Source organism: Psittacula echo (assembly GCF_963264785.1).
Source record: "Psittacula echo genome assembly, chromosome: 2".
Classification (NCBI taxonomy): Eukaryota; Metazoa; Chordata; class Aves; order Psittaciformes; family Psittacidae; genus Psittacula; species Psittacula echo.
In genome coordinates, this window is record NC_137737.1 from 36,901,384 (window position 1) to 37,399,577 (window position 498,194).

At 38.7% G+C, this 498,194-nt stretch overlaps 3 protein-coding genes across 3 annotated transcripts; 2 read left to right on the forward strand and 1 right to left on the reverse strand.

Moving 5' to 3' along the window:
• Positions 1–50,984: 50,984 nt before the first annotated feature.
• On the reverse strand, positions 50,985–281,131 carry ZNF804B (zinc finger protein 804B; the record flags this gene model as incomplete). The annotated part of the gene is made up of 4 exons (XM_080611434.1): positions 50,985–54,666; positions 57,310–57,440; positions 80,304–80,447; positions 280,799–281,131. The coding sequence occupies 4 exons, from the start codon at positions 281,129–281,131 to the stop codon at positions 50,985–50,987; spliced, it is 4,290 nt and encodes a 1,429-aa protein (XP_080467560.1).
• Positions 281,132–441,579: 160,448 nt separating this feature from the next.
• STEAP4 (STEAP4 metalloreductase) lies at positions 441,580–460,770 on the forward strand (the record flags this gene model as incomplete). The annotated part of the gene is made up of 5 exons (XM_080610489.1): positions 441,580–441,678; positions 456,341–456,796; positions 458,164–458,691; positions 459,330–459,494; positions 460,501–460,770. The coding sequence occupies exons 2-5, from the start codon at positions 456,341–456,343 to the stop codon at positions 460,768–460,770; spliced, it is 1,419 nt and encodes a 472-aa protein (XP_080466615.1). The 5' UTR covers positions 441,580–441,678.
• An 18,934-nt stretch (positions 460,771–479,704) lies between these two features.
• On the forward strand, positions 479,705–488,506 carry SRI (sorcin). Its single transcript, XM_080610517.1, has 8 exons — positions 479,705–479,785; positions 481,374–481,457; positions 484,777–484,846; positions 485,595–485,638; positions 486,635–486,782; positions 486,941–487,054; positions 487,500–487,558; positions 488,203–488,506. Exons 1-8 carry the CDS (start codon positions 479,735–479,737, stop codon positions 488,227–488,229), a joined length of 597 nt encoding a protein of 198 aa, XP_080466643.1. The 5' UTR covers positions 479,705–479,734; the 3' UTR covers positions 488,230–488,506.
• The last annotated feature ends 9,688 nt before the right edge of the window (positions 488,507–498,194 follow it).

The window sequence follows — 498,194 nt, forward strand, 5'->3', positions numbered from 1 at the left end:
AAACAACAAGGAAAAAGCAATGTACACAACCAGAAACACACCCTTCTCTTTCTATAGCTATGTCATCTCTGTACCTCTACATCTATATCTACACCTCTGTCTCTCCCTGTCTCCTGGGTTAGTGCAAATAAGTCCTCACCTCACAGCAGTGCTGGTAAGTGAAACGGAGGGCGTGTGCTGAGGACACCAGTGTGAAACAGCAGAGCTGCAGCCAAAGCAGAGGGAGGCAAGCTGGAGGGAACTGCAGCAGCGATGCTGTTGCAAAAGCTTTCCTAAGTGAAGGCAGGAAACAGGAGAAGCTGTGCAGGGACAGGTTGATGCCAATTCCCACGGTGTCCTGAGTTGGTACCAAAAAGGAAGGGCTGGCTGTAGAAGGAAAGGATCAAGAAATAGTGACCTCCCTCCCTAGATGGGAGAAGAGCAGGGCCATGGGGGAAAGGAGGCGATGGATTGAAATCTCTTCTCTGTATTACAAAAACACATTGCATGCCCGTTAAAGGGAAGTACTGACGAGTTTTGCTCTGCTGGGCAAAGGACTGGTGTCCTTGGGCACACAGGCTGGCGTGTCCATTCATGGGGCCCAATGCCAGTCCTATACCCATGGTCCTTTACAGAAAAATTTCTCCTTTCTAGTTTCACAGGTTTATGTCAATAAACCAAATAGAATCATAGAATAGTTAGGGTTGGAAAGGACCTTAAGATCATCTAGTTCCAACACCCCTGCCATGGGCAGGGACACCTCACACTAAACCATGTCATCCAAGGCCTCATCTGACCTGGCCTTGAACACCGCCAAGGATGGAGCATTCACAACCTCCCTGGGCAACCCATTCCAGTGCCTCACCACCCTCTCAGTAAAGAATTTCTTCCTCAGATCCAATCTAAACTTCCCCTGTTTAAGTTTTAACCCGCTACCCCTTGTCCTGTCACTACAGTCCCTGATGAAGAGTCCCTCCCCAGCATCCTTACAGGCCCCCTTCAGATACTGGAAGGCTGCTATGAGGTCTCCACGCAGCCTTCTCTTCTCCAGGCTGAACAGCCCCAACTTTCTCAGCCTGTCTTCATACGGGAGGTGCTCCAGCCCCCTGATCATCCTCGTGGCCCTCCTCTGGACTTTTTCCAACAGTTCCATGTCCTTTTTATGTTGGGGACACCAGAACTGCACACAATACTCCAAGTGAGGTCTCCCGAGAGCAGAGTAGAGGGGCAGGATCACCTCCTTCGACCTGCTGCTGGTCACCCTCCTCTTGATGCAGCTCAGGATACGGTTGGCTTTCTGGGCTGCGAGCGCACACTGAAGCTGGCTCATGTTCATTTTCTCATCAACCAACACCCCCAAGTCCTTCTCCGCAGGGCTGCTCTGAATCGCTTCTCTGCCCAACCTGTAGTTGTGAATAACTGGAAATAATAACTGGAAACTAACTGAAATAACTGAAAACTAACTGAAAACCCAAACTGCAACTCTGCTCACATCATCCAAACCAAATTACTTAATAAAAGTACTATTTCTTAGTTATGCAAGAGGTCTCCTTTATATAACTATGATTTCACCAATAGACGCTTTCTGAAATCTGAAGACTTTAAATCTTGTCTACAGTTTTTTTTGGTTTTGGGTCAATTGTATGAGATGATGGTAAACAATCCACTGAACACGAAACCCTGAATTACAGCACAGTCATCTCTGGGGTCTGGTAGAATCGTTCATCCTCACTTTATTCATTATAACATCTTTACTGTGGAAATGTAAAACTGGCATGCGATTCAATGCAATCATCAGGCACAGTCAACATGGGTTCACAAAGGGAAAGTCCTGTTTAGCTAATTTGAGATCCTGCTATAATAAGGTGACCTGCCTAGTGAGTGAAGGGATGGTGGTGGATAGAGTCCTTCCAGGTTTCAGTGAGGCTTTTGGTACTGTCCCTCACGGCATCCTTCTGCACACATTGTCCAGCTGCAAGATGAACAGATAGGTGGTGCAGTGAGTGAAGAACTGGCTGAATGGCAGGGCTCAGAGGGTTGCAGTGAATGGGGCTACATCTGGCTGGCAACTGGTCAGCAGTGATGTTCCTCAAGGATCAATTCTAGGTCAAGTTCTATTCAATCTTCTTATCAATGATCTGGGTGCAGGAGTTGAATGCGTCATTGGCACGTTTGCTGATGATGCTGAGAGGTGCTGTTGACCCTCTCTAGGGACAAGAGGTCTTGCAGAGGGATCAAGATAGACTGGAGCATTGGGCAACCACCAATGGCATGAAAATGAACAAGAGCAGATGCCGAATTCCGCACCAGAGATGGAGGAATGGCAGCCACAAGTGTGTGGCACAAGTGTCCAGCTGGGAGAGGGATGGCTGGAGAGCAGCCCTGCAGAAAGGGACCTGGAGGTGCTGGTTGGCAGCAGGTCAATGTGAGTCAGCAATGTGCCCTGGCAGCCAAGAGGACAAACCGCTTGCTGGGGCGCATCACACACTGCATGACCTGCCAGTTGGAAGAGGCGATTGTCGTGCTGTAATCAGTGCTGGAGAGAAGGAATGCCATCCAGAGGGACCTTGACACGCTTGTGAGGTGTGCCAGTGCCAACCTCATGAAGTTTAACCACGCTGAGTGCAAGGTCCTACATCTGGGTCGCAGCAATCCCAGGAACAGCTACATGTTGGGCAGAGAAGAGATTCAGAGCAGCCTTGCAGAGGACTTGGGGGTGTTGGTTGAAGAGAATCTTAACATGAGCCGACAGTATTCGCTCGCAGCTCAGAAACTAACTGTATCCTGGGCTACATCAAAAGGAGCATGACCAGCAGGTCAAAGGAGATGATTTTGCCCCTCTGCTCTGCTCTCATCAGACTTCACTTGGAGTGACTACGGGATCCCATTTATATCACAATGGTGTCTCTCCCCATCTTCAGGCATCTCACCAAGCATTTTAATGGGGACAGGTTATTTCATCAATACTTTTTTGATTGAACATCTCGACAAGTCTGGTAACAGCTTTTTTTTTTTTCCATTTTTTTATAAATTCCAGACTGGGAGAATCTGTGAAGTTCCTAGGAGGCTGTCTTTGTTCATGTCATACTGATTGAATTAAACTAAGAACGAAGACAAAATGTCGTCACTTCGTAAGTGTATGGAGCCTTTCATGACAGCCTTATATTTATTTCTTAATTTCATGTAATTCTCCCTTTGTACTTATTTTTCTTTTTTTCCTATGTTTTTAATTTTCTTGATATGACCAAATGACTATAATATTAAAACCTGTCTTCATAACCTGACATTTCCTGACGTTTCTCTCTGACAAGGAGTTTTGCCTGTTACCACACACTTGCAGGAATGGCTTCTTAGTTTTGGATAAACAGCTGGCTTTGTCTGATCACCTTTTCTTGAACTAAAGCTAATGAAATTTATTCAAGCCTAAGTGTTTGTGTGAAAGTCCATTCTTCACACCTGCAGATATATTTTTTTCCTCTCCTGCATGCTTGGATCATTGCTTTCCTCAGACTGTAGAAAGAAAAGGACAACAAGGACTTACAATATCCCAGGACAGGAACAGATTCATATAGCAGGGTTCAAAATTGAGTGCCATAAAATTTAGATTAGAAGCTGGTACAGAGGTATGGAAATTCCCTTTACTTAGCACTGGGAATAAATTTATATGAAAGAAATATTCTAATAATGTTTTAGTACGATTAATTTCTAGGGCAATTTTATTATGTCAGAGGATAATCTATTTTGGTTTCTCCTCAGACAGTTACAGCGGATGAATATAGTAGTAAAACACCCATCCTTGCCTAGACAGAGTTAAATCTCATCCTTCCTGAACTGATACAGCCCATTTCTTAAAGACTTCCTTGCTCAAGGTGTATCAGTAGTTTGTAAAGTTTCTGCTGTTTTTTAGCCTTTAAACTGTATCACCAAAAAAAAAAATGTAAGCAATGTCTGAGCAACTGTCAATTTCTTAAAATACTCTAGCTACTGACTCGATTAAGTGAAGAATTGCTCTTCTGCTTTTCACATTATTACACTCTTCATTTGACTAGTAGTGGGTGGATATTTCAAACAGAATCTTTTTGATTATGAGAGTGTAGGTGATATATTATTTTCTCATTTTCAAATAATCTCCCCATTTAAGAATGTGTGAGTGGTAAATGAGGAGTTTCTCCTTCGGGTGTCCGCTGTGTACGTACTGCAAGTTTCCTAGGCAATGCTCATTGGTATTTGTAAATGATCTGTTCTCCATCTGAGAACTTTAAGTACTGGATGCAGCTGCTCATGCTTTGCCCCATTTGTAAATAGTTTTAAATATGCATGATCATCTCTGGCAGATTGCTTTACTTGCAGGATTTATGATTTTTTTTGACTTCTCTTATAATTTACCATAGCATCTCCTGCACCTTCCTTTCCAAATAAACAGAGAAGCAGCACATTCTGAGAACCAGGATTCTAGAATGAGCAGTCAGAAAATGTAAGATCACGGAATGTCAGTAATTCTCATGTTTAGACTGCTAATCACTTACCCCCCAGGAGTACTTTTTCCTCCCCTCCTTATTCAATATGCCATATGTCAGCAATTAACAGTGAGTCAAATTACAGCTCAACACAGTTTTGCTCATGCAGTTAGTGGAGTAGGCAAGAGCTAAACTTAATCCAACAACTATTCATAAGTGCAACACAAAGGGCAAATGGAAATTGGCTACAAAATTATGGATGGTGAAATGTCAATGTTCTAAATTATTTTAGTTCCAGGCTTCTGGGAGGCAAGGAGGAACTTAGTAAATAATAAAGTTTTCTAAAATTCTTTGCTTTTTGATAAAAACCTTTATATTTGAGATCCAAAAGCGCTGACTGGAACTGGGACCCCACGGCACTGATGATAACATTTGTATGAAGTCATACAGATGACCAGGAATACATGACCCGTTTTGACCTGCATAGTTCAAGGTGTGGTACACTGAGTGTGGTGTGTAGAAGAGAGGCAGGGGATAACTGGGGTTATATAGGCTTCTTTCTAAGGTAAAGGATAGGTGCAGATTGCTGAAGCCACATGAGAGCAGCTCAGACTGCAGGAGAACTCTGCAGGACTCCATCCAAGGAGCAAATCCCACCTGACTCCAGTTCAGGATTTCCTGGTGGTTTCTCAGAGTTCTGTGCAGATTTTTCAGAAGTGTGTGTCTGTGTGCGCTAAATCATTTCTTTTGGACTGTTCAAAAGCTGAGAGATGAAGTGTCACATGCAAACAACACTAGAAGGATTTAGAGAAGTATTAATAACAATGAGCTGTAGTGATAGCCATAGGAGTTCCCAGCAGAAGCTTAGTATTTGATCTGATTACTGTTTCACACAAAATTCTGAATTAAAAGAATATTAGACATTATTATCATTGTCCCTATCCTAATTGCAAAGCCTGATTTTTACCTTGTAGGTGCTTATTACCAAAACTATCAAAGCAAAATGTGACTCATGACCCTTGCAGACCAGATTTTTATTTTTTATGTCTCTCAAAACTTCTTTTCAGATTGACGCTTTCCACTGCTGTTTGAGATATTGTATAATTGACATTCATAAGAAAAACTCTGACAAGCCAAGAAGTACTGTAAGTGCATTTAGAACTTTTCTGTACCTGGTTCGTCTACAGTCTTTTACAGAAGATTATATTTTAGCTTCTCCATTAATTTTCTAATATGAACTCATTTTCAGGTAATCAGCTTGGTTTTTTAGACGGCAGTCTAAGAGCCATATGGATAACACCATATCCATCAGGTGTTATCTCAATTTTTTTCAAATTCTCTATAAGCCGCTTACAGTCTTAAGTGAGAGATTTCGAATATTTCATCCATTGTATTCTGAATGGTATCTTGTACTTTTATCTCCCAAATTTCCAGTAAGTGCCTCTCCTATGCCTGAATCCATTAAAAAAAAAAAAAAAAAAGTAATGAAGAAACCAAATTAGCAAAAGAATAACATGTGCGGGATTAAGAAGTTTTCCACAGGTAGTTTTTCAAATGTGATGAGATGTAACAGTCTGGGTACAGTAGCATTTGTAAGACTATTCTCTGACACAACTGGATCTCCTGCAGACATATGCCGCTTTATTATGATCTGGGTTTGCATGCCAGTTGTGATCAGAGCCAGTGTGTCAGCTTGCTGGATTTGTTTGAACATTTGCTAACATAAGATTCATATCAATTCCAAAGATTCATATGGATGAGATTCAGACTGTAGAAAAGTCTGTATGACTGAAGAATTTCATATCACCTTAACTTATTTTGTTATTTTTCATGTCAAGAAAGACCTTCTGAAGGACCAAAGTCTGGATATCTTAAACTTCAGACAGAATTATTGTGTGGCCTTAGATAAATTATTTCCTGACCTCTGTCTCTCAGAATACTGCCTCCCTGTCTTACAGCTGGTCATCTTCGTGGAGCTTTTTTCAGTCAGGGGAATAAAAGTTTGTATCAATGAGGGTGTAACTTCATTAATTCACTTTTTTTTTCTAATATTGGAAATTTTACACTTTTGAAAATGCTTTTATTGCATAAAGAAATAAAATGGAAACAAAGCTGAGCATGGTAATACCTGCTGGAAGTTTTGGGGCTTTATTCTTTTCACCAGCAAATCTTAGGAGCTGCAGTTTGACTGTAAGACATTCTGTGCCCAGGTCTTGTCAGGCCTTCACAAGATTGATTGTTGGCAGAACTTGTCCGCCATACTTCTGTATGCCATACCCTGCATACAGTATGTTCTCTGATTGTGTCTAGAAGTTTCTGCTAATGCAAAGATCGCTATCTGTTGGATGCTATACCAACCGAAAAAACAAGATTTTTTTTTTTTAAAGCCATTCTCTTCTGGTTTAAGGAACTGGATGGAGGTAAAAGAGAGCTAGGAGCTAATATAGAAAGGATGACAAGCAGCACTCTGTTTTCAGACATCTAACTGTTTCCAGGTCTATTTCTTGGAAGCATCATTTGAAAGGACACTTGCAGGGAATGATTTAACCTAACAGCAAAGTCATTTTGTGGATGTTTGAGGGAACCTCAAAATGTTCACCTGAAAACTATGCAAGCGTAGCATGGAACTGGTTGACTGGCATTGGGAGTTGATGTTGCAGTGTCTGGGGGATGAAAAAAGTAGGAATAAGATAAAATTAAGTAAAGGTGAGTTATTTTTAGTGCAGAAGAAGTAGCAGGGAAGTCATTGGAGGATGGCTGCAAGATGGAGACCATAACTAAAATAGTGAATTAAAATTAGCTCTGATGGTAAGACAGACAGGAAGGAAGGAGGGAAGGAGGGAAGGAGGGAAGGGAGGGCGGGAAGGAGGGAAGGAAGGAAAGAAGGAAGAAAGGAAGGAAGGAAAGAAGGGAAGGAGGGAGGGAAGGAAGGAAGCTAGGAAGGAAGAAAAGGAAAAGGAAGGAAGGAAAGGGAGGGAGGGAGGGGACATTAATAACTTCTTAGTCAAAGCCAATCTTAGATTCTTAAAAAAACCAACAAAACAGAACCAAAACAAGCACAACTCCCCCCCCACATTTTAGCAAATAATCTGGATTGGAGATATTTTGTAGCTGTAATATTCATTCCCAAGGCAACATGTAAGGGACAGAGAGGCACAGACAAGGTTAGAATCAATGAGGGCAAAAAAGGAGGGGAAGGAAAACTGTTAGATCTGATGGAGATCACAGAATTCAGTCTCAGCTCAGAGGGGAAAATGTAGCCAGTAGAGAAACATAGTGAAAATAGAAATAGTGAAAGAGAAATGAATGAGTAGCAGACAGAAATGATTTGAGAAAGCAAAATGAACCATCCAGAAATATGTGAATAGAACAGAATTTGTAAAGAAACTAATCATGTGAGGTTCCCTGTTAGATCATAAACATCTGGAAAGGAGAATAGTTTATGTGGCTTGTATTTCAGAAGCAAAATCAAACAAGACTGTGTTGACTTTATCCTTCCTTCTTCCCTTCAGTTCTCCCTCCTCTTCCTTCTACCAGTTCTCCTTACTGTTTTCCACTTTTTCTTGAAATTCCCTTTTCTGGCCAACCTTATAATGTGATTAAACGAAAATACAGTAACTACATCAGATAATTTCAGACTGGAAGAAGTAGAAGCTTAGTGGTGAGTTACCAGCTTCAGAAGAAAAATGAGTAAGTCAGTCCTACAGAAGAAGTTTCAACTGAAAGTTATATAAATCCATACATCAAACAGATTTAAGGTAAAAGCTGTATTAATATGAAAACTGCCAACAGTAGTTTGAGTCCTTCTTTCTGCCAATAAGGAACAAATATAAAACCACTCTAAAATGCAGAATGAGCTCTTTGTTGGTGAGAGAATAGCAATTACATCTCATCAAGGCACCTTAACAGAAAATCTTTCCTGCATTTCTCTCTCCCTTTGAGACTGGAAACTAGGATATATCTTTCCACATTGGTATTTTTAATGCAGATAGTTTGTCACCTTGGGCACTTTGAACACCACCTGTTTAAGCTTAAAAAAAAAAAAAAAAAGAAAAGATTTTGAGAATTATTAGTATTCTGTTGTGCTTTTTTTCAGAACAAGGAAATTGAAAAGTTTAACTTACAAGGTATTTGATCATTACATATTCATAGACATCTTTCAAGCTTTACAACTGCCATAATCAAGAAATGATAATTCAAGGCACATTAAAGGAACTGATTTTCAATTTGTGATGTTTCACTCTTTTTTTGTCCCCCTGCATCCCCAATCTTGATGATCGCAAATAACAGTAATCAGAAAATCACTCTTAAATTTGCTATCAACATGTTAACCACAAGCATATAAAACAGAAGATAAAAAGAAATGTATTTTCTGTGCATGATAAATAGCTGTTTTGCTAAACTGCCTCTGCTCCACGTGAACTTCATGAATCTCATGAAATTCAAAGGGAAATAGCAAGTGCTGCGCATGGAGACAAATTAGCTCACACACCTGTACAGGCTGCAGCCAGCCAGCTGAAAAGCAGCTTTCCAGATGGGGCCCTGGGGCTTCTGGTGGACATTAATTGAACATGAACAATGAATGTGGCTTTGCAGCAAAGAAAGCCAACTGCCAATGGACTACAGTAAGGAGAGCATCACTAGCAGTAAGGGAATGCGATCCTTCCTGTCTGCTCACACAGCTGGAGTAGTGGCTCCAGTTCTGCGGTTCTCAGCACCAGAAAGAAATGAACACACTGAAACAAGTTCAGCAGAGGGCCACAAAGATGATCAAGGGATAGGAGCATACAACGTACAAGGAGAGGGTAAGAGAGACAGGATTGTTCAGCATGAGGAAGAGAAGGCTTGGGAAGGGTCTTAACCATCTGTAAAAATACTTGATGGAGGACGGTGGAGATGACAAAGACAGGCTTTTCTCAGTGGTGCCCTGTGACAGGAGAAAAGGTTATGGGCACAAACTGAAACAGAATTGTCAAACATAAGACAAAACTTTGTGTACTGTGAGGGTGGTCAAGCACTGGCACATGTTGCCCAGAGAAGCGGAAGTCTCCACACTTGGAGATATTCAAAACCTGTCTGGACACAGTCCAGGTCTAATTGAACATAGCAATCATCTCTAGTTGAACTTACTTGAGCAGCGGGCTGCAGTAGCCAGTCTCAAGAGATGCCTTTCAACCATTCTGTGATTCTATGAATCTTGTTATCTTTATTTTAAGATAATACACAAAGCTTTCTTTCAATTTCAGGATGCTGTATCATGTGTGTGGACAAGAGGTCCTTCCATTGTGTAAAAATAAATAACCAGCTTGAGCTGCAGACCTGTAAATGAACCTTGATTGATGAGATGCTTTGTTGTCTTTCTGACGGAAGATTTTAAAGACTGGATTTCATTCAGATTAAAAGGGAAAACATCCAGCAGTGAGGAAACCTACAATTTTGCATAAGGAATAAATTTTTATAAGTTCATTTCAGGGGTGGGATCATTGAAAAGTGGAGCAAAGAAAAGCCTTACAAAGCTGGCATTAATGGCTGTTGTACCTGACATTCTGGTATAAACTCTGATCTCTGCACAAAAAATGACACCTATGTATATGGTTAGCTTATTCCAAGGGAATATCTAAGATTGTGATGTTTTTCTGTGTGCTTTTCAGAGTCAGTTGCTTTTTAATTTTTTTCTCATGGAGAGTTTACAGATTTCTTTTAAACTAAAATCTGTTCCCTCAACCCCACTGTTAAAAGAACACTTGATACCTAATATTTGACTAAGGCACTTAAAATGAGTATATGAGGAGGCTTAGTAAATAAAATACTGTTTAGTTGAGGAAATGTCTCCATTTGTTACATTAAAGTTCTTCAGGTACCTATGTATGCTCACAAGTATACCTATATATCAGTGTTGTCATGACTGATTAATATATTATATATTATATCTTGGAAATGCTAAGATCAATAAAACAAGCACTTTTAAAGCATGTATAATATATAATATATATATATAATATAATATAATATAATATAATATATAATATATATAATATATACTATAATATATATAATATATAATATATAATGTATCAGATCAGGACACTCTAATAATAATGAGGTGACCTTTACATGTTTTAAAAATATATTTATGGCAATCAGCAGTTAAAGGCCTTCTTGATGTCGAGTTAGCATTTAGAACATTGTTTTCAAAAACAAAAATGACCTTAAGTTTGGTGAATTTGTTTTCTGGATTTTGAAACCACTTATCTTACTAGCCTGTGAAATTCTGTGGCAATTATGTGGCAATAAGCTTCCAATTTTAACAGATGCATATGCAAAATGCGGTTATTTTTGTAAGTGATGATTTTGCAAGGGCTGATTTCTATTTCTTCCATGTACTCTGAGAAACAATATATGTCCTTCTCCTTAGAATTCCTAATTTTATTAAACAATATTATATCCTCTACACTGGCTTTTTTTAAGCCATAAAGTACTCTTCTTTACAGTCTCATATAATCTGGAATGTATTACGCATATCCAACAGTATTTGTTGCCTTTCTCTGTCCTTTTCTTACTCCGCTATTAAGTTTTTTGGAGAGGTTTGCCAAGAGCTTCATGCAACATTTAAGATGTAGGCACATTGTGGATTTATGCAGTAACGCAATGATGCTTTCTGTTTCATTCTCTATGCATTTCTTAATCATTCTTACTCTTTTATTTATCAGACACTGAGCATGTAGTTAATGGAGGTAGATTTCAGAAAACAATAATTTTAGGATTTCTTTCCTGCCTAGCTAATTCAAATGCAAGCTTTGTGCAAACAGGGTAATTTTATACTGGTAATACTAGTTAATAAATCTGCTGATAAACTCAAACAATACTTTATAGACTATTTGATGACCAATTCATGCAATCAGGTTTCAGACTAGACCTGTGTTATAATTTCTCTTAATTTACACTTATTTTCTCCTGTCAAAAATAATCTACGGAAAGATCTTTCCAGTTTGTCCATGGGAGTCTCATTTCTTCACACTTTCCTGGAGGATTCAGAACGCAACAGATGATCACTTCCTTTTTTGTCAAAGGAAAGTGGAACCCAGATTCCCCATTCCCAACAGGAAGTACATGAAAGTACAAGACTGCTCCTAATCCATCCTCTTAAATCAGTCTCATTTTGCATGAAATTACTAAAAGTTTTTCAGGTCCAAAATCAGTGCCTGATGAAGCATCAGAGTGACCATGAGCCCAAGACAGTGAGGCAAGAGATTGCAGTTGTGTAAATGAGATACACAAATTAACATTTGCATTTCTATGGTAAACAAACATTTTGCAAAAAGCAACAATGATAAAAAAGGATTGACTGGAGAAAAAGGTTTTGTCTGTCAGGGTAAAAAGTTCCTTATTCTCCTTTCTTTGACTTGCTACCTTGGTCTCTTGAACTGAGTATCTCCTCTCTATCTGCTATGTGGAACTCTTATTTTCCCATCCCTGTGTTCCTTCAAATAGTACTCATCTTTTTGTCCCTAATTGGCTCATTCTCATTAGTCTCACGCTTTGTTAAAAAAAAAAAAAAAATCACATTTTCAAAAAAATATTATAATATTGTAGAAATGAAGTGCCATTAGAACCATCCATTGTACACAGTCTCATCAACCTTCCAGGTTTTACTCTTTCATTTCATTTTCATGAAGACCATGCTCATGATAACACATAGTGCAAATCTGGAAGATAGAGTGCTGTATCTAAGCTGTGTTCTCTACCCTACCTTATTCTGCTAGTTTTGGTGTTACTCACAGTCATGCTGGCACAGAGCGGACTGCGCCCTTGTTGCCATCATCATTTCCAGGGTACCATTCAGTTCCTTTCTGGAATGATATCAAATGGTCATGAAAGAATTTGGCTGGGAAGTGATAGGATGCTTTTACATGTTACTATGCTCAGGTTTTACATGAAGTACCTAGGGGGAGTAGAAAGAGCTAAATCTGCTTTTTAAGATTAAACTTCACATATTTTTGAGACAGGAAACATGAAATGGGTCTTCTGAAAATAGGGGACTGAATTCAGTGAGTTTGCATGCAGAGCATAGACACCTTTGAGTCCATCATCTCACTCTGACCAAGTGAGATGATGAGAGAACCAAGCACCAAGGAGCAGACCAGATGGATGATTGTAGCACACAGAGGAAAATGTATCTTTTCATTACTGAAATACCTTCTGTCAGAACCAAGGTCAAAATCTTATGAAACTTTTCTTGTGAAAGATGGATTTTGCTTCTCTTTCCTTACGAGTATTTATGCTCCAGTCATTTAGACGATTTTACATACTAGGGACAGCTGCAGTACCTGATGACATTAATCCAGCTGTACTGCTTTATTACCTGTGGTATGGTTAATGGATTGCCTGCTGAGATGTTGGATTGAGATGTACTGACATGTGTTACTTCTGTGGTTGTAGTCACCCAGTGATCAGTAACAAAAGGATTTTCCAGTTACAAGCATTTTGAGTATTTCAATTCACATCACTAATTTAAAGGGGTGTAGTAGACAGTAAAATGAGCTAGCCTAGTTTGTTATTGAGATGGCAAACTAATTTCTATTAATAAGGGTTTATTGCAATACGAGATTAAAATGCGTAAAATGTATTGATTCATTTGATGCATCACATGAAGGTATCCAGACATCAGTAGGAAACATTTCTCACTTTCCATCCTATATTATCAAGTAGCTTGTCAAAAAGCTTTCTTAATAAAAACTGCTGTAAAGTTTCAATGTCCCTATAGGAAACAAGTCACAAAGTGTTTGAATGTCTGTAAGAATTGAAGTGCAGATGAAAACATAGACCATCTAGACTGGTATTTTTTCTCTAATAATGACCAACACCAGATGCTTCAAAGCAGATGAATGAACATGCTGGACAATTAAAGAAATGTTTTTGCTGAGTAGGCTTCTCTCTAACCTTACAAAACTTTTATTGGCTTTGTCTCACAGTGGGGAATTTATATATCTGTTCAGTGATTTTCTTTTCTTTTATTATTATTTTTTTGGGTCAGTGTAACTGCATTTTCTTTCCATCAGTGGAAACGTTTTAGTCTTTGAGAGATCATGGTAACCCTGAAGTGTGAATACTATGCGTGACAAGAAGTCAGACAGGTCAATTGTTTGCATAGTTCAGTATGTTCTGTGGGAAGAAAAAAAGGAAATATTCTGCCTAGCAGCATTTCCAATTTGATTGGCCCCATCCCTGTTAACTTTACATTGTAGGGAATATACTTTTTAAAAACTCCTGAGAAAACCAGCTTCGAAATTAGTATTTTGGAACAAACATGCTTATTTTTTCAGGAAAGTGAATGTCACTGTATATTTTTAGTGTTTTCCAGTCCGGCAAAATTAAGCAGTGTAGTGTTTTGTGAGCCTCTAGTACAATGACTCAAGACCATTGTTTCAGTGGGTTAGGATAAAATAAAGTATCTTCCCTTGAAGTCTTGCCTGGCAGTTTCTGCTGGTGTTAACTGCATTGAAGAAACTGTTATGTGGGAAATTTCTTGGAACTATGTTATGGTGACCTAGAGTTATAGGTATCACCCAAATCACTTTAGCTCTGTTTGGAGTCTGACAGCAGGATCATCCTGGCTTCAAGCCATTTAAATGATGCAAACTGTTCTCTCCTGTAGAAAAAATACTAAGATGAGGGTCTGGCAGATGCATGTTTTTTAATTCATGATCATCCTAATATGTGATGTGCTGCCTTGCCTAGTTTTACATGGGCACATGGCTTGAAATGCCCATTGCACAAAGAGGACCAGTCAAGAAAGGAATTTGTCAAGAAAGGAATTTGTACAGCTCTTTTGTACATTCTGCTTTGATAATTATCGGCAGAATGGCTTGAAGGACACTCATAGCTTCGAATATACAACCTCACCTGTTTTTCCAATCTCTTAATGAAAATGGTAAATTTCACAGGATTTTACAGGGAAGAATATGAGCAGCTTTTCCTGTCCTGAGTAATTCCAAAACTAATATATTTTCTGTCCTACTGCCTGCTAATGCAATTAAATAATTAAATAAGTTCTGCCTTTGTTCTTACTTTGATTTCACATTTCATCCTTCATATGATCTTTGGTTACTCTTTCAGTAGATTTTATTTGTCAAAGTACAATGATGTTATGAAAAGAGAAGATAGTAAAAAACTTGTGCAACATATGCCTGGCACTACTCAGTTGAGCAGAGAAAAGGCCTGAGATCCTGGGAAAAGATTGCGATGCAGCTGATGTCTCTGTTGTAAAGGGCAGTATCAGTGACACCCAGAGAAGACTGTGTCAGGAACACTATTTTGGGATTGGTTTACGTCAGGTTTTAAAGTCTGTAGGGTTTCTGGGCATGATGAGATGAGTATTTTGGCAAATGAAGGACTCAGTAGGTGTGAATCAACATAAAATTCACTCCAGCTGACAATGTAGTATAACTACTCCAACACTATATGGAGGAACTAATGTCCCTTGAAGTAAGGATTGTGTTTTCATGCATAAACCCCACAACTCAGATAAGCCAAAACTTTCAAAAGTATGATTCCTTGAGACTAAGTCCTCAGATAACCTGCCCTCTCAGAACAGTATCAGAGAAAGAGGCAAAAGAACAGAGATCCAGTTTATGGCAAAATCAAAGCAGAAGACCTGCTGGATCAAAGTCAGCTTTCTGTTACATTTACTCTTGTATTGCCCATATATTTCTGCTGAATTTCAGGGGTTTTAAACATACCCCAGGAGTCACTCTTGCAGTAGTTCAGAAAAATTCCTTTTCTTGAGCAAGGGAATGTTTGGAAATCCTATACTGTCAGAAAGCAGAGGCAGAACTTCCACAGGGGCTTGAAGTGCACCCTCTGTACAGTTTAAGCATAATTTTGTAACTTGATTTTTTTCTGAAAGGTGTGACCATTTGCTTATTTTCCCTCGTTTATCATTCTACCTCTGCCTGGGTTGACAAAGTCTATTAATTCCTTCAAAGCCATACCAATTCATGATTTTATGACATGCTCTAATTTCATAAGACCTCTTTTTTTCTACTGTTTCCTAATGCATTCCTGATAGAATCTGTCAAATGAAAAGCTTCTTGGATATAATTTTACAAGAAGTAGTTTTCTGGTTTATCAAATTGAAACAAAAGTACAATCCTCTGTGAAATGACAATATCAACTAGAAGCTTACACAAAAAAAGTAACCCAAGAACCAAACTTAAAGAAAATAATCCCCAAAGCACTATCAGTGGAGCCTAAGTTGAATGATTTTATCACAGTCGCTTTGCTTATATTTTTATCAGATCTACCCAGATTCTTAGGAGCAATACACTGACAATCTTTGCAGTGTTTGGATGGAGGGAATTTCAGCTGAGGGATCCAGACAGACCCTGAGTGGACCAGCTTGGACATACTAATTTCCCCATAGCTGTCAGAGCAAAACCTCCTCCCAGAAAGGCATTCAGAGCCCACTGTCTCAGCAGCACTGTTACATTTCTCCCTTCCTGTTCTCATCATCCCTTAACTAAAGCTTAGGGACATAACAACATTCAGGTGTGATAACAGGATAAGTGTGATTCAGGATAAGTCATAACCACTACTCAGTGAGCACTTGTGAAATTTGTTCCCTGCCAGTAAACCATGTTTGCCCAGCATCGTATGCATGTAAATCAGGTATGATGCTCTGGCCATTCAAGTACAACGCCAGTATTTTCTCCACATAATCATCCTGGAAGAAGGTCAGAGACCCTTGCAGTGGTTTCCATCCTTTCTTGCTGGCTTTATATTTATAATAGCTCCTCTGTTATTGTTCATGTGGTTCAGGTTCAATGTGGCCGATCTCTGAAAGGGAACTGCTATAGGAGGGATTCCTGAGGCAAATGTAGCAAAATTTTCTACTGCTTTCATAAAACCTGCAGGAACATAATGACTGTGACACTGAAAGCCCCTTTGAAGTGGAGAACGAGGCAAGGAAGAGGTTGCCCAGAGAGGTTGTACTGTCTCTGTCTATGAGGTTTTGAAGACTAGTCTCAATAAAGCCCAGAGTAGCCTGGCCTATGCTCATACCTGTCCCTGCTTTGAGCAAAAGGTTGGATAGAGATCTCCTGCTAGCCCTTTCCAGCCTGAATTATCCCATAATCCTGTGAAACTGCCCCAACCACAGGTAGCTCAAAGATTTCTTAAAGTGCCAGCGTTATAACCACAGGTGTCCCTCTGCAGTGCTCCACTGGCCTGTGAATGTGATGGGGAGTCCAGCTGTGCAGTTTGTAGTTGTGAGGAGCAGTCTGAGATGACAACCTTGTCATCAGGGCAGGAGGAACCATAGCAGCTCTATGTGGTACCTGGGAAGCAAAGGCTGTCAGGTGCACATTTGGTCACGTGCCTTTGGTTTGTTCTAGTCTGTTTGCTTCGCACAACATTTCTCTTTACTTATTTGCAAACCTTTCACCTGCATTGCCTGCATTAGTTGACAGACCATAATAAAGGGAATGTTTTATTGTCCTCTAGAGAGCACCTGAGGACTGAAACGGAGGGCAGAAGACTAATAAACTTAATTCATGTTTACTGTAACAATAACTTTTTTCAGATGATTTTTAATGATATTTCTCTGAGCCATCATGCCTGGTCTTTAAAAATATTTTTATTGTGAGTGGACTCTGAAGGGTTTCATACCATCCCATGTCAGCTTCCTCTCAGTGCTCTGTGACAGTACCAAGCTTACCCTGGAAAACATTGGTGGTGTCTTTGAAGATAATGTCTCACCATGGATGCTGTATATTCTGACTTCATCCCAGGAGGAAGACTGGCTTCTTGCTTATTTCAGTTATACTATTAGGAGTGCAGAGAAAGAGGCTATCCCATTGCTTTGGATAGATGGAAAAAAAAAATACAAAACCCAAAACAAAACACAAGAAGGTTTTGTTTGTTTGTTTTCCCTGAATAATTAATGTTTCTGACAAAAGGTGACAGGACAATCTGCGGTTTGGTAGTGGCTAGCAAAGTAAGTTGGCTCTAAGCCTGGAAGCGTAAATGTAGGAGATTATTGCTTCATGTGGAAAATATATATGCCTTTGGAAAGATTTAAGTGTCTTAGGGCAGCCAAAAGCAGAGATTTTAATAATCAGTGTTCTTGGATACCAGGCAGTCTTGCCAAGGTAGACACAGATGGCCTCATTCATAGCCTTTCTTCCCTGCTATCTCTAGCCATGGGCCAGACAGGAGCTGTGGCAGTGTCCAGCCTGGCTGGAGTACTGGAACTGGCAGAATAACCTTCCACTTTGCATAGACTGGTAAATGCACAGCAAGCCATTGTGAGCCTGACAACATTTGCTAAATGTGCATGAATTTCATCTTCTTGATGAAAAGCAAATCTACTAAAGATGTCTGGTGGTAATAATGGACCCAGGTGGACCCCTATGGGCAGGAATTTGTGTGATTACATACGATTAGCATGATCAACAGCTCCATTTACCATGGTAGCAATCATGGCATCAAAACTGATTATGCAGCATAATAACTTCATATTATGAAGGGGAAGTGGGAGGAAGCCCACTGGCGAGGCTGGGCATCACTCCACAGATGCTGCCGGACCAGCACCTGCCTCTTCACATACAGCAGACCTGTGCCTACAGAAAGAGCAGTCAGGCTGGAACTGGCATTCCTGAACTGAGGAACTTTGTCAGACTGTGGCTTGCTTTCCCCACTGACATCATTAGGAGAGAGATGTGAAGTGCTTACAATGGAGCCTTGTCAAAGCATTATTAAATGATTTCATGTTTTCAAGGAAAATAATTCCCTAGGGATGTGCTCCTTCTCGTCATCTCTTAATCATTCACAAGCAGTGAGGGTATATCTACATGGCAAAATGCAGTACTGTGTGGAAGCTGTTACTGAAACCAGCGTAGTCCCGTTAGGGCGGCAGTCCACCAGGTTAATTGTTGGAGCTCACTTATGTACACAAAAATTGAGAGCTTCATGCACACTGCGTATAAAGAGTGTCTGTGTGACTCTGAGAACAGTCTCTAAGATATTAACTGAAGGAAGGGAGAGAGTGAGGCTGAACAAACAGCTTACTTAGTCACAGTGCACCGCAGATTGGCCAAGGACACATCTTTCCTCAATGAAGTGAAAGGATTTTCAATGGTTTCCCAAGACAAGAGTGGAAAACAGTCCTGTGGACTGTTTTTCACTGAAACCCTATGGTTTTTTGTATCACCTCCTGTCAGGTTGGAGGAAGCAGGAACTGGAGAAAATGCTGGGTTTGTCCTTTTCTTCATCGCTTTCAGCTTCTCATCCTGCAGCTGTGATGATCTCGTTTCTCTGACCTTTTGCCCAAGGAGTTTTAATCAACAGACAGCTGCTGTGGCTTAAGCAGGTATGACTGTGCCTTTAATGATGCATGGTAAGTTTGTATTAGCATGGGAGAGAAGAGAGAGGAGAGACAAGGACTACTGTATCTAATTCCTTATCCCAGTGGATTTTAAAGACAATGAGGTTCAGCAAATTAAGCTGAATTATCACTGTAAAGTTTGCAATAAAGCTATGGAAAATCCTCACATTTGAGAATGGTTCCAATAATAAAACTGCAGCAATTTATAGTGTTCATAACAGCAGAGTGTACTACGGAGTCCTTTACAGGGATATCTGTGTGAGAAGATGCTGACAGTAAACACGCCAGCACCTTCAAGAGAGATGCTCCTGTTAATAACAGGTGCTGTTGCCAGCAAATTTCATATCTTTTTTCCCCATCAAACACAAAACAGCAAACATGTAAACTATAGCTAGACAGAAAGAATGACTTCTATTAGCAGAGTACTCAGGTTAGCTAACTCCCACACCAGAAATTGTTCTGGAACACTTACATTTCTGACAATGTTTGTGACTCTTAATGGATTTGGTTGCTGGAATTGATGTAAAGGTAACACAAGTTTTCTTACCATCATTACCAGTAAATGATAAAAATAAAGGTCAGCAAAATATGAAGGCTGGGACTGTTTATACTAAAATCAGCAAAAGCCTTCACCCATTTCACTCTGCAAGCCCTCCCACAAACATTTGCATCTGTCAAAATATTACGTTTCTTGCAGAAAATATTACTTACAAAATAAGCAAGCACAAATAAAACTGGAGGCACATAATTAAAGTTGTGGTCTGTTTCTTTACCAATGTAATTTTAGTTTCTCGTTCCTAATTACCAAGTAGCCACCTTCAATCTCTTTAACTTTGCTCTTCTTACTCAAAAATGGAAATAATTCTGCTGCTGCATGCAGCTGGTGTACACGTCAGATGTGTGTTAACTTTCTTCAGATAGAGATATATCAAAATAGCTGAGAGCTCTATATTTTTTCACATAATGGAATTTATTGTGAGGAGTTAAAAAAAAAAAAAAAAGATATAGAGAGAATCCATGCTGGATTCCCAACAGGGTGTTGTAACTTTCATACAAGTGTATATAATTCACTGGAAATCTGTACTTTTCTGTGCTGGAAAGCAGCCAGAACTTGTATGCTTTGTTGAATAATGTGCTCTGATTCTATATATATAATCTATGATGAACTGATTTCTGTTAAAAAAAATGAGGTTTTGCCATTGGTGTGTCAAAAATATAAACCCCATGCTCATGTGGGGGAAGAGAATGGAGGACGACTCAGGGACAAAATGTGAGACTTCGCGGAACAAAAAAGGAGACAGGAAGGAAGCTTGTGGCAGGGAAGAAGGAGATGAATAGTGACTAGTGACATGAGGAGGGGGCAAAGGGAAGAGGTGGGCAAGGGGTGGCTTAGCACAGGCCAGGGCAGAGCCTGGAGCCACGACCCAGAGGAAGGGGCAGGGCAGCAGGAGCGAGACTTAGGGGGATGTGCTATGGGCTGTGCCCACCTGTACAGGATGCGAATGTGGCATTAGAGACCTAAACATAACCCATTTGCTGTCCTGACATTTTTTTTCCTTCTGAGGGCTAGCTGTTCTCACCCCTAAGCTGATTCAGCTGAGCAGAAACAGTACATGGTTGTCAATGGCATACCAACACTAGTATTATTTCCCTGGTTATTACACAGTGAAACTTCTCCTTAATTAAAAGTCTTAATAAGGGAAAATATTTAATCCATTGCAGCAATGCTTTTTGAAGGGATAAAAAGATGCTTTTCCTATGCAAGGTATGTATTTTAATGTATTTCTGTCTGACTGACATTAGAATAGTGAATTTACATGCAGACACAAACTTTCATGACTATTCTCTTCTGCTTTAATAGGGGACTGGAAATCTTTGGTCTGTGGGGAAACTAGTTAGTGGAAGAAGGGCTCTGGTAAGAATGCTTTGACAACAAGCTGACATGAATAATTTCTGCTGCAATCTTCCCACAGGGTGGAAAGGACTTTTTTCTATCCAGAACACATATTCTTTAACAAAAGTCCCTAATGGGAATATGGGAAATAAGGAGGCTGGAAAGCAGATTCTGTCACCTTTCTCTGCATGCAGTTTCAGTCCTATTCATGTTTTTGTGGTTATTCCATTTGTGTTTGCAGTCCTGCGAAGAGAATATATACCTCCCCAGTGACAACTAATGGAGATTCTCCATTTAGCTCAGTTGGGAAGATTCAGTGCTTCTGGAGCTAATGATTATAGGTTAGTTCTACTGTGTGTAGCTTAGTAGGTTATTTTCTCTTTGTCTATGGAGAGCCTGGATTATTACAGAAGCATGAATTGCTGAATAATGCAACTAATAATTGATTTTTCTGTTCATTTGAGAGGAAAAAATAGACTCAAGGATACTATAAAGCTTTCTGATTTTCATTCTTCTGAAACAATCCCTCCCACCAAGCCTTTAAACTGATGTCAAATTTTTAACTCACTATGGAGATTGAAGAAAAGAGCATTCAAAAATAGTTAAAAGGAAGAAAAAGATTCAAAAGGCAAGGTGGCTGGTGAAAAAGAAAACCTTAAGGTGCCTGCTAATGGTGGTCAAACATGGTAGCAAAGGTATAAAAGTGTATATATATTCAGTGGCTCAGTGATAAAACCTCAGTGTGCACAAGTAGAAGATTGTGTTTCACTGGCCTCTCAGAAAAGCTGAATCCACATTAGCTGCCTGCAGCAGCATGGAGAAGAACTCTGCTCAACATGTGTAGGGCAGATCACAGCATTATGCTGGAAGCTGGGAACCCTGAATCAAAATTTTCCTAGCTCAAAGCAAGTGTTTAAGAAAAACATTCATGAGTTTTTAATACTTTCAAAAGCAACTGGTTAAATTAAAAAAAAAGTGGAAAGTTAGAGGTATAATGGGTCCTACCTTGGACAGTGAGGGTTTGGGTATCTGCTGGAATCTCTCTAAGGCCAGAGTTCTGAGTGATTTAAACTTATGATGCAGACAGTTATTGACTATCACTGACAGACTAAGCTGTTTAAGTGCCATGGAAAGGTATTCTGACAAATTTTAATTTAGGAATGGGGTGGAGTATGGGTTAGTGAAGTCTTTGCTTTGAGGAAGAAAAGTATCATAGGCAGTGCATGCCTATTTTGTGTTTAGGTGAGAAAAATTGAAGCAAAATAAGAAAAAAGTTGGAACAAACCACATTTCACATAATTTTGATACATTATTTTTGTAAATGTAACGTAAATTGATGCTATATTGTAAAATGTTTCAATTTTAAGGAAATGTAATTTTTCAATTAAAAACCTAATCTATCAAAAATGTAGAATGTTTTTTAATAAGGATTAAATGAAGAGAAAAGCTTTTATGCCTCTTTCTTCAGGAGAGGAAAAGAGAACATAATGAAAGGTGATCAAAGTGCTCTGTTTATCATATCTAACCAAGAAATAGTGTTTATGCTAGAGAACTGTAGGAATAATTAGTGTTCATAGTAGCAATAAGTACTGGCCAATGCAATTCAAAAGTTTTTTAGTCAGTAAATCATTTTGCACAACTTTGCCTGAGAGGAATTGAATCAAGGAATAGTTCAGAACTTGCAGCTCATTACTAACTTGTTTGACAAGGTGGAACTAGATTTGCTGTTTGGTGCCTATTCTCACATGACAAAACCTTGTTTCTGAGTTTTTAACTCCATTTATGTAAAGTGTTTTGGTTGCTTACTGCCCGTTTATCTCAATAAAGCAATGAAGGTTGCTGATGAGGGTGGGTTACAGTCTCTGCTGACAGAGAGTAATTTTTCATATTGAACAGCCATTTGGGGAAAAAAAGGGAAAGAGAAAAAACAACTTTAATGGCTTGCAATGTAACTAGAATCCCCTGTTCCTTTGCTAGTTTATAGTTGGTAAATAGCTTCCAGAAAGTCATTCCCTTTGGTCTAATTCCATTGCTTCTGTAGCTAATAAAAATGTTTGCAGAAACAGCAGGGTTGTAATACCTGTTCTCTTAGTTCTTCGCTTGATGCAGTCCCTTATAGTAATTATAGCAGAACTGATTGTTTTTCAATAGTTAAAGAATTTTTATTGTAGTTTTGATAGCATAATCGTATTTTCTGAGGTTTGCAACTTGACGGTGAACCTTTCGCTATGTTGGAATCTTGACCCATGATTTTTAAATGGTGAATGAATAGATTGCTTTTCACTTTATATTGCTGATTAGAACTCTGTGATTATGTGCTGTTAGTACAGCCTTATTTACAGTTTTATTTTTGTCTGTAAAGCTTTGGGCAGAGAATACACACTACTCCAAGGGCTGATTTCTTGTTTGGTCTGCAGAGGTGAAGAAGACTTAAGTCTTCTTAAGTCTGTCCTGTGGCGCCCTCCCACCCAGAGACACTACTTTAACAGTTCGCGTTTGGGCAGAACTTGATTTCCTCCAAGCCCTGACAATTACTGTTTGCAGAGACAGCAGATGAAAAATCTTCTTGAGCTAATGATATCTAAGTTAAATATTTCCCCTTGGTAGTAAAAATTGCTTCCGTTCACTTGAATACACTCCTGACAGTGAGTTCCAGATCTATCCCTAGATATAGCTTTTCTGATGTAAAACTGTATTATCACATGTACACATTTTTTAACCCCCAGTTCTTTCCCACCTCAAGAACTTTATAACAGTGGTCATGATTTTTCCTAAACAGACTTTTTTGTTTAGTCTGATTATTTTCCCACAATTGTTTTCTTAGTGTCTTTCAGCTGAAAGACATTTAATTCTTATCAGAAGACTTCAAGTCTGTGATTCTTCTTTCCTTCATAGCACAAGTAATTGCTCATTTTCACAGAGGTTCAGCTGATTGATATTTGCTGCTGTTGGATTCTCCCTGGCCTTGTTTCTTTCCTATTATTGTGCAATTAAAATGTTATTTGTAGTTTCCCAGCTTAAATTTTTAGCCATTCTTTTATACCACTTTTACAGAAGTCCTCTTAAATTGATGATGTTTTCTAGATATTTTTCCATATCTAGTCATTTCTCCCTTTGTTATCACATCAAAGGCAAAGAGTCCTTTTTAAATAACTTTCCTGACATATGCTAGGCTGGTATTTGAAGAGATTATAAAGGTTCTTAAAATGCAGTTTGGTCTATAGGACTGTGCTTGACAATACGTATGTTCTTTGGAATTTATTAGCATTTTCATTTTATGTTTGACTGCCTTCATCACTGGATACTCCAACTGACCATATTGCACTGCATTCTCATCAGTCAAAGAAAGCAAGAAAAACTAGGTTGCTGTCTGCCTACTGCAACAGGACAGGAGTTAAGGATGAGATGAGACCTACCCTAGACTTAATGTAAGTAATGGTCTGTTGGAATAGACATTGATCCACCCTTAAGAGTGCTCTACCTCTGACATTGGCACTAGGAAATTTATTCCAGGTATGTCATGAGATTCTGTCCACTATGTAGTGCATTGCTTGTATTTCACCAATATCCAACTTGAAAAAGGAAAAGGAAAAGGCAAAAAGAAAAGGAAACGGACTTTTCACTTTTCAAACTGCTGTGAGTATAAAATTTTACATCACTGGATTTATAAACAGCAAAACCCACCATTATTCCTGTAGCTCTACTCCAAAGCGCGTCCTTTACGTGAAACTACAAAGTTAAAAGCATGAAAGCACTGAAAGCAAAGGAAAATGCTTTTGAATACTTAGCATTTTTCTACATAATCTTCAATATTACTCAACATTTCAGAACCTCCCTTTGTGACATTTCATCTAATCATGAGCATCATTGACCAGAAAATTACTAATTTTAGATTCAGTGACAGCATCATCAGCACCTGACATTGGCCTTCTTGAATATGTAGGAAAAATTTGGAGGGGCTTTGTGTAAATATATTCTGTTCTCTTCCAGCATACATTAGCTGCTTCAGAAGAGTTATTATTTGTATTCTTAGTGACAGTACCTAGTGGCCTTATCTGAGTCAGGCTCTGCTGCAGTAGGTGACTTTGGTTTCACTCTGTACCTGCTGCTCTCAGTGAGATGTCTGCACTAGCTTTCCAGTGATGCAAAATTTCATTGCACACCTACATGTAGCACTGAAGCACCTTAAACCACACTCTTTCAGACAATCTCTGTACAAATAACCAGTGAGAAACCTGAAAAGCCATGGGCCACAGAAGTTGCTTCATAAAATGTGGGTGATATATGTTCCGTATAGGGATTTTGTATGGAAAACTTGAATAAAATGTTTGTCTTATTCTTTGCAGAGTTTCAGGTCTGCTGATTTCCTTGTCTGCTGGGAGGAGAGTGGAAACTGCCTGATGTTGACTTTATTTGTAATTTTCAAATAGCTGGTCGTTCAAAAGGCAGGATATTCAGATCCTCACACCGAAATGTCTACCTTCTTCCAATGATAATATCTGTAAACTGAAGTGAGGCAGCATATTTATACAACTTCAGAAAAAGATCTGGTATCTTCTGTTACCCAGTTGTCTTTGGAAGAAGAATTACTTGGCTAACATTAGCCTTATCTTAGAAGAACCTATTTTCCAGATATTTTATCTAATGAATTTCAAAGGCTACCTCCTAAATTATCTGATGATTTCCTTGATCATATCACAGATTGGTGGAATCTGTTTCATAAACTGATGCATGGATAACTAAACTGATGCTCACTTAAAATGTATAAATCCATTCCCTAATTTTCTCACTGGAGGAAGAAGAAATATCTCCAGTCATCCTGTAAATTAAATTATGAACTTGGCCTGTGGAGGAGAAGAGAAAGGTGAGACAATCACAACTCTATTTTAAATTAGAATAGTTGCTTTTTTTAGCTTTAGTCTTCTGAAGTTTTTGTATTCCCCTAAAAAATTAAATTTTCTGCAACCAATTAATGGTTTTCTCACTAGTTCTAAGTACAAAATAAATGTATTATATAGCTTAATAATAATGAAATCAGTTTATAAATTCCTATGTATCTAACTCTATATAAACAAAACAAAATATTGTGGGAAGAGATTATAAGCAATATTGGTTTTTAATTTACAAGCATACTGAAATATTTGTTAACAACTTGTAATTCTGGTTTTGGGTTCCACCATTACATGTAATACATCCTATTAATTTAATTTATATTTCTCATAGGTAACTTTGAGCTGTGCCATCTCACTGCATGAAAGAGGAAATAAGATTGAAAATAAGATTTTCTTTTCTCTTCTGGTTTCTGACCAGGGTATTATGCTGGGCCCTATTATACCTTTTGCAGCAAAAAGGGATTTTTTTTTTAATGGGATGACTGAGATTTAAAAAAAGCAAAACATTTCCGTGAAATGATTTATTTTGGCAAACCTAATGGGAACAACTTGCGAGCTAGGCAGCTTTTCAGTTCTGACTAGGCTTGTGCAGCATATGTGGGGCTGCCTCTGCAGTTACATACCTATGAGGACAACCTTGGAATCACTTTGTTTCTGAGGTCTGAGGCAACCAGTCCGCACAATAGTCCTAGGTTGGAAAGCCCAGACCATCTGATTTCCCCAAATGTTCAGCTCCCACAGCCTGAGAAATGGTGCCCAAAGTATCAGTCCCAGATGTTTCAGTTTGAGGTCAGGTTTTCAGGATAAAGATTCTGAATCTGTGGCATCTTATCCATCTGACTTGTCTCAAGCACAGACCAAGGAGCTTGTCCCTGAGCATGAGGAACCAAATGGGTGTCCAAGCCCTAGATTCTTTACTTCTGGAGCATTCAGCATGCCCATACAACCAGTGTGTCATTTCTCCTTACAAAAAAAGTGGACTCAAATCAGTAAGTTCTGTTACAGCCATTCCTTACTAATCACTCAAGAAGAACAAGGACTAAGATAACCATGATGTTTTGCTTACCTGGACTGCAGAGAGTTTCAGCAAAGCTGTGTTTCAGGTGAAGACGGTTAAATGCAGGCACCTACAGGTGAGTTAGGCAGCAGCACTCACATTATGGTCTATGGAATGCTAGGGCAGGATTCAGTTATCAGTATATAGGTGCCTTGTGCTGGCTGAGGTGTTCTTGGTATCCAAGACACCTGCAGAGCCCTGTCAGACACAATGCAGTACCTACAGCAGTGCTGTGTCCTTGGAGCAATAGCTGGAGATCAGGAGGATTTCTCCTGCGCATCTGAAATGGCACCAGGCACCTGAATTGTATCTCTGGTGAGGACTGATTGCACAGCCTGGGGAGCAGCTCACCTCAAGGTGGACAACAGTGGTTTAGCTTCATTGCAGAGACCTGGTCATCCAGTGGCAGTGTTAATATCACACCAGGCACTTATGTTTCAGCACCTCAGCTGAAACCCCAGCAACTCATCAGCTGAATCATGCTGTGCCTGAGCTATAGTAGATTAGACACTTAACTCCCAGACCGACACCTGCTTTGAGAATCTAAATTTAGGTGGTTTAGCCTCATTAGAAGCAAAGCATTTGAAACCTGTTCCACATATGCTCACTGTATTTCAGTATTTCATAATGGAAATATTGTGGACTTTCAATTCTGTGAGCTTCCTTCAGTTTTGTTCTTCTTCCCTTGAGTCATGACTGAAATATTTCAGCTGGAAAGCTTAATGACTGTGTCCAAGTGAGCCATGTGATTCCTGAATTCATGTTACCTGTGTCTCTTCCTTGCCTTCCCATCTGCTCCTGACCTTCCTGGAGCTTCTCCCAGTGAGGGATACACCAGACAGTCTTCAGGAGGCTCTGCTGAAAACAGAGGGATGAAGTCCTAACCTTCCTTTCTTTGTCGTGCAAGTCTTTTGCCTACATTGGGATATCCATAGGTGTACCAAATCATGCCTTTAAAAAGTATATGTACATGAATACCTGTCTGGATCTTTATTGCTCTCCTCCATGGTCTCACATTCATGGAGACCTGATGTTGAGCAGCAGTGGCAACTTCCTGCTGTAATTATGAAAGAACATAATGACAAGGAAATAAGAAACGAGAAAAGTATCCCAAGGGTCACATAGTCGTAATGTGCTCTATGAATTGGCTTTAAAGTGATTTGTAATGGGGAGGAGGGATAATTAAACTTGTGTTTCTTTATTTCTCTGCAACAAAATCCCAGGGGCTAACTCAGGTTAAAACATGTCTCAGCGCAGTAACATGCAATGGAAGATTTTTCTCCATGCTGAATTAGACTCCAAAAGAGAACGAGGCAAAGAAGTTCTCTAAAGTGGATGACTACCGTATTAGATCCACAATGCACGTTTAACCTTATATGACGACCCAAACAATTCTATGATTTTGTGAAGATCCATGGACTCAAAGTTTTGGAGGCAGCTGTGTAAGAAAGAAGACAGAATAGTACATCACAGGGCAAGTAATAAATATGTGTTTTCCTGGTTGTGTTAAAGTAATGTAATTGCTTCCAAGTTAAACCACGTTTCTAGTGTTGTATCTGTCTTTTTGTAATGTCTAGGACATTGAGAAATGCCATTTAACTTTAATAAATTCATAATTCTATTGGGCTCTGCAGCAAATCTTAACTGACTCTTCAAGGTTCCTCTTCATAGAATCATAGAATGGTTCGGGTTGGAAAGGACCTTAAGATCATCTAGTTCCAACCCTCCCACCACAGGCAGGCAAGCCTCCTACAAGACTATGTGACCCAAGGCTCTGTCCAACCTGGCCTTGTACACCGCCAGGGATGGAGCATTTATCACTTCTCTGGGCATCCCATTCCAGTGCCTCACTCCACAATACTCCAAATGGGATCTCATTTCCCTATATATGATTATTTGGCTTGCTGTCTTCTAATGTCAATCCATGCTGAATTTTAAAACAATAAAAATCATTCAAGTCAGCAACTGTTTTGTAAGGGAAACGTTTCTATAATTGCGGTTAACTCAAAATATATATTGCTTGTCCTTACAAATTGTCATGCTGTTGTGGTTTAGCCCCAGTTAGTAACTAGGCCTCATACGGCTGATCACTCACTCCCCCTTGGCGAGATGGGGTAAAGAATGAGAATGGTAAAGGGTGAAAATTCATGGGCTGAGGCAAAGACAGTTTAGCAGGTAAAGTAAAAGCCACACACACAAGCAAAGCAAAATAAGGAATTCACTCACTACTTTGCATCAGCAGGCAGGTGTTCAGCCATCTCCAGGAAAGCAGGGCTCTGTCATGCACAATGGTTACTTGGAAGGACAAACACCATCACTCCAAACATCCCACCTTCCTTCTTCTTCCCCCAGCTTTTATTGCTAAGCATGACATCACACGGTATTGAACATCACTTGAGTCAGTTGGGGTCAGCTGTCCCAGCTGCGTCCCCTCCCAAGTTCTTGTGCACCCCCACCATACTGGTGGGGTAAGGTGAGGAATGGAAAAGGCCTTGACTCTGTGTAAGCACTGCTCAGCAGTAATGAAAAGATCTTTGCATTATTAACACTGTTTTCAGTGCAAACCCAGAACGTAGCCTCATACTAGTTATTATGAAGAAAATTAACTCTACCCCAGCCAAAACCAGCCCACATACTTATGTAGGACCATGATTCAGCATCATACTATGGGAGCCAGCTACATGAATTTAAACAGCACTCCATCAATCTGTAGAAGTGACATAAGCCAATATAGCTCTGTGTACAGTAGATAAAACTAACCATCTCTGGGGATTTCTATTCTAGGGAAATCATTAAGTACACTGAATAACCCTGTACTTCCACAAGGCCTTTAGAGAAAACTTGCTGTACATTTGGAGGACAGGCCCTGTGAAGGCTATTGCCATTAAATTTAGCTTGTCACTGTATTGATAAAGATGAGATTATTTTTGCCCTTGATGTTAGTCCAATTTCTTATATTATAAAATCCTTTAGTACAGCACATAGAGTCTGTTGCAGAAAGTGATTTTTTTCCTGCATCGTTCCCATCCAGTTTATAAAAGGTAATGGTCTGTGTTTTTGTTATGCTTGAAAATAAATTGGATACAATCAGAAATAAGTGCATGTTTAAAAGTCTGCGTTAGCTGACAGGGAGAATGGGAAGCTGACTACTGCTAACCTGAGGATAATCGGTTCACTTAGTCTATGGTTTCCTTTGTGGATATTGTGTCTCATGGAATCATTGCAGATAATATCAAACACTAATTACCATTTGAGGAGATTTGGAGTAGATTTTCATCTCATGTATATTGATATAGTTCTACTGACTACAATATATTCATTTACATCAGTTGACTACCTGGCAGTTTCTCTTTGAATTTGCTGTTACAGCCAACAATGCATTTTGGAGTGGTAAAAGGTGAGGGTGGAACTGAGATTAAAGCAGTAGGTAAAGAGGAAAAAATACTTTAAATGTATGATGGCAACCTGTCCCTCCACCTCAATAAAAGATTTGGCAGCTGCAGGAACCTGATTAGGAGTGCTATGAGGAAAATACAGATGTCCATTCCTGGTCTGCAGGTGTTACAGTAAGTATTCTATTGTCAGATAGATAGTGCTTTGAATCAAAGTAATTATTTCTTGTAGGAAAAAACAAAGTGTTATACAAGTTGGTTTAGTAGCAATTACCCATCCGTAACAAGCTGGGCACTTGGAGAATTCCATTATATCACTGAGTTTCTGACACTGTGGCCATTAGATTTTCCTTTTTTGATTCCACTTGATGTCAGGTGTCTTACGTGCTATCTATCTAGTTAATTCCAGCTTCAAATGCCATGTGCTTTAAGTGCTTCAGCTTTTGAGACCACTAGGCAAGACACCTGGCCTTTGAGCACATTGTTTTAGTAGAGAAGTGAGAGAATCTGCTCCACTACCCTGGTGGCAGTGAGGATTCGAAATGACAATGCCCAATCTGTCATAGCCCAGAGGACAGAGCTTCAGCGCAGTAGGAGAGAGGAAGTTTTCATAGAAACCAAAATGATCTAAAACTGAATGAATGAGGGTTATCATACATGAAATATGTTCTACCTGGCAACTTCAGAAACAACAGCTTGGAAATGTAAAAGGCAACAGCATGTGGCAAATATGCCACTTATGTTCATTTCCAGGTAGAAGACTATATACGCAATTTATTTAGTCTCAAGCTTGCAGGCAGCCAACATCTAGCCATTTAGGTGCAGAAAGACCCACTGGACATTTACTGTCTGTTCTCCCACCCACTCTTGCTGTTCAGAGTGAAATGAATTGGAGGTGCGAGCAGTCACTGTCCCTAGGAGATCATGTACCTCTCATATTTGTCATAGCCACAAAAGCCCACACACTGAACTGCAAATAAGACACTTACTTTCTTCCAAAAACACAATATGAAGGGGATCTCAAGGAGCCCCCATACATGGTTTGGAGCCCAGAGGAGATTGACAAAAGGGATTGTGCCAGGGGACTGCATGGAACATGCCTGAGTTCCTAGCCTCCATGGGGATTGCCAAGACACACAAATGGTCTCAGAAGCAAATGACTTCAGCATTACAGCATGTGTGCTACTTTGATTCACCCGTATTACTTGGCTACCTGCTTTTCAAGTGTGTGTCAAGGGTCAATGCCCCTTCTGATGTTCAGACCCTGAAAACATGGCATTGGTCAGTGGCAGGTGGGGAACTATACACACTGCAGGAACTTATGTTATTTCCTTTTTGTATTCTGGAATTCCTCTCTCATTTTTTTTCTAAGCCAAATTCTGGTCCCATTCTGTTTGCCACTGAATTTTGCATGTTGGATAAGTTTACACAAAAATTACACAGATGTTAATTAATATGTAATACAGATTTTGGTTTTGCGTGTTAGGGGGTATGAAATACTTGTTTTTCTGTTGCTTTCTATGATTCAGTTCTAAAATACAATTGCACCAGGAGGCAGCTGATCACATATTTAACAAATGTAAAATGATAATAATACATTGACAAATAAATTTATGGGCAAAACAGGTTCAGTGAATCATCCAGTCAGAAATGAGTGAAAACTAAAAAAAACCCAATAAATAAAAACCAAAACAAACAAACACACAAACAACAAACAAAAAAAACACACACAAAAAACCCCACCAAAACAAAAACCAAAAACGAAAACAAAGTAAAATATCCCAACCCATTAGCTAAGGAAAGGAACTCTAATTTGATCATCCAAGATTGGACAGACAAGCTGACCTAGAGGTGAAGAGAAGGGTAATCATTTGAGTAATTATGACATCGCCTACCCACATCCCTCAAAAATTCTGTTAAATCAACCTCCTTTGCCATCTCAAACAGGCTGCTGTCTGGTCTCTTCAAGTTCAAATGACTGTATCTAAACTCCGTACTAGAAATAATATCATGGGCTGGCCCAGATGAGTTAGATGACCTAGCTAACCTGAGGCACAAGGGTTAAACCAAGCACCTTCGCTTCTGCAGACTTATTTTAATATGATTGTTGAAAAACAACCTTATACCCTGTTAGATGTAGGACATCTAGTGTAAAATCAGTGAGCAATGAGATCTCTTCTGAATCCAAGGTGCTGTCTCTGCCCTGTGGTATGCTGCAGCACAGAGATGCCCTGCTTGCATCAGGATCTCTGCAAGGTGCATCAGTGGCTTGGCCAGGACAACTCCTTTAGGTTGCAAACAGAGCTTATATTCTCATTGCTTGTTTATTCTTATATGTGGATCTGTGAATGATTTATGCATTTTTTATATGAGAAAATTGTTTGTTTTCAGAAGAAGACTGTGACTAGATGTATTAGTACTGTCCAGAAAGCTGCAGAACAGGATGGTTCATCCCAGGAAGACCTCTAACCCTGGCTTCCTAGGGGAAAATTTCAATGACTGACCTGAGGGATTTGAAGAGAAACCTCAAAAAACGGGGAATTTCAATCTGAAAATAAGGAAATTTTTGCTGCAATGTACATAATGGCAACGCAGCTTTTTGAACTAGTGGCTCTGGACTGCTGAGTAGCAGTGAGCTTATTGTGCTGTACTGAAACACATCCTACCTCAAAACATACCTAAATCTGGAGCAGTGTTCAAATGGCAGTGGTTTGCTTACCTGCTGCTTTCTGACCTGCTTACATTTCTTTTTTTACTGTCTAAAGATACATGACTTTGCTGTCAGAAAGGGCTAGAAAATAAAATTGGTGACTCCACCTGCTGCTCTCAGCTCCCTGATGTATCTTCCCTAGGATTTTCTCATTAACTTTTCGAAGTCTCTGCATTTGGTGGAATCACTGTAGGCAGTTCATAAATGATAGATGAAGTAAATAGCTCCATCCCATGACTGCATGGAGAATGAGAGAAAGAATCAGAGTGTGTCTGACAATCACTTGTATGTTAAGTGTTGAGTAATAGCAAGTAGAACCTTTTTGATAAAAGCAAGAAAATCCACAGACTTTTACTTATTTCCTAAATCATTAGCTTTTCTGACAGCAAGACAATTCCACCATTTTGAAGCCCAGCTTTGAGCATACATGCAGCCAACCTTTAGCCATTTAATGCAGAAAGCTCACTGGATATTTTCTCTTTGTACATCCAGCTGCTCTTGCACCTGAATGAAATTAACTGGGGGTGTGAGTATCCCCTGTGCCTAGAAGACCACATGCCTCTTATCCTTGTTACAGCCATAAAAAATAATGAAGGACCCAGTGAAAAGTAATGCAATGGTAGTGAAAGTCAAGAGGCAGTCTACCCGTCATGGAATCATTTCTCTCTGTTTATTTTTATTAGGTGCACAGCCAGGACAGCTGACCAAAACTATCCAAAGGGATATTCCATCCCAGAGAATATCATGTTCAGTATATAAACTAGGGGGAGTTGGCTGGGAGGGGCTGATTGCTGCTCAGGAAGGGGCTGCGTATTGGTCAGCGGGTGTTGAGCAACTGTACTGTGCATCACTTGTTGGGGTTTTTCGTTTGTTTTCATAGAATCACAGAATAGTTAGGGTTGGAAAGGACCTTGAGATCATCAAGTTCCAACCCCCCTGCCATGGGCAGGGACACCCCACACTAAACCATGTCACCCAAGGCCTCATCCAACCTGGCCTTGAACACCGCCAAGGATGGAGCATTCACAACCTCCCTGGGCAACCCATTCCAGTGCCTCACCACCCTCTCAGTAAAGAATTTCTTCCTTATATCCAATCTAAACTTCACCTGTTTAAGTTTGAACCCATTACCCCTTGTCCTGTCACTACAGTCCCTGATGAAGAGTCCCTCCCCAGCATCCTTGTAGGCCCCATTCAGATACTGGAAGGCTGCTATGAGGTTTTATTCCTCTCTATTTCCTTTTTTAATATTAGTAGTGGTAATATTATTAGTAATAGTATTATTAGTATTATATTTTACTTTATTTCAATTATTATGTTCTTATCTCAACTCATGGTTTTTTTACCCTTTTTCCAGTTCTTCTCTCCATCCTAGTGGGGCTGGGTGGGAGTAAGTGAGCGGCTGCATGGCACTTAGTTGCTGGCTGGGGTTAAACAATGACACGGGGTAGCCGTATGATAGAAAAAAAGCCCTGTATCTTTCCTGACATGAAATATGTAATATGATATATTGCTTCAGATATGTTTGATCTGTTATAAGACAAGTTGGAAAAAAATAATAAATGCTATGGGGGAAAAAAATCTATGCCAAGAAAGCTTACTTTTTTTTAGCTTATGTAGCAGTAGCACATATTTTTTGATATGATAGTAATGAATCAAACCCTAGTCCCAGGCCTGTTCTGTGATTTTTCACAAGGGTCTTTTTGTTACACTCTCAACAGCCTCAGCCTATGTTTGAGGCTCTGAACAGCCCCTACAGAAGTGTCCACAATCTTGATATTGCTCCGCTTTTGATCCCTTTATACTTCTCCGGAACCACACGTGCCTTGATACTTCGTTCCACCAAAACCTCCAAATATGCCCCCACTGTCATTCAAGATAAGTCTTGTATATTTTCCTATTCTACAAGAATCATAATGTTACGAATAACCTTCACCAAGGTAATCCACATTGTTCTTTGAGAGACACCTTCTGGGAATCCATAAGCAGACTCCTATGGGTCTTCTAAGTTTCTCTCCAATTATGTGTAGAAGGATCACAGAGTGGTCTGGAAGGTATAAACAGGGGACTATAGAATTGTCAGTAAAGGATTTCTGGGCCAAGCCTACTTTTCTGGGAAGACTGTAAACACTGAGGCATAAACTAAGAAATCAACAGGTTTAAGTTCATATTCAACAAGCTGGTACAGTTTCGTGATTGCATAGAATCGTTATCTAGGAGTGTCTACTGCAAATGTCCAGTTCTTTAGAGAAGTTTTAAAGTCAATTCTTAAAATACTTGTCCAAACTGGAAAAATAACTGATTTGAAAATCAGGAGATAGCGTTTCCATTTTCCTTCAGTATCACCAACGGGGTTGTAGGAGCTGTGTTGCCACTGTTCACTGAAGTAGAAAAGCCACAGGTCTGGTCTGTGAAGCATGGCAATATCCTAGAAAATCTTGCAGCTTTGGCCAGACTTCTGTGGGTTTGGTCAGTGTCATCTTGTTCTTCAACAAGCTATTTTCGAAGTAAACTGGAAAACTGTATGAACACCAACATACAGAAAACTGTCAAACTGACCATTCAAATTCAGAGAAAGTAGATGCTGGTAACATCTTAAATATACATTTTCTCACTGCTTTTCTCACTACTCTTTTCCTTATGACTTTCAAGGCTGCACTACATATGCATAAAGCTTAAATATGTTGTGATTACTGCATGCTTTTCTGAAACATTTGCAGTGAGCCTAGATAAAAATGCCACCTTGAATCAGATCATGTGGTGCCATCCTACAGGTACAGCACACTCCAGTGTGACACAAAACAGCTCAGTGCACTTCTGCACCAGCTAAATATAGAAACAGAAATAACCCAGTATTTCATACAGTGCTGCCAAACTGCAGCATAAAGCTATTTTTATTAATCTCTTCTTTTTTTCAAAGTTTGTTTTTTTTTCCAATATGTCTCCTCATCTTTTTGTTTTAAGGGACATACCCCACCCGGTGAATTATTTACATGAAGATGGTAGAATGGACAGAAGAATAAATTGAATGCAGAAGAATGATCAATCAAGTCAAGAGTCCAGGTACAAGAAAAGCAGAAACCCCAAACTGAGGCAGTGTGGCTGGGTTGACTGTTGATGCAAGAAATTAAATGGGACTCCTGAGTATACAAACACAAATGCTTGAGATAGATTCCTATGATTTTTCTACCACCATGACAGGGATCTTCTTGGTTATAATACATCACTGCTTTTGCAATACCTGGTCACCTACTCAGTTGGTACAAGCCCTGAAGACCTCTCTGGAGAAGATAAATAAGTTAATTCTTGAGAAGCCTTTTGTCTGATTTCATATTATATTGGTGGAAAAGTAAAGTGAATGAAAAGATATAGCAAAATGTAATTGAGGAATAGAATCAGAAATAACAAGGAAGAGGAATTTCAGAGTTCAGAATAGAAGAGAGGGACACTGAGACCAGGAAAAATCAATATAATCAGGTTTTACAGCTGAAATAATGGAATGGAAGAGACAGTATCTCTTTGAGTGAGGAGCCTTTTCTACAAGAGAAACTCTTCACTGCTGTGGGGTCCCAGTGCTGATTCTGTCCTGCTGAGTACTTTCCTACGTTCTTCCTTGCTTTGGGTCGTTAATTTTCATATTTCAGGAATTCATGCATTCAGGTGTATTGTTCATCATGTCTTGGTCACCTGAACAAGAAGGTTTCTGCTGAAGCTGGATATAGCTGCTGGAAATGAGAAAACCCCCAAAGTATAGCCATGCCTTTAAGAGATATGAATGAAGATTTTCAGATGATCATGGACAGTCAGTCATCAATAGATTTTTAGTCAAGAAATGAGTAAATAGTGTGATGTATTTGAGAAAATAATCAAAGCAGATGAGTGGGATCTTTTGGGCAGCTCTTGAAGCAACCTGTTGGCCTTTTCTTCAACAGAGTTACCTGCTTAAAAAAAGAAAAAGTGGATTGTTAATTTTAGCTTGTATTGTATTTTTGTTAATTTTAGCTTGTATTGTGTTTTTATGTGCTAGGTTTAAAAAAAGTATTTAAAGAGTCTTGGGTGAAACTTCAGTTCACATGTGCCAACAGAAACTATGAAAGAGTCAGAAGTACCATCAAGACGTTATCTTTGTGAAGTGTTCACATTTCTTTCTTCCTCTGCTGCTTAGGAGTCATCAGTAGTTCACAGCACATAGCAAAATCTTTCTTTGCTGACTACTTGTGAAAGCTAGGGAGTGTTCTTAAACAATAAAATAATGAGACACCTTTACAAAATAAGACCTTTGAATTATTCCATTTGCCTGTAAGATATAAAAATTCATAAAGCATTTCAGTAAAACAACAGAAAATAATTTTAGTGTTTTTTCTTTCCTTCTGCTGTGCTGCTTTAATTCTGCGTACAGAGACTGAAAAGTTTCATATGTTTAATGTTTGGAACATCAATAATCAGTATGCCAGTGAAACACAGAAGCTCGTCAGCAGACTTTGTGTAAGACAATAAAATCCATAATTTCCCTTAATTTCATTACAGTTGTGCCTATCATACCAGAAATGTGTCACATAAGGATACTTCTTCATTCCTAAGAACAGCAGAATCTAAGGAAAATCCTTTGCTCTAAGTAGAGGTTCAGAGCTCACTTGAAGTGTCTGGACATAAGCAACCCCTTCAAATGGTTACCAAGAAGTAGGAGGAAAATCAGTAAGACTCTTCCAAAAAGATGTTGAGCTCATTTTCCACCTTTTAAATACATGTTCTTAATTCTAGTGTTTCTTATACGTATTATTTAAATGAACGGCAAAGTTTTCTTATAATGCATTATTAGTACTAAGTCAGCGAGTTTTTCCTGCCAATCTGTACTGGTTTTTTTGGCACAAATATCCTCAAGCACATAGTATAAAACAAATTGATTGTTTAGACAATTCTAATCCCTGACATAGTACAGATGAACTTGATCAATCTGTGTTTTAATTGAAATTGAAAATTAAATAGAAAAGCAATGGAAAATATTCTGTTCATCTGGCAACTTATATAAACCAGTGCTATTTTAGTGATCACACGTTAGCTGATCTATTGTAAATGTCATAGAAGAGTGTATATTTCTACTTACCCACAGATATATATGATGTGTGCATCACTCTGATCTGGGATGTGAACCAGCACAGAAATTCACTAAGATATGTGGAGCTTAAGAGAAGGAAAGGAGCTCATCAGAGCCTACATGTGATCAGTTACCATCATGTAAATTTGTATCAATTGTATGCATACATTAGATGCCAGCAAATGTACATGTACACATGCCCAACTTGGAATCCTGGTATAGTACAGAGTACAAAAACACAAACCTCTAAATGATTCACAGAATCAGATTCAATTGCAGCATCCTATTTCTGGCAGAAGTAACTTAATCTTAAAAAAGCCTCAAGGCCTTGGTATGAGAGGATCTGGTATTTTATATTTTAAGCATAGACCTAAAATACTGACTACTTTTGCATTATGACAACGTACACCAGGAAACGAGAGATGGCACCAGATAATGTCTGTGTTGAGCAGTTGTCCAGGTGGAAAGCATGATCTCTTGTGGGACTCAGCAAGGAAGGAAGAGATGTCAATTAGTTAAGATGAATCAAGGTAATAAGAACAGAACTGTACTAGAGCTGCAAAATTTGGGCCTGGTCTTAGATTTCAAGCATTGATAGATTCTAAGCAAGTCTGTTCTGCACACTACAGTGGCAGGAAAAGCAGACCCAGCTGCCTCCATGCAAGCATAGTGTAGGAATTTGGACCTTTCCAAGAGCTACCAAGCACTTACGTACTGGAGTAGGTAAGTTCTCCCCATCATGAATGGACAAAGGCATCCATAATGTGGCTAAAATGTCAGTTTCTCCCCAGTGTGTAACAAGGTTAGATTTAGTCAGATGACTGGAGGTGCGCTTTTGTAATCAAGTAACTCAAAGTATGAGATCAGGGTCAGGACAGAAATCTGTCTCAGCTTCAGCACAGATATCTCTGTGAACAGATGTAGATAGATATAGATGATATAGATTTAGATCTACTGTGAACAGTGAAATTTTTGAGCACTTATATTCTCCAGAGTCACAAGTGTAATTTCATGGAAATTGCATGTACACCTATTGCTTGAACCTTATTTTAGAAATCACAATACTTGTATTTGCATTAGCAGTCTGGAAATTATCCTGCTTAACTATTTCAAAGCATAGGACTTGAGGTTATTTTCTTCAATATATCACTACTCTGAGATCTTTGGAAGACCAAGGCAGGTAATATAATGCCTAGGTTTATTGTGTGGAACAGAGCAGCTACAAGCTAGGACATGTGGCACAGGACTGTCAAATTATTGTTTGGGAAAGAGCAATTTTGCATACAGTTAACGACCTCTATTTTCTCAGTCACATCTCCAGCAGTTTATGTCCTTATTTGGAGACATATAACCAGCTAAAGTGGTGTAATATATGCTCCGAGAACTTTGCAATAAATTGCTGAGTCCTAATGGGAGCTACCTGAGAAATTTTAATCTTAATCACTAACTGTAATGGCTTGGTGTCTTATGCTTTGAGGTTAATGTAACTGCCATATCCAACCACTGGTTCTGTTCTTCCAGACATAATGAGTCCCTTGCACAATATATGAAGATCTTCTCCACCTTGGCATCATGCCATCTATTACTGTTGTACTCAGTTTATAAAGCAGTTCTGTAGGTTGCTTAAATGTTCTTTTATATACACCCGTGTCACAGTTTAAAAGTAAGAACTCTAGTTATTTAGCTCACAACGTTACATTTTCAGGTCAGAAAATGGGATTGAATGGGTCCATGCAGTGGAAAGTTTTTATGGAGAGAACAGCATCTCCCATGAAGTACAGAATTTATGGCAACCAGCCCTGATTGCATGCATCCTCCACCATGGGAATTTATGTGGATGTGAGAGCTGTCCTTCTCTTAGATTGTGTCTTCATGCTCGTTTAAGCACAGCAGCTCACATTAACTAAAGCGGGTTAGAATGAGCCATCTTTCTTTTGCACGGCAATTTGCTTTTGTAGACTGCTTGGTTATATCCATGCTGTGTTTTTCTCAGCTGGGCCAGGCTCAGCCTTTAAAGCTTTTTCCCATACAAACGGAGCAGTGGAGCTGTCCCACTTAGTACATTCCTCTTGCTGGCCGCAGCCTGGGAGCTTTCCCCAGTTTCCACTGCCACAGGGCAAGCTCTCTCCCAGGACTTCTGCTCCCCTAGGGCCTGCCCATGCCTTCACATTTTCTAAAGCCAACCATTCCCCAGGGGAGGTTATGATACATCATTGTAGGTTTTTATTTCCCATTATTCTCTGGGGTCTGAAGTACATCAGGAAGAGTACAAAGTTGACCAACTTGATTTGAAAAATATCCTATGCAGTGTTGTTTGGACCATAGATTTCTTGTGCATTGATGATTCATGGAAGAAGACCATGATGCATCATCATGTCAGGTCTATTTATGACTATCATACTCTGGCATGTCCTTTGCTCAGGGTTTGTAGCAGATGTTTTAATGGTTTGTCAGAGAGTAAAGACCATGACCTGAATAATATTATTTTCTGTAGTAATTGCATCTTACTAGAAGAAGAATCTTTGAAGATCCTCTTTTTTGGCCTATAATTTTCTTTCTGTGGTTATCATTTTATCTACTCTTGTTACTATGGACTTTTTTGGACTCGCAGAAAGGATAGTCCCGCACATTTCTTTGACAAAACGTTTTTAAATGTTCCATTGCTGCATCTTTCATTCATTTCTAGCAACTGAAGTTGATAAAAACCAGACACTACCAAATATTTAAGTGACATACACAATACTAGTGACTGACCCCTTAATACCAGCTAATAGCAAACTATCACTGAAAGTCAACCAATTTGATGATGAGAAAACTATCTCTGCACAGGGAGAAAGAACAAAATGCAAAAATTAAAACCAAGAAATTAATCTGGTACTGTGTACAAACACATGTAAGGACTTAATTGAATTATCATTTGAGCAGAGCAAGTAATGTGAAGCAACTAACCTATTTAAGTTTGACATTTTTCATTTCATAATTTGGTCATGAGCTGTTTAAATGTATACTTGAAATAGTATATTATTCACAAAATATTTTGGTGAAAAATTCTAGCCAACTCTTGTAAAGCACTGGAACTAAACCTACCCGTATTTGAAATGTCAGCCCTCTTTTGACTTCAGTCAAGGAAGGCATTTAATAGGCAACTCTTTATAAATAGCTGAAAGTAAAGGTCTGTTGTGATTTCTATCTTCCTTTCCGATTCTGCTCCTTAAGCAGGAGTAGCACGATGAATTTGCTTAGCTATAGTGATTGCAGTTTTGAGTTTCAAAAATTTCCAGATGCCCAAAACATAGCAATATGTATCTTACACTGCTGATCTATTTTGAACTCTAAAATGTAGCTCAAGCTGCCATATAGGCACCTCCTAAGCTCAGCTGGAAGAGGTAAGCACCTAGCAAGGGTGATTCTGGATGATCTTGAGGAAAGTGGGATGAGCCCACCATAAGAGCTCTTCAGTATATAGGGAATACAGGAAGGAGTAGACATCTACGTTTTATGCAGTGCCATTTAGATGAGAGGAATTTTGTGTGCTGTATATAATAATGGGTTGATCTTGTGTCATTTCCATAACCCAGAGAGCTTTCGTTAGCAAGTCTACTAGCAAAATGTGCCACGTGAGTACTGGGGTACTCACATACAGGAGGCAAAAGTGTGCCTTGGCTTCTGGTCTGGAAAACTCTAAGCACTGAGTTATGAAGATAGAATGAAGCAGACACGAATACTGTGCAGAGTGGCACAGGTATCCGTGTATCACTGAGCTTCTGGAGCCCATCAGTCTTGCTGAGCAAGCTTATGAGAAGTCAGTGGCACATAATCAGAACATAAAGTCAAACCAGCATTTGACTCACTGTTAAGCTTCTCCACAAGTACTGAAGGCTTAGACATCAAAACTGTTCAGCGTGAGTGTTACATGGTGAATTTATTCCTGGATTTGTGAAAGCCAAAGAAATTCTAGGGAAAAGTTGAAATGTTTTTCTAACAGGAGATGACAGACAGGACTGTGATATGATTTTCATGCAATGCTTTATGTTTTCCAGGCTGCCAAGGAAGCTTTCTCAGTCTGAACCAGTCTGATCATGCTGATCATGTCTCTATCCACTAGAAGTATCTACAGCCAATTTTTCTGAAAAATCTTTAAAATGACCTTAAGTTACAAGTTAACCTATGTATTCTAACTAAAGGTCACAAAACCTTTCAAATGTATTGCCTATAATGGGAATTCAGTGGCTGAATCTCTCTGCTGTGCTGTGAAAATATACCCTTATCAATAGTCCAACTATTTCTCTGCTTCCAACTGCAGATGAGTGACCTTAGGATCAGAACATTTTTAACCCAAGTATTTATTGAATTAGCAACAAGGGAAAATATTATATGGTTCTCAGTGTTCATTTTACAAGGTTTGCCATCATCATGATGATCCAGTCGTGCAAAGGAAAAGGATTTCTATTGCACAGGCAATAGGAATTTTACAGCATGATTAAAGTGTTTATGTACTTTACAGTTCTAGAAGGAGTTTAAGGTTATCATTAATATATATTTGTAGTACCAAGACATGCTGAGAATTTTTAGTTCATTTTTTATTAAGGAGACACTTTCAAATTTAAATTCGTAGTAGCTTGGCTTGGTTTGGGTGTGCCCCCCTTCCCTCCTCCCAGATACATGTGCTGATTCTGAGCCATAACAAGTGTACAGTGCATTGAAATGCCTTATCAGCAGGCATATCTGTGTGCCTAGGGATTTCAACAGTGATTTTTCTAATAATTATATGAAGAACATATCTAGGATGTTAGATAGGCGATTGTTTACTGATGCTCTGCAGTGTATTCTCCATATCATCTTCCATGGATATCTGGTCCGCCAATGGAGAGGAACTGCTACTTGTCCTGTGAAACTGCTGCCTCAGCTACCCCAAATGCTCTTCTACAGGGAATTTGATAATTCATTCCTCATAACAGTGCTCCTGCAAAGACATTCTTCTGCCTTAGGTTAACTTCATCAGGAAGAACGAGGTAAAGATCTCTTTTGAAAGACACCACAATTTCTTGGGGCACTGGTGAATCAAGTAGATCATCAAATATAATTAACATTATTTTCCTAAATTATTATTTGCACTTTTTCATTTCCTGGTTATTTCCTAGAAAAAATATTGCTGTTAACTCTCTAGAAAAAATGCTAATTCTAAACATTAGCATTTTTTCTACTTAGCAGATTTTAAGTTCATCATTTGGATTGCATATCACCAAGCATACAAGTTTCCTGAGATTCAAAAGGAACTGTGACTCATTTCCCCGTTTGTAAATCCAAATGAACGAACAGCATCACACTGAAGTGTGTTTCATCCTGTTTGCTTACACTTGCTCAAAACTACTCCATAACCCTCAGTTTCAAATGTCTCCAATGTGGGAATGAGCAGATCACATCAAGCAGTGTAAGAACTTACTGAAATGTTTGTGTTTACTCGGTAGCTAAATGCATCTCTGTACCCTTTTTGAAACACTTGTACAGTTATTCAGTATTTTTCATCACTATTTGACCCTGTTTGCCTCAACAATTGACTGGGAGCAGAAGTGGAAAAAAAATATTATTTTTGCAAAAGTTATACCCTATCATGAGCAAAAATCCCACCAGGAATTTCTGTCTTAATTTTATTGTCATCAGTAATTACAGCTGCTCATCTGAGGTTTTATTTAAGTTTGCAGACCTCTCTAGCTTTACCAATCATGAGTCTAGCCTTTCTCTGGTGTTCTCTGCACCCTCTGGAATTAACATACCCTTTTTTCCAGGTGTCACAAATCTGACATTGCTCTTCAGACTTTGCACATTCCCTCTTTTTCACTTTTGTCATTTATGAGCAGCCCTTTGTGCTCATTTTCTTCCTTCTGCTGTCCCACTTCAGCATCCTCACCAGCCTTCTTCATCTGAGAATCTCTCTTGTGAAAAGCTAGTGGCGGCTGGCAATACTGAGATGAAAGACAAAATTATTTTCAACTCATAAGCTCTGGTCATAATCCATAATAAGATTCTTTATTATATGTCACCCTGACCCATATAATTTCCAATAAAAATCATATAAGAACTGCTTATCTAAAACATTATTTAAGAAAAATAAAACCAGGGAATTTAGCCTTTGAAAAAATAGTCACAGAACTAAGAGAGGGAGACTTCTGGGGGGAAAGCTTATTGCTAAGGATTAAACCTGTAATATGTCAGCAGTAGATACTAGTACTGTAATTAGAGATTATGTTAATAACAGCATTAAGTTATTTAAGTCACAGAGACCTTTCAAGAAATTACTAGTAAACTAAAAAGTAGACCAAGGATCATCTTATTTAATTGTCAGTGTTTTATTCATAGACAGTTTCTCAAGCGTCTTGGGGAGAGAGAAATATAGTCCTGAAAAACATTCCTGTGTACTTAAGGTATCGGTTGCATGCTGCAGATAAGACAGAAAAAATCCAGACCTGTGTGAGCAGGAAGTTTGTCCCAGTTGACAACTAGCAGCTTAAACAACATGTAGAGTTAACCCTTCTCTTAATATGCTATGTTCTTCAAATTTGGATATCCATCCCAGGATCTGGCTGCCTTTATATGGAACCTAAATTAACAGGATCAGCATTTAAGCAGGAGAGAGTAGCTGCCATCTCCTCCACCTTCAAACCTGTAGGTGCTCCAGCCTCTGGAGAAAGCAGACTTACACAAAAACAGAGTGTACTCTCAAGAAGACTAGAATCTTTCCAGAGAAATCTGGGCATAAGCAGGAGCATGCATTTCTAGCGTTTTGTCCTGCTCTGATGAAGGTAGGACTTTCCACTTCATAACAATGTGGACAGCTAACAGCGAAGCATTTCCTCAGCAATTTACACCTTGTAAGTATGAGGGACTGGGGGAAAAAAGACTGTTTCAGGAACTGCAGTACTTCACCTGGAAGATATGCAACAATTGATTAAAAATATTTCCTACCTGCACATCTTTCCTCAAAACATGATTTACATGCAGAATTCTATGTCAAGGGTATAAGTTTCTGTTAGATGCAATTGTGCATCCTTAAGAAGACACACCCTCCCCAACACACACACACACATAACTAGTTCTTTAAAGTTCAGTAGGGTTTCTCACTGGGATCAGCAGAAAACAGTTAGCCCGTAAATTAATTGCAAGAAAGAAGAAAGCAAATTATAATTCAACAATTCAGTACAGAACATATTGCTTTATATAGAAATAGTTAGATTATAGCTGTCTGAGACTAATTGGTTCATTCCATTCACAATGATTTATTTATTAATATTGCTGATTTGCACACATACATAGCACAGAAAAGTTTTATATATAAAATTGATAAACTCATTTAATATATTGATTTGCAAATGACAAATTTATTTGGTCTAAAAAGTTTATTGCTTCATAAGAATGAAATATTGATTTTTGTGTGTAATATAAATTTTAGATGTGCACTTAAGTAGAGGCAGCAGAACTGCTTACACTCCCTGGTGGAATTCCATCAAGCTTTTCAACTTTATCTTTATTTTGAGGGGTTTATAGCTAGGTCATAAAAAATGAGTTTGGGCTGAGTCTTCTTTTTAAGACAGTCATGTATCTACTGTTTGACATCTCAGCCAAGAGCACTTTTAAGCACATTAACAGAACAGATTGGTCACAGTTAGGCAGTAGGTGTTTAGAATAAATAGCCATTACTGTAACTGTAGATTTATTTTGGTCTATAATTTCTGCAATTGGCTATTTCCTTCTTCTTTGTTTTTTATTAAAAAAAAATGTGTTTATTGAAGTATATAAAATGTATTTTAAAAGTGCTGCCTGCTTTATAGACATGCAAAGTGTTGACTTGAGGCTTGATGGTTCTGAAGACAGTGAGAGCATTTCCATGACTTGAAATGTTAATGAGTTAATTCCCTTTAGCGCTGGGGCAAAGAAACATTCAAGCATATCACAGTAATGTATCCCAAAACTCTCTCCATCTGGTGATAAGAGACATTTCAAGGCTGGCAAAACATCTGTTTTTCATTCTCATCGAAGTAACAGTCCTGAATGTAGGCTTGGCCTGAACAGATAAATTGAGGTATAGCAAAAAAGTTAAAAAAAACCCAACAAAATAATCAATCAGCTTAGGCTCAACTGTTGAACATATCCAGGACTCAAGATTTAAGAAAGGGTAATTAGAAGCTGGCTTTACCAGGAATAGGGAGGTGTGGTCAATTTCATATCTTCACATATGACATCCTACTTGAAACAGCATCACATCATTTTTTCAACTGCAAACAGGTGAGATCTGATCACAATTGGAAGCCCACTGTAGTTAACAGTTAATACTATTGCTACTAATTCTCAGGGGATTTCCTTCAGACACACAACACTTTCTATTTAAGTCTGTCCAATTCTGAATTTAGTTTTCATTATAAAACAACTCGATGAAGAAACACAATTGAATGAAATTGGATACACAGTGTCATTTATGTCTCTGTTGATTTGCTGTGATTTCAAGATTTTATAAAATGCCTGAGTCATGAGATATCACTGAGGGGTAGATTAATTTGGTTCCAGGGATTGGCGGAGGTATTTCCAGTTATGCAGATAGACCCAACAGAGTATGACCTCAGTCACACCACACCTCAAAATACAGAGTTTTACCTATTACATGCACCCATGCAGACACTTGTTTTTTACATTTCTTCAGTCTTTGTGCTTATCTGGACACATGAAACTTCTGAAACTGTCTACTGATGCTTATGACTAGCTTTGTAGTTACTATTAGTATAGCAGCTGAGACTGCCTGGAACCTCCAAAGCTGAGTACCTGCCCAAAGTCTAGTGCCAGAAAGCTTACGATATAAATGAAATATAGCAAAGGATACAATAAACAAACTGGCAAAATACAAAGTGAAAGGGAAAACACAGGATGAAGAGAAACATAATGACTAAGGTAAGCGCTAAAGAATAGTTAAAAAGTGAATAAATAATACATTTGTGAATCCTACTGTGAGCTTCTTTACCAAAGGACATTCTGCACAAACATCAGGAATTGTAGCTCAGAGACATTATTTGGGGAACATGACAAGTGAGTTATAAATATAATTATAATTCTGAACTGACTAGTGCATAAAAATATCCAGGGGGATGCTGATACATTCAAAGTACTTGCAAAAACCACATAGATAGTATATTTTTTTTAAGGAATATTTATTTTCAGTTCCATTTTAACAACCCACTTTTTAACACATACTAAAATCTTTAGGAAACATTCTAAGAAATTTCAGGATTATAGCCACAGGGATGGATTAAATGCATCTCAGTTCTGCAGATTAAAATACAGAATATCTCTGCATCATTCTGCATTTTATTATGTTAATACCTTTTGGTATGCTGTATGTTAAAAATACATGACTGACACTTTTTATACCAGTAAGCCTTTTTATTGAAAAAAAAAAAAAAAAAAATTATTGCAATAAACTACATTCCCAGGAATTCCTTGAATAACCTAAAAAAAAGCCGTGTTGCATGTACAATAGTGCAATTCACTTAGCTACTGTATAATATAAAACACTTTATACAGAGAATACAAAACAAAATTACTAGTTTACATATTATACTAGCCAGAGTATTATCCAGTTTAAAATATAAACTTAACACTTTTTAAATCAATCTGGTCAAATGGTATTTTTATGCAAATATGCACAACAAATATACATGTTAAATGTATATAAAGAAAATAAAAAATTATTATTGTATAACTCAGGAAACTTTTATTATGGGAATTTTACAGTGTGGGTGACCTGTTTTTTTGATTACATATCAAGAATATACAGTCAAGCTGAAATAGGTTATTAACTTGGTGTGTACGTATCACTGCCACCAGGATACTGTAACTCTTTGAAAAATTATTCTAAATAAAATCAAAATTGTAACACGGCTCCACACATCAGGCTCAATTATGCTTTGAGTAAAAATAATAATGCATATTTGAAGTACTGATGAAAAACAAATATGGCAGCAATTAGAGCAAATACATCATCTCAGCTGTGCTGATAACTTCACTACATTTCTCTATGAAAATCTTTCTTGTGTACTCAGGATGATATTGGACATCCTTTTTGTTGGCTGTCAATGACTACTGTCTTGCTATTGTGCTGTTTCTGTTCCTTCTTAATCCATATTTTTCTTACATTAATACTTCATAGAATCTTAATTTCCATTGTTCCAAGAATTAAATTTAATCTTTATTGTCTATTCAGTTGCCTTACCAGATCATCCTTGTTGGTATATACATGACGAATGGACAACCTACGATTTGGTTCCTTCCTCGAATCCTATTGTGTTGTGCATACATTAAGGGAAACATATATAAATATATTCCATAAAACATCTACATAGTAGGATATTGTTAAGTTTCAGTTGGTCAGGTTTCTTGCTATAGGGATTGCCTATAAGAAGCAGGGGTAGAAAATGTGTGTTTATACATTAAAGATGAGATCAGACTGTCATTTCTTCTGTTCCATTTTTTTATCTCGGTGTTATTTATGTAGGATTCAAATGAACTCATATATACAAGAAGAACAGGTTTTTTTGTTTTTTCTTTTTTTTTTCTTGAATAGGAATGGAACTGTGCCCATAAATTTAAAAGTTTGTAGAGCTAGGAACATATTTTTTTGGCTGGTATTGTCCCTGAACTGGTGTTGATGGTTGTGCAGCTTAGTCAGCCTCTTCAGGTTGACCTGCTCCTTTAAAATGTCCAATTCAGAGTGTTTCCACAGAATTATAACTAATGTTTCCAAGTGGCTCACTGAGTGAGTGAACTCTATCTGAGCAAGCAAGTAATAATTTTCAAAGGTCAATATGACTTTCCAAGTCATATTCAGTGAAATATATTTGATTCTCAGAAAATAAAGTTTCAGAAGTATAGAAACATGTAAATGCAGATTTAATTTGGGGAAGATCTTCAGCCAAAACTGAAAGGAAGAATTTTAAAGCTATGTAAATATTTAACATCTTTCCTAAAGAAAATCCCTCTCTTACAAAAATTATTGTCCTGAAGCAATAATTTCAATTAAAGAAGTTCCCTACAGTTTAAATGAGAAAATTATTTGTATAATTATATGAGAAATTAATAATTATATGAGAAAAATAAAGGCAAGTTATTCCAAAATGGCATGAATGCATTTTATTAGCGAATTAATAAATTGGCTGGGAATCCAACCAAAAGGTATTTGATGGTGCTGGTTTCACCAGCTTAATACAAAAATGTTTTGCTTCTGGTCAGTGTCCAAATTCTTTTCCTGACAGCTTTCATTTAATGGCTAAAATGTTAAGTATCCAAAGAGACATTAACTTTCCAAACACAAAACAAACAGTCACAACTTGTAAAGCCACTTGAGAAGTTTGGCACAATACCAGTTTCTGCTGAAGCAGCTGCTTTTAGAAATTAAAGCAATTCAATTTTATTGCAATGGATCAATCTTATTTGATTAAAACTAAGTTAGAAAACTAGTCCTAAGTTGCATCTTTAATAGTCAACTTGGTTGCAGTTAGATTTTGTTTCTTTGTGTAGCCAAATATAATGGAATAAAATCCTCCAAAAGTTTTTTAATGTGTTTTATTTCAATTCTGAAAGATACATTCTTAATTGTGCACTACATTATTGCAAATGGAATGATTTCAAATGTTTCTAATCCAAACAAACAGGTACTGTCTGTCAGACACTTCACTGTCCAATTATATTGAGAAGCATGCCTGCAGTCTAACCACAATTATAAACTTAATTTCATGCTAAATATCCCATGTTGAGTTAGAAACATTATAAAAATAGTCAAAATGTGCCATTCAAAGAGATGCTGAAGCCCTGACCTATTTCCAAATACACAGTTATTACTAGCACTTTCAAACACGCATTGCCCTGAAGGTTGGATACATGCATTCAAACATTGCAGAATCAGAACTTCAGTTTGTATGTTAAGAGTTTGGGAAGCCATGCTATTATCTTGACATATTTGTTTAGATTCAATATATGTTGAAATGGTGAGAACTGTGACATGGTTTTCTATGAGACTTGACCTTGAGAGCCAGTTTCTGCTCAGAATTTTCTTCTGCATTTTTATGAATATCAACATGATTTTATAGGACCAGCCAATTGTTTACATTTGTGAAAGGGATGAGACATATTTACACATTTTTTTGGCAAGACTTTCCTACACGTCAGAGCTCTGTTTGGTAGGAAAGAAGTGTTGCAGGCTTGGCCAAGGACCTCTGAAGTTCAAAGCCAGCCCTAGCTGCTTGGTAACTCTGGGCTGCTGCAGCCTATCCCTGACATACCCTATGCTACAGCCACAGCCATGCAATGCTAAAGAACTTGGCTTCATCCCCTTCTTTCCCTTGCTTTCTTGGATGCTTTGCTCAGTGAGAAAAGTAGCTGCCTGCTTGTGCCAGCAGAGTGCCTACACTAAGGGAACTTTTCTGTTATGTACTGGTGGCCAGACCACAGTCCCTTTACACCGTTCAAGCAACATATCCCAGGGATAAAATCACTAAAGTACCTTTGAGATACTGTTGTGACCCTCTTCTTCCAGTGTTAACAAGGCACCCCTCATTCAGAGGCTCCCCAATTTTTTGGGCCCACGAGACAGAACCAGGGACTTGTGGTCCCAGATACCTTCTTTTTTGCTCAGTCTGAAATACCTTAACTAGACCAAGTACTATGCACTTGTGTATACACACTCAGAAAAGCAAACATTTGAGGTGTGTCAAAATTATTCTACCTTAAATTGGGCTACTTTAAATCACTAATCTGTGTTGATATTCTTGGTCCTGTTGTGTCTGGGTGCTGCAGTCCCATTCCTACTGAAAGTCACAGACTTCACACCTCTCTCCAAGCCTTCTGTAGAATGACGCTAGCTGGATCCTGTCCTCCTGTCATAAAAGGCTTTAAACCAGCTTTTTATCAGTGATACAAGAACAAAATCAACATTCATATGCTGTCAGCCAGAATGTGGACTTTAAAATATTTGTCATTGTGCTCTCAGAAAACAATACATTTTCCCTCAAATGTGATCGAACACTGAAGAATTCATTTTATTTTGGGTTTGGAGCCATGTTGTGATCATAACTGTAATCAGTTGGGCTAGTTCAAATAGCTAGAAATGCTGAAAACTTCTTTTATTGTAGGTAACTGTTGGGTCTGGCTAGAGCACAAATAGTGATGGGGCTCTTGCCCTTGGCATAATGGCTGGACTAAGGGATTTGGATGTATAACAGGTGTGGTTGCATTCAGATGTGGTGTAAATAAGGCTGGGATATATGCAGTGTGTGACAGTGTTGGGAAGGTCAGTGGGGAAGGGTGGAGGGGGGTGGTGGAGACCAAGTGCAATGGGTGTCCTGTCAGCAAAGCAGGGTGGGTGGGAATGAGGGCTGGTGCTAATGGGGAAAGTGATATGGGAGTGAAATGTGCCTGAGAGAGTGGATGAAGGTGTGCCAGAGAGAGATGGCCACTGTGGGGATGCATAGATGCTGAGACAGCAAAGCGTTGCAGCAGTGTGTGGTGGATGGTGGTGACAGTGGCATGCTGCTGAACAGGGAGGGCAGGAACTGCTGGTGTTGCAGAAAAGGCAGCTGGTCCTGGGGCAGGCAAAACTTTCAGGTGTTTTGCTAGAAGCTGTTTCTGCATATGCTGCTGGGCTTGCAGCTGCAGTAACCTGTATTTGTCAACTTCCTCTGGTGAAAATGTGATAGGCTGCTGCATTAAGGGAGGGGAGGTGGATTTACTGTACACCTCAAGGTCATTTACTGTGTCATCATACTTCTGCATAGCATTGTCACAATGAAAGTCTGAACCACATTCTGCCTGGTTCGAGTCCATGTTTACATCATGTAGTTCTTTGGTCTCTGTTGAATTAGCCACAACAGAGTATCTATTAGAGGAAAAAGCACCAGGGAAATCATTTGGTACTGGGTCACAGCTTTGTATAAAGGGTTGCACTTCACTAATGAAGAGATTGGATTGTTCCTTTATTGCTGTGTTCCTTTTTATGCTTGAGCTCTTATAGCCTGTTCCTATTTGAATGATGTCTTTAAAAAGACAATGATCATAATCAGTGCCTCTTGAAAAAGCAACATTAGTTATCTCTGACCCTTCAAAATTGTTTTTCTTCACACTGGTTTCCAATGAACTGATTTCATTATGTCCCATGACATTTTCACCTATGCTTAGCAGTTTCTCTGGCAAAGGTAACATTGCAATATCATCTACTGATGATGAAAACTGAAGAGCAAAGTGACTTCGTGAGTGATCCTTTAATTCTACCCCACAAGTGTTTGAAAATCTTTCCGAGTCATGCATTTGTTCCTGGGTTTTCTTGGACTGCACTCTTTCTAAAAGCAACTTGCCTGTCAGTGACTTTCTTTTTCCACATATGTCTTTTGCCACGATTTCAGAAGAGCAGGTGGCAAAGTTTTTTGATTGACTATTCTCATTCAGAGATTCGTAATGTGCAGTTTCAGCTTTTCCCAGTTCGGTGTTAGAAGCTTCTTCTGTATCCTCTTTTGTTTTGTTGTCACAGTTGTCAGTCTGTTTAGGGAAGGATCTTGAACTGCTGCCTCTTAATATCCTGCTACTAGATGATCTTTCACGGCTTTTGGAATCTCTGGTGGAACAACTTTTGGAGCTATGGTAGCTTCTGCTTCTACTATGCACTTTGCCAAAATGCTGGTGTCTACATCTGCTGTGTTTAGATCTGTCTCTGTGTTGTAAAACTTTATGTCTTGAACATTTTTGATGCTTAATTGTACCCCTCTGTGTACAGTTTCTAGTTCTGTGACTTCTGCTACAACAAACATAATCCTTGTCTGTACCATCAGAAATGAAAATACACTTGTGCTTTCTGTGTTTACATTTGTGCCTTTCAGCTGTCTTGCTTTTTCTTTTACAACAAAAAAGCAAGTTATTTCTGCTGTGATTGTTTGATGCGGTACTCCTGTAGCTCATGCAGCTACTCGTACTGCTAACTGAACTGTCAGTATAGCTGGAATGTTTGTCGGAGGACTTTGGAGGAGATAGGAATCTCCAGCATCTTGTATAACCTTCACATCCTTCAATTTCTGAATACCTGCTGTTTGAATTGGATTTATAACTAAGGAAACTTCCACCAGAGTCTTTTCCACTGTCACTTATGTCACTGCTACAGCTGGCCACATCTTGAATGGATCTGCAGTCATTTTTGCTTTCACATTTTGCTTCAGAATAAATTAAATGACGTTTTGCAGCTTTAGACTTTTTAATCCTAGACATAAAAGCAGAAAAAGAAATGCTTTCATTTCTAATGTTCTGGTTTTTTCTTTCACAGCAATGAAAATGATGCTTTAAAGGTCTCCTCAGTGGTGTTGTATGAAGACTTTTTTCTGTCACATACTCCTTTTGTGAGACATCAAGGTAAGCAGGCACTTTGGGTATATTTTCATTCAAATAATCTGCAATGCATTTTTGACCATTTTCATCCATTTCTTTCCCTATGTCTGACTCAGCTTTTTGCTTGGCCTTTCTTGAATTTAGGGAACCTTTCATCTTCTTTGGTTTCAACAACTGATTATCTTGTTCATTTGACATTTGCGTGTGTTTTATTAAACCTGAGGCTTCATTTTCATCTGCAGTCTTATTTATAGAGTGCTCTTTACAGCTTGCTTTGTTTGTTTCATGCTGTTTACCATCTCTGTGATTTAAAGAGAGTCTGAAATCAAAATACAATGGATTACAGCCATATGAAATGCAGGGCTCAGTTTTTGTAAACAAAAGTAATTCTGTGGGCCACTGCAGAGCAGTGGTGCCATCTTTGCTCACTACATGGAGGAAAGGCAATGCCTGGGGCTTAACCTCTTTAGCCGTGGTCTCCTTTGGAAGTGTTTCCATATTCCCATTTGTGGTTTCTGACCTTTCCAAAGATCTTTCTCTTTTTACCACTCCAGGACCGTCATTAATGTTGCTTGTGCATGCCAGCTCAGGTGCTGGCTGTTGTGGGAGCTCAGGTAACTGGTCAGGCAGGTGGGCATTGCTGTGCTTGTAGGTGTTTGGCTCTGTACAAAAATTGCTAGCTTGGCATGAAGGTGAAATGAAAGTTTCTAACAATTGCTCAGACTCACTCAATTTGCTTTCTTGCTCTGTCTCTCTAAGAGAACCAGAAAACTCCAAATTTGAAAGCTGTATTTTACTTTTGGAAAATGAAGAGTGAGCAGTGACCTTTTCTTCTAATTCTCTATCACTAGTTTCATCATTTTCCTTTAACATTTTAAGTTTTGCAGCTACATGACTTGATGTACTGTTATCTAAATCCATTTGGTCTTGTGTAATAGGTGACCCTATATCCAAACTTGCTTTCACATCCTCCTCTGAAAATGTGCCAGAAAGGCAGCTCTCAAGAGCTTGCTTTGTTTTGTGGTTGAGGGATTCACTACAATCATTTCCTTCTTCAGAGTTCTCACTGAAGACTGATGCTGAGGACTCGAGCTTCAAAGGGACTTTTTTAGAGAATGAGAAGGACACTCCTGCCCTTTGAGAAGTGTTGGTGCTGTCTGGGAACATTTGAGGGACTTGATTCCCAAGTGCATGCCGTCTTTCAGTAGGGTACTGGTGCCTGCTTATGACAAGCTGCTGTTTCTCTATTATGCTGCTGGAGAAACCATGTCCTTCACTCATGGCCGTTCTTTGAGAACTGGCTGTGAACTTGCTGCCCTTGCACAGGAAAATGCTATCTGGTGATTGTTGCTTTTCCATGACTAATCGGGGGGCTTTAAGCAATGATCCACTCCCAGTGATGCTGTAAGGGAATAAATAAATAATAAATAAAGCTGTATTAATTAACCAAGTTAAGACAGAACTCGCATTTGCCATTGCCTGTCTGGTAAAAAAGTGTGTTGCTTGCACTGTTTCAGGGGAAAACTAAGTTTCTAAAGTTTCTAAAGGGTAAATGTGCAGTCTAGGCCCAAGCTTGGGCTTTTATATGGGCAACACAGTTTTTCATACTGGAAATTATATGATTTGAAGTCAGCACATGCATAATCTTTTTCAGAGTTATGCCCACGTACACGCAGACTAAACAATATTGTCTTCACGGTGAATTTATATCAAGGAGAATCTTGTGTAAGTCTTGGTTTTCTGAGAGGCCACTGCAAAGGAAATCGGGCTTTGTTCAAAATGAGACTTTTCTACCTGCATCTGCAGAGTCAAACTGTTAAGCATTCTTCTTGCTTGGGAGGTGGGGTATGTATGATTTTTTTAAAGAGTAGATTTTTATTTTATCTTTATGTTATTCCAAAATAAATGTTTTTGTGAAATATTCAGAGAGAGAGTATGCTAAAACTGTTAACAAACATTGGTGGAAAAAGGACACAAGGTGGACTTCCATCAATATTAATGAGAACTTCACTGCTCTCATTATCAATCACTATTTAACTTACTTTGGCATATTTTCTCTTTCTGTATTCTACTTCCATCAATTACAGTTTTCCTCTTCCCCAGACTCTCAGATTTTAAATCTGTGGGTTTGTTTTCTTGTACTTTTTAAAAAAAAAAATCGACCTGAGAAGGCCTTAACAAACATAGTGAACCATTGATTTCTTTCAGTAGATAATTAACTGAGATTGGAATGGCTGCTGCCTTCTTAAATTAGAGATAAGACATATACAGCTACCATACAAATGTTATTCCAAGGAATATTTTAAACATTCATTTCATTAGACCAATTATCTACATTTGCTACAGCTCAGTACTACCGTACACTTACATGAAAAAATTTTGGAACCAGCTTCAGTAAAGAATTTGATTAAAAATTAGAAAATAGTTTAATTAAATGTAAGTGAATTATGACAGTCAGAGTCTGCATAACAGCTATCTATAAATAGGCTAGAATATTTTAAAATGCTGTAAAAATGAGTTCATCTTCAGCAGTAGGAACAACAGAAAGACTCCCTAGAGTAGGGTCAACTTGGAGTATGAGAATATATATACATTTCTGAGAGTGTATTTGGATTTGCCACATGTTTTGCATCAGGAGATAAAAATTCAACCCTATTTCTACATAAGAAGAAATTATCTCTTTGAGAAGGCTCTTTGAAAAAAGGTAATTTTCAAAGTTTCCTTGGAACAGGAAAACAAAGCTGCATTTTCAGTTTTTCTGTGCATGAGATTAACAATAATTTTGTTGTCCAATTGTATTAAGCTTTTGTAAGACACTCTGTTGGAACTTGAGACACAGTACTCAGGGAAAATAGCAGTTGTGTATGTATGTGTAGACTTCTGCTTAGAAAGGCTGAATTTCTTTCTTGCCTGAGCATCTGGGAATGGCTACCCCTCCGCCAAGATCATGGTTTTCAGCCACCTCTGAACCTATTAGTCATTACAAAGGGGAATAGCAAGCACTGTCTTTTCAGGCTCTTTGTAAAGAATTATGAACTCTCTTGGTTCTTTCTAAAAGCAAACCCATTTTTATCTCCCCATCTCACTCTGGATTTCCTATAGTCACTGACCTTATTGATCTATCTGAGACTACATCTTCAAGTGTGTGGGCATAAAGGCATCTTCCCACAGGCAGCTACATTTCTTTCAGTGAATTTATATGAAAATGGAGTTATAACCATAAAAGTGACACATTAGCACTAAACTGTTATATTTCAGCAGATAACTCAAATGCAATTACATAGGCTAAAATGAATGTATAATAAACTCTGAATGTTATTATTTCCAGGATACAGTAAGCTTGATATGAATTTCAAAGGATGCCAGTTTAATTATCTACTTAACTCATTACGGTTGTAGATTAACATAAATAATTGGTCTAGTGGCAGTCTATTCCAGTGAAACATTCAGTGTCATTAAACAAAGGCGATTTTTCAAATGTAAAGGTTTCTTAGTGCAAACTTAGTACTGTATCTCAATGTTTATCAATAGAGCAAACAATATTGGATAAACTTAGCTAATTACTTCGTTTTCATTCATATGATGATACTTCCATTACTCTACAGAGATAATGTGAGAATAATATCAGTATACTAAGAATAGCGAAAATGATTCACAAACTAAATACAGATGCTCAAAAAAGGTGTTTTTCCTCTCCTGCTCCCTTGCTATCAAATGAGAAAACAGCTATACTAATCTATTCAGGTCAGTCTGAGCAAGGTAAAATGGTGATATTATAAAAACATCTTCAAACCACTCAGTTCAGAAGAGAGGATAACTAGCTACAGGAGAGAAAAATACAAACCTTCAAACAGCAAGTAATTAATTTAGGGCTTTCAATTTTATGGTTTACAGAACAGGAACATTTGGAGTTGAGGACAGCTGAAAACAGGTTACAGTATACACAACCTCTGTACATTACGCAGTGTGGAAGTAAAAATATGGGGATTTCTTCTGGGACTGGGGAAAGAGGGCATTAAAACATAATGTAAATAAAAATACTTGCCATTCTGACTGCTTCCGTAACTCTGCAAGCTGGTGGAGCCGCTTGAGTGCTTTTTCCTGTTTCTTCTCATCTTTCCATGACTTTGAAGCCACATTTCGAGCAAATTCCCTTTGTTTTAAATCTTTCAACCTCTGTGTGAAAAGAATAAAAAGAGGGGATTAAATATGTGCACAGCAGATGCATTTCCTCTTACTCAATATATTTGCTTTTGGTGAAGTTACTACGTAAATGGAGAGTAAAACATACTTAAAATGCTATCATCCTAAGAAGAGATTGAAAATGTTATTTTTGCCTAACAAAATAACATGATTGGGCCATTGCTATTTAGCTGATACATATGATGAACTATAGCTTTTCAGTTTCTTATGAATACACAAATCTTTGTTGTGTACAAATACGCATACGAAATTAGACTCCATTTAATGTAGTCAAAATTTTCATATTTAACACAATCAGTTGGAATTAAATCTATAGGCATTATACTGGGATAAAGCTGAGCTCACATGTGCAATATACTTTATAGGTCTCTATGCTTGCACATGTATGCATGGATGTTTGTGTGCTTCTATGTATGTCTTGTAGCTTTTTAAGACTTTTTTTTTTTTTTTTTTCCAAAGGAGAAAACTACTCTCTGAAACATTTGATCAGGAAACTTTTGCATGGTTATTTTCACAATATCTTTTTACCTCATTGAATGTCTAGAAATCAGGTAATTCCTGTTGGAGGGAGCAAAATTCTTTGCCTTTATTACATTTATTACCTGGGTTTGCACTGCTGATTATATAAGGAAAAGTGAAGGAGAAGATGGCACAAATCAAAACGTGTCAAAAACATCCTCTGCAAAAAAAAGTGGGGTTACCTTGCCTTTATGTTCACTGCAATCTCTGGGACTTAGCAGGTCATGTCCAACCTCACAACTTCCCTGTTCAGGTCAATGATTCCATGCTCCAAGGCAGAAATGCCTTCCTTCCTTCACCATCCCTCCAGTGCTGTGGTGTCTGGGGAAGGCAGGTTTACAAGCTAGAAGGAAGCTCTGGTGCATTCAGACAGATGCCCAAACTGGAAAGTTTGAGGACCAGGACTAACAACTACACTTCTTCATCCACTTGCCACTTGGTCCGGAGGTGGCCCTGTGCTCCTCCATGAAATTTAGAACTATAGTATCAACACCAAGAAATGCTAAATTTTCCGTGGAGTGTAGAGAGCTGGTTTTGCAAGCTAGACTTGAAGTAAAGGGGTAGAGCAGCTGATGTCATCTACCTGGACTTGTGAAAAGCATTCCACACTGTCCCACACGACATCCTTGTCTCTAAACTGGAGAGACATCAGTTTGATGGCTGGACCACTTGGTGGATAAAGAACTGGCTGGATGGCAGAACACAAAGAGTTGTGGTCAGTGGCTCAATGTCCAGCTGGAGACCAGTAACGAGTGGTGTCCCTCAGGGATCGGTGTTGGGACCGGTCTTGTTCAACATCTTTGTCTGTGACATGGACAGTGGGATTGAGTGCGCCCTCAGCAAGTTTGCTGATGACACCAAGCTGTGTGATTTGGTTGATACGCTGGAGGGAAGGGATGCCATCCAGAGGGACCTTGACACGCTTGTGAGGTGGGCTGATGCCAACCTTATGAAGTTTAACCATGCCAAGTGCAAGGTCCTACACCTGGGTTGGAGCAATCCCAGGCACAGCTACAGGTTGGGCAGAGAAGAGATTCAGAGCAGCCCTGCAGAGAAGGACTTGGGGCTGTTGGTCGATGAGAAAATGAACATGAGCCGACTTCAGTGTGCGCTCGCAGCCCAGAAAGCCAACTGTATCCTGGGGTACATCAAAAGGAGCGTGACCAGCAGGTCGAAGGAGGTGATCTTGCCCCTCTACTCTGCTCTCGAGAGACCTCACTTGGAGTATTGTGTGCAGTTCTGGTGTCCTCAACATAAAAAGGACATGGAACTGTTGGAACAAGTCCAGAGGAGGGACACAAGGATGATCAGGGGACTGGAGCACCTCCCGTATGAAGATAGGCTCTTGGTACCTCTTGAAAGTTTAACCTTATTCATCAGAAATATTTACAGTCAAATCTGTATGTTTCTCCAGAAAGTTTCTATCAGCTCCAACATCTAGTACTTCACTGCACTGGGCTCTGAAACAGGACAGCCTCAAAATTCTGTTTAAAGCTCTTAGGCTTTGGTTCCTTGGAAAGAAGTGGTTGATCCACTACAATTTTCATCTTGTCCCTTTTTCCTGCCCCTTACATGCCCTCCCTCTCTGTTTACTTGCCCCATTCCAGGTCAGTCATGTAGTGCTTCATTCCCTCAAACTCATTCCCTGCAATTTACAGTAAAATGGATGAATATGTAAGAAAATGTCACTTTTTGGTCTAAGCAAGGAGCTTTTAAAATAATACATTCAAGCCAAAGCTGAAAATGAAATCAAATAATCTTCCCAGAATGAACCCTCACTTTCTGTCACTTAAATAATATTTACAAGAGTGTAGAGGTATTCAAGCACTAAGGATCCTATCCTCCATAGAAAAACATAGGTAGTCTTGAGTCTTATTAACACCTTCAATGTGAAGAAAGGGCAAAGAAACACATTTGAGAAATGTCCTTTAGTGCTGCTTGCTGTTTCAGCTGTCACTGTGAGCTGCTCAGTATCACACATAAAGCACTCATGAGGAAAAACAGAAACAGTTTCTACCTGTCAAGGAAACAAAGAACAATGTGAAAGCTAGTACTATGGAGTGTAGGTACTGCAAAATAATGCTATTTCATTTCTTTGACAGTTAGGATAATCAACAAAGCAAATGGACCGACACTAAGAATAGAAGTTCTAGCAGTATTTTTTGCTCTCTAATGGTGTACAGCATGTGTCAAGGTAGTAGAGAAAAGAATAAAGAAAAAAGTAGGAAAGCATAGTGGAGGACTCATCAACTGGAGATGAGGTCCAAGAAATCAAAAGCATCTGCAGTCTGAGCAGAGAAAGGGCTCTCCCTGCACATCACCTCATCAGAACAGAAAAAGCCTTACTGCCAGAGCTCCAGTTAGGAATTGTAATGAAATTTGTCAGCTATGTTGGATAGACCATGGGACTGCGTGCTGAACCTGCAAAGCCATGGTTTTCTTCACTAATAACTTGTGCCAGACTCCTGACAGGCACACAAATATTTTCTGCAGGTGGTGCACAACAGCACGCAACTGAGCAGGTACCTGAATGACAACACTAAGCTCAGCAGGTGTGCCTGAAAATTAATATCGCTTAACATGGCAATTGGATTTTTCATGTAATTAGGTACTTAACTGGGCTTCTAAATACAGGCACGTGTAATAAATTATGATTTATTTAATACAAATCTTGTGTTCTGTCCTTCACCTGCTACAAATATAATTGCCATGGAGTTATATTCTATTTCTTTGACTCGTGTTCCATTCTTTATCTGGGTTTTGTGCACATGTGCATGTGGACATTGTCATAACTAAAAGTAACCCATCTCTTTTTTAGAAACACCCACATAGAATATTAAAAGACTATTTTAAAAAAAGAAAATAATATTCACTGTATGGAAAGTCTCACTTATACAACCAGGTCTGACTCATGCTCGCTTCTCTATATAAGACCCACTCAAAAACTGCTGAATCTATTCTATTCCTCCTGAACTCTGGTATGAATCACTAGGAGATTCAAATGAGTTAATAGAGCTGCATCTTCACTATCTACTTTTGCTAGATATGAAATATCAGTGGTCAAATACCTGTACTTTAGCAATTTGTGCCCATTCTTATTTTTTTTTTTTAATTTATTATTTTATTGTGGCCAATATTTTCTTTTCACTGACCTACAATGACCTCTAGCATACTCACTGCTGTCTGCATTTCCAGCACTGAGATTACTTTTTCTCCAGACTTATGATCCTGATTTCTATTTCTCGCTGTGTAGGTGAACTTTCTTTGAATTGCTATCCATCTGATCAAATTTAGATGCTTATAGTAGTTGCTTAGGTTTTCTTTACAACCACTGGAAAGAAATAAGCACTTTTAGGGACCTAATCACCTCTTCTTATAGCAGCTGTATAAAACGAGAGAGGTAAAATGAGATGTAAATGTACCTCCTTCTTTTCATTGGGTACAGAGGGTATTAAAAGTCTATCTTAATTATTAAGGGGTGGTTTTCTAAGAAGGTAACATAGCTGGCAGCTGAAGTAGCTCTACAGCATTGCACACAGCACGGGCAACAAAGAGGAGCTGGAAGTTGTCATGTTGCTAGAAAGCTATGACCTAGTTGTCATTACTGAAACTTGATGGGATAAATCCCAAGACTGGAGTATAGCTATCAATGGCTACAGGCTGTTCAAAAGGGACAGATGAGGAAGGAGAGGTGAAGTTACCCTCTGTATCAAGAGACGGATAGAGTGCAAAGAGCTGTCTCTGAAGAATAGCCGCAAAAAGGTTGAAAGCATATGGGTAAGAATTAGAGACCAAGGCAACAAAAGGAACCTTGTGGCCACCTGATCAAGGAGAGCCTGCTGAAGAAGCCTTCCTACTCCAGCTACAGGAGGCGGCATGCTTGCAGGCTCTTGTCCTGCTAGGAACTTCAACCGCCCTGATGTCTGCTGGGAAAGTAGCACAGTGAGCTGTAGGCAATCCAGGAGACTCCTGGAGTGCACTGAGGATAACTTCTCCTGCCAGGTAACAGACAGTCCTACCAGAGGGGTTACAATACTGGACCTGTTGGTCACCATGCAAGTGAATTAATTGGTGATTTCAAGAGTGGAGGCAGCCTGGGCAGCATGCAGTAGTGGAATTAACAGTCCTAAGGTATATGGGTCAGGTGAAGAGTACAGTTAGGACCCTGAATTTTAGTAAAGCAAAATTGCAGCTGTTCAAGGAGTTGGTCAACAGGACCCTCTGAGAAACTGCCCTCAGGGACAAGGGAGCAGAACTGAGCTGGCAGACCTTTAAGGATGCTTACCACAGAGCGTAAGAGCTCTCCATCCGCAGGTGTAAAATATGGAAAGGTGACTGATGTGGCTGAGTCTAGAGCTGCTGGTGGAACTAAAGGGCAAGAAGGAAATGCACAAGCAGTGAAAGCCAGGACAGGTATCCCTGGAAGACTATAAGAATGTTGCCCAGTTGTGTAGGAATGGGGTCAGGATGACCAAGGCATGCCTGGAGCTTAACCTTGCAAAGGATGCAAAGAATAGTAACAATAATAATAATAGCAAAGAATTATTTCACCTCTTGGGTGGATGGACTGGAAGACAGAAACTGAAGGAGCAAAGTCTCTCCCACTGTAAAAGATCAGGTTCATGACCACCTGAGGGACCTGAACATACATAAGTCTATGGGACCTGATGAGGTGCATCAGAGAGTCCTGAAGGAACTTGCTAACGTAATTGACAAGACATTCTATATGATTTTTGAAAAGTTATGGCAGTCAGGTGAATCCCTGGAAAAAGGGAAATTTTGCATCCACTTTCAAAAAGGACAGAAAGGAGGACCTTGGGAATTACTGACCTGTAAGCTGCACCTCTGTGCCTGGGAAGGTCATTGGACAGATCCTCCTAGGCTAACGCACATGGAGGTCAGGGAGCTGATTTGACAAAGCCAGCATGGCTTCACTAAGGACAGGTCCTACCTGACCAAATTAGTGGCCTTCTACGATGGAGTGACTGTGCCAGTGGAGAAGGGAAAAGCTACTGTCTCACTATCTGGACTTCTGTAAGGCCTTTGACATGGTCCCCCACAACATCCTTTTCTCTATAGATCTAACAAAAGGTTCTTAACATAACTACATCATATGCTGGGGCAAAGAACTGTTGCTGCAAGAACACTGAAAAGCAAATATTCTTCTTATTCGCAGTAGTGTAACTGCATCAATGTAAATAGACAGAAGCTTGGGGGAATAAAGCTAATTTTCAATGCATTATGTTAGAAAACGGCAGGCTAGTATGAATTAAATTATTTTTTTCCACTTAAATTTAGATTTTTTTACTCCAGAATATTATTCACAATGCGTCCTCCAATATATCCATCATTCTGTAATGCATTGCAGCCCCAGGTAAAAATGTAGTAGACACTTCTGCTTTCTTGGGTATATGTCTCTTGTCATATTTAGAGAGCCTTCTCTGAGTTTAAGTCTATGAAATAATGTGAGTGTTTGAGTGCCCGAGTGGCTTTACAGATTGATTTTCACTTTGCTGAAAAGCTCCTTAATCAAGTTCTAAACAAATTCACCAAGGAAGGGTTAAATGAGGAAAGAAAGGAATATGAATTTCAGTAATCATTCTTTTGCCTGTAACCCTAACATTGGAACCAATTACATTATTTGCAAAACTAATTCATACTGCAAACCATCAAATGAGAATGATAGTTACTAGAAAACATAATTAGACTTCATGTTTAAAGCTTATGGCATTAGCTGTCTAAGTGAAAGGGAGGAAACAACAGGGAAGGAGGTTTTTTTTACTATAGTAAATAAAATCCTAAAAGTAATTTGGAAAGGCTGTTACATAAAGGATTTAAGCATGAGATAAGAAGCTAAAAAACTAGCTGATACATTTTCATTTGGTTCACATATAAATAGCTACAGATCACTTTGAAGTGTGTGATAGTAATAATTTTTTGCAGTGGCTTATATTATAGTCAATCTTAACAGATTCAATATTCTAAGTGGGACTGAATGGGAAGAAAGAAAGAAAATATGCTGGTATGACTGGGTTAGGGAATGAGATGATAGCAGGAGAGGGAAGAAATCAGTTTTCCGACATGCCCTAGAGAATCCATCTATCAGTGGATGAGGCGTTGATTAGAGATTCAACCAGAAGAATAAATTACAGGTAGCTCTTTGGAGGGTTTGTTTTCATATGTTTTCATTGAAACTCCTCTAAAGCTGTATAGAGAGATAGTCTGATCTAGTGCAATGGGTCTTCATGCCAGAAAGCCTCGTGACCTACTAGTGCTTACCTGCGTCTTTTCTGTGGGAGCTTCTTACTGTTCAACCAGTTCTGCAAGTATTCGTGCTAATTAAACTGATTTCATCAATTGCTGGATGAAAGTACATCCATTTGTGCTCATTATAATCCCCCAAGTTAAAACAGATGGGTTTCATGGGGGCCATTTCCATAGGAGAGAAGACAGAACAGACACTTTGTGTCTTGCTTGAAGGCTATTCGTGGATCCAGTGTATGCTCCACCTGACCACCCATGTTTATATCAATTCCAATGAGCTTATTGTCATATGCTCCAACAAGCTTGCTGCACATTGTATAATTTCAGTAGACATGTCTAGTGCCGATTCGGAATACAGAGTAACTTGCCTAGGAAAAGCAACACATTTGAATGATAAGAAATTTGGGTCAGGGACTGTATTTTCACTGCATATCCATATATCACCTTGCTCATCGGGCTGTTGGGCTCTCTTTCTTCGCCAGAGGAAAAAACCCAAACTCTCATACATTTTATTTCTTTTTCCTCTTAATTTAAGAAGCTTAAAGGGAAGAAACTTGTATTACAGACTCTGTGCAAGACTGGCTCCTTTCCAAATTTTTAGTACTTCTCGTGATCTTATTTAAAAAATATTTAAGCCTTTTCTACCTCTTTTTGAAGCTCGTGGCACCACTTTGTTTTTCTTCGTTTTAACTGTAGTGGGTGGAATACAAAATCGCCCACATTCTAAGCAAAAAGAAAAAGAGAGTCTGAATTATCCAAGAATTCAACAGGTGAGTTCAAAGTCTGGCGTCAAACTTTCTTCAATGTGGTCATTAGACTTTCAGAGTAAGGAAAATAATAGGATATAATAATAATAGAGAGTGCTTCCCATAGACAGTCTTCTTATGAAGAAGGTATCTCTACCATTATTTTACAAAAAAAAGAAATGAAGGCAGAAAATGGGGTGACTTCTGAAAAGAACGGGGAGGAAGCTGAATTAGCACTAACAGATATATGTTTAATAACTACATCTAACTCTTTTTAAGCCAATTAAAACAAGAGGAAGGATACGAGACATCTGAATTAAGCCTAAGTTTGATACATAATGTAGTGCAATCAGTTCATACTTGATAACTATGGTAGTTCTGAGGGAGCAATAAGGCATAAATGATAAACCTATTACAAACTATTGTGCTATGTCTATAGCTTTACATAAGGGAAAACTGAGCCAGCAGATCATTACACAGTGACTTTGAAGTGCTGTGCCAGAGAACAAGTTCAAAACTAAAGAAAGTAATTTTGATACATACTTGAGATAAATGTGGTGTTGATCAGAGGTACCACTCACTGCACTTCAGATGAAAACGTATTGTCAGGGCAAATAGTGAAAAATAGTATACACATGAAGGTTATTAAAGGCAGCTATAAACAGAAGATTTGTTAAAAACCTCAAGCAAGTAAAATGTTGATTTTTTTTTTCCTAATACGGTATAACAGCTATCCATGAAAATAATCTTGAGCTGGTTTGGGTTTATTTTTGTTTGTTTGTTTTTTTTGTTTTGTTTGTTTTATTTGTTTGTTGGGTTTTCTTGGGTTTTGGGGTTGTGGTTTTGTTTGGTTTTTTTTTCTTGATTTTGTTTTTATTCAGTCAAAACCAAAATATTATTTCTCTTAAAGTTGCTTAAATTAGACTGATCTCTTCTGGAGTAGGACAGTTAAAGGTAACCACGAATCTAGCAACAATACTATAATAAAATGCCTGCTTAAAGTAAAGGAGGTTTATGACGTTTCCTTGCAGTTTTTGTCAATGAGAAAAGGCCAGAAAAGACTTTTGTAATCACCTGATCATAATTTTTTAATAACACAAGACAGAGGACATTCTGATTTGCTATGTTTTATCAGATAAATTAATAAAATCAAGTTAACTTTAACAAGATCTATTTTAGATAAACCACATGAAACAAAATTAATTACATTATCATCCTTTAATACTTTCTGGAGTCTGGTATCAGTCATGCCAGTATTTTCCCTGGCACTAATGTTAGGATGACAGATTTTCTTGTTTATTCTTTTAAACCTCAGCATGGCATTATCTAGTCTGTAGCTTGATGTACCTTCCTCTGGTGATGAGACCTATTAAAAATCAGCATTAATAATCAGGATAGGTTATGGCTATCTCTTTCCTAAGAGTTAAATATTGGTCACCTGAACCTGCTTATACAAAAGTAATTTAGATGATGTAGTTTAATAACCTCAGCTATTGGTAGAGTGGTACTTCTCCATCATCATAAACATAGATGTGACTAAATCAACTGGCTTTGCCCCAAGTACAGAACAGAAATCTGTGTTGAACAGTCCTGTTTACATCACTGCTAGCAAGTAATTCATTTCTATTTGGAGCAGAAGATTCTTTATGTCCTCAATATACTTTCAGAAACCTTCTTGGCCTCACCTCTGATGACTACAGATTTTCCTTTCGCCCTTTTTACTTCCATCACTTTTTTTCTTATTTCTTCACTTCTGATTTATGATCTTTGCAGTCTGTTTTTCCTTTCTCTATTATAAATGTAAGCCACAGAGAATTGACTTTCCTTCTAAATGAGATTAGCTGCTTATAACCTATTTGGTCTTTTTCAGCGGTGGGATTTGGATTCTTAAACCATCTGCCAAGTGCTCTTTAAAATTTCCTAGGTCCCTCTCCTTTCCATTTGAATTCTTCCTCCCAGACCACTTGGCAATCTCATTCACCTTTATGAAACTAGATTCCTTACAGAAGTGCATGTTACAGTTTGTTATTTATACAAATATAGGCAAATATTTGGCTCTTTAGATTTCCTGTATGCCTGTGTTGATCATCATACTGCTAATAACATACAGATTAAAGATCAGCTTTTTAGACACCCATAATGTGGATGAAGTATTTTTATGCTGTTCTTGACAAGAGGCATGTCCACGGAGGCAGCAAATTCAAATGGATGATCTGTTAATTTTAATTTCTTCGTGCATGGGACTGGAGTAGCAGTTTATGTTTCAGTCTGTGGTTTATTTACAGTAGGAGATGAGCAGATGTCACATTTTTTTCCAGGGTAATTCACTTCTGCAATAGCCTGGTTTAGCCTTTGATTATCAGAGACAATCTTCTGAGAACACATCTCAGTAAATTTTACTGATTTAAAAAAGGTTATTTTGATTATGTTTTTTCTTTTATTAAATTCCTTTCCAAATTTGTCTCACATTATTATTGCGTGATCTCCTTTGACCTTAGTGTCCTTTCTTCTCTCTACGTGACTTATCCATTTCTTTTTCCAGTTCAGCAGCATTTCCTTCTGAAATAACAAAAGCAATAAAGTGCTTCCTAAGCAAATTCAGTATGCCATGAAAAATGATGACCAAGCTGTGCACGGTGAATGATGTCCTATTTTTCCAGTTTATAAGGACAAAGATATTTTGGCCTACCTAGAACCCTTTTTATTGCCACGTGCTTAAAGTGTTATTTATTTGCAATTTGTTATTTGTATTTGGTCCCCTTAAATGCATCGTATGGCAACCTGCAGTGCCTGAGACTTTTACTAAGAAAGGGAGCTACAGCAAGCACATGGTCAAGATGTGCAGTTCAGCCCACTGGTGTATAACGTAACAATGAGCTGCAACTTCACACCCTCCAATTATGATTCCATAATTTAAAATTCTGAATGCCTGTCAAGAAACTGCTCCCTGGAAAGAGGGTCAAAATGAGCATGATGCACTTTTGTTAGAGCAATCCCAACCTGCTTCTCTTATCCCCTTGTATTTTGTGGAGCTGTGGGAGGTAACATTTAATATTCCCCTCTCTCCTCTTACCCATACTCCAGACTATGTTTGTATTCACTCTTACATCAAATGATGCCATAAACACACATCTAATTTTTTCATGTATACATGGACATTTTAATATAATAAAGCTGATCAAACACTCTCAGCTTCAGAATTATTTTATGTCACTTCTCAAATTCTTTACTGCCACTTGACAAAAACAACCGTTTAAGCAAGCTTTAGTCTCATACTCCATTCTAGGAAACTTATTCCTGTAAAATTTGAAGCTGATCACTTATTTATATTGTGGCTTCTTAAAAGAAAAAGAGAAAGATTGTGAGTTGCTGTACTCAAATGGAACAATGATCCTCTTATAATATGCACTAACATAAATAAAATATGGTGATAGTGACTTTATATTCTTTGGACTAGGGGACTTAAAACAATACTGTAAATTATTCTGGGGACAAGAATAAGTAGGGCAACTGGGTCATAAATTATCATTTAGTTTTTCCAGGTTTTTCCAGGTATTATTTACTTTTAGAAAGGTTTCATTTTTATAAAACCTTGTGTTCATTCCCTAGAAATAACAGAAAATTGCTATAACAATTATAGTACACTTCTCACGTACTCCGTGTTCAAATTTATTAGGCTATGACTTGTTGTTTTGAATGTTTACAGGTCCAATTTATTATTATATTCAAATTGCAGAACAGAATCTTAATTTTCTTATTTAAGCAAGGAAAAGGACATTATGATATGCTAAATTTCAAAATGGAAAGGAAATCAGAATTTGACGTGGGCTTTTGAGAGCCATAATTATGTCAATGAATTGAATCTTTGGTGCAACCTAGACTCAAATGATATAAAAATCATGCAGACCGCAGAAAAGTTGTTCATTAGGAGCTGTTAAGAAGACTGAATTTGCTTCGAAGTAAAGCATAAAATGCGATTAATCTGAATATTCTGTGTTCCTTTTAAAAGGTGAAAATTACATGGTAATTTTTAGGTAATATCTTTGTATACAAATATTGGTAAATATATGATTTAATAAATTGTATTGTTTTACCCCTAAATATGCTATTATGCTACCCAGTAATTTCTCAACTCATTATGATTTGATATTCACACAATCAGATGATTATCTAAGACTGGAGATTCAAAGCAGGTTCAGAACACAAGCAATAATCACAACTGCTAAAAATGATTTAGTATCTTGCCAAATCCAGTAGATTCTAAGTGGAATGTGACTGAGCTTACACGTATAAACACCAGTATTTAAGTGTCTGTTTTGAAGGAAGCAGTGCTAAGAATCCATCAAGGTGCTAAGGGCTAAAAACAAGCACAGAAATACTAACTACAAGCATGAAGCATCCTACTTCCAAGGGGTTCTTGTCAATTTCTCTACGCTTACACACTTGTTTAAAGAACCAGAATTTGTGGTTTGCAGGAAATTTTGATGTTTGGAATTGTTTTACTTTTTAGTCTTACTGGGAGAAATAAAATTTTGAAAACTTGGTAAAAAAATAACATTTCAAGTGCTTCAAAGAGACTTGATGTCAACGCATCTAATTTGCAATGAAACATAATGCCTTAAAGTTAAAATTTGCACTGTTTCTTTACCTCAAGAATATGTGTGCATATGTTACAATTAATATTTTAAAAGTATTTTTAAATACCTTACAAGAAAGTTTTAAAAGGTTTTATTTTTAAGTAACAGTGTTAAAGTATTTAAATCTTTATGAACCATTTCAATCTGATTGAAACTAGATGACATAAACCTTTTGAATAAAAAATGGTTTTGATCTCACATTCCCGCAAAATCTTTCTACTCTAAAAATTCAGCGTTTCTTGACTAACAAGTGTTTACTTTTCTTTTTTTGTTTTGTTTCGGTTTGGTTTGGTTTTTGTTTGCTTGTTTGTTCAGGAAATATTTGCTTTTTGCTGTCCCATCACCTGTGATAATATATTTGTTTGGTATTCACATGAATGCCATCTACATTTCTGTAGATATTTGCTTGCAATTTCATCTGAGAAGGTGTTTAAAGAGCCCTCATATTTATGATGACTCCTGGTGGAACCTAATTATTATGAAATTGCGAAAGCTGTAAAATGATAATTAGTCTCGGTTACCTCCTTTATTTTTCCCTTAGAGGCATGTTAAAAGGTGTTAATTAATGCTTTTAACTAAGTAAGGATAATAAATTACTAATCTCTCCATTTTTATTGCTGTCTTGGTGATGCACCGGTATGTTTCTGGTTTGCTTTTAAATATTTGTTTCTGCTATGAATACCCCTTCAAGACATACACAGCATACTGTACTGTTCTTCAAACACAAACATAGTTGATTAGCATGACTTTAAAGCTCCACAGGAACCAATTGCTCTTGCATATTAATTACTGCATGAAAGGTGCAGACAGTAAAATATTAACAGAACTATAATAAATGCAAATTCTAGACAGATGTTCCTAGGGCCAGATATACTTCGTAGATGCCAATGGGATTAGAAGAATTATTATTTTTGCAGAGAAGGGAAAGATATGACCAAGAGAGCACTATTCAAAAGTTACGAGGAAGCTGACAGAAATGGAATTTTTCTGTGAACATTTCAGGTTATAACATGTTGCTAGAAAAGCTAAAAGCTAATTCCCCAGTGTTTCTGAAAAGCTAACTGTGACACAGATGTTTACAGATGTGTTGTAATGTGCTCAACAGGTTCCTTAACCTGGCTGAGTAGTACCTTATTCTATGAGTCATTTTAAAAATATGAATGAAAGTCCTTGTGAACAGACAGTAATAAAAGACAATTCTAGCATCTGGCAATGCTTTGTCCCTATAACCTCACTATTTGAAGTAAGACTTATAGAGCCTGGCCTGAAGATGACACCAGTTATTCCGAATCTACTGATTCAAGGGAAAAAAAAATTAAAAAATAAAAAGTGAAAATTATGTGGCCTATAAGCAACATTTTCTAATGTTTGCCAGACTTTTGAAGATAGCATGTGAAATATAATATACATCTGTGTTCAGTCTTGCCCAGTTCTTACTGGCTCATGATTAATACATATTTTTGCATGAACAGTATAATTTTACATAGAAATAGGTAGAAAACATGCTGCATATTCTGTTACTTCTGTTTTTATTTTACTGACATTTAAAAAGTGGAAAAGACATCTGAATACAGACATTAAAAAAAAAGGACATCAACACCCAATAAAATTTATCTTGTTCATTAAACCATACAATCACAGCTCCAGCCTGGCTGCCCCAAAGGTTAACTGGAAATGGAAATGATAATTTAAACATAAATATTTAGGTTCTTCAAATCTACGCTATTTTCTTAGAAAGTATCCTATGTACTGTATGTATTAGCATTTCAGAGTAAGAACCAAAGAGGAAGATCTTGATTTTAATCACTTTTCATACTATATATAAAAAAAAAATAAGTTACTGGCTCAAAAATCAATTTTATTTGAATGGAATGCTTCAGAAAATATTTTGCTTCAAAATTTATTGGATTGTAATTGTCACATTAAATCAGACAGAATGTTTTCATTTTCTTGGTTTTGACTTTTTTATTTTTAATTTATCCACATTTTAAATGGAAGCAAAGTTTGCAACAATGGAATTATCTGAACCACAGATACCGAGTTTCAGCCAGACTTTCCATAACTTTTGTCTAAATATAATTAATATTATATTTCTTCATGCTCTGGGTGGGAAATTTTATAAAATTTAGCCCTAAGCTGATATTTTGGGGCAGAATTTCCCATTTGTTTGTGGTTTGGCATCATCTCTTTTTTTTTACAAATCTAATCCTTCAGATTTTTCTCTTATTTGAGTAAGCCATCCATCAAACTGCATCAAACATTCCTCCTGCTTGAAAAATTAGTTGTAAAACTTTAGTAATTAAAAAGTGTACACTCTGAAAAGAATAGAAAGGACAATAACACAGGCATTAATGAAGAGCACTTAATCTAACTGACATTCTGGTTATTGCTACGTCTTAAATGCCAGAATCTGATAATACACTTCCGTAATTCCTTACATAATGAAATGCTTAAGAAATATCTTACAGTCATTGGACCATCATTAACAACTATGAAATTAGGTGTCCCATGGGTTTTCTTTCCAATGTAGAGGGGGTTAAATTGCTAATTTATATGTTAATTAGCATTCATTCTAAAGAAGACCAAATGTAATTCTATAGCATCTAGCATTTAACAATTTAGTCTATCAAGACATTAAATTTAAAAGAAGCCCTGCATTATTTGCAAGAAGTTTTTTTGAGGGCTAATGATGAAAAGAATCTTATTATTCTAAGCAATATGCAATTTAAAAAGGATGAATACTGCCAATTTATTTACTTTATCACTAAGTAATAGGAAAGCAGCAAAGGCATTGGCAGGACAGCACATTCAGGAGCTCTTAATAAGGCCCACTGATCTGCACAGATTTGTAAATTTAAAATAAAGAATTGCTTCCTGTGATGTTTCTTTGGAATCTGTTGTCTCAAGTCACACCCAATCACGTGAGTTTGCTCAGTGGTATCTGATAATGTTGCTTCTGCTGCTCCAGAGCTACTCTGGTACATGCACTTGCTGTAGTGTGCAGCTTAAACATCTCTGTGTAGCATAGCTATAAATAAAAGCCTCCCCTTATAACATTTAAGAAAATATTGCATGATATTATAAACTAAGCATTTACCTTAAGATCATTTGAACCTGGAAAACTAAATGTTCTTAGTACAGTGATGCCACGGAAGCACTGTATTGTTTCCATCCTGCTTTTGCTCATATGCTGTACACTACTTTGCTTAAATGCTGATGTCATCCTGTATTGTTTCAGTTTAGTTTCACTTGGACTAGTTTCTGTGATGTGACACAACCTGATCATCTATTTCACTGAAATGCTACTTCAGCCTTTCAACGATGCTGGATGGCAGGCACTTTGAAGCACAGCTCTGTGATGCAAACATGCTTTTAGAAAACCAGCATTTCTCCATTTCTAAATAACACAAAGAAGCATTCGGGCCAAGAAAATTTTGGTCTTATCGCTCAGTGATAAACGATGGAATTGTACATGAGCAACAGAACTATACATTTAATTCTTTGCTTTTTTTCAGACCTCAGACATATTTTGTGTTGTGTAAGTCCTCTGCATTATTTTCAATGCAATATTTTGTGTGCCAATGTAATACCTGATTTATTCATGTTAAAAGAATTAAAGTTGTGAAATGTGATTTTCATTTAGAATCTGGTTGATTCACTCAGTTCCTCAGCCTTAAGAGGAATGGCTTAGACATTGGTGGCTTCAAGTGGCTGACAATGACAGTCTCCTCCTGTGCTTAGTCCTGGTATTTCCCCTTAAGGGATTATTTCTTCAGGTCCTTGCACTCGTAGCTCATTTTTCTCCCTTTCTTGTACACACCTTTCATTGTCTTCTAATGTCAAAGTGATAATTCCATGCCTTTCTGTTCCTGTAGCTTCTGCCTTTCTGTCCATTACACTTATTCAGATAATTACTTCCCTAAGTCACTTCTGTTTCTCCCTCATTTCACATCACCAGTTCTTTTGTAGCCAACAGCTTAATCCCCTGCACAAGATGGATTCATTCCTCAAGTGTGGTCCATCTTCAGTACTGAGTGAGAGAGTTTTTATCAGGGAAAACAATATGCAACCTGAGATTAAAGATTTTATTAAAGACATGATAGATAAAAGTATCAGATTAGCTTGTCCAAACAGCATTGATTCTGGTGCTTTATCACTTCTTTACTCTTGACTTTGCAAATACTATATATCTTTACTGTAATTTACTAAAGCTTGAGATCCACAAAGAAAATTCCAGCCCAACCTCTGAGAGCAACAAAAACTTGGGCCTTATAAAGTGTTTAGAAACCTTAATGATAAGCACCACAGCCAGTTCTATATCTAACATTCTAGTACAAACCATCAGGTAATCTAGTTTGTAATCAAAACTAAACTAGGAACAAAAGGTATGAGCAAAAGGAGTGAATTCACAAGAATAAATTTTAAAAGAAGGAGAAGGATGTTCAAAATTAATTATGGGAAAGTTAGTGTGAGAGAATGAAAACTATTCAGCAATAAATTATCAAAAACCTGCCTTTTGGGAAGCTACAGTCAGAGTGGAAGTAATTTTGAGGAGTATGAACAAGAGCAGACATTGCAAAATCAATGTATGGTGAAAAGCTTTGAAACCGTGGAGCTATAACAGAAATTAGGGAAAGTAAAAAATGGCATAAGCATAAGCCACAATAAGAAAATCACTGGTTTCAGAACGAGCAAGAGAACAGTGTGTCTTTAAGACAAAAAGATACTGAAATAACAGGATAGGCTATAGACATGAATTCTTTTCTTTTAGCTTTGGATTTTACATGAAAGAAAATAAGACTTATGCCAGAAATATAGAGTATACTGTTTCCAAGAGAAGAGAAAGATGTTTTTAAAAGGAAAGAGCAGGGAAAATTAAATTGGTATGTGTATTGTAGAATAATAAATAAAATAACAGTTTAGAATTCCTCAGCATAAACACCCCAAAAATTCAAGAGAAAATAAATATTGTGATGAAATGGAAGTGTCTAACAAGGGATATACAAGCACAGATGATCATTCTAAATCATTGTCCGATGGTGATAGTTAAAACATAACCAGGTAATAGATTTGCCTAAAGCTAAAAATAAATGGGCATGTCACTGAAATTAAAGAATATTTTGTGGAAAAATCTGAGAACCTGCGGACCATATTGAATAATACTTTTGGTGTTTTCATTTATTTGTCAGAAGCATCTAATCTGATTAGAGATACTTATGGTAAATGTTCTGAAGATGGAAAAAAATAGTAAGTAATAACCCCCATCTCTAAACCCCCTCTCTTCTAAAACATCTCAGCATCCTTCATTCTATGCATTTGAATATTTTGTTTTATTTTTGTGGGTCTGCTTATAGGTATGTATCTTAGAAAATTCACAGTTGTTTTCAGAACTGGGCCAAATTTTACACCTCCAAATTGCATACACAGCACTTTGCGTATGTGATAGCTGCTTTTGGGCATAGCAATCTATCGGTATCTAAAAATAGGAGGACAATAACTACTATTCATAGAAAATTCCTTTATCACTTCATGCCCACTTATTGGGGGGATCTGATATATCCCTGATATATTCCAGCTTTTTTGAGGGATCTGATATATCACTGTTTCTCTTGCTTGAGTCTTTTTCTTTTAATAAAAATCTGTCTCTGGCTTTCTTATTAGTGATGTGACAAATGTGAACATTTTATTAAAAGTATTTTTTTTTTTTGATGTTAAAGGAGCAGAATGCTGATGGCTGCAGACAGCACCTCTTAACTAAAGATGAACTGAAAGCAAGAAATGCTGAGGTCTTCTGCCATTCAGGTTATTTTCTGAGGAGGCCACAGGGAGTACAGACCTCATGTGCAAAACCTGGCCCTAAAAAAGCAAGCTCTTCCTAGCAGCCAGCGTCCCAAAGCATTAAAACAAAAGCAGCGGCTGCAGGGAAGGATGTTAGCCTTGTCCATGTGGGAGTATAAGCAGGACAGTGAGTCCTTATATATATCAAAGGAAAAAAGCAGGGACTACACATGCACACATAGTAGCGGACCTTCCTGCTGGGGTAGCCCTTTCTGGTTTTGAGTAGTTTGATTAGTGCCCTTACAGCTAAATATATGATACTTCGTGCAGAAGAAGGTTTCTTGGTATTGCTGTGTTTGCCCAGAACCCGAGGTGAAATTTCTCAGATATTGCCAGATCACTTTCCTTTTTTCCAAATGAAAATTGTTTGGGTAATAGGAGAGGTACACCTTAGAGCCTAAAAATGGGACTCACTTTTCCTCCAATAAACATGCAGCTGCTGTAAAAACCACCCCGAATATGAACAAACAAGATCTCAGCATTACGCTCATTCCTGGAGCTTTCCCTGTGTTCACTTATCTGTGCATTTTCTAGGTGGTAGAGGCTACACTAGCTAAAATGTAAGCACATTTGCTAGCTTTGATGTTTAACAGGAGCTAAATCTCTGCCTGAATTACACTTTAAATGGGCAAGTACCATAAAGGCTTAATGGCAAGTGCCCACAGCTGTAGACACTAAATCAGATTTCCATGAAAAACAACAATACCCAAGTACTAGTATGCATGGATTTTAATACTAAGATATAAGTATATATCCTTAGTACATGCATGTGAACTAGTGTTGACTGAAACTTCTGTTCACCTACTAAAATTTAGATTTTTTTTTTCATAGGAGAGAATGTGATATATTTAACTGTACAATTAAATTTTGACAACAAAACTAAAAGACCTGTTTTGTCATCAGAAACCCCAAGATGGCAATACAGTCTTGTTTTTCTTCACTGCTCATTTCTATTATTGCTATTATTATCATCACATTTATTATATTGCAGTACATGGAACAGATTTGTGATTTTCTCCTTTGCTGACATCTAAAAGCCTTGCTGATTGCTAAGGATTATTTATACAAAAATTGAGCTCCAACTACTTTGACATTAACTGAATAGATGAATGCTATGCATGACCTGGAGGTATTAAAAGATTCCATTTAATAACATTAACCAAATAAACATCTCTGCTGAAGTTCGGTTTCCTTTTATAGATGAATGTAACTTAATAACCCCATTAAAAGAATCTATATTTCTGTTTAATTTTCAGCTTAGCATGTAACATACATCCACAAATACTGAATTTTCAGGCAGCCACCCTTATTGTCTATATACCAATCGCTTTTCAACAAATTCACACCAGGACCTTTGTCATTTTCAGTGTTCATACAATTTTGACAGATCCAACAAAATCAGTTGTGATGCACTTAACTTCTGTTGCAGAGAACATGGCGAGCAAGCGATAGTAAGCATTGCTCACCTTGATGCTTGATGTGAGATACTGCAGATTTATCAAATGTGCTACTGCCTGTGAACTGCTGTCCAGGACTTTATAAAGTCACAGATCCCACAGGAAAGGAAAAACATAAAGCAAAAAAGCTGTTGATTTCAAGTGGGTTAGCTGGTATGTACTGGGCCAATGAGACATTTACGCACAGGGCTATATAGCGATGAAAGATTAGGTTCCAGAAAAGTCACCCGCATTGGTGCCCCAACCTTGCCAAGTATCAGGATTAACAACAGGGAACTCAGGTACAGCAGGGTGGGAGTGCAGCCTTCCACTCAAACAGATTTTCTGAGTTCACTTTATCCAGCCTTGCACTAAAACAAATTAGTTTCCAATAGGTAATACCAGTGAAAAACTATATACAGTAGTGTGTCAGGAAAGATGTTGGCAACATTAATTAAGATTAATGGTGTCAAGACAGCCAAAGAAATAAAAGCTGCTTGATACTCAGACAATATTACTAAAAAAATATGTAAATAATATTAGACACCTCCAGAATCATTACAGTGTTAGAAGATTACGAAGACATAGGCAGCGGAGGTCTCTGGTGTTCTCTTTTCTTTGTATGTATGTATATGTATATATGTACACATACCTACATAATATTTTTGTATATATAAGTACGAATGTATGTAGCAGGCAGAGAGAGAAAGTCTCTCTGCATTTTTCTAACACAGCAGAAAGGCCATTTATGCAAACAAGGACAGATTGTCAGCATAACATTTTGCAGTCCTCTGAGGACAGGAAAGGCAATGGCTGGTGTGCCAACTGCTAGGTCCAGGACTGTACTATCTGCTTAAACAATTGGTTGAAATCATACATAAGAAAATGGATCACAAAAATAATTTTATAAAACCATAATATTGTGAGATTAAAGTCAAAATTCTTTGAATAAAATCTGTTTCCTCTGAAAAAGAAACAAAAGACTTATGACAAAGTACTCCATGCAATATCCTTTTTTCTGCCTTTGTATCTTCTCTAAACTGCCTTGCCACTTTAGTGCAAATTCTAAAGCAGTAGCATCTAAATAGGAATACACATGGGAGGACTACACTGTATTGTTACTGAAATGTAAAGTCTCTCATTTTAATTTACTCCCCATTACAAGAATCATATTTAGAACATTCAGTGCATAAACTAAAGGTACCCTCAAATTTCTGCTGGGAAACAGAAAACGTACCTTAGAAGAAAGAGAAGAAAAAAGCTTTTCGGGTGGCTACGATCCCTCCCAGAACAAATATTTTGAAACTAAGCTAACTAAACTCACATGAAACCATAAATTAACTTGTTTGGTTTTTTTTTGAAGATTACTCTGATAAAAGTAAGAAGAATAAAGACTCTTCTGACTATAAAAGTCAGAGAAAAGGGCACATCCACATTATTCATAGAGGCAAAGTAACGCTGATTCCAGACTTGGCTGAGGTGTCAGGAAGGGAGAAGGGAGAAGAGACTGAATTACCTTGTCACATCAGGAGGGTAGCTAGCTAATCCTGTGCTAACTGAGCTTCTGAACTACATCTGAAAGGGCAGGATGGGGTGAGCTTGTACTGCCAATTGCTATTCTATGTGCATTGTGCATTTCCATGTAGAATTTTAGTTCCCAGTACTATGCCTGGCAGCTTTTAAAGTACTAAATTTACCTAAAAATTAAAAAAAAAAATTATTGCTTAAACACTCCCTTTTAAGACATAAAGCTGACAAAACCTTCCCCACCCAACAACTCAGTCATAGAAGGTGTATCAAGCAGGCTGTTTTATTTTGCACAAACTGCTCTTGCATTGGAACTGTGTGAAGAGGGAAGGGCACAAATGGATCCATTTGAGTTCAGATGTATTTCTGATGAGTTAAAAAACAACTGAAGGGTGAAACAAAACCATTGTGCAGCAAATGAGGATTTATAGGGATTAGAGTCACATATTTAGGGTCCGGAAAAGCATTTGTTTTGCATTATTAGAACCATTTTTATGGATTAGTTAATGAAATGATGATGTGAAGAATTGCTTTTGATCTAACACATAAATACATTAGATGAATCTAGCTGTGGTTTGGGAGTGATGCGCCAAAAGAGTCCCGTTAATACACATTGAAAGAGCTGAATCTGGGATGCTTGAATTCAGCAGGACGGTTCAGCATATTGGGTGAGCATATGCTCAGCAGTTGTTAATGCAGTGCTGTGATAGATGCATGCAGAGAATTCCAGGCTGATTTACATCCTCTGTAGTACTGCAAAAGACAACACGACTGCTTGCAGTGAGAGAGTAAGGAGTTTTACTTTTCTCACTGTTGGTTTTACTCAGTATTAATTATGTTTAATCCTCTTTCAGAAATACTTGCAACTTCTAAGTGATTCACATATTTGTAAGGTAGCTTCTGACCTGCGTGCACCCAGAAGTCTGATCACCCAGCAGACACTAATACCCTGGCAACTGAAATGCACACAATATGTGGGAACTTGAGCTGTGCAATGAAAGCACTACTAGAGACACAGAAGAATACACCTATGGAATCTAGTTACATATTCTAACTTCCTACATTTTAGCTTATCATATATGGCCTGTCACATCAGAGGTGAAAGGTTCATTCCTGAACTTCACAAACTATTCTCTTTGAATTCTGAATTGTTTATGTGAATTAATTACATTTCTTTCCAGAATGCCAACTGAAATATGTTTTTTTTGCTAAAATTAGAGTAAAAATAGGATGCAGGATAGGCTAATAGGCATATATGGGTAGAATATATCTACCACATATAGACCTCATAAAATTCATACAAAAACAATGATAATTAGCATGTACTGTCTTTTCTCAGGAATCCAATACTTTTTTGTTCCATAGCAGCTATTATTTTATGTTGTGTTCTGCATGCAAGGAAAAACTTATTCCACCCCAAGAAACATGCTGAGAAATAGATTTCAACTTTAGAAACATATGATTTTTTTAAAAAAATAAACTGTTCTTCTGCCCTTGAAACAGCACAAACTGCTTGAAACAGCATGGTCACAGCATCCAAAACAGGGACCTGGATTTTGAGGAAGTGATCCTTCCCCTTCCCTTTAGTTAACCAGTAATTCCACATTTAAATATATCAAATTCAGTGTGAATATTGGTATTGAACACCTGTCTAAAAATACAGATGGAGATCAGAAGGGCTTAAAAGAAATTGTGGTGAAGATTAAAGCAATGAATATTTTACATTTTATTTTAATGAAAAATAGCATGTTAAAGTTGAAAACATCAAATGATTAATTGTCTTCTCCTTGAGTGAATTTAGAAACCTCCCACAATCAATGAGAAAGCAAGGTGGACTGCTGAACATGCATGGACATTTGTCAGGTTTACCTGCTTGTGAGCGTGGTCGTAAGAATTGATGTGGTTGTCAAATTCCTGGTGTTTGTGGTACTGCTTGTCACATAGTTCACAGTAGAAGTTAGCCTTCACATCCTCCAGAGCCTTGGCTGCAGCTTTCTCCTTCTCAGCATAGTCCTGCAAAGGCAGAAGCAGAGGGAGACACTTTGCTGGAGATCGTGAGCTTGTGCTTCAGCAGCTACTTTGTCATCCACATTAAAACTACTAGACTGACTAGAACTGCTAGATCATCCTGTACATGATAAGGAGATTTTGGTCTTAAATTGGATTTAATAGAATCCAATTTCTTGAATAATTATTCTTACTACTCGTGTAGGCACTGCAGAAAGATGAGTGAAAGGGGTGCAAAGGAATACTGTCAGGACACTGCTCCTGGGCAGGAAAGCTGAGCAGTGAAGAATACATTAAGTCACAGGGGTTAGTCTGTTAACAGTTACAGCATTCCCAGTTTGCGCCAATGCCTTTCTGCTCTTTCAGGTACTATTGCTCAGAAGAAAGAAACTGGTTTTAGTCTGATACTAAGGCAGATTTTCTTCTGTGTTCTGCTTTCTACCTTCTACGAAATGTGCAGCAGGGCCAGGCACCAGCTGGCTATGGCTGGCTGAGACTTCCCTGCTGCAGACCCACCGCAGAAAAAGCCTTTTCTGTGCCACCCTGGCCCATCCCCATATCTGCATGAGGGGACATGTCATTCAGCCCACCCAAACTGAACACAACTTTCACCTAACCAGCACAGATCACAAACACTGACAAGAACACTAGCTCATGTCCAGGCTAAGGCAAACAGCTGAAAACAGGGAAAATGTAATTAGCTCCTACATAGTCCTCCTTCATGTCTCCCTGGTGACTCATGTGGGTGCTCTGGAGACTCAAGTACTTCATTTTCAATATATGATTTTAAGTAAAAAGAGAAAATTTAAAACAGAGGAGCCAGAAGTTACTGAGCTCCAAATAATGCACATAAATAAGGGGCCTCATATTCAAAATTGCCAGCAGCCTTTGTCAACCTTATTTCTTTTACAAATCCTTCGTTATACTGTCATCATTACAACACTTCCTTAAACTTTTTACATTAGGGTTTAAAGAGAAAACTTCTGACATAGAAAACATGAACAAAAAGTTGGTAAAAGCTATTAATTTATATTCATATTGACAAGTTAATATTACTTGAGTTTATGTAATATATTGCCAGGAACTGGAGTAATTCATCATTTGTTCTATCATTTTATTCACCTGAAGAAATGGGTACTTTATGCTACCAAGCTTTCCATGCTATGTAGTCAGTGTTGTCTGCTGGCTACAAGCTTTCAGCACCCTTTGCATGACAAAAAGTACACTCAGAGTACAGCAAACCCAAAACATACTGAACATCCACGACACTGTGCTCTTAGCATATCATGCTGTGTAGCATTGCTTCAGGAAACACTCCAGGGTTGAGGCAAGCCTTTGGGCACAGCAGATCCACACGAATGCACATTTTGAGCCTCTCAGGGATGAAAGGACTTTCTTGATGAGTGTCACATGTTTCAAGCCTGAGACTTCACCAAGAAGCAAAGGTGCTGGTTGCCAATGTGACACAATGAGGTTTAGAGAGCCCTGTGTTGCCAGTCTTTCTTCTCTGGCTTGGACTTCATGCCCTCAGGTCAGTGTGAGGTTTTTCTCACACAGTAGTTTAGAGGCTGCCATTGCTAGTGAGATTAACTTCACCTAAACTAGACTGTCTAGAAGTTAGGTGTATAGTCTAGGACAGTATTCTAAGCTTCCTCTGTAAGAAATAGAAAAGTGATAGCCAGTGCCAAATGGTTATTAATCCCATCTATTTCAAAAACCTATTTTAGTATGAGATGAAACTCTCTAGAGGTGCTGTCTCCATCAACCACTGCAAGGCTCTAAATTACTAACATGGCCTACTTCTTTAATTCTTAGATTGCTGAACACAGAGATAATAAATTCTATAATGTATTTCTTTATATTCAATTCTAAATCTCCCCATGAAACTTGCATGAACTGATCTGCTTGAAGACAGGAGGTCAAAAAGGAATTTTGTGCCTGGAATTTTGATTTTACGTCTTACAGATGATGCCTATGACATGTCAGTCCCTCCCACAGGGCAAACATCCAAATAAATCTCTTTCCTGCATGCACATGGCTCAGTAGGTTAGGATACTGTGGTGTACTCAGATTAGACAATTGTGAAAACAGGTGGCCTGAACTGGCATTTCTCCACTTGAGAAGCTGCTCAATAATGGTTGTTAGTACTTGATTATATTGGGGGAAATATTCTTGCAATCAAATAGTTAAATAGCTTTCATTAGTTATTTAAATCTAAAAAGCCTATTAAAAAGTGATACCTTTCATCTTATGTTTCAGACCCATTGTTTTGTTAGCATTAATTATTCACCAGGCCTTTGGTATAATTAAAATGCATAAATTAGAATGTGGATGTAATAGTATTAATTATGCAGAGATGTCTTCCCTGGAAGTCAAGCATTGGGGGACAACACGTTTTATATCTGAACTGGTAAAAATATAAGTTTTCCACTTCTCTATAAGCCTGCCCAAGCATAATTGGTTTTTTGGTTATGCCTTTTTCTTTTTTTCCCCAGGTCTGAACTGTCCATTAAGTATTTACAGCCTGCTCTATCTTTGCTTATGCTGAAGGAGAAGCCTAATTTTTTGGCGTGAAGACACCATATTACTCTTGTGAAGCACAACTGAAACTGCTGCTTGTGAGCATTCTAAACTGCCAACTTTATCTTTCTCAGCAGAAATGAATACAGTTCTCCTATCATAAAGATGTTTTAAATAGCAACAAGGCAGCTCCCAGGTGCATCCTAAGATAATCACAACTACCTTCATTGCCTTATTGCTTAATTATGCTTGTCTACCATGGCAAAAGATATAATTTCCTGCTTGCTTATCTATCAGATGCAGGGAATTGAATGCTACATCACATACTTTGGAAAGGTCATGGATTTTTCTTTCCCTACAAAGGCATAAGAACTACCAGTACAGTAAATTGTGCATAGTTAAATTAATTTTCACACCCAGACTGCTAATATAATTTCTCTAGGACTATAGAGACCGGTGGTCAATTCTGGTATAATAAATGTGATCACATGAAACAAAACCTGCAGAATTACATCTGTAGAAAACATACGTGATTGTGAATGCCTGACTATGCCAATGCAAACAAATGAAAGCAGGAAAGATGTGCCAATGTATTTTGACCTGGGGACCACCAATGGTAATGAATATGTGTATCACAGTCTCATAAACTTTATTCTGGATCATACACTACTTACTAATGACATATAGCATGCATATTTGTAAGACAGCATAAATTAGCAGTTCTGTATTTGAGCCAAGGACAATAGTAAGTGCAAGCTGATGTCAGGGATGATGCAGTCATCATAGGTGTGAACTCCTAGAAACCATGGGTTAACTACCCTCTATGTTGCAGGATGCTGACTGTATAAGCCTGCAAAATGGTTCCATATTATAGATTGTAATTAAATTCATATCACTTTGACCCACAGAGGCACATAACTGTAATAATTGTTTATATATTGGATTAATTTAAAAAGAATACTTCTATTGCATGTAAGGCTGAAAGTGCTTTCACTTAGCAGCTACTTTTGCAGTATGCTTCTTATTGTGAAAATGCAGTTAATGGTATCTGACATTTAATTTTCTAATATAGGGAAAATCAATGAAAAATCCCATGTAACTGAGTTTTCTAGAATGTTGCCACTGACACCAAGTCAATTAGAAATCATTTATTAAATCCAGAGTCTGTAAGAGATATTAAATAGACTGCATGGCCATTAAAGTATGCTGATGTAGGCAAAACAATACCATATTGCCTGCCTCAGTAACTGACAGCAAATATATCTGCTATGTTCAAATATACTAAGGTGAAAAGTAGGTCACTCAGTACAGTAAAACTTTCAGAGGCAGTTTTCTATAAACCCATGGATTTCTACAAATATAGTGGAGTAAATGCATTGTGCTTATAAATAAAACACAAGAAAAATATAACATCATTAGCCCACTTTTGGTCACCTATTTCTAAATTGGAATACAAAATTAGAGACAGAACAGCTATCTCACATTAATGCAGCACTCTAAGTGACACACTACTGTCTCTTTGGGGACATAAGCAATCAGAGTTGTTAGAGTTTGATAACTTAAATATAATTCTGTGAACCAGATTAGATTTGAGTGCAAGTATTAAATACTGATGCAACTACTGAGATGGCTCTTGGAGATTCTCAAACTAGAGGTCAAAGGAGAACAAGGACAAATACAAGCACATGAATAAGCTGCAGAATTATATTCTACCTCTAAGAATTTGAAGTACATTTTCGTTAGTGACTTAGATGACAAAATGAACTGTGATTATGTATGAAATCTATGAGTGATACTAATCAACAGCATAGGGCATACAAACGCTTTAGGGACAAGGAACAGGATTCAAAATTACCATTAATAATCTTGAGATATGGTCTGAAATCAGCAAGATAAAACTTAAGATGTGTGTCAAGTGCTGCACTTTGGAGGAGGAAATCACATTCACCAGTACTAATTTGTGAATAGCTGAGTAAACACAAATGCAAGGGAAAAGGTCCAGAGGCTTAGAGTGGAAAAGAAATTAAATTAAAGTCAACAATGAAAGTCGAGGCAAATCACATTCTGACATGTTAATAGTAGTGTTATATGTAAGATACTGAGGGTAATGTTTCCACTTGATTCAGTATTGGTGAAATGTCAGCTGTAAAATACTATGGGTACATCCTACAAGCAAATAACTTGGCTCATGGAACCCGACTCTCCATCATCCCCACTACATGTAGCTCATTCTCAGGCTTTCATTTCAGAGTAAACTTGCCAGTTCGCTTTGAGATAAAAATGAGTGCAGTTCTAGAATAACATTCAGTTCAGGGGCCATACTCTACAGACAGCAAGGATGAGACTTCACCAGGCTCTCAATGTCCTGTATAGTATTCCAACCACCACCAAACCACTCCCCCAGACATCTCCATCCTATAGCCTTACCCAAGGCAAGCAAAAATGGCGTGCCATAAAAACGCATGCAGCACCATGTCACAAAAGAACTACCCATGCAATGCTTTAACATAGCACTCACGCTTTTTCAGGCAAAGTGAAAGAAAACCAAATATAACAATTATAACTAAGGGTACCATGCAGATCTGAGGAGGCTTAAGCCAAGTATGGACATAACCTGTGCCCTGGGATGCAGGATGGCTGACAGGTCTTTCTACATCACTGGGTTTGAGAAGCTAGGCCTGCTTGTTGGGGCAGATCAAAGTGTGGATGTAGCTTTTGAGGCAGTTTTGGTTCCCACAGTTTGAGAACGATATAGATGTACTTGGGAGAACCTTGACCAGGGCAGTAGGGTTAAGAGGTTTAAAAGTGTGATATATGCGTAAATTAGGCAAACTAGATTTCAATCTGTAATTCATATTTTCCTTGGATCACTCACATGAGCACTTGTAAATAACATTTTTTTGAAGGAAATCTGCAGAACTGACTGGGCTGGTATAGAACATCTCTGGGTGCTCAGAACCTGTGCATGGATGGATGGATAGAGACACCATGGATGGTTTGAGCGCTCACTTTTCCTCACTACTTTTCCTCATTCACAAATTCTTGGGTTAACTGCACATATTTTTTATGTACTTATATCTTTTCTTCTGCAGCTACAATGAAAGATTTTAAAAGATTTATAAAACTCAGTGGGCAGGTGACAGAATGAAGGAAGTGACATGGTTTAGCGGTGGTCTTGGCAGTCCTGGGGTAATGGTTGGACTTGATGATCTTAAAGGCTTTTTCCAACCTAGATAATTCTATGATTCTATGGTTCTAAATAATCAAAGTACTTGTGTGCAGTGTGAAACTTGAATGTCACACAAATGTCCTGATACTAGGATATGCTACTGAACATCAGGATGGTTGAATTAATGAACTTTTCCCTGAATGTGCTCTTTTTTTTTTTTTTTTTTCCTTGGAGAAGACATGATCTTACATAAAGAATTAGGGAATTTAGCTGTGGAGACAGAATAAAGAACAAGTGGAGACAGAATAAAGAACAAGTAATTTGATTCAGCTGCAATAGCAAGCAAGATAGAATGTTTTCAGTTACCTCACACTTGTTCTGCCATTCTCCACTTTGAAAACTTTATGCAGTTTCTGCCAGTGTGGGATCTACAGTGTGGAATTACACAGTTATCTATTGCAAAGGATTTTTTCCTTCTTCAAAAGCACCAAATGCTGTCATTCTCAGCTGATTGATAGAGGACAGCTCCTAACTTCTGCAAATAAATAGGTCTTCATATTTTTCACACTTAGGCAATTACTGCAGCATTTTCAATTATGAGCATTTCCATTTGCTACTAGAATGCTGAGACCTGAGAAGTGCAATGCTTTTAGTGGGTCCTACATGCCTTTCAGAATAGAAACCTGCTGGAGCTAAAGGGACAGATAGAGAGCTTTAAGGAGTCATAAACCTATTCCTAATTTATTTACTATCAAAATCATCAGTGCTGACTAGAATCAGCCTTACAGAACATATGAATTCAAAGAAAAGCACTAGCTGGTATATTCAGATATTCAGCAAATCTGTTATATTCTAAGACACTTTGCTGCTTCTGGTAACTTTAAAAGGAACTTGTACTCTGAGATTTTCTAAACACTTTTTCAACTTTATAAGGGAAGCATGTAACCACTAAAAATCTTTGATGTGGATATAGAGGGGATTTTTCAAACATTTCAGTGTGATTTAACATTTCTTCCCTCATTTTCAGAAATTGGCAGAACTTAAGCAGCTGCATCTACTATATTTTCTGAAAATGTGATCAAGAGTTGACTTGCAAAAATAACTAGGTACCTAACTTGCATGTGTTCAGTTTAATTTTAAAAGAAATATATAATAAAATGAATTTGGGAGTTTAGATAATTTTTCATTGCAAATGGATATATTTAAACAGCTTAAAGGAAGTAATTAGCAAAATATAATTTTTTAAGTGAAAAAAATACCTGCCTGTAACGACATATAGTGCCAAGAGTTCTAGGGTAAATAATCAGCTCAAAGAGGATATTTGAACTAGAATGGAAATAACATAAATAAGGAAGAAACCTAATCAGCAATTTCAGAAAATGAAAGGATAGAGTGGAGATTGATGATGTGAGGTGTATCTCAGGCATCTGTATTTGGACCAGTACTGTTTAATATCTTAATCAATGATGTAGTGGGATCAAGCGCACCGTCAGCAAGCTTGTAGACAGCACCACACTGAGCAGTGCAGCTGACACACCTGAGGGACAGGATGCCATCCAGAAGGAACTGGACAAGCTCAAGAAGTGGGCCCATGTGAACCTCATGAGATTCAACAAGGCAAAGTGAAAGGTCCTGCACCTGGGTGAGGGCAATTGATTAGAACAAAAGATGATGAAGAATCTGGTCCTATGTATTGACCAATTATTAAGATGCAGATGTAAAAAAAAAGAAAAAAATTTTAAAAAATGTGTGCATATATATATGTAAAACATTTGAACACAGCAAATGCAGATTTTCGAAAAGAGAAAGGGAAATACACTCAAACATTAAGACCAAATGGTACATAAAACCTTCACCATATTTAGGCTGGCATCTAGAAAGTTTCTCATCAACAGTGGCACAGACTTATGAAGAACCTTCACAGTGAAGTAGTGGATGTTATTGATGGAGCTTAGATACATTAGATGGAGGGTGATACATTTATGAAGGGGAATGTATGATGTGGTTTGGTTGACTATAGTAACAGAAAACTAAACTTGATTTGAAGATTTAGGAAAATCTGCTGTTATACTAAATCTGCTTAATGATATGTGATGTTGCCTGATTTTTATCTCTAAGCTTCATCACTAATCTGTGTTCTATATTAGTGTTAAGAGTAGCATTTTACTTATTTTGAAAGTATTTCCTAGGTATGAAGTAATTAAATAACAATTTCTAAATACTAACACTGCTATTAAAAACAAAAACAAAAAAAGAAAATTGTTGTCATTCTGTAACTAGAGCAACAGCCCCCAAAGAATGAGAGGATATGACTCAAGGACAATCTGAGAACACAAAAGGCATCAGAACTGTCAAGGTTGTGACAAAATTGTAAAGGTTGAAACAATTTTTGGTATAACAGAGGAAACGAACATGGTTTTAATACTGTTAGGGTTATATTCTAGGCATTTAAATTAAAATTCTAACAGCCTCATGGGTAGGAATTTTAGATGATCTCAGAATGTTTCTAGCTACTCTGCATTGACTGGAGTGACTGCTGTAAATGTAGATACCCTGCTAAGGGTTCAGTGAAATAGTATTTTGATATGACCATCTTAAAATGTAGATATAATAGAAATGTGTTTTTCTAAGTTGGACAGAAGAACTGTTCCTGTTATGCAGAAGAAGAAAAAAAATACATAGCTCACTTTTTCCTTGTAATCCTGCTTCCCTGCGCAAATCCCTCAGTGAATTTCATTGTGACATTATTGTCTGCCTTCTATTTAAAGTCAAATCCTTCAATTTGTTCACTATTTCATACTACTTTCTCTCTCCTCCTCTCAAGTGATCTTTTACCTCTTTTCTGATGAGAGAGGTATTTATTATCAATTAATCTGAAGAGTTAGTCCTCCATTTATCTCTTATTATTCTCATTTTTACAATTGTAATTTTTGGAGAACAATACATATTCCAGCACTGCATTTAATAGATTGTGTGATGTATTTCTTTGTCTGACACCTCTTTTCTGATGAAACTTACTTGACATAATTTAAGATCTTTGTGCATTTTTACCTAAAACCTTCTTCTATAGAACACAACATGATTTAACTTAATATGCAGTGTATTTCTTATCTCAGTTGGCTAAAAGCACTTTACAAAAATGATATTGATCATGCAGCAACTGTGTAGGAAAATACAGCATTTGTTATGAGCACAGGAATAGTTATCATCTGTGGTTGTTAGAACCTTTTTTTATTAAGTGCCTTTTTCATAAAATACAGACTAATCGTATCAGATAGCTTTTTATAGTCTTTAATACCAATAACATTAAACATTTACATCCTTTCTCTTTTAATATTGTTTGACTTTCTTCGCATAAACCAATAATAAAGCCAGCTAATAATATTAATAATAAGTTTAATAATATTAAAGCTAGTTCATGTAAACTAATTCAATATCATAAATGATGTAAAATAATGTCTAATATTGGTGGGTTTCTATTGCTCATAGCAAAAAGAGAGTAATTGTTAATTTTATGATAAAATATTAATAAACTTTTAGTAAATCCTGACTGGTGGGTTTATTTTCTTATCTTAAACATATTTGCAACCTACTACAGAAAAATGTCTTACATGGTAAGCATTAATCATAAATTTTAATTATATCTATACTGTCCACCTTTTCTTAAAAATTCTTGATAAAATGCTTCTTCATCATTGCATTGTGCAGCATTTAATGGCATGTTTGTAAGCAGAAACCAAGGTATTTCTGCACATCAGTTTTTCATGCATATCTTTTTGCATTTTTTTTTTTTTTTCACTAGAAGCCAAAACCATTGATTTATGAAAGCTTTGGCTTTCCTAAGCACTTAAGGTTGCCCAAGTGAAAAGAAGGAATCCCAATTTGCTCTCTAAGTCCAAATGGAAAAAGGAAGGTTACTTACACACATATATATTCCTCTTCCTCTGTCTCTCCCCAGATTCATTCATGTGAGTTGAAACATTATATACACTTTGTTATTAACTCTGCAGTTTTATACATGTTGCAAGTCCACTGATCTGAACTAAACCAGAAAAATCTCTTTAATTCATCTGCCAAATGGAAGCATAATATTTGCATTCTGATTGGAAAAAAAAAAAAAAAAAAGCATGGGGGAGAGAGAGAGGGAGGACAATAGGAAAGGAGAGAGGGTTAAAGGAAGGGTGGAAGGGAGAAAGGATAGAAGGTTTGAAGGGTGGAAGGAAGGAATACTTTTTTCTAGCTCTTCTTTATTTAAATGCTTATGGCTTGAAACCCACCCTGCAGCAAAGCTGGCTATTAAAAGTAATTTAATTTCTAAATACAACTGGGCACTCAACTTGCAGATTAATGGCACCATTATGGCAATTTCCTAAGTAAAACTCATGCTCAAGAGTTACGCATGAATAATTGCCTGGTAGTAACCCTTGTAATCAAAGGGAAACAACTGCTCTCCAAAATTACTTCTCTGTGATAAACGGAAGTCAGGAATATGTACAGAATCAAAAGACAGTAGTAACTGACATATCTAAAGACTTAACATGAATACTTGATTGATAACTGCAGAAAACAATTATTGACTGAAGAAATTTCAGTCTCTGTCCAGCACCTTCAGATGTAAAATTGAATTAATGTTGACTAATCTAAAGACTCTATGCAATGTCTACATTCTTGCATCACATCTTCATTTCCAACCTTCCTTTAGGAGAGATAAAGTGCTAGTTTTATTCTCAGCATGAGGAGGTCTCCTCAGCAGAAAGGAATGAATGCATTAGTGAAATGAGCGCAGACACTCAAGAAGTGATGGCTCAGCAGCAATGCTGAGCACTGCTGTAGGTGAATGCGATTTCAGTGCCAAGTGGTTTTCTTCAGTTTCCATGCTCAGAGTACATCAACTCCAGGGGCATGCTGCAAAATCCTTTCAGCCTTTGGTATCTTGCTCTACTTACAGCTGATCCTGCTCGAATATGTGGCTTTGTTCACCCCTCTCCTATGTCTTTTTTTCTGGTCTCCCCTTTCCTTCAACTTGCAATCCATGGCAGACACAGAACCCCGATCCTACTTACCTGGCATGTTTACCAGGCTGTATAATCAGCAGTGATGCTAATTAATCAGCTGTGAGTCTGCAATGTGTTTGATTATTTATTCATAGAAAAGAAAGACATTCTAGTCGCAATATAACATTGGTGCAAATTCCTGGCCCTCATGAAGGAGTGGAGAAACCTTGATGACACTTTTCAAGATCCCTCCCAAGAAACTGGGCATAAACAAACCAGAGATGCAGCCATCTCCAGTCTGGGGTTTAGCAGAGTCCAGCATGGCTGGAGTCAGTGGAAATTTTGCTACTGATTCTAATGGGAGCAAAAGGTCTAGCAATAACAAGCATAATAAGTGGGAAAAACAAAACAAACAGAAGATAAAATTTAGATGCAGGGAACTTCCTGAGGTTATTAACATTATTAAAAGGGAGGGTGAGCACATTCTTGCAGAGGCAGATTTGAAAAAAAAAAACAAAACCCAAGTGGTGGAAAAGGTAAAGAATACTTGTTTATAATCAAAGACTATTTTCTGCTGTGATATTTTGAGTAACAGATTAATATGATCTGTTGAAGCAAAAATCTATTGTGCTCTTGAATTCACCATACATGATTGCTGTTATTATGAATAGCATTGTAGAATGCAACATGTAATGTAGAATAAATATGTTGGTGTCTGGAGCACAAAAGATCTTAAATAGATATTTTTTGGAACAAATAAGAGACGATCCATCCTCATGTCCCCTCCAATGAGTAAGCTGTATAGCATATAGCTAATTGTGTCACAAGTACTTGGTTGCGAATACATTACCCAGATGTAATGAGCACTTCTAGTGCTGCCGTGGAGACCTGAGGCTTCCTGAGAAAACAGCTCAAGTGGCTGAGTACAGCTTGATGTTGTTCATGAGGCCTCCTGGGGTGTCAATTAATCCCGTGAATTTACTGAACACAGCGTAACATTAGAGGTTCTTGATTTCAGAAAAATGAGCTAGGCTGGCATCTCTCAAGTTGAAAGAGTATTTCTGGCTTCACAATCACCTCTTATAAAAAGAAATGGGGAGTTCTTAACTCATAGAGTACCATCATTAAAACTCCTGCCTTACTTTGCCATGTTTCTTAAGGGTGAGTCTGCCGAAATCTGACTTAATTTTATCCATTATGAGGTCTCTGAATTCTTCTTCATTTTTGAACTGTGATTCTGCATTGAATGTTTAATGATTTTAATGCTACATAAGTGAACAGAAGAACTTCTTAACTTTGATTTTAGATAACCTGCTAGCACAACCACTTGCGTTATAAAATGGTGCACAGTCTTATTGGGTAACTTAATGAATATGAATACAACTGTGTGAGCTCTCTAACTCTTGATCTAATTAAAATAGACAATTCAATGAATTAATGATGAGACATTTCCTCACAGTATTTAAAACCTACATAGTAAACTGCCTGTTTTTGAATAAAATACAACATGCAGAAAAACTGCTTGTAGTTTTCACTGGCTTGCCACTGGCTTCACTAGAATAATATTTGATTATATAAGTGTACATATAAAAGCAGAAGCAAACAAACAGTCATTTTCATCTGGATGACAGTTTTTGGTCATATGGTTTAGTTTTAGGTAGCCCTGAAAAGAGCAGGGAGTTGGACTTGATGATCCTTATTGGTCTCTTGTAACTTGACATATTATATGATTCTACGATTCTATGATTCTAGCAGCAGCGTAGTCCTCTAGTACACCAGACTTCATTGAATGGCTACAGCATGAGATCCCAGAGGCCAGTATATTAAGAAGCTTAGCGGAGTTATTTTATGTGGTGTTCCTCTGTTAATTACTCTCCTTCTGCACAAATTTTCCACTGCACCTGTCTCTAAACCTCATTTTTTTGTATACATCCCATTGACACTTCACTGCTTACATTTTGGTTTAAAGCAACGTACTCTGTCACATTTCCATCACCAGTGATCTTGGTCTACTGCACTTAACTTTCATCCCTGAGCAGCTTTCTGTTACACTGTCAATATATTGTCAGGAAAACCTAATAGAAAATTGGCCCTTAAAAGATTTGATGTGCCAATGTGAAACTGGATTATTCTGAGCTGGCTCACACTAATATCAATAGCTATCTGACAGGATGTGCATTCTCAGTAGTGCAAGTATTCACAACCATGCCCCAGACATGGGGGGAATAACACAAGTGCATCATAGAAATGTTCAGGGAATAATATCTTTGTCAGATCTCATTGTCTGTGTTTAGAGATCTCCTCCCTTTTTAAAACAAGTACTGTATTATGACATGAAATTGCTAAAGCAGAAGTTTTGACTTGATTCATTAGATTCTGAAAGCAAGTCTATAGTGATTTAACAACAATCAGGCCTTCATTTGCATCATGACAGTTGTGACCAGGTGGGAGTCAAACTTCATATTGGCAGTTCCTGCTTATTCTGCAAATCTTCTTTTTTCCCCATTTGAGAGGAACAAATCTTAAATGTTGGACACTTAACCATATTCAGTGACCTCTGCATAGTAAATTCCAGTTATGAATTCAGTACAAGATAATTTTGTATATTCAAAATGACCTACTCTGTTCTAATAGAAGAACTGTGACAAGTTTTTGCCCTTTTATAGAAGGGAAAAAAAAAACCAAAAAGAAAATGCAGCAACTGTGTCTATATGTGATTTAGATGGTCATCTTCGTCTTCATCTCCTAGACTACTTGTCATATAGTTGCATAGGCTTATATTTAACATTCAAAGCATCATTCTGAAGCCTGACTGAATTGAGCACTGAATTCAATGCTAGGACGTTGGTCTCACCATACTCAGCTTCACAGCACTGAACTTGTATGTGCTTTTTTGAATCCTGGAACCTGCACAGCTGAATTAGTTGTCAGAGCTGCCTATTGTGAACAGAGCATAAATCCAGCGTATTGAATGAGACACTGTTAGGAAACACCAAGAGAAAAAAAAATTAAGTTTTATGTATCCTTCCTTGAGGGATTTGGACACCTTGCCAAAGTTAAACAGCTAAGCAACTCCTCACAAAGTTGTTGTCTCCTTTTTCATGTATTGCCTACACAAGGTGAATTTTTTGATCAAGTTGGGAACATGGCACTGTGTTTATTCACATCTTTTTTTGAAATGCTATGTGGACAGATGAGCTCAGTACAATGCTATATACTTCCAGCACTATGGAAAATTGCAAGCAAGCAGTGAGATGACATGCCTGCAGGTTTGGGGTTGTGACAGAAATAGTACCTCGTGTTCTAGCCTTAGCTCAGTGAACTGCATGGCTACATCTTCAATAATTTTAGTGACGGAAGAAATCTAGAAAACATGGAAAAATATGACAAAGAAGATTAAAATGGTTAGAAAATAGAGGAAAAAATGAGAAGGCACTGGAGGAAATGAGGAAAGGGAAAATATAACCATGTACATGACGGAATGAAAAAATTCATACTCCTTACTTAAGTGAAAAAGTAACCCCAGCATATTGTAGTAAAACTATGAAACTATACTATAATTTCATCTAGTATACACATTACATACATTATTATACTATTGCAACATTAGTACAATAGTATAATAAAAAGATGATGCTATATATATCATTCATGCTGATATTAATACAAAATGGCAAATACAATGTCACAATTATCGTATCAGTATAATTATATTTAAAATTAATATATGATGTCATTATATATATTGAAACATAATTGTGATAAAATATATAAATATATATTGTTTTAAATGGCTGCTGCTATTTCAAGGTACACAATACTCCAATACATATTCAAGTTTCTGCATTAAAAATTTTATGATGAATTTGTACATTACTATCCTTGGTATAGCATTATGTCACTGAGAATAAGCCACCCGCATTATGAACTAAAACCAGAGCTCAGATACATAAGTGTTACTTTAAAAGAAACCAAAGTGTGCATCATTAAATCTAAATAATGTTGCAACACTATACTATGCCATAAGGAGAAATAGTGTTACTATTTTCTTGGCTACCAACTTGGCTCTGCTAATGAGCTGCATTTTCACAAATCACGTAAACGTATGGTTCACTTCCTGCATAGTATTAATATCTTGGAATTTACAACAAAGTGCAGATTTTATGGGAACAAGTATTTTAGATTAGTTTGAATGTACAAAATTCGAGTTCTCGAGATTTTTTGCTTTTACAGTTATTGCTGAAAAACATCTTTCTGCACTTCTTTCAATTTTTACTTAAGATGCCATAAAAGAGGAGACTACTTACAATAATGAGAGTTTATGACAAGTTACAAGTTTTAATAATACCCACATTTGTCTCTGGTTTCTCTGGTTAAGATTTTAACTCAGTCTAATGATGAATATCACAATTTGTGGTGCTACTCTAGATAAAACACGCAGAGGTCAATGAACTGAAGTAATTACTTCAGCAGTTACTTTTTGAAAATTTCTATTCATTAAATTCATACTTAAATCCTAGCAATCCTTATCACAACTGTTCAAGATGTACTGTTCTAAAACAAGCACTTGCTTGGTTATGCATGCATAATAAACGCTCTTACTGAATTTGCTTCTCCTTACCACTTCTTCATTTGAAAATGTACTGCATGCTTGCACGCAGAATAGGACAATGAAATTAATGTCATGATTATATTTCACGTAAAGAAAAAATACAATATAATAATGGAAAACTAAAGTGACAGAACAAACAAGATATTCATACAACAGGCATAAACCCAGCCCATTTCATATATTACTTTATTCAGAAGCTCCTGCCCACAAATTTATCATATTTTAAACAAAAAGTCTTTTTTTCTTTTAACAATAATTACTCACCAAGATATTTTCTAAAGCTACTTCATTTCTCCTCAGATCCTGCATTTGATAATTACTTGTATTGCCCTAAAATGCAATGATATGACACTAGCATCCACTTTTGAATGAAATTCAACCGTGCATAGAAAACCTGCTTATAATTCTCTGCTCTCCCTTGGGCAAAAATTAGGAACCTGACTAGCACTCTGCACTGGGATGAATTCCATTTTCAGTCAGTGTCAATGTGCAAGTTATGAAGGCGTTCAAAGTTACTGGAGGAAGGGCAAGGGCTGTATATTATCTGATTGTGACAGAGTCTTAAGTGGAATTTAAGCTTATTTTTCCCTTTGTTTGCAAGCTTTAGAAAAACAAGCAGATGGGAGTTCTGAGTTAGTATTCTCATACAAAACAGTGAATCTGTGTGTTTGCATTCATCTTGTTTTCATTCAAATAATACTTGTATCTTCTAGTCTCCAGAGTTGTCAAGGGCTTTTTGGGTTGGTTGGACTCTAGGACCCCAAAAGATGATGGTACACTCTTATCAGATTGTCGTGGTTTAAGCCCAGGCCGTAAATCAGAACCACGCAGTCCACTTCCCCCCCCACCTTTCTTCCCTCCGCTCCTGGAGGGACGGGGAGGAGAATCAAAAGAATGCAACTCCCATGGGTTGAGATAAGAACAGTTTAATAACTAAGGTATAACACAAATCACTACTGCTACCACTAATAGTAATAATGATAAAGGAAATAACAAGGAAGAGAATACAACCGCTCACCAACCGGTACCTCACCCCCACCCTGCCTTGATCCAGCCCTTCCGGGAACTCTCCATTCTACATCCTGGGCATGACGTGCTATGGTATGGAATACCTCTTTGGCTAGTTTGGGTCAGGTGTCCTGTCCCTGCTTCCTCCCAGCTTCTCCTCCTCCCTGGCAGAGCATGAGACTCACAAAGTCCTTGGTCAGGGTAAACATTCTGACCCACAACTGAAAACATCAGCTTTATCAGTATTATTCCCAGGTCGAAAGTCAAAACACAGCACTGCACCAGTAGAAAAAATGACTGCTACTGCTAAACCAGGACAGTATCCACCCCTTATTCCATACCATTCATGTCATGCTCAGATCCCACATTTTCAATATACCATCACTTGTAACAGTCTTTCAGAGCAGGAGAGGCCCATTGCAAAGTCCACCCCTCGATCATGAGTCCATCTCTATGTTGCTTCTCTGCCCTGATGGCCTGAAGTGTCATGGGCCCATCAGGCTCAAAATAATTCACCCTCCCCTGCAGCAGTCTCTGCAACTTGTCGTCGGGGACTCCACACAGCTGCCTTCCATCTCCGACGCTTCCAAAGCACTGGAGGGGCCCAGTGGATTAGATACTCGCCCATACTGTCCCACACACCATGACACTCATGGCTGTCCAGCCTTGGGGAAAATCTCTCGGTCCCCCTATTTTGTCGTCTAACCCCAGACAAGACCCAAACCCGACTCTGCTTAACTCTTGAGATCAGACGTAATGGTTGTGGACAAAACACACTCTGTACGCGTGCCAACATGGTGACCCCCATCACAATCAGCAAACAGGTCTCAACAATATTAAAAGGCCACTCAAAAATTTCAAAACTCTCAAACGATGCTGTAAACGGTCTGGGAGGGGCACTGGGAGGGTAAAAGAATGTCTCCTTCATAGGTTGACCACCCAGGAAGGAGAAAAAAGATGTATAGTTGCTAAGCATTTGTATTATATACCTCCCAAAGTATAAAGGTGGTGACCACACTGGGAATACAAGCCAGATCAGTTTCATGATCAATCCTTCTATTGTATTACAAGTCATTGCTACAAAATACAACGAGACAACAACCTTAGCCCAAGCCCCACACTTGAAAAACACCAACACAGCAAATACCGGCTCTAAGTAACCTACGGCATATTGAGACTGTGAGATCAAAAACAACAACTTTGAGAGCCAATAAATCAGCATTGTGACGAGTGACTATTAATCTAAAACACTGAATGCTTATCACAAATACGATTAGACACACTCCGGTCAGATCTGTCGTTATCTCAACCCTTCGGGCCCCACGTTGGGCGCCAAAAAGAACTGTCGTGGTTTAAGCCCAGGCCGTAAATCAGAACCACGCAGTCCACTTCCCCCCCCACCTTTCTTCCCTCCGCTCCTGGAGGGACGGGGAGGAGAATCAAAAGAATGCAACTCCCATGGGTTGAGATAAGAACAGTTTAATAACTAAGGTATAACACAAATCACTACTGCTACCACTAATAGTAATAATGATAAAGGAAATAACAAGGAAGAGAATACAACCGCTCACCAACCGGTACCTCACCCCCACCCTGCCTTGATCCAGCCCTTCCGGGAACTCTCCATTCTACATCCTGGGCATGACGTGCTATGGTATGGAATACCTCTTTGGCTAGTTTGGGTCAGGTGTCCTGTCCCTGCTTCCTCCCAGCTTCTCCTCCTCCCTGGCAGAGCATGAGACTCACAAAGTCCTTGGTCAGGGTAAACATTCTGACCCACAACTGAAAACATCAGCTTTATCAGTATTATTCCCAGGTCGAAAGTCAAAACACAGCACTGCACCAGTAGAAAAAATGACTGCTACTGCTAAACCAGGACACAGATTCTGGAACCTTGTGTTTAAGTACAGTGCAATCATTGCTGTGACACAGGAGTGTCTGTAGTCAAATCATTTCAAGCCAGGACATCTCATACAAGAGACTTGTGAATCTTAAGGCAAAAGAAATTAACTGCAGCACAGAGATGGGAAACTTAAAATAGCTAAGTTTGAGGTGATGTGGTGGGGGTTTTATTTGGGTTTTTTTTGTTTGTTTGTTTGCTTGTTTATACTAGGAATAAAAACCAGGCCTCAAGCACGGGTTCTGTGTGTGGCTGCCTCTGCTCTAGTATTTTGGATAGAATCATAGAATCATAGAACGATTTGGGTTGGCAAGGACCTTAAGACCATCCAGTTCCAACCTCCCTCCCATGGGCAGGGATGCCTCATGCTAGACCGCGTCACCCAAGGCTCTGTTCAACCTGGCCTTGAACACTGACAGGGACAGAACATTTACCACTTCTTTGGGTAACCTGTTCTAGTGCTGCACCACCCTCACAGTAACAAACTCCTTCCTTATATCTAACCTGAACTTCCCTTGTTTAAGTTTAAACCCGTTACCCCTATTGTCTTATTGCTACAGTCCCTGACGAAGAGTCCCTCTCTGGTATCCTTCTATGCCCCCTTCAGACATTGAAAGGCTTCCATGAGATCACACGCAGCCTTCTCTTCTGTGAATAGACAGTCCATTAGCAACCTATAGCTTTACAATAGCAGTGAAAAGAAAGTGAGCACCCAAAGTGAATATGCTCCCTCTTGCATTCAAGGAAAGTGCCATGTATAACTTATGCATTAAGGTCACTCTTTTTCAGAACTGCTTTTCTTTTCCATCAAGGAGACACCAAATACAGATTAGGTTCTATAAACTGAACATTTTGATAACACTGCAATCAGGTCAATTGAAGCAGAACTGGTACAGAAACATTATCAAGCATCATTTCAATAGCATGTGGCTGTCTTCCAGGGGTGCAAATATCATTACAACACAGCAAAGCAGTCTATGAACTGGATTAGCTGAACAGCTGTTATCAGCACTCAGGAAAATAGTATCAGTGACTGTGTCTTCACCTGCTTGAGTGGTTTAAATGTCCTGCCTTTCCATACTGATAAGACTTTGCACCATTTGCAGGCTGAAGAAAGCATGACTTTGCTCAATCTAATTATAGAACCATAACAATACTTGATAGAGAAGAAAAGATATATAGTCTAGGTCATCTTGTCCATCTCCCTGTAACTGCATGACAGTTGCATGCTCATGTATTTGAAGTGTATTAGAATAATATCCTCCTTTTTGCTCTTCTGTGCTTTTTTATTGGATTTATCGGGTGGATTTTCAATCTCAGAGCAGCTGAGTTCCAAACAGTAATGCTATTGGAGTCTTTACATGGGGCAAATATTAGTAATTTGGTTTGGCAGAGAAGAATAGGAAGAGAGATGGTATATTTAGAACTGTTCAGAAAATTTTCCTATGGGGTTTAATCTTCCCAGCACAGGATGTGCATACGGAGGAGTACTCTTTGGCTTGGTATGGGCAGGCACTTGTCTGCAGTCCAAAACTGGCAATCTGGCTTGGAGGAAGTCAAGAAATTTATACTGCCAGGTGGATTTTGAAATGATTCACAACAAAGAATGGTTTAGAGACAGAATCCTCATTAATCAAATAATGCTTCCTGTCCTCTTATTTTGCTTTACTGTATACACAGTTAGTATACATTAAATATGCTGTATCACAGAATGGTTTGGGTTGGAAGGTACCTTAGAGACTGTCTAGTTCCAACCTCTTTGCCATGGACAGAGGCACCCTCCACTAGACCATGTTGCTCAAAGAACCCTCTAGCCTAGACTTGAACTCTTCCAGGGATGGGGCAGCCACAACTTCTCTGGCCAACCTGTTCCACTATCTCACCACCCTCAGAGTGAAGAACTTTTTCCTTATAGTTAATCTAAATCTCCCCTCTGTTAGTTTAAAGCCATGGCCCCTTGTTCTATCACTACATGTCCCTTTAAAAAGTCCCTCTCCAGACTTCTTGTGGGCTTTTTTTAGGCACTGGAAGTTGCTCTGAGGTCTTCCCAGAGCCTTCACTTCTCCAGGCTGAACAAGCCCAGCTCTTTCAGCCTGTCTTCAAAGGTGCTCCAGCCTCTGATCATCGTCTGGACTCAATCCAATAGGTTCACGTCTTTCTTATATACACTATATACAGCATTAACCTACAGTAAAAGAGAATTTGTTGGGTTTTTAAAAAGTTTCCTATTCATCTGTGCAATGCTTTCTCACTGCTGTAGCAGTCATTTGATTGCTAGTATAGCACTAGTTTTACCCTTGGTATAGGAATTGACTTCCACTAGCTATTGTTTTGCATAGGGTAAATTCTGATGTAGAATCATAGAATATTTAGGGATGTAAATGATGATGTACCATACCTATCATGGGTAGGTGATGTGGCATAAAACTGATATAGCTCTAACAAGAAGTATGTACCTATAAAAAAAATACACCAATAAAATTACATTATTAGCTTTGAATTGTATCCTCAAATTTATCTTGGGCCACAGAGACACATACTACAGTACATTATTAGACTGTAGTCCCCTAGTGTGTGTGCACAGCAGTAAGCTCACACAGTTGCATTAGCGTGCTCAGTTTAGGCACAAAAAAGATCCAACTACAGATTCAATACCAGAGCAAGAAAAGCCAGAAAACAGATGTTGACCTACGGTACTCATAGAACATTTCTGCGCTCAGCTTTCCATTATCCTGGAGGGTATTCTCATTTCTAGCTCCAAGAAAAGTTTTCCTAAGAGCAGTGAGGCAGAAGGCACAGTAAGGATGTTTGCCCACACGCCAAAGCATTGCATACACCCAAGTTAACAGAAGATGTCTTTAACAAGATAGTCAAGCTGAGCGCAAGCGTGTAGTTATCAGTGCAGGAATTTAGAAAGGTATTCATTTCATGGCTAAAACACCTAAGGATGGATGTCTAAGTGTGCACTATCTAGGCTCTCCTATTACAGTCAGTCAAGTGTTGGGAGTTTTGTTCTGCTGCCCACATACATCCAGTGCTACCTGCTATGTGCTTAGTACTACTCTGTAAGAGCATCAATCTGCTTTAGGTCCTATCTCCTATTCATGCAGTAACTTTTGCCTTGCATGCTGACAAGGACAACTGTATCTAGTGTCCTGTCAGCTGAGCAACTGGACTGGTAGAGAAGGTTCAGCTGAACTGTTTTGACTCTGAAGCTTTGATAACTTCAAAATTCTCTTTTGGGTTAGGCTGGGGGAGCTTGTACCCCTAGCATGTTAGTAAAAACTTGTTCTTGCACTGTCCTGTTAATGTTGACTGAACAGAGAAAAAGAATTTAATTTTTTAATCCTAATTTTCAGGTAATTTATTACTTTGAATTTTCCAACATCAGTAGAGACCAAGCATCTCTTCATAGGGGGGATGGGGTGTCCCTTGACAGCCCTTCTCCTTGGGGATCATGGAACTGTCAACCGAACAATGACTGGGGGACAACACTTTATTTTGCAGCTGATCCACCACATGTAATTGTCTTTTATACTAGATTAAAAGGAGAGTGGCCAGTGTGACCCCATCAGTGCTCAAACAATATGAAAACCTGCTTCTGCAAGTTATTTTTCACCATAAAGTAAAATAATCCAAATCTCCTCTTGTTAATACAGGGGGAGTAGGGGTTTGAAATATGCTATCAGAATAAAGTAAATGGTATTAGAAAGAGACTCTTCAGAATTTGTCTGTAAGGATAAATTTGTTTGTGTAGCTACAACCTAACCACGGAGTATTTTGGTTAAAAGAAGAGAATGGACTTTTAACAAATTATAGTTTCTGCTGACATTTCATAAAGGTCTGTTGGACTGTCTGGGGGATGCCAGAGTTCAATGTGTGTTATATAATTGCACAGCATACCTACAATTTTCCCTATGAATACTTGCAAGCACTGCAGAAATGAAAATAGTGATTGCACTTTAGGTAGGTAATTTTCAGTTACTATGTATGATAGCCTAGATAAAATCAATTTTATATTCATTAATCCTTAAGAATCTACATGTGCCACTGAAGTCTTAGCCACCTTGACTGTGAGACTGCTGCAAATGACGTTATCAACTTTTCCTTTGTAATAAGAAATAAAGTGTTGTGGGTTTTTTGGGTTGTTTTGGTTTTTGTTTTGTTTTTAAATTTTGTTCTCACTCAGTCTTAAATATTTTGCTCAACTAAATTCCAAAAGGATTTCTCTTTTTTCATACAGACTGATTGACAACACAAAAAGAAGACTCTATTTTTGAAAATACAAATGTTAAGAAAATAGAGTTCCCTCCAACACTAGACATGCTATCTCTAGTGCTCTCTAACTTTATATAGCTGTGATCCGAATAAAAGTATCTTCTACTTCCTAGAACCTCTGACCAAAAGCAAGCATTCTGTTCCATGGAGTCAAAAACTGCTAGAGAAGCTAAACACATCTTCATCCTGTGGCTTCAACAGGGGCATATATTAAGAATTTAGGCTTGCAAGCTGCAAGGTAGCACTGGCTTCAGGATTTGAAAAAATTGATTCCCGAAAAGGCATTAAACACTGACAAACTTGTTGTCTGAGCCTTTCTGTGGTCTATGGCAACTACTACTCTAGTTAGCTTTTATAATTATTCATTAGCTGTGCTAATTTGCTAGGCCTAAGACTCATTTATATTAGCTATAGAAATACTACATATAAGCATTCACAGAACATTTGAGAGATTATGTAAAACACCACAAATGAATACCAAAAAGCAGGAACAAAATTTCAATGCATAAAGCTCTACTGGGGACAAAAAAAGGGTAAATGCAACATCCTGAGGAAAAAAAGGTACAGATAGCAAACATAATGTAATTTGTGGATAAAATAGCTAGAGAATTACTGAATCTGGAGAGAATACAACTAATCTAATTTTAAAAAGGGAGTGAATGAAATATGCCAGAAGGACCAAACAAATGGACTGTTACTGACTCAGTCATTTCATTAAACTTCTGAATGTTTTCATGCTTTTTAATGTAATCCTTTGTCATCTTGGCACTTTCAAGCAGGATTTTTTCTACCTTTCTCATGAGCTTTCATTTTTCCTTCAGGATGATGCCAAGTCAGGAATATTCTGCCACTGCAATGTGACTGGGGCAGTTCTTCATAGGATACTCCAGAGTGCTTCCTTACTCTTATGCCCTAATTTTTATACTTAAATACTCTTTAGTCAAACTGGGTTAACTTTGTGTAAATGCAAGCACATTTTCAGCAGTAGACTACAAAAATGGAATGCAGCTTGAGTTTGCTCTGTGAAGAACTTGTTCCACTTTCTGGTTCACAAATGCAGTAAAGTAAACTTAATTGTAAAAACGTATGTGAAAGATACAAGAATTCACCAAAGCTGCTGACAGCACAGTCCAGTTCTCCCCTACATCAACGGATTGAGCATTGCACTGACAGGACTTTTGTAGCTGTAGGACTGCATTTTCTATTTCATAATTACATGAAGATCAACTTGATCCAAAGACTGCAATTAAAAAGGCTTTAATTTCAGAAAAAGAAAGGAAAAAAAAAAAAAAAAAAGACTGCCGATAACTCTTCTGTTGCATGGAATTTGGTTTCAGTTACTGTTGAATGTTTCCGGCACTATGTCGTTATCTGCTCCACTGCCCATCATGCTGAGAAAGAAGACAGATGAGATAGGAACTAATGAAGAGACAGGATCAATAAACTGAATGCTTCTGTGTTATATTTTTCAAAATAAGACTACCTGGGCTGAACACCAGACCATCTCTGTTGATCTTCACTTAAAATACATGATAATACGTAGAGATTGCTATCATTTGTTGCTCTACAACCTTAGAAAATACTGAAAATGCTTGAATGGGGGCACATATAGAGGCACTGAAGTACTTGTTTGCTGACATATAAATTAGATTGTTTGGTTTTGAGGCAATAGTTTCCAAAACTTCCATCATTTCATAACTGTATCTTTTTTTTACTGAGTTGCAATATTTGCTTTCCAAAAAAATACAATACCAAATCCTATTTTATCATATCTCTTCTATAATGCTCACCAAACTCAGACGGCACACGTCTGAACTTAGACAAATGACCAAGTATGAGAGTGTTAAGGAGAAAATAATTTCCAAAGCCAAAACGTGACCTGAACACCAGTGCTGCATGCAGCTGCTGTTGCTGTACCAGAGGATAAAGCTCTGAATTCATCTCTGAGAAAAACTAAGGGTGAGTGCATAAACACACCCAGAGGGCTTCTAACACATCTGTGTCCCTACATTTTGTGTGCTGCAGAATGTGAGCCTGATTTTAGTGTTCTTCTCGAGTATCTAAGAAAATGTCAATCCTTGCTGTAATGCTCCACTGCTATTAGACATATGTCCAATGCAATTATAGTTTGTCACAAGTTTTTTGAGAATTAAGTAACCTCAGGTCTGAGCCAATACTCAGAAAAATGCTCTCTGATAAACATCACAGTCTGCTTCAGAGGCACCCCTGGTCTGCTAGATGCAGTTTGAACATATCGATATAATCAAAATGGCATAGCCTAAGTTCCTACATGCTAAAACACTGGACAACACCACTGTGTAATGCTACTGCTGTGTAAGTACTAAGTCAAACCAGCAGAAGTTAAAATACTGCTGTCCAGTGAAGTAAAAGACATAAGGCACAGAGCTGCAGAAAGAAATGGCTGAAGCTGCAGACCTAGTGGTAATATGGCCACACTGGCTCTTTCAATCTTTTTGTTTTCGCTGGTTCAGTGCTTCCCCATTCAGATGCCTCTGCTGTATAGAAAATGAAATAGATCTAATAAGTCTTACACTTGCTATTACTTCAAAGCCAAATCTTGTCCAACTATGTACCAGCAGGAAAAAAGTGCTGCCATAGAAACAATTCTTTTTCTACTGCTTTAGCAATCCCCCACCCTGCAATTTTCTGTAATACATATTGCAAAGAATATGCAGAAGTGTGTAGTTTTGCCACAATGTGTATTTATTTATAACTAGATGAATGTAAAGCACTGCCTGTGAAGACAATGGTATAAAATCACTAAGTGATACTAAATAGCAAGTAAAAACATTGATCTATATGACTATATTATCACAGTATCACAGTATGCTAGAGATTGGAAGGGACCTCAAAAGATCATCTAGTCCAATCCCCCTGCCAGAGCAGGAACACCTAGATGAGGTTACACAGGAATGTGTCCAGGCGGGTTTTGAATGTCTCCAGAGAAGGAGACTCCTCAACCCCCCCGGGCAGCCTGTTCCAGTGTTCCGTCACCCTCACTGAGAAGAAGATTCTTCTCAAGTTTAAGTGGAACCTCTTGTGTTCCAGTTTGTACCCATTACCCCTTGTCCTATCATTGTTTGCCACTGAGAAGAGCCTGGCTCCATCCTCGTGACACTCCCCCTTTATATATTTATATACACTAATAAGGTCCCCCCGCAGTCTCCTCCAAACTATAGAGACCCAGCTCCCTCAGCCTTTCCTCATAAGGGAGATGCTCCACTCCCTTAATCATCTTAGTTGCCCTGCGCTGGACTCTCTCCAGCAGGTCCCTGTCCTTCTTGAACTGAGGGGCCCAGAACTGGACACAATATTCCAGATGCGGTCTCACCAGGGCAGAGTAGAGGGGAAGGAGGACCTCTCTCGACCTACTGACCACCCCCCTTCTAATACACCCCAGGATGCCGTTGGCCTTCTTGGCCAGAAAGGCACAGTGTTGGCTCATGGTCATCCTGCCATCCACTAGGACCCCCAGGTCCCTCTCCCCTACACTGCTGTCTAACAGGTTGTTCCCCAACCTATACTGGAACCTTGATTATCCCAGCATTTGTTTTTGTGTAGTTTAATATTTTTAATGAAGTAAAATGTGAGATTTCAATCTAGCTTATTCTTCTCTTCTTTATTCTGTATTCCATAACTCCCTTTTGTGCCTGCAGATTTAGCATCAAACCTATAAATTCAAGGTAAAAAGAACACACAAATTGTGAATAATTACTTGGTTTTCCATGCCATCACACATGTCCTTTTCTTGTCTCCTCAACAGCCATAGAAGAAAACCATCTCACAGTGTATCCCCAAGCCCCACAGCACTTTGACAGCCAAATGATGGCAGGGTGCCCTGTGCAGCTTTCCTGGACTTCACGGTCTCTGCAGAGTGCTAAGAGAGAATCTGGACATGCTGCTAAGTACAGTATCTTCATCTTGAAATACACCCAGTCTTAAATATGACTTAGCATGTAGCATCCGCTGTTCAGTAATGTTGGCTCTACTGACAGCTGTAAACCGCAGAGATAAGAATCCTCAAGAGGGAGATGACATGCATAAAGACCTGCCCATCCTCATCCTGAAACCTGATTATTGCTTTAACTGTTTGGATGGGCTGGAGTATGTCCATTGCCACATCTGTGTTGGTAGGCAGAAACTCCTTAGGATGACTAGTTCAACTGCTTGCAATTTTGCGATTATTTCCACCAAAATTACAAATTACACCAGGTCTTCAAAAAGTACATTTTATTCTGTTCTGTGACCAACAGCAAGCCCATAGACCTCATCTGCTTCTTTCCAGAAACTCAGATAGAGCAAAACTAGGTGAAGTTACATACTCTGTTCACACTCGAGCCAAGTATGTCTTCATTGCCTTTCTTAAATTATTTATTCTTTCTTCCTTCCTTCCTCAGATGTGACAAATAACTGCACAATCCAACACAATATGAATTTAATTTGTTTTTCAGTTTAAAGTGAGGACAAATACTACCTAAACCAAATTCCAGACCTTTCACTGTTTGAACTACTGTTGATAATGCCAGTGAGAGGTAAGTCATGTATTAATCTTAAGTAACTTGACATTTCAGTTTTATTAATCAAACTATTATCAATTAAATACATTTTACCATACCTTACAGATTTCAACAGCACACAGTAAACTGTGGAAGTTCAGACTGAAAGAATGGCAATCTGTGAAATGGACATTGCTTTTTCAGCCACCAGTGCTTTATTTACAGGTTTGTTCACAGTTTGTTCAGTGAAGAATTTTAACAAAAATATACAAAAAATTCACTCTGTTTTAATCTTCTTAAGACATCCAATCTTATACCTCTGACTATTTCTCTTTTGTCCCCATTAATAAAGGCTAAAGAATTTAAAGGAAAATCAAAGAGAGAAAGACAATGGAATTTTTTTTCCCTGATTTTATTAAAGTCCTATCTTAGTTGTATTAAAGCCATTGATAATTCCTTATATTTTATTTGAATAATTCCTTATATTCTATTTGATATTAGATATTCTATGTTAACCTGCTGCTTTACTTGGAGAGTTAAGATCAGAAGCTCACCCCTGAGGAGCAATGTCTCACATTGTAGTTTCCTGAATAGTCTCTACTGTATTCCCTTTATTTGTATGTGCATAGCTGTGTTTATCAAAATTACCCAAGCACATAGGGGAGGCATGCTTTAAATATTCAGCCCCAGCCTTTTAATGCCTCAAATCCCCTTATCTAACAGCTTTGAATTACCTTGTGTCACTTGTATTGCAGGATGTTCTTGAGGATATTGCTGATTAAATGGCACAAAATCTAGCAGTGATGGAGCAACTTCAAATTCAAGGTCATTGAATGGATTCTCAGACTGTTGGGCTTTCTAAAAAAAAAAATACCCCGAAGGCCAGAACAGATATTCAGTAAGTTTTGAAGCAGCTTCAATGTTTTCACTCTTGTTTTGTAATGAAGCCATTGGAGTGGGCCCAGTTAATTATCCTTTAATTATGTAAGTATTTCCCCAGAACAAGTTTCAGAGTGTGATAACTGGTGGTTGTACGAGTCATGAACAAGATGAATTGCTTCAGAGGTTTTAGGTTTTTATTAATCCTTTCCTGTGGCATATTAGCAATCACAAACAAACAAACAAACAAAAAAGCTGAAGATTTTGGGTTTTCTGTAATTGAAAAACAAGAAATAATTGTAATTAATGTGTCAAGAATCACATTTGGTTGAATGTTGGCTAACAGTCCCTGTCCAGTTGAATGAATTTCATGGAGTATCTGTTATTGTCAAGCTGATTATGCTCGTGTTATTTATTGTCTCTCAGGAGATCTCATTCTTCTTCTTTTTACACCCACAATCTGACCTCATCCATGTGCATCTATTATTTGACTGGATTTTAAAATACCTTCAAATTTCTTTTCAGGATCTCCCATATGTTGCAGGACAGTTACCTATGAACATCCAATACTGATGCTACATAATGTCACTGTTCTTCCCTCCCCCCCCTTATTTTTTTGTTTTTAATTTTTCTGTCTATATCCATCTGCTGTCCTTTGCATTTTAATTTAAATTATGACAAATCCAGGGCAGATCTACCTTCTGGCTGTTTGCATGTTACTTGCCACAGAAGGCCCCAGCTCCAATCCTGGTAGTCCCAGATGGTACTGTAATACAAACAATAAAGTTAATCTCATAATTCCCCAGGGCATCAGCCCTGAGCCCCACATGCAGGATGCACACTTCTTCCTGTGCACTGATCAGGCTTTTCTGTCAAAAGAAATGCTCTGAGGTGACAAGGACTCTACAACACTTGTATGCCCTTTCCTGAATCTACACTTTGCATAATGAGTGACAAAGGGTGGCTATCTGCAAATGTACATATACGTACACAAGCAGACACACACACAAATATACATGCACATATTTTCTGAAGCTCAGGTGTTAGAGAAATTTACTACTCCAGCCCAGATATTCAGCTTCTGCAGCACTACATACATTTCTCTATTAGTATAATATGAATCCCTACAAAAGTACACACTATAATGCGCATATCTAAATGCTGAATCCTGAAAATAGCCCTCAGTGGTACATCTCTAAATCCATGGTGAAAATCCACTCAATATATTACTTTACTACCAGTGAACTGTGATTAATCTTACATGGACAGATTTACCCACTCTGATTTGACCATCTAAAAATTAGATTTGGTCTTAAGACTACTTACATCAGACTTCCTTTATAGCTAATGGAGAAATAATTCTCACATGAACAATGGCCCCTTTAAAATAGGGGGTCCTAAAATAGATGCGATAAAATGTTTTTAATGATGAGGCCCAATACAAAAGAAATTGACACCACATTTTAGATGACTAAAGTTAAATGAGATTATTTTTTGCCTTGTTTTTCTTAGACTAAAAATGCCTAAGATTCTGTGCCACTATTTCAGTACTATCCTTGGATGTCATGCTGTGAGGGTGGCCTGTGGGGAGATTGTGACTTTTTGCTTACCACTCCATAGCCAGGCTTCATGGATGGTTATCAAATCTGTCTTCTCAGTCAGTTTATTTTATTTTTTAATCCTGGAAGAGTCTTTTAATTATGTGTTATCCCTAGAGCTCAGTAAACCTTCATATGCCTAACACTCTTACAGCCACTTCCACAATCTAGCAAGCACTTAATTTTGATCCTCTGTAAGGAATTATATCACCTTCTTTCTCTGTGCAAACAGCTGTAAACGATTTTTTCCCAAAGTTTTCTACTGATCCTTCTGGATGGTTATATTGTAAAACATAGGTGACCTCAACATTTCTGCCCACATTTTTATGTCCATAAATATTGAATATCAGGACTGCAAAAATGCTCATAAAGGATAACAATTTAATACTTTGCTCAGTGATAACAAATTTAAACACATCATTTGAAAACTTAATGGTCTTTGTAGGTAGAGACTGAGACAAAGCACACCAAACGTCCCCATTTATTCTGGTATATTGCCAGTGTCTTCACAGATGATTTCACATGTTGCAGTATTAAATAAGGAGGAATAAACCATTCAAGAGATCATGGCTATCAAGTTGGGTGCACCCTCCTGCATTAGCAAATTTAACTTTTCTGTGAATTAATTTATTGTAAAATTAATTGGAAAGAATGAGTCATTTTTTTTGGAAGTCAGTTCTATGAGCACTGTTTCTCTGATTAAATGGTAAACAAAATATTGATAAATATTATGAAACTGCAGTTATATAGCAAAGATATTCCTTAAAACAGTCTGCATGTTAAGAAGAAGATTATTAATAACTGGAGAGATATATAGCTTATTATTTGCTTTTCCTGAAGTTGTTTATAACTGGCTGTTTGATCATCCTTTATCATGCTGGAGCAAATGGAAGATGATTGCAGTGGCAAACTCATTTGTAACCTCTAAAGTTCCAGGACTCTTTATTTCCACTAATAATGAGCCGGAATGAGCTTGTCGTCAGGGTATTCTGCATCAATTATATGTAAATGCCCATTTTCCATTGAAAATTGCATATATAAGAACAAGGTTCATGAAAGCTTAGAAATGAATGAACAGGTTGGCCAAAATCATAGCTCAACTATATTAGAAGAGCAATAAATTCTGTAGCAGAATTTAGCTTGTCTGAAACCAAATGAAACCCACTGTAACAATTTTTTAATAACTTACTGTACCCAGTGATTTTAGGACAATTTACAAAGAGACTGATTCCAAGACACTGTTTTAAATAAATATTTAAACCATGTCAATAACTGCAGAAATTTTTTTCTCTGTAGGAATTCTTAACAGAGAAAAATTCTACATTGATTCTCTTATCTATAATCATGCGTAGTTTATCTATTGCCATAGCCCAAAGATTCTATTTTGCTTTTTGTTTTAGCTTTTCGGTTTAGTATTTTATTAAGGTATTGAAATTTCTCATGAAAAGTGTTTACCTCAGTGTCAACGCTCTAACTTCCTATTTTCTTATATAATCTATTTTGCATGCAACTGCCGAATCAAATTAGATGAACAAGTATTTTAGTTGCAAGAACTAAATGACACATTGAAAAACAAGTCAAATAGTAAATAAAAATAGACATTCTTTGCCAGTTTGTGGTGCCAGGCTTTAACGACATCAGAAACCCATTGCTCATACTGTACAAAGCTGCCGTATCAGAAAAAATGCAGCCTTATAAGGGAAAAGTATTTGAGAGGGTTTGTTTGTTTTTGGTTTTTTTCAGTAAAGGCAGGAATAATGAAAGATCACAAACTTCCAAAAGAATGACATTGATTTTAGTTCTCATTGTACCATTGTTTCCATAAAGCATGATTGCTAATCAGATCAACAGTGAATTGAATACAAATGTTCCCTTCCCTGTGCATTAAAACCTTCTACTATTAGCATAATTATAATTATTAATTATTTATATTGCAGTAGTGCCCTAGAGTCCTAATCAAAATCTGGTATAAACACAGATGAACAGAGTGTTCTTGCCTAGGAAAACTTAGGTGAGTTTCGTGAAGAAAGTATAATGACTACAGAAACTTGTTCATGATCAGGAGAATTTAGGAAGTACAATGACTTTTTAGTTCTTTCTCTAGTCACAGGTTTGTGCCCAAATGCAGTCAGCTAAAGTTCCATCCAGCCCACCAGTCTTCCGTATTTGTTTTGCAAAGACTACCTTTAGCATGTCTAGGATTAAAATTATAACAGCATTACCAATGTAAAGCTGAAAAATCTTTAAAATTTTGGATTTTGTGGCAGATGAAAAAGCTCTTATGTTCATGCAGGCAAAGAACATTTTCAAGGATAACCTAGTGAAGATGAGTTTGTTTCATGCAAAGAGTAAATTTCAGTGAAATTTGCTGTAGCAGGCATATGATATAATAGGATAATTATTACCATCTTCACTGGATTATTCTAAAAGAAAAATAATAGATTTTATTGACTTTTCCAATGTCAATTATATAATGCCATTTTTAAAAATGTCATGAAAAAAAGACAAGAAATTAAGAAGATCCCTTGGAAAAGAGAGCTGCCCATTCATTTTATACAATCCTTCCCTCATTTTACACAGTCCTTCCAGTAACTAAGGGAGAGAAAAACATATTGTTGCAACTTCATAGCCACAGACTAAGATTACATTTGGCAGCCAGTCTGAACTCCATTTTTGTGATAGAGCATATAAGCATTTCACGAATCACAGTTCCCTACTGCTCACAAAACTGTGCAGCTGTAAGTATATACCTGCATAAAGAAGAAAGAATCAAATAGCAGCTAAAACCATGGTATAAAGAATTTCTGAAATAGAAAAATAATCAGAAGAATAAAAAAATACATTCTTTACTTAGACCACTTTGGCTCTGTTTCAGACTTTTCAGTACAGACATTTGGGACATGCTCATTATTTTGCTTGTTTAACATCAGAGAGGAATATTACTTTTATTAAAAACACACACCATGGTACTGAGTGACTCTGTGTTTATCTCTCATCTGATATTGCATAATGCTCTGTGACTGAAGTGCATTATTTTCTGAGTTGAAGTGAAAAGAATGATGTCTCACCTAACTAAGAAATTGAACTTTTAGACCATAAGCCAAGATTTTAACTGATTATCATTTAGTATGAGGTTAAATTTCAAGCCTAACACACATTGAGAAGGCTTATTTTTTATTTTTAATAAAATTTTCAGTGGATTTAATACTAAGTTCATAACTGCTTTTGCAACTATTGTGACAAAAAAACCCACATGGTATAGTGCATATCAAAAAAGAAGTAAAAAGTCTCCCTCCTTCAGAACTGTGAAAGAAGTAAGCAGAAGATATTAATGACAGATCAAAGCATACAGGGCAAGAAAAGAAATACATAAATGGATTCAATAATTTCCTGTTATACTGCTCACTTCGCATGAAACCGTAATTGATGATGCTATTAGAAATAATATGTTTAAGTTATATTGACTGTAAAAGTTAAACATCTACAAAAAAAAAAAAAATTATGGAAACTGTAGCAAACAGTAAACTCTTCTTCTCTGGGGCTTTTTTGCTTAATAATTTGCCTTAATGTAGGGAAAACCCTTTTTGCAATGAGGACAACCAAGCAGTGGCACAAGTTGCCCAGATAGGTTGCATGGTTTATAGCATCTATGTTTTCAATACCAGACTGGACAAAGCCCTGAACAACCTGATCTGAGCTCACAGTTGACCCTGCTTGAGCAGGAGGTTGGACTACAAATCTCCTGATGTATCTTCCATCCTGAATTATTCTGTGGCCCCATGATTTTGTGATGTCAGCCTTCACACACAAAATTAGAAAAAATATTAATTTTATCAAATATAAACCTCCTCAAAACTCATCCAAATATTTGGATCCTATATATCATGTGCAGACTTGATTAACAGCCACTTCAGGGTGTCTTGGGCTTTGTTTCTTTGCCTAACAGCTGTGGCAATAAGCATATGTATTATCTAGACTTCACTATTATCTGACATTTTTATACATTCAATGAGACATTATTCTAGATATAAAAGACAATTAAACATCAAAGAAAATGATTTACAAGACAGGAACAAATGAAGTTAGATAGATATATGGATAAGTAAAAGAAAGCTTATATCACTTAGAAGCATAGGTTGTATATAATATGGATCTTTGTCATCTTTATGGCCTATATAAAGTTAAGTTTGGATGTCTTCGCTATGCATTTGCATATACTGACATTTTAGTTTGTTAACTGCTGGTTGTTTGGGGTTTTTTTAATGTATTTTAAACTACGTTGCTAGACTCTTTCTTCTAGATTTAAAATATGGATTTTAGCTCTTCCATTTAAATTATTCTAAAAGCTAAGCAAAAAGTTATTGTAGTAGGTATTGTTTCAAGTATTTGCTTGCTAACAGAAGGCTGTAAAAGGCCAATGTGCACTTGGTACAATTGTGAAATTCTTATACAGTTCATCTGTCTCAATTATTAACTCTACGAGATTGCTACAGCAGAGTGCTGAAAAAGACCATATTGACTGCTGAGCTCTGCTGTCAAAGGAGTACAATGCACAGTATTATAATGAATGCAGATTATAGTGATTGTGGTTGAACAAGAAACTTTTGAGAGATTCTATTTATTTCAAATACTCTAACAAGAGCAGTTTGAATGATCCAAAACACAGATATTTTCCCCCAAATTGCTTTTCGTGTTCCTGCTTCTAACAGATTTTATTTTATACAGTTCTGACAAGTGGGGTGGTGATGACTTATATACAGAATGGTAACTATGCTTTTGTGTGATAAAGCCACAAACAATTTATTCAATGTATCTCCATTAACAATGAGATTCAGTATTCTGTCTGTAACTCCTTCTTCATCATCACACTTTTCAACAAGATAATTTTGACAACGGTTTTACAAATATGTAAAACTAAATATATTTATGTGATGTAATATAATATATGTGCAAATGTTATTGTAAAACTAATTATAACAGGTCCAACTTCTTAGAAAGCAGAGGAAAAGGAACAGTTCTAAATCCATTTGTTGGTTTTTTTATTTTGAATGCTTCTAGTTTATTCAAATATAATCTGAAATATGACAGTGTGTCTCAACTGCATTATACTTAGGGTTCAGAACTAATAAATAGCTCTACATGACTTTCCATACCTACATAATAAAGAAAAAAATCATTTTTTTGGGATTCAATGAGGAAGCTATCAAGAAAGAATAGATTGCTTTTTCCCTTTATACGTTTTCCATGTCCACACGTGTAAAAGTTGTATTTAGCTAAGAAAAGTCTGGTTGACATGATATGGTTTCCTAAACATCTTGATGAAAAATTAATTAACCAAGCCAGTATATTCAATTTATTGCTTTCTCTAATCAGAACTGTAACAAAGGAAGCAAGATGGGGTCCTACCACTAAGTAGGCAGTTTACACAGTCCTTTGCACTGGCAAGCACAAAGAAGGGCTGATGATCTGTATTTATACGATAAGCAGGACAAGGTATCATTTGCTTCTGGAAAGAGACCAAAGTAGAAGAGACGAACATCTGTGGAAGCAGAGGTTTAGATATTGGCATGTCTTGATACCGCTTTCCCACAGTGGTTTTTGCATTAGTTTGTTTAGAAGTGAAGTTGGGATTATGGTTTTGTGGAATATCCCACCAGCCTTGTTGAATACTGACATAGTACCAGTACTCCTTCAACTTCCTGAGTTCTCTCTCATCACCTAATTTTTTTTTCTGATCTCGGAAGCTAAGCACCAAAGATTTTTACCCATAAGTGAGCTAGGCCTGGTGTTTAAAAAAGACACATACATTTTGTTGATAACATTTTAATGGTTAGATTAATGATTGCTAATGGAGCAGAAACAGCACTTTCTCATTTCACATTAGCTTCATGCTCACAACTTTTTTAATGCAACTATATGTGGATTCTATTTGGCTTCTCTGCATCATTATATATTGTGTGTGTGTATAAATTGCAAAGGTATTCAAAATGCGATTGTTTATACTTAGGATATATAACTTTGAAAAAGAAAATATTTAATCATAGTGAAATATGATAATAGGTTTTTTATCTTCCTTTAAAAACTCTGTATTTTACATCCCAAAGTTTATTGGTTAATTTTATCTACCCTATCTTCCATTTCCTTCCCACTGCTTTTCATGATAATTACTGTCCTATGTATTGCCACTGAGCTGCAATGGACTTTCAGAAAAAGATGTCCTTTTCAGTAAGGCAATGCAGATATCTGTCTATTCCATAAATCCTTTCTCATATCCACTTCTACTTAAAATTTTCTGTGCATCTTTTTTGCTGTTAGTCAGAATTTTCTCTTTATTTTCTTTGGGTTTTGGAAATTAACTTTTCTGAAGCACTAAATATACATCTAGCTCATTCAAACTCTCTTTATTTTCTTCTACTGAGCATAATCATATCATTATCGCCAAAGTCTAGGCCATCACTAAGTTCCAGTGAAGAAACTAGTTCATTTTTACTTACTTACTTACTTACTTACATTATGCAACAAATTTCAAAATTGTAACATCAAAATGCATTCATATGTCCTATCTAGTAAGGCTAGAAAGGCAATATTTCTTGCTTTCCTTCCCTAAAAAGAAAATAAAGCAATCTACTGGGTCTGATAAAATATGGGCCAAGGACCAACTCTGAGCACAGAATACTGTGTATATTGTACCTATGTTCAGTTGAATATTATTTGTTGAATACATTATTTAGAAAATGTTGTCAGTTTTCAATGAGTAATTTATTCAATTTTGTTACTGTCTTAGTCCAGCTTTAATTATAATCCATAGTGCAGTGCTGAACCAAAGTTGAAAAAAATAAGCTCAACTCATGCTAGGGTAGCTAGAGACTTCGGGCATTACACATCATCAGTCTAAGCTCAAGTTAAAATCCTGATATTTTCAACTTGCATGTGTTCTCTCTTCTACTAAGATTTTTTGGTTTAGTGTCTCTTTTTGTCCCTTCCCTCTGATTTATGCCAATTTTTGCCTCCATTTCTCTACCCAGTGTCTTCTAAATGCCCATCTGGTCTTTCTTAAATCTCTTGCATTTTGCCACTCATCTACCTCTGTCGACAAGCCCACATTTTTTGATATAGATTAAGAGCAGTCCAGCAGAACTCTTGAGAGTGAATGGATCCTTCACAAAACACTTCTAAATTTATATTTTTTTTTCTCTACTGATTCAGACCAGTGGAGTAAATCTACACTAAAACATTTCTGGGAGCCATTTTATTTTCTTGTAGGTTTCTGGTAAATATTTACGGTTCTATGAACACTGTATTTTAATATGTCCCACATGAAACCATTATCTGCTCTTGCATATCCTTTCACTCAGGTTAAAAAAATTGCCATAATAAATTTGCTGATTTTGTTTGGCAATATCCAAAAATTCAAATTCATGGAGAAGAGAAAGAAATATGAATCAATACATATCTATTCACCAATCTTTAAGCAAGCTATAGACAATTATGCTGAACTAAGTAAGAACAGAAAACAGGAGAGGCTGCTTACATCCAAGTCAAGTGGTAATCTATATAAATGCTGACATACTGGAATTGGAAAACAGCTTGACAATAGGCACAATATTAGAAATAGTTAAAAGTTTAAGAGAATAGGAACACCTGTGAACCAGCATAATCTCTCCATTCTTCAGATTGCTGTTATATAGACTTCTGTGCAATATAATACTGCTGATATGAGCCATTTTGCTGTAGCTACTGAAAAAGAGAAAGCACACAAGAGCCTGGAGACTATGTATAGTGTTTTGAAAATATTAATACTTGAAAGGTTTTTCAAAAAGTAAACAGATTGCTACTATCAAAAATCTCTGCATATCTTGTGCTGAGGCTCAATGATCTGCATGGGGCAGAATGTGTAAAGTGAACTTTGTTCTGTAAAGACTTCAAACTGGATTGTTCTTATGCAGAGATAGTATAGGAGGACTCAGATAGGTTCATTTGCAGCTGGGATTCCTGAGCACTATAGGGATGCATATATAAATAATAGTAATTATATAAAAGCTAAACAGCCCCAAGGGTGTTTTCTGGTGGTTCCAGGAGAAAATCACAAAGGCAATTGTTCCTGAGCCTCTATCTCTCATTAGAACACTTAACTCTAGCTGCATCTGGAACTTCAGCAAAATAACATTCTTTTGCTGAATTCACCAAGCTTTAACATCTGCATTTTAATATGGTGGAACTGGAAGGAATATAGCTCATAGTCAGGTATCTGTTACATGCTTAAGGTCTGATAATAGTGTAGCATATGAAAATGTTTCTCAAGAAAAATTTTCACTGAGTGAAATAAAACATATTGGGTTCCCCACTCTTTGATTAAACAGTCAATTCAAGAACAGTGAGCATAAGCAAACATATGTGTATACATATATCAACAGGCACAGCATTTTTCTTCTACACTACTTAATGTTGTAATAGATTTCAACACAAGGTATTTAGGTAGCTGTTTACCAACTCTGACTACCCCAAATACAACAGATATTTTAGTTCATAGAAGAAAGTTTTTTAAAAAATCCTCTACATTTCTATTTACAGTCCTGAAAACCTTGCCTGTTGATAGAATACATTATTGTCATATCTCTGCTTCTTCATCAAAAGTTTGTAGACAATAAATATAAGTACTAACGTTCTTTGAAAACAGCATCCGATTTTAGGAAATCCCTATAGAAAAGGAAGAAATGAAATTGATACACTGAAGTTATTTCAAAAATAAAAATGTATGAATTTAGGGAGCTATTTTCCACGTATCTTCTGCATTTCCTAGCTAGGCAAGGTCAACTCATTCTTATAAACATATAAGTCGTGGTCCAGGATACTTTTCAAAAACACATCATAAAATCTTGCCTATAATAATTATGACATCTCTTCTGCAGCAGAGTATTATGTAATTAAATACTGAGCATGACTCGGTGTCACAGATGGATTTTAATCACAGATACAATCATCAATACTCTATTAATATATTCTCTATAATAATTTATTGTATAGTATATTGTTTCTAACAACCTAAAAAGACAAATATTCTTTCCCATCCAAGCATTATTCTATATGCAGCCACCATAATTTTTAAATTACATAATTGAAAATGTAACCATGAGCTGCCTAACACATTCCACAGCTATTTAACAAGGTTTTTTCCATTAAATAATCTTTAAATGACTAGCAATTTATCAGACTCCTCAATAAGTTGTGGAAAAATACAATACCTTAACATTATTTTTTCCAAAGGTAAGTAAAAAGCATAAAGGCCTAAATAGCACACCTATATAGCTGTAGTTGAGAGCACAAGATAGTAACAAATGCACTTTAACAGCTGCACTACAAGACCTCAGGTAAGTTTTTGAATAATATAAAAGTACCTGTATCATCTGTTAGGAAAATTGCAGTGCAGGCATGTAGCTTTTAAAAAGACAGTCAAAATTGTATCTGAAAAGCAGGACAGAGAATTGTAACAGACCTTTTCTAGCTCTCTCACCAACTGGCCATTGAATTTTATAGGTAGATTAAGTCATGGAAGATTAAGACAGAAGCTTTGCTCAGAGTACCTACCAGGCAAACAAAAGCAAAATACAGCACTCCATTTACAATGATGCACTATATAAAACCAGAAAAGCTGATTGACAAAGCAATCATCTTAAAAATGTCCCTGTAGACTATAAATATAACACTATTATACTTTATACCAGAGCTCCGTCATATGACGACAACCATTAACTCAATCAGAATAACGACAGGAGGGCCATCAGAATGATGAAGCCGTTCTAATGAAATGCAGACAAAGACTAAAAAGAATTGAAAGTGACAAATAAAATCCATTAAAGGACAGCCTTTAGCTACTGTAATCAAAGGATTATTACTTATGGTGTCAATTAACAGCTGTGTGTCTATATTTTCATGCAACACAAAAGACTATGTCAAACGTAAAAAAAAATCATTATTAATAAGACGCCTTCATTTTTAATTTACTTGGCTTGTGCATGTACATTGCAAGGCCTCCAAATAAATGGTGTGTACAATTTTAGGAGCTGTAACACACAACCACAGTGTTTCGCGCTATCATTGCCCTTAAAACTGAGTCTTTCTGGAGAAAGAAAGTAATTACAAGTTGAATCAATTGCAAGTGTGTTAATCAATGCCTTTAACTTGTATCTAACATTAAAAACCCACACATGCAGAAGCATTCTATGTGTTTCTCACGCATTGCCACTATTTTACCTATACTTTGCCACAATATTTCACATAATGGGAGAATCCAGCAATGTCAGACCTTGGGAATCCCAAAGGCAAACTAATTTCCAGTTCATTAACCTTGAAAATAATTGATGGTGGAAAATACAACTTAAAAAGGAGAAAGAAAATGAAACTTCCTACACAGAACAGGCAAACTTGTGCCTTTGTTTGGAAAGGGAAAAAGTGTTTCCCATGGGCAACAAGGCAGCACAGAATATTTTGCATGAACTTAGAAAATTTAATTACAAAGTATTTTACTTTAATATTAGATAATGAATGCAATTAATAATACTAATAATGCTACTAAATGAGAGTGGAAAAAGTCACAGTAAAATTGCTTTCCTTCTTTTTTAAGTGTTTATAGTATCTGACCATTATCTATATTGCTTCCCTTGTCTTTAACAAATTGTCTCTGCTTTGTGCTGCTTCCAAGCAGCTCTAAGTGTTTTCAACATGTGAAAAATTATGTTATAACTTCACGTGTATATACCCATGTCCTTTTCTCAGACAAATTACCCCTACGTGTCAAGTTTCAGTTTTTAGTCATTCATCCAGATTTGTTCAGCACCAAACCTGTACCTAGATGAATGGCTGAGCTGCTTAAACTTCTATTAATGCTGCATTTCTGAAACAAGGAAAATAGTTTGTACAGTTCTGTAGAGACTAAGAGAGAAAATAAAGACACAACAACATGTTGAGTGCATCCGTTTCAATCTACCCAGATGAAACAACAATAATCCTGAACAAAACATCACCCATAACCACATCTGCACCATCTAAATAAACGTCAGATTACTTTGTTCTCCCAGTACTTATCATTTTCTTCCCCTTGCCATTCCAGGTTATATTAAGACAAATCTAAAAGATGCCTCAGCAATTCTGGTTGAAACACTAATGACATGTTTCTGACATTTGGTTCCACTTTCCAGTTCCTGAAATTTCAGACATTGCTAAAGAATGCATACATTTGTGAGATACTCAAAAGTGTGAAAAAGATGGATGGGCCACCAAGGTATAAATATAGAATTAAATTAACAAAAGATTTTAGTATTCCATTAGTGAAAGTGTGTGTTGCCAGTTTCTGTGACAAACCAAATATTCAAATTTCATTTGCTAAGTATTTCACTGATTACAATAAACCCAGTTCACTAACAAGCATTGCTGTTTTGCTGCTTAATACTATCAGGACTGGAACTTTAGACCCAACAGGGTCATAAGCAAATGAGAAGTCTTCAGATGGTGCCTAGAAACCAATTCAAGTCCTTTCTGTTGAATGCAAAAACACATCAGGCACTTCCATATATGGGTGTCCTTAGGTAGATTCTAGCTTAGAAAAAATAATTATGCCATAAAGAGCTATACAAAGTCTTTTTCAGGATCTTTTCAGACAGCCGATACGTGTAGCATGAAAATACTAAAATCTGAAAGGTTTCTCTGTTCCAACGTGGGATGTGTGAATAATGTTTTAAAGACACTAATACCTCTTATCTTCAAGAAACTCATCTATTATACTCAAGAAACAAGCTCATAAATCAATAAATATATGTTTTTATCAAAATCTATAACCGAAACATAAAGTAATCAACCAAATCATGATGTCAGGTAATATATCTTGTAGATGTCTATGCCATTGTAAAACTTCCAATGTTATTATGTGATGAATATCATAGCCAAGAGGATTGCTAAGATTAGCAATCAAAAAGTTTGGGTAACAAGTCTCAGACAGTGTTTAATTTGTGAGGAGCAATATATACAATAGAATACAGAAATAGAAAACAACTTTTCCTGCTGCTTCTTAATCTTTGTTCTGTACTGGACAACAATGTTGTCATGCCACTGCGATCCCAAGAAATGACAAAAATTTTAAAATCAAAGTCTAATCCTTAAGGCTATGAAGCGAGATGCCTAGAAACCTTTACAAACAAAATTCCAGTGTTACAGCCCAGCAGCTCATTAGCTGCTAAATGCAGACATCATGAAAATAAAGCCCAAGAATAAGTCTATTAAATCTTGTCAAACTGACAAACTTCTATATTTAATGCAAGAGGTAACGAAAGATCGTTAGCAGATCAAATTATTAAGATTTCTGGGTTTAAAACTATCTTTCTGAAATTTCTAAAATGTAGAGAAAGATTCTGACTATCAAACACTATAACAAATCAAGAAGATACCTAACGTATACAAGACTAAAATTATTACAACTTTCTAAATTTGAGACAAAGGAGACAAAAATTAAGCCAGTTATTCATCAGCATTTGTAAGAAGTTAGCTAAATGGCTAGTTGGGTGATTTATAATGATCTCTGCAAAGTTGTCTGGATACTTTGTTTTGTAAACAAACTACTGTTTATCTCTTTCAACAATTGCCATGAATGTTTTTTTTTATTAACCACCTATTTAAAGGTTAAATGTAAGGTACATAAATAGCTATCCAAGGAAAACTATCTCATAAGAACACCTGTTAAGAAATTAGCAAGGATTTTTCAAGCATGATATTTTTTAAATAAATGAGAAAAATTCATTCTTCTTGAACAAATATTATTAAAAAAACCCTAGGGTGGTCATTATATCATCCTTGCAAATTAAATAATGCAAAAATTTGCATTGGCAGCAAAATAGTAACTAGAAATATTTTCCTTTTGATTTACTAATTTGGATTTTCCCCTGGAAATGACAAAGACTGCAAGTTTCTCAAGGGCTGACAGACTACGTTCAGAAGTATGCATAATCACATCAGTCGCAAGATTGATAGTTGCTACTGTCTGTGAGAGACATCTGAAAGAGCAAATATTTTCATTTGGTGCAAATTGGCTTGCTAAAGGAAAGATAGCAATGTCGTTTACACTATCCAAGGATTTTTTGTCAAACAGCACTATCTAAGTAATACTGTATTTTCCTTGTGAGAAACTATGTTTCTGGGACCCAGTATAGGCAAGGACTAAATCCTATAAATATGCTGCAGTATGTGAGTAAGTCACAACATTAAATTTTAGGCAAATCAATAGTTTAAATGCTTCACCTGTCCTATATATTTGTAATTTAAAGAACTATTGAAAGGAACTGTTTATTGGATTGAAACAGGTGACAGAATACTGCTTCTTTATATAGTATTTAAATGTGGGATGGGGGGTTGTCAGTTGAGAATTCTAGGAAAAAATCTTCTTGATACTAAAAATAATAGATTTATTTTTGATAATACACAATAAAATTATTTCTATAAAATCAAAAAAAGCTTTTTTAATCCTTACTATCTCCCAACAAGCAAAAAAAAATAAAACCAAAAAAACTAGCATTTCTATGAATTACTATTTCTTCCTCTTTACCTAAGGAGTAAGGGGAATGAAGGAATGATATATCTTCAGGAAAGATTCCTGAGGGAGTTCTGTCATTTATTCTCACTTTAATCACATCATCTGTATCTGATACTTCTAGTAAGCAATGTTATATTTCTTCCTGTTCTCCTCTATATTATCTCCCAAATTCACCATTCCTAGAGTTGTTCAAAGTGTTTTGCTTGCTCTGTTGCTTGGATAGGAGTTATTTTCTGTGGCTCACTGATTCCACCATATAGTGCCATGACCTTTGTAAAGATTTTTTTCCCCTTTGAGTCTATTCTCACAGCTGCTTTACTGAGTCTTTTCAGATTGCCTAGAGGAGCTTGTTCATCAGCATTTAAGTCTCTGGAGACAATCCCAGTCAGCATGGTTCTGGTAAGAAACATGTCCCTTGACAGAGAGATACAGTGTTTCACAGACAAATATTACAGAGAATTTTTCCATACATTCCATAAAGCAAGTAGACAGGACAGTATCAAAGATGTGTCTACCAGTAGCTTCTGGAGATACTTTTGTAGAATGAAAAACCTTTGTAGATTCTTCTTCTCATATCTAATATGTCAACTTTCTCTAGCATCTCACACTTTCTTTCAAAACAATGGTAAGGATAAGCTATAAATTGTCTATCACTGATAATATAATGTCTAATTGCACTGAAGTGTGGGATATAATGTAGAAATATATTATAGAAATGTAAAATATAATGTAAAAACCCTCCTGCCATGGGCAAGGATGCCTCACACTAGACCATGTAGCCCAAGGCTATGTCCAATCTGGCCTTGAACACTGCCAGAGATGAAGCATTTACCAGTTCTCTGGGCAACCTGTTCCAATGCCTCACCACTCTCACAGTAAAGAACTTCTTCCCTATATCTAACCTGAACTTTCCCCATTGAAGTTTAAACGCATTACCCCTACTGTCCTATTGCTACAGTTCCTGACGAAGAGTCCCTCTCTGGCATCCAATATTCATTCATGATTGTCCATTCCTTATAGATTGCAAAATTAAAATGAAAAGACTGAAATTTTCCTTCTTTGGCAATTCCAGCATGCTTCAAATACAAAGAAAAAACTTACTCTACTCAGTGAGGCAATCTACAGGAGAACAATCTGCATGTAAAGTGTCAAAGTAGATTCTTCTCAAACAACAAAGAATCAGATTGTACCTGGTCTATATGTATAAGCATGCAAGAAACATTTTGCATTATAAAGGAGGATTTCTGTGAACGGGGATTTCTATCTTACTCACTTTCAGTTACTTACCATTCAGAAAGGAGCTGGGGACACCACTGAAGCTTGCAAGTAGAAGTCAGGCTATTATGTGATATCAGCATACTAGACAAGTTGCTGGGTGCTGCAGAATCTGCAGACAGCAGTCGCTCACACAGATGAAGCTGTTGATGAATGACTGGATCACATGGATGTCAGAATGCAATCCTTCACTTGGAGTACCTTTCCTGCCATCTGCCATATAATCTGACACAACGCTGATTGTCGTACAAATCTCAGACTCTTCTGAAGTACTGTCATTTTTTTGCACAGAGGAAGTGAAAGCAAACCTATACTGGTCTTCCACAAGTTCTAGAAGTGTCCAATTTTGGTTCAGAAGAGACCTTTTTCCTGGTGTTTTCAGTCAATTCCAAGTGAAACATATTAGGCTAAACAATTTTAAAACATTCATCAGTGAAATAACACTAACACGTGAAGTCTTTAGGGAGAGGATGTGATGTCTCTGGTGTCTTTGACCTGTCTTGTTAGCTGTCTAGGGTGGAAAATATCTGTAAAATGGAATTCAACTGGCTGCACTGTCAGAATAATGATCAAGGCAATTTTCTTAGCAGTAGGCAGCTATGTAAACCTGAGAGGAATACCGGTGGAGTTTTATTGTTTACATTACAGAGAGACATTGGAGCTGGCTACATATATGTTTGATCTGCAAGATCATGCGCTGTTCAGGTGCAGCATTGCAAAAATTTGGCTATACTGATTCCAGATGCAGCTTCAGCCCAGAAGGAGTAAGAAAGTCTGATTTTCTGCAGCATGTAGTCTGCACTGAGGTTGTTCTATGTAGATTTAGTGAACTTTTCTACACAGGAAATGATAGGAAGTACATTTAGAGACACTGAAGCAATCAGATATGTATTGCACTGAGGTCAAGCAAAGCTTAGCAACTATGGCTCAGTGCTGACTTCTGAAAGCATGGACACACAAATGGGGCTGCATGAAATCCACCCAAGGGTACTGAAGGAGTTGATGGTACTGAGTAGTTCCGATGCAAATACTCATCAAGCAACTTTCCGTCATTTGTCAGCAGTCCTGGCTAACTGGGGAGGTCCCAGTTGACTGGATGTTAGCAAATGTGATGCCCATCTAAAAGGAGGGCTGGAAAAAGGATCCAGGGAACCACAGGCCTCAGTCAGACCTCAGTGCCCAAGAAGGTAATAGAGTAGGTCAGCTTGAGTGGCATCCAGCAGCATGTACAGAACAATCAGGTGATCACGCTCAGTCAGCGTGGATTTACGAAAGGCAGGTCCTGCTTGACTAACCTGATCTCCTTCTATGGCGAGGTGGCACACTTAATGGATAAGGGAAATGTTGTGGATGTTGTTACCTAGACTTTAGTAAACCCTTTGACATAATTTCCTACAGCATTCTCCTGGAGAATGTCTGCTCATGGCTTGGTTAGGCACACTCTTTGCTGGGTAAAAAACTGGCTGGATGTCCAAAGAGTGGTGGTGAATGGAATTAAATCCAGTTGGTGGGCGGTCACAAGTGGTGTTCCCCAGGACTCAGTATTGGGGCCAGTTCTTTAATATCTCTATCAATGATCTGGGTGACTGGATCAAGCACAGCCTCAGTAAGTTTTCAGATGACACCAAGCTGGGTGGGAGCGTTGATCTGCTGGAGGGTAGGAAGGCTCTACAGGGGTATCTGGACAGGCTGCATCAACGGGCTGAGGCCACTTGTATGAGATTCAACAAGGCTCAGACCAAGCTTCTGCACTTGGGTCACAACAATACCATGCAACGCTACAGGCTTGGGGAAGAGCGACTGGTAAGCTGCCCAGGGGAAAAGGGCCTGGAGGTGTTGGTCAACAGTTGGCTGGATATGAGCCAGCAGTGTGCCCAGGTGGTTAAGAAGACCACACGTGTTCCATTTTAGCCTGGAGAAAATGAGGCCCAGGAGAGACCTTATCACTGTCTACAACTGCTTGAAATGAGGTTGTAGCAAGATGGGTATCAGTCTTTTCTGCCAAGTAAGAAGTGATAGGACAAGAGGAAATGGCCTCAAGTTGTGCCAGGAGAGACTTAGACTGGATATTAGGAAAAATTTCTTTATTGAAAGGATTGTCAATCGTTGGCACTGACTGCCCAGGGAAATGGTTGAGTCCCCATCTCTGAAGGTATTTAAAAAATATGTAGATGAGGTGCTTCAGGACATGGCGTAGTTGTGAACTTGGCAGCGCTAGGTTAATGGTCAGACTTGATGATCTTAAAGGTCTTTTCCAAGATAAATGATTATATGTTTCTATGATTCTATGTTGGATTTGATTCCCATGGAGCCATTTCAATTTCTCTGCACTATGCTCTCTGTGCTCCAGTGGTCAGGCTGCCTGCATAACTCAGCTCATACAATCAGTATTACCTGGCTTTCCCACTGACCAGTGTATCTCATTTAGCTCCCTGTTAACCTGGACAAAAATTTAATGTAATGCAGTAAAGCTGTAGGAACAATGTTTGTCTGTTTGGGGTTTTTTTCAAAATGAAACTGAAGTATGCCCATAATTTTTGTTTTAAGCTTCACGTCAAACAGGAAAAACCTGCGAGTGAGGATGACCCCAATTATTCTCGGAGAAACTAAAGTGTTATCTGCATTTACTTCATTTTCTATTCTTTAATATTCCTATGGTGCTTATGAGTTCCCCTAAAGTACTAAGACACTGCAAGGTAATGTTGAAATGCAGCCCTCACATCCCAAACACAAGACAGAAACTATCCCACAGGTACAGACAAGAAGAACTATTTTATCTTGTCCTAAGAGTCAGAAATATTGTATGCCTAAAAGCCTTAATGCAATACATATTAAACATAAGTTTAATTTTATCATACAACTGCATAGAGAAATCTATTTCAGTTTGTTCAAGTTCCTTGCTGAACTGTAGCCCTAGTACTGCATCAGCCTCTTGAGGCTGAGATAACTGAGGTCCAAACATATAACTTGTTCATTATATACATGGTCCATAACAGTCTGTGATAGACAAAGCTTTGCAAAGGATCTTTTAGAGTTGTGATTTTTCTCTCTTATGATGTTGGTTTGGGAAATACAAGTCATTCTCAAGAAAATGAAATGCTTTGCACCACATTTCAGTTCTGTTATGCGTTATTAAAGGTCTTCATATCTTCATTTATACATTTAATTCAGCCATTCTTTATGCTCCTTTCCATGAAACACACTTACACTGCCACCATCATCATCTCAGATAAACTGTGGTAATGCTGAAAGGGTCAGCATGCAACAGGCAACAAGGAATATCTTCATATTCAGGAAGATGCATGATTTTTCTGACCTAGTATTACTCCACAAAAGTGTAGATACTCAAGCTAATATCTGTCTGGTCTCCCTTTACCTTTAAGAAAAAACATTTGCTTGAGTGCCAAGACTGATTTTTGGCGTGATTGGAACAAAGACTCCCTTTGAGTACTTTCTTACCATCAAATACAGTTACAGTAGACAGGATACTTACAGAAAACATTTAGATGGCTAAAGCCAAATTAAATAAATCCTTCCATAGTTGAGTTCATGAACATCTCAAGACATGTACCTTGCACTTTCACTTCACATTTGAATGTCTTCAATAAAATCATGCTGCCTAATACTTTCCGATGGTCCTTGAATTACTTTAGGTATACTGATAAGAAAGCATATTGGAAAGAGTAAGTAATTTTTAAGCTGGCAGAAAACATGTTCATATTATTCCAACTCCAATTTGCTGGCCTTTTACAGGTCTTTTTTCTACTTAGCTTGACAGTGCTTAAAGAACTGTGTGTCTGAACTTTCTGATAATGATTTTTTCTACTTTTAAAACAGTGAATATTTTCTGGCTGGAATAGCCAATATTCTGTGCAAATACTCCAACACTGACTTCTCCATGTCTTCTTGCATTTCTTTCAGTTATGCTGATAGAATTGTTGCAAGTCCCTGGAATGCACAAACCCTGAATATTCTTGTTATAATTTCATAGTAAGGAGATTAGTTTTCTCAGCTTCCACCAAGCTCAGTACCATAATTCATAAGAATGACAAGAAATAACAGAAGGTTCAGCAATGGCCTGTCAAACGCCAATCACATCAGCAATTTTGAACTGCACTTCCAGAGAAGCTGAGGAGTTAAATGCATCAAGAGCTTATTTTTGACTAACACAATGTTGCCCTATTGTTTTGTCAACAGGAAAAGATTCTGGCAGCTCTGTGGCATAAAAGGTTTTAGTTATGATGTCTTCTTGAAAGTTCATTTGCAGCAGCTTTGTCTGTCACTAATAGCTATCCAGTGTAAAACTGGTAGCTAGCATTTATTCTCTCAGGACAGAAAGGTGGCACACTTTTTTATACCAAAGTAAACTTCAAAGCAAACTGCATTATAAAATTCACATCTTTGCAGATGCTTGTGGGAATTATTAGATAAAACAGAGATGAATGGGTAGGAAACCAGCCATTATGGTTGTACCAGAAGCAATTACATAGCTAGAGAGACAGCATGAGGAAAGAGTCAGGGTTCCACACAGTCCCCTGGTCCTGGGGACTCCCAGGGGCCAGCGACACACTGGGCAATGAGCTGGGGTTTGGCCTCAGCTGGGGCTAGGGCAGGATGTGGTCCCAGAACTGGGCCCAGCTTGGAGGTTCAGTGCACGACTGTGGGGAGCTGGAGGCTGGTGCTGCTGCAGTGTCACTAGAGCAGGGAGTGACGGCCCTGGGGGGTGAAATGGGCCTGGGGCCATGGGCAGGGTGTGGGGAAACCCTGGGGGAGGCCAGAGACATCACCTTCTTGGTGCCCTCAGGGCCTGAACAGGAAGGACCTGTTGAATACCCAATCTTGTTGGACATTTCACAAAAGACTTTGGCACAAAAGGTCACAGTGTGAAATTCAGAAGCTTACCATTCATACCTAACAGGTACAAACATATATGCATATCATATGCAGTATACATCCAAATGGCACAGTTGGATCATCCTGAGGATTAGGAGGGCTGGAAATGGGATCAAAACCAACAGCTGCTGTGCTAAAAAGCAGCTGAGGATCAATGGAGAAAGACAAAGGCCTGAGTTTAGTAATAGTCACAAATTGTGTTTGAGTCACCACTTTGAGTATAATAACATCAAAAGAAAAAAATGGAACAGGCAAAAATTTTCAGCTGACCTATTCCCATATTGTATAACTGTACGTTAGTGAGCCCACGTAGACCTGAAGCCAGGGTCTGTCAGCCTCGAGGAGTTTCACTGGAATATAGCATTAAAGTTTGCCATTTCAGTTCCCACAAGGAAGAAAATTAAGTAGGTAGTACTGCATTGCAAAGTGATAGCTGAGAGTCATTATAACTTCTCTCTATATCGCCAGGGAAGGTAAGAATTATTTAACTAAAGGGCAATGCTAAAAGAGTACTAAATGGGTATAAACTTGTGGAGGAAAAAAAATTAGATATTGGTGCTAAGAAGCCTTATTTTAGGATACAAAAAATGATGGAACAATCAACTAATAGCAGCAGGAGAAAAAAAACCTCTTGTTTAAGTTTGAGTGGTTTATAGGCTGGGTTACACAGCATCAACAGAGGCTCTGGGAGAACGCGGTGTTTCAGTGAGAAGACAGTGTTTCAGGTGAATCCAGTTCCAAGCCATCCCATGACACAGGGCTGCTGTGCGTTACCTCTTTGGGAGGTGCCAGAGCAATGCTAAAATGAAAAGATGTTGTACAACTTTCAGATATATTGAAAAATGCTAGCAGAAAAAACACTTGCAGACATGACTTGAAAAATAAAAAATGAGTAACATTGTTGAAGAAATTACGCCTTTTGCAAAGAGGGTTCATTAGTATACTTAAATTACACTGGAACTGTGTGATACATTTGATGTCCCATCAAGAATTCATAGGACATAAACCAAAACAAAATAAAGAAATTATCTTGTCCACCTCTGGTTTTCAAAGAAAAGGCCAGCTATGCTTGGAATAATTTTTCTAATGTTTCAGAGTTGCTATATTGAGTTACAGAGGCACACATTTTGACTTTGTGGTCTCTGGTTCTGTGTAGTGTCTTCTGCACATAATTTTATTACTGAACTTCAAATGAAGAGCTGAGGTAATTTAAAACTTGCTCATTTATTGTACTAAGAAATGTAAACGATATTGGATTTTCTTTCGGAAGTTATTTTTTCTCAATAAAAATAGACTCATTTTAGGATCCTGAGATCAACTGAAAAATAATTATGAATATTTCCATTTACGGTAGATACTTATTTCCATAATTTTGTTTTACACTCATCTTAGGAACTTTATAATTCTAGTGCACAGTGAAAGATTTTCATCAGTATAAAGAGAAATGGCTTCTAATACTGAAGACCTTCAAAGGTGAAAGTACTTCTAAAAAGGCAGACTTAAAAACTCAAGTGCCTTTATCTTGATCTATTATCTTCACGTGAACTGTGCACAAAAGAATGGATGGCACAATCTGACCAGGGTCAGGGTTTGATCTGACCAGGGTCAGGCAGTTGTACTTCTTTTCTTTCTCTATGCAACTTCTCCAAGACTAAATGATCTTTTATTTTGTTAAAAATAGACCCATCTTTTGGATTTTAGATGTCTGACAATTTTGACTTCTCCCTTGTGCTACTGTGGTGCTACTGGTTCCTTTTACTGTTTAAATTTTAGGAACTATTCCAGTACATTCAACTTTTTTAAGACTGGATTGCTTACAAGAGTACAACATATTTCAGTTTCACATTTAACAAAGAATGCAACCCCAGATTTTAATCTTTCTCTCCCTGCCTCCTCCCTTCCATGATACTTCTGTCCACAGAACAGCTTCATTTAACTAATGCCCTACCATCTATACTTTCCCCAGTAATTTGCCCTATTAACCCTCACTTCTTTGGTGCTAACTGAAATAAACTACTGAAAAATAAAAAAATCTGTCATTCTTAATATTTAAGTTTTAATGCATAAATTAATTATGTCTTTTGACTACAGCCACCTCTGTAAGCTTCATTATATTTCTTATATTGGAGCAGAGAAAAATTGCTCTCACCAGAAAACATGAGAGAAATTCAAATATAATAATAGCAGGAATATGAGTTCTGAAGGCTTGGGAATATTCCTGACCATATCAAAATTATGTAGCAATTTATAAAAAAACATTCAATTGTATAGTCCCAAGTCAATATTTTCTGGAAATTTTGACGTTTTGCTTGTTATTTTCAATTTAGAATGGAAGCATTTATTTTTATATTACACTCATCTTTTAAACAGGTTCACTAGGTTATTTTAATCCAAGCAGTATTGTAATACTGATAAAATACGCAATTGCAGCATCCTTCTTCTTAAGTTGATGACTTTTAGAAATTAATTCAGGATGAAGTTCTTTTTTTCTTTCTCTCTAATAATAGTTCATAAGTTGGGCAAATATTATTTATTGTTATAATTTATTAAAACCCACAGGAAATTCACACTTAAGTAAATCTTCGTAACTGCAATAGCAGAATGAAAATATCTCTACATCAGTAATTACCTTTTAATTCTAAAAAAAGGAATACTGATAACTTGCTATAATGAAGAAAGAATAAAAACATATTTTCCCCAAGAATAACTGAGCCGTCACCACTTCACAGGACAACACTGACAATGAAGTGGCTTGATGGAGTAAGCTGCTGAGTTGAGCTGCATTCATTCCTCCTGACCTGTCTCCAGGATATCTTCTCAACAACTTTGATGATGGCTTTCTTGTGTACCACCTTCAAGTGATGACCAGTGTGCTTACAATGCCCCACAATCCCACTGCCTTGTAGGACTCTTGACTTAAATAAACTTCACTCTTGTGCTTGTAGCAAACTGCAGAGCAGGTTGAGAAAGAGCAGTACCTGACTTTTTGTGGCAATTTTAGGAGAGAGAAAAAGTAGCCAGAGATTTTCATGCAGGAGAACGATTTAACTTCTGCAATTCTTTCACAGACATATGGCACTTCATCTTATCAACCTTGAGTAACACAAGCTGCATTTATTAGTGGCTAAGACTTCTGTATGCATATCTTAAAAATGACCCTAATTTTCCTTCAAGACATTCAATTGTTCCTTGTTTTCCCTATTAGTATGCCCAGTGAACACCAGCATTCATCACTAGAAATGTCAGACATAACTGAGAATTTCTTCAAAGCCATTTTATTACATGCACAAAAAAAAAGAAAATGAGATTTTATGTAGCTTCAGTTTTCTTCAATCTGCCCTTGATTTATGGTACAGTTGTCCTTGATTCCTTCATTTGAGTTTTAAATTAATACCTGCTATGTGAAGAGTTCACAATATTATGTACATGTAGATACGGACAGATATTCCGTCACGCTATTTAAAGAGAATTAATAAACAATGAAAAAACACACTGTCTTTTCACACTGAAAATCTCGGTGCATAATCAAAACTGACTTCATGTATGTAGTGTGCATTTTGTTAATTAGCTTCCTTCTGGCACCTCTGAAGTAAAAATCAATTTTTCCTCCTTGTAATAAGTAACATTTAATATTTGCTGGTACTGTGATAAAATGCATTTTGAGGTATTTTTATGGAGTACCAAATTAAATGTTTCAATTAGAGCTTCAGTGAAATATTCAGCACAGATATGAATGAACCCCTGTAGGCCAACCGAAAAAAAAAAATCTCCAGGCCTATATTTTCATGCACTCTATAAAGACGTGTCAGACTTGCAATTAAAATAATTTGTTTTTCTAAATGAACTGAGAGAGATCACATCTCTTTTGCTCAATTGCTCCTGTTTCTGCTGCTTTTCCTCCTATATTCTTGTGCCTGTGTGATTCTGGAGCAAAAAGTAATGTGAGACTTTGAAGAGTGTAAGGCTGGGAGTTAGGATTTATAAGCTCCAACTTCGGAATATGAAGCTGAAAAGTTCATTTTTGTTGTTATTCCTGTTTTCCCAACAGGAAAAACCCTCCAACATCTGTCAGCTGAATACCTCTCTAGACTTTTTGCTATTAGCAAGGATCCTCTGGGTTCTGCCATAAGATACATACCCCAAGATTACTGTTTCTTGCCCTGTCTCTTTTTCTTTGGTTTTTAGCCTTGTCATCAGCTTCTTGAAGCTTTTTTATCTGCTTTTGTTTGGAGTGTTATGTCTGCCAAGGTAGAGCTCTGAACACTGCATGTCTTGTGAGAAAGTATTCCTTATTCTGACTTTGTTTAGCAGAGTAGGCAGGGAATATTCCAGGCTAAAATGGATGGTTCCTATGAAAGTCATAATCAATTTGATATTAACACAGCCACAAAAATTTGGTGGTGGTGGCTTTGATTGTTTGGTTTGGTTTTGTTTTTTATAGAAGATGTACAACATCATACTCCAAACTGAAACTTGGAACACTTTTGCTTGTCCCAGCCATGTCCTACATGACTCAGTCTCATAAGCCTTCAGAAACATAAAGTAGGATCCTTTTTTTAAAGCAACTTTTCCTTTGGAAAAATTATCCCCAAATGAGAAACTGCAGCAATGCAAGAAGGAAAAAAATACTGTCAGCATTTTTATCCAAAGTATTACATAATTGTACTTAGCTTTATTAGCACTTGGGCAAAATAGAGCCTCCAGATGTGATACTTCTGTCTCAGATGACTCAGTGACACAAGTTCAGATCTGCTAGCCAGCTATGAGTATCAAGCTCATCATTCTGTTGGTAGGATGTGTATTTGAAAGGCTGCAAATCTGACCATTTATCAATCATTTTTAGGGGTATTCTTTTATAAGATCAGCTTTGGGTGCCGGTTTTGGGTGTTTTATTGTAATTACAGCTTACATTTATTGTACCTTACACAAGCACTCAGACACATACACAACTCATAGAATTCACAGGACGCTAGCATATATTTACACTTAAATATGTGCTTCATTGAGTGAGTGAGTGGCTGCATGGTACTTAGCTGTTGACTGGGTTTAAACCACGACCATATCCTGAAGGATGAGAGTGGAAGAACCAAAGTCAAAAAAACAGGCTAGAGGCAGAGGTAGTGAATTTACTGTTCATTTCCTCTCCACTTAGAAGGGCACTTTCTAAAGCTACTAGGGAAAAACCGAAGGTATACACAACTTGAATAATCATGAGGTAAATAAAAAACTCATCAGCTTTTAGAAGACATTGAAGTGACATTGTAGAAAAAAAAAGTTTTATGAATGAAATGGTATTGAACTAAACTGGTAGCTTTCATAATGGTCTTTGAAAGATTCTGACCTAGACAGACTACAAAGCAAACCAGTCATGAGGACAAAACATGGCAATAAACACAAAACATATCCTAAATACAAACAACGCACCCAGAATAAACACTGACATAGTCGTTAGACAAATAACACTCTACCATGTAACATTTTCTGACACTGACTAATGTTTTCTTTTTGCATGGATAGCTCATAGGCACTCTCTAAGAAATTACTCCCTTTAGAGAGACTCAAGCAGCAAATAAACTTCAATTGAGTGCACTTAGCTCCCAAGAAGAACTGTACTAGAAATAAAAACAAACATTATTTAAATATCTAATCAGATAGATATCCAGTATATGTGTATTTCACTGTTAAATTGACTACGTCATACATATAATATATATCCTGTTTACCCTGTATGCAAATGGTAATGTGTTGTTTTAGTACAGTCATTTAATCTGCACAGTAGAAAATATACAGAAGAAACAATTTTCCACTTTGATGAAATGTTGAGTTCAATTCCATTCTTTTGTGGTCCAGGCAATTACACTAGTCTTGAGAATGTCTTAGTCATGCTCTCTCGCAAGTCTAGCATTTAATTAACAAAAATAATTACATTTATATTATATCAGTATTACTTTATGTTAGTAGAAGAGCGGATATATTTTCCAAGAAAGTACTATTTTCATCTCATACTTTCTAAATAAAATGCTGCTAGAAATATGGCTAAAATCACAGTTAATTATAAATGTAACTTAAAGGGTGTCACAAGGTTAGGAACATCAATAAACTATGTGTCACTGCAAACCTCACTTTGCAAATGCTTTCAGGATTTAATTCTGAAGATTTATATATCACTTGACTTATCTTTTCCATTTCAATGTCTGTGTATATCTCCTAAGAAATAACCATTATAAAACTTGAATATTGCTCCTAAAAACAATAGAGGATTTTGTTTTGCTAATAGCACAATTGGTTTCCCAGACAGGAAATTAGAAACAGCACTCTTAGGACTATTTTTGAACTACAGTGAAATGAAATAAAACTTTTCATTGCTATTGACAGAACCTAATAAAATGTTTCATAGTAAATTGCTTTTGTTGCATACGTACATAAAAATAATTATGCAAATAATTTAATAACTTATCTCTATGGATAATTACAACAATAATCATACTTATGCTTTTCTTTTTTTTTTAATTCACACAGGTATTTTCCAGAGATGACGTCTAATAAAACCCTGTGATTTTACCTACATGAAAATGAAAAAGCTGCTGAAATCCATGCTGTGAACTTTTTCATGCAAAGAGTAACCCAGTGCAGCTCCCAGGCGTCATGGAATGGCCTGGTCTATCACAGAATGGCTGATGCCAGGGGGCTCCACTGAAGACAGTCCAATTTAATGCTCTGCTCTGGCCAGGGTCAGCTGTAGCAGGATATTTAGGGCTGGGTGCTCAGGTTTTCAGTATGTACAAGGATGGAGAGTCAACAGCACTGCTGAGCATCCTGTGTCAGTACTCAGCTATCATCACAGTGAAAAAAGTGTTTCCTGATGTTCGAAAGGAACTTCCCGTGTTTCAATTTGTACCCATTGCCTCTCGTCCTGTCACTGGGCACCACTGAAAAGAACCTGGCTCTGTCTTCTTTATACCCTCCCTTCAGGCATTTATATATGTGGATCAGATCTCTACAGAGCCTTCTCCAGGCTGAACTGCCCCAGCTCCCTCAGCCTTTCCTCATGGGAGAGATGTTCCCGTCTCTTCATCATCTTCACAATCCTTCATTGGACTCTCTCCAGTATGTCCACGTCTCTTTTGTACTAAGGAATGCAGAACTGGACACAGTACTCCTAGTGTGTCTTCACCAATGCTAAGTGGAGAGGAAGGATCACATTCCTTTACCTGCTGGCAATACTTTGTCTAATGTAGTCCAAGATACCATTATCTGCTTTTGCTGCAAGGGGAGCTGCTGGCTCATGTTCAACTTAGTGTTCATCAGGAACCCCAGGTTATTGTCGAAAGCAAAGCTGCTTTCCAGCTGGGTAGCCCCCAGCCTATGTTGGCAACTGGGGTTTTTCTTCCCCAGGTGAAGGAATCTGCACTTTCCTTTTTCAACTTAATGAAGTTGATGACTTGTACATGTCCAGTGTGTTTTCTGTTCCCTAGTCTGGTCACCCCCCTCCTCCTTGAAGCCTTCCTTGCTCCAGACTTTTCCATTGTTCTCAGGGGCCTGGAAAATCTGACAGCCTTTTCCATGTCCTTTGCCACTAGGACCCCATTCCCATTCAGTATAAGGCCCATACTTTTCCATAGCCTTCCTTTTGCTTACAATATAGGTGAAGAAGCTTTTCTTGTTGTCTGTGACATCTCTTGCCAAGATTCAGCTTCAGGCGGCCTTAGCCTTTTCTAACCCCACTCCTGCATGCCTGAGCAGTGTCTCTGTCCTCCTCTGGCTGATCTGATACTACTACCACCTCTGTGTGATTTCTTCCTATGTTTCAGTTTAGTGAGAAGCTCCTTATTCAAACCTGCAGGCTCCCTGCAACTTTGCTGGGCTTCTTGCTTGATTATTCTTGAGCTTGAATGGTCTATACTTGTCTATTAGCACCAGACCAACTCACATGAAGAACACAATTCTCTATTGAACAGCTCAGGTCATCCAGAACAGAAATTATCTGCCCTTTTTTCCTGGGAAGACCATCTCATATCCCTTCCTTTAAATCCTCCAATTCAAACTATAACACCTAGGTCAGGGCAATCCCAGGCACACCTACAGGTTTGGCAGAGAAGAGATTCAGAGCAGCCCTGCAGAGAAGGACTTGGGGGCATTGGTTGATGAGAAACAGAACATGAGCCGTCTTCAGTGTGCACTCGCAGCCCAGAAACCAACTGTATCCTGGGCTGCATCAAGAGGAGCGTGACCAGCAGGTCAAAGGAGGTGATCCTGCCCCCCTACTCTGCTCTCGGGAGACCTCACTTGGAGTATTGTGTGCAGTTCTGGTGTCCTCAACATAAAAAGGACATGGAACTGTTGGAACAAGTCCAGAGGAGGGCCACGAGGATGATCAGGGGACTGGAGCACCTCCCCTATGAAGATAGGCTGAGAAAGTTGTGGCTGTTCAGCCTGGAGAAGAGAAGGCTGCATGGAGACCTCATAGCAGCCTTCCAGTATTTGAGGGGGGCCTACAAGGATGCTGGGGATGGACTCTTCATCAGGGACTGTAGTGACAGGACAAGGGGTAACGGGTTCAAACTTAAACAGGGGAAGTTTAGATTGGATATAAGGAAGAAATTCTTTACTGAGAGGGTGGTGAGGCACTGGAATGGGTTGTGAATGCTTCATCCCTGGCGGTGTTCAAGGCCAGGTTGGACAGAGCCTCGTGTGACATGGTCTAGTGTGAGGCATCCGTGCCCATGGCAGGAGGGTTGGAACTATATGACCTTAAGGTCCTTTCCAACCCAAATCATTCTATAATTCTATGATTCTATGAAACACAAATGGCTTCAATATGCTGCCATTCCAGACACTGTTCATGCATTTTCCTGTGTCTCATACACTCATTTTAAATGATAACAAAGAAAAGAAGGAACAAACAGAATATGTACCTAATGAAATATATCTCTCACAATGATGGAAGTTTTGCCTTCTGCATTCCCCCACCTGCTGTCTTTGTTTATTGTCATCCCTTGTTGTATTATGTGTAATTTAGATTGCATGCTCCTTCAGGTAAGGAGCTGTCAGTTTTCATTTGTCTCTACAATGCCATACACACCTATGACACTATAGAAATAATTAATACTAACAATTTATGACAGAGTACATTGTTACAAATCATCACATATTGTGTGCACTTATGTAAGACAAAAATGGATTTTCTAATACAAGTGGAATAACACACTGCTTCTTGAAAGTTGACTTCTTAATGTTCTCTGTATAAACATGGTTACCTGAAGAAATGCTCATGCTTTCAAAAGCTTATCTGTTTTTTCCAACTTTATTATTAAAAATATTAACATTTCCTACAAAAATTTGCCCTTTTCTTTATGCCCTCAGACTATCACAGTTAAACCAATTCTGCTAAAACGAAGATACTACTGTTATTTTTGTGGCACATAACACGGATTTTCCACACAAAACTTTACATAACAGGACAGGAGGAATGCATTAATTGTTTGATGTATGCAGACAGAAATTAAAAACCAGTAGTCCTAAGTCTCTATTCTGCTGTAGATTAATTCCCCGCAAAGCAAAGCTTCTCATGTACTTCAGCAAAAGAATAATATCACCTTTTCCTCTGAGGAGTTCAAAGAAGTTACTGGGTTTTTTTCTGTATAAAGAGAAGACAACGGCTGCTGTTGTATCTAGGAAACTTTTACATCTACACCTTACAGATTTGGAAGAATCTGAAGTCACCACTCTGAAAATGACTGTATTATGAAATATCTCTGTGTCTCCTTTCGCAGTCGATAATTATATCTACCCACTAGTCTAGAAAAATGAGCAGTGTTTAGAATTTCACTTTGATAGCTACAAGTATGTTAAAGAAATGTCTAGATTAAAGAAGACCTGGTTTGCCATTTCTTAAAGAGAAGTTTGTGGAGGAAGGTTTCCCCAGAACAACAAACACTGAGATGTCACAAAAATTTCCTTTCACAAACACTGTGCAGACACATAAACAGGAAGACCTCTGAATTAAAAGAGCTCCAAAATTAAGCTTCTTAGATGGAGACTGCATTTTTCCAGAGAATCCGATCAAAAATTCAAAATACATCTTCAGTTTATTTTCGTCGACCTACATATTTTATGTGCTTTCAGATAAAAAAAAGCAAAGGTGTTTTCAGAACCATTGCACAAAGCTTTGCTAACATGTACCTATATGTCTTACAACTGTTGTGCATCCCTGAAGAGTTAAAAATATATAAACGGATCGCATAGTTATAATGCTGTAGAGGAAACTCTGACAAATCCAGACAAAGTATCAATTTTAAACATTTTTAGAAAATTCATTTTTTTGTGCATTTTTTGTGAACACTCAACAGGTTTGCTTTTATAAATGTTTCCATTATGTAAAATTCAGAGTTTGTTACTGATGGCACGTGGTGTGTCATCTTGTGTGCTTCCTTGGTTGGATCTCTTGGATATGGCATAACAATGCTTTCACATATTTCAATACTTTTCATAACCTCTTTGTAACACCAATAAAAATTAATAGCATTGACCTTTATGAAGTACTTTGACTTCTGCAAAGGCATGAAGATTTTTCTCCACAGGAGTCCCATGTATTGCTTGTACACCACTGAAAGAAGATTTATTTTAGCTCCTTCACATGAGCTGAATTTCACACCAAATTAATTTTATTAACTCATAACATTAATTTTATTTCTTGTTCAAATGAAATTTAATGTCTTTCCTTTCCGTGGCATAGACTGTAACAACTTCAGTCACACAAGCTGTACTCTATTGTGTTTTGGTTTGGGCATGAGCATATTTGCTTTTTAGCTACTCAGCAACTGCTTGCAAACCTCTAAACAACAACATACCTAATATATTATTGATCTTTGATTGGGAAAAACCTTATCAAAAAGTTGAAATGAATCGGTGTCATCTTCACCAGCACTTCTTTACAATTTTTCTTTTTTGTGCAGCTTCAGTTGCTTAATTTATTTCTGTATTCTTTTTTTTTGGTGAAGTTGGCCACTATACATGCCATAGAATCACAGAACCATAGAAAAGTTAGGGTTGGAAAGGATCTTAACATCACCTAGTTCCAACCCCCCTAGCTTGAAATGTGGAGGAGAAACAGCAAGAGACCTATGTGCAATTTGCTGTCTTCAAGGAGAACCTTAGGAAAAACAGCTGTCTCGTTATGCAGAGCAAATCACTCTCTTCCTCTTTGTCAAGACCCGCTCTCAAAAAGGAGTGGAAAAGCTCCTTTTTGGAAGCAGGTCTTGACACCCTTCCCTCTCTTTCCCTCTCCTCTCTGCTCCATTCTGCTCACGCTCCTGCTCCCTCTCCTCTACCTTGCGACCTTTCAGGAGCCACAATTTCTTGTATTGCAGGAATCTTTTAAATTTACCTTTTCTTAAGAGCCCAAGTCTGACAAGTCTTAATTGTCACAATTTTATATGCTATTTTAAAATTGAAAGTTTTATTAAAAGTATTTTTAAAAATGGTTTGGTCTTTCTTATTAAATGTAGCAACTAGTGGCATCTTTCAAATAGGGATTTTATTATTTACTGGGGACACAAACTGGTGTTTTATGGAAGTTTCGCAAAAGAAACGCAGTTCAGAAGTGAGAGGTAATATACAGGTGGCTTTAAGATTAGAGCACAAATTGCATGAATACTGAAGACACATAAACACGCAAGCACTGCAGAAATGTCTTCTTACCAATCGGGATTTGTTTATGACTAGCCTCTGAAAGAATGGAGAAGAAAAGAAAGCAGTGTCCTGGAAACAAAAAAATACAAAGTAGCATCTAAAATACAAATAACAGATTTGGCCCACATGTAAGAAAAACTAAAGTAAGCAATATCTTTTTGCTGAAGAAGATAGAAACTGAGAAACATCAATGACATTTGCATGTCTTTCCTAACCGCAATTTCAGCTGCCATTTGGACAGAGCCACGTCTGGGCAAAACCAAGGTAGGTGTTCAGTCATACATACAAACACTCATAAACAAGTTAGGAGGAGACCTGGACACTTTACTCAAACTGCAGTAAAGTGAGGTATCTGCACAAGGTCTACCTATGTATATCACATTAAATATGCTAGGACCATTCCCTGGCACTGAAACTGACTAGCTTGAAACAGCCCATACCCATCCTATTAATTATCTTGTTCACCAAGACAGAGATAACCTAGTCTCCTCCTTCCAATAAATCTCCAAACATGCTCAGGAAAAAAACACAAGCTGGCCTGGGCCCAAATGTGTGCCAGGAATCATTCTAAAATTTAGTAGCAGAGATGATTTTAATCCAGTGCCTGTGGGTGTCTCCTGACACTATTTTCTGTACTGATATAAACACAGCCAAAATGTCTGGTTTATATTTCTCAGGTCTTCTGTGTAAATAGTTATCAGTTCTTTTAGATGAAGTGACTGGAAATTGGACTTCAAAAAAAAATTTTTATACATATTGCAAGAATACTACAATAAAGAAATAGACTGCTGAGTAGAGAATGTTAGCCCAATAATAATAGCTCTGGGTTTTCTGTCCTCCACAGAATACTTAGAAATAAGTAGACCTAGTAGTCTGCATGACAGAAACTAGCAAGCACTGCTTCAAAATAATCTGATGTTAGTATACAGACTGATGAGAAGGGAATGATATATTCCTTTTATGACGGAGGATTAACTAGTAAACTACTGTACATGTTTCTCAGTTGCCCAAACTGGAATTCAATATTGAAGTAATGACTTGATGCTGCTTCACACGCTGTGCCATACTTTAGAAAATGGCTAATGGTAAAAAAAAAAAATGACAAGGAGAAGCTGGCTTTGCTTTCACATGCAAAATGAACAAAAGTGCTAGACAGCAAAAGTTTCTTATTTACAAACAAAGAAGGACATAATTTACTTCTTGTAACCATAGCTATCACCTTCGTCTAAATAGAATAAATTTGCATGCAGTGGTAGTTAGATTTTATTTATTTATTTTTAAATCAGGTTTCAGATCTTTAGCAAGAGCTAAGTTTAGCCTTTTTCAAAATCTGCACACGAAATGGACTGCTTCATAGCTGTCTGTCTGAAAGGCAAAAAAAAAAAAAGCAAGGAAAGCTTAATCCAAATTTTTCTGAAGGCAAGAAGCAGAAGATTCAGATCCAGCAACATGCAGGGTTTCTTCATTGACATTTGTGCGGCTAGACCAAAATCAGCGTTAATTATATATTTCTCATTAATATAAGGCCTGAACTTAACACCTGTGCACCCTGAACTTACTAGAGTCAAAGATTCACAAGGGAACTGAACTTCAAAAGTCAACACTGTGATGTACTGTAATTAACGGCCTTAAATTAAACATGTTTCTCCCACTTTACCTCCTAAGCAGGACATCCATGGAGCTGGGAAATATTCTGCTTCATTGATGCGTATCAAAATTAGGAGGTGCATTTAGCCCTCAGAGATTAAGTGGCTCTAAAAATCTTTGCTTATTCCTATTCTATAGCTGTTTCTGAAATTTCAGCAATGCATTTGCACTCATCTTCATACAAACCATGCTGCTCCTTAGGACAAGCAAGACTGAGCCTTTGACCAACAGCAGGTTGTTTTATATGCTAAAATGCTTGGCTTGAATGACTTGTGCATTTTTTTTTCCAGGCAGATTTGTAGGGATGACAGAGTGAAAGGGCTGGCCCCTTTCTGGGAACTGCTTGGACAAAAATGCTGTATATATTCAGCTTTTCTACCTGCCACAGATCCTCTTGTCAGCAAGGAGAGATGCTGGTGTGGGGTACTGTTAGGGACAGAAGTACCTGAGAGGCTTCACTTTAGTATCTTAAAAGTATCACTGCCGTGTACACAAAATATGTTATAATCTTTTTTTTTGTGTGTGTGTCTGTACAGAGACATAGCAATCATAGCACTTAGTTTCACATTTGTTTACTCAAACTGTATTAAACTATAGCATTTGGTTGTGATATCCCAAGACTTGGCTTACTCCTTCACAGGAGGCAGAACGCCTCGAAATAGAAGGGACCAGCAGTGCAGATGTTCAAACAACCCTGTTCTGCACTGAGGTCCAGAACACTGCAGCACGGCAAACAAAATTGTATAAGCCAGCGATTTGAGGTTTTGTCCAACTGTTTATTAAGCAGTTGAACATGAGGTGTCAAAAGATTAAAGCTGTGGTATGCTCATGTACTTTTGCACCTTGCTGAAAAACAGGCTTCACTCCATTACCATGGAATGCAGAGTAAAAAAAAAAGAAAAAAGAACCAAAAAAAACCCCAACCCCCTGACCTTATGGAAATGAGCATACCACATCACCTGTGCCCACTTCATATTGCTCTTTCCAGAAGAAATATGTACTTATACATGGAGAAAGACTCTTTCAGTACAGAATCCCCACCTGGGTTATTACCCCTCAGAGTTGATGGCATGTGTCACTCTAGCCCCAGGAATCTACTGAACCTTTCATAAGGTCATAAGAGAGATTTTTGTGGAAGAATAAAATGTTAAGGTCCAGGTTGCCTTTACTACATATTGACTACTAATGGAGCATTCCAGGCACTGTACAGCGTATTACGGTGTTTGGCCTCACCTCTGGCAACGTCACATGCCTCAGAACAGCAATTCACACAGACCAGGTGTAACAAAACCTTGCACAAAGTACCGATGTGGCTGCTTGACTGCAGTTCATGGAGACACACATCACTACCTTTGCTGCATGCCACAGATGAGTGCACTGCCACATCTCGGTCTGCAGCAGCAGGATTCTCTGGTCAAGAAAATCCATACAAAAGGCATTTGTTGACTTTGAATTTCTTCTTTTAACATCTATACCAAGATCCATCTTCAATATTTTGTATTACACAAGCTTTCAGTTACCCAGGTATAAATCTAAAGCACACAGTCCTTCACTTTCAAAAGTATGATTCAGACCTGAATTTCTTTAGAAGGTGTTGTTAGTTCATTTTTTAAACACTATTAACTAAACCCCTAATAAATAAACCAAATTATATCAACACTAACTTCAAAAATGTATTTATTTATACATATATGGGTTTTTTTTCTCTGCATAATTAATTTTTTCTTTAAGGAAAGCATTTACTAAAACTGATTTGTAAAAAACGACTTGTTAGGGTTTAATACAGAGATCATTTCCTATCAAATCTTACATAAAGTCAGTAGGAATTAAACTGAATTTAAGAGTTATGAAAACAATTTCCCAGTTTATACAAATATTTATCACTTTTTTTGTTTGTCTCTATTGAGGAAAACATGTGACCTTAAAAAAGAGGAAAAAACAGCTCAGGAACAATTTGAGGATCTGAACCTATAGCTCAGATCCACAAAATACTTTGACACCTGTACCCTCCTGTACACTGTAAGTTGAACTTCTCTGTGAAAATATCTTTGTACGTACTTTGTGCCTTCCTGCATAAAAATGTTTTGTCATTGTGGAGGTATTCCCCACAGGTTTAAAGTCTGATGACATACTGTGAAACTGAAAGATGCAGGCAGTTCTTGCCCTGGTCACGGCCAGTACGGCTCTATTAGTTTCAGTTGAACTTCAATGACTTAATATTTCTTGGACTTTTCCCTTTAAACAGCACAGATCAGAAAAAAACATTTGGATTCTATTAAAAAGACAGCAATGAAATTAATAAATTCACACTAATACAGAGCTGTTGACTTCTAGGGAAAGAACTGCACCTTTTCAATCTTTTCGTTAGCTCTCCAGCTCGAGATTAAATGACATATGTTGATATTTCAGACGTGTGTAACAGTAGTGTTCTGAAACCAGTAACTTCTCAAGCAAACTGCAGAGCACCAAAAATTGGTTAAATAGTTAATGAATTAAGAAAAAAGACTGGTGCCACTGGGAAATATCCTAAGCCTAGGCAAACTTCAGGAGCACATGATGTGGTTTGTGCAGGTGGAAGCTCTCCCACTATGAACCTGATGTCTGTGAGGCTGTTTCCTGCATAACACCTCTGAGCTGCCGCCACCTCCCATGCAGAAGGACCTTTAACAACTCCCCAGCTCTGTGATTCCTTGTCTGCTTACCTTGTCCTTGCTGTCCTAACCTCACCCTGGCCAAGCTCTGGTGGGAATGGCAGACTAAGATTTGTGACCTGCCACTGTCATTAAAGCTTAGGACCTGACCCTTCCTCTTAGTTTACCAAAGGAAATTACTTCTTATTTATTTGCTGTACCTGCAAAGAAGGGTGACAGGGAAGAGAGTAATAAGTGGATATGCTCTTAAATTGTACGGGCACAGATTTATTCATGCAGCTGGCAAGTATGTAAATCCACCAGGACTCTAAATAAGTTTATGCTTCTCATCAAAGCTTCTGCACAGACCTGTGGATTAGTCATGCTCTAAATGAATAGCTCATTCAACACTATAAGCCCTACGTGGCGACTTTCTAGTTAAAAAATGTTTGTATGGTAACAGGGATAGAGGGGGAGTCAGATGCTGAGTTATTAAGTCCATGGCAAGGAAGCCCTTGGCATGAGCTCAAGATCAACAGGGCTGCATTAGTTAGCTAGGATTATCCATACCTGTATCTACACTGTATCAGCAAGCAGAGTCACATTCAAAAGGCTGGCTGCACTTTGAAATGGTGGGCCATCTTACACCTACCTAAATTCCTCACTTTTCTACCTTATTCCCCCTACATCATTATAAATGGTAAATCAACATGCCATGAACTAACTTTGGTGTTTAGGGCTTCAAGCATGGTTTCTCTCAACAAGTCTTCCATATTCCTGAGCGGAAACGTTTTCACTTGCACTTAAGGAAACTGAACAGTTTGTTGCTTATTCAAAAATGTGTTTACCTTCCTGTCTACTCAGACTGGACTTGGAAGACAAGTCTTGATAAAAACTCATATTACAATCCACCCTCTGATACCATAACATTTACTATTCTTCCTTCAGATCATAAAGTCTGGTCAGCCTCAGGTGGGGAGAAAGCTTTGGGAAAAAAACATTAGACAGCCTCTGCAGCAAAAGAGAAACTTGAAAGGAAAGTTTGATGACAGTAAAATACTGAGAAATACCTGGGAAGGGGGAAGGCTTGAGTACTGTAAAGTCAAGACTCTGTTCTGAGGAGTGAGAGAAATATATTTGAGAAAAAAATATCTGGAACGCAAGAAGAGTCAAGGATGAGATACCCAAAAAGACAGATGGGAAAAGGGATTACAGTTGAAAGGAAAGCAGTCAGGAATTAATTTGTATGGAAAGTGGGACCAGAGCAAGGTGTCTGGATAGCATGCAGAAAAAAATCAGATAAAAAAGCAGATTGGGTAGGGCACCATTTTGGGGCTGAAACTGGGCATAAAATCAGATTGGTTTGGCTGTGAGGGGTGCAATGCACAGACCTATAGATTAGAAGATTACTTGGCTGTACCCACACTGTTGCTAAAGAGAAGCCTAGAGATAAGGGAAGGACACAGTGTGCTCCTTCACCTCCATCCCCATAGCTGCTCGACAGACTGCCTTTGACTGCTTCTGGGGATGTGGGGTGGTGAGGTACAAGGATATTGAGTGTATGTGTGCACATGGGGTATCAGCCACACGGGGGCATTGACCATTGGGCCCGGGGCATTGCCCGCTGGGGCCAGGCAGCTGGGCTGCTGCCTGAGGTATCTGCATACTTGGAGAATCAGGTCTCAGAGCAGGTCTCAAGAGACAGCAGAAGCAAATTCACCATGGCGCCAGGGTCTGGAGGTTTGTATGTTAGCTTTAGCTAACCAGCAGTTTCCTCCACACTTTTTCGAAGCATTGATTAAAATACTAATGAGGGTAGCATGAACTGTGAGAAAACAGGCTGTGTGAAAAGCAAATGTGACTTGAGAAGAGCGCATCAAAGCAAAAAGCTGTACATGTAACCAATCACTCAGACAGCAATACTGTCTCCATGGAGTGTGAGCAGAATAGAAAATTCTATATGTAAAGTTAATTCTGGCTTCATGTCATATGACAAATATGCCTGTTGTCAGTAGTCATAAGTAGTGATAAGGAAAGCTTAGATGGTTCTAGCATATTTAATGTCTAATTTTTGCATTTACCCAAACTGTGAAGTTTTACGCCAGTTACTAATCACTTCTTAGCCAGCAGCACCAGACTCCTTATTCCCTGAAGTCTGTTCTCAGTTAATTGCACTCATGAGTATGGCAAATTTAGAATTATTATTCTTTAACAAATTATTGAAACTCCCTGGCTGTGAAGCTGGTATAACAGCCAGGCAATACAAGCTACATTATCACCTCACCTTACCTCACATACTGGTCTAACAGTTTAATGTGCTTCTTTTTAACTATCAGCTATTCCTGTGTAACCTTATCTAGGTGTTCCTGCTCCGGCAGGGGGATTGGACTAGATGATCTTTTGAGGTCCCTTCCAATCTCTAACATACTGTGATACTGTGATACTGACTGTGAAAAGGAAGGACCAATAAAATATACGTATGTATATATAAATTAAAAAGTGATCACTTCCAAAAGCAGGATGAAATCTGGTGCTACAGTCTCCTTAGCACTCTAGTCTACTGGATACATGATATGAATCCAAACAGACAGCACATTCCAGCAGAAGCTGTGCCCAAGCAGGGCAGCTAGCAGTAATAAGTGATTAACTCTGTTTCTTTTTGAAGGCAATGCATTACCTCTGCATTTTGGAACTGGCTGTTTCCATTAGGCGTTGTTGTCATGGATTGTTCTTAATAGCCAGCTTGAAAAAAAAACCCTATAGTTTTCTGTTTCAAAGTATGCCTTTGGGGCCAGATTCACAGTCGGCAGTGCTCTACTAATTTTTGTAGGCTTCAACTGCTTTGCTCTGGTGTTTACATACAATCTCATTCTGATTTAAATGATCTGAAGGAAACAGTGGCAGTCATCATAGCAGCAGAGTTTTCTTTAGTGCTTTCAGTATTTTTCTGTCAGAGGTTAGACAGCTTTGCTGCTTGGCTGAGTTGCAAAACCTGGGTTTGCTTAAGTTCCTTATTTTTTTGTGAAGAACAGTGACAAGGTCTTTCACATCTAAGCTAAAGAAAAACAAAAAAAGGTTTTAAGAGACCAATTTTACCCCTCAGATAGGGTCTCCATGTGACATCGCCTCTAAATATATATATATAGGGCCCAAATAATATCACTAGAGTAAATGAAAAGATTCAACTCCTGTCAGCAGATTTTGGCTCAGGACCTGCTCCCACTGTGCACTGTGATGAAACGTGTGCAGTTTGCTTTGCTGGACTTTATCTTAAGGAAAGATATTTTCCCTGAAGGGTGTTACAAACACCAGCTCTCACTGTCAATAGCAAACGTGAGTTTGCAGACTTGCTTTTTAACAGGTTTAATCATACTGTAAAGTCTAAGTTGAACAATTTCACTCTAACCTCTTTTCACAAAGTTGGGAAGACTGGAGACAGTGGACAACTCTGTATCAGAGAAGACTTCTATTTCAAAGGCTTCTGTTAAAAAATGAAACCCAAATATTGTAACCCCAAAAGTGTGACTGCAGCTACATACAAGGAAAAATGGTCTGAAAAATGACAGCAGCCAAGGTTACACACACACACCGTCGCAACATAGTGAACACTGCCACAAAAAGCTCAGCTATAGCCCCACATAATGCAAGTCTCTGAAGCAAACCCAAGGAAAGGCAAATCACTGCAACTCCAAATCAACAAGGCACCCAGTGCCACGTGAAAACTTGTGCTCTCCACAGGAGGAGATCAAGTGTTCTGCAGGTACATCCTCAATTTTAGAGACACATCTTGAGAAATGAGTAAATTTGTAGCTTAAGCAAAAAGTTTGCAAACTACCACAGGAAAGGTGAAAAAGCAAGCAAATGGAGGAAAGAACCTCACTATTGCCCTTTTCATAACAAATGATTCCACTAATGAGGAGTGATAAATAATTCTATTTGGCTCCACTAATTCACATTCATATGCATAGTGCATGTGATAACCATAGTGAGCCAGTATCCTCAGTCTTTAATGGACTGCCTACAAGCTTTGACCCATCTGACACTACTGTCTCTTTAATAGCTTTCAAGAATAAATCAGGGCATTTACAGAATAGCTGTTTTATAGGACATCTTTCAGAAATGCACGCTGCAACAACTCACAGAGCTGGCTGCTGAGCAATAACATACAGTCCCTAGACTTTCAATCAGCACACACAGGCATACTGTTACTTGCCAAAGAACAAGGCTTGCCAGAGTCCCAGGTCCTCCACAGACTGCCTGGGTGTTTGGAAATCCCAGATGGGCATGCTGTCAAACCAAGAGCAGGCAGTCAAGGCCTTTCTCTGACTGTATTTTGTCCCTGAGGGCCATGACACAGCTGCACTCTGGCAGCCAGGACACCAGCCACTTAACCAGACACATCCTCCTCTCAGCTAGTAGCTCCCAGCTACTTGGATGCAGCTGTATGGCTTTGGGACCATGCCTGGCTCAGGGATGGGTCTGAAGAAAGATGACTGTATGTCTGCTTTCACTGTATAGAGAAGCTTCAACTTTTCTGTTTCAGTTCACATTGGTTAAAATACAGATAAAAGGAGTTTCCTGCTTTCCCTGGGTGTTCTGAGCCAAACCACATAAAATCTTGGATGTATTCTGCTTATGAAGCATAGACTGCTGATAGCACAGCTGAGTCAAGGAGAATATTTTAGTGGTGTCCTGAGGTAAGTGTTCAAACTTCTGTGAAGTATGGAGCTGTGCAGTTTTGCTCATGTGAAAAGGCAGGGGGGATTGTTCTCCAGGGATGAGTCACCAGGACCAGCAGGAATCTTTTATTTAATTCAGAAGAGCTCAAACATCTCAAGAGTCTTAGCAAGGTAAGAAAATAACTGGTAAAACCCCCAAGTTTTGCTGTCTTAGTCTGACCATAGCATAATGAAGTCTGGGTGCAGAACACTACAAATCACAAGTTTGCTTCTTGCTGTAACTCTTTGGAGTATAACATAGCATCAGAGGTCCCAATTATACTCTCAGAGAGTAGTTTACTGAATAGTCAGAAAGGAAACCAGAGAACAAGGCTGAGGGTATTTAGTTTTTACAGCTCAAGAAAAATGACATCTATTTCATGTGGCTCCTGGGAAGAGAGTAACTGATCAGAAAGAGTGTTTGTCTAAGGCTAGTGTCCCCATGACTTTGTTTACTTTTTAGAACATAATCCAGTCCTAGAGAGCATCCTGCAAGAAGGAAAACTAGCATCCTCATCAGCTAACAAGGATTATTTACTCTGCTTGCTGCAGGTCAGACAATAGATTGGATTTAAGTAATTAGTTGACTCACATGGCCAAATTCAGAAGCGATGCAAACATGGGTTGAGGGAAGCCAGTGTTTTTAGATTTTATAATCTACAAGCCTACAAAAGGAATACAAGAAAAGAATACATCAAGGAAACAAATGAAAGAAACCCTACCAAGAAACTTTAAGATAACATATACAAAAATAACCCTCCCTTCAGACCATTTATTCAAACCTAAACTTATCTCATGAGTGGTGCACTAATTGTAACTACTTAAGAGTCCCTTATTTGCAGTGTTAATCTCTGAATTTGGGTCCATTTTGAATGGGATTCTTGTCCCACTTCAGACATCTAAATTTTTTGCCAAAGTCTAGACTAGTTGCCTAAAAACACAGTTCCCAATCAGTGCAGGGGAATGGGCACCTTTAGCAGATTTATCACAACTCTCTGCGACACCTGTTTTAGAACAGGTTGAATCACCTTCTGGAGGCCTAGAATCAGAAATACTGAATTGTTTGTTTTGATAATTTCAAATTGTCACACTTTGCCAAAAAATGTTGTCTCAGAAAGTTAAAAGCATTTTAATAGCACTGGACAAATACAGAATATTAAAATAATATGAATTATAGTAGAGATGAACAATACAGTCTGACAATGTGAAAACAGCTCCACATAAGTGATGTAGCGAATAGAATAAAACTATATTAAGTGAAAGAATCATGCCATAGTGAAATTAGGGTTTCTGTACTACACATTATGAAGAACAGAGAACATCAGTTTTGATACCAGTTTGAAAAATTTATCAAAAGCAAAAAAACTCAAACAAAATTGTATTTCTAAGTGCAAAATTTCCTTGTTTCTCTTTTAAAGATTTTGGCTATAGCTCATAGTAAGCCTCCTCATTGCATGAATTGCAGCTGTTATACTATCTTCCCACCCAGTCTTCGGTGAATGGTACTGTCTCAGTAAAACTCCATTTGGTGCATGTTTCAGTTCTAACTACTTCCACAAGCTGTTGAAATACTTTTGCATCTGCCATCCCTGTAAGCAGGAAATCACACTCTGCGTATGAAAGATCATTATTTTGAGACGTGAATAGTACAAGACCTCAAATGGTCCGAAAGTGTTTCCAACTTTAGAAAATGCTAAGCGCAGATCAACAAGTTCCTCCTTTACATCTGCCCTGTAACAGCAGTGAGAGGGCTCTCTGCAAGATTTTGACTTTGTTAATGACACTGCAATGCCAAGAAGAAATGCATTCTTTGCTTCTTTGGACTTTGTATAAACATATGTTACCTGACCTTTTGACCAATCCATCGAGTTTTTCTTCTGATTTTAATGCTTACTATTAATGACTTTTTTTTGTGTAATAAACATTATTAAACAAATAATAAGAAAATTCAGACCCCTGAGGCTGACTCTGCTCCAAATTAGATGTAAACCTGTATGTGATTGAATTTTATGCTTTCTACATACTATTAACGGTCTAAATATGGAATTTCCAGCCAAAGACTCCCTATATGAATTTATTGTTTAACTAACTTTGGACCTGATTAACCAAAGAATCTGATTTAACATTTTTACTTTCTGTCTTAATCCTTTCTCCTATTTTATTCCCTTTATCCCATGTCTTTGTTACACTACAGCTGTTTCTACCTATCACAGACAAAAGATGACAGGTCATAATTCAAATATAACTCAAATTCTTAAAAGTGAGGCTGAGATATAAAAGTGTTCTAGAAAATATATATATACACATATACATATATATCAAATAATACAGATAATTTATATATATATAAAATAAATTGGCTTTATGCATTATCCTAACACTGAAGGACTACAGCTGCCACTGCTCAATTCTGCAAGATAAATGAGAAGAAAATGTTAATTTTTTTAGCAATGTTGACAAGATTGTTAACAGTAAATGAGGGATTGGTGGTCCGGAAAATAGTACAGCTGTACTCTAGGACCTCTGGGATGCTATCTTGGCTGTTGGACATTGTTTAACTAGCATTTTGTATGTAACTCTGCAAAACAATAAAAATTCATTCTCCACTACAGCTAATGCCTCCTGATTTATTCTCTCATGGAGACCATATATGGCCTCTGACTTTAGAAGAGTGTTTGTATAATATTCCTATGAAAATTAAAAAATGGAGAAAAAATGATAAGACAAAGGTAAGAGTGCTGAGTTTGAGCTGATGTCAGACCAACAAGCTAGGAGACAGGGCCACGAGCATGACCCATTGTCCTTGCAGGCACGTGGGTGGACCCCACATGCTTCCTGCCTGCACAATTCCCCATGCACAGCCCTGAAGGTGTCCAGCATGGAGGGAAGTACATGGCAAGACAAATCCTGGAGCAGCCAGCCCAGAACAGAAAACTGCTTTCAAGCAGGTCTGATGAAAAACAGCTGTTTTCTGTTGGAAGCAGACGCTTGGTGTGAACAAGTTCATTAAACAGAAAGTACTCCACATAAAACAGAGGTGGGATGATCTGAAATAACTCCCTGAACATGTGTGTAAACCTGAGATATTGCCTTTGATGAGGACATCTTTCAAGCTACCAAGACATAAAGCTGTGTGCAATGATGGGGATGAACAAAATTTAAAAATTGTCCTAGAAAAAAAATATATCACTTTATAACTTCCAGCTGCATGTCCTGTTTTATCCATTTTTACCGTTTACCATTACATGCTAAATGGCTAAAACAACAATGGAGGTAGAGCCATCTAACTTAGCTACCTAAATGCCATGCCCTCATCCCGTGAATAAGTAATATATACTAAGTGCTCATCTGAGTCGGGATGAAGTCTGCATTCCCAAGTGTCACAATAATTCTGTCTTTGGCCTTACATCTTTTACACTAAATGTATTATTGTGAAATTAAATTCTACTGTATATCTTAGGAATGTCTTAGATGACCCTGAGCTTGTCCTTTTCTTTCAGCTACATCAGATGTTCTTATAGGAGACATTACCTTTTCCTACCAAGCTTTTCTTCTCTTATTATTCTTAGACCATTATAGCTACAAGAGCACTACCACTAGTTTCAATTATATCAGACAGCATGAAACAGCTTTCATGGGACTGAGAAAAGGCTTTAGTCAGAATAGGCTATAGTCCAGCCATTATGATGTCTTCTGGGACATGGAGGGGGTGGGTTGAAACTCATTAAGTAGAGGAGACCATTGAATCTGCCTTTCCTGCAGCCTGGGTGAGTACTTTAATCATGAGTTATTGGATAAAAGGTTAGGGAACGACCACCATTCGCTTCTCCAGATGCATTTTGTGAGAAATTAATAATAGCACCTTATACAGTAGAGCTTCAGTGTTGTGAGTCCCACTGGGGCTCAGGCTGTAAGTACAGGACAGTTTAAGACCACCTCTGGTCATTATAGTTCCTATTGGCTAGCTTAAGTAGCTCAGCACAGTTTGCAAATCTCATTATTAGACACTTATGTCTCCTGAAGCACTGTACAGAAACTAGGAACCAAACTCAGGCCAATGATCTAAAAATTTAGTCCCTGAATGACTAACTAGAAAGCCTGAGACTCAAGTCTCCAGAAATCTTGAATTATGCACAATTGTCTGATAAGCTGGCAACTTCAGTATCCTACTTCAGCAGTGTAGCTGATGTTCTGAAATAAAATATGTACCACGTCCTCTTTGGGATCTAATACTATTTTGCATTCTACACATTCCTGAGTGCTCCTAGCAGATGTGATTCAGACAATTGAAAACAAAGAGAGATTTTTCCGACAGTATTACAGCGAAAGATGACATTTTTTGTTCTCAACACTTTTTAAATATCACTTCTGAGGTAAACCAAAATCATCTTCTCTACCCAGATTTTCACTTCAGAGATTCTGGGAGAGTAGCTGAAAATACAATTTAATTCACCTGATCATCATAACCTAAAAAAGTTCAGATGGATTTATGGGCCATTTATACACACTCTATCCTTATGTATTGCATAAATTGTAACTGGGTAAATAAGCAGTCAACAAAAGTGCAAAAGTCGTAACACCAGCAATAGGCATGCTTTTTTTTCTATCCAGCCATACTTTTCACCACGCTCATAATCGCAGAAATAGACAGAGGTTGCATTCAAAGCCAGTCACTAACGTTAAAGATTCTGTGTGCTCCAGTAACAAGACCAAATACTTAGGATATTTCAAATATGGAGAAATGCTTTAAAATGTTCTGTTCCCAGTCTTGCTCAGAATTGCAAAGAAAACTCTGCAGATGCCAGGGTGTAACCATGGAATTCAGCCTTCTGTTTCTTAAAAGATATCAAAGACATTTCCAATGCTGCTCTTGCTGGATGTTTGAAATGCAATGGAATATATTGAAACATACGTTCTTTAAAAACCTCATGTTTTCATGCAGCACTAAAACATATCTGACATGCACTGAAATGTCAGTACCATTATATGAGATGACTTGATATCACAAGCCATGGTGCCATAATAGTAAACAACTTAGAAATGGCAACAGGAGCAGCATACATATATGAAACCACAGAATGTCCTTTAGCTGCTTGCAGCTAGTTATTTTCTCTGCTGTCATAAAGAAGTGCAGTCCAGATATTACCTCAATTTTTGAATTTACTGATTCTTTTATGTCTCCTACAGTTTTCTATATCAAGTTCCTTTACAATTTTAGGTTGCATGCAGCTATAATTCTTCTGCTGCGAGAAAAGACTTGCGTGCTCAGCATCACTCTGCCACAGACCTTTCTGATGATTTTGGACAAGTCACTCAGGAGGTCTCCATTTTCTACTTATATAAAGGTGAAGCTACTGCTAAGGCTTCTGATGTGCTCAGATAGTACAGTGAAAGGTCCTTCTAAATATCATAAATAGATTTTTATTTCCAGATACAATAAGGATTTCATTTAGTTACCAATTTCTTAGATGGATTATATGGCCCAAAGCCATCTATACTGGAAACTAAGAAAGCAAGTGTTTTATAACAACCCCATTGGAAACATTGCACTGCCACTTTACATCTGTTTCAGAACCTATTGGCCAATTATTCATTGCCACACTGAAACACCTCAACCAGCAATGGTAAATTAGTGTTACCTCTCTTTTCATAACATGATAGCCATATTGAGAGATTGAAAAAATATGTCTTGCATTTAGATCATTTATTCTATGTGTGTGCACTCTTTTGATAAAAACCATTTGAATATAACCAGCTAGGTGTGACTTCCAATAATGTTACTTTTCAACATTGAAAAAAATTTCTTTGTTTTCCTATCAGAACTGCAAGCATGCAATGATTTTAATGTTCTATTTTCTCTGTTAGAATGCTATGTCATTCACATCTGTGCTTAGCAGATTTCAGATGTCATAATCTACAGGAAAGACAAAGTAAAATATTTGTTATACACCGAATTCTGTGAAAATTAGAACCACCATTCTCAAGAAATTCCCAGACTTCAAAACCATATATTAAAAAAAATAATTAAATCACTAACTAAAATTTCTTGCAGAATTGGAATTATTCTATATGTATCTGTATATATGTTTATATATACATATATATGTATATATAACTGTAACTGTAAACATACATATGAATTTACATGTCATTTGGGGAAGGATTACTCTGTCCCTGCTTTCCTATCTAAAATTTTTACATTGAAATCTAATTTAGGCTTTCTGAACAATGGAAGGAAGCAGACGTTCCTGAAGGATGATCCATTTCGGCTGAAGTACCTTAAAAAAAGGACAGATGAAACCATGCTCTGCTTTACCCATTTTCTGCAGTGACTAGAGAGTGAGCTATATAGAACCCAAATGTGGTCATCTTTCTTTAGACAACAAAAATAGCTTAAGACCAATCGTACGCTTTGACTTTCTCTAATCACCCCTGAGGACCAATTTGTCAAAATTTTGGAGCCTTGGGTGCTCAAGAGTGAGATTCTGGGCAGTACCAGGGTGGCAGAGGCTGGGATAGGTGCTCAGTTTAGAAAAAGCTGGGCTTCCCCCAGGTGCCACAAAACATAGGAACATTTTTCCCTGACTGATCAGGATCCTCAGAGGGCAAAACATTCAGTCAGAAAGTTTCTGATCAATTCCAGTCTTCAACACCACCGATTCTTTTTTTTCATTAATGACTAGCATGCCACACATCCTAGACCGGGTAGATGTTTTGATGAGACTTATAGATCCTCTAAAAATCATAAACCAGCTGATGACTTGCTCCTGGCACACCACAATCCTGACATCTGCTCTGGCATCACAGTTAATCGAATTGCAGGATAAGCTGAAGGCCTGTCTGACCAATGCTCCCAAACAAAGCAATTCCCCGGCTTAAAAAGCCTGTGTTTAAAACACTTTGACTGTTCATTGGCTTTTCTAGCTGTGTTCAGACAGCAAACGAGAGATCTCACATCAGCAGTGGTGAAATTGTGAAGATACTAAAAAAGGAAAAACTAAATGCAAAGCTAAAGAGATAGCAAACACCTTAATAAGCAAAAAATGGTAAGAAACAAGTGTTACAGTTAGGCACTATGTGAGAAAAAGAAGTAATGCTGAACCAACACAGAAATTATCTAGATAATTTGTCCAAAAGAGCCATCAACACATTTGTTTTAAGGAAAAAAAAAAAAAAGAGTGTCTAAAGAAAGACTAAAAAGGACAGAACATTCCTCTGAATAAACAGTTCTTTGCACTCTGATAACAGCTGCATCTATTGTTAGTCACCACTGGCTTTAAGATTAATATTTTTTAGTCTCCTTGAATGCCCTCTGATTCCTTTTACTACTGTGCAAACGATATAGCTAGCATTTCAAGATGATGGGGGAGGAGGGAAAAAGTGAACTAAAACATTGATTTTTCAGTTTCCTTTTCCTCTAGGAAAACCTAATGAGCCAAATTAATCACAGGAATAATTAGTAGAAATTATTCCTATTGCATTGTCAAACCAAGTGACATTTCATTGTTTATCTGGAGGCTTAATGATGACTTCTGGTGATAATTACTGAACTTTCAAACTATTGTAAATATGCACCAGATTTCTCTGTTTATCCAAACTCAGAAAATATGTGAATATATAAACATATTTTAAATAGTTTTCAACTGTTGAGTTGTGCTGACTAGAAAAAGCAGTTTTCATTGGTGTAATATTCTTTTCGTTTCCATTACTCAAATCCTTCTTTTGAAAATTTGATGTAAGAATTAAAGCTGAGAGTTTACAAATGGGCCTTGATGATGTAGATCATGAATACTGAAAATAAACAAACACAAGAACAGCAATAGCTGAAGGAAAGATAAAATAGGAAGTACCTCTATTCTCCCGTCTTAACTTTCTCTGATTTAGTCACACACACCTGCAGGGCCAAATCACTGACAGGTAAATGAAACAGGTAAATGATATTTTCATGAGAACCTGTGGCAGAGGTGGTGCAGAAATCCTTGAGACCAGACTGATGAAGCCAACTCTAAAATTCCTGTGGCAAATTTAGTGCAGGTTCAGTGTGACTTCCTAACTGCTTTCAGGGAGGTACTGCACTCTGCCATATAGACGTATCAGGTTGCAGGCTATTAGGCAATTATAAGGTTAAACGGTGAGAACTTTTATTATCTAAATATTGGATAAATATGCTCCTAGAGGAACATTTATGTAGGTGAAATAGAGCCCATTAAAAATTATATTGAAGAAATATGTGTGGAACTGGATAGCAATCACTAAAACTGTGTAGTAATACCAGTCCACGCATATTTCTTCAATTTTTTTTTTTTAACTACATTTTTGTGACCTTTTACAGATTTCAAGGCCAGAAAGGTGTTATGTTCGTCATCCAGTGTGATCTGCTGCTTAACCTGTGCCACAGAAACCAGCCAAAGAAATTTCTTAAAGTGGTATTTGATGCTATCCTTTTCCTATGGGTACACTTTACTTTTGCAGGAAATACTTAATAACATCAACAGAGACACTATTACGCTTATCACCAGAATATGGTCAGTTCCAATTCACCTTTGATCTGTGTCTTGTATTATGCTCATTTTGATGCTTCTACTTGGTATGCTATTTCTCTCTGTGCTTTCTCAGTAGTTACGCTCCTTTTTTTTTTTTTTCATTTGTATCTCTTCAGCTTTTTCTAAGGTCTTAATTAGTAGCTCTACAGTCTGCACTTAGACTGGAAGGCTATTCTGATGGCAAATCAGGTTATTAAAGTAAGAAAAAAGTGCTTTTCAAAATCTTCCAAAGAATGTCAGTGGCTCATCATATCAGTTACAGAACACTTCAAGTCACAAAATGTACTATAACATTGTCCAGAAGTAATAGATTTCTATTCTTGGTATACATCAAGTTAAATAATAGAATCATAGAACAGTTTGGGTTTGAAGGGACCTTAAAGATCATCTAGTTCCAGTCCCCTACCAGGGCAGAGACACCTATTAGACCACGTTACTCAAAGCCCTGTCCAACATGGCCCTGAACACTTTCACTACCTGTATTTGTGCTTCTGATTGCCCCAATCCAGGTACAGGACCTTGCACTTAGCCTTGTTGAACTTCATGAGGTTGGCATGGGCTCACCTCACAAGCATGTCAAGGTCCCTCTGGATGGCATTCCTTCCCTCCACTGTATCAACCGAACCACACAGCTTGATGTCATTGGCAAATTTGCTGAGGGTGCACTCAATCGCACTGTCCGTGTTGTGGACAAAGATGTTGAACAGCACCAGTTCCAGTACGGTTCCCTGAAGAACACTGCTTGTCACTGTTCTCTTTAACATTGAGCCATTGACCACAACTCTTTGCGTGTGACCATCCAGCTAATGCCTTATCCACCAAGTGGTCCATCCATCGAATCCATTTCTCTCAAATTTAGAGACAAAGATGTTGCACAGGACAAATACTTTGCACAAGTCCAAGTAAATGACATTGGTTAAACTTATTGCAAGAACATCATATTCTTCACTAGTGCCAGAAAATGCGAACATTCTAGGATCAGTCCTTTATGGACTGTTCATCCAAATACAGGGATTCAAGTAAAGTTCTAATCTGTTGCTCTTGTGAAATCTGCACCAAATGGATGTATTTGCTGCCTACACAGAATATGGCAAGTGATATTATACAGCACACAAGTAGTCAATAAACTGAGGCAAAGCTTTTGAGTTTTTGAATAAAATATTTGGATTCTCTTAGTTTGAATTTAAGAATTTATGGCAGCACAAGGACATTTTGATGTGCCTAGCTTCACAGCCACAGCTAGATGCTTATCATTTGAGTGAAGGCATGCCAGTCCAGGGATCCTGAAATAGCTTTGTGTATGTTTCTATTTATGCATTATTCAGCTTCCAAAATCCATTTTAGCAGAAATTTAATGCTAATTTGGAAAGCCATTAAACTGAGGACACCTAGCACTAAGACCAGGGACTTTCACCTGACTTGGTCTGAAGAGACACAAGTCTCAGGGTAAAATCAATACCTCTTACACACTTGTCCTCTTAATTTTTGAAGTAATTCATCTTCTCTGCATCCATGGACTGCAGCCCTCCAGGTGACCTTGCTCATCGAGAGGATACATCAACTAGTAGCAAGCTTCTTAATGGAGCCAGAGATGTGATATCATTGTATCTCACTTCAGGCAAGCTCCTGGCTTTGGGTCTGCAGCTAGGAGCATAAGAGCTGGAAGCTATGGCTTTAGTAAAATCATTAGAACAAGTACAAGTACAAAGGAGCTCACTCACACAGACATCTGACAGCATCCCTGCTCTAAACAATAACATGAATTCCTATAAGCTGTAATTACAAAATACAATGCAAAGAGGTCAGGTCCTAGCCCTTGCATTTCATTGACCTCTCAAGCTATGCAAGTAAAATGAACTTATATGCTCAGGAGTTTAATGTTAAACATAACATTTCATCTCCCTTACTTCTTCTAATTTTCACTTGATGTGTCTTAAAATGGGAGATAAAGACAAGAACCACTTTAAAGCCAGTAATTGTTTCTTGATGTCAGGCCCACTGTCAAATTAACCTCAAACAGAAAACTTTGATGAGATTTGCCCAACTATTAAGGCTATTAGTTGAAACTTGAAATTGATTTATTTTTGCCTATTACATTAACCTTCTCCTGCACGTTTAGTGGTTTATTACATAGGGCAAAGTAAAGGCAACTTGATATTTAAACGTTAAAAATGAACATAAATAACATCTTGTTATAAGCCACATGTTACTGTAATAACAAGTTGACAAAGACTTCATAAAGATGTTCAGTGCTAGCAACCAAATGGAATATTTGTAATAGTATCGTAGTGGAAAATGAATTTGATGGCACTGCAGAGAGCAAATGTAATTAGTAATAAGCAGGCTTTATTTTGAAATTTTATGAGATATATGACCTGCAATGCAAAGATGTGAACTGAAAAGAAATATTCTTCAGACTGTGAAGCACGGCAGAATGAAATCCATTTCTTTTGCCCATTTATCTGAGGCTGTTATAATTAGATTGATGTATTAATATCAATGAGAGAAGCTCCTAGCTTGACTGTGGAAGAATTTCTGTAACTGGAGAAGGGAGCTGGTAACCTTGTCATTATTAACAGTGAATTATTTCATTAAAATAGAGTGCTAATTTAAATACATACTGCTTTTGCACAAGAACCTGAAGGCAGAACATTAGCAATAACTCTGGATATACTAAAGTCGTAGGTGTTTTTCCAGGAAAAAGTGCCTGCTCTCCACCAGCAGGAAGCGCATCTTGTATTTCAGCAAAGATGCATATAGCTGCAGTTCCTGTATTTCAAACTGAAAGATATCTCAGTACAAACATACAAATTCATGAATCCAATCCAAAATGTATTTATACTCGATTTCTTTTGTGTACAAAAGACATCCTTGAAATGTCAGCTCCTCCACCTTCTACTTCTGTTTCCACAAACAACCTCTCAAAAACCTCACTGATCCAATAACACAGGCCAGAAAAGAAAACACCAGCTTTTTTTTTTCTTTTTTTTTTTTTTTTTTTAAAGCACCTAGGGTAAAATTTTTTTTGTCCTTAAGTGTCTGTGAGGAAATCCTGCTTGTGCTCTAGTTTTGTTATCTAGAAGGACTGTGCTCTGATTTTGGAAGCCAAGCAAGCCAGACCCATGCAGGGAAGGCAGTTCCCCTTGTAATGCCAGGAAGCACCAGTTCAGGCTTTAAGCACTGTCTGTTTGTGGATGAGGGCATGAGTGGAAGAGGCAGTTATTAAAGCAGCTTAAGTGCTGGTCCTTGGGTGCACTGATGAAAAGGCAGACTTGCAGAAAGAATCCTGCACATGAGATCAGCCCATGAACCGCCAGCCGGACCATGACACTGCATGATTTTGGCAACACAGAACCTAAACTACAAACACAAAAGGCATCTTCTATTCCACCATCAGCCTTCTCATGTAGAAGCCAAGTATCAAGAGGGAAAGAACTGTCCTTCACAAGAAGAGAGTTTTTCTTGTTTTCTCAAGCATCACTCAGACAGTGTTTCTACGGTTTCTGAGTATGATGAAGATTATTGGTACTCACCATGCCATTTGCAATTACAAAATGTCACTACTCAGTATTTTTCCCATGTTCCCCGTTCCTTGCTGCAGTCTGCGATTAACACTTGATGTTTCAAGAGAATACTCAGCCTGCACTTACTGTTTTGCTTTCATATTTCTCTCCTTGTTTATCTTGCTGTATTTCTGAAATTGCTTTGCTATTTGGGGACTTAGGAAACTCTGGTTCTATGGTGGTATTTTTAAAACAGCTTAGCTGGGCTTCCTGGCACTCTGACAGAGTGAACTCAGACATATGTGCTTTCCAGTGACTCACTGCGGGTATTCCAGTGGTTACCTTAAAAATATCAATAAAGTTTAGGGTTTTGTCTTCCCTGCTGACCTGCAGCAGGCTCGTACTGGGAGCATGCATGTCAGCAAGGCAGTCATCAGGGATATCATGAAGCCCTCCTAAGGACCTAAACTAAAGCTGTAGTATTCTAAGTGTTCTTAGAACACACCTTACACCATCAGCACTGATAGGTTGTCTCCCATTTCTAAATCCATGTTAGAGTTCACATATATGAAACATGAATTAGGGTGAGGAAAGAATAAAAGTATCCTGTTGACAACTGCATGGCTTAGAACTGTGTCATAGTTCTGAAACCATGGAAAACCAGCATGAATGTTCAGTCACACTTGCAAGCAGTCTGCCTTTGACCTTGTTTAAATTTCCATAAACATTTGGAAAACCTGTAACACCATATTTTACTATTATCAATATTTATGTAAAGCAAATGCTAAGTTTTTGTGCTCAAATATTTATAGAAAGAGAATTTTATGTTTGTTTTCCATAAACATTAGTATCAAAAGTCCCAGTTGTTAGCATTAGCATTGCACCACCAAGAAAGAGAAACAACGCTGCGTAGCTTGTGCAACCAGCCACAGTTAAACGATACAGACAATGCTCCAAAAGAGATCCGTAGAGCATACGAATCATAGAATAACAGAACAAATCTGCAGAAACAGTCAACTGCATATAGACTTTCTGTCAATGGAGAAAAGGAGCAAAATTTATCAGATTCAATTTAAGTATGAATTATTCAGCCAGCTCTTTTTGCAGGCTTGCCTTTCAGCATTATTATTTTTCATGTTAGACTATATTAACTCATTTTATGCAAGTTAGGAAGCACATGATCTATTATTCTTATAAATTATTTTATCACAGTGGTGATGCTGAGGACTTCTGTTCTAGTACTTGTAATTAGTTAAGAAACATCTTCAGTAGAGGTAGTAAAGAAAGCCAACTAAGAATGAGAGGACAGGAACTCTTTTGTCTCCATTCTACTGAAAGTGAAATCAACCATTACCAGGTTCTTACATAGAATCATAGAATAGTTAGGGTTGGAAAGGACCTTAAGATCATCTAGTTCCAACCCCCCTGCCATGAGCAGGGACACCCCACACTAAACCACGTCACCCAAGGCCTCATCTAACCTGGCCTTGAACACCACCAAGGATGGAGCATTCACAATCTCCCTGGGCAACCCATTCCAGTGCCTCACCACCCTCTCAGTAAAGAATTTCTTCCTTATATCCAATCTAAACTTCCCCTGTTTAAGTTTGAACCCGTTACCCCTTGTCCTGTCACTACAGTCCCTGATGAAGAGTCCATCCCCAGCATCCTTGTAGGCCCCCTTCAGATACTGGAAAGCTGCTATGAGGTCTCCACGCAGCCTTCTCTTCTCCAGGCTGAACAGCCCCAGCTTTCTCAGCCTGTCTTCATATGGGAGGTGCTCCAGTCCCCTGATCATCCTCGTGGCCCTCCTCTGGACTTGTTCCAACAGTTCCATGTCCTTTTTATGTTGAGGACACCAGAACTGCACACAATACTCCAAGTGAGGTCTCACGAGAGCAGATCTAAAGACTCAATCTAGTCTCCTAATTGTTAATAAAGTGCAAATGTCAGATTCCATTTTCCCATACAGATACATCTTACAGTATCCATTTTATCTTTTTCACAGAAACTGGAGTTCATCAACAAATAAAACAGCTTTTCAAAATCACAAATGGCAGATAAAATTCCTCAAAATGTTACGGCATCCCTTGGAGGTCACACTTTTTTAAAAAACTGCCTCTGTTTCATTCCAGTACCCGTGAGGAATATTTGCCCTCACCTCTACCCCGAGCCAGTTGCTATACACCATGGTGGGGTTTCAGAGCCCATTCCCAAAGTCAGCTAGACATGGCTGTGGTCACATGGCTCTGCGAGCCCTACTCACTAGACTTACACAGCCAGAAACACCACTGTAACCAGTGGTGCAAGCCAGCTCGTGTGAAGTGCTAACTGATCTCCAGAGGCTTCAGAAGTGTGATGCAGAACAGCAAAACCAGTGCTGGACAGGAAACAAAAAGCTGGAAGTAGAGTGGCCAAATTTGTACCCTCATTTGGATTTGGCTTTCAAAGGCAACTTCTGGAGCAATATTCACATAACCTTTTCAGCAGCTTCGCTGTGATTCTGTTAAACATTTCCTTTTGCAAAACGGCCATCACAAGTTAAAACCATCATTGCATGATAGTCTCAGCACATTCACCTTTTCTCAGCAAAATGCTTATGCTTTTGGACAGTATTTCCCACAAGATGTTTCTTCCTCCACATTTTTACTATCCCCAAATCATGTTCAATTTTGACTCTTCAATAAAAGGGTTATTTTTAAATCTTAACTCTGCACTGATGGAAAAGCCTGCATACACATATTCAGTGCAGGATCTTAAAGCCTTACAATACAGCCTTGTAGACCTTTTACTGCTAAAACCATTTTTGTTAAGCTTCAGGAAGAGGCCGTGATCCCCCCTGGATCTATTTGATTTTTACATTATGGGACAGCACTTCTAACCACAGAGTTATTTGGGTAGCAGATCAGAATCCCAATTTGCAATCACCATGCTGCAGTCAAACTCCTTCTCACACTGGTGAATTATGTTGTGTTTGAATAGTACTTAATTTTAGCTTCTGTCATAGAAGTTTTTACTAGAGACAACATAGGTTCAAAATGTCCCTTATACTTAAGCAGAAAATTCCTGGGATTACTTGAACTAGGTTTTTTACATTTTTTTTTTTATTCTCCAGGCATAAGAGCCTTCCCAATGAGTCATCTGAAATTAGCCGTGCTGATATCACATGTTTGTAAAAGTCATCCTATTCATTCCAAACTTGGACAGTCCATACATCTTTGTAAATTCTGACTTTTTCAGAAAGGGTTTTTTTACATATGGCCCAGATCTCATCTGGGAGCTCATTTTATTTTAATGCGTTTCACATTTCTCAAATAAGCTTTCTAATTTCCACCTGTAATGAGTATATTACCCAAGTAACAGATAATTCTACTTAAAACTGTTATTATGGTGTCTGCTGACGTGCAGAAAGATTCCTAGTCATTGCTGAAAGCTGTCTGACAAGAACAGGAATAGGGGACCTTAAATAATGTGTAGATTCAACCAAATATAAAGCATTAAACATTCACTGAGCAAATTGGTCACTATTCAACAAATACTTTATTTATCTGCAATTAAATAAAGTGAGAATTAATACTTTTTCTGTTGTACTTGCAAACACCTTTGGAGTGCTGTAAGGAACCTAAAGAGACCAAGAGACCTATACCCTGTTTCAAGGCAGGATCAACACTTATATCAGTCCAGTCCAGCCTGGTAACATGTTACTAACGACTGCCAGAGACTGAGACCCCATAACTTCCCCATCTTCCAAAATGACTACATTCTTACCATTGTAAGGATTTTCCTAGTATTTAATTCCAGCCATAGTGCAATTTTAGTTCTTGTCTATCCACCATTAACGTGGACACCATATTATTCCTTGCCCTGATTATGAAAGTTTTTTCTGTAGTTTTCCTATGGGTTTTTAACATGTCCCCTTTCTTTCTTAAGCTAAAGCTTCATTCTTTTCATTTCTCTTCCTAAGTCATGTTTTCAAGTTCCCTGGGACAGAAAGAGTCTGTCCAGCAAGCTACATTTCTGCCTCTATAGCATGATACCTTTCTATAACATGATAAACTCTAGGATTGTGTGAAACAAACAGAAGTTGGGACGAGGGGGGTTGTCAGTATTTTTCTTAATTGGCACTTCCCTGCATGATGCCTGCATCTGTGCCCCTTAAAAGGTTGAACTCAGCACCTTCTGTGTGCTCTAGAAGATTTTGTCTATTGATTAAAAAATGAGAAGCTCAGCTTATGTCCTGGGTTTAGCAGTAGCAGTCACTTTTTCTCCTTCTTAGTAGCTGGTGCAGCGCTATGGTTTTGACTTTCAGCCTGGGGATAATACTGATAAAACCGACGTTTTCAATTGCTGGTCAGAATGTTTACTCTGACCAAGGACTTTGTGAGTCTCATGCTCTGCCAGAGAGGAGGGGAAGCCGGGAGGAAGCAGGGACAGGACACCTGACCCAAACTAGCCAAAGAGGTATTCCATACCACAGCACGTCAGGCCCAGGATGTAACTGAGAGTTACCTGGAAGGGCACTCTCTGCTTCAGTCACGTTCGTTTTCGGCAGGTGGTATCGTATTCTCTTCCCTTGTTATTTCTCTTATCATTATTATTATTGGTGGTAGCAGCAGTGGTTTATGTTATACCTTAGTTACTGGACTGTTCTTATCTCAACCTGTGGGAGTTATATTCTTTCAATTCTTCTCCCCATCCCTCCGGGGGCTGGGGGGGAGTAGAAACTGTGTGGCTGACTTGCCGACTGGCTTAAACCACGACAGCTTATCACGACACTTACACAAAACTGTAGCGCTAGCTGGGGCAGTGCTAACATGATGGCCACACCAGCCCCCCAGCTTGCAGGTTGGGAAGGTAAAATAGAGCTGCTGGGCATGGCCAGAGGCAGCACTGGCCAGTACATGGAGCTGTGCTCTCCCATAAGTGTGCTATAAAGGTCTAGTCAGACCTCACAGCATCCTCTTCTCTCTGCTCCCTGGACATGATCTTGCTCCTCCCACAGAAAACTGAGGAGGTGCTGTTGCTGTGGCTGGCTGTGACCATCAGGGCACAGAGGAAGCACTTTGCCCTTGCACTGTGACCCTCTGAACAGCTTCTAGCTGCCCTGCCAGCTCAGGGGAAACCTTGCCTTCATCTTCCAATCCCTTCCCTGTGTCTTTGCCTGTGGACACATGGTGCAATTTTTTCCTCTTTGTTTTTTTGTATGCAACCTTTTTAGGATTCCAGTGCTAAGCAGGGGTTGCTTTTAGTCACAAAATGCATTAGTGGTACTGTATGGATCATAGTGGAAATGACTTTGTAGCAAATGACAATCATGAGGGAGGCATAAGGAATTATTTTGGGGAAATAACTGTCATAAGGGAGTCACTTGTGCTATCACTCAAGTGTTTTTAGTACCCAAGAGCAGGCAATGTGAGGTAAAAGCTTTTTGTGCATTGGAAGAGGTACTATAAGGAACATAAACAGCTACTGAATATATTAAGGCAGGACATCTATCTTTCTCTGACTATTCACTAACTACTGTGTTGTAAATGCCAGTTAATGCAAACAGTTCGCATGAAGACTGATCTGCTCCATTACTAAAATCTTTGAGAGGAACCTATACAACATGTGAGGTTACCTACGACAGATGCCGTAAAGACGTGTTGCCTGCTCTGCCAAAAGATGCAGAAAGCCTTGTAATGGGGCAACTGTTATGGAGAAACACTGCCTATTGCCACAGTGCTGCTGCTGAAACACCCCAAATGAAAGTTCAGTGCTGCAAATACCATGTGCACTGGGTTTTCCCACCCCTGCTATATTCCCAGAGCTTTAGAAGTACCTAAACCTGCTCCCCAGTTGTCTTAAAGAAAGGTTGAAATGTGCTGTGGTGCTTATATGAAGTAACTGATTTTGCAGTGCACACAGAGCTACAGACCTCTCTCAAAGGCAGAGCCACCCATGTACTGAGGGTGGTGGCATGCTGGGGTCTGAGCTTGCAGCCGGGCTGTGAGATGCAAGGGACATTTCTGCCTTGCTGGCGTGGGACCAGCCTTCAAACAGCTCTCTGCTGTGGCACTCAAGCACGGTGGGGGGAGCTCAACCTTTTATCAAAGGGGACAGGCATTGTTTCAAAGAGAAATGGCTTCGAGAAGGACTCTTCTTTGCAGTCAGTAGACATCTAGTGCTACTGCATAAGTTGAAACACTACTGCCTTCCATGGGGTGCATTTTGAAGTAAAATGTAAAAACAGTTTCCTTCTGAAAAAAGGTACCTGTTTGGTATTCCCTAAGCAACTGTGAAGTCCCTTTCACAGGAGATATTGCTCAGAAAAGATTTATGAAATGTGGCAGGGCAACATCAAGGCCTTAGAACCGTTAATTTAAAATGCCTTTCCCCTTCATCCTCCTGTGTAAATTGCTGAGCAATCATGATTTCTTCTTACCTTCTGCTCTCAGTGATACAGCTCGTGTCATGACAGGATCACAGTTCCATGACATTAATTATACACAGCCAAGACACACTTTTTATTTTGTGCCCAAAATGGAAAACAGTGCAAAGGAGCACAGGAGATGCTGGCTGTGCTTAGGGAATTTCATTTCAGCTCTGTACTTTTGCTTTTATTTTTTTTCAAACCTCTATGGCTTGAGAGATCTTTCATTTTAAAAGCAGTAAAGAGGTCACTGCTACATTCAGAGCTGCTTACAGTGAAATGCCTTAAAATACAGAATAATATCAGAAGAAAATTTCTTGGGCCTGCTTACTTTTGTGTAACTGAAGGTAGATGACATGGCCAAAATAACAACCTGATCCTAACCTAACACCCTATGTGTAATAAAACCGAACCATATAACTCAGATGTAAGAAACCCAGAGTATCAGGTCAGCAAGCCTATCTCTTTCAAGGGCAGACTGTGGCATCTGGTACATCCTGCAGTGTGAACAACTTGAATCATTTTAACTACTTTTTTGTATTACCAGGCTTTACCCATACACCAACAACTGAAAAAATCATCATAATGTATTACTCTAAATTAAATATGCTGTATAGAAAGAGACCTTTACAGGACCAAATTTAGGTGCTCACTCAGAGCTGGATGGAAGTGGCATGGAGAGCAGCTGACCAGGCACTGCAAACACACAGCTGTATTTGTGCTTGATCTGTCCAGTAATGCCCTCTCCAGCACAAGGGCAGCAGCTCTTGTGTAATGTTCAGCATGGGAACTAGATTTCAAGATCTGGTGTGGCCACTGAGGCAGCTTTCCCTAAGATACAGCTTACAAGAAGATATTGGTACTCAACCAAACACCTTGAGGACATTTGGTGGGCGAAAGCAAAGCAGAGAAAAACAGCTTAAACATCTGGCACCACAAAGCAGCTACACCTCATCTGCAACCCCACAGTCTCACACACAGACCAACACCAGAGAGATCCTGCTACTCTCACAGACCCAACAGGGACTGGCAAAAAGAAAATGGTAACCTGGGTTTTCCCAAAGGATAGGTTACAGCTCCACGCAGACTGGCAGATCCTCAAGAACATACATGTCTCTGATCACAATTCTCCACGTCTCAGCGCTGGGGAGCTACACAGAGCTCTACATATCTCTGTATCGTCGTTCTCTCTGCAGGTGCTATGAAAGAAGAATTAAATTATTTACTTCTGCAGCCACTGCTATCTAGATAACATCACACTACTTTCCTCTTGAACAACTCTTTCAGTCTTGCAGCAAGTATCCCAGGCTACTGTATCTGACAAGAGTGCTGCTTACAAACAGAACTAGGTGATTTCTAGATGAGACTTAATAAAATAAAAAGAAATTATGGACTTCTCAGCTTACTACAGACCTGTTTGGACTGTTGTGAAAAAATACTGGCGACTTTTAATCACCTTTCCTATAAATATTTTCTAATTAATTTTACATTATTTATGAATCCTCTACAGCTTTTGCCTTCTTTTAACACTGAGCTTAATGAAACTCATTTGTGACTGATTTATGAATTCCAGTTTACCATGGCATTTTATGAATCTGACATTTCCACACGCATGGAATCCCAGGCTCTGCCAATACAGTGACTGGTGCTACAGATATTGGTGATGTCATATTCTATAAAAGAATATGAGGAAGGACTATAACAGCATAAAAAGGAATCATGCATAGCCAAGAACCGATCTACTGAAATATCTGTTGAAATTTCTTAAAACATGTAAGCTGGCCTTGTAAAAAAAAGACTATTCATAGAACTGGTCACAAATTTTGGGTTTTAGGGTTTATTTTTTTCCTGCCTCACTGTTAGGTGTCCCTTTGAAATTTTTTTGCTAAAAAAAACCCCAATGTTTTTCCTTAGAAAAACTGGGGACAGAGTCCTCAGTGCGAGCCCAAAAGCCCTACTTTTTTTTTCTGGGGGACTGGGACCAACTAAGCGGTGTGACCTTACCCTGTCCTCAACAGAGGCAGCAGATCCCAGGCGTAATTCAGACCTGGAGACAGGAACTGTCCTAGGGAAGGGTGATTATTTATGGTAGAGCAAAGATTCAACTGCAGAGCATTCAACCTGAGCTTTTGTACCTCCACCTGTGTACTTTATCTCTCAACAAGGCAATATTTAAGAGTCCTTCAACTTTTCAAGAACAGCCAGTAATTCTCCGCAATCACACAAGACTAGCCAAATTCAGTATCTAATGAAAACGACAAATGCTACAGTTGTGTTATGCCAATTTACCTGTGTTAAGCTGTTACTGTATCCTTTCTTCCTTGCTTATCTTTAGGGGTTATTTATTAGTGACTCATATTCTTTCTTGTTATAATGCACTCGATAAAATTGTCAATTTCTGGGAAAAAAAAAATAAAAGAGCATACATACCATTTACCATCTCACATACACCATTAGTCACCGAGATGTTTAATGAACTGAAGGATGTCAAACCAGGCATTAAATTTCCCAGTTGCTCCACTAGCACTTGTTTGTTCTGCTGTGTTTTTGTTTTCCAAGCTCAAAGCAGCCACCACCAGCTCCCTTGCCTCTCTGCTTCTGCTTGGACACTCCTAATGCAGCAAGTCAGGGACATTCATACTACAGAATGGCATTTAAACTGTTTTGAAGAAAAACAGCTAGCTGTTCTTCAGCTTTAAGTAGATGTATTCCTATGGAATATAAAACAGGAAAATTAAGTAATAAACTAAAGAGAAGACTCACTGACTACTGAAGAACAGCTGCCCTGTAATATTCCCCAGGCGACTGCTGCTCTGCTGGGGATGCTATATAGTCCACTGCATCCTGGAAAATTCAAAAAGCCCAAGTAGCGACTTTAGAGAGCTCAAACAAAAGAAGAATGCAGAGCAGAGCCAAAAAAACACAAGGATTTTGTGGTGTTTTGAGTACGTAGAATGAATTAATAAATTTGAATGAAAAAAAAAAAGTAGCCACAGTGATTTGTCATCTGCTCTCTTTGCATAACCGTAGGCATAATTCTATAATAATAGAGAAACTCTCCAGTTTTTCTATAATTCCTACATAAAGTCCAACACTTATAATTACATTTCTTTGTACTGGAAGAATATATTCCATGGAAAATCTAACACTTCTCTGAGGAAACTACACCAGCACTTATCTTTGTTCTTTAAAAGTGCTAAAATACTTACTTAAAGTTTGAATTGCACAAGCCAGAGCTTCCAGGCATTAGCTTATTTTCTGCCTTTTGCTAGATTAGAAAGCCCTCCATTATTCATTGAAAAGGTGAATCTACCTGCGTGCATAGGTTTGTGCAGCAGAAAAGGAGAATTTTATCTTCAAACCTAAATAATTGTGTTATTTTAAAAAATACAGGAAGTACAGAAAAGCAGAAAAGTACTATATTCAGAGCATTTCTCCAAGATTCCCTTCATAAATAATTGGCAACATATCACAACTGTTTTTCATTGACTCAGTATGGTTTACTATGAAACTCTTTTTTTGTATGTGCTACCTAAGAGAGAAAAAAATAATGTCATTTTTCTCATGACACTGCAGAACAAAGAAAGACACCCCTAACTGTGGGAGTAGATAGGGCTCATGAAAATGCTCTGCTCTCATTATCCTATCATGAAACACTAGCTTATTGTAATTAAGAAACATATTCTCATAAGTAAAGTACTGCAATACCGTTAACTCACAGATTTCTTTCATAAAAATATGTGAAATGTTTATTAATGCATAATACTGAGAATTTTTCTCTGGTGTTGAAGTGTGGTACCAAATACAAACTTCAAAAAAGAAGCATGAAAATCACAGTCATTAGTGGTTTAATCTTTTGCAGCCCAGTTTTGCAAAAAATAAACCTCATTAATGTGTTGAGGCAATAGGAAGCCCCGTTATGCACGCTGTCTCCAAAACAGATTAGTTACTGAACAAAATAAGAGAATAGACACACATGTATGATGCCTACTGCCTGCTAAAACTGTTCTGTACAAATTCACAGGTAATTTTTTGTGCACCTGCTGTATTTTCTGTACATTCAACTCTTGCAAAATCTAACTTAGTGCACTGGATTTTAACCTCCTCAGAGATTAAATGCAAGGTTGTGACTTCTAATTGTCTTTGCCATATCTAAGTAAGTAAAGCAAATGCCCAAATCTGCTGCTTTTTTCATGAAACATCACTTTTCCAAATCAGCCTTTGAGAAGTAATGGCAACTCCCACCATAGGGGACAGCAGAAGAAAGCTGTGCATGACCTGACTGCTCTCCATCCCCACATGGCCACAGAGTGGCTGAGGGCAGGTGGTACAGGGGTTCTTTGGTGGTCGGGGTTCCCAGGACCAGCACACCATTCAGAAAGCCCCATCAGGTTTCTTCTGTCAGTGACCACGAGTGAGGAAAGGGCATTTTTCCCTATGCTCTGCCCCCAAGAGCACCTGCATGGTTTAACAGGTTCAGTCTTCTCAGTATCGCAAAGGCAGAAGTTGGTCCCCATTTCTGAGACTCCTCACAGAGTCTAGGGAGTAACTTCAGCTGCAAGTGAGGGAAATCTTCGAGGAAAGCACGACTTCAAGGCAATGTTTTCACTTTGATCTCACACATCCTATCTCCAGACTCCAGATAAAACAATTGAATTTCCTTTTTATCCCACAGCAAGCGGGAGTTCAGGAGCTTTCCCAAGTACATGCACAGAGTGGGCTGCTCACTGGCTCTCGCAAGTAGCAACCAGCTCTGCATCCACGCCACCAGAGCCCATCTGGCCGAGGGTTAGCAGCAACGCAGCACACACTGGTGACAATTCAAAGCCATCCCTGGAACTTCCTTTCATCAAACAGCTGCCATACAAGAGAGTTGAACCATTTCTGTCTGCCATTGCACCTTCCTTCTGCAACATCAATCTGCATTCACATCTGTAATGCACTTAGGTTGTAATTAAACCCATATCGCTAAACTAGCAAATTCAACTATATGTTCTGATGGTTTTGGAGTTAGCAAGCTGAAAATCATCTCTACAACGTATTCAGTGTACAGGCTCAGTTGTCAGGGCTGACCACAGTCCTAAGAAGACAAGAACAAAGAACAAATAAACCCCTCTTTTAGGAATATCTGCTGCTTTTCCTTCTTGCAGCTGAAACTAGAGGCTCAGTTTCATGCCACATTTGACAGCATGGATGAAATGCTGCAGGGCGTGCCACAAAATACTGCCAACTTGTCCGCTCCATTGTGTGTGATAAGTACAAATAAGCCTCAGCAACTGTCAGTAAATAAAAGAAAATAGGGTGTCTATCTGCTTTCTCCACACAATGAGCTCATTAGCTGCTGGTTGTTGCACAGGCTGAGTTTGATCTCTTAATTTTAGCATGTAGATTTTAAATAGATATGATTACAGCAGATATGGGAGATACTCATGATTGATGTTCCTCTTCAGCCTTCAGATTTGGAGAGAGCAAGTTTTTATGCAGAGGATTTACCAGCTGAGAAGAGCAGTTTCATGCTCAAATATGGGTTTTGAGAGAGGTTAAAAATTTGGAAATGAAACTTGATGTGATAATGTGCCCATATGAGTTAAGCAAATTAATTCAATATGCTCACTTTTCTTTCTAGTAATCTTCATTACCTGTCCCTCCTCTGTATCTGAGACAAAGACATATACTCAGAGCTTCCAGATTACACAGAAAATGTCTTTGAGAGCAGAGAGGACAATATCCAGGTTTCTCATTTGTTGTCTTCTCCAATTACCTGCTTGATCAAAGTTGCAACATACAGAGCAGATGCCACACTGCTGCAGCAACAGACCACTCTCAGGTCACTTTGTAAGCCTGTGCCTTTGGAGGGCAGTAGCTCTCATTTTGGGGCAGTACCTGCTGACATGACCAGGAAGCACTGAACTATTTAGACAGTTCTATTACAGATATTTGTCTGAGGGAGTTTGCAGCAACCTAAACCCACACAGCCTGCATCATTCTCAAGCTGCTGGATCAGCAGTGCTCCCTCTAGGAAAAAGCACTGGGAGAAGGCTGTGAGTGAAGTTACTGCAGATAAACAGCCAGAAAGACCATTGCCTCCTACCAGAAAGATCAGCTCTGGAGCGGCACATGCATTCTTCTTTACACACCAGCTATGCCTTTGCAGAAAGCATGTTGTATCCCAGGAGACAGCAAAGAAGGACAAGCTGAGGAACATCTGCCTATACCTTCCACCTGTGAGACTTCCACACTTGACAGCTGCTGTTAATGTTCTCCCAATGTAGTTGCAAAGGCCTCTGAACCATAACCGGGAGGACAGCCAGGCTGTTGAAGGAAAGTTCCTCTATGCAAGCAATGCAAGCAAGGAACTACTTTATTTTAGACTGAAAAGGCGTTTTATTCCATCTGACTTTTTTGGTTTATTGTTCATACAAGTGTTAAAGATCTAACAAATTGTCAATATGTGCATTAATTGGCATTTATATTACAGTTAAATGTAGGTGGTAAGCACCTGCAGGCTGGTTTCTTTATGTACATTTGCCATTCCACTACGGCTTTGTAAAATGCTGCTTTCAAGCAGCTGGAGAAACAAAACATTGAAAAAGTGTCTTCTGAATACGGTGTAGTTGCTTTCCCAAACAAGATGATTTTGACAAGGACAACAAGAATACATTTTTAAAAAATCCTACACAATTTCCCCTAAGAGCAGTCAGAGAGAGAAGACCGTACTCAGGAAAAGCAAAATCTGTGAAGTGAATAAGGTGTACCTGCGCAGATTCCGTAGGCAACTACCCACACAGTAGACACCCATTACCCCAACTGGCATAAACTGGGAGCAGCAGCATTCCCCAAACAAGTATCATAAGGGGAACCAGGCAGTCTGTAGTCTGGAGGGATGCTTTAACCCCATGGGAAGTCATGGGCCTGCTGAAAGAACAATCACATGAAACTGAGAAGCCTGGAGTAGCAGAAAGTCAGAGATGTTCAAAATAATAGTTTGCCCTCACCTTGCTGCAAAGTAAGCCTGGGCAGCCCTGTGCTGCATCCACAGCTGAAGCACAGCAACAGCCACAAGTTCCTAACGCATCAATCCCCAGCTGTTCATCCCTTTTTCTGTGTCAAATACATGACAATACTACTTTCAGCCAGATTGAAGTTTACCTTCTCTAGCAGAATAGATATTTTATGCTCATCAATTTAAATGACTAGCTATCTGAAGAAGAAATGTCATCATCCACAATATCCAAAAGCAGCCAACTTATTCACCCAAGGCGAAACATGCTGCTATCCTCCATGTCTCTTTAACACCTTTGCAAAAGCTTCCAATAAATTAGCAGTGGTACAATGGCCAAACATATATATTTCAGCTAGGAATGTTTGAACTGCAAAATCTGGATGTAAATTCCTACATATGTGGTAGGAAATCCCTCAAAGTTTGCTGTTAAAGCCAAGTATGTAGATAGCACAGGTCATATAATTAGCTGGGTGCAAGTATTCCCAAGTGCCAGATCATTGCTGACGACTGCCAAGTGCTCCTGGTGCATTTAAACCCCTTTGTGAGTCACAGAACCAACTCTGTGATCCTCCCGTTCTTTCCAGCCTCCCCTAAAGCTCACTTCTGCTGCTGGTTCATATGAAGGAGAAGTTGGGAAAATAGGCAGGTTTGAGAAGATAGGTAAGACAAAAAAGTCATCAAAACCTGTCCATTCTGCAGTGAAGATCTGCAGGATCTTTATCCTCCCCTGTATTTCTGGCCTTACTCAGTGAGTTATTACCCGGAGACCCAGGTTTGAATCAAGGTTCACAGTCCTCCAAAGGTTTTTTTGAAATATATTTATCACATTTCTGGAGTGGCAAAAGTTGTACAGCAAAAAGTTGTATAATTCTGAGTTGTTTTTTGTGGACGTTTTTGTTAGAAATTAAAAGAAGTTAAAAGCTTCTTTCAACAAGACTGAGACAGTATTTTGATTTCTCCTTTTCATTTCTAAGAGCATACTCACCTACAATTTTGGAATTACTGTTATTAGAAGAGTGCCTGGCACTCCTCACAGGGCTCAGAGCCTCATTTATTGCTATTAGCCCAGCAAAGGTGTATTGAAAAGTATTGCACCTGTGGCATTCATCAAATGCAATTTGCCCATCTTAGAGCTTTATTCTTTCCCCAGTAACGCGCTGAGTAACTCTGATTTTTCCCACAATTTTCTCTGAATTGCTAATTATTACATTTGATTTCTATTAATATGAACAGCTAATATTATTTGAAACAGCCTGTCAAAAGGTCAGACCATCTAATTTTGTATGGCTCATATTTGTATGTGTTTCCCAAATATAGGTGTAAGTAATTGCAGTTAATTAGTGTTTAGTGCCAAGAATGAGCCACACTAAGCTTCCAGCTCTAAATATATATATGTAATCCATATATCTATATATAGGTTTCTCTGCAAGGACCCAATTCTGAAAAGCATTTAAGCACCTACCTGGGAGCTTGGTCCTTTCCTAGCTAAAGCCTAATTCTGAGTATTTTTCCAGGTGCATTTCTAGAGGCTAACGCAATGTGAATAATGTTGAAGTGGGATGCTGAGAAATTCATGGCAAAACCACTCTCTCTCACTGAAATGTAGTCTGAGATCAGTGGAAACTCTCCTGCAAGAAGGTTTCCCCTGTTCCCTCAGAACCCACTGCACCAACACTGCACTGAAACTCTGTTTTCCCACTCTTAGGAAACAACCATCAGTAACCTGACTAGGGAACAAAGAAGCTATTTCCATCACTAACTCTAGTAGCAAGAGAAGATTTAAATCCATTAACAATGAGAAAATGTCCAAAAGCTCTCGTGCTTTTGTGAGCAGGCAGGGATGCAGTGTCCTTGGGATCACCAGCTTCACAAGAATGGGTTCTGTAGATCAATGCAGTTTATCCTCATCATTCTGAACTGATGGAAAGTTATAGGTGTATTTCAACCAAGCATGTTTTTCATTAAAAGTATCAGAATAAAACCATAGAACTTTCATACTGGAATGTTTCCTTAATGTAATTAAGAGAGCTGATAATGATTCTGGTACAGGCTGGCACAATGACTGCTGCAAGGACCAGCCACATCTACTCCACAAGTGAAAGACAGTGACACAAGGGATAATACGGGCTGGCCAAGAGTCTCACCTGCAGATAAGAGTACAGAGGCTGTGCAGCTGCAAAACAGCTTTGTGTTTCTCAAGACAGTCATTTCTAAACTGAGCAATTTCACATGGCAGTTGACAGTTTAGGGATGAAGTGTTGCTTTTTTTTTTATTATTATTATTTTCTACCCAAAAGTAATTTTTCCCTGAAGAAAATTCCAGTGACTGGGGAGTTAGGGGTTAGCTTCGAGGTGGTGCTTTCCACAAGAAATAGCCTGATAATCAGGGAATCATTTCTATCCCTTTTTCTGTATGCCCTTAAAAGCTGTATTAAAATGGAAATAAAAAAATGCCTTAATCTTACCCTATGGAAACAATGACAGTGTTGTACTTGGAAGGAGAGGCAGATGTCAAGGAAAAGCATTACTTTTCTCATCAGTCATATTACACACCAGGAATTAGGGAATCTTCTTTTTGCCATTTTATTTCCATTTCTAAAATACTGAGACAAATTATTTCCTTTGATCTCTTTCAGCAAGTGATACATACAGTATTGTTTTTTTCAATTAAAATAAGTTCCCCATTATGGATTATGTGTAAAATGATACATCAAAATAAAAAGCTAACTCGAAGTGTAAAGTGTGGCAAGAAAATGCCCTATTAGAGAAAAAGGAATGTAATTGATCTGGTGACCCGTTTCTCAAATTAATTTTTTTTTTTTTTCAAGAAACACACTATCAGTGACTAAATTCAGGTTAATAAAAGCATTGTTTACTCATTCCTTGCTGACCAGGTTTGACTGATGTTCTGAGAGATGCAATTCACCATCTGAATTTTCTGCCCAGGATTATATTGCCAATAGGTCCCTCTAACAGGAGGCGCAGTTTCTGTTTGTTTTCCCCCAAGCTGTTTAAAATTATAAACATATGGTGCAAACATATAACAATATTATGTCAACCCAAACTGGAATGGGAGTTTGTAGCAGAATCGTCTCTAAAATGAACTAAACCATCCCTGCAACTTTGGTCTGTCTACTGGTCTGAAATTTGTAAAAAGCTTTTGGACTTGCCTTTTCTTTTTATAAATGAGATCCCATGAATGAAAAGGTAATATATGCCAATTTCCCCACACAGACATTGACACGCTGCCAAATGAAGCCCAAAGCAAAGTAAGCTGACTTTACAGAAATTCACCCACACAAAACAGAATTATGTTTGTTCTACTGTTCTTTAAACAGCCATACAATACTTCTGTTTAATTTGAGAAGACAGCAATAACTTTGTAACATAACCCATGTAATAAAGAAAACAGCTCCTGTTGGGAGTTCTTCGTGTTGTAGAGGTAGCTTACGGAACAAAGGGAGCTGACTTAGAAAAAAACCCCAACAGGTTAAATCTGGCTGATGTAGTGGTTCAGCCGACGGGAGCTTAGACTCTATTGAATTATCACAGTTGACTTCCCAAGACATTGACCAGGTTTGGGAAGAAAGCAGTGGCTAGCACTGGCAGAGCCACATTATTGATTGTTGCATTCTGCCCTGCAGTAAAACTATCTGTTCATTAACCCATGCTGTGTTCTCTCCTCAGGTACCCCTGTGCTTTGAGAGCTGTGCAAATATGACCAAAGGCAGAGTAAAAGTGCAAAACAAAGTATCTTTTAACTTGCAGTAATTAAAACACATTACAATTACAAAGGTGGTAATTCTAGTGGCAGTTAAGACATGTATCACAACCACAAGTCTGAACTTTAGGGTTGCTGAACAGGCTGAGTTCTTGTTTAAAGAGTGAAGACAGTGCCAAGACACCAGCCAGTATTTCTCTGCATACTTCTCAACAGTTTCTTAACTCCTTTTGGAGTGAAGCCAATTGGACTACTTTATACATTTACCAGGGAATAGAGATACAAAAATGGGCTGACAGACCAAAGGCTTTACACAGAATCATAAAATTGTTTGGGTTGGAGGGGACCTTAAGGATCATCTAGTTCTAATCCCCCTGCCACTTGCAGGGGCACCTTCCACTAGAGCAAGTTGCTCAAAGCCCCATCCAACCTGGCCTTGAACACTGACAGGGATGAACCTGTGCCAGTGTCTCACCACCCTCATAGAGAATAATTTCTTCCTAATAGTTAATCTAGATCTCACCTCTTTCTGTTTAAAGCCATTCCCCCTTGTCCTGTCATTGCATGCCCTTGTGAAAAGTCCCTCTCCAGATTTCTTGTAGGCCCCCTTTAGGTACTGGAAACTGCTCGGAGCCTACTCTTCTGCAGGCTGAACAATCCAAACTCCCTCAGCCTGTCCTCACAGAAGAGGTGCTCCAGCCCTCTGACCACCTTCAGGGCCCTCCTCTGGACTCACTCCAACAGGTCCATGTCCTTGTTATGTTGGGGGCCTCAGAACTGAGTGCAGAACTCCAAGTGGGGAGTATCCACTGGTGCCTTCTCACATTTTCAGTTTATGACAGAAACAAGTCTCCTTATTTGAAAAATAACCAACAATGACCTAAACCAGAATATTGTTGCTTTAAGGCTCATTTAACTTTTTCTAACAACATTGAAGAATGCATGCATATTTCCTAGAATTTTATTAAAATGCCCCAAACTTGAATAAATTGTCTCAGGAAGAAAACGTTTAACATATTTGGCTCAACCCACAATAATGTTTTTCTTCTGAGCAGTTTGGAAGAGCCTGATGAAGGATCATGCAGATGGCTGTTATGCCAGGAAGACATCTCCACGGCTGCATCTCTCATGCCTGAGTCTCCCCCGTTGGGGACTCGGCACCAGCTGCTGCCACCAGCAGCTCTGGAGAATAATGACTTCCACAAACGCCCTAGCTGTTTCCCCCAGGATGGCAAACATCAGGCTTTTCATTTTAGGTTGACAACAGACAGTTACACCCTTTAAAAAAATCTTACTGGAAAAATAAAGTACATATTGTTAACGCAAAAGCAGACTGGGAACAGACAAGTGCTGTCATGGCAAGGTTGGCCGGCATCGCCTTGCTCATGAGAGTGGCCACTGAGCAAAGCAGCTACTGAGTACTGCACAGCTGGGACCAAGACCAGCTCCAGGCCTCAGACCCAGATGGGGTTTCTGGCTGTTGGAGAAGACTGCCTGCAAGGTTTGCCTTTATGTGGACTCCTGTAGCCTTGCAAAGAAGCTGTGGAATGAGGGTGGAAGACAGTAGATTATGAGAAAGCGAGACCTCTGCTTTGAACAACTGCTGCCATATAACCCCACCGTGATACAGGTAACTTCCTCCAAGGTGTCTCCTGACTTCAGCTGCTCCTGAAACACTGCCCTAGACCCTGGGAGTGGGGAGAAAAAAGCACAGGAACTCTCTCTGTTCTCCCTCCTCTGGTTAATCTACAGAGAGGGGTGAAAAACACAGGAATTTTTCTGAGATTTGGCTCTTCTAATGGAAGTTTGGCAAAATGAAATGCAGAGATTCTTCTCCTGTCTGAAAGTGAATAGCAATGCCTCTAGAGTTTTATTGGTGGGTTTTTTCTTTATTTTTCTTCAGTTATACCTGAGCGCACAGTAACATTAGAGGAGATGCTGTTGGTCTAACAGCAGAAATTTTGCTGCTTAACCTCTGCCAGCCCCATCTCCGTACAGGGAGTCATGCTGAAGAGACTGATAACTAAAGCTGCCTGGCTCTTGGCCTCCCCATCCTACAGCACCATGGAGACCAGGTGCACAGAGGTTACTGAACAGTAGGAAAGATATTTTTATCATCTAACTTGAAGCATTTTGTCACTTTTGTCTTCACACAAAAATAGGAGTAGGTAGAAGTGAATCTGCCAAAACAAGGGTAGCTTGTTAAAGACTTGAGTGCCTTTCATGCACGGGGTTCCAAATTTGATACCCTGTGACAGATGTCAAACACTACAGATTAAGATTCTGAATCTAGGAATTACTTTCTGCACATCTGAAAACACTTAGCTGCACCATACTTGCAAGCTCTTTGCTATTTCATTAGATGTTCTGTAGCAACTTGCTATGTTAAAAATGCAGTGCAGAAGGGCTGCATTCTGTGGAAAGACTCAGATATGACAGTTTGATAACCTGGAAATTAGTCTCAGTCTGTGAGAGAAAATCTTCAAGATATGCCTTTTATTAATTCAACAAGAAGAAATTCCCTCTTTTTTGTACTATTTTCTTGAATGATAGTCTGCCCAGTTTTACTCAGTGTGCAGGATTTAACCTATAGGCCAAAGTTATTTTCCATTATTTCATTGTCATATTTTTCAAAGATTGTCTGGTATGTACCAAAGCTGACACCTGTCTGAGATTACTACAGCAAAAGTTTTTCCACTTTATTGCACAGATTTGAGACAATATTCTTCACACCCAGTTGCCTAAAGTCAGGATTCTGGTTTTACGCATCTTTGCTTTCCAGGAGTCCACAACCCCTACAGTGAACAGGTTTGCAATGCCTCAGAAAATTCAAGGCAGTTTTGTTCAGTTTTCTTAATAGTTACCTCTGAGTCTAACCTTAGGTATAAGCAGTGAACATGCTGGCTCCCAGAACATGCCTGAGATTCTCATATGTGTTCAGGTTTAGCCTAAGTCTACACCCGCTGTCTACTGAAAACATTAAATATATATTTATTTCCATAGTTATGGAGAAACTAATATTGATCACTGAGAATCCCATCTTCATTGGGTATAGATTGTAACACTGACATTACCCTGGATTTCCAATATTAAAATGGAGAATAATGCTTATTTCAGAAATGTTCATATTGGACACGCAAAACTCCATTTCAAACCAACAGCTTAAATGACTGAATCAGAAACATAGAGTGCAGCACATGTGGCAGCAGTGTGGTGCATGCAGACTCAAGGTGAGCACCTCAAATTGCAGAAGACTTGCCCTGGGAGCCTGAGGGGCCATGAGACATAGGAAGGGCAGGGGCTTGGGGACCATGGGACCCCCATTGGTTTGGAGCACAAAGCTACCCCTCTTCTGCTGCTGCTCTGTTGGCTGCCAGGCTGCACCAGCTTTTCTGGGGTGAAGCTTATCTATTCCAGCTACTGGTGTCTGTTTCAATGGTGCCCCATCGACCATTATTTCCATGATTTATAAGCGGCTGTCGGTGGGCTGTCAGGTGTGCTATGAAAAGCTCTGTTCCACGGATGGGAACTCATCAGAGAAAGCAATGGTTTCCTCCTGATGGTTCTGCTTGGAAAAGCTTTTATTTAGCCAGATTTCCAAGACCATCTACACCCAAAATTAGACACTTGTTTCCTGAGCCTGTTCATTACACCACACCATAGATCCCAGTGACTAGGGAATTTCATTAGTGCAGCTAAGAACAGGCTTTAAATACAAAAAAATGAAACCTGATCAATTTTATAATTTACAGTTATTCCATGACAAATTTGCACACTGTAGAATAAGACTCAACAACAACAAAGAAACAATGTGAAATAAAATGGTGAAGAAGTTTCTGCTCATTGCTGGGGGCTGGACTAGCTGGCCTTTAAAGGTCCCTTCTATCCCAAACCACTGTATGATTCTATGATTCTATAAGACACTAAGAGAAATGATACAGATTAGTCTGTTTCTTCCTTTTAGTTCATTCCTAGTTTTCCTATCAGAACATAATGATTATGAGAAACCAACACAGAGTGTAATTATATTACATCAAATGATTCAATACAGTAAGGTAAATATTTTATGGATTTTATATTATTTGGTTTGGTTTTGTATTTATTTCACCTGTAATGATAAAAAGTTTTCTTAATGTTTCTGACATAACCATTTTTAACAAATACTTTATAAAAAAAAAAAATCCCTGATGACATGAATGCAACCAGGGATCTCCCATGACAGCCACAAGTTGTGCTACAGAACCACACTGAAGTTTATCTTAATGGATGCTTTTTTGTATGAAAGAGAAAAAGTACTGAATTCTACATTCACAGTGAGTGGGAAAAAAAAAACAACAACAAACCAAAAGCACCTGATCAAAGTATAACTGAGTTAAACTGGAGGAAAAAACAGCTTTCAAAACACAGAAAGAAGACAATTATTTCATATTTTTTTTCTCCCTCGGCACTGTTACACTTTCTCCCCTAATCTATCCTGTGGGTTTTTTTGACTGGAAACATTTATAAGCCAGTATCTGGCATACCTGTAGGTAGAAAATACTTATTTTGGAAGCGGAAAAATCCAGCCTTCACCCAACTATACCTAGCAGCAAATGTTGATTTAATTCACAGTGAAGACAAAAGGAGCTGCCCCAATACAACCCTGGGCTTATTTCAGTCCTTTGGGCTCCACTCCTCACCATTTCCAGCAGCACATATAGTGCTGTAGGTCTGGCTTCTCCCAGGAACCAGCACCAACTTCTGCACACAGCCAGTAATTGCAGGTTTGCTGACAGAGAAATCTTCTTCCAACTCATGTGTTGGCCATTTTAACACGTATAAGGTCATCTAAAATACATAAAGTTACCTACTATAATTTTATGTGCATTTTTACACATCAAAATGTCATTTATTATTGCTCTCTTGACCTCTGGTGTATTGTAAATGCAAGTTTTGCACTTTAATTGACCTTTTACTGTTTTTCTTCTCTTTCCTTTCTGCGCTCCCTTGTCAGTTTAACAGGGACTTCTTGATGTACCTTCTTTTTTCCATTCAATATTTGTTTTCCTACACACTTCACAAGTGCCATGGCATCTACAGTTCATTGTATTTGATCAAGTTAGACCACATATACATAGTGAAGTCCCTGAACACACACGCACTGCAAGATGAATTAAGGAGGTCATGCAATCGCTTAAAATCACATTTTACGAAACCAGCAGAAAAGCTAGCAGGTAATAAAATGTAGTCAAGCCACAGATCCTGCAGAAAGTGATACGAGGCAGCAGGTTGACCACTGTTTATTGCCTGCCAGCTACATAAAATAGGATGCGACTTACTACTTGCTGGCTTTTCTGGCAGTTTGATAAGATGTAATTCACATTTTGGGTAGTAAGCTTGTGATCTCCTTCAACTCTAACATTCCCTTTGCTCCTGCAGATCCTGTCCCTGCCTGACTCACTCAAAACTCACAGGCTAATGCGAAACCATTGAGAGACAGTTCCTGTACTGGTGTGCAGAGGCTTGTTACTGATAGTGAGAATAACACCATTTCAGCAAATTACTAGCACCTTCCCTTACCCCAGGAAAAATCTTAAGAGCATTATCCCATCTTTGACTTCATAGAATCATAGAATCATAGAATAGTTAGGGTTGGAAAGGACCTTAAGATCATCTAGTTCCAACCCCCCTGCCATGGGCAGGGACACCCCACACTAAACCATGCCACCCAAGGCCTCATCCACCCTGGCCTTGAACACCGCCAAGGATGGAGCATTCACAACCTCCCTGGGCAACCCATTCCAGTGCCTCACCACCCTCTCAGTAAAGAATTTCTTCCTTATATCCAATCTAAACTTCCCCTGTTTAAGTTTGAACCCGTTACCCCTTGTCCTGTCACTACAGTCCCTGATGAATAGTCCCTCCCCAGCATCATCAGAAAGTAAGACCTTTTACAGTTTTTCTGAGTTAGGAGAACAGAGAACCAGCAATTGCCCAAGCTTAAAACTATTTCAAACCCAAACCCACATTTCTAGGCAGGCAGCGCTTCTCTGGGTGGGAGGTTTCTTCCCACAGTGACTATAGCACCTGCAATGTCTGCAGTATGTGAACAGTAAATGTGAACATTTTCTGAGATTTAGTTCAAGCTCTATCTATCCCAAAGTGAATCCAAGTAACTAACTGCACTTTGTGCAAGAAAGAAGGCTAGGTAGGTAGGTTACATAGAGATGTAAAAGCAAACTTAAGAGCAGTTTATTCCTGGTACATGCCTTATGCAGCAACTAGAAAGATTGGTGGTGTCTGACTGTATACATGCACTGGTCCTTGTGTTTGCAAGGTGGGACAAGCACAGAAAGCTAGACTTGCCTCTCCTCAGCCCCAACAGGGCAAAGGGTTGGATAACCAAAATGTGCAGGTCCTTGAAGTACCAGGGGACCTCAGAGGACCCCTGTCCCCAAAACACCACAGCTCTCCTATGGGCTGTGGCCAGGCAAGACATAGCACTCACTGGTGAATTAGCATTAAGACAGACTCATTGCAACCAAAAAATGCAGTGTTTTGAGTCCAAAAGACCTCTTTGAGCAAAAATACATACTCAGTGACAACAAACACCACACTTACACTTAATGGGAAGTTTACCCTGCATTCAGAGATCAAACTGTAAGACAGAAATTCATACACTGAGAAACGCTTGACAAAATGTAGCTGTTTCCCCAAATCGCAAATCAGAGCTCCCAAATGTAACAAAATGACCCAAGACGGAATCGACAGCTACCCATGACAAAGGCATCCCTGCTTACAAAATTCAACACAGAGAGGAAATTTAGCTCCTAGGAACAGGTGCTATTTATCATTTGCTTGCGGTTCCCCAGCTGATCAACTCCCAGCTGTACATCAGCTAAACATCAGGGGATTAACTCAGCTTTGAGACAGAATAATCAGTCTATTTGGTCTGTGAGCTGTCTCTCACATCTTCACATTTCCTTAGAAACACATGATACAATATCACTGCACCAATGGTACTTAAGCCAAATGTTACGAAAGAAACTTCTTGAATAACAAACACATAAGCAACACCTCCTCTACTTCTGTAATTAACTGGCTAAAACCTGTTTAATAGTATCCTAGTAGAGACTACAAGGATCACTAGCATCATCAATTATATACTATACGTTAATGTGCTGCTCACAACGCAAAGAAGTTTCTTAGACTGAAGTGTCATAGGCTGCAGTAGTTGACATTGCCAGGAGCTGCTTGTATGATAAGGAAATAGACTAGCTGATGAGAAAATATCTTAGCTGATTGTTTTCTGTGCTGTTCTGCCTTCACTGAGATACAAATATTTTGGCTGTTTTTCCAGAAAGTCAAATGCTTCAGCCAGAGTTATATTCTATACGCATTTCTTAATGTGGTAATGTAATGTATTCATAGCAATTTACAAGGACTGCAAACACAGTTCTCCTCTGTTTACAGGTGATACCAACTTGTACAAGATTAAAATATAACCTGCATATCAACAGTTAATTCAGGTTTAAAAAACTTTGGGCCAGCCCAAAAGTAGATTCACTCTGGTTGTAATGTAGACATGGATGCACACAGAGATCCCGATCAAGCACCACATAGCTCCATCTTTTCACAGATCACAGACTCTTCAGTTCTGCTCCTGACAGAGCACAGTAAATCCATGGCCATCTCAATCACAGTCCACATGAATGCTAGTGAAAAAATAAAGGAGAAAACAGAAAGCTATGCAAGTAAGGGCCAAAGGAGAACAATCCCGTTTGTGTTTCTTTCATGTGTACACACCAGCTGCAGCAGTGTGGAGGCATTAGGATTCTTCTGCAGAAAAATCGCTGCTAAAATGTCTCTTGCTTCCCATTCTGGAACTGTACTTGTAAATACAGATTGAGGAGTTACTTGTTTGTTTGCTTTTCTTACACGTGCTGCTACTGTGTCATGCGCTGACAGTCTTGCCCCAAAAGTTAATTAAATGTTCAATATATATTGCAGCTTCCTTCCATTAGTATTCATTTGCAGAAGCCTGGGACACCTCACCCATTAAGTTCAGATATATGTAATTTGTTCTTAATGTATGCTCATTATTCCCTATAAAAATATGAAAGAGATTTCTACACAAGCCTTTTATTCAGTATCATTTCATGCATAGCCAAATAGGTAGTATAAATAGCATCAGTTCTATTTTTGATTCTTTGCATTATGAGAGTTAGGGTTCCAGGCGCTTGCGTAGTTACAATGCGATCTGAAAATCCATGCCACCAGGAGGCAATTCAAAAGCATACATTTAATGGTAAGCTGTCAAGCATGTGCCAAGCATGGCTTTAAAAAGAATTCCTCAGGCAAGATCCAAATCTATTGAACTCTCATCTTTGAACTTCTTACTTCCAAACCAAGATTTCAGTAATATTACGTTAAGCAATGACAAATACTCTATTAAATATAGTAATTAATATTTTTGCTATAAAATTAAAGCCAGTTATTTAAAGATTACCATAATTTAGTAATTATAACAACCGAACAACAGAGGAGATATAATATACTTTGAAAATCAGACAGAAACATTATTCCAGGGAAGAAAAATATTTCTTCTCACCTATGTTACACTCAATCTGAATTCAATAATTCACTAGCAGTGAACATTGGCTAACAGTCCTTTGCTAAGAATAAATCAATGAATCTCCTTAATTAACCACTTTGCTCATTGTAAGTTAAGGCTTCTACATCCACATATTTTACAGGGCAACAGCCAAAAAATTAATGTTCCTGTCCTTAGCAGCAGCTTCATTCAGAAAAGCAGGTGAATGCTAAACTGAATATCATCCTTATTCACTGCACTACCACTAGGTGGTCAAGGCAGTCCTGCAATAATTTTTCAGAGCAGTGTTGGGCAGTTCTTGAGCCTTCTGCTTTTAACATCAACCACACAGTACAAGCCACAGACCCAGAATCAGTCTTCTTGTTATATGAATCCCAAGTTTTCATCCTTGCCAAGCAAGTTCAGGACAATCAATATACAGGGCTTAGTCTAATTTCCTCTACTTTGGGCAGCAGAGATACAAGAATGAAGAGTACATTAGTCAGTATATTTTTTTCCATTTTTTTTAATTATTATTACAGAAGGGAAAGAGACTGTTGATTTTTAATTTATGATAAGAACAATTTTATGGTCTGAATATACCTTCCAACCCTTCCATTTACACCTGTCTTCAGTGTTACTTCCAAAGGAAAATCACTTTGGTAGGTGCAGAAATAACAAAAGTTTCAAACTGTCAATTAAAAGGCTCAGAAGAAAACCTAGAAGTTAAGCACAAAGCTACAAATACTTTTTTGACTTCTTTTCACCTGTAAGTTCAGTGGTTTTCCAATAAGTTCAGTGGTTAGAGAGGCACCACGACAGTCTTGACTTTTAGACCCCCCTGTGTCTGAAGATATGCAATGCATCCATGACATGCAATGCAGAAATGCAATACAGAAATAGGGGAAATTATCACCATGAGGAGACTATGCCACCCTTAAGATGACAGAACAACCACCTTCTGACAGTTCAAAAATGCTAATTGTAAGGACGCTTTTTGAGAGACAGACAGCTGAAACATTTGAAAAAGTGAGAAGCCACCATTTTCTTCTAAAGAAATGAGCAGCAGTAAGGCTTCTCATAAAACGTATCTTAAAAGTATAAGATGTTTTGGGAGTGATAGTTATTGTTCACACTGCATTTCTTCAGAAATCCCTTTTGGAAACCAGAAATTCTTTCCTGCCAGCATGACTGAAATAGCCCTATCCAATATGACCTAGCTGAATTTTCTTACCAGAAGAAAACTCAACCAGCTTTTCTAATAATTATTTCCGAAGCTGTATGAATCCTTTATGTGAAATATTTTTACTCCTGATTGTATAAAATTGCTCTAGGTAGCAAAAATGAATTCAGAATAAGAGGACAGCTTTCTGTTTTAAATTTTAAGAAGACACCAGACACGCTAATGTCTTCTTAAAGAGTGATGTTCCTGAGTTTTCATCTAGGGTATGGGTGTAGAACAGCACCTACAAAGATGAATGAATGCAGAGCAGCTCTCCCAGAGATACTTTGGTCTAAAGTGTCTAAACTGGTACATATGTATTGACCATGCTACTGCGAGATCATGGCCCATTTCAAGCTACACCTGGCATAGCTCATAGGGTAAGATGTGGAAAGGTATTTGTGAGAGAAAAGTGAGCTAGCTGGAGAGGAGCACAATGCTGCATGGTATCCTCCAGCTGCACTGTGACAACCTCCTTTCCTTCACCAGAATTTCTTTCATCTGCTTGTTTGCTCTGTGATTTCATGTGTGAACAACCAGAATTTATGAGTTCACAGAGGTCAAAAGAAAAGCAAAAATTTTTCATACCAAGAAAATGACAGGAGAAGGAATCAAGTGAAAGGTCAAGTCAAAGGCTGTGAGAAGTTAAATACAGATGAGTCAATAGCCCACATGTGGTCACATCTCAACAACAAAATACTTCTGCATTGTATTATCCTCTCTAAATTTTTCAGTTTCCTGACTGAAACATTTTAGGTCCATTAACATGATTCCTATAATAGTGCAGACATGCCTTTTTATGCAGGGGTGCCCCTGGAGATACAGTAACTGGAGGAATATTCCTTTCTATGAGGAGAACTGTCAGAGGAAATTACTCTAATACATGTGCACAGAGCTCCTCCAGAAGAGGAAGGCTGCTCCCTTATGGGGAGATGAATGGAAACTCAAGGATAATGTAGGCTTTGGTTATTCCCTTTTATTTCTGGCTTTAAGCACTTTTAGATTATGTTAGGAGATCTTAACCACTAGAAGTAAATGAGAGTTTCCATTTACTTTTCTGGTAATTTAATGTTTAGCAAACTGGAAAATACACAGATTAATAGATCTGCCAGGCTCAGAAACATCTGGTTTAGCAAATTAATGAGTCTGCATTAAAAAAGAGGAAAATCTGTAATGCCATGACAAGATTTTCTTCCACAACAGGCTACATACACATTAGCTGACTGTCCTGTCCCTCCTCTCCTGTACGGATTTAGGAGCTAAGCAGTGCATGTAGGAGGCTTTCTACTGACATTAGTGATTTCTGTGGTCTTTGAATAGATGCTAACGACTGTACCCTGCTCTAGTAAACTGCCAGAGGCACTTTCCATTGATTTTAATGAGAGTTCAGTCCATCCACATCTAAAGAAAAATGTTAAAAAAATATACAGGAAGCAGAAAATCTCTGAGAGAAGGTGTAATACATAACTTCTGATTAAGTAATTGTCCTCAAGATGTCCCAAGGAGATCAAAACTACTTTTAGGAAATTCTGTTTCTTTTTAAGTTAAAACAGAAACAGTCCCGTGATGTCTTTTATGTTGCCAGTTTGAAATACAGATGCCTTTTATGTTGCCAATTTGCAATACACTCCTGGAAAAGGTAGGAACAAGACCCAGAAAGGCTGCAGCTAACTGTTTTTCTGCTGAAGATTCACTGGCTTCAGACTGGCAGAGGAGACGATTTGTGACCCGTTGTCCTATTCTAAAAGACTTAATAAGATGCTTTGGTGCATGATACAAATGTTATTTTGCATCATGGTAGTACTTCTCTCCGACCTCTTCTTTGGAGCTGTTGGCACCTTTAAATATTTATTATAAAATAACATGACATTTCATTAAGATAAACACAGCATTTATCTCGTCTAACAGACAGGAAAACAGTTACTCAAGTGCCTCACAGGACTATTAAAAGTACAAGGCCTGGAAAGTGATCCTCCTTGCCTGCTTGTTAGCTTGCAGACCGTGGAGAGGCAGCAGTTCACTGCTTGGTGAGCAGGAGTGGGTCTCATCTGCTTGCTTCATCCCACCACACAAGTTAAAGTCCCAAACTACCAGAAATATGGAAAAGACTACTCTGCTTATCACTGGTGACCAAAAATGACTTTAAGAAACAGAGAATGTCTTTAGTGACCTCATAAAACAAATTAAAAAAAAAAAGGGGGGGGGGGGAGGAGGGATGTGTACGTTAAGTCTGCACTGTGTAGAGATAGCCCAAGGCGGTGTCTGCACTTTATCAGCTTCCACTGACTCACTATGATTATTCTTTTTACCTGTTTGTTTTATAGTAGCTGACATATTTGTTTATAACAGCAGCATCATTACATCAAAATGATAATTTCTGTACATAGGAACCGAGCTTTAAATTATAGAAAGAAGGAAAAAGTACCCTGAGAAAAAGAAATTCAAGGGATACATTGAGGACAGCAGATCTCATTTGTCTAATGATTAACCATCTCTGCAGTGACCAGGAAAGCAAAGCAAGACCTCCATGCCTGCACAACCAAGTGACTACAGAGGTGAGGCGAAGGCATGCTGTCTACATATTATGATCCAAATTGCAATCGAGCCAGACTGAATTTTAGAGATCTAAAGACAGATGAAACAACATAATTTAAACCCCAAGAAAAATATACTTTACTGGGTCACATAAATATCAAAGCAGATTGATTGCTAGGGAACTAGAATATTAACAAGCCAAGCAAGCAAGTTCACTGTCTGCTCTAAACAGATATAACTGAAGGTCAGCACGCAAATGCCTTCCATTACTTATACAGCTGAATACTGCATAGAGCATTAGCTAAGTCATGGTCCTGTGGAAGAAATGAACAAAAAGTACCCTCTAGATTTCAACTTTGTTTGAAACCTTCATATTATGCCTGAGAAATAACAATAGACCATTATTAATTTGACACAATTGAGATCACACATGCTTCATATCATCACCCAAGTTAGATTATCTATAAATCTTTTCACTGGCTAATTAACCCATTAGGAGTCAATGGATGTGTGAATGACTGAGTAAGGACTCCAAGATTTGGGCCATGCAGAGAGAGGACAGGTAAATGAAAAACAGCAATCAAAACCTCCAACAAATGAACAGAACCGTAAGGGGGTTGGTTTGGTTTGGTTTTTCTTCAGTTGTTTGTTATTTGTGGTACTTGGCAATTTTCCCAAAATAGTGGGAAGAAGAAAATTGTAGCAACATTCCTAGAAAACTCAAAGAGAAATCAGAGTTGGCAGTAATCACATGTGAGACCCTGTTTCAGCCTTGGACTGAATCAATGAATGGATAACAATTCCACATGTTATTTTTTTTCTTGTCTCTTATTAAGAGAACTCTGTATATCCTAACAGTCTGAGACTTTCCAGTGACTAGAAGCTGTTAATAAAGGAAAAATAGCATAGATTTTATTTTTGTGTGTGTGTGCTTATCAAAACTTCTACCAGCATTTCCATTCTGCCAGGTGAGAAAATGTTGAAAGACAAATAATTAAATTAATCAATTAATTTATATATTATGTACAGAAAGTAATATTGTAATGGCATTCAGATTTCCCAGCAGGGCATCATCTTCACAGTTTACATTGCAAGTACACATTTTTTCCTTACAGTCATAATTCATCTCAAAACTTCTGCCTTTTCACTAATGGGGACAGGATCCTTATTCCCTTTCATGCTGTGACCACTTAGCCTTGGAAGGATTGGAAGTGCCCTGCAATCCTCACTGCCCAATTAATCCAGCTGTTACTCAGACTTCGTGTCCTTGTAGCACACATGGGAAAGCCCCTTACATGAGACTCAAAGCACTTTCACAGTGCTGCTGTAGCTCAAGCCAGATCACGGTAACTTTGAAGCCAAACCGAAAGCAAATTCAACAAACGCTTGAAAACAAAGGAAAAAAAAAAAAAAAAAAAAAAAAAAGGCTTTTAAAATTATTCAGGAAATAAAACTCGGATCAGTTTCTTTTCTTTCTGTCATGGAAACCCCGATCCTTTTTTACATTTCTTTGCTAATGAGTGACCTAAAAGGCTGGACGATCTGCTTATAGGATGATTTTACCATCATTCCTTCATTTTCCTTTCACTCCAGTGCAGCTGGTAGCACACAATGCCCTGCAGCGTTTTCTGGACTAAACTCCTCTTGCACAGTTACCTGTGATAGGCAGGGAATAGACCCAGCTAATTTCCTCACTTGCTAAGTTGGCAACTTTTAAGAATTCCTTGATTTTGGCAACTTGAGGAATAATACAAAGTAAAATATAATATGTTGAGAGTCTTGTGTTCTTTCCAGTAGCATAGAGAGCCTGAGAATTACAAAGTTTAAAAAGAGGTGATTATGAAAATGAAACCTCCACCTCAAATATGCAAATTCTGTTTTATTTATTGAAAGTGGGGAATAACAAGGGCAGAGGGAACAAGAGAACTTTAAGGCTAATAATGTTACTTCCAATGGAAAAGTTAGATGGAAGGAGAGAAGAAAATTTTTGCAGAATTTTACACTACAAATGTATATATATATACATATACACACTTATATTGTACATCAACAGAACATTTTTCAGGATAAGCTTCCAGGTCTAATTAGGAAGGCTCTCTTGCCTTTCATGCTGAGGGGGGCAGTCAATACTCTGCTGGTAGAAAGTTCCTGAAGTCAGAAGGGCAGCAATAACAGCACCAACATTAAGGTCCCACAAAGCAGTAGAGGCCAGCATTCATTGATTTTAGGAGCAATAAGAGTCATTGATTTTACTATTTGACACAACTAAAAGGAAAAGAAAAGTCCTCTTCAAGGAAGATCTGTAATGTGTATTCCCTGGATACATAAACAAAAGAGGCCCTTTGGAAGTATATCAATACCCTACAATAACCAGACAAAATGCAACATGTTTTGACCTGGTGCTGAAGTACCTGAGACATAACCAAGGTAGCCTCTTAGGATTCTTCTCACCATGATCACAAGTTCCATCTGTTTTCCTGCTCAGACAGTTTCAGTGCTTCTACCTGGTAATGGGCAAGGAAGGGCAGAAGACATGGCAATGCACCTAATGCAAAAGTGCAAAGAGTAGGCACCATCACATGGTCTTCTGGATTATCTGTATCTCATCAAACTTTTCTAATAAAAATAGTTCAAATAAGAACAACATCTGATCCTGTATTGCTGTAGAAGAAATCACTTGAAAATTTGTTCTGGGGGAATAATGTAGAAGCTGCCATTAAAAAAAAGTCCACGTGTATTACTAACCATCTCTGCTTGTCAGTTTGCAAACTCCTTTCCTTCCAGAGGTAACGTAATCCTACTGAAAACCAAACAAGCAAATACATTTTCATTGTTTTCTTGATCCCACTCAAACAATGTAGACTGTAGTTTGCCTCATAAAGCATTTCTTTGTGTATTATATACCACCTCTAGATTTAATAGGTAAGAAACTCAAAATATTAACAGAATTAACAGACTACTGTGTTCAATATTCTTGGCAGTTAGGGGGTCCTTGGCATTTTTCCCTCTTAAAAATGGAAGAAAGAAATTATTAAAAGAAATTATATGTCGTGTTCAACAGCTCTCAGGTCTGTTCTTTAATCAGGAATTGATCAACACCCTTTTGAACAAAGAGAGGAAATAACAATTTGCTTCTATTTGACCAATGAATATTATTTCGACAATTTTAAACCACAATCAAGTCAGAGGAAATATTTTGCTTTAAGCAAAACGCTGCATTTTCAATATTTGCCCTTTTTAGTGAACGTCAACATTACTCAGCAGTGACTTTTAACATATAAACTATTTTTCAAAAGTAAAATTCAAGCATTTAGTTTAGAAAATACTTTAGAAAATACCTTAATAAAATATTCAGCCTGTTTAAATCAAAACAATTTGCCAAAGCACACCTTTCCAAATCATTTTACCTGACCTAAATCTGAATACCTAAAAATGTCTATGTTCACTCTACACAGTTCTGTTCACTACATTGTCATTTTCATTTTCTTGAGGTCTGACTCTTGAAAGATTGCAAATCAAACGATAGGATGATTTTCTCTTTTTACAATCTACATTGCAGAAAGAAGGAACCACAGTTAGAGACCATCAATTATCATTGTTTCTGCAAAACAGATTGTGAAGAGATTTGCCTTTTCATTGGATAATGTGGTCATAAAAGAGCAAATTCCAAGACACTTTTAAGAGCTTTTCAACATTTTTTTCATTACCTTAGAAGCTGAAAATCATATTTGCAATAACACTGCAAAGGAACTTGGTGATACCTCAGCAATTTTACAACCAAACTGGCTTCTGTCATACAGGCAAAAGGCTTTATCCTAAGAATTTAGAAGCCTGTGGTATCTTTACATACATCTTACCAAGCCTTAATTTGCTTGACATAAAAATTAGTAAACACTATCCACAAAGTACCATGATGCAAAGCAGAAGTCTTTATAGTGAAGGCACATATTAATCAGGATTACTGAGTCCAGTTTCAATTGTTCTGTCTCTCAAGTAGTTGGAAAAGCTTAATAATGGTCAGGTATATGAAATCAACCAACTGAATACAGGAGACTAAGACACAAATTGGAAACTAAGATATTAAAGCTATATAAGATACTAAGTTCACATACAAAGCTGGAAAAACTTATCAAACTAGGCTGTGTGTTCTACTGTAACAGAGCAGCACTGGAAATAAACAGTCACACTGGTCAATAAGACAAAACTTCCAAGTAGCAGCATAGCATGAACAGCTTGAAAATTAACACTCTCCAGAAAACCATCTCCTAACAGCAAGAAAAATACCCTCAGCATCTTTCAAGCCTCAAGGTCATAGTTGGTAAGAAAAACACAGCGTTGGAGGTTCAAGGACATGAATATGTAAAGCAATCAAGTTATCACTCAAGTGCTCAAATCCAATTATGTTTAAGTTTAAGGTTACTGGGTGGAATTGTGCAGCAGTAACATATTTGACAGAAAAACTCATATTATATTATTTTTAGCTATAAAAAGAAAAAAACCAAACAAACAAACCAAAGCAGAATCAATACAGCAGCACTGGGTAGCAGTGTGAGGAAAGAGATAAATTCTAAGTGTAAGGCAGAATGCATTTTCATCAGACAACAAGGCTTAAATATAAAGGACCACAGGTCACACTGCACCTCAAATGAAAATGTCCATAATCAAATATGAAACATGACATAGAGTACTAGAAACCCTCCCATTCTTACCCTTCCCATACTAGGGTTTAGTGTCCTAGACTGAAAGAAGAGGAAATATGTGATAATGCCGTCAAATCACTGAAGAGTAGAGGGAAACATCTCCTAAACCCATCTAACACTTGGTCCAGTCAGACTGACACAGGCTCCATTAGTAAACAAGTCTGCAATAATAGACTGTGCATTAGCAGACAAGTCTCATGACTCTACCATGAAACTTAACACATCTGCTGAAAATATGTTTCAAGTCTGCTACCTTATCCCTCTTCAAATCAATATGTGCAGTGCAGACTCGAAACTGCACTCACCCAGACTCAGGCTTACTGGCTTACCAGAAGAAATAACACGATTAATCACAATATTGAAGGTGCAACAATCCTGGGTAAAAACTGTTCTCAATACCTGTCACACATACCCCCTAGCATTTCTTCCACAAGCCTACATGCCTTGTCTCTGGCACTGGAATTCAAGCTGGTATCTGTGTCTGCTAGTGCTGAGCATGGGGCCACAGGAGGAAGCAATTGCTGGTGGCTTGTAAGTGCATGAACTAATCCATCCCCTCCATGTGCCTTACAGCTCTGAAAAGCTCTATGCCCTCCAGGCCTGGCTCTTGACTTTAAATTCTGCAGTTCGCAGACCTACACCTGACTGAGGTTGATGACTGACTTCCCACAGCCCCCACCTCATAAATAGGAATAAAAGAAAATCCAAATACTGGCTGTGAGAGTGGATGAGGCGCAAAGGAAAAAAGGTAGTTGTCTGGCAGTTGGCTCACAGAGGGCTTTGGAAGTAACAGCTACTCGGTGTAAACTGCCAGTGAGAGACCACCAGTAAATATAACACATTTGCACTTTAAACGAGAAAATTCTGGAATCATAATGGTGTTAGTTCCTGTGTTAGAGGAATAAGCTGTAAGCCTTCGCCCACCAGGGAAGAGAGGGTGGGCACACTTCTGATGTGAATATATGCACAAATAAGCAGCTTTTCAGATAACCCTCAGCATTGTGCTTCCTTCTTTCTTCAGCTCAAAGATGCAATATACACCCAGTACAAATTGCAAACAAAATGTACCACTAGGAGTCACAGACTTCCAAACCACTTTGGCAAAGAAAACAGTTTTTAAATTATAGAGATAAGCAGTGATCTGTATTTGCATAAAAACATGAAAATGTCTAGTGTGTGATTCAAATACTACCAGCACTTCAGCATAATTACCCTGCCTGCTTAAAAATTGCCCATGGAGAAATGGATGAGGTCTTAAAAATATAGCACAATACAAAATGCTTCTTATGTACTGTACAGCTTTTAAAGTGCTCTTGAAACCCAAGAGGTGGCATGAGTTAAGGTACATTCTCAGTTTCTTATATATTACAGACTACACCTTCAACCCCAGATACTGGGATGTCATTAACCCTCAAACTTTATGAGGCTCGCAACCTGGTAGATTTCATACTGTATACCTGCATTAGCATTCTTATTTAGATAAGGAGAGCACTTTTGAAACTGATATGCTAGTCACTTCACGAGCTTTGGTTCATGTTATAGACTTACAGCACATGGACCTGAAGACACTCTCCAGGAGTGCCTGCATAGTATGCTAACCTGTAGTGGATGAACCCCAGTCTACTGGACCAGGTTATGGGGGGGGTTGCCCTAAAATTCCAGAAATACATGTTACATAGACACTGCAACTCGGTACCAACGGTTTTACTCTACTAATCCACTCTCACTGGTTTCACAACTTACTAATATAGACACAGTGTATAGCTATGCAGAGGTTACAGTAGACCATGAAACCCCAAAGGAAACTAATGATCTGTTGGAAGACAGGATTCATCTTCACAGACAGACCTGAAGGTAGCCTTAAGCGATATCTGCCCTTGCGTCATTTGACTTGGCTCTCAAACCTCCATGATGTAATGTTCCCGTTTTCTGTCCTTTTTTTTTAACTACAGCTGCATTCTACCAAGAGGGTAAATAGCCAGAAGAAGTGATTTTAGAAACCAGGAGTAGATACACTTGTGGAATTAGAGATGTAGAATGGGATGGAAATTATAAGATTATGTATTTCCAGCTTCTTTCCCAGTATATAGAAAAAGGATCACACATTGCAGTTCTCATTAATAGATAAAAAAAATTATTCTACCCCAAATTTCTCACTTTCATAGTTTTGATTATTGCCTTAATTTATTAACAGTTAAGCCTTTCTCACCAGAGTTTACCAAGCAGATGTTATCAAATTGATTGTATTAACCTAAGTAATAACCTCATTTATCTAAGTTTCCATGTCCTTATTTATCTTGTTAAAATGGATTTTGCTACTTTTATCTTACATCTTTGAAATCACAAATTAGATTAATAAATATTTTAATATTTAATATAATTAATATTTTTATTTGCCTTGATTATACTGAAATGATTATTTCCTCACAAAATAATGTCATTTATGGAAGTGCCTACTTGCTCGTGGACAGAAAATATGAAGCTCAATGAATGACAGTTCAGTCTATTTACAAGGTCTGAACTTTCCCAGACTTTCCAATAAATGAATTTGAGCTAAGGTGAATTAAACTTTCAAGAAACGTTTAAAATGCATTTTTTCCTACTTTAAAATTCCTGTATTTTATTTGCTACTAGACAGTCAGTGAGAAATTAAACATAAATCAATAATATGATCCTAAACACAAAGGGAAAACATAAATTGCTACTTGGGTACATGACAGTTGGATTTGTGAGCATTATGCAACTAAGGACATAGGCTGTTTAAGTGCCGTTCAAATATTTGGTCTGTCAATCAAGCTACATTGACAAGTGACAAATTCTTACAGTGGTAATCAACCAATATTCCAGGAAGCACTCGCTTACCTTAGCACTTCACCTGAAGTAGCTGAATTTGGTTCAGGCAACAAAAACCTCTTTTGAATGATGCCAGCACAGTTGGTGGAATATGAAGCATTTACTCTTAAAAAGCTTTCCTTATCTGGGGAGATTTCATCAACAAAGGATTAAAAATTAGAAGAGCTGTATGAACTGCTCTATCAAATGTTTGTTTAAAGATACTGCTATACAGAATGATACAGTAAATAATTCTTATTTAAGATAAACCAGCTAGAAGATGCATGCTTCAGGCAAAAGAATACGGGCTAGTAAGTTCCAGAAAAATGGGTAAAAAGAGAATCAAGATAATATGTGAAATTTTAGCCCCTTTTCAATCCTGAAATTCAGTTTAAACTAGCTTAAACTAGCTAATGCACAAAACAAGTTCTAAAATTTAATGTAATTTCATCCATCTTTTTCAGAGGGCTAAATCTCAAGGGTACTGCAGGCAAAAGAATCAGGATTCAACAATGACCAGTTTATTGATAAAACATAATTAAATTGTTAATCAATGAAAATATACTGGAAACTTTTATGGAGTACTGGAAATACCATTAAATAATTCTTTTTATGCATTTTTTTCATGCTGTTCATGGTAGGGTAAGGTTTTATCCAAACATGGGAAGTTTTTAATACATTTTAAAAATATCCCTCTCAAATCTGATCCAAGAGCCAATTGTCTCTCCAACTTTCAGTGATACCAGGAATATGGAGTTCATATTTGCGTATTACCACAATATAAGTAACTTTCACTCCTTTACAACATAGCTATTGTGCTTACAGGATTGTCTTAAATGCATAGATTATGTTTTTCTCTTAATCACTGATGGATTCAGTTCATAGACACACAGAAACTATTTGCCCTATTTTAAACTATATTTCACGGCTGCAGAACATGTGTTTAGTGTATCTGCTGAGCATCACATCATTCCTGTACACATCTCTGATATCTGCATTTGTGTAAAGGCACAGATGATTTAATTAAAGTTGACTTCTTCAATGTCTCTCTCCAACTCAGGCTTTTAGCTATCTATCTTGGAATACATGTGAATCAATCGTTTCAATAAAAATCAAATGCCGCAACACAAGCATATAAATTGGATCTTCAGGAGGGCAATGACATGCAAAACACTCCTTAGGGGGAAAAGTACAAAATTATATCACAGTATATCCAGTCATTTTAATGAATTTACAGTTGCGATGAAGGAAATAACAAGAGATGAAGGAGAATACAAGAAGTAAAACAATATTGCAGTGATGTATTATTGAAAAAAAACACCTATAATACATTGCATAAAAATGAACAATAAAGAGAGGCTTTTGACAAGAACCTTTGATGATGACCTTGTTATGTGTTTGTCTAGGGAAAAGTATCTGTTGATGAGGATCAAAACTTCTTATCCTTTAACTGACTGAGATGCTTTATGAGGGACAGTAGACAAGTTATATGAGAAAAAAAAACAAAGGTTGACCTAAGGTAAAAAATAGATGGTTTACCAGAGGAACAGCTGTCCTGGTATGAGGAGTAAGAGTGGGGACCATAATCAAAAGGATAGGTAAAATAAACATTACTGGAAGGTGTGAGGCACTGATTCATGCCTCAGTCATACAGGAAGCAGACCTGTATCCCTTGACAACCTCAGAAATACATCATACTGCAGCAAACAAAATACATGGTGTTTTTCCCTATATTCTTTAGTTGGCCAAAGCATAGTCCAAGCCATGGACCAGCCTCAGATAAGAGATACTGCAGATAAATAATCAAAATAGCACATCTGAGCATCTGCTCCTGTAATCAAAAGCATGGCAGTGTTTGGTGACGGAGCTGACTTCTGAGGCTTACTGAAGATTCCTGGGGACCGGACACCATAAAGGTGGTTCAGAAGTGCCAGAGATGATGAAGTGAAAGGCAGCTGGAAAGGCATGAGCATAAGGGTACACTGGAGCAGCAAAGAGGCTCACATACCACCAACAGCATGAAATCATGGGACAGAAGTATTTGGGGAGGAGACTAAATGCAAAGTCAGTACAGAAAAACATGGTAGGTTAGAGAAGGATTAGGAAGAAACATACAATATATGGTGACACAGGAAGAAAAGCAGAGGAATTAATGTGAATTCGTAGTGGGTCTGAGATAATGGGCAAGGCAGAAGAGCAGGCTAAAATGAGTTGATAGGCAAACCGGAAGACTGATAAAGAACTGCTGCAATTTGCACCAGTCTCCTGCAGTTTAGGAAAGACTGGTTAGTATTTATGTTAATAATTAGTTCTTTCTCACTAACCTGCCCTCCACCGCCAGTGCTATATTCAGCCATGCCAAGCAGTGTGCTGTACACACTGGACTGGACATACATAAAATCTCTGTTCTGTACTAGCACATTCTATAGCTATTTTTGTGGGGATATGGTGAATATCTGTATCTGTTTAATGCTAGATAAAGCACCAATCCTTCTATGATGTGAGTGCACTTTGCAGTTTGCCTGAGCTGCATTAATAATGACTCTTCAATTGTGGTTAGTCAGCCATCTGTCTAACAATTTCAAAAGCATTAACCACACTGCTTTTTTTCTGATGTGGAGTAATGTCAAATGCTTTGCTGAAGTCAAGAGATATGTCCCCTTTATTTCTCTTTTCTATGAAGCTTATTATCTCATCAAAGGCAGAAACCAAGTTAGCTTGACATGATTTATTTTTATGAATCCATACCGCTTTTCTGCATTAATCTCTTTTAAAAACTTGCAGACAGTCCACCTCATTGTTTGTTCTAGTACTTTAACTACTTCTTCTGGTCTGCGCCTTGCAAGATTCAATTTTCTATTCCTCTTTGCTAAAGATAAATAATTTTAATTGATGTTCTGTTCCACCTTATCTCTACATACGCAGTTAAACAGAGTGTGGATCATTTCCCCTACAATCCAGGTAAAACATGTATCAAGGCCAGGTTTGAGGGATCTCTGTCCACTCCTCAACTATATCATGATAACAGAAATGTCTGCGGATAGCTTGTCCACCACTACCTCAGACAGGTGTCTACTACATGATCTTTCCTGATTCGTGTACTGCACTGATAGGGAGGGTGTCTTGCTATCTGACCAATGATTTCTGACTGTTAAAGAATCTATGTTTCCCAGTGCTGCCATCCTGATAGTGTTTAACATTGTTGAGTGAAATCTGCTATAAAAAGAGAAATATGATCCAGAAAAGGATGGACAGTGAAGCTCCTTTCACCCTGGTCAAAGCCTGGAAGCTGTGGGGCAGCTGCAGCTGCACCTCAGCATTTCTTTCACAGAGAGCAGTACCACTCTATTCCAGTTTTCATGCACAAAGTAGATATTCTACCATTAGGAGCTCAGGCCTTCACCCCTTATATCCTGAGTAAAGACAGATGCAGTTTTACTATGAAGTTCAGGATTTAGCTTAAGTTGCCAGTAATTCTTGACTCTTGTCTTGGACTTCAGAGACAGAAGACAGACAGCTTTGGATATTGAGGAGATAGTAAAACCTGATCTGAATACAGGATAAAATTACTCAAGAAAATCCAAAGATAAGATACAACTACATGATCAAAATTTAATGAGAACCCACATTATCCATCATCTCTGTCATATTATTTGTCAACATGGACAACAGCATGGAAGGTATTTTCAGCAAGATTTATTTTTACTTGAGTGACAGCTTATTTGTCATATAAACTGATCTCTAGGGCTATGTGATGTCCAAGTATAGAAAAAAAGACAGTGACTCGTTTTAGTCAGCTGAAAGGGATGGCACTTTCAGTGATGCCAGTAGTTTAATACCAATACTTTTATGATTAAAGGGACACAAGGCAGAAGGAAAACACATCTAAGCTGAAATTTCAGCATTACAGACACATGAACATGGAATTTAGCTGTCTGAGAGACTGGCTTTAGCAAAGAATGACAGAATCTACATATTACATTCTCTTCTCACTGGTGGCAGAATCAAGGCTTCAAAAATTAAATAATTCTAAGCTAAAGCTAGACAAAATTCTGCCATCATTTTTGACTGGGTTTAATTTTAAGTGGGTTTAAGTTTAATTTTTGAGTGGGTTTAATTTCAACATATCATTCTGTAGTCATCAACCTGAGAATTCAAAGAAAAGCAACTAAAGAAAGCAAATGAGATTACATGAATGAAAATCATAATTTTCTTAATTTTTTTACCATTATGCTACTGTATTTATTTAATAAATAATTTGGCAGCAAATTATTTATTATGTTAGCTTTATAACATTTATTACCCAAACTTATTCATTCTATCAATCTCAGATGACAATATTAGACATGGCAAATTTGGGTGACATTTTCCACTTGGCATAATTTCAACCCCTCATAGGTCTTCTCTCACTGCTACCATCTAATGCTCTCGAAAAGGGGAGATTATATTTAGGATCATATCATCTTACGTTTTTTTATGTTTGTGTTATGTTTATTTTTGCATTACAAGCATGTAACACAGCATTCAAGAACACCAGCAATGAAAACTGTTTGTTTTCCTGCAGCACATTATTATTTCAGAGATTTTAAATGTTTCTTGTAGCACATGCAAACTGCCAAATTAGAGCATCTGACATCTTTATCCACAACGGGGGTCACTACCTTATCTGAATTTGTTGTGACCCAAAGAAGCCTGTGCAGCCACTGCAGTGTGACTCCAAACTCAAGCTAATAAACTGAGATAAAAACTCTCTTGTCAGCAGTTATTAGATTTATCTTGGCAATTGCACAACTTCGGGTCAGCTCAAAGAGAGCTTGCATTTGCCTGGAGTACATTTTATAAACATACATTTTATAAAGAGGCACAAAAATTAACAGCTACTTTCCTGGGAAAGACAAGTGTCTTTTCCCTCACTACTTCTTGATGAAAACTGTGCGATGTTCCATTTTTCTAAACCAGCCCAACTTGATAGATGTTGTCTATTCCTGTTGAATTTAGCTCACGGTTTATTTAAATGTACATTTCACTATTAATTTTGATGCCACAACCTGTTTTGTTTCCTAATCCACTAAGTATTTCACTTCAAAATTATTCAAGGAGCATCTGTGTTCCCTCATACACTGAGTCTCAAGTAGTTAGAAGAAAGGGAAAGCTACAGCTCTAAATCTAAAGCAAATTTTCAGGGTAATCTTGTTGATCTGAAATGGATTTTTTTAAAACTTGTATCTTGTTGATCTGAAGATTCATCAGAAATCTCAAACTGCTACAATTTTAGATGAATCTTCAGAAAAGAACTTCTTTGGTTCCTATATACAGTTCAAAACATAGGGATTTAAGGTACAGCTTTTTCAAGAAATTTATCTTCCAAGTCTTCTACACAGTTGGCAGAGGATGCCTCACACTCAAATAAAGCTTCAGTGTAGACTACATTAATATATTCTGTGTGGAGAATCGAAAGCTCAATAAGAAAACCAAGTTATTCAGTATGCAAAATTAACATTGATTTATAGATTTGGGGCTACAGTCCCAAAAATGTGCATTTCAGTTGAACAGAACATGTGGTTTTCTGAATAAAAAAGGCAGCTATTCATATAATTTACAGTCTGCAATTAGGAATGATGAACAATTACAGGTCTGGAACAGAAAAGGTGCTCTTAGAAAATGCAAATCTCCAATCATGCTTTCCACCCCCCTCCCCCCCCCAGTTTGAAACATTTGCAAATAGAGAACCGTAACATGATTACAGGTTTCAGATACAAAATTAAATTTCTAGGTGAAAAGAGGGGAAAAAAAAAAAAAAAAAAAAGCTGGAATTTCCTGCAGCATCTGTAAAAGGCAGTGGGCAAGTGCCTGGATAATATCTCCCACTGGCTGCCAAGGTATTGTTATGCAAGAACTTCAGTCACATTTTTATATGTGTGGCAACATGCACACTTCCTCACATTTGGACTTTAGAGGAAACAAATATCTTAGATATACATAAGTGCTCCCTCATCCAGCCACCTAAATCAGCAAGGTCCTAATGAAATATTTTTCCTTTTTTTATTTTTTTTAACAGATGTTTTACTGCTTATTTGTTCTCATGGTCTTCCAGCAGGAACACATTATGGTGAAAATAAAAAATACTAGTTTCCTGTGACATCTTATTTGCACCATGTAGCCTTCAGAAGCATGTTACCTGATGAAAACTTGATAGTTTAGTTTTCCCGTTCTATGTATGCATTTTGTACTTCCCCACGTGCATAACTGTGAGCAAAAGGAAACCTTGGCAATCCTGGGGTAATGGTTAGACTTGATGATGTTAAAAGTCTTTTCCAACCTAGTTGATACCATGAGTCTATGACTATGTAAGAAAATACAATTTTTATTTCCCCAGTATATAAAGAAGCATCAGACAACCCAAAACTGTCCAGCTGATGTTTTCACTTGCCTGAGAGTTTCATGCACTTTCACATAGGTGTAGCAACAGTATTGACTAGGTTTGGTCTACTCTTTCTCTTTTGATCTACCTCTTGGCCCATATTTTACAAATATGCAGGGTTGTGTAGGAGGAGAGCAATACAATGCTGTGAAGATACACAGCTGGCTCTGCAGACACCACCTGGGCTAGCAGAGGCAGAAGGGACCCTTAACAGTTGTGCCCAGCAAAGCCTCACCAGTCACATGGAGCAGCAAGTTCATTCCAGAGCTTGGCCTCATTCATTGACAGATGTTCTCCAAACCTTACAGGGCATGATGTTGTGCCATGGACCCATACCACGGGCTCTTTAATACCAGCTAAATCGTCTGAAGAAAAAACTGACAATCATTTATTCAGCATGGTTTCATATCAAATTTCTTGAGAATCTGAATGATGCTACACTGAAGGTAGGAAGCAGGTGCCTGTTTTTCCAGCTCTACTTCATATATTCACCGTGAAATTAAGTACATTAAGCTGATTTCTTGGCAGACAATTTACAGACAGCCTCCAGAGACAGGCCTGTATCTGGCCAAGGCAGACCTTCTCTGGTATTTCCTTCTCACCACAGGGAACACTTGGAAGGCTGGAGCTGATTCTTAGTATTAGTTCCCACCCCCATACAGCTCTTTTCTCCATTATCATGGAAAAACGTAAGGCCTCTCTATGGCTCCATAACCTCCTTTGTCTCTACCACACTAAACGCATGCTACTTGATCATCTGTCACTTGGTATGGAAAGGCCAACAATGACGGTGCAGCAGCCAGGCAACTAGCAATGTGCTGCATGGGGCTGATGGATCCACATACTTCCGCAGAGCAGGGCAGCAAGCACTGTCTTTCACAGGATTCCACCAAATGCCAACAGTGACCAGGCCATTGTCACACCAAGACTGTAGTTTCTCATTCTGCTCAGCATTGTCTCTTGCCTCCTGGTACTTCTCATTTGTCCTCATTTACCATTGTTTTCACATCAGTCACCCAGGCAGAGCTTGCTCTGCTGTGCCTCACCGTACTGAGTTGTGATCTATTAACAACATTTCAGTTAAGTATCATAGAATCACAGAATGGTTTGGGTTGGAAGAAACCTTAAATCTCATCCACTTCCACCCCCCCTGCCATAGGCAGGGACAGCTTCCAGTATACGAGGTTGCTCAAAGCCCTGTCCAGCCTGGCCCCAGTGATGGGGCAGCTACAGCTTCTCTGAGCAACCTGTTCCAGTGCCTCACCACCCTCACAGTAAAGAATTTCTTCCTAATAGTTAAATCTCCTCCCTTTCAGTTTAAAGCCATGACCCCTTGTCCTATCCCTATATGCCCTTGTAAAAAGATCCTCTCCAGATTTCCTGTAGGCCCCCTTTAAGTACTGGAAGGCTGCTTTAAGGTCTCCCTGAAGCCTTCTCTTCTCCAGGCTGAACAAGCCCAACTCTCTCAGACTGTCTTCACAGGAGAGGTGCTCCAGCCTCTGATCATCTTTGTGGCCCTCCTCCTCTATGCTGTAGAAGATTTGATCCATCACATCAAAAGTGGTTTAGAAGCTTACACCAACATACTACAGTGCTTTACAGGTTGCATTTTTCATGACAAATCTCAAAATATTTAGATGGTCTTGCAGGACACTGAACATATGCTCAGAGGTCCTGAGAACCATAGTTCCCAGCACCTCCAATACTGCGTAATAATGTTCAGCTCCTTTGCAGAATTAGACCTTTTGTAAGAGACTTGGTCTGGCCACTTAACATACAAGGAACTCCACAGGATTCAAAACTTTGCAATGAAAATACAGTGAGGATTCAATAGGGAAAGAGGTGAATTTGACATTTATGTCCAATGAAAAGATATGGCATTAGTGTATCTAAAGCACAAGGGAGAACCTTAATGAACTACAAACAGAGTTAATGACACGTTGCCTGACACACTATACACTGACCTGGCTTTCCACAGGCAAATTAAAAGCAGCAGATTAAATACAGGACTGCAATTTACTGGAATTTCAATATCTAAGTGCAAGGAGCATGATAAATGAGAAAATATATATGTATGATATGAAGAGAGAAGCCTTGAGGGCTTTGTGGTTGACTAACAAAAATTGGGATTCAGGAAAAAGACATCTGGAGATGACAAGCCTAATAGGACAAGGGAAATGATGGTAATACTGGAAAAAACCCTGCAACACACACATCAAACAGTATCCAAAAGATTCAGATTTAAGTCTGAAATATTATGTTACCCCAAAGAGAGCTATTAAGGCAGGGAAAGTGAAGCCGCAAGGCTGGGAATGAATATAGCCTTCTAAGAAAGTTGTTGATAAAAAGCCATCCAGAACACTTTACAGAGCAAGCAGGATTAAATTATTAAGAAAGACTGGACTTGTTAACCCCACAAAGGCTAACTGACAGCAACAGTGGGAGGTTGAAGGTGAGACATCTCTTGTATCTAAGAGAGTATAAATGCCACAGCGTAAATCCTGTGCTACCCAACACAAAACTTGAAATAATGAAAATGTGAAGAGGAACTTTTATTAGTGAGAAATATTTTTTCACTGACCCAACATTTTCATGGGAGAAAAGAAACTAATTTTCAGTTTGTCTAATGTTTTATTTTTCTTGAAAACTCTACTGCTATTACAGAAGAACATGAAATTTCCATAGAGTCTGTGTTAGATGTAAATTTTACAAGCTAACATGCCTCAAGCAGGCCACAGGGGTGAGCATTTCTCTCTACAGCATTACTCAGTCCTGATCTCATGGCATATTTCAGAGGACAAGGCTAGCCTTTAGTGAACTGGATCTTTAGAGGTGAAGCATTTTTAGAAGCTTTGCTACTGGGAGAGTGAAAAGAAAAACTGTTGGAAATACAAGACTGTACAATAAATCACTACCCAAAAGCAGCCCAGGGAAGGCAGACTGGAACAAATGTGAATAGTCCAAATAAAATAAACCAGTTTGGAAGATGTATTTTCACCTTTCACTACTTCTTCCTTTGTTTTCCTTGTTCACTCCCCAGTTCTGCATCTTTTATCTGTTTCTATTTCCCAGTTTTATTTATCTTGGTTTTTTTTTTTTAATTATCCTTATTTTCTTTCTTGTTTTACATGTTTTGTGTTCTTGTTACATATGTCTTTCTACTATCACTTCTCTATTCCTACTCAACTAACTCATTCTATAGGCCCTGTGCTCTGTTGTTTAATTTCTCCCCATGGATAAGTGGGGCTTTTTTTTATGAACAGGATATTATGAACTTGCTCTTTTTTCTGTTTTTTTTACTTGCTAGTATAGTTCAAAGCTTGTCACTAAGTATTTCCAATTTACAAATAGGCAAACAGAAGCAGAAGGACACTTGGTTTCACAAAGCTGCTGGTAGCAAGTAAAACTAATATCCTCTACATAAAATTTATATGGTTTTAAGTATTAATTCTACTATTTTACCCTCATTCTCTGTTTCAAATTCCTCCATCTCATCAGTTGCTCTCATTTTACTCTCCATATTTTCTTTCTCCTTGAAGACTTTTCCACTTTCAGCCACTAGAAATACTCCATTACACATGCACATACATACAAGTATATATATATAAAAGCATTTATATATGATATTGCTATATTCCCACAAGCAGCTTAACAACTGGAGAACTGCAGTAAAAAGAAGATATGCAGTAAGATATCAGTCCCATGGATTAATGATGGCTGAGACACTGGAAATCACCAGATGTAAATATCTGGAAACTTGAAAACTATGTTTGTTCATTATTTTGAACTTGAGCATTCAGCAATACCATGACACAACTAATAAATAACTGTTCTATGTTTACACTAATTTTTATGAATCCATTGGGTTCTGGGATATGTTTTTTTCCTAGTTGTCATTTAACTAATAATTTTAATCTTATGTGCCACTGCATTGGGTTTTTAATTGAAATTAAAATGTACTACATCTAATGCCTTCTCTTTAATTTCTCATTAGTAGTTACACTGAAAAAAAGCTGTGAGACTTGTTTCATTTGACCTAAGTTTAATGTTTTTTCTTCCTATTATTAGAAATTCTTTGCCTGAAATATTTGGTCTCCGCTTTCTATCACAATTTACAACTTCTTTTTTGTATACCTTCTGAATTCTAGATGATCTCACAAAGAAATCATGTCACTCAGTGCCTCATTGCACATGTCAGTAAGAGGCCATCCAGTATCAAATATCTTCAAAGGCTGGGATAAGGGAAGTCTGTTAAATATTAATGATTATTAGGGGGGCTATAGATATGCTGGAGAAGGCCTACTCATTAGGGACTGTAGTGACAGGACAAGGGGTAACGGGTTCAAAATTAAACAGGGGAAGTTTAGATTGGATATAAGGAAGAAGTTGTTACTGTGAGGGTGGTGAGGCACTGGAATGGGTTGCCCAGAGAAGTTGCGAATGCTCCATCCCTGGCGGTGTTCAAGGCCAGGTTGGACAGAGCCTTGGGTGACATGGTTTAGTGTGGGGTGTCCGTGCCCATGGCAGGGGGCTGGAACTAGATGATCTTAAGGTCCTTTCCAACCCTAACTATTCTACAATTCTATGATTCTATGATTATCCATTCAAATGGGAATAGCTTAAGACAACAGCATGATCACATTGTAACCGGGACTAGGTCTGTCTAACTTTGATCCAAGTGATTGAATTCTGCAAGATTTAAAATTCCTCTCGAAAGCAGCCAGGCATTTGAATGCGGAATTGGAAAAGCAGAGTCCCTGAGATCTAGAGAACTTTAACAGAAGGAAAAAGTGTGCAAGCAAGAATAAATGGTGCACTCATACACTCCTAGAGTACCTTTAAGACCAGCCAGAAGAAGAAAACAAAGCAGAAAAAAAGCCATGACAAGGGGCAATGGTTTTGAACTGAAAAAGGGTAGATTCAGATGGGACATTAAGAAGAAACTCTTCACAATGGGGGTGGTGAGACACTGGAACACATTGCCTGGAGAGGTGTTCAAGGCCAGACTGGACTGGGCTGGGCTTTGAGTAACTTGATCTAGTGGAAGATGTTCCTTTGTGATACAGACTGTACCAGATGATCTTTGAAGGTCCAAGCATGTCAATCGTTCCCTAGAATCTGCACTTCAGGACAGTTTTCAAGTCTGCACAAGAAAAACTATCTACAAACATACTTTTAAATACATATATGTGCTCTGCTAAATAACTATGAAATTAAACACCTATTAAAGATAAACAGAGGTCTACATGCTTTTTCTAAACTAGATCCCAAGTATGGTTAATTGCATGTATTTTCTTATACATACCCTTTTAATGGAGAGTTTTTATTTTTTTTGTATGTGCAAGTTTAAAGGGCTGGTCATATTATAAGTTACCATGTTCACCTGCACTTATTTTCCTTTTGCTACTTCATGAATAGCTTATGCCTTTCCATGTTGGAAAATTTAACCTTAAACTCTGAGAATTTCCTGCTATAACAGAAATAAATGGCATTTTAAAATATCTTGGTTAATCAAGTCAACCTATTTTAAGATGATCTATGACTTCAGATAATTCTTCTTTGAACAGACATAATTCAAGAAGGAAAAATTTTATTTGGCACTCATTTTCATTCATTAGTTGTAGCTCAAATCTTTAAATCATTAGGGTACATAATGCCTTGTTTTTCAATGTTCGGGCTATTAAGTCATTGCCTGTGGACTACAGCTGCACGCCTGTCAAATCACTGTGCTAAAATATCTAAGATTTCACAGTAAAAACCTGATATATCAGACAAAGCCCATCTATAAACAAATACGTTATTGCTGACTTTTTAAAGAGCATTTCTAATTGCATTTTCATTTTAAAATGCAAACGTTTATGGCTTCACAGGGAATCTCTTATGTAACTGAGCAATCTTGTCACATAGGAAATCCTATTGCAAACTGACGTGATAACTCAATTTTTGTTGTGACTGATTGACTTCAGCTGTCACTAGTATAATCAACAATTTCTTAACCTCTGAAAGGAGTTTTCCACTACTGCTTCAGATAGATCCTAGACCATAAAAAACGTATTATAATGGAAGCACTCTACTGTCAAATGCATTGTTTTGAAGCCTTGTGTTGCAAAATGGCCTGTATGTGCTCAGAATTTCAAGGACCAATAAAAAGCCAAGTCATAAACAGATACTATTGATAAAAACCCAGAGCTCTCTGAAAGCTATCTTCAATAATTCAGATTAAGAATTACTGTACTGTGACTCAATAGCAAAAGCTCTGGAAAAAAGTTTTCATGTTGACCCTTTTTTTTGTATCTATTCTATTGTTGCATAGACAATTAGAAATGAAAGGATTTTAACAGCACAAATTATCATAACGTTTAATATTTATTTTAGTTTTTCAGGGATAAGTAATTGAAAACCTATTGTTTCAAGGTCACATTGGACGGGGCTTTGAGCAACATAGTCTAGTAGAAGATGTTCCTGCCTATGGCAGGGGGTTTGGAAACAGATGCTCTTTAAAATCCCTTTCAAGTCAAACCATTCTATGATTCTATGATTTTGAATGCATTCCATATTCCCTGTTGTTGGAGACAATACCCTGAAATCTATAACACAAATTTCTTGACAGTGTAAGTTTTAATGAAGAATGTTTTATTACAATAAAGGCAGTGAATTTTCATATATTCATTTCCATTAAAGGAAAATGCAAATAGACATTAAAATATAAACAAACACGATTCTTTCTCCTGGGTATTTCCCTACACCAGTGAGTCATACTGGAGCATACCAAATGCTGCAGAGCACTCCACTGCTGAATACACAGCTAAATCCCACAGTCAGAAAATGTTTAAATATAGTCTTATTACTGTTCTGATGTATGGAAGCATTACAATAACAATCACTTTGTGACCACCTGTTTTGTCAAGTTTCTAGTGTTCTTGGTCCTCCATATTATTTTTAACATAAATGGGGCTTTGAGACATACCTTTTAAGCTTCTACAGACACTTCAGTGATATTCAGAGCCTTCAGAGCTGGGCAGGGGGAATTCCTTTACTTGAGGTTATAAGACAAAGTTCTCTGAGGAATCCTGTAGGAAGGCAGAAGAGCATTCCCCTTTCTACTGAAATCTGGACAGGTCTATGCTTATATAAGCACAAGCCAGCCCAGTAAAGCATTTGCTCCAGCCATTTGTCACCTGACATTTACTTAAGCAGAATACCTGGAAGGCACAAGACCTGCAACATCTCTGCACCAGCTCCTCTCCTAGGGCTCTCCAACATCCTTCTCTTTTGTGCTCTCACAAGCATTTGTGAATCTGTGCTGTGATCAAAGAGCGAACCTTTGTTAAATTGGACCTGGCCAAATAAGAAAAAAGAAAAAAAAAACCATCAGAGTCTTCACAAAGAAAGAGACATGAGCTGAAGGAAGGCTACGATGCTCTGACGAGTTTCCAGAACTAGTTAATTATAGAGCAGTCATAACAGATTCAACATTATCTCATTAATGCAGTATCGAATCTGCGTAAGGGTCTACTTACTAGAAAGAAAAAGGTAATCTTGAGTTATTTCCCCATCCAAACACACTAGGACTCTTTAGGTAGCCAGCAGAAGTCAGATAACAAGCTCACTTGCTATTTGAGGACTCTTTTAAGATGCTGAACTTGAGAGTCACTATTTCTATTAAAAAAACACCAACAAACAAAAACCCCAAACAAACAAACAAACAAACAAACCCAAACAAACCCTTACAGTAAGACTCAAAAATTTCATCCTGACACCCAAGCCACAGCTTCAGAGGATTGGACATTTAAAGAAATTTTATAATTTAATATCTGTTCCATATACACATATATGTACATTTGGCAGATTGTTATCCATCACTGCGGGCCCATTAGCTTTACTCCCCATTCCTGCATTCAAACGTAGTGCTCTGCTCTACAGAATGCTTTTCAGCAAACTGGATCATAAACCTACCGTAAGCCTACACTCTTGAGATTTGACTTTTGCTGGGCAAAAGACTGCTGAAATTCATAGAATCATAGAACAGTTCAGGTTGGAAGGGACCTTTAAAGGTCATCTAGTCCAGCCGTCCTGTCATGAGCTGGAACATCTTCAACTAGATCAGGTTGCTCATAGCGCTGTCCAACCTGGCCTTGAATGTCTCCAGACATTCAAAGGAACCTGTCTAACTTAACTGCCATCACCAACAACCATGACTGCAGGTGCTGGGTAGGAACTGGGCTTACAGCTCTTCTCCACCTGCTTCAAATGACTGTCTTCTCCAGCTACATTAGACTTCTCTGCAATGCCAGTTCTCTACAGCTTCCAACAAAAAAATCTGGACATAATTTTGAATAGATCCTAATCTATCTTCCCTATCTGTTTCTTTGTTGTATTCTCTGTAATTATTCAAAGCACTGTTCAGAATTTCTGATTTGCAAGCCAAATATGAAAACTCTTTTCCCCTTTCTAGTTTCATACTTGACAGCGTACTCATACCTGTAAGGTCACCTAAGGCTGAGCATGTTTTTTAAAAGGCTGCAGTGGTTGTCTTCATTAAATTAGTGGAAGAAATGAAAAAAACGCATTACTCAAAGTGCCAGAATTTCTTATTAAATCCTTTGCCCTGTTGACATAAAATGAGCATTATTGCAAGAGGTTAGCTTAAAAATCTAACAAGAATTATGTGAGTTCTATAATACCAATGTAACATATGTAGCATTTATACATTAGACATGACAGAGATCATACACAGAGAGTGGAGACTCAATTAAAATTGAGTTATAAAGCCATGAATGGAAGGTCAAATTTTACTGTCTCAGACCACACCAGCATCTTTCACTGTAATGGCATTGCAGAACTATGGACTGGCCCAGAATGGTTTAAGATGTGTCCAGAAAAAAAGCTTTTACATTTCTTTGGGAATAGAGGTTACTCTTTTCTTTCATTTTAAATGCAGAAAGAATTCTTAGGTAATCTAGCTTGACATTCTGATTAATAAAGGCCACTGAATGATCCTCTGGCTGCTATCTTCCATACCATAAGTCACAGAATCCAGTCTCGAAATTGTTTCTAAATATACCCAAGAGACAGAGTCTAAAATTAGTCTAATCATCCACTCAGTAAGACATTCTCCACCATGACTCAGACTGATAAATTTCAGTCTTTCCAAAACTATATGTACTCAAAAACCAATTAAAGAAGAATATAAATAAAGGATGATCAAAGGCTACACATCATTGCAACAGCTGGCATGCTGGCTGTTAGGGTTGCTGGAGACCTTCAGGTTAACTGCCATCTTTGCTTACTACAGAATGTTCAGCCTCTGATGTTTTCTCTTCTCCAGAGAGAAAAACAAGAGATCCCTGAACATCTTGCCTCCAACAAAGGCAGGGAGCAATTGTGTGACCAGATGATGATCAAAGCTGGTTGCTCTTGGAGGAAAGGAAGAAATGACCTGTAAAAAGGAAGAAGAAAAAAAATCAGGACCAAAGTCACTAAAGGGATTTGGGAATGCTACAAAAACATGAAGGGCATGTTGGAGAGATCAAAAAAAGTCTTCAAAGCCTGGCTAGCGCATCAAACTTTCTGGCTGTTTATATGTATGAGACACCCACAATTTTGAGGTTTGCTCACAAGGCACTAAACTTTAAAAAGATTAGTACCAGACAAGCAGTTCAAGCATAAATCTGGGTCCTTTTGCATTGGCAAGTGACCAGGCTGAAAAAGCAGGCTTAAGTGAGGTATCCTATGCAAAGGCATAAGAAAGGCAAAGCACAGATTTGGATGAAAGAAGCCCTGCTGCTTTTACCAAATGTGCAAACTGGAGCTGGATTTCCCCACACACATACACACAAAGCTGAGAGTGATTCAAATGCAAGCAAAGAATTCAATAGTCCAGCCTGGCATCAGCAATGTAAAGTAAACTGAACAGTCAGTCTGTTATTTCTTCTGAATGTTGCAGGTGCACAATGGCAACTGAAAGGAATTGTTCTGTACCATACTTTGACACTTGTAGGCAGCTTGATATAGGGAAGATTTCAGTATTTTCCATAACAGTAAATTCAGAACTGGAACTCATGTAAATATTATTGCCGATGCCACCTACTGTAAATAATAAAATCCACAAGTGGGTAGGACACTTCACAGCTGCTGATGATATTATCCATCGTTATCAACTGACTAGTAAGTGGACCCTGGAACATAGGCAGGCAACCTCTTTATGTTGTCAAAACAACTTTCTGTGCTTAGTCATGTTAAAAACACAGAAACACCAAATCACCAAAATGATTCATTAAACCAAATCAAAAGCAATATAAAATCATTTGTGACCCCAAAAGGAGCAGAATCCATATGAAGGCCTAGTTTTGAAAATCCAGTATATTCTCAAGAACCTAAACTTCAATGCAGGTAGGAGGACAAGTGACTCAAGTTAGCTAAAAAGCATTCAACTCATCAGAACATTTTTGAGAAAACAGCCTAGACTTACTCTTATTGCTAAGTAAAATAATGTTAAAATGTCAAACTGTAGTCTCTAACAATGAAACCTTTTATGATTTCAAGTAACAAGCTGAAACCACAAACCCTGCAGGCACCACCCTCAAAACTGGTATCACAATTCTGTCCAGTCCAACTAAGATGGGAATTGTTGGAGATCTTGCAGTTCTCACATTCAACAGATTCCATGAGGCCACCTGAGACTCTCTATGTTCTCTCCAAAGAATTCAGCAAACAGCCCACAACAATTACTTGAGGGAACAAACGCAGGCAAGAAAAAAAGCAACTATGGTCATGAAAATGTAAGAGAAAAGAAAGATCCATGTTTTGTGACAAACAAAAAGATTTATCTTTGTTGGCCTTTGTCAACATGTTGCAAGAGGCGGAGCTCCCTATTGCAGCTGATGATAGCTTCATTTAAATGAGCAACACTGGGCCAAAAAGAAACTTATTTTATAATTCAGAACCACAGAACTCAGTAGATTTCAACTTTCAATTGTAAGAAACAGAAAGACAAACTAATGGTAGAGTGTGAATTAGTACTTTATGTGCTGAAGTACTTCAACTGGCTGAATTCATTGCATCAACTAAATAAGTGTTTTAAGTACCACTAATGTAAATATCAAACTAGTTTCAACAAAAGGATAAAACTAATGGAAAACTCCCATGCCTTTGGAGAAAAGTAAAAATTGCTATCTTGCTTGTAAACACACTCAATGACTTCCAGAATGACACCGTATCTCCAGCAATGAGAATGCAATGAAACCCTTTATGACTGAACAAAACACATTTTTTGGAATATGGCCATGAGTCGTCTCCAAGTAACCTAAAGATTTCTATGTCTACCAAACCATAAATCCTGGTCTTTTGCTTAACCGTCCCACCCTAGTAAGATACTTGTTTCCACAGCTGACCTTTAAGAAGAAACATGCCTCTACTAGTCATGTATTAATAGGATACAGTCAGAAGTATCAAGGCTAGTGTCAGTTTATCACAAAAATTTAGGATGCAGAGCACAAGTAATGTAGGCAAAGCTGTCAGATGTCACCATGTATATGCCTTCAGGCAAGGGCAGAAATCTGCTCCATATTTGAACCTGAGCCCAGACTCAGCAACATTCCACAGGCACATCTTAGAGCAGGAAACATTTTGGAAAACAGGTCATTCCAAAATACACATAAAACACACAAAACACATATAAAATACTACAAGACCTATCTTATTCCTGAAATTTTTAATACAGCAAAGCTAGCCATATGTGATGGTGCAGAAGGATCACTGAAAATCCAGGTTCCATGCATATAATTTTAATATTGTCAAGGTATCTCAGTGTTTCTACTTGCTCATATTTACCCAACTATCTGTAAGTACATAGAAACACTGTCCATTTATCTAGCCTGTACTTCAACAGCTTGTCTATGGGGATGATAAAAGTCGAGTTGAAGCCACAATAAAAAAACATCCACTACTCTTCCCTCATCCATCAAACCAGTCACCTCATCACCGAAGGCTATCAAGTTGGTTAAGCATGATTTGCCCTTCATAAATCCATGCTCACTACTCCCAATCACTTTCCTGTCTTTCATATGCTTGAAAATGGCTTCCAGGATTATCTGCTCCATCAGCTTCCCAGAGGTCAAGTGCGGCTGACCGGCTTACAAGAGTCCCAGATCCTCCTTGTTGCCCGTCTTGAATAAATGACATTTACTTTCTTTAAGTCCCCAGAAGCCTCCCTCAGCCACCATAATGTAAGATTATCAGTCCTGTTTCTTACTAGCAGCCCTTGATCCTCAAGTACAGTCCTGTAAACCCCAAGTGTCACCAACAGTGGTTGTGCAGCCAGTTGTTAACTTTCAGGATCTCCTGAAGCCCTTGTCCCTCCCCAGCTGGATCAAGGAGAGACCACTTTGGCTCTTATGCCCTTGAAAACCACCCCTCAGCCATGTGGTCATGCTTTATACACTCCAGGTCTCTTCTAGCACCATCATTGGACGAGCAGGGAATATAATCCAAAGGCTGAACCAGCCTCTGCAGTCTCCACACAACATCCTGGATCTGAGCCCCAGGCAAGGAGCAAAATTTCACAGAGAGCAGATCAAGTCAGCCAACATGGGCCTCCACCATGCACAGCAGGGAATCACTCACTACTATCCCCTGCTACTTCTTCCTGATGCCATACAGGTCTCAGCCCCTCATCTGCAACCAGGACACTGAATCTGCTCTGTAGACATGGATCTACAGGTAGATAGGAACTGCCTTGTTGCCAGAAGACATAAGCTCCCGGACTTCACCATCAGGGGAGTCTTCATTTCCCAACATAAGCACAGGCTCTGCATAGCTCCCCTTCAGTACATCTGGGAGGGGTCAAGCTTTTGAACCTGCAGAGCCTCACAGAAGATCCAGTCAATCTCCTTTACAGTATCCTCACTGCCACACAGACTGCTGCCCTCCTGTAGCTCCATACTCGGCAACACAGCCTACCTCCACAGAACACACTTACTGCAGGCAAGGGCCCCATCTCCCCAGCCCAGCCCAAGGGACCATGCATCCTCACAGCCCCAGAAGTGCAGGGCTGTGTCTCCCTCCAGAGCTGTCTGGGACAAAGCCTCTGCTGTGCCAGGGTACTGTGGGTGCTGGAGGTCCTGCCATGCAGTGCATCACCACCACTGAGCATAGTCATAGTTACAAGCCCCCTCCTGCACACTGCTGCATCTGTTAGCTGGGTGCTAGGAAGGGTGGTCAAGTCAAGGCTTTTATATTGGCCACTCCCCAGCACTGGCTGCAAGCGTGCTCCATCCTCCCAAATCAGGAGGCAGCTGGAACAAAACCCCCAAAACACCCCAGTCATGGACAGCTGACAGAGCTCCTTAAGAGCTGACAGAGCTTTTGATAGAGGTCAAAGCCTCCTGTAGGTACCTTTAGATACAGAAGTCAGGTTAGAAAGTGTTTCACAGTCTCCCTAGAGGTCCTCCAACCGCCCTAGAAGCTCTGAAAGCACATATCATCCCTATTCATGGCCATAGGCTTAATTTTCTTTAAAATTTCCTCCAGAAACCTTAACATCCAAGGACAGTAAAGAAACTCACAGCAAGACTAAGCAAAATGTGTCTAACTTTCCACTGCAGCTGCAAAGTTTAATCCCAACATCTGTCTCTGCTTCATGCTTTGCAGTCTTTGGACTCAGTGAAACATGAATCAAACAAAATGCAGGCAAAACAAAATGAAGGAAGATTTTAGACTATTGTCAAAAAATCATTTAAAGCCAAAAGTGCAAACACTTCTGCTTATGCTTCAGTTTATGCACCACCTCAAAACCATGAGACTAACATACTTGAAATCAAATATGGGCCAAGTGTTTACAGTGTTAAGGATAGAGTCTAACACTGGGAGAAATGCTGTATCAAAATAAAACAAATTTCAATGTAACTACAGTTAAACAGAAAAATCCATTCTGCAGCTAACAACAGGTTAATTTGCAGTTAAAGTCTTTCCTAAAACTGTAAAAATAAATACAAAAATAATTTTTTTTTTTTTTTTTTTTTTTTACACCATATGTAAAAGACAGAAGGCTGTAGCTAATAAATAGTATTTCTCATGCTGAGTCTCCCAGGGGAAGATTTGGCCTCTTCAAAGGGGGTGAAATCCATGCAAGGCGAAAAGTGAAAAGAAAGCAATATTTTTCATTTTATGCTTCCCCATTTTCACTTAAGATTTAGCAAAAATAGAACAATCTACTGAATACAGGCGACTAAATACATGACCTCTGACTATGCAGCTGATGCTCCGGGCTTTGCTAAAATGCACAAGGAAATTATTCACCGAAGAATAAAATAAATTTCCAAAAGTATATATTTTCAAATATATATATTTTCTTCCCAAAATATGTGATTTTTCATTAAAATGTTTATATTACAAAATAATTGCAGGAAGATGCAATCAGATTTCAGAATCCTTCTACACATTTGAGAATGTTAGTTATGGAAAGGTATCCACAGGAGTGATACAGAACTGTATTTGAAAAGGCTTTTTTTATAACATTATCCTTCTGAAAGACTCACTTTTGGAGAGGAATCCACTGTTCTTCATCTTATTATTACATTAAGAGATGGTCAGATTTGAATGACTGAAAAAAACATCCAGCTCCTTCTGTGGATTTCCCAAAACTTTAGTACCATGGCATCCTTGCTTTAAGCACCTCTTTTTACAGCCTGAATATATTTTCAGTATAGATTTTTATTTTGGCTTCTTACAGGACAAACTTACACTGTCATATATAATAACACTTTTTGTCTGTTAGCAACAAATTTGAACTCAGAGATCCAGTTCAGCAAAATCTGACACTGGTAAATGTCCCAAAGCTATTAACTTCCTGCTGGTGTCATGAAAAAAAGACACAGAGGTAGAAAAGATCAAAACAGTGTAGCAATAATGTATTGAATAGTATACAATTAAAACCAGCATATGACAGCAGAGCCCTTATTGTTGTAAGAATGCAGTTATAAATGCACACTTGTATTAATTGCAATCATAAGATACTGTATATGAAGAAATTAGACCCCACGTAAATGAAGTTAAAAAAAATCACTGTATCAAGACCAGATATGCTACAACAGTTCAAGTATTTCAGGTTGTTTAAGCAGAACCACATGGTGTCAGACAACCTCATTCACACCTCTCCCACAGGGATGTTCTTTCAACTACTCTCTCCGTTGCGGCACGTGAAGTTTGAAGAACGCTTGTGTTGTGCTGCAGGGGTCTGGGAGGGGAGCAGGGACAGGGCTCTACAGGGCACTGCTCTTCCAGTGCCAGCCTGGCCAGCACTGTCGAAGTGCAGGAATGCCCCTTAAAGGACTGAGGTGCCTGGGCTCAAGTACTGCATTTCCTCCATCAGCTCCTTCTTGACAAAGTGATGAGGCTCAAAGACAGTAACACAGCTGTAAATTGAAATAAGATGGTGTCATCATACACTGGCATTATTTTGTGGTCCTCTGGTGGTACAAAACATCTAACACAGAGCAACAGGCTGCTGCAGTGTAGTGTTTCCTCTTACTGAGGTGTAGAGGAACTTCAGAATTAATATTTCATAAAGCCCCCATTGAAGTTAGATACCTCACATCTTCAAATCATTACAAGTATAACACAATATAATTCTGCTTGCAGTTTATACGTAAAGCAAGCATTCCCAACTCCACATTAATGCAGTTTTCTGTCAGGAAATTTTCTACCCTTCACGGGTGGCAACAGGATAATTAAATTATCTGAGGCTTGGGTATTATATACTCAGAAAAATCTAATATATAAACAAAACCAACACTCAAAAAAAATCAAATATTTAAAATGAAATATATAGTTCAGATACACAAACAGTCATAATTGAATCTATCCTTGATGTCACAAATAAAAAGTGTACAGAAAAACTGTCTTTAACATTTTGCTTAATTTAATCAGGAATTAAAATATCTTAAACCTATGTGATGAGTGCATAATTTTCCAATATTATCGTTGGTTTTCTGGGGCCAGTTAAGGCTGGCTTTTGTATAAATCTTAAATGCTAAATATCAAATTCCTGAAACATTTTATTACCTTGAGAATTCAGGAGAACTGATAATCCTTTAAATAGTATGTCTTCTTAAGAACCAGGAACAGGCTGGCTTATTCTGGAGAGACTGACATTTTGAGCTAGTTTAATTTGGAGAAATGCAAACACAAGGTGAAAGGGTTGTTCTGTCCCTTTAAAGCTTGGGCTTTCAGAGCCAAGAACTGAGGGCATAATTTTTCACATGGCAGTAAAACTTGAAAGCAAAGAGGGTGGACTGAGCCCTGACACTTGATAGCTTTTCTTTTTCACTCACACTCAAGAAAGAGCACGTAGCATTTCACAGCTTTTAAACTGATAAACCCTTCTCCTTAACTCTGAAAGGATGATTCTCCAGTGTTTGTATTATTACCTTCCCAAAGATAAAATAGGTCTTTCATACAGTTTACAATAACAAATTTGGACAGATTTTTAATTATAATATCATAATATTAGTTCTTCTTTGATCTTGGACTTTGTGAGAATGGTTTAATTGTGTCTATTGCTTTCAATATTTCTTTTCAATTAACTGAAAGATTCGGTAGGTAACTTATGAACTGACAGAGGACAAATATTGTGTACATTCAGTGGTCTGCAGATAGAGAAAATACACCTGAATATTTGCAACCAGTTAAACCACTGAGTACCAAGCAGGTGAGAAACATAGCCCAAAAACTCCAGAAACAGTAACAAAGAATGGGCAACTATATTACATTTATTTAGGAATTCAAGATACAGAATATCGGTGTTGGGAACAGTCTTGTTCAACATCTTTGTCGGTGACATGGACTTGAGTGCACCCTCAGCAAGTTTGCCGATGACACCAAGCTGTGTGGTTCGGTTGATATGCTGGAGGGAAGGAATGCCATCCAGAGGGACCTTGACACGCTTGTGAGGTGGGCTGATGCCAACCTTATGAAGTTTAACCATGCCATGTGCAAGGTTCTACACCTGGGTTGGAGCAATCCCAGGCACAGCTACAGGTTGGGCAGAGAAGAGATTCAGAGCAGCCCTGCAGAGAAGGACTTGGGGGTGTTGGTCAATGAGAAAATGAACACGAGCCGGCTTCAGTGTGCGCTCGCAGCCCAGAAAGCCAACCGTATCCTGGGCTGCATCAAAAGGAGTGTGACCAGCAGTCAGAAGGAGGTGATCCTGCCCCTCTACTCTTCTCTCGTGAGACCTCACTTGGAGTACTGTGTGCAGTTCTGGTGTCCTCAACATAAAAAGGACATGGAACTGTTGGAACAAGTCCAGAGGAGGGCCACGAGGATGATCAGGGGACTGGAGCACCTCCCGTATGAAGGTAGGCTGAGAAAGTTGGGGCTGTTCAGCCTGGAGAAGAGAAGGCTGCGTGGAGACCTCATAGCAGCCTTCCAGTATCTGAGGGGGGCCTACAAGGATGCTGCGGATGGACTATTCATCAGGGACTGTAGTGACAGGACAAGGGGTAATGGGTTCAAACTTAAACAGGAGAAGTTTAGACTGGATATAAGGAAGAAATTCTTTACTGAGAGGGTGGTGAGGCACTGGAATGGGTTGCCCAGGGAGGTTGTGAGTGCTCCATCCTTGGCTGTGTTCAAGGCCAGGTTGGATGAGGCCTTGGGTGGCATGGTTTAGTGTGAGGTGTCCCTGCCTGTGTCGGGGGATTGGAACTAGATGATCTTAAGGTCCTTTCCAACCCTAACTATTCTATGATTCTAAATAAGGATTGGATGTATGAACAGCAAGAGAAACTATGTCTTAAAGATGCTCATGAAAACTGATCTGAAAAAAAAGAATCAAGGTGCTGCCAGTGGACAATATTAAAAGCTTCGAAAGCAAACAAAGCTGAAGCATATCTGAACAGAGGAGCAAACAATAAATTAAAGAGGAGGAAGCATCCTGGGAAACCATATCTAGATTAGAGGATGTAATTACAGGATTTGCAGCTTGATAAAGCAATTAATTATAGCAGTGGATTAATTTTAAGTGATGAATGAACACCAAGTCTTGAAAAAGAGCCATCTACTTTCTTTTAGAAATCTTAATCTACTCCAGAGTTCTAAGTTAGAGTTTCACCTAGCCAACGCACAATCAAAACTAAAAGGCACTTGACATATGGGTTTAGTTACTTTCAATGGATATTATATAAGGGCATTCCCAAATGCATCAGACAATGACAACAACTACTATTGCATTTGTATTTTTCAGATTCAGTGAACAATTACAACAGCTTAAATTTAAAGTTGTCAACATCACTTTAACAGCCAAATGTCTAATATTCTTTACAGAGCAAACAGTGCAAATCTGAAAACAGTACTAGACAAAAGCTAAGAAAATATGAAGAAAAGGAAGCTGAAGTTATAGGCCAACTTTATTCTTGGTGTCTAATTATATATACAAAACATACTCAGTGAATCATGTACAGCACATGAACTCGATCATCAGCACATCCAAATGCTGATTTGTTCAACATCTGTTTCATTTAACACAACTGTGTTCAATCCTTTCTGTGAACGCTAACGCATGAGGAATGGCATCCAAGGACTGTTCACGCAATACTTCCTGAAGATCCAGTTTTCCCTCAAGAACACCATCCATGAGGACCAGACAACTGGCATTTATTGTTCTGAGTGGATCAAGACCAATGCATAGAGACGAACAATATTACAGAAGAGCAATTGTTATTTTATTGATAGAAACTGCAAATACAGATAGCTCAGAGGAACCTGACTTCAATGATACAAACCTTTCCATAGTGTGTTATAGAAATCTGAGAAACTCATTGTCTTCATCAGCTTCCTCAGGTTAAATAAGCATACTTCACAAGCTTTAAGAAACTAGACACTATTGAGATGCTTAGTATTTCTTTACTTCATATGGCAAGACTCTGCTTCATGTGGTCTAGTCAAACTCCCCTGTGCTGCTCCCCATCTGTTCCTGTCTCTTGAATTTTCATAAGCAGCTTCAATTGTTTGTAGCTCCAGAAACAAAAATTATGAAGAAAATAAAGAGGAAATGGAAGATGTCACATCATATCAAAATATGCAAAACTTTTTTATTAGTTTGATGAGGATCAAAAAAACCCTCTGTTGTTGATCACAAGTAGGCAAGTATATCTATGAAATATCAGACATAAACTAGAGAAAAGCTAATGTATATTTCCCATAAGGTGTTATGTGAAGTTTGGTAAATAAACAAATATATGAAGTCATATTTATCAACAAAATAAAATTGATAGTTTCAGGTAGACTGAGAATGTCTAGAGCTCATGCCGTGTGATTCTACAAGTTCTTCTATGATCTACATCTAATGTACCTGGTATCTAGCTGACAAAGAAACAAAGAATGAGAAAAAGAAGGAACACTTGTAGTCTAACAGAAATGGCATTGCTGAGAGACCAACTTTACTTGACCCTTATTTTTAAGTAAAAATTATCTTATTAAAAATAATATTAAACTTTCTCAGTTCACCTCAGAGTTTGCTTTTATTCTCTTACCCACATTCTGACAAGGGAGGAAAGCTAGTTCAGTGAAACCTACACACTGATCTGCAGTCAGACCTTAACTGCTTGAAAGTAAAAATAAGTTTAGGATTCAGAACCTCTTTTCCACTCGTTAAAGACACATAACAATCTTTGTCCATTTTTAATAGATAATACAAGTAATTCTGCTAATAGTGAAGTAGAAGACATAAGAAAATAACTTCTTCTACCAATTGTTCTAATTCTATTTCATGCCACTCTAATACGGTTTTATGCCCTTTAAAATTTTATAACCTCCTTTATAAGTGTCTTGAATTGCAAGAGAGAAACTGCTTCAAGACCAGAAATAGAAACCTAAGTATAAGAGAAATAAAATTGCCTGGTTTCCATCAGGTTTGGCAGGAAATTCATGGACATAAAATGTATACATATTTACACATTTACTTTGCATATACAATGACCATGATTGCAGTCAACCAACCATTAATTTATCAAATTGATCATTTGTGCAGAAGATCCTTAGAAAAATATCGTTAAGTTACAAAAGAAAATTCACATACATCTTTGTATGCACACTTGCATGCCTGACCTTTTAAATAATAGGCCCATTTTTTTATTGTGATTTACATATCATGTAGATAATCATTAGGTACTGGGGTAGAATCTTAATGACTAAAGCTCATGCAAGTCTAGTTTACATATATTCAGTGCTCACCTGGGCAGGATTTGGCCCACAATAGTACACATTTTTACTGTTTCTCAAAAGGATCAGGGACAAAGAAATTCAAGAAGCTACAGAAGTGAACCATATACATTCAAATAACCAGTAGATCCAGATGATAAAAATAAGCTTGGAATAATTCCCAAAACATACAGCTGACTTGCATGATTTAAATCTACCTGGGCAGGAAAATTAATATACTGACATCTGGCAGTGCTACTCAGAGCCAGGTGCAATACAAGCTCTCTTTAGCTCCTGTTCTCTAGTGAGGTGTGCAAACCTCAAAAAAATCAATATTTTAGGAAGCAGCAGCACAGAAATTGGGCAGAGCCCACAGAAGTTAGTCAGTGGTTTTGTAGAAATACAAATGCGAGTTCAGCAGCAGCAGAAGGTTAAAAACGGCTTAGGGAGGTATACTTGTCTTTACAAGAGGTCCATAATACATGGACCATATGTAAGCAGAACAATAAGCTAATCATAAGAACGTCTGTGCCACTGTGATGACACTGTCAAGGCAGAACCTTCTGCCTCTTCTAAGACCTAACCATGATGTCCATATAAATCCCTCACAAGAGCTGTGGAGAGACAAGGGGGTGATGAAAGAAAAATGAAGTGCTGTAAAATTTCAGCCCACAAATATAAAGCTGGAAGTGCTGACTGAATTTAGGATGGGCAGGCAGTTTACACATACAGAAGACAGGGGGAAAAGAGGGTATTTGTGGAAACTGCTCTTAAAGACCCCAGATGAAACTCCACAGCTCTTCCAGGAAAATTTTATTTCTCTTCCACCTTGGGAGAAATAACATAGGAAGTACAAATAAAGCCAGTAGAATACACCCAGGAATTCTTCCTTAGTAAGTCTGCACAAAGTGAGATATTGAAATACATGCAACACTATGCCAAGAGCTAACCAGAATACCACCACTGACTATCTATGTACAGGTTGCAGAGACACATATTTAGTTATAATGCAAACATACAACATTCAGCCTTAAAAAGCTGCTAAGGCACAGAGCAGACTTTTTGGTGAGACTGATGTACAATGTAAGCGTTACACTGGTTAAAGACACTATTATTTTAAGTTGAAACATTTTGTTCTAGTGGGAACTTCCACTCCACAACCTCTTTTCTCCCACCTTATTCCCAACTCCATTTTCTCTGGGTAAACAAAGTACATTTAAGATTTGCTAGTGCAGCTAACAAATTAGCAATTATTTACTAGATAATTTATGCCTAATTTGCCCTTAACATTATCGCTGGTACTGGCAATTTCATCAGAAAAAATGATCCTGCTCACAATTTCATCTTCTTCTATGGTACAAGTAAGTTGACTCGAACAGCTATTTTTATCTTGGAGTCTAAAGACATGAAGTGTACATTTCACAACCTGTGTTCAGCTATTGCACACAGCAAAGTAAAACTAGTCAGACCATTTATTCCAGTGCACTACTCCTTTAGTAGAAGGTAGTTTTTATTTTACTAATATAGCCAGAAAACAATATAAAGAATTACACATAGTTGAAAGAATAACACCAACCTTTTTTTCTTATTTCTAGTTAGCTGATGGAACAATAATATCAGTGAAAAAACTTATTATTAAAACCACAAGTGAAAAAAGTCTAGCTTTCTTGGAAAATCTTGTTATTTTAGAAAGTATTGTTTCTTATTTATGCTGTATTATTAGTAGGTGATTAATAAAACCCCCAAATAACATAATGCTGAATACTCACAGGCCAACTGCATACAAGTTCATTGGTGCCATTTGAAGTAACTGTATTTTGTACTATATATTAGATAAGAATAAAGTAGGCTTTACAGAATAGCTACCAATAAATCTTGTACAACAGCACAACAAGATATATATCACTAAACCTCAAACATCAACATGGATTATGACACAGAGCTTAAAAGCCCATACAGCTTCTGCAGAAATAATACCATATTATCTCTCTACACACTTCAAGAGATCCTCAAGAATCAAGGGACTGCAACATTGCCAGTCCCCAGTGTTAAAAAATATTACCAAGTCCCCTACTTAGCTCCTAAAAAATAGGCCTAAAAATCATGAGACTTACAGATAATAATCAACTCTATCTTCTCAAGAAAGAGATTACATTTCTTACTTCCATGCAAGGGTTATTTATTTTCAAGGGAAGTTTGGTTTCTCAGAAAATAACCTGATTTCATAGCTAGAGCTCTCGGACAAACATTGAATATTGATATATAATATTGCAAGAGCAGGTAAAAGAATGTGGTACAGATCCAGATTTTTTACCCATCACCCACCTACCACACATCCTCAGAGATGTAACCAGATGGGCTTTTTCAAGGGAAAACACAGCATCTTTTCCGAAACCAAGTATTTTCCCTATGTCATTTTATCATGACATATGACACAATTATGCACACCCCTACTGGAAGGACTCTTGCAGTAGCATAGCCATTAGGAAATATCTCTCTATGCCCTTAGCATGCAGCACCAGCAGGTACAATGGCTATTCGTTTAGAGTGGTCTATCCTCTGTAGAGCAAGAAGAGCAATGCCACATTTGTAGCACATGCCCCTTTCTTCAGGGCGTTAGTCTTGGGAGTTCAGTTTGGATGCTACTTGGGAGGAAAGATAGCCAGCAGAAATATTATTCCTCGGGCTATGACTTCTGCAGAGTCTGTGAGTTCGCATGCTTCATAGCCAGCGGAAATATAGGTTGGAGTTGTACATCTGTATCATCAGCTGTCATGCTGGGTATGGAGGAATGTGGGGATATAGGAAGGAGGAGGACAGGAACAGAGGGAAGGAGAGGATTATTAGTAGGTGATTGGGGAATGGAGGGGAATGGAAGTAGGGAATTGTGCCTCTTGGGAAAGAGATTTCAATAAAAGGCATCACTTCTCTTGTACTGTCTCATACTGGGGCTAGGGTTGCATAAAAATAAGCTTGGAATAATTTCCAAAACCCAGGAAACAATATTTTGACTTTCAGGCAGCCTGGACTGCCTCCCATATACTGTTACAGAGTCTATGCTTCTTACTGAAATGCATTTAAAGGATTGGGTGACATGGTTTAGTGTGAGGTGTCCCTGGCCATGGCAGTGGGGCTGGAACTAGGTGATCTTAAGGTCCTTTCCAAGCCTAACAATTCTATGATTCTATTTCAGCATATTGTAACTTAACCATAAAATCTTGCCTTTGGCAAAAACCCGATATTCAAGGACTCTGAAGATGCATATAACACACTTTTTAAACAGGGAAACTAATAAGCTTTTTAAAGATTTTTAAAAGCGGATTTAGTCACTTTCACACATATATGTGTGTAGGCCCCCAAACATAAGCACATTAAAATGACAACACTAAAGCCTTTTACCTAAAATTATGGCACACTAAATGAAACCATAGTTTCCTCAATTTTACTACACAAAATGGTTAGAATATCTATAACACCATTGCGCAATCACAGCTGCAAACAAATGTCTACCTTTTAAGACTAATCTCAGCATAAAACATGGAGAAAAAAAAAAAACCAAACACAACAAAAACCAAAAAACCAAACCCAAAACCACAAAGGATGGCATTTATATTGTCCTTATTCACAGCACTGGAAACTGTTCCTGTAGAAGTCTCAACGTACAGGGCTAGGGGTTGGGGCTTTATAAACTCCAGAGGACAGACACTGGGGGAGAAACAAGAAATTTCAGTATGACAGTATTAATGACAAGTGAATAGGCCTAGTGAAAACTTTCAGGCTTTATCACTGACCATGAGAACTTGGGACCAAGGTATGAGGTATTTCTTAATGTTTGGTTTTGCTGGCTTTTCCAGGAAATGTATGATCAGGAGCCTACACCCTTATCTAAAAACATTGAGACTCAAAATCAGGTAATTTCACTGACTGATGCCTCTGCCTATATATTCCACTTTTACATACCTGTATCTCTTTTGACTTTACCCATGATTTTTAGTTACAGATATGAGGTAAATCAGGTTAACTTGGACCTGTTTTACCTCCATCATAGTGTGAAATTTGTATTAAACATCAGTATTCTAAAATGTATTGTGACTCAAAAAGCAAAAGAAAATTCCTATCTGGAGCTTCATGGAAATGTAAATTTTTTAAAGTTTATCAGCCTGACAAAGCAGACTGTTTCTTTGATAAATGGAAAAACACACGCAAATTTTTATAACTGTTAACTCAAAAGCAAGATAATCTTCCAGGGAAAACATTAAAAAATTACCATAGGACATGCTTTTATGTTGCATGGGAATTGTCTTATATGAAACAACTGACCCATAAGAAAAAATTTAGACAAAATTATAAATTCTTTTATTATGTAATGTTCTGTTATTTATTTTCTTCTTACAAAATGATAAAAAAGTGTGACTTTGTTCCTTTTCATTTCGTTAATTCTCAAAGGATAGTCTTCCTGAGTTGGCCAGACAGCTACGTTTCTCTCCTTAGAATAAGTTATATTAACTGAAAAGGAATTGTGAAAAATATCAGAGTAATAGAAACCTATAAAGTAATGCAAAAAGAAAAAATTAGAGTGCTTGGCCAAGTCTCATGACACAAGTCCTGAGCCATCCAGAAGTTCTGAGCTCAAAACAGCTTGGGGGTGAAAAAAAATTATACTACAAACTGTTTAAGCTTCACATGTGTACCTTCTGAATAGAGATACTAGATAAAAAGCTCAAATAATATCTTACAGCTCTCTAAACGAACTTTCAGAGATCCCCAGACAAATCTTGCTCCAATTTACAGATCATAAGACTGTGCTCGAGTATGAACAGCAGCACTTTATGTTGGTTTTGAACAAATTCTATAAATAACATCTAAAGCGCAGAGGGTCAGTGAAGAACAAGGTTACTTATTGCTTAGGCTTACAAAACTGTGATAGGTAATGAGATAGGTTAGAGAAGCATGAAAGCAAGTCTGGTTTGTTGTTGGCTTTTTTCTTTTTAAGAGAGAAAGATTAAAAGGCTGAAAAGACTGGGGTGGAATCCATCAAACCAAAAGCAGGTTTCTTCCTTTCCACCAACTAAAAAGGCAGCTGAAAACAATGAGCTCAGCTAGTAGATACCTACATCAGTGATGCCTTGCAATGAATCCTATTTTTTGAATCATGTCTTCAAAATTTTTTTCTGTGCTATTAATCTATTTCAGAAATACTTGATAAAAGTTTATATTATATACAATTAATTCAATTATATTTGAGTTATTTGCGATTATAATTTTCATGGGCTTTCACGTAAATTTAACGCAAAATTAACAACACAGTCTTTCTATAGCACTGCCATAGAACAGTTGTTGTCATCTCAATTCTATTTTTTTATTTAGGCCACATTCTGCATTTTCTATCTGTAGCAAAGTATGGACAATGTAGTTAGATTCAGTTTTTCTGACATAATGACAGGTCCAGATTTACTAAAAAGGAACTGAAGCTCTATCAGCAAACCGTGCTTTAAAACTCTGAATTTTTCATTTACTCCTCCCACATGCTGATGTTGAACTGAAGTTTTGTGGGGAAGACCTGGGACGCTTTACATAGATATTGAATGGGACCTAAAGCATGTTTCACATACTTTGACCTCCTTCCTGGTAATCAGCACGAATTGTCTCAGACTCTAATGTGAGATAATAGCAGTTAAAGGAGGAAAATAGAAAGTGATTGTTGACGTAACACCTACCGGCATTTACAGTAGTAGTTACCAGACATTCATATCCAGCTAGCACTTTTTTTCTAATACCTAGTTTCCTCTTGTGATCCCTCATTTCCCTGTTTAAAAACTGATTAAGCTACAGATCTGCCTCTAAGTGCAGTATTTTTGGGGTTGCTTTTTCCTATTATCTGGATAGAACAATTCCTGCATGCTGGACACCCAACCAGCAGGCAGGAATCGGACTGCAAACCATATCCTGAGGGCTAGGTTGATTACATATGCCCTTTACTAACTTTATAAGCACTGAGAGTCAGGTAATATGCTGCTATTTTCCCAGGGTATATGCCCTGCATAAAGCATCTGCCATATCTTATTTATTGTTCCATTAAGCTCAAGCCCATTTACAGACTGTGCACTCAAGAGAGCTCTTTCCTCCTCTGTCGCACTAGCAGAGCCTCATCTGCCAAGGACCGCCAGCATGCTCCTTCCCCCGCTGTCAGCAGCATTCCACTCCCTGAAGAGCATTCTGGGCTTCATATCCAACGCTCAGGCTACCTCTGATCTGCCTTTCCATCAAAGCCAGCCTTAAGGTTCATGCCTTCAGACTGTTACCTTCGTACACAGCGCTGCTCTGACATAGCCTGAAGTGCTGTGGTTTCCTTTCTTTTCCTCTCCTGGCCCAACAAAGGAGATGGCAGCTCTGTGCCAGCCAGGAGCCCCCCAGCCCATTCTGTGCTGGATGCAGCACAGAATGCAGTCTCTTCCCCAGCTCCAAGGTGGGGCAGGGGAGGTGCTTGCTAACACATTAAGCACTGCAGCACAATATGACTTCTGCTCTCTCTGCAGTCCCCAGTGCCTCATCTCCCAGCACAAGGTCCTATGGCATTCATCTGGACACTTCCTTTCAGTTCACTAACAACTGACAATGTATTTCCACATTCCTAAGTTTAAATGCAGGAGGCAGCCTGAAATGAGCTCTTTAAAATACGCTTTTGAGAAAGATACCATCAAATATTCTATTAAAACCTAAATATATTGCCTCTATTATACACTTTTCCTTCGTTAATTTTATAATATGAACATGGTTTGTTTGTTCTGGTTTCTTTCTTCTTTAAAAACCTACATCTGTAAGTACCGATGCTAAGTACTCATGCAAATGACAGTGCCCTTAAAGACATTAGTCGTTGTTCTGCTAACTCATTAGGGACTGAATTAACCATACACTGAAAACAGCAAAGAAAATTGTTAGTAGTCATGTACCTTGCACTTAAAAAGCTGACAACGAACTCAACCGAAGAGTTGATACAAATTATGTTACATACCTCTGAAAGCCCCAGCTTTGTAAAGGCTTATCTTCTAAAGCAAACAGATTTAAAAAGATATATATAAAAAAATAAGTTTATTAAACATTTTTGGTATCACAATGGACTCTGAAACTTTTAAAATCAATAGGCCTCTCCAGCCTTGACAATGCTGTGAAAGGTTTTACAACATCAGTGATGCTCAGTTATCGTGGTAATATACTGAAGTTGCTTTTTAGAAAAACAATAAACCAACAGGAAAAAAAACCTCCAGTGACCAAAAAAAAACCTCTTTACATTTAAATTTAGATATGCTTAAATTCTGTAAATAGCTGAAAACAGGGAAACATCAGTGTACTGATAGTTCTATTTTTAAAAAAACCTAATATTGAAAAATAATAAAAATACACAGTATCAAATACATTCAACAGTTCTCACCAAGAAGCCGCAAAGGTTTTTCTATGTAAGAGAGGAAAGAAAAAAAAGAAGTGGTTTTTATGACAGAACATCCACTCCTCAGCCTTGCTATCCCTTAAAATAACTGCAGAAACATGAAAGCAGAAAAATGTTCAGCTGTACTTTCCATGTTATACTTCTGGTTTAGAGGTCTAATACAAAACCTGCCTGCTGGACAGCAGAGTGTAGACCTGATCTTAGCTGGAATAACTGATCAGAGCTTTGTTCATTGCTAGTTATCAGTAAATCCAACAGGACTTTGTCTTAAGACATGCTTCAGATTTCATAGACAGAAGAATAGGAAAACAAAAGGTCATCTCCAAGGGTTAGTAAATCCAAGGGTTTTAAACAAGTATAAAATTGTGAGTTAACAAAGTACTCCTAGACACAGCTTTTGCAAAAGCTTAAAAAGCAAACATGTAAACCCAGGGCCTGACTCACATTACCATGAGTTAGAAATCTGTTCATATCTAATTATAGTATCAATATTTGCTATGCTGCAATTAAGACTCAAAATTTCAACTTATTTCTTCAAATTGTGCTTCTACTTTGACCAATAAATTATTATAATTTGAAAACCAAACACATCTTTTTAATACTAGATAAGCAACATTCTGCCTTAATAGTGTCAAAGTTCAACAAAATGTCTGCCAATCGGGAAATCCTGATTTTCTCTAGATCTAGACCAAGAAGGCCAGGATATTAACCATTCTACAGAAAGTATCTGCAGTAAATATTAGCAGCATCAGAATAAAAAATATTTTATTACTGAAACAGAAATACATTCAGATCCAAAGCAAGCAACAAGGCACCCGCAGCAGAGAACCTAATGCAGGAAGGCAGAACACAAAACCTAAGCCAAAGAAATGAAACACAGAAAATGTACAGTAGAAAATCACATATCTTAAGTCTAGGAAGTTACACATAAATATAGTTTGAAGAAAATGTTAGGACCTTTAGATGAGCACACAAAATAAAAAAATAAGTAATGGAAAATTGGATTCTACAAACAGGAGAAGTGAATCAAAAAACACAGTAGTGTTACTGCATAAAATAATAACATAGTATGTCAAGTATACTCCACTCTTTTGATTACCTAATCATAGCGAGATTATTGCAAAGTTAGAAATAATGCTGCACAGACCAGGCAGAACAGTATTAGGACTCAAGGTTAAAACTCAGAAATTACAGATAGCTTCTCCTTTTACTCTTTAGGTTGCAGTAAGCTTGATGAACTCTATGCCAGAAGAAAAACTACAAAAAAAAAACCCAAACAACAACAAAAATAAAAGCAGCAAAGTCAAGATTATTTAGCAAAGGCAGAAAGTGAAATGAATATGCTGAATTTTGTTAACCTGTAGTTTTCTAAACTACATGTGTTATAATCTGTACATGAAGTGGTAAGTTCTCTCCACCTTTCTTCAGAGCTTTAATGAAAGTTACCATACTAAATCTAATCTTCCTAAGAACATTTGAAAAGTATACTGATTCACTACTGTATAAAGAATTCTTGCAATATTCTGATCAATAGGGTAGGATTTATAAAACCAGGAAGAAGCGTCGTTATGTATTTTTGAACAGGAGAACAGAACTGCTGTTACCTTTTCAACAGGCTGAAGAGGTTGGACAGAGTCGCTGGACAGGGACTTAACAGAAGGAAGAGAGAGGCACAATTTACTGTGATAACCACCTGTTGAAGGAGCAAGAGTGCTGAAAGGAAAAGTTGTTGAATAGACAAACTAGAGGATAGCTGCAAGTGTGTCTTGAGAGTGAGCAGGCTCCTGAGGCATGAGATGGAATGGCACAACCTTAGTTTAAACCTGGTAGTTTGGAAGTTTCCAGAAGTCAAACTACTACATTTTCATTTGTATTAAAACCATCTGTTGATTAAGCAACAGTTTGGATTGTTTGTATGTAGCATTAATACAAGGGGGAATTTACACAAAACATTTGTTATGCCTCTGCCAAGCCCCTTGCTTGATGATGCCATTGCCTTCCCTCCATATCTTCAGTCCTCTTACATTCAAGTTCTACATGTCTGTTTCTGGTTTTCTACGGGTTATCTGGAGATGAGAACTACCTGGGGGATTTATGTTCAATTGTCAGTATCTCCAAAGCAAGGGAAGTCAGAGGGGCATGAAAACACAGCAATACCAAAAAGATTCACGATATAAACTTATTTATTCATTTTCTCAAACCTAGTGGAAATAAACAGAAGTTGTCCCTTCTCATACTTCTCCATATAATCATATAATCATTTAGGTTGGAAAAGACCCTTAAGGTCATTGAGCCCAACCATTAAACTAGCATTACCATAACTCTGAACATTTCAGTTCTTCCTAAGATAGGACTACTGTAAATTATTACCTTTCAGTAAGTGGTAGTTCACATTGACATTTAAACATTACTAACTTACATGTGCTAGACCCCTATAAAAAGAAAGAAAAAGAAGAAGAGAGGAATATGACTGTTTTTCACAATGCTTGTAAGTGCAAAAGTGACATGCTTACAAAAATAAATCTGGCAACAAATTAACACATAAACGATAAATTTTATCAGGAAAAGGCACTGATATAAAATCATGAAAACATACTCCTGTAGTTCCCAAGACAGATTTCACTTAGGAAGTGCTTTTCCAGGTGGAGAAAACCCATTATCAATAGGCCATATCGCAAAAGTAGTCAGGCTACTCAGAGGACTGAACATATCAGGAAATCGTAGGAATTACGGATAAAAGTCCCATTAGTCCATCTTGAAGCACCCAAGTATTAGAGTAATAGTTGTGGGTGATTTAGAAAAGAAAGTGAGAGGAAGAGACATCTCCTGTCAAAATAGATTTTTCACCTGATGTTTCCTACTCTAATTTTGAATGTCTTAAAGGATGGAGCTTTTAAAACTTCTTTAAGAAAGCTCTTCCACAACTGTATAGATCTTAATGTCAGGTGATTGTCTTGTTATTGATCTAAACTGTCTCTTTACTAAATTATATCCCATTACATCTAGTCACATTCCCTTTGGCACATTTTACATGCAGTATCACAACAGTCTTACCCTAATCCATGCAAAGAGTTTAACCACATTTTGCTGCCTCTAAGGTACTTATATCATTCCTGTTTCCCTAAGTGGCTCTCATACTGCCATTAATCATAATTATCCAAAATACACGTTTGTAGTTGTCCCATTCAGTTCTGTCTATCCATCCTCTTAATGATATCTGTTGGTGGACAAAGAACCGTATATACATATACCGGTAGTTTTCACACCAGCATCTTACAGATCCCAACTCTGTGATCTGGTACCTTCTCTAAGCAGATGGTAATCAGTTTTTATGGGGTGAGAATAAGCCTCTTGCAGTCCCTAGATTTGTTGATTTGCTGATAACACAAAGGAGATAACTTATAAGTAAATGATAAGTGAGTCTCTACTGTATGCTTGCTTGATGTTCAGGTAAAATACCCTCATCTATATGTATAGATAAAGACATTTCTTTCGCTCTTTCTCCTTGCAACGCTTATGCGAAGTTGGATCTACCCTCAGCTCAGGGTTTTCTGCAGAAAACATCACTGTCATGCCCCAGAGTGGAAATGGGTGTTCAGGGGCAGTCACTAAGTTAAGCACAAAGTCTGAGATTTGTCTCACCAAAGTGTACCTGTTTAAAAGCTTAAGCATATAAGGAAGAAGTTCTTTACTGTGAGGGTGGTGAGGCACTGGAACAGGTTGCCCAAAAAAGTGGTAAATGCTCCATCCCTAACAGTGTTCAAGGCCAGGTTGGACAGAGTCTTGGGTGACATGGCCTAGTGTGAGATACCCTTGCCCATGGCAGGCGGGTTGGAACCAGATGATCTTAAGGTCTTCTCCAACCTGAACAATTCTATGATTCTATGAAGGGAGAGAGTCATATCAACAGACACAGTCATTCCGAATGACATCCCTCTCCACAGAATTCAGATGAAGGTTAATAGGAACAGAACCCTAAACAAGGAAGAAACACTCCTATGGGACTCTCTCTCGCAAAGGATACAACTAAAAAACTTTGCCCTTGCTCCCCTAACAAAGCAGGTATAACTTTCCACTTGCATAGCATTACTGTCATCCACTGAAAATTGGATTTTTGCACTTTCAGCCTAGTCAACCAGATAAAATATAAAAAAAAAATAAAAATTACACTTCAGAGGAACAAGCCCAAAGCAATATTTGAAGCATGAAATGGCAGAAATTCTCAGTACCTTGAAGGAATAAAGTTTTCTGGCAATTGGGAGCCAGGGGGCACTATTCCTGCAGTTTATTTCATTTAACTTGGCCAGCCACTTTGAAATCTTCCTCTACAATCTCTTCATCACACTCATACTACATTAGCTGCCATTCCCTCTCAATCAGCACCTCAAATGGGTCATCAAATGCTAGATTTTTCTTGGGATGACAAAGTTGGAAAATTTTCAGCCACCAACTTAATGAATTATAAGCACATTACATGGCATCTTCTGGGTCTTGAAACTGCTGTAGCAACCTGTTTTGTGCAAATACATATACTCATAGAATCACAGAATGGTTTGAATTGGAAGCAACCTTAAAGACCACCCAGTTCCATCCCCCCTGCCACAAGCAGGGAGACACAATAATAAGTTAAAAGAAAGTGGGGAAATTAAAAAAAAAAAAAAAAAAAAAGAGCAGAAAACGGTGATTCTTTTCTGACAAAACTGAAAAAAACACCATCAACTGAACAGTTTTTATATAATCATACACTTAAACACCAAAAAGTATGAGAGAGGAAATTTCACCTCCCAAAATCACACCAACAACACAGTGTAAATACTAATCTCTCTTCAGATTTTTCCACTTTCTGCCTCACCACAAGAAATATTCTGCTTTAATTTTTTTTGATTGGTAAAGGAAACAATTTTGGGCTTGTGTTGAGTATTAAAGGACTTCACACAATGATCTCAGTTTTCCTATGGATGCGTTTTTACCAAAATGCTAAGATATTTATGCACATCTCCCACTAAGCTTAGGATTAGTAGGTTTGGTAAATGCCAAAGGCAGTGTCTTCTGCAATTTGCCATGCTGGAGAATTAGCTACAGAAGAAGCATGTTTACTGTTTGTTCAGCTACTGAGTGTGGAAAAAATACAAATAAATAAAATATCAAGTCAAAATAAAAAATAAGAAGGTCTGTAAATGGAAAAATATGTAGTTAACTTCAAATAAGGTGGTCTTAACCAATCGGCTGCTACTGCACTTAGTGGCATACAAAGCTTTTCATAAAGATGATGAAGATATGGATTCCACATCTTTTTTCTCTTATGCCTTCGGAAAACAATCCATTCTCTACAAAGGGTTTCTGTGGCTCCCAGTGAACACTATGGCCCAAGTATGGCATGGGGTTCAGGAACATACTGGGTCTACAGAATGAATGCGAGTCATGAAACTCCCTCTGTCATGAATTAAATCCTCCCTTTTTTTCTTTTCTTGAAGAACAATTAAAACCAATTGATTTCTAAGATTTACCAGATATACAATATTTGAACACCCAAAATTTTAACACCCAAAAAATTTTAAATCCCCAAATCCCTACCTTGGAAATAGAACTGGAAATGAGGAAGTATGTGTGGGGAAACCAGAATGAGCTCCTGAGTTTTACGAAGCTGAGAATAATGATATTATAAGAAGATGATGAGGTTATTAAAAAAGAAAAAAGAAAAAACAAACAGGTAAAAGAATCAGTTTTTTGGTCTGCCTAATTTAGTTTGCCTTCCCCTTACAAGGACGAATAAGTGGGTCTGTCACTATAACACATCTAGAAGAAAGAAAGATGTGTTGTCTGACAAAAACAAGGCCATGAGAAGAGTATGGGAATCTGAAAAACACCCTCACAAGGGGCAGGAAGAACCCACTGACCATCTGTCCTAACAGCAAAGCTGACAACATAAAACTCACATGAAAGGGACTGCATGTCCTACATGAAGATCCCAGAGAAAAGGAATCTTGGGCAATTTTCATTGAAATCCTTGTCATTTTTCTCAAAGGAAGGAAAAGGCATAGCAAAATAATTAAGACCAAGCATTAGTTCTGTGGTAAAACTACAGAATTGGACAGGAAAACATTAGAATGACTACTAGTCATCAAATGCGTACCTGTTCTGTGGATGGGCCCCAGAGAAGTGTGAATCAAGCTGAGATGAATGCTAGCATGGTTGATGTGATGAGGTTTAAATTAAGAAATACAGGGTGAAATTAGAAGGAGATTTGTCTCATTTGCATTAGCTAGGTTATTCAGTGTCAGGAGGGAAAAACAGATGAAACTGTGGAAGCAGCTGAAGGTCTGTGCATGCCTGTAGTTTACAGGAAGAGGAAAATAAGTGGGTAAGAACATGACAGTAGAAGAATGATTATCAGTGAAAATTTGAAAGTACAATAAGGGGAATGAAATGTTAATGTTGATGAGAAGAGTAAATATGCAATCAACACATAACGAAATGAACATGTCAGTCTAGCCTGCATAAAAGAAGGCTACATCCACTAGTTCCTAAAGGAAGTAAATGAATGGCTGAAAGGCAAAGGCAACAACATAGAGGTGTTAACATTACTGATACAGACCTGAAGGCAGCTAGTAAAAGCATAATAGAAATATTGGGGCAATCCCAGCTGGAACAAAAAGCATTGTGGAGATATGCTGTTAATGAAAGACAAATTTCTCCCAAGATAGAGAGAAATACTATACTGTAAGACAGCACTGTAATTTATTGACATGACAGTACCTGAGCATAACATGAATACAGGATTATCCCGGATCTGAAAGAATACGTCCATTGGGTTTCAGTATCAGCAACGCTAATGACCACAGTGTCCAAGGATGAAGGCTAGCTGTGGAGAAAGTATGGAAAGGTTTTATCCCACCTGAATTGAAAACAAGTCTAAAGCAGTTTAATGCTTTCAAATACCTCAAGGGATTGCTGGCCTTGCTTACCACGTCAAAGAGAACTTCAGAATGCAGTGAGACAAAATAAGCCAGGAACAATGTCTAGCAGACAGTGAGAAAGGAGAAGGAAATGTGTCATCCAGAATTTGAACAACAATGTTTAATTATGCAAGGAATACTTAAATAGCCTAGAAGGTGTTATTTCATCAGCTTTGAAGAGAACCTTACTTTTCAGTTTGTGCTGAAATTTTAACTGAAAGCAAAAAAGGCCTCAGTATCTTAATAATAAACTTGAAGAGGAAAAACCTTTATTATTATGCTTTCTCTATATTTTAAAGACCTTGCAGTAAGTTCCAAGTTCAGGTTTCAAGTGTATGATGCAATGTAGGAAGCAAGGTAGCAAATTGCACAAGATGACTCCCTACTACCCGCTTCTTAGGAATAACAAACAACACATGACTGCTGAAGATCTCCTGAGTGAAGTTAGCTGGAGACTGGGTTTTATGTTTGTACTTTTTCTAAAAAAAAATAAATGTTGGTATCTACACATCATGACACCAGTGGATAAGAGAATATGTGGAAAAAAAACCCATCAATACCTAACCAATTGAAGGAAAAGATCCTTGCAGACACTTATTTCATTGTAAACAGACTGATCTGTTTATGCTTTAGATGTATTTGAATTCAGTATATGAACCCTGTGATAAATAAAACAGTCACAACAGAGTCAGTATCACAATATAAAATTATCTCATAATTTCTTTCTAGGGGAAAGAATTTCATTTCCCCTAGTTTTGGTAAAATATGTACCACAATTGCTACAATACAAAATCTGAGCAAGTCCCCTGATGGAAAGATAATGCAAGAAGTTGATAATATACCAAACCAGTACACAGTGTTCAGCACGAAGCTTGAATATTTATCAGAACTATTAAAATAGCTAAACATTATCAAATATATTTATAGATTTGGGGGGAATTTTTTGTCATTTTGTAGCAGTGATTTCCCAGCCTGTGAAAGATGATTTTCTTTCTGCATGCTTAAATTTTTTTTTAAGAACAGAAAGGTTTGCTGACAGAAAATGCTGAGCAAGTGAAATAAATTTTAGATAAATAACTTAAAATATAATAAAATAAAACAATACATATACTTAAAATATAACCCAATATAGATATGAGTAACATGATCTGCCACAGCCGCTGACTATTAATAAATAAATTGAACAGACAGACTTTTCACAGTGAACATAACTTATTCTATATATCAAATACCATCCTTAAATTAATTATATGGAACAATAACCCTTTGAGATTACACTGAAACCACTTAAGATTGATGGAATTGTCTTAGCACAACAGTTTATTTAGAACCTATTTCATTATTTTAAGATGTTTAGGGAAAAATGTCAGGTTTTAATGTAACTTGGACTTGCAGGGTTTTTATTTGACTTCAAAGATTTTTGCCTAGTAGGATGATTCTGATTCACTTGTAAGGATTTAAGATTTTTGCATACTTTGGCAGCATCAAAAATTACAGCCTTTGACATATTTCTGCTGCAATAAAGTACACTGAACAATTCCACATTTGCCAGAACCTTATTTTTTTATCTCATTTATCTGACCCTTTAACATTGGTCCTCTTAAATCAATTCTTCCCTGAGTGCTCTGGTAAAAGCATAGCATAAAATCATTTTATTAATCCAGGAAAATCACTTAGTGATCTGATGTTTAATTTACATAATATCAAGTACAGGCATTCTGACAGAGCTAAGTCAAAAGAATTAAGCTTCCATTTATTCACTTATATTACTAGAAAAAGTTATAATCAAAGTCCATATGTGCAACAGGCACAGAAGGACAAAAGGCGTGTGTTTTTACTCTTGCATTTTAAAGTGAAAAAAAAAAAGAAAGGATATCCCCCAAAATCCATTCATCTTGAATTTCCTCAAGAACTGTATGGTATTCTTACCTTTCATCCAATTCCTACTTTCTATACATACACTTCCATGAGTATTAGCAATGGTATCAAACTAGCGGCTAAATCAGGGCATTGTCTGTATAATATTCAGTACAGTCAGAACCCATGATGAGGACTGTCCTGGTTTAGCAGTAGCAGTCATTTTTACTCCTTCTTAGTAGCTGGTGCAGCGCTGTGGTTTTGACTTTCAGCCTGGGAACAGAGCTGATAACACTGATGTTTAGCCTGATCAAGGACTTTGTGAGTCTCATGCTCTGCCAGGGAGGAGGGGAAGCCGGGAGGAAGCAGGGACAGGACACCTGACCCAAACTAGCCAAGGAGGTATTCCATACCACAGCACGTCATGCCCGGGGATGTAACTGGGAGGCCCCAGAAAGGCTGGATCACGGCAGGGTGGGGGTGAGGCACCGGTCGGTGAGGTGTTGTATTCTCTTGCCTTGTTATTTCCTTTATCATTATTATTATTGGTGGTAGCAGTAGTGATTTGTGTTATACCTTAGTTATTAAACTGTTCTTATCTCAACCCGTGGGAGTTGCATTCTTTCGATTCTCCTCCCTGTCCCTCCAGGAGACGGGGGGAAGAAAAGGGGGAGGGGGGAGGGAAGTAGACTGCGTGGTTCTAATTTATGGCCTGGGCCTAAACCACGACAAGGACCCATAGGTACTGCCACAACAGAAGCCATACTGCCTACAAAATTAGAAACCGGATCACTGTGCATGCTTCCCCACACATGCAGATGCTGTGGAAATGCAGTCTAGAAACTACAAATAGAATTAACATGCCACTAGAGATGTGATGTTCACAAGTATAAGAAAGAGAAGTCCATATGAAAAGGGGGACCTGCCTCGAAGTGCTCTTCTGCACAACGCACACTGAAACACTGTCCTGAGAGGGACATTAACTTTATTACTTGCTTTGTAACTAAAAGCCACATTGAGAACTACACAGACAGGGCAGGTATATCTATAGCCATACAATGTAAAAGCAGTAAATCAAGTTACATTAGTTCCTCTATCACACTACCAGAATTGTCCCTCAGACTTCCTGAAACCCATACTATCTTTGTCATATGTGATACTCATATAGTAGGACTGGTGTCCTCAACATAAAAAGGACATGGAACTGTTGGAACAAGTCCAGAGGAGGGCCACGAGGATGATCAGGGGACTGGAGCACCTCCCATATGAAGACAGGCAGAGAAAGTTGGGGCTGTTCAGCCTGGAGAAGAGAAGGCTGCGTGGAGACCTCATAGCAGCCTTCCAGTATCTGAAGGAGGCCTGTAAGGATGATGGGGAGGGACTCTTCATTAGGGACTGTAGACAAAGGGTGACAGGTTCAAACTTAAACAGGGGAAGTTTAGACAGGATATAAGGAAGAAGCTCTTTACTGTGAAGGTGGTGAGGCACTGGAATGGGTTGCCCAGGGAAGCTGTGAATGCTCCACCCCTGGTGGTGTTCAAGGCTGGGCTGGACACAGCCTTCCATGACATGGTTTAGTGTGAGGTGTCCCTGCCCATGGCAGGGGGGTTGGAACTAGATGATCTTAAGGTCCTTTCCAACCCTAACTATTCTATGATTCTATTTCAATAAATACATATGTATATAAGCTTAGATCTTTTTCTATGTAAACAAACTATTTTTTTCTTCATTGCTGAATATTCTCGTCATATCTCATCACATTACAGTTGCATCAGATGAGTAAAACTGTAAACATGACACTGTTTTCACAGTTTGAATATTTCAACAAAAAATCAGTTCTGTGTATTCATGCAGATCTCAAGTACTTTCTACACAAACTATAGCTTTCACTTTATTTACATTTATTCACAATTTGTAAAGTAAAGTTTATTTCAGCTTCTTCAAGTTTCTGTTTAAGCTTTACATCTTAAAAGTTTAAATGGGTCTTTTATTCCTTTTTTCTTTATATTAAGGAAAAAAAATACAACTCTCACATAAAATGCTTAATTCTAAACACTTGAGTTCATTTCCTTTTCACCCTTAGTGTTCTTGCTAGAAACTTGGTTTCATTACTTTTGATATTAAAGATCCCTATCTAAAGTACCTATGTAATATTTTAAGAGATCTGTGTGAAAAGTGATGGAAAGCACTGAAGAACAATTCTGTCCTCTTATTACTTATAGACCATGGTCCCAACAACCAAAAAGGCAACAAAGTTGTTATGGGAGAGTGAAAATGTGGTTTCTGCCTCACAGCGAGCCCTATGGTGATGAGTCCCTGACATACTTCTATGCGCTGAGAACATTTTGGGTTTCTTGCCTTCCCACTCATTACCTGTCAAAGCAAAGTTACAAATTGAGCAGGATGTATGTAAGCAGCGAGATGTCTTACAGGCATTTTACGCTCTGCATGGGCAGATCAGGGCTTTCTCTTGTATGTACACCTTTCAGCTTTTACTTATTGAGCAGCATCATTAATGACTGGCCAACTTCCTCCAAATTCTGTTCTGCTCATTATTTTTAACTTCATATCTTCACCATTCAGGACGAGACTCCTGCAAGATACCAAATGAACACTAGATGGAATGCTCTTTAAGAAATTAAGTGTTTTTTTGAGGTATCTTCACATATAGTTTAGCACACACCAAGGTATACTACTTCTCAAGGATACAGGTTCCTTTTAAATACAAGTTTGATGTTTTGTATTTCTTAGGCACACCTATGTTGTATTGTTTTGTAATAGCAGAATGACATTTTATATGTTCTTTGACAATGCTACTGTACAACTGTTTTCATGTAGTCATTTGCACTGTATACTGCCACTGGAGAAATATTTCCAAAGTTTCAAAAGGAGGAGCCAAACTGAGAATTGAAAGTGTTCGTTTGATTGATAAATGTATTTGAAAAGTTGGAGAATTTTGAAAAGCATTCTCTTTGTAATTTTCTCAGAATTTTTTAATCGTGTTTTGTTTGCCTTTGAATGAGATATTAGTCCTTGGCATTATTTAATAACTATGGTAATGTGAAAAAAAAGAAAAAGAAAAAAACAACCAAGCAAAACAAAACCCCACAAGAACAACAGCAACAACACCACCCCACAAAAACTCACTGTGTGCACTGGAAGATATCTTATTTTAAAATTTTTATATTTGGTGTACCTTCCTCCCCATTTTAGGGATTTATATCCTGATATAATATACTTATTTCTCTTATATTGTTAATGAGGTTGTAAACAAAAAGAAAACCTATGACAATCACTTTTACAGTTACTAGTAAGCACTGGCATATTTACACTAAAGCACCTACTTTGCTAACACTTCAGAAATATTTCTGATGCTGGGATTTTGAGGGTTTTTTTTTCCCTCTCTCTATCCAGAGGTAGGAACACCATGAAAGTTAAAATTGTAAGATTTCACTGGTCCCAACTTGATCTGATTTAACACTGGTTCAATGCTGATTCCTTTGGCCAGTGGCTCCCTTCTGCAGTGAACTAACGCAGAAGATTTATCAGAACTCTCCGAGGTCTTGACCACAGTTTTTTCTTCACAGATTTTCAGATCTCAGCAGGACAGACAAAGTAGCATTTCAGTAGCTTTTTTTCTGAACAAGTCCAGATGGTAGTTGAGGTAGGTTTAGGTAATTACTTCCATAACCTGCTCTTCTGGTTTAACATGTGAAAAGCCTTCCCAAAGAGACAGTAAGACAAGCTCAGCTTTGCTGTCTTCAGTTGGCACATCGCTCTAACTCTGGCAGCATCCAATATGTGCTGAGGCTGACACAATAAAATGCACAGGACTTGGTAAAGATGGCTGTGAGGGAATGTCAACAGGCTATAGAAAGTACAAAACATGCCCTATGTTTAAATGAAAAGACTGTGTTCTTTGTAAAAGTTCAGAATATTTGAGAAAAAAAAAAAAAAAAAGAAAAAAAAAAAAAGAAGAAATAAACAAAGACCCCTCCACGACCAGCTTGTTCTTGAATATATAATCTAGCATTTAAAACTTTAAATTATAGAATCATAAACTGGTATGGGTTGGAAGGGACAGTGGATTATTCTACTTCTGACTATCAAAACATAGTGCTGGGATATCTCACCCACTCAGCCAAAACTCGGGGGGAGGAAAAGGTAACCCCAAAAAAAAACAAAGCCAAAAAGTGATATCCGTTTCATCAGACCATGGTGAGGAACAATATTAAGACACATTTGGGCACTGCGTTTCAACACTTCCTTAACTAAAACTCAACTGCTATCACTCAGTAGTTATTAAAGTTTTGAGATTACTGCAATATTTTATTTCTAGCCTCTTTTGAACTGAGCCACCTAAACACATCGTGCAGCGCTAGTCAACAGAGTGCTATCAAAACATCAACACTGTTTTAAAGTGGATTCAACTTCATAGGCTTTGAAATCAAGACATAAATAAGGAATATTATGCCACATAGAGTAATTTGTAAGTGAAGCTTACAGACGGTTAGTGCAAAGTTCACTAAATTCCTTCTCAAAGGGGTTCACACAACAGTTAACATAGGAAAAATATCAAAGTAGGAATTCCAAAAAAATAATATTTGGCATAATCTTACTTTCTTATTCTAAGGGTAATTACAACACGGGAAAACCTAAGAAGTGTAAAGTAACTTTGAAAAGTGGAGAAAAACTGAACTTAAATTATATACAAACTTTGTTATCAGAAAAAATAAATTTTCAATATACTTCTGAGCTGCAGAGCAATATAAAGATTTTCTGGAGACCTTTGTAAATCATATCAAAGAAAGAAGAAAGAACATATCCCTATTTATTTCTTAAGGTATCATTCATGGTCAATAGGTTTTGAAACAATACTTTGCTTGCTTTTTCAGAGATATTTCAGCTTTACAGCCCCTAATGATAAATTTATCTTCACCAACAATACAAAGAAGTAGTCAAAATTAAGTATCAGATGTTTTCAAAATTATTTTGAAGCCAAAAATGAGGCTTCAGGATTTTTCAAGACCTGAACTGGGTGATCACATTATACAAATCTTTGCCAGAGGGAAAAGGAGTGGTGCAAACTATTATATTGGTGCTGATGCTGCTCTGGTTTTGACCATTTAATCTTTCATAATAGTTTAGATGAAACTTGAAGACAAGACAGATTCAGAATAATGTTCAGACCCCAGAAAAATCTCCTCTGCCACGTAAGACCATCAGCAAAGAATGAGACAAATTCAGAGAGATACTTTGTTTAAATACTTTGGAAAAAAAAAAAAAAAAAAAAAAAGCCAACATAAAAATTCCTACATTTTTTTAACATCAGCCCAGAAACGTAGGTGCTAAAAACAACTCTAGAAGAAGAATAGGCACAACCAAGACTAGATGTGTGCAAGAAGCCCTCCTGACAAGATACATCTGGCAATGACCAAGTAGTCAGTTTAAATTTTCTGAAAAATGAACAGTTTCGACTTCAGTACGTACTTCCAGGGACTGGAAAGCCTTTGTGTGTGAGGAATTTTTCATAGTTATGGCTGAATAGGTGTCACACAAAGAAGTTAGGCTGGAAGGTACATAAGTTATTAATGATTCCTATGCAAACTACAAAACTAGCACAAGAGTAGGCTCCTTTTAATTAAAAAAAAAAAAAAAAGTGAAGCATATTGAGCGAACCCATTGAAAATTTAATGGGACATTAGGAAAAAAAAAAAAACCACCAAAATAACAACAACAAAAAAAAAAGATTTTATTTTTTCCTGCATTCTGCCATGTTTGAGTGTAACAGCTGATTTCAGGATTTCAAATTTTAAAATAGATGTGAACCCACATCTTGAAAAAGATCTGCATTTCCCTTTCAGGGGACTTCCTGAGCTATTGATCCTTAAAGCTTATCCATGAACAGATAAAATTTTCCTTTGCTGTCACAAGATCATTACAAAAATTCTTGCTTTTAACACCAAGCTCAGCAAGCAGTTCAAATTAGAAGAAGCCATGCACATGTATATGAGGTGAATGTCTTCTTCACAGCACTTCCCACAGAAGCTTTGCTCCCTCCCAAATCTCTCTTTTCTCTTGTTATTTCTACATTTCCATGTATTCCTAAGCATCTTGTTTTCCTCTCTTTCCTCCTTCTGCTGTGATTTTAGTGCCTCTTTTTCCTGATATTTCTTTTATACTTGAAAATGCTTTTTCTCCTGCAAATGATCTTTTTCAACCCAGTGTTTTCTGAGAGCTCACTATTTCTGTGAAGTAGTTTTTAACCCTCTGTATATTCGTCATATGTGTCAAAGCTGAATCATTCGTGTTTGACTTACACAGTAAGCTCTAATTCCATTTATTCTTCTGTGTGTCTGCATCTGCAGTCATTGTGATCTGAAAACCTGGGATAAAATCAGTAACCTCCAAAAACCAACAAAAGTCACAAGTCTCTAAACTGAGTTAAATCCACAGCTGTGCCTGTGGCATATTCGCAGCGTTGGTTCTCACACTGGATTCAGTTAGGCATTTGGAAGACATACCTCTTTGAAACTTAGTAACATGTCAAGCCCGCGGCTTATTACTCCACACTGAATTACAGAAATACATATCTATTGAGCAGTTCATTAAGATGAGTGTAAAGTAAAACAGTGTTACAAATTGTACAGAGAATCTATGCTAAGGACTCAAATTGGGAAAAAGATAATGCTTTCAGAAAAAAGTGTATTTTGCTGGCTGGTTGGACAATCCAAACATACACAGCACAGGCATGATTTAACTACCAGCTCTCTCTGTTGCTGTGACCCTTTCATTGTGCCAGCATTAGAACAAACATTCAAATTAAAGGTATTTTGAATGCTAATACTCTGATACATCATGGTAAATCTCAGCAATTAAAACGCTTTTCTTTAAGTACATCCTTGACAGGTGTGCTTGCTTCAGAAGCATTTGTATATTCCCATGATTTGCCAACAACTTGTAACAAAAATCCACCAAAACACCACTATTAAACAGATAAGCATGAACTACCATTTAACAGTGACTTCTTCTGAAAAAAAGGAGCTGTTTCACAGTAGAAAACCCTTTTCTCGTAAACTGCATTCTGAACTTTCACTTATCAAAGTCAGATTAGTTAGATTTCACTAGCACCAAGTCAGTGAAGACTGAGACAAAGACAACACTGAGCAACTCAGCCGTATCTCTGTCTGCTGTTATTAATTCACAAATCCAATTTAGCACATTGTCCTCATTTAGTCCTTCATTACTAATATAGAGGTAGAAGCTCTGCTCGCTGCCTTTGACAAGTGTCAACATACAAAAACACACACATATATTTCTGGATTCAAGCCTGACAGTGTATTATAAACTGAATGTTGCAAATCACAAGAGTTTTGCTACAGTGCTTGAGGAGTAGTGACTACATCACACATGGAAAGGAATATATGAACAGAGAAACTTAACAGAACACTAATTCTTACCACTGCAATGATTATTTGTACAGCTCCAAAGTGTCCCTGGTTCTTTGCAGACCACTTAAAGGTAATACTCTGAATAACCTGAAACTCTGAAAAAATCAGTGCAGTGCAGAAGCAGTATTATAAGCAATGAGAGTATTACATGATGCTGATACCAGAACTGAACATATTCTCAAAAGTGGCTCTGAATAGAGCATGCAGAAGAAGAGGGAACTTGGTGAATAAGAAGTGGAAGACTTTCAACAGAAGAGTACCATAACAGAAAGTGCTCATTTGAAAGAAAGAGAGAGAATGGAAACAGCCATTACACTGATCATTTAATGGAAAAAGTTGGTTTATGGACAACAATCAGACAATAGCAGACTGACTGCAACCTACACAATACAATATTCCAGTGGGAGACCATTCCAGAACAGGCATATTTACAACATGACATTCAAGTTCTGTAGTGAAGGCTCTGACATACTTGGGATGAAAACCAAACTTAAAGTAACCACCACAAAGCCATTATATCCTATATGGTTTCAAGTAAACTGAGTCACCAGACAGGAAAATGCAAATGCCGCCCTAGAAAAGCCTTTCTGTGCAGTAAAGTTACTGTCAAAGCAAGTGCAAATAAGTGAACTGGTAAATCTTTCAGAAAAAGGTGTTTTACACGAATTTTTGGACTTTTTTTATTTTCCCCTTAACAGAAAGCAGAGAGCTTACAGAAGTAAATACTTCTGTCACTGCATGGGTGCCACTGACCTGAGCAGAATGCAGAAGTCAGAACTTCTCATCCTTCTTCAGGGAATCACAACTGGACAGCTGCAGAGCCTGACATCTCCTGAAGCATTTCATACTGTCTGAGGTAAGAGTCTGATCTTCTGAAAAAACCCACACTAGTAAGAAATTACAGGAACCATTCATGAAGAAACTCCTTTCTCAAAAGAAATAGACAAACAAACAAACAGCAAATAACCCACCATGGCCTATTAGAGGTATCAAATGATGAGACGGAGAAACAGAAACTGTGAAAATTAGGAAAATACTCTCCTCAAATATCACAAAAATTTAGCAAAGGAAGCTCCATCTATACTTTCCTGTCCAAAGGTGGTGAAAGAGGAAAAAATGCATACGTATCATGAAAGGCTGGTTTGCACATCAAGATGAAAGAGAGAACAGCCTAACCACTCTATGACTTTTCTGTAGCTTGGAGAAAGACTGAGCTGGTTTCACATATTTTCTTCTCAAACTTTGGCAGCTCCTTGGTTTAGGATTTTATTAAGCTGTAGAGTATTTCCTCTAATCAGAGTGAGGAATACTGTTGACAGTGGACTTAGTTTTATGAGTAAACATTTAAGAAGCCATCTTGACATTCAAAAGACATAAATGTTAGTACAAATTGAACTGCAGCACTCCGCTTATTCATTTTGTCAGATACTGTGAGACAATTTGCCTGGGGAAATGAAGCAATAATGTCTGAAGGCCTGATTTTTCAGAGGTGTTAAGACATACAGCTCCAGATGTTATATCAGGAATCTACAGTGTTCACTGGTTCTGAAAATTGCACTGTGGACATATAAATCCTTACCTTGTGCTTGTCTAAAAGGTACACAGTAGAGGACAAAAAGTAAATATGGTGCTTTCAAAATAAACCTTGTCTTGCCTCCCCTTCAGGTGTAATATTACAAATGAATGTTATAGCTGAAATGAACACCTGAAGTAAATTTGTGCAAGCTTCCTCTTCATTTCCATCTTTTGATAGAATAGGCCTTCATTTATACTTCAGTGACTTCCAAGCAAAAAAAAAGTCTTCAAATAATATGTAACTTCAGCTATAAATTCATAAGCAGTTGCCCTGGAAATGTAAGACTTGCCTGTGGCCATGCACTTACTCCACCTTGAGTTATCCAAGCTCCCTAGTCTTGCAGAACCTCGTCTTGCTTCGACATATTGCAGTCATCTGCATATGTCCTGTATGCACCAAACAGCATGTAGGTGTAAATCTTTCCTTATATACAGTGCAAACACACACAGGAAAGGTTATTCTCACTAGTAAAAAGTACTTCTGAACATTTACCTTTGCTGTCCAAGTGCCAGTGGTAGGTAACACTCATCCAAAACACATCACAAAACCAAAGTTTGCTTCTAGGCACATGAAAAATTAAGTGATTTTCATTCTACCAATGGATAAGAAATTTCCTTGAGATGGAAAATAAGTTTTTTCTTTGGATCACTGTTAGCAACAACCCTTTGCAGACTTCTGAAACACAGTATGTCTCAATAAGTCTATTCAAGACTGTTTTAGTTAAGTCTGTCAGCACTTCCATTTAAATCTCTGTTTTCGAAAGTCTGAAGTCTGGTAAAAAGGTTTCCATTGTTGTTCTCTTTTGAGCAAGTATAACTCTAAATCAGACTTCTTGTATCAATCTACTTTTTCTGCCTGTTATCTGGATGGTACAATTCCAGTGTAGACTTGTCAAAAAATCAGGTCAGTAAATTAAAAGCCTGTCTCCTCTTTTAAGAAGGTAACCAGGCAGATATTTTTAAATGTTGACCACTGCAATGATTAATTTGAAATAATGTTGATTTCTCTGGTAAGGATTGGTTTTGCTATTTTTTATCTAGCTGTCAGTTCATGATATACAGAAGAAATAACGAAGTACTGTGTAACCTGAGTTCTGAAAAGAAACAGAACCACCTCAGCATTGCAGAAGGAAGGCTTCTCTACAGACAGGAAACTCCAGTAGCTCAGGGCAATCACAGTGACTCCACAGCAGTCCTTGGCATTGCTAGCCAGGGTTTGTGCTTGGGGTGAGTGACAGTGAGCCTTTTCTCATGTATGCCAGAGGCCACACTGGCACCCCAAACACAGTGACTCCAAGTCTCCCAGTGATTTTTTTTGCTATTTCTATTAAGTGGAGATTAATTCCCCATGGTTCTATACTGGCATCTAGCATCTGTCCTAGGAAAACATTAGGGTTAAATTATCTGATTCAGAAATAGTGATTTAACATACAACTTACATGTCAGCATGCCTCAAAGTTAAGCTACGGTTACAGACAGGGAATGCATGCTTACTCCCACTTCAATACACAGGGTGTCAATTTAGTTTAAAACACCGTATCAGAGCAGACAAGAAGTCACTTCATAGCCCAGCTTAGGAGTGGGGTTGGCAAGTCCTCCAGAATTGCTTCAGTGCGTTGTGCCTGAAGAGTGGTCAGCATATGGAGAGAGTGATTAATCGATAACAGTTTACAGCATTCAAATGCAAACTTTGCTGTAGAGCTAGTATTTGTCTGTACACATATTGCATGTCACTACAGATAAAACAAAGGCTGCTGAAAACATTAAAGTTAAAACAACATTAAAAAGTTGCCATTTCGGATTTCCAAATCCTACACTCTTTCTTTTTTTTTTTTTTTTTTTTATTTTTAAAGTAGCTTTCATTTAAAACCAGTAACAAGAACACTTGGAAGAGGAAGCATAAAAATAAGCTGTGATAATATAAGAATCATCAAAAATGAGATAAGATTCCAGTTGCAGTACTTTGGTTGACAGGCAATTACTGTCAGATACCATCAATACTTGGAACAAAAAAATGATAGCTTTAAGAAAAAAATTTTCCTGCTTCATTTCTTGCTTTTTATGTAATGACTGACTCTCCTCTTCCTTTCAGTTTCTCTTAACTACTACATCTTCAGTAGGGAACAGTAAATTATCTTTTTATTGTATTCGCTCTTGTGACTTCAGAGGTGAAATCCAACAAAACCTCAGGCTCAGTCCTAGAATGAAATGAAACATTTAAATGCCTTGGAGAATCTGTGCCTCAAAGGCAGGTCTCTCTTTAGTGTTGCTACTTCCTGAATTCTTCTGTTCTTGAATTAAACTATATACATCCAAACTGAAATGCAAAACCTGTTGTTCAATCCGGAGTGTGAGATTCAGACATGACCTTTCCAATTCCCTGTAAATTCAAAAGCAACTAGAAACAATTCTCGTATTTTTGCTTGTCTCCATATTGGAGGAAATCAGAAATAAAACTCTTTGATTTAAAAATCTCACATAAACAAAAAAATAGTATAGCTTGAAATCTGTAACTTCTTTTTCTTCTGTATTTGAAGATCTTAAAACTGATTTTTATACTGGTGAGAACTGTAAGAATTGTGTAAGCATATCTGTTTCCCAGTGTCTCATAATTGTAAGTCTTAAAAGAAACATTATTAATACATTTTGTCAACTGAATGTACAGGAAAGAGTGAGTGTATTTTTAAACATTTACAATCTGTGTGCTGCAATATATTTCAGTTCCTACAATAACAGTTCTTTGGTTTAATGTGTGCTGCGTGAATGTAAAAAAGATGGCATATAGCACTAGGATATCAACTGCCTACTTGGAGAACGATTAATTTAAGATAAATAGATGCTGGCTTCAGTTGCACTGATTGTATTTCCTATCCTAAGCTGCAGAATCAGTGTTTCCACTCAGATGCTGTAAAACATATGCAGGAATTATTCTTTTCCACTCGCAAACCACAGTGCATCACAGATTTAATCTTGCTCTTCTGTACTCTGGCTGAATTTAATTTTACTTTTGCCATCAGACTAATAGACAAAAAATGTTTCCTATTTATTTTAATGCATAAACTTTAAACTCATGTTATTCTGATTTCATCCCACTTCAGTTTCTTGGCTTGATAGCAAATAACAAAAAGCTTAACTATGCCAACAAGTACATAATAGGATCACTCGGAATACTTTTTTAAAAAACAAAGGAATTACAGCATACCCAGCTGAAAACATATGTGATTTCATAATGACCATAGGATCTACCAGGCATGAAAAATACATAAAGAAAGAAGAATCTTGCTTTTTTATTGCTCTCCTCCCTCCCAGTGCTACAAAACAATATTGTCCATTTATTCCATGGTAAAATGCATTTTTAAAAAAGACACCTTCTAGAAAAGCTAATGGCTTGGTCTTATGAGGTTGCACATCCTTGAAAACCCTATCCTACCAGGTTTAGAGCAAGCAGCATCTCCCACTCCACAACTAAGCATGCCAGCTGAAGCCTGTATCTGTATTCCTCTGTCTGCAGGAATTATACCACTCACCATAAACAATTAACTCACTCAGCAAGTCAGGGCGGACATGGAAGAGAGTAAAGGCAAAGCTAGAACTTCATTCACCACACAAATACATTTGAGAGCTAGCAAAAAACTGGGGAGTTTCTTAAAAAACACCATGCTTTTGGGTAAATATGGTTATAATAAATTTACCGACCAAAGAAATTAGTGAAAATTCTCAAATCTGCTTTATTATATTCCATGGGAAAAATCAATTTATAGCACCCAAACAGACTCTAAAGTACTCCAGCTTCAACAAGATGTATTTGCCAACCAAGCATCTTACAACAGTCCAGGTTGTAAGGTTTCTGTTTTACCTTGAACCAAGCTGCAGTAGCCTTGCCATCTGCAAGCTAAGAGATAGGAAAGCAAATAACGATGACTTAACAATACAGTTTATTTCTGAAAGATACTTATTTAAGAAGGAATTTGATGTGTGTCAACATGCTGGACATAAATGGCAGGGTTTAATTAGCAGGGTGCTGCAGTGATGAGGTGTGCGAGGAAGCCATAAACAGCTATGTGTCAGTAAGAACCAACTGTAGGCACACAATTTCCCTTACACGCCAAAACTGCAACCAGTGGGGGGAGTACAGAGCACCTCCACCTGGGCAGCAGCTGCTGGGGGCAGGAGACACACTACAGAAATGTGTCACAAGGGCACAGCTGGAGATGCACTCTTGGAAGGAGGCTCCCAATGACAAAGGAGTAGAGACACCGCTAAGGGACTGTGATGCAGTTCAAGAACAACCCACATAGGGGCAGAGATACCCTCAAAGAAGTGTGGCTGCAGATGACTCACAGCAGGGCAGACGACCAGGAGCAAGAAGGGAGAATCAGCTGCCAGAGACCTTTACGCGCATGACCACAAGCTTTCTCAGGCACTATCCATTGCTTGTCTAGTGTAGCAACTCAAAATGAACATAGGGGGTGGAGACTAGAAAGGGGTGGGTTGGATGTTTGGCTTATGGGGGCATGGGGGAGAGGAAGGACAGTTGTTCACTGAAGAGTTTGATTGCTAATGACCTTAAGCATGTCTTGAAGTAGCTTCTTATAAAGCGCTGGTTAGTAACCTTGTTCTCAAGCGTGTAACTAAAGAGAGATTTTGAAGAATTAGAGATGAGTCACAGAATTAAAACCAAATCAGACTGCCCTTAAATTGAAGCAATCTCTACAGCTTTTCATATCAGTCAATATGCAATAAATCAAATAAGCATACCTTGAGTTCAATGAAATGAAAAAAAGGAAAAAATTCCTATGTGCATTTTACTATTACATCGCTTTGTATTAGGCATATGGATTCTTATAACTAACCAACATTTTTATTACCCCTATGTAAGCATTTAAAGCAGATATAAATGATTCCAGTGAGCAGCCTGAAAATTTGCTTACCCCACCACAGAAAAGACAGCAAATGAAGATGTGAATATTAGGAAACACCTATAGAGGTGAGAGATCTTTTTACTCCTTATTCCCATTTATTGTCTTCCCAGCAGTACTCCAGCCAGGGGACCAGTCAGTGTTTCACAGTGATCTAGAGTTTTAAGCATGTGTCCACAAGAATCAACCTGTACTTACTATACCATTTTATGTAAACTACCCAGCATCTAGCACATGATTACAAACTTAGCTGAAACTGTTTCTTCTAATGGAAGAACATATTTAATACACACAGTAACTTCTAATTACTTGCAATGACTTGCAAAAAAGCTTATAGTGCTTTTATTTTTATTTTTATTTTTTTTTTAATAGTGGAAACTGCATCTTGACAACACCAAACGGTTATGTTGTATCTGTTGTAAACCCTTGACAGTAAATAGTATGAGGAGCAGTTCTTACCTCTACCAGGCAAAATTCTCTAGCAGAATCACCTGAAAAGATTCCTAGCATGTTTCCCTGTCTTAAAGGGTTGGATATTCTTACTCTATCTCATACCTTACAAAGAATCAATAAAAGGACTTTGTACAGTTCTCAAATTATATCTGCAGGCAGAAGCAGGTTTCTTTCCCAACTTCGGAGCAATTTAAAACCTTTAGAGTACCTCCTTATTGCTCTTCTCCTGCCTGGCACCTACTAACAGTTACAGATAGTGTACAGGAAGATTTACACATATTTATATCTCCAGTGTCATGATTTAACCCCAACCAGCAACTAAGCCCTACATATCTGCTTGCTCACTCTCACATGGGGGACAGAATACGAAGAGTAAAAGTGAGAAAACTCACTGGTTGACATAAAGATAATGATAAATGGTAAATGATAGCTAATAGGTTAATTGATAAATAGGTAATAATAGGCAACAGGTTAATATGTAAATCAAAAGCCATGCACACCAATAAAACAAGGAACTAATTTGTGACTGTGTTATTAGTCCACAGTACAACTTTTAAAGGATTGATAATTTCATCAGAACCAAATCAAACCAAAATCCACATACCAAAAATCTAACTTGTTGAAGTTGATTGTTAAAAGTGTAGACAAGCTGTGCGTCCTGTACACTGTATACATTGAAAACATGGGGCCAGACTCTTCCTGGTGGTGCAACAGGATGAGAGGCAACAGGCATAAAGTATAACACAGGAAGTTCTACCTGAACACGAGGAAAAACTTTACTGTGAGGGTGACAGCACTGGAGTAGGTTGCCCAGAAGTGTTGTGGAGTCTTCTTCCCCGAGATATTCAAGAACTATCTGGACACAATCCGGAGCAATGTGCTCTAGGTGACCCTGCCTGAGAAAGGCAGTTGGACTAGATGACCTCCAGCGGTCCATTCCAACCCCAACCATTCTGAGATTCACTACTTCCCATTGGCAAGCAGGAAATAAAGGGCTTCATCATGTGTAACAGTTACTTGGGAAGACACATGCTGTCACTCTGAACATCCCCTCCCTTCCTTCTTACCGCAGCTTTTATTACTGAGCAGGACATCTTATGGCTCAGAATATCCCTTTGATCAGTTGGTGCCGGCTGTCCTTGCTGTGTCCCCTCCCAACGTCTTGTGCACCTCCAGCCTACCCGCTAGTGGGGTGGAGTGAGGAGGAGAAAAGGCCCTGACTGTGTAAGCAGTGTTCAGCAATAGTGAAAACATGCCTGAACTATCAACACACTTTCCAGCACAGATCCAAACTTAGCCCCATACCAGCTACAATGAAGAATATTAACTCTATCCCAGCCAAAACCAGCACACACAGTCAGGACTGCTTTGTGTATATCGATGTAACTTGTTGATATAAACTCATTATGTGATACGTTAAGTCCTGGGGCAGCCCTGTGACTACTATCACATTTTCAGCGTTCCAGGTGTTCTTCACCACGGGGAGAAAATTAAGTATCTTAATGGCATTCCTGATTCTCATTACAAGCACAGCCACAGCCGCAGGATGGACAAAGTAACAGTATAATAGAAACAACACATGGGCTACCCTGCAGCAAGCCAAATGTAGACCCCAAAAATCACCTATTTTATGTAGTTATGCAATGCACTAGAATTCTTTAAGGATTACATTTTAAATACCTATTGTCTTATGTGAAGATGTAATGTCTCCAAAAATCCTCATTTATTAATTATTTTATTTCAGATTTCAGATCCTGAAATTAAAGCTACATGAAAATGGGAAAATGTCCACTACAACAGTACAGCAGCATCACCCCACATTCTTTCACATGCTATACAGGCATGAGTACAATAAATAAAAGACAGGCAACAATATCCTGATGTAAATTATATCAGTAAGGTGCAATGCACACTTTCCAAACTGAAGAGATATCATACTATTATTGAAAAACAGCAGTGACATCAACAGGGCTGCACGGGTGTAAAACTGGAAGAGCCAAGGTTAGATTCTGGACATGTATTTTCCATCTAGACATCTGTTAGTTTCTAAGAACCCAGTAGCCACCAAATACCCTATATGTAAGCGTATAGAGCATTTGGCCAAAGAACTCTCCTTATTCATAACATTTAACATTCTGTATATTCAGCAATTATTTTTTTAAGTGATGAGTGATCCCCTCTTTCAAGTCTTGCTGGAAAGGAAACAGGTACAAAACATCACAGCCACATTTTTTTCTCCTAGGAAGAAATCAGATTCCATCAATACAAGGCACATACACTGCTGGTTACACTAGAGAAAAGATGATGAGCTATGTTAGGAACTATATTAGAAGCAAAAGTTAAATTTATTATTTAGTGAACTAAAAGCTGTCCCAAAATCTTATGCAACTTCAAATATACAAAATTCAACATTCAGATGACTACCAACACTCATATTGAAGTCTTGCCTGCATGAGGTTTCCTTCAAGTTGCACATTTTAAAAATAATTACCCAAGAATATGTACCTTAATTTAACTTCCTTGAATAATATAGAAGAGGGGTCACACCAAAAAATAGATAAATAAAAAACCCCCACAGAATATAACCATAGAAATATGCCACGGTGAAGCTACGTTTCACCTAACCCCACAAAATGGGATCATAAAATGGCACAAAATTGTCCTCGAAAGTGTAAACTTAAAAGGAGGTTTAAGTAAACTAAGCAAGTTTTCAAACCTCTTCTGTGGCCCTCAGGGAAATATTAAACAATTTTCTGCAGTTTCATGACATACCTTGACATCTTATGTGCATATATACAGCAAATTTTAGAAACTCTTATCATACAAGCTTGAAAGTAAAATTTCATTGACATTAGAACCCTTGCACGCTATTTATAACTCACAGAATTTTTATCTATATGCAAAAAAGATATTTTAAAATTTGTTTAAAAAACATTTTTGTATACAGCTCATTTAAAGACAGGTGATAATTTGTCCAAAAAAAAAAAAAAAAGAAATTATGGATAATGTTAAGAGAAGAAATGAGGATTATATTAAAACTAATGATTTCTTGCATTGACTATGTGCTTCTAAGTAATGTTTTAACTTTTATTCATGCAGGTCATTCTATTAATTCCATTAATTCTTGTGAGACTGAATTTTATTTTCAAAAGGTGCAATAAGATACTGAGATAGTACGCCTAAGACCAGGGACAGACAGTATATGAAAATCACCTGTTATAGAGATATCCTTTTCTGAAGGAGAAAGTCAAATCCTGTGGCAGTACAAGTGGATGGAGCTGTTCCACTGGAGAGCTAAAGGAAGGAAGCAGGAAGATTCAAAGCACATATGGGGCACAAGACAATCTTGCTGTTTATGCCTATATTATGATTTCTATGGATAATACTTCATGAACTCTTGGAGCCTTCCTTCTGCGGAGGAAGGCAGCAGGACCCTATAACTGCCAGTATGCAGAAAGCAAAAAGACTGTATCAATACAGAAACCAAGCCTGCGTTGTTGCACATTTAACCAGATCTGTGATTAGTCATTTTCTAGTTTTTTGCCATCACAAGCAATGCAGAGGTCTCTAGACAACTCACCTCCCAGGCAAGCATCAAGCATGTGCCTGCGCTGAATTTCAAATTCAATCTGGTTTTATCCGTTACTGTTTTCATGAAAAGTGTTCTTGCCATTTAAGCTGACTTCAGCAGCCTGCTGCTATTGATAACCATTAATGTCTAGGACACACGGAAGAAACATTTACTTAAAGATTTCCAAGGCTCTCATTAGTAATGGATAGGGAAGGCAACATGTAACAAAATAAGATGTCTCTGGGTATCTGCTTTTCATCACAAAATGCTGAGTCACATTTTGCTGTCATTTACACATGCTACACAAATGATTCACTGAGATTGTCTGCACATAAATAAAGACTGAACTTCTGTTTTCAAAGTCCATTCTTCCTCACTACCCAAACCACACATATCCCAAATATGCAATTCTGAGATCTAACTAGTCTCCTGGCTCACAGTGGCCAGTAAGGAGTTTTCTTGACAAATCTGATTTCAGGTTTCGACTGCACAAAAAAAACCCAACACCCTGCAAGCTCTTTGCAGTACAAACTATTTACACCTCATTCTGCTGCAAGTCCACTGGAGGGTGTCCACAGAGGGGAAGGTTCAGTGCAGTCCTCAGAGGCAAACCACAGGATAAGGCCTTAATCTGTAGCCTGTGATCACACTGAAGCTCTCAACCTGTGAAGCCTTAGCAAAAGGCTTCTGAATAGCAGATCACATATCCTAATTCTTTTCTTAAAGGGGTGTCTACACAGATCAGAATACCTTAGCACCCTGTACAGAGTGTTAGTATAACCATGCTAAATCCACATAAACTGAACAAGAATTTCTGTGCTATTATCATTATATTTTAAGTGCATTAAAGATGTGGCTTGCTGCTTGAGTCCTCACTATGCATTCATGTCATCTCTGCCTATGTGTGCAGCAACATGTCATACATGTATCTTAACACAGTAAGTGCCATTTAGACACCTGCTGAACCTCGGAAAAAATGCCAGAGCTTTGGAGCCCATTGCTCATGTGAATTAGACATTTTGCCATCTTGGAAATTAGACAGTCTAAGAGCAGTGCCAAGAGTTCTGAACATGCTCAGGACTCCCTGTTAGTCCCTGGCTCTGTCAAAACCAGGCATAATTGCTCAGAAGTGCCTGGAAGAACTGTCTTGGTCAGAGCATGATAAACACATGATAAACAAGATCATTAGGCTCTTGCATTCAGAAATGTAGCTAGTGGAGAAAGGCTTTTACAAAGCTCAGTGATTAAAAAAAGGCCTGAAATTGTGAGTACTGTGTTCTGTGTCCTTCTAGCTACGATGAAACTCCAAACCTAATCTACAACCTCCCACAAGTGCTCTAATCATCACACAGATGTTTTTACTTTAAGATTTTTTCACTTTTTCTTTTTTTAGTCTTACAACCACCATGAAAATGAAAAAGCTTGATGATTGTTGAATTTCTTCAAGTCTAAATGTACCAAAGGTACCTACTTCACAGAGTGACTGCAGGCATCCATTACTTAATGGTAAAGCATTGTGAACAGGCAAGAGCACTATAAATGCCAAGTACTGTTACTACTAGTAGTAGCAATAATAATAATATTTGACACTTGTATAATGCCTTCCATCTGAGAATCACAAAGCACTTTACAAAAATCAATTATTAAGATGCTGTGAAGTAGGTAAGTGTTATCTACCTTTTATAGATGATGAAACAGGCTCATACCGGTTAATTGAATTGCTAAAGTTATCCAGGAGGCAGGCATAGAGAGACAATAGATAGCACACATAAGGCCTCCTCTGTCATCTCTAACCACCGGGAATTCTTCTTCCCAGCATGTCACCTATGTACTCTCACTTATCATTTTTGTGAGCTGTTTTCAACAAGTAGTTTTCATTACCTTTCCTATCATTACAAATGACAGAATTAAGGACATCACACTAGCAAATATACCCCTGTCCCTTCGTTTCCAGGATAGGCATCATTTAGCACTACATGAATAATCCATTTACATGTAGTAAAACTTATTAATATTTATTCTCCTTATTCTTTTTTACTGTTTTGGTGAAGAAATAAAGTATAGCCTATCACAACAATAAAAAAAAAAAAAAAAAGTAGATTGCACAAAATCAGAAATGGTAAATCTGTATTCTTAGTGGTCCTAGAAACCAATATCCAGATTTCATTATTCTTACTTATGCTTATTAACATTGGTTCTTGAAAGAAGTACTTCTGATTAGTGGAAGTTTCCTTAATGCACTTTACACATTTTTTCTCACACAAATTACTTTTACTTTTGCCAACTGATTAAGGCACAGCGGACTAAAGAAAAGAAAAAGAAAAAGAAAAAGAAAAAGAAAAAGAAAAAGAAAAAGAAAAAGAAAAAGAAGAAAAAGAAAAAGAAAAAAAGAAAAAGAAAAAAAGAAAAAAAAAAAAAACCAACAACAAAAACCCAGCAAAACATAAAAGTATGTACACTGACATGTTACCCCTCCATACCACCAAGCCAGCAAGCAGCTCAAAGATGCTGTTAAATGCACCTTTAAGAGTGAGTCCCACTTGTGACTCCAAATTCCCAAGTTCTAGCACAGACCAGTGCTGCAGAAGGTTTTATGGCCCCAGCCTGGGACTGAACATTGCCTTATAAACTCAAAGCAGCTGGTGTGAGGCTGACTGCTCACACTAATTATTTTGAATAATACAAAGAGATATCAATGGCCTTCCATTTTCAGCCTACCCTGAGCTTGATACAGATGATTACTACCTAACTTCTGCTAGAATTTTCTCCTTCGTTAACAAGATCAATGTATTATTTATTTTTTTTCTAAAGTCAGGTACCAGCTAGTCACTGAGGTGCACAGAGAGCTTCACAGATTGGAAAATGAAGAAATCTCATTAAAATTTTCAGAGCCAAGACGTGTCAAGTGAAGTATACAGGTATGCTGCCAATGGAGCCAGCAAAAATTACTGAACCTGTTCTCAGATATTAATGTCAGAAGTTATTAGTCTTGTTGATATTAACATCAAAAGAATTTATAGAAATGTAATATACGTTTTTAGTTTACACATTCATTTCCCCACACACATTCCTTCCCTCTCCAATAACAGTACCACATTTTATCAGGAGAATACTAGATCCCATCTTTTGCATCTGCAGTGAAAATGTACTTTCCTTTCCCTACTTATACATCTTGTAAAGATGGCAGCAACAGTCACATATTGCGGTTTAGAAACTGGATCATGTAAAGAGTATACATGCACATATGCATTAATCTCCCCTGACTTCAATGAATGTCTCTTTCTGCAGTCAGTTCATGAGAAAGCAAACTACCATCACAACTGGACTCTTACTTGCACCGCTTCCCCCCAAAATTAATGGAGGAACTTCACAACTGCTGCTGTTGCTGCATCACACAGCCCTGGTTACACAGAGTGCTTCTTGGAAGAAGGAACAACAGTCACCTTTGCCTCCTTGTACTTCCCTTTTCTTTCCTGCTGCTCTTTGCCCTTCTCCATTTAGCCAGCTCACCATATGTACCCTCTGCACTGAGCAGTAGTAAGAGCAAAGCACATCATAGCTTTCTAGGAACAGCTAGAAGACATAATGGAATCAAGGAAAGCATTCATACAGTATTCATTATTGCCTTCCATTTCTTCTGTCCTTTGCTTCTCCAGGCTTGCTGAATACATTTTTACCATATTAATGCATAAAACAGAAGGAAAGAGAGGCAGTCGGATGTCTACAAGATTTCAAGTTTTCTGTGAGCATACTACACATTCCTCCTCCTGTCCTCAGGCTGCAGTGAGGAAGGCTAAAATCAAATTTAGGTTCAAAGCTCTTTCTGCCATAGAACGTTCAGCAATTTTAATTCAAGCTGACTTAGCTCAGGAAATCACTGTGCATGGGAAAAAGACATTGTTTTTCCTTCAAAAGTGAACACAGCACCACTGTATTTCCAAAACAGCCAAAAGATGCCGGTCTAAATTTTGATCTAACACTGCCATGATTTTTATCTTTTCTTCTTTTGAGAGAACAAACAAGAAAACAACCAAAAAAACCTAGTTGCAAAAAATATCTTTACTAAGGGGAAAAAGAAACAGTCATTGTCACAAAATCTCCAAATAAATTAACCAGTCTCTGCAATGTGTTTTTTATTCAGTTTTGAAAATCAACAAAATATTAACAAAATGTACGACAATCTTTAAAAGCACTATAATGGATAGTATTGGGTAGCCTAAGTCTCACATGCAATCATAGAATCATAGAATCATAGAATCATAGAATAGTTAGGGTTGGAAAGGACCTTAAGATCATCTAGTTCCAACCCCCCTGCCATGGGCAGGGACACCCCACACTAAACCATGTCACCCAAGGCCTCATCCAACCTGGCCTTGAACACCGCCAAAGATGGAGCATTCACAACCTCCCTGGGCAACCCATTCCAGTGCCTCACCACCCTCTCAGTAAAGAATTTCTTCCTTATATCCAATCTAAACTTCCCCTGTTTAAGTTTTAACCCATTACCCCTTGTCCTATCACTACAGTCCCTGATGAATAGTCCCTCCCCACCATCCTTGTCCTTCACCCTAATAGATTTCTCTACATATTTATTTCTAATACATAATTATACCAGGTGTTCAAATCCACATTCTTAAACAGCCCTACAATCCACAGTATGGACTTACATCAACTACAATATCCAGTAGCTTCCATGCCCACACCATCACATGCACATAAATCTTTAAAACCAGCTTATAGTAATTCCTACACATTTTTAAACTTTAAAAGACACATTTCTCCTGCTTATTCAGATCATTGGATTAAAACGTCTAACCTTCCCGTAGGACAAACCTAATTATATATCAGATCACATTCCAAACACAAGCAGCACTTAGCTTACTTTAAAAACATTTCAACTTTAACATCTCAACCTTAAAGATCATTCAAAATAAACTCAGCTATGTGGCCACTTATGTTAACCTTGTTTGCTACCAAGACAAACCTGATAGAAACTGTCAGTAAACCCCAATTACCACTTTCTAACGCAGATGATACAATGATCTAAAAGTAACCTTTCTACTTCAGAAAATAATTAGAGGACTGCGAATGTATTTGTTCTTCGTGGAAAACCAAAAAAAAATGTTGATAGAAGTTTGGAATTATGTTCCTTAAAAAAGAACCTAATGTATTTTTTATTTGCCATATTTTAAAAACACTATGTCTGTGCTTATTTAATAACATGGGGTTTCATATGAGTAGAAAAAAAATCAAGACCTTTATGTGCCAATCATAAACCAAAATAACATCAACATAACTTCAGCATATGCAGGATCAAGCCCTGAACTGACATTATCCATCTCTCTGTGTGTATGTAACATAAAATTAATTTGATATGTTAATTTTGTACTCTGTGGTAGTATTTATTCTTAAATCCCCCTGGGAGCATAAGATGTTCAAAGAATGAGTAAGATGTGCCACTGCATATGGCAGAGTAATTGCATGGGAGACAGGATTTTCTACAAACATTTTTATGAGAGATTTTGCTGAAAGTCACAAAAGCCAAGCCCAGTAAAACTCCTTGAAACTACCATGAGAACACAGATTAATTCCTGTGCTAGTTACAAAGGAAAATAATGTACCTTTCCAGCCTCTTGCTGCGTACAAATGCCAACCCTCGGTGCAGGGATGAAGCATCAACCTGCTGCTGCATTCTTCTCCCCAGCCTGCCATAGCACCCAGAGCACCTGTGACGCTTTGCCAATATTAACAAATGGCTCAGACATAAATTATTGCACATGCCTGCCTAAAAACTATGCTTCCTAGGGACATACCTGCCACAAAAAGTTGTGCTCCTGCAACTGAAAAAGCTATTGATTCATTCCTTCCTTTACACAAAATCATTCTCAGCGCCATACCTGAAGAGGGAAACTCTTCATTTTTCCTGATAAAAGCGACATTTTCTCAGACTCTTAGTTTGTGATAGTGTGCTGACAAAGCAACAGTTTATAGCTTACACACACTAATAAAAACACTGGAATTACAGTAATGCAAGTGAGGCAGTTCACTTATCTACATACTAAAAAATAACCCTTCTTCCAGTACATTGCCTGTAGCCCATGCATACATACAGAGTAACTACGCAGAAATTAACTACAATCCTCTGTAACCTATCTGTGTTACAGAAACTGTATCTGTGTTTCAACTGCTTTAGCAGTGGGATTAAACCAGTGACAGCAGGCTAAATATCACAGCGAGAGAGATGAGTCCATTTCCAGCTGCAGTTGCAGACTACTTTGTTAACTATATACAGACAGAGCAAGAATAGCACTACACACAGTTGTCACAATTTGGCTTTCCAAAGGTTTTACTTCTTTGTGTCAATTATTTTAGATCTACTGTCACACTGGAGACCTTTGGCCACGAATTATTACCTTTTTTCTAGCATGTTATCAGGATGACAACAAAACCCAACTGAAAAAATGTGGGGTTTCCCATATTTAGCTTCCTCCTTTTTTCTCCCTTTCACCTTCCCAAGGCAGTTCTCCATACCACACCCAGCCTGCTGAACCATGAACTCCAAGCCCACCTCAGAAAGGCAGGATGAATAACCCAGCCCTTCACAGTTCCACCTTCCATGTTCTTCTGCAAGTTTCCTCCTGAACGTTTGGACAGAGAGAGCAGAGACTACAAGCGTGGCACTGCTAGCAGACATACCAAGAGAAGGGCCAACAGAGAGCTATATATATCCACCTCAGTCAGAAACTGAAGCAGCCTCACAAAACCTCTCTCATTCCCATAAATATAATTTTTTCCAGAATTGATTTTCTAGTAGTAATTTTCCAAACTCATCAGATCATCACTTAGTATAACAATGGAAATATTTACTAGCTCCAGATAATAAAACAAGATAGCTCCATCTCTCACTTGCCTAATGGTAGCATCAAAAACATGAAGGAATAAGACAACCCAAAGGTAATCCCTTTTGTCCAGCAAAGCTCCACCAAGCTCAAGTGTTTCCCAACACTCAGTGACCTGCAGTTGCTCAGATCCCCACAGCATGCCTGGTTTGCACTGACCTGCAGAACCAAAACAGCAGAGTGACTCTCTGCTCTTGTGAAGTTAAAATATCTTATGCGGAAATAAATGCCAGCCCTCCTATTTCATCCAAGGGCAGGGTCCCACTGAAGTCATTTAAGAGCAAGCTTCCTCCTCAAGCAGCCTAACAGTGAATGACTTGGCAAGTTTCTGGTACATTTTATGTTAGAGGAAATTACCAACATAGCCACACTGTACTCTAAGAGGAAAAGGAGCAAAAAGAAATCACTAATGGGGCAGATAAACATACAAACCCAGAAAATCCATCTTTTATTCTTAAAATATTGTGCATTTGATTCAAAAAGAAACCCAAAAAGTTATATTTGTCCTCCACAGGAAACTAATCACTTCATCATGTCAACAGATGGTGCTAACCGGCCTAGTCATTCATTCACTTACGCACAAAAATTGTAACAGCAGAGAACAGGATATTAGCTTAATATTCAGATATAAAGATAATACAAGGTTAGTGATTAATATTAAATAATATTGGGGTATTAAGTCTGATCACTAATTCACATTTCAAAAACATACTGCTCTGCATTTCTAATCCAGCAAAAGTCTGTGATTGACTGCTGTTGAGCTTTTTCTCTGCTGGAAAGATAAAAAGTATTTTATATGTGTCTTTTACTTAGAGCTGATTTATTCCAACCAGCAATATGGATCCTGAAAGCAAGTGGCATTGATGTTATTATGATAAGCATCTAAAATGTATAGTATAACACCATCCCACAGTGGCTAACCCCAGAATTGTCCTTCTTAATGAACATCTATCTGCTGTGAGGATAAGGAATGTGGAAACAAGTTCTGATTCAAGCTGTGTGCTGTCAGGCAAGCAAATCAAAGAGGTGCTCCATAACAAGAAAGGTGTTATACTTACTGTATGACTATATATGCTATAGCAGCATGGTTTATAATTAATCAGCACTGTTTGTGTTTCAGTCATACAGAAAAGACAGTCACTGTATGGAGTCCAGTAAAGATAGACAAGGTTCCATCTTTGGAACATAGTTGTATTTCCCTTCCAATTGAAATTCTGTGACTGAATGACAATGATGCCTCAACCTGGAGGTTGTAGCAACTAGTTTTCACTAACTTTGGCCAGGTTACGCACTAAATAAAATCTAAATAAAATCTGAGGACCAGATCAAAGCTGGAATAAATTAGCTTTGGAGAATACAATCAATTAAATACATTGATTTCCACAGGCTGAAGTCCTGCCCTGAACAGATAGTCACTGGGCACTTCTACTCCCTGTGAATTTTAAGGGTGCTTGAAGGAAATACAGAAAGCAGTCCAAGAAGCTCATTATAATTCACCAATATCATCTCACCAGCTCTTTATCGTTGAAGTTTGTTGCCCGAGTGGTGAAGCTGAGCTTTCTCTCATTCAGTGAGAATAAGCATTTCACATTTACTGAGACTTCTGTCAGGAGCCTGAGACATATTTTTAATGGTATTTGTGTGGAATTTCAGCCGCTCCATCTTATCCACCTACTAGACTGCTGTCAGGAGATCCAGCCGCTGCTGCGTCAGTACTCTCATCCAATCTCTGGATGTCCCAGCACACTCCAAGATACGGTCCTATCTTCTGCAGACCCTTAATTGACAGGAGCCCAGGTTATACTCATTTTAGTAACTAAACAGAGCCAGGACATGGGCTCAAGCACTAGAACACAAATGTCAACATCATGGGGTTTTTTTACAATGTTCCCCAGCACAATTTTGACTTACAGCACCCACCATTCTCTCAATGCCCAGTTAATAGTGTGGGGAACAACACTGAATGGGCGATATTCCTAATGGTTTGGAGCTTCATATAGAAGAGCGATTACAAAGCCTGATAAGAAAAGAAGGTAGCCTTTTACTTGCCTTTACCAAGCAGCACATGTCAGTGTTATTAAACTCTCCTGGAATGGAAACCACATGCTGGTAATGGTCCCGGCCCTATCCTCATTCCTAACCCTCTCCAAGAAAAGTTTGGGACAATGTTACTTGGTCGACACCATAAGGATACTAGAAACAATGTTCACAATTTAGCAGTTCAGGTGATTAAGCTCCAGTGGCTGGCACATTTCCTGGTGTTGCTTACTCATACATACATACATAGCCTTTGAGGATCTGAGCCTCAGCTCTTTCTGTAGCTAAATCATTTACTTCATAATTAACCTCCCTGTTCGCATTTACTATCCCAATTCCTTTCTTCTTTTCAGTTACCTCTGAAAACCAAGAACTATCCATGCCTGACAAACTGTAATGCCTCCATGTCTTTTTTCACTGTCCTTCAGAGCAGAGGCAAGGATTCGCATTTTTATTGTTACAGTCCCTGTGAAGTACAGTGTACAATTGCAGTACTAAATCACTGTACTTGAGGGCTCATTCTTAATATGCAGATCTTATCAAAATACATTAGTACCATCAAGTGGAAAATTGACACCTCTATGTTTCTTCAGCTACCACATATCCTTTTTAACTCTGTAAGATATTTGAACCCTGCAATTTATCCTATAGTATGCTGTAATCAAAAGCATCAATCTTTTTAAGGCTGCCTAATGCCTATAGTTGCCATTCTTATTAGTCAGGGGTTAGAAGTATAAACACAGCTAAGTACATAACAATGATAGAAAAAAACAGAGTTTCTTTTATAACATATAGCTATACCTTTTATTGTAAGGAGCGTAAGGTGCTACAATTACTTGATCAGTAATTATTCTTAAAAGGCTATCAGGAAGCCAATTAAGATTCCTATAACAGCTCCCAGGCAAGTGGAAGGTCAATATTGGAACTTTACCTGAGTGGACAGTGGAAGAAAGGCTGCCAGTGATTCATCACATTCATGTTGACCTCATCCGTTAACTCTGATTATTTTGTTATGTTTGGGGGCATGGGTTGGGATGGTCAGGAGTGTTGGTGAGTTTGGGATTTTTTTTGAATTATCTAAGGTTATATTATTGGTTGGTACAATGATAAATCACAGTAGTTGAAATAGTTTCTAAAAATATGCATTTCAAGTACTCTTTTTAATCATAATTTTATTCTTCAGATTGTGCTAGTCTAAGTATCAGGAAGACAATGTTACTGCAATTAGACATATTTTGACAAAAGCTTGGTATAAGCAACCATATTTGTGTAGAGGGAAAAGGCATTCAAAGTCCTTAATTTTACAGATGAACTCCAGATTTAATAAAAGCCTTGAAAACTGTTTTTCTACTGGAAAACTTCTAACTGTACATACTTATTAAGCCACATTTGCTACAGCTTAAAGAGTAAGTCTTCAGGAATAGACAGTGGAATCAAAATATTTTTGCTGTGGATTTTAAGCACATTTCTCTGCCTTGGGTTTTATTGACTGTGAAGATTATGCAGACCCTGTTAAGTCATTCTGTAAACTTGTTTAAATGCCTTCCAAGGAGAACAATTTCTTAACTCCTTCTCATAATAATCTCTACCAATGAAAGCTGTCATGTATGCAAATGTATGTAACATTTAAAAGACTGATTCCACAACCCGCAGGTATCTAATTTAATCACCTACAACGTCAGTGATTATTTAAGGTGAAGTAATATCATGAATAGTACTCAGGCTAGTAGGCAGCTGACAAAAAAAACAAAACAAAACAAACAAAAAACCCAAACAAAAACACAGAAGTAAATATTCAAATAAATAATTTTAAAAAAACTCCCACCACAAAACACCACAAATTTATTTGCTCTGTTTTCCTTTCCCCATTAGAAGTCATAACATGGCATATGGATATAATCCTCTATTTCAGCCATCACCTCTGCTTTACGTAATGAAAAGCCCAATGCTGTCAGTACTCTTTTTTTCAAACTTTGCAGAATGGAAACTTATTCCCCAATAACAAGAGAGCTCTAAACCTGTGCTGCACAGATTTATTAACCTAGCTGAAATGAATGGTGTATCTTTTTCCAATCTTTTTCCACCAGTGTTATCATTTTCAAATAAGCCATGTCCTCTAGGGAATAAATTTAGAGACCGTTTTTTGTTTATGTTGAGGGGAGGGTTAACTTCTGAGACAAATAACTACAATGTTGCATCTGTATTTTCTGAAGTTTAAGTTCTAAAATATGCTTATTATAATGCTAAGCAATAAAACATGTATATTGTACATATCCAGTATATATCCAATAAAAAACTACTGTTCCCCATGGTATACAATACACTGGTGATAAACAGGTCTTCAGCAGAAGAGATGAACAAAATATAAAACCAACAAGTTTACATATTCAACAGTTATTTCAATGTCATTTTTGGTTTATAGAATATGAGCACAATGTCTGCAAAGAGCACACATCTGTGATTTTTTTATTGATTATTAGTAACCACAAAAATTTATCATCTGGTCCCAGAAACAGAATTTTTTTAAAGTGCTCTTTATTTTGTGAGTAAATCACTGTCTCCAGCATTGCTCAACCTTCCTACAGTGCCTCTTTGCTACACTGAATAGCCAAACATGCATTTATCATTCCAATGAAAATTTGAAATCTTTGCATAAAATATCAACATAATCTTTCTTCATTTCACTCGCTATTTTCTCACATGCGTTTTGCTATCTTTTCTTTGAAGTGAAGTAAGTAGATACTGAAACACTGAAGAAGGGAAATGCTAGTCTGTTCATGTAACATAATAACCTTAGACTTCCCTGAACCAAGAGCACTCGTACAGCTTTATAAGGACTGCAGTTAAGCATTCAGACAGCTAGGAGAAGCTGCACATGTATTCAGTGACATTTACGGTATGTGTATTCATAATTCGGTGCACACAAACTACTTGCATTCACATCATATTGTGAGATTTTTACTTCTGCTCTATGGGGGCCTACATGACCATGGTTTTTTATTTTATTTTCCAAACAAGTTCTTCATAGCTATGGGACAATTTCTGATCTGGTGCTCGTCAGACCAGGCAGCCACTCCCTGGGTTGATATGACAGGTATGACTCTTGGCTGCTGCTTAGCACAGACCTGTAGCCATGTGGGTTGTGGCCATCCTGGATATTCTGTAATGCTTTCCAGCACAGTGGAGCAGTCAGAGCAGCATCTGGAAGTAAACACTGCCTTTCCCACATAGAGAAAACTTTATTACTATTCAGTTCACCGATTACCCACCTCAGCCAGCATTTGGACAATATTCACAAAGCAGCTGATGCGAGAATCACTGCAGATTCTTCCCCTGTCAAGCTGTAATGCATGACCAGAAGTTTCTTGGAATCACAGAAAAGGGCACAAGAACGGGCTCAAAATATCAAGACTTGAACCCAGCATTCCAGTGTCTAACATAGGCTGGCATGAATATACACCTTCTGCTCCTTCTTAGACATCCCTCACCCCCTGCGAAAAAAATCAGCAACCACACTGTCTTACTTCCACTGGAGATACAATGAATAGCACAAAGAAATGATTAATATAGAAAAATAATTTGTACCAATCACTTATGAAATACACAAAAAATTACTAAAAATTATAAAAATCTGTATATGAAAACTTTTCTTTGAAAATAAAAAGTACATACAACAGCTTAATAATTGTAACAGTCTGCACTTCTAGCAGATCCTCTCATCATAGTGTTCATACAGATTTCATTTGTAATTTCAACCCAAAAATTCCATCTACCAAATATTTTGCCATCAAAGGGTGTATTTTAGGAAGATCTGTCCTCACACTTTCCAATCAAGTTTCACAAGCCTTCCTAACATGTTACAATCTAAGCTGGAAATGCAGGCTGCAGATTTACAGCCTATTACAACTGAGAATTTTCTCAACAACATCAAATACATCTCTCCAGTTCAGTCTGAGCAGAATATAGATAGAATATTTCTGTTGACACAAATGCACCAAATCTGTTTTAGAATGTGTTCCAGGGAAAACATCAATTGAAAAATTGGTATCAACTACAGTTGATTAATGTATGAATTGTTTCAGAGCGGCATGCAATCTCCCAGCAATAGTTCTATTTCTTTACTTGAACGAGCTTGCCAATTATCATTATGCATAACTATGAAACTGGGACAAAATTTTGATAATAATGTTTACATCTTATCCAGTATGCATATAAATTTAGTCTAGTATAAAAAAAAAAAAAAAAAAAAAAAAAAAAAAGCTGTCATTAAAGTGTCTTACAACAATACATTCTGAGCAGCAAACAGCATTTTCAGGCATGTGAACATACCCCATGATAAATCCTGTCACTCGTGCATGGTAGTTGATTGTACAAGACAAGCAGTGATACATGCCCGTATAAAATACAGAAATGTAGGAGTAAACTCTGGTTTTCTAGCTCTACTATCACAGTAGCTGCCTCTGTTATCACCTATGCAGCTTATCATCATAAATCAAGCTATTTTAATACTGTTCATTCAGAATTTTGGAGGTTCAAAGGCTAACAGCAGAGCTGGTTGAATCTTGAAAAAAAGCAGGGTTTGCAACTGTTGATGTGACTACTAAAAAGCTCCTTTAAAGGATCTTCTTACAGATATTCAGAAATGTTTGCATGCACCGACTTCTGCATGCATATATGTTGGTAAAATGAATTTTCCCCAGTGAATTTCTCAGAGGGACAAACTGGATTTTAATGGTACTGAATGTTAGGTTGGGAATTCTGCTTCCTGCAGGCCCATGTATGCATCTACACTTTTTTATGACATTGGCTCAGCCCTGTGATAAACTTAATTTGACCTTTTAAATAAATTACCTCTGAACGGTGATTTTTTTTTTTTTACTGTTGTGGGTGCAAAAACTTCCACAGTAAGACCCTAAATTTTCAATGCTAAAAGAAGGATTACAGCTTCTGCTGCGTGTTGCAACGAATGTGATGCACTGTGTTCCAGAGAAAAGACCTTGAGGGCATCATGGAAGGTATGATCAATATAAGAAGCCAGGCTTACACAGGTGGATAGACACATAAAGCAGTAAAACTAAATCTCTTGCAGTGTACTACAGTGGCATTTTTAAATAACAGTATTTCAGCAGGCAGATAAAAGGATCTCAAATTTCTATTTTTTTTTTCCACAGAAAAGTGGGAATATTTTTCCACACTCTTCTTAATACACCCCACAGATTTCCTATACAAGTGAGAAAAATTACATTTTCAGGTAATGATGAATTAAGCCTTCTAAAATAATCAGTTGAGATGTAATAAAAAGATTTGGTTATTGGTGTTAAATGCCACCCCCCCCCCAAGGGAAAAAAAAAGGCACCAAGCCTTGCAGCCAAAGGCTATACAGTCTATCAGGGAAACCCAAGTAGGAAACAAAATGCCTACATTCTGGCCAGCCTTTAAAAGCTTTACTTTCCTTCTCCATTTAATGACCTTTTGCAGGGAAAAAGGAGATTCAGATTATAAGATTCATTTGACCAGTTTTTACACAAGAAATCTAATCTTAAATGAAAGTATTTGCATAAAGGCAGTTACACACTTTATTTAGTCATTAAGTGGTCAAAACCAAATGTTCGTTCAGCCAGAGGAAAGAGTCAGAGCATCCTCCGCAGCGCAGGCAGGAAAGTGCTTACTGGACAGCACATGTGGGCAGGAGTCCAGGAAGCAGGACAGGAACAGGCAGAGGAACGGGCCTTAATGCTAAAGCCTGGTTAACAGCTCAACCCACTATCCAAGGGACCACCTGTTTCACAAACACTAGATCTCTACATCAATTTTCAAACTTGTACACAGTGCAGAATAAAAGAACCCCTAAACTGCTATGCTCTGGGTGAGTAAAACACGTATCAGCTGAAAGCGAGGATGCAAATGGATGTAACAGCAATAACTCTGGAAATAATGGACAAACAAGCATTGCCACATGCAAAAGAAAAGAGAAATTGATCTAGTTTTAAGAGATCAATTGAGGGGGCACTAAAAATATTAGAATGTTGGAAAAGCACTGTCAAACATAAAGCACCTGTTTAACATTACTGCTAATTGTGGATGAAGGAAATGGCCCTAGCAGAAATTGGTTGAAGATGATTAAATTTAATTGCAATGCTATATACAAAGTGCTACCCACAGACTAAATTAGAAACAAAATATGCTCAAAAGAGATACATATCACAAATCCAAGTTTAATACAAGGGATGAGCACCAAGGCTACATGGGGCTAAAAACACATTCGTATCTTCTGAAAGTTCTTTCCATCTCTCACGTGTTGCAGAAATGCACAGAAAACACAAGAATTGGAGACAGAAAATCAGGAAATAAGTTCACTCTAAGGTTGGGTTTGAGATGCGGGAATGCTTATATTCTTCAGCACAGTGAAGGCATTAGGCTTGGTAGGAAACACAGCCCACTCTCAGACATGAAGTGCTGTGAATCAATGAGATTAGAAATAGTTAAGAAGGAGTGCCTTCCCTTAGTTTTTGAAAGGCAGGTACCTTGTGTAAGCCAGCTCCATGCCTTCAGCAGAGCACAGGATCCCCCTGGCAGGTGGCCACTTCTGCTGGAGGCAGCTGCCAGAGACTTCTGGCGCAGAAAAGTGAAAGTACTACTTTTTGTTTTGTCTCCAGTATTTCCCTCTTTTTCTTTCTATATTATTTAGTTAGCACAGTGGGTCTTCCCTCTGCCCTTTCCTTTCAGAGAAACTACCCAAACCAGATTATTTATTGGAGCCAGCGGTTCATTACTGGTCCCTTTATACTGTATTTCTTAATTGAAATTTTACTTCTTGTGCATTTTCTTTATTAAGAAGAGAGCAATTCTAGAGCATATACCCTCCCTCTCCACTCTCAGTGCTGTTGTGTACAGCCACAGTGCTGAGGGATGACTTACTTATGATCACAAACTCATGAGGTATTTGGCCTCCCAGCTAACCACCCAGATATACACTGGGTCCTACTTTTAACCTGCTGCCACCTAGACCACATTTTCCATGGTACACATCCACCAGGTCTAACCTTTAAATTACTTCTGACAACTGTGCTTGGCACATCTCACTGGTGGCAAACACAAAACTGGCATTTTCTGTAGGAGACATGGTTGTGCCAGCATCTCCCCATTAGGCTCAGGCAGATGGAGATACCTGCTCATGCCATGGCCCTCCTGTTCTCTGTTTATGGTCCCTCAGTCCTCAAACACACTTAAATTTTCTAAGAAGTTTCTAAGTGCCGAGTGTTGTTATCTGCTACAGAGAATACAAGGTGCTACTCAGTCCTCAGTGCTGGAACTGCATGCTTGTGGCTCAGTATCAACTAAACTCATTATTTTCAAGTACCTACAATGTACTCAATTAGAACTACTGGAGCCTCTGGACATGGGGTGAAAGCTGTGCTTTTCCAAAGGTAGCTCTGTGTAACAGAGAAGCATTTCCCACTCCACTAACCCCAAAGAACTTAGGCAAGCAGTAAGTACAATGAAGCAGCTGCTTGACAGCCTTATTAGAAAACAGCTTAGAAAAGTAAGTGAAAAATACTGTATTCAGCTGAAACTGCAGGGAACAATGGAAGAAAAATAATTAGCCGAGTCAGAAATTGGCTATGGCACTGGGTCTTCTGAGCCTTCTATTTCCTTCAAAATACAAAGGGATCTTTAAATACCAAGTAGTAAATGAGACTTTGTTTATATCTGATCTTAAAAAGCCACCAGCAGAAAGAGCACCCTAATAATATCCTTGGCTCAGAAATGATTCAGAAGCAAGGGGGCCATCTGCTGAATTCCCAGTACCATTTTCTGCTGCATCCTGGAGGATTTTCTCTGAAAGTTTGATAACCAAGTTCTCTTCAGTGCCAGCTTTGCTAGGCCTGTGAGGTGTGGTAGTAAACCTCTGAGTAGGTTTGGCTGCAGGTCACTATTACAGCATATCTATCATGACTGCAAAAACTAAAACCAGTATGCTGATCAATATACTCTATTTAGGACTCCAAAATCCTGTAGACAATATCATCAGTCTGAAGTATATGCAATATCTCTGTATCATAATGCATTTCATTAAATAGAAATTTTCAGAGGCAGAAAACTTGTCCATAATACATACACGAACATAACTTTCCAGATAAATTAAAAGAAAAACCACCAAAATAAACAAACAAACAAACAAAAAACACCCCAACACCTGAAAGCACAGAATCAGGTCTCTAAAATAAGCAGCTTGCTCCTTCGGCTTACTGTCCATTATCCTCAGTAACATCAGCACCATGCTCAAACTCAGCATTCCCTTCCCCTTGCAAGTCTATCACAATCCCATTGATACATGACTCACTGGCAACTGCTTCTGATTCCACTCTCTGAATTCATTACCACCAACTTCAGATCCCAGCTTCAGCACATCCCCAGCTAGTCCCTTTTCCAACATGCGAAAGTGGGCAAAGGAAAGGTAGAATTTTAAAAGGATTTTATGACAATGCTGTCAGTCGCACATTCAGAGGCACAAATGAAGTGTGTTACCTTTGTAGTCATCCATCTCTTGTTCTTCTTAGTACTGCTACAGCTAAAGGTCTCTCTGCACACCATGAAAAAGGGCCAGAATTGTGTCTGGCACAATAATAGCAAAGTATGCTAAATAAATACTACAGAAACATCCAGCCTGAAAAATCCTTGTTCATATAACCATGAAATTTGATAAAGGTATTTAAAAATATTCACCACTGTTCTCATTTATTAAAGCATAACCTTAGGTCTACTGACATTTCATGGTCTGTTAATACAGAACACTTTAAATACAGAAAGGTACACGTTATCTGCTAAAGACTATGTAGACTCACGCATAGAATAGCTCATAGTGTACAAATAAAAGATTGTTTAATGGTACAAACTATAAAATCAAATCTTCAAGGATGCTTCCAAGTTCAGCTTTTTAAAAATGACTGCAAGGCATAACCTGTATCTTTCAAAGTTATAATCAGGAGGTATTAAATCAATGCACAAGCACAGGACAGGGGATAAAAATAAATACCATTTGCTTAAGACTTCCTTCTTAAGTATAAGAAGTGGTCCCAGGTTTATCATAGGTTACTGAAAATACAAAGACTTGGAAGGCTTTCTTCTGTATTGTGTGACCTTTTCTTTCATCCTTAAAACAATTTTACTGCCTCAGTCAATGCTAAGCTTCCATACGTATGATTCCCACATCCATAACGCAAAAATGCATCCAGGTGGTGTTTGCTGATATTCACTGTTCCAAACTTTGTACACACTGATGAGCAACAAGGATATGGTCTGGAAAGTTGTAACTTCGGACGCACATGCAGATTACTCCAGAGAACCACTGATTTCCGTATTTAATAGCAAACCATTATCTATTTTGCCAACTAAACATCCCTTATTTTTTTCCTAAAATTTGGACCCACATGTGAAAACATAAAAACAGCATATATAAACCAGTAGGAAATGCTAATTATCAAACACATGAAAGAAAGAGAGTTCTAGAGCTACAATTACTCAGCATTAATAAAACATTAATTTATCATGTACCTTTATTCCTATAAGCTACCCACTACTCTCTCTTCACAGGACTTGGCCTATCACCTCAAAAGCCTGTCTAGCCTCAAAGAGTGGCCACTAAAAAAAAGCAAAAGGAAACAAAGAAAAAAAAGAATTTATGTGGAGAAGTGAAAGTTTTCCCTCAAGAATTCAGAATGAAAGCTAAGGATTGCTGAAATTCAGACCTTTCTCTGGAAATGGTCCCAAACAATCTAAAGCAGACCAACTCTTGGTCATGTGAATCTTGGAAAGAAGGTTTTATCCTAGTGAAAAGCAATACAAAGTGCTCCTGATACTTGTTTTAAACTCTGGAAAGCCCACATGAAAAAACATTTCCATTAAAAAATGAGTAAAAGAGACATGAGGTTATTTTCAACTTTGTAATTTTTTTCCCTTTTCTACTAAACCCTAGACAGGTGACTTTGACTTAGAGGTTTCAATTTAAAGGAAAAAAAAAAAAAAGGAAGAAAAAAAAGAAAAATAACACACCTTTAAGCAATAAAAACATCAATACAATTATTTATTGGTCTTTTTCTCCAATATTTTGCATTCAAACAAAAATTACTCCCAGCTGGTGACAGAGTTATGATGATTTGTTAATGGAGTTCAACAATTACATTTATCTCATTAATTACTTTGACTGAGAGGAGTGGTGTGCATGCTCATTAAGTAGGCAGAAAGAAAGGGAAAGAAGTTAGAAAGTGAAGGATTTGGAACATAATATTTGGAGGGTAGTATCTTCTGATACTTCTCGACTTGAACATCAGCTGGTAAAGTTCTACTATAATGCAAAGTACTTACAATCCAGCTACTTCTCACTTCAGAACTCTGAGGTCTTTCACTTTCTTTCTCTATAATTTTGTACAGAAATTTCAGCTGACACCTCCTGTATTTTGGGAGGTTCTACACATAAGGTGGATCAGCTCCACAGGCCAGAGAACACAAACACAGCTAAGCCAACGTCTGATTGATGATACCTAAGGCACCGATATATTGCACACTAAGGATTACCGAAGTGCAAGGGAAGGACCTGTAGATGCTGCATCAGAGTGGTGGCGTATGACACAGAAGTTATTTTGGAAATATAATGAAATATTTGGCACTTTTCGTCATCGTAAGTCAAGAAAGGGAAAGCAAAAACTTTATTATCACAAGCAGTTTCCAAAAGGGGGTTAGGGGGCAGGTGTGCTTCGAGGCACAGCCAGACGCTACCGGCGGCGGCGAAAGTCCCACCAACGGGATGGAGGCACAAGGCCAGAACGGGGGATGGCAGGCTGTACTCCTCAGTATTTCACACGTTGAGAACCGGCACACTGACAGGGGACATTCAGGCATGGCTACGGACGCGCTTGCGGCACTGCTACCCCACCGACGGGAGGAGGGAACGGGAGGCTCCCCCCGTACGCGCTGCAACCCGCCCGGGCCAGAAACCCTCACTCTCTCCTACGAAACGCCTTTAGCTGCTCAGAGAGACCCTCTACCGTAGTTCGGCGGGAGTCTGGTCTCCGCGGGACCTCCGCAAACTTCATGTGTGTTCTACCTACATGTTGGTCCCAACAGCTCACAACACACCGCAGCCAAACTCGCAAGTTCGGGTTATTTTGGAGCCGAAATCAGAAGGTCGATCGCTCCCCCTTCTCCGCAGCGTCAAAACCTTGGCCAAGGTACTAAACCGCGACACCTGGAGCCGACACTGCGCCTTCCCCCCCAGCAGCCTACAACTTCCCCGCAAAGCGTCAGGAATTCACCTTTCATCGGCATGAGCCCGAGCCGCGCTCCGCGGAGACCCCCAGCGAGCGGTACCCCTGCCCCGCCGCGCAGAGCCAGCGTCCGGCCCCTCGGCTCCACACAGGCAGTCGCCGGCTCACAAACTTTTCCGCGCCGCCGGTCGAGGCAGCGCTCGCACCCGCCGCCCCGCGCCCCCGCACCGACCCGGCGCCCGCGGGGGAACGCCGCCCCCCGCGGGCCGCTCCGCGCCTCTCCGCGCAGCTCGTGGGCACCCCCGGCCCCGCTCCTACCGTGCGGGGGGCAAGTGAGGGAGGGAGCGAGGAGGTGGCAGTTACCGGCGAGCGAGCGCCCTTCTTGCAGAGCGGTCCCCTGAAGACGCCTTTGATGCCGCGGTAGTGCCCGTTGCTGAGGTGCCGGGAGCTGATGACCAGGTAGCACGCCATGCGGGCCCCCCAGGCGGGCGAGCGGGGGGGAAGGCAGGCCGGCTCCTCCTCCTCGGCGGCGGCGGCGGTGCGACCCCCGCCAAAGCAGAAGCCTGCATGAAGGAGCGGGCGGAACCGCAGCAGCGATCTCCCCCTTCCCGTCTCATCCAGCGGCCGGGTTAGCGCTGCCAGCAGCGGGATGCACTGAAGGCGGCAGCAGCAGCAGCGGCGGCTGCCAGAGCACATCTGAGGGAGCGCGGAGGCCAGTCCGCATGCTGGTCCGCGGGGAGGAGACGGGCCCGAGAAGAAGAGCAGAGCGCAACTTGCACAGTCCGCCGCTACTATGGCCCCTTCCCTCCCTCCTCTTCCTCAGACCAGGCCACCGACTGCCGGCATCTGGAGGGGAGTTTCTCCACGGCGGCTCGGGTGGCGACAGCTCCCCATGGCGCTTCCCTCCGCCGGGTTGTGTGGTGGATGCAGCTGGCCGCCGCGCACAGCCCTCGCCGCCCCGGCCCTCCCGTGCCGCCGCTGCAGCCGGCGCCGCCGCGCCTCGCCTCACCTCCGCGGCGGGGGGGGGATAGAGGAGGATGGGGGGGCGGTGCGTGGTGCGAGGGGGGCGGAGGAGGGGTAGGGCTGGCTGGCTGGCGGGTGGGGGGGAACGGGACGCTGCTTTTCGCCGCTGCGGAGAGGGGAGCGGGCTGTTGGCCGGCAGATCCCGGCTGCGCGGGCCGGGGAAGGGAGGAAGGCGACGGTGCGCGCTGGCCGCCCTCCTTCTCTTCTCCCAACTTTCTCGCCTTCGATGGCGGGGATGTAATGTTCTGCTCAGCGTGCCTTTGGCTGCGCTTCCCCCTTTGTCCCGCATCCCCTCGCCTGTCCCACCGCTGTGGCGCAGGTTGTTCCCCGGCTGCAGCTATGGCCGTTTCCCGCCCTCACGGGCATGAAGCCAGACGGGGAACACCCTCCTGCTACCGTGCAGCGGACGAGAGCGGGCACCGTCCCTCCGCTGCCAGCCGCGGGCCGGGTTAACGGGAAGCAGTGCTGCTCCGGTTCCCGCTGCGGGCTGCAAGCGCAAAGTCGCCCAGGACCGAGGGGATGGCTGCCCGGACACCCCCGGCTTGTGGCTGAGCTCGTCTCCATCGTCCCCCCTGAAAGATCGTGATTTTAGGTGTGTGGTGTCATTTACGACCTTAATGATTCACACAGAATCGTAGGTGTGACAGTCTCCCACCACTAAATAGCTGAAACAGGTTGCTCTTTTCCCTCTTCTTTCTGCAAGAGACCTGCGCGACGCACCTCGGACTTACCGGGCACTACTCGGCTTCTTTTCGTCAGCACAAGTATCGTCTGTGCTCTGCTACTTACTAAGTCGATAAAAATAAATCAATAAAACACACGGCTTTAGTAGCCCCCTGCAGATCATGCATTTCTTCGAAGTAGATTACTTTAAAGTGTAGATAAGAATTATTTCAGATTATTCATTTAATCCTGTAAAAGCCTGTTTTCAGATACTTAGTGAATGAAACTGATAAGCCACATTCTTTCTAATTTTAGCCTCTCAAGAGCTAGCATTCTATGAACCTAACATAAATAAAATCTCACACAAGCCACCGAACTGTATAGATAAAAAGGTCATGACAAATCAAATGTCATTTTTATGGCTGTGTATGTAAAATAGTGTTGTACAGTCTTAGTATAGTGTTTAACATGCAATATAAAAATTCATTATAGTTCTGTATATGTACATATATAAAACTGAACAAGTGTATTATTAGGTATTTTATTAATAAATACATAACGGTATAAAGAAAAAAAAAAGGCATCTGAACTTGGAATAAGCAAAGATGGAAGTAACACACTAAAAACATCCTTATGTTTACCATAATACACTGTTTTGCAATGTAAAGAACTTTGAGGTGGGGGTCAAATTAAGCTGGTAAAACCCAGGTGCAAAATACACAAAAGGACTTGGCTCTCTGCATAATGTGTGGTTGAACTGTGGGACTCCTTACTAAAGGGTGTCATGGATCACAGATTAAACAGTCCCATGAATCAGTACAGACTAGGCTTTGGGGCCTGGGAGCAATAAGGTGCGTGCAACACAACCTGGGAGAACTTTCCCAAAGTAAAAATTTATGTTGGAAAATGGCTTTTGAGAAATTACACTCATTACACATGTTAATTCGATGACAAAAATGAGCTTTTATTATTATTTCCTCCTGCAAGTCACATTTGTGTAATTGACTTGAAATTTGTTCCTCTTGTTATATAATTTATCTGTTTTGTTAACTACTCATTCTTTCTGAAATAACTCCCATGCAACGTTGATAAAGATAAAAGTATTCATTTCACTTTGACTTTTGGTCTGCAGCTTGACTTTCTGACTCCGTGCTGAATATGCAGTTCTGGAAGTAAAGACAAGCACCTTCTTTTTTTCTGGCAATCCTTTCCAAAACTTTCCTTCTCTATAATGTACTTCTTGTTTCTCAGACAGAAAGAGAATTTACGCCCCATCTCAGCAACTCCCACAGAGATCTCAGTTCCTTTTCTGTTTGAAGAGACATGGTAAATTCTTTGCTTCACGGAGGTAATGATGTTTTATTAGAAGGTGAGGGAGAATGTACAGAAGACCCACACGACATACATGCAGTGGAGACGCATATTTGCCTGTCGGAGCTACACGAACAGACTGGGCAGTTTGTCTCACCTGCAGAGGAGGTTCAGCACAAGCTGAAGCTTTGCAAGAGCTCCACTGTAGACTAATAGACAGTACTTTCCTCCTTAAACTTTGAGAATCTTCCACAGTTCATTTACTAAGATTGTTTGGAAGGGAAATTATGTGCCTCAGAGTGGACTGTACAGTCTTCATTTTATCCTGCTGAGAAGGATGATGTGCTCAATTGACCCTGCTGTGAAAAGTTGAAGTCATTTTAGCCTCACTTCACTTTGCAGACTCATGGGAATAGTTACTATGACCACCAATCTAATTTATAAACAATCTGTAGGACGCAAGCCTGAGAAAATGAGATTAAGAGTTGTCAAATGGAACGATTAGACATTAATTATAGCACTCTCTGAACATTCCTCCAAATCTCTGGAGATGCTGCACCTTCTTCTCTTTCATCATGGGTCATGTGGAAATATGAGCCTTAACTGTGATTTCATCTGCGTCCAATCCTTCACTACCTTAGAACTCATAATTTTCACCTGAGCAAGGTGGATGTAAAATACTGTCTTTCAGAATATTATGCTTTCTTTGCAGAAGTTGTAGTGACTTTTCAAGATGCAAGGAAGTGGAGAAGCAGGTCAGCTGTTACTAAGAGATGATTATTAGAATAATGTTCTCCAGTTCATCTATGCTCTCAGTTTACACAAGTTTTTATAATTACTAAAGATTACTTACCATTTATTGCCCCCCTCAAAGCCTGTAGCATTTTCTAACTACTCTTTATAGGGATTGTCCTTATTGCACAATGTAGTGTCAAATTGAAATACCCAGGCTAGTTTTAAAGCTGCTGTTCCGATATAAATGTACTCTGACAATCAGGCAGCAGAGAACCATATTAATGCAGTCACATTACATTTAATGGTTGAGCTAATTCATATGCTTCTTTGCTGTATTAGTACAGTTTAGATATACCCTTAAAACATTTTCTACACTGTGAATTTTATTTAAATTTTAATTCAAGTATTGATCCTAATACGAGTTCCACTTGCGGAGTCCCTTATACTGATATTCTCTACTATATAGGTAAAATCTACAGTTAGCATGATTCATGGGCTGCTAACCTAACTGTTTCTCAGTGTAAATGTGGGCTAGATCCACTCAAAGTCCCCGGTCCTAAAATGTTTTCCACAATCCCCTTGCTATGCTCAGAAAGAACAAAGACATCCTTCCATATGCCTCCAGATATGAGAAAATTCAAACAGTGCAAAGAATCTTCTGCCACTACACCTCTACATGTTTTACTTCAGCAATCAAACAAGAGCAGAGGGTGTGTAGACACACAGCTTGAATACTGCTTCACAGTCTGATTATTCTCAAGTGAGTTAGTTTAACATGAGATGTTTTCCAATGCAGAATAACCCAAGTGAGTCCTACAGTAAGAACATACTCTAGTACTGATGTGATTTTTACAAGCTGATTTTTACAACCAGTCTTCCTCACAGTACTGAATGAGTGAGATCAACAAGAGTGAGATCCTGACAAGAAAATTCAGTTATAAAAACACAAACTGAGGTTCCTGACATATAACAGAAATGTCTTAGTAAAGCTTTACAGTATATGTTATCTTCAGACACAAAGGAGACTTTAAAGCTATACATGAAGTCTTGGAGATATATGGAGATCTTTGGATTATAACTGCTTAAACTTCATCCACCCTCAGTTCCTCCTCTAACCAATCCACCCAACCCCTAACTTCTTTCCATTCTTGTGGCCTATAACTACAGCTAATTCCTCAGGGTTAACATGGAGAGTGAATGAACTCCTGCCGCACTTAAACTGGTGACAAGTTTTGAGGTCAGCAGAATCAGAGTTTCTTTAGAAGCTTTCAACTGTTAAGTATGTTCACGCATGGTAACAAATTCTTACAGAAGCCTGGAACATACTATTAGATGTCCTATTATCCTACCTGAAGACATTAACAAATATCCTGGAAGAGTCTTAATTCTTTGTAAATTAGAACCATATATTAGGAATAGTCTACATTTCTGTAGATCGTATGAATGTTTTAGCCCGAATGTTTTTCTCAGTGCAGCATATATTTTGGGGAAAATTTTGTAAAGTTTTATTCTTACTTAGAGTCCCTGCTGGATGTAAAAAGACAAGTTGAGCTGGTCTGTGTAAAGCTTCCATGTTTTGCTTTCAGCGAAACAGCGACTTCAAACCTCAGTTCTCTTTTTCCTAAATCTTAAAAGACACCAATTGCATTTTTTCCTGAAATATTAGTAGTAGCTTCCTTCATTTTATGTTTTTATTTCATTAATTAATGTAGAATATTTTAGTTCTTCCCTGCTTTATTCCATTTGAAGTAAACATAATACTGCTTATCCTAACATTTTTAATCCCAGGTGGCCTCTTTTTATCTAAATAGTAGTTAAATTCCTCTAGTGAATCACTTATGTAAGCAGCCTTCTATTACCCAAAACTTGGATCTGTCAAGGTTTATACACTTGAAGCATTGATGACTAAGTTATTCTACTCTCTAATCCATGCAGAATCAATGACACCATTTTACTTTGGATGGAGTTTTTTGGAATGCCAAAGGGCTGAATAATCACTTTATAGTCTAAAGCATGCAATTAATTGTGTAGCCAGCAAATACAGCAGTCTTCATGATTATCAGACCGGAGTACATGTGTATACATCAGTGAAGAGTGATAAATCATGGCCTACTTTTCTCATAGGCTCATGCACCACCGATTTTAAGTCATATAGTTGAACAAGAATCTCATTCAAATAATTTATCCTTACTCTAACTTTTCTTTGATATGTCTTATGTGATATTCAGCAACCTCTCAGCCTTGCTTTATCTATCACTAAAAAAAGACAATGCAATGTTTCCTTCAGAGTTATTGTGAGAACTAGTCAATAGTGTAACCACAGTCATAAAGGAGAATGCTAGGTATTGCTAAGTGATATTGGGAAAGGCTGGTGATTTCATAATCAGTTAAAAATATAGAATCATAGAATAGTTAGGGTTGGAAAGGACAAGATCATCTAGTTCCAGCCCCCCTGCCATGGGCAGAGACACCATACACTAAACCATGTTAGCCAAGGCTGCATCCAACCCGGCCTTGAACACTGCCAGGGATGAAGCATTCATATATTAATTGGGCAGCCCATTCCAGTGCCTCACCACACTCACAGTAAAGAACTTCTTCCTTATATCTAACCTAAACTTCACCTGTTTAAGTTTGAACCCTTTACCCCTTGTCCTATCACTGCAGTCCCTAATGAAGAGATCTAATGAAGATCCCCTATGCAAGAAATCTATTTTCAGAAGGTTGCTGAACATGTCATTCATTTAAATTAATATGTCAGTAACACAAATAGGACTTCAATCTTATATTAAGAAAAGGTCAGCATTTTGAGAGTATGTGTCCAATGATGTAAAGATATCTTCCATTTTCTATTCAGAAAACATTCATTATTTTCTTCTTGTTATCTATACTCTTTAGAATGGACATAGAAAGAACAATGGCAAGTAGTGACTGATATGAAAATTACATAGCAGAGCTCGAATTCTGGTTTAGTAGCAAATCCTTCTTTTCAGGAAGGTGATATATGAAAGAGATGAAGGTGGAGCACTGTTTTCATACACTTGCCAATTTATTATGTTTGCATAAATATTTAATGCATCAATTTCTTTCTAAAGGAAGAATGTGGTTTGCATTTCAAGTCTTGTAGTTTTTTTACATTTTCTTACTGCAAAATCCCACCAAAACTTTAATTACTTGCTGTACATCCACAGGATAGGTGATTCAAGTTTTTCATTGCTCATTTATGTTCATCGAGCTGATCTCCTAGGGTTAATACTGTATGTGCTAGTGTCCTTAATATCTTAAGGGTGAGTAAAGTTATTGCATCTTATTATTAGGAACCAGAATTGAATATTGACTGGAGAAAGTCTATATTAAAATTACTTTAAAAAGAATGCAAAGAGAAGGAAAATATTGCTTAAGCTGTCCATAGATAGCCATGGTATCCATAGGTAGCCAGAGAGGCTGTCAGCATGTGTTTCAGGCAAAGATACATTAATTTCAATAACCAACATAATCACAGCTGTCAATCCATTTTCCTACTCACACTGTTTTCTTTCAAGCATTGCTCCAAGGACAACCATAATTAGGCAGCCTAGGGACAGGAGAAGGTTCCCATTGCAAAGGAATGGTGAAAGCAATTTCCATCGTGTGTGTTCCTCCGTTGGCAGAGTAAGGCTTATCCTTTCTCTTGATATTATCTTTAGTCGTAGTTTATCTTAACATTTGTGCAAGGAACATACTTACATGCTTGCACTTGGTGTGTGCTAATACACACTATACCTACAATGACTTTCATAGACAATTTCAGCTGGGCAAGTTAGTATTACCTTTTTTGTCTTGTACTACCATTGCCATAAGGTACCTATAGACAGCACATATATGAGAAGGAGTCACCTTCCTTTTTGCAAAGTGAAGGAGAATTCAGCTTGGGAAAAAAACAGGGTTGAGAGGGAATGCTTGAGATTTCACACAAGTTGGATAAAGATCATTGACCTGGGAACTCTATACATTCTGGTCATAAGAAGGAAGTGACAAGTAGCTGCAGATAGTTTCTGTATGACTAGGGCGATTTAGTATAGTTCACTAAGCCCCTCCAGATAAAAAAAATTACAAGGAGAAAGCAACTTTTTTGTGTTACTTGAGAAGAAATAAACAAATGTAAAGTCTGCTGAAGTACCAGCAATAAAATGCATTTTTATATACATATATAAATATATATACGTATAACATCTGCATTATTTTATGTATGTATAAATGTGTCTGCTGTCTGTATATTAATGGAATAATATAGAAATGCATATTTAAATGCTTAAAATGTCAACACCTCTACCAAGTTGTTTCCTATGCTTCAGCAAAGTGACAATTAATTATATTTTTTTTTTTTAGGAAACTCAATGGTACGGAGGTGATTTAGCAATCTTCAGCAAAACAGTGCAGAACTTGTGTCTGAGATGTTCACACCCATTAAATGACTAAGTACTGCCTAAGCTATCTATCTCAGATCTTCATTTTCTATGGAACTATTTATTATGCACTACCACAAGACCACCCTGTTAGTTCTGTATGTATCCTGTCACCAGCATTTCATCATCTGTCCACGTTAAGACTTTGGCAGACAACCTTTAGAAAGACCTTATAAAGAAAGATACAAGAGGCACAGGAGAAATTTCATACTGACAGCAGCATTTGTCAGCTGGTATCCTCTGGAATTCAGATGTTTACTGAACATGGGGTCCTTCATATTATTAGGCATCTATGAAGCGAAAGTTCTTTTTAAGTCTGTCACCTACATGCTGTATCTGAAACAGAGAAGAGTACAAAGAGTTTTTGGAAGGTATTATGGCCTAGTTTTGTTTCTTAATAGGTTGAAACATTTCAAGAATTCTGTAAATTCCATTCAAATCATTGCAAAATTTCCTTTTACCTTGAAGAAAATTGATAATAATGTAATCACCTACATTTCAGTGATAACTAATAATAGAGAAAGGAAATAAACAGTAAAATCAAAAGATGAAATTCACTCTCAAATAAAAAACTAGCACATGAATTACAAAACTCCTATCTATCTCCCCCATTTTATCTCCTACAATGTACTTAGGTGGTTCATGCATTTGCTGGCACCTGCACAGGTGCAGATTTCATCTGATTTCATCCAAAGTATGGGATACTAGCAACTCTCTTTTCTGTGCAGAAATAAGATAGAGGTTTGTTTCAAATATAAATTCAGTCTCTATTTTTGCAGTTGTTTTCTGTTCTAATTATAACAGTCTAATTTGTAAACAACACATGCTTAGGTTTTGACAGTGAATTTCTGATGAAACACAGAGTACAAATTTTAATTACATACAGTTCTAATACAGTGAGCACTGCAGCATTTCTGTCATCTTTGAAATGGTAACAAAACGTAAAAAAAAGTTTTTGAAATATGAGCATGAAGGTAATGAGATCAATAAATGTCAGCCAGAAAAAGTATTCACAACTCTAGAGACTCACTAACCTTTCTACAAATTCCAGAAATAATAGACTAGCTTGGATGAGGATTCTTTAACAGTGAGAAACAGATACAATTATAAGGCGGATGTGAGCCAAAGACTGCTGAATAATACCAAAAACTTTACCTTTTTAGGTAAATGGGAGAAAGCAATCAATATTTTTGCCTTTCCTCCCATTATGCTCACCAATGCACTTCTCTTTTCACCTTCGGATTTTAAGAGCAAAGCATAATATAAACACATATATAAACCTGGAGTTAAAATACAAAGTATGACATAAAGTGCAGTGAGAGATAATGGCTTTCCAGACTGATGGCCTGATCCTTCTCTTAGGCAGACAGAAATGTTAGAACATTCATTGACCCCATATAAATTCCAGACAATTAACACTCCCAAGATTTGATGATGTATGGTTTTATATATAATTTATGCACACCCAGAGCTTAAGCATTAATTAATTCAAGACAAGAAACTGTGTGCTGAGTTTTAATGCCCCATGATAGAATCTAACTTCTGTAAGAGAAAACATATTTCATATGCAGAGTGTTAGATTAAGTAATATTTGAAATGGTAATGTTAGTTGTTGTTTGGTTTGGGTTAGTATTTTTTTAATTAAAAGTGCAAGAGGTGTTGAACTTGAAGTGAAAATGGAAGGGAATAAAATATTTTGTTAAACTTATACAGATGGGCAATATTTTGTTTTTGAATGAGCCATACAATTCTTCTGAAAACATATTAGCATTTTATGGAGGTTATGCAAAATGCACTAAGGATTTATTAATACAACAAACTGATTTTAGGGAAATTGACTTTAAAGAAGAGGGGTAGAGATAACATGGAAATGAATTCCTATTTTATCATCAAAGTTGGGTTAGGCTCTTTTTGCCCCAGTATTGACTGAACCTTTTTGGATGTAGACAGTAAAAATGGGTGGATTGAGATCGAGATCCAGTCATTAGCATCTTTTTGGCATTTGTCACAGGCAAAGGTGTGCAGCTATTTAAATTATGATTTGGAAATGGTTACACAGCATGAAACCAGCAAGATATATTGGCAGTTTACACTTCACCATTCTAGTGCTAATCTAAACTAATACAAAAGCAATAAACTAATAAAAGCCTTATGCAAAAGGGCTTCATATAGAATATACAAGGTATTACAGTATCAATATTAATTTTTATGATCAGTAGTTTCTACTTTCTGTCATTCTGTATGTCTTGTTGAATTGCAAAGAATCGGAGAACTAAGCTGCTATCTTTGAAATTCTTTAAGTGTCTAATTCCACACAAATACATTTCCTCCTTTGATTTGCTTTGAACTACTCTTTTGAGCATGGTTGTTCATGTATGTACATTTACATATAACATTAATTAACACTTTACATGTATACATATATATAGCATTTTGCAGGACTGGAGTTCCTGGAGGGAAGTAGCTCTGCAGCTAGTATGCAATCCAACATTAAGTAACAGATTCCTGTGATGACACCCTTTTGTTTTCACACAGAGCTAAAGAAATGAGTATTATGGAAGCTGGCTGTTGAGGGCCACTCCAGGAGCAAAAACTGGATTTCAAGTCAGTTCAGTTGACTGGCATGTAGCATAAATGGGCTACGCCATCAGTAATGAAGAAGGAACTGCAGGAAGGAATGTGGACAGGAGCTTCTCTGCTTCAGCACCCCATGGCTGTGGCAGCAGCTGTGGATATATGGGTGCACATTAGATGACTAACAAGTCTGTGTAGCCTTGGAAGTTGCTGCTGTGTTAAGAAAGCGTGTATGTGTGTGGATGACATAGGAGAAGCCCAAAGCCACAAGCATTTGCTGGAAACGTGCTGAATCCAGGTAAGGAAGAAGCTTTCAGCCTTCAGAAATACAGACAGGGTACCTGTCAGTTAAAATGCTGTGGCTTGTGTTCCACCACCGCACAAAGCCAGAACTCAAACAGGAGTCTTGTGCATGGGGACCATGGTATGCAGCTAGGGGTAGGAAGCTACATTTAAGGATAAAAATCTTCTCAACCTGTGATTTTGAATGAAGTGATTTTCAGTCAAATCAATTTTTGCCTGTAAAGGCTTTCGTGTGGCACACCCTTCTTCATACAGGGTTGCTAGTAGTAGTCTAAAGTAAAGCTGACTTCAGAGAGCTATGGAAGCATCTTGCAGGTGAGAGGGTGGTAAAATGGCAGAAGAAACTCAATGCCAATGAACACAAAACAACACGTATGGAAAAAAATAACTCAAACTACATACCCGCGATGTTGGTTAATTACCTATTGCCACTGAGGGAAGAAATGTTAGAGTTCCTGGAGAGGGTTATAAAAAAATGCCAGCTCATTGCACAGCAACATTCAAAAATGCCAGTCAAATATTAGAAACTAGGAAAGCACTAAAGAACAAAACAGAAAACATTTCAACACACTCTGCTCTAAAAGCAAAGGTGAAATAGACTGGGACTAGAGAAGCAGAAGTGGTGCATGAGCTGAGCTGCAAATTACTCTTTCTAATATCTCAATATGCAAGAAGTATTACAAAATATGAGGAAACAAACTTAAAACAAACAGTTACTTTGCATTATCCATCCTATAAATTAATTGCTACAGGTTTGTTAGCAAAAAAATAGAAATAGACTCAGTTCCTTTCTTGCTGTAGAAAACAAAGGTTGAAATGCACATACCAAATAAAGGAGTCCCTAAACTACTTATTTGCTAATCAGGAGCTCATAGGAGAGCTAAAACAAGTTTAAATTTTCTTGGTTTATTGTACTTTTCTCTGTTGACCACTGTCAGAGAGAAGATATTGGACATAAAACATAGAAGTTTGTTTATTCTAAAAATACAAAACAAATATAATTTCTGGTCCAGATGATATGCTACTCCTTATTTAAATACTGGGTAGAATTGCCTCTCAAAGTAGCTTTGACAGACTGAAAAAATGGGCTGGCAGAAACCTCCATAGGTTCAACAGCAACAAAAGCAACCTCCTGCAGCCAGTACACAGTAACCCCATGCAACATGCGCAGACTGGAGACCAACAGGCTCTCCAGAAAAAGACTGGGGATCCTAGAGAAGAAAGCTAAACTGAGTCAGCAGTGTGTCCTTGGGGTGATGAAGGCTAACAGCATACTCGTCTTTTAGCAAAACAGTAGGCAACAGGTCAATGGATGTGATTAGTTTCTCCTACTTTGCACGTGTGAGACCATATCTGAGTACTGTGCCCGGTTTTCTGAGCACCCCAGCATAAGCAAAATTTAATATATTGGAGTAAATCCAAGGCAGTTACGACACTACAGCAGACTGGACCCAAAGAGAGGGTGAGGGAGCTGAATATGATGATTCTGATTATCTAGAGCTGTTCTGGAAAAGGGAGCACTGCTGCAATATGAGAGTAGAAAGTGAGAGGACCTTCATGTTTGGCATCTAGCTGACCTGCCTGCTAAATGTCTTACTTTCTGCATTCACAGCACCAATGGAAGCAAAGAAGAAAAGGTAATACACTTTGAAATTAGACTTTCAACTGATAGCCCAGTGTAGGTGTCTGAACTGTGCTCTGTGGCTACCAAGAGCACAGACAGTGACCAGCCACTAGCTAGGTTTTGGACAATACCAGTCGTGAAGGACCTTTTCTGGGGCTTGAAAAGCACTTCGCAGATAAATTTGTCCAAATTATAAAATGCAACTTTAAACCCAAAATACAGACGTACACACATGAGCATTCATTTCAACCATGACAGTGGAAAACTTCTGCTTTGATATTTTAGCTTCAAGGATAAAACCTTTACAATTGCAATGGAATTATGATAAATGAAAATGTCTTCCATGACAGGTATTTAAAATTCTCAAAGCCTAAATACTGCTATTCATTGATAGCATTAGCTCTCACTTCATAAAAGCACAGTACCTCCCTGACTCCTTAAGGGAAGACAAGTTCCTCCTGCTGTCAGCCTGTAAGAAACAAGTTTTCTGCATGGACAAAGATGATTGTCCCAACTGACAAGTGCAAAATGGAGGAAGAGAGAAACCACAAACTCCCTGAAGGACCTGGAGCCAAGTTCAAATCTGGATAGATCTATGCCATCACAATTTCTTTCAGAGGTACCTTTTGTCAGATACCAGTAAGGAAGATCTATTTCTCAAGTTTACCACAAGATGGAGGTGCTGTAACTCAGAATCATTCCTTAAATGATCAGGAAAATGGTGGGTGTTGTACAACAGACACTGTAAAATTTTATGTACATATTTAAGAATGTAATCAAAAATAATTGTATGCAACTGTGCCATATTATTGTATTAATTTATTTCAAGCAAACTGTGTAATGACATAGCCAACCGTCTCTGAAACAGCATTGTTTCAAAATGCAGCAGCTTCAAATTTACATTTGAATTACTAAATGCTGCAGATAGATACTATTCTGAATTGCATATCCATTGAAGGTGAAGATAGTTGACAATCTAAGTTCTCCAAAAGCTTAAGAATTGCAGAGTCAGATGGGTGGCACCTTCTCAGACATATATTCTTGAAATGATCTTTCCCTATACTGAGCCTTGTGGAGCTTGGTACCAATCAAAAGAGATGATAAAGGATGTTTTTGTCTGTAACAAATATAGGTCTGATTATTCTCACAGGCATTCACTTTGATCTCCATCAAACACCATTCAAGATGGTGTTTGCCATCAAAATGCTTTGAAACTGCTTATTAAGTCACAATTATAGTTTAGTTCACTTGCTTGTAATATATGTTGCTAAAGCAGAGGCAAATACTCATTTGGGATTTCTGCACAAGAAGGACCATGAAGATAAGCTGTTCCTCTCCTCCAAAAGCTGTATCTTGAGAGTGTGCATGGATAGGTTCTTGTCCTGTGCTTTCTTCTGTTATTAAAAATTCAAAGGGAAAAGGATAAACTTTCTTTCTGCTGTTTGATTTTTTTCCACTGTTCCATTTTTTTCCCTCATATCTTTTTTGCTACTGGTTATTTTATGGAGAATTTGAAACATAAGTGAAATTGGTTGGCCCAGGTTATATCACAGAAGAACAGAAATGGAAACAATCAGAAAACAGAGCACCATGAAAACTTAAATAATTTTGATAGATTTGTACCAGTTGGATGCTTTTGATGTTCAGTGGTGCTGTGTTTGCGCTGAACGAGTACAACAATACAGTGAAATGAATTTAATCCCTTTAGATGTGCTCCTAAGCCATGGACAAATACTCTTTTTTAAGTACCACTGTGCAAACACTGCCTTCATCTACACATCACCCCTTCCCTGCCTGGAGCAACCACAACCCATGGTCTACTGTCTTCACAGTTCATGCAACCACAGTTTACTTGGTTTTAGTCAGATTAATTTAAAGAGCCTAAGGTTCAAGATCTGGAAAATGTAGCTATCCTCTTAATGATTATAGTAAGAAAACCCACAAGAACAATAACAGTGTGAAGAGGAACTAACACTGAAAGACAGCATCTAAAGGCAAAACAGTTACTGCATGTCTTCACAAGTGAGGATGAATTGAATTTGGAGTTCTTAAAATAGTTCTCATTGTACATGAGAAAATAATGAATGCTGAAAGTCTTTAGAAAGCAAGTATACATGATAAATTGAAATAATATTTGATATATCATTGTAGAGCTGCTATAGGATAGCTGTATAGGAGCCACATTATCTTTCATTTTCATTTCCAAGTGGTAAATTGCCAGAGATGTGTAGCAGACAAAACTTGCACAGTTAGGGAGTAAAAAAGTAAAAATATATCAGAGATTTCAGTTGTAATACATCTAGTATTCACCATGATATATTGTTGCTGAGAGAACTTGTGACTTACCTCGTACAATAAATAATTTAATTTCTTCAATTCAAAAAAAGCCTCCAGAAAGAAGACTAAATCAGGAAAGATTTATATGCAATGAGTTTCTAAATGGAATTCTGTGTTCTGACATATTGAATAATTTTTCAATCTACAAATATTTCTAAAATAATTTAGTGAGCATGAATCTGCATTTATTCATTTAAAAAATATTTCCTAAGAATAACCAGACAAACTTAGCCAGAAAAGTTTACACCCTAGTGGTTCCTGTCTCTTTTAAAAATTACAAACCATAGTTAACAATAGAAATAGCATATATTAAAACCAGATCAACATTGTAGGCCACATAATTGTCTAATTACAAAAGGGCATTCTTCATCATAACTGATTTTTACACACTACATTTTCAACATTGCTGCTTGTTTTTCAGAAAGTAGTTGGCAGTGGGCTTTTTGTGTTGTTTAGAAGAAATTACAAAACCTATTGTGTGCAGTTCTGGTGTCCTCAACATAAAAAGGACATGGAACTGTTGGAACAAGTCCAGAGGAGGGCCACGAGGATGATCAGGGGGCTGGAGCACCTCCCGTATGGAGACAGGCTGAGAAAGCTGGGGCTGTTCAGCCTGGAGAAGAGAAGGCTGCGTGGAGACCTCATAGCAGCCTTCCAGTATCTGAAGGGGGCCTTATAAGGATGCTGAGGAGGGACTCTTCATTAGGAACTGTAGTGACAGGACAAGGGGCAAGGGGTTAAAACTTAAACAGGTGAAGTTTAGATTGGGTATAAGGAAGAAGCTCTTTACTGTGAGGGTGGTGAGGTGCTGGGATGGATTGCCCAGGGAAGTTGTGAATGCTCCATTCCTGCCAGGCTTCAAGGCCAGGTTGGACAGGGCCTTGGGTGACATGGTTTAGTGTGAGGTGTCCCTGCCCATGGCAGGGGGATTGGAACTAGATGATCTTAAGGTCCTTTCCAACCCTAACTATTCAATGATTCTATGATTCTAAAACTCTCTTTTGATGTACAGATTCTTGCTATGGTTCCTCATCTTAAACTGACGGCATATAAGTGGATATATAGTAGTGAAGCAGGACATGTTTTGCATCAGAAGAACTCTGTGGTAAAGACTAGGATGCCAGTTGTTCAGGTGCTGAATACAACTGCTGTGTGTCTTTGAAATTCTTCCTAGTTTATGCAGATGCCCCTCACCATCGAAGTGTTGAACAGTCTTTAGAAGTCCACTCCTGAGGTAGCTGCATAGCTCAGGAGGAACATGCTTTATGATAAAGTAACAGCTTCTTCAACTAATATTATGGTCTTCATAAAAAGACCCAGCAAATTTTTAGGCAAATACTGGTTGTTTTGGGGTTTTTTTGTACCTATGATTCTGCCAGTATCATGACCTGCAATAATTTAATACTTTTGTATTCTGCAGTTGGGTGTATTCTGCAGTTGCATTTGTAGACACAAAAATAGATGTGGTCAGCTACAGACATGGCAAGTAGTTTGTTTGTTCAGACACTTGAGAATTATAAACTATTTGATCATATGCATGAGCACAGGTATATAGTTGAGAAGAAGACTGCTATGGCTTTGATTATTCCCATGGAATAGATACTGTGTATTTTTTACATCAAGATTTTCATGCATTCTAAATTGAGGGTTATATTACTTAAATTCTACCGATGAAGTTAAAATGCTATGCAATTAAAGGAAGACAAGCCCTTCAGATTCATTTATATCCTACATAATGCAAATGCGAATGTTCTTCTATTCCACATAAATATGCAATTACTTCCTTGAAACTTGTTAAGCAGCCTACATCAGCAGTTTCTCGTGAGTTACACAAGTTGCTCTTCTCGGAAAAAAATGCACAGCCTCTCCTTCACTGTCAAAAAACCCCACACTAAGATTAATTGCAGCTCCTGGCAACCACAGGTGAGCATCAAACAACACAAATTACGTAATTACACTTTTGATGATTGAAGAAGTGAGCTAAATCCTAGCATTCTTTCTCATTTTTGTGCAGTTTTCAGCAGAAGTTCCAACAAACTTCATCCTAAAAGGGACTGAGGAAGAATGAAGCAGGACGAATCAACACTGGTCCACTTTCAGGAAAGTGAAAAATATTAGGTAGCAAATTGGAACAGCAGCCTATCCCTAAACTGAATTTTGATGTGATGCTTAAACTGTAATTGTGATCTGAACAAGATATTTCATTTCCTTGGGAACCTTGTATCTTTTTTAAATTAATTTTTTCCAAAGCAAAACAAAACATTTTGTTGGGGAATGGTCAAAATTAAATCATATGTATTATATTATACATTAATTATTTTTTAAAATATATATCCCGCTTTTTGCTGAAAATATTTGTGATATTCAACACAAATGTTTGCACTGTGTTGGCCAACTCAAGTTACTTCACCAGCTGTAATCCAAAATGTAATTATAGATCCTGTAGATTTATTGATTTCTGTTTTATTATTACTGGACGTTTGTACTAACTTGAGGCACAGTTTAAAATGCCATGTCACTTATGTTTTTGTCAGTTTTTAAAGACTGAGAGATTTATGTCTTCATCTATAGATAGTTTTAAAGTCTTTTCTTTACCAAAGATCTGAAAGGACAGAATTCAGCTGTCATCCCTTTATTCTGATGCATCACTTAAAAAGATATGTCATCACTCTTCACCTAAGTGGGATAAGAAAGATTTAGTACTTTTGTCTAAATTCTGTTTCAGTTAGAGTGAAGAAATACCACTTAGAATTAACATTTAAATGAATTCAACATGAGACCAACATTTGGCACAGGTTTCCAGAAAATTCTGCTCATTCCTATGAAATAAAATATCAGTGAGAAGTTAACTTGGGAGATAATTCAAGAAGGATTTTGGTTCAGTAAACTCTCTGAAAGTTTGTTACTTCAAATTCTGAAATCCAAAGACTGACATTGAAATTACTTATAGAAAACGCAAGATGAGACCCAAAGAGCTCACAGTTACAAAGGGAAAAATATGGAACACGTTTTAGAGACCTTTGTTTCCCAGAGCTACAGCTGATAGTAGCTAGAAAAGCAGTGCCCCCATGGAAACGTATTATATGTGAATAACTGCTTTGATAAGCTGCCTATATGCTCCAAGAGAAGGTGCCAAGGGCCTCCAGAGCTCACCTACTGCAAATGAACAAATCTCAAGACACTTTTTGAAGACCGATGGTTGCAAGCCTTAATATATTTAGTGCATTTATGCAACTCCTTTGACGAAAAAATACGCTAAATAGCATTCCAAGAACACAAGGCATGATGGTTTATAAGGGTTATATAATTTCAGTGTTAGTTAAAGAAATATTTTAGCATAATAGCAACTGTTTTGCTTTGGCACATATGCTAAGCCTTAATGCTATTATGTTTACTACCATGATGACCAAAACCCTTGCCAAGAACAGGATGCCACTGTGTTAGGCAGCTCAACAACTGTTTGATGGTGAAGATTTGATTTCTGCTTTAATCAAATTAAAGTATCATTATGCAGTGGATATGGATTTATTTACACTTTATAATGAGCTTTTAAAATTAAGTGGTTGTTCACAGTATGCAGGAGTATTTCGAGGATTTAAAAGGCAGTGTACTAATAAAGATGAGAGCTGTAGTGCGTGGTGGTTGGGTTTGGTTTTTTTTATTAAATGGAAGCAGTTCTATTGCAGAAATAGTTCTGCCTTATTGAATTATGAGACACCATTCTGGTTTAAATTAGGGAACAACGTCAGGAAGCCTCCTGCCTGAAGAAGTGGTATGCAATATTAGTAGTACCACAGGAGATTTTTTTTACCCTGTAATTGCGGAGGACTTTAGATTGCTTTTTTTCCGCAGTACACAATTTGAGTTTCTACACATATCCAACCAGTCTTTGCAAAGGATACATGTTTATAAACTGATCAAGCAGAAATCTCAAAGGTAACCAAGCAACTCCTTAGTCTGTTTTCTTCAATTCTGTCAGGTAAAAAGCATGAATATGAATATTAATGGCATTAAGATGGCTTTTGCATGAGCCATGCAAAACTAGAAAATCAAGAGCAGAAGCATTTGTGTGATTCTTCCTGCACAGAAGAGGAATGACATTAAAGACAGAAGCTCCAGAATAAAGAAATACTTTTAACAGGGGAATAGCCTGCACTGAAAAAGGACTGAATATCTTACTGAAAACTCCTCAATTTAATCAAAGCCCCTGATGAATTTCCTGAAGTGCTGTGTTGGGCAATTGTTGGCACCTTTTGTTAGCAACATGCAGATTACTAGATGGTGCTTTATAGTCAATGCAGTCAATTATAATCTTCCATTCATACTACAGTGTCACATACACACCCTGGTCAAGGCTCAGTCTGACCATGCCATGCTACACAAACAATGGTGGTAACTCTTGCTTACATGTGGCCCCTTTCAGCTCCAAGCACAAAACATACAGCTCAGTAAAAAAGCAAGCAAAGGAAGTGAAGCAACAAAATGAAACAAAAAAAGTGCTTGAGTAAAAATAATATGTCAAAGATCCAGGCTTCCTCATCTGCCTTGTACATGCAGATGTTACAGACCTCCAAGGCTGTTTGAGAGCTATTGTGTACTGCTGAGAGCAGTAGACACATGATGGAACCTGCATGTGTATGAAGGCAGAGCTGGTGGTGTGTGTACTTATATAAGTCACTATGAAGAGCAGACACCCTCAAATCAAGGAAACTTCATGGCAGGGGCCTAAAAGAACATCAGCTCTCAAAAATACAGTAAAATCATGAGAGCTGGAAAACTAAAAGTAAAGTGACAGAAGAGAGAACTACAGTCTCCTTTGGTTGCTTTACTCTTTAAGAGGGAAATCTGGAATAAAACTAGAGAAATAGTGTTTTAACTAGAGAGCAAGTAATGCACCTAACCTGTACTTTGAAAAGAAAAGAACCCTGAAAATTTGAGCTTAGTGGTCCGGGTAGTTCCATCTTTTCTAACCACAGTAAGAGACAGTATGGATTTGCAGATATCTTGGAGAAACAACTGTGCTTTGGAAACAATTTTTCTCCTTTCTCACTCCAAAACCATCTTTATTTCCCTACTCATTTTCATAAACAGAAATAAAGAAGAGCTTGTAGACAATACCTTCTTCCCTTCACATCTGGCAATTTGCAGAGACATGCATTAGGCATGATCTCGAGGGAATATATTTATATAATTTTTACAGAGCTATTGTTTTTTTTTCTGTTTTGAGCCTTCAAGAATGAGGATCAGGAGAAAGAATATGGTATGTAATTTAATACAAAAAAGAGAACTGTTTGCTAACAGCTTGTTAACAGTTTGCTAACTGCATTAGGCTTCTTTCTTCAGCTGAGACAGCAGCAAATCTAGGTTAGCTATTGTCTCCAGCCAAAATGCATGGACGGACACAGATGGGCCCTATAGGATATTGGTAGTGTGCATCTGTTCCAGAAAGCTGATCCAGATGCTCTGGGGTGAGTGGGATAAATTGAGGAACAGAGCCCTGCATGCAGCAAGGGTTGGGGGATGTGATTGATACATAATCTGAGCAGCCTGGATGTGAAACTTGAGGGTTGGCTTGCAGGGGTCTGGTCCCACCAGCTTGTAAGCAAAACAGTGAGCATCTCTAGGATAGGTGCACTCACAGATTTCCTGGCACATACATAGTGGTGAGTACTATTGATACCTGCCACAGGTATATTTTTAGTTTGTGAATAATATTTCATTTCTCATATTAATTCATGCAGTTTGTCTTGGGGGGTAATAAGGATGTCTATGTAAGAAAAAAAAATTAACTGTGTAAATCTCAGTTCTACCCTGAAAAACATATCTCCATGAAAGTTTGGGAGTAGAAATAGTATTTTGCTATTGAACTCTGGGTTCAAAAGTTTTGACTTACTAAGAATTTAGAGCAAAATTCATTGATAGGCATTTAACTTAGGCAAGAGATTCTTGCTTATATCTCTGAAGGATGTCTTCTGTGTTTAGTAAATATATATTTAGCAACAGCATCTGCCACATCAAGATACATTTTTACATGTTTACAGTACTTTTACCGTTGGAATTTGAATGCATTGCTGTCTGATTGCATAGTACTGTAACATATTAAAAAAAATCCAAAACCCAGACTAAGATTTTTAATCCTTAACCAATGTCATTTATGTCAGCAAAATGATTACTAGCCCTTTATTGATTCACCCCATGTCCCTTTTTTGTGAGCAGCAGTCTATGGGAAGGGATCATTCTGTAATAAATGTCAAAAAGCATGTTTTATTTAAATAGCTCAACACACTCTAACAAAATCTAGTTAGGGATAATTTAAACTCTTCAGTAGCCAAAGTAATCTATGGGTTCTTTTAAATTGCTTTTGTCTCCAAAATAAACTCAGTTGTCTGTGCAGCATAAAGCAGAATTTAAAGCAATATTTCATAAATCTGTCACTGAAGATTTAAGAAATCTTTAATTTACAAATGCTGTTACAAGCTCTGTATGTTTACTCTGCAGTGCTTTGAATATCCACGCATCTCTCGTGCCTCTAACCAAAGCCACTCACAACCTCACAGAAAAAAAACAACCAGGACCAGAAACTATCAGTGCAGCTTCTATAAATCTCCACTCACTGGTATCTTTATGTACACCTGAACTAAGCACCATGCAAAGGGCAACCTATGAACACAGGAAAGGGGAAAACAGACTCATCTTTCCCACACAAAACTGGGAGCTTAAAACTTTCCATGTTCCTTATACATTACTGAAGGTAAATCTGACCACTCCCACTACACATTATCACTAAGCCCAGCCTTTCTTGTTCACCCATTAAACTCTCATCTCACCCAGACTCTCATTACTGCAATGGTCTTTCCTCTGGCTTACCATTTGCCTTACTTATGCCTTCTAGGAACATTAGTATTAAGGCCATTATTTTCTTGCTACACTTTAGCTCTTGGTTTCCCTCCACTGCTTTCCCTCCATACTCAGACATAAGTTTAATCCTCCTTCTTTATGCCCTCATAGGTTATCACTTCCTTATTTATGTCTCATATGGATGAGAAACATTCAGATGTTGACTTCTAAGAAGAGCTTGTTACTCTGTTCAGTGAGGGAAACAAACAGAAGGCAAATAATTTCAGTTTAGGGTTTCTGCAAAGCAATTTAAAGAAAACAGAACACAACCAACACATTTAAATGGAAGGAAATAATTTTGAATTGAAGAAATCGTGATCCTAACTAGACGTTTTAATAAAGCAAAGGGCTAATCTGACAAGGCAATTTAAACAGTATATACAAAGCCAGCAGTGAAAGCAGGCTCTGCAGTCCAGCAGTTGTGAATCTTTTCTAGTGTTTAAGTATCTACCATATACAGAAAATCAGTTACACCTTCCCATATCCCATTTCTGGAACAAGCCTTAACCATTAGCCTATGAGATATTCTGGGTGTGATACCATTTTAAGTTTTCCAGTTGAATTTTTATGGAAGAGGTAAATACTGGTTTAGACAAAAGAAAAGAAAAAAGGAGAGAGATTGACTTCTTCAGCATTTATCTACTGGGTAAATTGAGGAAAGACTCAGCCTGCGCAAGGATGCAAGGATTGTATGTGCATAATTACTGGGTACAGAGAGTTCTGTTTACTGAATATCTCTTAAATCTGCTTCTGAATCCAACCTAAAAAGTTCAAACGAACCTTTTCAATATTTCTTTAGTCTTTCTCTCTTTTTCTTCTTTTGCCACAATATCTACTGAAGTTTCATGCTTACCTTTATAGATCAATAAACTCTGCATCCAAAGAAAGAACATTGTGCTCACCTGCATTTCCAAAAAAGACTTTTGTGGTTTTATTTATGTTACCACTCATGCCACCATAGCAATTCTATGTCATTTCCAGGGAACTACATCACTGAATACATCCCAGTCTTTTGTCTAAAGTTGGTCACAGTGCATAAGAAAATAACTTTATATTAAGTTGCTGGTATGCTAAGATCATTGCCGTTCAGCATGATCTCATTTCTTTGCAGTTTCTCCTGTGTGGCTGTGTTAATACAGAAATGGATGGAACTTCAGAGCAAGGAGTGTTATTTAACCTGTGCTTGCACATCACCTCACATAATATGACATGCTCAGGAAGAGGCAATAATGGAATAAACAACTACGCTGAGTTTGACAGATTATATTAAGACATTGTGCACTGCACTAAATTACTCGCAGCCACTGAATGCATGCAACATTTCTGTCGACTACATTATTAGAGTTCAAACATAATTGCTAATATCTGTTCACAAGACTAATCCAATTTTTATATAGTTTTCACTTTAAGTGAGGCTGAATAGTTTACTTGTTTATTTGATTCATTTAGAGCTTCACCATTTAGTTGGTTCATTAACAACTTCACAGATGCAGTTATTGGTGCATTCAAGCTTTGCATACTGCTAGTTGTACATTCATAGAATCAAGAGTCATGGAATTGTTTAGGTTGGAAAAGACCTTTAAGATCAGTGAGTCCAACCCTTAACCCAGCACTGCCAAGTCCATCACTAAACCATGTCCCTAAGTACTACATCTACACGATTTTTAAATACCCCCAGAAATGGTGATTCACTTCCCTGGGAAGCCTGTTTCAGTGCTTGATAAACCTTTTGGTGAAGAAATTTTTCCTAATGTTCAATCTAAACCTCCGCTTGTGCAACTTGAGACGATTCCCTCTCATTCTATCACTTGTTATTTGGGAGAAGGGACTTGACACCAACCTTGCTACAACCTCCACTCAGGCAGGCTGTAGAGAGGAATAAGGTCTTTCAGCACATGGGGATAGCCTGTTCCTGTGCCTTTAAGATTTCCTTCTTGAAGAATGTCCAGCCTTCCTGGACTCTTTTGCCATTCAGGATTGCCTCCCAAGGGATTCTGCCAACCAGTCTCCTAAAGAAGCTGAAGTCTGCCCCCTGGAAGTCTTATGTCCAGTTCTGCCGAGTCCCCTCCTTACTTCTCCAAGAATCAAAACCACTTATAATTTCATGATCACTCTTATAATTTTGATGTCCAGCACAGCCTACAACCATCCCGTCACGCACAGGTCCTTCTGTGTTCACAAAAAACAGGTCCAGCAAGGCACCTTCCCTAGTTGGCTCACTCACCAGCTGTGTCAGGAAGCTATCTTCCACACATTCCAGGAACCTCCTAAACTGATTCCTCTCCACTGTACTGTATTTTCAGCAGACATCTGGTAAGTTGAAGTCTCCTATAAGATTAAGGGTTAGCAATGGTGAGACTTCTCCCAGCTGCTTATAAAATATTTCACCTGCCTCTTCATCCTGGTTGGATGGTCTGTGCGTTACTTGCATAAACACAGATTAGTGATTAATAAGTGTGTGGAAGTAACTAAATAAGCAGAGTTGTACATGTGGAAGTGAAAGCTGGGTTTCTAAAAATATGGCCTACCAAAAGTCCCATAAAGCTTTCTTATTTAAGGCTCGATGGACATTAATTTCCAATGTCCACAATTTTTAAAGAAGTCAATGATTAATCATTGCAGATGCTAATCAGACAGTAAAATCTTCTCTCTAATACCAAACTTGGGTGATGTTGAAGAATTTCTGTCTTCAAGACGCACAAGTAGTGTGTATCACGTGGGAAAACTGATTCTGCTTGGGTTATCTTACCTTCAGCTTGCAGTCTTCATAATTAGACAGTAGCTAAAATAATTAAAATGTCAATTGGGTGGACTAAATCCCTGGTAAGCCAAACTCTATGAAAGACTGTCTTCTGACACTGCCAGTTATGTGACATGTAGATAATAGCAGCTGTAATTCAGTTATGGCTTTCTATAGATCCTTGTTCAATGCAAAACCTCCTGGAATAAAGGAGCTCAAAGAAGGCAGTTGTGATGATCTTTTTCTGAAGGGAAAAAGAAATCAGCTATCACCACAAAAACCAATAAAGTCGTTGTCTTCAAAAAAATGCTGAAGGATGATGTCATGTGACAGAATTACACAGGAAAATTCAGTCTGAAGGTAGAACTTAACATCATCTGAATATGATTTCAGCAATTCTATCTACATTTAACAAAAATATGAATTATGAGTGCTATATATTGCATTCTCACACTCAAAGATATATCAAAATTAATTTACAATTTTCTGAAACTACCTTGTTACTCTGTTATGGTGCAACCTTCAATTTGCTATGCATTTATTGTAATACAAATAGATATCTTCTAAGTAGGTAGTTTTCATAATATGAAAGTTATGTATCCAGCCTTTAAAGTGTTAAATTAAAATTTACATGGCAAATGGTGATTTGTTTATTTTTAATTTCAATTCAGACAGAGGTCTATATTTTTCAAAAAGTGAGAAATTCTAGGGCTTTTTCTTTTGGTATAGGAGCTAAAATGTAGCAAATTTAATTTTTCACATGTGAAAAACTCATTCCGCTAGTTTTAAGTAGAATAATGGTCCTGTCAGAGGAAGTGTTTTCAAGCATGGGCAATATACGGTATATTAAAAATACACCTCATCATTATTATAAGTATCAGAAAACAGATTGTTTTTTAAATGAACATAAGTTAAACATTTCATGCTTCATTGCATTAAGCATTTTAGTCAGTACCTTCCCAGATTAAATTCTATGAGATAATTACAGGGCACAAAAAAGACCTTTTCACAAATTCTTTTTTTTTTTTTTTTTTTAAGTAATTTATTCATGAAAACTGCTCCAGATGAAAAAACGAATGTCTCAAAGGCAATGCTGTTATAAGAGGCAGCATTGTGACTCAGCAGACTGTGAACCAAGGTGTAAGTCCTGGTAACATAGTCTCTTTTCCTCTCAAAAGGGGGAAAGGTTGTACTGTTGCAAATGACAAGACCAAGCAAAGAAATCTAAACACAAGAGGAGGTCAGCGTATTGCCTTCTCACCAATGGGTCATTTCAGTGAATTACTGATTAACCCAGTTCTAACCCTTTTTTACACTATTTTTTTCTAAAACAACAGGTATTTGGGTTTTTTTTTTAATTGTGAAGTATTAGAAAAAAACAGATGTCAATTGTATTAAAACATGAGCTATGCCCTAAGACACAGTGTTCACTTTCTTCATGGAGTTTGAATATGTAAGCAACAACAGCTAAAAGAAAGGTGATTGCCTTATAATTTATAAGATAGGGCAGTACAAGGGCAAAATTTGGTTCATGTCTATACAGGTATGAGTCAGTTCATATCTTAAGCCTTTTTGGCATTTAATTTCTCTAGAAGTCTTCATTAATCCCTTGCAAATTTACAAGATCCTACATATTGTATCAATGTGATGCTAAGAGTTAGTGGCTTTTAGGCGCTGGGTCCCAGGAGTCAGCTGAGGGCACAGGGGTATTTCTGAGGCCCATGGCCCTACATGTATTTAGAAATCCTGGAGTTCATGGTCACTTCTTTGACAATGAACTAGTGTCTGGTACGTACTAAGTGAGTAGATGAATGGGTTAAAGCACAAAAACTAAATAAAGTAAAAATACTCCAAATGAATAAAAATAAAAATACTCTGAATTAATGAATAAATTGCAAAATTCAAAGAACATTCAAACTATTATTCTTAAATCGCCTTTGAAGATGTCTAAAAGTTGGCTATTATTTGGTGAAATGGTTCAGGCTGAAGTAATGGTGCAGAACAATTATTAAAAAATTCAAATAATCATTTATGTGTCAAAAGGATGACTAGCAAAGGGGAAGGCAATTTCACAAGTAAAAGATTGCTGCATGCTGATGCTTTACAGACTTATGCAAAGCTATCTTTTCACAGAAAAATCTGTGAGGGCAGAAATGTACACGGACTATTTTAGGAACATTATACAGTGTTCATAATAAAGATGACCTTGGCACATTACAGTATGGGTTGAAAGAAAGCATGCACTAAAAATGCCATTCTTACCTGGAATAATCACAGCATCATACAGAAGAAGAAAAAGATATAGCCAGTGATATGATGGTTGCAACTATATATTCAAGCACTGCATACAAATTGTGATGAAAAGTTAAGTTTATGGCAATATAGGAAACGACAAAACAAGGTTACCAGACCAAAATCTAGTTGACTGCATCAGTGTACACTGGTATTAGAGCAATGCCCAGCATTTGCTCATACAATACAATTGAACAAAAATAGCAATGCTTGGTCAGATCAAAGGTTCATTTTATCTCATCCTCTCTGACAATGATAATGAATGCCCAGAGAATAAAAAGAGAGGAAGGAAATAAAAGTATTTCCCCCATAATCTTCCAGCCCCATGTATCTGTGGCTTAGGGATTTCTTAAGGCAGTAGTGTATCTTTGCACTTCACAGTTCCTGAGGTTTCAGTCTCACAGTGTTGTTTCTTCACCCCCGTTGGCTTGCCTACACACTTGGAAAACAGAAGAGTGAATAACAACCAAATAAGGAGCTGTTTCTCCCCTGAGTTTTCTGTGGGAACATGATCTTGCAAAATGTTTTACAACCTGGGATTTGCAAGCTTAGTGTTAGCATGAATTCCTGCACTGAAGGCTCCAGGTACAGCAGGATGTGGGTCAGGGCTGGTATTCACATCTGCAGAGCTCTGATCTGTGCTGTTCTGAATGTCCCTCAGGACATCACCGCTCAAGTGGAGGGGAACCAGTCTCTTAGAGTGTTTATGGGGATTCAGGTTTACTCCAGCAAGTTAACATAAAGAGGGTTTTTTAAAAAAATATATCATAGTTAACATTGCTACAGCAAGAATGTGCAGTGTTCCATTTAAATTCAAAGTGATGTGAGATCCAGGCCAAGGACAACCTATGAGAACTGATAATACATCACAGGACAAAACTGCAGGACGTTAATTAAGATCAGAAAAAAATATTACCCAAGTGATTTTATAATGATAGGTGTTAGCTGTACTTGCAAGGAGCAAGTTCTCTGCTTTTTTTAATAAGCCTAAAATACTGATTTCTCAGTCTTGTCTTAATTTTTCTCATTTTAATGTTGTACTGAGTGGTTTTTTTCATCTGAATTGCAAATAGTGTCTTTAATGTCTTAGATTCAGATTTTAAGTTTTCCCGTTCCCTCTACAGTTCAGTAAACAACAAAGAAGTTCTTTATGTTCTTTTGCTCAAAATTTGAAGTTTGCAAAACAACCAGGTTTTCTGGGGCATGTCAAAAAGAAAACTGAATTTATCCCATAATTTCTTCTATTTAGGACCAAAACAACATTAAAGTAGTAGATGATGCAGTATTTATCTTCACTCAGGTTCAGCAAAACATTCAAGCTAATCACTCAATAAAATCACATCCAACCAACCAAATAACAGCACACACCCTCCCCCCAAAAAAAAACAAAACCCAAACCAACACCACCAAAAGAACCTCCAGATGTGTATCTCAGCCAGCCACTTCCAGAAAGGTACGCCCAGTGCCTTCACCCCAACAACCTCTGAAAGCTCTGTCAAACGGATGCCCTTTCCAGCATGCAGGTCACCAAATTCAGCACACTTTAGAGCAAGAAGTGGAAAATCTTGTTCCAGAGTCTGAAGCCATCTCAGATGGCTCCCTGCCAGTCACCCTTAAAAAAATGACTAGAGAGATCCAGCTACCATGGCCCTGCTGGCTGCATCTGCTGCTGTCTGGTCTGGAAAAAGAGGTGATTCTTCATTGATTCCCACTGGTTTCTTGAAACCACAGGGAGGGTCATGCAGAGCTGTTCAGTGAAACTCATGTTTCTAAACATAAATTAAAAGTGCTTACAAATAGTCAGCTGAACTGTGAACTGCTGCAGACAATAAAATTATTTTTAACACTTTAAAAGATACCTCCCTTTTTGATGACTGTTTTCATTAACATCGTTCAACCTACCTGCTTGCATTACAGCAGGCAACTTCATTCTGCTTGTACAGAAGTGTGATTTGGCAACCTAAAATATCTTTTGTCTATTTATAAATATAAGGACTCTGATAGCTTAATTGCATGAATTTCATGTTTTGTTTCTCTGAAGGTTTGTGTTTAAGTATCAAGGTGTTCTCCAAGCTAAAATAACACTTGCAACTACAAATGTCTTCAAATTTAATTATGAATGCAAGCTTTAGCTCAGAAAAGCACTTTACCACTTGCCCAAGTCCCACTGATATCGAGATAAGCAATCTATTAAAGAAGAGCAAACTTTCATCTTTCAGTATCTAGAAGCAGCTTTCACACAGCTTGAGCAGTCTTTGTTTGCTCTAAGCTTTGACCTTTGCACATGGTGATGGAAAAGGAAAAATATAATTGTGCTTGTAGCAGGGAGATTGATATACAGAAATAAAAACAAAGCCAAGAGGAGACTGGAGAGCTGTGGAGAACTGAAGGGAGAATGATGGGGGGGTTGTTGCCAGCATCTGTGCACCACCCAGCCGTTTGCTCACTTTCCCTTCCTGCAGGGCAGGGAAAAAATGGAAGGAAAGTGGGAAGACTCTGATTATCTTGAGATAAAGACAAATTAATGGTGATGCAAAAGCAGCATGTGCAAGCAGTGCAAAGAAGGAATTTACTCATTATTTCCCAGTGACAGGCAGATACCCAGCCACTTTCTGCGAGCAAGAGCCTCAGCACTTGTAAGAGGATTGTGTGGTGTGCTGGTTTTGCCTGGGATAGAGTTTGTTTTCTTCATAGTAGCTGGAATGGGGCTACATTTTGGATTTGTGCTGAAAACAATGTTGATAATGCAGAGATGTTTTTGTTATTATTGAGCAGCGCTTAGATAGAGTCAAGACCTTTTCTGCTCCTCACACCACCCCAGCAGCGACTAGCCTGGGGGTTTACAGGGAGCTGGGAGGTGGCACAGCTGGGACAGCTGACCCCAACTGACCCAAGGGATGTTCCGTGCCATGTGACATCATGGTCAGCATATAAAGCTGAGGGAAGAAGGAAGGAGGGGACTTGCCTTCCGGGGTAAACATTATGCATAATGGAGCTCTGCTTTCATGGAGATGGCTGTCAATGGGACTTGGTGAATGTATTCCTTGGTTTGCTTTGCTTGCATGGGTGGCTTTTGCTTTACCTATTAAACTGTCTATCTCAGGCCATGAGTTTTCTCACTTTTACTTTTCTGGTTCTCTTCCACATGAGATGCTTCCCTGATGCAGGGGAGCAAGCAAGCAGCTGTGTAGGGCTTACATGCCAGCTGGGGTTAAACCATGACACATGGGAAGACCCTCTTCCTCCTCCTCAACTTGACCTTTTATTGCTGAGCATGACAACATCTCATGATCATTTCAGGTCTCTTTGATCAGTTGGGGTCAGCTGTACTCAGCTGTGTCCCTCCCAACATCTTGTGCACCCCCAGACTACTCAGTGGGAGAAAGAGTGGTAAAAGAAAAAAGGCCTTGATGCTGTGCGAGTTTTTAGTCACAAATCCAAAATAGCACCACAGAGGCTGCAATGGAGAAAATTAATTCCATCCCAGCCAGACACAGTACAGGGGTGAAAAGCAAAAAGAGAAAGACCTTATACAGAGAAAAATGTGATATGATGTAAAATAGGAATGCAAGGCAGAAGTATGATATGCTGCCATTGTAAAATAATGAGAATTCTCCTGAACTACTAAATAATATGTGTATGTAGTGGAAGCAAGACCAGTTGTGACCCACTACATCATAAATTACTACATTTTCAGAACTGAAGATAAGATTAACCATGTTAGCCTTCTTCATTGCTTTGCAAAATCTCTTTATCTCTTCTTGCCAGTGGGAAATAAAGGCTGAAGTACAGCACTTCTACCTCTACTTACAACATTCTTCTTGATGAGCAATAAAAACATTAAGTTTCTGAAGGCAGTATTAGAACAAAGGATTTCTATACATCTTTCCAACAGGAGTTCAGTAACAACCAATGCAACCAACACCACTTTGCTACATTTTCACACCATCTTAGACAAAAGTTAATTGTTTTCTGGGGAAAAAGGACAAGTGAAAAGCAGGTAGTTCTAGATGTTTCCATCACTACCAATTGTGAAAGTTGTGTGGCTACAGTGCCCATGGCCATGTGAAGGATTTCCAGAGGAATGCTGCAGTTCTCTGGTGCAAATTCTGCTAACCAAATATCCACCCAAATATGATTTTAGCCATCAGCAAAGCTATCTCTACAACTGCAGGAGTCCAGAGGACAAAAAGTTGGTTATTTGTAGGAAAGTGAGACCTTTCAATCAGTTCTTCTGTTTGTATCCTCTCAGAGATTTTAGTGTGTGTCTAACATATTGCATGTACCATTGTCTTGAGTTTACCTGGCAAGGTTTCAGTAGCAGAGGGGCTGCAGGAGTGGCTTCTGTAAGATACCAGGAGCTGCCTTTATGTCAGAAAGAGCACATTCCAGCTGGCTGTAACATGGACCTGCTGCTGGCCAAAGCTTAGAGCATCAGCAAAGCTGACAATGTCTCTGTGATTACATATTTAAGAAAGGGTAAGAAATGCTGCACAACAGCAGCTGGGAGAGAGGAGTGAGAACATATGAGAGGAGCAGCTTTTCAAATACCAAGGTCAGTGCAGAAGGAGGGAAGGAGGTGTTCCAGGCACTGGATTCCCTGCAGCCCATGGTGCAGACCATGGTGAGGCACAGTTCCCCTGCAGCCCATGGAGGTCCATGGTGAAGCAGATACCCACTTGCAACCTATGGAGGACCCCACACCAGAGCAGGGGAATGTACCCCAAAGAATGCTGTGACCCCACAGAGAGCCCATGATGGGGCCAGTTTACTGGCATGACCTGTGGCTTCATGGGGAACCCATGCTAGAATAGTTTGTTCCTGAAAGATGTACCCTTTGGAAAAGACCCAAGCCGGAGCAGTTCTTGAAGGACTGCAGCCCATGGGAAGGACCTACACTGAAGAAGTTTGTGGAGGGCTGTCTCCCATGGGAGAGACCACATGCTACAGCAGAGGAAGAGTGTGAAGAGGAAGAAGCATCAGAGACCGCAGCTCCCATTTCCCATCCCCCTGCACTGCCTGAGGAGAAATGTTGGGACAAACTTGAGCCTGGGAAGAAGGGAGTGGTGCAGGAAAGGTGGTTATAGATTTGTTCTTATTTCTCATTATCCTACTCAGTTTAACTGGCAGTAATTTAAATTAATCTTCCCGAAGTCGAGTCTGTTTTGCCTGTGATGGTAATTGCTGAGTGACTTTCCCCTCCTTATTTCTTGAGGTTTTTTTGTATTTTCCTGCCATCCTGTTGATGGAGGTGGATTGAGAGAGTGGCTTGGTGGGCATCTGACCCAGCCAAGTCAACCCACCAGAACCAGAGGGAAAACAAGAGAAGGGAAGTGAAATTAATTTTGGTTTATTCATCACATGAAAGTAAAAAAAAAAAGTACCTTTCTGAGCATGCAATGAACTATAACCCCAAAACTTGCTTAAACCTTTTAAAGGATTCATATTTCTAGAATGTTGTCTGTAAGATCCATAGCAGTCTTTTCATTATTATTTTGTATTTTAATTACATATGTGAACGGTTAAACACAGGACACATGCTAATGTCACCAGCAGAAAGCATTTGTTAAGCTGCACTCACTGAGTAAATCAACGGGCATGATTGTTGTCTATTAACATAGGTCAGCATCTTCTGTACTTCAGTAAGAAACAACATGAGTGATCAGATGAGCCATTTATCATACACAGTAGAATGAATTATTAAGCATAAGGAACATGTCATGTGCTAGGCAAATGCTGGTCAACTGCGTGCATCAGAAAGAAAATACCCAAAATAAAGAAACCTCAAAATATATTCTTAATTTTAATGCATTGGTAGCATCATTAATGTTTCGAGTTTCATCCTGGTTTGCTCCTTTGCATTTTAGTTTTCCACAGTCTTTAACACCATGGAAAACCTGATCATACATCAAAACCTCCCTTTCTCAAAATGACGGAGAAAAAGTCAGCTGGGAAGGAAACTCATTATGCAAGCAAAACACAGACATCAGCACATCCTGATCTCATTTATGCCTTTCCCTGTCAAGCTATAATTTGTCTCCTCCTATCTTCATTGTCAGCAGGGACTAATTTCTATGCTGGAGGGTTTGTTTTCCTTGTGGAGCTTGGTGCTTTCTTTTTCCAGCTTTTGACATAATTCTGTTTGGAAGCTGCAAGGGGGACTTCCAAATTAGTTTTAAAATTCTGTCTCACTGGGAATCCCTGAAAATGTGCCTCCTATGTGGCGTACAGAAGAGTTCAGAAACATCCCCTACAGGGAGCACAAAGCAGTATGGAAATATTTGGGCAGACTGGCAGCAACCCAACAGCATCTGTAGAGGTAGTCCTGCAAGCTCCCACACACTTCTCATGCTTCCCAGGTAGCTTTTATGGCCCTGTGGTAGATCAGCCTCTTAGCTAATGTGATCATCATGTTACATAAGTGAAGGTTTTAAATGGCAAGGGTAGTCCTACTGAAAAGAACATTTTCTGCTTAAGTTGGGTCTTGATCCAAAATTATTTGCTATCCTTTCTGCTTATCTTTCGCATGATGAAGCATTAGTAGGCATATGATTAACCTCTCTTGTTTGTTATGATAAAAACCTGCACACCCTGTAAAATGCTTTTCTGCACCGGATTTGTTGTTTACAGAACATAGGCCACAAATTGCTAGGCCAACTGCAAGTACAGTGTCTGGAAAAAAAGCATGTACTTCTACTCCTTCCCCAAAAGCAGTCTCTCAAAATATGACACTGAAAATTATAATATTACTTTGTCAAAGAGTGCTGAAGCAGGAAGAGACAATTTTTCAAATAGTGTACATGCAGAAATTTGATGTAGTATTTGTATGTGTATGCTCATATGTCTGAACACATGCATACATATATAATGACATGCTTCATTAGATTGTCTATTATGGTCTCTTTTTTCCTTTTTAATTCACATAAATTTATTTTTAGGGACTGAGCTCATTGCAGTAATTGTGTGGCATCTGAGTCAAGCAACAGTGAGAGATTACAATGGGCTTGAGACAAAAATGGTGTTAAAATGTTATCTTTGTTGTATCTTCATTTCAGTTAACAATTGACATTAACATACTACCACACTTCATTTGAACAATCGTTCAAATAACCATATTGCTAGAAGATGGGTATTTTTTTCCTTTTATAAACGTAAGTAATAGAAATTTACAACTTGGAAGTATGGTGCGAGTGTTTTGCTGACCTGGGGAATATGTGACCAACCAAAGTCTAAGAACAGAATCCATTGGCAAGGCTGTGAATGGCGATGGTTTTCAATAGACCATCTCTCGGCTAACTGAATATACTATCAGATAAAAGCAACAAGCACGATTATACTTTGTCACATCTAAGATTACACCTGCTTAATACTCTTCTTTCTGAAAGCAGGTGTTACAGCTAGAACATTTAAGAAAGTAGGCTGCTTAAATAATTAATTAATTAACCTTTCATGTATTTTGCACATAATTTCTCATTTATTTGAAAGATTTTATATTTACTTGAAGATGTAATTTCTTCAAGTTCTGTGAAAACTTTGTCAGTTTAATTTTAAAGACTTTGTATTAAACATGTTTACTTTAATCACACTTTCAGCTCTTTTGGGGGAAGTCAGCCGAGGCATGAAAATTATATTTAATTTTTGATAAGGATCAAAGGAAAAATAGCCAATGACATGACCAGGTTGTATCTTAAGGCAGTATTTATTGCTTGTTACCTATAACGCGTTGCAAACTTGCATCATAAGATATCATAATATCATAAGATGTTTGCAAAGACAAGTATTTATCTGACTTTTTTTTAATAAAGGCAGGAATATCTGTTTTTAATTATGTAAATGATAAGCAAATTCTATTGAAATTTATTATTTTATTAAAAATAAAATAATATAGAATTTATTGTGATTAAACGAAGTGTGATAAAGTTTGACTTCATAGATATGAGGCTGCATATACTATATACATATAGTTAAACACAAACACATGTACATGTATAGATATAGGTAGAACTGCAGAGTTTGAAATGGAAGAGACTTGTTTACTTGCTCAGTCCAGCCCTTTCAAAAAGCAGTTAAACCGTAGAATCTCCTTCAAATTTTTTGTAAGCTTTCTGGGTTGTACTAATAATACTGTATTAAAAATGGAAAAATCTATGAGGAAACACAGTGATCTTTATTATAAATTAGAGTAAATAATATAAGTAATATAATTTTTGTATGTGAAAATTTCTTTCAAAATGCCTTCAGAAGGGCTGGGACTCCGTTTTCCTTTGGAAATATAGTAGGATTTCTGGATGTATGTTGTTGATTTTTTTATCAAAGACAGTAAAAACTGGAAAAAAATATAATTCCAGGACACACTAAAGTTTCATACAATCATGTAAAGGCATGCGTTCAATGCCAGAAGAATAGTTCTAAGAGTATAATCAAAATGATCAAACAGCTCACAATTAACAATAGGGACAATTATCTAGAGCTACAGATTTATAGAAATTTTGTTGCTTTCCATTATTTTACTAGGAATTTATGAGGATTTTGTGATGATGAACAAAGTATCACTCCTACCAAAACACTTTAGGCAACAGTAAGAAGCTGCAAAATTTCATGGAGCAAAGTTTTAAACCTGAATTTCACATACTTTTATGAAAAAATGTTTTGCAGGTACATGTGTTCAGAACTCCTTTTAATCTTCTTTATCCTTTTCTCCCCATACTTCTTATCTGCTTTCTTCCAGCACTTTTAAATGATGGAGGCTTTTTTCCCTTCAGACTGAAGCTGTAACATGTCAGGAAGTTTCTCTGTAAGTCCTGCTGGGAGTCTTGATGAGTTAAATTAATATTTGAATGTAAGATTTATCCATGCTGGTTTTATTTACAATTAATTATTCATTTATAATACACAACAAACACAACCAGATATCTTTCTTCCATCGTAGTGTTCCTGAAATAAAGGAGATTGGAAATGAACAACAGAAAAGCCTTAAATCTCAAAGTTGGAGATACACATGCATGTCAGAGAGAATCAATTATTTATATTCCACTTAAGAAACATTTAACTATTAATTCAACCTGAAACTACAGGCTAGTGCTTAAAGCACTTAACTGCATTATATTAGGGGATAGTTTGGATCCTCTCAGAAGGAAAGAACAGAACTGCTCATTGCTTTTGCATCACCCAAAGTGCTCAAGGCTGTCCCGCAGGGAGACCATTAAGTCTGCCAGAGGAGAGCTAAAGCACAACCTGTTGTTGAGTAGTTCTTTCCTTCTACAGCTTTGGCTTTTTAGAGCAAAATTCATTCCAATGTGAATTTGGAATTCAATTGCTTGATTCAAACCAAAAAACAGTTCTGATTTTACATTTGTTTGAGACAAAGAAGTGTTAAATTTCATCTTTTCACAGGTTCTGCATACAGATCTGTCCAAGTGAGCCAAAAGTGGGAGGGCAGTGTTTGTGAGTTTTGATTTTAATTAGTAATCCTCATCATCATCAATCCATAATGTCTCCGTAGTGACCATCTATACTAAACAGCTACCAGACTGCATTTGCCAGGACAGCTATGCAAAGACGATTGCAGCTTCTTGTGGCTACTGGATGCAGAAGTCTGCAAAGAGAACATGACTTTAACTCCACCATGTGGCTTCATGCTGACACGTACATATTATCAGAACCACCGCACAAACTTCCCTCATTTAAGCCAAGGGATACATGGTAAGTAACTCACTGCAATACTTGTTTTACAGTTTGCATATGAACCAGAATTCTGGGGATGACAAATAGCAGAAATAAAAAGGTTTTTTTCTGAATTTAAGGGAATATACTCCCTTGGAGTATAGTGTGCAGTTCTGGTGTCCTCAACATAAGAAGGACATGGAACTGTTGGAACAAGTCCAGAGGAGGGCCACGAGGATGATCAGGGGGCTGGAGCACCTCCCGTATGGAGACAGGCTGAGAAAGTTGGGGCTGTTCAGCCTGGAGAAGAGAAGGCTGCGTGGAGACCTCATAGCAGCCTTCCAGTATCTGAAGGGGGCCTTATAAGGATGCTGGGGAGGGACTCTTCATTAGGAACTGCAGTGACAGGACAAGGGGCAAGGGGTTAAAACTTAAACAAGAGAAGTTTAGATTGGGTATAAGGAAGAAGTTCTTTACCGTTAGGGTAGTGAGGCACTGGAATGGGTTGACCCAGGGAAGCTGTGAAAGCTCCATCCCTGGCGGTGTTCAAGGCCAGGTTGGACGAAGCCTTGGGTGGCATGGTTTAGTGTGAGGTGTCCCTGCCCATGGCAGGGGGATTGGAACTAGATGATCCTAAGGTCCTTTCCAACCCTAACTATTCTATGATTCTATGATTCTATAAATAGGAGACTAAAATTTCTGCTTCTGTTCCAGTCTGCAGAAAAAAAATATGCTGTGATACAATTATTTTGCCATCTTTTGATCAGGTCTTCCCAATTTTTTGACCTTCTTCAGATTCAATTATAGCTTTTTCTCCCCAGGTTTCAGTTCGATACTTCAAAATAATGTTGCAATCACCCATGTAAAATTACTTGACAGTTCAAATATGACCAACAACAAACCAATTGGACAAATTCGGCCCTAATCAACAGCTTCTTCTGGCTCTATTGTGAGATGGAGATTAAAGTCTACAGATAACAGAGCAAGGTGTGATTAGGTGAAAGAACAGATAGGGCGAGAAGGGGGAGTACCATCACAAGGAGAAAGCAGGATGATCAGGAGCCCATCTCATATGCCTGTACACAAATGCTCACAGTACAGAAATCAAACATCTGTATGCAGAGGTACAGCAGTGACATAAATGCAAATTCAGAGATACAGTGTCAGACAGCAGAAAACTGGAGTGCTGTGATAGATGGAAAGTGACTTTTCAGGAAGACCAGTCAGGGAAGACAAGCAGTACAAGTATACTCTCTGTGAAAGAGTGACTCAGATGCTAAATTCTACTATGGGATGGGTGACACGAGTGTCCATAGTCAATGAGTAGAGATCATCTGATTCAGGAGGTTAACAAACAAACATCTTCGTGGGCATCTACTACAGATAATCAAATCAAGAACAAATGGACAAGGCCTTTTTTCTTTTTTTTCATAGAAGTATTCCAACTGCCAGCTTTAGTGCTCGTGGCAGCATCTGACCACACTGAAATTCTGTTGAGTGCAAGGAATCCTGGGTATTTCTAGTGTGCACTGGAGACAGTTTTTCTACACAGGTGTAAATAGGCTAATAAAAGGAGGCAGTTTGCAAACAAAGAACTGGTCAAAGACATAACAGTCAGTGGCAATGCTGGCTACAGTGACTATGCATGTGATGGTGGAGTAATCCTGGCAAGGAAGACCAATATTAAAATAAAAACTTTCAAGTTAAGGGAAGCAGACTTTTGCTTGTTCAGGGGACACAAAAGCAGGATTCTGTGTCAGTGATAATCCCAAAGTGCCAAAAGTCCCAGGAGAGTTTGCTGACGTTCAAAGACAACCTCCTTAAAGCATGAAAAAAAAACCAACCCACATTCCAATATTCGGGAAGTCAGGCAAACAAGACAGGAGATGAGTTTGCCTTAGCTGGAAACTCCTGACTGAGCTCAAACACAAAAGAAGCAAATGGAGCAAATTTTCTCTGCCACCTTCCTTTCTGATAAGGTCTGTTATTCTAAGTCAATTCTAGGTCATCTAACTACCATCAGGATTTCTTCAACACCCTTTCCAAGCTAGTCAGTAAGTTCCTAAGGTATGCCCTCCTGTTCTAGCAAAGCAGGTTCTTTCAGTTGTGGAGAACACTTCCTTAGAACTTGTAAGAAGTCCATGAGTGATCTGTAGACATTTCTCTCTCAAGTGAAATGTTAACTGTAACTGCAGTCATAGAATCATAGAATAGTTAGGGTTGGAAAGGACCTTAAGATCATCAAGTTCCAACCCCCCTGCCATGGGCAGGGACACCTCACACTAAACCAGGTCACCCAAGGCTTCATCCAACTTGGCCTTGAAGACCGCCAAGGGTGGAGCATTCACAACCTCCCTGGGCAACCCAAAAGACTGTGAAACTCTAAGCTAACTAGGACAACTAAACAAAGAACACCCTCAGTTTGCAATTTGCTTTTGTTAATCTTCATGGAAGTTACCCAATGCCGCCTTGGAGTTTCTATGAAAGTAAAAGACCTGGGTCCTATAAAGATACCTATAAACCATTAAGCTTCTATAATGAGTTTATTTTGAGGTAAAGCCCTAATCCTAACTTTAAAAACCAGCACAAAATTAGTTATCGCTATAGGCCTCAATAAACAGTTTTGGCAGTAGACATGATGCTTTCCCTCCTTTTGTATATATGGGAAGACTTAGAAATAACGATGAAAACCCAACTGACTTAAGTATAATAAAGTCAAGGGTGTTCTGCTTATTTGAGCTTTAGCATCATCAGTACTATATTTCCCTCTGGGAAGATTTAGCCATTCTAAAGCAAACCAATTTGGAACTTACTATGCATCAGTAAAAGTGATTTTTGTTTTCACTTTTTAACACTATCAAGAATACTTTGTTTCTTGATTATGTTGGAAGATGCATTTGCTCTACTCCTTCTGTGCCCCTCTGTTTGTGCCATACTTGTACTATGAACATATATCCAATTATAATAGAGCACATTCCTCAAACCAGACATTTTAAATGAAAATGATTAATGGAAAGATTACTTTTAGAAATATCCTTGACCTCTTAGAATAGCAAAAGTGAGGGTTATAACTAGCAAGTTCTTCTTTTCACTTTGCTCAAATATGTACTTTTTGAGAAAATAGCATATGCAGTTACAAAAGAGAGTACCAAAGTACTGGAGCTTTATTCTTTTTGCTTTCTGGCAGCATATATTTAATTTTCTTGTTTCACTTGTGGTTATAATTTTAACATGGGGAGCCAGATTAACTATTGCAAACAGTTATATCAAGACCAACCAAGGACACCAGTGGAGAAAAAGTGAAAGCAAATAACTAATTTAACCATGGACACTGACAAGGAGAGCAACATTTTGGTTTCTTATTTTAACTGTTCACAGCAAGCACATCATCATTGCTTCCAGCAAAGACCACATAGTATCAAAGATCCCAAACTGTAAGAATATTCGCCCCTGTTTTAATTTAGCCACTTACAATAAAATTATCTCGACCTTTGTGTCTTGGGATGTTTTCCAGACTGTTGCTCAGAGCTCTGTTTCGCCTGGTTAATTAGACCTTAGTCCAGGGCAGGAGGAAAGAGAGGAAGAGACCAGCATTGCCCTCCAGGACAACTAGCAGCACCAGCTGTCACACAAGCTGCTGGCTCTTGGCTTTCCAATTGCTCATGCAGAAGGAAAGTGCTTTGTTTTCCTCTGTTGCTCTTCTTAACAGGGCACTAAGTTTTTTTCCTTACCATGATGAACCTTCAACCTGTGCTGCCACCTGCTCCAGGCCTTCCATACTTACCCTGCCCACAGCACATCAGGTGCATTTTGCTATCACCCCATGTTGGGCTGAGGGCCTGGATTTTGGACAATTCTTCACGAAAAAGCAAGGCTTGCTCTAGAAAGCGCAGTGAATTCAGCTTAATGCCTCATTTTAAATCACTTTCAAACCAGCCTTTCCTTTGCTTCTAGACAAGGCCTGCAGGTAGGCAAGTAAGTGTTCTATTTGCAACAAAATACAAGTGATACCAATCAGGTCTAAGCAGGAAAAATAGGTTAGAGTAAAAAAACCAACAAACAGCCAGAGCAACCTCGTTAATCATTATAACTATCTGTAAATGGAATGGTAATGCAAGCTTATGTTTGCTGTTTGTGACAAAAAAAGAATAACTTAGCAGGGAATTGCTCTTCCATTATAACTTTGAAGAAACAGCTAAGTAGAAATATATTTCCCAGCAGAGCTGTATCAAACATTTATGCTTTTACAGCTTTGCTCATGTCAAACAATACAGAACAGCATTCCCAAATTCCACTTGATGGAGAAAAAACACGCTGTACAAACTGGCTGCAACACAGAAAATTAATGATAACATTGCAATTAATAAAACATTCAATACAAACAAAATGGAAAATGGCTGCAATTTAATATAACCATGCTAATATCTCTGCATATACTTAATTCTTTGCTATGGACTCTGTGAGAATTTTAATGATGTAGACCATGCTAATCAAATAGGTAATGCAGAAAAATTACACCTATTTCTTTATAAGCAGTAGCTTTCCCATTCTAAGAAGACTTTCTGTATGTAGTAGTCAGGTCTGCAGATTGAAAATCTATTGAAAATACTCTTTTTAGAGTTACTAATTCCCTTTTGAGTGAATGTTAGTATTTATCACAACAGAAGTATTTTACTGATACAGTTTAACTGGGAAGATAAAATATTTCAATGCAGTAGTGCATATGTAAGAGACTTCATAAATAAAAGCTCATATTTTTCTCCTTTGCCCTCAATACCATTGACAGTACTACTTGGAGATTTGGGAAGTTATCTACCTTGTGAAAAGCTGAAATTTCCCTCTGATGCATTCATGAAAAGAGTATTTCTTTCTAACAGGGTAATCTCGAGTTTCTCCAAAAGCTATGTGTTCCTTTTGGGTATCAAGTCACTACTGCTACTTCAATGCTCATCACATTGCAGAGGAGCTCAGCGATAGTTTCCTGATAATTTCTTGTGCTTAATGCTCATCCCAGACTGTATCATGAAACTGGGAATGATGCCAAGTAGGCACCAGAAGGAAAAAGTCAGGTCTGAGACAGGGTAAGCCAGCAGCAGAACCCAGAGCACCAGCTCAGGTAAACACACAGTGAGCAGCCAAGGCAAGGGACACCCACACCCATGTCACCTCCCCAGAAGTCTTGCTGGCTGGCAGGTTAGGTTTATCTCACTCTTAGCTCTTCAGGAGGCCAAACAAGTGACTGCAGCCCAGATTTCTGGCTGTAAACCTTAATCGCCCCAGGCAGCTGACAGCACTAGTTCAAGGGAAAACTCCAACCTCTCTCTACGACTGTGCATATTCTTTTGACGTGTGAAGCCTGGCTAGAGCACTCCTTCTTTATCCTGGCCCTGCACATGCTGCTTAGTGTTATCTCGTCTATTGCATTTTTCCACAAAGAAATAAGCTTGGAAGCCTGGATTCATATTTGCCTTCTGTGTGCTTGTAGCCAAGAAGAGAACATAACTAGAAAACTGCATATGGGAAAAATAACACTGCCTTGGCCAAATAAGATGGGCAAGACTAGTTCTTGCCTGCACAGAAATAAAAGTGGTCCAGAGACTCTTCTTGGGCTTTTTCTGTGTTGCTGAGATACAGCCAAGAGTCTGAGACAGAGTTTAAGATAGTGAACTGTGATTATGTTAGCTAATAAAGCTTTGTTCTTTTTTGTAACTATTGCACAGAAGGATGTGCCAATGATATAGCTCATGAAGCAGGAGTAGGACACTGCCGGTTCCCTAGAACTGCTGCACACAGAAGATCACTGTATATGAAGACCCCACTTGGCTACAATTGTACTTAAATCATCACAAAAAGGAAAGCATGTGATCAGAAGGCTTAGTCCTTAAACTCTGCTGCAGAAAATCGAGTTGTCAGTATGACTGCCAGCGATTAGCTTGGCTTTAGATCAATAGTCAACCTCAGTACTTATCTAATCACCAGCAATGTTTTGTGAAGCAAACCAAGCTCTGGCACAAAGATCCAATATCCAGGGATTAAGTCATGTTCCCACTAGATCAGTGGAATTTGCTACCACATTCAGTGGAAGCAGGAAGAAATTTGCTAGGTCCCATGGTTTCAATCTTTGCCATTTCTTTCCTCTGCAGCCAAAAGGTGCTTAAAAATATATTATCCTAACTGAGATTTTATTTTTCCCCTGCAATTTTTCAATAATTTAATATCAGCATTACTTGTATATTTTCCCTGACAAAATCCTATTTAGTTTCCATTACAAAATAAGATCATGGCCATTGAGAGCAGTATTTTGGTAGATTTATTTACCACAGACACATTCAACCTGCTTTAACCTTTCTCCAACCCTTTCCTGTACCATCTAGAAGCTCAGCAAAGCTGAAGTGCCTTCAGGCAAGACCTCCAGAGTATGTTATCACAACTAAGATAAATCGCTACCAATAAGATATTTGTTTACATTACACATTAGCTTGAAGGCTACATCCATAAAAATATTGGAATAATACTGACAGCTTTCTGAAGAATTTGCATCTGATTGATTTTTTTAAAAATTAGAAGTTTGTAAAACAAGGTTGCATCATGTAGAAAGCTAAGGATAAAAAGCTTTAATCCTCAGACTTTCTACTAAACCCCCCAAACATTTGCAGGCAACATGATCTATCATGTCTGCACAAGTGCAGGAATTACTTTAATGTGTCTAACAGAAGGGCAATTTAAGGGGAATTGGTTTTGAGTACTCCTCCTCCATTAGAGCCCAGCATGAAGTTTAACTTTTATCCAATGCCTGATTTGTTTTAATGATGAATGATTCATGATGCAGTATAATTTCACGTCAGGAAAGCAGGATCCCATTTTATTACCGTGACTAGATAACTTAGCCAAAAGACAATTTGAGTGTGTTTGCTGATTGGGTCTTTTTTCCTGGTATCCTAAATGAAAATCTGATATCAGTAATTTGAATCTAGAAAATATTTAATTTTAAATACTTGGAATTAATGCATAGTTTTTAAACTAGTTACAAGATGCCTATGCAGTGTTTTCTTTCTTTGAGATTATGGATATTTAAAGCTGCCTTTGCAACTTTGATCAGAAAACAGACTATTCTCTGCATTTTCACATACTAAATAAAATCTGTACATTACCCCTGGTTTCACAGCTTTGCTCAAGGTCTAATAATGCAGAGCAAGACATATCTTTATGGGAAAACTAGGTGTTTTGTCATTTGCTAGCTCTCATATCCTAGATCTTTGGCTTAGTGATGTCAACCACATGCTACATACTGGTTTGGAAGAAACTCTTTTCCATGGACTTATTTTCCCATGTATAGGACTAGTTACTTACATAGCAAAAGTGACTCAGCACAACAGGTCTCAGACAATTGCTTTCAAGTTATGGCATTCATATTCTCAGGATATATTCAGCAACAGCAATAAATTCTAGCAAAGTTTTAGTCTAGGTCTCATTATTTCTAGGACCTCATCTGAATGTTCATGCACAAACACCTTTTTGATGACCTAGAGGTCAAGAGATTAATTATGCAAGACAGTAATCTGTAAAATATATAATTTGATAATATTATAAATGTTAAAATAAAACCCTACTCAATAGTTGGAAAAAACACCTACACTTGCAAATCTTTCCAGTCCAAGAGGCTAGTTATGATAGAGTGCAATTTGTGTCTAAATGAAATTATGTAGGCTTCTTAAAAAGGGGAGGCATAAGTAACCTCAGAAGGTGATTTTTTCTACTTGCATTTTTAGTGGGAACTTAGACTTTAGGGAGCTAAAACTGGATCGGAGTCATCTCATTAAGAAGTAAAACGGGCTGGAATTATTTATTCACAACTTCAATTCACCTAAAAATTCACTCTCTCTATCTACAAAAATACCTGTTCATATAATTAGTAATTTTGTAATAGAATAGCCCTGATGAATTAATTATATGCTTTCCTCATTAGCATCTAGAATATTACAGAAACTGCTTTTCTTCCCGAAACAGGACAAGGTTTTTTTTTTAAAAATATAGTCAAAACCTGGAGATTGGGACAGGGAGAGGGAGGTGTGGACCAGATGCTGAACACAACAAAAAACAGTCACTACATTTACATGGGGATGAAGACATGGACAGGATGCCAAATTTCCTGATTGCCTGTTGTTCAGCCAGTAGAAGCCGCTGGAAGCCACAAGCTGCAAGGCAGCTTTTCCCAGGGACACCAAGTACAATCTGCTCATCAAAATGATCCCAAAGTCTTGCCCTCCCATTGCCCAAGCTGATCCTGCCTGCCCACCACCACATGCTTCATCTGCCCTTGTGGACATAACCTTGTGAAGATAACTCTGGCACCCTTCTGAGGAAAACCTTACCCATGCCTGCAAATGCACGGGCATTGCCAAGGCTGATGCATTTACAGGCTGTACTAAAGACTCCTCAAAGCGCTCCCAGAATCAACCAGCTCAGTAAAAAGCCACATGAAGAGATTAATTTGCAGGTAGGGTTCTTTCATTTGTCATTGCTGACTGTGGAGTAGTTAATATGTAACTGTTGCTGGAAAAGATAGAGAAAAACTCTTGGGCCATATTTTCTCTCAACACCTTGAGTAAACAGGTCAATCTCCAAGACTGTTTGAATTTATTGGTAAAGCAAAGTAGTATCATTACTTGCTTACTCACAACACAACCGACATTTTAATCTCGCATTCTGCAATACTTGCAGGATGCACATAGTTTATGTGCTCGTTCAAAATCATCACCAGATAGTTATTTTGCATATACTCAGGGGGGTTTACTGAAAATTGAAAATTTTTGTTCACCCACTAAGAGATGAAGAAAAATAACAGAGGGTCATTTCCTTTTGCAAAACATTGACAAATACTTTTAATCAATTTTTTTTTCTGGCAAATAAAACTTCTTCAACTTCATCTAACATAAATTCTAGTATAAAATTCACTAATGATATTTGCTCCTTCTTCTCCTTATGATGCTTCTATGCCTGCAGGAGTTAGCCTAAAGAGGAATAAACCCCAACTAACTCCTTAAAAACCAACTCCTGTTCTGAGCTGATTCCATTTCTATCCAGAAATGATATTTAGCAGAATTGCATGGCAAAGGCACAGAACTACACGGTCTTCACTATGGTTAGGTCTATTGTTATAGTCCGGAAGTTTTTTCAGGGGACAGTGCTAGGGACAGAGGCCATTGCTTCATGTTTGTCTTGGAGTCACCTGTTGTCTTGCTGAGACTGCTGTTGGCCAGATATCAGTTAGAATAATCTGTGTGAACTCTCGCAGGTAGAATTTGGGAAGTGAACCAGCAAGAAAAGAGATGCTTAGGGACTATTTCTAAAGGTTATTTTATTTTATTCTACTTTATTTTAATAAAAAAATAGCACTTAGGCTTATCTATCCTCTGGCCTTGAAAATAAGTGACATGAGATAGATAGACTTTGCTGACATATTTTTCTAAGTCTAATTCATTCACATTTTCCTACTGGATTGGATCCCCAGACTCTATTAATAATGCACTTGAACTGAGGTTCAAAGTTTAATAGCTGGATGACCTCTGATTTGCCTAGATCAGAACTATGGCGAAGAATGTGCCAGTAATTAGTCATGTAGGCAAATGAGTTTCTAGTTTGTCCTTTGGCCTTCTGGTTCATCAGTATCAGTGTAGCCTAGGAGAATTAGGCAGAACGATGGCCTGTTGACACCAAAGGAATTCTGAGAAGTCTGACAAGCTTGTGTTACATGCTCAACACGTAGATTTTCACATCTATCAGGGCTTTCAAAGTAAATGAAGTTTCTTTGTTAACAGTCAAACCCATCATTTAATTCCAGGATAGTATTTGTCATCCTAGTCTGAAATGTATTTGCCTGGAAACAAAGTCAGAGATATTCTACCTCATTTTTGATCTAAAGGCCACACAATTACTGGAGATGTTGCTTTCTTAGAGGAGAAACAAACCACACAATATTACCTTTAGATCAAGGCATCTCCTAAAGTGACACTACGATTGCATTTACTCAGCACCAGCTCCAAAGTTGTAGCGCCGGTGCATGGAAGTGGACACAAGTCAGCCATCTACTGGTTAAAAACCCTGTAGATTTTACATAGTCAGAACCTTCTTGACTAGTGTCCAGCTCCTGGAGCTGGTTAGCCACCACTGATGACTTCAGACGTGAGTGTGAGTTTTCTACCAGCGTGTGGTACAAGAAGGGAATAGGAGTGTCCAAGTTACTCAAGGTCAGAAGCCTACGGTGCTTCAGACACTTCTCAAAGACAGACTACTCTGTCCTCATAACCTACCCTGAAATACCTTCTATGCTTGCTGAGAAATTCACTGAGCAAGAAAACTCTCAGGGCACCTTCCGCTTTGCTCAGTGTTTGCTAACGCTCATTTGAATGCCAAGTGACTATTCAGTTCAATCATGTTTACAACTCTTATAATATTTTATTTATGAGCATTCATACAAACAGGCTTTTTGTTCACACAAATGCTTGCTGAAGGGCTATTTTTCATATGAATACCTGCACTCAGAATGAAACAAGGGTATTCACTCAGAGCAAGAATAATTGCTATTTATTGCTATTTGCTGATTCTTTTTCTCATGTTCTAAAAGTTGCCATCATGCGTTTTAAAAAACAATAGCTGGAAATTAGATGGTCAGTCACATGCCAAAAACAAAATGTCAGTAGATTCTGGCACTCCTGCTTAGGATGAGTAATATCTCATGAACAGCTCTGATGACTCCAGTGGGACAATTCAAGATAAAGCATTACTCCACCAGTTAAAGCCACAGAATCTAGCCCAAACCAGAAAAAGCTGCAGTCTGCATGCAAAAAAAAAGCAGCCACTCAAGCTCAAGGTAAATACCTAAGGATGCTATTTTTTTTTTTTTTTTTTTAAGAATGCCAGTCTCATTTTCTAAGCAGTCTCTATGCAGCAGCAAGGCTTGGTACATTCATAGAACATTCATCTGCCATAAATAATATCACAAGCTCTGTTATCCTTCCTTTTTTACCTGAGGGTCAATAATCCTTAAAGCAACGTCACCTGCTGCCATACTTAAAGTTTATATTAAACTAAAAATATTAAAGGATGCAAGTGAAGAAATGACAGAATTTGAGATGTAACCTGCTGAAAGATCTCATTTTATGGTGAAAGAAATCCAGGTTCTGATGCTGCAAAGGAGCAGGGCATCTGCAACATCTAACATGTATCAGCATTCATTCCCTAACCAACATTCTCACTGCAAAGACTTCAGATGCCTTCTTCCTCGGGAGAAACTAGAATGCATATAAGAAGATACTATTAAGGAAAAGTCAGTTTTGTACTTTGAGAATATTTTTCACTTTATAACTTGGAACCAAGTAAATCAGATTTTGAGTGTTTGCTGATATCTCCAATCTCGTTTTCCTCCCTCTGGAACTGGTGAAGCAAATTATAAATGCCTTTCCTCAGTATCTATTTCCTTGTCCTGCAGACTCATTTTCTAGTCCTCTTCACCTCCTGCTGGTCCTCCTTAGCTCTGTAGCCAGCAGAAAGTGACCATACACAAAGAGTCTACTATCCATATTACTACAGTTAGAGAATCTGTTTTGTCTTCTCTCCCAGTACAGATTTCCTCCCTTTCCTCTCTAGAGCCTTTATTCAACACTCAGTGGAGTGAGTCATTTCACAATACACTCCTTGTTCTTTCTCCCACCAGAGCATGCCTACAGCCTACAGCTCTCCACCTGCCTGTGCATGGGGGGATCCAGGCCTGTCTGGTGAAGGTACCTCACAACAGGATATGGAATGGCAAGGTGTGCATAAGATTATGAGATAATTTCAAGACTTTTAGTCATGAAAGTATGGAGAATTAGAAGCCTTTGGAGTTTTGCTGGTTCCTCTAAAAACAGTAAAATATTATCAGTTTTAAAAGCTGTGCTTTACCAAGTGCCCCACATAACCATAACCGAATGGATGGACATGCCTGTGTCTGATGCAGAAGATTAGGTTTAATTACTACCTTGTGCCATGAAAAACATTCCGGGGGGGGGGGGGGGGGCGCGGACAGATGACAACAGTATACACAGATATGGTGTTAAAATTCAGCCTTCTGAAAGCATAACTGTAGCCCCCTGCAGTTGCCAGATAACATTTCTGAAGTTGTTGAGATATTAAAAGGGTGGCAGTTTATTATGAAGCCATTTATATTTTGTCAGACTGTTAACAAGATTTGTGTTATCTGCACCATGCAACAGGAAGGCTGCTGCAGAATCCATAAAAACTTCTTACTATGCATGCCAAATTGTTGGTGCAATTGGCAAAGAGAGGAAAGGAATCAGAAGATATTAGTAACAGCCCACATGAATTGAGAGCCAAGTTACCCAACCCTTTTTATACTGTTGCTTGATTAAATTCATACTACTTCATCAGCCCATCAAACATTCAAATTATCACAGATTTCAATATTATACTACATTCTTGGAGTTGAACAGAATACAAGGTACATGCCCTGCTGATCTGAAAACATGAAATTGTATTATATTTTATGTGTTTAACACACATTCATTTACATATATTTAACCAAAGATTCCTTGCATGGCAATATAAATGTATTAAGAAGTAAATATATATAACATGTACATACATCTATCTGTCTATACATACACATGCCCTGGTATATATAGCGCCATCCCAAGAATAACTGTTTCAATCATTCTTCTCTTGTTCCTTTCTCTCCAATATAGATCCTGAAAGATGTCATTTGTCACAAACTTTCACTGTCTTCAGTCATCATTTGAAGTGGTAAACACATCACAGTGAGACCCTTCATAAGGTGATAATATACCAACAGGGAGCTAGTATATCAATAGAGAAATTTAAACTCTTAAGGCTAAATAGATCTGACAAGCCATTGCAAAAATTATTTAACTCTTTTTGAAACAGAGACTTCGTGAAGTTAAGATGCTGACACTGTACACTGCCACCAGAAAGGCACTTGCAGAAATGTTTCTTGTACATCTTGTGCTTTCAAAGTGCCATCATTTAAGGTTTAAAAAGCCATGCTAAATACGGTTTAGGATAACCAGCAATTTTCAAAATTTATCTCAAAAAACAGGAGTTAAAAACTTCCCACATTAATTTTCCCAATGTAATGGTACAAAACAGGCCAAGCAAGCAAGAACAGCAGACACAGAACAGAACATAGGTACAAGGAAATTTTCCAGAATGAAACATAACAATAATCTGCCAAATTATGCATGCAGATTTCATTTACAATTCCCAAGACAAAAATGAAAGTAGTTTGAATTGAAGGATGAAACTTATTAATTTAGAGATGAGTCTACATTTATGAATTTGAACAATATACCTGCCTTCTAGATATCCAGCATTGTCTCCTGGGCTAAGGAGACAATGCTGACCTACAGATAGTCATAGATATTCACCTCCAACCCACCAACTAGTATTGCATCTTCAAAAGGAGTGAAAGCAGTGCTATAGATAAAGCAATCCTGCCTGGGCTGACCAGATTTAATAGCTTGAAATTGGTTCCAGATAGATTCTGTCATTAACATAAATATGAATTGTGGACAACAGAGGGAGACAAAGTGGAAGTATGTCACAGCTGTATGCAGACACAGGCTAGAAGAACCTCAGACAGCAAGATGGTCTTTTCAGCACCCCTTGTCATAGGAAAGGCAACAATAACATGATATAACCTGAAGCAGAGCATCCTGGTCACACTGGATCCTCATCCTGTGCTCTTCAGGATGTCTGTCATTGACATCTACTGGTTTGTAGTTAGACAATTCTTGTTCCTAATTCTAAGTTTTTCACATAGGCTACAAGTTTAGTAAAATCAGCTGCTCTAGAGCCGACTACTTTATTGCCAACCTGGTCACTAGTGCCTTCAGACTCTCGTGTTCCTGAATGTCTCATTTTTACACATTCATTATGCACAGAATTTACCATGAAACATACTTTTTATTCCTTGTATCTGCCATACCTGATTTCTGCCAGCTTACATTCCCCTTCAGAATTTCCACCAACCATGCCTAATGAAGCATTCTAAAATTTTGGAAATTTGCAATGTGGTCACTGGAACAAAATCCCTCTGGACACTTGCTTATAGCTGGGCTGTTTGTTAATTCCCAATTTCATGTAAAAGACTTTCAGAACAAGCTACAATTAGTTTGTTTTAAAACTAAGTATTGATATTCACTGTGCTAAAGATAACGGAAATGTTATTTAAAAGGAAAAAAAAAGTTATTTCCTACAATTTAAAAACTATTATATATTCCAAAGTGCAGCAGCGACGCTGTAATATATACCTCTAGAAAGAAGGAGTTGCCTACTAAAAAAACCCAAAATGTCACCTCAAAATCTAACTAGAGATAGCAATTAAGTAGCTGTCTATGTCACCACCTGATATGGTATTGCCACTGTGACTTTTGAAGATTTAGTAGAAGCAATTCAGTTCTATAATTATTATTGACTTTCTGAATACTCTGACTTGATCAAAATCTTGATTTGAATTATTCATTGAACACCATGAATAACACAATGTCAAAGCTAAATGAAGATTCTGTTTTTAGACTGGCCAAGTCTTTTTTCCAACTGAGATAGAGCTATAAATTCCTATAGATGAACATACCATGAATGACTCAGAGGTCCTTGTCTCTTTTAAAGCTGTGAGTATGCCTCAGGTCTCATCTCAGCAAGTTGGATTGATGTAGTTGTATTGGAGTTCCCTAGAAATTTTTACACACTGTGAAATACTTGTGGGAGTTTCTTTTTTTTTTTTCCCCAGAAGAAGTCTAGAGAAACTTTCAAAGAAGAACATTCTTCCAATCCATCTTAGCATTCACACTCAAAAATTGAGTACCCAAATCATGAAGTTTTCTTTCTTCTTGCCTTCCTTTGTATAAGAAGCTTAGACATCAAAATACTTGAGAAAATTATATTCTAAATTTTAATTTAAAGCCACTAAAAGGTTTTAGTAGTTTCATTCTTCTGGTACAGTTCTAGAAGTACAACCGAGATCTTCACACCTGTTATTACTATAGGGTATATATTAGTATATTGGTAGATCTGGTTTTAGATGTGAAAATAAAAGGTGCCTAAACCAATTAATTGTGGATGTTGCTGGTTGGCTGTGCTAGTAGGAAGTCACACGTCATACATAATCCCAACCTAATACTAGCATGTGGCTGAAACTCTCAACTGTCAATGAGGACCAACTATTTTCAGTATCAAGAGAGGAAAAAATAATAGAAAAAGGACAAAAAAGAAAAAAAACCAACCCAAAACACAAAAACAAAAACCCCCAAGAAACTAGAAAAACTGCATTACTGAATAGTTTCTTGCACAGAAGATACAGACTTTGATGAACATTACCACAGTAACTTATAAATATAGATCACAGGCTCACCACTTTCTCTAGCATGTACTGAGCTCACAGTATACCCTAGCAAGGGTGGAAAGTGAAAGTAGTTCAAATAATTTCTATCTTCTCTCAATTAGCAGAACTAGAGATCATTCCTTACGCAGCATTAATGCATAGAAGTATTTCCCCCATCCAGTAGACTGCTCAAGATATGCTGATTAGCTTCACCTCAGCAATCTCCAAAAAACCTAGCTTTCAGGTGTAACATCTGTACATGGAAATGTTGGCTTTTATAGCTGGCATCTCCAGGCATCTGTTGCGTCAAATGCTAGGTAGAAACACAGCTGTCAAGAATATCTGAGTATTTGCACACTGAAAGGTAAACTGGAAAATAATAATGGAAGAGTCAAGAGATGCAACAGTGAAAAACTGTGGCAGTAGTGGGACCTGTGGGAAGGTTTTAAAGACTATCAACATCTGTGTTCTGTTATATAGTTCATAACCAACACCTTCTGCACAGTAGGTGTGTTGCTGCCCCCTTAAAGCAGGAGAAAGATTAGACCTGTGATTTTATATCAGAAATATCCTGGTTTCAAGTGTTTCAAAGTTAGGTCAGATGCTTTTATATGTATATCCACGAATACAAAGCTTACCAGGCTTCAAGTAAGTTTTGCGTTGGCCACCTTTAAGCCAGAAACCAAGTCAATGTGTTATCAGTGGGTTTATTAGCAATAATCCCAGGTAGCTAAACTGCTTTTGGAAGAGGCAGTTAGAATGCAGGCCTGTCTGCAAAAGTCCTGTAGAAATACCATAAACTGGGAGGTCTTTATTGTCTTCAGTGAAGGTTTTGGATTAAGTTAGTAAGATAGCTCACTGCGTATTTGGTGAGGTTTCGGGCTTAGCGATTGTTTGGGTATTTTGTTTCTTTGATTTTGTTGTGGTTTTTTGGTTTTGGGGTTTTTTTGTTGTTGTTGAGTCGTAGCTTTTTGTTTTTGTGAAGGATGTCATTGTCTAAGAAAACCTGATATATAACCTAGATTTGTAACTTTCTGACTATGCAATATATCAGAAATTTTTGAAATAAAGGAGGCTTCTCCTTGGTACTTTAAAAGTAATTTTAAAAACTATTGATTTCAAAAAGAAAGAAGCTGTACTTCAATTCTTCTCTTAGAAATGTGAATGTTAGTTACTAGTCTTGAATGAAGTCTCCCGATTAAATAGCACCAAGTAATTATCCTATGTATTTTTCTTTAAATGCTACTGGCAGCTTTCTTGTAGCTGATTGTGTACAGTAACATTTAAATTCCTCATTCCATATTCACATAACCAGATGACACCTTCCCATGAAGGCAAAATAATCCAGATTTAATTAGTGAAAATCCTTATTAGCTCAACTTTAATGGTGCGCTTTCCAAAGGAACTTTTCAAGATCACTATTAAAATCCACAGATTCTTCAAGACTGCTGACAATGGCCTCCAAAAAAAGTGTTCTTAAGGATTCTACAAGGATGCTGGGGATGGACTATTCATTAGGGACTGTAGTGACAAGACAAGGGGTAACGGGTTCAGACTTAAACAGGGGAAGTTTAGATTGGATATAAGGAAGAAATTCTTTACTGAGAGGGTGGTGAGGCACTGGAATGGGTTGCCCAGGGAGGTTGTGAATGCTCCATCCTTGGCGGTGTTCAAGGCCAGGTTGGATGAGGCCTTGGGTCACATGGTTTAGTGTGGGGTGTCCCTGCCCATGGCAGGGGGGTTGGAACTTGATGATCTTAAGGTCCTTTCCAACCCTAACTATTCTATGATTCAGATTATATACACTACTTATTACGAAAAAAAATTGGAGGAGGAATGCTATCGCAGATCCCTGCAGGCCCATCTAGTCACATTCTTTCAGCAGTCATTTATAACATGTTCTGTACCTTATCAGGTGCACTTTTGTAAATGATGCAGTATTTTGAACACAATACTCTGAGATTCTTGTATGTATTTTTTGCTGGTCATTCATTAAAGAGTAAGATGGATGAGAGCAGCTCCATAGGCTGTGCTCCTATCTACTCTCAGCATTCTCATTTTGACAGATAAATGAGGCTGCGAAGCAGAAGGGACACTCTTTACAAATGCATTAACAAGCAATGATTATGCCTTCTCCCAGCAAGTGAAGTGACAAGTACGTACTTATTACTTGCAGACAAGTGATAGGACTGACATTAGACATGTTTCCTTCTTCATGCTTTTCTTACACCACTAAAGATTGACTGGGCTGTTATATTATCTAAAAATCAGGTTCAATTGCTTCAGGTACCTAAAACGTATGTAATATTCATGTTTATCCACGTCAACAACCTGACATCTGTGATCATTCCTGATCACTGGAATACTGTCTTGAATGACATTCACTTCTAAATTCACATTAAAAAAATAATATGTTGTTGACTAAAAAGATATTAAGTAGAAAGTGCTGAGTTTGTCAATATTAAGTTTCCTCTATTGTGAAAACCCAGTAAGTGTTTTCAGCTTCACTGTAAATGTGTCATTTAAAAATGTAGGTGGGAAATGAAAGTGGGAATTCTTTGGATATGTATTGAAGTAGAAAACATTATTTCATCTGAGTTTTGGCACTATTACCCAGCTTATAACTTGAGTATTTTCCAGTACTATTTTAACTAATATTAAATAGAAATACTTAGATCAGTATCATGTCTGAAGTTCATGAAACAAGGAAGGGAGCTGGTAAAGGGCATATGAAAGTGAAATGATGCCTTATTTCACCTTAAATGAAACTGAAGAGTCGAAGTCTGTAGCTCAGACCCAAATCCTGCATTTGAAGAAGGAAAGCAGACTTTCGACAAATAAGTAGCTCAGGCAAGAGAGCTTGGGGGAAAATGGAGATGAACATGAGGGTAGACCTCCTCCATTGCCCTCTCAGGTTTGATCAGACAACTTTTGCCACCTGCAAAGAGATTCCACAGTTATTTGTTTCCCAATAGACATAACAAATAGCTAGGACTGATGAGATCTACTAGACATTTATAGGCTCACCACACACAGTGAGTCTTTTCTGGACAAGCAGCCATCAGTCAGATGGGGAATGGTTGGTCTCCCTTGCCCCCTGGAATGGGCTGACCCTTGTGACCAAGCTTAGCCACTTCCTGGCCTTTGTTTCCTCTCAGGATTTTATGTATTTTCATGACTACATTTTTCCTCTTGAATCTTCGAACTGCTGCCTATCCCATCTCAACAATCTTACCTCTGTTTGCAGTTTTACCTTTCTTATCTTGCATGGCTCCAGGCTACGTGCTTTCTCTCAGCTCTCTCACAACCTAGCAGTCTACTTAGTATAAGCAAAGGTTATGCAGCTGGGCTGAAAGGGAGATGGCCTTGGATCATAGGCAACTCAACCCCAGGAGGAGAGTGACAGGCCAGAGAACTAAAGGGATTTGTTCCTACATAATTAGGAATAGGAGCTTTTCAGTTTGAGGCAAACAGGACCCTGGGAAAGGCTAAGGGAAGAGGAAAAGCAATTTGCAGTGGATCTCAGCACAGGGTTTGGACTTTCAGGCATCTTCCCCTGGATCTCTTATGCTTGGTTTCTTCCCCATGCTAAACTGGATGAGCAGTGAAGTAGGAATGTGAAGAAATTATAAGACCTGTCTAGCCCTGAAACTGAGTTCTGCTACACAGAATATATATATATATATATATATATATATATATATATATAACGACTTAATGGTCCAGTCATCACATAGCTCCCACAGCATGTTTAATTCATCTAGACCAATACATCTCCTATGTCACCACATATTAGAGTTGTGAGGCCAAAAGAAATGTCACTTTTCAGAGTCTGCTTCTCTACCCACCCACAAATTACCACTGACTAGTGTTTGCAAGAGGTATATTGAGCAAATTATTTGGTCCTGATCCTTTAAGGAGCACTATTTGCCAGCTGCAAGTCTGATCTGCTTCTCCTTGCTTACAGCAGGGCCATCATGTCTCATGTTGTGAGTGATATTTTTACTCTTTGGCCCTGATATAGAGATGACCAGGTAAGGCAAAGCAAGAATAAGACACAATGTGTCCTGTGCATCCTCCTCATGTTGGGACATGAAGTCTTGGTACAGTTGCATTCACAAAACAGTACAGTTGCATTCACAAAACAGAAGGACCAAAAGCTTATGTTAATTTATCCTCATTGCCAGGAGCCTTTATACAGTGCTCAACAGATAAATGCATACTGATATAGTAACTCCTTATCTACCCAAAACACATACGGAACTGTGGGTGTGTGTGGTAAAGGGTCACAGCAGCAGTAACAGGTCACCCAGAAGTTCTCTGCCTTTTGGGAAATCTGAGTCAATGTAATTAGCTTTTGGACCATGGATTATACTGCTTCCACACTGCCACTTAAACACATTTGAGTTGTTGTATTATTTTATACTTCAATGCATAAGAAAATTATACGCTGTCTCTTAAATTACCATTTCTAACATCATTATTTTTAAAGAGAGCTTCTTGGTATTAGTGTCTTCCATAGAAGAAATTTGATAATAAATAAGATCTCTTCTATTTTTTCCCATATACTAATTGTTTTTAGTTTCAAAATAATCAAAACCCTCTCACTTATGCTCAGTAAGATTTTAAATTATAGTTGCATGTAAAGCACACAATCCCTACTTTATAAGTTTGACCTCAGTAACTTAAAATACTTTTATTATTTATGTAAGTAAGCTTTTCTTTAGGTTTAGAAAACTATTTAATTTTTAATTATGGAATATCAATATTTTAGTTTTCCATATGAATATGCTGGAATTTCACCCAGTTATAAAATTGTAACCTACAATTAACACATGTATTCATTTCCAAAATGAAATTTGGATGGGTTTTGGATTTTATACAAGATATAAAAGCTGATATTCTGGGCTAAGAAATCAGAATGCACTGCATTAATTATTTAGTTCAATGATTTGCATTTCACTAGTAAAAATAGATTCTCTCACTTTATTGTCTCTTGCCAGCTGTAGGTGTTCTACTCAAATCTAGTGCCCCACAAAACAAAATTAAATTAAAAACTCAATAAGTATGTTAATGAAACAGAACTTACCTTAATCACCTCATACTTTTATGTAGCTGTAGACAACACTACTATTCTTGCTTTCCATTTTCTCAGGGTTAAAAACAGATGTCAAATTTCTTTGTTCACTCAAGAACTAGCATTACCCGTTAGCATCCAGATGTGGTCCTAAGGGCACTGGTTATGTTTCAGCTAGAGAACCTGTTGATAGAAGCTTGTTTCTGTCTTTTGCAAAGACAACCAATTGGCTTTTTTGGGGAGAAATATGGTATCCAAGTCTGATCTCCATAGTTTTGCTTGAGCTTTGCAATAATACAAGATGCATTATTTTGTACTGAATATGAATCACTAGTACCTCTGGAGTTTAGCAGATTGTAACCAGTATATTTTGAATTTTACCTTATATATATAGATTAAATTGGATTAAAAAAATATAAAGACATTTTATCAAGCCTATCTGAGGTATGGTACTAGGTTGTGGTGCACTTAGAAAGTGCAGAAAATAAAGTGAGGCAAGTCTAATTCACCATGTGCCTACCAAGGAAAGAGACAGGGCAATGGGGTTTTTTTTAGGGTTTGGAGGTCAGGGAAATATAATAGTCATGTAAGGAAAGACATAGCCTGAGACCTAAAGACTTCCCAGTCAAATATTTGCATTAATCACTCTGCTGGCTTTCAATTTTTCTTGCTCTGAAAATACATCCAGGTATAAAAATGTAAATGCGGAGATTCCTGACAAACACAATACTACACAATGCCAATTAGAAAGGAAATTAAGTTGTACATGAAGCAGAAGAAAATTCCTTGTGACATTATACTGGAGGAAATGATAAGAGAGCTATAATTACATTACAGAAAGTGATGTAAGTTTTCTGTTTTAAATGCGATGAAAGTAAGACATTGAAACCTCACAAGCAGATGACAGATGACACAAAATAAAATTAGGTGTACTCTAACATAATATTAGGTTGCTGCTATTGTACTATGACTAGAGTATTGCGTACAAAAAAGCTGAAGTGACCAAAATGGAAATGGCAGTAAATTATGGTTTACATGATTCACTGATTCATTCTGTGTCCTTGGGCAAATTGTTTAAGGACTGGTTTTCAAAAGGTCAGATGTGCAACTAGGCATGTGAACGCTTACACCTGTTTTCACACATAATACATGATGGAGGGCGTTTGACCTCCATGTCAGTTTTGACATGGGAAAACAGCCAATTATTCACCCAAGTTCAGTGTGAGTTCACTTGAGTCAAAGCTGAGTATAAACCTGAGATCTGGCACCCTACTCAGACTGTATAAAAATCCAGTCAATGGACAGACTGTGATATTGAACACCTATTGTCAACTTTAATTTGAAATGTTTCCATTTTTCCATGGAGCATCCCTGCTTAGGTACTTCACGGTTCCTCCTTCTATTAAAAATAGCTGAAAATCTGATTAGTCTCTGACTAGTTTTTCATGTGATCCAAGTTAGTTTTCTATTTATATAGAGGACTTGGTGTTGTGGTTTAAGCCCAGGCCGTAAATCAGAGCCACGAAGTCCACTTCCCCCCCCACCTTTCTTCCCTCCGCTTCTGGAGGGACGGGGAGGAGAATCAAAAGAATGCAACTCCCACAGGTTGAGATAAGAACAGTTTAATAACTAAGGTATAACACAAATCACTACTGCTACCACTAATAGTAATAATGATAAAGGAAATAACAAGGAAGAGAATACAACCGCTCACCAACTGGTACCTCGCCCCCACCCCACAGTGATCCAGCCCTTCTGGGAACTCTCAGTTCTACATCCTGGGCATGACGTGCTATGGTATGGAATACCTCTTTGGCTAGTTTGGGTCAGGTGTCCTGTCCCTGCTTCCTCCCACCTTCTCCTCCTCCCTGGCAGAGCATGGCTGAAAGTCAAAAACACAGTGCTGCAACAGCTACTAAGAAGGAGGAAAAATGACTGCTGCTGCTGAACCCAGGACACTTGGTCACAAAATAGATGAAGTTGATGACATCATCTCTACAGAAGGAAAAAAATAACAAACAAAAGCAAAAAAACTTTTCTGATACAGAAAGACTTTTCCTGTCTTCTAAAGGTCTAAATAGAAAGCAATTTATGCACTATATGGATCGGCAGCTTCAGTTGTGGCAAGCTATATTCTTAAAAAGTCCTTTAGCTCTACTACAGGACTTTGAATCACAATAATAACAGAAATATCTTATTATACAGGGGACAAGTGAAGCTGTCTATATGCAAACCACTGTAAAATTGCTGCAGCTAAGAATACGGAAACAGTAGAAGAAAATTTTATTCTCATTGTTTTTAAGCTAATGGTGTCCACAGATCATGCCAGATGATCTAAGCCATACTATCTTTCTAGTAAAGTTATTACTGACTCAAATTGTAACTGAGGAAGGTTAGCGTAACTCACATGGTGTCCAATTACTTGAAATTTACCTTTCCGAGTAAGATTTTGGAGTTCACACTTAGAAACTCTTTACCCCTGCAGAATATATATGTATATTCTATTTTCCATACTGTTACTTTAATGCTTAAATGTGGTAGTCAATTTTCTTTAACAAGCGCTACCTTTGGGAGAAAGTTGTCATTAACTGTTAATTCTAAACCCACAAGCATCTTTCACTTGAGTGTTTACTGCAGATTTCAGTTTTAAATGCTTTCAAACTCATGCTATATATTGTTCTGCATACACTGGAATTCAGTCTCAGGTACCAATTCTGATATGGAGGTACGGGAACCAGATTTTGGCAACATATTTAGTTTGCTAATACTTTCTTCTGCTGAAGCTAATTACATTCATTTTTCTCTGATTAAAACACTGAGCTGAGAAACAGAGAATCCAGATTAAGGTCCAAAGTGTGACAGGTGTCTTTTGAAAAAAATTAATTGAAAGGTAGAAAGCAAAAGCTTCTGAAAGAGTCATTGTTAAACTGAACCCAGGGGGAATCATTAGGGATTCTTCCTCTTTGCTCAACCTGTTTGAACCACTGGTTCCCAAATAGAAAGCAGATATAAGGAAGAAAGTTCAGTGGTAGGAGAGGTAGAAAACATGAACAAAGTCATGAATTTAAAAGTTTACACTTGATATGAAGAATGATAGGATCCACTGAACTATAACTATTATAACTAAATATAAACATTATAAACTAAATATAAACTATAACTAAATATAACTATTACTATTATATACGAGTAAAGACCATCCCTCTTAGCCTCTTTGCTGAGATGAGTGTGATGTTTGTGAACCGGTGAGTAGAAAATAATTCGTTGCAATCACTAATACAGTTAAGATATTTTGATTGGGTTGATGGGTAGAATTTATGTCAAGGCTGGGAACATCTCAGCCTTATTATTCAGCAATAAAAATTGATGACATTTTATATGTGGTACCATCTGCTTTTTATAGGTTTTGCCTTCTCTGGATATTTTTGTTTTAATTTATTCTCCAAAGGGAATTAATTTCTTTAATGTTAAGCTCATTAATAGAAAAAAAAGTACTGCTGTGTATATAACAGATAAATTATACAATCAATTGCATAATGTGACTGAGTGGATTTTATTTCTGTTGAGAAGGTAAATAAAAACAAGATTAAAAAAAAAAAAAAAATAGCTGAATGGCCTGATTTTCAGAAACACCTAGCACCCCAAATCCCATTGTCTAATGAAAAAATACTGGGCAGCTCTAAGAATCTGTTCTCTCCTTGTGGGGAGATTATTGACCTTATTGACATCATTCACCTTCTCCTTCAGCTTGGAGTGCACTGCTCACCTCACAACCAATTTCTCTCTCATATTTCTGCCCACAGCAGCAGGCATTATTGCCTGATGGGAACACTGTAATCAGACTACACCAGTGTCCTCCAAACCTTGAACCTGTGCCCAGGCTGTGAGTCTGGTGCCTCTGCTAATTAACTATTCTAAATTTAGCTGTCAACATTAATTAAGAAAGCCATTGTCTCCACACACATGTGACCTGATAAAAGGAGACAGGAAAAGCATCTAGAACCAGGAAGGCATGAAGCACCAGCTTTGGGTTTTTCCTGACTTCTGTCAAGTCCCTTTCTGTTGTCTCATCCTGTAAGCAAACAGGATGGGAAAAAAGGAGGAAAACTGTGTACAGTCATCTCTTCATTTTCTGCTAACTGCTCAGAGAAGCTGGCTGCTTATGTGTGGTCACACTGGGATCCAAGAGAACCACTACACTCATTGAATCCAAACTTACTTAAGCACCCTAGCACGGGCAGCATACAGGCCACAGTAGGATGCAAAAAATGTCTAAGATCCTAGAGTCCGCCTTGAGTTGTCTTCTGCCCCAGCTGCACCACCATCATTCATGAACAAGCCAGCAGAAAGCTAGATCTAGCTGTGCAGTCATCAGATGCTACTCTCTGTTTTGCTCTAGGACAATATACCTTTACTACATTCATTCAGAAAGGGTGATAACATTAGATACTAATCTTGAAAACATAATTTTCAATAGGAAATTATTGTTGTTCAGGATATTTTAAATATCATAGAATCATAGAATAGAACATTTTAAGTATAACATTGCAATATTTTATACATGGTTGCTGCTGGTGAGAGACACTGAAAAGCTTACTCTGGAACACAACAGTTACACCAAAATTTATAAGAGATATGAGGCAATTCTGCAGTGTCTCAAAATTTAAAAATGATTGATTATGAAGATCTCATTCACACTGAAATTTTTCTCAAGTGATTAAATGGTCATTTATCTATCTCAATGTGTGCTTTCTAGATAGAATCGTTAGGTGTTTTCTAAATATCAGGAAGAAAAAAAAACCAACAAAAACCCTGTGAATTCTGTTTCTCAACTGTGTAAGATAAATTTGCCATGGAGCTGTGTCATAATTAGGCTTATACTACTAGGTGACATATAATCTCAAGCTATTTGTGGCAGTCAAAACAATGGAAGTCAGGGAGGAACATAAAGAAAGTCTAAAAATTCTGAAAAGAGAACTGAAATGATATGAAATTAATTTTAACACAAATAATATGTATGCATAGAAATTAACTATCTTTGATATGCCACTACACATGAGGATAATATGTGATTCCTTGCCTTCCAACAGAAAGCTCTAAGTACAAGCTCATTGTAAATGACCTTTAACATGCATAGACGACAGATGCAGATGTAAAGAACTCACAGCCTAAGCAGCCATTATGCTCACAAACAAGCTTTGTCAAGGAAACCTCTCTTTGAACTCCATTCCCTTCTTACTCACTCACTGAAGCACCTTCCACTCATTTCTGTGTTATCCTACTCATCAAGGACTTTCAGCAGCAGAAGCTAGTAAAGCTTAGGCACATTTTTCTCTGTCATAAGATGCTTCTCTTGTCCTGCTCTTATTACAGAGGAGCTTGCAAACATTTGAGACAAAGGACCATGGTAGAAAGTCATTTGTGTATTTACTGGTTCAAGTGTGCGAGGTCAGCTGTCTGGTATGATATTCTTCAAATTACCTTGCATTTACCATGTGGAGAGAGTTTGCTGGTAGTCAGTAGTTTTCATCAGCTACTTCATAGTAATTTCACATGTATGGGTTTTTACCTGGGGTAACTGCACGGTCATTTGAACTGACCCATGCACTCATATTTACTTATGTATAAAACAGAGAGGTTTTATAATATTTTGCTAACAACCACAACTTAGATTCAGACTGTGTTGCAGTCCAACAAATGCAATGTGTTTTTTTATGCATATGTATTTGTTTTCATTGACATATTCCCAGAACAGATTATCACAGTGCATTTACAAGGGCCCTTCTCTATTCCTCATCTCTTTATGAAGTGTGTAACAATTATAATTTCTTTCTTAAAAGAAGGAAAAAAAAAAAAAAAGGAATGAAACAACAAAAAGAAAAAGCATAGCTTTGACATAAATCTGGTTTTCTCATGCCTTTTCAGGGAATTTCCTTCCTTGTTCATCACCAGAGTCCCTTCACTCAAGTATACCAGAAAGGCAGATGTCAGTTGCTGAGTTCACAGATGAAAAGAACAGTTAAACTGTAATTGTTTGTTCATCCTGTTGCTGTGAGTGATTCTGCTTCTGTGGGGCAATGGCAAGGAAGAAAAATGTCCTTTATGTTCAGACACTCTCTAAGAGTTTTGCCTGGGTGGAAATAAGAGTGAAAGAAAAAAATAATAATACAGCAACCAATGTCACACCTTGACAACTTTCTCCCCCTCTAGAATTTACACAAATTTCCTGTAATTTATCCTCATTACTCTAACCTACTTATAACGTGCTTCATATATTTTGACTTTTAGTGCAGATTACATTATTTTATGGTCTGGTCATAAAGTCTGCCTTGAGTTTTAACAGCTGAGCACTCAAAAAAGTCTAATGTATATTGTGTACAAACCACAAAGACAAGAGAAACAAAACTATTGCAGCTGCCTGTGTTTGTGCCTGCGTATAGATAATACTTACAGTAGAAAGAGCTTGTAACATAGGGAAAAACCAACCAACCTAGTAGGTTATTTGTAGTGGATTTTTGTTTTCACACAAGTATAGGGACTGAATTTTGTTTTGAATTTGTTTTGTTGAAGGACACTTTAACAGCCAAAATTGTACTTTATTTCCAGCATGAGATTTGAATGTGATACGTATCTTATATTTAGTCTCTGAAGACCAAATATCAATCATTCTGTCCATGTTTGAGAGAAGATGAAAGAGCAAACAATAGAGCAGAAGGATACTGAGACTAAAACCTCTCAGATGTTTGAGAATATACAAGTCTGTAAATATCGATGATTCTTGGCAATAAAAAACATTCCTATCAATTTGACTCCAGGTAGCAGGGAAATTAAACCAGATTTCTCAAGCCTTCCAGCATTAATTGAATAATAAGATCAATTAGCAAATCCACTAAATTATTAAGTGAGAGTCATACATATAACCACATTATCTCATAGCTTCCTCTCCTCCTTGGAGGCAATGAAGCTTGCCAGGGTAATCAAGCCCACAGTACTGGCAAAGACAGAAGTGACCATTTTTAACATGTAAGAAATCACAGAAATTGGATTTCAAGGGTAGGGAATTCATGAAACTCAAATGAGTTCCTTCCAGTACAAGTTCATGGTTTGCCTTACAAGTCCTACAGTTACTAAAAGGGTGGAATCTTTCATATGCTATCTTTGTAACTGGCTGTATTAGACCAAATATTAACAGCTTTATTCATTTAAAGTTCCTGTTAGTAAAACTGGAGCTTTTGCCTGGGTATGTCCTATGGATATGGATTTTGAATTTGAATTTAAGTCACCTTAGTGGTGCATCAGTGCCAAGAAAAAGGATCTGCTCCTCTGAGAAACATTGTCTTTCAAACAATGTCAGTTCATGCCCGAGACATGAGTGCACTTTACTGAGAGGCGGTGGGAGGTAAGGGCTGCCAGCAAAGTTGGGCTCTCACTTTGTCTGGAGGCTTTTGGGTCTCTCCACAAGAAAAATGGTCCACTCTGTGTTGCCTGCCTGTCTTTTTCTCCTTCCTGTGAAGGACAATCATGCAGATTTTTTTTTTTCATACAAAAGTACCTCTTTTCTCACTGCAGAGCATGGACCAAGCTTTCCCTGAAGCCTTTCTTTTTTTTCAGCCAGTGAGCTCCTCTGGCATCTACTTGGAGTTGCAGCTTTTATGCTTTCTTTTTGCTGGTCATGGGGAAAGAAGAAAATGAGAAGAGAGAATTTTGCTTGCTTGGCCTCAGGAATCCAGTTGGTAGCACACACAGGGAGGGAAAAGGAGCCGAAGTCTATGTTTAAAGAGTAAAAAGCTAAGGTAGATGGGAATAGCACCAGCAAAATCTTTGTGATGGTTTCAGATGATGTTGCCCTAATTCATGCTGAAACATGGCACATTTTGAGCAGTGAGGGGGATTTCAAAGAGTATAGGTCAAAAGGCATGTTAAACAGAGACACGAGGCCTTTGAGGGAAGTCAGGATTAAATCACAAGGAGGTGGTTTTGGGTATATGCAGAAGCCTTAGCCTGCTCAGCAGATACTCTACTAAGGTCTTGCCTAGGCTGAAGTTTGGCCCCATCTGCAGCTAATATAAATTTCCCTGTGCAAATAGTGGTCTCTTTAGCTTGTGATCTGGGTTGCACCAGGTTACTGTGAAATCAGAGCAGATTTCCAACCTAGGAAAGGATCAGATATGAGCAAATTAGAAATTACATGCTTTTGTCCAAATATCGCTAGATGGGCAATTGCAACTAAGTGCTGAAAGCAGAATTAGCTTTCGGGAAGAGAATTATTCAAATGCCTGTGCAAATAAATTTGCTGGACTTCTACAATTGTAAGCAATATAGCAAGAGCTCTTTGAATTTACATTAAAACTACACTAATTCTTTAAACTAGTCAAATTTAATTGCATATTGTACTTTATCATGCAAATAACTGTGTTTTCTTAATATGTACTGAGGGAAAGAGAGAGAAAATTACTTCAGAACTTCCAATTAAGCATAACAGATGAGAATCAATGACATCTTAGAAATAATTTCAGTGCAGATAAGACTGGGAACTTAATATGCTCAGTAACCCTTAACTTTCCAAAATAAGCCAGTAGAAGTGCAAGCCACATAACACATCCCAGGAGTCTGTAAGAAATTTATTGACAGAAAAATATTCTCACTGAAGTTCTTGTCATTGATTTTCATGTTTTATTAAATGCATTAAAATTCTGCTGGTAGTGTGTGTTTCACTATTGCAGTAATGGACCCCTTAAATGTGATAGAAAATCACAAATTTTCAGTCACTACACATCTGCTGTTGTGTAACACAATGAATCTGACCCTGCACCTCATCTTCACTGAGTGAAATCAGTATGGTTAGCAGTGCCATAGCTAAGAGCTAGTAGTAGCAGCTCAATACATGCATTCAGCCTATCCATATATCAGTGTGCAGCTGTGCTATCTAATTTTGTCTCCCACATGTGCTGGACAGAAAGAATTTGTCATTGATGTATTCATTGGAGAGGAAAAATACTGGAATTATGACCTCTTTTGATTCAATTCACTAACAGTATTGATTTTCTAATGGAATCTGAAGTGAGTTTCAGTTGATTGACATCAAGGGGGAACAAAAGCTGTCTCACAGCTGAAGAATGAAACAAAGAAAATCGGAACCTTATTCTGAAAAAGGTAGTGATATATTACAGCAAAGGTGAGAGCTGTGGTGTACACATTCCAAAAGTGTTATTTATTCAGATTTCCAAAGAACTGAACATACTTTGTATTTTTTACTAAATTTATGGAACATCTTTTCTTAATTAGTACTTGTTATATTGAGGAGGGCAGCAGAGCACCAGTTATCTAGAAGATGCTCTGCTGGCAGCAGCAGAATGAATTTCTTTCCATTTCCTTAGCTGGAAATGTAAGCATTTATCTTTCTTTCTTTTTTTTTTCTTTTTTTTTTTTTTTATCCAATACATAAATTAGTTTATGTGATAGTGATCATAATAAGTAAAATTTACTATTTTTTATGCATCACTGTAAAGGACTTGTGGAAAGGAGAGGTATTTTATATTTTAGTAGCCTTAATGTGAAAATATCATCTCATAATCTATATTTCAGTTCTTTTTATTATATGCATATCTTAAAACTGGCTTAAATAGAAATCTTCCCCTATTTTCATAGCTATCCAGTAAAAAGGAGGTTTCTTTTATTTCTGTTTCTGTTTCTTGGAAATATTTTCTGAATTCAAAATACATTATGTTAAAGAAAAAAAAAAGAAAGAAATCAAGAAATACAAGGAGCTATGTGTCAAAAATAATCTTAAAAATAAAAAGAAAATATTTCTTCTCTAAATTTTAAAGAATATACTCCAAAGCAATACACTAAGGACCACCACACAAGCACCAGAAAGCAATTTTTATGAGAAGTTAACCAATCTAATGAGGTGTTTTCAGTGAAAAATGTTTCAGTGACAATGTTGTAGTAGCAGTGCTCGGTGCAGCACTACTGAGGGAGCTACGGGCCTGTGGCAGGATAAACTATATACACTAACGACTTGCACACTGAGCAGGCAAACACATTTTAAGTGTTGGCTTTAGCTTCTGAATAACATAATTCAGGACTTTCATTTTGGAAAACAGCAAACCATTTGAATTAAAATATATAGTGCAAATGTCAGCCCAGGGTTTCTGCCCTGAAGGTCTCTTCTCTTCTCTTCCCTGCTCCTGAGATCCTCCAGAGTCTATCCTCCTGCTTCAGAACTCTGAACCAGTGAGTAAGCTCTGTAAAGTGCTCTGAGAAGATGAATGTGCTGCATGCGTATTTGTGCAGTGCAGATATAGCTGTAATTACAGGCAACCACCATTAACAAGTTTCAGTACCTTGACTTAAAGAATTTGTGCTGAAAAGGGCCACAACAAAATTATTCTATGACAAAAAGAAGACAAAGGGAAAGAGTGAAGAATAGGATTTATCTTTGCTGACTTCCACCATTTATGAATTAGTCTAAGCTATTTGCTCAAACATTTACATCTTCGTGTAAGCTATTTGTCTAGCTTCCCTCTACAGTCAATGAAGAGATGGGGACATCTGCAGAGGCTATTCATCCTCTTTTTTCCCTATCAGGTGTATTGGGATGGATGTGACTTTCTCTCTCTGCTACATGAAGGAGTCTTGATAACCAGCTTCAACTACGGATGTAATTCCTTACAGCTAATGTTAGGTGAAGTGAACAATATTGTTTATCACAGTAATTGTTACTGAAATGTTGTACTCTACTCTGGCTTACAGCTAAATTATCAACAGAAGTAGGGCTAAATCCTTGAGGAAAACACAGGAGAAGTCTCAGACTAAGCAAATAAAACTTTTTCCTAGGCTTATGTTTATTTACAGATTTGTGATTCTACAGTTCTCTTTGTCTATCATCTTCTCTACTCCATGTGATCTCAAGTCCTCAAGTAGCAGTGTCTGGATGTACTACCTTCATGTACCTCAGTGTCTTTGCACACTAAAACAATGTAATAAGGTAATCAGAATCTAATTCTGGCTATTCACTTACTAATTTTTTGCAATGTCTTGAAAACAGGATGGCAATTTTTAAAGGGCTCTAAGACAAAGCAAGCTTGGCTGCATTTGATTGCCTCAGGAAATAATTCAAAAATATCTTTTATTTACTGGCAAAACTAGCCTAATTCATTTCCACTCTCCCTTGGCCTGGCTAACTATTCCTATTCTCTTGCAGATTTTTCTGCCTCCTTTGTATTATGCTGCTGTTGTTTGTGCTGCATCAGTGAGAAAATAGATCTTTTTCTACATTTCAGTGACCACAGATAGATACAATGCTACACTCAGGTGGTTGCACTGGCATAATCGAAGGAGCAAAGAGGCTTGGAAGCAGTATTCTGAAATCAGGGAGCAAAAAGAGGGCATTTCTATCAGCTTTGTTGCTAGTGGGAGACGAAAGTTATCATATATATTGAGATGCCTGAATAATCCTCATGACCCTGCACAATAGGCCCTTCTAGGTGAGAAGGGACCTTTTTTTAAGGTCTGATCAGTCAGCTCTGATTATACTTACCCTGTGGTTTCTAGACATAGCAGGTCTAGTTTTAGGATGCCTACACACAGTCACCTGAGTGGAAGTGATGAAATCACCTTCTGCCACTTAAAATGAGCTGGTTTATATATTTTTATATAAAATTTAGAGAGATAGCTTTAACCCAGATATTCATGGTGTACAAGTATCTTTTATCCAAATATATCTTATTTCATGCCATACCATGTATCATCCATCTTTATGCAACCAGCTGACATAAACACCATGATGTGATAAGGTTAATTTGACAGAAATATAGAGGTTTGCACTTGACCTGAATCCAGTCTGTCTTGCCGAAAGACCTGGGTGTTTATAAACCATAGAATCATAGAATCATAGAATAGTTAGGGTTGGAAAGGACCTTAAGATCATCTAGCTCCAACCCCCCTGCCATGGGCAGGGAGACCCCACACTAAACCATGTCACCCAAGGCCTCATCCAACCTGGCCTTGAACACCGCCAAGGATAGAGCATTCACAACCTCCCTGGGCAACCCATTCCAGTGCCTCACCACCCTCTCAGTAAAGAATTTCTTTCTTATATCCAATCTAAACTTCCCCTGTTTAAGTTTTAACCCGTTACCCCTTGTCCTGTCACTACAGTCCCTGATGAAGAGTCCCTCCCCAGCATCCTTGTAGGCCCCCTTCAGATACTGGAAGGCTGCTATGAGGTCTCCACGCAGCCTTCTCTTCTCCAGGCTGAACAGCCCCAACTTTCTCAGCCTGTCTTCATATGGGAGGTGCTCCAGTCCCCTGATCATCCTCGTGGCCCTCCTCTGGACTTGTTCCAACAGTTCCATGTCCTTTTTATGTTGAGGACACCAGAACTGCACACAATACTCCAAGTGAGGTCTCACGAGAGGCGAGTAGAGGGGCAGGATCACCTCCTTCGACCTGCTGCTGGTCACGCTCCTTTTGATGCAGCCCAGGATACGGTTGGCTTTCTGGGCTGCGAGCGCACACTGAAGCCGGCTCATGTTCATTTTCTCATCAACCAACACCCCCAAGTCCTTCTCTGCAGGGCTGCTCTGAATCTCTTCTCTGCCCAACCTGTAGCTGTGCCTGGGATTGCTCCAACCCAGGTGTAGGACCTTGCACTTGGCATGGTTAAACTTCATCAGGTTGGCATCAGCCCACCTCACAGGTGTGTCAAGATCCCTCTGGGTGGCATCCCTTCCGTCCAGCGTATCAACCGAACCACACAGCTTGGTGTCTTCGGCAAACTTGCTGAGGGCGCACTCAATCCCACTGTCCGTGTCACCAACAAAGATGTTGAACAAGACCGATCCCAACACCAATCCCTGAGGGACGCCACTCGTTACCGGTCTCCAGTCAGACATTGAGCTATTGACCACAACCCTTTGTGTGCGGCCATCCAGCCAGTTCTTTGTCCACCGAGTGGTCCACCCATCAAATTGATGTCTCTCCAATTTAAAGACAAGGATGTCATGTGGGACAGTGCCGAAGGCTTTGCACAAGTCCAGGTAGATGACGTCAACTGCTCTGCCCCTGTTCATCAGTTCCATAGCCCCATCATAGAAGGCCACCAAATTGGTCAGGCAGGATTTCCATTTAGTGAAGCCATGCTGGCTGTCACCAAGCACCTTGTTGTTTTTCATGTGCCTTAGCATGCCTTCCAGGAGAATCTGCTCCAAGAGTTTGCCAGGCACAGAGGTGAGACTGACTGGTCTGTAATTCCCTGGGTCATCCATTTTCCCCTTCTTGAAAATGGGGGTTATATTTCCCTTCTTCCAGTCATTGGGAACTTCACCTGACTGCCATGATTTTTCAAATATGATGGCCAGTGGCTTAGCAACTTCATTCGCCAGCTCCTTCAGGACCCACGGATGGATTTCGTCAGGTCCCATGGACTTGTGTACGTTTAGGTTTTTAAGATGATCTCTAACCAGATCCTCTCCTACAGTTGGCCTAGGGTCTTCATTCTCACAGTCCCTGCGTTTGCCTTCCAAGACTTGGGTGGTGTGGCCAGAGCATTTGCCAGTGAACACCAAAGGCAAAGAAGTCATTAAGAACCTCAGCCTTCTCCAAATCCAGGGTAGCCAGTTCTACTGATAGCTTCCAGAGGAGGCCTACATTGTCTCTAGTCTGTCTTTTACCTATAGAATCCCTTCTTGTTATCCTTAACATCCCTAGCCAAGTTCAATTCTAACTGGGCCTTAGCTTTCCTAACCTGTTCCCTGGCTTCCTGGACAACATCCCTGTATTCTTCCCAGGCCGCCTGTCCCTGCTTCCACCTTTTATAAGGCTCTTTTTTCCTTCGAATTTTCCTGAGCGGCTCCTTATCCATCCAAGGAGGTCTCCTGGCCCTCCTGATGCACTTCCTTCTAGTTGGGATGCAACATTCCTGAGCTCGTAGCAGGTGATCCTTGAATAACAACCAAGAGTCTTGGGCCCCCCTGCCCTCTAGGGCTGTGTCCCGTGTAACCTTACTAAGCAGGCTCCTGAAGAGGCCAAAGTCTGCTCTCTTGAAGTCCAGGGCAGTGAGCTTGCTGCATGCTCTTCTCACTGTCCCAAGGATCTCAAATTCGACCATCTCGTGGTCACTGCAACCAAAGCTGCCCTGGAGAGTTACATTTCCAACCAGCCCTTCCCTGTTGGTGAGCACAAGGTCAAGCATGGAACCTCTCCTTGTCGGCTCCTCTATTACTTGCAGAAGGAAGTTGTCTTCCACACAATCGAGGAACCTCCTGGATTGCTTGTGCCGGGCCGTACTTTCACTCCAACAGATGTCAGGGTGGTTGAAGTCTCCCATGAGAACAAGGGCCTGTGAGCGTGAGGCTGTTCCTATCTGCCTATAGAGCACTTCATCCACAGATTCCTCTTGATCAGGCGGTCTGTAACAGATCCCCACAGTAATGTCCCCCATCGCTGCTCTCCCTTAAACCTTGACCCACAAACTCTCTGTCGACTGTTCACCCATCCCTAGACAGAGTTCCATACTCTCCAGCCTATCCCTAACATAAATAGCAACTCCCCCTCTCTGCCTGCCAGGCCTGTCTTTTCTAAAGAGCCTGTAACCTTTCATTCCAGCACTCCAGTCATAGGAGCCATCCCACCATGTTTCTGTGATGCCTATTATACCATACCCCCATAGATGTGCACACATCTCTAATTCCTCTTGTTTGTTTCCCATGCTACGGGCGTTTGTATAGAGGCATCTGAGCCGAGCTCCAAATGAAGCCGGCTCATTGGCTGGAGCGGCTGGAATATCTCTGCATCGTCCAAGCATTTATTATAGGTGCTGGCAGCTGACTGGGTGTGTTGGGATGGAACGATGCCCCCCTCCCCCAATGTCGTGGTTTAAGCCCAAGCTGTAAATCAGAACCACGCAGTCTACTGCCCCCCCCCCACCTTTCTTCCCTCTGCTTCTGGAGGGACGGGGAGGAGAATCAAAAGAATGCAGCTCCCACGGGTTGAGATAAGAACAGTTTAATAACTAAGTTATAACACAAATCACCACTGCCGCCACCAACAATAACAACGACAAGAGAAATAACAAGGGAAGAGAATACGATACCGCCCGCCGGAAAAGACAGCCCAACCGACCAGGGGACGTGCCCTTCTGGGTAGCTCCCAGTTCCATCCCCTGGCATGACGTGCTGTGGTATGGAATACCTCCTTGGCCAGTCTGGGTCAGGTGTCCTGTCCCCGCTTCCTCCCGGCCCCTCCTCCTCCCTGGCAGAGCATGAGACTCACAAAGTCCTTGGTCAGTGTAAACATCGGTGTTATCAGTTTTTTGTTCCCAAGCCAAAAGTCAAAAACACAGTGCTGCAACAGCTACTAAGAAGGAAAAAAAAAAAAAAAAAAAAAAAAAAAAACTGACTGCCACTGCTGAACCCAGGACACCCAACACATCTAGTTTAAAGAAACCTTGACCAGCCTGGCAAGCCTCTTACCAAAACCACTCTTCCTCTTCTTTGTCAGATCAGCTCTACCATCCCCCAGTAGACCTGGCCTACTAACTTGGGTCCCGTATTCAAAACACCCAAACCCCTGACTATGGCACCATCCTTTTAACCATTTATTAACTTGGCCAATCCTCCTAGCTTTTTTGAGTTCTCCCCCTGTATCCTGGAGAATTGATGAAAAGACAATCTGAGCTCCAGAGCCTCTAACCACCTCTCCCAGGGCTCTGTAGTCCTTCTTTATGTTCTCCAGCCTACTGCTATCAACATCACTAGCACCCACATGGATCACCAGAAGTGGGTAATAGTCCATGGGTCCCACTAGAGCAGGCAGCCTCTCTGCAACATCCCTGATCCGTGCCCCAGGTAGGCAACACACCTCCCTCGAGACCAGGTCAGGCCGACAGATGGGTACCTCTGTCCCTTTCAAAGTAGAGTCCCCTACCACTATGACCCACCTTTTTTCTTGGCAGCACCAGTAGTGATCTTCTTTACCGGCTCACCAGCCAGTTGTTTCTGATGCAAGTGCCCTTCCTTCTTAGCCCCCTGCAGGACAGCAAAGCGGTTCTGGGTGGGGACAACAGCTTTAGGAGGAAGCCCCTTGTTTTTAATTGTCCTCTTCCTCTTTTTTTTTGTTGTTTTTTGTTGTTACTATTTACCAACGGCTTCAGCACTGCCATTTGACCTTGGTGTGCTCTCAGAGAAATGAAGAATGAACTCCCAATTGACTCTACACAAAGCAAAATTAGCCAGACTATGCTGACTCCCTACCGTTGGACCAGCTGCAGCTAAACTTACTTTGCTAGAAACCTGTTTCAGCTAGCAGTAGACTCATTAATTTGTCTGAATTATCATCTGGATAACAGCAATAGCAGAAACAAAAATGAGCCTGACTTTTATACAGTGAACGATCTTCACAAGGTTACAAGTTGGTTTTTAATAGCTATAAATCACTGTTACTTAACCATTGAGATTTTTGGTGATGTTACTTCTCTTGTTGCAAACTCTTAAACTAGTTCTCCCCAGCAAGCAGCAGGGACCATTTTGGAAGCTGAGGTATTTCTTAAAGGGGAGAAATATGAGGAAGGAGAGAACTTCCATCATAACACCCGTCTGCGCTTCTTTAGTGCCTGGTATCCAAAATTCCCATTACGCTGGCAAGGCTCTGCAGTGCACAATATATTCTGGCTGCTCTCCCTTTTGTCCTTGACATGCCTCTTATATGCTGTAGACCAGAGGGACTGATGAAGAGATAGCAACATCATTTTTATGCCAACTGCAGATTTCTCCATTCTAGGGCAATCCTTTGCTGCACATTAAAGGCTGCTTCAAGGTCCCTTTATGTTCCTGAGGTGTGTGGACCTCAGCACAGCTTGAATCTGGCCCTCAGAGAGCTCTGCATGATTTAAGTTCTGTGATTTGTGTAGCCTTTAAAAGATGCTGTTTTGCTAAAATCATGTGTGCAGTTTGAAAGTTCAGCCTGAATTTTGCTTTCATTTCCCTGTTTGGTCATGACTGTGTCCAAAGGCTAATTTAACAAATCTTATTTTGCTCTCTTTCTCTGACACCTAACTCCGGTTGTTTAACTCTGAAGCCCAGACCACAGTGATCAAACTAAGGGGAGAAAGAAGACAATGTTTCTGGATGTGGCACCTTGTATATTAAGTGATTAGGCAACAAACTACCTCTGAAACATATTAGGTGTTGTTGCTGCAACTGCTAAAGATGACTAACCCTTATTATTATGCAGTACTTTGGGGATCTGTTCTCTTAATTATAAATAGTCTGACACCTTAAATTTGTTAAGAAAGCATTCCATTTATCTCTTTATTTGCAGTAATTGATGATTCTCTCCTATCTCACTCATCTAATGTGCAGTCTGTATTACACCAAAGGAAAATATGAAAGGCTTTTATCTGTCAGAAAATGGAGTGTGTATCATTGCTGCACAATGTGATGAAAAGAGTGAGCATAATTTTAAAGTGGTAGAGGAAATTCTAGTATTTTCATATGTTTTCAGGTGTGTTGTGATTTCTCTGGTCTTAACAATTACTGTAGGCTATTGTGTCAGAAAAGTATTTGCTGGTTCCTAAACCAGACAGACAAATTCCACAGATCAAGAACTTTCAGGCTGAATGAGCTAAGCCTAAAATAATCCTTTTTACACAGCTTTTTTTCCTAGTGTGAGACACTTAACTTACTAGAGTGATGCATTTCTGGAAGAAGTCCTAAGAGATAGACTGGGCAAAATAGTGATGTAGAGATTATGAGGGGCTTGAATATACTGCAAGACTGCTAGAATGTAATAACAGACCTTGATATTGACATTGAGGGCTTGAATGTGTGAATAGTTGAAAGAAGGCATCACTAAAGTGTTTGCAGTAAAGGTAAAAGTGACTAGAAAACCGTAAAAGTGACTAGAAACCCATAAAAGGGTTAAAAACATAAAAGAAGGAAAGCATATTTCTCTGAAGACAAATATAAAATATGCTGTGTTTTCATAGCAAAATTTTCAATATCCCTACCTTCACTGTGCCTGTAATCATTGTAACCATTCTAGGTACCTTTCATTGCTGAGGTTGTTACGGTTGCCCCATAACAATTTTGAACTTTAGATCATTTAGATAGTGAAGTACTCAAACCCTGACATAAATCAGGTACTTTACCATCATCAGCACCTTCTCATGGACATGAACAGCTAAAGTTATAACCAGGCTACTTGGGCAGCTCCCATTTCAGGAAAAAAACTTAAGTCTTTTTGTGTTTTTAATGGAAAATAACACCTTATAAAATTGTGAATAAAATGCAAGCTTCACCCATAATGAGATCCTGAAAAAGTACCAGAAAACAGGAGACTTAGATACCATGTCTCTGCCACAACCAAGCCAGCTTGCTTCATTTTCTATGCCTTCATTTCTCCATTTTTAAGTAGAATTCTGTAAGAATGGTTAAAACGCTTATAAATAACCAAATATAGTGGCAGAAGGGGGATTGTCAGACCAGTTAACTGTGTTATTAGCATTTTATGTGTGGTTCTTGAAGAACTGATTGCCAGCTATCAGATCAGGTTTTGGTAAGATGTCCATATAGTGAATTCCTCTTATGTAGCACATACCCTGTTACAACAGCCTTGAAGACACTGCCATGCTCTGTTACTGAACAACCTTGAATGCCAGAAATACAAATAAAGATTTACATTTCATCACTTCTACAGTCTGCCACTAGAGGCTTTATTTACATAAAAAGTGGGCTAGCAAAAGAAATCCAGCTCCAAAGAGTAAAAAAAATGAAAGGACTTGTGATGGAGAGTTGTAAGAAAATGAAGCATTATGAAAGGTAAAGCTTAGTGACTAAAGTATTTATGAAAGATGAAGTTGGAAGATACAGCCAGGAACTCTCAAGAGACCCCTTTTTGAAAAGAAAACTGAGAAGTGTAAACCACCATGTTGCAGGGAATACATGCAGCTGTCTGCTTCCCAGTGCTCTAGAGCAGCTTAAAAAAAAGGAAGTTAATTGCGAAGCATAGTCTAGAATTGCTTTTGGGCATTTGGGGTGGGGGGCGGAGGTGTTGTGTTGTTGGTTCATGTTGGGGTATTTCTTTGGATGGGACAGGCTTCTAGGTCTATATAACTAAAGCCTTACCTTTACGTCTTTGGTTGAGGGACCTGGTTTTACTTCTTGCCTATAAGCTTTTCTGCTGTTTGACTGAGAAAAGCTGTATAATCTCTAATGTCAGTTTTCTAAAAATGAAAGATCAAGAGATAGCAAGGTGCATGAGCTCCTCTTTGCAGAAACTGCCAGCCACAATGAATATTAGTATCTTGAGGAAAATAGTATCCCACCTAACTGCAAGAGGTGGTAGGTTTGAAGTATGAAGGTTTGCATTGCCAGTCCTGAATTCCATAGAGACCCATCACCCTTCTGGAAAACATAAGGCTTTGAAAGAGAAATCTAAGCAAGTCTAGAAGTCTATCTGTCCTGTCTCTGACAATGGCCTACTAGTAATGGGCAATGTAAGAGCGCAGAAAGTTCCTGGGTTCCAGTGATCTGTAAATAAGGGGCTTCTGAGTCAGAATTGGTATCTTTGTTATTGATAGCTGTAGATGGATCTTTCTTTCATGAATTTGTCAAGTCTATTCTGTGTTACCATGGCTTGGAGCAGATACACAGTCTAAATAGCAGTGTGGAAAAAAATGTCTTCTGTTGATTGTTCTGAACATGTCATCTCTCGATTTTATTTGATTCTGCCATTTTCTTTAGATAACAAGATACAATGAGCAACTGCTCCTTTTCTACTTGCCCGTGTAATCTGTTGTGGATTCCTTTCACAGCTGCCTGATTAGTTTTATTGCTCATAAGGAAATGCTCCAAACCTTTGTCTTCTGTGAACTTTCTCTTGTACCACTACGTCCTGTTTGAGATGAAAATGATCAAGCCCATACCGCATTTTAAAATGTATTAAAATGTATTCACAACATGGATTAAAGGCATAAGAAATTTTTTTTCTGGTTTGTTTTCCATTTCTTTCCCTGTAATTTTTACAATATTCTTTTTTTTTTTTTTTTCCCCCCACTATTGGGAGCTGTCCTGACGTTTTAAAAGATTTATTATTATAACCAAAAGTTCTATTTCCTGAATGGAAACAGTTAAGAACCCATTGTCTTGGATTGTTTTTCCTCTTGTGCATCACTTCACATTTATTACAGAGAATTTAATCCATCATCCTATTGCCTGCTTGGTACCGTGACATTTTTCCCCAGTAATTTGCAATCAGCTTTCATATTTACTACCCTGACTAATTTGGTATCAACATTAGTCTCCTTGTTCTCTACCCTTTTTCATTTTTTATATACTCTAACAGACACAGCAAAGATACCCATGATCTATGGATTTCCTCCACTGTAAAGCCCAACCATTTATTCCTTTTCTTTGTTTCTTACCTGTTAACCTGCTGTTAATCTGTAAGAGGACTTACCTTTCTCCCACAGGCAGCTTAATTTCTTTAAGAGCTCATGATGCCAGCTGCCCCAGATTTTATCACAGAGTAGAGGATGATACTTATCTACTTTATAAATTGCTTTCACATCCACATATGATAAATGCTAGATATTAATATTTGCTAGACAATCTGTATTGCTTTGCCTTAGATAAAAGATATTGTGAGAGATGGAACTGAAGGAGCAGGAATATGAAGTTTGCAAGGTATCATGAGAAGAAAGCTGGCTGTTATACAAAAATCAGTCATACCCATCTCAGCCTGAAGCTTCTGGAGTTTCAGCAGAGTTATTGCTGGACTAATTTCTCTTTGTGTAAAATGGACTTCCAACTGTGTCTGTGTCAGGGTTAAATAAATGTAGGTCTCAGAGCTTATCAAAAAAGGTGCCAAAGAAAGATGAATATTTTCTAGGCTGTGAGTACAGGTCTTGACAGCTTTGTGTATTAAGTCCCCAGAATCTTCAGTGGTTCAGCCATCTGACTGTTCACTGAGAGGGTTGATGTGTTGATGTCTGCTGTTTTTTTATTTTGGAAGGAAAAGAAGGAAGTGACCCACTCACAGCCAGGAGACAGAACTATCAAAAAACAAAACAAAACAAACAAAGAAAAAAAAACCCACAACAGAAAAACCCACGAAAAAACTAAAAAAAAAAAAAAAAAAAAAAAGGAAAAAACCCAACCAAACATCCAAAAAAAGCCTACAATTTTTTGGCATGTAAAATTATCTCCATTTTATTCCCAATTAAATTTGAGCATTGCCTTCCCAGATTTTTCACACCTTGTTCTATTTTAATCATGGTCACAAAGTTTTTCCCAAAGTAAATTTTTAGCTATGTAACATGACACTGTAATAAAAATAAGAAGTAGGTCAAAATGTCACTATTAAAATTCTCACATAACCCCATAATTAAAGTTTTGTCTTAACCAAAGTTAGGATCCATACCAGCTGCTAGTAATGTCAGCTGGTATCATTCCAGTGATTTTAAGAGGAGACTCTTCAGGACCTTAATGATCTGAAATACATTTTATAATTTATCCCTGAAATATTGCATAAATGGCAGAGTTGGGATGGAGTAACAGAGTAAACAAAAGATCATCTGATTACAATAGCTGGCAAGACTGAAATCAAATGTGAGTAATAAGCGAGTAGCATGTAGTAGATTTGGGAAAATCAGATTTTGCAATTCTTTTAATTATCCTTTATTATATTATCTATACTCAGGGAGACTGTTTAAAATGTGAATTCTGTTTAGAAAATGTCTTTATGAAGAGAAGCAAAATATGAATTATGAATGATCAGAAGAGTTATTATACCTTGCTATTCGAATCTAAACCACTCAAATTACTGTTGCAGGTTTTGAAGCTCCTTGGGTTTGGTTCTTTTTGATGTTTCGCATAGCTAAGTGTAGGGACCCCGTATTGCTATCACGCTGGCAACCTGCAGTTCCCTCTCAAACGCTCCTGTCCTCTGCATTTGTTCCATGGTCTCAGCAAACAACAGGTATAAAACCCACTGGAATGGACCATTTATCAGGTTAAAAATTAAGCCTCTGAACAGTGTTTGAAGCACAGCTCAAAAGATCTTCAAAAGTAGAGTGGGTGGGGAAAAATATAATGTTCAAAGCTGTAAGATAACAGGGTCAATTTATGTGGTTCCTGGCTGCCATAATAAATCTCCATCTGAAGAGCATGAACACCGGAGTCAAGCACAGAGAGGTAGGCATTAATGTGCAAGTCCAGCTCTGACTTTGTTTGCATTCTTTTGCAATTTGGAAGGGGTTTGTCATTAACAGGTAATGTCAATCTTTGTAAATGCATAGAGATACTGTCATCTTTACTGCTCCTGTCTGCATGGTTGTCATTCACAATCACACTACAGGTCTCCACAGTTCTTTCTTTGGTCTAAGTTGTTGAGGGATAAAGTAGTGATCATAATAATAATTTATGCCTTTTTTTTTTTTATTCTACTTAGCAACTTGGATTAATTATAAATGAAAACGTTTACAGCTGTTTAAAATGACTCTTAAAGCTGAACCCATTTTGTCTGTTCCAAACACGGCTTTAAAAATACTTTTTTTCAGGTTGAATCCTGACAAACAGTATCTTAAAAAAAAAGATCTTTTAAGGTGGTTACATTTGTCTGAATACCACCCGGCTGCCCAGATTGGTTCATTATATGTGGAATGAGATGCAATTAAGCACTGTGAATTGAATGTTAAATTTAATAAAAAACTCTCAGTAAGTTAATGAAAAATCATTTTCACCAAGCAGAACAGAAGTCTGTAGATTGTAAATACATACATACCTTTTGCATAAACATGATCTCCAAAGAAAATCCTTTCTTCAGTTATTGAAAAAGATTGAAAACAGATAAACTGGTTAATAAAAATTAGGAAACTTTGTGAAATTACACTAATCTAAATAATAGATTTGTCCACTTCAGTATTTGATACATCTTTTATCATTAGAAACTTCTCTGTAAGAAACTAGTAAGCATGGAAAGCTGTTTCTATGGGTAAGTCACAGAAGAGACCTGAGATAAAAAGACCAGATCATTCCTTGGTTCTTCATATCTCTTCAATGAGAAAAAAAGAAACTAACATAACAGTTTTGCAAGTGGTTACAATTCTGAGACAGAAAATTGTGCATCCAGATTATCATAAAGCATGAGTCATAAAGATATTATTATGTGATTATGCAAATACACGTTAATGACAAAATTACAAACATCTATGGCGGTGAAATATGATTAATTATATGACTTGGCTCACTTGCTGAATGCAATGCCATTAGCTACTAAAAGTCCATAGATCTGTTTCTTTTTCTGATTCACTGACATTTTAATATTAAGGGAATTATAAATTATTGTAACAACAGATGATAATAGCAGATGGAATAAAATTAACTGAAGCCAAGATGATTTACACAGCTTTAAACTGAACAGTTTGTGTATTTATCCGGCTATAAATGTTTTGCTCCATGATCATGAGCTCTGTTTGGAAAGAAAGTTTCCAAAAAACAGTGACATATCTGGAAAAGACTACTTAAACATGTGTCTTACAATGGTAAGCAGTACTGAACCAAAAGGAATCAATTGAAGGTAATGCAGGGCTGCAAAGACACAGCTGTTCTGGCCCATTTGAGAAGTAAGGGAGGGGCATTGCTGTTTGGAAACTTTGAGAATATGATCTATCTTACTTGCCTTTAATGTCTAATACAGTAGTTACTACCAGAGACCCATATATCCTACCTGCCTCAAACACCCCTCTGAGGACAGATCAAGGGTTTTCAATTGGAGTTTATCTCTTCCTGTTGATTACAGAAGGAACCTTGATGTCTAGTTCAAAGGTGGTCATTTGTATAGAGGTGATTAACATTAGTAGAGATGAGTTCTACCTATGCATATGATGCAGGCCTAGACCTCAAGCTTGCAGGAGCATTGGGTAGGTATGATATCTTCTATTCAAGCAAAAAGGGGTAGCTTGTTCTCACTATAACATCTCATATAGTGGTTTGGGTATAGGTCTCAAGACATTACGTAGCTGTTTTGAAATAGTCTACATGTATTTCATGTCTTCCCTGAGCACTGGGACTAATGTAGCACAATTGCTACCCATGTAGAATAAGTGAGGCTTTCCACAGCCGCTTCCCAACTTCTTGAGCCCATGTCTGTATGAAATACTTCACCGTCATCTTCACAGAATCACAAAAATTGTTGAGCTTGGAAGGGACCTCTGGAGGTCGCCCAGTCTGGTCCTCCCAATCAGGCAGGGCCGTTTACAGCCAGTTGCCTAGGAACATATCCATAGAGCTTTTGAATATCTCCAAGGATGGACAGTCCATAACCTTCTTGGGCAACCTATGCCCTGTGCCCAGTATTCCTTCCCTTTCACAGTAAAAAAGTGTTTCCTGATGTTCACACAGAACCTCCTGTGTTTCTGTTTGTATCTATTGCCTCTGTTCCTGTCAGTGGGCACCACTGACAAAAACCTGGCTCCATCACCTTTGCACTGTCCCTTCAGGTATTTATATATATTAATAAGATCATCCTGAGCCTTCTCTTCAAGCTGAAAGGCCCAGCTTTCTCAGTCTTTCCTCATGGGAGAGATGTTCCAATCCCTTCATGATCTTCATGGCCCTCTCCAGTAAGTCCATGTCTTTCTTGTACTGAGGAGCCCAGAACTGGACATGGTACTCCACGTGTGGCGTCGCCAGTGCTAACTGGAATGAAAGGATCACCTTTCTTGAGCTGCTGGCAATACTTTAGCTAATGCAGCCCAGGATACCATTTGCCTTCTTTGCTACAAGGGCACATTGCTGGCTCATGGACAACCTAGCATCCACCAGGAACCCCAGGTCCTTTTGTGCCAAGCTGTTTTGCAGCTGGGTGACCCCCAGCATATATTGATGCCTGAGATTTTCTCTCCCTAGGTGCAGCATTTCACCTGTCAAGGTCCTTCTAGATGGAGGCACAATGCTCTGGCAAATCAGCCACTCCTCCCATACAGTCTCAATACTGTATTTTGCTTTTAACAAATACACAGCTCTTCTGTCTGACACAATTCTTCTGACTGATGAAGAGAACAAAGTATGTTGCTACTCGAACTATATTGCTATCCTTGAGCTCAGTCTTGCTTCATATAGACGAACAAAGTCTAATGAATTCTGCTAATCTACCTCTAGCCTTTACAATTGTAATGAAACAGCTGCTGCAGAGTGCAGTCTTTCAATACCCAATTTGGATATTGAAACCTCTTCCTCCTTCCCACTTCAAACAATCACTTCAGAAAGATGAATTTTAACTCTTACTTCTAACCATAAGTGAAGGTGTTATAGCAGAGAATCTGCAGTTTTTATGTTAGCAACTATTTATAAAATGCAGAAAAGTTCACTAGTCGGTCTAGCAAACTTCAGATGAAAGCAGATGGAGAAAAGGTTGCGATAACCTAATCGGTCTGTACTTTCTGGTTTTCACTTCAAATTTGATATCTCTTTATCTTTTCATAGATATAAAAAAGTATCGTAAGTAGCGTTCTAAGCACTAAGCTGGAGCTCCTCAAATACTAGTTACAGCTATGGATATTCCAAAGAGCACTAAACTTTAGATGTACTTTTACACCAACAATGAAAACATCTCAGCCCTGAAGTCTTTTGTTTAACTTGTTCAGAATACAGATAATTGAAGACATTTAAGAAAATACAGGTATTAAAAACTAAGTGGCTCCCTATGATCAAGTAGATTATTTTTAAAAACTAATGTCTTCTAAGAGAATACAGTGGTTAGAAAAGCTTGTGCAGTAGTGCTGGAAGTTATCCCCATTTCTTGTTTAGAAATAATGTATTTAAGAAAACTATCTTATAATTGTGTTCTTTCAACATTTACTGTTGGCCCTAACCTTCTTTAACTGAAATCATTGGTAAAAATCCAATAACTCTCATAAGAGACTAGTGTTAAAGAAATACTAAGTGCTTTTGAACATGTCAATTACCAGCATTTATCTTTCTTGGTGGCAACCTCTGGAGCTTTTCTCTGAGTCACTACTAATTAGAAGCTGGTATCACTCTGAATATTCAGGGAAGGTCTCCTCCACACTGCTGAAAACATAAAATTATTGTACATTATTGTACGTTGACACAATCCATTCTCACTAACACCATCAGTAACAGAGCTCTATGGCAATTACTGAACAACAACATATGTCCTTTTCTTTGTGACTTTCCCTTTGTGGCAGGAGACGTGACTTTTCACCAGCTTCTTCATTGTTTTGGAGGGATTGATAAATGCATGTTTTCCACTGAAACAGACACTGAGTCTCTTAGGGAAGTGTCCTCTTTGTGTCAGAATAATGGATGCATTTTCATAGAGAAGTGGTAGCTTGTTAAATATACTGACTACAACGATCAGAGGTTTTCACTTAGTGAAAGATGTCTATAAAGCACTTGTGGAGGCTCTGGGCTAATACTAGGGACTGCCCATCTCCATGGCTCAGATGCCAGCTGTTTTCCTTAACATCACACAGCAGATAAGCCTAGCCTCTGTGATTACTTAGGGACTGGGATCCAGGAAAACAACAGGGGGGATGCTTTTTGCATAGTTGTAATCTGTAGCTAAATCTTTTACAGCTATTGACTTGTACAGTGAGACATAAGAAAGCAGAGTAAATCAAGTTTCTATCTATTAACTAAAACCAGAGAAGTAACCTAAACACACTCCTAGTCATTATTACACAATAGCCATTGCTAACAGATTCACTGAGTAGTTTACTAATATATTTCCAGAACATGGTGACAGGTAAATACTTATAGAGAGTAACATCAGTGTTTGATAAACCTTAACAGTGTGTTGGTACTGTATCACACAAAATAATGGTTTCTCCCTCAAATGAATTTCAGAATAAAAGGAAGATAAGGAGCCTGGTTTTCTGCCAAGCCTCAGCGAGCCATCAAAAGCCTGCTGGATGCCAGCTAGTCTCAGATTGCAACTGCGGCCAGCGCACATGTTAAAGACCTGGCTATATATCTCTATCACAGTGGTGCGGATTCTTCTGGCTCACCTGGTCTAAGTCCCCATAGACCTATGAGACACATGAAGCCAGGGGTTTCTAGGACTCATCTTCCTGATGCCGGCTGAGCACTGCCATCTTAGGGTGGGCTCTGGCATGTGGAGATGTTGCGTGGGACCAAGATGCTGCCTGCAACACTAAGTCAGACCTACATACCTGAGCAGAGGCATGAAGCTCCTTCTGCCATCAGCCTGGCGCTGGGAGTGGGCAGGGATACACCTACCTCAAAAACCATTTTAAGCAATACCTCAGTCTCTTCCAGCTGCTCCTGTATGAACTATAGGAGTCAAAGAAGGAATGGAGCTATAGAAGAAGCTATAGAAGGAGCAGCCAGAGAATCTGCCAGTATTCGGTGCACAATCTAGCACACAGGTTTAAAATTTCTTTCTAGAAAACATAGCGCAGACTAGAAGCTCATATCATAGAAAACTACTAGGTCTGTTATGCCACTGAACTTGCAAACACCAGGTAAGAGTGGAAAAGTAACCCAGAACAGGTTAAAACTTTCATTTCTACCTGATTTTCTCAGAGAAGGGATGATCACTGCACTTCTCATGCCTGTCATCCTCTGACCCAGAAGAAATGGTTGACTTCACACAGCCTCGTCGTAAATCCCCTATTTGTCAAATGGAAGACTGAAGTGTTGTGTTCCGACACACAAGAATTTGAAAGCCAGATCTGCCAGTTGTTTTTATCTTCATCATAAAGTGTTTCCCAATTAATAAAACCAGAAAATATAAACTCTTAGGAAAAACCAAGCATTTATAACATGAACATGGAAGAGTAAATATATAAATGTGTATACATAAATACATAAATAAATATATATTTACATACAAGCTAAACGGAAGTCAACATTTCTCATGAAAACTCATCTGTCAGTTCAAGAAGTAAATGGAAGTTCAGCTCTCTTCTTGATTTGAAGCAAATGCTGTGAGCCAGGTTTGGCTCACATTTTCAAAATTTATAACACTGTGATGCTTGCCAAAAATCCTCAATTAGATCAGAGGAGCCGCAAAACTGTCAGATGCAATAGCAGAGTACAACGAAGGAATAAAATATTCTGGGGTTAATTGGGTAAGTTCATTCAGCCAGTTTTGCCAGGCTACTTTTATACAGTGATTTGCAGACTGATAATGAGGATAGGGTTTCTCTCCATAATAATAAAACTGATTCCTTAAATACATTTCATTTGCAAGACCACAGAAATTTTTTGTAACTAACATAAGCCAACAATAAACCCCCTTCCCTCAGCACATATAAATTCTGAACTTCTCATGAATGTAACTGCTTACACAGTAATGTGGGTATCTCACTTGTTTGAGAATTTCATGGCAAGTGTTGCTGGCTGACTGCTGCAGTGGGGCTGAGGCCCAGCAACATGCCTAGTTGTACAGACTGTTTGAGCTTTCACACATTCAGAAGGCTGCAGCACTTGGAGGGACAGAGTAAGAGAGGCTATGCTAAACTCAAAAACTAGGCTGAAAACAAAGTTTCATCTGATTCCCTCATTTATACAGTGAGCTCAAATAAAATATGGCATTCAGGATGTTTTACTCGACATAGCATATTAACACAAAATCATTTCTAAGAAACTAAGAAATAATATTCATAATAGCCTATATTTTTGTGCAAGTCTTTTGGGTATTAATCTTAGTCTTTTTCAGTTAATTGTCCACCTTGTAATAGATACTGTGCTAGCGGGACATGTCTAGAGTTGAGAGCAGGACATTTGATTCCCAAGGGTTTCGATGACAAGGAAGAATCAAATCACACAACTTTATGATGCAGGAGGCAAATGCCAATCTGCATATTATTTTACTGAGGTCCTTCCAAACCATGAGCTGAGTACCAAAAATACTGCACAGCTATTCTGCAAATAACTTGTTAAGACCCAGCAGAGCAGGTCAGGATGAATTCTGATAATGTGCTCTACCAAATCATCTCCCAGCCACAGGAGAATATTATTTCTTTGCAGAAGAATGAGCATTGAGATATTCTCTTTAGAAAGGAAAGAATAGAGAAGTCTTGCCATTTGATCTAATTTGTATTCCCTGACACAATAGAAACTCAAAAACAGTACTGGGAAGTTAAGTAATTTAAAATACACCTTATGCAGTTCACCTACTAATGTAGTTGTAAAAAAATTTAGAGCCAAAAAGTGTTTTGAACACCTCAGTGTGATTTCAGCAGTTATTCAGGAAGGTTTTATTCTGAAATCAAGTGCAATGATCTTTTTCCAGAGATCCAAACAGCACTTCATCATTCAAAATACTTTCCTGATAATTATCGATCAGCACAAATGACATTGAAGTCACATCCAGACTTGCTAAATTCTACAAGATGAAAGGCAAATTTGGAGATGTAGGGTTGTGAGTAGCTGCTTCAGTAGGAGTTAATGTGTAGCTGGAAATGAGCAGAGGGAATCATCCTTACCATATTTCTGTGTTCAAAAGAAGCTTTGGACTTACCTTAACACTATTGACAATACTGCAGCTGCACACCCCTTCAGAGTATCCTTTTCATTTTGTGGTGTGTCAGATGTCCCCATGCCCTCTTCTCTGGTGACACAATGGAGTACCTCGTGTAGCCATGGTAGAAGCAAAGTGTAGCCTTTTCTAACTACAGGCTCTTCCAGCAATGAGCTCCTCCTAGGAAATAGTTAATCAAGCTAAGCACAGCACTATCAGTGAAAATTGAAAGATTCAACAAAGTCAAACAAGTAACTCCTATATTACATACTAATGCTCATGAGCCTTGTGTTCTTATGAGCTGGAAAGGAGAAAAACTGCAAAGCGGTAGCCCCCCAGATAAAATGCAGAAGAACAAGGGCTGTCCTTTTGTGTGATGGGATGCACAAAGCACATTGCACACTTTGGCAAACCTTGATGCTCTGACCTGCTATTGTAGCCAAAATAGTCTTAACATAGGTAATTCCAGCTAATGTACTGCCAACTAACATCTTTTCCTTACTGATTGAGGCCTTGAGAAACAAAGATGACATAAACAATTAAACAGTCAACAAAGGAAATCACCTTTCATTCGCTTTCCCCAGGTTCAACTTCAGTCCAGCACCCTTCCTCCCCATTCCTAGTCTCTGCTTGCCTTATTTTCACATTTATCTCAATCCTTCCCAATCTCATTGATGAGGTGTCAGGCAATGCAGGAGGTCAATGTCAGTGTGTAATGGTTTCTTCTGCCCGAAACACCTCCATGCAGGATCGAAAGAAAAATCAGGACAAGGGAAGAGGCACCCAGAATTCCAGCAAAAGGTGTAGGAGAGCATCTTGTGTGTGCATCAGTTGTCCCTTCTAGGAGTCTTGCAAATGTACGATTAAAAACACTCACTTGCTCACTCTCTCTATAACCCAGAAATCATTGAAGACTACATGACATACAAGCTTTCATATCTTCGTACCTCTCAGCATAAACCACAATCAGAGCAGAAATGGTGATTCCTCTTATAAAGATGCTTGTGTGTGAATGCAATAAACTCTTGGAAGCCAGTAAGCACAACAGAGGGTGTTCAGACTGCTAAGCAGAGCTGCCACAGCTTGTATGTATCAGGCTGGGTTGAAACTCATTCTGTGCAAATTGCTGAATCCAGTGTGTACCTGAATCATGGGAATTAGAGGAGGAAAAAAGGCTGTTAAGTCTTTTTGCTTAGGGATTCTCAACCCAAGGCTGCAGGCAGATCCACTGCAAGAGACAGGAGCATTCCCTACTGCATTTTGTTTTCATGGCCAGGTTTTGGTAGCAGTGGGTGGGTTTGGGTTTACTAGGTTGACTTTCATGAGAAGGCACCAGAAGCTGACCCTGTATTGGATAGGGCCAGTTGCAGCTGGCTCCAGCACAGACCTACCTCTGCCCAAAGCTGAGGCCATCAGTTGCACTGATGGCATCTTGTTGATAACGTATTCAAGAAAGGGTAAAAAAGCTACACAGCAACTCTGACAGACAGGAGCAACAAAAAACTGAGAAACAACTTCGCAGACACCAAGGTCAGTGAAAAAAAGCAAGAGGAAGTGCTTCAGGCACTGGAGCAGAGATTCCTCTACTTTCCATGGTGAAGATTGTGGTGAGGCAGGTTGCTGCCCTGCAGCCTATGAAGGACCCCACAGTGAAGCAGGTGGATGTGCCCTGAGGGAAGCTTGTAGCCTGTGAATAGCCCATGTTTGAGCAGGCTCTTTGCAGGAGCTGTAACCTATGCAGAGGACCCCACACAGGATCAGGATTTCTGGCAAGACATGTAGTCCTTGGGAGACCTACAGGGCAGTTCTTGAAGAACTGCAGCTCATGGGAAAGACACATGTTGCAGAAATTCATAAATGACTGTATACTGTGGCGGGACCTCATGTTGGAACAGGGGGAGGGGGTGAAAAGGAAGAAGTGGAAGAAATGAAGCGTTATAAACTGACCTCTACACCCCATTCCCCATCCTCCTGCACCACTCAGCAGGGAAGAGGTAGAGGAGCTGGGAGTGAAGCTAAGCCTGGGGAGAAGGTGGGTTTCATTTTGTTTCTGTTTCTTGTTATCTCTATTTTTAGTCAGCAATAAGTTAAATTAATCTTCCCCAGGCTGAGTCTGGTTTGCCCATGACAATAACTGGCGAGAAATCTCCCTGTCCTTATCTTGACCAACTAGCTTTCTCTTCTTACTTTTCCCCCCTGTCTTGCTGAGCAGGGCAAGTGAGAGAGCAGCTCAGTGGGCACCTGACAGCCAGCTAAAGTCAACTCACCATAATTACACATTTGTTGCTGTACAGCATATTCCTGCAGGAAGACAAGAGGACTGAAAATTGCTAAATTGATTTGCAAGCAGATACCAGGCTTCAGTCACCTGCCATCTCATCCATAACCTTGTGCCTGAAATAGAAGAGACATTCAGGCCTGGAATATGCGGAGTCAGGTGGAATATGTTGAGGAAGGTAAAATTTAACAGCACACAGAACAAGGTCATGTGCCAAAACCTGATACCAAGAATAAGAGAAGCTTATCCTCCAGGATTAATGGAAGAGGTGAAAGACCTGCACCAGACAGAGCCAGGGTCATAGTAAGCCCACACTGTAGAGGAGCCATGAAATAAAAGCAGTGATCGAAGAAGCATAAGTTTTTTATCTACTGGGAGAGAGACTTATTACTGTCATTGCACAAGAACCAGCTCAGTCTCATCAGGAATGTGGAACACAACTCTCATTGCCTGTACTCAAGGGAAATTGAATTCATTTGCAATACACAAAAAAGATGGTTGCTGGGATGACTGGGTGAACAGGCAGACCAGCTCACAATACAAAGCTGAAAGACCTCAGCAAAGTAGAGTTTAAAACCAGGACATGAGGTCTTTTCTGTATGTAGGAAATAAACAGGAGGAAAGCACGGAAGAAGGAGGATAAGAGGGAAAGAAAAAGATATTTAAAGTAATGCTGATAGGAGAGTAAATGGATACAAACTATCCAGGAATGGAAATTTTAATAAGTTTTCTGTTTCAGAAATGATGAAGCAGCTAGTAGGAGTAAAAGGTGAAAGAAACATACATGGTTTTAAGATGATTCTTGATAAAATTACTAATAGGCTTACCCATCCTAAACAAGGCTACCAAATTGTCTGGTTCACTGACTCCCAGGAGTCTCTCCAGTCCTATGGATTGAGCTGATTTAATTAAATATACCATATATCAAGACTAAATTATTTGAGATGTGTTACTGTATTCCACACTATTACAGTCTCCACATCTTAACTTTTATAAAAAAAGTCCTCAGAAATGGGATGGATTAAAAGGATATACAGATGTATACAAGGAAAAGGTGGATAATCAGATATGTGAGACAGATTAAAAGGAATGGGTATGCAAAATTAAGGTTGAAGAGAGAAAAAGAATGTACAAGTACTTAATAGAGGACTATAAAGAGAACAAGGATCAATTATTCTCATTAGTCAATGAGGTTGATCAGGAAATACTAATAACTAGATTAAAATGCATTAGGGAAAAACTATAACCAGAGAAACAGTTACATAATAGAACAACATGACAGTGAAGGTTAACCGCACTTCCATCACTGAAGATGTTCAAGGCTATTTTAAGAATAATGAAATCCATCCACCAATGGTTCAGGAGGATGAATTGAAATGACCCAAGAGAATCGTAGAATCATAGAATAGTTAGGGTTGGAAAGGACCTTAAGATCATCTAGCTCCAACCTCCCTGACATGGGCAGGGACACCTCACACTAAACCATGTCACCCAAGGCCTCACCAACCTCGCCTTGAACACCGCCAACAATGGAGCATTCACAACCTCCCTGGGCAACCCATTCCAGTGCCCCACCACCCTCTCAGTAAAGAATTTCTTCCTTATATCCAATCTAAACTTCCCCTGTTTAAGTTTTAACCTGCTACCCCTTGTCCTGTCACTACAGTCCCTAATGAATAGTCCCTCCCCAGCATCCTTGTAGGCCCCCTTCAGATACTGGAAGGCTGCTATGAGGTCTCCACGCAGCCTTCTCTTCTCCAGGCTGAACAGCCCCAACTTTCTCAGCCTGTCTTCATATGGGAGGTGCTCCAGTCCCCTGATCATCCTCGTGGCCCTCCTCTGGACTTGTTCCAACAGTTCCATGTCCTTTTTATGTTGAGGACACCAGAACTGCACACAATACTCCAAGTGAGGTCTCACGAGAGCAGAGTAGAGGGGCAGGATCACCTCCTTCGACCTGCTGGTCACGCTTCTCTTGATGCAGCCCAGGATACGGTTGGTTTCTGGGCTGCGAGCGCACACTGAAGCCGGCTCATGTTCATTTTCTCATCAACCAACACCCCCAAGTCCTTCTCTGCAGGGCTGCTCTGAATCTCTTCTCTGCCCAACCTGTAGCTGTGCCTGGGATTGCTCCAACCCAGGTGTAGGACCTTGCACTTGGCATGGTTAAACTTCATCAGGTTGGCATCAGCCCACCTCACGAGCGTGTCGAGGTCCCTCTGGATGGCATCCCTTCCCTCCAGGGTATCAACCGAACCACACAGCTTGATGTCTTCGGCAAACTTGCTGAGGGCGCACTCAATCCCACTGTCCATGTCACCAACAAAGATGTTGAACAAGACCGGTCCCAACACCAATCCCTGAGGGACGCCACTCGTTACCGGTCTCCAGCTGGACATCGAGCCATTGACCACAACCCTTTGTGTGCGGCCATCCAGCCAGTTCTTTATCCACTGAGTGGTCCACCCATCAAATTGATGTATCTCCAATTTAGAGACAAGGATGTCATGTGAGACAGTGTCAAACGCTTTGCACAAGTCCAGGTAGATGACATCAACTGCTCTGCCCCTGTCCATCAGTTTCGTAGCCCCATCATAGAAGGCCACCACAAGGAATTCTATTCTTCTGCAAGGATCCCAATGCCTAGTAGGAGCTGCACTTCAATGAAATGTCTCAACTCATTTCTAAAAAGAAATTGTGTTATAATAAATATTAAGTGGAAAGATAACTAACTGTTTTTCCCAATTAGTAGAAAAGTAATGGTGTTTAAGTTATCTACATTCTGTAACATATTCTATTCATTTTCAGCTAAATCTTTTCATGCTGCAGTTCCTCCAAGAAAAAATCATTTTCAAAAGCAAATCCAGACTTCTCTCATGTCTAACATTATAACAACTCGTTATACATGTCTATCACATGTACATATGCAAGGTGAAGAAAGAGTAAAAAATCCCACTGGTTTCATGTAAGACTACATTCATATATTCCATTCCTTGTTTTTGTTTAACTGACAAGGCCTGTTAAAATAGGCCTTGCACATGTTTTCTACGTATTGGGATTGACACAGCACACACGACTTCCAAATACATAGGTGGTATTTCATTCCTAGTGACACAAAGTCCAATTAAGATTATACTCCCTTGTGCTATTCCTTGTTGCACCTCTGTAACAGTCATGGCTCATCAATACGTCAGCAACATATCTATGTGAACCACGTGTATGGAATTCATGTCATTATTAGTAAAGGTTTCAGAAAGAGAATGTATCCATTGAAAATATCAATCAAATCAAACATAACGTGGAACATTTAAGAAATCACTGGAAGAATTAGGTTGTTTATTTCCTGCTAATTTAACCAAAATTGCACTAGTACTGCTAATAAATAAATAAACAAATAAATAAACAAATAAACAAATAAATAAAACCATATACTTTGTTTAATTTCTGTGGACAGAAAGTGTTGTAGAACTGACATCAAAGTAGCACAGAGAAACCTTTTCGAGATGGTGCTATGCTGTCCTAGACAGGAGATCAGATCTTTTATTCACAGCCCTGTGCTGGGAAATTTGAAGAGAATCTACTTCTAGAGGCAAAAACGCTGATTAATAAGAACCTTTCTGCTGAAAGGAAAGAGTTTGGAGAGGAGTACGATGCTAAAAGCAGGTCCAGCTGAAGATTCACATTGTGGTCTGCTGAGGTTGCTTGTCTAAAGGTTCAGGGTCTTATTATTATTTGTGTAATAAATGTGTTGTATGATATAGGTCTCTCTGTTATTCATGGGATATTTCTAGCACAGATGGAGCTGCTCAGAGGGTGCTGTAAACTTTCCTACTGAAAATCATATAATCTCTCTCCTTGAAACACAGTAAGTCCAACTCCTCTCTATAAATCAGAGTAAGGGCATGAATACAGACAAGTCAACATTTCTATCATTGTTCTCCTGCATGACCTTTATTTCAATCCTGCACACTAGAGCTCAAATAAGATTATCATAATGCAAAATCCAGTATTAAAAAGTATTGTTTACATGTATTTTTGCCTGTAGAGTTATAGCCCTACACAGATCACAGCTGCTAGAGGTAGCTGTTAACACTTTCTATTGCTTTTCCCATTATGCAGTCAGGAATAAAAGGACTCTTCATCCTAGCCAGAACAAATGGAGAAGTGACTATACATGGACCAGTGAAGATGGCAACAAGTGCCACATGGCTGTGTTATCACTCTCAATGGAGGCACATGTTCTCGCACATGAACCTTGTATGTGGTTCCTTATGCCTGAAAGGTCATCTACTCTCAGATGGCTTATTATAATGTACCTGAGAAAAGGCTTATGGTCCACTAACAGGTATCATATGACAGGTGAATTAAGCAGGTAGGAATAGTAATATTACAAAAATTTCAGATTAAAATCCTTAACCTTTTTGGTTTTTTGAAAACACAGAAATACAGAATGTGAAAAGGTGGCTGCTAAAGCACTTGCAAAAGAATCCTTCAGAGTTACCCAGAGTATTACCTAAAAATCATCATGCCATATCAAAATAAAATAAGAAAGTGTTTCATACAGTGGTATAGTGTTGCTTCTCACATATTTGATTTCATATTTTGGTTTCAGCAATTAAAATGGCCTTAGCTGGATTTTTGCTATTTTGCCCAGAAAATGTCATCAGGAAATTTTTAACAATATTAAAGAGTTAAATTTTAAGAAAAAATCAGACATGTTTCTTTTCAATGAAAGTTTCTGTGTACTGAAAAGTCACTACCTCATATGTTAATGCTTTAGCAATTCCATATTAGAAAAGGAAGATGAGGATCTACTGTTCTGCCTTTCAAAGCCTGGATCTCTTGATTTCTTAAAACTTGCAGAATACATTATGCCTATTCCTATGTCAAATGCAGCAGTAGAGAGATTTTTTTTTTTCTGTCTAAACGGACTGGTTGACTCAAAAAAACAGGAGCTCCAAAATAGTTACCTTGAATTCTGCATGCTAAAGATTTCATAAATTATTTTAAAGATGCATCACTACACAGCAAAGCTGCTTATAAGTGCCATTTGAAATAGTGCATTTAGCTAACAATAATTGAATTGTGTATTAGAGGGCAGTTGCAGTATCCGTGTAAAGAAAAATGCATCATGTACTTAACAAAAGGGTGTTCTCCTCCACTATGTCTTCATGTAAACTACATCTGTTATCTGTCTCTCCCTTTTTTCCATCCAAGTACTGTCACCCTACTCTAGGGGAAATTTTGAAACAGATCTGTAATTTGATCTTTTGTCTCTTTCTTGCCAGCACAAGGAGTAAGGTTTGCTGATAAACTTGTCCACTATGAGCACATGCATTCTAACTCTTTGCAAACCTGCTCTGTTTTAACAAAGCATTGACAGTCTGGGACTTGCTAGGCCAAGCAAGGCAGGAGGGAATACACTGCATCTGTTCCTGCTTAACCCTGCTGTGTGGAGTTTGTGCAGGTACATGGTTGCACATGGATGTACAGAACTCTAAAGCATGTGATACAGAATGGCAGAGGAAGAAGAGCCCTGTGGTTTAGGATATAGATTTTCAATTTTGGACATGTATTTCTGTGACTGAGAGAGGGAGGTCCTTCTGCAGTGCTGAGTGTTAGAAGAGATGATTTTGGACCTGAGAAGGGCACAGATTCTCCAGCCTGGGTGTCTCAGTACCACGTGGGTTAGGCAAAGTTGGAGGATCCATAAGTGGCCTTCAGATGTCAACAAGATTAATCAGGCTGTCAGTGAGGAATGAAGACAGCCACATGGGATTGTATATGTATCTCACAGACAGCTTGCATGAGATGATAGTAAAAGCAAGCAATGAGGAACCCTAGAAAAAAGTGAAGAGGTCAAAAAGGTATTTTTACTGTTGGCTAATTTGCCTCAAGGTGGAAGTGCTCTTCAGCTTGAAATGAAGAGGGATGTCATGTGCCTTCTCATCTTGTCTAAATTTCCTTCATTACTAACAAAAAAAGTTGGTGATGTTGTTTACATCAATGTCCTAGTTTTTCATCTCTTAAAAGTTATCAATCAAGAAATGATGTGCAGAAATAAAGCAAATCAACCTGCAACCTCATAGATATTTCACATATTTCAACATCACCCCTGTTGGGGAAAAAAACCCAGTTACAAGCCACTGAACTGAGTGATGACCTAAAGAAATGTTTTTTACCTTTTTTTTTAGCTTTGCAGCCAGCATAAGGGAAGGATACAGCTAACATTCAGATCTTCGAAAAAAATATTTTAAAGATTATTTTGAGTACTTAGTTTGAGACCCACAGAGTTGCCCAGTTTTCAGTGAATTGTGTGAAATCCCCTTTTATTTCTGCTTGGGCTATGGGTGTTTACAATCTTTTAAAGAAAAGAACAACAAAAGCTCACTGAATTATGGGGAAACATATATAGCTGGCATCCTCTCAGGTAAGCCCAAAATATATTACAACGGCAGGATCTACATTAGTTGTGCTGACTGGAAGAGGTCTGATACCATGATAACAGGGATAAAACAATCATTTCACTTTGTTTCTGAACTCAGCTATTAACAGAGTGAGGTTTTTCTTTCTTTAATCAAAGCAGACCTCTCAAGGAAGAGAATTTGCAGGCTGTTGTTCCCTAGTGTAAAATTAGTATAAAAAGTTTGTGTAAAAATAAGCTCTTTGGGGCAAAGACTTCCAATGAGGATCTTATTCTTGATTTGCTTTCAAAATGACAGTGATTCATGTCCACAGATATAAAATACAGTTTAAACCTCTAGAAATAATGACAAATTATTACAAAAAAAAGATATCTCAAGAACACCTCAATTTGATTTTAAAAAATCCCCTCAAAGGAAAAAATTATACTGAGGAAAAATTAAAACAACTAAGTCTTCAATTAAAACACTTCAACTCCTGGTTAGAAACAGGAACTTTCTACCCTCTCAAGAGGCATTTGTAATTGTTGCTTGTTTTATGACTGTAAATTTGGTTTATGCCTGGGCTAGTGGTATGTTCTGATAAGTAAATAAGAGTGTATAATGCTGTGCCCTGAAAGCGTATGACCTAAGAGCATGGCACAATGCTTTCCCTGGAGGGTGTACCCAGGCTAACCCAAGAACTGGCCTAGCTCCATATGCCAGGGGCACCACCCTACCTAATATAAGCTCTTTCTCAGGGCTATTGATTTCATAGGAGGGAAAACGAGGTGAGGAGAGCCTTGCATTAGCAGCACTGTCCATCTTCTCATACTCAGGGTAGCTCGGTTACAGTTTACTTGCATATCCTTCTGCTGTGTCATGTTGTACAGATAAACCATCAGCGCAAAACAATTGGCTGGAAAGGAACTAAAGCTGATGGAGTAGCACCAGAAATGACAAGGCAATCAGTACTGCTCATCATGTCAGCAAGAATCAACAGATGACTAGCCCATCTATTAACAAATTACAGACATGGGAATAAAATCAACATCCATTCTTTCAACGAAGAACAGAAAACAATGATGAGGTAGCTTTGCAAATTAATTCTTCTGTCAACAAGTGATAAGCAGAAAGGGAGAAAGCATATATCTAATGAGTGAGGTAACAAGGGCTGCTACCAAAAAACAACAAAACAATGTGTGTTGTAGTAGAGAGAGAGGAGCACGTGGAAATATGTAAACAGAGGTACAGAGATCAAGTAAGAGGCAAAGAAAATCATCTTTTCAATAGCATTTTGGATAAAAGCAGGACAGGATCAGGAGGTTTTGGCTCCAGTTTTTTTCTACTCATGAGATTTTTTAGAATGGGAGAGTCTGTTGCAAAGGGAAGAAGTCATAAAAGAACAAGAATGTAAAGGAAAATCAAAATATAAGGAAAGGACTAAAGAGAAAATCACAAGGAAAGGAATAGGTCACTGAAGATAGCAGAAGAGTTAGAGTCATGAATTGAAAACTGCGTCTGTAAGGCAGAGAGTGAGCGGCAAGAGTGGCAGTAAATGAAGGAGGTAGAGGATGTGAGCTGATGGGAAGAAGAAGGTTATATACCACCTTGATAAATTATCATGATCCTAAACTGAGAATAAGTGAATAAAATGGGTAACTGAAAATCTAGTCCTTTTTCAGATCATTACTAGATATAATTTGATGGGTCTCAAAATTTAATGTGTAATGCTATACATGATAGAAAACAATTATCAAAAAGCTATCTTACCTACCGAAGAGGTCACAGAGTACAGCATTTTGTACAACAAATATTTAAAGCAGGCAAAGGAAAAATAGTATAGCAACAGACAGCTTGATAAGGTGTTGACTGAGAGAATACTGTCATCAACAATGAACTGAATAAGATACTCTCAGCAGTAGGAAAATCCTAGTAAAGGCCATTTTTCTGACAAGGTTACTAGAACAGAAAAAAGAGCCACTGGAGATAAAAGAAAATACCAAAATGATAATTTTTTCAAGCAACCCCTGTGAATTTGTCAACCTCAAAAACATTACAATGAAAACTAAGCTGTATCTTTTATTTTCCAAATGTTGGTTAATTTTCTTGAAACACATGATGCCAGCATCCTGAGAATAAGCTGTACACGGTGGGGACTGGCCAGCCCACATGCACTTCTACTTCCCTTGGCTTTGAGGGACAATATTACTTCCTTTCCTCATTACTGGGAAAAATACAGATTCACCAGACAGGGGGTTTTGCAGTGGGTCCTCTTTAGAAGGCATTGCTGGGGTTTTCAGTAAATAGGAGAAGTAAGAGCAGAACAGCACATAGGAGTTGTCAGGTTTTAACCGGCAGCCCTGCATCTAGCTTCTGTAACACACAGCTGTAGCACTGTCACAAACATTTCCTTTCCTTCAACTGGATGGGAGAAAAATAAAAGAAATACTATAAACCTCTTTCATTATTTCTTTTAAATGAAATCATTTACTTCTGGCACATCTATATACTCTGTGTTATTTTCCCCTCTCTCATACACACAATTCTTATTTTGCCTCACAAAAGCCCTCAATATGGGCTGCTTACACTGGTCTAGTGTAAATAGTTGAGTTGCAGAGACAATAGTGTCATGGTTTAAGCCTAGGCCGTAAATTAGAACCACGCAGTCTACTTCGCCCCCCCCACCTTTCTTCCCCCCGCTCCTGGAGGGATGAGGAGCAGAATCGAAAGAATGCAACTCCCACAGGTTGAGATAGGAACAGTTTAATAACTAAGGTATAACACAAATCACTACTGCTACCACCAACAGTAATAATGATAAAGGAAATAACAAGGGAAGAGAATACAACCACTCACCGACCGATACCTCGCCCCCACCCAGCAGAGTTCCAGCCCTTCCGGGTAACTCTCAGTTACATCCCCAGGCATGACATGCTGTGGTATGGAATACCTCTTTGGCTAGTTTGGGTCAGGTGTCCTGTCCCTGCTTCCTCCCGGCTTCCCCTCCTCCCTGGCGGAGCATGAGACTCACAAAGTCATTGGTCAGACTAAACATTCTGACCAGCAACTGAAAACATCAGTTTTATCAGTACTGTCCCCAAGCCAAAAGTCAAAAACACAACGCTGCACCAGCTACTAAGAAGGAGAAAAACTGACTGCTACTGCTAAACCAGGACAAATAGTTATTATGGAACTTAATTGCACTTCCAATATGCATTCAGGACTGCAGTTGATTCATGACCATCCCTATTGAATACAGATGTAATCCTTTAGTGAGGTCTGTATCAGAATCAGAGGGGCTTGACAGAGGAACAGCACATTGTTGAGATGACTGATTAAATGGGCAAGTTCTCCCTCTTCATCTGCTTTATCAGGCAGTCCTGTATCAGTAGGAATCATAGAAGGTTTTTGGTTCACACAACGTTTTCCTGACATAAAGGAAAAATAATTTTTATATGATTCAGAAATAAGTTTAAAGATTCTTTTTCCCTTTCATGTCTCACTAAGAAACTGAGAACATGATGACACTTTCAGCCTAATTATGAAAAGATTCATTTTTTTCTTATGCAACTTTGCATAATCCTTAACAAGAATTCCCAGTAATATTTTCCTGCTCATCTTCTAAGCCTTCAAATTAGGCATTTGTCCTTTAACTTTTCTAACTTCTTTTCCCCTTCAGCTTGTTAGGAAAGGAATCTAATTGTTCTCCTAGAATTTAAATGACTAAAAGAAAGATTATCCTCAGGGTAACTTTGATTCATAAAGTGGTTTTACTTTGACCCTGTGCAGTCAGAGCATTTACAACGCATACACTGAAGACTGGGACTGCACACTGAAAGCCTTTGGGAGCAAGTATTGTTAATGGTGTCTGGTTATAGCACACAAATGATGGGGGCTCTTCAATGGCAACACTTAGTGGCACAAGCATACATCTACTGGACTCTGTCTCATTGTGTCAAATGGCCTCACAACCCAACAGAAATGAGGATGATTGCAGGAGAGGCTGTGTTGCCATTAGAGAAATCTTCCTCTGGATGCATCAATTCCACTTAAAGTGATTATACCAACTGTAAATAATAACAGTAATAAAGTGTTGTCCTTGGGTATAGCCCCCTTTTCAAACACAGAGAAAAGAAGTATACACAAGTGCTTAAAAAAACATTTATGGATTGCTTTAAATGTAAGTTCCTTTGAGTTTTTGCCCATCCAATGCCCCATGTTCCCCCAGTAAGAAATGTTCCATCTATCAGAGACCACATAGGAAAGCCAAGAAGCAAGAACCGGGAGCTGTGTTCCAGGATGGGCTCCAGGAGCCCCTGACTCCTGGAGAGAGGGGAGACATGTTCATTTCCATCCAGATGGCCTCATCTACTTCCAGCCCTGCATCTAACATTTCTCTTTATTTACAAGTACTTCTGGATCCTGTTTTATAGCAGCTGTAGTTTCTTTAGCCAGCTCATGGCTCCAAAAGAGCCTAAAACACTGCCTAATTTAAAAATAGAGAAAGAACTATAAAGTCTCTATTAAGCCTAAGCTAGTTTTCAGTGTGTCAGAACTGATTTGCTACAAACTTTTTTAGGTCTATTGTATCATTTATGGAAAGGTTACTGAAAGAATCCCCAAACACTGAGAAAATTAAATATATGACATGTAATTTTTCAGGTACCTGTGTACACTGCAGGTCATATTCTGATCGGTGAATTTGGAGATAAATTCAATTCACTGATTTCACTGGCACAACTATGCACAGGTAATGCAAATGAAGAGACAATAAGAAACGTGACTAGTTTGTCAGCAACGGCCTCCAAAATTCTAAACACACAGACAAATAAAGTTGTGTTTATAACAGCCTGCTCTGCATCAACTTAACTCCTTTAAAGTCAGTGGTGTCACACTGCCTTTTTCTGGCCTGGGAAGGCTTGTTGCTACTCAGAGCTGCAGCACATGAGCCTCAAATAGCTGACATCAAACACCCAAAATTAGAGGTCACCTTGAAACTGCAATTCTTCTGATAGGCTATTTAACTTGGCTTTACTCAAAGCTTGGTTCTTACTTTTACTGTTCTTACTCTTAAATCAAGATGGGCATGGAGCTGTTGGAGTAAGTCCAGAGGAGGACCATGAGGATGATAAGAGGGCTGGAGCACCTCCCATATGATGACAGGCTGAGAAAGTTGGGACTGTTCAGCCTGGAAAAGGGAAGGCTGCGTGGAGACCTCATAGCAGCCTTCCAGTATCTGAAGGGGGCCTACAAGGATGCCAGAGAGAGGCTCTTCATCAAAGACTGTAGCAATAGGACAGAGGGGAACAGGTTCAAACTGAAACAGGGGAAATTCAAGTTAGATATAAGGAAGGAGTTCTTTACTGTGAGGGTGGTGAGGCACTGGAACAGGTTTTCCAAAGAAGAGGTAAATGCTCCATTCCCGGAAGTGTTCAAGGCCAGACTGGACTGAGTCTTGGGTGACATGGTTTAGTGCAAGGCATCCCTGCCCATGCCAGTGGGTTGGAACTAAATGATTTTAAGGTTCTTTCCAACCTTCACTGTTCTATGGTTCTATGATTTGATGTATGACTGAGGATCATCTTATATACTTGCCAGATAGGGTTATGTACAGGAAAAGGAAAAGTCCAAGAAGCCTTTATATGTGTCATATGTGCTTAAATGTTCCCAAATAGTTTGACCAAATTCAGTCAGGGAATTATGACTCCTAGCCAGTTAAGCTGTATTGCAAACATGGAAACAGTTTTTATCTGCTGTGTGTAGTTACTTTTCTTCCATTTAAATACACTTAGAGTGAGATCACTAACTGTTTTAGTTGCTTGCGAAGAGTTGACATGTACAATTTTTGCCTAATAGAGAAAACATGCATATCAAAACAAAATAAACTATATAAGGTATAGAAGATGTTCACGTGCATTATTTTGTTTCAAACAATTCAACTTTGGTTCCTATGGAAACACCAGCCTAAATACTTCCCGGGATTATTAAAGTCATGCTCTAGCTGAGTGTGTTGGACAAGCTCTGTTGAGTTTGAAGGTTGGTTTGTTTCTAAATGGCACCTCCAAGCCTCCAGATTTCTTAGTCTCCTGATCTACTTTAAATAAGTAAGCTTGTACATCCTTACACTACCTGAGAGTCTGCAGCTCTGATATATGGCACCTGAAATGTGAAATAATCAACAGAATATTAATTTAATTTAAAAAACCAAAGCAATTAATAATAATTTTAAAATTTCTCAGAGATCTGATACATATTTTAGCATAATATTGTTCAAATAAAGACAAGACTTTATTCCAAGATGTGTAGTCATACTTTTTGGATAGCAGATCACAGACATACAACGTACTCAAGTCCTGGATAATGACAATCACTTGGCCATGAGGAATATAGGTGATGAAGATACCTCCAGCTTTAAGGTATGTTTTTAATGCCCATGGTCCACTCCATAGTATATGTTTCTGGTTATTTTTAAAAAGTCACAGTTTTCTTAGCTGGACACTCATCCAAACTTTTAAACCACAAGTTGCATGAGGAATTCTTATCTATGTGGAGTAAGCCATTACTCAGAGGGTCGTAGAAACCTCAGAAAGTCATCTTGCTTGTTCCAGACTATTCCGTGGGATCTACTACATATAGGATTTTCCCAACACACATGTTGAGCCTTGTGCTTGAAGGTTTTTCCTAAGAGAGACACCATAGTGTCCTCAGAAAGGCTGTTCTGCTGGTTCATCTTTCTTACTCCTGGAAAATTTTCTCAAAATGTTTTACCTCAATGTCACATGCTGCAGCATAAACCTTCTCCATCTCAGAGAAGGTTTAGTCTGGTGATGGTTAGGATTAGAAGAGCAAACCTGTTTATAAAATAATAACTTTTGCTTATGCATTGCAAACTCACTAGATCACTGTAGAATATTTCAGGCAGTGACTTAGTGCGCAATAAATGACAGGTTACCTACATCTAAGTATATATTCGTGTATGATTGTTAAGTTTCATTAGGTGATCTGATTATAAACTAATCAAAATTACCTCGAATGCCAATGAGAATCAGAGGAATAACAATAGGTGAAACAACCCCAGTAGACTAATAAGTAAAAACAGAGCACCCCAAATTAGCTACTCCAAAGCCATGTGAGCAGGCTGAGGAGACCACTGCCAATGGAGTGAAACTCTCTGAGGTGGTCTCTCTCTCCCCAGCCCTGTTGGTTACCCCCAGGGATGCAGAATTTATTGTGGGTTGTGGGGAAGAGAATTTGGGGATTATACAAAACTTACTGCAGAATCCTTTAAGGGGATGACGAAAATGTGCAAGACTTCTTCTGGGATGTTTAGAAGACTGAAGATGGGAAATGGAAGGATCTGTGTTAATAAGGGAGGAACAAAAGTGGAAACAGAAAAGAGCATAAAAGAGGTCAGTCATGTAAACAGGCTGCTGGTCAATTTACTTGTTTGACTGAACCTTGTGCTAGGCCACATCAGTCTATCTTATTCTTTAATTTAATCCCATTTCTATCTGTTATGCAAGTTCACACCCTGTTCTTTGCGTGCATGTGCGTGTAAATGCCTGTGATTTTTGAGTTAGAGCAGCTGATGTGTAGGATGAGAGGTCTGAGTGCCAGCAAGTAAAGAGGGATGATAAACCTCAGGGAACACAGGAGCTCAGGTCTAGCACCCAGGATGGATCAGGGGTCAAGGTGCCAGCACCTGCCCAGGCCAACCATACAAACAGCTGCTGGAGACACCTACATGTTTTGTGTCTTTGTGTGTGTATGTACAGTTAGCCAGCTTCAGTCCTCCCTCTCTCTACACTGATTTGAGCAGCAGGCTGTGTATGTAGCATGTGTGTGAGTGTGGATCTCTGTGTGTGTGAGTATGTACACTCTCAGCCTTGCCTGTGTGACTTAACAGCTGGGACAGAAGAAACCCATTAGGTGCCAAGGCCCACCAAATTCACCAGTTTTAGCCTGAGAATCAGAAAATACATAGAAACTTTAACAACACCAAATCAAAAAATAATCAAATAGCTGTGTGCCACAATGTGTAAGTCCAGGAAATGAAATCAGGCATTCAGATAGATAGATATCTGAAAGCATATACAGTTATCCTCCAGCTGTCCGTCATCTACTAAGTCCCAGGCTTATTTATACTTATTAGTGATTTGTCTAAATTTGTCATTGATAGATGCTGTGCACCTGTCATTTGAAAGAGGTGATAGCATTGAAAATGTGTATATTGAGCATTTCCAGAGCAGAGGAATAGCTAAGCTGCTCTAAAGGATAAAAGTCCTAGGAGAAAATGACATAAAGCTTCAGAAACAGATTAAAAAGTAAGAAAACCATGCAGGGTACAACCAATTTTAGAAATCTCGTGTGTTTTCTTTCTATTATTGTATCAGAATTTGTTCCTATCTAGTGTCCACTGTAAGAGGTATTTATTTGTCAACAAGTTTAGAGGGAAGACTGCCAAGAGTTGTGGGTAAATGTAATGTATTTGTCAAAAAGAGACAATTCACAAGAACTATCTAGATATATCAACCTCAGGAGACCAGAGATTTAGAAAGTACAGAGGAGGTTGCTGACTGTAAAATCAACCACTGAGCTTCAGCTCTCACCTGAGATATGCGTGTGGGTGTGCATGCATGTGCGTAGGGGTGTTTCACAAATGCTACTAATAATCATTGGGCTTCTAAGGACTCTCAAATCAACAAATCAAGGAGAGCTACCCTCGCTTTGTTTTGTGAAAACTGAAACCACACAAACAGAAATGAATGTATGTATGAAAACAAATCCCCAGCAGCTGAAGCAAATACTGTTGATATGTTTCTAGCACGTAATTTTGAAACAGAAGTGCCTCTGAATCAGAATCATGTTCTTAAAATATGCCTGCATTAACAACCAGCTGAGAAAGTGTAGCATGGATCCTGTTGTCCCAGCTGAAGTGAAGGGTCCTTTCCTTTGCCCTTTTGGGTTATGTTCTTGATCTAATGCACCTTCAACTGCAAGTGATCCATCCTCTTGAGGAACACTTTGGGTAATGTTCTGTCTCCTTTGAAGACATTTGCAATTTTGCAATTGCCTTCAGTGCGGCTAGGTGTGCACATAAATAGGACTTACTAAAGCATGAGATTTGCTAATGGACGGGGTAAGCATCTCAGAACACTTTTTCTTCGTATGCATTTCAAAGGACCAAAACCCAGGAAACAATATTTTGACTTTCAGGCAGCCTGGATAGCCTCCCTTATACTGTTATAGAGTCTATGCTTCTTACTGAAATGCATTTAAAGGATTAGGTGACATGGTTTAGTGTGAGGTGTCCCTGCCCGTGGCAGGGGGTTGGAACTAGATGATCTTAAGGTCCTTTCCAAATCTAACTATTCTATGATTCTATGATTTATTGAGAAGCTGCAAGGGAAAATGTCAGTATACAAAGAAATTAATAAAATCCTCCCTTCGTCTAGACCCAATGTGAAAAAACAACATACAATACAGTGAGATGCAGCTAATACTGTACTGCAGTACTGCACCTGTGGAGATGATCCTTGCATTGATACCTACTGTTTCCCCACTATTTTATGTTAGTTTTGTTGAATTTTAAACTAGCTGTTGCTTACCAACACACACTGCAATCTTCAAGTATTTATAGTACTTACTATTAAAAAGGCAACATTAATCAATGAAACAATTAATTTCTTCACGAAAAATAAGGCCACACACTGGTACCTGAGAATTTACTGTATAGTAACCTAGCAACAATTTTGCTATCCAGGTGGTGATCAAAGCACATACATAATAAAAATGGGAAATGTGTATAATAGAGACTGTATCAGAATGGCCACAAGCCTGAGATTGAGTGTGTGAATATGGAATAGAAGAATGCAGTAGCTAATGAAATAAAGCTTTGTCAGAAAGACATCTGTGTGACTTTTCTCATATCTGTTTGTTTTCTGGCATCTGGTGTTGTACGAATAATTTTTTAGCTTTATGCATTCTCCTACATAAGCACACATACTTGTTATCCATCTGACAATTTCTTCTTCCCTTAGACCTATAAGGCCAGAGAACAATGATTTATATATGCTTCTAGACATTTTATTTATACAGATACATACAGATGCTCAAAATTGTATATTCCCAGTAAGTATGAAGCTAAATTTGGTGTTATGCGTATGCCATGGTGTCCCTTAATATAGAATGAAGAGCAGCTTATGCTAAAACTTGTGTTATTTCAAAATTAGCTATTGCCTACAGAAGACCAGATAAATGTAGCATATGCCATGATGTTTAGTGTAAACTGTGATTGCCAGTGTATGTGTTTGTACACAACAAGTTTTCTAGCATTAGACAGGGCTGATACATTCTGACAGAAAGGAGGTCACATGACCTCCACAATGGTCAAACAACTTGTTTAGAGTGGGGTTGAGTACTTGGCCAGACACCATTTTAGCTCCTTTCCTGTATAGGCACCCCTAGGTTTTTCTACCTTGCAGAGTTCAAAGGTCCAAGCAGTCTAGAAACAGTAAGTAATGATTTCGGAGGAGTATTAAAACTTGATGTATTGAATAATTGCTGGATTTTAATAACAAAATACCAGACCTAACAAATCCCAAAGGAGAAATGATCTGAATTTGAGTAGACCCCAAGGAGAAAGTGAGGATACACTGCTCCACTTGTTCTAATCCCAGTTCAATGAAAACAGTGCCATCAATGAGGATTTGATTTAACAGTTGGGTCTCAGATTAAATATCTGCTCAAGATCTTTTTAGCTCCTTAGCTGGGCAAAATAGCAGAAAACCTTTTATGGCTGGCTGCAATGCAGGATTTTCTGTCAGGTAGGCCAGGTGTCATCCCTTTCATTTGTATGCAATCGTATATAAGGAAGTGACCTGCATTGTTGGTATTTGGACTGCTGTCTTTGTTTTTTTACCCTAGAAATCTTCAGTGTTAAGGCACACTGGCATACTACTCACTGGGGAATAGAGATCTGTAAACAGAGATCTGGTGTACTCCCACATGACCAGAAATTTGATGTTGCCCAGGGAGGTTGTGGATGCTCCATCCTTGGCGGTGTTCAAGGCCAGGTTGGATGAGGCCTTGGGTGACCTGGTTTAGTGTGGGGTGTCCCTGCCCATGGCAGGGGAGTTAGAACTAGATGATCTTAAGGTCCTTTCCAACCCTAACTATTCTGTGATTCTATGATTCCTAAGAATTAGTGGGCTGTTCCTTCATTAAATTTCACTGGCCAGCCTAGGACCCTGAAATGCACGGTGTGGTTTGAAGATGACATCTCCTAGTGCTAAGCATTAACCAGAGCACTCCAATACAGATGTGCAGTGGAAGAAATTATTTGAATCATGAAAGTTTCCAATGAGTCTGTAATATTCCTGAATGATAGAAAAGTCTGTAACTTATGTAAAAGTATGACGAGTTGCTGAAGCAAAAACCTTTCACCTACAGGCAGTCTGTTAAACACCTACATTTATTCTGCAGAGTACTAGTGGACTCCTGTAGCTGTTGATTGAAGAGAAAAATGCAGAGCATTTTTCTGACAGAAAGCTTTCAACATCAGTAATTGTGAAATGTTGCTGTCCAAATCGGTAACAACTTGGCTTTGCTGGGGCTGCCAGGTGCTGCAAATATCTACTTGCCTAAAATGTAAAGGGGCAGAAATAGAAGAAGTATGCCTTCAAGATCCCAGTCCTCTTTGTGTTGCCACTCAGCCTGCCTGATACAATCTGGTGGTGAGATTTAAAGTATGCTAAAGCAGGTCCTGACTTAATTCAGAACCTACGATCCCTCTAGGTACCATTCTTGGATTGACAGATGTGTCTTTCTGTCATTCCTGAAATTGTTTCTAATGTAAAACTCCTGCTGCAGTCTCCCAATATAAGCACTGCCTGATTCATTTTCATCTGATTCCTGAGAAGAATGAGTAGGTCAGGCAGCGGGAAAGCTGTTAGATGAGGAGACAAACATTTTATGGATATTAAGCAAAAGCATCTGCATAAGTATTTACCCTAATACGGTTTATTATTGTCAAAATATGGTTAAAGTCAGGGAATTTACTAATTCTTCAACAGTAATTCTGCTGTATCCCAATGTTTAAGGCTTTAATATAAAAATATAAATACAACTTGTTTGAGTGCAGCAAGGTAAAGGTGAATTGAACAAAAGCACATGAAAATGAGAGCACTCAGTGTATAAGACAGACTCCCAGCAAATTAGCAAACATGGTATTTCATACTCCTGAAAATCAGCAAATCAGAAATCAGAAGGGACCAACAATTTGTCAAAATACAGGTCAGTTGTCTCTGTGGACCATTCCAGGGCACTTGTGTGAGTAGGAAAAACAATGCTTCACCATCAAAAACACCGGGGTTCATCAAGGGTTACCTTCCTTCCATTTGCATCGTTAAAAGTTCTTAACACTTCTGTTGTATCCAAACTGAAAAGTGCAGCCCCTGGCTGAGATTGTTCTAAAAGATACACTCAAAAAATCTGACGGCACATTCCCTACACTCTTAGTTAAAATACATACCAAACCCATGTTGGCTGTTCTCGGAGGCTCTGGGATTTTATTTTTTTCTTTCCACAGGTAGATCAGCTGTATTCAGTTCAGGTAATAAAGCTGTTTCCACTGAAGTTTATTTTCGGGAATCCCATAGATAAGTAACACGAACTTCTGAAACATCAGTGAATCCTAAACTTCTGTAAGCAACAGGATTTTCCAATATGTTTGGGAGCTATGTTCTTCATTCTTGACCTCATTTGCATTCAGCTGAGGTGACAGCACCTTGCCATGTGAATGGACCTGCTGAATGCCACTCAGTGTTGCAAAGACACTGTGACCTTTCAAAAGTGATGCTATTTCTCACCAAAAATAAAAAATTAGTATCATAAAAATCTGGGGTTTGCTTGGCAGGTTGTTCCAGTTAGAGAAATGAGAATTTGGCTCAAGATGTCTATGAGGTAAAATAATGATTAGCACACAAATGACCTTACATGGATATCCTACTAGCATGCACAAGTAATGACAACCAGTCCATATTTTATTTGTTCCTGAAAAGAAACACATATTGCATTTCTTTGCACAATACAAAGATATTTAAGCAGCTAGGTGTTTTCTTAACTAAATCAAATTCAAATATGATTAACAGAACCACACAAATATTCATATGACAACCTGTCACTGGTACATTTTACTAATGAATTTGCTTAGTTATCTTTTCAACAGACAATCTAAGACCTATACTTGGTAACCATGGTCTTGATAGTCCTTTAGCAACTTCTTATAGCAACAGTGTGCTACAGCTGACAAATTACATCTGTAATGTAACACATATACTCCTAAGTACAATGATGGACATTAAAAGCATGCTCCACAACATATCTATTACATCTATTATATAAACTGCCATAATAAAGTGCCACATGGGCTCACTTTCAGCTATTTGAAAAGCATTAAAAATTCATGTTATATGAACAGGAACATTCAATACTCGACTTCAGTAAGTGAATATTTAAGGTGCACCATGAATTACAGTGCCAACTAGCAGGGCTTTAAAGTATTTTGGGTGTTAGTAAAATCACCATACTATAATGGACACATGAAATAAGTCATACATCAGCCTACTGATGCTTCCTATTATAATATATCCATAAAACTCAGGACTTCTGGGAGGCGGTGTGTGTCAGTCTCCTAACTTGGGTTATGCAATATTACACTTTTTCATGCAGAAGGATGTCATGGTTTTACCCCAAATGGCCACCTAAGCCTCATACAGCTACTCACGCACTCATCCTGCCCCCAGTGGGATGTGGGAGAAGATCAGAAGAGTAAAAGTGAGAAAACTTGTCAGTTGAGATAAAGAAAATTCAATAGGGAAAAAAGCAAGAAGATAGTGATAATAGTGATGATAATAATAATGATAAAAGAATTAGAATATATAAAACAAGTGATGCATAATTCAATCACTCACCACTCACCAGCTGACGCCCAGCCACATCCTGAACAGCAGCCCTCAGCCAGTTTTCCCCACAGTTTATGTGCTGAGCATGATGAGATATGATATGGAACATCCCTTGGGTCACCTGGGGTCAGCTGTCCTGGCTGTGTACCCTCCCAATTCCTTGTGCATGTCTAGCCTTCTTGCTGGCAAGGCATGAGAAGCTAAAATGTCCTTGCCATAGTATAGACACTACTTAGCAACAACTAAAACATCGGTGTGTTATCAATGCTATTCTCAAACTAAACCAAAAACACAGCAGTGCACCAGCTACTAGGAAGAAAATTAACTCTACCCCAGTCAAAACCAGGACAGAGAGTCAATTTACATTGTTTTCGTGTTTGATGTTACAGCCATGGATGTTGTCTCTCCATCAATACACAGTCTCCATCATATAAGCTTTTACTTTAAAAAATTAGAATCACTCAATGAAAACAAAACCCCAACCCCTTTGCAGCTGTTTTGCTATCCTCAAAATCCCATGCCTCATTTAGATTAATATCTCACACAATATTTTATTTTTTGTTTTGTTTTCAAATCTGTGCTGAGCTAAATTGTTCAATAATGCATCAATATGTCCTTTTGTATTTATGATGTAGCTCTTCTCTATCCCCCTTTAGTGCTGAGCTGAAGTTTGGAGCCAAGTATAAGTTATGTGCCGGCAAAGCACCATGTGTGCTAATTGTGCTTTATATATTATTAATATGCAATACATCCTGACACCAAGCTTCCAGGGCCCCAAGGCCTTCTGAAAGATTCAAAGAAAGAGAGGAGATCCCACTTGTCCTCAGCATTTTCCACCTCCTTTAGTCAACTTTTGGTTAATGCTCTTTATCAGAACCAGAGGGAAGCACAGCTTTGTATGGGACTCATTCTTCATCTTGGTCACATAGCTCTCCTTCTTGAAGATGTGCATTGCAGCCTTATCTCACTTGAATTTTGGCATATGGTGTCAGGCTGTTTATGCTCTGCTGACACAGATGCTTTCTACAGTGCTTTCTCTACGAGGACCTTGTTCAAGAAAACCTTGTTAAGTACCTGACAGAACCAATCTTCTTTTAATTTCAAGGCACTTGGACCTTTAGATGTAATTACATGTATAAATAGAATGACTCACCCAATTTTGCTGCTGTTTGTAACTTACATTTCATTATTTTCATTTAGCTGACAGAGAGCTGACAATTTTAGTCTTCCTTGGAGATAGTGCAGTGAATCTAGTTTACAGACACTCCTTGCAGTTGTTTGGTAACAGACTGCCTGGCCGTGCAGTTGGGCACAGAGGTGAACCTACATGTATTAGGATGAACCCAGATCAAAGTACCAGATCTTATTTTATTTTAATTAAAGAGTAAAAATTTAAGAGAGTGTGGCAAACTGTATAGGTGTGAGAGCCTATCTGGTCATGTTTGACAGGGCTCCTGTTGTGCTGACAACTTTCTACAGCTCAGTGGTGTCTGACGAATTCAAAAACCATTTTCAGGGCATATTGAAAGAAAAATGAAAGGGTCCAATTATAGAGCATTCCCTGGCTGCTGCTCAGCATTGCATCTTCTCTGCTGCTGCCCTGAATGCAGACAGTCCTGTCAGCTGCTCTGTTACAACTAGCGCATGGGGACTGCTCCAGAACCAAGTACCCTACCTGCTCCTTCTTAAAGGAGAAAGGAGAACCATAAAAGTTGCTGTCTTCCTGGTAAATATATCCCTAGAATTTAACATCTCACTTTGCTTTCCTTAAATCACACATGTTGCTTCCTTAAAATTCACTATATAAACACAAAATTAAAAGCTTTGAAAGGACTAACATGTTCTCACCGAAAGGAAGCATCAGGTTTGTGCTCTTCCATAGCTTTATTGAATTTTACCCAAGTGAATAGTCTCAGCTCAGATGTACAGTCTCAAATCTCACATGGAGAGTCATGTGCCTTTGGTACTTGGTACTTGGTGTCTCTGCATGGCAGAAATAATACAGAAAATGCCATCAAAAACTACAGCCTTGGAGTTCTGAAAAGGAAAAGCATAAAAGAACAAACAGCTCATCTGGTAACAGCTTCATATTATGATCCCTCTGGAAAGTAAATACAGCCAGTGGGGAATTTTCCAGTAGATTGGAATAAATGCATGACTCAAATAAACTGTAGTGAAAGAATAGAGAGAGGGGGGGAGAAGTAATGGGGACCTAGAAAAAATATAGAATGACAGTCTCAAAACACCCAGTTCATTTCTAAATCAGTCTGATCCACCTCAAATAAGATGACTGTGGATCAGAAGACATGTAAGAACATTTTATTTATTTTCTGGACCTATTGTTTGTAAGTAGTATGATCTTTTAAGAGCTGTAAAAGATACTTTGGGCAGAGGTTATGAAGTACTGTTTTGCAGTTCTTGAAAGTAAAAGAAAATCTTGCTGAAGATCAAGGGATTCTTACAAAATGCAGGTTGATGGATAAGATTTCCCTGTTTCTACTGAACTAGAAATTAATAGCATTGTAAATGCATTAAAAAATAATAATATGAAAGACCTGAAATAATATACAAGGAATTACTATATTAATTATGTGTTCCCTGTTCTTTCAGTCCATTTGATCCATTAATTCATTAGCATTGTGTGTCTACATTAATGCGATAGCCTGAAGCAGAAGCATACTTCTGAATCAAATCTCCTGCCATTCTCATTTACTCTATTTTGGTTCACATCTCAGAGTGACGTGAGAGCACACAAACTCAGTTTCTTTGTATAAGCCTAAATGAAAAGCTCAACTTCACAAAGACACCTGATGTGGTCCAACCACTGGTGGATAATCAGTCCACAGGACCAGAGAGAATTAGTGCAAACGCATGTCAGGGCTACTGGGTCCTCAGCAACAACTCTTTCCCTCTATGAAACTATATTGCACTGAACTGCCTGCTAACATGGACATAGTGTAGAAAAACCATAAGTCATGGTGATAAAAAATCTGATAATAAATCTCTTTCTTTCTTGCTAACCATCTTGCTTTATTTGCAGCCTGGCTAACAATGTAGCAAGTCTGAAATGTAAAAGGCTTCTTAATCCTTGTTAAATTTCTTAATTGCTGTTAAATATCTTGTTAACAACGTAACTAAGTTCTGGGAGGTTTCCTGACACGTTAGCAATAAACCCCTGGAGGAACACTTCCTGAGACAGCTTTGTGTAATTTTTATAATGATAAGCTAATCAAATAAGTTTTCAAATGTGTGGCTAACGGAAACCACCAAATGGTTTACTCTGTTGCTTCATTGTGAATAAGTTGTAACCACCCTTTTTCCCTGATCAGGGACAGGGCTGAGAAAGACACATATCAAAACCAGTATGTCCTGGAACACCTTTTGTTAACTGAGTTATTATGAAGCTGCTGTTAAGAGCAGTAACTATTTGAGCAGTAAAGTCACTGGTTCCCTCTCACAGTTCCCACAGGTGTTTACTTACAGTCATACAGTGGGAAGAACAGCTGGAAGGACAACTCCAGATGTTAACCCAGAAGTGAACAGCTGCAGTGGCACATCAGCGGCTTCAAGGTAGTATTAGGAAAGTCCCTCACAAGGTCTTTGGTTCCATCTGATATGTATAACTCTGTAGCCCCTGTCAGCAAACAGCAGCTATTTTCCCTCAGACATGGCCCAAGGTGCCCAATGTCTGGTTGACATTTGTAGGCTATGGCTTCTTGTGGTGTTGTCTGACGGGCAGTGTGTCTGTCCTGATGGATTTGATGGGACCCTCTATCGTATCTTGGGAGACTTTTACACGCTGCCTTTCAGTACATACTTTCCTCTCTTCAGCTGCTGTTTTCTGGTAATCATTTTTCCCTCCACACACTTTGGAGGAAAACACAATGAGTGTGAACACACACTCACAGAGAAGGGGCTTTCGTAACAGATCTTGTATCTGAATTGTGTCCCACACTGAAATCTGGAAATAAAAAAAAAATATACTTTCTAGCTATTTTCTCAACAAGAACAGACTTAAATTATTCTAATCTTCTAGAAAGATCTCCTGGTTCATTTTCTCATTCCATTCCACCCTCATGTAGGTACTATTGTCCAACCGAATAAAAAATTAAAATAGTTACGGTGCATCTTTTTAATGACACATTTTAAAATAAAGATAATGAGCATGGCGTTTTAGCATGAATATGAGTCTTATGCTTACCTTGCTTTATTCCCAAATGACAACCTGTCTGCATACTTCTCTTGTTTTGTTCCCAAAAGACAACCTATCTGGTTTCTTCTGCCCAATTCAAGTGATGTGACAAATGTTACCAGTGAGAAACAGCAGCATTCTTGTCTGGGCTGACATGAAGAGAATTCTTCACTTTTTTCTTCTTTTTTCTGCCAAGTTCTTCCAATACTCTGCAGAAGTCCTGTGTCTGGGCACCAGGAATTTCAATTAATCTGGAGAAAAATCATTATTTTTCGCATTAAATAGACTGAAAATTCATAGTTAGATAAATGACATTAAAGACCAGGATGAAAGTCTGCAGCACAACCGGAAACAAAAGCCAGAATTACAAGTTCATGGAACAATATCTGAACAAAAACTGCTTGGTCTCTTTGCCACAGCTGAGGAATAGAACCACAGCTGCTGAAGTCCAAAACTGAAGGAGACTTTAATCTCTCTCACAGAGGAATAGTATCTTCTTCCCTGACAGCCACTCCACCACATTGTCCTTTACAGAAATACTCGGTAGCTTCTGACTGTCCTGCTTTGCTGTTAGCTCTAAATCATCATCCATATGTGTCCTCATCAAATAATCTCAAATTATTTCTGAGAGTTTTAATATATTTGTGATTTACTTAGAGATGGATATGCACAATTTAGATTCGCATGTAAAAGCAATCAATCAGTGCAAGTTTTTGCTGACACTTGGATAATGAGGAGAAAGATGCTTTTAACTATGCCTTCATGCCTTTTGGTTTTTATCTCTTACAGCTCTAACCTGAGTCTTGCTGTTCCCAGCCAGACAGTTCCGCATCTGAATCGATGGGTTATTCGGCAACATTTCAACTAGATGTCTATCAATTTATTTGTAGACTTCGGAAGCCTGAGCAGAAAGACTATTCACCATGGCCAAAAAAAAGGCAAATATCAGATCTTCACAGAGGGAAAGGAGAAAGATGGGGGAACTTTGGGCCAGTCACCCGGTCTGGGATTTTCAGTCAGACTCAAAACTGGTAAAAATGGCAGAAAGCTTGCAGTCAAAATGCTTCTTATAGTTCTGTCTTCATGGAGCTAAAATAACAATATCTGAAAAAGAATGGGGCTAAAAACAATATGAAGGGAAAACCTTGAAAAGAAATAAGACAGCAGAATAAAGCTACAGAAGTAAGCTAAGTGGAACTTAGTGCATGAAAAGGAGAAAAGCATGTGTGACGGAAGAGAAAGATACAGAAGATAAAGAAGATGGTTGAATAGAAAAACAGAGGGCATAACATTAATTCACCTGGCTTAAGTCACCCTTGGTAGAAAGGCTGCACTTGGTTCATCTTTATTCTCTAAAAAGTGTTTGCCAAAGTCCATAATGAAGTCTGGATACACAGAAAATGTGCTGCGAATTTTCTGGGACTTTGTATATTTTTAAATCACTCTAAATATCACAAAAAAGAAACTGATTAAGTAACACTCTTGTGTCTCATTACAATGGAGTGAGAATTTATAACATAGTTTTGGAAAAAAAAAAAAGTTTAATTTTTCCACATTGCAATCCTCGTATGTAGTAGTAATTTCAAAACTGTGCATTATAATCGCAAGAGATCATTACCACACCATAAATTACCTGAAAACTAAGAAACTCAAACTATCCTTTAACCAAAAGGCAATAAAATAAAGCCATTTTATAACAGATTTCACTTGTAAATTTCCAATGCAGTAAAAAAGTTGAAATTTTCAGATCATGTAGGAAAACCAGCTTGTATCACTACAGAGTTTCTTCTGCATGATTCAAGACATCATCATCATCATTATTATTAATGTTTAACTAAAAACATACCATAATTCCTCATTAACAGTTCTGTAATCCTAACTTGAACCAGTGCATAGAACTTTAGATGGATGAGGGCTATTTTCCAGTCCATGAGAGTTAAAAGAAATTCAGAGTACCAGCTGAGAGGCTGGTAAATCTTTATGCAATATTCTGTTCAACAGTTGCCTTGTGCATGGCAGAAAAACCTTCCAGGTGTGAAAGGCATCTATGCAATATAGTGCATAGCACAGGAACTGATTCTGCTTTGTACAGCCCACACCCATGTATAGCTATGTGTCCTGGCTTCAGCTGGGATAGAGTTAATTTTCTTCCCAGTAGCTGGTGCAATGCTGTGTTTTGGCTTAGTCTGAGAACAATGCTGATAACATACCGATGTTTTAGTTGTTGCTAAGTAGCTCTTACCCTGATCAAGGACTTTTCAGTCTCTCACGCTCTGCCAGTGAGGAGGGGCACAAGAAGCTGGGAGGGAGCAGAGACAGGACACCAGACCTGAACTAGCCAGAAGGGTATTCCATACCATAGCACGTCATGCTTGGTATAAGAACTGGGGGGAGATGGCCAGGAGGGGCTCATTACTGCTTAGGTTGGGCTGGGTATTGGTCGACTGGTGTATTGTGCATCACTTCCCTTTCTTGGGTTTTAGTCCTACCTCTGTTCTTGTTGTCTGCCTTTTCAACTACATTATCATCATCATCATTATTATTACTATATCTCAAATATTGAACTGTTCTTATCTCAGTGGGTTTTGCCTTTTTTTTTTTCCAATTCACATTCTCCTCCCCATCCCACTAGAGGGGTGATCAAGTGACTGTGTGGTACTGAGTTGCTGGCTAGGTTAAATCACAACACTATGTAACTATCAGACAGAAAGAAGAGAAAAAAACAGTGGTCAGCTCAGTGATGATGGTCATTCATCATGTGTGTGAGATATCCTTGTGGCCCCAGCAGGGAACAGAGATTCAAGTATGGGATTGAAACAGTCCAGAAAATTCTTAGTGGACAACTTTACCTAAGCCACTAAGGGTATTTATACTCCAAAGGGAAAATAAAATAAAATAAAACCAGATAATTTTAATTGCTTTTTTAATAAAGAACAATTATTTTTAGAAACTGGACCACAAAGAGGTCCTGATGACACTGGTGTATAAGGCTGTGCTGACACAAGCCTGCCTTGTCTGCTGTCTAATCTTTTTTGTTCTCACCGGTCCTATCTACCTCTGTCCTTATGCTCTGAATGTTATAAAATGACAAAGCAACTACTGAAGTCATGGATCTTATGGGTTTTACTTTTCTCTAGCTATTAATAGGGTCTACCATTTCTAAGTGAAACCCCATTTCTTGAAACTTACTGGAACCTAACCTTGTAATCTTTCATGTTTAGTAAAAAGTAAAGCAATCCCAGTTAAAGCAATAGCTATGGGATCTATGGGAACAAAGAGGCGACAACATTATTTTTGAGGAACTGTTTTTCCAAATAGGAATGGCTGTTTAGCACACCAGCCCAGCAGCCCATGAGACTCCTCTCTGCCTCCTTTCTTCTTGCTTGATAAGAAGAGAATGACAGATTTTACCAGAGATCAGAGGCAACTGTCTGATCCCAGCGGGCTTTGGGGACCTGAGAGTTCTTGCTGAGGGACCTACCACTAGTTAAAAGCAAACAGCTCATCACAGCAGCAGGCAAAGATCTGAAAAGATGGAAATGAGGCTTATAAATGGGAAGGAGGGATTTGGATGACAGCAAAAGTGGTGAAGAGACAATAAAAGACCAAAAAAAAAAAAAAGGAAAAAGCCATAAAACACAGATGGAGAGATGAAATAGCCACAACCCCACCTGTGCAGGAAAACATCATAAGCTTCCTGGGATGCAGTCCCCTTTTAAAATTCCCCAAAAATCAGAAGGCAGTTCAAGCTGACAGTAAGATGCAGAGCACCCCCTGACATTTATGGGAAGTGTTCTTAGTTGAGGGGCAGTTTTTCCCATGGATATATCAGAATTATTAATGTGTTGGTCCTTGTACTTCAGCACATTAAGGCCAGATCCTTCTCTTTCCCTCTGCTCACGGAGATGCTTTTTCCCAGATCTTGTATTCAGGTGAGTGGTCTTCCACTGCCAGCATTTAATATTAAGGCAAAGAGGTTGTGTGACCAGACCTCTTTACCAGCAAAAAAGTTAAACACATTTTTAGTGTTACTAAATTTTGTTCAGCTGCCTGAAATGAAATTTAGACTAAGCAATAAAGGCTGAAATGCCCTGAATCTCGAGGAAATCAAAGACTGTTTTAATGGGGACTATGAAAAGTCTTCTCCAAAAATTCTGAAAGGCATACTGCAGAGGAGTTACTTGGTGACTTTTTCCTTCAAAAAAACATTAATACCAAAAGACACCTGGATCTTGTGATACAAAAAAAAGTGCACAATTAAGTATCTCTGCCCACAACTCTTCTCAGTTCCACCAGTTCTTACAATATTTTTCTAAGTCTCACCAACTGGTGAAAGACCATCTAGAAGAGCACTAGTGAAGAATACATAAAAATAACATTGGCTCTTGAAAGTGGCTGTTAGAGCTCTGTCCCTTCGGGCTGGATGGAAGGACGCAGGAAGAAATCAAGGATTTTTCTTGGGTAATGAGATCCACATCAGACAGCTTCTGCCACTGAATTACATACACTCCACAAGAATTTTCAAGAAAGCTTTTAGAAAAGTTGAATGAATAGATATTTTCTCTTAGAGAAAATGCTTCAAGGTAAGACTAGCTGATACTAGTTCTGTGTATGAGGCAGTGTTGTCTGCCAGTCCCTTTCTTTTGGTGACATACCTATACCAACAAACATCCCTCTTTGCTGCAAGCTCTATCATGACAGCCTCTTCTCTCATACTTTTACAAAATATAGCATCCAAGGGATGGTCCATGCTGCACTGAGCACCACCCCTACAAAATATTGCAGACATGCATCACACAGAAGGGACCAATCTGATCATTGCTCGGGTTGGCGGGTGGTGAGAAATTGTAGTGTGCATCACTTGTGTTAATTGTTTTTTTCCTTTCCCCTTTAAGTTTTATATTTTCTCTCCTTGTTATTTCTCTTATCATCATTATTAGTAGTAGTGGGTTTGTATTATGCTTTTAGCTATTGGGCTGTTCTTATCTCAACACATGGGGTTTACATTCTTTCGATTTTCCTCCCCACTCTGCCAAGAGGGGAGGAGAGGAGGAGGGTAGGTGAACGACTCTGTGGTTCTGAGTTACCAGCTGGGCTTAAACCATGACACTGGAGCAGCAGCCAAGTGGCCTGGTGCTGCCCATGCATACCCCTCATCACCAAGATTTTAGTGAGATCCATCTGGTATGTGGCACTGTAATTCCGTAGATCTGATACATCTGATATATCTGGTCAGAGTGCAAGCATCAAGAGATGCAAAACTCTGGATCTCTCACATCGAACATACAGGATGCCTACATGTCCACTGCCATGGTTCCAGTGCAGAGTACTGCCTATCGTCTCCTTGCCCCAGGGCTGCTGTCACTGCAAAGGACACGTTAGCGACTTCACATAAGAAGGTAGCTCCTCAACAGGTTAGAAAGATTTAACAAATCTGCATGAACCTGTGATGAATGATAGATGTTGCCCATTATTAGCAACGAAAGGCAAATGCGGCTTGGAGTATTTTGACAAATTAGAAATGAGTCATGGGAATTCCTTATTTTGCATTATCAAGAGTCCATTCCAAACAGAGAAAATAACAAATGTAAGAACAGCTATTTTCAGTTCCAGAGCTACCATCTGCTGAATTCTTGTCACCACCCAGAGAAGCTGATATGCATCTAACAACCTTGTGTTACAAGAAAGTAAAGCTGAAAAGTACCAATTTGCTTGAGTGTCAAAGCTGGAACCAAAACTCAGCTTCAAGCCCCCAACCAGTTGCTCATCTCACACTTCTCTCCAAAGAGAGAAAATCTTAGAGTGATCAAATATTAAGTTCAAGTTGTTCAAGCAGAACCTGATCCAGTCAGCATATCAACAGGAGTATCACTTCCGGGGACAATTTATTATGCAGTCAATGAAGCTGCTCACAGAAAGTGGGTATCCACAAGTTCTCCCTGTGAATAGATGGAAAGCTGGAGCAAATTATGTTTTCTTTAAAAGGGTGAAAAGAAACCGTCAGATGATTTTCCAGCTTCAGTATTGTTAGCTTTTGCTAAATTAACAAAACATCCAGTACGTGACCAAATTATCAAATGGCTTAAATACAATTATAGTGCATTTTAAATATCAGTTCTAATTATATTTTCCTTTGACAAAGTAATTACACTTCAAGAAACCGCCATCAGAACCATTTTTCACTGTCAAATCTGAGAACAGAAGGTGAAAAAGGTGCATCTAGATGATTTCATAAATGACTAGCTTAACTTTCATATAATAAAAAAACCGTAATAGTAGAACAGCTTAAAAATAGACTAGAGAACTCACATTTTAATCTTATTTCAAGTCACTCAATTATTTGTAATTTAATGAGCCTTAATACAAAGCTTATATTTAGTTTTCTTTCCCTCCATTAACTTGATTTTTTGATATTTAAAGTTGCTGTGATGCCATAGTGAGACTATATATTTTTAGTCCAATATTCACACAAGAGTAAAATTAAACACAGCCATTTCCTATCCAACCCCAGCTCCAGTAAGATCCTCTGAATATCTGTTAAAGAAGACTGCAAAACACCCTTGTAAGGACTGAGGCTATTTGCTTTGTGAGAGTACCAGGTTAAGGGCTGTTGAGTGTAAAAGACTAAGACAAGAATCAGGAGGAGAAGCAATAATTTAAGAACACAGACGCAAAACCCCCGAAGGAGCAGGATAAAATAGAGACTATACCAAAGACCAGAACTCTCATTTATTATTGGTGGGACACTGCAGAAACCACTCAAAGCTTTGAGAAGCTTCAGCCAGAACCTTGTAACTGATAAGGAGGGGGAAGCAAGATTCCTGGGATCAGCTTCCCTCCAACACTGCTCCCTCTGTGGTCCTGGTTTCTTCACATGCACACACATACTTCCCTGGGTGTGTGATCAAAACCACTCCTTCAAGGCAAGACTGAAAGAGAAACTATCTGCTCATCCTGCCACATAGACCTGACGTTTTTCCAGCCAGAGGCAGCAAGTGATGCATGCAAAAACTCCAAACTTTCCACCATGCTGGCTTTGATTAATTGCTCCTTCTAAACTGACCACAGTAGGATATCATAAACATGATTAGAGCAAGAAATGCTGTTCTTCAACTGTTTTCTTCCTTTCCTCTTCACAATACAAAGCATGAGTAGGGTTTCTGATAGCACACAGACTTAGTGGTTCTTATGGGGACTGCTGTGAGGGGTTTCCTCTGGAGGCATGGACTGACTTCCAGGGCAGCATGGTGACCTGAATGCAGTATCTTTTTAAGCCCTAAGTCAGTCTCAGAAAGCACCAATAAAGTATGAAAAAACCCAAACAGTACTTGACATACCACCTTAGCTACTTACCTCCCTGCGCCAAGAAAGCACGGGGAGAAAAACCACACACTCAAGATAGCTCACAGAAAAGCTTACTGGAGATACAGGTATATAGTGGATTCAGTGCATTTTTATCTGCACAGCCAGACTAGTAGCAGATTGAGAGGGGGAATATAATTAGCAATTTGGGGATGTTAGCAATATGCAGTTTGGGACAAAACTATTTGCTGTGAGGCTCTTATTTATAGTTTGGCACCATTTCTGTTCCAGTGTCCCTTTCAGATGCTAGAGACTGCCTAAGTTTTGGCTGACCCACTGTTTTATCTCCTGGACTTTTTTCCCCCATAATTAAAGTACTTTAAATGTTTTTTGAATCAGATAATTTTGTTCAAGATCCTCCTTTTTCCCCTGTATTCAGCTAATCGGCATCACAGCTATTAAATTTGAAATGTCGGATGGTTTTCAAATCCAACCTACCCTGAACTGTAAGGTTCAGGACCACTGAAAGCTCTCAGCAGCCTCTCACATGTATCCAAGAAGCTCATCCTTTCTTCAGAAGGGAAGCATCCCTAGAGCAATTCTGTATAGCGATTATAATTGCTACCCTGCCTCTTTCTCCTGTATCTCCCTCACCATTTTATGAGGGGAATCTCTTTCTCAACCTTTTTCATTGCTACACATCTTTTCAATGTACTACCACAGTAATGTAGAAGCTGAGTCAGTTGTTTCTGTGTATACAGAGTGTTTTGGAGATTGGTGCTGGGATCCAAGGGGCTGTGAAAGCTGCTCAGCTGAGGCTCAGAAGTGCAGCACCGATGTGCTCCTGTCACATAGGACCTGGGAGTAACAATCCACCCATTACAAAGAGGTTATCAGGATGTAACTGCGGAAACAGTCTCTATCATCCTTGCTGTTTTGTATGTTTGGATCAGAAATAAAGGTCTTTCTCATAAACAGCATTACAGAGAATAGTAACTATGCCTGAAACCATGCAGGCTAATGGGACTAATTAGGTGATGTTTTGACTCACTTCTCACTGAATTCAAATCCCACTTCTCATGTCAATATTGGGATATACTGAAGTACTCCACCCATCCAGTGTCTGGTTGTAATTCATAGCCAGGTTCTTAACAAAGCCCAGAAATAATTTCTTAAAGGTCTTTTTGTCATAGTGGTGGTGATTAGAACAGAGAGAAAATCAAGCACATTGGTATTCAGATCCAAGCAAAAAGCATTAGGGTAGTCTTAAAAGTCATTGGCCTGATTTATGGTCTGAATTATTATATTCCTCCAGGGTTTCAGTGATGACATACTTGCTGCATGCTGTCTGTTTCACACAGCTCTTGGTTTTTCTCAGTACTATGCTGTAGAAGTCAGCATTTATGCAAAGGAAAACTGAGGGAAGATTAGAAAGGCCAGAATGGTGCTAGGCCCAGAATACAAATCACAGAGCTGAGATGCCTTATGTGTTGTTGCCAGTGGCATAGCTGTGCCTTCTGCTCTCCACACCCACTCAGAAAACATCTTTGTTTTCCCCCTGAATATCGTGATGCCTCACAAAAAAGCTTGAGCCTGGGGTTCACAACAGCATGGCTTCGGTGTTGAATATGAGCCATTCTGATGCTTTCCACTGATTACCATTTGAGTTTCTCTCCTACTCAGCATCTGAAATGATTCCTCATATTCCTCATATCTCTGTTGTCCCATTCCCTAATAGAAGAGAAAAGGGAATTCACTAATACTGAAAGGCAGATAAGGAACACTTTCCTCAGGCAAAGCACGATTAGCCTGTGGCCAGCTTCTTTCACAATATTCCACAATGTCAACATCTTTCCTAGATCACCCAAAAGATTATGCATTCATACTGATAAGGAAAAATATCCAGAGGCACCATAATGCCAAGAGCTTTGGTAAGAATGTGTCTCCTCACTCTTCCTTCAAGGTACAAACCAGCTTCTCATGCAGGGAGATAAAAAAGAAACTTTCAGTACACTCAAATTAAATAACTGCCAGCTTTACATTTCTGCAACACATCTGGCACCTCCTGTTACTGGAGGCAAAACACCGAGCTAGATTAATCAGTGTTTGCATAGCAAGGTTATTGTTTATTAATATCATAAAAGATGTCCACTGATGGCTGAGATGGAGCTGTACTTGACAGCTGACCCCTCAGCCTTTTCATAAACACATGCCAGCTCTTATGGCAGTCCTCAATAAGACAGAAGATTGCGATACCAACAAATTTTGTCTCATTTTTCCCTGTTTTTCATTTGTTTCCCAGTGTTTCTCTCTAAGTTCCATTAACAAATAACAATGCAACAATCTCACAGGCTGTCTTACTCAAAGCAAGAACTTATTTTAAACTCGCTTTACCTATTCATTCACAAACCATCCACCAGAAGCAGAAATTTTACAGCTTAAAAAATACATTAATACAAAGCTGGAAGCAAGAGTTAATGGCAGTCATTTCTACCTTTTTCTTAGTACTGACTGCACATGCAGGAATGCAAATCTTGTTTCTAACAGCATGCATCCTTCCTTGCAAAATGAGGAAGGAGGCAAGTTGCCTTTCTTTTCCAGGAAGACAGGCTTTTAAGGAGTTAACATTGCAAAGGAATCAAAGGGTAAAATAACAATATTACCTTTACTCTTTCAGATCAAGTTGCAGGCATACCAAATATGCAGTTGTATTGTCACAAGATCATTCAAAAAGAAATATGGAAGACATTGAAGACCTTCAGCCATTACTGTCACACGATATGTGGATCGATGCCAGACTGACTCAATATGTATGCCCAACTTCAGCATTTCCCTTGTGAAAATACCCAGATGTTAACTCTTGGCTGCTTCTGAAATCTTGAGCAGAAAAATTCCTTCTTTCCTAAGTTAATAAATTTTTCATCATGAGTCACTGAAAGTGAAGGAATTAAGGGAATTAAGGAAATTAAGGAAAATGAAAATATTAAGGATATTTTTATTCTATTTTATTTCCTTATTGACAGGTTGAAGTTGCAGATATCAACAAAAGCTATTCTACTACTGATAATGTACAACAGATAAAAAGATGTGTACAATGCTTAAATGGATTTTCCTCTTTAAGGCTTTAAAAAAACCCAAATGTTTATTTTGTTTTTAAGATCTGACTGGCAGTTCCAAAGCTGCAGGTTTCCTGATGAAACAGTGAAGTTCACAGAACTGGATAGCAACTCCCCCTACACCATGCATTAAATAATTCAAGTATTTAAATGAGCCTTCAGTTAAGTCTGACCTTTTGAGTAAATAGAAATTGTAATCTACCCTGCACAGTGGCCAAATTCGTTACTGGAGGCAGATGAAGAAGCAAAGAAGGGTGATAAATCAACACCGTAGCAGGGAACACAAAACGTTAAACTGGAGGCATCAGCTGTCCAAGCCTTCTCCATAAGGAGCGCAGAGTCTAATGTCTCAAAGTGCGTATCTGTTTGTTGTGCATATCCTCTAAAACTGTAACCCCCTGAAGACAGGCCTTGACAAAGAACTGAAGTACAAATCACTGTGGCAGGCAGGCAGCCACTGACACTGTTGGGGAATATAGGGAAATTTTAGACTCTGAAAGAGTGTTTAGTGCCTAAATCCCACCTTTGTCAACCAGCTCTGAATCTTTTGCACTGTGGAGCTAAACAATACCCAATAAATGAGTCCTATCTCACTGTGTGCCTTACCTACAAGACTAACTCCATGGAAGTTAGCAGGATTAACTCATGGTTTAATGAGAATTACATATGACTCATTTCATAACTTGTTCTACACAGTTTATATTAGCCATCACTAGAAGAGTGCCACCAAACACCTCTGGCTTCCTCTGCATACATTGCACAGCTGCACAGAGGTGCTCCATGTGTACACACAGATGTTTGACAATTCACAACCCATCAGACTTACTGTCCAGCTGCAGACTGACTCCATACAATGTGAACATGGAGTTTCAGACGTATCCACCTCATCGCGCAGCTGAGCTGCGCTGAAGCTAATTGTTCTAATTGCCTTACATGAGGCAGCCCAACCAAAGCAAGCAGCCTGGCAAAAGCCGTAGTTTGAATTGAGTAAGACACAGGTACTTTTCAGGGCTCACCAGTTTTGGTTTTCTCAGCCCCAGTTACTCTCAGTTCCTGAAGCTTGTGAGCAACTGTGGACACAGCTTGTGGCTTCAATCTGTAGGCTGAAAGAGGAATTTCCCAATAGCTCAAATCTTGAAGCCGACAAGCCTGCTCTATAAATACAAGAAGTGGCAGTTTTTCATCCTGAGTTTAAATTAGGTTTGAACATTCTGAAAAACCTCCTGTGAACCTGCAATATTGATAGGAAGTACACACATTTACTCCACGTCTAACCTACCACAAATTAACCCCCCCCCCCCCCGCCCAAACAACTTCTTTCAGTTTGGAGAAAATTTTGTGACATCCTGATTCAGACCCAGAAAAAAGGCTGAGGCACTTCATGCAAAGTTTTGTCTCCAGCTCAAATTATCAGCTAATAATGCTGGCATCTATGCTTCCTTGCTAGGGCTTGAATATAGTCCCAGGGTGCTCATGTGCATGCTGCCAGCATGTGCCGTATACCTGATATCTGCCTTTCCCACCCCTCCCATCTGCTGGTCCTATGAAAATAAGCCCCTCAGACTCTCAGACAGTATCAGCCACTCAGACTTCATTAAAAAAAATCCAAACAAATATGGCAGGGTAATGTCCTCCTTGTGCCCACCAGGCAGGCTGGTGCTTACTGTCTGGTTCACCACTGATGTAAAAGTACCAGATCCAAATCCTTCCTCCTGCTACACCTTACAAGAAATATCGGTATGAATGCAGATTTCCAGCAAGAACATTATAGAATCACAGAATCATAGAATGGTTTGGGTTGGAAAGGACCTTAAAATCATCTAGTTTCAACCTCTCTGCCGTGGGCAGAAACACATGCCACAAGACCAGGTTGCTCAAGGCCCTCTCTGACTTGGCCCTGAATACTGCCAGGGATGGAGCATTCACAACTTTCTTGAGCAGTCTGTTCCAGTGCATCACCACCCTCACAGTAAAGAACTTCTTCCTTATATCTAACCTAAATGTCACCTGGTTAAGTATGAATCCATTACCTGATTGTTACATTACATTTTCGTTTCTCCTTTTGGGATTTCTCTACTTTGTACAAAATTATCCAGTATCTTTTGAAGCAGAATTTTAATGTCTGCTGTCAGTGCGTCCAGTATCTTCTTGTGGTACATCTCAGGTACCACACACCCACAAAACAGTATCTGCAGAAAATGTACGCACACCGCCCTCCAAACAAGTACTGACAGTGCATTAAAATATATTTGGTTGCACTAATGGAATCTGTCAGATGCCTGTCTTCTGATTCTTCAGTGCAGGAAAAGAAAATGATAAAAAAAGATAAAAATCTTTTGGCTTCTATGGACAAATTTCTGAGCATAGGGATTTATTTTTGAGTTGAGGTATACTTTCAAATTAAGAGATCAACTTCTTCTGCTACAGAGATCAATGAGAGCACCACCATATTTTTATTATTATTTTCCTCTGGCTCTGTGATTTCAAGAGAAAGCAACTTATTCAGCTCTTTCTGTCTTAACCTTAAGGTGAACTTTCTAACAACATCAGAAAGGTATCATATTTCCTGTGTATTCTTCTGTGTTTTGTTGAGAGCTTTTGTATTCAAAAAAAGATGTATTAAAATTTTCTCATCTCCTATTTAGCTCCCTTTCCAGTGAACATACTCTCAAATGAAAGCAAGGATTTTGTATGATCTTAAACTAATAATGGGCATTTTATTTCCAGGTAGTATTAAAAAATGCAGCTGTTCCAGCTTATTTACCAGTAAATTTCATTCATATATACCCTTATGGAGGTTAAGTCACCTCAGCAAACAAGAATTTTACCTCTTCACCTATAGTTTGTGGATTTTATTTCAGAAGTAATATCTCAGCTACTGGCAATATATCCATATCCAGCTTGAAATTAATAAATATCCCATTTCCTTTCATGCTGGCAGTTCCCTAAGCTTTTGCTGCTATACTGACAATGATTCTTATGATGTATTTTCTAAGGTAATAATGTTGCTGCTATCATCTGAGCAGCCTGTGCACGAAAACCCTAGCAAAGCAAATCAACACAATTTAGTCCTTGCATGTTTGCTACAAATACTAGTCACTGCCTGGGGTTGCGTGGTTCGATAGATGTGCTGAGTTTTTGTGATCTCAACCTTTAAACTGAGTCTACCTTCCTATTCTAGAACTTTTTTATTATTTTGATTCTCTGTCATACATGTAATAGCAAAATAGTCTTCAGCCTCCATCAGGTTCAAACTGTAGTGAGTTACTCATTTATATTTGTAACTTGGTTTCATTTTTTTCCACATTTATATTTATTCAGACCTGGAGTTTTGATCAAAATATACTAATCTTAACATTTATTAGTCAATTTATAAGCAAACGTTTGCAGAAAAGAATCCTTCTCATCATCCAACACAAAGAAATACTCTTGCAGCTCTTACTAATGGAAGTGCAGTAAATCTCCATCCCTGGATGTATTCAGAGGTCAATTGCATAGGTCCACCAGCAGCCTGATCTCAGTTTAAGGGTGGCCTTGCATTGAGCAGGAGCTTGGACTAGATGGACTCTAGAAATCCCTTCCCACCTAACTATTCTACAAATACATAGCATTAGCATCTTATCTTTATAATATTATTATTGTAATTTGCACTCTCTCAGGAAGTTTTGCTGCAGAATGAGTTGTGAAGCTGGTGCTTATGAAATCACCTGACAAACAGAAATTACCTAACCTTCTAGCAAAAGCAGGCATTGTGTAAACTTCTCAGCAGTTCTTACAACTGCAGTTTGTAAATAATTTCTTTGCTCCAGTCTAGGAAAGGCGTGCTGTACTAACTCTGTAGTGCATCGGTGCTCTGTATATACGATACCTTCAGCCTTACAAAAGAAATCCTTGCTTTTTAGGTGGTGAATCACTCAATAAAATCCACATGTGTAAAGAGATATATGTGTATCATTGAGGAATATTTTCTCCTGAGGCCTGTGTGTTTCTCTGTAGCTACCCCCAGATTCAGGAGCTCCCAGTCTGCATTCTCCTGCTGTCCATCGAGTCCTACTCAACCAAACCAGCCAGCACATTTCCTCCAGCAGCATTCTCCTCTCACTCCTTCCCATTGAGGCTTTCAGACTCTGCTTACCAGCGTCTTGGATTGTTCACAGCATTCCTCTAGCAGACTTTTCCAAAACGGGGAAAGTATGAGGACTTCTCTGAGTGACACAAATCAAGCTGCAACTGGTGACAATGGACCCAGACATCACTCACTTACTGATGGAAAAGCCTGCGGCAAAGTCTGATTAGAAAACAATCACCAAATGCAACCACAGCAGCTTCTGTCAGATATCAATACATCACAGAACCTAACACACTTCACCACAGTCTTCTAGGCCTTCTTTAGGATGATTCAATCCTCCTCTACCTGGAGTTCAGTTTCTTACTGTTTTTGCTGTAGATGGATAGATGGGCACTAGGAGCTTACTACTGCTTGGGCGACAGAGCAGACACTAACTCTGAACTGCAGTGGCAGTATAAAACACAGACAGATGGCAGTCATCATTCCTAGTCTCCCCTATCACCTGAACACATAAGGTTAGTAAATATGATTTTCTGGGGTGATGAGTTTCATCCTATCAATAGATTTCAACCATTGGAAATGTAATTTGTTTAACTGTCCAGCTTTGGAAAGGGTGATGTTAAGCAAGGAAGGATGCATTCATTTTCAGCAGAGAAAATTAAAGCAGAAGGAAGCATGGAAGGGGAAGTCACACAGCTGCTGTAAAGGCAATGTTGCTTCACATACATGTCAGGGAAAAGACAACAGAAATGTGACCAAATTATTTTAGGAGAGTGTTTATGCAACCAGGAAATCACCTTTCCGAAAGATAAGAAAAAGCCTGAAAATGCAAAGCCATAAAATTAGAGAAAGTGTTGCGTAATGCGGAGTCCTAAGTCTTGGTAAACAGAAATCTACTGAAACTGATTTAAAATAAGAAACTACCTTTGAACTGTGGATGAAGTCAGAAAGGTAGAACCCATGGATGCTGCTCAGGATGGACAATTTCCTACAGCCAGCTGGCACAGGCAAAAAGTTGTAGAATTTAAATAAGAATCACAATTTAATCCATGAGGCACCATTACTCTGTATCTTTATGGTTTTAAAGGTTTTTTGATCACAACAAATCATAACATTCATAAACTTTATTGCATTTGAACACCTTTATTCAATGTTTATTTATCTACTGAAGCTCACTGTACAGTAAATAAATTGTCTAATTAGAGAAACAAAATCAGATCTAGTTTTACAGGTGACTTAGATGAACATATAGATCCTATGATTAGCAAAAAGAAAATAGCCAAAACAAACAGTTCACAAGAAGTGAACACTCTGTTCAGACTACCTGGTAAATAAATGGCTAGAAGTAACTGGTGTAGGTATAGCTGGAGAAATCAAGCTTGGTTTGAGAAGAACCTGTAAAGAAATACAGGGCTAAATCTGCAGTGACCCAATCAAATTCACAACTTTGATACAATGCTGGCAAAGATGACCGTACAGTATTTCTACGTGACAGATACCAGATACGGCCAAGCCATTTCATTTCTTGTGATCTACAATGGTATAGTGACACACTATAATTAGTTACTTCAGGATTTATCACAAGCTTGTGATTCCATCTTTGCCAGGAATCAAATGGTACATCAGACATTACAGGACTATGCTGTAAATCTTTTGCAAAACTGGACCATGTGTTTAGTATGGTAAGCAAGATCTGAACTTATGGGTTTTTAAAATTTTTACTATCAGCTTACTCTTTTTTTTTTTTTTTTTTTTTTATTCCCAGTGCTACACAAAAAAGATGACTTTTAACTTTGATATATTTTTAAGAGGACTGGGTACATTGCTTGTGTGACATACACCAGCTAACAAACTCTTTTAAAGGTGCATTAACTTTTTACCTGTAATTGTTTTTAACATGCAACTGTATGCACTTGCCAAATTGCTTAAATATGTGGTTACTTATTTGGTGGCCAATCATGGATAAACAGTACTTTGTGCTACAGTATAGTCGAGTTAAATTGCCTTACTTAAACCACCTACTGCAAATGTAACAGTTGACTCTTGTTAATGCTGCTTTTTCTCCCTCTGTTTCAGGTACCTTTGCATCCTACTCTCACCACATGCTTCATATTTGACTTTACTTCCTAAGTATAAGGAAAAACTTCTATTTTTAAAGGGGGGAAAGAGGGAAGGGGGAGGGAGTATCACAAGAAGAGTTACAAAAATATGTTATGCGAAGTCCCAAAGGATTACTTCAATCACAAGTAATTTGTTCAGTCATTTTAATCAAGCAACAAGAACTCTGCACAATTTTTAAATAATGGTCCCTCCTGAACTGGTGCTAGTCCCCAGATCAATTCTCTTTTAGGAAAGAAACTTGTAACCTCTTACTTCTCCTTGGCAAACAGTGTGAAATGTGTTCATTCCTGTTGATGAGTCTTTCAAACCAACGTAAAACCAATGATGTCACAGAGTGCATGTACTTACTGCAGTAAATTCCAGCTTCTCTGAGAATGAAAGATCTAGCTAGATCCAGCAGAACGTCAAACGTCCTAGCATGAAGCATTTTCTGCAATCCAAAATTGAGTACCTCAGGTTTGCTCGCACTTGTTCTTCCTAGTTTTCCATCCAAGTGATGTTCTATATTTTGCAGCTCTCCAATCTTCACTACATTATTTGAAATCCTTTACTATCCTGCCATCCATCAGCTTGCTGACCTCGAGAATCCTGTACTTAATAGGGCAAGGACAGAATTTTAGAAATATGAAAACTTTAAGCTCATCTCTCCTGCGAAAAAGGTGCAGTTTTGTCCCAACTAATTAACACTGATGCTGTGTGTGCTACACAGTAGCTAAATTGCAAGCTGTTTTGTTTGTGTTAATTGCTTTGTTGGCATTATTTATCTATCCTGCATTAATTTAAGCAAGAACAGTTTTTGTTCTTTGGATTTCAATGAGGACTGTATTAAATATAGCTACTTTCATTTCCTTTGCCACTTTTCCTTGATGTTGCAAAAAGACCAATTTGAAAAGAAAGAAGAACACAGTGATTTTTGGCTCAGTGGGAGATGCACTCACAGTTGGATCCCTTCTTTTTATATTTCTCATAAATGCACAAGTATGCTGCCTCCTGCATTTTCCTAATGACAGAAATTTAAAGTCCTAGACAACAATCAACACTACAGGGGTGAAAGTAGTGCAGTTTTATTACCATAGAAAGAAAATCAAAAGCTGGATCTGAAGCTGTACATGTTTTCAACTTTTTCTTCATTTCAGTTTTTACCACTTCTGGTTATCATTCATCAAGAAAAAACAGAGTTCTCAAGTTATTACTGAGTATATCAGATCATTTTTTAATTAAGCATGAATAATAAATAGCAAGGGTGGTGCTTTTCTTAGTGAACACACTACCCATATGGGTAGCTTGTTGACAGAGGACACTGAACCCCAGGTAGGTTAAGTAATTTCCTCAACACCCTACATGGAATAAGAGGCAAAAAAAAAAAAAAAAGATGCCATGGGTGACATTTGCAGGCTGTTCTGCAGAACAGGAGCCTATCTGAGGAAAGACTGCAAGGACTAGAGAAAGCTACACAGGCAGAACACAAACACACTTCACAACTCCCACCGGCTGCAGTCAGTTTTCTGACATTTTATGAGATGACATCATTGAGTGTCCAGTTAATGCCTTGACCTCCAGTGGGGCAAAATTAAGATAAGACATAAAAGCCACATCCAAAGTAAGAAACCCCCAGTCTATTCAGCCATTTCCAGTCGAAGGTGAGGAAGAGACAGTGCTACGATTATGATTCTGGAGCAGGCTTGTTTGAAAGATCAGGACAGTGTGGTGTTGTCCAAATGGGATGAAATAGCTGCCTTCAGGGTTTAGTTAGGGAACTGGTGAAGAAAAAGATCATATGCCTCTTTGCTTCTCTTTTTTAATGAAAATAGACAATGGAGAAGAAAAAAGTTTTATGTTTGCCATATTAAAGACCTTAGTAATAACTATGGATGAGGATACAGGTTTTTATAAGGAATTAAGAAGGTGGTGGAAACACTCAAAATAACATTCTCCACTCAAACTCCTCTTGATTTAAACATTTCTACAAAAATCACTAATGCATTGCAGAGATAACAGATGTTCCTCAACTAAAGAAAATCACAGGGAGACTATCACAGAAATACAGCCTCGGCACAGAGATACCATTATTTTCAGACTCTAGCAACCTCTGCATAAAAGAAATATAGCCAGAATCAGACCTAATTTACAATGGTAAAAAATCCTTGTTGAAGCCAGTAATTTATTTTAACTAATTATTCTGAATTAGGGTTAGAATCTATTCCAGAGCCTATAATTTTCCCTCATGCCTGAAAAAATGTAGTATAATGGAATTCGATATCACAAGACTGGGACCTTATAATTCTCTGAGAGACTAGATAATAAAGAAATGCCTGTAATCAAAGAAATTCCCAACTTCTAGTCTGGACAGTGTCGGCAGCTGGACAGCCATCACCAGCTTTGTGCTCTCTCTAGTGCACAACACGTCTCCTTGGCAGGTGCATGCTTTCAGAAGACAGTTGTTGTTGCAAATCTTTCTTATTAAGTATGAAAGATACCAAAACTTTTGAGACTTCTTCAAAAAATAAGGTTTTTTAATATAAATCAGGGGAAAATATGTACAGCAATGGCGTTTAGGTATCAGTTTACAGTTACACTAGAAAGATAAAGCAGCAGTAGCATTCTCAGATACATAAAGGGAATCTTATTACATTCCCTTAGAGAGGGGGAAGGAAACAACAGAGTTACATTCTTCCCACACACACTTTTCTCCACACACTAATACTAGTGCTGAATCTGCTCGGAGTATCACGCAGACCAATATATTACTATTGACAACATGTTAAGGTTTGACTTCCTGAACAAGAAAATCACTACTTCAGTATGTGTTATTCATTGGAAGAAACACTGTATTGTTATTGCTTTGGCTGCTTTTGTAATTTTTTGTATTCCCAGCAGAAGCAGAACAGGATGTATTAGTTAGGCAGTATGAATGATTCACCATTTCTTAGGTGTTATTAAAAAACCTGAATTTCAACATCCTTTACTGGAGAGTTTTGTTATTATTCTCCATGGTTTTAGAGCTTTAGAGATTTTGTTGTAATAAAAAATGAACTAAACGTACTAGTACTTTTTGAAATCCACATTGTCGTATATGCCATATTTTTAAATAACTTAATAATACAACAGAGACATGCAACAGATTCTGATGTCTTACAATCATACCTGTTGCTCTGTCCAGGCTCAGGGATGTAAAGTGCTTTCAAATTGCAACAGACTCTTTATTTGCACCCACACATACCTTCACACAGAGCACTATAGAAATTTCCACAGCCATTGCAGCTCAGCGGAGCAGCTTTTCACATCTGACAGCAGCACTAAAGCAGCAGCTATAAGCACCAAACACCGAAGAATATATCCAGTAAAGCTGCAGGGGGATTCAGGGATGCAAAATATAAAGTAAGGTATTATAAGCTAAACCGGGAGCAATGCCTGCAGTCAAGGTCTTTTTTCAGGCTGTGGGTTCAGTTGTTTATAATTTTAATGTAGCTGGTTAGTTGGAGGTTTTCTGTCCTGGACGCCTGTCTTGAGTTAAAGTTTCAGATCAGTTTTTCTTCCCAGAACAAGGGCATTGCCAGTGGGGTGAGTGCAATTGGCTTCAGGTGGTCTGAGAAGTCACCACTTAAATAGGTTTCAATTACTACTGCAGCAGTCAAAGAGCTCTCGTACCGTCAGCTGCTGTTGGGAAGGCTCACACAGGCACAATAAGGCAATAAAATCTTCAGCTTCACAGGTCTGACCACAGGAGTATTTCCCAGCGCAGTGAGCATAAGGAAAAAATATAATGCTTGAGCCATTATTCTCAGCGGTTTTGTTGTTAATGCCCCTGAAATTCTGAATGAAGTACTTGAAAATTAGCGGGGGGGGGGGGGGGGGGGGGGGGAGGGAGGGCACTGAGGTGTTAGAAATTACACTGTTCCTGTGAGAACTCAAAGTTTAACTAAAGCTGCAAGCATAAGGGTAAATCTTATTTTCCATACAATTATGAAGTCCCTGGGTAAAGAGTGGAGACAATCTCAGGAAGAATCCATCTGAGGACCAAAGCACTGAGAACTCAGGGTGTTCCGTTACAGGCTGCTCCCTGTGGTCCCTGAAGCACATACCGTCACTTCAGAGGAAAGAAAACCAAAACCACAGGGCACAAAAAAGTCTGCATGAGTATAGGGAAGAACAGGGAAAGAAGCTGGGAGGAGGGGTGGGGCGGGCATGGTTCTGCCTTATGTGGGTCTGCAATCCCTGAGACACTCAGAACATTAATGGATTTTACAAGAGCTAGAGCGCAAATGAGGATGCATTCACATTGGCAGACTTTAGGAATGGGTCCATACAGTACTGTATGACTGAATTTCTGTCTCTTTAGGTTGGTAGAGTTTTTTGGTTTAGCTAGTTATGCCACTGGTGTCATCTCATCACTTCTCTTACCAAAGTGGCCTGGGACATGTAACTACTGCAGGGTGAAGTTACGAGCTCATTTTCAGAGTCAGTACACAGTTTTAAGCACGACTGGGAAATACTTCCCTTCTTCTGCAAAGTCGTGATAGGGTGCAAGGAGCAGTCACTGGTGAGGCACAGGAACTGAACGGTCTGCAAAACCAGGCACCTCATCTCCAGCCTGGCAGGTCTGGTTTAAAAAGTGCCAATCTAAATGCCAGAGCAGACATAGACTGGCTGCTGCAAAACATGACAGGACCCAAAGAGGCTGTCTAGTGTCGCAGGAGATGACAGAGCAGAAAGCTATTTTTGGAGCTATTCCTTCTTGTGCAGCAAATAAGTATTTTTCATTTCTTCAACTGTTTTCGCAAGCAATTTCTCACCAGCACAGGGTTTGATATGTCAGATAATATACTATGTCTACCTATCTAGGTCCCATTTTTGTTGTTTTCCAGACCAAAATACCACGGGGGATCTCCTGAGCTAGCGTAAATTCTTATTTCATTATGGAACTCATTTCATTGATGTTTGAAAAGTGAAGACTACTTGGGATTTGGCATTTGCGGCATTCTTTGACATTTGCAAACTGAGGAGCTCAGAGAAGGCACCAACCAGAAAATTGCTAAATAAATTGAACAAAAAAAAAAAAAAGAAAAGAAAGACAAAAACAAGGGTGATGTTTGGTTTTTTGTTTGTTTGTTGTTTTTTTTTTTTCTCTTGAAGATTATTATTTGGACTTCTTCCATGCCCACAAGCATAATTTAGGAATGCAGTCAAACATATGTGCATAGCTCCCATTGATGTTACTAAGAGTTTCATATGCTTAGTGAAGGATAAATAATTTTCTGTGAGACTCTGAATGTTTTATTTGCAGATTTGCTAGAATCTATATGACCAGTATGCACAGACATTATCGCTTTTTGTTTCTCTTCAAATGCAAGTTGATTTAGAGAATTAAAATGGTGACAGAGGTTCAGCGATGGCAGCCTCATTTTTCATTCCTGCAACACAAACACAACTGTTATAAAAACTGAATCATGAACTGATGTTTTCATAAACTGTGATCTATGTCCTCGTAGTATTTGAAAAATGAATGAATAAATTTGTAATATTTGAAAATGTGGCTACTGTATGTGTCTAATAATTTTCATTTGATTCTTTAAATCTATATTCAGTATTAGCATCATGATCACTCCAGGCATGCTAGGAATCAGTATCATCCAATATGGGTCCTGAGTGTTGGTCTTTGGAGCATGTTCTTACCATGACAATGGTATACTGATTGCTTAATATATAAAAAATATCTTGAACATTTTATAGTATCATCATGCCATCTAGAGGTGGGATATCACTGAGGCTTCCATTTATCTTCATGCCAGAGAAAAAACAACATATAGATATAGTTGAGATGGAGGTCCTTAAAGATAGCCTTTCACTAAAGTGGAGATAGTGCCATATAGCATAGGCCCTGTGCTGGGGAGTATATCTGGTGATTCAGGTCTCATAAATGGGTAGCAGTGGGAAGTAACCCTCCTAACAAAGGTGGACCTTTGTTGGTTCTGCTTCTATGTAACTTCTGATCCCAACCCAATAATACTGACTTCTTTCTCACTCTTCATATCCCATATGAAGCCACTCAGCTGACCAGAAATCAGGATGCCCATTGGGAATGAGGGACACCTAGCAGCCAGCCCTGGGATGCACATACACTTCATGTAGGGTCAAGGAGAGGAAAGTGAAGTATATTCTGGCAGCCTCAGTGCCAAGACACAGGACAGAAGAATGGCAAATATGCTTGCAATTATGGAGAAACTCCCTAATTTCAGTGACCTAACTCACATCTCTTCAGTTACAGCCCCTATTACAGAGAGAGGCCAGGAGGGATGGAAAGCTCAGCAACATAAAAGATGTAGTTTTCAACGAATTGTCCATCTGGGACATGGGGCAAGGACCTTCTACATCCAAATAGCCCATCTTACCAGCTGCAGATGTACTGCAGACCTTTCCCTACAGTTTTGTGGCTGATGACAAGAGAAGAATGCACTCTGCCTGAGCTCACTTGTGAGTCTCCTATCATGCTGTACTTCCCTTTGATCTCCCCTGCACAGACCTTCATCCCAGTTAGTGTCTGCGCTGATGTCAGAGACACTAACAGGGTCTTTCTCCATTAGCTTCTTCAACTCATTAAGCACATGGAAACTTAATATTTGAGGTTGCTTTATCAGATTTAGTTGCAACAAGGCCATGAGCTCCAGCACGATTAGTAAAGGTCAGGAAATACTATTACATGAGACTCATTAGAAAATGTTAGGCATTAAAAATCCCATCACTCATTCACTCATTCAAGAAAAATAAGTACTGGACAATCTGTTACTTTTCTACCCAGCTCCACTAGAAATTTTGGCACTCCTTATTCACCTGCCTATGAAGTTCTACAGAACAAACACTGTAAGGATCAGTGCTGCTTGAAAGAGTAATAAGAGTCAGGTCTATTTCAAAAAGAGAAATTGAAAGAAACAGCCAGCTTTGCATTTACCACATGCTCACCATATGCCTTGGCTCCTTGATTTCCTAATACATTTCCTGCTTACCTGAAGTAACATGTCCCTGAATGGAATCAGGTTTTTCTCACAGAATTCAAGGACCACCAGGTAATTCAGGATTGAATGAGCTCCAGAAGGTCTCAGGTCCAAACTCCTGCTCAAGCAAGGATAGGGGTGTGACCAGAATAGCTTTCTCACAACATTATGTAGACAGGCCTTGAAAACTTGCCAAGGACAAAGGCAGCACAACCTCTATGCTCAAACTGCTCAACTGTCCCCACGGGGAACATGTCTGTCCTTGTATCCAATCTGGATTACCACTGTTCAATTTACTCTCTTTGTCTCTCACCCTTCCACCACGCACCTCTATGAAAAGGATGGCTCTGTGTATTCATAAACTCCTTGACTGTAGTGGGGGGCTTTGATCCCTCCTGAGATCATCTCATCACCAGACTGAACAAGCACTGGACCTTCAGCCTCTTCCCACAGGGTGGGTGCTCCAGCCCTGACCACACTGAGGGCCCTCTACTGAACGTGTTCCTATTCATTGTTGTCCTTCTTATATCAAGGCCCCAAAACTGGCTGTAGTAATCCAGGTGTGGTCTAAAAAGTTTAGCTCATTAGCAAACTTGAGAATTTGTTATAAATTTATTACATTTGTTGGCATTTTTTACAGTATTTGCTTTTATTATCTGACAATTTCTGTTTAACTGAAAAACAGGAGATACATGTTTCATACTTGTGTGCAAACTCCCCTTAATAAACAGAGAGAAAATAAGGAAGAAAGGCAAGGACTACTGACAAGGAAGCTGCTATTGGAAACTGGCAACTGAGCCATGATTATGTTTAGTTATGATTCTCAAGTTCTCTTGCCTTCAGGTAATTCTTGTCTTGTTTTTAAGGATACAAGAGGAGTAAATTAAATAAGGGCATTGCATAGCAAAACTACTGAGAAAACCAGAAATATCTTTTCCCCATAGCAAAAATCTATTGCTTGGTTTACTTTACGCCTCCTACTCTTATAAAACCTATGGCTGAATTTGCTTTACTGTCTCCTGTTATATTCCTGCATCTAAAAGGACAGAACACGCAAACATCAGCATTTGAAAATAATACGGAAATGAAAGTCTCGGCTCAATACCCTTGCAAAATAGCATCAAAGACATTCTGGAAACAGCCCTTATCACTAGAAATATATGTCAAAAGTAGTAATTAGTACTGTAATTACCCCACAGGCTTGGCATCTTTTTTACATAAGCATTTAAGCCCCAAGAAAACAGGTCAGCATGACTTAGTTGACACTTACATACATATATGAGATTGGAAGAGCCAACTAAAACTCAGAAAAATACCATGCTAACTACATCTGCTTTTACTTGGACAGCACTGCATGGGACACTGATGTTTTCACCAAGCTCCCAACACCGTAGGTGTACACTATCCAACAATTTCTCCAGTGTAAAACTCATAAGCTGTTTTGGAAGCAGGAGTTACTCCTGCCAGCCATTACTCATACAAAAATCAGTCATTTCCACTGTGCATTCGGTATTCTTGGAGCACTAAACAGTCACCTCCACTACAGAGGGATACAAGGTGGTTGCACAGCCACCACAGGCCCCACTGAGGATGCTCTCTACCCATGCCATGACATCATGACCAGCATACTGTGGCAGTTGAAAACTGAATCTCTGAAGCTACTATCTGCAGCTGTGGCTCAACAATTTTGAGTTGCATTGGTCTCTCCCAGCAGACAAATGTGTGATGGGAATCAATGGCTGTAGCATCATAGTTTGAATCCTGGCATAGTAAGGGTAGAAGAACTTTGATTTGGGTTTAACCGGAACATGCAGATCAGTAATTCCTGCAGTAGTGGGAGGGTATCTGTAAGCAGGGCAGAGTCACCATGGCCTCAGCTGCCCTTCTGCACGTCATGTTCCTCTCAGTCTCAAGAGGTGGGTAGACTTTGCCTTAGCGTTCATATCCCATAATGTTTTTCCTGTATGGGCGTGTGCGCTTGCCTCTGAGCTAGCATTGAGTTAGTTTCGACTAGTAAGGAGAATATAAAAGCTCCTTTCACCTTTTTCTTTCTCCTTAGGAAAATAAAAAGATAAAAACAGCACTAGATCGGATGCCAGAACAGATCTGCCTTCTTCCAGTCTCTGAAATTTCTAGCCTTTTAGAACTGCAAAACCAGGCACTTTAGAGGAATAATAGCAATAATAATTTTATCTCTATTCATATAACTAAATACATAATTCTTATTCATAAATGTTTCTAAAAACCTGCTGTTAAATATTGTAGGTTGAGTCTATCTCTTTTAAAGAGAAAAGTTCAGGCTTTAATCTGCATACATTTATGTATTTCAGAACAATTAACTTACTCCCTTTCAAGATTATCAGATGCTTGGCTTCCAGTATGGAGGTGAAATTTCCTGAAATCTAAGCACACGACTGCTGACTTCGTTTTGTTTCCTGAAAATCAGCTGCTTCTTTTGAGGAACACTGAGAAGTCACAAGTGCTGAGACCTCAAAATCATCAGTAAAAATGGAAAGGGTTCTGACATTTACTGGGGGAGTGGGGGAGATTATTCATATGCATATAAATCATTATGGATTTATTAGAAAAATTATACATTTATTAGAATGTGAAGGCATACTTCTCAAGACAATTCATGGTCCTTTTGGCTCATAACAATGGAAGCTCATTTAATTTCACTTTTTACAGGATAGGCAGTTACAATTCTCGGTTCCTTATATCATGACCTAATACAAAGCTTCCCAGCAAATGCCTGCCTTGCAAGTTAATCTTGCACTATCTATACCAGCAAAAGTACACCCCTGTGACTGAAAGAAATGGCACCTTAACAGAAAACAGAAAAACAGCTGCCCACTGTGATGACAGAAAACAACCTGAGGACGATATTCCTTGAGGACCTGTTCGAATTGATACATAATGACAACTACCATCAAAACAAAGATAATGTCATATAGCTCAATAAAACAGGAACAGTGAGAGGGTGGTAGTAGTATTTGCAGTAATAAAACTGTATTTCTGACAAAAGCCTAAATGAAGAATGTACTAATACAGCCAAGGAAAGAAACAACATGACCGGATTTCCTTTTTAGCAATCCCCTGCTTTTTTGATATAATGATCAGCAATTAGTTGAAGGAAAAAAACAATTACACCAGCCCTTACATTGTACAGCAAATGATTTATAAAGAATAATTTGCATACACAGAGCAAGGAAGCTAGTGAGAAACCCACCTCCAAACTCTCTTTCCAGCTAATGTGTTAATCTTTTATTCATAGAATCATAGAATAGTTAGGGTTGGAAAGGACCTTAAGATCATCTAGTTCCAACCCCCTGCCATGGGCAGGGACACCTCACACTAAACCATGTCACCCAAGGCCTCATCCAACCTGGCCTTGAACACCGCCAGGGATGGAGCATTCAGAACCTCCCTGGGCAACCCATTCCAGTGCCTCACCACCCTCTCAGTAAAGAATTTCTTCCTTATATCCAATTTAAACTTCCCCTGTTTAAGTTTTAACCCATTACCCCTTGTCCCGTCACTACAGTCCCTGATGAAGAGTCCCTCCCCAGCATCCTTGTAGGCCCCCTTCAGATACTGGAAGGCTGCTATGAGGTCTCCACGCAGCCTTCTCTTCTCCAGGCTGAACAGCCCCAACTTTCTCAGCCTGTCTTCATACAGGAGGTGCTCCAGCCCCCTGATCATCCTCGTGGCCCTCCTCTGGACTTGTTCCAACAGCTCCATGTCCTTTTTATGTTGAGGACACCAGAACTGCACACAATACTCCAAGTGAGGTCTCCCAAGAGCAGAGTAGAGGGGCAGGATCACCTCCTTCGACCTGCTGCTGGTCACTCTCCTCTTGATGCAGCCCAGGATACCATTGGCTTTCTGGGCTGCGAGCGCACACTGAAGGCGGCTCATGTTCATTTTCTCATCGACCAACACCCCCAAGTCCTTCTCTGCAGGGCTGCTCTGAATCTCTTCTCTGCCCAACCTGTAGCTGTGCCTGGGATTGCTCCAACCCAGGTGTAGGACCTTGCATTTGGCATGGTTAAACTTCATCAGGTTGGCATCAGCCCACCTCACAAGCATGTCGAGGTCCCTCTGGATGGCATCCCTTCCCTCCAGGGTATCAACCGAACCACACAGCTTGGTGTCATCGGCAAACTTGCTGAGGGCGCACTCAATCCCACTGTCCGTGTCACCAACAAAGATGTTGAACAAGACCGATCCAAACACCGATCCCTGAGGGACACCACTCGTTACTGGTCTCCAGTCAGACATCGAGCCATTGACCACAACCCTTTGCGTGTGGCCATCCAGCCAGTTCTTTATCCAGCGAGTGGTCCACCCATCAAATTGATGTCTCTCCAATTTAAAGACAAGGATGTTATGTGGGACAGTGTCAAACGCTTTGCACAAGTCCAGGTAGATGACGTCAACTGCTCTTCCCCTGTTCATCAGTTCCGTAGCCCCATCATAGAAGGCCACCAAACTGGTCAGGCAGGATTTCCCCTTAGTGAAGCCATGCTGGCTGTCACCAAGCACCTTGTTGTTTTTCATGTGCCTTAGCATGCCTTCCAGGAGAATCTGCTCCAAGAGTTTGCCAGGCACAGAGGTGAGACTGACTGGTCTGTAATTCCCTGGGTCATCCATTTTCCCCTTCTTGAAAATGGGGGTTATATTTCCCTTCTTCCAGTCATTGGGAACTTCACCTGACTGCCATGATTTTTTAAATATGATGGCCAGTGGCTTAGCAACTTCATTTGCCAGCTTATTCAGGACCCACGGATGGATTTCATCAGGTCCTATGGACTTGTGTACGTTAGGTTTTTAAGATGGTCTCGAACCAGATCCTCTCCTACAGTGGGCCTAGGGTCTTCATTCTCACAGTCCCTGTCTCCGCCTTCCAAGTCTTGCCTGGTGCGGTCAAAGCCTTTGCCAGTGAAGACCGAGGCAAAGAAGTCATTAAGAACCTCAGCCTTCTCCAAATCCAGGGTAGCCAGTTCTACTGATAGCTTCCAGAAGGGGCCTACGTTGTCTCTAGTCTGTTTTTTATTCGCTACGTACCTATAGAATCCCTTCTTGTTATCCTTAACATCCCTAGCCAAGTTCAATTCTAACTGGGCCTTAGCTTTCCTAACCTGTTCCCTGGCTTCCTGGACAACATCCCTGTATTCTTCCCAGGCCGCCTGTCCCTGCTTCCACCTTTTATAAGGCTCTTTTTTCCTTTGAATTTTCCTCAGCAGCTCCTTATCCATCCAAGGAGGTCTCCTGGCCCTCCTGCTTCACTTCCTTCTAGTTGGGATGCAACACTCCTGAGCTCGTAGCAGGTGATCCTTGAATAACAACCAACAGTCTTGGGCCCCCCTGCCCTCTAGGGCTGTGTCCCATGGAACCTTACTAAGCAGGTTCCTGAAGAGGCCAAAGTCTGCTCCCTTGAAGTCCAGGGCAGTGAGCTTGCTGCACGCTCTTCTCACTGTCCTGAGGTTCTCAAATTCGACCATCTTGTGATCGCTGCATCCAAGGCTGCCCTGGAGCATCACATTTCCAACCAGCCCTTCCCTGTTGGTGAGCACGAGGTCAATCATGGCACCGTTCGTTGTCAGCTCCTCTATTGCTTGCAGAAGGAAGTTGTCTTCCACACAATCGAGGAACCTCCTGGATTGCTTGTGCCGGGCCGTACCTTCACTCCAACAGATGTCAGGGTGGTTGAAGTCCCCCATGACAACAATTCATTGTGATTCCTCTCCCCAAGCATGTCATTCACATTAACCATCACTCAAAGAGACTTGTAAGCGCAGAGGTCCAGTGGAAATACAGCCCAGATGCTCCCAGGTCCTTGACCCCTACTCCTTGCTGCTTGTCCAAACCTGACCTGCTGTCCTGCACAGGAGGGCATTCCTGTGCAGCACTGATTAAAGGCAGAGTCTGCTATTCCTCACAAAGCAAACAAAAGAAAAACGCAGTAACAAGGCCCTTGGCACCTATGTACTTCTGCTGAAGTGAAGTGAATACTTACCCTGCACCACTGGCACCCCATGATACTGCTGCTGGGAGTGAAAATGTCCCCAGCACAAGGGCAGGACAAAGGCACCAAGGTGCTCAGTCTCTCACTTCACCTCAGGTTACCACACTCACAAAGCTGACCGGTTCAGGGTGAACTGAGACCTACATGCTTGTCAAAACGTCATCTGTTGAGACGTGAGCATTTTCTTTGACTCATTCCTGATTTTCTGCATACTGCCCTCCTCCACTACAGCCTTTATCACGAGCTCCACCCCCAGCTCTGCTGGAGAGTCGATAGTGTGTGTAAAGTCAACTGCTGGGAGCTCTCTCACCAGCTCTGAGAAAGGAATCAATATAAATACAGTGTTTGGCTTCTCATTTTATTGCTGATACAGTAGAATATTAAAGTCCAACTTTTATTTCTTGAGAGCACTATTCTTAGCTTAGTTTTGTATTGCCTGTTGCTATGCATACAAGAAATATAAACTCTAAGGACGAGTAGCCACTGAAGACAAGCTGCACTGAACTATTGCCTTTTTCTGGAAATACACCTTTAACTCCTTTCTCCTGTCCTATTTGCATTGTAATCCTTTAACCTAGCTAGCACAATGCTTTCTATAAGAGTTATATCCATACAAACAACAAAAACAACAAAACCTCTTTGTGGAGTGACATAAGAGAAGCAGTAATACCAGAGAATGTGAAGTAATGCAAGCACTCAAGAAATGTTGCCAGATTTTCATGCCAGTAGCAACCAAACCCATGAGTTGTTACCCCTGTAATATGTCAGGTCTGTCACTTTCTGCAACCCTGATCCACTACTGAGACACAGAAAGAGCAGCTTTGTGTGTTAGGTGTGCTAAATATAAGGTCTGAGTATTTGCATAGAAAGTCAACAGACACAGCGTCCTAGAAAATCCCCCTTATCTCTACATTTGAATGAGTTTCCCAAAGGAAAACCACAGACACTTTCAGACTAACAGAGGTCCCAAACTGATGGCTTCATGTTATGCTGACAGAAATGGGTCTCAGCCTCCCAGAAGGTCTTTCAAGGTATACGACTCAGTGTTGTTTCTGGCGCATATTGAATTAGTGGACAGTGAACAGGTAGCAGGGCTGGACTGTAAAGGGTATGGGAGCTGTATCATAACGTACAGGACTTCATAAACATGGGATTTGACATACGTGCCCTGGTCAGGCTTCAATTTATCAGATAGGTGTGGTCAGAAGAATTCCCACCTTGCATCAGACCTGTAGTGCCTGCTGAGCACATACCTGTGTACACCCACCTGAGGCTGTCCGTACCTCAATCTCTCCTCCAGGCTGGGCCACACCTACTCCTGTGGCAGTCACATCGTCAGGGTCAACTGCTCAGAGCCTGTTGTAAAACAAATCTGATCAGGATGCCTGAGTCACCTCCTGACAAACCTCCTGGGCTCTGGTGCTCATAGGAATGTGTCCTCGATACCAGGACATAACCTACCCTACGTGGATATAATGACCATGTCTTCTCATGAAGCTGGTCAGTGCAGGAAAATAATTAAAAGCAGTTGCTCTGTCAGTGGCCCACTGTGCTGTTTGTGGAGGAGGCATGGAGATTTGTCTATAGTGGGAAGCCCAGGTAGGAACAACATGCTCCTGGTCACATCCATGGTGCCGCAGCCACACAGCTCCTGGCTGGGTTGGGCATGTGTCAGTTCAGAGCCCCACAGTGCCACAGGAACCTCTTTGTTATAATAAAATGACCAACATATTCATCTCTGTTTTGTGCATCCACCAGCAGCTTCTCCTTGGGGCACCTGATTTTTTAAGGGGCAATTTCACAACACTCACCGAGTGCAAACTTTACACAAGAAAACTTTTGTGTAGTCAGAAAAGAGGCAGTCATTAACATGGAAGGACGAAATTCCTACATTTTGTGTGCTAGACTGCTTGAACAAGAGGTATCATGCGAGTAGGTGAAGTGGCTGGTTTTTTTCTTAGATATCACATAAATGAAATTAACAAGTAGATTCTTCGTTCATTCCAAAGACATCTTTTATTTCAGATTTACTACAGTGTCACTACAGAGGCAGATTTTGTTATGATATTCTCTAGCACAAGCCTGAATAATTGAATTGTCAGCCAAGAAACTAGTTGAGTTCTTTAAAAAACATTTATAACTGTCAAGCACAGCAGCATTGTAGTGTTTTTAGTATACATTTGTTCCATCTTTAAGGCTTTCAGATCATTCAAATGGACCACATTATTACTATTTTAAAGGATGTTTCTAATATTTGTTATATTATCTTTACAGAAATTGAACATTCATCAGTCCAGGCAAGGTTGTCATGGCTAGCAACAGCTTTTGGAACCACAGATATTTATGTGTTATGTATTGCTATCAATCACGGCAGAGGTATTAACATTTTTCTTCTCCAAAGAAAACACGTACACACATGTTCTTTATTATTCTCTTTTCTTTCGATGCTGCTTCTCACATACAGGAACTGGTAGTATTAAGTATTAGAAACCACTCCGGCCTGTATAAGCCAGAAATCAGAGCCAAATTTCCCAGACATGAGAAATTAAGGAACTCTATCAGCTTCCTTAGATGGAGAATTGCAGACAGAAATCCAAAGCCAGGCTGAGATGGAGATGGATTGAAAAGTTTACAAAGCAATTTTGTGAAGTACTGCCAACTGTGACAGCATTGCTAAATATGCTGCTGCAATAGCACCTTGGTGCTACCTTCATCCTCGAGGTTGTGCCTCCGCTGCACATCTCTCCTCCATGTAGAAAGGTTAACAGTGTGGACGTGCCACTCTGCGTGCAGACCTCGGGTGCAAACAAAGGCACCACATGTCTCCAGAGCAGCCTCCGTGCTGCCGTGCCCAAGTGCACACCCAGCCACCACCCCAAGTTCCAGTGCCCAGCCACAGTGCTGGCAGAGCTGGCAGCCGGGCCACCCGCCTGCCCCTGGCTCCCCTGGCAGATCCGCTGGCTGCAAATTGTTCTTTGGAGCACCTGGGTGTTCTCAGCAAATAGCCTGGATTAGTAACATCAGCACTGATAACCAATAATGTCAGCTCAAGTCATATCCAGCTGTATCAGTGCCATAAACAGAAGTCAAACACTTTCCTATTAGGTCAATTAAGCTGTAGGCAATAAGAATCTCTTAAGCCATCAAAGTGGCATTTTCAATAGATCACTGAAACCTGAAATAGTCTCTAGTTGATGTGGCTTTATCTTCCGACATGGGGTAGTCTCAAATCTTTGCACCTGCGAAAGTGCTGCCAAACCTGCTTACTATCAACACAAGCAATGCTACTGAAGTCACTAGTAAACAGAAGGCTTAATAGCAGTGTCAAGTACAGGAGGTTGTGGGAGTGGGCAAACAGGAGAATGAACAGCAGCCTTCAAGCACAGAGCTTCATGAGGGATAGTGGAATAGCATAAGCAAATAGGAAATCATATACATTTTAAAACCAAGTGAACAACTGGCCCACCTGACTAAAATAAATAAATAGTTTTTTATTCTAATGAATTAGTCATGAGGTTTTCTACTGAATTTTTTCATGCCAAATCTTTGTGTTACACCTAAATATATTACACAGTGAATTATTTTCTACATTGATCACTTTTTTTTTTCTGCTGAAAGAGCAGGATTTATTGCTCTTGAGTAGATAAGAGATGTGGTTTTACCCCTAGACAGTGAAACTAGAATATCAGCATAATCCTTCTTAATGCTTTCTTTGCTACTTTAGCTATGTAATTGTTTCCAAAAATATCTATGTGTGACTAGGGATCCAAGTGAGCTCAACAACAGCTCCAATCGATTTCAATTGTTCACACAGCTGTATGACTTAAGAATATATCCTTTATCCTTACTTGGATTGCTAACAGAGACCCAGTAAAATCCCGTAGGATTTTATCTGTTTGTGTGAAACCACCTCCTGAGTAATATGAACCTGCCAGTTTAAAGCTGGGATAATACAATTACCTAGAGCTAGCTCTTGCAGCCCTACTTACACCCATGAGCACATACAAAAAAAAAATCAGGAAGAATTGAGTGACTCACAGGGAAAAGAAAAATTGAGCCAGTGTGATGAGGGGATACATAAATCACTGTATTGAAATTTACACACTGAAGTCAATGGGAACTTTCATGGGAGCATAATTAGGCCTCTAGACAATTTGCATCATAACCAAAATTAAAAGGTGAATACTCTACCAGCACAATGTTAATCTTCATATATCATATCCATGTAACTAAAATTAAAGACGATTCTTGCAGAGTAATTGTTAGGATATTACAAGGCACACATAAAGGGAAGAAGCAATTTTCACTGACAGGTTACTAATTCATGTAATTTTAACTATACCAACATATATCAAAGTCTTAAGCACTAGTGATACTAAGTCATCAGAGCTAACTGGTACAATTAAAACACCATGAGCCAAAATGTTTAGCTTTTTATTTGTCACGGAAAATGTAAATTATTTTGTCATTTAGAGTGTTTCTTGATCCTGAAAAGTATATTGTGTTGGATTGCACATCTGACCTTTCACAAGGCCTCTTTCTAAGAAGAAAATCAGATCTTTCCACCTCCCATGCTAGTAGGAGCCACTAGGTTCCCAGAGCAATATAAGGCTGGATGGAAAATATTTTGCTAAGTGGTACCAAAATATCAGTGCTTAAACACTTTTTACAATAAATTGCATAGCTGATACAAGGAAAATTATTATCAGCACTTTGCTTCATCTATGAAAGAGATACAAAAAACATTTATTGATATGAGGTTGAACTGTTTGGCTTGATCGGAATGTTTGTCATGCTGAAAACAAGGCTTTATAAGCACCATTGCTGTTGGTTTAGATATTTCCATTGTGCTAAGCTGGTCTGTCTTGGTTCCTAGGAAAAGAATAAGCTCTTACAACATTGTGTTATGCTCCTTAGGCCATAGCAGGCGTTTACGTTGTCTTTCAGCTAAAGAAGACTAAGGCCAAGGTAATCTTTCAACAGTTCAGTTTAACAGTCACATGTTGAAATTCACATGATTTTCAAAGTACTTCTTTGTACTGTTTTGCCAGGTGATCCAGCACTGATGACTCCCTTTCAAAGAGCTTTCCAGGCAGTGTATGATAGCAGAGATATCTACAACATGAAATGATGTATTAGCAGCACAAAACCTCTGTAGGTGAAGAACATTCTGCTGTATGGTGCATTTTTCCATCTTTACAAAAAATATGTCTTCCAACAGTTCTTGGGTTTCCTACTATAAATCTAACATAGTGTTACTTACATCTTGAGAAAGTCTGTGTGGATGTATTTCATAATATGTGTTTTAGTGGATCTGCAGGACCATATACTAGTTTTATGGACAGTCCACAGTGCCTCCTTTGTTTTCACATTTGCATTTATGTTCACAATGTGCTTTCTCTTGAAGACACTACTTTTTTTACTTCAGAGGCACTGCTATCTCACACACCTGCAGTTCCGCTGATGGCCTGTATTTCTATATTTTTTTTTCTGCTTGCTTACAATAGAACAATAATTCTGGAGACTGTGAGAGACCCACTCAATCTGGCATGCGTTTTCCCAGTTTACATGATTTTGGATGATGCAAAGTCCCACTTCAATTAAGTAGGGTTTTATGAGCAATTTATAAGATTTTTAGGTAGATGACTGAAATTTTTGATCTGTGATGGCTGGTTATAGCAATCTAAGTATATACCATAAAATAGGCTTCAGATGCCACAGTTACAATAAAATGACCAACATATCATTCGTTTCCCTTTTGTGCATCCATTTGCAATTATTCATACACAGACTTCTGACTTTTTGCAGATCATTGCAAAATTATTTAATAATGTATAATCCAATGGGGTTTTATCTCCAATTCAATCACTGTCACATAAAAAGTATGTCTCTTCTGTACCCTATATCTGAGCATACTTCAAATGAATATTTTTTGTGATGATCAATGTTAACAATTTTTTTTGTGAATATCGTACATTCAACAACCAACTCCCTACTGAACTTTTGCTATTGCAACTGCATAATGTATGCTTAGGTTATTTAACTTTCCATTCTTGTTTTTCCCAATTACTGCTAAAAAAGGCAGTAAAAAATCCTTTAGGGAAAAAGATCTTTCAACATTATTTCCTAGTGGCATTTGTGAAACAAATCCAAATAACACAAATCCATATCAACATGACATAAGTGGGCATTAGTGTACACCTGAGCATAGGACTAAAATGTAGTAATAAATCAGGGTTTTTCAAAAAACTGGCATGGATTTAATTTCAAACTACCACAGATTTGTCAATACAGGATTGAAAATACATTCTACAAGACCAAAACAGCATTTATTTTTTTTTTTTTTGTTGCTATCAGGAAGTTACGAGGTAAGAGACCACATGGCATGTAAAGCATTAGAGTACCAAGCCCTTTGTTTTTAAAGAAGCATGTACATTGTCCTAACCATTTAATTCCTTTTTCCCTGATAATTTTACAGTCCTGGATCTCACATACTAAGCTAATTTTATATGAGAAACAGAACATAAAAATCTACACAGGAACAGCGTATCTTCTATTTAGTACAAAAAAAAATATTCAGCATATGCAGTTCTGATGATTTGATATGGAATTTAAGATTAAATCCAACCTCTCTTCTGGATGTGAGAAGCTTACCTTAACCATCACAGTAGAGGCAATTTAACATTTAATGATTTTCTTCTGGTTTAGCATTGTTTTGAGAATTAATTTTTACTAGTGTCAAACAGAAATAAATCCTATAAACTGGCTATAATAAACTAGTAGGATTTTTCACTATACCTGCAACATTTAGCTGGGACAGTTACTTTCCTTACTGGCAGATGTTTTATGATTCATGTCATTTATTACACCAGAGTTTTACTGCGTAGTGCTATTACACGCTGCAGAAAAGGCCACAAAATGCATTTGGAGGGAACAAATCTGCCTGAGAATCCCCTGACAGCAAAGAGCAGGGTTTTCACTGCCATGAGGAAAGCTCGGCAGTCTGCTCCCCCACTAGCACGCATCCAGATAACCAGGGGAGGTACAAATGTACTTTGTGTCCAGGCAACACTCCTGCCTCTGTCTAGTCTGCCCCTGCTCTCACCCAATCCCCTGAAAAGATAGCTGCATTTAAGACCTCACAAACACTGTGAAGGAACTTTTGGAAATGATTAAAAAAATCACACCACTATACTTAACTTTGCTTTCTTTTGTGTTTGATTCAAACACTTCTGGACAGGAGCCAGTGAAAAGTCAGCGTTGACAGAAGAGAATGGTTTGTGGTCCACCACAGAGTGCTCCCTCTTCCCCATTTGAAATCTGACCTTCTTCCTCCCAGGGCAGGCACTGAACCAGCCCAAGGCCAAACTTGGACACGAAACTCCAGACTGGAAGGAATGCTCTCCCAAAAAAGTTAGAAACCCTTCTTATGCCCTGATTTCCACAATATCTGTATTCACTCCTTTTATGTGTCAAATCAGGCTCCTCAGAAGAGATAAACTGCAAATCTTAGTAGGACTTAAGCACAAAGCTATGTTTATGAAGCTACAATGATGCAAGTTCTTTTTAACATTTGTTTTCCACCTGAAAGGTTTTATATTGAACATGGCTTGGCTGACTGCAGTGCACTATACAACTGAGGAACTAGAGCTATTAGTTCTTAGACAAGACAAACTAATCCAGAACATAGGAACTCATCTCCTCACCTGACTGGGAACACCAGGACTCCTCTCCTTTGGGTCTCACCTCATAAAGTTGATGAGACCCATGTCCAAGACTTTTTTGCTTGGTTCCACAGGGCAGAGCCCTACAGCCTAGCAAGCATGGCATTGCCATTGCTAGTAAGAGCCCACAACCTTTGTATGATGTCTGCAAAGCCTTGGAGCTAGGCCATGTCAGGATGGCTTTGTTTGGATTGTCTTGGCCTACCTGAAGCTTTGTTTTAGCTACTTGAGCTGTAACAGCAATTATTTACCTGCCATTAATAAATTATTACCTAATTTAAGTTTTAGTTTAGCTTTGTAGGGCTGTGTATTATAAAGCCTATTGTTATAATACTTTTGAGATTTCTGTATACAATAGATAGTAGAGGAGCAGTAGTTATTTTGTGTATAGGCATCTATGACCTGAATTAAACTACCATAGAGGATTATAACAAGTAACGGATTATAGTAGAGGCTTTGTTAAGTATAAAATCAAAGGCTCCTGGGCTATAAAAAAATCACAGACAATGAAATATTGCTCATTAATCTCTTGGGAGGCCAGTAAAACTGGCTTTAGAGATAACAAAAGGAACAAAGAACAAATATTCAACATACGCAATTAAAACATACTATACATAGAATATGTAGATATAAAGTGGAATTGTGGACCAATGAAGAAAGAGGAACGTGCAGTACGTGCTAAGAAACATATAAAAATAGCCTCAAGCAGATCCTGGAGTAACATGGAAGAAATCCTCAGCAACACCATACTTCTTCCAGTGAAGAACTCGGACACTAACAACTCAGTGTAACCCTCTCCGCTACTTCTTGAGGACTGACAGCAGGGTGAGCATAACACCAGAGAAAGGAGCAGAGATGAGCAAATCAATGTGTACAAGTATCATTTGCATTATGACTGGGGGTAAACTATAATCATTGGAAAATTTTGAGTGTTATTTTTATCAATATGAAATTAATAATAACAACTCTTTGAGTAGACTGCTAATATCTTAATTTATTCTTGGATTTATAAGTAAGATTTGGGTTTTTTAGTCCACATAATTTGCATGGCGCATTCTGTTTGGAGTATTTTGTACCCATTAGGCTTAGTTTTAATTGCAGAGGCAACACAAAAATGCATTAAGAAAATTGCCATTCCCAGAAGCATATGGTCCAAATGACGACAAAAATACCAACTGCATGAAACACAAGCATGAGTTAGTACTAAGTGAAGCATATTATCTACAGGAGACAGAGATTTCAGGGAGACAGTTCAGTTGTGCCTATTGCAATGAAGAATAAATAAAGCCTTCTTGGTTTAGAGAAGATGAACACTTTTTATTCTGACAGCTCTGTTTGTCCATTAGTAGCTTCCCATGGCATTGCCATCAGATTGTTGACAGAAATGTGGTTTTGTAAGTATTAATTTCTAGAGGGGGTGGCTCTGTCCCTTAGGCCATAATTTTTGTCACAATAGAAGCAGCTTTTCACATTGCTAAAATTAGTCTTTCAGTTGACTTTGTTAGCAGAAATATGACAAATGCTTCTATAATTTCTTATTAATCAAATTTCATGGAGATATTTATTGCAACTTCCTGACATTCTTTAAAAAAAAGCAAAACACAGAATACTCCTCTAAGGTATATACACATATTAAATAACTTCTCATAAAGACTGCAGGAGGTAGATGAAAATGGTCAAAATGACTGTAGCTTTAGTGTAATACATGCCAGTGTATTTCTAGTTACATTATTAGCATCTCATACAGTCTACCTGAACCTTCCATGTATTTGTTTTTTGATTTTTCTAAATAACAAAGTGGACTGGGAAATGGAACGGAGGGCAGAAGGACCAATAGAACTAGGTAGAAATAGTCCTCTTTCTTATATGCAGTCTCAGGGCTGCTGGCAGCACATTTTCAGAGCACACCTGCCTGTGAAGTACTGCTTGTAAAACCTGAAAGTCTGCATCTTTACTTTTTCTGAGAGACCTCTCATTCCCTCTTGAGTTGGCTGGAAGCACTACATTCACAAAAAATAATTTTAATGTGGCTGGGATACTGTCTGAGAAAGGAACCAGAGAAAAGCTCACGGCTAGTAATAACATTACTTTAAAAAATGTTGAAAGAACAAACATAGAACCTAGAAGACTGAGAAGAGGAGCAGAGAGAGCATGGTCAGTGCTGTGAGGCCAATAAAAGGAAAGTGCGAAGGGAAGAGACTTTGAGTATAGAACCTTGATTGTTCTGCTAAGATCAAAAGCAAGGCCTTTTGAAAGAATTATGTAAATTAGTGATAGCTTGTAATCATATCTGAAGAACTCAAACTCGTTATTTCCAGTGGGCTAGGTGTTATTACTTTCTCTCTACAAAAAACTGAAGACAGGTCAAAAGGTTTCATGTTCTCAATCCAGGTGAAGGTAGCTGAGTACCAGCCTTGAAGCCAGCCAAGGTCCTAGCTCTGGGCTTTGAGAAAGGAGAGGGATGGTGGGATATTTACCTGGGTCTGGTCACCTTGAGATCAATCCCAGCTTTGCACTCACTCTCCAGGTGACAGCATTAGCACTAGCTAAAACTTCTGTGTACACAACCCACTCTCCACATAGCATTAGCAAGTGCAGCCTGGTTTTGTTAAAGAACTGGTTTATGACCTTTCACTAATCTGAGCCACACCACTCAAATCCTGCTAAGTATATGAGAGTACTCATGTTAACAAGTATCTAACCCAGTGAAAACTGCATCTTGCATTGTAAAAATTTCTTCCTCTTCTGCTTGGTGGCCAATCATAGCAATGATTGCCAGTGATATCATAAGCCCTCAAAAGCCCTGAATAAAACTACTGAGGAGTCTCAGAGACCTGATAACACTACAGACATTTAAGTCCTCTGTGTCACTGTCAGGCTGGCACCAGGAGTCATTTACTCACTTAAGTAGCCTATTGATCTTCATGTCCCATTCTTATTGCTCTCTGTCATAATGCAGTACAAATCCTTTTTCTCTTCTTAATTGTAATATCATAAATGTATCACTGGACAAGGAGTTCTACACTTCTTAAGGTAGCACAGCTACAAAGATATCAAAGTAATTTCTCCTAGGCTAAATATTAACTTTTATTTCTGTCCATGTCTGCTGATTATTGCTCACATGATAATGAAGTTCCTGTTTTCAAAAGGAAAACAAAAAAGCAGGGAAACAAAAATGCATTCTGTATGTCTAATTGGCATAGAAGAAAAATCATGCTTTTCAAGTTCTTCTTGTGCTGGATGATACTGAGAAGTATCTATTAAGAACTCTGTGTCTGGAAAATTTATTTTTACAAGTTGTCAGGAAGGATTAAAGCAGGACACAAATACCATGCACATGCAGTAAGAGCTAGCTTGACAGAGGCCTTAGGTTATGCAGAGCTCAGAAGTACAGATTTAAACTAATGTGATAGTATTATTGGAATAAGTGAAGAGCGTGGACATGAAGAGATAGTGTGGCCCAACTGCTATGCAGTAGTTCCTTCAGCTGCTATGACTTGGTCAATGTTACAGTGTTTTGGCAGTAGGGTGATTTTATGAGCAGAAAGTCTGGTTATGCCAGTGTGTGGTCAGGTAACTGCTGGAGTGAGGTGCCCAAAACACATATGAGGCTTTTTTATTTTTTTCAAGTCCAGCAAATTGACTGCTTGACCTCTCTACATTTTCTATGCTGTTGTTAAAATCAGGGTTAATATTTCTTCTTGGAGCTCGTTTTTTAATTAATAATCTGATACAGCTTTGCGCAGAAGTTCAAAAGCTTATTTTTTCTCTACAAGCAATTTTAAATTTCAGGACATGGTTGCATCCTGAATGTGGAAAAAGAAAAAAATGTTTTTTTAAGAGTGAAAATTTTTAAATAGTTTCAGTAGAAAGATCTACAATATTTTGCAGGTATATAAACATCGAGATGAGATACTCAGGGTTCCAGAACACATCAAACACCTCTCATTAACCTTCCCTAACTATGAGAGTTCAGCTTCACGGAGTGAAGGCAAGTCCAATTAGAAGTACTAAGCAGGGAAAAAATCATCATCCCTGACTTCTAGATGTTCACAAATACATTTTTAAGAGCAAGTACTAGGTATACTGGTATGACGTAGACACACATGGCTTGTAGAGCATTTGGATCTATTCAAAGTAACCTAGATTTCAGGCCAAAGGCATTACAGTCTATATATAAATATTTCTTAAATCAGCCTTTCTTTTACCCATTTTGAAATTGTATTGGACGTGAACACACAACCTAAAATATGGCATTCATTCCTGTGAATTTCAAAGTATGGTATCTCCAGTTGCTGAGGAGGACACTCTACAGAAATAAAACACTCCCCATATGACAACATATGGACAGAGAAACATGGAAAAAAACACCCTTCCAACCCCAGGAAGGATCAGTCAGAATCTCAGAATCTAGGCTTTGCTTTGGGCCATTGACTGAAATGTTTCAATGTGTTTTGAAGTTGGCTTTTTTTTTTTTTCCCCCACTGTACCAGGATGCTCTTCCCAGAATATTTCAGTTGCAACTATTTTTCTTTCCATGTCACACAAAATCACAGTGTAGTTTATCTCTGAAATTCTAGGAAATTAAAGTCCTGCATATTGCTCCACAGGAGACAGTAACTATATCTAAGATGTCACAGGGTGTTTCAGCCTCCTAGTAGGCACTGTTATGAGCAAAGTATGTTCCCAGAAATTAAGTGAGCAATAGTGTCACATTTGTTGTAATTTAAGGAATTTACAATTCCAATTTCTAATTGGAAATGATGCAACAATCTCGAATATAGCAGGAACCCAGAGTAGCCTTTACAAGTGCATGCACAAGAGCTATCTCTGGTCACAGGGTATCTTTATCTGCTGAAACAGCAAGGAAGGGTAATACTAAATGGCATTATCATTTCAGAAATGGAAGTGTCATTCTGTGAATAGATGACAAACACCACCTCAACAAAACTATCTTTATTTAGCATAGAAAATATATTTTAGCTGAATGTGTCTTTGGTGACTTTAACCTCCACTTAAAAACCAAAATTGCATGTAGTCAAAAAATACTGACACTATTATAAGAGGTCCCTTTAGGATCATCTTTATTGATCTTCTTATGTGTGTTGAAGACTAATGAGACACAATGAAAACCTGAGACGTCTCATGCAGATGTTTGTGAACGCAGTTCCTTTTCAAATAGATAACTTTATAAGCAAGAATTCTTTGGCCTAGCCTGGAACAGAAAATGGAAAAATGCTTCAGTCGTTACAGAATACAGGACAAAGCTTATTTTTAAATCCTGCTACTGCATGCCGCGTTTTCAGGTAGATATCCATTCTATTCTGGCATCACTGAGGTTTGGGTTACACACAAATTAGTGTGTTTGATGGTGTTTTGTGGTCTCTAATTCATAAATCCTGAAAGATGATTTCCATCTTGAATACCTTTCAGCAGCTAGCACAAGATCTGGTTTATTATGTTCTCTAGTCTATGAAGGCTGTATATAACACAGAAACTCTTTACAATGCTATAGCCAGAACTTTTGTTTCAGATGCTAAACCTCTAAGGCACGATCCTGAGACTATACTTTCCCTGCCAAGGAAAAGATAAAAACAAGTATATTTCAAACAATGATATTATAGAGAGTTACAAATGTTTATCATCAACCTTGAGATTGCATTTATCAGTAAGTTTCCATCAGCCTTTGAGGTCCTCCATGGTATCCCTGTGGGCATGCTGGCTCCCGCTAAGGCACCAGGACTGCTTCTTCCAGGGGCAGCAACCCTATTTGTGTGTCCTGGGACACTGTGTTCTTAGTTTGTGTTTGCTGTCAGACGGAGAGTTTGCAGCACAGTGACAGGCTCCGTGGCTCTTTTCTTCTCTTTCCCTTCTGGGTTGGTTTTATTTAGTGTTGTCGTCTTTTCTTCCACAATTATCTGAGCCTGGGGAAACCACATCCTACAAGCAACATGTAGCTTTGTAACACCATTGTTCTTTTTTTTACTAAGAAAAGGAGCACAGGCAAGTGATGATAGGAGACAACAAATGGGGACAAAAAAAAAGAAAGAAAGATGAAGTGTGAGAGCTGAAAGCTCAAAACTGAATCACAAGGACCCCAAAGAGGGACACAGAGCAGAGCACACCATTCCCAGCAGGCTGCTGGCGGTTGTGGGGATTGTTGGCCATCTAGGTCTGGTAGGCAAGACCTGTGGTAACAGCAACCCCTTTCTGGTGACAAATGGACAGAATGATCAGAGCCAAGAGTATGTCAGCAAGCAGGTCCTGTGATTTATTAGACCTTTAGATGAGTGAGGAAAAAATGGAGAGGTGAGAGGAGGGTAGCAGAAGCTGTGAGAAGTACTGGGGGAGCCAGAGGAGGGATCACAGGGAGTTGCCACCTGCACATGGAAGTAGAGGCTGTGCAGGAGGGATGGTAAGGAGCTCCTGCCTTTTGGTGGCTGCTGGCATCCTGGTTGATTCCCATCCCAGGTCTGGAGGAGGTTCTGGGAGAAGACCAGTAGCCCAGAGAAGTCTCCCTGAGGCAGATTATTAGGGGACAGTAAAGGGTTGCATTCACAGCAAAGACCTTCCTGGTGATGGAGGAAAAGCATGTTGTCACTCCCCACAACAGACTGCTGCTCCAGGGGAAGTGTCTGCAGGAGGGAGTGTCTGGAAGAGGAAGGTTTGGGCCTTGCTGTGTGTGTAAACCACCGGCTCGGCCCTTCTTCTTCCATGGCCACGAGGACCTGAATGCCAGCCCTGGACCTATGCCACCCAGCCATAAGCAGCCCCATCCATACTCCTCTCCCAAGCCTGGCTGGGGTCATAGCAGAGTGCTGCTGCTGCTGCAGCAGGACCACAGCAAGGACAGGACTAACAGGATGATTACAAGGGCCTTGCCTGAAGGGCAAAGATGGAGCAGCCCTGTGACTGCTCTAACACCCTGGCCTGGGGCTCATTCTATGCTGAGGCCGGTTTTCCTGCCTAAGCATCACACAGCCTGTGAAGCACCCAGGGCTCCAGAGGACTATGGGTGCAGTTCACCTGTCTTTGAATTTCTGCATGGTATTTTGATTCCTTTTTCCATTGTTTTATTGGGCTGAACAAGAGGTACTGGACAAAACCTCTCTAAAAGCCTAATTTCCTACTTAAGCTTGTGTTTGCTATTCCCAGGTATGCTAGGTCAACAGAAATAAATCTGACACACAGTATGGACTTCGGGAGTCATCTTCTCAGGGGCAAATAGTAATAGATAGGAAGGCTATCTAAGGAAAAGGAGAATAATGCTTTGGAATACAAACACACAGGAAGCACAAATAAGCATATCCTCTCACAGTTCAAGTTTTTCCTGCTTTTCTGTAAACTCTTCCATTAGACATGCCCTTCACCATGGCCACACTACATATAATGTGCCTTATTTTCTTTCTAAACACAACTGCTCAGCTGAGACTCAAGTATAAGATGTCTCTGGCCTTTTGCTTATACATACGAATCCTGAAATTAGCCGCACATATGCTCTGGAAGATCTTTCCCAGTAGTACTGTCAAGCTTACCACTTTCATGTTTTCAGGCTAAATTTGATTTTTCATTCATGATACGAATTGTTTTCTGAAGCACCTCAGCCTCAGTAGCTATTGTTGCAATAAGAGTGATGTACAAATATCTCTCTGGATTTGGCTCCATTGTCTAATACTCTGGAAATCTTGCTTGCAATTTCAAGGTTATATTGAAGCTGCAAGTCACAGTTCATAACTGAAAAATAATGAAAAATAACCACTGGCCAGGGTCTGTTTGGTAATTTCTTATGATTTATAATCAGTTTCAAATAGCCCTGGCCTTCAGTAAATAAAAATGTACAGTTTTGTTTATTTCCATGACTAAGATTAAATCTTTTTTTCTGAGTACACCTAAGTTTTTTTAACTCATAAACTACTGTGGTCATTTGTTTTTTTCCACACTGTTTAAAAGGACTACGTCAACATACACCCCAAAAGCCCCCACAGATATTTTACTCTCAGGTCTGAAATGTCTTATTAATTCCTTTTCTTTCTTAATTTTTACAAGTTACGTTGAGATCATCGTGATGGCACTCTCAAGAAGCTACATTAGGTACATGTTTCTTTTTACAATTCAGCACCCAAATATTGTTGGAGAACACAAATCGCTGGATATTTTCTGGTGATTTACTTGGGGGTTGTGCTCACTTTTCTTCAAGTATGTTATTATTTGTGCTACATGGCAGTGTTGTTTGTCCAGCTTCAGCCCAGAAGCACAGTTTCTTTCCATGGCTGCTCTGAGCCAGTGTTTTCATCAGTTCTAAATGTCATCTGTGTAAATCTTACTAACCTGAAAGGCATGAAAAATTTATCACTTTTTTCCTCAGGTGCCAAACGCAGCCCAAATAGACATCTGAGAAAAGAGTGCAGCTCACAAAGGTTTCATAGAATCATAGAAAAGTTTCATGTAAGTTCAAAAAATCTCTTTTCTTTTTCTTAATATGAACACCCACCAGGAGCCCAACGATGTACTAGGGACAGAGAAATATTTGTCACTGACTGTATCTCCCCTCGGTAGAGTAACAGACCTTTTTTGTTCCTTCAGGTGTATCTATGGACAAAAAAAGGGTTTCATCCATCTTTTCTACAAGTACATTACAAGAACTACTCTGTCAGTTCCTCCAGTCATTCCAAAGCAATAAGTGTACACAGCTCCTCCTTAAAGCACGGCCTTACAGTGTGAAGGGATCACATAGGTTTGAGAATTGGACAATTCAACCCTTTCCTGCCTTTTTTTTTAATATTCATAAGGTATTTAGCCACTGGGAAATGGCTTCAAATTATTTCTCAGATTTTTGCTCATGTTCTCACACAGGATCACCTCGCTTAGATCACCTTGATGCTCTCAAGCGCATAGCACTTGACTTTTTTTCCATTACAAATTTGTACATTTATTGCTCACACATCTTCTGTAGCTTTAGCCTTATAATTTTAAGCTCTGAGAGTCAACTGCCTTCCTTTCCACTCTCTGTAGGTTTTAATTTGTGTTATAACACTATTTTTGGTAGCATGTTAGTTGATGGCTCAGATGAAAATGAATACTGCAGTGTTTAACCCCAGACATGTCCACTGCCTTGGTGCCCTTTGCTCCACCTGTAAGACATTCTGAGCCAAGTCATTAGCTTTGCCAATGCCATGTGCATCTTGCTGAATTCCACGGTCTTCCGAAGGATGTCACCTTTTTCAACTCCTGGATCTTTTCCAGTGGTTCAAGCATCACATTGGCTTGTGCTTTTTGTAACAGTGCACAAGTGACATTTTACTGTGACTGATTTACAAGTGACATGTTACTGTCCTAAATATCAAACTAAATCTGATCTCTTCTCTAGAACTCAAGCTCTCAGAAATGGTTTCTTCAGTCTTAGCACAGTCACAGATTGTTCTGAATGGAACTACTGTCATTTCTTTTTTCTTTTTTAGAGATCAGCTCTATGTTTTAAGTTCTCTTTTCCCCTTTTATTGTGTTTTCCTACTTTTTCCAGTAAGTCTCCCAAAGGCAAGCTGACGTAAAAAATCTTTTTCTTCTGCTTTCTTCCTTTTTACTGGCAGGCATTGCTTGCAAATCCAGACTGCAATACTATTTAAATCTCTTTCAATTTATTTTCCAAACTTCTTTTAAAATCTCAGTGCTAGTGGGACCCTCTTATCCCCTTTCTCCTGTCTGGACTATGATGCAGTTCAGTGATCTCTTGATGTTCAAGGCATTTGTCTTGCATTATCTTCCATTCTAAACAGATGTGTAACATGAAGAGCTTTGCATTCTCCCAGGGGGTTATCCCTTAAAAGCTCATTTCTCAATGCATATCCATCTCAGGTTCTGGCTCCACAGGATCATTGTAGCTGCCAAGAATATCTAGAGAACCTCAGAGATCAGGTGCTTTCAACCACCCAAATGCCAAATTCCTTTCAATATGACATTCTTACTGTCCCTACGCATAGCTGGAATGGCACAGAAGAGCCCTAACACAAAAAAAAGCAACTCCCCTTCCAGGCAAATAGTTGCAACAATATTTTTGGCTTCTAGAGTTCTCAGGTTAGTCTTCCAAGAGTGGGCGAATGCGGCCAAACCTTAGTTCTGGCTGATAGCCAAGGGGCAAGTCAGTGCCAGCATGACAAAAGCAACCACAGCTTCACTTCAGCTGTAAATACAAGGGCTGGGACTTTCCCTGAGACTTTGACGGGAAGTTCTTTCAACCCGCACAGCCAGACAAGGCTTGCAACATCCCCTCATTTCACCCTCCCCTGTGCACTCACCCTGGCTTCCACTACATAAATGCTGGCCAGGCTGCTGGGGTTTCTGCACTCTGCTCCCAGGGATAGGACCTGTTTGCAGCTCCTGAGGTCTCTTACTCCAGCACAAGCAGCATCCCACCAGCTGCGAAAGCACTGCCTTGGCTAGGGGGACTGCAGCAGGTTAAGTGCACAGGTGAGTTTCACGTAGACGAGACACCGGTTTGTCTCTCCTCTGCAGATGGCAATGGGGAGCAGAATGGCTAAACTGTCAACCTGGGGGGAGTTTAGGTGGGCTTGAACTTAAATATGTAAGCCTCCTGCTAAAATTTTATGCCATCCTTTCTCCCTGCTAGACAGAAAAATCCAAAACCAGGCCATGTCTCCTGGTTTTGTGTTGACATTATATTAGTCATTAAAAGCTGACATAGGGAAAGATTTGTATCTGTAAAGTTAGGACAAACCAGAACTTCAGATAAGTCAATTGGTATTCAGAGAGCTTACGTAGCAGATAACGAGTTTATTTAATCTTCCAGAGGTGCTTGCAATAGTTAAAGTGAAGAAAGCTTCTGCAGATAAGGATTGGTCAGTGGATTTTAAATGATGAAGCTAGAAAGCAGATATTCTTTCCTAAGCCAGGGCCAAGATTCTGTTTTGAATTTTAGTAGCAAGTACAGATACTCCAAGAGTGCTTGATTTACCCCAAATCATAAGCTAGCACTAATAACAGTTGGAATTAGTGATTCTTTTATGATTCTATGATATACACATTTTCTTTTCCTGTTCAGGCAGCACACAAATTTTAATGCTTTTTAATATTTGATAAGCAAGTGCTTCAATGCTGAAAAAAGAAATTAATTTTTCTTAAATATTGTCTTATAACAGCTCCACATTATTAATTCTGAGAGAATTTGCAGCTGTCAGAACTCTTTTTCAGCTTTGATATGGGAAAATTTCATATCCCCTCTAAATCTGCCACACAAACTGTCATTCAGACTATAAGCCAATTTTTCCAGCACTGTTGAGACTTTATAAAATGATGCAATTACTGGAAGATGTAAATTATTTTTTAGATGTGGCCTTCCTGAAGCTCCTAAATTTTTTCATAGCAATGACTTAGAGTAGCATGAAGTAGTTCTGTAACTACATACCAAAATATTCCAATAGTCATTGAGAAATCAAGCATCCCTGTACTTTCTTTGTCCATATTAGAATTTTCTCATACAAACATATTAAGCACTTTTCATATTTGTACAGTTTTGGGCAGATGGCACTTTTTAATTACTTCTCTTAGTTACAAGCAGAAATGATAAGCAGATAAAGGGTTTACTTTGCGGTGAGAAACAACAAAGTGCATTGCCTACCTTAGTGCTTTATTTCAGAGCAGGAGCTCACCTGGGAGCCGACTCAGCTGTCTCCCATCACGTACAGTGCCATGTTGCACATGGCAGAGCAGGCAGGTGACATGCAGTCTACGCTGCTCTTGAGTGAAACAATGCAATCCACTGCTAATGGCAACTAATCTCACAGGACCATACCACAGCTCGTCCAAAGAGAAAACCACAGCAATGTGCCTATCATGGGCACGGGGTGCTCAGAAAGACCTTTTCCTTCCCACAAACGCAGTCCTTCGAAACCACAGACAGCAATGAGATTTTCAAGGAGAGCAGTTAAAAACTGCATATTTTAAGGCCTCACTCACTGCTTTCCATCTAGTTTTATTACAACCTGTTTATCTGGTAACTTCAGAATTTGAGCCCACTATTTCTCCCATTCTTAGTGACAGTGCTAGCAGAGTGGAACTGAAACTTTTTAAACATCTTCTGTGGACGTTTTATAGACGTTGGCATTTTTACTTCTTTTTTATTCTATTTAGATTTTAATATATATTGACTTTGGCTTTTGAAAGATGTTTCTAGGGAAGAAAAAGTAGGGACAGTTATTCAAATGTTACCTTTAAAGAAGCTTATTGCAGTTCACACATGGGAGGTTTTGTCCCTGCATGCTCTAGAATAAAAATTGGTGTGTTTTTTCCTCTTTTGACGTCATTGTTTAGACCCACATGCCCTCTTCATTTCCAGAATTTCTCCAACATGTATTCCCCTTAGTGAGAGCATGAAATAGTAAATTCACTTACTTGATGTTGTGGACAGGGCTGTGAGAAATGAGTGCACTCTCAAACGTCTTCATGGAGCATTTTCTGGGCTGCTGATGACAGCTCTCTCCTGTTTGCTGCTGCAGTTTGGGCAGGGTGCTCCAGCAGGGCTGTGGCAGGCAGTGAGTGGCAGCCTGGGTGAGTGCTAGTTATATCCATGATTCTTGGAAACAGAGGAGGAGAGGGAATAGCTGCCAGCAAAAGCATTAATTAGAGGGTTGACAAAGCTGCCTCCCAGCCTCATAGTGACTACTGAGTACAACCCTGAGGCACAATGGCAAAAGTGATTTTCTTTACTAAACTGTTGAGGTGACTCTTTCCTGGGGGTATTACTGGAGGAATGCTCTGACTTTGGTGGTGGAGGCACAGTTTCAGGTACAGTTTCAGGCTACATGGCTCAGGACTGTTCTTCTTATGCTTGGCTGAGCTGCTTTGTGTGTCGCACTGGCAAAGTGCCACAGATCACCCTGGTTCAGCAGCAAGGCTGGGTCTAAAGCTCCACTGGGAGATGCAGATCCCATGACTTGCTTAAAAAAACATGAGGTTAAGATTAAATCAGGAGCGAGGACAGGTTCTCAGCTCTGGATGATTTCCCTCCATGTGCTTTTCCCAAGCAGAGCAGGCTCAGCAGGACAAATCTGAATGCGTAGAAAAACCATTTCCATAGTCAGCATGATATCCCATAAAAATGAGAATATTAATAAATTTCATTTGACTTCTACAACCTGAACTGCACCAGAGCTTCATACAACTTGGCGCTTCAAAGGTGCTTAATTATAATAATCTGCTACAAACTGCTTGATCAATGGAGGAAGCAGCTCAGCCATCCACCTCAGACAAGTTACAGCACCTGAGGACTGGGATCAAAGGGTTTTACTGCTGCCTGTCATCAATCCATTAGTGATACCAACTATGTGAGCAAGTTTCTGTAGGCCTCTAGATAAATGGGCCTTAAGTGCTGTGAAATTTAGTGAAGTTGATTGCCAAAGAACAAAACACTTTCTGGCATTGTTAGAGCACCGGAATGTTTGACAAAGGATTTCTCTGGGTGGTCCTATGCTATAAGGACTGTAAGAGCAGGAAATATGTAAAAAGATATAAGTACTCACAAGTGGGTAATTATGTAATAATCACAATAGCATAAAATGGTAATGCAATAAAGACAATAAGTTTATTCAGAAAATCCAGTTCCTCATTTTGTACTGTGTTTCCTTGCTGGAGCCGCAAGAGAGGGTCACCCTGCAGGAGACAATTATTTTGTCCAATTAGGCAATTACAAAAGCAGCATGACACTTTGTTTCGTACCTCCTGGCATTCTCTTCTTTCCTCTTCAGCTAAGTTTAGTCAGAACACAGAAGCTGTTCATTTGTCTCTGTTCCATATCACGTCCCAAATACCTTTCCCTTCTTTCCAATTGCATACATAGGGCCTGTCATACTCCTTTCTTGCCTATTGCATGGTCTTGACATGCAGAACAAAAAGTGTAACTGATGTCTTGACCCCACATATTTCACAGAGGCAGGAACAAGAGATAGCCACTGGCCTTGCCTAAGACCCAGGAGAAAGCAGAAGGTAGAAACCAGGGTGACTTCCCTCTGAAGGTGGCAGGCTGTGCATAAGAGGGCTCAGGCAGCAGCGATTTGTAAGAGGTCTTGTGTAAAGTTTCCTATGCCTCTACATGGTGGACCATAGCACAGGATAATGCTGGCTGCCCCGTGCTGCACTGTGAGCAATTTGGTGGCAGTGCTGTGCTCCAAGAGCTGTAGCTCACAGGCAGTACTCTGGCAGAGAGGTTTCCTTTGCACCAATGCCTGGGCTAGGAGCTGAGGCAGTAAGCCACTGCTATGCACACTCATCTTGCTTGCCAGGTCAGGGACTACCACTACAATGTTCAGCTCGGGCATCTGAAAAACCTGAGATGAACCAAAAAGGAGCTCTGTCAAGAAAATAACCCTAGATCTTTCCATTTCTCAGTATAGGATGCTACCCTGAAATTACTGGCTCAGTAATAAGGAAAATTTCTTCCATCTTGAGAAAAAGCTAGTTTTTTAAAATTGCCAGATAAGAATTTTTTCTTGCTAAAAAATGCAACAGCATTTAAAACTGTCTCTTTTTTTTTCTTTTTTTCTTTTTTTTTTTTTTTTTTTTTTTGTGAGGAGCATGATTTCTTTATGAAATTATCAGCATTCATTTTGTCCTGAAGGCAGGCATGTCTCTGCAGGTGCCACTCAAATGCAGTCAAGTAGGAGAGGAAAATGTTCAAGTCTATGTAAAAGAAAGAAAGCAAACCAAAAGAAAAAAAGAAAACCAAAAGAAGCAAATAGATACATTTAATGTACTTTATATTAAGTGAATAAGGGAGCTGATAAAGTTATCCACTGTTAAATCACATCTTTAAACACGTTTTTGTGTTTAGGCTTGTGTAACCAAGAACACAGAGCAAAATCTGTAAAATCTGCTTGGCCCCATTCCAGACATGTTGCAAATCCACATATATTTGTTTTGGCACGAAACCTTCATATTCATGCTTGTTTTTCTTAAATCTCTCATCATACTTTCCCTTCTCACTCTTCAGATTTCTAAGAGCATAACACAGCCAAGAACATTGTCACTGCATTGCAGCAGCCACTTCGCCTTTGATTTTATCACAGGTGTTAAGAAGCATCCGGGCTTCATTTTCTTCCCACTTGTGCCAACCTAGTCCAAAAGCAAGCTAACTGAGAATCAACAATTCCATTAGTGTAAATGGGAAAACAGTCAGGCTCCTAGAGCTCATAATAAATACGTGGCTTTGAACTCTCACATTTCTTAGTACTCTGAAGGTCTGATTTTGGTTGGTTGCTAGTGTAATGCCAGCTAATTCCAGTCTCCATGTATCCTACTGATGGGCTTTCAGTAAAGGCATCCCAAATAGCATGCCCTGCCTCATCCTCTGTGCCCTTCAATAGACTCAATGATACAGGGTCTCAACCAAAGAGCCATTTCTCACTTGTTTGCTTCTCTTTTGGTGGTAGACACACGTGTGGGTGTGTGTACATCATGAACTTTTTAAGGTGTCCATTACCTGAGCCTGATTTCTGTAGGAAGTGAGATTCCTCTGATCATGCAGATGTATATGAGTGTATGTATGTTTATATGCGTTCCTCAATCATTTTTTTAGTGATGATTTCAAACAAATTTACTAGGAAGAGGGAGGGCTCCATTTTCCTTCTTTTGCATGAAAAAATGCAGCTGAAGACGCCACAGAAGAGTCCTGAAAAATGAAGGATTATACTGTGACTATATACATTTAAAAGACGTAAAAATCCATGAGAAGAAATGTCATAGAAGTCATCTACTGTGATTGGAAAGAAGCTTCAATCAGCACTTGTAATCAGCCAAGAAACACAAACCCATAGGAAGCCAGGCTTTCATTATTTCTAGTGTTATTTTTCTATGAGACAGAGCTATTTGTTAATGTCTCTAAATGGCAGATAAAAGATGCTCAAAAGAATAGCTTCACAGTGAGGGAGAATCAGCAGGACTCCAGGAGGTGCTTCTCCACATGAGGGATCTGAAAACATGTTTTTCAAGGTCCCAGGACATCTCCTGATTCACCTGGGGCCAGTCCAGCGCCCCTGTGCTGTAGGCAGGTCTGTCTCTCCTTCTCACCCTTGCTCACCTTCAAGAGTTTTATGAAATATTTTCATTTTCCTTGCAGTTGACTAGGCTGGGTTAAAACTTAATACCTACGTACCTCAGAGCAGTACAACAGCCCTGAGAAGACTGAGGAAATTACTCAAGTTATAGCTGGGTCTTATGTGTTTATGGGAGCAGCTGGAGGTGGTGAGGTTTCCAGCTCTTTCAGTACTTTGCTATGATTTAGACAACATTAAGCACATCTATTTAGCCCTATACTTCATCTGTTTGAAGAGCCTCCAGGCAGCTTTAGTGTTCTCCTGATAAAAAGTGAAGATGTGGGAAATGCAATGTCCTCTGTAGGAGGATTTATTGTCTCAAACAATTATTTTTTATCAGCTTTGTCAAAACTCAGAGCCCAGGATTTTCTGCTGAGAAGAACAGCAGATATTCATTTGCTTGAAAGAAAATTCATGAATAATTTGTTGTAATACATTTGTTAGGAGCTATTCTGCTATTTCCTTTATGGTTTTAAGTACTGGATTAATCATGAGAGAGTAGTTTAGCTACATGCCTTTCAGTTTTAGCTGTATCAAGCAACAGAAAATGCAGTTTATAATTTAGGGCAGATTTGGTTCTAAAACTGTCAGTTTATAAGAAACAGTATTTGTTATAGAGTGCATTCTTTCTCTGTGGGAATGGTAAAATGAAATTCTAAGTAAATAAGATTGCCTCAGAGTAGTGTATGTGTCTTTCTGAGGAGACTTTAAACCGCATTTCACCTATTTTCCAAGCTACACCAGGATTACTGAACATTATGCATGTGTGAAATACTTCATAAAGATACTTCCAAAGCTGCAGTACTACATATGCAAGAAATTAAGTATTAATCATTCTCTTTTTCTGCTATATTTAATAGGGTACTATATGTAATTCTAGCTTATTAGGACACTTTTGTCTAATACGCAGCTTTTGATCATAGATAACAAGACAAAGCAGGATTCTCATTTACAAAAAAAGAAATAAAGACACTTGGGGATGACTTCTACTTGCCAGTACATGCAATAAACACCTAGGACAATTATGAGAATTAAGTCTATTCCTGAACAAAGCTGTTTAACTCTGGAGAACTTGGCAGCATGAGAAACTAAAAATCACCATTGAAAAAAGTACAATTCCAAACAAAAATATGAATTTATTTATTTATTTATTTATGTGGTTAAAGCTCACCATGCCCATCTGCAGGTATCCAGGGATTTGAAGGAAACAATGTAAAAAGAGACAATGTAAAAAAGGAAAGGAAAGGGAAAAGGAAAGGGAAAAAGAAAGGGAGACAGAGAGGGAAAGAGAAAAGGAAAGGGAAAGGTCATTTCCACTGTCTTTGACACTTTTGGTTGTAGGCACTGTTCTTTCTGCCACCATCATGAGTACATGTCATTAGCATGGTGTCAAAGCACCATGGTTATCACAAGTGCAGCCCACCCATGATTGAGAAGGACAATTTTTCAGGTAGGGAAGGATCAGGTGCACATAGAGACATTCGGGAAGCAAACCTGATTAAACTTCTTTAGTCTGTTCAAAGCGGTATGAGGAAGGTCTGCAGGACACCTCTGAAGTGTTTATTTTCACCAGTTCCGCCATAAATGCCAATTCAAGATCAGCTCACAGTTGCCCAGCAGGATTAAGACGTGTAATCATGGCAAGTCCAACAGCATGTTGGAGTTTCAATCTGTGGTGGTGAGAATATGTTTTCAAAGTGTTTGATATGAGACATGATTTGAATCTGTGTTGGAGAAATGAGTGAAATGAGTTGCAATGTGCTCAGTCCTATGTTCAAACTAAGTAAACAAGGTCTTGAACCCACATAAGGAACTGCATGTTTTCAAGTGCTTTCTGACCAGAGAGATACAGAGCTTTGACTGAAAAAGACCTTTTGCAGAGGCTTAAGGACTTAAATATGTGAATGCTGTGTGAGAAATGCTAATCCTTGCTGTAATGATAATGAGAGATTTGGAAAAAAGAAAAAAAAAAAAAAAAAAAACAGAAACAGGCAAATCCTCTGTGTTTAAAGAAAAGTGGAGTTAAGGTGAGATGTAAGATGTCATGTCAGCAGCTTAAAATGAGATCTACAGGAGGGCATGGTCTGAATGCAAACCAGTTATCCCAGATGTCCTGGTTTCACTACTGTATCAGCAGTGTTAAACACTGAAGGTTAGTGAACATACAAAACATCCTGCTGTTGCTTACAAGGAAATAGCAGTCAAAATATTTAATTTACATTGAAAGAAGGACTTTTAAAGGTCTTAAAGGCTCTTTTTAAAGGTACGCTCCCTTAATAATTGTTCTGCATATCATCTTTATGACTGACCACCTTTGGGATTATGATTTTTACAATCAATCAGCTTAAAAAAAAAAAAGATATATAGATCAGTGTTATAAATCTTGAGACTAGTTCCTATAGTAGGCAACACCATAACCTACCTGGATCAGAGCTGTGTTGTCCATTAACTCTCTCCTTACTCTACTTATAAACCTTTATTTTACATGGCTGTGGAACAAACTCCTGGCAATGATCTGACCATTTAGCTTCTCATAGCCCTTCTATCCTGCTTCATCTTCTAAGCTTTTGCTCTGAATCAAAAGATAAAAGAACATAGACCCTAGAAGTTTTTGAAAAATAAGAGACAGGAAAACACAGAGGTTCTGTCATAGCTGGGAGCCATCCCAGGCTACCAGATGAGATCAAGTCCTCAGAAACAGATTTGTCCACCTAGCAGAATAATAAGCAGAGTATATTAGATTCTAAAGGTGGGAAGGTGATGTTCCATAAGAAGCACAATTTGAGAAGAAAATTAGGTCAGAAGATTTGGCAGCTGCTTAAAGAAACTGTTAAAAGCAGAGACACAAAGATTGCTATGCAGAGCAAGGACTGCAGTAAGTCAGCTATGTGGCTGGAGCTGTGAGTTCTTCAGAAACAACTGAAATTCAAACAACATATATAAATCAAAACCTATGGACAAGCATGGAAGAACAGTACTAATATGTTGATAAGATTTGAAAAGACACAGCACAACAAGAAATGTAATTAGTAAAGTACATCTAGGATAACAAGAGGCTTTCTGTAAAAACATAAACTGTTAAAGGAAAATCAAGGAAAGAATTGATCCACCACTCAACTGAGAGAAAGCCATTGACTAATGACCCCAAGAAAGTCAACTCTGTAATGTGTGTTTTGCTCTTTCTTCACTGGAAGGGTCAACCATGACAAAAGGGGTTTACATCAGTAGCAAAGAGCTGAAAATTCTCACTAGGTGACAGAAGAAAGAGATGGGGCTGTGCTCAGGTGAGTTAAATGACTTGAGATCAGCAAGGGCAATGGAATTTACTTAATTTTGTTCAGGGCATAACTGAAGCATTTCCACAGCCATTAATAACTATCTTTAAGAACTGTGTAGAAGAGGTAAAGTTTTCAAAGACTGGAAATGCAAGAACAACAGCTATCTTAAGTAAAAGAAAGAGGAGGTGCAGAATTATGGCCCAATCCATTTAATACAATTCTCAAACAGAGGAAGCAAATAGAAGATAAGAAAGAAACGGGTTATAGGCAAATGGATTAATCAAGAACAAATCATTCTATACCAACCTCATTTCCTTTTATGACAGGATAACAGGCCTTGTGAATCACAGATGCTATGCAATTTGACATGAGTGAAGTTTGTAGTATGGTAAATGTTAGAGAAGATTTTCAAAAGTAATAGGAAAATGCACCCTAAATTAAGGTGAGGTTCTGCAGAACTAGCAAAAGACACATTTTCAGTGTCTCAGTTAATCGTTGTCAAAATGGAAGACTACATTTATTGCAGATATACAGGGGGTCTCTCCTGGCAAAAATCCTGTTCCAGAATTTTGTTAAATGGCATAGACGCTAGAATAGACACTATGCTTGTTAAAGCTGACAATCTGACAAAGTTGAAAAGGGCTACAAGCACATTAGAGGACAGGCTTAGAAATCAAAATTGTCTTGACAGATTGAAGCTACAGTTTGAAAAAATATGGTGCTATTCAATAGGGACAAGTGCATGAGACATCTCTGAGTCAGAAAGAAATAGAGAAATTGAGGGTGGAGCAAGTGGCGTGGGAGCAGTCCAATTAAAAGATCAGGAGTAACAAGATGCATTTACTCTAATATTTCAGTTCTGATCAGATGTAGAAGCAGATCACCACTCTTCAAGCTTTGCTTTACTCCACACAAACCTCTTGAAGCATATAAGACTAGATTCTTGCCATGAAAGATAAGCCAGAAGACATGCTTTATTTGCATCCCAATGCACTGCAGCTGCTAGTGAGCATTCTACCAGGCTGTGGTACTAGAACAAAGTTAGTCCAAGGTGGAAATACTTGATACATGAGAACAGTGAATATCATATGCTCAGCACCAGCTGTTTCACTCCACATTTTGGTTCCTGTTGCTACACACTACTTGTTAAAGTACTCATAGCCTTAATGCATCACAAACTGACTATGAATCAGCTTCTGTGAATAAGGCAAATGTGACAGTGGGATGATGTGTTGTCTGTGGGGCAAATGAAGCAATCCTTTTCTATCTGGTAAGATCTCAGCAAGAGTATTGTATTCAGTTTTAGACCCAACTTTAACAGTTGGAGCAATTTAGCATTGACAGATCAGGAGAAAGCCATAAGAAACATCTCTAATCTCAGAAGCATGAGTTGCAGGGAAAGATCTGGGGTTGTTTCCTTTAGAGAAGAAAAGGGTGAAATGGGAACCGCTTTCATGTCCAACAAAAGCTGCTGCAAAGAGAAGGGGAATAAATTGACACCTGTGAGTACTGTGGAGGACGCAAATACAGATTACATGTAGGAAAATCTGCCTAATCGTATGGTTGAGAAAGCAATAAGCAAGGAAGACTTCAGCATCCACAACACAGGAAAGCTTTACAAACAGGTTAGACAAGCATCCATCACACACCATTTAAATATATTTCATCCTGCCTTAGGGAGGGAGATGGACTAAATAATCTTGAGATCACTACCAGAGTTATTTGGTTTGCTTCCTTTTAAAATGTGAATAATAAAATTGCTCTTTCCAGCTCCTTTTGTCTTGTCTTTCTACCTTTTGAATCATTCCACTGACCTCTCCTCCACCACTCCATGTCACATCTTTCTGATCTTGCCATTATCCACTCCAGCCTATGTCCAGAGATGGAACTCATCTCTGTCTTTCTGCTTTTGGCACTGTACTTCACCTGTGGCATTGCTTCCGACAGGAAATCCTTACTTTTTCCCATGTGCAATGCAATGTGCCTGTCTTCATTCAAATTCCTACATACCAAAGTATTTACATGTAACTGCTGAATTGTACATTTATTCAGTTCCCCTATGCAGTTTATGTAGTGGATAGAAACAACAGTTTTGCAGTTAGCTTTTTATTTTCAGCTCCTCTTTTTATCATTACTGACCAAGTAAACTCAGAAATTACCACCATTTTCCTTAAAATGGATAATTCAGTGTACAATAATACAGCAACAATGCAGAAGAGAAAAAACACAGTTAATCATTACAGAAGCTTAAATGGATTATCTTTCAGATAACAAAAGGCATCACTGGTGCTCTAATGTTAGGGGTCTGGATATAAGCAAAAATACAACGCATGGAAACAAATCTCTATGGCTTTTTCTGAGATAGTCTATTGCTACATATACAAAAGAACAGATAATAATTGCTACATGCTTCTTTCCTGGCATTTCTGTTTTCCTCTGGTGCTTTGGGAGTGCTCAGCATAACCCATGGGCACAGAGCAGATTCCCACTGCCATCAGCTGTTTGGGCTGAGCTCTCAGACATCAGGGTGGCCCTGTGGCCTTTGCAATGTACTTCTGCTTTCCATTTCTCACACTGATGCACGACAATAAAACACCTTGTCTTAGAGAAAGTTACTGTCTTCTCCAATTGCCGTTATCACTGTCATGGACTTTGTGAGGCCATTTTCCTTGTTCTGACTTTATACCCACCCACCTGCCATCATAAGCTGCATTTTCTTCAAATTCACACAGCAAAGCCAGAATTTATCTATGCACTGTCTGTGTACCGTAACCTACTACCTGAAGTAACCTCCAGAGGTTCACTACAAAGCCTACAACCTCCCATTAGTTTGACATCAGCCAGCTGGCACAAAGGCATGTTGGAAGGAAGGAAAAAAAGGATTCAGTGGAGAAAACTAAGTTAATTTCTGTCTTTGTTGGAAGGAGACATGGTCCAGGAGGTCTGGGATTTAAAAGCAAACTTGCCTTGTCTTACATGTGATTAAGTAGCAGATGCACTATTGAACTGATGTCAGTTTTACAATATATTAAATTTGCTTAAGATTCATTGGTGGCCGCTTTATTTCTAATATATAAAGTGTACCATCGTATCATAACATGGGCATCCCTATGAAGTAATTCTTGAAAAGAAGGTAAATACAGCTTACTTCATTCAGGCAAAGTTAAAAAGTGGCATTCAGCTAAATTAGACCTCCAGTATTAAAGGCAGTTTCAACTCTCTTCCATTTTCTATGAAGTAATATTCACTGCCTTATACAAGTCCTTTTACATCTTAGACAGTGCAGTGCTCCAAGAAAAAGAATGTTCCTTACATTAATATTTCTTTTCATCTCTCTCTTTTTCTCTTTTCTGGCAAGATGAGTTCAGTGTTCACGTGTTCACTAGCAAATGAGATGTTCAGTATCAGTGAAAAACAGAAGCACTTTATAGACTTATTTCTTGCTGTTGGATTCATGTCCCTATTAAATACTTTCATGAGCTCAAACAAAACATAACTTTAACTGATCTATCAAATATATTACCTGGTAACATCCATTTGAGTTTTGGGGTTTTTGCAGTCTTACTTTGGAGAGGAGACTGATCTGCACAGCTCACTCAGCAACAATTTAATGATTTTTTTGAGGGCAAATAGAGACATTTTCAACTGGACAATCCCATGTTATAAATAAATTTTATTTTTCCTTTTAGACAGGAGCCTACTTTGTTAAAAGGAAAAATTACAAAAGGAAGGTTGGGTCTTACTAGGTACTGAGTTGGACCATTTATTAATATTACATGTGCAACTCTTCTTTTTGAAATACAGACTATCCCCCCAAAAAAATTTTATCACTTCAGTCATATTAGAGCCTCATGAGACATTAATAAAGCCCTCAGGGAATGATTTTTAACTATCTCAAAGTACTTTGCATTTGTATGCACGTGTCAGAGCACACAAATATGCAGGAGACATTCAGATGGGTCCTTTTGAGGCTCTGTTTTCATGATCAGTGTGTTACTTGACAAAGTACACAGAGTCCAGCTGGGTAGCTGGGCCTGCAGTTCAGGAGATCTGGGGCTGACACACTGCTGCACTGCAAAGCCTCCCATGGGACCTGCACGAGCCACACAGGCTACAAGCACACAGATCCTCACGCCCTTCTCTGCCTGAGCCGATGCCTTTGCCTACTGATCAGAAGCAAACTGTTGGCAGCTCTCTAAATCCCAGGGCTCCCGCAGCTCACTGCAAGAACAGTGCTAAGCAGACACTGATGCCAACTGAGGGCTAGGCTAGCTGTATACAGGGCTTGCTCAAGCCAAAATCTTCACATATGAGCCTCAGGATAAGCATTTCTCTGTCTATCTTGGTAGCGAAGCTAACACCTGACAGCACAGGCCAAAAAGATGTGCGCATCCTTGACTCATGTCCTTAACTCTAGGTCACAGAACTGTAGTGTAGGGAAAGTTCAGGCTTGATTCTTTTAGTAACCAAACAAACGCAAGTTTTTGGTCAAATAATTTAAAATTGTGCCAGGTTTTTAAAAAGCAAAAACTGTTCTGGCTAGAGAAAAATATGAAAGAAAATTAAGAGCATCACCCCAGTATTTCCAGATGGCACTTTTATTCTGAATGGTGATTCACAGAATAATGTAAGCAAAGTGTTAATAATCAGCAGTAGCAAAGACATTCACTAACTAATAATAGCTAACTATTTATTTCATGCATTTTTTTCCTGAAAATTGAGAAATCACTTATCCCCACAGCTTTAATTAAGACAGTTACCTGTGATGCAGTGAGTCTTGAATCAGGGCTCCCGCAAATTGAACGGCTGCTCTCAGTACTAAATTGCTGGCCAGGCCAAGAGAAGGGTGTCTCAAGACCTCCTGCTGGAGGTTTGTCTCGTGGACTAAGGTTTCCAGTCTGAGTTCACCTTTTGTAAAGTGAGGACCACAGCACGTGGCCCTACTGCAAGACCTTTGGAGCAGACCTTTTTGATTCTGTATTTGTATCATGGGTCTCACTCTGCAAGTACAGAGCATATGTACTGCTATGGCATAGATAATACATTAAAGACTTTGAAGCTTCCAGGTACAGTGTAAAGGAGGATAGATAAAAACCTCAAATGGAATTTTATTGAGTAATATATAAATATCAAAAATCTATGATGTTCAACATGAAACGTTCCAATTCCACTGTCCAAATGCTTCACAAGACATTCTTCAGGAAATTGAAGAACAATAATAAAACAAACTAGCACTGACTAGTCATACTAAGGAAATACTGAATACAACAGAAAGGTTTATAGTTACCTTTTGTAATATCTCCTATTCAAGTATTTTACAGAAGGCCTTCCAGATTCTAATCCGATTAGAAACACTCCTCTACAATGTTTTTATATAGCGTAAGCAAGCAGAAATCACTCTAAAACATGTGTAACCCTTGCTGTCTGTGTTCCTGTATCTTTTCCTCCTTCTTTCCCTTTGAGAGAGGAAAACTGTAACAGTTCAGCTGAATATTAAAATCCATAAACTGGATGGAAAAGAGGGTGCTGTAAAAGACGGAAAGGTGAATAATCAGAACTGTTTTTTAAAAACTGTACAGAAATCTTCCGAGAGTGTGTGTTTCAAAGAGTGTGCAGGAAGCATATTAAGAGGCAAGCAAACTTTAAGGTATCTATTTTGTATCACCAGAATGGATGCTAAACTTTCATTGCCATGAGATTGATGTTTTGCTTTATTTGCTCTTATTACTTTCTTTTGTTTTTTAACAGATGAATAAAAATTCTTCCAACATAATGGCTTTGGCTCCTAACACCTCTAACAAAAGAGAGACAGTGTGCATATTTGGAACTGGAGATTTTGGAAGAGCCCTGGGTCATAAAATGATTCAATCTGGCTATCCCGTTGTATTTGGAAGCCGGAGCACACAGACATCCAGCCTGATTCCCAAGGGTGCAGAGGTGTTGAGCCATGCAGAGGCAGCACAGAAAGCTGCTATCATCGTTATAGCAATCCAGAGGCAACACTACAACTTCCTTATACCACTAGCAGAAATCCTCCATGGAAAAGTCCTGGTGGACGTAAGCAACAACTTAAAAATAAATGAGTATCCTGAATCCAATGCAGAGTACCTTGCTCAGCTGGTGCCTGGAGCTAAGGTTGTGAAAGCCTTTAACACTGTGTCAGCCTGGGCCTTGCAGTCAGGCACACTGGATGCAAGCCGGCAGGTAAGTCTGAGCAACCAGGGTTTCCTACGCCATAGAGTTAAGTATTACATAGCTTCTTCACAGCTAGACAAAACACACATGGGATATACAAATCAGACAGGATTGAGATGGTATTTTCACTATAATCAACCATTTAAAATTAAATGTAAGCTGAAATTTACTTTTGGCTTGTAATACAGCATGACAAGGAATATCAATAGCTTGCCTCTGAACTCAGGAAGGTGTTTGGAGACACTAGAGAATCAAGGAAAGAAAGATAGCAGAGCTACAAAGAGAGACAGCAAATCAGGAGGAAATGAGGGTTACCTCATTTGTTCACCAGGATTGTAAAGTTAAACAGAAAGGAGACAGGAGGAATATATGAAAGCAAAAATAGAATTAGAAGAGCAAAAACAAGGAGGCAAGGGATATAATGGGGCAATAGAATGTATATGGCCAACAGAAGTGAGCTGGAAGGTGAATAAATTCAGAAAGTTTTTTAAATGAGAATTCATCACCATGGAAGTTTACCACAACAGTGTGTGATTTTAACCAGCTGCCTAACCACAAGCCAGCAGGCACAGAGCTAGTCATAGAAAGCAATACAACAGCTTACCTGAAGGCAAACCATTTATTATTACCCTGTTTTCTGGCACTGTGAGGGATAGTGCTCTTTTACAGCAAACAAAATCAGACAGCTACTCAACCATTGCTAGCTCCACTTTCTGCTGCCAGATAAATGGTTTTGGCTAAATTACAAACCCAAGGACTTCCAAGCCTCAGCTCTACAAGACTTCATCATACCAGTGGCAGCAGAAATCGCCCCTTTCTAAAGTTCCAAAAGAGTACTGTCTTGCTCACACACAGAAAAGATGATTTGTTCACTATTTTAATAGACTTGAATAGAAATAATATTTACTTTTTTTGTAGGACAATCATGTTTTAAAGTTCTCTGTCCCCAGTTCCCTGGAGGACTTTTGGATGACTGCAGCAGCAATTGAAAACTTTGTTCCTATTCATTCCTATTGAAAATTTTGCTCCTATTTACTCCTATAAAATCTTGTGCTTACAAACTGCTTGCAGGTCTTCAGAAGAGTGTATCAAGCATTCTAGGTAAAGACTTGTACTAAGTGTGTTACATATTGACCTTTTCAGATACAAAATTTTGCCACTTCAAACAATCCTAAAGTTTCATATTCCTTGTTCTTGGACTTGTTGGCCAAGAAAGTATCTATATGCCACTTTTTGCCTATATAAATCAAAGCCAGCAGGGAAGCCAACAAGTAGCTTAGAAAGCTTGTGCTCATCATCCATACCTAGGCAAGATGGCAATAGAGAATGTCACTAATGTCTGTCTAAATAAAGCTTTTGTTTGGTTTTGGCTGCAGGTGTTTGTCTGTGGAGATGACATGGAAGCTAAACAAATGGTGATGAATATTGTTCGTGCACTGGGTCTCACTCCATTAGATCAGGGATCCCTCTTAGCTGCTCAGGAAATAGAAAATTACCCTCTGCGGCTCTTTCCAATGTGGAAGTTTCCCATCCTTTTGTCCTTTGGCCTAGCTGCGTTCTTCTTCTTCTACTGTTTGATTCGCAATGTGATTTATCCTTATGTTTATGAAAATGAAGACTTTTCATTCTTTATTGCAATTTCCATTCCAAATCGGATCTGCCCTATATTAGCACTCATCCTTCTAGCCTTGGTTTATCTTCCTGGTGTACTGGCTGCAATTATTCAGTTATACAGAGGTACCAAATACCACCGTTTCCCAGACTGGCTGGACAAATGGATGCTGTGCAGGAAACAACTTGGACTAGTAGCCTTGGCATTTGCTTCCCTGCATGTTTTGTACACTCTTGTTATCCCAATCCGCTACTTTGTAAGATGGAGAATGAGCGGTCGAATCATCTCCCAGGTAAGGTTTGTTCCCACCCCTATGTCTTCCTTTTTTTCCAGCCCTGTTGCAAATACTATCTATCTATCTATCTATCTTGAGCATCAGAAATTCATGTGGACAATTCAGTGTTCTTTACAACAGGCTTGTTTTCCTAGTTTCTGTGTTCCTTTTAACCACTGGTATATCCAATGTTTGTTGATATTACGCAGAGCTGAGGGGATTTCTGGCCTCAGTCTTCCTCCTAAATATTCTACGTATGAATAAAATGAGTGGGGGAAATGTAAACATTAAGAGTAATTTAAAGAAATACACTTCCCCATTTCTCCATATACCTTTAATAATGGCACATATTTTGTCTCTGAAAATGGCACATATTTTGACTTTCTGACTTTATATAACAACAGAGGATCACATAGCTGTCCTCAAAAGCAGGCCTACAGAAGTGTAAAACACACAGCACAATTACAGGTACATGGAACCTATACATAATATAATGCCCCTTTTGCTTTCTGAGAAGGCATTCAAAGTAAATATTTGATCATTTTCAGGGAGTTAATATATAAGATTTATTTCCTAGTTAATTCAAAGGATATTTTTTCTGCATAGTGATCCTAAAACTGCTATTACAAAGATATACCTGCTCTTCTTTTCTTCAGGTCCTGAACAATAAAACAGAACCACTCGACACCACTAATGCCTGGCTTAGTGACTCCTACGTGGCTTTGGGGATTTTAGGATTTTTTTTATTTGTTCTTCTGGGAATAACTTCCTTGCCTTCAGTCAGCAACAATGTCAACTGGAGAGAATTCCGATTTGTACAGGTAAGAAAAAGATTTATTCTAAAAACACCTTCTTCCCTATTCAACTATGGCCACAGGCAGGTTTACTACAGACCTAAGGCTTTCCTCCATTAGTACCTCCAAATGTGATGTGTGCACTATCCACCATCACACAGTGGGAAAAAGAATCTGCACAGCTATACAGCTCACCTGTAAAGAACCACAGCTGCTCTGACGGCTGCTTATGGTACAACTGGGATTACTACATTAACAACAGAAAATTGGGAAGACGTGAGCTCCTAAATGACAAACAGAAAGCTGACATTGTGGAATTATCAAATTCCACAATTATACTAAGTCACAAAATATTTTAGCCATTTATTGGGTCAATTTTGTTGGTTCATAAGATAATTCAGTTAAAATGGGTCTGAAAAATTACTTTATAACTCAGATCCTCTCAATGCCAAGCAGTTTCTGCAGACCTTAAAAACCGATGTGCCTATCAACAGGCTGCTCTTGATAACACTATAATCTCAGCCCCCTGTTTGGAGGAAGCTCGGTGCAAGCTGCCATGCCTCTGCAGGAGCTGGGCTGGCAGGGGAGGGGAGGCAAGGGAAAGGGAAATTACTACCAATGAATGTTTTATCAAGGCCAGAAACTTGCACAGTATGGTGTTTCTGGATGGATTAGCACTAGAGCATATAAAAGCTTGGATCTCTCCACTGAATTGCAGTGTTTTCTCTATATATTCACAAATATGACATCCACCAGGCAGGATGTATGAGCTAGCAAAAATTATCAGGATTGTTGATGTAGAAAAAAACCCCAAAGAAATGTGTTTCACCTAAATCCATTTGAATGAATCTCTACTTAAAAAAAAGTAAGAGTCTTTATATTATATAAAACAGTTTCATTTCAGCAGTCCCCAATTAGTCCCAAAGCTCACATGTTTCGCAAAGCTTACTGTGTCCTGTAAATTGCATTTGCTCTGGATTAATTTACTTTTTTAACCTCCACTTCTTTCTTTTTTTCCTTTGTTCTCCCCTAGTCCAAACTGGGATATCTGACACTGATTTTGTGCACAGCACACACACTGGTTTATGGTGGAAAACGGTTCCTGAGCCCATCATCGTACAGATGGTATCTTCCGAATGCCTATATGCTCTCCCTCATTATTCCGTGCATGGTGCTGGTTGTCAAATTTGTGCTGATATTTCCTTGTCTAGACAGACCTCTCACGCGAATTCGACAGGGCTGGGAGAGGAATCCCCAATACTCAGAACAGTCACATTACATTATCAACAAGTCTGCTGTATAATTAGACTAACTTGCATTATCAAAAAGAAGAAAAATATTATGAAGGCATATCAAAATGAAATCATAAGCCTCCTTTATCTGGAGAGTGAGAGAAAAAGTTAAAAACTTGGCCAGGACATTTTTAAAATAAAGCCACCCCAATGACAAGTTTAAACTACAAATTAAATGAGGCCATTGAGTTCCTGCACCCCAAACATGCCTTCACACAGGTGCAGGCACTCTCTTTTGCTCAGTATATTGTCCCTTGTATATTCACCCTCACTCCTAAGAAGAGCGTAAGAGAAGAAAGTGGTGCTCCATGTCCCTCCTCTGTTGTTCCAAACCTCCTCCAGGGCTAGGCAGAACTGGAATAACCTTTGGTGTTTAGTGGCATCTTCCCTATTCTGCCCATTGCAACTCAGGTCTACATGCACCTACACATATCCACACAGATCCACATGCACATGTGCATGAACACACACCCTGCTTCCACCCCCAGAAGCCACTAGCACCCCCAGAACAGCAGGATGGATGCTGAGCGAGGAAGAGCTCTCTTCCTCCCAGCATTAGTTTACCCTCTACAACCTATGTTCATACCTTAACGACAGCCAAGTAAGATTTGTGTGGTTTGTGTACAGGATTTCTAATGTTCAAAGTGTATGGGGCAAGGGTTACCGAATCCTTACTTGTACTGCTCTACCAGAAACTCAGGTGGCAAGGGGATGGGAAAGGGACCAAAATGGCAGAGAGATGTGAGATGTGCTCAGCAGCTTAAGCTTCTCAAGTATAGGCAAAAAATGATCAGTGATTTTTTTGTATGAGCAGCAAGTTATAAGCAAAGAACTGAAGGAAATCTTATTATATCAGGGGGTTGTAGTATATGTCATGGTTATATCTCATGAAGATAATATTGTTGATTTAAAAAAAACCTAAATCTTTGGATGTGGAATTATAGATGTTCTATGAAAACATACACATTTTAACCAAAATAAAGACTTTTTTTTTTTTTTACAGTGTAGAGCTCTGTTATAATTTCTGGAACCTCTTTTGATATGATGCAGCTGCTGGTATGCTCAGTTGCACAAAAGTGTTGGAAGGTCTTGGGGCAAGTAAAGAAATGGGATCCTGTCTTCAGCCAGCTGCCTGGGCTCACCTTCACCCATCTTTGCTCCTTGGATGTTCACATAAGCAGATTTTTGCTTAGTCATCAAAGTGGGCTGAGGATGTGGAAAAACAGGATCCAGCTGGAATGGCGACCTCCTCTTAATTTGCAAACAGAGGATCTGACAGCTGCAGAAGCAGCAGTGAGAGAAGGAGAACAAGCCAGAAAGAGTGTGTTTATAGTGTATATTGGTAGAAGAGAAAGGGACCAACAGAGGAGAAAACAAGTAGCAGCAGTCTGAGTAGGTATCTTCCATATTTATCACTTTGGGGCCAAATTCTGGTGTCAGTGACACAGTTAGTCCAGATTTATTTTATTACAAATAGTTAACAGTTCCAAGACACTGCAAGATTGTTTGGGATGTTTGCTATTTTTTAAAGGATTTATTTTGGGGGTTTCTGCTTATCCCGATACAGATCTAAAACCTGCCTTTTTCTCTCTCACAGCTGAACCTACATGTTGGAGTCTAAACAGCAATGGCCATGGCAAGTAACAGCCACTTAAAAGCCATGTTTTATGAAATACAAACAGTGCAAATCCTCTGCTCCTTTCCTCTAGGCAAACATGCTCCCATGTGGTTTTGAGTACCTTGTGCTAAAGAGAAAGACAGACCAAACCTGATCTTTTTTACCCTCACTAAGCATCACTACAAAGTAACTGCAGCCTGGCTGAATACTGCCTGTATATTCACTCGCACCTAAACCATAGTCTCAAAGTAGTTCCTGCAAAAGGCAAAAGAACTTCTTCAGGGACTGATAATATGTTGCTTTGTTATATGAAAACACAGGCCAAGATTTACTGAAAATGAGAAGAGGGCAGGTACGACCTGCAATTTGCTGTTTACTCCAAGAATAAAGTGCCAGTACCTGCTGTGTACAAACCTAGGAGACAATGCTCTTTGTTTGCATGGGGTGTGTGCAGCTGCTCTCAGGAGCTGATCCAAAGCCCTCACATCTGAAGTCAGCAAGCAGGCTCTGTGAGGGATTTCTTACCCTGTTATTCTTGGGCAACTGGGGAGTATTTGCATCACAAATTTACATACTTGTTTCTTGAACATGGTAGAGAAAAATTCCTCAAGTAATCTTACATAACAGTTAAAGTGTTAGATGGCAATGTTTTGCAAACAGTAGCCAGTGCTATGAAAACTGTTGGTAGCTTCTATGCATTGTTCATGGCTGAGCTTTTCGTATTCTAATTTATTTTTTCTTAAGCGCTGACAAAGCTTGGTCAGAAAGGGCATCAGAAGGATCATGAAATGAATTTTGGAAAGAGTGTTTTCTATATGGTTTCCAGAAGCCAAGAAGAGTGTTTAAGTACATATGACATAACGCCATTCTAGGAATTCCTTCAGGAATAAAGCGTTGACTCTCAAATCTAAATCAGAGTCAACACTTAGAAAATACAAAATACAGCTTTTTAAATACCTGGCCACATGGACATTGTCACAGTAACAACTCAGCTCGTATTTCATTGCATAAGAGATTTTATTCTGATGGAAAGCACTACAGCATAGTGTGATTTTTAGACCTCTACATCCTGAATGATACGACTAATTTAACTTCCTTTTACCTTTTTGTTATACCTAGGGAATACTCATTTCAACAACAACAAAAAAATGTCCTTATTAGTGAAAATAAAGTATTTAAATTACTTAGACTTACTTGAGACAGTAATGGGATGTCAGATACGCACTGGCCCCAGGGGATGCAGCTGGCACCACAGATAATGCTGGATCTTGAATCACAGAGATCTGAGCAATTCCCTTCAGTACCACCACACCACAATGCAAGTCCTGAGATCTGAAACTTATTTTTGCTCTGCAGCATAACATTCTGTCAGCCTTCTCTGCCCTACCTAACAGTCACCTCTCACTCCAAGACATGACCATTCATGACCCAGTCTAGAAAGCCCCTTTTTTTACAGCATGTCAGGTTTTGGCAGCCTTGTTACCTCTTGTTACCTCCTATCAGACACACGATTTCACAACAGCATCTGTCTCGAACACAGGTGAGCCTGTTTGATTCACTAGTCCAAATGGTACATTAGTGAATAATATGAACACTCACAGGAACTATGTAACCTCTGTTCAGCTGCTCTTCCACACTATGATTAACACATTTAATAAATCTTCAGTGTTTCCCTTATAGCCTAATTATAGCTTCTATTTCATATAACATGGAAACTCTTCCTTCCTACAGAGATTCTTTTCTTCCTCTGCATTATCCATGCTTCTGTTGTGAATCTCCATTTTTATCTCTAATTCCTGACATTAACATGAATTATTTGCTCCTTGGAGGAAGTTGATACTCCTCGAGATAATTCTTTTTATATATCACCATGATGAGAAAAACGGCACATCTCTTACTGTTGTGCATTGCCTTAATTTAATGTTCTTCAATCTTGGAATCCAGAATTTACTTAAATACTAGCTCTGACAAGACTAGACCCTGACATGATTTTCTGATAAGGAACCTCAATGCTACAGAACCCCACACTGTAGAGCCTTAAGAGGCCATGCACAGACCTCAGAGAACTGCATGAAACTTAACTTAGCTAATGTCTCCAAATGCTGCAAACCAGAAGTGGTAATTTTTTTGTTTATATGGCTTCACACACATCCTTTATTCCTTTATTACTCTCTTCTTGCTTCCACACCAAGATTTGTTTATTATTTGATGTTCATTCAAATACAGCCCCTTCACTGTGCTTGCTTCTCTTCATATTTGCTCAGATTTAATCTAGAAAAAGCTTAACCGCAATCAGTAGACTCAAGCTATTAAACATCAGTGCAGAAGCCTTTCCTGGTTTATTACCCATTAAATTTTTTTTCCCAGTTTTATGGAAGATGAGGAAGTGTAGTCTGTATAAATCTCTATTTTGAGACTTCAGAAAATAGATAAACGAAAAATGAAAAAATGTAAGTTATTGTAGCATGCTTATCATTGCAGGACACAAGTGGTTGAACAGCACTAGACCAAAACAGAATGTCCCAAAACAGGCATTTTTGGGACAGATTATCTGTGACTGACTGCTGGCATAGAAGGAGGGAAGTATTTTCAAAGAATAATTCTGAAGAACAATATACAGAATGAAAGGAACAAAATAGAATGAGGGAGAGAGAAGGAAAGAAGGAAAAAGAGGAACCTGATTTTATTCTTTCCTACTGGCTCCATGACAGAAAAATGTCACACATTTCTGGTTGCATGGTACCTTGTAAATAATTAAATGAAGACTTTGATCTTGGCAGCCCTGGAGTGTAACCCAGGTTTTAGAATCCCAGCATAGCCTCCTATTCTGGTCCAAATTGTTACAAATCAGACTATTTTCTCACCCTTTGCAACCTTTCTAAAGGTAGCTACCACTCCACGCCACACCACACTCTGTTGAGCAGCAGCAGCAGCAAACCCAGCTGTGCATCAGGCTCAGGACTTACATAGCTGGAAAAACTGTTTCCCCAGGCGAAAAGAATCAGGAGAGATGCCAGCATCCAACTGGCCAGACACAGGACAGAGATTGCTTAAATGGACTGCTCTGTTTCAATGCGAGACAAAAGCATCTTCATTTTATGGTTAAAGAACTGAAGCAAAATCAAACACAGGATCTCACTGAAGAAAAATTGAACCAAGGTAAACCCTACAATACTTGATGAAGAAGACAAGTGAGAGATGAATAATAGCGTGAGCAGCACCTGAGGAGGTGGTCTGAGGGGGTAGTTCCTGAGAGGAAGGAGGAGATGGATCAGTTTCTTCCTCCTCACTTGGCTAGCAATGACCCAGAGCTTTTGGACAGGATAGACACATCATTCCCATCCCTCAGAATTGGTCCAAGCAATCAGAGGGGGTGGCTGCAGTAATCACACGGAATTATGCTAAATACATACAGGATTACAGTTTGTTTGTTTTGTTTGTAGCTTCTGTTTTCCAATCCCATCAGTAAATATTGGAAACCAAATCCCATCTTTAATTGGATTGGTCTAAACACCAAACCTCAAGTCACGCTGCAGAAACTCCAGTCTTGTTTTACTATCAAGCCTGCCCAGCATTGCTGAGGTAAATAAATCCAACCGTTTTAAGATACTCAATCTTGCCAGGGCCTGAGGGGTATATCCTGTCCAGTTACAGAAGTCTGAGAGGGATGAAGAGGTTTGTGCAGCTACAAGCTGGCTTTCGGGACAACACTGAATACCCAAGTATCATGAATACCTTGAATCACTGAATAACTTCTAACATCTTCAAACACCCTGGCAAAGCTGTCTTCTCTGTCTTTTACAAAGCAGCTGACACTTGGATTCACACTTAACTGTCATCACAGACATACTCCAAGTTTCTGTAATGATCCCTGTGTCAGTGACTCACACAACATCATGTAGGAAGTCAAAGGCAATGAGAAGAATTGGATGCAGGTTTCCTAAAGATGAGGATAGTTCTCTAATTACAAGGAGATTAGAGAGCCAGAAGGCAACCTTGTGATTAGCTATTCTCTCTTTCTGCAGAACATGGGCTGTAGACACTGCCTGAATTAATTCCTTTCTGAATTATCAGGAGTTGTCATATTCTTCAGTTCACAGACCCCCACAAATTTTCCAACAGTAATGCAGATTGCCATAAAGTTCAAGCTTCCTGACAATGTGCAGTTTTATCCTAGTTACCATTTGTTACTGCTGGCAGGTAATCCATTAAAACAGGCTGAGAACTCCTGAATTAAAGACATTCTGAAAGCACTGCTGAACTTGATTTAAACATTAGAAAATTCACCACAGCTTTTGGCAAGTGATTCTGACAGCTGATTACCCTCACTTCAATATATATTTTATATAACACGCACAGCCTGATTTTTTTTAACCGTAGCATTCAGCCAACATAATTTATGATTTCCATGATGTATCTCAAGTGTCCAGAACAGTGACTATATATGAAACATAAATATTACCCCAGAGAAGAAGCTCAGCTGAAAGAAGATAAAGTGTGATTTTATATGTATTTATTTTTGGCAAAATATAAATCATACTGGTCCTACCGTGTATGTGGAAATACAACCACATACTAAAGTCTCTTAATGATGACAATGAAAGACTCAAGGTACTTCAACTTTTTGTATTTTACAACTAAATAAACCCTAAATAAAGTAAAAAAACTAAAACCCATTAACAGTCACTGCAGATAATCTCAAACTTGAACATCATTTCAGAAAAAAAATAAATGCTAATAAAAATCTGTTAATAACTAACACTGTGAAAATAGGTAGTATGTTACCTGCATGATTACAGGTTTTGTAGCCTACTCTGGTAAATTCAGTGGAGAACAACTACCACATAAGCAGGTCTCTACGGAGTTTCTCAGGAATTAGTTGGATGACCAACATAATACAAAACAAGTCTAAACAAACACAAAATCATTGCTGAGGAAATGTGAAAGCTGTATTACCCTGGAAATTCTTATGAGCAAGGAGGAGAGATATAGAATCATAGAATCATAGAATAGTTAGGGTTGGAAAGGACCTTAAGATCATCTGAACCCCCCTGCCATGGGCACAAACACCTCACACTAAGCCATGTCACCCAAAGCTCTATCCAACCATGGAAATGATTCCATGAATGATTCATTTTCAGTCACAGCACCACTGGATCCAACTCTGCAGAAAGTGATTGCTGAGGAACAAAGACTGCATGCCACTCTTCCAGCCCAAGGAAATGTAGCCTGGAAATCACCAGCTGCAAAGCATTCACAGAAGGAGTTATGAACTGTGTTCAAATGTGCTAGGGGAGTAGGAAAGAGAGGACAGGAGAAAAATGTTAACATGGGCTTGTGGTTTTCAGAGGTACAGGGATGAAAAGTTCCTCAGCTGATGCAGAGAGCAGTATCTGTGTGTACTATTTCTCACAGTGAAAGGGACAATCAAGACTCTGGAGAAAAGTCTGTTACATGAAAAATGTTATAAGAATGTGGAAATGCTTGTTCCATTTACAGACTAATGTTAGAGGTGAATGCAACTGTCCTGGGTTAACTGTCCTTAACCCAGAACAGTGATAAAACATACCCAGGTAAATATCTGATTGATGAAATTTTATAATCCAGTACCTGGAGAAGTGGGAAAAGGCAGTTCATATCTTTTATGAAACAGCAGAAAAAAATACAAGCTATACAAACATATACAACTCTGGGATTGTTTAACAGAGCAGCAGGTGTAAGACAAACATACATGGAGTACCAAATAAGCTACAGATAAAACCACAATTTAGGCAGCTTTGACGTGATTGAAAGGTACGACTCTATTTAAATCACTCTACCCAGAGGCTGAGAGTAAAGAAACTTGTTCAATTCTTCCCATGTTTAGGTATTTGACATTTGATGCTGTTGCACTTATCTTCAAAGAACACACATAAGGAAATTACTTCTTTCCAAGGAAAAGAAAATTAAGACTAATAAGCTGTAAATGCTTAAGTTAGGAGAAGTATTGGAATCATCAGTAAGACAAAGCACCAGTATAAAATCTCATTATCTCAGCATGAGAAAGATACAACAAAAATACATGGAGCTAAAGTCATACAAATTTAGATTAAAAAGCTTCTGGTGGTGCCTTGAAGACAAAAGCAGTGGGAATAATTATCTTCATGTTATCAGGTGAGTATTCTTTAGCATGGGTGGATTCGCTGTCTCTTGCAAACGTTAGATCAAACGTGGATGCTGGTGTGGATGCTCTAGTCAAGCCTCAGTCACTGAGTTTAGCATAGAGACACCAGCATTAGATGAAACGTTAATTGCCTGAGAATGCAGAAACTTACACTGCATCACAAAATGCTTGTTTGTCCTTTAAAACATGGGAATGAGTGTGTGAATGCTACCACTTGCATACCTTCTGCTTATTCTGCTGAGAGTTTCTAAAAGCAGACAAACAAAAAAAAAAAAAAAAAAAAAGAGGAAAAAAAAAGTCATGCTGTTTCATCATCTGGTTCTTTCCCCACATGGTTACAAGGGGAAAAAAAGTGAAGTGTTTCTTAAGTAGGTCACTCTAGCTCAAGCACAGTGTACGTGTAAATAAAGAGCCATGGATTTTCCCCTTAGCTATCTGGAGAGAAGCTTCAGTGATCAGTCCAAATGCTGTTTCTGTCAGAGATGTGCCAGGAAAAACAGCAAAAATAAACCTAGTGGAAAACACAGTAAAAATTTCCTAAGTAGGGTTGTTCAGTTTTCAGAAAATGCATAATAATAATAATAAAATAGACTAATTAAATTCAATCTGTTACCTATGGCAGAAGCAGCAAGCTAAAAAGGGATTACAGCAAGAACTAGGTGCAGTCCTAATACACTCTGTGAACGTGCCTTAAATCCTAATCTTGGATGTAATGAATGCTTAAATAAGATTATTTCTGCTGAATATTCATGTTGTAATCAGTTGAATTATGGAAGTTCAACCTAAACGTTTTATAAACTAAAAAAGTGGAAAGAGTCAGAGGGAAAAAAGAAAAATAAGGTCTTGTTTACAAGGAAGTGGTAGTGTTCAAAGGTAAACAGAATCAGAGGAATTTGAGAACTGTTGACACCTTGAGCTCTAATTCCTGCATGAGAAGAAAATTAAGTCTTCTCCTTGGGTACAAAGTACTCATACTGAATGTATATCTACATTTTAATATCAGATCTTTCAGCCAGGATAACAATATCCCTTAACATGCCTCCATGTTTTATTCTAGAGAGGAAGAGGGCAGTATTTGCAGAGCTCTGCCTTATGACTAGTTTTATTAACAGAGTCCATGAGGGAAAGAAAATAAAGCACTTAATCTATACTCATTCTCCACCCCCTCTTCCCCTACTCATTTCTTAAGGAAAGGAAACCTCCAGAGGAAGCAGGCTTATTTACTTCTCAGATAGAAAAAGTCTGGCCACTTCCACAAGCATGAAGATAGATATCTGTGACCTCCACTCCAAACAGGTTTTTACAGAGAGCTTCATAAGACTGTGCACTGATTCAGTCTTTGCATCATTGAAGATTCCTGTGCAAAATAGGATTATGAAGGTATAACTCACTGTGCCCACTACCAGTGAAGAACAGGGCCCCATTAAATACAAGATAATGCTGGCCGTGAGCTACCATATAAGCATCTTACATGTCAGAACTACTATGGAGTTGGCACTGTCCTGAATATGTGGTTTTATTAGACCGTGCCTTTTAGGGTTTTTTCCCCGGTCTTTAATATTTTCATTAGCCTCCACTACAGAACATGATGAGAACACTAGCTTTGATCAATTCTGTCAACTATGTATGCGAAATACGTGAAAGGCTGACAGTGCTATGCGGTATTAGATTTGGAGGTATTATGCTTAACCTGAATCCTCAGAAAGCTATACTAGATAGTAGTAAATACAAAAGGTGATGAAAAACACCAAAAATGAATGAAGACACAAAACCTATGGATGAAAGCAGAAAGGGAAGAGGGGGGGAACATCCTTATAGAGTTATACAAACACCCTAATCCAGAAAAATGTAGAGATGATTGTACTTACCCACAGCTTTGTTGGCTTCACAAGGGCTTTAGCCAGCCATGGGAGCCCACCCATGAAAGGACACTGCCCAGACTGGGCTCCCACATCTGAAAGCAGCTCCAAACTTCAAAAAGCCTTTTTCTTAGGGTTTGCTGCCACCAACCGATTGCTTTAACTTTCACTTTAATAAAATCCAAAGGGAATCAGAAAGCTTTGCTGTAAACTTGTGGAGTACTCTTAGACATCTCAAAGACAGACCATTCCTGAATGTAACATGTACAATACAAATGCCAACCAGCAAGTGATTATTAGCACCTGTAAAGATTCTGCAGCTAGATTATATAAAAATATGTACTGTTGCTAATAACAATATGCAGCTATCAGAAGAGAAAAAAAAACCTGTAGCTTTTTTAATTTTTGAAGCACAGAGTACAGCAAGTGACAGCTCATCTGGCCTCTTCACTCCTTTGCTTTCTTATAATCCCTGTGCATAGTCTCAAACATATGTGAATGTTTTCATAAGAGGTGCTGCCGAACCCTTATTTTATTTTCCTGAAAATTCTAATGTTACTCAAAGAATAAGGAAGAATCACCTACAGTGTACACATTAACAGGATATAAAAGGGTTCAGCTACGAAAGAACTGAACAAGAAAGAAGTATCAATACAGTAACCAAAAAACTGTACAACACATCTGGCAAACCTGAAATAAGAAGAATCTGTATAGTATCAGCTGTCCTGATAGCCATGGTACCAAGTCCTGAAGCTCAGTGCACCAAATATGACTATGCATTATTAGACATATCTGGCTAATGATTTCTGACTTTACATGAGTAATCATGACCTCATTTGTAGATAGTGCTCACTCTTTCTAGGTGGACAAAAAGGTTCCTACCCCCAACAGAGTGAGAAGAAATTCTCCCTGTGATCTAGTTCACATAAAATATTGCAAAATGGAATACTTTGCGCAGACTTATAGCTAATTTTAGAAACTACACTGTTTAACCAATCTATTTATTTAGAACTATCATACCCAAACATTTAGATATTAGCCAAAAATTTCAGAGTGGGTTTCCAAAAATATATTCATGAACCTATGCTAAGTGTTTTTTCTAATAGAAAAACCTTTATATAAATGCCTAAACTATTGTTAGATATTTAAATTTGCCACAAAAAAATGGCTCAGGAATATTACAGCTCTTATTAGACACCAGGGCTGAGACCGAAGGAGCTGCTCCTGCAGCAAGTACCTGAGGCCTGCCTAGGGGGGTTCTGTTTCTTTCTACCTTTGGCTGAGCTTGCCTTTGTATAAGGTAAAAAGGGTATAGGCTAGAAAGCCATCAAGCACGGGCTGATGTGCCGGCATTAGAAGTGCCAGTGTGACATCTGGTGGGCACTTTTGGGGACAGCAATACGCTGATTCAATCCGTAGCAACTAGAAAAGGTCGTAAGAAATGGGAAACAGGGAACCAAAAAAAAAAAAAAAAAAAAAGGCTAATATGAGGAGCAAGGAAAACAGCATGGACTGTAAATATGAGAAAACATACTTACAGAAGCCATAGAGGAAGAAATGCTGTGTTTACTGGTATTGATTTATGAGTGTACTCAAGTATTATATCTTGTGACAGGAACTGCAAACACATCTCATGTTGGCCACTTGGGGACGTGTGTTGCAACATTCGAGGCATTTTCAACACACACCCCATGTAGTAACAGAAACAGTAATCAAAACAGTCAACAAGAGGAGACATTCTGATCAGAAAAGTGGTTTTCTCCAGAGTGCAGCACATCTCTTTCACTCCAGGGGTGATGAAACTTGTGATTTCCTGAAATGTCGGAAACTCCATTGCATCATTTATGGTAGTGGGACACTTAAGTAATAAATAAATACATACACACATTTTTTAAAGCCTTTATTTTCCTGGCACATTTATTTGCACGCCACTTCTACCGTGTGAGTCACATGCAAACCAGGCCAAGACATTCCCCCAGTAATTCTGCCAGTCTCATTGATTATGAAAATTACAGATCAGCAAACAAAGATGAATCCTGGTAGCACTAGAATAGTGTCAACTCAGTTCAAGCACTACACATGGAGAGAATAAACACTATCTGCCTAGAGTCTCAAGAAGCCTAGGAGGTAAGATGACAGCCGAAATGGACATCAGGCACCTCATGGGTGACGGTCACAAAATTTAGACACCTGAAACACCATTTCTACATTTCACATGCTGGGCTTTTTTTGCCCAGCAGTACTGCTCCATGGCTGACTAACCAGCTACGAGCTTATTTCCCACCTACCACCATTTTGGCACTCAAGCAGAATATAATTCCTAAATCCTCTTACTAGATCACTTGGCAGAACTTGTGGGTAGAACACACTCTGTGTGTGTGCCAACATGGTGATCCCCATCACAATCAGCAGGCAGGTCCCAAGGGTACCCAAAGGCCATTCAAAACCTTCAGAACTCCCAAACGATGCTGCTGTATTTGTCACTGGGGCTGCTGTAGCTGCTGTGCTTGAAGGCTCTCTCACCACCAGCTTTTCTTTTTCTGAGTCCAGATCTTCCTCCTCTGCCTTGCTGGAAAGTGCTGCGGGGTCTCCTGCATCCTCCTGGGGATCGGGCTCGCAGGGCTCAGCAGGAGGCTGCTGGGGGATGCTGTCGGCCGCCGCGGGGCTGGGCTCGGCCACGGGGCTCGGCTCTTCCCCCGCCTCCTCCCGCTGCTCGGCAGCCGCCTCCTTCCCGGCCTCCAGCCCCACTCCCGCCACCGCTTGGTCCCTGGGGCAGCTCTCCCGGGCAGCTTTGGCCGCAGCCGGCTCCTGGGGCTGCTCTCCCTCAGCTCCCTGCAGCCTCACAAAGACGGACGCGAGGACGAGGGCCAGGACAGTGAAGAGCAGCGGGACGGGCAGGTACAAGTCCACGGCCACGTCCATCCCGCCCTGCTGCCGGAGCCCCCCCGTATTGCAAGCCATTACCATAAAATACAATGAAACAAGAACCTTAGCCCAAGGCCCACACTTGATAAACACTAACACAGCAAATACCGGCTCTAAGTAAGCTACAGCATACTGAAACTGTGAGATCAAGAGAAACAACTTTGAGAGCCAATAAATCAGCATTGTGCCTTGGTCAGATCTGTTGTTATCTCAACCCTTCAAGCGCCACATTGGGCACCAAAAAGAACTGTTGTGGTTTAAGCCCAGGCCGTAAATTAGAATCACGCAGTCTACTTCCCTCCCCCCGCCCTTTCTTCCCTGTGCTCCTGGAGGGACGGGGAGGAGAATTGAAAGAATGTAACTCCCATGGGTTGAGATAAGAACAGTTTAATAACTAAGGTATAACACAAATCACTACTGCTGCCACTAATAATAATAATGATAAAGGAAATAACAAGGGAAGAGAATACAACCACTTACTGACCGGTACCTCACCCCCACCCTGCAGTGATCCAGCCCTTCCAGGAACTCTCAGTTCTACATCCTGGGCATGACGTGCTGTGGTATGGAATACCTCTTTGGCTAGTTTGGGTCAGGTGTCCTGTCCCTGCTTCCTCCCGGCCTCCCCACCTGCCTGGCACAGCATGAGACTCACAAAGTCCTTGGTCAGGGTAAACATTCTGACCAGAAACTGGAAACATCGGTTTTATCAGTATTATTCCCAGGCCAAAAGTCAAAACCACAGCACTGCACCAGCTACTAAGAAGGAGAAAAACTGACTGCTGCTGCTGAACCCAGGACATGAGCTCACTGAAAAACATGGTGGGGAGAAAAGCATAATGCTATTTTTATTATTATTTATTACTATTATTACTATTACATAACTAATGTATAACTAACTCCTAATGCTTAGGGGTTTCATCCACAAAGTAGCAGAGAGGTTTAGGCTACACAAAAACAAAACATCGTTTAAATTCCTAGCTCAAGGGCATTCTGTAAAACAACATACTTCAGCTCATATAAAGGCACTGTGCAACTAAAAATTTAATCAAGAGAACAAAAAGAAGAATCTTTTCTTTAGCCCCCAGATTATTCAGTTCAGGCTTGGCCTCCTGGAGTATATGTCCATTCTTCCATTAGACTGCCACAGGTTTGTAATGAAATTATTCAGAAAATAAGGAGTGGAACTAGAAACGCACTCCTGTAGCTGGATATCCACAACAGTGCTTCCAAAGAACCACTTTTTTTCCATCTGCACCTGGGAGTTTTACAAGCTAATGCTTATCTTCCAGGCTGTACATCTGAGTCCTAACTGAGTACAGTACCCAACTGAGGTAAAGTAACATAACATGCATATTCTGATTTATTCTGATATATTCTGATTCATATACATTCTAAACATATATGCTGATATGTAAGATTGCAAAAAGTGCTGCGTAGCTGAATTTGTTCTGTGATGCAATCATTTATTCACAGTTCATTTTCATAGTCTGGCTTCTGACTGGCAAATACAGAGCAGATCTGGATCCTTACCACATGTCACTCAACCAAAGGCTTAAAGGATCTTTCACAACTTCCTCTAGTTCTCATCAATGTGTTTTAAAATATCCAAGTTTGCAATATTGAAGGATTTGAAATAAGGTATGTGATAAAGGAAGAAAGATCAGTTGTCAAGAGATATGCAAAGTAAGCAGAATTGTAAATGTCTTTTCCAAGTCACAGGCATGTATCACTGTTATTTTCAGATCTTTTTATATTGAAATTATAACTTTATTTAAAAACCATCTCAGCAACTGCATCTCCAACTGCAAGTTGTGCGACCTTAGAAATTAATGCTGTTACTGAAAAATGGCACTTTAGCTTTAGTTCTGTAAAGAACTCATGCCTGAAGAATGCACAAACTGCTATACTTACTACGAGATGGATGTGGTAAATTGTGTTATTGTACTGCATTGAATAAAAGCTGATTGTTACCCTCAAAAATCTCAATATCAAAACCTCACTAGCTGCACCATCCAAGATTAAGGTTATTTTGTTTTAGCCCTTCAGTGACACTCTCACTGATACCCAGTGAGTGACGAAGAATCCCTACAATGCTGAACACAAAAGAAACAAAGAAGGGAAGGAGGAACCACCTGCCAAAGAGGTTGGATCTGGGAGGGAAAAGTAAGTCTGGAAGTCATATAGGGTTGCAGGAAATTAAAGTTGCTCAAAAACTGTCAGTCAAAATTTATAGAAAATCTTAATCTCCACATTCTCTTTACTTACAAAGTGACATAAATGCCTTCCCCTTGACTCGGCCGTTGCAAGTATGTTATTTGATGATTCAAACATAAAACTTGCCTGTTACAGAAAATCCCTGTACTTGTTAGAAGGAGTCCAGAGAAGGGCCATGAGAATGATCGGAGTTCCTCTCCTATAAGGAAAAGCTGAGAGAGTTGGGGTTGTTCATTCTGTGGAACAGAAGGTTCCATGAGTCCTTATTAACAGTCTTCCAACACCTAAAGGGGGCCTACAAGAAATCTGGAGAGGGACTTTTTACAAGGGAATGTAGTGACAGAACAAGGAGGAATGGCTTTAAACTGAGACAGGAGAGATTTATCTTAGATATTACGAAGAAATTCTTCACTGTGAGGGTGATGAGGCACTGGAACAGTTTGCCCTGAGGAGTTGTGGCTGCCCCATCCCTGGCAGTGTTCAAGGTCAGGTTGGATGAGGCTTTGAGCAACCTGGTCTGGCGGAAATATATGGTCTTTAAGATCTCTTCCAAACCAAATCATTCTGTGATTCTATGCAAACAACTGTCTGCAGACCTGAGCATAAATAACATGCAGTAAATGGAAAAAGAAAGGGTTGTGTCAAAGAGAAGAGAAAGCAGCAAAACAGTGGAGCACCATTCATTCTGGGTACCAATTGAGGCATGATATTAAACACTTCTGGTTTGTATTATGTTTAACTTTCCACTGTTTGATTGCATGACTCATCTCAAGTTACGGCAATTAAAAGGGTAAGGAGATTATTTTTTGTCCATCTTTAAGTAATATACTTATTCTCGAGTTTTTATCCCCTCAGATGTGCTAAGTACAGACTTCAGGAAATTTGAACTTTACATTTTAATTCCCTGTCTCCTCCCCAGCTTCTTTTATTGCAGTTCTGGCAACTCCACACCTCCTTGCCAGGAAAGCATGATGCCTCAGCACACCACCACTGAGCTCCTAGCCACTGCACCGGAAGGATGGGAACCTAACTGGCAGCATCATGTGGCACAATGCTTTCAGTTCAGGGTGGCTGAATTCCCACATCATGCATGAGCTCATATCAGGGTTAAATGTACCTGGACTTAGTGGGGCAGAGGGAGGGAAGACAAGCAAGAAGAAAGTGTGTGAGTTGCAATGGGTTTATGCTCACTTCTGTTCCCTGTGAGGAAGAACGGCACATGCAACGAATATAACTTGTGATCAGATTTTAAGGCAGTAATGCTATTACCTTACCTCTGGGTTTAATTCTTTCTTAACATCCTATTACAAAGAATCCAGCTAAAGCTGTGAAATGTAAACTGCATGCATAATTTTCAGTTTCTAAGCAAAATTATTTTACTTAGGTATATTTTTAGGAAAATACACTGAATTATCTCAAAAAAAAGGCAACAGTCCTAGCATGGTGTGCTGCTTGACTTCAGTCTTCCCACTAGAGTGATTACATATTCTTTGAGATCTGCAAAATCAGTAGCTATTTATTTTACACAGATTTCTTACTGATGTATTTCTAATGCAATGATCTTATTGTAACTTAAAAGGTTACTATAGCTCAGTAGCCCTTCAGAAGGCAGATGTGTACTTGCCGATCTCCTCCAACAGCCTCCCATTGCAGCCTCCCTTTTCCTTGGATAAAAACTGAATAAACAAACGTACCAGTGCAAACAAAACGCCTACCTAACAAACCATATAAAATACATCACTTTGTCAGATCTGTCTTCTAGCTCTTTCACTTATGTGTGGTTGAATTTAAATAACCTTGCAAGTATTAACTACTGTGTACAGTGTTCATTACCTGTAGTCTCAGTAGAAGCACTGCAAACAGAGGATGACCAGGTATTTATGCTGACTTCCAAATGTATGAAACACATCTACCTTTTCTGTACAACTACAGTTGTACAGTTTTAGTATCTTTATCTACCAACTGGTCTGAATCTTATCTGGTTTATGTTGTTTTGTTTTTTTTCTCACTAGAGCAGTTAAAAAAAATTTCCTATTATCTTTAAGCTATTGGCAACACAGACATACTATTTGACATTTTGCTTATCAGTGTGTAACTTCAAATCTTATCACTTAGATTCTTTGCCACTTATTTTCAGTCTTTCCAGCCTTTAGTATTTTTATCACTGTACCTAGATTTTATTTTAATTAGGAAGGCTTCTTGCTCAAACATTAATATATGAACTCTAACAAGGTTCAGCACAGTATTTCCAATGACCTACCCTGCACACGATTAAGTCTGACAAATAAAACTATTTGACTGCTGCACTATCTGGTTTCAACAGATCCTTATACAAATACTCTTGTGAGATAGTTATTTCTTAAGCCAAAAAGCTAGCCAGATTCACTTCTTTCTTTCTCAGCTGCCTGGAAAAGACAGGTTTCATATATGCTGTCCTGTGTGATAAAGGTATCAAATAATGATTTGTCTCATTTGGCAACTCTAGTAAATTTTAAATTTCACAGAACACCACGATACTTGCTTTCATGTTACTGGCAACTATGAACAGTATCAGTGTAAACAGCACTGAAATAATAAAAACGTATGCTATGTAAATATCGTCCGAAAGCCCAGTTTTCTGGATGACGGGTGACTCAATTACATTTACAATAAATGAGCACAATTAAATTCATAAGGTCCATAATTAAGGTTAATAATTAAACCACAACAACAAATCTATACAATTCTTCAGAAATTATGCTAACAAACAGAAAATAAAATGTTATGCTTTCAGATATTTGACAGTAGGTCATTCACTCTGGAAGGTCTCCATCAGTAGGCTTGTGTCAGCCATACAGACTCTAGCAAATGATTTCACATCGTCTTGCAATTTAACGAAATATCTCTCAACAGGAAGAAATTCTAGTATTCCACAAATAACCAGTCCAGCTCAGACCATGCTGGGGCCATTTCAGCTGTTGTTGATTCCTGGGGTACTGAAGTGAACAGAGACAGCAAGATTAAAGCATGAGCTACACCAGCGAGTTCCTCCAGCTTGGAGGAGGCTGTGCTGAGACTTCTCCAGCTAAAAACAAAAACCAGAGCAGCCTCTGACCAAGTACTGCTGGTGGAAGCCAGCACAAAAGGGCTTCCTAGCTCCAGTGGGACACTGGCATTCCCTGCTCCTTCCTGCTCTGGAAGAATTTGGACCTACAGACCCAAGAGAAAACTATACAGTTACATAATCTCTGTGTCTTTGGGACCAGGGTAGGTGTTCACTTTGAAAACTACAGTACCAAAAAAGAAGGACAGGTTTAATGTAATCCTGTGGCTGCCCCATTCCTGTAAATGTTCAAAGCCAGGTTGGACAGGACTTTGAGTGACCTGGTCTAGTGGAAGGTGTCACTGCCCATGACAAGGGATTGGAAATAGATAAGGGTTCCTTCCAACCCAACCCACTCCTTGATTCTACACACGATATGTACACATGAACTACTGAGCTTGCGCGCTTTATGGCTTTTTATGAATCACAAATAGGTGATTTTAAAATAATGTGACTTCAGCACAAGATTCACGCAGCAGAGCAGCAGCCCCAGGCGCGGTGTGTCAGGGACGCCACAGCAGCACCCGGACCCCGGCCTTCCCGCGGCCGCTCTCTCCGGGGCCGCCCAGCTTCTTCCCAGCCGTGCGGCGGTTACCACGGGCGCTGCCTCCCGTCCGCATCAGGCGGCTGCCAGCCGAGGCACCCCGCAGCGAGCTGAACCCGCTCCCCTCCGCCTCCACCGGCCTCGCGGCGCTCCCTGCCCATGCCCCGCCCTGACGGGGCCGCACCGCCCCGACAAAGCCGGCAGCAGCGGAAACCGCAGGGCAAAGGACTATCCCCGGCCCTCGGCCCCGCCACGGACGGCCCCGCAGTAGCGCTGCACCGCCCATTTGCTGTCGGGGAGGAAAAGCCGCCTCCGGGCCGGCGGCCTGTACCACCACAATGGGGGGGCCATAATGATGGGAGAGGGGTTGGTCCTTCAGCTCCCAACGGCACCGGCTTGCGCTGCCCGGCTGCCCCGGTGACTGGAGGCAGCCGCCTGCCCACCGCGGCTGGCAGCGCTTCCAGCCACGGCCCTGTCCCGATCCTGCGGCGCGTCCCGGTCCCCCTTCCTGGGCGGGTGGTTCCATCCGGGCGAGGCCAGAGAGTCAGGGGCGAGTGCCAGCCGAAGATGGCGTTTCCCGGGCAGCCGGCGCCCGGCGGCGGTTTCTACCAGGGCGGGGTGAGCAGCGGCTGGTGGCGCGGCTGGCAGTGCCGCTGGCAGTGCCGGGATCGGGGCCGCCGCGGCGGCGGAGCAGCCTGCCTGGGGCGGGGCAGCCTGTTCAGTGCGCACTGCCGAGGGAGGGACCCTAGGTCCCCTCCGGGCCGTCCTGAGAGGTGTCCGGTACAGCTCGGGGGAGGACACGACGCATCTCTGGTCCCGCGGCGCAGGCAGGAATGGCTTCAGAGGCTCACCGGGGCCGGGGCTGTTTGGGGCTGTCGGCTGTCAGACTTGTGAGGGGAGCGATGAGAACCGCGTTAGGCGGGCTCTGCCCGGCCCTTTCGGCACCCTGCCCGCCGCTGACCCGCGGGAGGTGCTGCTGGGGGCGGCTCGGGGCTCCACCCGCGGGAGAGGGGACAGACACATCCTGGCCGGTGCTGCCCGTGGGGCAGGGTCACTTCTGGGGGTGTCGCGCCCCGAGTCGGCTCCCCACGGAAGCCCCCAAACGAGGGCTTGTGCCTAACGCCTCGTGTAAAGGTCTGGAATTCTCAGTACAGGAAAGATAAGGACCTGTTGGAAGGGGTCCAGAGGAGAGCCACAAAAGTGATCAGAGGGATGGAGCACCTCTCCTGTGAGGAAAAACTGCGAGAGTTAGACTTGTTCAGCCTGGAGAAGAAAAGACTCTGGAGAGACCTTATTGTAGCCTTTCAGTGCTTGAAAGGGGGCTACAAGAAAGATGGGACGAGAGTGTTTAGCAGGGCCTGTTGTGATAAGAAGAGGGGTGATGGTTTTAAACTAAAAGAAGAGAGATTCAGGCTGGATGTAAGGAGAAAAGTCTCTACAATGAGGGTGGTAAAACACTGGCACAGGTTGCTTGGAGAGGTGGTGGATATGCCATCCCTAGAGACATTCAAGGTCAGGCTGGATGTGGTTCTGGGCAACCTGATCTAATTGAGGATGACCCTGATCATTGCAGGGGGATTGGACTGGATGACCTTTGAAGGTCCCTTCCAACCCAGACTGTTCTGTGATGCTGTCAAAATCTGTCTTCACTTAAAGGGGCTGATAAATAGCTGAGTGGTGTTGAGGAGCAAGGTACTCCTGCTCCAACTCAGCAAAGGATGGGTATAGGTGCTGTTACATACAGACTATTGGTTCAGCTCAGTCAAACAGGATTAACTTGCATTGTTCCATGAATCAATTTCATTTAAAATTTTCCATGCTTACTGCATATTCTTCAAAGTATTTTCCTCACAGATCCGTCTTGCTCAACTTTATTGGAGTGGAAATAAAAATCTGTAGTGCCTTACTAGTCCTATCTTTGATATCCCTTTTCTGCAAGTAGTAGACTAAAATTCAACCCTGATGAGATACAGCATACTGCACCTAAATCAATGGATTGCTCTTGTGCAAGGTTTTACACTGATCTGCTTTAATTATTATAAATGAGTATATCAATACCACGTTAAGGATTTTCTTTTTTGGTTGGTTTGGCTTTTTTGCATGGTGTGTGTGTAACAACGCAAGTTGATAAGTACAAACCTGCAGTTCCTTAATTCAGTTAACCAAATCATTGATTGAAAGTTAATTTTCTTCTTGATTTCTAAAGTACGGAGGAGCTCCAGGAGGACCAGCATTCCCTGAACAAGCTCAGGATCCTTTGTATGGTTATTTTTCTGCAGTAGCAGGGCAGGTAAACTAAAATGTTATTTATGTTTTGGAATTTTTTTTTCCTGGGGAATGATTTCTGCGTGAGCTTTTGGCAAGGGGAATCCCTAGTATTTGCAGTGAGGAAAACTGTTGTTTCACGTTGTTTGGGGTTGTTTTTTTTTTAACCAACAGAATGATTTTACTTAGCCTATCTGCTACATAGAGCTGTGTAGCTAGACCATATAGCTATATGCACAGTAACTGTAGAGTTTAAATAATGCTGTTAGTTTCTACATAGAGTGTGTCTGTGTGTGTAAATGCAGACATAGATACACATACATCTATGCATATACTTACTGTATTTCCTATGTAAGTATATACAGGGCCTATATAGTTACATGAAATGTTGTAACTGAATTGTGGCTCAGCTCTGGATTGAGTAATGCTACCAGCTTCAGGAGAAGGAAGCAAGAAACAATGGGAAGTATGAACTGTGGAGATGGCCTGGCTAAGAGCAGGAAATGCTAATAAGAAAGAGATCATGACATGATCTTAATAGACTCAGAAATGGAAAAGCAGTCTTGAGTTGTGCCAGTATCTGGGTTTGCTGGGAGGGTAGAGTGATTATTCTTTTAGAGGAAAATGCATTCACATCTTTGATGTAGGCCTTTCTTTTTTCCTCCCTGTCATCCTGCACTCCATTTTTAATTTATTTCTTGTATTTTTGTGACATACATTTGTTTTGTATGATTATGGATGTTACTAGAAATAAGTAGTTCTTGAGCTGTAGTTTAGCTGCAAACAGGTGCATTGAGATAAGCTCTGTCTCGGTTGGCCATATATATAGCTATTTATTGCTCCCTTCTAGGGTGTGTGAAAATCTAAAACTCTGCTGCTAGATCTGTTATCCACAGGTAGATGTAACCACAGCATGGAAATTTGAATTCAGCAATATTAGCTGATGTTTAAATTCCCAGTTTAAGACTGTAATTTGGGGTTTGTTCTATATGTTATTCTTTTGATTTAGTAATGTATCTTACAGTCTATATATTACTTCTCTAACATTGCTTATGAAAATATATAGACCATGTTTTTTTGTAGTAAAGGAGAACACTGGAATGACCTCTGTGTAGTGAGGCAGACCTATTAGATAAGGTGGAGCCCAGGCTAAATTCTGCTAAACATGCTGACCATTTACGTGCCAGATGAGATGCCTCTGCACCTGGATATGTGACAGGAATCAGCAGTGGAGCAAGTGACTGACGCTGGAAAAATGAGTAAGCTGCTTGTGTAAAGAGAAAGGGAGGTGAAAGCAAACAGGATGCAGTAATGTGGAGAAGAGATGGCAGGAGCTTGCCCTCAGCAAAGCATAGACCATCCCCAGGCTTCTCCAGTGAGGCAGGATTACTGAAAGCTGGGGAACCAGTGAGCTAATGGGTACGATCGAGTTGCACTTAATACTTAAGTTAGTACTCTTAAATACTTTCTATTTGTAGAAGTCATTCATTACTGAAATAAGCTGGATAACTTTTGAAATGTTATCCTTGGAATTGTAAGAGTCAGTTTCAGAGACCTGTGACTGTGCAGAAGTAAAAATACTATAAGGAGACAGTGAAATAGAACAGGTAAATTATCAGTTGATTTTACAGCCATCCATGCACATCTGTAAAAATCTCGCAGTTTTCCATAAGTTCGTACTGTGGAATTAGTAAAGGTTTTGGTTATGGTTTGTTGCTCTATGTTGGTTTTATGCCTATATGTTCTCTCTGAGCTTTCTTTGAGGTAATTTACAACAGAGACCTTGTCTTAGATTTGAGGAATTTCGTTTCCTCTGTTTACAGAAGAAAGTCAGAAGTATTGTTTCCAATCTTTATTTGAATCTGTAGAACGTAGTAATTTTTGTTTTTCTGTTCTCAAAACCCCTGTGCCTTGTCCAGTTTAACTGCTTATGTTCTACTTTAAAAAAAGAAAAAAAAAGGCTAAGCATCTTTTTTTGTAATAGTAATCATGATTACAAATCCTACTTCTCTTCCTGCCTCTCCTAAAGATCCTGCCTTTGTTTCAGAAAGCACAAGGACTTTGAAGAGATTTGCTGCTTAATATGCATGGCTATTTCAATTCTCTTTTCTTTTTATTTTCCTGTGAAAGTAAAGTTTTAAATACATTTATGTTGTTAGGCTGATGGAGTAGATTTGAATCAATTCTGGAATTTGCTGCTACTAATTTTACATAGAATCAAGTCATTATTGCTCTTTTTTCAGACCTTGTCAAATATAATTTAACATATTAACTACTACTACTTGTCCTATATGCAATGATACTTCGTTTCTGAAAGGCACCTGGCTGTGCCATTCCTACTGGGCCATTTAGTAGCATGTCCTTGTTATTAAAAAAAATTGAAGATAAAAAGTGCTTACTGGATTTAAAACATTAGGAAGATGACAAGGCAAATAAATTTGTTTTGAATATAAAGCAACTTTCTTGTGACTATTTAATGCTTTACAAAAGTGACATCATATTTTAGATCTACAGATACAATGTTCCATCGTTGAATGAGGTTGAATTAAACTGTCTGTGAACTGAGCTTCGTGTTGGTTGCATGAGGAATGTGACCTCTTAATTCCAGCTCCACTTTTGACAGCTAACTGCTTTCCGTGAGTTGGCAGTTGTGTCCTCTACGAGTCTCTGAGCAGGATGTGTTGGCAGTGAGTCATTGTCCAAACCACATAGATATGTACCTTTCCTGGGTTGGTTTGGTTTTTCTTCCGAAGTTCTTTGCTTTGCTTTCTGCTTTTGTTCTGCTAACACTTACTATTCACCAAAAACCAGGGAGTTTTAGATTTGTAAGTCTTAGGGCTGTCTTGAGAAGAGCGTCTGTATGATCTTGGTTCCTGGTTTCCTACGGCAGCAATGAGATCATAAATGTATAATCTAAGGTGACTACAATACCCACTAACTTAAAATTAGTACCTTAAGGAAAGCTGTCATTCTGTTCAAAATTGTGTGCCTTGGTTTCTGTGCAGCTGGCTCTCAAGTATATGCTACTAATATTTGAGGTAGATTTGTTGCTTTGGGATTTTTTTTTTTTTTAAAGTTAAGTTTAGAGCAAACCTGGCAATCCTGTTCATTTTGTAGTACATCACTAGATAGGAAAACTAATGCATATTGCAACAGTATCAACTAAAGAAACATCGTTACAGGTAATGGGTTATAAAAGGCAGTTTCTGTCCTATAGCAGACAGGTAGTCAGTTGGTTTTTGAAAGGGTAACTAAATGCCACTGAAAAGGGAGTGGGTACTGGGAATAACTAGCCTGGGAGAGGGGATTAAAACAATAGCTGATACATCTTCTGTTATCGAAAGGATGGACAAATAGATGCTGATGAGCTACAGAGATGTCTCACCCAGTCAGGGATTGCAGGAGCCTATAAACGTAAGTTAATGATTTAAATAAAAAAAAACCCAACCCTAAAGCATACCAATTCTTCTGCCATCTGCTAGAAAACACTTATAGTTGTGCTTTCTGTAGAACTTTGGGTCTTTTATTATTTGCATGGTAAATTGTCTTGCTTTGCATATCTAAATGTAAATCCTCTGTATTTAGTTCTGTACATGTAGGACTTTCCTTCTCAGCCTCCTTATTTTCCTCCCCAGTGCTGGGCTGTGAAGTTGGGGAAGTGTTTTGTTTTGTTCTTTAAAAGACAGCCAGTTCTTAAAAAGGTGTTTTGCTACAGTCAATATAAAAGCTCAGTTTAAAAACAAGAATTTCTGTGGCACGACTCTTCCGTCAGGATGCCTCATGTTCAATTTAGAAAATGGAGCTTCTATGAGTAAAACTGGCTTGCTCAAGTGGTGTCTATGGTCAAATAGAAATGACCACTTTGGCTGAAACCTAAAACCTTTATGGATTGAGATAAGAGCATATTAATTTTAAATATAAAGTGAATTGCCTCTAGGTTGTCTGCTGTCAGTTTTTCTAACAAGTATTCATGAAAAGCTCTTATTTGGATCAAAATGTGGTATGAGTCTATTAGATAATGAGCATTAGAGCAATTAGATAATATTCTATACATTATATTATGAACATATAATAAAAAGCAGTTTAAAATTTTATGTTTAGACAGAGTTGAAAGTAATTCTTTTAAGGTAATTTATTTTTTTTCTTGTTCTAATTTAAATAGCTTTCAACTTAGAGACTTGCAGACTCATGATCTCAATGCTGGATGTATCCTTTACTATGAAATGTAAATGTTTTTGCATTATGTAAGCAAAGGTGAAAGGGTGCCAAAAATTTGGGAAATGCTTTGTAATTCCCATTTGGGCCTTACTTGATAAGTATTGTGATCTTTATGATTAGGGAGCTACAAAATTCCATTCTTATTTATTTTACAGGATGAAATAATAATAAAGGAAGCTCTCAATGAATGATATTCTTAAAAGAAGTAGTATCCCTCTAAGCCTAGGGACTGGTCTGGCAGTCCAGAATAGTTTTGTGCAAAATAGCTCATCGTGTTTTTCAAGTTGGACAACATTCCAATCCTTGCTAATGAATTAAGCATTTATACTACCTATTCTGAATATAATCTAAGTCCCCTAAATGAAGCGCCTGGAATGAATCAAGTGTCAGTATCTAATGGGATGGTGTATGGCATTCAGCAGTAGGACCTGTGGAAGACTGGCATACACAGTACAAGGCTAGAATCTTTGGAGTGATTTTTATAGTCAAAACTTAAGTTGCCATGTTCAAATGTTTTGCTGTTTATAAAGAAAAAAGCAGAAGTGAAACTGGAAGGGCTGTTAGCTCACCTTGAACAAATGGTGCAGAATGCAGGAGACTTACTTTTTCCTTTGGCATCCATTTTTATTTCAGGTATGTATTTCATTGGTAACATATTGGTAATATTGTGGCAGGTAAAAGAAAAGTGTGTGAAGTAAATTAAATTCACAAAGCGAAATAATTTTATCAGGTTTCACTGGGAAGATGTGGGGAGAGCAAGTTCTCTGACCTTTGGGTTTGGTTGGTAGTTTTATCTCTGTGCTGTGGGTTGCTCTAGTTAGTTTTCTACCAGAAAAAAATAGAGTAAAACTTGTTAATATTGAGCTCCAAGAAAAAAAAAAAAATAACTACAGATGATAAAAAATACAAATTGCCGTTCAAAAGAGGGGGTTTTAATTTATTTTTTTTTAAGTTAAGAAACATTTTCCTTATCTTTGGAATCAGAGGGATATGTCTGGAACACTGGGATTTAATGAGTTTAAAGAACTTTGGGCTGTGATCAATGGCTGGAAGCAACACTTTGTAAGTTTTGACAACGATAGAAGTGGTACAGTGGATCGCCAAGAATTGGAGAAAGCCTTGATGACCATGGGTAAGTTTTGAAATGTTCTTGTTTCAGATGCTGATTTAGAGCATTTCCCAGTACCTCTTACCATCCTGCAGTAACTGACACATATTTCCAATTAAAAATGTGTTGGGTTCTATTAACTTAACCTGTCTTTTCAAAGTAGACTTTTTATCCTCAAATAGGATTCAGACTGAGCCCGCAGGCAGTGACCGCGATCACAAGGCGATACAGCACTCATGGCAAGATTACATTTGATGATTACGTTGCCTGCTGTGTGAAACTCAGAGCTCTCACTGGTATGCTGGATTATAGCCTTGTTACTGTCATCCCCATAATACATTTTTATTTAATAAAATCTGATTACTCACTTAGCTGAAGTTCAACTTTTAACTTTTACATAGCACAAAATAGGTTTCTTTCAATAGAATTTACAGGCAGAACTGGAACAATTACAGATTATGGTATTTTAATTCCCCATTGAAAAATGGATTTAAAACTAATACAGGGCTTATTCCAGAGACTAGAAGAGTTATGTTGTCAAAATTGGGAAACTATTTATTAACAGAACATGAAGGATTGTATAAGAAAAATATGACAATTAAGTACAGGATATTAAGTCTTGGAATGAATTGTAGTGTTCTTTGTGAGTTCTCATTTATGTGACTTGGGAATTCTATGAAAGTACTAAAAAAATTTAACTGTAATTATTCTTATCTGATTTCTATTAATGTATTTTTTCAGAATGCTTTAGAAGAAGAGATGTATCTCAGCAGGGCTTTGTGAACTTCCAGTATGATGATGTAAGTGAATTTTAAAGAAGCAGTTATAATTACAGGGTAAAACTAAAGAAAAAGTTAAAACTGAAGAAAAGCAGTAATAATTTGAGTTTATTCATGTCTTCCCTATGCTTCTGGTGTTACCTGAGAGCACAAAGGTTTTCAATTTTCTTGAGTATTATCTCAGAAAGTTTTCACATATTTTATAGAGTTCTATATTATGTTGTGCATTTTTGCCTGGACTTGTTACCAGCATGGCTCAAGAAGACCTAAGAAGCTACATCACTCACTCACATGACTTCCTCATATCACTTTCTGGGATGTTTTTTTTCTTTCTTTGTTTCAAAGCTTGGTAAGCATTTTTCCCTAGAAAAGGTTGGGGAGGTAAGAGTGGCCAAGATATAAATCATAGTCAGTCAGTCTTGGCTTCCTGGCTGCATCTGTGCAGGAAAAGAAGAACACTAGGTTTTTGGGGGTTTTATTATTATTATTAAGGAGATGCTTTGGTTTAATTAACTGTTAGCTAATTTTCATATTTAGTTTCAAAGCTTTGTCATTCATGGGCTGAATTTGTTTACAGAAAAGAGCAGTGACAATGGGTATTTTAGGAGAAAAAATGAAAGCTTGTTCTCTGCCATACCTCTAATAAGTGACTGTTCTTTTTTCAGTTCATACAGTGTGTTATGAGCATCTAAATCAAAAGGAAGCAAGCCGTGGATGATCATGATTAACATTCCAGTTTGTGTTTTGCTTTGCCAAATCTTCCAATGATTATGTATCTCAATACAGTGAATATAAGTTACTCATGTAATACTGTCTTTAACTTCTAATGTAACTATTAAAGATGGTTTTATTCTCATAAACTTGCAATTCACCGTGTATAGCTCAAATTATGCAGATAGTAAGATTTTCTTGTAATGTGTTTACTTTTTTCCTGTGGTGCACTAAAAGCAGTTCCTGGAGCGCAGCTTACCTTTTTCTGCCTTAAACAGTATCATCTGTATGGCATAAGATGATACATATTCTTCTGTTTTTGACAGCGTAAGACTGTGTACGAACTGAAAGAGCTTTTGGAGTGGTCATTTTAGGCTGGTCTGTTAGAACATCGGTAAGATTAAGTTGCTTATTTTGACAGCTAGCTATCTTCAGGATGAAGTCTGTGACAACATGTGCTGAACACAAGACTACCTGATAGGACTTCTCATTAGCAGGTGTGCGACAAAGCACAGTGGAGAACTCACCTGGCAGTGTGCTCTTGCATAGGGGTCTTTTGCTCCAGTAAGATTCTTGCTCTGTTTGTGCCATTATATAAACCACTTTTAAACATACAAAAACTATGCTGCGTCAGTTTATACCTTGACTTTCCCTTGATCAATGAACTTTTAAGCTGCCAGGCTTCAGTTCATGTAAATTACTGTTTCTGTCTCCTGCACTTCAAACCCTAATAAGCAGGCTTCTTGCCTCTGGATGCCAACTAATACATAGGGGCCAAAACCCACTTTGAAAAATTCTTGCTAGATGATTGTTTCAGATCATGGCAGCGGCCACCAGTGCTGCAGAATTCACATGAAAGCAGATACAAAAAGACAAGACTTTTCTGACTGAGAATTTTTAGGGAAAGAAAAGAAGGGGGTTTGGTGAGGATTTTTTGGTTGTGTTTTGGGGAGCATGGGGAGTTTTTTCCTGAGGCAAGATTGACACAGTATGGTAAGAGAGCAGCACAACTGTATGGAGGTAGTTCAGACTTTTTCCAATTAAATTGGAATGATTAATGAAGCTTTGTTAATCTGGGTCACTTTTGCATACCACAGAGGAGTGATAGATGTTCTTTTGCTAGCCTTGCAAATGGAAAGAATGCCAGAAGAATGTTAAAAGGAGTATATTTCTTATATTAGTGGTTTAGAGCACTTCTGGGGAGGATCTTTTGCCCTAAGGCATTCCTTAAGCATGTAAGCCAAGCTATACATACATGCATACATATAGATACATATGTGTAGATGTCACTGGGCAAACAAAAGAAGTGATTGTCAGAGCAGAAATCTTGACTGAAGATACTATTTTGTACCCTAACTAGCTAGTATTACTGTAAAATCCAGATCTCTAGTTTCCAGGCTCTAAATGCCAAGCAGGCTGGTCTCACCTAAAGAAGCAACTGGTATGTACTACTTGGATCTTCTTAGTTTCATTTCAGAAGCTAGTTCTCTTTATGCCTTCAAAAATTTGTTTTAAAGGCATAGGTGTGAATGTACTTCCACATTCTGGTAATTGTACGTTGTCCTGTTGTACATAAGATTGGGAATGGAATGATGCACAAAGCATTTCTAACGTAATGACCAGAGTCCATAAAGGTTTGTCTGAGTGAGCATCAGTTTTGCTGCAGTTCAAAACTTAAACAGCTGGCAAGGTTAGTTAAGAGTACGAAGCAAAGGCTGTTCTTCCTGTAGGGTTTTGATAGACCATTTTGCATAAACACAATATTCATCCTTACACTGCTAACTTTGCCCTAAAAATTACGAGACAACTTTACCAAAATGCTCCTTGACCACACAACTTTCATCTTGCACTTTTGCTTAATTTTGTTGCTAGTCCCGTACTGAATTTATCTGGAATGGAGTTAATTTTCTTTACATTAGCCCATAGGCTGCTGTAGTTTAGATGTATGACTAAACCAGCAGGGACAACACACCAGGAGTTCAGCTGTGCAGTGCTTGCACAGCATCAAGGTCTTCTCAGTTTCTCACTTTGTGACAGTGGTGAGTAGGCTGAAGGTGGGCAAGAGGCTGGGAGGGAACACGGTGGGGACAGCTGACGTGACTGACGAAAGGGATATTCCACACCATGTAAAGTTGTGCTCAGCACTAAACCTTGGGCAGGGGTAGGTCTCTCCAAAGCAGCTGTTGCGTGAGGACTGGTTGTCATTACTGTGGGGGTGGGAGGTGGTGAGTGAGTGTCTTTGCACAGCTTACACACACACACACAATTTTTCATTCATTTATTAAGCTGATTTGTTTCGGTCTGCACTTTTTTTTTGCTTTTGCTCCTCCAATTCTCTAGCCACCACAGGCCTGAAACTGCTAATGACAGAAAACATCAGGCAATAATGAATATAACATCCTTGTAAAGAAGTGTAACTTATTAAATGATCAGAGACCTCACAGAAGTTCCACACTCCTATACAGGTATAAAGTTATGCAATAAATTATGAGATTACTGATGAAATAATACGTGGGAGTAAAATTAGCTTATTTTGCATAATTCAAGGGTGGTTTTGGGGGTAGGATTACTTCTTTATTTTTTATAGTGAGAGGCGTAACAGGTGGCTGGAGCAATGAAGGAAGAGGACCAATAACACTCAGACTCAAGTCTTTCTCAGTTTTATTTCCTCAGGCTGAATTACTGTTTTGGCGCCAGCCAGCTACTTGGCACTGAATTGCTGCAAGAACAGCAGTGTGAACCAATAGGCTTTCTTCAGGAATCTTCTTGTAAACACAAAACCAAGAAAAACGGAAGCCAAATTGCTCCAAACCCAGGAATGAATCCTAGGTTACCTGAGAAAGAATTGCTTTTTATTTGCCATAAGCATTTAAAAAAACTATGGTATTGTCTTTGACTGATAGAATAAATCATTCAGACATAAACTAAGATAATAAATACGGTTGCTAAGGGAGTGACGACAGAATTTGCTGTCATGTAGCTAAACAAAAAAAGCTTCCCCATTAAGAGTAGATTCTGTGGACAATTAGAATATGCTGGTTACCTGCTTTAGGGAAACAGTTAACTTTGAGCCAAGGGTTTCTCATTCCCACAGAGCACACTGGGAAGGACGCTTACACGATACCGTGTGGGGTGATTGCTCCTGACCTTTGTGCAAACTGGACGTAGTTTACAATGTTGATATTCTTTCTAGGTTGCCCTCAGACATGCAAACCTGAGGAACAGTAACTGTAGATTTGCCTTGAGACCATCAGGACCATAAGTCAAAGACTGAGAAGCTCACAGGATCATTTTAAACCCTGGAATGTGCAAAATAACATCTGTATTCTGTTATTAGCCAGTAGCTTCTTTTTTTTTTTTTTTTTTCTCCATGCATGCAGCATGTTTTTTCTTTTTACAGAGACCTGTAAAGCAGGAAGTGCTAGAATGTAAGGATTTAATGAGAACAAAGTACACACAACAGTCTTTGTCATTGAAAGTCACTTTACTGATGTTACAGTATGTCAGTAACATTGAAAACCACAGGCATTTGTATTAAATACTCTCATGGAAGTGGATACCATGATGCTGTTATTAAAAGTGAGCAGGAATTTAGAACCCCAGATTACAATTATTTGATTTTATAAAAAGCAACATTTCGGTTAGCTACATGAAAGCCAGATTCATTCACTTCAACAGCCCAATGCCTGTGATGTTTTATGACAAAAATATCACACTCAAAGCTAGGAAGTTGTACATTGCAATGCTTCATTTTGGTATTTGTCAAAATCTTATGTTTCTACTACATCAGGTATGATTTTTTAAGGATTTTTAACAAGCAAAGACAACAATGTGATGTAAGTTGGTTATTTTCGCCAATACTAGCCAGCCCCAGTGGTGAAACGGGATTCTCATCACCTCTCTCAGTGTTTTACCAATCAGGGCTAGTATGAGTGAAAAAATAGCTAGCTTTGTTTTTCGTTCCTTTTTACAGCAATGCTCAAGTTAAACATCAGCACAAAATGAAGCTGGCAGAGGCAATGGGTATATACTGCCCCAAAAGCGTTGCTGAAAGAACTGCTCGTATTGTGTTTTCTCCAGCAGATTAAAAATTCTGTAATGTTTTGCTACTCTGAAAAAAATATTCTGCATTTATGCAACATTAAAAATAAGTACTGTATTCTATATAAAACACCATCTATTTTCATATATATTTATCCTTAAGGAAAGAAAAATCAGGTTATATATTCACAGTTTGAGTATGTTCTGGACTGTATTTCCAAGCATAAGATACACAGAATCTCTACACAGGCAGTGAGCAGGAGTCCTTGTACCAATAACTGAAAGCAATCAGCAACTGCTGTTCTACAGAGCCTTACAACAACGCATGGTTAGCTGCTTGCATCACTAGATGTACAAGGTCAGCCAGGCCTACACACAGAATTTCTAATGTGGTTGTAAAAATAGACTCTCCATGCCAAAATTAGAATATATAAGGTTTTAAGGCCTCGTGTTGACTGTTTTTTTAACCAAAACTTTATTTTTTTATTCAGAGGAATACAGAAACAGAAAAGCAAAAGCTTGTTGCTTTGACATTTTATGCTCTAGTAATTAAAAATAGTACAGACACCCATGCTTCTCCTTTAGAGAATGTGTTTACTTTTTAACTGCTCTGTGCTTCTTTTCCGCTGTCTTCCTTACCTCACTCTGAGTTAATATTGCAATAATGGCCTGTCTACATAGCAGTTCTTGAACAGTTTAAAGCTGGCTTAGCTGAAGTGATCTTGAAATGTGTGTAAATGGGATGTTAGAGAACTAAACCTGCCACAGCTGGCTAGGTGAGCCAGTTCTGAAGTTTCTCCAGTGTGAGCAAAGGACCACATTTCTGTGTTCTGCACTTATTTTTAGTGCTTGTTTTGGTTGAGATAACATATGAATGTTGTCTGTAGTAGTGCTTCTCCAAGTAGTTGCAGAAAACTTCTGGAATGACAAGATACTACATGTTGGGTGTATGAGTTACTGTTAAGAAAGCTGTAGTTGCCATCAGCATCCATACTTCCAGAACCAGAAATATTTTGTGTAAGCTGACTTGGAAAATACTCAGGTAAAAAAAGTTTTTTAGCACAGGTGACTGATAGAAACTATTACTTCCTCTCCTGTTTCTGATGAAACCACACTTAAGAGTCCTATCTATCTATATTGCAGCTACGTCGACACAATCAGTTGCGCTCTTTCCTTGTTTCCTGCTCTAGTAAGATAAGAGGCACATGCACACAGGAATGTTCCCTCACCAGGCAGTCACAGGATGACAAGCTGTACACATGTGCAGTTTATTCGTATTGGTCTTCAGGAAATCTGCTCAAAGCCAAATCCCATATTGCTGATAAATGTCATTATGCTTTGGAAACCATGCAGATAGTGGGTCATCAGCTCAGCAGTCTGATGAATAATCCATTCTGGGCAAAAAAAAACGGCTTCAGAGGACACCAGAATTCTCAAGCTCTAAAAAATGAGGCAAATAACCTTACATTGTGGTTGATAACAGTAGCCCAAACAGTCTGCTAATGATACAGATACTCAAATAACTTAGATAAAGGAGCAGATGATCTTTAGACTTGGAGCAAGAGAAACAGGACACAGCACAGCTTTCAGGTTCACAGACTGGGTGTTTAAAGAGGCTTAGCCTTCACCAGTGCTAAAGGGTGAGAAAGGCACAGGATGGCTGAGCCACAAAATGGTTTTACCTCTTCTCGTGGTTGAACCCCAAATGGCAACTAGGCACCACCACACATCGTTCATTCCCCCTTCTCCGACAGTGGGATGGGGGAGAGAATTGGAAGAATAAAAGTGAAAAAACTTGTGGGTTGAGAGAAGAACAGTTTAATAATTGAAATAAAATAATGATAATAGTAATAATATAAAAAGATAAATAAAACCTATGAAAGACAAGTGATGCAAATGAAAACAATTGCTCACCACCAAACGTCTGAAGCCCAGCCACTTAGCCAGCAGCAGCCTCCCCCTGCCAACCTTACCCCTAGTTTTATTGCTGAGCATAATGCCCTATGGTATGGGATATCCCTTGGGTCAGTTGGGGTCAGCTGTCCCGGCTGTCTCCCCTCCCAACCTCTTATGCACCCCCAGCCTACTTGCTGTTGGGGTGGGGTGAGAAGCAGAAAAAACCTTGACTCAGTAAGAACTAAAACATACCTGTGTTATCAACATTGTTTTCAGCACAAATCCAAAAACTAGCCTCATACCAGCTACTAAAAAGAAAAATTAACTCTACCCCAGTCAATACCAGCACACCAGTGGAAGCTGCACGAGACATGAGGCTCCATCACCTTCACTGTAGCGAGAGTAAAAGATGTATTAATGGCACTGGAGCAATCTTATCCAGGAAATTGTGGGGAAAAGTGATTGATGACTAATTTAGCAGCTTTTTGATCTTAGCCAACTAAGACAAGAGGCTGTTAGTGGTTGTAATTGTCATTCATGGAAATGCTTTTCAGTAGGAGTGGACAGGAAGAGAACAGGAGCTTGCTGAGTTTACCCTAGAGTGTGTGCAATTTTTATACCACAGCTAGGTATGGCATTCAATGCCAAAGCAAGCCCTAATTGCTAACTTGCTATCCTGGAAGATTATGGAGTCTCATCATTCCTTCACGTTACATCCTCTCCTATTTATTAATGAATTCATTAATGAAATTACTGTAATGTTGATCAGAATTTGTAGTATATGCATGCCTATAATAGTATACATACCCGTTCTTAGCTCTGGTCTTGAAAGCTGTTGTCACATTGGTGTTGACAAGACCACTCAGTTCATTTACAACCAGCAACAGGAATTCAGGTTAGAGAACTTCAGTACACTAGCTACTGACACACTTCCTTTCTAATTTTAATTCAGGCTCAAAGGCCCATTTGTTCATTAGCACACTCAAAATTACCTAGTGAGTTCATCAGCTTAGCAAGTTCAACATCTCATAAGTCAGGAATTCTATAAATCATTTTGAAGTAGCTATCTTCAAAGTCAAGTCACAGTTACCAGGTAACTGGCAAGTAGTGACTTAAGTTCACAACTTAAGCAAAGGCAGGCTGTATAAATTTAACAACTTCCTTAAAACTACTTATTTAAATGTAACAAAACTATGTGTAAATTATCAATCACAACCATTTCTGATATATTGCCTGAGTATATTCACCAAAAGTCTATAGTATGGATTACTGAAATTCTGGTTTCAACAAATACAGAATTAGCAAGTAAATTTTTACTTGTTAATCTGTGGCATCATTGTGCAGTATTATTATTTGGATACAATCTCTATTTTCCAGTCTCAATCAGTTAGTCATATTAATTTTATTTTAAATTATACAAGATTCTTCTCCCACATTGAAATACATAACACTAACTTAAGTACAGCTAGTCCTGCAGGTCCTATGCTCATATGGGCAATTATTTCCATTTGAGAAGATCTGGTAATGTTTCCACTTCAACAGGCATCTACAGCATAGCTAGCAATAACTAGTTCATTTATTAAAATCAAAATAAAAACAAAGTAAAACCATGAGTCTCAATGAGTCAAAGTGACTGAGCTATCTTATTGACAACGCAAGTACTCTGATATTTTAGACTGGATGAGGTATTATGCAACAATTTCTATTGCTATTGCCAGTGTAACTAACTACAGTGGATAAAAATACTTGCAAACTTCAAGCTTATTAATCTGTCAGCTTTCCAACACACTAAGTTTTAGAAGTAGAAAACCATAGAATGTAAGCCAAAGACTTCTCTCTTCAACCTCCGCTTTGGGCTTTGGAGGCCCACACAGTACTGCCAGTTCAGGTTTTGTGCAACAACAAGGTCTCCAGATTACCAACCTGATGCAAAATTCCCTGCAGAAGAATTCTGCAAGCACCCAAGTCCTGTGATGTTCTCACTCTAGACCATCAAAGTGAAAGTCAGCATTTATTTAACTTAAAACTCAGTGCTCATAACTAGACTTCCAGTCACTACATATCTACAAGTGTTAAACTGAGTTACACAACACAGTTAACTGGATAATCATATGCTACAAAGGAATTATACCAAAACAAGAGAGAAGTACATACTACATTGCAAATACAGTCAGGAGAGCCACTTGTTTGCAAACCGGGAGGCTATGAACATTACACAAAGAGCCAGTATGTTATATCCAGTTCTGTCTGCCAAATCTTGCTGCTTCTTGATAAGGCAAAATGGAAAGGGAAGAGTAAACAGTGGTAAACATAAAGTATGCACAGAAATCTAACAGGATTATTCAAAATTACATGCCAGTTTGTATCCAAACAAGGTACCATAAAAGGCACATGATGAACAGTCCAGTTATTAAAGACGAGATACTTAACATGGGAGAGAAAACAGCTTACAGGCGACAGAATAATGCACCAGCTGTTGGCTTAGCATAATATCCTACTGTGGGTGAACTCTTTGAAGGTCCTGCTCAAAAAGTCCAGTGGAATCAGTGAAAGACATACTGATTTCAAGCGACTGTGGCTCAGACCCTAATTTCATGAGCTACACGCTACCAAATATCTTTAACCCAGTTACCTACGCTCAAAGTAAATCTTTGCGAGAAATATTCTTCAGTTCTGATGGATATTTACTCTTCACAAAAGTGCAGAATCTTTTCCTAAAGCAATTACGAGTGACTGGCTCCTTCCAGATGGTCTGTTTGCATCCACTTGCACTCACTCATACTTGTCTTTCTCCAAAATACTTACCAGAACCTGTCAACCGTGAAAGAAAATCATTTGAACACCAAGGCAAATATTTTATCGTAATCCAACATACAGCCTGATCCTAAAATATAGTGCTTCTAAAAATCTTACATATTTTACAGTTGCTGACATCTTTAAACGTTTCTTAATTTAATCTTACATATATATGACTTTATCGAGAGACTTAGAAGTTAAAAAAATATATTAAAAGGCTGCAAGTGTTGGGTTCACTTATTAAAGGAAACATGAAAGAGGTAGAAGATTCAGAAACACCCTCGATGTTCCATTACAGTAACATCTAATTGATCATACAGCTGTTGGGCAAGGTATGCAATGGCACCACACAGAATTGGGTGGTTTGTTCTGCAGTGGTACTACCTGAAGCAAACAATTAGTCAATTTTGGAAAGCTGGAGAATTATAAACGGATTTAATATGGTCCAGTTTCTTACTGACTGCAAATTCCCCATCAAAGGACATTTGTTTTACGACAACCTTTAGAAGTCTCTTTAGGGTGTTAGAAATCTAACCATCCACTTATACACAAGATTAACATCTCCATAGTAAAGGATTTGCTCCCTCCACCCCATTTTTTTCAGGCTAAACTCACACTCAGTTTAATGCTCCCAAATTTGCCAAGGGGGTTCAGGGGCACCAAGCATAGCATTCAAGCACATGGTAAAGGCGATTCCAGTAACAAATAAAAGTTAAAAGACAGCAATGAAACTGGCCACTTGCCCAGCACTGTTATTATCTAGTGCAGTGAAATACTTTGCTTCTCATAAGCTACCCTTCACCATCTAAGACAGTGTCTGAAATGCTCTATCAAAAATACACAGTGACTCTCACCAGAAGGACTTCACATCACCACTTCCTGAACTGACTACTTAGAAGTATTCCCAAACGTCCAGTGAGTTTGGACTGCATGTTACTTAAAGATTCTGTCTCTGCAGCCTGCTGAATCAGCCTTGATTACAGCTGTGAGACATACCCTGGTCATCTCAGTGAAACACGGATTTTGGGTGGGTCCTCTCACGATGGTTTAAGACAAAGCGCTGCTGTACTGGTTTCTGCAGTCTGCCACAATTGAGATTGTCAAGACAGTATAAGATACTGAAAAGATAGAGTAGGTTTTGGTCAAACACCAGTTTCTGAGAGACTCCGGTTTACACTTCTGTACTTTCTGTATTTCCAAAGATGTCTGCTTG

Coding starts and splice junctions, on each gene's coding strand:
- SRI (XM_080610517.1), top strand. CDS start 479,735: ATGGCGTTTCCCGGGCAGCCGGCGCCCGGCGGCGGTTTCTACCAGGGC. Junction 481,458..484,776: donor TTTCTGCAGTAGCAGGGCAG/GTAAACTAAAAT, acceptor TGTTATCGAAAG/GATGGACAAATAGATGCTGA. Junction 487,559..488,202: donor TGAACTTCCAGTATGATGAT/GTAAGTGAATTT, acceptor TTCTTTTTTCAG/TTCATACAGTGTGTTATGAG.